The sequence below is a fragment of the Pholcus phalangioides genome, unplaced genomic scaffold (genome assembly GCF_987345545.1).
Source record: "Pholcus phalangioides strain wild (caught in Gottingen) unplaced genomic scaffold, Ppha-v1.0 ptg000015l_1, whole genome shotgun sequence".
NCBI classification, from domain to species: Eukaryota; Metazoa; Arthropoda; class Arachnida; order Araneae; family Pholcidae; genus Pholcus; species Pholcus phalangioides.
In genome coordinates, this window is record NW_028301608.1 from 65,291,335 (window position 1) to 65,809,651 (window position 518,317).

At 35.3% G+C, this 518,317-nt stretch overlaps 8 protein-coding genes across 17 annotated transcripts; 5 read left to right on the forward strand and 3 right to left on the reverse strand.

The window, feature by feature from the left end:
• The first annotated feature begins 505 nt into the window (after positions 1–505).
• LOC149076527 (protein still life, isoform SIF type 1-like) lies at positions 506–222,903 on the forward strand. 9 transcript variants are annotated; one of them, XM_089244101.1, is made up of 28 exons: positions 506–1,295; positions 75,778–75,989; positions 90,478–90,662; positions 98,982–99,100; positions 101,421–101,486; positions 103,721–105,080; positions 106,151–106,258; positions 106,628–106,782; positions 188,896–189,035; positions 191,400–191,667; positions 192,591–192,734; positions 193,877–194,059; positions 195,650–195,834; positions 196,054–196,147; positions 196,422–196,580; positions 198,835–199,015; positions 199,421–199,684; positions 201,337–201,455; positions 205,334–205,549; positions 208,763–208,807; positions 211,117–211,167; positions 212,334–212,528; positions 214,019–214,139; positions 214,238–214,450; positions 215,092–215,210; positions 216,042–216,218; positions 216,362–216,549; positions 216,676–222,903. In XM_089244101.1, the coding sequence occupies exons 2-28, from the start codon at positions 75,883–75,885 to the stop codon at positions 217,427–217,429; spliced, it is 5,916 nt and encodes a 1,971-aa protein (XP_089100227.1). In that variant the 5' UTR covers positions 506–1,295; positions 75,778–75,882; the 3' UTR covers positions 217,430–222,903. The 9 variants fall into 9 exon arrangements, with proteins under 9 accessions (XP_089100227.1, XP_089100231.1, XP_089100232.1 ...); XM_089244105.1 differs by having other exon boundaries at positions 198,838–199,015; XM_089244106.1 differs by having other exon boundaries at positions 103,724–105,080.
• Positions 222,904–224,112: 1,209 nt separating this feature from the next.
• LOC149076528 (tRNA (uracil-5-)-methyltransferase homolog B-like) lies at positions 224,113–241,242 on the reverse strand. The gene is made up of 13 exons (XM_089244111.1): positions 240,951–241,242; positions 239,354–239,584; positions 237,918–237,972; positions 237,629–237,751; positions 234,223–234,322; positions 233,986–234,059; positions 231,821–231,967; positions 230,984–231,078; positions 230,030–230,244; positions 229,496–229,597; positions 228,385–228,501; positions 226,674–226,770; positions 224,113–224,304 (listed from the first exon to the last, which is right to left on the reverse strand). The coding sequence occupies exons 1-13, from the start codon at positions 241,067–241,069 to the stop codon at positions 224,178–224,180; spliced, it is 1,602 nt and encodes a 533-aa protein (XP_089100237.1). The 5' UTR covers positions 241,070–241,242; the 3' UTR covers positions 224,113–224,177.
• An 8,572-nt stretch (positions 241,243–249,814) lies between these two features.
• Positions 249,815–283,578, forward strand: LOC149076529 (monocarboxylate transporter 10-like). Its single transcript, XM_089244112.1, has 8 exons — positions 249,815–250,849; positions 273,815–274,176; positions 274,290–274,412; positions 274,580–274,702; positions 275,778–275,918; positions 279,056–279,388; positions 280,389–280,479; positions 282,080–283,578. Exons 1-8 carry the CDS (start codon positions 250,543–250,545, stop codon positions 282,160–282,162), a joined length of 1,563 nt encoding a protein of 520 aa, XP_089100238.1. The 5' UTR covers positions 249,815–250,542; the 3' UTR covers positions 282,163–283,578.
• A 5,570-nt stretch (positions 283,579–289,148) lies between these two features.
• Positions 289,149–331,286, reverse strand: Syp (synaptotagmin binding cytoplasmic RNA interacting protein). The gene is made up of 11 exons (XM_089244113.1): positions 330,849–331,286; positions 325,387–325,556; positions 320,093–320,316; positions 319,043–319,153; positions 315,607–315,783; positions 314,110–314,245; positions 308,517–308,722; positions 295,169–295,467; positions 294,178–294,263; positions 293,798–293,973; positions 289,149–290,382 (listed from the first exon to the last, which is right to left on the reverse strand). Exons 2-11 carry the CDS (start codon positions 325,553–325,555, stop codon positions 290,014–290,016), a joined length of 1,953 nt encoding a protein of 650 aa, XP_089100239.1. The 5' UTR covers position 325,556; positions 330,849–331,286; the 3' UTR covers positions 289,149–290,013.
• Positions 331,287–337,342: 6,056 nt separating this feature from the next.
• Positions 337,343–409,501, forward strand: LOC149076531 (popeye domain-containing protein 3-like). Its single transcript, XM_089244114.1, has 8 exons — positions 337,343–337,534; positions 347,338–347,753; positions 362,466–362,647; positions 363,295–363,425; positions 367,404–367,512; positions 396,025–396,177; positions 407,591–407,837; positions 409,264–409,501. The coding sequence occupies exons 2-8, from the start codon at positions 347,501–347,503 to the stop codon at positions 409,329–409,331; spliced, it is 1,143 nt and encodes a 380-aa protein (XP_089100240.1). The 5' UTR covers positions 337,343–337,534; positions 347,338–347,500; the 3' UTR covers positions 409,332–409,501.
• A 12,340-nt stretch (positions 409,502–421,841) lies between these two features.
• Positions 421,842–452,750, forward strand: LOC149076532 (popeye domain-containing protein 1-like). Of its 2 annotated transcripts, none has more exons than XM_089244116.1 (5): positions 421,842–422,505; positions 444,202–444,859; positions 445,009–445,117; positions 445,964–446,300; positions 451,061–452,750. In XM_089244116.1, exons 2-5 carry the CDS (start codon positions 444,357–444,359, stop codon positions 451,144–451,146), a joined length of 1,035 nt encoding a protein of 344 aa, XP_089100242.1. In that variant the 5' UTR covers positions 421,842–422,505; positions 444,202–444,356; the 3' UTR covers positions 451,147–452,750. The 2 variants fall into 2 exon arrangements, with proteins under 2 accessions (XP_089100242.1, XP_089100241.1); XM_089244115.1 differs by lacking the exon at positions 421,842–422,505 and adding an exon at positions 449,512–449,618 and having other exon boundaries at positions 444,218–444,859; positions 451,061–451,341.
• On the reverse strand, positions 451,519–457,430 carry LOC149076533 (rab-like protein 3). Its single transcript, XM_089244118.1, has 7 exons — positions 457,341–457,430; positions 456,159–456,250; positions 454,956–455,073; positions 454,581–454,689; positions 454,164–454,317; positions 452,209–452,280; positions 451,519–451,814 (listed from the first exon to the last, which is right to left on the reverse strand). Exons 1-7 carry the CDS (start codon positions 457,384–457,386, stop codon positions 451,710–451,712), a joined length of 696 nt encoding a protein of 231 aa, XP_089100244.1. The 5' UTR covers positions 457,387–457,430; the 3' UTR covers positions 451,519–451,709.
• A 234-nt stretch (positions 457,431–457,664) lies between these two features.
• LOC149076534 (tudor domain-containing protein 5-like) lies at positions 457,665–514,426 on the forward strand. The gene is made up of 23 exons (XM_089244119.1): positions 457,665–458,114; positions 461,326–462,048; positions 467,286–467,632; positions 468,928–468,984; positions 475,745–475,904; positions 479,089–479,219; positions 479,358–479,466; positions 480,494–480,582; positions 482,072–482,247; positions 484,169–484,319; positions 491,584–491,645; positions 492,913–492,982; positions 494,627–494,710; positions 494,808–494,981; positions 495,708–496,180; positions 496,309–496,383; positions 496,745–496,868; positions 497,701–497,780; positions 498,114–498,179; positions 501,811–501,919; positions 502,989–503,107; positions 503,424–503,563; positions 513,868–514,426. Exons 2-22 carry the CDS (start codon positions 461,331–461,333, stop codon positions 503,560–503,562), a joined length of 3,513 nt encoding a protein of 1,170 aa, XP_089100245.1. The 5' UTR covers positions 457,665–458,114; positions 461,326–461,330; the 3' UTR covers position 503,563; positions 513,868–514,426.
• The last annotated feature ends 3,891 nt before the right edge of the window (positions 514,427–518,317 follow it).

Below are 518,317 nucleotides of genomic sequence, written 5' to 3' on the forward strand. Positions count from 1 at the left end.
TTTAGAATCAACCTGTATTTGTATAGTCTACGTGTCAGTAAGAATAATGCGTTACTCGGAAACAAAAAAGGTCGCTCGAGTATCCAAAGTATCTAAGTTATAATTAGGACTAATTCATAATGCGAGCGTAATATTTGAATCGAACGAGCCACGGACAATCGGCTGACGTAACAATCGCGCGAGACAACTTATATTATCATCGATCTAAAATTACAATGCGCAACCTAAAAATATTCATGATCATCGTCACGCGGTAGGCAGGCAGATGAGACAAGATTCATCAGAAGGACAGACGCGCAGTTTTTGTGGGCTTCGTCTAATTTCCCGCTCAAAAACGCGGTTCACAGAGAATTATCGAAATAGAATCCAGGACACCAACACCCTTGTGGGTTCTGGATTTTTACCCTCTCTACCTCTCACATTTTCCCATTCCGACCCCTCTCTCTACTCGTCCCGTAGTTTTTTTTTTCCGGGAAAAACCCGATCGTGGCGTGAGCATGCGCATATCACGAACGTTTCCCATGATTCCATTCTCATCTCGTTGTCCATCAGCTCCCCTTTTTCCTTTCTTCCAACCTACCCTTCTCTCCAGGACAAGCCATCTCGCTGTGTGTATGAGTCCGCCGACCCACACTTTATCCACCATTCTTGGCTGCTTTCCCAATAGCGCAGCCTTCGGCTAGAGCGGCCATGGCTTCTGCTTACTACTGCGGTGCTGTGCGCGGAAACTAACGGATTTCGTGAACGACTACAAAATAAGAATAAGAATCAGAAAAAAAAGGCGAATTTCTTACATTTTTATCGGTGTGGTGTGTGTGTGTGTGTGTAACCGGTAGATATCTCTACAGTTTTACTCTACATGAGACATGACCTGTCTCATTTTTCTCCCTTGATTACCGATATATGTATATATGAGACATTCTATATTCGCACGATAGTCTCGAGTCCTCCATTCATAAATTCACACTCGATCATCTATCTCTGTGAATATATATTGCAACAGAACACACTTGCTCTCTCTCATACACACACACACTAACCCTACAAACACACACACACGCACTGTTTCTCGTTGACTATGTCTGACACATTCTTTCAAGAAGCACAAGCTGCATTCATTCCATAGGAATCATTTCAAGAATAGAAAGGACTACTTGCCACCGCTGCTGCTGGAAATCGTTGTTCGGTTTTGAAGTCGCTACTTGAGGAGCTACAGGAGAAAGGTCACTGATAAGAATCGGACAGCCGGGAAGGAGCTCGAACTTCCCTACTGTCCTGGGAAATCAAGCACAAAGGCAAGTAGAAAAATAATAATTTTTTTAAATAAACTATCTTTTATTCAATCAGAATTTATGTTTTTAAGGTGATCGAAGAATCATTTTCGCTAAAATTCTGTTACCAATGATGACACGAACTGAATTTATCTTCGCGTGATCTAGAGGAGTGAAATAATGTGAGGGGGGGGGGGGTGACCAATTATTTCTTCTTTTTCTGACCCAGAATTAGTAGATTATTCTGTGAACCGTTAATGTGCTTCTCCTGAAATTTTTTGGTCTGTAACGATGCATTTCAGTGGCATGAAAAGATTTTATGCTGTTTAGGCTTAGCTCCGAACACGAAGAGAATAAATTACTGAGATCTCTGTCCACCCTCGTCTCATCGGAATACAACCCTTTCACTACTGACTTTACTCTTTAAAGTGTCACCAATTTTTTTAACTCCCGTAACATCCCTTACATACGTTGTTAGGTGTTGGTATTTCGAAGTGCAAAGGCTGCAGAACTGCTTTACGATGACAGCATAAGTGTGAGACAACAAGTTTTTCAAATATGTTAATTAAGAAAAATTCAGTTAGATGTTTCGGCCCTGTGAAAGTGTTTTACTGCATTACACAAGAGTGTGATGCAGTACAACACTTATTTAACAGAATGTTCCTTAACAAATGTATAAAACTAATTATGGCTTTCTCACTGGTAAATCAAATAAATATTCACTTTTATGCATTATTCAACGTATTTGAATTGGTATATATATATGGATTTAATTGTAAGCGTATAGTGATGAAAGACGAAGCTGTTAATTAATTCGTTGTGTATTAAGTAAGCTTTTCCTTTTTTTAAATTATTGTAATTTTTTTATCTTTAGGCTTCAATTAGAACTAAAATGACCTGCCAAAAAGTTTTCACGATAATTGTTTTATTTTTTCACAATGCGGTGCAGTGTGTGGGAAGGTTTAAATTCACTCTCCAACTGCAGAAAGTTGCAGAACGCGGAATGTTTCGGCACATTTTTAAAACGGAGGAAAGAAATTGTGTTCGAATCAGAACTTTTTCTTCCTCTTCCTTCCTTTCGTCTAATTGAAGTTGGTGCAAAAATATACGTGCGGTATTTAATAGATAGCGTATTTCTCTTGGGGGTTTATACATATACGTACTTATCATACATAAATATATACAGTGAAGTACAGCGCGTACGGTATTGTACGTTCATATATATAGTGTGTATATCGATGGCTTAATGCACACATGTGGCAAGTGGCATTTTGCTGATTTTTCGGGAGAGCATATTCAAAGTTTAGTGTTGCATAAAAATGCATTCACTTAGTACATCAGTGAATGCTGAGACTCAGCTTTTTCCTCTACTTATTACCACATTTGTGATTAAAATATCTGGTACTATGGCTTCCAACTCATACACTTACTCTGTTTTTGCAAAAAAATGTCACAACATTTGTGCACTAAACCATCGATACATACAGTTTTCACATGCCAGGATACTTATCTGCTTATAGGGGGAGGGGGGGGGCAAGAGTGAGTGAAATGATGGCATGTGTATGGCATAAGGTATATATAATTAGAAGAAATCTAGAAGGAACAATAAAATAATTCTAAACTGAATATCAGCCGCATAAGAAGTGTTGAAGCGGGTACTTGTGCTAGTATGTTTTTTTCTTGAAAACTTTTATATGCATAATTACCTCCGATTTTGGTATGTTTGATAAAGTTCGCTCATATACCGCGACTTTATTATATTTACCGATGGTAATGTATAATCCCCGGGTCATGATAAATCGTCAATAATATTAAAGATTGATCGAAATTGTGCCGGAACTTCAGCCTAAGACCCAATCGGTGACGTTGGTTTTGTTTGACATGTTGATGAATGTGGAATAATCCAACATTGCAAGACCGCGAGAGAGAATAATTTTTGTGCTTCCATATTTTCAACATTTATTTTAATTTAATTTTTATATCGAACTACGTGTTGTGGACGTATCCGATGAGCAGGAAAAACTGAGTGTGGTTGAATTAAAGTGATATTTCCGTATGATTTTTCCATATTTCTCAAACTTATCAACTTCATTAGGGAATTATTGCATTATCGTGAGTGAAAGTGACGAATGCAGTAAAATTTATCAAAGTTGTGCCGAGGCTATTAGTGATTGTGTCTAATTACCGATATATCACATTTATCGTAACACGTATACTTTGAATTGAGAATAAAATGATATGATGTTGACTTGCCAGATCATTGGAGTAGATTTTATATCTCCTGCTGCGAGAATTCATATTGATAGAATACATATGGAAAAGGTTTGGTAATCTAAAGGCATTACACCAGAAATAATTTCTGAATCCTTAACTCCAGTCATCAGATATCCACCGGGTTACTGAAAAACGTTTTTTTTCTCCATTCTGTAATACTGGGCCACATTAACCCCTTCGTTTACAAGGTATTGGCGACACATTCGGATGATCTATATTTGACGAATGGGCTATAAATAATATGATAACCTTGTCCTAACTTAACCACACGTTAGAAAAAAAGGGGGGAAAAAAGGTAGAAGAAAAGGGGAAGAAAAAAAAAACAAATCAAAGGAAAACAATATAGTAGATAAGTACAGATAAGAGAGAGATAGAGAGAGGAGATAGAAGTAAGAGAGGGAATAGGTATGCGAAGTAGATTTCTCTTTTTTCACCCTCACCCAATCTGTTCTCTCTTTTGCTCTTATTTATATATATAGTAGAAGAATACATCATATGTGGGGGAAAAGTCACTAATAATTGTACAGAAAGAAAAGGAAGATTAAGAGAACAACTTCGTAGGGTTACAACAAAGCCTCATGGTGATGAGGAGAGAGAAAAGAAACAGAGAGAGCTTGTTTGAGTTTATGCCACAGGCGTTTGGGCGCATTATCACGTCCTTGATCGTAAAGTGGTTAATTGATTATGATATTTCGTCATTGATCGAAATTCGAAAATCGTGTTATTTTTATTATATTATCCAGAAATTCAAAAGCTCGTCAAGTCAACTCAAGTGTTTTCCTCCTCTTTTTGCTGAATTATAGTGCGTATAACTATTTATAATCTTAAAATACAAGGATATAGTACTGTGTATATACAGTGGAAATAACCAGAATCGCCTATATAACGATATTACCCTCTGATCCCGATGAACTTTCCATAGTTAATACATTTCATCCATAACGATAAATCCTTTATAACGATACATTTCTCCGGCCCATTGAGTACCCTTATGTAAGCGTTTCACTATACGTGAATGCGCTTTATTATGTGGATAAAACATTCATTTTTACGTATATAGAATGTGAATCCTACTTTGTTTATTTTATTCATTTAAAATAACCCCAGAGAAGGCATGAAATGCACTGGAAAAGTAATAATAAATGTAATTAAAATAATAATGATAATTATAAAAAAAATAAAAATGCACACATGGGAAAAGCACTTCGCATACGGAGCCAGGTCGAAACTTTCAATAGCGGAAGCAAATCTTGCTTAGGAGGCACATTCAAGTTCTGATGGCGGACTGTTCCATATTCTCGCCACAGGGCATCTATATCCGTGGAAAAAGCAATCTCTTCTGGCCGTTGGCATTCTTATTTGGAAGTGATACCTCCGTAGGTCAGCTCGTCTGTGCCATGATCTCGAAGAAAGGTTCTCTCGATGGTAGATAAAACATTTGGTGGACTTGTTTGTAACACATCTTCAGATCTGCAGCGATTCTACGCCATTCCAGAGAGTGCTAACTTAGAAATTCAAGCCTCTCGCAATAAGATAGCCACTTATGCCAACTATTCGTTTGATAAAGTAACTCTTTGGCTTTATGTCCTTAATTTTGTAAGGGATCCATACATATATTTAATATGTGATAATATCCCTTACTATCGTATTCATTTTTTACAGCTTTTTTGTTGCAATTCCGCAGCTACTTTTTTCACAGTACATATTTTGAACCATCTGCTAACGCCTGTAAAATTTTCGTCGAATTCTATGAGTTTAGCTTAGGAGAGTTTCCTTGTTAGAAGAATCAATGCCGAAACGAGCTAAAAATATGAAATTCGCTTACTTTAAAAATATAAGAAAATTACGTTATTTAAGAGTAACGTTGTCAAAAAAGGGTTCAAGAAATTTGTTAAATCGAAAAAGAGTATTGATGCTTCATGCTATAAACAATGAATTTCCGTGCGGTTTTGCTGACTGACGCCGAGAAATATAATACATTCAAGTTCCTATCTATATATTAGAAGTATCGCGAAACATTCCCGAAGGACATTCCGCAGGCTTTCCTGTTTTTACTGGATGGCGACGTATAATAAAAGAGGCCAAAAAAATTGCTACATTATTCAGAGAATATAATACATATTAAGGATGTGGGTTGAATATATTCCCAGGAAATAAAAATATAAAGTTTTACCAGTTCTTAAGAACAAGCTGATATACTCTTGAAATAAATATATTGAAAACAAACACTCGAATCGTGAAAGTACACTTTGATGAAACTAGTCGAGAGCACAACAGGATTCTCACGCGTGGAGAGAGAATGTGTAAGTGACAAACAAGATATATACAGTAGTACAGAGTTTATATACATCATGCAACATCGTACATGATGCAAAGTCATTGATAGTGGAAAGTTCAAAATATACCTAGGAACATACGATATTCAAGATATATACAAATATATAAAACAGAATCCGAGTTTGCTTTCTTATCGCAGGGTTTTTGATATTATTGAAGCAACAGTCATTCATCTGTATGTAGAATCATTTCTCCCAGGCTTCCATTATGCGTGAAATTTCGCAATGACACGAATACTCGAGGACGTTGACCTTTAGAATCTTTAAATCATAGAGGACGATGTTGAGAGACAAAAATTACCTTTGAGATTCGATTGAAGTTGTGGACTCCGTGTTTAATAATGACATTTAAGGCAACACGAAATTTTGAAGTTGTAACGTGTTAAACCTGAGCTAATAATCACAAAGCTTAGGTTTGACAAATCCCAGGTAGCAAATCTGTCACCATAGAGACTAAAGAATTGGTATCGGGCCCCTAAAATATTCCATGTGTAATCGCTATAGAAAACTTTTGTAACTGTGGACTTTTTTCTCTAAAAGTTCAAATTTTATCACTTTTATTTGAAATAGATATTCTAATTTTTCTGGAAGATGCTATCGGATGGAGTGAGAATTGCCAAAATTTCATGTGTTTTGTGGTGGTACACATACCCTTCAACTTAGAGCAACGTAATTTTGTAACATTATTGTTCTAGTTTCCTAATGCACAATTATTTCTTAGAATTTCAAATTTGAGGGAATATTTGAGTATGTAAGAGTAGAAATGGTAAATGGCAATATTCACCATGGATTTGGGGGAGGAAAGTGTCATTGTCTCTCATTTTTGAGATGGAGGTGGAAATCATCAGAGAGAGAATATTTCAGACTTCAAGAGTCATGGACGATAGCCTCATCTCTTATTTGTGAACAAAATTTTCAGTTTTGGAGATTCTTTGCAGGTATTTCCATCATGTAAATTTGTTGCAATAAAAAAAAAACTGTTATACGCACAAATGAAATGTATAATAATTAGAAATACTAAATGAAAATAATTGAAACTGAAGAACAAATGACATCGTCACCATTTTGAAGTATCAAAGCCATTCATAGCACCTCGAATAGTTTTCCTGTCAGCGATCAATAAAATCCAAGGCGTCAGCTGTAACTTCGAATCTCAAAATTTCAGCATTCCGAACGGAAACATGGTTCACCATTAAAATAACATGTCGGGCGCTAATCGACGTACAACAAATATGCCAACCAAAACCCTGGTGAGAGCAGAATTCAATAGCAATTGGTCGATTCGTAACCCATTCCATCAAGAAATTAGTGAGAAATTCGGAGTAAAAACGACTTCGAGAAACGAGAGAAATGGACGTAGAGAGAGAGAGAGAGTTTTCCTTCTGACAAGTTTTGTTCAGTAATAATTGAACTTTGTCGATGCGAGATCAGAAATAGTAATGAGTTAAGTCGTCGTGTTGGAAACAACATCGTTAATCGAAAAACAAAATCGAATGGCTTGAATCGATCTAGTAGAAATATCGAAATCAACTTACAACAGTTTATCACGCAAATTATGTGATTTCAAACTTCGCAAACATTCCTCTGAGCAACTTATAACGAATTAGTGCATGTCAGAATGTGTCTTGTACGTGTTGTGTACCTAACGTATAGTTTGTTTCTGTGGATTGCCTGTTACGTGGATAAGAAGTGCTGCTACCTGTCTTCCGAATTCAAAAGCTAACAACTCAGCTGATTTTTTTTTTTTTTTTTTGGCCTGTTGCATTTTGCTTGAATTACAGGCTTGATTGTGCTCTCTGCGGAGAGACTTTTTTGATTGGCGATCCCTCGCATCCGTCACTTGAAGTATGAAAAAAAGACTGAAACGGTAAAACATATCGTTATGAGATATTGACAAATTGGTTGGGATAGTAGAGACATGTGATTCCTCCCATTGGGTTGCAATCATGTTTCAAACTAGATGAAAAAATCAAGAGTATTGAATTTGTTAATGAGGAATTCTAAGGAGTGATTTTTGATTTATCTTTAGTCCAATGAGATCGATTGCCATTGATTTCATTCAGCTATTCATTGCTTGAAACATCGATGCAAATATGACTGAAGATAAGTGTTGAGATGTATTTATATAATATAATATAATATATATATATATATATATTATATAAATATATCTCAACACTTATTATATCTCATTGGACTAAAGATAAATCAAAAATCACTCCTTAGATTCCTCACTAACAAATTCAATACTCTTGATTTTTTCATCTAGTTTTATATATATATATACATATAAATTGATTTTCTGCGTGTGTGTGGTTTTCTCTATGCAAATCTACAATTTTAGACTGATTGTTGCCAAATTTTGCATAAAAATTTGGGTATACCAAACAGGGCCCTGATTAAACGATAGGCTTTTCTTTTAAAGTTTATCAGACCTGGGCAAATGCCCGAAATGAGTAAAAAACTGTTTGGCAACAATGGTTCCCGGGTCTCAACAATGACTTTTGGAATGTTTATTTTGGTTACCGTGGTTCCCTAATAATGCGTTTCAGACATGTATATGTCTTTATAATGGTTGGCTACTTCTCTACTGCTGCCAGTATTATGTATAATAGTTTATTCCTTTATATAAATGGTTTATCATTTTTTCAATCCTCCTAGTAATTGAAGTAAACCCCCGGGCAGCGCAGGGTAATATAGCTGTTTCATAGAATCAAACACAACTTGGTTGCGTGAAGTGATTCGAACAAAATATGATTTGAGTGTGCGATGTTATTTGGTTAGGCTGTGTACATGGTCCTTGTATTTACATTTCCGTGTGGCTGCGCTATTCATCCCTGGATCTTTTTCAGTCTGGCACTGAAAAGAACGTCTTGGTTCGTGTCAGAAAAGTGTAACTGCATTATACGGTGGTGATAATTGTATAAAAGCTAAACACTGCATTTCATGATATTGACAATCATCAGAAACATGACTAGCCTAAACAAAGGCTCTTTGAAATAGGCTTCTATCAACGTTCAAACTTGATCCTCGGTGCAGTAATTTATTGTATATTTCAGATTCACACTTGAATGAGAGGCATGCAGACATAAACGCTCAGATATGAAATACAAGGTATATTCGCGCAATGAGAACCTATCAAAGCTGTATTAAAGATCTATATTAAAAATCTCTAGCCGCTTTGGAACCTATAGTGAAATCATAACAAATCAAAAATATATAGTTCAGCAAAAAAAATTATTTTTCATATTATCTTCCCTCAGATGATATGTAATGGTAACATCGTTCAATCCTCTTTTCAAAGCAACTACAGAAGATTTTTTCCTGAAAGCTGCCTCAGTGAATCCCGCATAACTGAAATTTCTGCCAGTCCACAACGCTTTTTCGATATGTGTTGCCACAAACTCTTCAAAACTGAAACTAATATGTTAAACCACGGGGGGTCTTCAACCTACACGGCGAGCCAAATCAAAACTTTTCATGTATCACGCGGGCCACCAATTCGTACCTTGGTATTTCCCATTTATTAAACAGGTTCTCTCCAAATTATTGGACAATTTTACTCACTCTGAAATTATTTCTTTCATTGAATTTGAAATTTATACTTTTTTAGACATAATTTCTTTCTCCGATTCCGATTCTTTTTATTTTATTAGTTCTGAAATTTGTCTGCAATTTTTTTTGTAATTAAATTTTCACTAATTCTGAAATTTGTGCCAAAATTTCTGGAAATATTTTTTAGTAATTTTGAATTTCCATGAATTATGAAAAAGAAATTATTTCTTCCACAAATTCCTTCCTATTTTTTCAAGAACTGGTATTAATTTTAACATTCTGAAACTATTCCTAATAGTTTCGATAGGATGCAGTTATTTCTATCAGTAGTTCTGCAATTATTGCTTTCAATAGTTCTGTAGCTATTTTTTCATAAATTTTCATGAATTATAAAATTACTTTTTTTAATAATTCCAAAATTATTGAAATTGTTATAAAAATTATCACATTCCTTTCATTAATGGTGTTTTTCAGCATTTCTTTGAATTCTGTAATTATTTGTAAACCTATTGCATGTCGAATTTTACCTCTCGAAATATACATATGAAATCATAGATCTCAAAAAATTGTTTTGGCTCTAGGTTTCCCGAATACGTTACGATGGCTCTTTTAATGTTTCAAATGCTTACATTTGAATCTGGAAAGTATGCCACCGTTTTAAATTCAGCGGTAGAGATTTCAGCGGCCTCTTTAACGATTTTTTTTAGAATTTAATCGTTTCTATCTTAAATAGTTGTTTTCTAAAAATGGTCAGCAGGGGCCATGGCAAAAACTCCGAAGTCCACATTTAGCGCGCAGACCGCGGGTTAAAGACCCCTGTCTTAAACCAATATGTAAATGTAATATAAAATCAAGTCATATAACCCCCTCTTACACACCGGATCTTGCATTATGCGATTTCTGGCTGTTTCCGATGTTGAAGGGAAAGCTCGGTTGGAGAGTTACTAGCTATTTCAGCTGTGTAGGGTTGGCTCTCTCTGAGGCAGCTTCCAGAAAAAGCCTTCTCTACTTGCTCTGAAAAGTGGATTGAACGATCGGTCCATTGCATATCATCCGAGAGAAGACGTTTCAAAAAATAATAAATTATTTTTCCTGTGCAGAATTTCTTGGCTGTTTGTGATTTTATACGCCATGTTTTTAGGAGAACGCACCCAGTTATTATACATATACAGGGTTATTCTAAATTCATGGGGTGAACTTTAAGAGGTGATATAACACACCTAAACGAGCATTTTTTGGTGGTAGAATGTGTGGTCGAATCGCAATAGCAAAAGTTTCTAGAGAGTGCACAACAGCACTTTACCAAAAGTAAATATGCTGCAATAAGTGCAATCAACCATTCGAGAGTGCAGGGTGTTAATATGGTAGGCTTTCTCATGGTGCAACCTGGTAAACGCTAATTCTACTTCAAGTCATTATACCACTTGATCTTTGTTTGGCGCAGCATAACCTTGATGGTCCTTCCACCAAATAAAAACGAACTCCAATCCAATCCGAAGGTGCATATGCACCCTCGAATGGTTGGTAGCACATTTCGCAGTAAATCCGCCGGGAAAATATGATATTTGTTCTTGGTAATGTTCTGTTGATCATTCCCTAAAAACACCCTCAACCGCCTTTGCTATTGCAATTCGATCGCGCATTCTATGATGAAACATTCTTGTTTAAGTGTCTTATATATATCATTCCTTAAAGTTTGTCCAATGAATTTAGAATCCACTCTGTATTAATATATTTCATTGTGTGTGGAATATATTTACAAATATATAAATAAATACGCAATAAGTATAGAATTTTTATGAAATAAAAACTGATGGAAAATGCTCTATATATATAAAAATGCATTTATTCCTTAAAAACAAACAAATAAATGCCATACAAAAGCAAAACAAGAACTACAATTTTTCTTTTCGATTCCCGGCACCATTAGTTTCAGCAAAATAATGTGAGGATGAGGAAAAATATATATATTTAAGCAACTAATAATATTTTAAAAATTTAGCTGTCGCTTTAACTGAGAAATTCCTCATGTTAACAACTCCCACATGCGCATCACAGCATCAGTAACGCTAGCGGGATTCAACGGGGGGTAGTTAGTTACGATACTTCAGTTCCCTTTCGGCTATGGCTTTGTCGGAAAACAGCGAAGTATGTGGAATATTGGAACCTTGTTATTTATGTGATTTGCCCAGAATCAATTGGATGATGAACCAAACTGCATCCACACTATTATTGAGGGAGGTGGAAGGATAGAGTAGGAGGGGATCTTCAGGGATCACGGAGGCAACCTTAGGCGTAAGACCAGCTTGCAAACAAGTCTACTCCTAAACATTTTACCTCCAGCTTGACGAAAGGGGTTTAAAAGAATCGGTAATGTCAATAACATGAATGTACAGATGTGTCCTGAACATCAAGATCCTCCCCTCTTCTTACCTAAATCTCGCATAAGGCTTCCAGTAAGAAATTGAGATGGCTGGGAAAAAAAAACACTATTTTCATTGAAAATGCGGAAATATGCAAAAAAAAAAGCTAAAAAAAATGTGAAAAAATGCCTTAAAATCATTGAGAATAATTAAAAATGCTCTAATAGTGAAACATTTTGTAATTCGCAAAATCATAAAAAAAAAATATGCGAAGTCATACAAATTCTAACCCTAGCAATAAAGTTTGTAGAGGAAATTTTCTATAGCAACATAATCTTTATATATCTCAAAAAAACTTCCATCTTTACATAAAACGAAATTTTTCATTTTACTTTATTATCTCACGTGTTAAACTGATTAACGCGTTTGTCAATCATTTTGGTGCTTCAAAATTTCTGCATCGGGAAATAAATCAGTGACTTGATGATTCCTATTTTCTCTTATGCATACGTATTTTTATTATTATTACTATATTATTATCCCTCTCGCGCTCTTTATCTCGTTTCTTTAATGTTTTGAATCTGGAAAAGCAGGAAACACACAATCAGGGAGAGTTGAGTCCGGATGTCCGTTTTCGTAATTATCTGTAAATTCATTTTCCGCTTTCCTATTATATCTGAAACAAATTTGCGTAGCCTCGCTGTTTTTGGGGTAAAATTTCGCTTATAATTTGCATTTCTACGCGATTATCTAACGCGCTAATGAAAGAAAAAAAGAACTACATGCCTCTTAATTTGCACCTAAATATTACCTGTAATATTTAGAAATCTTCTTGACATTTCAATAACTTTTGGGGCTTTTAAGGTGTTCAGTTTGGTAATCGTGATTCTTTTTAACGCACATTTTTCATCGTGCTAAATTATTCCATATCCAGTGTGTACAAGATGGTAAGGAAAGTCCTTTGGCCAACTTTTAAAGACGAACCGTTGATCCTCAAGGCATACTTCGAATTAGAAAAGAATCCAAATAACGTGTGGAGACATTCATATTGCAAAGAGTGGTATAGTTATCGAAATCCAAAAGTTTACATGGGCACCTTGTTCTCAAAAGTTCATTTACAAAGTTGTTGTCCTGTCTCTTCTAAGGCTAACAGAAAAAAAAAACACCACCCACGTTTCTACGTGCAATATTGACTGAGATATTTGAATTTAAAAATTTGGAAAGGACATCAGAATAAAGAAAAACTAACGGACAACGCTTTTTTTATTTAATGCTACACTTTCACAATTTTTTGCTAATTTTTCAATTCAAATATTTCCGCGAATTTTGCACAAACGGGGAATTTCTTTGTTGGCCTCTGGAGACAGGGCAACAACTTTCTAATTGGGTTTTTTTAAAAAGTTAATTTTTTTTATTTTAATAACTGTACACCCGTATTATGAATGACTTACCTGAGGGTTACACGTTATTTGGATACTTTTTCAAATTGGAAGTGGGCCTCTACAATCACCGATTCGCCATTAAAATATGGCCTAAAGACTTTTCTTACTATCCTGTGTACAGGGTGATTCTACATTCATGGGCCAAACTTTAAAAGGTGATAAACGTGATATAAATAAGCAAGTTTTGTCATGCAATGTTCGGTCAAATCGCAATAGCAAAAGTGGTAGAGTATGTTTTTAGAGAGTGCTCCACCAAAAACAAAATATTTTCCGACGAATTGCTGCGATATATCCTATCAACCATTTGAGGGTGCGCCTTCGGAATGGTTTGAAGTTTTGTTAATGGCGCAAGGACCATCAAAGTCATCTACGCCAAACAATGATCAAGCGGTATAATGACTTGTGGTAGAATTTGCGTAACCCAAGGTTGCATCATGAGAAAGCTTACTACATTATCATACCCTGCACCATAAAATGGATGATTGCACTCATTGCAGCGAACCTGTCAGAAAAATATTATATTTGCTTTTGTGGTAAAGTGCTGTGGTGCCTTGCTATTACGATTCGAACGCACATTATATGACTAAAGAATGCTTATTTAGGAGCCTTATTATCACCCCTCACTCACCTCGTTGGACATTTTGCCTGTTGTGGCCTTGTACTTGTATTTCTTAAACTTCGGAGGAAAGAGTAGACAGAGTAGTCGAGAATAGGTATGATCCACGCTTACCTAGAAGCTGATTACAGGTATCAATCAGATATTCCAACAGACTGTATCCACCAGACATTCGTCAGAATGCGTGTTGTGGATATAGTGATACATTTTTAGTTGATTCATGAAATTATTTCGTTTATATATTTACACTTTATTTACAATGGCTAATATTTACATAATACAAACGGAAATGCTGGTAGAGAAAAATGTGGCCCATGCACGACGAGACACAGACACGCGTGTCGGTGAGTAGGACAACATCAACAACAAACAAACAGAGTCAAACGCCTTTGACTCACCATTTTCTGTTGCGTTGCCACGAGCAGAAAATATAATAATTATTATACAAGCTGCGAAGATACGCCAGCTCCATCGTGCGGGCAGCACCACAGTACCCCCCCTCGCAGTCCGAAGGACGAGGAAAGAAGAGAAAAAAAAATTAAATTTTAAAAGTCACGTGCTTCGATGAACGTAGACGGTTTTCCCAAATATTTTTACTGGTCGTTGTCTTTTTCAGGATGCTTTTCGGAACGATGGAGGAAGTTTTTGGCACGGATGCATCTGTCTTTTTGTTGGTTGGCTGAGGCACACTGCCGGTGAGCAGAAAGGCAGGTTTTAACATGTCGACCGATACCGTGGAAGGTTTTCCTTTTATGAGAAGGCAAAATGTCTTCTCACCACGTTTCAGCACTTCGTACGGTCCGTTGTAAGTGGGGACGAGTGCTCGTTTCACTGCGTCTGACCGCAGGAAGACGTGGGTGGTGTTCTTCAGTTCCGAATGTATGTACAGTCTCTTTTCACCATGCGCCGTTGCAGGAGTTGGTTGTAGCTGCTGCATCTGGTCCCTTAGAATGGAGACAAATTCTGTGGGACACGGTATGTTGTTACTACTGTTGGTGATCAGATCGCCAGGCAATCTGAGCTCTGTGCCGTATACGAGTTGTGCTGGTGTGGCTTTGAGGTCTTCTTTGTAGCAGGATCGTAGCCCTAACAGGACTGTTGGAAGCATAGACTTAAGATATAAATAGACCGCGCACGCTATTCATAAAACTTGTCGAACGTGAAGAAAAGATGAGCAGTATTGTCGGGAAAAAAACAGGTTCTGCGCTATTACATTTGGCGCGTTTTCGCAGAAGCTAGGATGTTGCTGTAACGAAATTTGACTCAATTCGATCAAGTTGATGAAAACTTTCCTTCATTTTTTCAATGAATTTCACTCATTTTTATGTGAAATATTTAGGGAGTATCAGATTTGAAAAAATAAATTCTATAAAATAAACAAATATTGGAAAACGGAATTTTTTTATTTTCCATTAAGGGATAATTCTTAATAATTTCTTAACACATGCGTTTTTAAATTTTAATTGAATATATAATATTTGAAGGAAGTGAATATAAACAGTATAAATTTCATGAAATAAATTTTTTTGGCACATTTTTTAATAACTTTCTAAATATCTATACACACACAGGAAACAAAATATTGTATACAACAAATATATAATGTTTATGTTACTGTAAATTTGATACATTATACATAACATGTTGGAGTAAAAATACATGCTAGAAAATCGTATATGTTGTAAAGCCTAATTCATTTATATTTTTAAATATTCTCTTCATTCATTTTGTCGCTTTTAATTTCGAAAATTTATTTATACTAGGGGTTATTAAAACAAAAATATATCTTTCCAGAACATTACAATTACTCTATATACTCATAATTAATGTATAATTAATTATAATGCATCATATTATGTTATGTAACACATTCACACTACCATATTCAGTCATGAAATAATATTCAAACAATAAGAAAAAGTTTCATTTCTAACATTCCCGAAAAACCTTTTATAACCTCATCACGCAAAACTGTAAACACTTACATAATATTTCAGGATTAAAATAGATTTTACTCAAGAAAATTACAGAATCTCATCATCAATTTCTCTAAATTATAAGAATTAAAATTCCATGTAGAGTATATATGTAATAATTTAAAGTGTGTGTGTATATATATATATATATATAATATTTTAGGAAATAATATTTCATATATATAATACAATATTTACACGTCACATATATATATATATGACATATGTAATCTCTTCGCTCCAAAAGTATGCATATGTTAATCTTAATTTAAGGTATTAAATCGTTTTTAGAATGATTCTTTTTCAAGATAACATCTGAGGTACACAATATATGACTTCAGGTCTTAGTACAGATATTGACTCAAAAAATCAATTGAATAATTAATTTTCTTGTTTGAAGCGGCAATTTCATATACAACAAACATAAATTAATGAATAAAAAAATTTCTTTTCTGTAATAGTTTTATCTCAGGTGTGAAGAGGGGTAAAAATACTATTATTTTTAGAGGTTGTTATGCATTTTTATGCCAAACTGCAATTGTCTAGGGGGGGGGGGGGAGTTTTCCTCACATTCTATTTAAATAGAATATTTTTCATAAATTTCTCCTTCTGAAAAGCATATTTTTACAAGAAGGGGAATAAGCAAAAAAGTATTCCCTTGTGAAAGGACACTGGTCCCCCTTTCCTAAACCGTTCAGAACATCCGAAAGCTGCACACGTGGTGACCATTCTAATGAAAAATAAGACAGCACGTGTAGATCGTCATACGAGTAGCCATAAGGAAAGCATTGCCAGCGAGATTCCCTGACCAGCCTTTCGACCGGAGTCACGTGACTCCGGATCTTTGCTTCACATTGTAACCCCTCGCGCGCACTCTATAGTATTATTACTCTGTGGTTGGAAGTGTGTTCACCCAGTTCATGTTTGACCTAGCTATCAGAGCTGCTTTCAGTTGTCGATGGACTCTTTCTATCATCCCGTTAGCTTGAGGATGGTAAGGTGTCGTCCTGATGTGCTGAATGCCAAGGAGTATGGCGAGTTCGTGAAAGATGTAGCTTTCGAACTGTCGACCTTGGTCTGTTGTTATTTTCTCTGGGGTTCCGAAACGACTGATCCAACCAGAATAGAATGTTAAAGCAACAGTGGCTGCTGTCATGTCCTTCATCGGTAAAACTTCGATCCAACGGCTGAATCGATCGATGCAGGTGAAGCAATATGTGTAATCTTGGGATGACGGAAGTGAACCAATGATATCGATGTGAACGTGCTTGAAACGAGCGTCTGGCATTTCTATTTTTCCTGGAGCGGAAACAGTATGTTTGTGCACCTTTGACTTTTGGCAAGGCACACAACATCGAGTCCAGGTGGTGCAGTCTTTCCGAATTGAAGGCCATACAAAGCGATCGCAGACAAGACGTGTTGTTGCTTTCATGCCTGGGTGGCATAGATTGTGAAGAACATCGAAAACGTGTCTTCGAAGAGTATTCGGTATATATGGGCGTACTCGACTGCAGGATGTGTCACACCAGAGTGGTTTATCTATACCAACTAAATTGCAGATGTTGAGTTTTAATGAGGAGGAATGCTTGAGAGAGTCAAGTTCGCTGTCGGTCGCTTGAGCTTCTGTAATCTTGGAATAGTCTATTGATGGAGGACATGCAATGGCTTGTATTCTAGAAAGAGCATCAGAGACCTGATTCTGTACGCCTGATACGTGTCGTATGTCGGTGGTATGCTGTCCGATGAAATCTAGATGTCGTGTTTGTCTGGGAGATGTCTTGTGAGGCTTTTGACGAAACGCAAACGTCAGCGGTTATGGTCGGTGTAGAGGATGAAATGTTTTCCTTCGATCATGTGTTGAAACTGCTTCACTGCCGCATACGCTGCTAATAGCTCTCTGTCGTAAGCGCTATAATTCATCTCAGCTTTGATAAGCTTCCTGGAGTAGAAAGCGAGAGGTTGCCAATGCGATTTGACAAGCTGTTGCAGGCAGGCACCGATTGCTGTGTTGGATGCGTCTACCATGATAGAGAGTTCGGCTGATGGATGTGGAAAAGCAAGAAGGGTTGCAGAAACGAGTTTTTGCTTGCAATCTACGAAAGCTTGATTTGATGTTTCCGTCCACTCGATCTTCGCGTTGCTTTTGACTTTTGTTTGAAGATATGAACATAGTGGAGCTTGTGTTTCTGCTAACCCAGGAAGGAATCTTCGATAAAAATTCAACATTCCCAGAAAACGTCGAAGTTCTTGGATGGTTGCCGGTCTTGGGAAATCTTTTATCGCCTTCACTTTATCATGAAGAGGAGAAATTCCTTTTGATGATATCCTGTGTCCATGAAATGTGACTTCATCTTGGAAGAATTTGCACTTCAGAGAGTTGATCGTTAGACCGTGCTCGGCTAGTCGTTTGAAAACTATGTCCAGATGCTGTTTATGCTGTTCAGAGTTCGTTGATGTGATGAGGATGTCATCTATGTATCCCGCTGAAGAATCGAGACCAGCCAACCCTTGGTCGATGTACCTCTGGAATGTCTGGGCGGAATTGCAAAGTCCGTAGGGCATGAAAGGAAATTCATAAAGCCCGAAAGGCGTGATGACGGCAGTCTTGGACACGTCAGCTTCTGCCACTGGAATTTGTTGATACGCCGAGACGAGGTCGAGTAGATTGCAGTCCCATGAAGCATGTGGGTTAGGTCATGGATATGAGGAATGGGGTATCTGTCTGGTGTGGTGATCTTATTTAGCTGGAGGTAGTCACCGCAGATACGCCACGCACCGTTAGGTTTCTTGACCATATGAATTGGACTGGCCCATGCACTATTTGATGGTCGACATAATCCTTGTTTTTGCATGTCCAGAAATTGCTTTTTGGCGCAAGATAACTTTTCTGGAGAGAGACGGCGAGCTTTAGCAAAAATTGGCCTACCTGTTGTCTCGATGATATGCTCACAGCATGGTTTAGAGTTCAGCGAAGATTTGCTGAGCAGGCTTTGATAAGTTGTGTCACTGTCGAAAAGTTTGATTGAGTGCACTTCTGACTTCTTTAGTTGACAGTTTGCAGTGAGTGTCGTCCTCATGTCGAGGAGACATCGTCGTCGTAAGTCCGGAAGTAAATTGAAGTTGTACAAGAAATCGGCTCCAAGAATCGGTTTCGGTACCGCGGCCAAGAGGAAAGTCCACCGGAAGACTCTGCTGAGTTGAAAATCTAAAGTGACTGTTCGCTCACCATAGACGTTTATTGGAGATGAATTTGTAGCGGAAAGTTGGAGAAATGGTTGACGTTTGTCAGTGCTGCATGTTGGGAGTATTGAAACGTCAGATCTAATGTCCACAAGGAATGAAATGTTGGTGCTTCGATCGACTACGAATAAGCGACGAGATGTCGTTGGCAGGGAGCATGTCGCTACTACTCTCCGCCTCCGTTTTTTGTAAACCTGCATGGTGAAGTGCACCTTCTGGCTTGATTGCCAAATGTCTTATGGTACCAACAAAATTGCCTATCCGGCAACGTAGGTGGTGTTGTTGATCTCTTCGAACGGGAGAAACGCGAGCGCGAAACACTACGGGAACGCACACGCAAAACTGTTTTCAGTTCGCGGCGTAGTTGGGCAATCTCTTCTTGGAGTTGTGCGATCATGTCCGATTGTTGACTTTTTTCCACGGCGTCTGCATGAGGTGGGCTTGCTTCTTGGATCTTGTCGGCCAGCTCTGCCGTTTTGTCAAGGGTTAGTGGGCTGACGGCAGCGAGTATAGATCGAGTGGATTTGGGCAGTTGTTGCAGAAAGAGTTCAGTCAATAGTTTGTCCGAAACGTTGTGAGATTCCGCTCTTCGTTTTAATTTACGGAGAATGTTAGACGGTTTCCGATCTCCTAATAGCTCACAAGCGAGAATTTTCTTAAGCTGTGTAGACGAGGATTCACTGCAACGTGGACTAGTTCGCGCTTTAGTTTCTCGTATGGCTCCGAAGTTGGCGGGTTCATGAGAATGTCTCGTACTAGAGATGCGTTATCTGGAGGTAGATTTGCAACGATATAGTTGTATTTTGTTTTTGACTCTGTTATTGGTTTTGGAGCGGATAACTCGAAAGTGCTTTCACACATCACGAACCATAATGAAACATCACGCACGTTGAATGGCGGTATAACTACGGCACTCACCTCTGCCATGGTGGTTTCTTTTGTTTCACGTCCGATGTCGCCAATCTTTAGTTGATCTATGAAATGATTTCGTTCATATATTTACACTTTATTTACAATGACTAATATTTACATAATACAAACGGAAATGCTGGTAGAGAAAAATGTGGCCCGGGCATGACGAGACACAGACACGCGCGTCGGTGAGTAGGACAACATCAACAACAAACAAGTAGAGTCAGACGCCTTTGACTCACCATTTTCTGTTGCGTTGCCACGAGCAGAAAATAGAATAATTATTATACAAGCTGCGAAGATACGCCAGCGCCATCATGCGGGCAGCACCACACATTCATCAGAATGTCCAACAGACATTCAAACCACATCAAACCTTCAGTGCAGCGATTAGATCAACCCAGATGCAAATTGTATTAGTTACAATCAATCAAATGTGCCAATGGAAATCCCTGAAGGGAAGCAGATCAAATTTTATCAAGAACTATTCTCGATTATGTGATTTATAATTTTGATTTATTTACCTCAATCACACTATTTTTCGATCATAAATTTCATACTTGTTTACTGGCGATGTGTATAATGGCACCTGCCCATGTATATATATATATATATATCTTTTTCAAGCTCAGTAAATGATTAAGTTCCCCGGAGTCACCCGAGTCCTCAGGGACAATGTGCTCATATCACCGAGGGTGACAGAGCCTGGGTGTCTCTCGGTTCCTATCTATATCGCTTCTTAAAGTTTGCTCAATGAAGAATTTAGAATCAACCTGTGTTTGTGTGTCAAATATAGAGTATAAGTATACAGTGAAACAAAAGAAAAACGACTATAAAATAAGTTCTCGATGCCAAACATTTGCTAAATCCCCTGGCAACGAAAAGTCTCACAAAAGAAATATCCAATCTTCCTCCTTTAAGACCTCTACTTAATTATCTGCTCAACTTCAGTGACGTCACTTTTGACCTTTCATTTTGATTGAAGCGAAGATGCTTCTTTCTTTTGTAATTTTCTTTAAAGGTTTTTTCCCCCTCAAATTATTGCGAGATTTTTCAGTTGAAAATTGATACTGAAATACACACCAAATGACTAAATGAAGAAATGATTTGATATCCATCAGAATCGACGATTTTTATCAATGTATATTCTTTCTTGTGAGACTTCTTTTCTGTAATATGATACAACTATACTCCTGAAGGTTATACGTTCCTTCCGAAACGTGTTATTGCTAAAGTGAATTCGAGAATAGGCAAAAGAATTATCCCCCCTTATCGTAATATAGTCGTCGTTTGTTATAACGACTTCCTCTCGTCCTTCCACGGAAAACGGACATTATTTCGGGAGGTCGTTATATCGAACATTAAAGAGAAAGAAAAAAACTTAGTTTTACAAGGAATTCTTATTTTGATGGGAAAAAAAATTGCATTATTCATTTTGGTACAATGTAAGCGGGTGCAGTAAAAACTAGGGCTGTGACCCGATTAATAGATTAATCTCGGGTCGGTTAATCGATCAATCACAGATAAAACTTTTAGTTGAGTTAATCGACTCGATGAATCCGATTAAAATTCGATTAAATGTTGTAAGAAAAAGTTTGTAATTTAGCTTGATTTGTATGCATTTATGAGACGTTACCTCCTATATACAAATTCCAATTTCAGTTAATCAGTCAGTCAGACATATCATTTTAGTTGAGTGACCATATTTAAAAATATTTGAATCAATGTATTAATCAAATTTTTCGGCATTAAGGAATACATGTCTATTTAAGGAAAATTGGTGATGCAGAAATTTCAGTTTCAAATTGATTTTAATGGGCTTTTCAGACGACAAGACCAAAATTTATTGTCTCCACAGTGAAAACAACAGTTTTCGTGTATTCCTTATATATTTTTGACATCCATATTTTTGCAGACATTTTTTTTCATCCACTTCCTTGGGCAGTTTGTCTGTTGTGGACTTTGTATTTGGGAAGCATCAGCTCCTCTCCCAACAAGTACGTACTATCCGGCAAGAGTTTCTGAGAAAACCAACAACACTATGAAGATTGGAAGCAGTTTCGAAATCAGTGATTAAACTAAAATAACTGACTTAAATGGCAAGATCCAAGTGAAGAAACTCCAAGATTTGAAAAACAAATAACGTTCAATACAAATTATTTATTTACGTTATTTGTTTGTCAAACAAATAACGTTCAGCATCTTAAACTGCTTCAAGCGGGCATAGCCTTGATTTCTTAATTTACCCTTATATTTGTTTAAAACTAGCGAATAGGTGTATGAAGTGAATAAAAAATATTTTTATAGCATCAGTTAATTATATAGTTACGAAAAAATATTCGATTAAAATTCGATTAATCTATCAAAAATTTTTGATTAATCAGTTAGAAAATTTTACCGATTCCCAGCTCTAGTAAAAACGCATGAGACTGGAGAATTATAATAACAAATTATTAGAAGCGCACTTTTATACCGAATTATTCATTTGATAATTTTTATCGCACTATGGCCATTTTCTGCACATGAGAGCTAGTCAGACGGGACCTAAAACTTATTGCCGATTCCAAACGACAGCGTTCGATATTTTTTCCTTTTTTATACACACTGAGAGGTTGATGCGCTGACCCCTCGGTGTGGGACTCCCTGTGGTAGGAATCATTTCCTGCGATCATGTTGTCGCCGTATCCGTTGTACCTCCTCGTCAGGAAAGTTTCTGATGAGGACGAATCGGGTATTCAACTCGCGACGTCACTAAACATCCTTCGGTACTTTAGGCGATTATCTTATCAACCTGGGCTACCGCGCCGACCAATGTCAAGGCCAAATATAATTTTGGAAAATAAAAACATGAAGTTTGTGTATTTCTATGCAAAAAAAAGGTGGGGCAAAGCTGAGTTCGGACTCAGTATTGGATATTGGGATTAGTGATGCACAAAAACGCGATGTCTCTATATATATTATGGAGACAGTGATAATTATCGTGGGGGGGGGGGGAGGTTGGCTCGGTTATACAAGTTTATGCCTATGGTATTGTATTATATTATCTTTGTAGATCATTATATTGGATGAATATGAAGAAAAAATTGAGATTTATATCTCTTACCGGTCTACATAATAATAACGATCGCAATAACGCATATTCGTTTTCACGAATACTAACTATACGAGAACAATAACCTTTACAGGTTGATTCAAAAGTATTGGGCCAAACATAAAGGGTTGACAGAACACGCCCAAACAAGCGTGTTTTGTGATTGATTGAATCTGAAACTGAAGGCAAAACAAAGTTAGTCTGCCCTTTCCTTCTCCGCACGGTACTCCTATCTATAATGCTGCTTCTTGTGGAGATTTCTCTCGGGCGTATAATTTACGAGAGACTCCTAAACAAACCCATGAACTATTTATTACCGTTGTCGTTTATACGTCAATGCGGTGTCTAGCCAATCCGTCCAACATCTCCAGAAGACTCGACCATTCCCTTAAAATAAAATCAATTTTTGCTTCTACTGACTGTTTTAAATACAGCTTCTTTCCTCATAACATCGGTGAATGGAACAAACTCCCCAGTTCTATTGTCAACTCCCCCACTGTCACTAGTTTTCTGCACAATATCAAGCAATATCTATATATGTCCCACTCAACTGCATTCACTTGTATAAGACTTGGGCCAACATATTGTATAAATAAATAAATAAATTTGCTCCTGAAAACTTCACAATTCTCTGGAAAGAAATGTTTGCTAAAATATTTCCTATAACCACCTCATAATTTCGCCTAATAGTTTTCAAGCTACTCCGTATTGAAGGGGTTTTCAACATTTCAGACAAAACAAAACAAATTCCATGAAGTCCAAGGGAAAACAAATGGTACTGCGGTATCCAGATTCACAGAATGGAGTCTCAACGGGTGAGGTGGTGTCCTGGTGTCCTATGTTATCGTATAGGTGGATTCTATATTATCTCGGAGGATATCTTATTAATTTTTAGATACTTTTTCATTAAATATGAATCTCCGTAAATTCTCAAATAGTTTTTCATTGAAAAAATATGAACTTTTATAAATTCGGAAATTATTTTTTAATTAATTCCAAAATTATATTTTCATTGATTCCACATTTTGTTTAATTAATTGTGGAAATTATTTATCCCATTAATTTTTAAATTATATTTTCGTTGAAGCTAAAATTAATTTCAGAAATAATTTTTCCATTAAATATGAATTTTCATTAATTCCGAAAATATTTTTTTTAATAATTGTGAAAGAATTTCTTTCACCTCCTCTTATGAACTTTCATAATTCTACAAGTATTTCTTCCAACAATTCTCAAATTATTTCTTTCAATAATTATGAAAGTATTTGTTTCGATATAAGCATGAAATTATATCTCATCAATTCTGAAATTATTTTTCTTATTAGTTCTTAGGAAAGTTTCCTAAAAGTAATTTTGAAATTCTTTCATTCACCAATTCCAGAATACATTTCTTCATTGTGATTTTTTTCCCAACATTTCCATGAACTATATATTTTTAGGCTTTAACTAGAACTAAAATAATTTTCATGAACCAATAATTCACACGATGATTATTTCATTTTTTCATAATGTGGTAGATAAAGGATTAAAGAATCTGGTCCACGGAACACCGCTCCAGTATATTTGAAACCTACATACTCAGAGTCCAAACATGAAATGTGCATTGTTTGCACATCGATTTGTTCCAAAGAAAGTTCCATGATGTGCATACATATTACTGCAATAAATTTAACAATATACAAAGCTATCAAAAAACGGCAAAGGACCTATTGTGCCAAGTACCTTTCGGTCTGACAGATCATGAGAAAATATCAGTTGATGGATCACCACAATATAAGAATCTGGAAGAGACACGTCTAGAATGTTTCATCAATCAACTTGTATTTTATTAGTAGTAGCATAATGATTCGGGAATTTAGGAAAAAACACTGAGACTTGGGAAAATGTTCAGCGGAAATTTTTATGAAATTGGGAGAGAGAAAGAAAGAGAGAGAGAGAGAGAGAGAGAGAGAGAGAGATAATAAAATATCATTCTACAAATTTGGAGGCTGTAACATCATCGGTTTCTAGACGTTATGGTCAATCTGTAGAACGCCATTAAAATAAAAGATCAGATATGATGATATATCGAGTTGTGCAGAGAGAGAAGATAATGGAAAATCGATGGCACTTGAGGTGAAACTTTTAAGCTGCGATAATTACACGTCCCGGAACTGGCGAAAATCCGGAAAAGATCACGAATCACGATAACGTTTTCTCCTTACCACCAAAAACAATGAAACTTTCTTAAAGAGAAACTTTTGAGGAAAACATCTCTCCCGGAGGAGAGTTTCAAACTAAAAACCACGAAACATCGATCTCGCTTGGATTCGACGAAACGTAGAATAAATTGTGAATAATTTAACGCCAAGTAAGAAAACGAATCGGGAAAAATGAGAGTTTCCACATGCATTTTTTATTATTCGTATAATATTTTCCCAAGATTTCGAAAACATACTTCAACACACATACGAGACCAACATTCTCGTGTTTGTCTTTAAAAAAACGAGTAAGTTTAAATGTGAAGAATCCAATTATTTTAATGAATTGCAATTTCATCTCTAAGACCATCAATAGTTACATAAGTTTAGGGAAAACTACATTTTCAAGGGGAAAAAATTCCTGAAAGGTTCATAATGTTTGGGGAATTTCTAACGAATCGGTTTATACCGGAATGTGTGTTCTTAGTGTATGCGTGATCCTAATGCAGTGTTTTCAAAGTGTGTGTCGCGGCTTTTAGGGACGTCATCAACCGTTATCAGGGACGTCGAGGTGGCTCCTAGGGGCGTAGCCAACCTTTGTTAAGTGCGTCGCGGCGAACTGTAAATTTTTGTTTACGTGCTTATTTATGCTTTGAAGCTTATAATAACTACTAAAAATAAGTTTTTTAAATAACTACTAAATTATTCTTGGGAGCCGCTTACGACCCATGAATCGGGCACAGGAGTCGCGGGTTAAAAACCTTTGAGAACCTAAGGTATTTATATTTTCTGAGTTGTGTTTTCTATGCTCTAGAGATGTTGTCACCTGTCTTTTATATTTTAAAGTAAAACCAGCAGCATTGAATTTTCGAGTTGTAGGTTATCTGCTCGGAAGGTAGTGCATTAATAAAAAAACACTTCTCTCTTTTGAGTTTGATAGGATTGAAGCTAAACCAGCGTTTCTTAACTATTTTTTCGCTCATGCCCCCCTCTCTTGAGGTTGAGAACACACACACACACACGCACACATTGCGTATATATACAGTGCATACAATTTTTTTTTTTTTTGCATAGTAAAATCTACAAAAGATTGTTTTGTTATCGAAATTATTTTGAATCATAAATCAAGGGAAAAATATTTTGTTTACGGGACAATACTATATGTAGTCCGAAGCTGGATCCAGTCCAATCTCAGCAGATTTTACGTGCTATCACGAAGCACACAGACACACACTCTCCCTTCGCCAGAAAATTTATCATTAACATTTCACAACTTTCTGTAATTACTCACGTTTAAGCAGGTCGGAAGTTGTTCCTAAGATATAATTAGACTATTTCTGGCACGTGGCTAGTTGGTGATTCAAATTATCATGTAGATATATGTATATATATATATACGTACTCAGCAGTCTGATGACAACTTGTATGCCTGTTACGTCTCACGTGACTCAGAAATCGGATATCTCGGATCAGAAAAAACACGTTAAAAACTTTACGAGAACGTGAGCGAGAAGACATTAAAAAGCTCTAAACACTTAACACATAAATAACACTCATCTCTTTGTATGAAAAGAAAATTATTTTTTTTCGTTGGAACATTTTCCCATGAAAGCAAGTAATATGACAAAGTATGCTCATGCCCAAAAGTTCTCTAATTTTCTAACCAAACGAGAATCTTTTCAGTTTTCATGAATATCAAAAACTTGCAAACCACCAATAATTTTTTGATAAATACGCGGGATAACTGGGAAGGTTATTCTTTTACTCAATATTACCTCTATATATACGAGTACCTTCCTACCAGTATTTTTCAAAACTTCTTCTTTCGCAACCATCCACCGCTAGAACGCGTTGACGTTTGGAAATCGTGTGTGGCCCAATGTTGTAATCTTGCAATAAAGTACCATTTTATGGTACTGAGAATTGCATATTCGAGTTCAGGGAAAGATCACGAGAATCACATATCAATTCAAAAGCGCCACGAAATGGCGAAATTTAATTTTAAGAGACCATGAGAATCACATATAAGGGAAAGTGCTCCTATACCCCTCCCCCTCTCCTGTAAGCAAAATCGTTAATTCTAAAAATGTTTTTAGAGTCAAAAATAATTAAAAAACTGATTAAAAAGTTAAGAGAGGTAAAACTCCCCTACACTACCAAATAGTTAGTGCTGCAAGTGTGATTGTACTAAATAATGTTTTCTAACCAAAAAGAAGATATATAATAATAATAATCAAAACAACGCAAATTCCGAGGATTTGTGCCAAATCCACACTTCCCCCCTCTCCAGTTATTATCTACATATTTATTTTTATTGGAAACTTGATTAAACAGTGCTTTATAAGATCTCTTATAGTAATTTTATGGAGATGAAAACATATGTTTATACATTTATATATATAAGTTAAATAAGCTTATTATATGTTTATGAGTAAATAAATTACATTTAAATTATTTAGTCATCCCTGCAGAAATCGCAAACAAAGTTTTTGAGTTTTGTTGACGATGAGCTAACACATCTCGTGGCATCACTGGAAGCATTTCGAACACTTTACCTGTTTTAATTTATTTATAGTCCATATTTCTTTGTTTTATTTTTGGGAGGTTTTGTTGATGATGTTTTCAGGCTGATATTTATCTTCACAATGATGAGATTTTTCTTGGCCTTAGATTAGAATTATTCCTCCTTGAGCTCTTCCACAATTTTTTTTTTGTTTTCCATAGAGGATTTTAGAGAAGTTTTATGGGGACTTCTTGTCACCAAATGTGATGTCCCCGCTCTGGAAGATGTTAAGGTTAGATGACTGGAACTTTCTTGATGTCTCTTGGATCATACACCAATCGGATGGATAGACTATGACTATGATTGCAACGAACTTTTCAAGTAGCGATCTATAATTATTAATCGTTAAAACTTACCGTAAGACGTAAATATAACTGTTCAAAGTTGATTTCGCACTGTAACAAGTTATAACAAAAACTATTTTTGAAAAAAGTTAAAGCGTAAATAGAAAGAGCGAAGCAACTTCGTCACTGCAAGTAGTCAACTGAATGATTGTGAAGAGTTTCCTGGCACTCTCGCAAGTTGGCAACTCTGTGCATGAAAATTAGAGGCGGGGACAAATTTTGGGCAGGGGATTTCGGCACTTTTCAAGTTGTTCATGGTCTTCTTAGATTTGAATATGTAATTTTCTTGTTGTGTTTTAGAACGAAGGTATGTGATCCCCGTGGTATTCTCGTGGTCTTTCATAATAAATATACGTGTGATTTCATTGGTATCTCTCTCTCACTCTCTGTATAATTATTAAGTTTGTTGTTTCACAATCAATATGTATTTCTCGTAGTCTTCCAGAATTGGGATATGGACGTTCGTGACAAGGACAATGGTTCTCGTGGTTTTCCGAGAAAAGGACAGTGATATACTCGTGGTCTTTTTAGACAAAAACCAATTCTCACGTAGGCCCGTAACTAGGATGGGGCAAACGGGGCACTTCTCCAGGACCCCAAGCCTAATTGGAGAGCCCACACAATATTGTATACCTATTTTGCATTATAATAACCCTTTCAAGGGGGCCCCACCAAGAAAAAGTTTGCTCCGGGACTCAGAGAAGGGACGCTACGGTTTTTTTCTCACGGTCTTTCCAGTCTAGATTATATGATTCGGGTGGTGTTTCAGAAGCAAGATATGTAGGATTTCAATGACCTCTCTTCCCATTTTTCTGCCTGCACTCTACGGGATAGCAACGACGAATTCTCTATAAGAGGTTGGGCACCTCTTAACATAGGACGTGTGCGGAAAATTAATCGACAACAATTCACCGCCACGCAATTCACTGAAAAGAAAATTTACCGCTGGGAAAATTCACAGTCACTCAATTCACTAACAAACAATTCATCGACATAGTAATATAATGGGTGAGTGGATGAGCAGTTGAGTGAGCCAGTTAGCAAGTGGGTCATGGAGCAAGTGAGTGAGTGAGCAGGTGACCAAATCAGATAGTGAGAAAATGAGCGAGTGAGTGAGCAGTGGAACAAATGAGTGAATAAACAGGTGAGCAAATGAACGCGTGTATGAGCAGGTAAGCAACTCAGCGAGTGAGTGAGTCATTCATACGGTTATTCACTAGCTAACTAACCCACTCACTCGGTCACTCATATGGATACTCACTCGTACGGTCACTCGATTGACCACTTATATGGTTACTCACTCTATCACTCATACGGTCACTCATTCAATCATTCATACGGTTACTCTCACACGATCATTCATACGTTCACTCACACATTCACTCAGTTGCTCATGCGTTTACTCACACCACCACTCACTCGGTCACTCGTAAAGTTACTCACTCGCTCACACATTCACTCACTTGCTCAATCATTCCGTCACTCACTCACTAAATTGTTTGACGGTGAATGTTCCTATCGGTAAATTGTGTGGTGGTGGATTTTCCGTAAATCACCTCAATAGTCAATTCAATATTCATTTTAGCATGTTAATTATTGACAGTCAAACGGGGTACGTGTAACGATTCCGAAATAGATAGCTAATATATAGAAAGAATAACATATTTTATTTTGCGTTTTTCGCAATGAAAGATGGTTTTTACACATGAAAATGCACAGCTTCACATCAGTATTGTTTAGTTTTTTTCCTGTAGCATCAGCTGCAGATTTCGCGAATGCCTTTGACGTATACGCACATTAGAGAAGGTATTTAATCAGAAAAGGTCGTCTTAAGACATTATCTGACCAACTCGATTAAAGTTAAAGTGTTGTCGAAGAAACGAGACCGGGGGTTGGGGATGATTCTGAGCTCTCTCAGTTTTAAATCAAATCCAATATAATTTCATTTCCACTTCCCTCCTTCGGCGTGGAAATTATAGGGCGGTTCCAAATCAACGTCCTAATTCTGACAAGCTCAGGTTCCTGGAAATGACAGCTGCTAGAATCGATTACTTTTAGAGAACAGGATGGGGGGGGGAGGGGTATTTTGGAAGGCATAGGGAGACAGAGGAATCGATGTGCCGAGGAAAAGCTCTCAAGGGTCGAGATGATCTTACCATCAAGTTCTCAAAAAGAGATTTATTACAGAAGGGGGGGGGGATGTGAAGTTCCTTTCCCTTTAACTTCATTGATGATGAGATAAGGAGCACGACGATCCAATAATCGGAATTTCCCGACGGTAACCAAATTAAAGTCTGTCATACCTTTGAATTTGGCATGGTCCCGATTTCTCTCTTCCCCCTCGCCATCTCTCTCTCTCTCGGCTGGTTTTCCCCTAATGAAAGGGAGACGTATTCACTGGGTGGCCTGAAAAGAAAACAAAAATGTTGCATGCATTGTACTACTACTACTAAATCACACATGCACCTCGTGCTGATTCCTCTGCGGAACTTCTAACGAATTGGTATGTTGGAATGTGAGTGTAGTGTAGTAAATTCCGTGAAGTTCGTTTCTGTGTAATGCTGCCATCTGCCATTAATTTTTCTAACTATGCGTGGCCCAGAAACCAATAGGTTGGACACTGAAACTGATCATAATCTATTAGCTCTCTCTGATAGGTATAAACACCATCATACAGTATCAGTCACAAAAATTGACGTGCTTCAAAGTGTGGATTGGTGTGACCTGACAGACAAAAGCACATGGGCCATTTTGCTGAAGTACTTTTGGTTCATCGTGATCATAAGCCCCGTTTACATGTGCAATATTGCCGTATCATTGGGAGTCGTAACACCCGCTTGTTGACGACTTTTTTTCTCCGTAAGGAAAGACATGGGGAGCAGTCATTGGTGAAATTTCTTGAAGCGGTTTTAAACCAGCTTTTTCTATTTCCCATGTAAACGGGGCTATAGATGCATTGCCGTAGGATCGCTAAACCATACCGCGAGATATATAGGGCGTCTCCATAAATTCTTAAATATTTAAAAGCATTCATAAAAATTGTAAGAACTAGGTATATTTTCGAATGCGGTTTGCGAAAAGTTGTTCTCACGAAAGGTGATTTTTTTTGGTACAGAAAAGAATTTAGTTTACATTTTTAATTCATTATATAATTTTTTTAAATCGTTAATAATACTTTCGGCAGAAATGGTTGGACCTTAGGCTTTCCTCAATCTTTTCTGTGTACGAAACGTCTGCAAAACTTCAGTCGGCGATTTGTGGATGAGATAAAACAACTTCGTTAACGTTGCTTTATTTACCCACCAATATCAACATCACAATGGAAATGCTATGTAAGCGCCGATCAATTAAAAATTCGAAATTGAGCTGTTAATCGTATACCCTGCATTTTATAGGACACTGATTTGTGCATATTTCCAGTTATTTGTTTTCGTGTAGCGCTCTCTATTGACAAACATTTGAACTCACATTTTTTGTACTAAAAAAATTGATCCTTTGTGAGAATAATGTTTTTCCAGATTACATTCATATATACCAATTTTTTCAATTTTTATAAGTTTTAAAACTATTTACGAATTTATAAAATACGTTGTATTATGCATAATGTAAAAAATATGTTAAAATCTTTAACATTTAATATATGTATTAAACAAGTATTACTCTTTAATCATAGCTGCCAAGTCTCCCGAATTTTAGCTTCATCGCTCGACCTCCGGAAAAGTTCTTAAATCTCCCGAATTTTTACGAAAATCACAAAAATCCCTAATTGTCCCTAAAAATTCCCTACTTCATTAAAAAAAATCCCCGCTTATGAAAACAATCCCTAAGGAATTTCTTGTGGGACATGAAGCCTCTTTTTTTCCCCTTTCGAAATGACGTCACACGTCGTAAATGGGGAAATTCCCTTTTTAAGGAAGTTTTACAAACCCTCTAATGGTAACAAGAAAGTTGTTTGTCTTATTGTGCAGGGAAATTGCTTAGCAGCCAATAGTCCTGGATAATAATTGAAGATTACAGTGACGCGCATGTGATCAAAATTTCTTTTGTTGAAGTTACGTACGTGCGATATAACAAAGCATGAATACTGATAAGCAAAAGCATATTTAATCAATTTTAAAGATACCTATTCCGATGAATTTCCTTTCATCAAACGTTCCAGAAGAGGGCCGACTTTTCATTTTTGTACAAGTTGTGTTACGGACATAAACATCGGTCATGGAAAGACTGCCATCATCAGTCGTGAAGTGAAAAAAAAACATCAAGCAAGTGTCACAAAAAGTCAGTGTTCTTCAAAAATTGACGGTGTTTTCCTTCATCTTCCGATAATTTTGGGGTCATTCGCGCAGAATGTTTGTTCACAGCGTTTCTGATTGAACACAATATTTATTTTTACATCATTGAAGTTTTGGCCTCCAATTTCACTTGTTTTTTGCGTAGGAATTTTATTCCCAAGGGTTTAACTTCCATGTGTGTAAAATCCCTGTTTTAATTTGACTTCAGTTTTTGAGTAGGGATTTTATTCCCTACGCGTTAACTTTTATGTTTGGAAAATCCCTATTTTATTTGGAAAAATCCCTATTATATTTATTAAGGAGTGGTTTCAGCATAAAATACGGGTTTGCGCGAAAATCTCCCGAATTTTCATTCTCAAAAGTTGGCAGCTATGCTTTAATTGACGCTCAATGACCCACTATATAAGAGTCATCTTGGGTTTATACGCTGAAGATGTTGAAGGAGTAAGTGACCTTCAGGAGCTGATCACAATGTCGAAATATGGAATGCATAAAACAATGCCAAGTTGAATGTAAACAAATGTGTGATGATATGGATGACAAACCGAGATATCCCATCAAACACGAAGATCGTCTTAGAGCTGCAAGATATCGTGCCATCGACTCAAACTAAGCACCCTGGAAGAAAGACTCAACTTCAGGAGCCATACGAAGAACAAAATCAAAAAGGATCAGATCCTCTTGGAGAATCTATTGAGATTCTGCTATCCGAAGTCCAAACTTAGTTTTAGGAACAAAATTTCGATGTGCGAACAAATCATTCGCCCAGTGTTAACACATGATGCTCCAGCTTGGGCTTTCGCATCTAAGAGCAACATGTACAAATTGCAACGATTCCAGAATCATCCAGATTCCAGGCGCTTCACTCAGGAGCACCAAAATTTTTCCGCCTCAACGATCTTCAAAAAGATTTGAAGGTGTCGTAAATGTATTCCCACATCAAGAAACTAGCTCGGAACTACTTCGAAAAACAAGAAAGATCGTTTTGAACAACATTTGAGAGAGAGAGAGAGATCTCCAATTATGATGCTCGCGAGTATCTGAGAGAAACATCTAAGGCCTAGATACGTACTTCATACAAAATATGTGTCCGAATAAATATTATTAGAATAACATACATTCTAAAAGAAATACTGAATTAAAAACCAAATATGTTAGAAAACTCAAAATTAAACATTCCAAACGCCAGAGTATAGCACCCAAAGCAGCTGTATACACATAACTAGAAATTGTAAAATTAGAAGAAAATGAAAAAATACAATAAAATAAATAGAACAATGAGGTGGTCGTTCTCAAAGGGGAACCCCATCCACATTGTCCCAAGAAGCAAAAATGTTTCTGATGATGGTAAGCCAAAGAAAGGCATAGAATTACCATCAGTTCCCCCGACATTTGCGAATACAAGCTGTGGGAGTAAAAATAAAAGCAAATATGAGAAAATACAAAAATTGAAAAAAATCTAGAAAGACACGAAAAATACATCACAGTAGCACAATATTAAATGGACGCCTCCTCAAAAGTGTGATCAAAAAGTTGATAAGAATAGAAAATTAAAAATGTGAAATTCTACCTGAAATTTAACTCTTTAATCGTAATGTCACAAATCGTGAGCCACAATGTCGTCAACTAGCAAGCCGAAAAACGCGGGTGAAATTTGAAACCCATAAAAGAAGACAGATAATCGCGTTGCCACTCAAGACATTTAAAACGTCAGAAAATGCTTTAAGAAAAATCATTGACATTATTGCATGTTTTTTAATTCTTGATAGTTGTCCACAACAAAATGCCATTTTATTTTCGTTGCCCCCCCCCCTTCAAATATTATCATTTTATGCCATAGTTTATATATGAATGTAATAATATTGTGTTACTCTAATATGAAGGAGAATAGGGCTCTTTTGAGATCGGTGCTCTGTATAACGTTCAACGGTCACGGTCAAAATGTAATTTTATATGGTTTGCAAGAAAGCAACTCCCGCCGAACACCGCTATCATAGTGGGGCACACCATACTACAACCCAAGTCTCAGACAAAATATCTTGGTGTTATATTTATATATATTGGATAAAAAGCTCAATTTCAAAGCTCACATTCATGCGGTGAAAGTACGAGCAGCTAAAGCTGCAGCCTGCAGGCCTTCTAAACAGAGTCTGTTACACACGCTCTGCACTCAGCCTCAAAAACAAAACCATTATGTACATGTCAGTCATTAGACCAATTATGTGCTATGCAACACCTTGTTTTTTTCACAGCCACAGCGAAATCCTCTGTCATCAAACATTTACAAGTGCAACAAAATAAAATCATTCGGCGATATTCCGGGGCACAATGGAATATCAGAAATCTTGACATAATGAAGGACTTGAAAATTGAAATCATGCATGAATATTTAGTTAAACTTTGTCGAGGCTATTTTTTGGCAGGGCTGAATCAACGCATAAGAGACATCTCGCGTTTTATCCTGCGGGAGAGATGTTGAGGTTTCTTCGATCTAGCAACATACTTGCCTAATATGTGTCAGTGATTAGGTTTCGTTTTGTAAAAAGTGTAAATATGGAGTTCTAATTCTCTCTTCATTGATTGAAGGCATAGCGTTACATATATAGTGTGAAAGCTACTACCAGTATTTATTGCATTTAATCTTGTATCCACATGTAATCGAATGTATTTTATTTAATCACGCAATTTATTGGAATGTATGAATATGTATATATATATATATATATATATACTCTCTGTTGTAACCATTAGGTGGAATGTTCCACACATATTTGCCAATTATTACCTCAGAAAATTTATAGTTAGATTCTGTAACGACATGAAAATCGTCGGTCTATCTAATAAAATGCAGTGACTCAGTTGTGGTGCATGACCACTTAGAAAGTCTGTTCATCTATTACAGAGGCCAAGAACTTGCAACACCTGACAAGATAAAGATCCTAATCTGATCAGGTATTTGCTACTTAAACTTCTAAATATGGAAGGCAGATTGTAGCAGCAGGAGAACGCTAAACACACTTAACTCTGACAACATAAATACGATTACTCGGAATACACACATTCTGGCTCATACCGATTTGATAGAAATTCCCTAGGTTTACGAGCGGCATGTACGGTTAAGTAGTAGTAGATCTCGATTGTCTTTGAATTCATTTCATCGCTTTTGAATATGTTTCACGTTGATCATTATCAAATCCTTCTTTCCCCCACACGAAAAACAGTTCCTTCTGCAACATTTCCATTCCGTAATGTAAATCATTGCCGACCGTAACATTTACAAAAGAATGAACTCCCTCGGTGTATTCGGCGTAAAAATCTAGACTGAAATGGTGCACGTTATCTCGACCCACCTTCCGCTCAAACGAATGCAAAATGACCGACGGGCATGACAAATAGTGCCAGGGATTTCTCCTATCTCTCCCGATATCTCCTTCTCTCTTTCCCGATTTGTTTTTCTCCGTTTTTCGAAAATATATTCTGTTCCTGCATTTGATATTTGCCCTCTTGATACTGAAAGGAAACAAAATAACAAAATTGGTGGATACAATCTTGTTAGATATCCAGTTATTGAGCATAATATTCAGGCTCCTCAACTCTTCATAATAACCTCATTACATTTGTTTCCCTTTTGATCAGTCGAAAACATTTATAAAACAAATAATTATCCAATATAATTGGTAGCTACAAATAGCTCGATACGACTTGCATCTCGGTGCAAGACGTAACGCAGCAACTGTAACCTTTTGAAGAAAATACGTAAAGGGTGTCTACAAATAATTGAAGTGGTTTAAAAAATATATATTATAGGCAAATCATTTGTTATATACACGAAGTCCTTATGAGCCCGGTCATCATAGAAACATGATTCAAGAATGTATTCAAATAATATACGTGTGCCTCAAAAAGAACTTGATTTTAAAATGAAATAACTCTGAAACGGTGATACATACAACAATAAGACAAACGGTATGTTTATTTTTAAAGCCATAAAAATATGATACAGAAGTTTCAAAATTAGTTACAAGTGGTGCCCACGTGGGGGGGGGGGGGACACTTCACACCAAAGTCGCAGTGCGGAGCCAGAGAAAGAGGTGTCCTTTGGAAGAAGTCGCTGCAAGCACATCACAATCGATTCAAAACGTGCACCTTTCGCAGCACAGAGATGGTGCAAACGATCACAACTGAACGATACGTTGCAGTTTTGCAACAATTTATCACCTGGGTTGGAGGGTCGACGAGGAACTTCGTGATTCATGCAAGATGGGGGCCCAACCACACTGTACCGCTCAACGGTTTTTAGGAACACTTTGTTATATCGGGAATAGAGCCACTGTGTGCATTGAAGTATTCCACATTTATTGTAACGGGCATGGATTGACCTTCATACTCACTCGCTCTTACCCACTGCGACTTCTTTGTGTGGGACAAATTGAAGAACACTTCTTTTTGGACCAATCCTCCAACACTGGACGAGCTTCAGATCTGTGAGGCATGTGTATCCATTTCTGTCGAGACACTACAGAGGGTGACTGAAAATTCCATTCTCTTCGTTTGCGCTCTCTCTGTGCTGCGAAAGGTGCACATTTTTGAATCTATTGTGATATGATTGCAACGATCCCTTGCAAAGAACAGTTAATATCCTATTTTTCGTACACCATACTGCGACATTTGTGTGCAGCTCCAACTACTGGCAACATTTGCAACTAATTTTGATATTTCTATACCATATTTTTACGGCTTTCAAAATAAACATACCACTTGTTTTATTCTTCTATCGATCACCGTTTCAGAGTTGTTTCATTTTAAGGAGTTCTTTGTGGAAGACATCCTGTAAATATGTTATTTATCAACAAGGAAGTGTTGATACTGAAATGCAATTTTTGAGGTGGAACTTCTTTAGCTACGATGGAGTGAATCAGGGAAATCAACGTCACAAAAACTGAAATGCTTCTTAAAAAATTGAAAGCCCGCTGACGTCATAGTGATGGTCGGTTGAAGTAGTTCTTCCGTGGTTTTCTCCAATTCCAAGGCACGAACTGCGAGCTGATCTCTCATTCAAAAAAAAACAAAAAACTTCAAAGAGCAGTTTGGCCTATGCTTTTTAAAATTCACTGTCCAGTTGTTCCAAATTCGGAAGACGGGTGGCAGCATTCCAATACATAGCAGGTATTCTTGAAATTTCATGGTTTCAATGATTATGAAATGCATGTATGGTTCAGTAGTAATAGTGTCACTTATAACGTGGAAGACAGATGACAGCACCACTGGAACACCAAAAAATTCATAACTTTGACATCATAAATACGTTAGGGGCTCGTACATATGTACACACGGCACGTTTCGGCGTGGAAAAGTTCATTAAAAATTCCCGAGAAGAATGTTTACGAGGTACATGTAAGGTCAAGCTGTAGTGGAAGTAGTAGTTACGCATACTCCACATATAGTACTCCTCGATTAAACAGTCACGTCGATAGCTAACTGCGAATTCAACAGGAAGAAAGAAGAGAGGGATTTGCTGTTCTTTCCGTGATGGACGCCAGCAATTTAGATTGATAGATATGCGGAGGGGAATAAAAAAAAAAGCCTGACCTCTTATCCCTTTTTACTAGATGAAGCGTAAGAATAAAGAATAAGGAAAGCAAAATCTTACCACTAGGATAGTACAAGAATCTCTAGATGCGGGATCTGTTTGCAAGGATCGGTTAATATCTTTCTTCCCAAATAGTTCCTTGCAGTAAATCAGGTGGAAAAAGAAAGAGGAGAAAAAAAAAGGATCCTCAAGAAGATGCTCTGAGTGATTCGGTTGTTTATATGGAATGATCCTTATTTTTTCCACCTTCGCATGCTCAGTTAGGAGGGGAAGTAAAATCCTTGCAATGCGTCTGTGCAACATGAAATAAAGTGTTGAAGAAGATTTAAGGTCGGAAAAAAAGGAACCGATTCTGAAGCGTTGTTATCTCTCCTGGGAATTTGGGATTTTCTCCTAGATTTGCAGTGGACTTTTTTTTTTTCTCAGTGGAATTTCGCAGGATCTTTATATCTCGTAGCCCCATGGGCGAAGTTAATTTCATGATTAAGATTAATGCTCCTTGTTATAGAAAGAAAAAAATTGAAATGAGGAATTATATGTTAGACATAGCTCAAAGTATGTACGTACCTACAAAGGCGTTAAGGCGTTGGTTCATTGTGCACGCTGTATACCGTCTCATGTTTGAGAATGGATTGAATTAGTCGGGTTACGTGACCTGAAAATCAACGGGATACTTCTTTATTTTTTAGTATTATTTTTTTTTATATTTCCGTTTTTCTCTTCCATCGGTCACAGTTTGCTGTACCGTTCTTGCGTGTCAATCGCCATTATGGGTACGTGCTGGCAGGTCGCTAATGCACTATGTGTGTGTGTGTGTGTGTGTGTGTGTGTGTGTGGTGTGCATGTGACTGTACCTCTCAGTTGGAGAAGATTTTTCATCTAGTTCGGTACATTTACACACAGAGAGAATAGTGACATGCGTGTAGAAGAGATCTCACGCATAGATGTATTGTATATCGGAGAGAGAGAGAGAGCGAGAGAGAGAGAGAGCTATTCATGGCCAGGAAAATAAAAAAAAATGAAGGGAAAGCTGTGTTCGTGATTACGTGTCGTAAAAAATGGAATCGGCTCTGGCATATAGTTTCCGTGGAATGGTAAATTCAATTTGAACAATTCTTGATGATTTCACTTCGAAAATGATGGATAAGTATATCGAATTTTCAATTTCCTGAATGAATGCAGATTCAGGGAATGGAGCTATGTAGGTATAATCAGTGTCGTAGAAACTAAAGTAGTTCTTCTGTTCAAATCACTCGTGAAGTGGTGATTACAGAAATGTACTTTCAATCAGAAAGAGGTACTCAGATAACGAGCTAATTTTAAGGTGTCATTTATTTTACTACTAAACCGTGCATGCAAGTCGAAGGGGATTTCTTTATGGATTTTCTGCCCAGTTGGTACATGCCGGAACGTGTTGTGTATGTGTGCGTATGGGTGACCCTAAAGTATTTATGTTTACAGAGTTACGGTGCTTGTTCAAAAAAGTACCTGCTCATAACTTTTCGCGCGTAAATCTATGAAGTTAGGAAGGCGTGGTTTGATACACATATGTAAGCAATTATAGTGGGCGTGCTTGAATTTTCTCCTTCCTGTCGTAGCTGCCAGTCGCAGGTAGACCACCGATGAATGCAAAAGTGTAAGTGAGTGCCGTTGCATTTTTTTGGAAACCTGCCGTTTTTTTTTTCCTGCCACAAAATGGCAGGAAAAACGATATTGAATTAAACTTTGTGTGAAGTTTAGTGATACCCGAGTGGAAACAATCCGCAAGATTCAACAGACCTTCAGAGATGAAGAAATGGGCACCGCACCAATAAAGGAGCGGTACAACCACTTCGAAGATCAAAATGAAGAGTGAAACACGTTCTGGTAGGCCATCAACATCCAAAAATCCTATTTTTATTGACCTGGTCAGGAATCTGGTGATGCAAGATCCTCGAACCACGATAAGAAAACTTGCAGATGGGACGAGCATTAGCATTGGATCCGATCATTCTATTTTGACTGACGATTTGATCTTCAGAAGATGCAAGGTCATGCAGACTGGCTTCTATGACTCCACTGGCGAGGTTCATCACGGGAACGTAGTCACTGCACAATCACATTCCCCCAATGTGCACTACCAAGTGGTTCTGCATCGCAATTGGCAGCTCCATCATGGTTAATGTAGTAGTGTTGTGCAAGTTTTCCCTGCTAGTTTGTCAAAAACAAAAATGTGACGACACTCACTTACACAGGAAAAAAATTCAAACATGCACACTAAGATTGCCTACATACCGTACTTGCACCAAAAAAACGATGATTCTCTTTCTTCATTGCTTCACGCACGAAAAATGTTGGTCGGATTCATTTTGAACAAACCACGTACGCTTGTGTCGTATTGCAATGATCATCTCATCTGTTTCCAGATTCCGAAATGAAAATGGCGAATGTCTGAATTTTTTCCTGTTATGTAAGTACCATTTTGAAGGTCTGCTTGCTCTCTACGAAGAGACTTTTTCAAAAGAGGGACCTTTGCTTTGAAGCTAAAAAACCGCAGAAAACCAACTCCAACCTACAACCAATGTGCCACCGACGGGGTTTGCATGTGGATTATCACGGTGATAATCCAGTACGATGCCCACACGATCACCCAGCATTGACAATGGTGACTGCAGCATCAATTAATAGTCAAGAATATATCCTTCGATGCACAGCTGCTTGTACTTTTACAAGGTTTCTATCCAGTCTTTAGATATAGATTGTTCTAGATAGTTACGAGGGGTTCGAACTATCTAGTTCGGATGAGAGGAACACTGTGCTGGTGAGTGCAAACAATTGTAATACCGTAGGTTGAACGTTTGACATACGATGACTCTCCGGTGGCGGTTTCTCAAGAATCAGCGTAGAATTTCTCGAAATGATTCAATCGTTGTGGCATGGGTAGCAGTCACAATATTCGACTCTACTTGGCTTCTACTCCGAGATGAGCACGGTGGCAGATTCAACAGATCACATTTATAATACTTCTGGATGCCGCAATTGTATGCACGCGCGCGTGTGTGCAGTATGTGTGGTAGCCAATGAATGTACGTACCAGGAAGAGAGAGAGATTGCAGCCAAAGTCAGAATCCGCAACGCATCAATAACTCCTGTTTATTTATCCTTAGGTGGGTGGCGGCCCTGAAAATCCTGCTCGAACCCGGAGCTAACAAGAGAGAGAGGGAAGAGACGAGAGAAGCTTCGTGGTATATTTAACGGGTAAGGATAGCGCGGCCGATCCCACCAGAGCTTCGCTATTAGCATTAGGATAATTTAGACCATCCTGGACCTCTTCCTCTCGGCCACTTGGAGACATCCATTAGACGATTGCTAGATGCCTCATCTGCAAAGCAACTAATGCATTATGAAATGGCTAAAGGGGCGTTGTACACCCAATAAACGCGAGAGAGAATAGAATTAAACCCCCGAACAGCTCCCTTCCCGCTACATACACTTAGAATCGCGCGCCAAAACGAGTTTCACGCATTACTTTAACATGTCGAGCGAAACGAGAATTATGTATATATACACATATATTCGTGTACATGTCCGAGCTCCTGTCATCAACGTGCCGCTTAAGTAATATATTTTGAAAGGGGTGATTACATATGGAGATATCGTATATTTGTGCGTTTGTCTCTCTCCTACACATTCAATGCTAACTGTTGCACCAAAGATTGATATTTTACTATACGCGAGAAGAGGATGTATTTTGCACGGAAATATTCCACAATAGGTGATTATAATTATAGAAAAGGAAAATCGACTGGAGAATATCATACGTGAAATGCGTGAAAGTCCCAGTCCTTTTTTTTTTTTTTTTTTTTGTATGCGATATTATATATAGAGGTATCCCTCGCTCTGAGCAGTTTCACTATAACGCGATTTTTACTTGTTGATTTTGGGAATTCCAACCTGCAAAATTGAATGCTTTTTCCTCGCCCGACTAGCATTGGAGGATCAACTTGATTCGAGTTGAAGCACCTATTATATTCAGCATCAAACCTATGGAGCACATATATTTGGCAATTCTGACTAATGCTCAAACACAAGGCCAGCGATTAATGGAAATTCTTCAATTGAATGGAAGATTTCATCGAAGTGTAAATCAAAAGGTCGCCAGTGCAAAATCATAGACTAGTATAAAGTAGTCTTGGGTGCTTCAGTGTGCGCCGTGGTGCTCGCGAGCAACGGGTTAAAGATGCTTGGCATAGAGCCTATGAACGGAAACTAATTTTCGGCGGTGAATAAAAACCTTACGAGAATTTTCTCAGCTTGGATTCTAACCCTGGCTTGCACAAGTGCTAAGTGATGTGCTAACTATACAGATTCGAATTGAAATCGATTGAACTAATAAATGATGCTGCTACACGTCGTCGATTAAAATCCATCAAGGGCGACGTTCCAGCCTCCTTTATTAATGATTAATAAAATGATATAATTATTTTTGCAATCATAACTACCGTTATCATAATGACTATCACTACCTCTGAATTATCATTGTACTTAATTTTCTTGATCACCTGCTATCTATGATTCGAACTTCAAGGCAGTAAAACTCCCTTAATGGAGCGTCCAATATCCGGAACAATCAAAATGATACTTCACACGGGCTGTACTCAAAGATACGCGAAGTCAAGGACTGAAGAAATAGCGCACATAATTCGTGAACTATTTTTTTTATATTATAAGATTACGAAAATAAAACGGGTATATTAATGCAATGTTTAGTCTTTCATTAACTTTGAAGCCCCCTTTTATGAGTATATATATTGATATATATATATGATGATTTTATATTAATGTATTCATGTGATGCTCTTGACAGTCTTACGAATCACCACGATTTGATATCAATTCCAAAATGATTCTATGTGCTAACGATTTAATATTAAACTTACTAAAAACAAAGTACGTTAATTTGTTATCTTATGCAAACTGATTTACATCTAAATCTTAAATTTCACGTCTTTTCTTGTGATTTGCAATCTCATTGTAATTGTGATTTAGTTCAAGAAGTAAATAATATTAAATACTTGGGCTTCACCCTTTATATACAACATCGTAAAAAGGGGAATAAGAAGAAAATTATAATAAATTAAAATAAAAGTGTAAGTGTAATGATAATAATAAATAGTTATCGTGTAAATTATTTGGTAGGTCATTTTAATTCTAATTAAAGACAAAAAAAACAATGTTTTTGAAACAATTGGTTACTTCAAAACAAATTATCTAACCTGGTACATTAAAGTACCATTAGGATACCAAAGGTTAAACGTAGACAAACTTCATCTTGTTCTCTATGATTTTTATTATATAATTAAGACAGTTTCCGCTAATTTTTTAAAAGACCCGTACTATATGCATGGTTATATTCATTTATAAATTACGGTACAATTATATGAGGCAGTGATTGTAATTCATTGCCTTTATTTTTGATCCAAAAAAGTGTTTTCAAAATTTTTAGTCGGCGTCAGTTTTATTCTTCCATATACTTTAAAAAAGAAGTGTTCTCATATTTGGTTAAGTGGGATGGATAGCTTGGTAGGCTATAGGAGGGTGTTGCTACTTTTGCAACAAATACCCTATGCGTTAGAGGTTCCGTAAGGAATATTAACGTGGGTATCTCTGTCTGGTATTTCGAGTTTAAGTTTTATTCATCTTTAATTTTTAGAAATCTCAATCTACTTCCTTTGCGTCATATATAATGGTCTTTTGCATATTATTCTTTCCTAAACCGTAATAAAGGCTCACGCAATTTAAAAATTATAATGTATCACAGAGAAGACCTCAGATGATTTACCGTAGTCTTCCTAATTTTAGAAATTTTTCGTAAACGTTTTTATTATTTAGCTCTAGAAATTATTAATTAGAAATTATATAATTCTTTACTACTAGAAGTACAGAATATGCCCACACACGCGTCATTTAATAAAAAACATATTTTTGTCTTGTTTATGTTGTGAAAACGTCTTTTTTAATGTTTCAGTTCATGTAATATTTTTTATTTTATTTTATTCTTTAAGTATCATGTAAGTTTTCAATCATCTGTTATAGATACCATAGCCTCTGGATGGTAAATATTCGTGATTTACATGAATTAATTTTAAATCTTTCTGTAGGTATGGAAATAAATAAATTTGACAACCCGATTACGCCACCGTTGGATTTTAGGGTGAATATTTTTTCCCGCAAGGTAACAAAAATCGCATGCGCGGATTATTCGTCAGAAATATTACGGTAGTTTTTATTCATTACCGATTACGTGGAGAAAAATTACAACAAAATTAGATATCGTGGTATGGGGGGAGCGCCATCTATGTTTGGAAAACTGTACAAGAATAGAAGGAGCTTCATAGATTGGTTTTAATTACTTGGATTAGTCAGATGTAGAAAATTTGCTAGGACATGAAATTTCCGACCTCCGCAAACTGAAAGTATGAGCTTCTTTAGTTCTTCAGTGGTCCCCAATGCTTGTTGACGCCACATGGCCACTTCAAATGATTTCAATAATTTTCGCTATATAATTCTTTACATAATTTAAAATATTGATACACGTTTTCATAGGTGAATCGGAGTAACATTGTTTTATATTGCAGTAATTTTTTTTCCAATTTTTTAGTGTAGAGACCTGTAAAACTGGGAAGGGGGCTTTGTCGCCTCACCCGTCGCGTATACATGGCTCTGCTCAGGTATAATAAAATATTGAAAACAAGTTTCTCCATACATTCTTTGAAATACTCTCGCAAAACGATTTTAAATTACTCTTCAAATTATTAGTATTATTCAAATTATTTTCTTATTTTCATTAGGACTGTGTATTGAGGGCGTTGGTTTGCACATTTTATAAACTTTACAAAAAGTGCCATCTGAACAGTTTGCATCAGAAATAGAGTTCATATAAGAGATCGTTCTTTCATTTCTAGCTTGGTTCTTTTTTTTCCTTTTTTTGATTAGAAAAGAATAAGAAAATAATTTGAAATAATTTAAAGATCCATCAATTTTCTGATGCAAACTGTACAGATGGCTCTTTCTATAACGTTTAATTATTTTTTGATTATTTTTGTCGCACCACTGTCATTTCCTGCACACGAGGGCTAGTTAGACCGGGACTTACAATTAATTGCCGATTCCGAACGGCAGTCCTCTTTTGTACATTGACCGGGAGGTTGGTGCGCTAAGCCCTCGATGTGGGACTGGGTAGCAATCTTTCTCTGTGGTCATGTCACCGTTTCTGTTGCAACCCTTTGTCAGGAAAGTTTTTCTGACAAGGACGAACCGGGTATCTAACTCGCGACTCCTCTAAACATATTTTAGTACTTTAGGCGAGTATCTTATCGACCTGGGCTACCGCCCCCTTATAAAATGCGCTAACATAAAGGCGAACCAATGCCCTCAATCAAACCATACAAAGTTGAATACAAAATACAAACATAAAGACCACAACGGACAAAATGCAACATTAAAAAGATGCCCATGAAAAATACGGATGACGAATATATTTCCAAGTCCTAAGGAATTATTTACACAGATTCAGGTGAAGTAGAGGGGTTCGCTGACTCACTTGAATTTCATACCCCTTCCCCCAAACTTGATTTTACAGCACACCAACTCCGGTCATATATCGCCATACGGAAATTCCCAACCAATAGAGTTGGGTGGGGAACGAAGGTACTATCGATCGGTGGTCACCCCATGCTCGGTAGGTGAAGAACTTGTTTCTGATGTCTTTGCCCGGATTCGAACCCGTGAACCTTGACAGTAACTTTCGTAGTGGAAGACGAGCATCTTATCACTGCGTCACTTGGGCAGCGAGCACCAGATTTATTCGCCAGTAACTTGATTTTACTGATCCATTGTATTTTTTAGCCCAAAAATGTGGCACCAGAAAATATTTTAAGTATTTACTATTACTCTCAATGTTTTCGAATCGGCATAGATATGATAAAGATGCTATCAGCTGAGCCTATACTCAGTGACGACCCTCGTTCCATCATTCAGGATTTCAAGATTTTCTAATCATAATCAGAAGTAATATAAATAATAATTATACAGTGATATCTTATAATTATAAGTAATAATAATTTTCTAAGAATAATGATAATAATTATCTGAAGGATGGATATATTGGACCAGAACATAGAGGATAATGACAATTACCCCACTTTAAATGTCAGTGAAGTTATTAATGGAATTTTTTTAAATCAGTACAAAAAGAGGTTAAAAAATAAATAACCCATAATAGTAAATCATTAAAGGAAGAATATGAGTTTCTGAGGAAGATTGATTGTAAAATCAAAATAAAACATGGAAAGTTATCGATACACTTGAGGAATTCAAGGTGTGATTACGTGGCACCTGCGTGAAATGATCATCAGAGGGAATTCACAAAAATTAAGAACTTCACACGGTACCAATAAAAAAAAATTTGAAATAGTAAAATATTCACGTTTCCATAGAAATTCAAAGATAGTTCACCTTTAGACAAAAATTTGCCGAAATATTATAAATTAATATTCATTATTTCCAAGTCTCGGATTTGTTCGGATTGCGCATGTAAAAGAAGCAGAAATAAAGAATTCCAATCACTGATTCCTTCGCGAACTTTATCTAGATTATACGATATAAATTTGTTTAAGCCCAATGAATAGACAACAACCAGTTTTTACTGATAGTCATTTCGGATCGTATAAACGTTTTTAATTTTTATATTTTTCCAAGTTGACGTTCTACGGATGTGCGGAATATACTCTGCACTTTTATATTGATCATTTAATATTCCCATACTTAATTTTAAAATCAACCGTAGAGTTTTTTTTATTCTTTACAGATACCTACTGTTCATGAAACACAACGTATATATTTCTAGAAAATAACTCCGACTTAATATTTGGCCAATTTCGAGAGAGGAAAATGTCACGCAAACTCAAAAAGAAAAGGTAAAAAATGACGGGAGCTTAAGAGAAAGAGGCATAACATGAGTGCGGAGGTGGAGCAAAACGCTTTTGGTCTAGATTTTCTCGTCACGTCAAATTTCGTGACTTTCAGGAGAGGAGTAAAATAAAAGACCGAAAATTTTCTTTTCTCTGTCTTGTCTTTTCTTCCTTACCCCCTCTTCGGCATTTTCTCCCAAAAAAAAAGACATTTTTTTTCCATCTTTCTTATACAAGACTTTTCCATCTTTTGTGTGTTTATTTTTTTTTTTTTTGTGTCTTATTCTTTATGAATAGGAAGCCTCCTCTTTTCTTTAGGAAAAATCTTTCGATTGGTAAATCCATGACCTACATATTGCGGTTACGATAATGTTCTTTTTTCCTCTTCTCTTGTCCGGGATTTTTTACGCTTACGTTGCGAATTTTTACGGGTCATTTTGCATATTCAGCAACAAGCTTTGCGAGACGGCTTCTTTCTTTCTTTCTTTTTCATCATTGATTTATTGCTCGGATGTGTAGTTTTGTTTGATAGTGAAATGAGATATTATGGTATGCGTCTGTATCTAAATAATCGATTTCTTGTTTCCGTTTAGTTTCATTCTGGTGAGAACATTGAAGAGTAATTCTGATTGTCGGGTGATAAAAAAAATTGATTAGAAGATTGATTTGTTTATCAATACAAAAATTAAATTATTGGTCGTTCCAGCTTATAACTTTCGTGTTTGATATAGTCCGATCTTAGTTGAGATGTGATTTCACGGCTTTACAACATATCCGTGTTGCGTGGCCCAGTTGCAAAATACAGCTGTTGTGGTCATCACATCCAGTGTTATCTGAAAATATAATCTTTTAGGGTAATTTCACGTCTGTGTCCAAAATTTTAAGGGATATATATTTTTCTAATGAGTGAGAAATAACTCTTCTACAAAAAAAAACATATTTTGAAGGAGTATTTTCACTCTTCAATGAAAAATTTGAGTTGAATTTTGATGCGTGAAACACGATGCGTGTTGGCGAACACATCGATCCTTTTTTTTCCTCCGATAGGACTCATCTTTTATTTCACCTGTACAAATCTGTTGTTTCTCTGCACACAGAATTTCCACATGTGTGTGGAATGACAAATAACCTTATTCAATATAGGGAATTCTATTTTTGTGCAGCAAAAAATTCTGTGTACACGGAGCATTCTGTCATTCTCAATCTCAGATTCTAAGGCTATGCAGTAAGAGGTACGGGAGTGTATAATAAAGACTAGCGACGAAAACAATTCTATTGTTTTGTTCTACATCGCAAATACTCAAGAAGTGAAGCGAAGGAGAGCAAGAGGCCGATCTGAATAATAGCCCTTTTCTCTCGTCGTTTAGAATCAGTTAATTTGTAAATGACATTGCATTTTATGTTTATTAAGCGTTATTGTATTATTTATTATATAGAGGGGGCCCCTTGAAAAATCTGACCTGGGGGCTCGGCAACCAGATGTGGGGGGCATGATTCAGCTACTAAAAGAACAAAACTGTGAGCCTTAATTCGTTTATTCGGGTGAGATGGGATACTGTGAAAATCATCGCTCTGCCAATCAAGTGCAGTAGTACGTACATGAAATTGATGGTTAGCGAAATATCATAGAGATAATGACAATTTTAATCATTTCAAGCCATCAAATGGGAGCGAAAATTAAGAAATTATAATTTTGATTGGAAGTAACATTTCAACCCTGGGGTTACCAGACCAACCTCCTCTGGGAACTTAAATTAACAATTTGGAATAACGAAAATGCAAGTATCGATGCTATATGACTGAAATACTGATGACACACGAAAATAGTTGTAATGATGCAATATGATGAAAATGAGCTACAATGTGTTGCAATTAGAGCAATGATGTGCTAATGAAAAAGGTTTGTTGAAAATATTACGTGTCTAAAAAGGTTTGAGTTTGTCCAAAGGATAAATTATGTTGCCTTTTGGACACTGATGAAAGAATTCTAATTCTATTCGCGTTCAAGTTTCCGATATTTCCGATAAAGGAGCTTTGCACTGGGGGTTGTACTTGCCACCATCTATCAAATAAAACAAAAAGTATCTGCTGTGGATTCTCCAAGTGAAACCGACTGTTTGTTCTATACTGATGTGCAGTATAAAAATTAACAATATAGGATATGATACGACGTGAATACGTCTTTTAAATCACTTAGATACGCATTCATAGAAAGATGCGTGACGAAATTCTTTGAACTCTCATATCACAGAAAGTACCTAACGCAAGTCAAAAGCAATTATATCGTCAAATGTACGCTGCAGTTTCAATATCTCTATCTGAAACCGACTATAGCTCAGGCCTACCACAATGAAGTGATTTTCTGCCTTTTACCCAGTTGGGTGAGCTATAGCGGAAAAATGAGCTTCAACATCAGAGTCTTTCCGAGAGCCAGATGTACCTCCCAATCTCCCACAACTCTCCCGCCTCTCTGGGCACCAGGCTCGCTGCCCTGACTCGTAAAAAAACCCGTTAAATCTCGAACAGTTCACAACGATGATAGACAACATTGGTATCGTTTGTTAGCTATTACAAACAAAGCTCATGATAATTTCATTATCTCAGTACCGAACACCCGATTCAAGGCACAAAAAACGTATTCACGTCAGAACTTGTAACGGTGTCTATACCACAGCCTACCAATTCTTTTCTCTTTATTTTTTGCTACACACCGGTAGAAATTCTATGCGCCATAACATTGGTCATCATATTTTTGAGTTTGCCGCAAAATTAATACCTGCAGCAAGCATAAAAACATTTTAATCGATATTATGTACATATTAATCGATTTACACTTCACTCACTTCACTTCTGAAATAAAGATATCAGCACTGGGAAATCAGCCACAGCACTATATATGCACTCAGACTGTTAGGTACAAACACTCACATTTCCGGTAAAACTCACTCGGTAGTGAATTGCCCATGACAATAGACCGGAGTTGTGCACTCGGTTTGAAAGAAAAAAAAAGAATCGACATTTTTTGTGGCGCATAAGATTTATACTGGTGTGCAGAATATAAAAAATAATGTATGGTATCATATATCGGATGTATTTCATTTTCAGGCAGCGCACTGGTTTAAAACAAACAATTAATTTTACTTGAAGAAATCATCAGAAATACTGTGTTTTTATTTGATAGGTGGCAGCAGAGGTTCCATATCAAAGCTGTTTTTCGCATGTACTGTATGATAATAAATTGTATTAGTTCAAATATGCGATATAACAATTCTGATGGTTAGGAAACTTTCTTTTTTGGCCGGTTTGCAAATTATTTATTTTATTTATGCCGGTCCGCGAAGTTGTTCATTTAATTTCACCCGTCCGCAAGTAGAAAAAGGTTGAACCGTCATTGTCAACGTGTGTACTGTCGCTTTAGACCAGTGATTCTCAACGTGGGCGTTAATGCTCCCTTGGGGACGATAGAAAGTTCCAGAGGGCGGAAGAAGCTACGGGTATAACATAGGATCCTATGGGTTAGATTGCGTTGGGGGGGGGGCGATGATAGAAAAAAATTTCTGAAGAAGGGGGCGATGGGAAAATGGGGTGTTGATAGATATAAGGGGTTAGATATAATTGGGTTTGACTATAAAACTCCCTACATATCGCAGTGTAACAAGTTAAAACTACTGCTATTCAACCGTACATGCACCTCGTACGCATCCCCCTTCGGAATTTTAGAGTATTGATACATGTCGGAGCGTGTTGTGTGACATTCGCGCTCTTCAATATGTATGACCCTAACGTATTTATATTGTTAGAGTTGTGCTTGTGTCGTTTTCTTGCTGGTGCTGCAATCTATATTTTGAAGTAAAGGTTCTATACGTTATAGATGTACTGTGTTGAAGGTCTGTCTGCTTTCTGCTGAGAGACAGACTTTTTCAAACCGGACACTAACCAGCCATCGTGCCACGAAAAGTTGGAAAGCCTAAGAAAAGTTGAAAATGTGTTGACAAACAACGTCGAAAATAATTTTTTTAATTATAATTTCAATAGATAGCTGGGTACCGAATTATCTAATCAGTTTTCACATTGGCTGCCAAATGAATAAAATTTTTAGGGATATTAGCCAACCCATGGCCCCCCTCCACATCCTAGAGCAGGGCCCGTAGGCTAAGATCTTTTGTGCCCCCCCCCGACCACACTTTCACCTGCCCCTTTACGATGAATTTATAGCGTGAAAAAGCAAAAAATGGTGAAAATCGTCCCGGGCCCCAGGGCTGGAGCCTTGTCAGCCCACCCATTGTGGGGGCCATGAGCCCACCCTAGGTTGTAATTTGCATTCAATGTTTTTTCAACTCTAATGATTGGCATCATATCATAGGCGGCAGATAGACTTAAATGGCTAGAGGCACGATGATGATTATGTAAAGACTGGAAATGGGGGAGGGAGGGAGGGGGGGGGGAGCAAGATGATGATAATGTGAATCTCTATATATGCATATACAGTGATCAATGTCATTGACGCTGAGCTTCCGTATCTCCATCCATCATTTTTATTGGCTTCATAAAGTGGGAGATCTTTGAGACTTTTGAGATCTTAGTCAATATTCACGCATTGCTTCGGCAGGAAGATGTGACCCCTCCGTCGCTACAATGGTGGTCGCTGAAGTTTGTTTTCTATGGTTCCCAACTTCGAGCCAATCTCCCCGTTGAAAAGTCACACCACACAGAGCAACAGGCCTGCGACGGTAACAATTATTCAATCATTACACATCGCTCATAGTTAGAAAAATTCATGGTAGTTGGCGGCACTACACATAACGAGCGTTATACAAAACCAAACATATCACGTTAGGTTCACAACACGTACACACACATTCCGTCATGTACCAGTTCGTTAAAAAGTACGTAAAAGGATTGTGTGCGAGGTGCATGTTCGGTTAAGTTGTAGTAGTAGTGTGTGTGTATGTGTGTGAATTGATTTTGCGCCCCCTAAGAAATTAATTTTTCTGAAAATTATCGATATCAAACTATGCATTATTAGAGAAAAAATGAAATAAATAATCTTAATTTTTTTTTATAAATGATTTTAAGGTGCTCTGAGCTAACTAGGGCTCCAAATGTATTCTGAAGCAGAAACAGCCTGCACTAATAACTCCAATGTAAGATGAATCGAAAGCTACTTAGCATTTTATTTTTTAAACTTAATCATCTACATCAAAAGTCAGTCAAGCAGAAAAATGTATACAGTATAGGTAATCAAAGTGCAAAACCTTCGATTTCCTATTTACGGCGGAAAAAAAATTATGAAAAAGAAGAATTAAGGAAAAAAAAAAGAAACATACGAAATGAAATATTTCGTCAAAAAAAGTAAATAAATAAAATGGTTGCTTTTGGGCAAACAAATAGACAGAAAAGAACAAAAACGGCAGGGGAAAAATTTTTCTTCCTCTTTTTTTATTTTACTGTGCGTTATATTTGTTCAACTATTTACTGGAAGGCACCTCATTAGTGGGAAAAATAGTCGCAAGACTTGAATGGGAAATGCAAATATTTCAATTCTATCTGAAGTAGAGGATTAAAATGGAAGCAAATTATCCGAGCAATTGGCTTTTAAAATTATTTCATTTTAACAAAATAAAAAATAAGCAATCATGAATACATGTATATACATCTTTTGTGTTTTGCTTAATGGGAAAAATACTTGTTTTATTATTTTATTATTATTGTTATTATTATTATCATTATTCTCTCCAACTATTTTAAGTAGAGAGAGAGCTTCGCAAAAATGGCCTTGAGGAATGAAAAACCCAATTTTACTGTTATTGTTCGCGTTGTTATCACTGTCAGATGCATTTGTAAACGTTATTGGAAAAATGAAATTCTTTTCTTCTATTCTAAACAAATTCCGATGATGTTCATGCAGTGTTAAAATTTCCACAGGATCGGGCATCGATGGAATCGATGAGAAATTTAAATTACATATGTTGAATGCTGTAAAAGAATCTGCTTGAATTCATCTGCCTTTCAAGAATTTATCATTTTGGGGAAAGTATATTAAGCCAGCTCTGAACAAAACTAGCTATGAATTTTGAGTTTATCAAGTCTTTTATGACAAATATTTTAAGATTGTAAATAAAATCTCCATTATCACAATATTTGACATGCATCAATTTTGAAAACAACTTCGTAGAAAAAGCTTTCCTGAAATTAAAAATAATGTATAAATTTAATTTTATTAAATAAAAAAATGAAATTTGAATTAATATGGCTTATATGAGGGTAGTAAATTGGTATACAGACATTCACACACGAGAGTATGCAATACAGGAAAAGCTGTTGATTCTAGAAGTTGGTTTAAATGCAGCTTTAAATCTTGTGAATAATATTGTAAGAATATTAAAATATAGTGAATATAGACACAATATTAAATTTTTTTTCCAAGTGGGGAAAAAAAACCATGAATTTTTTATTTTATTTTTAGTATTAAATTGGTAGATAATTGAAGAGTAAAACAAAAAAAGAGTTAAAATCTCGTTTAAAAAATGTGCCTCGAAAACCCAAAAGACTCTCAATCACGAATAGCTTAATTAAAAAACTCAATCTAATTTTTCTGTCGTCTCTTTTAATCATTTTTAAGCTGCTTAATCTCCCTCCTCTCTCTATCAGATCTTTTTTTGTTACCTCTAGACAATTAATTAGTTGGTTTCATCTATACTAAGTTCATAAAACCTAAGTGATAGCGTATCTTTCTATGTCTTAGGCATATATATATATATATATAATGTTTATATATATATATATACGCCTAAGACATTTTACCTCCTAATTCTTCTTCAAAAAATGGGTATTGTCTCTACTGCTATGAAAAACCGATAGATCGGTCCTTGAAACAATTTATTTCTCTATCGATCAAATTAGGGAATATGATTGTGTTTGACCGTCGTAATGTAATATTCAAATATTATTTCTATTTTTCCCCCTCATTGTATTCGTGTAATAAAAAGAATTGTTCAGCCATGTCAGTAATGAAAACCAAACAGAGGAATCGAATGGAAGGTGTTGTAGCACTAACTAACTCAGAAACAGCATATAATGTAACAAAGAAATAGCAGATGCCCAACTAATATAGAAATGAAACGTATAAATATTGCTTTAAACAAAGATGCTTACTGCCACCTATCAAATAAATTCAAAACTATTTATAATAAAATTTTCAAGTAAATATATACTGTTACAATGTACAGCATGAAAATGGGCAATATTTGGTACGATAACCATGTATTATTTATTTCATGCTGTATACATATGTGAATTTCATGTAATAAAGTTTCTCATCGTTGCCGCAAAATTATTTTGTGGTAACCGTAAAAATATAGTAACCAGTATTACGGCGCATGAAATTTACATCAATATTTAACATGAAAAAAAATATATCATACCGTATACTTATTGTCATGCTTCGCACCGGTTTAAAACTTGCAACCAATTTTATTCGAAGAATTATAACAAAAACATTTGTTTTTATTCGATAGGTGGCAGTAAGGATCCCAGTTTAATGATATTTCCCCCATGATAAAATATAAGTTAGAAAAAATTTCCTCCTATTAATTTTTTTTCGTCAGTTCGCAAACTATTTCTCCCATTTATGCCGGGATATTAATGAAATTGCATTTTTTCATAAATAATTAAATCAAATCATAAATCAATTTCAAACATAGAATTTATGAAATTGCTCACTTATAGTTAAGAAATAGACCTTACTGACCTTACCTCATCGAGGAAAAATATCGGAAATTGTGATCCCCTAAATACGAGATTTGTCTCCAAAAATGTAATTATCGTCATAATTTTCAATTATGGCTAAAATTACTGAAGATCGAGGAAATATACAGACAATTGAAAATCACAGCAAACGAAAATTTATTTTACGAAAAAAAAAATGTTGTTCATGAATATTTCATTGATCTCGTATATTTCACTGCAAAAACAAATACGGGAAACATGGAACTTAAATATAGCAAAAAAATTACCAATTGTCACCAGAAAAATTATGGCCATAAGTCGGAAAACTTAACTTATCGGCTATTCATTGCAGAAAAATTACCAATGGGCGTTAAAAAAAAGGATATTGAGGATCTCGTTCTTTTGAAATGCAGTTGAAAAATAACAATAACAATATAATGCAATAAAAATATGATAAATATGTAAGATGAATATTTCTAGCCATAATTATCGCAATATAATTTATAAACTATGAAAATTATCTTCATTTACAATTTTTATAAAGATTTCAAAAATTCAAATAAGATTCATAGAATTAGACAGTGAGTCAAAAATATAGGGACGTCCAGTAAAATACTGGTCATATGGTAACAACCCCGTCATAGTCTAAGTTAGTGGTCCGTGAATTTTTCCAGATATTTTACTGCTCTTCGGGTTGAGAAATAATTGCTGGTATAATAAAATTCTATTTGCCGATTTTTTGGATTTTTTCTCAAACACTTTTAATTATATACTACTAAAATTTAGCGAAGACGTATTGCCCGACATTATGCGATGTGACATAAATCCCATTGGATTTCTGGAATGATTTTTCATGTGTGTGTGTGTGTGGGTGGTGTAATTAGTGTATATATATTTTTGTACATATCTTACAAGGAACGTCTTTTGAATTAATATAATGAAGTATTTTTTCGGATAATAATCGGATATTACAGTCGAATCCCGTTAAAACGAACTCCAAGAGACCAGAGAAATCACTTTGTTAAAATGAAATTTCGTTACAAAGGAATTCCAGATCTTTGCATTGTTTCTACGTAAACTTATCTGGGGATCAGAAAAGTGTTCGTTAAAACGAGATTTTCACTATAATGGTATTCGTTAAAACGGGATTCGACTGTAGTAATCTCAACAAAAAAGAACCAGAGCATTGACTAAAATGATCAAAAACTAATTCAATTTCATACGATTAAATCAGTATATGTTACTGTAAAAGTGATAAATCCGGTGACTGCGCATAATTTCAGACCACTCCGGTAAGTTTGACAAATATTGTGAATTTATCACATATAACGGTGAATATGTATAATCCACAGCTAGAATTGGTAAATGTGTAAAATCGAAATTTATAAAAATACCCGACATTTTATATAAATTTCGGTCTAATGTAGTGGATTATATCGGTAATGTTGGTCCTGTTTGCACATGGTAATTAATGTGAAGAAAGCCAACACAAAAAAGAGTGATAAAAATTTATTTTTCTATCTTTCTTCTTCACACTTATCTAAATTCAATTCCATTTACATATCAAAATACGTGTAGTGCACGCATCACGTAGATTAAAACTGATGAACAGGGTGTCCTGCAAGCGCTAATGTGACCTTTATCTCATCAACCGCAGAGGTATTTTCAGTTTAAAAAATGCTCAAAGTGTGCTAAAAAATTGTCCTATTCCAGATTCGAAAGTGACACTACACACAGTGTGCCACAAAATAAAAAAAATTACATGTTTATACGGTCCCCCTGTCCTCTAACTTTCAATTAGAAAGTTGTTGCCCGGTCTCTCTTGAGGCCAACAAAACAGGTCCTACGTTTTCTGATTAGGAAATTATTTTTTGCAAAATTTGGATTTTGTTTGCGAAATTTACGTATATCTCTAATCATGAAGCAGATCGAGGGGAATTTTCTCAATGGACAGGGAAAAAACAAGTCGCATTTTTCCCTCTTTTCCCTTCCAATGTCAGGCAGATGCAATCGCCAACGCATGTCAAAAAGATCCGCTTCTTTTTTCTTCCGTTTGAGGTTTTTTGTTTTTCATCTTTAAGATTTTATATTTGCTTTAATGTAATCGCTATCATTATTATGCGAGATGTGTTACGAGAAATTGTGCTCGATGATGACGCTGACCGTTCTTAAGTGTGTTTTGCATCACGGGAATTTAGGATTATTCGATCAGCATTTGGTCCCATCTGCTAATACTTTCGGATAGCTGCAGGTGTGTGAGGTAATAACACACTTTTGTTTTTAATATAAAAATCAAACTTCTATCAAAATAATTGTACGTTAATATTATTGAGATCTTACTTTCAATTCCAGTTGTATGAGAGACGTTTAAATGCTATTTTAATTTACGGGATAAACACCAATTACTGGAACATTGTGGAACACATAACGTGTATTTTTAATTACGTATAACTGATTAAATACTTAAATACTCTATGCTTAATTCGGATGGCCAATGCATTAAGAGATACTGAAAAAAGTACTTGCTTCGAGCACCTTTATCATTTATTTAGCATTATAAAAGTTCTTGAATACGAGAGGGGTAATGATCTATTTAAATGAGATAGAAACATACACTTGTAACACATTGAACCGTATATGCTTTTAATCTAAGTTAATTCACGAATACAACAATTCAATTTTAAGTTTATGGTGGGATTCCAGCATTGTGTGTGTGTGTGTGTGTATTCGAGATATCTATCTACTAATTAAAGTATTAATGAGAGTATCTGCTCATTTCGTATTGCCGTGAATGCGTTGATAATGCCAAAATGTGCAATGGAATTTGCAACTGAAGTGGAATAAAACTGATTGAAGTAATGAGTTATACGTGGGAATGGCAATAGTATTTTCAATGGTAAAGGAATTAGATACAAGACTTTCTTTTTTATATTTTCCCCATAAATACATGTAGTTATCTTTCCCTTTTTTGTCAATTTAGTTAAGTAACAGCCAATGTTGAAACGACCTGAGCATTACGATATACCCATAAAAAAAACGGATGAAGAATTACATGAAGATAGTTTCTATATCCAGCTATGTGCACGTAGTGTTTTTATAATCTATAAGTTAGAATTGCATTAAATCCAAGCAATCGTCGGTGAGCTACAATGCATTTTGATATTAGCATTCAAAATAATAATAATCGACTTCAAACATTGTATATATATTAGGAATATTTTTATATATTTTCTTCTCGCAGGCCGTTGGAAGTGTTTGGAACTTCTTTTTTTGTTTGTGGGTGCTCGTCTTGATCATTATATAGGAAATTTAGATTTCTGAATCAATTCAGTTGGTTGCCCAGAACCCCCATACTATAAATTACCATGGATTCTCGACACCTAATTGAAATGGAAACAGAAAGATAATTAAGGTTCTAGAAAGTTCAAAAGGTAATTGAAATCGTCTGTATCGAGTTGGCTTTGAATGAACCTAATGAAAGTTTACTTACGTGCGTGCTTCAACTGAAATAGATCCGAAAAAATATTCTCGGTGGAAGCTACCTCATAGGCAAATGCGAAATTTCTCATTTTAAATGTTTAAATGATTGAACGATGAAAGCCAATAAATATACGAATACGTACTAATGAAAATAATCAAAAAGATAATTTTGTAAAAAATTCAATAAAATACGGCGATTGTGCAAACTCGGTTCTGCCGGGGAATGACGTCACTCGTGAAGTCAGCTGGTACCGATTTCAACGCATCATGAGACAGTCTTGGTTATATGGCCCTACTTTGCATTGACCAGCACTGTCCTTCCTTCCCTCTCGCAAATGTGCACGAAACGTCTGAAATCTTAAATTCCATTGAACTACGGCTCCTCAAAACGGGAACTATCTCCCCATCATGAAACCGGCCGTGAAATCCTTCCTTCAACTACTGTAGAATCTCATTTATCCGAAAATCAATTTTCTGAACAACTCGGTCAATCGAACATCTTTTCAGCCTAACTCATTTTCAGTTTACTATAGTCAGTGATGCTCAACTGTTGGTATTTTCTTGGAACTTGAATTCTCTTATCTCCGAAGTCGATAGCTTCGTTCAATATTGTACAATACTTCAGTTCCAAACAATTGTACATACCGTACCTGTGAGCTATAGATGTAAGTAGTGGCATATATCCGAGTACAGTGTATGCAGTTATAAACGATTGACAAGCAAACAAACGTGTGAGCAGGAGCAGATTTAGATGTCTTTTTTTTTTCTTCTGACTAGTTATTCTTAAATTTAATTTATTCCTTTGCGTTATCGAAATCGATTTTCCGAATTTTTCACTTTTCTGAACACCCGTCGATCCCGATGTGTTCGGATGATCGAGGTTCTACTGTACTACAGAGTTGAACAGAAATGAAATAAGTTTGACTCAGCTTTTGTTCATTTCACGCTTTGCTATTATATATTAAAAAAAGACATCAATGCTCTGTATAGAAAAAAGACTGGTGTGACGAGGATTCTGAGAACTGGCAAAACTTGGTCTTTGCATTGTAAAAAGTTTTACAAAAACCCTTATAAAGAATATTTTGAAAGTTTTAGAAAGAGATAATAATATGATATAAGAAAAGTTCTGAACCATGTAAATAATTAAAAGCACAACTTGAAACCATGTAGTTCCAGATCAGGGTTTAGATGCCCATAGAAATAAGGATCTGTCAAATATAACCAAAATACAACCCAATATAAAAGCATTATCACGAAAGAAAAAAACCTAGTATAAGTAATATCACAATATGCCCATGAAAAATATTTTGGTTGTCTTAAAATTTAGGTATGGATATAAACAAATCGTATTTCTTTTTAAACGTGCCAAATGTGTTAGAATTCACAATCCACGGAAGTAAGCTATTTCATTCACATTAACAACACTACGATATGGAAAAACTCCCTGCGACACCACAACGTGGAGTTTTCGCTCAGTAAACGATAGGGGCGCGGTAGCCCGGTCGATAAGATACTCGCCTAAAGTACCAAAGGATGTTTAGAGGTGTCGCGAGTTCGATACCCGGTTCGTCCTTGTCAGAAAACTTTCCTGACACAGGGGTACAACAAAAAAACCGGCGACTTGACCGCAGCAAAAAATTGCTACCGCAGGGAGTCCCCCATCGAGGGATTAGCGCACCAACCTCTCGACGAGTATAAAAAAACAAGCCTGCCGTTCGGAATCGGCAATAAATTGTAGGTCCCGGTCTAATTAGCCCTCGTGTGCAGAAAATGACTGTGGTGCGACAAAAATGATCAAATGAGTAAACTATACTGGTGTCCCCTTGTCGAAGCAGCTTATTGACGGTGTATAATACATGAACACATCCCTGATGGAACATATCGGGGAGGGGCGATAACAGCTACGGACATTACATAATATTGGATGGGATCACTCCAGAAGGGAAGTAGTGATGAGAAAAAAAAATTGAACGGTGATGGGGAAGAGTGATGAAAGCGATGAAAAAAAGTTCGGGAAACTACATACGTTCAAGACCAAAATCCATACAAAACTCATTTTTGATATTAACTCGAAGACCATTGTTAATTAATCGGTTAAAAATCTGTATCACTCTTCATCGTTTGTCAAAATTAATTTGAAATGCATTTGAGTCGCCTAATTATTTTTGGATAAGCGAAATAATCATAATAGATGTCAATTGTATTCAAGGCAGCATTTCCGATTCTAAAACGGATGGATAATTCATAACGTTTTGTGTACGAAAAGTAATAAGAATTCTATTTCGAAGTGAAACGCCAAGAAGAGACGAAATATGGATTCTCAAAGCGCCAACATATCTTACGCTCCATTGTTTTTGCAACGGAATAGTCCCTATCTACATTGCGGTGATTTTTTTTTACATCCCTCCGCATTGCTGTCTGAAATTTACGGGGTTTTTTCTTAATGTTCAAGGCTATCTTAAATTTCTTTATTATTTTCCTCCACACGTATATTTTGTGTGTATATTACTTCAACCACCACCAACAAGAATCGATGCTTTTGTGTGCGGTACGGTAAATGGGCTGTGAATGGACGATTTGTTGGGCGATGGCTCGTGTACAGACAGACAGAGCTTCTCCTACAATCGAAAAACTTTTCTTTTTCGTATTTTAGAAGGCAATTCTTCACGATGTCATTGAACTGAACGAAAATATTACCTCAATTTTCGCCGAGTAAGTCTATCAATTTTAAGCCGAAATTTTCTCCTCCCATCATTGGGCTCCACCTTTTCTTTTGATTTGCTTCATGATGTTTTTATGACGGTTCCTGAGCAATCCCGAAAGCGGTTCTTTTCCATTTTTTCTGCCGTAGAACACACCTGTATAAAATATAGTTTACAGCCCTTTAGTAGATTGGTTCCGGAGCGATGCGGCACTTACGGTTATGAAATCGATTCGAACCAAATTCATCGTTCGAAGCCCTTGAATCAATGAAATTCGTCCACCCCGTTCTTCTTCTTATTATTTTTTGATAATTTTCTATCTCTCTCATCCTTTCTACTACCCCTTTGCCGCTATTGAGTTATTTTCAGAATTCCAGCTCTAAATTATGTATTTCAGGAGATAGGAATATATATATATACATACATATATTTTATTTTTTATGCACGAGGTGCGGTTACAATGTTATCATTGCTGTTCCATTATGTAGGATGAAGTATCCATTCGTTATTATTTCCAATCTGAGGTAGAGTGAGAGCGTAAATTGGCTTAAAAAATCAGTATCGAACTAAAATAAGGAGGAAAAATCATTGTAGAAATAAAATTGATCAAAGCTCTCGCTTCTTATTGCATATCGTGACATGCACTAGAATAAAGATAATGGATGGGGAGATTGACTGTTGCGATAGGAACTATGGAAAAAATTTTGTGAATATTTTGTGATACTGGAAAATTAAACGATTTTTCTTTCGAAGTCTTCATTCCTTTAAAACCCATTTTTGACCGCTCTTTTAATTCGTGACCAAATTTGGGAAATTTGTATATACAGTCGGTCCAGCTTAATCGAATATCAACGATTCCAGCACACAATATCAAATTATGCGGGAAACTAGTCAATTGTCATTTTACAACCTTAGTAGTTTGTATATTGAAAATTGATGGAGGATCAATTTTCATAAATCATAATTAATAAGGCTTCTCGAATAAATCAGAAATCAAAAATGAAATGAAAATTATATTTAATTACAACGCGATCACAATACCTATGATTTTTACTTTTCATTAGGAGTGTTAGCGCTCTCTATTAGCTCAACAGAGAACAAACATAAAATGATTAAATGTGGGTATTAAAGACAACACTTGAATACTTGGAGGCGAGTACCTACTTTCAAATGTCTTTATCTTAACCTAGTAGCATATTTTCATCGATTCCAAATGTCTCATTCAATAAAAAGATTATGTGTAGCCTAGTAACAGTTGTCGTGTGAAGCCTAATATTCGATTAAGTTAAGAAAATTCATCAAAATTATCATATCAAGCGGGGAATTTTAACTTCGAGGATCGTATCCTTTTAAGCGGAGTATTCGCGTATCCGTTATCAGATTAAGTAAAGCCGACTGAATATAAATGATTACTGGTTTATATATATATTTAAATTTATTTCACAAATATATAAACATGTAATACACAAATGCAGACATGTGTTACACAAATGCAGACATGTGTTACACAAATGCAGACATGTGTTACACGAATACAAGCATGCAGTACACAAATCTAGACATATATACAGAAAAAACAAAATGGATGCACACATATTACAAACAAACATTTTGTAGCCTCAAGAGACTGAAAAGTCCTTCCAGCAGGTCTTTAAAGGAACAAAAGCTATAGAATATTTTTTTTATTTCTCTTGCAACGGCATTATTATATTTATTAGATATGTGTTCAAATGTATTTTCGCTTATCTATATATCTGAATAATGTTCCCAATTAAGTTGCCTTTCGTGAAGCTCAATATAATACAACCATCCTACACCACTATAAATAACACATTTGAGAAATTAAAAAAAAAATTGGTCGTTAATTTATCATGTTTTTTTCATGGGAATTAATTTATTGACAGTTTTATTAATTCTATTTTCTAATTTTCCGATTAATTAACTTTCTGATGATTGTAAATTAATTAACTTGATTAAATTAAAATTGTAAGAAATCATTCTTTTAGAAACATCACACCCATGTGACAAGAAGAATTTGATTTTTTTCTATGTTCAAAAAACTTTATTTTTGTTTATGGTCGTCAAAACAAAAAAAATTCCAGATCGGACAGCAGTAAAACTTTCAAAATTTCAATCTTAAAAAATCATAAAAAATCAAATTCCTTTGAAACAAATTTAAAAAAAAACACTCTGTGACACTCATTAGACCATTTTAATTCCCAAAAATATTCGTATCATTCACAAGTTTGAATGAAAATTACTGGAAAAAGATTGAAACAAAGCGTTGGACAAACGCAACGTCAGTCAAAAATGGGAATTTTTCGTATGGAAAGGTTTATCTTGAAAATGGCTCTTCTCGAAAAATGCACAGTAAGAATTAATTTTTAAATATTTTTAATTTGTTTTGCCGCCTGGCAGTCCAGTGGTTAGGGAGCTAGCTTCTCACTGCGCAGGTCTGCGTTCGAATCCCAGGACAGATCGTAACGATTTCTTAGGAATACGTGATGATCACGTTGTTGTTATTATTATTCAAAACAAAAATGTGTTGTTAATGCTAACAATGAATTTTCAAACAATGCTCTCATTAAAGTTGACTTTCAAAAAGAGCCTTGATAACAATGAAATTCAAACAATGCTCTTACTGACAATGAATTTCAAATAAGGCTCTTGTTAACGATGACTTTCCAAACAATGAACTTCTCTAAACAATGTATGAATTATCTTCTCACCAATAATTTTCCAAACAATGATCTTCTTAACAATGACTTTCTGAACAATAATCATGTTAACAATGTCTATGAAAAAGTACTAGTGCTAACGACATCTAAATAATATTCTTAATAAACAAATAATTTTTAAACAATAAATAAATAATTTTTAAACAATAAATAAATAATTTTTAAACAATAAATAAATAATTTTTAAACAATAAATAAATAATTTTTAAACAATAAATAAATAATTTTTAAACAACAAATAAAATAAATAATTTTTAAACAACAAATAAAATAAATAATTTTTAAACAACAAATAAAATAAATAATTTTTAATAATTTAAAAACAAATAATTTTTCAAACAATGCCTTTCTTAACAATGACTTTTAAAACAATGCATTTTGGATATGAAAAAATACATTAAAAACATAATTGTCAGCAAATCTTCAAATTTAACATTTTTTTTTGAAGAAATATTAATTCCCTCCGTTTAAATTTTTCAGCCAAGACGATGCAGAGTATATTCATATTCATATACAACTTCTTCCAGAACGTTATTGCCATATTTTATGTAATAAATCACTTTTTTCCTCGAGGCGTTTTCTCCTGGAAGCCATCGTAAAAATCCCTTCAAAGATCAACATTTAAGTGCTATCCTCTGATGAAAGCCCTCGAAGTTCATATTCACCATATTCTAACACAAAACTTACACTATCCTTTAAGTCAGGGCTTAAATCCCTCAGGTAGGAAAAATTAAAACTCTACAGTGAGAAAAAAAAACAACCATCACATTTCTGCAAGCAGGGTCTGAAATATAAATAAAACGTTTTTTTAAAGCTTAAATCTTACTCTACCGAATAGTGTAAATATGAGCGCACATTGTAACGCAAGTCATTTCACTTCCGCATGTCTTTCTCTCTGTAGGTCCACCAATGACATGTTTTTGATATTCAAAACTTATTATGGTATAAGGTCTCTTCTCTCCATGCGTTCGGTCGGAATGTCGAAACAAAAGAAACAATAAAAATAAGTGAAAGCGTGCTTTGACGTTTAACATTGGTTCGCATCATTGTTTCGTGTGTTTGAAGTTGTCTCTCTTGGTCATTCATTCTTCAGCATTCAACGCTGAAGAATATATTAGGTTCCAGAAATTGCTATTAATACCATCATCATCGGGGTATTCTGAATGGGACACAGACAACAAAAAGATGCTTATTATTCACCAGTGATTTACGCATGATTCTTTCCTGGTTGTTGTTGAGTTGTTCATGAAATGCTTTGAAGCACGCTATTGTGAGCGGTTCATTTTCTACGTTTCATCACTGCTTCCATCAAGTTCTTTGAAGTTTTGGAATTCAGTTTGGACAGATTTAGTTATTTTCCCCTTAGTTTTATATATACTGTCTAATAGTTCCCGGAAACTTTTTTTTTTTGGAATAACAGTCGGCCCCGCGTAATTGAATATCAACGATTCCAGCACACAATATCCGATTACTCGGGGAATAATTCGATTTTGCAACGTTAGTATACAGTTTGTACATTGAGAACTGATGAAGAATCAATATTAATAAATCTTCTCGAATAAATGTGACATCAAAAATGAAATGAAAATTATATTTAATTACCATGATCACAATACCTAAGATTTTTGCTTTTCATTAGGAAAAATTAGCGCTATCTATTGGCTCAACAGAGAACAAAAATGATTAAATGCACTTATTGAATACAACTTGAATATTCGGAGGCCAGTACTTGATGCATTTTTTATTTATTTTTTTACATCTTAGTAACATATTTTCCATTAATTCCAAATGTTTCATTCAATAAAAGCCTCACCTCTTCAGAATTAAATTCAATTTCTCTCTCCCTCTCTATGAGTGTACTGTGCTTATTTTACTCTATGCTGATAACAAATATTTGTCACAAAATGCTTACGAAATGCCTCAGAACCAATTCGAATAGTTCGGAAATGAAAATTAATTAGTTGATATTTGAATGTTATACGATAATGTTCATAGTAAATATATTGTAGATTGTATTTTTTGAAATAAAAATTAACGTACGCACCACTACTACTACTTAACCGTACATGCACGTCGTACACACTCCTCTGCGAATTTCTAACGTAATAGTGCATCTCGGAATAGACTATGTGTGTATGTAGAAATAGGTATGTGTGGTCCTCACGCGTATATATGTTGTCAGAGTTATGTTTTTTTCGTGTGCTATTTGTGCTGCCATCTGCTTCCATATTTAGAAATGACAGATTCCTGATCTTCTTTCGTGTTGTGTGTGTGTATCGCGTTAAAGATCTTCCAAATCTCGGTGGAGAGTCAAATGGAAGACTGGTTCGTATACGTGCCTTAAAGTTGAAAAATCGCATAAATTACTTTCAGCCAGTCACTCCTGTGTCGTTAACGGGGTTCGAACCTCCATCCTCCCGATGCATGGCCAGCAGGGTACCCACACGACTGCACAGCGGCTCTGTTCATGTGCTGGTGACCTTCAAAATTTATATTCTTAAAAATATAGGAACCATGGTAGAAAAGCGGAGAGATATAGCGCATACATTTTTACTGTAATTCTTGAAGATAATTCAAAGTAATTATCCGAAAGAAACGTGCCAATTACCTTCTGCCTGCTCTTTTCTTGAACATTAATTTCTGAAAATTAATTTCTCATTTCATTTATTTTTTAGAGTAAGTACTCTACCTTGATTCATCAGTGTTAATTAATCAGTTGGTATCCAATTGATAAGTGTTAATTAATCTGGGTGATGGGGTACTTAATTTCTACCCGCTATTATTATAATTATATAATAATAATAATAATAACGAATTATTTCTTATAAAATGATTCTCGCTAATGATTTTTACGTATTATAAACGCGAAGGGAAAAAAAATTGTTTTATGACCTCCATTTTGGTTTTTCCCTTGAATGCTAAAATTATGACCATATCCCGGTTGACAGAAGTTGAATTATAATTCGATTTATTACCTCCGCAGTTCAGAAACGTAAATGCGATGCTAGTCGTAGGGTTTCTGCAATTTATCGGGTGATTTATTTGTTTTTAAGTGATTCGTCATCATTCATTACGGCTTGAGAAATCAGTGTTGACGTGATGAGAGTTTGCGGGATAGAGATTGAGCCAAAAGCTAATTTATCATCATAATCCTTCTGATAAATTCCTACTCTCTGACTTCCCTTCAAAATTTATATTAAAAAAATTAATAACTCTTGGCTTTTCTGGAGGTGCCTATTTCCATCCGAGTCTCGTGACTGGTTCTGGATATTTGTGGTAACGCATTTTCTTTTTTGCTCATAAAGTAAGTAAAAGGACGTATTTTTCAACTTTCTTTTCACTTCTCCACTTTCTTTGTTGACCTGTAGGTTATAGGATTTTTTTTAACAAAGATATCTTCTAAAGCGGCCGATTTGTTCGGCAAATGTCGACCTCCATATCAGTACATGACCTTATTCAAAAGAAGCAACGCGTTTACACGTGGTAGGCGGATGGACGGTAGGTAAGTGGGAAGAAATAAATATACAAACACGTGACTCAGACAATTTTTTTTATTAAAAATAAAAGTGGATATATGTATGTATGAACGTATTTGTTCGGAGCTATAGTCGGACTGAAAATGAAAGTGTGTCTCGTTTTTCAATGTTGTCACACGCACGCCAACAAAAACAAGTATATTTGATTTAAGTATGTTTTCTGTGCCGGATATGGTGAAATTTTCTGAAACATTTATTTTAACAAATCCGAAAAAAAGATTGTACCAAAAATGCGGAAACGATTTGCGCAAACATTGCAAAGAGTAAAAATATTTAATGCGTGTGAAATGAGAATTTTAAAAATGCAGTGATTAAAAAAGATGTAAAGATAGTCTCACAAAAATTACTTTTAAGAAAATTCTAACACAGTTGACCCATTTAAAAAGAAATATAATAAAAATGTTGGGGTAAATCGAGAGGCTATCCATACTAAGAATAAGACAACCATAAATATTTTTTACGGGCATTGTATAATATTTTATCATATATATACAGCTTTTATAATTGAATTTTTAATTGGGTTGCTGTATTTTAGGAATATATGACATCCATATTTGTCATGGGCAATTTTTTTTTCAGCAACCTCGTTGGGCATTTGGCCTACTGTAGCCTTGCATTTGTGTTCATATATTCAGGGAGTAAAACAGAATATCCATGGTTGTCACTGAATCAGGACTGGGCTGAATCACATTCGGTCAGCATCGACATTACATGAATGTTTTCCCAGAGTGGGCGATGTCACCCTATAGAAGAAGAGGTAAAAAACTTAAAAGGGTCAGTAAATTACTCTCTTCTAAAAAGCCACACTCTTCTAAAAATTCAAAGCAACTTACGATACAGATAAAAGACGGTATGATAGGTATCTTGTATTGGTTACCTGTAGTAATCTACTAATCTACTAACGAGGTGGTTGGAAAAAAATGCCCATAACAAATATGGACGTCATATATTTCTAAAATACAGCAACCCAATTAAAAATGCAATTATAAAAACTATATATACATGATAAAATATTATACAATGCCCATAAAATGTATTTATGATTGTCTTATTCTTAGTATGGATAGCCTTTCGATTTACCCCAACATTTTTATTATATTTCTTTTGAAATGGGTCAATTGTGTTAGAATTTACTATCCCCCGAGGGTAAGCTATTCCATTTATTAACAACCCTATTGGAGAAAAAATTTCCTGCGACACCACAACCTAGAACTATCCTTTACCAATCGATACTGGTGTCCCCTCGGGGAAGCAGTCGATTGACGGTGTATTAATGGTTCACAATTATGAATAATAATCTATAGATATAAAATAACATGTCCTGACTAATTGACTGACTGATTCACTGGCATCGCTGGAACTATACTGACGAAATTTGGTCAGTAGTTTTATTTCATGATATCAAGACTCACTAAAGAGGGGTTTTTTCAAAATTCGACCCCTAAGAGGGTCATAAGGGGGATGGTTCAAAGGTTATACGGGAGAATCATCGCTGAAGCTATAAATATGAAATTTGGATAATAGTTTTATTTTGTATTGTAAAAACTCACTAACGAGGGATTTTTCAAAATCCATACTGTAAGGGTGGGGGGTCGAAAAGTTATATGGGGATCACTGATCCAAAACCGCTGGAAGCTATAAATATGAAATTCGGTCAGTATTATATTTTATAATATGCAGACTCTCCAAGACGGGGTTTCCGGAAATACAACCCCCAAGCGAGTCTTGAGGGGGATTCAAATGTTCTTGGAAGGAATCATCGGGAAGCAATTTTCAGATTACCGAATCCACGCGAGCGAAGCCGCGGGTTACAGCTAGTTTTCTAATAAAGAATATCGAGAATTTTAAAAATTGGTGAAAAAACTATCATAATTCATTTGAATCACATTATATAGTTTATTATTATGTATTATGCAGATGGATTGTTTATACTGTATTTCCTTATGAAGTTTACTCCGGAATTGGAAGGTTAAAGCCCGTATGATTTCTGAAAATTGGACTTTGACAAAAAGTCTTGGCAAATTCGCGAATTAGCCGCACCTTCCGCTTTAGCAGTAAACATATACACAGCATTTTTTCGGCTTGCACCAATTTATTTGAAATTGTCTAGAGTAATGTTTATGAGGTGCATGTAATTTTACAACTACAATACTTTCAACATATCCACCATTCGTGGCAGGTGCACTTTGCGAAGGGGGGGGGGTGGACACTCTCGGGATGGGGGCCTGTGGCCGCAGGGGTTCCCTAGCTCAAACATCATTAGCTTCTTCCACCATGGCCAAAATCTGAGGACACATCACTTTATATCTCCTTTAAGACAGAGCGGGGACTATGATCGGTCTTAATGATGCCATTTGTGGTAACCATATGTAGCAGTTACACCATAAATGTAAATACAAATATAGATCGCATCACTAACATCACAAGTAACGCTAGATACGAACGTAGATTGTTATGTACATACGCACACTTCAGGCACAACTCTCTTTCCTCTGAAATACGAATTGTCTACAATGACAATAGAGACCGGTTTAGAAGAAATTCGCGCCGCAAAAATCATTGGACACCCGTGGTATTGTATTGTCTCAAACTGAATGGTCGCACAAGCATTGCAGATATACTTACTATTCATCGCCACAATCTTTGAGATATTTTGGTGGTAGAACCGCGGTCTTTCAAAAGACCCTACAGGAACTAATCATATGGACCATTATAGTTAGCACACTATCACAACAAGTGGTGCAGGAAATCGCCATATAGCACCATCGACGCTACATGTAACTAATTTTGAAATTCCGTATCATTCGAAATTTGCTTCGTGGGTTCGAATAAAAATGCAGTTGACCTTTCCATTGCATAGGCTTTACGCTTTGTATATTCCCCTTCAAAATTTTCTAGGAACGTATTATAAATAATGCTTTAAGGAGAGGCGAACCATGTCTTTTATCAAATAACAATGTTTATTCTCGTTATTTTAAGGCGAGTTCTATAGTATTTGTTATAGAACGTATAGAAAATCCCATAGTAAAGCTGTAAAGCCGGTATTAGAGCCTTAAAAGGATGAGGGGAAAAGGGCACACGTACAACTTTTGGCATGTATTGTGGCAAAAAACCTGGAGATCGACGCACGTAGGGATACAAAGAAAGAAAGAAAAAAAAACTGGGATTGGAATCTCGAGATTGTTCCACTTGAAAGCGTATCTCTTGGAGAACCAACTCGAGTTTGGAGTCTCGTCTCTGTGTACTTATTGCTTGATTTCCGAGTAAGTAACGAGGATTACGCTGAGAACTGGTTGCTCACTTTCACGCAAAAATATTCCGAAATACTGTTTATATAGAGGATACACAGCAGGTATAACAATTCGTTTGTGTGAGTAGAAAGATATATACTTACTCAGTTTCGTACGTTTGTTCTTTTGTTATATATACGTCTTCCTTGTAGAAAGAGGGAGGGAGGGAGGCACTTACCCGGATTACTTTAGCTCTTGTCCGCATATCGTACTGTGATGTTTGATATACGCTTTCATAATAGATGAAGCTAAGACTCGTCCATGTGTAGTTCATTTACGTGATCTATAGAATATATGGTTGAGAGCGTGAAAGATCATGATGAATACCTTTTACCCCCTTTAGCAAATGCGGTATCGCTCTCCCGTTTTTCTTCTCCCGGTTTCTCCTTGACGCTTTTACTCCAGCTTCTCTGCGCCTCGCTTGTTGGGAAATGGCATTACTGATTCCGTATATTAAGTGTCGTTTGATTAAATAATCGTAATTTATTGCTTTTTAAAAACGATATTTCTGTCTTGCCCGCCTTAGCGCTGTTTGTAAATTTGCGTCAATGTTTTCATTTAACGTTTAAGGCTTGGCTCGACTGTAGGTTGACGCACAGTGGCAGTCGGCTGAAGTTGGTTTCTGCGGTTTTATAACTTCTAGGCACGAATGCGCACCAGTCGCTCATTAAAAAAAAACTCTCCGCATATAGCAGGCAAACTTAGAACACGATACATAACATGATATAACATGAAAATTCGATTCATTTACCATATTCCCTTAAAAATATTGAAGAAAGATGGAAGCACCAGTATAAAAAAAAATATAAGAATAAGAAACCGCAGAGGAATTGTTTACAAGGTGCATATATCGGTAAATAGTAGTAGTGCACATGCCAAATACAAGAAAACGTCTTTGCTGAGGAACCCAGGGTTGGTTCAGCACCTCCTAGAGATAGAAGGCCTCCGCACGCCGCTTGAGACGTCAGTAAGTAGCCCATTTTCTCTCAGAATATTCAGGGCAAAAAATTCCCTGCTCGTGCCAGTGTCATCATTGTGAGGAAAAGAGATGGTCGGGCGCAGAAATTGCGATTTCTATGCCCCAAATGCAATCACTATGCGGTATTTGTGAGCCAATCAGGAAGATTCTACGCCAAAATAAGAAGAAACGAAAGAGGATACTGTGTTTCAAAATGTGGCAAACTTGCTAGGTAGTCTGAATTACGTTTACGGCAACCCGTGCGGAGGCCTTCTATCTCTAGGAGGTGCTGGTTGGTTCCTTTAATCCCTCTTAATCGGGGAATATGTGCATAACCCCACTTCAGGAAGTCACCAAATTATATCGACTTTTGCCGTCGTCGTTCATGACAAACGACAGCGAAATTTCTTACTTAAGTCACAGACAATTACGGAAGGGGGAAAAATAGTCCTTTTTTTTCTCCGCTCAAGTGTTGTCTCTCTCTATTATGTGTGTTGTGTGGGGGAAATATTTTTTTCCTTTTTACTTTGAATTTTACTATAAGAACTTTCTGCTTTCTTCCTTTTTAACTCAGCACTAGTGGCTTAAATTCCATGTTAACATGCGATAAAAAAGTCATTTACGACACTAGGTTTTATTGAATTTATTTTTTGCCGTGAATTGATGAACTGTACCATCCCTCTCTAATTTTAGCAGTAGAGTTCTGTGACACCATGTATAGCTTAGGTATTTTCGCATGCCCTATTGGAGTGGTTCGAGTAAAGTATGAGCATACCTTAGATCAGGGCTGAACAAATCGAAAAAAAAATCTAGGACTAGAAAAAACTTTTGGGCAATTTTTACAAAGAAATTTTCTGGCGCCAATACCCGGGCAGGACAAATAGATCGACATGCCCGGGGCATGTCAAAATTTCGGCCGCGCGTGTATTTCTCCGACCACATGCCCAACATGGGCATGTAAAGAAACCAATTAAAAGCTTTCGTTTTTTTCAATTTCTTAAATTGAGGATAATACAAGTGTTGTTCCTACACACAAATGCTTCCTTTGGCAGCCATTGTGGAAATGCGAAATGCGTAATGAACGCATTCTGATCTATTTTCACGGTCTTAATATTTAGCAGTCCGGTGTGGTCATGCGCTGTCATATGCTACAACTGGGCTCAAAATTGAATCATATGCTGCATCTGGGCAGTTCTGGAAAACGGGAAACCTCACTTGCAGTAAAATGGTATATCCTGATGATGCTCACGAAGGAAGAGAAAAACTTCTTAGTTTGCATATAACAGCGTAAAAATATGTATTCTGCGATTGATTCTGAAAATGGTGGAAAATATTTATGGGCATTTCTCTTTTACACAAAAATATCGTACAAAAAATATCCATCACAAAAATATAGGACATCTACATCTGCTACCACGTATCAAATCAAAACTAAACTGTGTGGTATAATTTCTTAAGTGAAATTAGTAATTGATTTTAAGCCGGCATGCAGCATGAAAATTGTCAAAATATTCCGCTATACCGTATATTATTTATTTTGTTATATACGGGAGTAATATTATGCACCAAAAATGCTGGTTAATATATATTTATGTTTGCTGCTTAATCACAATTTATAATTACCAAAAAAAAACATAGTAACTGCTATTTCAGCATATAAAAAATTCACCGTTAGCTAAAATTTTTTTTCGAGAGTTTTCCTGGTTTTTATTAGGGGTTATTCCTTGTCCCGGTTTCTCAGTCGCATGATCTGTCCATCATATTCTAGACCGGCGGCTGCCTACATCTGGTCCCGTACTGTAAATCGTCCATGATTCTATAAGCGAGGTGAATTTTAACTTGACTTCTTTTCCGACGCGGACAGCGTGGAAAGTTATATAACCACAGGTTTTAATTATTTTGGATTCCTAATTAATGATCACGTATCTTTTCACTTTTCGTATTTCTAATTTTATCTTTCTAATTTTATACTTTTCTATTTAAAATTTTGGTTTTGAAAAAAATTATACCACTTTCGATATTTTTATGTAAAGAAATCAATTTGTTTAAAAAAAAAATCAAGTAAATCCAGTGATATAAGATTTTTCGGGCATGTATAATATTGACGCGGGCATGAAAGGCCGTAGCTAGCCATTCGTGTGCCCTCTGCAATAATTTTAATTTAGGCCCCCCTTTTGGCCCATTTTTGGATCCATTTAGGCCCATCCTGGGCCCTGTGCGGGTGCACCTGTTGCACCTGCCTAGTTACGGCCCTGCGGGTATGTATTATTTTAAGTTACGTGCCCGACCGAGCGTGCAAATTTTTGGAGCCGTTTGTCCAGCCCTTTCTTAGATACTCGTTGGACTTTATACACGTATGCCCTGTACAACTTAGGTACTTCCAAAATGATTTCTTGAATGTCCTATAAGGATGAATCGAGTAAAGCTTGAGTATTACAGATGCAATTCAGTACTTATAATAATTAAGAAAGAAAAAAGAAAAGACAAACAACTTAGAAAATTTTTCATCTTAATAAATTCTTATCTGTCTTGATAAATTCGCACAAACGAGTTCCATTTGGTCGACCATTACACTGCATTTATTTAAAAGATTCAGTTTCTGGAACATTGAAGGAGAGATATTTTGAGAAGAAAAATAGTAATTGAATGATTTTCGATGACTTTTCTTGGGTGTTTTTTTTTTTCGCGCATATGTTCAAGGACTTTTTCCACATTATGCCCACTCATATATGTTAAGTATCTCATTCATAATCGCGTCGAGGTTTCTGGTTTTAAAACAGGAAGAAACTTTAGCCTAGTTTCTGAAACAGCTGCACCTTAGAATAAATCTTTAGTTCTTGTGTATCGCATCATGTTCGCGAAACTCAAAACTTTCCTTTCCCTTCGAAGAAATAATATAATATACGATACTCGTTTTTTCCCCCTCGCCTTCCGCTTTTTTTCCTTCTAAAGATAGGATCGTGTAACATTATATGTACTCACCGAGTTCGATAATGATTGATTGAGGTTGCATAATGGCAGGTGATGCGGGGGCGTAAAATAAAAGTAAAAGATGTTTGATGAAACTTCTTTTCCCGTCTTTTTTTTTCTCTTCTTTTTGCCGAATGTGGGAGCAAATGCTTTGGGTGGCGGCAGCTAAAAGTAAGAAACTCATCCTATGTAGTAGGAAGAAGAATAAAGAAGAGGAAAAGTAGAAATAATATCGGTAATGACCTCGAAGAAGAAGAAGACCACCCGGCACTTTTTAAAGGTTACTGCATACCACTCCCTCGGTAGGCAGATGTGCAGCATTGGGTAATTCCTGTTCTACCTAATTGAATCTACTGATTCTTCTTTTGAGTCTCGTTTACTCAAATTTGAACCTCCAATGCAGGTGCAACTTTATTGCTGCACTTCCAATTATTCAACGTACGAAGGAAATGGCATTGACATCAAAGAGGGACGTGGGGTATGACATTAAAAGGTATGAAAAGAGGTAACACGTAAATCGATCACGTTTGTTTAAATCAATGATTATCAACATTAGTTTTTGATCATGCCTCACCTAAGCATCTGTAAAATCCTGATGCCGTGTCTTTAAGAGGCACATGAGGGGCCATGCATCCTCCCTCCTCCAAAGGCTGTCAGAAATTAAAATATTTTTTAAAGGAACATACTAATACTACTTAGCCGCACATGCATATTGTACACATTCCTCTACGGATTTTCTAATGACTTGGTACATGGTTGAACGGTGGTTTTGAGTTTGGCTCTGACGGTTGTCAGAGTTGCGCTTGTTTTGTGTAATTGCTGGTGCTGCCATCTGCCTTTCATATTTTTGAGTAAAGATGGTAAATGCTTGAATTTTGATGTAAGTGCCTTGTTGAAGGTGTGCCTACTCTCAGCGGAGAGACTTATTTAAATCTGAGATGAGCTCGCATTCACGCCTATAAAATGGAAAACCGCAGAAAAATAACTTCAACTGACTACCACTGTGCTGCCGACGGAGTTCTAACCTGGAAGTAAAGTAACCTTCTAATAGTTAACAAGTAAAGAATTGACTTCTGATTATGCAATGTAGTTTTCTGCTTTGCGTAGCGACAAACTGGCTCAACTGTAACCGCACCGTATAGCGAGAGTTTTATAGGTTAATGTGAAGACAAAGGGCTGTCCAGAAGACATTCACTATTTTTCGAGGCTGTTGAAATATATTTCTAAACAGTTGTAACCGCTGTACAATGGTTATGTGCAGTAATGCAATTTTTTTTTTCAAATATTTTCTTTTATTAGTGATGATGATTCATCACCCTTCATGCTGAAAGATTTTATAATGAATGTTTTTTTTTTTGTTTTCTTTCTACCCGTGATAGGTCCGACTGTGTGCCTAACTTAGGATATGCGGTTACCACTTCTGAGGCTGTTGGCTCGCCCATCGTCCACCACGTGATTCGAGTCTCCGTTCCTCCTGGTGGACGATGGGCAACAAGCTGAGCTGCTCCTGTGCCCCGCTAATCAGGAAGGCCTACAGGTATGAGGATTCCCCTTGGCAGAATTCTCGCAAGAGAGATGGACACCTGCTCAGGTAAAAACAGAACAAAAATTAGCGTAAGTCTTACTATTTTTATTGTAAAAGCGTATCTGCGTTAAAACCCCTTTAGGAAGGCCACCTTTCATTCCCCAAAAAACTGGGCTACCGGAGAGGTCGTCTCTTAATAGAGTGGAATTAAACCCTTAACTGTGAAATAAGTTTCGAAAAACTGCATCACAAAAATTAAAGTATTTTTCCCTGTTTAATGGCGTGTATTATATCAATAAAAAAGACGAACAAACTCAATTTAGTCTTTAGAATGAAAAGAAAAAACAATTTTTCTCGTCACAAAAAAAAAAGCTAATCACAAACATTGTACTTTTCAGTTACCTGCTGAACTGGGTTCGGCACAGGTAAGCGGTTAAATAATATGAAAAGAATACCGGACAACAAATAATTTTTTCCATTGGGAGATGTTTCCTTTAGAGAGGTTTAACGATATTTCATATGTATAATTGGATAATGCACCCAACCGACGGGGCTGCTTTTAGGTACATTGAGGCTCACGTTCGAAAACAGACACCGCTAATTCGGACGGTAAGTGGCGAACTTTTAGTCGATAGCCAGCAGAGGCGTTTCAAGGGAGGTTCATATCACGGTCCCCACATGGGTGGGACTGTCAGGCTTCCAACCCGGGGGCCCAAGACAACTCTTACAATTTTATTGATTTTCACACTATAAATGATCCATGAAGTATCCGATCAAAGCGCCCGCAAAAGATCCTAGTTTAGGGGCCTTACTGCAGGACGTGGTCCAGATTCTAGCCACAGGAGCAAACCTGAGGTCAACAGCATGATTAATTTTCTAACCAATTGGTAAATTTTGAAATGTGATGTGTATGTATTGTGTACCTCGCGTAAAGTTTGTGTTTAATGAATGCATGTTTGTGCGTGCAAAACATTGCTACTACTGAACCAGACATACACCTTGTCCATATTCCTCTGCGGAACTTCTAACGAACTGGTACATGTTGGAATGTGTGTGCGTGTGTGTGCGCGCGCGCACGCGTGTAGTGAACCTTCCATGAAGTTTGTTTCTGTGTAGTGCTGCCATCTGCCATTAATTTTTCTAACTATGCATGAAGTGTAATGATTTGATAGTGTACTGTTATGAGCCTGTTGCTCTCTGCGGCAAGACTTTTTAACGGACAGATCGGCTCACATTTGTGCCTTCAAGGTGGAAACCACAGAAAACCAACTTCAGCCGAACACCACCGTGGTGACGGTGGAGTGACGGTGGACGAACCCGGGTTCGCCACAATGGGAGTCCGTCACTATGACCACTCGTCCACCACAGCGGCTGAAAAATATTGTTGCTATCCCACTTCCAAATTCAGAAGCAACAACGTGGCAGGTTATTTTGCCTGTTTCGTATTGTGCCTAAACTTTTAACTGTTGTTGGCACGATTGTTGTCCGTGGATATCTTAGACTGATTTGCGACGGGGAAATGTGACACGCCATCTGGCCGCGACTTTTCTATCATTTCATGTACACAAAAAGCAAACACAAAATAATCGACAAATCATTCCAACTAGTCTTATACCTAAATAAAGCAAAAGTAGTACTTGGCCTTTATATGATAATTAATATCTTCAAGTTAAAAAAAAAGATTAATTTTCTCTATTATAATATATAGGAACATCTAAAATTCCTTTTATAAGTTTCGAAAACTGATATATCCGCTCTCATCACCCATAAAGCCATTAGATCCCAGTGCATATAACATCCGGAATCGAATCCACTTCTCGTTTAAATAACGTAAATCGTTGAATTAAAAATTTAATAATGTATCGCCTTTGGGCTCAATAAACAAACAAATAGAATTTCTTATACAACATTAACGATTCGTGATAATGCATTTTTTCACTGTCGTTATCATTAATACAGGGGGGGGGGAAGGCACAGATATTTCCATTCTCTTACTCATCGGTAGCTTTGATCTGGAAAAAGACACAAGGGGAATCTTCTTCAAATTGTATTATAAGGGTGGGAGGGGGGGGGCAATACAAGGAAGAAAGAAAGGCGACGAACGGAAAATCGTTTGTTATTTCTTGAGAAGTGGTATACGTGGTGGTGGCAGTGGAGTATACGTCTTCTTCGCCACCACCACCATTGTCGATACGGACAGGAGTTCGATTCCCGATGACGTCACGAGTCCATCGTTACCATGACGACGGCACAATCCTGCCAGTCACTATTCCCCTTCCCCCAACAATCCTTCTTTCTACCCCTTGCTCACGCTCACATACATTGCGCACACACTGTGCTTTCTTTTCCTTTCTCTATTGAGTTCCTTCTCAATACAGCGAGAGCTTTTCCAAGCTTCTTTTATTCTTTCTGTTGGTGAAGCATATAAGCCTACAAAAACTCTCCTCTTCGGAATCTATCGAAGAAATATAAAAGACCTTATCTTCCTTTAGAAGTAGCCTCTGCTTCTCCCTGACGCATGGACATTGTATTATTGTTGAGCCCTCTTTTATTCCGAAACTTTTATTTATTTTGTTTCTTCCGAATTATTATCATTAGTCATAAATATGATGTATTTTCATGTTTTTGAAGAAATAGTACGGGGATATTTATTTTTTTCGTAAAATTAAGTATTTTATATACAGAAGAAAAAAATTATGCAGGGTTTGATTTCGTGCTTGACCCGAAAAATGGAAGGAATAAAGGGAATAAAGAATCCAGCTCTTCCAAGAGAAATACAAAATCAAATGTTACAACAGGAAACTGCACAACGAGAGAGCTAGAGATGTATTTCTTTCAAACCGAGCACAACTCCAGTCTATCGCCTTGGGTAATATGCTACCAAATGAGCTGAGCCTGTATTCCTAATAGTCTCAATGGCTATCTAGTACGAAGTTTTCCACAGCTGGTTGCCGAGTTAGGTCTGGCTGTCCATTCCAAAAGCTATGCAGATGTACAGCATTAAAATCCATTCATAATTGGCGAAATTATTCCAAGATTACCACTTCACTTATTTTTTCCAACGGCTACAGAACGAGTTATTAATCGTTTGCGTCCTGTAAATGAATGTAAAAATTTTAATGGCAAATATTTTTCCTACTCTATGCGATGGGAAACAAACAATATTATGAATTAATATGAATGGACACATTTTTATCATGGGAAGAAACTCAGGAGATAAAAAAATAGGGGGAATTTAATGGCTCATGCTTCCGAATTTCATGAATTTACAATGGCATATTCATGACCCACGCTCTGGTCTAGTCATTAAACTCGGTATAATTTATTAAGTGTCATTAATTATAATTGTCATTGTATGCGAATTTTCAATGACGGATACAAATTTTCCAATTCTAGTGATAAATAGGCCAGCACATGACCTAATTTTTTAATAATTCGAGAATTTCGATATTTTCATAATATATATAAGATTCAGTAATTCATTCATATACGTTATTATATATGTTAGTGTTTTTTTAGAGGAATCTCTCTCGGTGTCAGACAAATATTATATTTCATTACTGAAGAGATAAGAAATTTAGACGTAACTCCAAAAGAAAATGTCCTATTATAGAAAATAATAATAATAAAATAAAAACGGATAAATTTTCCAGGATTGGTTACTGCCATCTAGTGGTGATAAATATCTCTAAATGTTGTGAAGCCTATAACTTAGTTTTAATTTATCTCGATAGATGGCGACATCCATCTCAGGATGACAATGAAGTAAAAGTAGCGCCCTCTCTTGTTACGGAAATCGATTGTCTTTTTTCTTCTCACGTCGTGATTCTTTTCAACGGATAAACGAGGACATTTCAATGTGAAAAATACAGATCTTTCAAGACCGTTTAAATCTTTTCAATTGAGGAGGATTATTTGATACAAAAATCGTCATTCCAAAAAAAAAAAAAAATAAATAAAACTGAACTGGGAGAAAAGTACATTTCAAAATTAACCGAACCCAGAATATTACAAATTTTTAGGATGTTAAAAAAATTTGACTTGTACTTAATAGTGAAGCCTTCAAACTTGAAGAGAAAAAACATTGAAATATATCAGAGAAATATTTATTTAACTTGTATTATTAATTGCTGATCTAGTTCCCCACCTTCTTTCAAACCTCTATATCTCATTATAATGTTTCCTCGTGCCACTTCCCCCTCCGTCTTATCCAGAGTCCCCTCACCCTCATCCAGGAGTCCCTTGAGACCCTAGAATTGCTGAATTTATTTTTTCAGTAAATTTATAGTGAAAGAAGAATTTTATAAATAAGGTCATCTCCAGACTCCTTGGCAAGTGTTCGGTGAGCTTGCTTTTTGACCCCGTTCTATGCAGGGTCCTTTCAAAATCATGAGCCTATGGGTTAAGTGAATTCTGAAAGGCCCCACCGTACTTTGCTGCAGAAGCAACTGCTTACATACTTGCTCTCGAAAAGCATATCATTAGATCCCATCACTTAGCCTCGACCCCAATGTACATGAAGCCCTATAGCCATGACCGGATGGGCCTACTTCTATGAACAGTTTTGCTTGATTTCAAAAGTAGTCACACTCCTTCCCACCATATTTTACTTGGAAACTTTATTCATTCACATCTGAATTGTTTTCACAGCTCCCTGCGTCACCACTTGTCACAACTCCCCTTCAACATGATTTTGACCCGTAGTTCTCTTGGAATATCCCAAGACCACAAAGGGGGCATATAGCCTCAAGCTGAGAACCACTAAACATGAAGTCCTTGAAATATAACATTTTTATCTAATCTTCAACACTAGGAAAAAAGTTACCCGTATAAACAAAAGAATCATTGAATTTTGATAGTTCTCACTGGTCACTCAAAATATTGAAACTTCTCAAATTGAATTTCTACTTATTTCTGCAGGGAATCTTAACTCTTTCTGCGTTCCACGTACCATTTGAACAAATAAGTCCACGAACCTCCCTTCCCCGGTACCAGTGAAATAAAGCCATGAACTTCCTTTTACAAAATAATGTTCAGTGCATAGCAATTATAAAATAATGAATTAATTGTTTTCTTATGCAAGGTCACTGAGCCCCTGAAATCTACCAAGGTCCTTGGAATCCTCCGGTAGGAGAGAGGAATGAGGCAAAACACATATTCCGATTACCAATTGCTAGTAATTTTTCCAGTTCCGAACTGTACTACTACTATTCTGCACATGCGCCTCGTAAATTTTCCCGTGGGAAATTTTGTGAAGCGAATTGGTGCTCACCAGAAATTATGAACCACTCATCCTTATATATATGTGTGGTCACAACTTATTGATGATGTTAGAAATATGCGTGTTTCTTGTTCGAGCAGTACTGCCACCTGTCTCACATATTTTGAAGTGAGAGAAGCCTGAATTCTTGTGTTTTTGTAAGTATAGAGAGAGAGAGAGAGTGTGTGTTTTTAAGGCTGCTTTGTGTGGACAGCAAACTGTTTCACTACTGCAAGATTCTCAGGAAACAAAATTATCGATACGACATCAATGTTTGGGATAATTCTTTGATCAAAGATTCCTTTCGGAGACTTACAACATTGAGGGTAACAATATCTCAAATGAAAAGCGACGTTGTATTTTCATATCAACTCACCTTTTTAGTCAGCGGGTTGAATATTTATTTATTTATTTGAAAACACAAAGCAACGGGTTTAAACTCAATTACAGCTTATAGTGAAAATTGGCACAGAATACGAGAGTTAATAATAAAATACACAAAATACAAAAACTCTACACAAAAGATACGAGGTGATTTACAAAATTCAAAGTACAAACTTTTAGGGGAGGTAGAAAACACACACACGCAAACAAAACAGAATTGCATAGGAATGTATGACCGGAAACCCCAACCTGATCAGCTGGAAGATAAACGAAGATGCAGAAATGACAAGCCAATAATAGGTGGGAAAACTCTTTATTTAGCTATATTACTTTACCCGTTGACTCTGACACCGACCTCGTCACAAGAATCTCCGTCGCAGCTGGAAGCGTCCATGAAATGCCAGGTATTTTTGAAAAGGTTGGCCAATCAATGCGTCGCCGTTGTGAAGTTTGTATAACTGTGGATGGTAAGAAGTTTAAGCATTTGTTGTGAAACTTAACGTGTAAAGCATCGCTGAATAAAGAGCTTTTCCACCCGTTATTGGCTTGTCATTTCTGCATCTTCGTTTATCCTCCAGCTGATCAGATTGGGGAGCCTGGTCATACATTCCTATGTAATTCGGTTTTGTTTTTGCGTTTTCTACCTCCCCTAAAAGTTTTTACGTTGAGTTTTGAATCACTCTGTATATACGGCGCAATCACAACAAAAATCTTCTAAAGTCGGTAGCAAACAGAATGAAAAATATCAAGATGTCGAACAAGCTCATTACAAAATTCAGAAAATCTGTTCACAGCACAGTATGATATTTACCAATATTAGTATGCATTGAATGGCTTGACGGCAAGTAAGCAATTTGATCTTGTATAGCGGCACTTAATATTAAAACTTATTTTGTTAAGAATAGATATGCAATCAATATGGTTATGCAATAGTTTCTTAGAAAAAAATAATTAATTAAGTAATCTGTGTGTGCGTTTTTGTTGCCATTGAAACCGTTGTGTAGATGAGTGGCAGATAAAATATTTTTATAAGGACCATTTTTGAAAAATATAAATACCTTAGAAAATTGTTTTGAATTATGTGTCAGATTACTACCGCTAGCGGAGCACCAACTGCTTTTCATGAGATTTAAACTAGAACCGTTCAGTTCTACTCTTTCGCTGTCTGTTAAACTCATAACACATAAACAATAATAAGAGATACTAACCCCCGGCCCAGCAAACATAGTTCGCCATACGGGGTTCTCCGAAGGGAGCATTTATTTTCTCCACAAAAAAAAACACACACACACACGCACACAAACAAACAAACAAACAACACACATCAACTTTACATCTTACCCCTTACATAACAATACATCTTACCTTACATAAACAATAATAAATACTCTTCGATTTACGAACAGTTTTTGTCTGAGCAACGTACTTAAAAAAAATTGAAAATGCTCTATATATAATTTGCCGAGAATTCAGCAATATTTTCAGACTCACAGCCTTCAGAAGAGGCTCTCGAAATTGTTTACGAATTGTGTAAATACTTCCTTTAAAAATACCTTTTTTTCATGCAATGCAGGCGTATCAAACATCTCGGTCTAAAGACCCCCGCTCACTTTGTCACTTCCAGAAGCTGTTACGAATGGCTTGCTCAAACTCAAACGTAGCGTGGTAAAGGGCCAGTCAGCCTTTCCATTCGTTGCCAAACCGTCTTAAGATATGGGCACACCTGGGTACGGTCCAGGGCCTTCGGGGTGGGGGGGGGGAGGGAAGGGCAAGTATGATAATGAGATCTGGTACTACACGGTTTTCTGGAATCAGTATGGGAATTGGAATGCGCTAGTACTTCCAGACAGACAGAATATCTCAGAACAAAGCTCTTATTTTTTTTTTCTTGTCGTGACCACTGCTAGTATCCATCATCCAAAGAAGAGCACCCCTTACAGCAAGTTTGGCATACATATGTCTGAAATGAGGGAGGATCTTAATCCATAAAATGCAGTTTGTGCAAGATGTTCAATTTGGACGTTGATCAAGTGCTCACGAGCAGGAACTCCGACAAGAGCATCGAAAACTCTGGTGCTTCGGTGGGTACCGTAGTGCTTGGGAGCTACAGGTTGAAGATACCTGCCCCATAAAATCAGTTTCCTCCACGATAATTTCAATGCAGTCCTGACTCGTCCTCCGTTCTGAACATGTTTCATTTCTTTTGTCCCCACGTCAAAATATAGCGAGCATTTTTTTTATAAATTAAATGACCTTCTTACCGTTGCTTTGACATTTGATTTTCACCCCCCCCTTCCGCTTTCGAATATCTCAGGCTTGACCACTACAATGGAGGGGCTGACAGTCACCGCTACGATTTTCATCATTTTTCGTTGTTTTTTGAAATTAAACTTCTTTAGGCAGGGTAGTGAATTTTCAGATCCACGTGAGAAAAAGTGAAACGAAGGAACGGAAATAACGTAAGCTTTCCTTTCCCTTAAAAACGGTTGCGTGGACCATTTTGCGGTTTGTGTCGGACAGAGACAGTTCTTTACCTTTCCCCCTACCCCCCGCGACATCGTTGGAATCGCAGAACGTCCCCTTTAGAGAGGGCGGATGAGTGATGCACACACAGTTTGGAAGGAAATTGGTTTAGGTGGAATAGGAAGAGTGTGTGTGCCCCTCCCCATGATTCGATATCTTGCTACCAGTAAAAAATAAATATGAGGCGAGGTGAATATAGTCATGTCAGACTCAAACAACCTAGAAGTTTCACTTCTATCGTGCGAGGTTCTCACGCAGTTTTTTTTTTTTTTTTTTCCACGCTATACATTCACTATAGAGAAGACCGTGAAAAAATTGCCCTATGTCACGGCAAAGATTCCAGCCAAAGGGTCCTGCTCCAGGATGTGGAGGTCATGATCCCAATACCACAAGAGGGCGTCTGTGGCCCCAGATCCATTACGATAAATATCATTCAAGTAAATATTCTTTTGTGTAAAAGAAAAAACATAATTCCGGAACAAAGTTGTGGGAAATAGGAATAGGGCCGCAAAAAAGTACAGTAAGTTTTACACGCAAATCCTTCGCGGGTTGGATCACCCCTGTTCTAAGCGGGCTTACATTTTTACTAATTTCTTTTATGACATGTTCGTGTACAGAATTTTCAAACCGAAATATGACCATACACAACCATGTTGTTTTCTTATTTCGATTATTATAGCGTAGAAGTAAATGTTTTCAAAATTCAGGGATTTTTTGCGATTTTCGACACGCAATTACTCATTTCCGCTACCAAAATCAGCATTACAATGCAACATACTTATAGTATATATTTATAACTTATTTTCCTTTTCCTTCTGCGTTGCGCAATGTTTGAAAAAAAAAAAGCATGTATAATGACATTGCAAAGGCAGCGAAAAAATTTATGTGAAAGATTTGTGAAGTCTTCCGGACTACTCATTAAAATGGACCTATCAGAACAGAACGAACATCATTAGTACTATTTACATATTCAAAGGATGTTTACGGAGAAAACATACATGGAGTATATGCTGCGAAATAGATGTTAGATGATTCCCCGACGAAACAACTCAGAACATGACTCATGTTTAGGAAAACCCCTTGTTTTCTCCTATAGTCGGGTTAAGACTATAGCATCCAATTCAAACTAAAGACTAAATGGAAAAATACAGGGTTGGCCGGAACTCGATTACACATTTCAAATATTGATATCAAATCAAACGATTGCTGTATCACAATGCGGTTTTGCGATAAAATGCTTACCATGATTTAAGATTTAATTCTAGAAAATATAGAGATATAGTTAAAAGTTATACGCATAGATGGTTTTGCACCATAAAGCCTGTTAACAACGACAGCAAAGGCTCAACAAATAGAGTAAGAGTCATAAAGGTATCTTTCTAGCCCACGACGCATCAAAGATAGACTTTCTGAATTTTCGGGCCGAAGTTTTCTTTGGTGCGTGCGTCCGCCGCGATCCCTGGTTTTTATAATAAGGAAAGAAGTAGTTGGGACTCAGTAATGTATTGGTAAGTTCACTTGCACGAATGCAAGAGGACCAGAGTTCGATTCCTGGCGGAGGCACTATTACTACTTGGTCGTTCATGTACGTCGTACACATGCCTCTGAAGAATTTCTAACGAATCTGTACATACAGAAACGTGTCGAGTGTGTGTGTGCGCGCACACACGTGTGTTCGTAGCTCTAACGCATTTATGTCGTCGAAGTTGTGCTCTTGCTGGTGCTGCCATCTGTTTTCATGGTGAATGCTTGAATTGTTATATTATGTAAGTATTATGTTGAAGGTTTGCCAGCTCTCTGCGGAGAATCTCCTTCGAATTGGAGACCGGTTCGCATTCGTACCACGAAGTTAAAAACCGCTTTTCACAGTGAAACCTCGATATAGTGGTACTCTCTTCGGACTAAGGTAAAAATACGAGTATAGGGATTATAGTTACATTGAGAGGCAGCGTTGTTATCACGTGTCACCAAATGTATGCTGTTAAAGATTTCAAAATCAGCGTTGTTATTACTATCAGAAAATGCGCTTTAAATTATTAATTCGCTGCGAAAAATGGGAAGTTGATTAATAAAGCTGATTTAAGCAGGAACAAATACATTATTAAAAACAAAAACAAAAAAAAGGGATAATCAAATAAGTTTCCCGTATTGCACACTCATGTATCTCGTATCTCACACAAAAACTAATAATACAGACTTCATCAACACTTTCGGTGATCACGTGGGGTGCAAAACATCGATATTTTAAAACCAAATCCCCACAATCTCAGGAATAACGAAAACTATTTGCGGAATCAAAACTAAATTCAAGACGATATTGAGCAAAATATAAAAAATACCGTTGTAGGGAGATTTGTCGTTACATTGAGTATCATTGTAACATGGTTTCATTGTGTTATTAGTGCTATATATGGTAAGACTGCAATTTATTTGCAATTCCCCGAATAAGTTCGGTAGTATAATTTACATACAAAAAAAAAACCCATCGTTGGACAAGTTTATTTGTGTCCAATCTTCAAAGTTCACCAGGTTTGAAAAACAAATTGCTGTAATAAGGGAAAAACCCTATAACCAAGGCCCGCATGTTGTTGCCATAAAAAATCGTGAAAAAATGACTTTAAAAAATGTCCTAAAAGCATGAAAATTGGAAAAAAAGTCATCAAAATAATAAAACAAAGATAATAAGAAACCGGTCATGTGTTTGTATGTAGAAAGAAAAAGCTTTGTCAGCAATCGGTTAGGAGCACTGGCGTTATGGCCCTCACAAGTGTAGGGCTGACAGGCCTCAGGGGCCTGAGACGATTCTTATTTTTGTTTTGTTTTTTTCACAAGAATTCACTATTTACAGACCCGTGAAGAATCTGATCGGAGGGCCTTGTTGCTAGATGCGGGGGGGGGCATGACTGGCATACTGGGAGAAGGGTTGTTTGCAGTAAAAAGAGAAAAATTAAAACCCTCCTGCCCCAAGAAAATACTGTGTATGACTATGGTTAGGAAGCCCAAAAGCATCTTTTATTTTATTTTCCAAGAAATTCTAGCATATATTTTCATGAGCTCAATGTAATTGGATATTCATATAGTTTTTCAATCTTTTCCTTTTTTCATTGTCAAAAAATTAAAAAAAAATTTAAAAAATATGAAAGTGTTAAAAAATGCCCCAAAACTAAAGAAAAAAAGTCCTAACAGTGAAAAAAAAAATCTGGAAAATGCAAATTCCATCAACATCCGGAACCTGCTCATAGCGTATCGAAATAAAGTTTTATCGGTACTTGGTGAATGATTTGGACTCAGTATTTTTGTAGACTTCATTTTCAGAAATTTGCAACTCCGTACGTACTTGAGAATTCTTAAGAAAACTTCTGGAACGAGAATTAGTACTCGAGGAAGATGAAGCAAGAAGATGAGAAATTTTTCTCTCCGAGACAGATAAAACCTTAACTAAACTCTGAAGAAGAAAAACAGCAACAACGGCATCATCCCGTAGATAAATAAAGACAAAAGGAGTTATTACCATAACATTCCGCTGTCATAGCTAACGAAAGTTTTGCGCTGAAATTCTTGAAGAACCCAACTACGTACTGCACTACTGTACTACACAAACGAGTTCGTCCATCACCCAATTGCGTTCTCTTTCATCCTCCCACACACACTCCACCAAAACAGCTTGGAATCTTGTTCGATGTTTGTGCAATTAGTATTGATTTTTCTTCGGAAACTTCCCGGTGGAAAATTGCTGTTCTTGTTTTGAAAACACACGCTGCCAATAAAATTGGTAATTTTCTTATACTGGAGCAAAGTAGGAGAAAAAATAGCAAATTTTAATATTTCTTTTTCTTTTGTTACGTCAATTTATTTTTATTTTTTGGAAATAATTTTTTTTTCTGACTAGAATATTGAAAGAAAAAAAATGACCGTCATTATAGTAGAAAATAAGGGAAAAAAATAATGGGATTTTTTTTTATTTTGCTCTTTCAGTGTAATTATGGCGCGTATAAAAACACCTGGAACGGAAATTGTGCGCATCCATTGTGAGTACTTGACAATGGCCGTAAAATTCACTTCTTTATTTGACAGCACCAAACAATTTTATATGATTATAACAGATTTACTTTGACACGCAGTCACTGTGAATATCCAAAGTTACAATTTTTGTACGGTGTCTATCTCATTATCGGCCATCACATTTGCTCCCATTGGATCCTGAAAAAAAAATAGCCTTGCTCTAGTCACTTAATTCATACATAGCACTAGGGTGCATTAGTTTATAACCAATGGGATTTTCTCATTTGTTTACCTTGGATACAAATTATGTTGTGAATGAACGTCACAATTTCCTGATTTGAATCAGGAGTTCACGCATATAGAACTAAAAATGAGATTTTAGTTCAAATACAGGGCACATGATGTAAATGTATGCTAGGCATTTTACTCGTGGAGTCTATGGAGCATGATTTTACTACGAATCTTCTACATTACATTTCTGAAAGGAAACTATTTATAATATAGAAAAAACAAGAAAAAGGAATATCCTATTTTTCTACGTATGATCCGCGGCGAGAGTATATAGTTCCTCATTATGTGCATACTAATGAATTGTGTTTTTCAATTGTACACCATCCTTGCATGGGTCTGGCTCCATATGCAATTAAAGTGTAACCATCATCATTATTATTATTATTATTATATAGTTTCTTACTGCCACTGCGTGTTATATGCATTTTTTCCCTGCAAAGTTGAAGTAGAAAAATAAAAATTTTTAACAATTAATTTGTGGAACGTATTTTTCTTAAAGATGGCGTAAATATGCAAGTAGAGAAATTGGCATTTTTTGACAAAAAAAAAAAACGTAAACATTAACCTCTTCTGTTCCCTAGCATTCATTACTGGTGCGTAAAATTTGTAAAGAGTGAAACCTCGCTGCAACGATACTGGATATAATGACAGATCCATCGGCGTACGCAAAGGGGGGAGGGGGCCTGGGGTTCTAAACTCCCCCCCCCCCTTCCCCTCTGAGCCAAAATTGTAGTGTTATTTTGCAGGAAAAAACGTAAACCCCCTCAGAAAAAAAAAATCTGAATCTGAAACCCCTCCAGAAAATTCTGCTTACGCCTCGCTTATGAATAGATCCCTCTACAACGATATTTTTTCAAATCTTTCTTGGAATTGCCTAATCTCGATACTGCGATATCCTTCACTAAGATAAATCCCTCTATAATGATATAATGATAATTTTGAAGAGATTTTGAAATCGTTGCAACGATATTGCGTTATATTTCGCTTAAAATAGATTTTTGTATATTTATGAATTCCTAATAAGAGTTTTAGTTCTTCCGAGGCCTTCTAACAACATTAGTGTTTTGCCCAACGTGACGCTGAAACTGTTGATGAAGTTGCAGTGAAGCTACTTTTTTGAGTAATACACAAAAGTGTAATGCAATAAACTTACTTACAGGGGCTAAACAACTAACACAATTTTGTTAATTAACTAATTAATGACAAATTTTTGTTGCGAATAAATACTTTTTGTACATTTTCTGTGGTACTAACAATGCAGACTTACGAAAGATACCAAGAACAGCATAAATTTGGTAGCGCATGTTGGTAATGTTTTCCCCCGATATAACGATAATACCTCTATAACGATATTTGTTTTTGGTTTTTTCAAAGTATCGTTATATCGAGATTTCACAGTATTTAAATTGTACGCGCGAAAAGGTAATAGTCATCCCGGATTCTCGAGTTGAAGCTCTGTTACCCTTCTCGGGGCAATATCTATATCAAAGATGAAACTTTATATAAAAATCTGTATTTATTTTTCGTAGGATCTAAATGAATATTAACAAAATAATACTCTAATAAAACACTAAAATAATACAATCACAAATTGCACATATTTTTTCCATCCACGAGGTGGATAGGGAGCGAATTACAATACATAATAATTATGCTTTACGTGAACGTTCCTTCAAACCACCAATAAATGATTATTCCTGTGAAGTATATAGTTTTATAGCAATTGCAGTTGAACTACGCAAAAATGAATCACCAGAGATAGAGAACGAAGTATTTTGTACTATCCCCCTAGAGAGAGAGAAAGTACAGTGTTTCTCAAAGTGCGTGTCGCGGCACCAACCTTTGAGGAATCGGGGCGAGCTGAAATTGATTTGTGTGCCTGTTTATGCTTTGAAGTGGTTCATTTATAAAGTAAAATATCTACTATACTATTCTGGGTTGTCGCAGATGTACAATGAATTGAGCAAGGGAGCCGCGAGTGACAGAAGTTAGAGAACCACTACCGTAGGGTGTTATATTAATGATTATGAGTATGTTGTATTTCACACACACACATGAATGAATATCGAATGTTTTTTTTTTCTTATGGCGTAGATTATGGGCCGAGGTGTTCCACGTGAGCTCTGCCGAGGGAGCCGCAGCTCGATGGCGGAAAGTATCCGAGGATTTAGTTCCAGTTAATATCACTTGTATACAAGACAGTCCAGAATGCATCTTCCACATCACCGCGTACAACTCTCAAGTCGAGAAGATATTGGACGTGAGACTTATACAACCAGGTAAGCCAAAAAAAGATAACTATAACGGGGTTATGATCAACATCGGCAAATTTCACTACCACGAATTCACTAACTAAAAGTTTAAAGTGGACCGCAACTTGGGGGTAAGGTAGGCTGGTTTGAAAATGTGCCGCGGGTCACTTGAGTTATCTAGAACTGTGTCGCGGGTGTGACTCGATTGATCTATAAATATACCGCGGATCACTCAAATTATCCGAGAATGTGCGACGGTCCACTTGATATGAAACTTCACCGCGGGTCACTTACGTGATCTGCGAACTCACTGTGGATCACTCATGTGGTTGTGGCTTTTAAATGTGCCACGGAGAGCCTTAGTGATCGGGAACTCTGTCGCATCATATCACTTAAATGATTAGGAAATGTACGCAGGCCACTTTAGTGATCTGAAACCATGCCATGAGTAATTTAAATGATCTATAAATATGCCGCGAGTACATTAAGTGGTCTGGAAATATATTGTGGGTACCTTAAGTGATCTGGGAATGCGCCACTTAGATCATTTTTACAAAATTATGTTTGAGGTCAAGGGCCACATCAGATAACTCCGATGACATTTTGTCCTCCTCCTAACCAGATCTGTAAAAATCTGGGGAATAAAAATCTCAAATACAGAGTATCGTTCAACCCGCAAAGTATATTGAACGGTCACCGAGCAGATGTGATCAGCCCATTTTCTTTACGGCCAGATATTAAGCACGTTTTTTTTAAACGTTTCGATAAAAGAAAACCTTTTCAGGTGACCCCTCTATTACGGACGAATTCTTTTGTCCTATCGGCGTTGGCAGAAATGTGTTTCTGTACATGGTTCCAAAGTTTTTTTTCAACATCGCTCAATTGATGGCAGCACTTCCGTAGAACGCATTGACTGAAATTGACATTGAGCCATTCTTTTTTTTTTGTTATAAATTTCTAAATGCACGCTGAACGGAAGTAGCAGTAAAAGCGCTTGCATATTTAAATACACAAACGTGTTATTTTTTCTCTCTCTCCTTGTCTATTGAGCGATGTTGAAAAAAACTTTGAATGTTTCTCTTTAGTTTTATGTATCGCAGATTATACAGGGTGGTTAAAAATAACCTGACACCACTCTGACGTATGTAGCGCCCATTCTGGTGGATATATTTTTATGAAACTTGGTATATATAGAGTATATGGGCCCCGAGGGGGAAAAAAAAGATTCAATAAATAAAAGTTCCATTTTTTTGCCACCAGGTGAAAATGTGTCGATTTTTTCATTACAGTTACCTTTTTCCTCTTGGTCCAAATACCGTATATACCAAGTTTCAATGAAATGCGTCCACCACGACGGGCGCTACATGGGTCTGCGTAATGTCAGTATAATTAAGCTCAGTGTAGTGTCAGTTTACTTATAACACTGACATTACTCAGACCAATGTAGCGTCCGTTGTGGTGGACGTATTTCATTGAAATTTGGTATATATATGTTATTTAAATCATGGGGGGAGGGAAAGGTAACTGTAATAAAATAGCACCACTTCTTCATCTGGTGGTCAAACAAAAAAAATCGAATCATTTTTCTATTGGATCTTTTTCTTCACCATGGTCCATATAACTTATATACCAAGTTTCATAAAAATATGTCCATCAGAATGGGCACTACATACGTTTGAGTAGTGTAACTTTATTTTCAATCACTATGTATTATGCATAATAGTCATTTGTGCAAACCACGTATTTTTCGATAACCGTTGGACGTCCCATTTGACGCTCCCCCCACTCAAAAAAAAAATCCAAAAAATGAAATAAAATGAAGATTGTCTTCCGAAAAATTGTGGTAGACATTGAAAAAGAGTTCTGTGTGTGTCCAACGTATAAACTCGTACACACTGAACCCAGTGTTCGTTATATCCCTTGTTCGTCTTCAGATCGATGTTTTTCTCAGGCTGAAGGAACAAAGAATTCCGATAGAGAACATTGATTAAAGATTATCGATAGAAAACACCCCACGTTTACGTCCGATACATGTGTATCTCTGCACATATTCCTTCTTCCTATCGTACTAACTGTACAGGGCCAGTTGCTTGTTCGGTGAATACGTCGACACCTTTTTTTGAACAGTAATTACTTCTCGTTGAGCGAGATGACGGGCGGATTCTTATTTTTCCAATGATGATGATGTCACGCTACTATTTTAGTACACTGTAAACAACAAAATAATCGGGAAAAAAATTCTTATTTTTACTGGGTTTTAGACAAGTTTTTAGACTTTATTATGATGGATATTGATCAATTTTTCATTATATGACTCTATTTAGACTAGTATTGTATTCTGAAGATTTCTCGAGCGTCTTATTATTCTTTTAAAAAAGGTTTGTTTCAAGATTTTTATAATAAATGTTAATAGTATCGTATAAGGAGCCTATAAAAGAGAGTGGAATGATCGCATGTTTGAGCAAACAAGATTACTGCTCCAAGCGATGTCTCACAAATCCTTAAAAAACAGGTTAGGAAAACAGTGTGTAGGGCTATAGCGATAATACTACTTCACCAAACCCCAACTCTGGCCATACCGCTATATATTGCAATTTACTGCCATAAATGAGATGTGTTGGAAATGAAGGCCCTGTCGCCTCAAGTTCGTTAGGGAAAATATCTTATCCTCCCTCGAGTTCGAACCCAGAACCGTGACAGCAACCTTCATAGTGGTAGATGAGCATCTTACCACCACGCCTCTCGGGCGCTATAGTGATAATACTGACGCTTCTGCATAAAGATGGGACGTTATATGAGGAGGTCGTTATGTAGAAAGTTTCTCCGGAAAAGTTTGTATTGTAGTGACGTTCAAAAAAAATGTTTTGCATTTTATTATGATGTCACGATAAAAATGTATCTGGTTCGAAAAAAATTAAATACATAATACAGTATGAACATTGGTACTTGCGTAAGCATTGGATATATGGATATGGCCAAAAACCAACATTTATTGTTCACTACATGCAAACGATTGCAGTAATAAGTTCACTTACGGTTTTTAACAGCTGGCTGATCCAAGGATATATTTTGGAAAAAATAGAAAAATTCAACATCCCTTGCGGGGAATCGAACCCACGTCTTCTCACTTGCCGAGTGAGCGCACTAGACTACGAAGGCAATGAATACCTCGATCTTTCTTTGGATAAGTCGCCATCTGGTGGCAGTATCAGCAATTATGAGCTTTGGCCTGAATCAGGTCTGATCATCCACGTACTAAGCTAGTTAACCAACGGGGTTTTCGTAGAAGTGATAACGCTTTACCGTCAAATCATCTGTTTCATACCCTTTTTCCCTCAAGTATCAAAGGTTAAGGTCAAACATACTCAACGATGGATTTTGTCCATTATTTTTTTGCAAAACAAAAAAACGGGGTAAGAGCTGAGTGTGGTCGTTGTAATGGACTTGAATGATATTTACTGGTCGTTATATTGGATAAAAAATAACATAGAGGAAATATGAAAATATTTGTAACGTGTCGTGCTGGTTGTTATAATGAAACGGTAGTTATAACGGGCTGTCGTTGAAACGAGCGTTGACTATTTCCAAAATTACGGTTCACAGATATTTTGTGATGTTTAGAAAGAAAAATGTATGGACGATACCCTGTTTTTTGGACATGATTTTGAAACGCAACGAAGAGACCACGTATTTTTATTTTGTTTATTTTTTTGCCATCACCCATGGGATAGAAAATCCCTCGAGATAGATTGGGATGTTTTTATCACATCTAAAATATTGCCAGACTTCACACCCTATCACTCTTATTTGCGTCTCTCTCTCTCTCTCTCTTCGAAATTCAATACATGGTAAAAATCAATTCGAAGTGATACTGAAAAGTCACACGGAGGACTTTACTGCCCACATCCATCTAAATTGTACAAATACGGAACGCTGAAAAAAGTTCGAAAAATTTCTCAAGGTAATAGATAAAAAATGAAGGATAGTCGGAAGAAAAAAAAGGTAGCAATATATTAATTTATTTTCGATAAAAAACTTACGAGAAAACGCTCAGAATTCCGTGACCACCATATACAAGGTGTTCCATGAATTCGTAAATAGCTTAAAAATTCATAAAGACTGAATAAAATTGTATATTTGAATGCGGTTTGCGAAAAAAATTATTCTCGGGAAGGGGGAATTTTTTCAGAACCCTATAAATTAGTTCAAATTTTTGTCCTTAGGAGCTGCACGAAAGTAAATCAATAGAAATATGTAAGTCAAGAGTCCTATAAAACGCAAAACGCAAGGGTAGAAGATTTCATTTCGAACGATGAAATAGATGAATGAGATGTCGATTTCGACAACTCATTTCTGAATTTTCCTATTACTGGCGCTTACATAAGGTTTTGATTGTGATGTTGACACTGTGGGGAAAACCACCAGTAGTGAATCTGTTTTACCTCAGCCACGAATCGCCGGCTGAAATTCACGAACATTTTAGACACAGAAGAGATTGAAGAAAGGTTCAAAACCAATCATTTCGTGCTTTCTAAATATTACCAAAAGTGTAGTACACGAATATTTTGTGATTTTTAGACGAGGGAAAAAACTGATATCATGTTATTGACAGCTTTAGAAACGTAACGAAGTAACGCTGTATATTTGAAACCCCGTATTTGATTTTTGTTTTCATCACACATGGAATAGCAAATCTCTCTCTTCAGAAGTATTTAGTAAAACAAATGAGAGAAAGAGAGAGAGAAACAATGTTTAAAAAATATTTTTTCCTTTATAATTTTTTTTTTTTTCATTTCTTGAAAAATTTTTGACCATGTTTACATTTCTAATCATTTGTCTGTTTTGTTTTGACGATCTCAAGACGTGACGCTTTGGATCAATGTAATTACGAAATTAAAGAAATAAATAAATAAGTGAAAGTATACGACGATGTGCTGTTTTGTTTTAACCCTTTCTTTTCTCCTCCTCCCATTTCGTATAATTTGCATATTAGTTCACGCAAATTTGCATCATTCATGAATTCGATTTTCCGCCGCTGGGTTTTATCTTTCTTCGAAATGTAGGCGCTCCATTTTTATTTTTTTTATTTTTTATTTTTACTTTTTTAAACTTTTCGGAAGCTGATTTGAATTATTCAACAGGGTCTCTGTTTGCCACGCCATTGTGTATGTATGTATACTGGAATGTGTGCGTATTTGTGGGAGGTTGGAAAGATCAGGGGGGGGGGGGAAAGACCAAAAGAAAGGTTAGGGAAATGTGTACTGTACAGTACTGCACGAATTTATTCAGGTCAAAATAATAATAGAAATATATATATCTTTATATGAAAAGAGGTTGTGGTGCTGCAGTCTTTCTATATAAATAAATATATATACCTTCCTTGGATGATAAAATAGGAAAAGCTGAACGTTGGGGATTTTACGTTTTATGGTTTGCGTAGAGCAAAGGTCCCTTATGAGGATTGCCTCCTTTTCAACTGAAAAATATATTTTTTTTTTCGTATCCCTCTGGTGATTTAGCTATAGTGATTTAGCTATATGGACTAGAAAGTCAGGCTTTGACGCATCATTTAAATGGTTGCATCATTCCGACGAATATTTGTACTCGCATAGACATAAATGCCCCTTTTTTACAAGAAAATGTGCATGAAAATTCGGGAATTTTTCTGTCTTTAAAGTCGTTGCGTCAGTCGTTTGGAGTGTGACATAAGTGTTTATATACAGGGTGATTATAAAAAACTATCCCGACATATGGGCCCCTAACTATCATACCATTCACAGAAACTGAATGAAATTTTGGCATAAGGTATTTTGATGTATGCGCTCAAGAATGATATGGAAAACAACAGTGTCACTCTAACAGTTACGGTTACAGTGAGAAAATTTCGAAAATATCAAATGGCAACACCAAGTTTTTTGTATTGGAATATGATCTCCATTGTAAAAAACCCTAAATAGCGTTCGAACGGCAACTGTAGCATGAAAATCACCGGCGGTAGATAGGCTAAAAGTGAGGACAACCAATAAGGACAGAGAAGCAGCATAAAATAAAGCATTTGATTGTGTTTGGCAAATTTTCCACATGACCTCCTTCACACACGATGAGACTTTGCATGCGGAAGATGGTGGATAGCATTGCAGCACGTACCATGGCAATAGGAATCTCTTGAATCGCAGTTCTGATGGCATCTTTCAAATCAGATGCAGTTTGCGGACGAAACTGATACGCATTGGATTTCAGATATCCCCACAGCCAGAAATCCATTGGTGACCTTGGAGGCCACGGAAACGGGACATGACGGGATATAACTCTGTCACCAAACTGTTGACTTAAGACACGTTTGACTGAAGACCATACATGTGGAGGAGCGCCATCTTGCATCCACACAACTTCAGATAGAGCATTTTGCCGTTGCCAGATCACTGGCAGTAACCTCTTCAAAAAAGTAAGGGCCGAGGATGAACGTACTCGTTATACCACACCACACAGTCACTTTTTCCTCGTGTAATGGACGTCCAAGCACATCATGTGGATTATTGTCTGCCCAGTGCACACAATTTTTCGAATTCACGTTACCAGTTAACGAGAAATGCGCCTCATCTGTCCACAGAATGCGTAAAGGCCAGCTGCTATCTTCATCGTACCGGATAAGGAATTGATTCGCAAAATCCAGCCGTAATTGATAGTCTCCCGCTTCCAACATTTGGACACGCTGGAATCGATACTGAAACATGTTTAGAACAGAGCGCAGAATCTTGCAGACAGTTGAATTCGGCAGATTCAGAACACGTGAAACACCGCGTGCACTTGCGGGACGAACTGTGCTTATCGTCTGATGAACTTCTGCAACAGCTTCCACGGGAACGGAAGGTCATCCAGACCGAGGTCGATCGCATGTGCAACCAGTTTCTTCAAATTTATGAATCAAGTCCTGTACAGCTTTGACAGTGCACGGGCTTCGCCGTAATCCATGGTTTCTGCGGTAAACACGCAATGTCTCTGCGGCATTTTGTCCATTCAGGTAATAAATCTTTACGATTTCCCCACGTTCTCTCCCTGAAAGCGGCATCTTGTTCGGAATGGCAGAAAGCAACATACGTGGCTCGCATTTCGCAGTGCCTTTTCTTTCACCTAGCGGGATGACGTCAGTCATGACTGTGTCTTACGTAGAACCCGAAATTTACATTTCTTGATTTCTTCTTCTCGTTTTGTGGAGGACTAATCAGGCTGGGATCTCAACCGAAGAAACGGTGTGACGAATGAGACGAACATTAATGCTCTGGTGCACGGCAAAGTCCTTTTTACTTTTTCCTTACCTAGCTCCGCGGATTTTCGTGCTACAGGTGCCATTCCAACGCTATTTAGTGTTTTTCAGTATTTAGTGTTTAAGTATTTAGTCTATTTAGTGTTTTCACACCAAGTTTTTTGTATTGGAATGCGATCTCCACGGAGATCGCATTCCAATACAAAAAACTTGGTGTTGCCATTTGATATTTTCGAAATTTTCTCACTGTAACCGTAACTGTTAGAGTGACACTGTTGTTTTCCATATCATTCTTGAACGCATACCTAAAAATACCTTATGCCAAAATTTCATTCAGTTTCTATGAATGGTATGATAGTTAGGGGCCCATATGTCGGGATAGTTTTTTTATAATCACCCCGTATACAGGTGGTTTCATAGGTCATGGCGCATGACATTTTACTGGTGAACCGTTGATCCTAGAGACATACTTCCAATTGGAAAAAGTATCCAAATAACGTATAGTACTCAGATATTTCATTCATGTTCGAAGAGGTTGTATAGTTATTAAAAAATAACTTTTTTATGCGGAAACTCTATGCCCAAAAACTGTGCGCTTCGAAAGTAGTGAAAATCAAGTATATTTAAATCAAATAGCTAATTTTGCTCAGCTAATTTTCATCCAAATGTCGCGTTCAATTTTTTTTTTCAGTGCAAAAAAAAAGTAAGGGTGGTGCAAAATAAATTGATTGCCATTTTTTTTTATTCACTCCTTTGGTCTTTCAGTAGAATATTTACCGTTTCACAATTTTTGGAAAGTGCACCATATAAAACTTTTAATTTTTTTATTTCCTCTAATAATCATTTTTCGATGTTCAAGTATCACAGAACAGTTCTGCTCTCTTTACTGATCATTTATCTGTTTCACTTGAATTTTAAAATAGACCGCAGAATTTTAATTATTTGCAGACACTTTTTTGGCAAAACACTTTGTGTATAACGTATATGAACATGTAATTTTTCAATTCTTCTCTGAAAACAAATGGCTGTGCAAATGAAAAATTGTAACGAAACTTATCCATACGTGTATAAATTTCTATTAGGAACTCGACTAGGGCAAGCTTCCGAATGTTTCGTATATTGGAAGGATCCTTCTACTGGAGACACGTGGGGTTTGAACTTCACTTCACCGGTGGATGCGAAGCAATTCCGGGAATGCTGTGTAAGTTCCCTTTTGAAAGATTATTTCAGGAATGTTCACTTATTTTTAAAATATATAGCACTGATTTATTTTTTCCACTAGAACGTAGCTCTACATAATGGATCATTGAAGATACAGTACAGCTTCTGAATTAGATTTAATAGACATATTTCCAAACAGCAGAATACCCCGTAATCGAAATCTTTAAGCATTTTTACTAATTTTTTTAAATATTTTTATATTCATAAATAAAATACCTTCAAAATAAAATCAAATGTACAGGGTGGGGGGGGGGTGAAAAGTCCTAGACACATTTTAAAACTTAATACAAAATTTTCAACAAATTCAAGTATTCGACATAAAAAGGTGCGGTTTTTACTAAAATAATGCCCTAGAAGGTTTTTTCTTCTTCAATTAATTAAAAAACTCTAATTTTACCCCCAGATGGCGTTATATAACGGAAAACTCGAAGCAACCAATAAAATGCAACACAAAAGGTGTATTGTTCCGGATAATGTCTCACACAAGTCCTTGAAATGAGCAGAAGATGAAATAAAATGCAGGAAGTCACAGATTTATTCACAGAAAAGCTATTTGCACGTATTTAAAAGCAGAGATCTTGACGGAATGCGATCTACAGATAGAATATGACCGACAAATAATATCTCTTCTTCTCGATACAATTTCAACGATTGCATAGTTCATTAAAAGCGGCGCAACAACCCATTTAGAATGATCTCGATGATTCGCGTGACATCTTGACATGTTTTGTTTAACACGATGTTGGAGATTTGCAGAGATATGTGATATCGATTATTTACAGGTGAAAGAGGACATAATAAATAATCACTATTTGCATAATATTATATATTCTTAACGGTATATTTGATGTTTATGACAATTTGCGTGACATAAAAACTACCATGCTTCAACGTGAGCACCCTTTCACCCGTTCAGATGAATCCCGAGCTAAGAAGGGTGCTGATATTGAAATGTGATCATTTTATTTCTGCCGCAAATTGTCAAAAACATTAATTATACACTGTTTTTGTTGCATTTTATGTGTTATGCAGAGTTTTTCGTTTTGCAGTATCACCTTTCAGTGAAATTCGAACTTCCTTTTTTAATTATCAACAAAAAATAACCCCTAGAGCAGGGGTCTTTAACGCATGGTCCGCGGGCCACACTCTTGGAGCTGTTTGTCGTGGCTCACCGACCATTTTTAGAAAATTGTTGAAAACATTAAAAGAGTCGATAAATTCTGGAATTAATAAAAGACACGATTTCGGAATTGGTGAAAAAAAATAACTTGTAAATCACTGAGGAAAATAATTTCGAAATTATTGTGATAGAAATTATTTCACCATTAGTTGAAAAGAAATGTTTTAAAGATATATTGAGAAGGAAATAATATCAGTATTACTGAAACAAATAATTAAAGAATCATTTAAAGTGATTTCAGATTAAATTTAATCATGTAATCAATTATTTAATCAGTAATTAATAAGAAACTTCTCCAGAATGGGTGAAGAAAGTGATTTCAGAACTATACAGTTAAAGTTGATAATAAATAAAAAATAATTTTAGAATAAATAAAAGTCTTTGATTACTTTGCTCCAATAGAACTGGGGCGCTCATGGCCACTTCTATTAAGGTGTACTGATATTAGATGCACTGTAAATTGCATGAGTAAGACCTTGTAAATCAGCGTCATTTTATTCAGTTGGCCTATAGCGGACCATAGAAAAAACAGAAATTTATTACAGTATACGATTACCTCGTAACATTATTATCAATCAAATCGCATTTCATTTGGTGGTGTATATATTTTTTTTTGTTGGATGACATGCATATATTCCTCTATATATTTTACGGTAGGATCGATTTCCAGCGAGAGCCTTCTTGGTAATTTCCCCCCTCCCCATTGTGTATTTATGCTTTTATTACTCTATTTCCTAATAAAATATATGCTGGCAGATTGATCAAAATTAGATCGGACACATTTAACATTTGGGTATAATTAACCATTATGAGTCCCTTGAAATCTGTTATAGAGATGTTCGACCGTGTAAATGAAATTAAAATAGTAATAATTCATCCATTTCTAAAATATAAAAAATTAATAAAAGTTCTCTGGGAGACGTCTTCTTTGTTTTCGTCTGTAAATCATTTAAAGAATTAATTCTTGAAAGAACGTTCATTTTCTTTCTTCTCAGTTTCTTTTAATTTCTTCAAATACCGTAGTTATATCTCCTCTCTTTTTCTTTCCTTTTTTTCTTCTTATTTTTGTCACCTTTGCTCTTTTTTTTTCCTATGACCACCACCGGCTTCTTTCTTTTAGTCGCCGGATTTCAAGTTTTCAAGGAAGGCCTCTTCTTCCTATTCCTTGAAGTTGGAACCTCCAAAGGTAAGGAAGGAAATGCCTACCTTATCTTTTCTTCTTCTTCTCTTTCTTTCTCCTTTAGTTTCTATCTTTTCCTTCACCTTATTTCTTTGCTAATTTTCTTTTTATTTACACATAATTAGAATATTTTGATTTCTTTTCGCTTTATTTGAATAGATAACAAAGAAACAGCATTAGAAAAAAAAAAAACCCGTTATTTTTTGATATGCTAAAATGTTCCGATTTGCTATTAAAAAAAATAATGTAAATAAATGAGATAAAAATATTAGATTTAAATTTTTCATTAATGTGAAATATCTCGATTTAAGTAGTTTTAATAATTTAGTAGGAAAAAATAGCCATTTGATTTTTTTTTTATTTCCAGATGCGTGCTATTCAGTTCCCTGTATGTTGTGTGTGTAGTGCTTTAATTTTATTTTTCTACCAAGTTATTTTTCTGCATTTGACTGCATATATCTGAAATATTTTCAATGTTTTTTTAAATATTTTTTTTTATTATTTTCGCATTAAATTGTGTAACTCATTTGTTTCTTTATGTCATTTTTAACCTTTTTTTTTATACTAAAACTTTTCACTATTTAGAACAGGGGTGCACAACTTTTACAGTCTACGGGACAGGCATGAAATACAGCTGCCACTTACGGGTCCCAAACTGGTGCACATATCATACTGTGTGGATTGATACTTTTTCTTGCGAATAGCTTTCGTGGTCTGGAAGCTGTGCATCCCTTATTTAGAAAATCCGTTATTTTCTGTTATTTGAATTAAAGTTTGCTTTGTATTTTTCCATTTGCAAGGGGTCTGAAATGGTGGCTTTTAAAAAGTAATAGTAGGAAAGCGCTTGACGTTATAAAAGTAGTTCTAGCAATTACAGATTAGATTCAGACTGACAACAGATTTGTGTGACAGGACACAAAATTTATTAAGTTAATTCAAAATGAATTTCCGACAGATGAAGCTGTGACGCAACTATCACTGGACTAGGAATGAGACTTGTATCTCAATATTTTCAAAATATCCACCATCAGCAGCTGAATTTGGTGCTGCTCTCTTGGCACATTCAACAGCTGCTCTCAGGAACTGCTCTTTTTAACATTCAGCATTTTCTTGGTTTTGTTTTGGACGTCAGTATATTTCAGGATAGTATAATTACAATGGGGCATTTTCACGGTGTGTGGTCCTTTACAAAGTCATCATCATAATACACCTGCGGTTCTCAATCCAAGTCCATATGGCACACTTGTGGTCCCTGGATATTTTAAGTGAACCACAGGTAAAAATCAAGTAGATAGACAGTCATGATAGGTAGGTGATTATGGCGGGATCACAGCGAGCTGTGAAAAAAAATCAGATGACAGGAAATAGAGCTTTTCAGTTGAAAAATAATGGGAAAAAGTGTACCTACTGTCAGAATTCAGCAGCATAGCTCATAGAACCAGGCTCATTCTAATTCATGGGTTCATCCAGATATAGTCTGAGCTATGAAATATATGAGATCTCGATACGATGAACTAGTATCCAGTGTAGATGAACTACTATACGATAAACCAGGATCTAAAACTATATGGTTTTCCAGAGTAAGCTTATAAATACGTAAGCTGTTACCCTGTCAGCTCAGGCTAAGTACATGACCCGTGAGCAAAACTTTGCCCTGGGCCCATGATTTTGATATTACCCTGCTTAGAACTAAGATAAGAAGGAGAGGTAAGTTCACGAAATCCAAGCCAAGGCTCCAGAGGTCTACCTTATTTAGGCCTATAAAATCTTTGTTCCCTATAAATTCACTGGGAAAAAAACCATTTCAATTTGTAGATAGGGAAGCCATAAGAAAAAATGTGATACAAAGAGGACTTTTAGTAATTAGGAATACTTTTAGTCGTGGACCCACCAGAAATCTTGATGTCTGCCATGGACTCTCACTTTTACCATCAGCAAAATAAGCAACACTGAAAACAAGTGAAATACTGAAACACGCCATAATGTCATACCCAGCAGGGAGAAAAGCAAAATCACAGGGAACGTTGGTTGTCAGTTATGAATTAATGAAAATATCTAATTGAATCTAATCAATATCTAATTTGAAAATTCACAATATACAAATCATCATCATTGGTGCTGTTGCAGGAATAACATTTCTCTCGATTTTTCACTATCAAATCTTATTGATAATCATAAAAATTAAATTGCTGATAGTCGATATCGATGATAATCATATTTGTTGTTTTAATTTTCATCAGCAGCAACTGAAGTTGAAGCCGAGCAAGAAAGTGCCGCAGTCAACTCCGAGTTCCCCGTCCAAGGGAAGGGAACCAAGGTGTACCTGTGCAATGACCATCGAGCAGATGCAGCGGGCCAGAGATGGCCGGGCCAGGTACGCAGCAGCAGTCGCAGCAGGAATGGACCCGTCGGGATCGGCGAACACGCTACCGAAGTCCTTGAGCCGCTCAGCCGATAACCAGGACCAGTCCGTTTACGGACGTCTCTCCGCTCACCCTTCTAGTCAATCCGTTTACGATAATGTTTCCGCGTCGCTGAGGCGTTCGACCCCGATACCCGGGGCCGTGAAACAAACGAGAAGTGACGTTAACCTCACTACGGTCGGACAGTCCGACACCCACGTCCTCTCTAGGACGGAACTGGCACGAGCCAAATTTGCTGCTCAATCCGAAAGGCGTTCCGAAGATGCCAAGAGCATGGACTACGGCATGGGTATGGGGATGGCGATACCGAATAGGCAGGGATCCAGCAGTGATCACGATATACAAGCTCAAGCTCGCACCAGGAGCAAAAGTACGGACAACGTGTCTGACAGAGCCCATCCAGGAGGCGGGGGAGTTCCCGAAGGGGCAGCTATCAAGCGTCCTCTGAGCACTGTTCCCTCGACCAGTTCCATGGAAGAGAAGACGGTGATGAACCAAATGCATAAACCCGAAATCAGGGAGAAACCTGTTACCACTGGTGCTAGTTCAAAACTAATGACGAGGCCCAAGCCACCGAAGCCTGGAACCTCCTCCTCCTCGACAAGGGCCACCAAGAACGGAGCGAAGCAGAGCGGCAGCGGATCTACCAGCCGTCGGTCCAGTGAGCGGAAGAGTAATCGGTCATCGGGGCAATCCAAGAGTGGAAGCAAACAGCAGGAGCCTCCTCCTCCCTCGTCTACGAATAAAAAGAAGAGCTCGTTGTCCTCGAAGTCAGCCCTTGACGTGGTGGCCGACAGAGAACTCTCACCACCTTCGGACAACCTCCTGTACGACAACTTATGCTATGCCACCACGCCCAGTTCCAGCAACGAGAACAGTGACGTGGCTTTTCCAAGTTCCGATGAAGAAACTGCAGACGAAGAGATTCACGTCGTCCGCGGCTCCAGAGTTGGTGGGGGCAGCACAAAGCGAAAAGGCATGGGCGAGGCACGTGCCATGGGCAATACGTTGAAGAGGCCCTCGACTACCAACGCTCCTTCGGCCAACTCACCAACCAGCAAACTGCTCATGGAGTACGAGATGCATTTGAGAAATGCCCTGGCACGCGGCCTCGACGCAGAAAGTTACAGTCTCCATACCTTTGAAGCGCTGCTTACTCAGAGCATGGAGAATGTTGGTAAGATGGACACATTTCGCATCTTATTCATTTTTTTTTTTTGAAATAAAAGTACATTAAAAAACAACAACGACAACACTGTCACACACACAGAATATCACATTGACAACCAAAATTCTAGAAAGGCCAACCGAATATTGCGACGCAATTTCAAGAGGATTCACTGAATAATCTGGTCAATGGAATTAGAGAGAGCTATTTCAGCAGAGCAGGCAGTTAATGAATTCACATAATAATGTTGGAAGCGGCTACTATTTGCGTCCAATGTATTCAAGCTGTCGAACAGCTGCTTTATGTTGCACCAATCAGGCTCAGACCGACACACTTTTTTGACCTTTTTCGAACGACGAACCTATTCAACATGATCAAGTCATGTTGAAACATCTTGAACTAGTGTTTAATTACTCGAAAAACGTCAGGTTTGGTTCCAAACATTGCCTAACTATATGCCGAAATAGTTATTTGTGCCGTAACAAAAAAAATTAGATGGAAGAAACTACAGCCATATCTATCAGTGAGAACTAGAATTTTCTCGAACAATGGAGGAGATTATATCCAGGACTAGTAAATGTGATGCGTTAACACTGTCATCTAGTAGACAGCGACATAATCAAAACAAGTTTCATACTCCTATTGAAAGATGGCGTCACAAGTAGTTTTATCAAATCAAAATAACAATTTAACTACTGCAGTCGACCAACGCTGCAGCGGTGCTTTTGCACGTTAATCTAATTAAAAAAAATTTTTAAGTAATTTATTTATATATATTTTTTCAACTTGGCCTTAATTTTTTGTTTATAATTCTATATAATTGAGCCTTGAACCCACCAGTAAAAAGGCCGTGAACCCCTGGGAGTCCAAGCATTTCGATTGAGAATCGATGCTTTTAGCCATCCGCAAAACAGTATGTAAATAAGCCGTAATACAATATGTAGATTCTATAATAATTAATTTGACAACTAAAAATAATAATTAAAATTCAGTTTTGTCCACCCCTCATACACATATATTGATATGGTCATTCACTTGAGCTTGAAAAATATTGTTATCACCGTCATTTCTTTTTTTAGTTTCTTTGATGCGCGAAGTGCATGTGGAGCTGGAAGAAGTAAAAAAGCAAGAGCAGGCATTGAAGTACCACGATGAGCCAGAAGGGAGTAGAATATTCGCTAACGCAAGTAAGTTGTTTTTCCATCATTACCCTGAGAATTCAATAGCATCAATCCTATAATTGTGATTCAAATCCAGATAAAATTATAAACTTTTTTTCCCTAAATGAGGTAAACTCACAAAGTTATTTCTAGGAAAAAATAAGGACAGCTGATGCAAAATTAAATTTTCTCTTGGGAATGATGTCTTTAGTTTGTTGTACCTCGAAAAAATATTTATTTTTCCAGAAGGAAAATGACAGTTTATAAAAAATTTCTCTACCGTATAATGTTCACACTTTTTCCTGTGATTTCTCTTTTAGAATAACGGATAATGATTTTTCAACAGTGATTACAAATCCGTTTTCCACGAAGTGCATGAACAATTTTTTCCTATAGGATCAACCACTCTGGCTCCGAAAACAAACACCTTACCATTACCGGCCTCGACAAGGCAACCGCCTCACATGGCGGCTAGAGGTGACCACCCATCGCTGATGCAGCGGCAGTCGTTGGAAAGTACAGACTCCAAAATTTATCTGACATCCTCTGAGGTAAGTTATCTATTTGATTCGCGGGTAATGTCAGCTATAGGCATCTGCCCATGTAATGAGAAGTTTTGTGATGATGTTCATAAATGTCCTGATTAAAATATTGAAATGAGAGGAAAATATATTCACTTTTTGATAGACACAAATCGTACTCGGTTACATCACAGAAGCGAGAGCCGATCGTAATTCTGTTCGAAATAAACTATTCGAAACTAACTTTAACTGGTTTTATTACAAAAAAAAAGAAAATCCATTGGCATCCTGTGAAGTGTTTCGAAACATCAAACAAATCCGTTAAACTTTTAATACTTTATACTACCGTTCTTATCTTTTGGAATATATTTGGATACCTGTAGGCCAAAACTTTCAAAGTGTGTGTGTCGCTGCTTCCAAAAGTGTCAACATACTTTATCCAGGGTGTAGCCCAGGATGTATCTTCTGGAGGCACGACTGTCAAAACTATGAGGAAACACTATTAAACATAATATTTGTTACGACGTAAATAGCGAAGGATCTTTTGAATGGACTAATTAAATGAAGGTCGCGAACCCATTGTACCAATGAAATAAAGTCCACGGGCCCCCTTGTTTCATCAATAGAATCAAGGCTTCGGACCCTTTTGCAAAATAACATTTAGTATGTACTGGGTGCATAGCTAGCAGCACACACTACAGTTTACTGACGAACCGTTGCTCTTAGAGGCATACTTCCAATTAGAAAAAGTATTCAAATAACGTGTGAACCTCAAATACGTCATTCTTATTCCAAGGGGTTGTATAGTTATTGAAATATAAAAAATTAATTTTAAACGGGCACTCAAAAAACGGGGAAGAGTTGGAGAGAGAACAGCATATATGATGGTAAAAAGTGTTTTCCGTTGGTTTTCGTGGTTTTTCTCCCAACTTCTCTCCATTTTTCGAATTCAAATATCTCAGTGAATTTTGGCACCAATTTTTGGTACCAGGAGAGACAGGGACACAACTTTCTCATTGAGTTTTTGAGCACAGAGTGACCGTATGGAAAGTTAGTTTTTGTATTTTAATAACCAAACAACCCCCTTGTAACATGAATAACGTGTCTGAGTTCTACACGTTATTCAGATACTTTTTCCAAATTTAAGTATGACTCTAGGATCAGCGGCTCACCAGTGAAATGTCATACCCACCGTTTGCTATGCACCCTGTATACTACAAAAATAATTAGTTACTTGCTTATCTAAATTAATTCATACTATCCCACGGACTCCCTGAAGGCTTCATCCCCAAGTGATCTGTGGACCACTGGTTTAGACGAAATCACCGATAATTTTCACTGTAACACGTCTCATAAAATTGATTTTCTTTGGCAACAGTTTTTGATTCATTAAAAGTATTCGATATCTTTAAATGAAACTTGGGTGCGGCAGCTCAGGTCAATTCCCACCTAAAGTACCAAAGGATGTTTAGAGTTGTCGCGAGTTCGATACCCAGTTTGCCCTTGTCAGAAACTTTCCTTACACAGAGATACTACAACATAAACGGTGACATGACCACAGAGAAAAATTGCTACCGCAGCGAGTCCCACATCGAAGGGTTATCTCACCAACCTGTCGGTGAATATAAAAAAAAAGGCTGCCGTTCGGAATCAGCAATAAATTGTTGGTCCCGGTCTAATTAGCCCTCATGTGCAGAAAACGACCGTGGTGCCACAAAACTGATCAAACCGATCAATTTCTTTCTTTTCTGATGTTTCTAAAATAGACAATCACAAAAGGAGAAGACACTTGACTACGTATTATAGTTATTTCTCTTAACTAAATGGAGATTGTGCTCAACAACTCCATCCCCCCCCCTCCTCTATAGTATAGTATCTAACCATGCTGTACTACTACTACTACTACATCACCGAAAACTTCTTCCCCCTCAGAATTTTACGTCTTCACCAGTCGCGCCTTTTCGGTCATTTTCGGAGGATTATGACATCCGCGTTTTCAGAGATGAGTTATGTTGTCGCGAAGGGGTTTTGTTTGCGGTTTCTCCTCGGCAAGTATTTGAATTGTAAACCGGTGGTGGTTGTTGTCGTAATGCAATGTTGAATTAAAGGATGAAGCAATTAATACTTGGTTTGCAGAATTGCCAAGAGCACTTCGGTAAACAATGGCCCTTTGCATTGGTGGGGAGGAGTGAGAAGAATAGGAAAACGCTTGATGAAAGCTGGCTGGTTGGATGCTGCTTGGGTTTGGTTTATAGTAGTTGGATGTAAGAGGGAAGAGAGGACATACAACACACACACACAATGAATTATGAAGCAGAAGTGTTTTCGTCGTTGTGGCACCCGCTTTTCTGGTGATGCTCCCTCCGCATTTTCTTCATATCGATCGCCGCCCTCTCTCTCTCTCTCGCACGCATCTAGTTCTAGAGGAAAAGGTCAACGGGTCAGGGAAGGTCGCTGTTGCCAATGTCGTCGTCGTCGTCGCGCTAATTACTAATGTCCCCCTTATCTCAGTCGAATATGCGTGCATAAAATTACAGCAATGTTAACGGAACGACGGATTAATTTCAATGTTTACAAACGCTTGGCTCTCGCTCCACTCTTGTATGTGTGTGTGTGCGTGTATCAACACGCGTCAACATATGGTACACGCATTCATGTACGTTGGCGTGTAATTATAATGAACATGAAGTGCCCCGATTCACTACGAGCGTCAGTGACGTAAATGTCAAGTGCGTAAATATAATAGAAAATTATACAGTGTTACGTTGATAAATTCTTTTACTTAACAACATCAAACAAAAATGAAATAATAACATATTATTGCTCTTTTCCTTATTTTTTCAAATAGTAAGTAATAATTATGCGTTCCGTCCCCGTCTTCCTACTGACCAGAGGGGTATCATTTTGTTCGAACTAGATGATGACGGCGGCGCTTCCATTGGAGACCGACTCAGAGCCACTAAAAATGTGAACACACGACTCCATTTGTGATTGCTCGGACATTCATCAATCACGGATTACATCCAACCAGTGGGGTTGGAGCCTGTACTGACTGCTATGGGTGCTCGAGTTGCTATTTCTTTAGCATGGATCCGAGCAACCCCATACCCAAAATTTCCTATATGAAGCTCATATTGAACACCACAACCACGGATCTGAAACACTTCTAATTAGTGTTATCCGAAAATAAAATTTTGAAGAGTAATTTCACTCCTCTTCAAAATTTTTAAGAGGCATTTTTCTAAAAATAGTAGTTATTTTTATTAGTTAAAAAAAACTTTATTAAAAAATTACCTAAAATTTGAAGGACTATTTTCACTCCTCGCCGAAATTTGGGGGAGTAAAACGTAATTTCGATGCGTGAATCATGCATCTAGATGCGTATTGGCGAACACTACTTCTGATGCCCCCGTATTTAACTACTAGGCCCATCTTCAACCCGTTGCTCGCTAACACCATGGTGCTCCGCGAAGCACCAAAAATGATCAATGCTTGCGTCCGATTGCGTGCTCGCGAGCACGATCCGACCAACGTTCTAAATAAACACCCCGCAAAAATTTCATTCAAGGATAACAATTATACCGATTTCAGGCATTTCGTATATCAGAGTTGCCGTAAGGTTGCTCTTCGTTTGAAGATGAGTATAGGCAGTGCTCGCGAGTCGAAAAGACTCTCGAAATATAGTGAATATGAACTTCGGTGATGTCATCTGAGGGCAGCACTTCAAGTTGAGCTTTCAGGGGATTTTTAAGATGGCCTCCATGAGAAAGTGCTTCTGGGAAAAATGTGACTTATACGTAAAATTTAGCAATGAAATCCTGGGAAAAAAATTGTATGTGAAGATGGGTATACCTTGCATCATGTTGGCTAAAAAAAAATTTATACGAAGTGAATTATTTCTTCACGGAAAAAGAAAAAAAGAAAATTTGAAAAAATAAATATTGGCTGACATTTATGGGGTTCTTTTTGTGCATTTTTTTAGCATCTGTATGCTGACCATAAAATGCAAAAACATTCAAAAAATTCCAAGAAATGAATCTCGGGTCTAAAAGGATTAAAGTCAAACAAGGGGGGTCAAACAAATGAGAAACACAGAGATTTTGTACATGTGTTTCAAGAAAGAGTCGTGAAGATGAGAGTTCGGACGTTTTATCGGATTGAATGGTCTCCGTGGGTTGTTATACTGGATTAAAAATTATATGGGATGACTAGAAAAAAAATTAGGCTTCCGTTCGTAACAAAATGGAACTGTCGTTAGTGACGAGTGTAAGCTCACCTCGGACGTCACTCGATCAGTTCTGGAATTCGGCCGTAAAGCGCGAGCAAACACTAGCGCCGCTAAACTTAGCGTGACCCTTCGGAATCCATTTGCGCTCTTTCCCACTCGCTTCTACCCTCGAGCGAGAAGCTTCATAAAATGACAGGCGGACGTTTTCCAGGCCATTGCTTGCATGGATCGGATTTGTCGATATTTCGTGTTACCGTTATACAGCGCAAAAGTATATTTCCGGAATCTTTTCAATTAAGGATCATCGCTCGCAAATTGCTCTAACTGGGGGGTGTGGGGTCTATCTCTCGGAAATATTGCTAGATAAATAAAAACATTTTTAAAAATGAAATAAAATGGAACTAAATAAATGAACGAGGGCTGGGAATCGATTTCTAATCTTTTCGTATCCATTGCATTCCCCGCCTTTTAAAGCGATAATTTCGAGGATGGAAATGAAAATACAAATAAAAAGAGGAATCACGTATCGCGTAGAGGAGAGGGGAGATATAAATCATTCCGGGGACGATAAATTCCCGGATGACAGCAAAAGGTGTGCGTGCGTGCCGTACATGCGTCGTCGAACATGGGAAATCCATCAATCGTTATATTAGTTAATTATACAAAAGCCTGATGTTTCTGATATCTGCTAATAATATTGCCATGATAAAAAAATAATAATAATATGATGTATACAAAATTATAATACGAGATTCTTATTCGGTCTGAAATGGGGATCTATTAAGCGTTCCTGATCTTTTCTGGTATAAAATTCCGTTGACAATAAAGGGTGTCCTGTGAATTCGTGAATAGTTTAAAAATTCTAAAAAAATTGAAGGGATTGATTGGTATGCAGGTTAATTCAGAATTCATGGGAAAAACTTAAAGGGGTGATAAAACAAATCTAAATAAGCATTTTTTATCATGGAATGTATGGTCGAATACGAAAGGTTAAGGTGCAAACTCCGTAATAAAGCACATTGATAACACATTAATGACGCTAATTTGGTCCTATTTGGTCCTAATTTTGACGCCGATGAGGTCCCCAAAGGTGCGAATAAGAATCACGTGCACGATTCTTAGGGGATGGACTCACAATATAGAAGTTGAGAGAGAGGAGATATGGTGGGAGACGGGTGGCACATGTAATGAGTTCTGCGTATAAAATTCGTTGAAGCAGAAATGTAGTGTTTGAGCAATTTAGAATTTTTCCCAGAAAGAAAAAAATGGGTTTACTTTATTATGTTAGAACCATATGCAACCCTAATCCAACCCTAATACCTATGATGGTTGGTAGAACATATCGCAGCAAATCCATCTGAAAATATCTTTGTTTTCGGTGAAATGCTGTTGAAAGTTCTCTGAAGACGCCCTCTACCGTCTTTGCTATTGCGATTCAACCGCACATTAAAAAAACCAATAATGCTTTTTTAACATAACATAACATAATTTATTTGTCCCCAGTTAATTAGGACAATACTATGCAAATTAGAGTTTGCAATTAAATTACATATTTTACAATATTCGAAAGAAAATGCAAAGAGAAAGAAAAATATTTAAATGGATATGGTAGAACAGTTAATTCATAATATGATGAAGAATGCTGGGTCAGGGAAGAGAGCAGTAGCTAAAAGCTAGTAAAATGCACTCGACCCCATGACACTTTTGTACTGTTGTGATAAGCATAAATCTTGTTATTTCTTTTGACCTGAAAGAAAGATAAAAAGAACGAAGTATATCGACCAAATTGGTGTGAATATATTTATTAATTAAATTAAAAAGTGAATTTTATGGCAACGAAAAGGTGATATAAGAGAATTTCATGCTACGGTTTGTTTTTTTTTTTCACTTTAAATCAATGACAAATTTTTATTAATATAGAAGGGAGACAAAAGCTAGACAAAAATTAAAATTAATAGAATCTACACTTTATGTCAACTATCTACATAACCAAATCGAGTTATTGTTTCCATTTAAATTTACCTGTCCAATTATTTATTATTTGATATAGAAAATTTGATATCAGGTTAAATTAATTTTTCATTTCACAACATTCGTTCAAATTTCATTTATTGTCTTCCCATTCATTAATTTGTTAATGTGATATTGCTATTGCAGTACTTTACTAACCACAGTTAATGAAACAGAAGGGAAGTTGCTTTCACAGTCAAAGGGGTTGGTTCAGAACAACGAGTCAGCGAAAAGAATCATTTTTAAGAAGGACTAAGTGAGGCTTGGCAAGAGTAAAGGGGAGTGAAGGAAAAGAAAACCTCTTATCAGGGATAACAACAAGTACTTTTGTACATATGTACAGACGAGCACGCGCGCACTGTTCATTCCAAGGGATTTTCATCCACAAGATGGTTAAATACAGTCATTTTGAATTTAAATTAAAGATTTATTTCGAACACTCAATGGCAGAGAACTCCCAATGTGAGTACCCCGGAAGAAAACCGTATTTTTCTTGAAATTTGTTCTCGCTGTAGGAGTCGGGATACAGTTTAGGGGTCTTATTATCACCTCTTAAAGTTTGTCCCATCAATTTGGAATCACCCTGTATTTGAACGTGGTTTGCAAGAATGTTATTCTCTTGAAGGGAGTTTTTTTTTCCGTACATAAAAATTTAGTTAAAAATTTGTCAATAGAGAAAATTTCAAGAAAGCAAATGGAAATATGCAAATCAGAGTCCTATAAAATGTAGGGTGCACGATTAACAACTCATTTCTGAATTTTCCTGTTACTGGCGCTTACATAAGGTTTTCATTGTGATGTTGACCTTTGGTGGATAAACATAATTTGCGAAGTTGCTCTACCTCAGCCACGAATCGAAAGCCGAAGATTTACGAACGTTTCGGGCACAGAAGAGATTGTAGAAAGGATCGGGTTTTTTTTTTTTGTGATTTGTTTCGTGCAGCGGTCTGTGTCGACGAATATTTCAACTGATTTTTTTTTCCATACCAAAAGAAAAAATCCCCTTTAATGAGAATAACTTTTCATTACACCACATTATCTTTAAATTTTATGAATTTTTGAATTGCTTACAAGTTGGTCTCCAACAGGGCATGCTATAGCCTGACTTTTTCGTAGGTTACTTCGCAGGAAACAATTTCCCCCGCAAACAAACTAGTGTGCCTAAACATACGTAAGGGTTTTTAAACGTTTATTTACTCTTTCTATTAAATTTCTTGTCTATCAAGACTGCGACTGTGTAAGATTGTATTGTAGCCCCATTGAGTTTTCTTTGAGCATCTAACTTAATCTATCTAGAAAATTTGTTATTTTCTTGCTTATGTAAAACGTAGTAGCAAGACATTCTGACTCTTATAATATATATATATATATATATCACACACACATAGAGTACATGTCAGAAATATAATACAGCCAATTGACATTTGTTTATGCCGTATAAGTTGTTTTCGAGTTGACGTCGGTCCTATTATGATTTCGTTTTCCGTCTCGTCTCATGTAAGCATCGAGCTGAGAACGTGCCATTTTAGTGACAGACAACAGTTCGTTCATCTTTGTATACTGTTCGAGTAAAAGACATGCTTAGTATAAGAAAATAACGGAGACCGAGTTATTTTTCATAAACATTCTCGGATCCCATTTCTCCCCTCCCTTTACATCTAAAAATAAATAAATAAGAATTTCCTCTCCTCGTTCTCATCGAAAGATGAAGCTCTTCCATTAATGCAGTCACTCAAAATATCGGTCGCTCTTTATCCTCGTATATATATATATATATATAGTTGCCCATTCACTCGAGCCACATCTCTTCGCTTCTTCTGCTTCTTAGAGATCAGTTCTCTCTCTCTCTCTCTCTCTCTCTCTAGAATCAACTAGCTCCACCATCTGGATTTAATGTCACGTCATGTTTTACTCGATGTACTAAATCGGAAAGGAAAAAAAATACTGTGTTTTTTTTCACATAACTGACTGTTTCCTACATTTTTCTTTTTTATTCCTCTTATTCAGCCATTTGGCGAAGAAAAATTGAAGATGCGAGGAAAATTGGAAAAAAAATGCATTTATATATATAAAAAAAGTAGAAAAATATAATGAATTCGGGACAGAAGTAGGGATTTTCCTTTTTCTGTTTTATCCGAGCTTCTTATACGCTATCTGTGCTATATTCTATCTTCTCAAAGTATAGTACCGAAGACAATGTATTATTCCCTGGCGAATGGTAAACACCGTGAAAAATTATTTGTTTTTCCTCTGAGACACCAGATGGAATTTTTCTCACCCTCTCGTATTGGGAGTTTCACTTTATTTAAAAGCTATTTATGTGTAAGGTCTCCTGTCTTGCTTTGCTTATGCGTTTCGTTTCACCAGATACATCAATGCAGTCAAACTCGGTTGTAACGATACCTCAGCTATAAAGTCAATATTCCGTGGTCCAGGCTGATTCCCGTAGAGAATAACTTCAACGAGCTTTGGTTATAACGTTGATGAAAAGAAAACGAACTCGGCTATACACTACGACACTTTTTGGCACTTTTGCTTCCGTTTTGGTTTTCATGACGTTCTATAAAACTAGAGCTCGCCTCATTGAGAAAATGTGTGCTTGTTGCTTCACCTTGTTAATTTGCTTACACAGAAGATCCTGCTACAGAGAGAATTTTCTTATTTTCCCGTAATTTTACCCAACTATTTTCATAAAAACGCCCCGTTTTTGAATGAATCTCACTTGAATTCACAATAGAATGAGGGAGATAATTTTCATAATTTATAAATTATATTTTTATTACAATGAAAATATGATAACGATAAAGAAAAATTCACCTCACGTATTTGTCACGTTCAACATTTTTTTCGTGAAATTCATTTTAACTCGCTGCAGAATCGCTGTAGCATTTTATTTTCCACCAAGGATTGTTTATTCGCAGAAATTTGCGATTTCACCGATAGTTGATGTTATTTTTGGCGAGAATTGGCAACGTTCCGTATTTTCCGAGGTGAGTTATATCCTGTTCAATAACTGGCGATTTGACGAAATCGAGTTTTTTGGCGGTTGGTAATGTCTCGTATTTGATTGTATCTGATTATATTTTTCATGCTTTAGCCACTTCACGTACAAGGTTTTGACAACAAATTTAGATTATCTCAGACAAATCAGTGACAAATATGGTAACTTAGTCCTAACCTAATCGCACGTTCGAAAAAGGAGGGGAAAAGGAAAAAGATAGAAAAATAGGTAAAGTAGATAAGAGAGTTTTTTAAGAGTCTCTTTTCACCCTCACCCTATGTGTTCTCTTTAACTCTTAGATGCATATAAAAATATAATACATTATATGTGTGGAAAAGAAATCGTTAACAAGAGTATGGAAAGAAAAAGTAACTGCAGTTGAGATAGGGTGACTATAAAACTTCGCGAGCGATGGTGAAAGGGAAAGAAAGAAAACACAGAGAACTTGTTTGAATTTATTCCACTGTCGTTTGGACGTGATATTTCTTCCGTGATCGTAAAAGGGTTGAAAGTCATCGAAATTTGAACCTCGTGTGTAACGACACCTCAGTTATAACGGCAAAATATCGTGGAACCTCCGATGTTATTACAACCGAGTTGGACTGCATTTGTTTCAAAAGGAAAAGATCCTTATAACTGCAAATGAGTAATATTCAGGATTGTAATTATGAAATGTGGAAGATTATTTCGTGCACGGCAAACAAATGGTTTGAAAATTCGATTGCATTTGCAATACCCGCTACCCAGAAAATCATCTGTAAATGGACTCGGAACTAGAAGAAAGTAAGAAAAAGGGCCGAAATATACGGAAACGTGGGGACACATAAATTGAAAAAGTAATGAAATAATACGAAATGGAGAAAAATTACTCGGGATATAAAGCTCTATGATATTGAGAATACGAATCGCAGTCGCAAGATGCGATGAAATTTTTATGAGAATCCGATTTTTTTTCCTTTTTAAAGAACGGGGAAAAAAATCAATAAATATATTTTCTGATATCGTAACTACCCGAGAATTGGAAAATAAATTTCTTGAGATGAGGTGAAAAATACGATTTGTCTTTTTTTTTTTCCTCTTTGAAGATATTTAATTTCTCTTTAAAAAAAAGAATTGAACAACGATATTTTTATTTGATGGTCGTTTCGGGATTTTTCTGGCTATTCTAAATCCGAAATGACATAAATTCTTATGAGAATTATTTTTCTCCATGACAGAATAATCACCTCGTAAAAATTCTGCTGAATCAGGATCTAATGTGCCTATAGTACATGTATTGATATGATTTCATTCAATCTGTAATAGGACAAGAGAAGTTAAACTGACTTTTTACTTGGAAAGAAAATCTCAATCGACAGTCACTAAATGAATGATGCAGAAAAAGTGTTTCAGAAAAAAACTTTCTATACGTCATTCGAATCTTTAATGCAAAGGTGCACAAGCTTAAGTCCGGGGGCTGAATACGGCCCACCAAGCTCGCAAAAGGTACCTCGGCAGTAATAATATGATACGCGTTTTATCTGAAAAAAATACTGAGGGCAATATATTCAATGTGAATTCAATAAATATTTTGAAATGTTGAGTTTTGCATGTCTTACTCGAGGTCAATTTAATTGGTTTAGTATCCGACAATCTCTCAGGAATGGATTCATACAATTATAATCATGCATGAAATGAATTGATTCTTACAGAAGAAGAAAATTGAGCAATTTTTTTGAAAAAAACTTGATGTGACTGAAAGTTATTACTAGAATTTCGAATTTTTTTGCAGCTATAATCTTGTACATGTATGTTAAATGTCTCATATATTAGAAATTTAATTTGCTCATATTATGTGGGGGTTTTTTCAGCCGTAACCCAAAACCAACACCATAATCAAGTTCCCGAATCATCGTTTTTTTTTTTTTTGAAAATTTTGAAAATATTTATGATTATTAAAATTGGAAATGTTTATGATGTTTTGGAAATTAGTGAAACTAGTTCATGACGTCTTAACAGATGAGCCGACCGGGCATGACCCTAAAGTCCCTAGTAAAGGAAAGAGCCCCAAATTATCGAAAGATTTCACTGGGAATTATTTCTTTTCCAAAATCTGGAATTATCTCTTTAATAAATTCTGAAATTATTTTGCTCACGCACACTAAACCGTCATTAGATCTGAAATTATTTCTTTCACGAATTTTCAATTATTATTATTTTTTATTTCACAAATGCAAACATATCAACAAATTTAAACATATGTTACCCAAATACATACACGCATAAAACATACACTTTATTGCCTAAAAAAGGGACTAAAAGTCCTTCGCTTAATAATTTTCAATTATTTTTCTTAATTTTGACTAATTTCTTTCATTAATTGTATATTATTCTGGTACTAATTTTCAATCATTTCTTTCAAAATTTTCGGGATTTTCACTAGCTTCGAATTGTTTCTCTAATTGATTTCAATTACTTCTCTTGATAATTTTCAATTATTTCTCTTGATAATTTTCAATTATTTCTCTTGATAAATTTCAATTGTTTCTATGACTAATTTGCAAATACTTCTCTGATTAATCCCTCATAATTTCCAAATACTTTTTTCATTGATCTCTCATAATTTTCAGTATTCTGTAGTAATATCATGTCATTTTGCACGATGACTCAGTCCCAAAACTACGGTATAGAATACCATAGCTAAAGCAGAGGGGACGAAAATGTCTGGAACCGAGCTAGATCTCCTGAAACCTGGATGCAATTAAAGTATTTTAATTGAATTCGTACGACCCATCTTGAAAGTGGTCTAAGTTTGGGTCGCCACCCGTAGATTAAGAACTATTGAGTTTAACTAAACACCACAAAAACTGCACATACGTGAACTGCTCTATTGTTAACATGTCTGGCTGGTATTAATATCGATACCACAAGGATAAACACATAAAAATTAATCATCTCCATTCATCAAAAACGAGAAGATTTACTGGCTATTGCAGAATCATGTAGTCATTAGGTCTCTAGTTAAAATTGATAATGTTCAACTTTGTGACTCTAATCCTGATTAGTGGCTTCACATCCTCATGTATTGCATTGCCAAGAAACCCAAATATTCTTTTGAGAACTGGTAATGGCCGACTGAGTCAATAGATATCATATATATGCACTCATTGCCATAAAAATTTGCGCACCCAGAACAAGTCGTCAAAATGAAACGAAATTTTACACATGTACGTACTACGTTGATATAAGTAAGTGATTAGAAAATCCAAGAAAAAGGATTATTTATTGCAGAAAAAAGTACAGATGAACAGAAGTTTTAGTACTCTGTTGGACGTCCTCTCGCGCGAATGCACGATGCGATATGAGCGGGCATTGAGGCATACAAGTTCCGTATGATGTCCTGAGACATCTCGTTCCACAGTTGCTGTAAATGCGCCTCTAGTTCGACCAACCTCGTAGGGTGTCCAACTTGCCGTCCCAAATGATCCCAGATATGCTCGATTGGTGACAAATCTGGGGATAGAGCAGGCCAGGGAAGGGTGGTAATGTGGCGGAGGCAGTCTTGTGACATCCTTGTTGTGTGTGGCCTAGCATTGTCTTGTTGAAAAATGGCTCCTGGGAGCCCTGCCATGAGTGGCAACACATGTGGCTGAAGGATGTTATGGACGTACCGCTGGGCTGTCATTGTGCCATGGATCAATATTAGGGGTGACCGTGTATCGTAAGCAATGGCACCCCATACCATGACACCAGCTGTGGGAGCGGTGTGTCGCTGTAAAGCGAAGGCAGGATTGAAGCGTTCACCGCGGGGCCTCCACACACGAACACGATTGTCATCACTGCTCAAGTTGAATCTCGATTCGTCGCTGAAGACGACCAGGTTCCCAGTCCGATCCCGTCGTGCTCGACACCACTCCAAACGGAGGCGTTGGTGGGTGGGGTGTCATTGGCAGCACACGTAATGGGCGCCGCGATACCAGATGTCCTTCAGCCAGGCGCCTTGCGATGGTTCGGGAAGACACAGGGGCCCGTAGTGGAGCTGCTGCCTGTGTCTGAATAGCGGCCAATGAGGCAGTTGGCTCTACGCGTGCGTTTCGGATGATGTGACGGTCTTCTCGACGACTGGTCTGTCGAGGGCGTCCTGAACCTGGTCGCCGTGTAAATGACGTCTCTTCTGTCCACTGGTCCCAACACTTCCTCACAGTAAAATCAGAACGGACTAGTTGACGAGCTACTCGCCGAGCTGACCACCCAGCTTCCATCATCCCGATGATTCTTCCCCTATCGAACTCTGACAACTGCTCATATGGTCTTCGACGGCGGCGTAACGGTATGTCTACCTCAGCATTTCCTTTGCAAACGATTAAATACACTCCAGCAAGCTCTGCTTACCTGTTTTATACTCCAAGGAGAACGAAGTTCAACGCCCTCTAGTGGCATTACGCAATGCGCAATCACGCTGCATTTCTAATCATTTGCATATCTGCCCGACATGTACCTTCAGGCCAACTTTCGTTTCGATCCCACAATTATTGCTTGGTGCGCAAATTTTTATGGCAATGAGTGTGTATATATATGGCCATTATCTCTGCCATCAGAGTTGTATCATCAGCATATATAAGGTCGTTGATCACTCTACCAATTTTAACACCTGCTTCCAATTCCTCTAGATCTGATGCTCTCAGAAATTAGAAGCAGGTGTTAAAATTTTATATGCTATACCAGTGTTAATTAACCTTTTTACAACTGCACACCGTGAAAGCAGTTGGAAAATTTCTCGCACCGGCGGAAATGAGAGAAATAATTTGAAAACCGGCAAAAAATAAACATGGAGAGCAATCATTTTTGTGGATTAACAAAAAATAAATACCGTAAACACAAAGTAAATAATTTTCGGGCTGGCAAAAACATATGTACCATAAACAAGAGAAATAATTTTTGAACTGGCAAAATAAAATAAATGAGAGAGCTAATTTGAGGAACTGCATAAAATATAGGAAAAATAGTTTGTGAACCACAAAAATATAAATAAATGCAGGAATAATTGAGGACCAGCAAAATATGAATATAAATGGAAGAAAAAATTTGCGGACTGGCAAAATATAAATGAACGGGGGAAAAATAATTATTTGCCCGACAAGTAAATTCGAGAAATAATTCAAAATAAAATTTTAGAATGTAAGTTTAGAAATATATGACATCCATATTTGTTATGAGTAGAGCCCGGATTATATGCACTAAAAAAAGGGCGAAATATGCACTTAAAAATGCCAAAATATGTGTGTTTGGCAAAAATTGTTATGAAAATATTATGAATAATATTTATTTTATAAATTATAAAAGAAATAGAGTGTGCTCAAATAAACCTTCAAAAATATGCACTTATTCTGAAAATTCTTTGATTTTATTCATTTATATGCATTAATGCTAAAAAATTCCAAAATATGCATTCGCATATAATCCGGGTTCTAGTTATGAGCATGTTTTTCTCAGCCACCTCGTTCGGCACTTTGCCTGTTGCGGCCTTGTATTTGTATAAATAAATGGGAGAAATAATTATATCGGACAGAGTCAAAATATATATAAGTAAATGAGAGGAACAATTCAAAATATATAAATACATGGGAGAAATGATTTTCGGACCGGCAAAATAAAAATAAATAGGAGAGATAATGTGTGTGGGCGAAATGCAAAATTATGCAGTGGCTATATGAATTGGGTGAAATGCTCCGTGTACCGGCAGGAAATTCCTACGGACCAGCGGTTGAAGAACACTGTATTATACAAGACCGTTCCTTTCCCCTCGGTACAGTATCGAGCAATTCGCAATTTCGTAAATTCTCAGAAGGAGGGGGAAGAAGAAAAAAACCTGTCATAAAATGCAGGTAAAAATAGAAATATGTTCGTGGGATATGAAAATATGAAAAATGGGAGCGTAAGGTATGTAAGCGCCTCCATTTCGCAGTTCTTCAATTTTATGTCGTCCTCCTTCAAATAAATCCTTTCATTTGGATAGGAAAAAGAAAAGAAAAACACTGTACTTGTTCCGCTACATCGAACACAATAGATAAAAATGGGAGCACAAGCAGCTTATTCTGGGGGTCTCCTGTCCAAAAGGAATGTTAAAGGAGCTCATTTCTTGAAAGAACTTCAAAGCCTTACATGCATCATATACTATATAAGTTTTCTTTTTCTCTATCAAAGCACCGGAAAGGTGATCTCCGTATTTTATTTTCTCCACGTACATAAATATAACGTGAGCATGCTTGCATATGTCAGTACCTACGTGTATACAACCTTTTTTTTGCAACTGTATAGCCGTTAAAGTACTACAGAAACATTGCTCTTATAAGAAAATAAATAATTATATACTTCTCGATTTTCTGTTATTGATGCATGTACAGGGTGCGCTGTACATTTATAAATAGTTTAAAACTTTAAAAAAAAAAAGAAGGAATTTGGGTATATTTGAATGCAGTTTGCGTAAAAGTTATTGTGTCGCGAAGGGGAATTTTTCTTTTTTTAGTATAGAAAAAATGTCGTTCAAGTTCAGATTTTTACTGATAGACGGCGCTGTAAATCATCGTGACAGGAGTGTTTAGACCTGATCTTTTCTGTTCGTGGTATACTCTGTGGAACACTAGGAGTTGTTTCTGCAGGACCCAAATGAAAAGAAATATTTTCTTTGTCCGAAACGTTCATAAAGCTTCAGCCGGCGATTCGTGTATGAGGTAAGACAAGTTCATCAACGGTGAACTTGATCCACCAATATCGACATCACAATAAAAACCTTCTGGTCCCACGATTCTTGGTCGGCGACGCAGGGTAAGATAGTAATTAAAGTAAAAGATAATGAAAAGTCTTCCACCAAAAACCACAGTTGGCGTGAAGTAAATCCGTACTTGTTCGGAACAAACACACGCCGGCTGTGGTTTTTGTGGTTTTATGTCCAACAAAGACTTTTATCATCTTTTACTTTAATTATCTCACCCTGCGTTGCCGACCAAGAATCGTGGGACACGCGTTTAAATCTATTACAGTTAATTAACTATTCCGAAAGGGGAAGGGGGTCCATTGTCATTCCCATGGGGACAGTCCACCATTTCAATGGCACAAGGGGACCGTAGACCACAAAGTTTAAAAACCCTTGCTTTACGGTGCCCTTCACTCCATCGTCCTGGGCTAATTCTATCTTTCGAAATGATTTCTGTGAAGAGGACAATTGAAAGTCACGGGTGACGATTACGGCCCATAAGATAATGGTTTGTGGTAATTCCCACCAAAATTTAGCGAGAGATTTATAATTCGATTGTTTTCTTATGTAACCAGTTCCCCCACATATGAGGGGATATTATGAATGCTTCGATCAAAATCCAAAGCGTTTGTTCCTTTAGCAGGCCGCATGCGTTGCGATGTTCCATAGTATATGTCGGTGCTCAAATTATTCAATCAACAGCAGTCTTTGATTATCACCGTTGTGCGGTCGTGTGGGTATTGTGCTGGACTCTAAACGTGTGAGAATCCAGGTTCGATACTATTTGGTGGCACGGTGGCAGTCGTCTGAGGTTGGTTTTCTGCAGTTTTTTTACTTCGAATTGCAAATGCAAATCGTTATACAATTCAATACTTATATGACATTAAAATTCAAGCATTTGCCATTTTCACTTTAAAATATGAAAGACAGATGGCAGCATCACTATAACATGAAACAAGCCCAACTCTGGCAACATAAATACGACCGACTCTCGTCGTTTTTTGTTTGAGCTCACCTAACATAAATTTTGAAACAACCAATGAAGAGGTTTTGCGATGCATTTCAAGTGTAAGATTCTTTAAAAAAGCAAATCCTTTCACATCTAAACTTGCTTCAGTAACCCACGACTAAGACCGCTAGAACGGCCATTAAAAATTGTGCCGCGGGACCGGCAAATTAGGTTCTATTCAGCTCAGCTCAGATCTAAACTTGCTAGTATATATTTTCTTTTCAGAAATAGAAAAGTAATTCAGTAAAAATCCTATATACGATTCACTCTATAACGATACTACTCTCTGGTCCCGACTCACCTCTCATAGTGTCAATACTTTCCCTCGAATATTGTTATACGGGTGTTTCAATGTGGTATGCGACCCTACGCAGATAAACCAAAACTTCAGTATACCTTTCCTACCATGTTTTAAATGCATTACTCACCTTAGAGGAAAATAACAATTAGCAATTCAAACCATCGACAGAACTTTCCTATGTTTATTACACATAAAAGGATGTTAATGATGTTGTTTTACAAAAAAAAAATCAATCTAAAATCTGAGGATACCTTTTCTTAAGAAAAAATCCAGAAAAAGGGAATAATCCGTGTTGCCGCCCTCAGAGTCATCACTCGAGTCGAACTCCTCATTAAAGCCGCAAAAGCATCAATCCGCCCTCTCTTCAGAGTCCTAATAGGAAATTGACGTTTTACTTCCATCAATTTCGTAGACGGAACAAAGAAAATGATAATAATAAAAGAAAATCCGGAATCGGTCCATAGTTTCACAAACGACATGAAAAAAAAAGAAAAGCACAGTAATAAAGGATACGAAAGGAAGAAAAGAAAAAGAATTTTCTAGAAGAGCGATAGCGAATTGTGGAAATCTTCTTTTACTAGATTTGAGAAGCAGCAAAAAATAGAGGAAAAAAAGTGTGTAGTTGCTCTCTATTATATGTGAAGCAGCCTTCATTTTCCTGCTAAAACCTCCACCCAACCTCTTTTGCTCTTTCATTATCTCTTCTCTTTTACGCCCACCCACAACCTTATTAGGATGAGAGAACCAAAGAATTGATTGGCTGCTCCAAGAAACTGACTGCTGTGATTGGAAGAGAGACAAAAAAAAAAGAAAAAATGGAGAGGTTGAAGGGTTGTGTGAGGTTGTGGAAAATCATATATATATATATTTTTTCTTTTTCTATCTTTCACTATTTTTGCGCTAAGGCGTGCTCTGCTGATCTTTGATTATGCCAATTATTGCATGAAAGATGCCAATTTCGTTGGCGAGGAACTTACGGTCTTGGCCAAATAAATGAAGAAAAAGAAATAATAATTTGATACATTTTTTTTTCTCTTTTTTGGAAGTATGTCCTTGCGGTTACTATGGACCACGCTTGGATAAACAAAATTGAATATTTTGCAATCCTTGCACGCTCAGATTAACTAATTCTATTTTCTTTCATTTTCTGTTCCTAATATTTATGTGTTCCACGTTTCAGTTTAATACAGCTCTTTAATATTTTTCCTTTTCTACAAGATAAGCTCTTAAGCATAAAATAATAATAATAATAATAATAGCAGTCAAAATAATGAATAAGGTAAATGACTGCCGTTCGATAACTGAAGCGTGTGCATTGACTTTCATTCAGATATATTTTCGCTGAACAGACTACAGCGTTTCAAAGACTCACCGCAGGAACTTATATGTAAAAAAAAATTAAAAGAACAAAATATCTAAGATCACGTTAATTATTCGCACAAATTTCTTCTTACACTTGAATACTGAACCTATAAATTCCCTCCACTAAATTACGTGCATTACTTACAAATAAAGTATCAATTACTCATTAGATTTGATAAAAATTGGAAAAACAAATGATTTTGTTTCGTTAAAAAAAATTCAGAGCGGAATGAATTATTTTACTATGTAATCTACTCAGCAATTCCAAAATTGGGTGATCATTTTATTATATTTAATTGGGCGTGATAGCTCGGGAAGACTTCTTGATATCGACATGGCCTCGACGTGATTTTACAGCACCAAAGAATATTCAGATGTGTAGTAAGTTCGATAACCACTCCTTCCTTGTCAAATTCTTTTTTACATACTGATTTAGACAGGAATGGTTGCAAGGTGACAGCAGAATATATCCGTAGGAAACATTTGAGAAAAATACAGAAATATTTTAACACAGTTCTCTGCATCCTATTAATTAATTTTAAACCGAACTGAACTGAACCGAATTCGAATCATCAGTTAATCGTGAATATAGAAAAATAATGACATAATTTTTTGCAAACAATAACTTTTGAGCTTGAAGCTGTCTGCGGACTATTAATAAACAGTTATTCTACCGATTTTGTGATCATGCATTTATGATCTCTTTCTTTACGCATAACGTAATGTTATCCCGTGAATGTGATAAATCCGGTTGTGTACTATCCGGTTGTTAAACATATACAACCGCATTTATCATATTTATCATAAAACATCGTCCGTCCGTTCCCTCATGCCAGAAGCATGCATGTGCAAATATTCACTTTTTGGGTTAATAAGCTGATGCCTTGTTTTGCTACCTAAGTTTTGCCAGAAACTCGAATGTTTAACCCTATTGAAACGCATGTTATGAACCATTTTAAAGAAATTGCACTCATAGAATAACACGGGTAGAGTAAACATGCAAACGGCGTTTTCCACCTTTTGGAAATTTGCTCACATTCATGCTTCTGGCATGAGGGGAGAAGATATATACTGTATAAAGCTGTACTAATATTAATTATGTGTTTACATCTTTCTTTGAGTTTCTTTAATATTTTACACATTTTGAAATAAGAATTTATATCAAGTACAAAAAGTATTTCTATAATTAAAGTCTAAAATTTTTTTGTTAATATGACGTAATATATTATGTGTGATAACTGTTCAGCGAACATCGTAAATTTGGATTTCTTTATTTGTTATAAGCGGAAAATAATTTTTAATAAACTCAGAAATTGTGGAGCATTGAACAAAAAAAGGAAAAAGGTATCTATTTTTTCTTACCATTATAAAATCATCAGTCTGTAACATTTTTTCATCGCTCTTCAAATAGTTAATGAAGGACAAAAAAACAATTTCGGGAGGAAGAGAAATTTATGTTTAGGAGCAAATAAGAAAACTATAAGATAACATCAAAACTTTAAAAAAATTAGAACATTGTAGCTTGCTCTATAAAATTTTAATACACATTTATATTACAGCATTATGAATAATTTCTATTGTAATGAGTGCAAAAGAAAAACTTAAAAAAAAAATCAAGCAACAATTTTTTACTATTTTCTCGTTCATAAACATACATCTCAGTTTATTTATAAATCTTCCATTTCCCTAGATATTTATTTCATTCCTACAAAACAGATTATTTTTTTCCTCTCTTCGTATTACATCATTACGGACCAGGATTTTCACTTATTCCATGTTTTTATCATTGAAATTATGTACTTAGAGAAGAAAGAAAAAAATGTTTTTCTCTCTACAATACATGGAGGTAGGACGAGAAGATCTATACCAAAGAATAAATTCTCATTTTGATCCTCTCTATTTCAATTTTTTATATGTTTTTTTTTTTTTCGCTGAGATGCCCCCTCGAATTAATCCTCCCATTCTGCAACTTCATTGGATCGTCTCAATTTTTCTTCATGTGAAGAAAAGAGATCTCGTTAGCGATAATGGTAATTACTTTCAATATCCTCTTTCTCTTGAACTTCTTTCCTACGTTTTTTTTTTTTTTTTCTTTGATTAATTTTTTTTTCTTTCCTCGTATCAACTTTACATCGCGTTTTTTTAGATATTATTTTTTTTTCTTTCCTCTTCATCAGCATCAGTTACATAGCGATGACATGGGATGCGAGAGAATGAAATGAAAACTGCCATCTAAGGCAAAGCTTTCTTTTTAGTTAATTTACGATTTTTCTTTTCCTCTCCTCTAGAAACGATTAATGTACACAATATGCTCTCGAATTTTTTATTATTATTATTGTTATCATTATTTCGTATTTTTGTGGATGAGGTTTTTCTTCGTTTTCTCTCTCTCTTTTTTCTTTTCAAACATTTTTTTTCTCAAATTGTTTGTACAAGAGAAGAAAAACATAAAAATAGGTTTATCATTTTTTTTGAATTAAAGAAAATACAGCTTAGAAAGAAGATAAACATACATCAGTCCTGATTTGAATTTTTTTCTTATGTTTAATGACATAGTAAAGGTCAAACATGTAGAGCGACACAGTGAGAGAAGAGTGTTTTTTCTGTAAACAAATGCTTCTTACATAAAAAAATTTTATTTAATTTAGTTTTTTTTAAGGGGGAGAAAATGTGATCTCTGCACAAAAAAAACTTTTTAGACAGAGTATACAAAAATACAGATTTCAATTCCGCTTGAAAATACATGACTGGTACAAAACAATTTACACACAATTTCATCAATCATAAATTTTCTGGATACAAATACAAAAACAAAAGCCATAACAGGTGAAACGCTGACAAGGAATCAAGAAATTCGAACAAATGTCCTAACAAATATGTATATACTTTATGCCTAGATACAGCAGCCAAAAATTTAAAATATTGTATATGTGAAATAAACTAAACAAACGGTGCTTATATCACTTGATGGGTAAAGGCATTGAAGAAAAGATTCTAAAAAATAAAAAGGTGACTAATATATATTAGTTTTAGCTTTTACAATAAAGGCGATTTCTGAATTATATTTCACCCGTGATCCCTAGATGAAACAATATGTCTTAAATAGCGTACATACAAAGATATCAATTACTACATGCAAATGTAACAACATACAAAAATGTGTACTTATGCGAAATTTGATCCCAAGACGGACATTATTAAAATAAATGTAAGCAAATTATTTTTAAGGCTTGAAGATTACGTTTTTATCGACAGGACGTCTCACCGAAAATTTCTGAAAAGAACAAAAGCTGTATGTTTCATCTCAAAATAGAATAAAATGTATCGCAACGAATTTCATTGTTACGGAATGAAACTTGGAATAAAAGGAAATTAAAGAAAACATATTTTACTAATGAGCATTTTTTTTGATTCCGTATAAAAATTGCATTTTTTTTGTACTTCCCGCATTAATTAGGAGCTCAAATACCACATTAAAATTTTACTCTCCTTCCTGATCATTTTTCATATTATACTTGAGAGTCGCAAACTTTTTTTACTAATTTTATTTAAATGATGTCGTCACGTATGCTGAATGTTTCCTCCTGCTGAATAAAAATTTCAATTTTAATTAGATTAAAATGATAGAAAACATTCTCGTATACAATATTTATGTGGATTTTCTTCCTTATAAAACAGAAGGGAATACAGTTTCCTAACGTTTTAAATTTGCTTGAAAATGAGCTTAAAGGTATTTGAAGAGTCCTCTCCTCCCCTCGATAAAATTAAATTTTCAATTTTTTTCTCTTCAATTCTTTTTTCAACTCCTTTTCTTTTTCTTGGTTTTTTCTCCACCTTTTAACATATTAGAAATCTAAAAAATAAATGTTCGCGCAACTTGGAAGGATTAACGTTCACATCGCTATAAAAATTACAAGAATAAACTGCAGTTTTATCGAATTATTTCTCATTCTTTTGAAATTCAATTTATTTAACGCAGGTGTTTTGAAACTAACATTTCAGAACTTTACATTCAAAGTCATACCTATATTTTATAGAATCACAAAATAGATAATTAAGAAATATTTAAATGAATTTCTTCTCCGAAAAGAGCGAAAGAAAATGATTATTTAGAGGTTTTTTTACCATAATGATGGCGTAAATATCATGGCATATTTGTTCAAAATTTTCTCTAAGAAACTTTAAATTTCTGAATTCTTGTTCTTTATCCGTACAAAGAGAAAAGAATTCAGTGTAACAGTGTGAATTCGAATGTGCGAGAAAACATGACTTATAGCTGCGAACATTTTGTCTATGATATATAATGACAGCTTACTCACTTGTTCTGGCAACATCTCTTTCTCACGCCAAAGAGATGCTGAACAAAACTAATAACAATAACAAAAAAAAATGAAACGTTCGGCTGTGACGTCACTGGTGACGCAATTTCTGCCGCCTTATGCGGAGCATGCGTCGTCGAAGGGTAAAAGCATTGATTTTCGAACGCGGAGGCTGTCTGACGTATATGCTAGTAAAAAAGTAGGGAGAAGAGAAGAGGGATTGTGTGTTGGGAATCGTATCACACAGGGAGAGGAAAGAATAATATTTCCAAAAAATAAAAAAATGAAGAAAAAGAATCAAAGTAAATAGAAGATGAAGTGAATTAACAGAGAGACGTAACAAGACGAAAAACGAAAGGAAATTGTGGCATCAAAGTAAACGGAAGTGCCGTTGGAGCAAATCAAGGAAATGAACAGGTTCTTCTCTCTCCCTGCAGCATTTCACAAATTGGTAATAACATGTTTTTACTGAGAACGATGAATTTGCTCGTAAACATAGATCGTCATCTATCCAAAAAAAAGATTCGTTGCAATTTCTTTCCACATAATAATGCTTAACGAGCAGTAAACAAGAACAGAAACATTTTCAAATGTAAATAAAATAAATATTTTCTTGTAAATATTTATTCCAAAATGATAACATGATGTTACGAGAAAAAAAAATCTTTTATTGGAAAAAAAATTGCAAATGAAAATGAATGATAAATGAAAATTACGGGAATAAAGAGAGTGTCAGTACTTTTATTCTCTTAATCTCTATTTTTATCACTAAATTTCATGAATATTAATTACTGCCTTATTTAGACCTCAATTAACCGTAATTATTCCAAAGAAACTCCAAAGTTTTTTTTAATATAATAAAAAATTTTAGGTGGTTTTATTTAACATTTATTATTAGAAATATCGGTAAACGATTTAGTACGAGAAATCTAAATAAGGCGAGGAGTGATGACTTGAGTAAGGAGAATTTATTGACAAAACCTCTGATGTCGACTTTTGAAAAGATATGCATAAATATTATTATAGGCATTTACAATAAAGAAGCTATAGAATGTCATCACATGTAATAAGTGGGATAAAATTTATAGTGATTTTGAAAAGTGGGACATGGATCTCATTGCCGTATATAAAATAATTTATAATAATTAATAACATATTAATTAATTTATAATTATGTTATACGTTTAATACGTGCATCACTGTGTGTGTTCGGCAGTTGCAATACTTTTAATACTCGGGTGATTTTTTTACTGGATTATACGGAGCCCCTCTATGGCATATTTTCTCATATCACTACAATAAGCACGAACATTTAAATGTACTTGTGAGCTTTATGTAAGAGCTGATATATCGGTGTGAGTGTACCGCAATTTTGCAAGAGAAATAATTAATTCTCATTTAAATACTATCAACTTGCATTCCAAAAACAAATATTTTCAAACACATTGTTTTATACAAATACAACGCCACAACAGGAAAAATGTCCAACGCAGTAACTGAGAAAAAGATGCCCATATATATTAGTAACCCATTAGTAAGCCCATAGTTATTAGTAACATTAACAACATTAAAATTTGAATTGATTGAATTTTGAAGCTAAAGTTTAGTCAATTACTTGGGGATAATGTTTTTATTCCCAAGCAAGAGCAGCAAGATATTAAAATTACGATTCTATAACGTAAGCTCCACAGTGAAGAGGCCTAAATGCGGTAATTACTTTTTCAAGCCGATGCAGTTATTTCTTTTATTCTAGTGATTATAATTGCATAATTACTGTGAATTATTTCTTTCATCAATATCTCGTGCCAGTGATAATTAGCAATGTTATCGAAAATTCTCCTTGAAGTTCACTTTTTGTTGATGACAGAGCAAACATTGGCGTTCACCAGATGACGTGTAAAAATTGAAGCTGCGGTAGAAAAATTCAGCTTAGAGGCGCGAATGCGAGCCTCTCCCGGTCTCCATTTAAAAAAGTCTCTCCGTAAAGAGCAGGCACATCTACAACACGATAATGGCATAACATGGAAATTCAAGCATTTCCATCTTTACTTCAGAAAATAGGAGACAGATGGCAGCATGAACACAAAACAAGTGCAACTCGACAACATATATATATACGTTAGGGCCACACATACACTCAGAACATACATTCCTGCATGTGCCGATTCGTTAGAAATTCCATAGATGTGCACGAGGTGCATGTACGGTTAAGTAGTAGTACTAAAACTTACCGCTGTGCCGTCATGTGGGCATTGTACTGAATCGCGAGAATCCAGATTCGAACCATATTGATCGGCTGAGGCTGGGTTTCTGCGGTTTTGCAACTTCAAAGCGCGAATGTGAGCAGATTCCCCTCAATTCAAAAAGACTCTCCGCAGAGAGCGCGCACCTTTAAACGCGATATTTACATAACATGAAAATTCAAGCATTTGTCATTTTCACATCAAAATATGGAAGGCAGATTGTAGCACCAGCAGAACATTTACTGTCATTAATGAGATGGGTTGGAAATGAAGGTGCTGCCTATTGGTGGTCGCCTCAAGTTCGTTAGGGAACATACCTTATCTATATCCTCCCTCAGGTTCTAACCCTGGACCGTGACAACAACCTTCACGGTGGTAGACGAGCATCTTACCACCACGCCACTCTGGCGCCGCAGCCCCTGTGGTACTGGGATATATCAAATGGGCCACAGGTGGAAATCAGATAAGGGGGGGGACACGAAAAGCGGTAAAGTGGCTCACAGAAAACTGTAAAGAAATAAATCTTTCAAATTAAAATTTGGTAGATAATATGACTATTTTGAGAATCAAGCATAACTATCCATAGAACCAGTGCTATCTTAACCGTGGGCGCCCATGTGTGCTTGACCCGGGCCTCCTATTGATAGGGGAGCCTACATGTTGAGATCTGGTACTATGATTTGCCGATGTAAGTACGTGAACAAATAAATAAGTTGTACTTCTAGGCTAAGTGGGGGGGGGGGCGGAGGGACAAAAGAACATCACGTTGCCCAGGGATTCATAATGTTGAGACGGCTATGCATAAAACCCTCACAAGAAGAAAGCTCACTGAATGCTAGTCCAGGGTAGCCACGGACCCAGGGTGATGTGTCGATAGGTTCGATTTATTGTGTGGTGGACCGGCCCGTATTTTACACAGAGAGGGAGAACTTGGATAACACCGGGGGGACCACGAGAAGGAAATATGTTCCGAAGGGGGGGGGGAGGCGTGGGTTGATAAAGGTGAAGAAGCACTGTCTTATAGCACATAAAAAAATATTTAATGTATGCGATACAGAATTTACTTTAGTTTATATATGCTGATACATGCATTTTATGTATCAACTTCTCAGAGGAGATTTCGCCTTTTGAATATTCGACATGATGAAACGACAAGAGGGTTATATGAATATACGTATGCCCGAAACCGGAATAATCCATCACCATCTTTGATCCCGAGATTCGTCTATCTCTCTCTCTAACCTCGATCCTCTGGTGATTAATTATTATCAATAACCACACGGGGTCTCGAAAGTAGATATCTTCTTCTCGCCGAGAATAATGACTTGGTAATTAGATGCCAATCTTACGGGAACGTAAATATTTAATGATGGAAACTCATTATACTATGTAATTATCGCTCGTCTATCGTCATTATACCGCACTAATGACAGAGAGTTCCCATGTGCTGACCTTAAGTAAAACCCGCTGTTTAGGCGTATGCACGCACGCACACGTATCTCACACGATTTTCTTCTCGGCCAAACAAAGTGATTGGGTCGCATTAATTATCTATTCATAATTATTGAGACAATGAAATTCCCCGCGTAATCACTGAATTCCTGTTTCGCGTCTTAATACGCGTTTCCTTAAAATCGACACTAATCTAACGGAATTCTCTGAAATTGACCAAGAAACTGGAAAAATATATTGCGGAAGTTGCTTAATATCTACGCAATAAAATTTATTTCGTACGAAAATATGTTCCCCTAATTTACCTTTTTTCCTATCTATAATAATAATAAGAAGAATAAGAATATATAGTCCACGCATATTTCTTTTACGGAATGATGATGATGGTACTCCGGAGTAATTATTGAATTCTGATATTGGAAATCGAAACCCACGTCTTTTCTTCGAATTTTTTTTCATTTTTCCTTTCAAAGATTTATAACCGAGTGCCTTTACAATGTCGCTAAGTTTCTTTCAGATATTGGAGAAAAAGTATTTGTCACCTTTTATATATATATATATATATGAAAAAGTTTCGTTCTTATCAGCTTCTAGAAATAGTTTCTGACGTTCAGCAATTATATTTATTCCTAAGCTGATATATCTGACCAGGAAGGTGAAATTTAGTTTTGCCACTATATTTATTGATCTGGGACTTTGGTAAAATTTATGACCTATACGAGTTATATTGGTGACCATTATTTGTGAATATTCATATTGTATACGGGTCATTGAAATAAAAAGCTAATATTTTAAATCTGTTAAGAAGCACAAGTTCCCCAAGCCCACAGGAGAAGCCTGGGGAGGGGAAAAGGGTGTCCCTTAAGTTATAGTTTCAAACCGAGCAAAAATCCGTTCTATCACCACGGGCAATTTGCTACTGAATGAGTTGTGCATATGTACCTAACACTCTGAGGGCGTATCTAGTGTTTTGCGTGAACTGTTAGTGCTCCCATCTGTTTTCAAGTTTTTGCTATCTGTGGGAACGTTTTTAACAAGAAATAATCCCTGAAGTCTAGCGAATAGTGTGTATATATTGTTTACAATGTGTATATATTGTTTATAATTTGTGTAAATTGCATTTTTAATTGGGTTGCTGATTTGTTTTTTGTTTTTTTTTTTAAATATATGACATCCATATTTTTATGGGCATCTTTTTATCAGTCACCTCGTTGGGCATTTTGCCTGTTGTGGCGTTGTATTTGTATTTGTATTTGAATCCACCTTATTAGAAAAAACATACGTTATGAAATCAATGTGCAGGGGGATGGCTCTGAATATCTTGGCCTGAAAGCCCACTGAAAATCCCAGCTTTGAGACCCGGCTCCAGGATATGATGGCTCTACAAGTAGAAATTATATTTCATCGTAGGGATACCGAATAGAGGGAAAAAACAAACGAACGCTTCAAACAGCGATGGTTAATTCAAAATGAATATTAATAAAAGTTGCATTGATGGAGATTTTTGTACATTCAAAAAATTATTATATTATAATGAAAAAAGTATCTGTAACCAAGTATCTTTTACGAAAGATTTCATAAAAATGTCGAATCCGGGAAAAAAAGAAGGAATTGAGATGGAATCGAATATAATATATTTCGAAATATTTTATGTGACACTTACAAGAATACACAGTATTTGTGTATTCGCATGTTTGCGTAAGTATACGGCAATTCTTTTATTTTTTCAATGCAAGTCCGAAATGCTAAGTTACAATGCTTTCTTTAGAGTTGAGAAAATAAAACCAAGTAAAATATGAGAAAGGAAATATCGAGAACACAAAGATGAAAAAGCAATTTATTTTTCCGTGTTTACTGAAGGACCGGGGTCGGGGAAGGGAAATATCAAAAAATAAAAGGAAAATATCCGATACAAAATGCTACATTCTCTTCCTGATATTTCAATTTTTTCCCCATTATTTCCAGTCCTCCTTACGTTTGTATACCGTAGGCGAAATAGAATGAAACGAATTTTCCTGCGGCCATCTAAAATATCTCTACAAGATGGTGCCTGTCCATCATCAACTATCTTCCTTTTTTACTTTTACTGTGCGCATGCCGTTTGTATGTGAAGTACCTCGTGCATCGTTCTATCTTTATTCGACCGTGCATCTTCATCCACGCCTATATGAAGTACCGGTTACCGGCATTTCCTTCTTTTAATTTAAAGCGGTGAATAATCCACACACATACACATTTCACTACTTTGAGAATATGTATTGGAATTAAACCCGCGTGTTCGAATTTGTTGCTGCTCTTTATTACTTATAACCAAATCTTGAAAATATATTAGTTTTCTCACTTTTTTAGAAAATTCACGCATCCTTTTATCCATATCTATTGTTATCTTTAGAAAAATCACTTTCTGTGGACTATTTATAAAAAACAAAAAGATATTAATTTCTATTCCAACCTCTCAGAAGAAAGAAAGCTGCAGATAGTTAAATAGTCTATAATCTCGCATTGAGAAAATCAGATACTTTTAACGTGTAGTTCACAAATTATAGACATAAAATTGCTGTAAATGAGGCTGCCTACGACCTTATGCGTATCCCGTTTCTCATTCGTTCTGTTGGTCAAGTAACTCTACGTCTATTGAAAATAATCAGCATTTATCGTAAAATTTTATTAAACGATAAGCTACAGATTTTTTAATAAACAAAAAAAAAAGTCTTCTTTTTGAACTTCACGTGTAGAAAATAAAATTGCATTACGGAAACTAATTTTCTTCAATGCATAAATCCGGGTAGTTTTAAACCTCCTGTCTGGTGCTATACGGCAAACACGTCACACACTTGTACTATCATGTTGTGTCAAACAGAGCATTAAAGCATCGTTTGAAAGACTATTTTTCAAAGAATGTGTTCGATTTATTAAAAATTTCTCTGTGTAATAGGATCATGGATTTTTCTCTTGTTATTTTATTCGAATGCGTTAAAATTTTTCTAAAAATTTCCACTTGTATTCACAAGTAATGCATCTCTATCATAGCTTATACCAGAAGTATTTCAATTTTTTTTGAGCACGTACAAAAAACACCAGCCTATGCCTATCATCATAAGAGTCACATTGGCAGATGCTCAAACGCAAGTTAGCATTATTATAATTCTTGAATGCAAGTTAAATGTAAAGCTTTATTGATGGCTCGAAATCAAAACCCCTCCTCACTCCGAAATTGGCCATGCGTATAGAGTATTCTTGAGTGCTCAAGTGAGCACCACGATACTCGCAGACAATGAATGAAGATACCTGACTCAAAAGAATGTTTTATACTAAAGTATTTCATTATATTAAAAGTCAATGTACCATTTTTTAAAACTGTTTTTATGTATTTAGTTGCAAGCATTTCATTCATATTATGCATTAAAAAAAAGTATCATTTTAACGTCTCATGTGTCGTTTTGAAAAATTATAACGAGATTAGAACAGTTTACAGCTGATTACAGCAGAGAGAATTTTCGCAGTAGCCATCATATATAGTAATTTTATTTAGTCGTTTAGTGCCCTCTTCTTCCAGAAATAGAATCGTTTGCTCTAGTTGGGGAAACATTTTTGCAAGAATTCAGCCGGTTTCAACCCCACGAAAGTTCAAATCAGTGATTCTTGACACCTGGGGAAGGAGGGGAATTATTTCATCCAAAAAGTAAGAATAAAAATATACATTCCGATGATACAAAAATTTCATATTACCCTAATGGGAGATTAAAAACGGTTTTTTTTAATTACGCATAATGTATTTATCAATTATTTGAAATTCAAAGAAAAAGCCTGGTTCGGGGGTAAGATAATATCTATTGGGAGGAGGGTAATGCGGAAAATCGGGTATTGCGTACGAAAAGGTTAAGAAACACTGCTTTAAGTCATTCTTTGGTGCAGTGTGTGAGTCTTTTATCAGTCTAGCCAAATAGACTGAAATAAACAGGTTGCAACATGGTAGGATCGAATTAGAATTTTTTTAATGTAAACTCCATTGATCATTCCCCCAGCTAAAAAAATTAATTATAATTCTTTTCCAACTGGGTTTTGGTGATTGTCAAACTTTTCTCTCCGCATGACGAATACATCAAAACATATTTCAGTTATTTCTGTAGAGAAAACATATAAAATGATAAATATTCGGTTTTTTTTTAACTAAAATTTATTTTTACGTTTCTTTTGAATATCAATACTGATGTGTCTTTTGCGTTTATATTGCATATAACATTCCACTCATATAAATAACTCCAGACACGTTTGTCAGATTGCCCAGTAGAGAGATACCGTTTCACCAAAAAGAAAATAATCATTCGCTTTTTTTTTTCATCTCAGCTGAATACCATAAAAATTTCCGACTCTTCTTCATGGCTCTCTAGTGACTTATGAAAGATCCTTAGGACGTAAAGAAAAAAAAATCCGAATCGTTGCCAGATACTCGCAGCAATATTTTTGTTACTCCCAAAATACCGAGACAGAAAATACACGCGCATACAGCAATAAAAATACTACTTGCTAAAGAACTATCTCTCTCTCTGCCTGTTTTTAATTTTATGGCGTGGAAAACGTATAAACTTATGAGACAAAACTTCAAAAATTTTCGAAGCTCTCTCGGGGAAGAAATCGAGCAGAATGAGTCCAAGAAATAAATAAATAACACTGTGTATATATGGGAAGTTTGAAAAATTACGAGAGTCAGAGATTTAAATTTTTTTTTCTTACATACTGCAAATATTCTTTGAAAAGCAAGCAGTATTGCGCATGTATCATGAAAGAAATTTTTCCGAATATCTTCTCGATTTTTCTCTGAACATATTTCTCAGATTCTTTTCAGAAATGAAACTTTAAAAAAAATAATAATAATAAAAACCCGTAAAAATCACGTGAAAAACTGTAATCGAGAAGAATAGAGATAAACTGAGATGAAAGATGAACAGAGTTTTTCTTTTTTTAGAAAGAAAAATATGTATGCATGCATATATATATACACACACACAGTACTAGAAGTTCTGAATTATTCCTGTGGCCTTTCCTTAAGGACAATATAAAAAAAAATACGGATCGATATTCTGCATTTTTATCTTGCGAAGGCTTTTCGTCATTTGTTAAGGCTCAAGCTAAGAAACGCACTCAATAATGAGAACGCCATCCCGTGAAAATTCCTGAGAAAAATTAATCTCCAGAGAAAAATTGCTTCGTTTCGTTTTAGAATATATCATTTTTCCCCCTCTTATACATCTTCATTAATTATTTCTCTCTGATTTTTTTTTCTATCTGGTGAAAATTGTGAATATGCCAATGAGTATTTTATATCCCCGATTGTTTCTGAAAAAATTGAAATTTAAGTACCATAAACAATGAAATTTTATAGAGCTCCATAATCATGGGTGCTAGGGCAAAATATGCTTATTTAGAATGGAATGAATTTTACGAGTTATACAAGATTCTGTAGGGAAAGAGAAATATGGAAATATGAATTGGAAAGATATTTAGTTAAAAATATTTTATGAATTCGAAAGATATTTAATGAACTGGGAAGAAGTTATATGAATTCGAAAAATATTCAATCAACGATATTTTGTGATCTGGAAAGATATTTATACAAATACAAATACAAACACAAAGGCCACAACAACCAAATTGCCCAAGAAGGGGGGCTGATAAACGACGCCCATTAAAAATATGTATGTCACATATAACTAAAATGCAGTACCCAAAATAAGAGGATGTATCACGAAAAAAAAAGAACTAATAATTAGTATTACATAATACACTGCCCATGAAAAAGATTATGGTTGTCTTATCTAAGTATGGATAGCAACTCGAGTTGTTCCATTGGGTCTATCGTGCTTCTTTTTAAGCTTGTCAATTGTGTTAGAATTCACGACCCCCGGAGGTAAGCTATTCCATTCATTAACAACCCTATTAGAGATAAACTTCCTGCGACACATTTGATCAAAGATAATTTGTGAATCGGAAAGATATTTAAAATCAAAGCTATTTTGTGAATTTGAAAAATATCTAATCAGAAATATATATTTTATGAATATGAAAGATATCTTATGAACGTATGAAAGATATTTTGTTAATTCGATAGATATTCAATCAGAGAAATTTTATGAATTCAAAATGTATTTAAAAAAACATTTGATGAATTATTTTGAATATTCATAATTTTATCCCCGATTTCTTATACTAAAACAATTAATTGAAATCAGATGATTTTCGAGTCTTCGCTTGAGTGATCTGGTACTATGTAATTCGGTTTGTCAAAATATTATGCGAACTCGCCGCTTATAAGCTAATAATATCAAGAAAATCCAAAAATTTTAAGGAAAGAAGAACGTAGTTAGTTTTTTTCATTATATCCACAGCTAATGAATATCTTAGAAATTCAGGTAATTTTTGTGATGTTAATTATTGCGTAAGTTTTGCTTCTAATGACCAACTTATAGTTTTGTTTCCTGATTATATTACTTACTAGCTATAATACCCGGCGCTGCCCGGGGTTTCTTCAATGAGGCTTTTTTGGATCACGTGATATCTCCCTCTCTTTTTCTTGAGGGACATACAAACCGTGTCCAAGTTAACCAATATGGCGACCTGCGTGATTCATGAAATAAACGAATCTAGATTTACACAGAAACGTAGAAATTAATATATATTTTTCTTTTTTTAAGGGGCGCTAGGTATTTCGATTCCCCCCTCCCCCCCCCCCTGAACTTCAAGTTATCCATCTGTCTGTTCCAGCTTCCAAAAATCCTTAGTTAAAGCTGTGGAATTTTTTCGATGCACTTCTCACGGGCTCATAACTAATTTTAAAATATCCTAACCCACATGAATTTATGCAAATAAATATCAAAAGAGACAATATGGAGACATTAATTTTCATACTTGAGAAGATATAAATGAAATCAATGATATTGCTCGAATATCCAACTCAAAAGTATAGGTTTGGCTAATTACTTCATATTTAATCTCCTGGGCTTCGTATATCTCTAAGCGAACTGAATATTTCAAAAATCGAGAATTCAATACAATTTTTAAAATTATTGATGGGGCGGAAAATCCCACTAATTTCCGCATTTCTACAGTAAAATCGACAATTTTAGCACTGATTTCTATGAGGATCACCCTTTTCCTGACCCTCAAAGCGATGCTGATGATGATTATGACGTCTATTCAAAAAGCCTCATTACTGAGAGTATATTGAAAATGTGGCAAACCATTATAAAGGCATAAACTATTATACATAACTGGCAGCATTAAAGAAGTGACAAACCATTGTAAAGACATAAACGCGTCTGAAACTCATCGCTAGGGAACCACGGTAACCAAAGTAAACGTTCGGAAAGTGATTGTTGAGGCCCAAAAACCATTGTTGCCGGACAGTTTTTTGCCCATTTGGGGCATTTGCCCTGGTCTGACGAAATTTTAAAGTAGCCTATCGTTCAAGTCGGGTCCCATTTGGTATATATGCAAAATTTGGCGACGATCGATCTAAAATTGTAGATTTGTATAGAGAACATACACACACACAGACACACAGACACACAGAAAATCAATTTTATATATATATAGAAGATAGATAGATAGATAGAAGATAGATTTCCTACGAAAATAGAAGAATTTCCTGCGAAAATAGGAGAATGTAATCCTATACATAATTTTCACAACTATTAACTAATTACTTTTGAAACTAATTAGTTAATTAACTAATTATTGATTAATTAATTACTTCTTTTGGTCTATGTAAATTTTATGATGTAAATTACAATGAGAAAAGTTCAAATCCTAAACTACTGTATAATTTCCATCGTTGATGACTAAGTTCAAGACAAAGTTCAAAATATTGATGACTAAGTTAAAAAATTTCGTGCTAATAAGAAATTTTTCTCTTAATGTGAGTTAGTTATATTATGTAAATTTTAGCGAGATACATACAAAAAAATGAATAATTAATAATGCATAACGTTAAGAAACCAACCAAGAATTAGTATTACTTAACCCTCTCACCTGCATTGACGAGATATCTCGCCTTCTCAGAAGCCTTTTATTTTAGCAATATTAAACACAGATATTTTCCAAAGCTGATTTCTCAGTTCAACATTGGAAGACAAATAACACTTTTTACCCCTCCCTTCACCTGGAAATTGAAGAAAGCTCTACTTCTTAAAAAATGCTATATTATTGGAGGTTTAGTGATTTCTCCTATGCTGGTTAAGTGGTTAATCTGGGTAAATTCTAGGTTCTTATAATAATTTAGAAAACATCAAAAATGAAGAAATCATCCGAATAAATACTGAAAAATCTCTACTAAAAACCTTACTAAAAAATTAATTCACATTTTTTTTTTATATTGCTGTCCATGCTATTTTAATGTCATAGCTGCATGACCTTTATTCATTTCAGAAATGGGAGATAGTTCCATGATCGATTTTAAATTCGAAACTGGAAGGAGAGAAGGTGGAAATCATCAATCTCAGAATGAATTTTTTTATATAATTCAATGGCCACCTTCCTTCGCGCTTCAAAAATTAATAAGTTCTTTTTCTCTCTTTTTCTACCTTTTCTTTTACTCTTTCGGATGACATACCGAAGTGATTGAATATACACGGCGACAATTTTGGCTATGGCCAACCATTCACTTAAAACTGTTGGAAACATCACGATTTTCGCCAAAGCCGCAGGAAAATGACGCCAAGATGTGGAAAAGGGGGAGGTGGAGTCAATGCCATTACATACAGGCCGCCCCCCAATGGCATAGTCGTTTCAGTGCGTTCTCGCGCTGCTTTTAACGTTTTCCTCAGGAATTTATGATGAGAAATTGAGGAAAAGCAAAAAAAAAAAAAAAAAATTACATCGAATTTTGCCTCTCGCATGAACGGACGCGAGAATATAATGACAGTTATTTTTAGATCCCACCAGGGCAATACTTGTGTCTAGGTTTTTGAGCAGGTAGCGCTTGTGGAAAATATCTCGCCATGGTCCGCAATCTTCGCACACGATTCTGTCGGCGAGATTTTGTTGATGGGAAAGGGTCTTCACACTCTCTCCAGACGTTTTTCTCGTGGGTCTTCGTGTTCATGATGGAACGAGATCGGGATTAGATGACGACGAACATGATGATGATGATAATGACGATGCCACCAGGAAGAACTCGTTCATCATTTCTCTCCATCTTCACATTAACACTAGAATGACAGCGGTCATCGTTCGGTTTCCCCTAAAAACCACCCTGTGTACCTAAATACCTCGGAAAATTCGTACTCTTAGAATACACGCACATATTTCGAGAAGGACATAATCAATCCCGAAGTCATTCATTACATATGAATTGTGATTTTTCTGACGAGTGATCTGAATATAATATAAAATGGATATTATACTGTGTGGATGGAACATTCCGAACAGTGCCTTCATTCAACTTAGTGTTTAGTGACAAAAACATATTTATAATTTGAATTCGGCTGAATTGGAAGACCGTTGTTTTATAATTGGATACTCGTGCATATGGATTCGTTCGGTGATGTTTAGTGAGATTGTGCATCATTCACTATCGATCGACTTCTCTGAAAATATTTCTAAATCAGTTGTTGAAGTAAATTCTATCGATTAGTTTATAAATTAGCAAACTGTTATTATTCATAATTTGTAATATAAAGACGAGCTTAAGCACATGTTGACTATATTAGATGAATATTTTTTCTTGTTCGTCAGAGGTATAAAAGAAGTAATTGTTCAATTAATTATATTGAGAGGAGTTTTATTGGTTATCAAAAACGCTTAATCAGAAGCGATAACAACTGCCATTCGGATAAGAACGTTTTTTTAAAAAAAGCATCTCGTTCATTGCTGCTTTTTTTCGAGTGAATGTGCTTAGTTCTGGTTTTTATAATCGTGTTATCATCGTTCGGAAGAGATTACTCGTTGACATTTTCACAATGGTTATGGCACTAGATGGTTTGACACGGTTGTGTCCTTTAGTCCTCTTCGATTGGAGACTATACGCTGAAAGAGGATGTCCGAGATTTTTCCATTCTCATAGTGATCGGGGAAGGATTGACGATTGTGAACTTGGATTTCTCAAACAGGTGAGTTCTCTGGAACTAATTTTTATTACTACTAGTCATTTCGCAATTCAATGTCAATTTTTTTTATAAAAATTGAATATTTATTTAATCTAATTTTCCAAACAATAATAACTCTCTTTGATGTTTTTCTGCCAATGAAAGATTTAAATAATTCTATTTAATATCTACGTGTATGGCGAACGATATCGTTTTTCAATTTATTTTATTGTAACAACCAGTACGGCACTTTAGTGTCTTCTTGATGGTTTTTCTTTCAATCAAAGATAATGTATAGTTTTTGCTGATAAATTTCTATCTTTATTTAAAAAATATATATGTACTGATTATTACAGTAATAACACAATTATCATAAATGAGTTGTAAAATGATAACGAAGAACTTGACTAGTGACTAGAAATTTATAAGAAATATTTTTTTAAAAATATGTTCAATACACATAAATTATTAAATTTCAAGAATTAAAGATATTCATCCAAAATTATAAATATTTATTATAGTTTATCCCTATTTGTAACCATGACCTGATCTGTTTCCTTGTTAATTCATAAATTAATTTGTATGTCCTGAATGATAATAGGTCATATCTCTTAAATATGGAAGACTGAATACGCGAAATATCTATAAATGTCATAAAAATATTTTTATTTGTGGAATTACATTAGTTTGAGAATATTAGGAACACACATTACAAGAAAATGATTCATCTTAATCTTACACGAATCTACTTTCATCTGTTCGTCCATGTCAATGCACACACAACAGAAATAGTATAAACAATAATTTACATGAATGTTCTCTCTCTCTCCCTCTCTCTCTCATGCTTGAGAACTTTTCTCGTCGCGTATCCAAAGTAATAGATAAAATTTTAATTTCAAATTTACTTTATAGCATCAACATTTAATCCAGATACTTATTTATGTAAAATCAATTGATAATAAATAACTGACAATGATTACTTATTGTCATATATTATAATATATATTTAATCACCAAGTTTATATAATAATGGGGAAATTTAATCATACAGTGGCATTTAATCATAGGCATTTATTAAAATTCTCAGAGATATTAACTGTATGCAAATCTGGCATTTTCTTCCCCAATACTTTTAATTACTAACTAGCAGTGTTATTTTTCCCTCTTGGATATAGTCTGTAGACGAAAATTGTTATTGCAATTCTTGCTTTGGTAATTTTCTTTGCATTTAGGCAAAATAGGTACATGAAACCGAATTGTTCCTTGCAGACCTTGTCATACTCATCAATTAATCTCTAAGTGTTGAATTAACCTGTTTCCGCCCAGCGTCTTTATTTGAGGACAGCAACTCATTTAGGATTTCGCTTTGTATAATATTTTAGTTTTGCAGCTAGATGTTGTATATTTTAGCATGTGCAGACAACATCCCTTCTCTGAGATTTCTATCGAAAAAATTCTCGAGAAGCCTTTTCAGGTGTAGTAACGAAGTCTTGAAGTTGGTTTATTTTATTATTTCTTGGGTACTTTTGTTTGCCACCATATATTATTGGCATTATATTGCCATTTTCTTTTGTAGTTATTATTTAGATTACAGTTTAATGTGAATAAAACGTCATTCAATTCAGTTTCACTTCAAATTTTTTTTCAAATATGTCGTCACATTTTGCTGTCCCCAATTGACGACACTTGTCATACTTCCTATTGATGTATTTAAAAAAATCTCTTGGAATATTCTTAATTGATGCAATTTCAACAAAGCAGCTCAATACCGAAATGTAATTCAAAGCGCATCGAGGTGCGGGCGTTAATGGATTAATTGAAGTGTAGTTGTTTCCTTGGTTCAATTTTCCGCAACAGTCGTGTATGCAGTGCATGCGCACATTTCGAATAACGATAATGAAAAATGAGTTAGATGGCATCCTGCCTAATCCCTCTTGCATATTATCTTAGTTCCTCGTTGTACTGAATCCATCGTGAGACCTGATTCATTTTCAGAGCTAGGTCAAAGCACGTTTGACTCGCACCAAATGAGGATATCCGCTAATCACACGCAAGCAACATTACTAAAATCATAGTCGCACCACGCCCCTAAACTAAAAAGAAAGATTCGTTACATTTCACAATAATATTATCTTTTTTACTACGCACATGTGAAAAATCGACATGCACGTTACACTTACTCCAGTAATTTTTCAAGAATCGCGTTTAAATTCTTTATTTATTTACTATTTTTCGTTTGGATCCTTATAAATTATATTAAATTATATTCTAATATTCTGTGCGTATGGAGTCTGTATCCATCATTCGAAAATTACCGTTGGAAAAATAATTACTCCTTCAAAGGAAACTTCACAAATACGTTCCCATTTTTTTTTCTCACCTTGAATTTCTCTTAGAGGGGGATGCTGTGTCAAGATAAGATTTTTTGTAACAAAACAAAATAAATCAATAACAGATATAATTTAGTGGTAAAATGCTTATTGAAGTGACCCTTCCTCTCTTTCTAACCTAAACTCAAAAAAGAATTACAAATATAGCATTTCTATAACGATTTTTTCTGTGTAACAAGCGTTTTGCATATACGCTTATATACTCTTAAATATTTATTTTGCATTGGCAATCCACTCCATGCATTTAATTTTGTAAAGAATGAGTTTTTTGGTAGAACTAAGCGAGTTCATTTCATAAAGGCCCGATTTTTTAATGAACCATAATTTTTTTAATAGGATATATAACATCTCTTTTAAAACCGTTCTTATACTTCAAATTTAATGTAATTCAAACATTCAATTATTGCAGTGTATATTTTGCTCTTGATAAGATATCGGTTTTATATTTGAAGTTGAATTAGCCAGAAAAACTATTATTAGAGGGGAAAAACTTCTTTATAAAACTGGCAATTTAAGAATCTGCGTGTTCATTAAAAAATTTAATCGAACTTTGTTTTTTTACTTCAAGCGTGAATATTTCGAATTTCTTTCTTTTTCATGAACTTTATTCGAAACGCACGTCATTAATCTCGAAGCTTGTTTGACATGTTTTCATTAAGCCGAATTCTCTCATAAATATTTTCATCGGACGTGTTAAAATATGCAGAGCAAGACAGCGTAGGAAAAAAAAACACGTTATTAATTTTAATTGCGTGTTAACAAGCCTTAAAAGTGACAAGCTTGACCAGAATTAAATTTTTATTTTGAATATAAATATGAAAGAAAAATTTCATTTAATTTATAATTATTTTTGTACAGAAACTCTAATGGCTCTTGCCCATAGTTACAGGAAATTTTCAAAATATAAAATTTATTATTATCGCGAGATTATTTCTTCAGAATATGTTGCGTATATTTCTGAAATTCTAATGAATTAATTTATTTCCTTAATAAATTTACATCGCCTATCTCTCCAATGTGTTCATTATCACCAAATATCTAATAACCATTATTAACTAAAAATTATTTTAAAACTAAATATAAAGTGATACAAATATTCAAATCCATTGATACAAATATCAGACAATCATTCCAAGAACTTCGATGAGCTAGATTTTTGTTATTCTGCATGTTGAATGCTTTGAATGATTTAGAAATACATTCAAACATTTTGTAAAAAGTAGGAAATTCAACTTGGAATCGCCATCGTGTCGGTGATGGAACTGCCGGAACAAAGAAAAATTGATGGTAGTGATCTGAGAGAAATTTCGAACCAAAGCAGTGTTGAAAACGTCGTCTTTCACAATGATTTTTGACGATGATGGTAATAATAATAATAATAATAGTAATTATTTATCTATTCTTTTCTCTACTTTGATAACAAGCCTGCTGGCTTATGCCAACTTCTTCTGACAGTTCAATGGGCGCTTTTGTTTTCCCCATCGAGCATAAAATAGGGTCAGACATTTCAGAAAGCTTGGTATGGTCGTGTGTTCTGTCATGTTTTTACAATCACGTTTGAATGGTTAAAAAAAGATATTCATAAAAGTAAAAGAATATAAAGTAAAGTGTATATATATATATATATATATATATATATATATATATATTCTTAAAACAAAATTGCTTTTTGGATTGAAATCGATGTGCAGAATGAAAACAACTTGTAGTATGAAACTATATACTTTTTTATTATTTTGCATACTGGTGTAAATTTTAAGCGCCAAGATACCACTTGCTATTCTTTTATGTTCTTTGCTAAATAAATTTTGTGATTACCAAAAACACGTAGTAACCGGTATTTTAGAGCATGAAATTTATACCAATACGCCGCATAAAAATTAAAAATTTATCATTTTATACCATTTGCTGTCTGTTTTCATCCTACTCCTTGGATTGAAACCAACAACCATCTTATTTTAAAAATTATGACAGATAGTTTTAGCTTTTATTTGAAAGATGGTAGCAGAAATTCTAAAGCAAAACTTTTATTTTAAAGGTCTACTTGTTCTTCTATACAAAAAATAACGGTACGAGAAAGCTAATAGTATACGAAGAACCCTACAATTATTTTCCTATGTCTGATAAAAGGGAACCTGATTTATTACCGCGCTGGCGCCTCTACAGCAATGATGTATAAGATACATATTCTATCCGAAGTTACGGCCGTGTTAATGACACAACCCTCTGGATTCAAAACTACAGCGGAGAAGAAACTAGGACAAAAACAGTTGTTCCGAAAGAAGCTTTCTGGATAGTGCATCTATTAGTCAAATACAAGAACTCTCCCTGGAAGCCGGGACGTCTGACCATATTAGCCTAGGATGGATCCCATTTTTATTTTTACTGAAATAGTTAAATTCGCTAAAGAGTTGAAATGAACCGAGAAATTTTAGAGAAAGGTCCGCGTAAAAATTATAACCTAGGGTCCCATCAAAGATTTCAGCCTATGGACCCAGTTGCAGTATATGAGGGAGGCCCATAACCGCACCCGGCTGCTAAATAATAGGACCTAAAAATAGATCGAAATACGTTGACTATATATTTTTATCATGGCTTTCAATGAAAGTTTCTGTAGAATTTCAGAATGGGGATCCCGCTTGCATCATCGTGAGTTCCGTCAAAACATTTTATGCCCCACGCATGTCCAGTCCTGTCTGAAATGGCTTTAGTCCCTGTATTTTGGATGGGGGGGGGGGGGGCTCTATTATATAATAAATATATTCTCATAAGCAGAAGACGGTCAAACCTATGGACAAATTCACTTTCACATAAGATTTTTTTTCCTTTTCCAGTACACTCTTTTTTGTATTGGCAATATTTTATTTTAAAAAAACGAAGCACCCCTGAAAAATAATCTGACCATCTCGAAATTTCGCATGCAAATTTCTTCATACGAAGTATGCAATTTTCCTGGCCAATGAATCTTGACTTCGGTCATAGCGTTTCTAATGCGAAACTTGCATTTCATAAAACAGGTAATAATCGCGGATGGTTCATCCTTTTTCGTTTTCGGCGTTGCAGTTCCCTGGAGACGCAACCAATAATGCCGTTACGACGTTGTCGAAGAATTTATACTCAATTGACGACTTCGAACGTGGTTGCATAGTTGGGATGCGTTAATCCTGGCTGGGCATACCGAGCAATAGGCCGCCACTTGCACGGACACGGCTGTGTAAAGGTGCTGACAGCAATGGTTGCGGCAAGGAACTCAGCCTTGCCGCAATCGGCATCCAGAGCCTTCGGAATGACGGCTCTGGACGGAAAGGGTTTCATCATTTCGTAATTAATATTTTTAATAAAGTCAATAACTAAATGATTTATGTTTTTCTTATTGATAAATTTGTTTCAGTGTAGATGAGTTTAGTATCTTAGGGGGGGGGGGGAGAGCAATTGTTTTTATATACAGTGTTTTATAAGGTTTTAGTACTTAGTGTACTCGAATAAACTTCCTACATAATTCTTGAACATTGGTAACGATAAATTGTAGGGGGAAAATTAGTCTGGTTCAACGTTTAGACTCAAAATGCAAAAAAAAAATAAAAAAAACTTATGACGAAAAAAATTGATAACACAAATCAAAATCCTCAAATTTCTAACGAATTTGTTCCCACGTTCTTATATTCGCGCACGCGTCCGTTACGTACTTCGCAAAAGTGATAACAATATCCAAACAATAACATTATCCGTGATTCTTATAAGCGGCTTCTACTGTATTAGGAAACGAAAACCCATTTATTTCATGCGTTGGTGAGTCCAATCATTTTTCCCGAAGAAAAAAAAAATCATGCAGTAAGAATACACAGACACCGTGTGTATATTTAAATATTTCGGCATTTTCTTGCGTAGGTATGTATAAGCATCGGTAGCTGGATAGACCCACTCATCATCACCTGAATTACGTGCGAGGAAGAGAAATGTTGTTAAAGACTCCATTTATTCTTCTTTTTTTTTTCTTTCGTATGAAAAAAAAAATGGTGAAAGAGTATGTTCTCTCATATCTAGTTTAAGAGGAAAATAACATTACCCCCAACGAAATGAGAATCTCTCTCTTCCCGCGTTCTATTTTCTTTCTTTTTATTTTCCAGAATATTTCTTTCCCGTTTCCCGAAGAGAAGCAGGTTTCTTTCCCGTTCGTGATTAAAATTGCTCCAAATGTAATTTTCGTTCCTTACTATTACTTTCGCAACATAGCGTTGGTGTATGATGGGCTTTCGTTTCCTGGTACTAAATGTGATGTTGAACACGGCTCTGATATAAATGTTTATATATATATATATATATAGCGCATACTATATATGTGGCGAGATTTTTCACACGTGGTACTGATAACAACTAAGATTTTGATATCACTAAAACGTGTATTTTCTTATTAATTTTATACGAACGTCAATTTCATTTTTTATACCCTTTATATATACAGTGTCCACTCTTATCGTTGTTTAATGGCTATTTCCTGAACTGTTTGTTTCAGAAACAACTTTCGATTGGAATTTTTCTTTTTTAAATGATGTCGCTCATCATCTTAGATGTTCTCAAGTGAAAAAAATTATTGATACAAATTTAAATTTTTAGACGGCCCCCTGTCCCCCAACTTCCAATTAAAAAGTTTGTTACCCTATCTCCCCTGAGTCCAACAAAAAATTCCCATGTTTCTAAGTGGCAGGGTTATAGCTAGCCATTCCTGTGCCCTGTGCAAGAATTTGAATTTATGCCCTTTCTGGGGCCCATTTTTGGTCCCGTTTAGGCCCATTCTGGGCCCCATTCCAGTGAACCCTGTGCAGGTGTACATGTTGCACTTTCATAGTTACGGCCCTGCTAAGAGAAATATTCACTAAGATATTTGAATGCAAAATCGAAAAAAAGGAGGAAGAACAGCATAAATGAAGGGAATGACCGTCGTCCGTTAGTTTATGCTGTTCTTTCAATTTTTCCTCTATTTGTTTTTAAATAATTCATTTATCTCAACGAAAATTACACTTAGAAACTTAGAAACATGGGAATTTTTTGTTCGCCTCAAGAGACAGGACAACTTCATAATTGGAAGTTGAAGGGGACAGTATAAAAATTTAAATTTTTTTTGTAAATTTTTTATTAAACATTTTAAACATTTTTTGTTCTAAGTGAAAGTTGTTGTTAAAACCAATGGTTCAGGAAATAGTCATTGAACAACTATAAGAGAAGAGTGGAATATACACTTATTATATATCGTTTTTTATAGTGTGCACACAAAGTTCTAAGTTTTACAGACCACCAGCATTGCGTACAACTTGTTTCCAGCGATGCAGAAACCTTTGGATAGAAAACGTTCGATAAAAAAAATAGAAACCTTGTGAAAAATGTTCCATGAGTAGTATTCGGTCTCACAGAAAGGTCTATGAGACTATACCCTACCATACCATAATTACATATTACATAAAATATTTATACTTTTTAATACATTGATACATTTATTATCACACCATTTTAGGCACAATATGGACATAAAATGAGTGTAATTATTGCTTTGCAATTTTATTGCAAATTTCAAATTAACTGTTCTGGATTGCTCATAGATTATACTAAAGTAAGGATAAAAGGTATAAAATGTTTTTTTTTTCAATGTAATGTGAAATAAACCTTAGACATGGCATGAAAATATAAACATTCATGTCTTATTTTCACACTCTCAATTTACAGTGTTAAAAAATGTTGCTTGACTGCGGGGGTTGTGTCTCACACACCCGGATACAGATGTTTTTCAACAGTTCCAGGAAAAAAAATAGCCGCTGCGCCTAAAGGTGGAACACGAAATAAACGAATTTAACCCCTAAGCTACGGGAACAGTAGAACTGCTTCTCTCAAAACGGCAGAGTAAAAAATTTCCCTTCTTTCCAGTTGTCTTTTGTGACCGATAGATGGCATTCAAACTCATACGTTGCAAGACGGACACGGTGTGAGACGGAAACCTATCTTGGACGGAATCAAAAATAGTCCCTTCATTGGTTAAAGCTTTTATGCGCACCTTCTATTAAACGGAAACTTGTCTTAAATGAAATATTATTTCAGTCTCTTAACGTTCCGTTTCGTGCAGGTTCCACTGTATGTCGAGCCTATAATCATCGACAAAGTTCTGCTTGGCGGCATTCTACCACTACACAGCAATGCACGCCCATCCTATATACTACAAGCAAATCTTTTAGAAAATAGAGAAATAATTTTTAGAAAAACTACAATATATAATATGTAATATATAAACTACTATATATAATATGGGCACGATATCTATACGCCATGTTAAGAGCCTCATGCTAAAAATGGAAATATTCAAGATCATCACAGGATGATTGAGCAGTCGACTACGCTGATCATCTGTGGACGATGGGAGCATTCTGAGGATTAAATAAGAAATTAGCGAGAATGTCAAGAAAGTTTTTCTTGACCCCTGTCGATAAATGAGAAAAATACATGCGCATGGGTCTCACAGGCCCAACTCGTTCATTCGAGGGTTAAGCTTCAAAGCTGTGATGTATTGATGGGAAAAAAGAAAATATGCAAACATTTTTTTTTTGTTTGTAATCTAAAAAATCTTCGAGCAGTCTGCCAAAAAGTTAGTTGATTTTATTATAAATCCATTTCGAAGAGCATATATTTCCCAATACAATAGGGAACGAAACTCAAAATCTGCCTGAATAGCTAAAACCTTATTCTCAACATCGATCATGTTACTAAAGTTACCTGGAAATTTTAGAACATGCCTTCAGGGTTGCTGTTAGGGATTTTCAATGCATTTATGGGTGAATTTCTATTGCTCATTCCTCACGAGCTTGTTCAGCACATATGCATATACGAGTACATTCGGAGTGTCTACTAACGAGGTCAAAGAAAACGCTTTTGTAAGCATACCGCGCTTTGAACGTAATTGTATCCTCGGGACCTCGAACGCTAAAGGGTACTTTGCACTAATTCGACTAATAAACCGAGAATCGGGCATTCCGTATTGATCGCCCGAATAAAGAGAAAGATGGGGAGTTCTGTGCTATATATATATAAATAGATACACGCAGTCACGTTTCTATAAATCTACTCAGCATTCCAAGATGTCTGTTCAGTTATAAAATTGAACAACAAAAGAAAAAACTTTTCTTTTTAATGTGCATAAAAAAGTATCGGCATCCATATTTTTTCAAGGGCAATTTTGTTAATTTTTTTTAATGTATATTCTCCACTTTTTTCGAATTACCTTGTTGGGAAATTTCGCGTGATCACTTTGAAATTTCTATTTGTACTTCACATTCAATTAAAATTTAAAAGGGAACTCAAAAATACTGGTCATATTTACGCCTTCCGGGAGAATGTGTGACAGTTTCCCAAACTTTGTATTCCATCGCCCCCCCCCCTTCTTCAGAAATATTTATTCTCCCATCACCCCCAACTCAAGTGAAGCCATAGTGTCCTATGTTAAATGAGTAGATTCTATCGCCCCCCTGGACTATTCTATCTCCCACCAGGGGCAATATTGCCCACTTTGGGAAGCACTGATGTATTAGAACTTATGTATTTGTAAACTTTCTTTAAAAAAACCAGTGGAAAAAATAAATATTCGTAATATACGTATAATTATTAACCAATGTACAGTAGTTATAATTTTTTCTTTATTAACATCGTAAAACATTTTTAAAAGGGCAACACTTCGTTTCTTCGGAAACGGGCCCAACATAGATGCAGCCTTTTAATAGAGGAGGAAAAAAATCGTGTTTAAAGGATATGAATGCAACAAAAATAAATTATTTTCATCTCTAGATGACGTATGGAAAAGGAAGTGGCTGAACCAACCAACCTATAGGCGGCTGAATAAAAAATGAAACCTTTACAAAAACCACCACATAAAAAATATCAATGTCAAATATAATCAAAATACAGCAACCCAATATAAAAGAATATTTATCACGAATGATAAAAAAAACTAATAATTATTAGTTTTTTTTATCATATTCTTTTTTATGGGCATTGTATTAATTATAATTAATACAATGCCCATAAAAAAGAATATGATATCTTAACTAAGTACGGATATAGCTTCTCTAATCCTTAATCTTAGTGAAGAAGAATGAAAAATAATACAGTAGAGCCTGTCGATAACGGACACCTATGGGACTAAAACTTTCGTCCGCTAACGGGGAATCACCGCTATCGGGAAGGTAAAAATATGCAGTAGAACCTCATTTATACGACTTTTACATTTATGCAACGTTTGCCTTCGGTCACAATTGGTTCCTATATGTTACTGTGTGTAAAAGTGATACACCGGTGGCTATAGATAATCATCAATCGTCTCGATAAAAGAAAGTTTGATTAAATTTCAGTATATTTATCACTTTCAACGGCGATTATGCATAATTCCCAAATAAAGCTGGAAAGTCTGATAAATATAGAAAAATGGCCTTTTTTTGAAAGATTTAGACCTTCAGAAATGCTTTACTTCAAGGGTGCTTTAGTAGAATGAGCGCGACCTCATTGGTCGCAGGCCTCTTGAATGATCTGTAAATGTTCCGCTGGCCACTGAGTGCTCTGGAACTATTTCACCAAACACCAACTCTGGCCATATCACTATATTGCAATTTACTGCCATTAGTGAGATGGGTTGGAAGTGAAGGCGCTGTCTATCGGTGGTCGCCTCGAGTTCGTTAGGGAAAATATCTTATCGATATCCTCCCTTGGGTTCGAACCCGGGACCCTAACAACAACCTTCACGATGGTAGACGAGCATCTTACCACCATGCCACTCGGGCACTGTGCTCTGGAACTGTCACGGATCACTCAATGATCTGCAAATATTCCGCGATTCCCTCAGTTGATCCGTAAAGGTGCCGCTTAGTTTATTTTTTTTTTACAGAATTGCGTTTGAGGTCTTAGGCAACATCAGTTCACTACGAGAGCCAAATTTGGCAGCGGGCTATAGATTGAGCATATGTATATACACATATTTTTCACTGTATATCGTATTGCTTCAATAAATGTTAAGGTTACAAAAACTTGAAGACATCAAAATACTGTATATTTTTTCGTACGTGTTTCAGAAACAAAATAACGATTAATTGATAAAAATTAGTATTTAATCGTTTTCTTCAATGTTGTAATCGTCAGAATTGTTGACTCAGAAATTCATATACTTACTTAAGTTTATAATTGTAATTATCAAGAAATGATATTATATATAATTTAGAGGTGACGGTTATTTAATATTCGAGTTATTAATAAACTGGGCGAGAATTTCCGTATCAAAGCCGAAATTGATTAAACGCGATGTCCCCGAACTAACAAACTACGGAGAGCAATTAATTTCGTCCGGAATGATTAATGCCCCGACCGCTGTTGATTAATAGTCAGAAACTCGTGGTAATTAGAGATTTATCGTTTAATTATGGAGTTTCGTATCATTTTTTCGCTCTTCTTCTGTGACATGCTTTAAATGTCAAGCAAGTAAACAAGCTGATTTTTCGGGTAATGTTTTGAAAAATCATGAATCCGAGATTTCAGAAGCAGATTCACTGATAATGATGATGACCTTCCTCTAGGTTCCTTTTAAATACAACGTTATCGAATTAACACATCCGTATCTAAGCATCGCTCACAAAAAAAAACATTGATTTTTGTATGATTTACTGCGAAGGATATAAAACTGACTTTCAAGAGCTGATAAGTTGTTAAATCTCGTTGAAATCAGTGTACTTATTTTTCAGAAAAAACTTGATTTGGCATGATAAATTTTTCCTTTCTTCAGATAAAAAGCTCACCTCATTATACAAAGCAATTCAACATAAGCATTTTTTTTTTCGATTTTGTTAGTGTTTCAACGTTGAAAGTTTCATTAGTTTTCTCGACTGTAATGAAAACTTTCATTTGTTTTAATAAAGAGTGCTTTCCAATATTTGATACCTATCACAAAACTAACTTTCAATTCCTCATGATTAATTTTCGTTGGCAATAGATGTTATTCACAATTTAGTTTTGTTAACGAATATTTTTCTGATATTTGGATATTGTTTCGGGTAGATTTTTAGTGTCTTTTGCCATCATTAGAAGAAACCAGAGACTTGCTCATATTTTCGAACTTTGAATGCTACATTCAATGCACTTTAGTGAATGAATTTAGCGCATGAATTTCTTCAGTACGCTTTAGTTTTCATATAAGCATGACACAACAGTTTTTCTTCTCCCAATGCTGCCCAGAACATCCAAAAGATTAAGCCACTCCTGAATTACATTGACTATTGAAGGACCAGTCACGTCCCGCTTCACATCTCAGATAGATTTCAAAGCGTTCCCGAAGGATTTGTGTATCCGAAAAATTTATTGAACAACAGAAGCAACATGGCAGCAAAAAGATAAAATTATCAACGTAAAAAACAAATCGGCAATCGTCAGTTTGGATGCTTAAGATATGTTTTATAATAGAGATTGAGTACAATTTTGAGAAATGAGTACAACCAAGACTTTTTGTTAAATTAAGTCTTGGATCTGTATCGTCGAAATAGTATCTTAGTATGATCCCCAGATTCAATCGTTAATTTGCCATTATGCTAATTAATAAAAATCATTCATCTACGATTAGAAATTAGTCGTTGAGCGCTGGACCGGACCTTCCAACAGATAGAGGACATAGGTGATAGGTTCCTCGCAGGGTTCGAGGCATTCGCGATGGCACATAGTCAAAGTCTTCATTTCGACATGTCCGGCCATTTGCACCGTCTCTCTTCTTATAAAGATTGTGGAGGTTCAGTTCCCACATATCTAATCAGTCTTCTCATTCGCTTATAGTTTATTGGACTGACAAGTGTTCTCTTCTTGCAAAATATCCGACGATCTTCTGATAGGATACAAAATTATATTATATTGTTCTGGGACGCTAGACGACGTAGTGCCACAAGGACTCAACAGACTCGCAGACACACATATCATGCCCCTGACTTACGACAGGGGTTAAAAATCTATCTATATTAAAAATATATTGCGTCCAAACTCCAGTGGAATAAATTGAAGCAAGTTCTCCGTGTTTTCTTTCCTCTCTCGTCGCCATCGGGAAGCCTTATAGCAACCCCATTATCTGAGGAAGAATTTTTCCCTCACATATAATGTATTTTACTACTATATGCATATAAGAGCGAAAGAAAATACGTAGGGTGAGGGTGAAAGAGTATTCTAAAATACCTGTCTCATCTAATTTTTAGCCATTATACTTTCTCCTTTTATAGTTGTTCTTTCCCCCACCCCTTCGTTTTTCTAACGTACGGTTGGGTTAGGACAAGGTTACCATATTTATCGTCGATTCGTTAAATAGGAATAATCCAAATTTCTTGCCAAACGCTTATACCTGAAACGGTTAAACCTCCCTATAAGAGAAAAGAAGACAGGAGTACGCACTTGAAAGATTTTTGACAATAAAAACAAAACTTGAAAAATTAGTCACAAAAATTTGTGAAACATACAGTAATCTTGAAAAAATTTAAAGCAATAGCTCTCTTTATAAACAAATCAGTTATAAATGTAAAAAAAAAATGAAGAATGCGTACTCCTTCCCGCCCTGTCGGTTGCGTAGTGTGCGCAACTGATAGTACGTGCCCGTACGTGCCCACAGATTTCACAGTTGTCGCAAACGAATTTTTCGTCACATGGTCGCCATCACATTTGGTCGCCTAGTGGTTCTTCATGTCACTAATCATTACCATGTTTCATACTGAACGGAATCTTCATCACGGGCTGATCAGATGGGAATATCGTTGCATGGTCAAATTTTTTGAGAGAATCGATTTTTTTCGATGGTGTATTTTTTTACTGTGATTTTTTTAGACCCATTTTAATGTAATCACCCCTTTTCTTCTTTCTATGAGCTCGAACCCTTTTTGCTTTCTTCAATTTCAGATTTTACTCCATTTCAACAAAGAAAACTCGCATCACCATTATGTGCGTACTCTTAGCTCCCCGTGTATTGCTCTCTTTGTTAGATCTTTCATAGATAACAACACACACACACCCCAAGATATAAGATAGCGTTGAATTCTAACGTCACCATGCTGTTCGACAGAGAATGTAATTCATAATAAATGAAATTTGAAAGTTACACAAAACTATCCACAAAACAATCAAAATATCCTTCACAGGAAAATTGCATACAGGGAACCCTCGATATAATGATATTCTTCAGACCAAGAAAAAATATCGTTGTAGAAAGGGTTATCGTCATATCAAGAGGTAGTATATTATCATTAGTCACCACCAAATTTAAGCTGTTTATTGGCATCACTTCTGAATTGGCGTTGTTGTTATACCATAAAATGGCATTTAATTTGCATCAAAAAATTCTAAGTGATTAGTTGTTAGAGGTATTTATCGTAACAAAGGACATCGTTGTGTTTTGATGAGAGTTTAACATTTGCTTATAGGAAATTTCAGAGGAGATTTCAAAAATATCATTTTAGAGGAATTTATCATTATAGTATATAGTATTTATCATTATAGTATCATATTGAGTATCGTTGTAGAAGGATTTATCGCTATTATCATTGTATTGAGGTTTCATTGTACTAGTCAATATGGTACATCAAAGATGTTACCAATAGTGGCGGTTTCTTAAGACACTTCAAAACATACGTTATTTTGGAAATTAATCACTTTTACTTGCCCAGCTGCCAACAAAACAATTGTCCGTGTACGTACGCGTAATCCAATTATACTTACTCTTTTATCCTTATACCTTTCCCCCCATAGACTTATAAAATTTTTTAAGGGAAAGTTCCCAATCGAGAGAAATTCCACTGTACTACTTCCGAAATTTCCAATAAGCTAGAGCATTAGAAAAAATCACAAAATGTGGCATCATATATATCAAAAACAATGCAAAACAATTTTCTAAAAATCAATAAGCACTTCCGTAAACAATGAAACTAATTTTTCACGATTCAACTGATTATCCGCAGTACAAAATATTTTTCACATTAATATACGGATATAATGATTTTTTTTCTTTTTTTTTTGCTATTATCTAATTTATAATCTCAAATAGCAAAGTTTTTCACTTCGAAAGCCCTCACGAATGAGTAAAATTAATGCAAATTCGAAACTTACGTCTGGGAATACGTATCAGCTATTACATCTCGCATGAATCGATTCATCATCCGCAAAACTGCTTTTAATCTTCTTAATCTCTTAACAAAAAAAAATAGGATCACTTTATTCATCATTGCTTTGGAGCAACTAAAATTATATTATTATTATTATTATTACTTTTTTCCAGAAAAATGAGATAAAGCGTTCTAATCTTGAGGCCAATTTCTTTTTATTTTTGTTTAATCTTATCTTTCTGGTTCTTGTTTGAAAAAGAAAAAAACGAAAATCTCGTGCCTAGAAGAACTAATACTTATTTTATTTTTGAAGCAGAAAATATACATCTGTTTTCTTCGGAAACTTCTTTCGCTTCAATTATTGGATTTTTCCTCGTTTTTTCTTTAAGAAACGTGTGCGTTGAAATGTGTTATTCGTTCCTCTGGAACTTTTTTAGAATGAATAGCGGTTAAAGAAACAAAAAATATTTTTCAATGGAAAAAATAAAATAATAAAAAATTATACAATAATATATTTCATAGTTTCTCTCTCTTCCATTTATTTTATTAAAATTTTCAACTTGCGTGTGATTTTTTTTTTGTTTGTTTTGGTTTTGAGTTTATCCTCAGAATTTAGAAATTGAATGAAAGATGATAAATTAATTTTTCTTTTGGTTAAATTAATTTTTCCTTTTTACAGTTGATTTATTATTGAAGAGAATAAATGGCGTATTTTCTGTAATTTTTCTGATTTATTTTTTGTATGGGTAAAGGCATGATTAATGTCGATATTAATCTGACATTAAGTTAGAGAATTTTTTTTGTAATATCGGTTGAGGATTTTATAGGGTGTCCTATAAGTGCTAATGTGGCCTTCATCTCATCAACCGTTCGTCGTAGAGGTGTGGTGGTTCTAGTTTGAAAACTGCTCAAAATATGTTCAAAAATCACTCTGTAGTAGTTTTTAGAGTAAAAATTCAATGTGTCATAAAATAAAAAGATGTGAATTTTTATACGGTAATCCTGTCCTCTAACTTCTGATTAGAACATTGTTGCCCTGTATCTCCCGAGTCCAACAGAAAAATATCAATGTTTCTAAGTGCAATATTCGCTAAGATATTTGAATTCAAAAATCGGAGAAAAGTTATGAACGAACGGCAAAAACTAACGAACACACAACGCTTTTGTGTTTGCGTATTAGCTCGAGTGTTACCGATATGCTCTTGGGTTGCATTTGTCAAGGATAGCGTAATACCATAGCCTTAGACTAGGTGACCATCACTGATCGAAACTCGGATCAAAAGTTGTCCATAATCGGTTTGTGCGGGAGATTTCTTGAAATTTTGCGATTTCATCCAAGAAAGGGATAGTTTAAATTTCTTTAATGTAGTGCAATGCTCTTGTTTTTTTATATACAGGGTAGGCAAAAAGTGCGTAGAAACTTTAAAAATGTATAAAAACCGGAAAAATAACCGAAATAAAAAACGGTTTGCAGGGGTTAGCATCGTTAGGTCACTGTAATTTTTCTAAGACAGGGAAAAAAACAAAAAACAGCTGATAGGTTGAGCACACAAGTGAAGGAACGAACAGAATGCCTCTAAATCGTTTATTACAGCAGGATGTGTTCCACATGACTATCACCACAGGGGATAACACATTGCAATCGAGTCGAAAATCCAGCAACGGCAGAGTGCCGCAGGTCCGGATGTATACATGACACCTCTCGGCGAATTTATGCGGATGCATTCCCCAAAAGTGACAGAGTGGTGTGGATTTACAGGTTCGTTCATCATAGGACCCTTCTTCTTTGAAACGCAGTGCCCAGTAAATGGATGGAAAACTGCTACCATGAATGTGCAGCGTTATTTAACACTTCTGCGCGAGAAAGTGATGCCATGTTTGCGTGAAAGAGATGCGCTTTCTACCGTCACGTTTATGCAAGATGGAGCAACTAGTCACACTGCTATTCCGGTCAAGGCATTCCTGATACAGACGTTCTGGGAAGACAAAATCATTACCAGGCGTTGCAGGTTCCCAGGACATCCTCGGTCTCCAGATTTGACACCGGCAGACTTCTGGTTATGGGGATATTTGAAATCCCGGGTGTATCGATCCGGTGCATCCAATCTGTCGGAACTGAAAGATGCGATCCGCCGAGAGGAGTCACGTATACATCCGGAGCTGCTGCAATCTGCCGTTGCAGGATTTGTGACTCGCCTGCAATGTGTTATTCCCTGTGGTGTTTTGGTGGTCCTGTGGAACACATGCTGCTGTAATAAACGATTTGGAGGCCTTCTGTTCGTTATTTGTGTATCTTTTCTTTAACTTGTGTGCTCCACCTACTGACTGTGTTTATAGTTTTTTTAGTGTCTTAGAAAAATTCCCGTGACCTAGCAATACTAACCTTGCAAACCGGTTTTTTTTTTAGTTATTTTTTCGGTTTTTATGAATTTTTAAATTTTCTATAGACTTTTTGCCCACTCTGTGTATTATCAGCATATTTACATCAATAAATAGCAGCACATTCATTTCGAATTCGTGGAAAAAATCTGCTCAAAATTGGAAAACTAAGCAATGTTTTTCGGACATGTTTTTTTTTTGTTAGATATAACCAGCTCTGTATTAGATACTTTTTTCTAATGAAGAAAAAATCATCTCGCATTTACAATTAGAATATTGAAATTGAACCCGAGCACAATTTCTATTTAAAGCCATAGCAAGACTCACATGTCCGTACAGTTGCCTGGTGTATCGATTGAAGCAGTAAAAAAACGTTATCCTATACACATGAATAAACTACGAACTTCCATGACACTATACTCCATAGATATGCGACTCATATTGAGAACGAAACGATGCATATGAAACATACAATATCATATCAAAGCCAGTCATTCGCGAGCGGTCTTTTCAGGCATCTCGCATTACTATCGGAATCACTACCATAGAAATTGTTTTCGCAAATTTTCTAGCTCGGTCGGATATTAGATCTCGTCCCAATATCAGAGGAATTCCTGAAAGAAAACCCGAAATTTTCGGTATTTGGTCGAACAACTACCTCGCTCTTTTCTCGTTTCCCCGAGCGAACACAGAAATAAATACCTTGATATCCGACCATCACTTTATATTGACACACCACTCATACTTCACGATTTTGTGGCTCCCTAATTTTTCCTTCTGGTGAGTAATGCATACGTACCTGGCACTCGAATCTCGAATCTTGGAATTCTTCGTAATATTCAGAAGTATTTTTCCGCAGGAAATGATTTGGAGAAAGTCCAAAAAGACAGTGAGAAGAGAGAAAATTTCCTTTTTCTCCTTTCAAGTGAAATTGAATGAATGACTTTTTAATGAACGGCAAAACTGCTCGTTTGTTGATGCCTTTTAATAAATTTTGATGACAGTTTTCTGCCATTGCCTTGAATACAGTGAATCGCTTCACTATCTTGTTCTCACTCCCTTGACATTCCATTTGCCATACGAATTATTCAGACAATATTAAACATCCCCAAATGAGCTGAAATGAAAGTAAAAAAACAACATAAGTACACATTCGCCATTATACCAGGGCTATTTTCAAGTAGATACCGTATCATAATGGTTTCTTTTTTTCTTTTCAAAACGGATGTTTTAACAATTTCGCTATAAACATTGTTTTCTAGCATCCTTAGCTCACATAAAGGGTGCAAAGTTAAGTCCTTATAAACCCTTTATGTTTTGAAATGTTGGTGTGATAACAACATACTTTTAATTAGAGAAAGTATCCAAGTAACATGTCTGTTCTAGTTTTGATATTATTTTCAAATGAGCGAGGGTGTGGTGGTATATGTATGTACTTAGATACAAAATATATTTTTCGTACGATCCTCCTGTCTTGCAACTTCCAATCAGATGTTATTGCCCTGTTCCTTCTGGACGCGCCAAAAACAATTCCATGTTTCTAAGTGCAATATTGACCGAGATATTTTTTTGAGCTCAAAAATAGCTGATAATGAGAAACAGAACAGCATATATATATATATATGACGCAACAAACTCCAGAAAAAAACTTGAAACATTGCCTTGTATGTTTGCTAGAAGCGTGGATTTTTTTTCGGGGGGGGGGGGGGGGGGGCTCGACACAAAGGCACTGGAACAATTATATAACTGGAAGTTAGAGGACGGGGGACTTTACGAGAATTGAATTTTGGATCTCAGAATATATAATAAGGCCCAAGTGAAATAAATAATGACGTGTCTAAAATGGGCACGTTATTTGAGCGCTTTTTTATAATTGAGAGTATGTTTCCATCACCAACGGTTCAAAAGATAAAGGATGCATAAAGATATGACTTTACACCCTGTATAGACACCATTGTGACTCACACGGGTAGCGTGTACGTTTCCTGTAGTGTGATGGAAATGTATGAGAAGATGTAGCTCTGCCTGTGGAATAAGGTCTGATATACGTTTCTTGACTGCAAGGAGAGAGACTATGATAGGTCTGTGGAGGTGCAAGTCAATACAAAATGAGTAGGTTTACCCTGTGGAAAAAAAATTTCACCCTATCGTTATGATATTCGTTTATCGACAGTTTTCTCTTTAGAAGACAGATGGTAGCGCCCGTACACATACGTGCACAGACCCCACACAAGTCACCGTTAGGCTGTCAATAATTAATTCCACAGATTTCAGAAATAAAATGGTTGTTATTTTCCTGAGTAGGGGGCCTGACGTCACAATGCCTAGAGAGGCCATCCTGTGTCTGGTTCATCATGCGTGTTCTCGTATCACTCTTTAAACCGTCGCTTACATTTACTTTCTTCTGACATCCACCATGGTTTTTGGGGACCATACACTTCACAAATCAGGAAATAAATTTCTACTAGTGTTACACATTCCTTGCCTGTAAAATAACTGAACATATTTCAAGAGAAGTGCCCAATTTCAACATCTTATGAACCAAGAGTCACAGGTCCGCTTATGAAAACTATATTTCACAAATTCTAAAATATCCTAGATAGCAAAAAAAGTATGAGTTTTTCATATTCGATATTTGTTTCTGCTTATCCCTAGCAACCGATTAGTGGATTTTAACGCCCGGGGAAGAATTTGAACAAGTGTACGGTATTAGCTTCAAATATTCTAGTAAGCTGAATTATAATGAGTCTATCAAAGTGCACAGAATGACTTTACTTATGCCAAAGTATGAAAGTAACAATTGATAAGAATTTCTGCTTGTTAATGAGAACATTTGCCACATGCTATATTCGTCTATCGATCATTAAAAAAATCGTACATAATGAATTCGTTCGATCATGTTCAGTTAAACGTTAATTATACGTTCACGGAATTTTTGACTTTAAAAGTGAACAATTAATCTTGAGGAACGGCAGAATATCTACATGGAAACTGTCACAGAAATCGGAAAATCACGTTTCCGTCGACTCGTTTCGGCCGTCCTCAAAACCTGATGTATAAGAAGTTTCTCATTTTTTGCGTTGGTCATGTCAGTTTCTGATATCGGATATCAATATGTGGGACATCAAATGTACGGTATGCGGTCGCGTCATAATTATCGCATTTATATTCTATTTAATTCATGCAAAGGTGTCATTCATGTTCTACTGAGCTTCAGATATAATTGAATTGAGATCATTTTGCTCCTGCTCTATTTTTCTTATTAGAAACATTTGTGAAATCACATTCTTTTGTCACAAATTTTTCAATGGTATTCTACCAAGATATAAAAAAGCGTTCCAAAATTAAGAATATTTGGCTATGAAAATAAATTTGTTTCTAAGAAATTTGTTTAATTCTCGTCACTGATTCTCGTCTGATCAATCATTAATTAACTTTAACAGTTGCTTTATGAATGCAAATGGATTATTTCACCGTCATAGTATTGTTAAATTTTTCGCGACGATGAATTAGAATGAGTATTTTGCATATATGAATGTATATGAATGAATATTTCGCGAATTCAAAAGTTTGCTTAATCAGATTTCTCAACGGGAAAGCACAAACCAAACCAAGCACTGAACTGAAGGAAAATATATTATGCAGAGGATTTGGAAACTTCATTTGTAGTGTTAAAAATATGTGGCAAAAATGGTGGGTGTGTTAGAAAAAATGTGAGGGTAAATATGTGCTTGGAACCAGCAATATATCTTTTTCCTACACATCCGTTCTTTTTTCGATAGACCATTGAGATAGCCAATCGGTAGCTTTTTTAATAGCCAATTTACTTTCGCAACGGTCTACGTGATTCTAATAAAATAATGTGATCATCACATATTCCCAAGAGATCTTTACGATCTGTCCAGCGAATTCGTTTGTGGTAGTAGCCATCCATACCCGAACCCAGACCTGCACAGTCAGAAGCTAGTTCCCTAACCGCTCCACTGACAGGTGGTAAATTCTTATCATTTTAATTCTTTGAACATAATTATCATCAGTAATAATTATTATATATCAGAAAAATACACTCATTAAATACCATGAATTCCTAGAAATCTTCAAAGACAAAAGCTATTATTTTTCACACTCACAAGTCCATACCTCTATCATGGAAATTAATTAATTTAACTTTTTCTTAATCAATCCAGCATCGAATTATAAAAAAATTTAACCACGAGTTGCTTCTTTTCCTTTCCCCCGCCCCCTTCCCATTATAGCGGCAGCAGTACTAGAAAAGCCATATTTTTATTTCAAATCGAACTGAGTTAATAATTAAGAAATTATTCGCGGAAATTTTTCATGGAACTGAAATAAATAGTAAAAAAATTTCCCCCTGAGAGAAATAGCATAAATTGACTACCCGAGGAAAAATGTTCGCTATCTCTCTGCAAGCCACTCTATTTCTAATTAATTTTACCCTCGAATAATAATTAAATCTAGTATTAATTAGTTATATCCTTCCCGCTTTATATCGGTGCCAGACAAAATAAAATAAAAATCTCCACTTATTTGAATAAAACGTGCTGCTGCTAAATCTTCTATACGGCCTCCAGGGCAGAAATACTCGTCGAAAATGATTCCTTAATCAGCAGATGGTATCGCTCTCCTGCCCGTGTGTTTGCGAGCGCACTGAGAGAGTGTGTGTGAAAAATACCCTCTCGAATTATATTCATCTCTAGCTTAAATAATCCAGCAGGTGTCACATAAAGAAGATTACCGCAAAATCCTTGAAATTAATTCCTGAAGTTTTGTACTTTTTCTTTTCGCTGTCCGATGTTTTCTTGGCAACTGTTTACTTCGAGCGGAGAAACAAGCCTCACGGCGCTTACTGGCGTATTCACAATGTATTTCTTTTTCTAATTTTCTATCAAATGCGAAAGCGTTTTGCCCCCAAAAAATAATTTTTTAGAGTAAATGGAGCAGCATAAATCGTGTAAATAATTTCTATATATATATATATATATATATTTTATATTCCGTATGATAATCATTTCATGCACGCTAAGGATAACTATAACGGACTGTTTATAGCTCATTCTGAATAGGCATTTTTATTGCATACCTTTCTCCAAGAGATGATGATGAGCTAGCCAGTGGTGTAACTTGCACATTGTTTCTAGGTGCTATCTTTTTTTCCTCACGAGTAGAAGTAGTGCATTGCCTTTATCGTTTTGCTTCTTTACATTGGCAAAAAATCATCATTTCTCCAAATACTGTAGCATAGTATTAGAACAGATTTTGGCAAGGACTGAGTAGGTTTCAACTCCAAAAACCAATTCTGGAAACGTTTTTCCGGATATATTACACGGATCGACCTTACTTACTCAAAAGGTGTATCCACCTTCGTCAACCTCAGTCAATCACCAATTGTCAATTCACCATAGGTTCAAACTCCTACCCTTTATCGAAATCATGATTTTTTTAATTATACGTGTAAGTAAGGGTAGTTTATGTTATATGTCCATGTGCTGCCATCTTTTCTCAAGAATAGAAACTGGAAATTAATTAATATTTTTATGGATAAATTTAAAAGTTGTAGTCCTGATTGTAACCTGTAAAAAGGCCTTTTTTTGAGGACGATATCGGCTCATGCGTGCTATCTTCCTGTGTGGGCTGGGTTACCACATCAAAAGCATTTCATATCGTGTGCATTGAATGATCATTATGAAACTGGAAAGATCAAGTGATATGATTGCATACATGATTTATGCTTCCGTTTTTTATAAACATGTATGCTGAACAGCGGGCATTTCTTTATTTGACAGGAATATACACCAATTAGCTCCGCGAGATTTGTTTCTTCGCTCGATGTGTATACAGGCGAGTGTTCATTCAATGAACTTCCGTTTAACAAAATTGTCTACAGAACCTTGATTTTGCACGACATTTACATGTTGTTTATCCCCCCCCCCCCCACATGTTATGAAAACTAATTTCTATATTTATAAGTTTTTCTCATTTTTATTTATTTTTTTATTTATTTTCATTTTTTTTCTTGTAACGTTTCATGACTTCTCGTTTGTAGAACTTCCAAAAACATCAACCATAGAGTGTAGAGAAGGGTGAATAATCACCAAATTTATTCATGTTTGATTTCATTGAAAGCCGAAAGAGAACAACTTTAAATCCTTAAAGATTTTAATCCTTAATAACACTTTTTTGTGTTATATGGAGAAATAAAAATCTTAAAAATGCTGTAAAGTTTTCTGTTTAGAGAAAATTCGTTAACTAGAAATTTGTATATTAGGTTATAAAAACAAGACAAAATGAAAGACCGCAACTTACCTATCCACTTTACTAACTTTAACTACGCATCCTAAACTGTAAAAGTCTGTAAATTTACTTTGTTTATTGCTTATTGCCTTGAGTTAATGCCCAAAATACTGTACTTCTAAGTGGAACGATGAGACTTCGTTAAATAGGGACTCGACTATAGTTGATAAGAAACCATTGGAAGATGTTTTCTTGAAGAAAAGGAGTAAAAAATACTTTGGGCATTAACTCAAGGATTTTGCGATAACTCCTCTTATGAAACTAATTATTTAAGCTAAAAATGAATACAATTAAAGAGAGTATTTTCACGCCTATTATAGCTTGATAAACGTTAATATTCTGGAAACGGTGAAATAGGACAGCCTAACCTCACATGGCATGATATGAATTGGAATATTTTGAATATTTATCCATTTTAGATAAGTTATCATGGAGACAGACATCACATAGAAAATGCTGCAATCTTTAAATATATAATAATCTTCCCGATGATTTCAACATCAATATGCTTTGATTCTATAGTTACTCTCACGTTATACTGAATGTGTGTGGTAAAAGCTGTATAATGTAATATAAACGGATAAGTGGTGTTAATTTGGACGGAAAACAGAATAAACACATTATATATATCGACCATGTTTCATTTCTTTATCAGTAAATAGAGAGAGATCCGATTACCGATATTTTTTTTCTAATCCTTCTTGATTGAAGAAACGTGTTCTGTTTTGTGCTCCGTTAACAAACATACCAAAACTCGGATACTCATTAGTGGGGAAAACTTGAAAGAGATCTACTAATTGAATGGGTTTTTTCCCCTGTTTTATTTACCGATTTCTTTTAATGTTTAAGCCTATAAACATTTCCCAAGATGGTGTTCACTAATTCGAACATAAGATCGGTTTTCTACGTTTACCTTAATCATTTGAGGGAGAATAGAGAAGACAAAAAAAATAGAAGTAAGGAAGAGCAGAACTCACTCACTCACGTACACACATAAGAAAATGGTGAGAAGATTTCCTTTCGACGACATATGATGCTGTTCATCAATGGCCAAGAAAATTACACTCTGCAAGCGAGAAAAAGTCAGCGCTCAATTTGCGAGGTTCGTTCAGCCGTTGAAATTGAGAACAGAAACAAGAACCTAAAAAATATATATATCTAAAATAAGTTGCAAGTTGCATCTCGAAAACGTGTTACCAACGAAGAAAAACAATATATATGTATAAGAAGCTAACAAGAAACATATACCGAGAGAAAATTCTGTGGAACAATTTTTTTTTCTCTTGAAAATAACTTTCTTATTTTTTTTTACTCTTAAGTTTCTTGAAGTTTCTTATTTTTGTTTTCGTGATGTTTTGGACAACTAATTTATTACAAATATTGTGTGAGTAGAATATATGTATATTTTTTATGTTGTCTATAGTTTTGTTCCCTGCTAATACTCTGTGTATGATTTCTTTTCTTATTTAGTTAATAAAGTTCGCTTCCTTATCTTTAGCATTCAAAACCTTTAAAAGAAATGTAAAATTATCCAAATAAAAAACACATATCACAGTAAAAATGTTCAATTGAATTTTTGACCATTAGTTGAAAGAATTTGTCTACAAAAAAGACAGATAGTTTTTCAACGCAAGCACCACACTTTTCCAGAATAAAATTTAATTTTCATGCAATTATTGTTTTCTTATATCCTACATACAAATACTCACTCACGAAGGTGTTCAACAGCTTGCTGAGCAAAGATGAACTTAGGAAAGAAAATTCGACTGCCCTTGCTACTTTGTAGTCTAGTAGTCTAGGATGCTCACCGGCAAGTGACAGGGCGTGGGTTCGATTACCCGCAAGAGCAGTTGAATTTTCTCTCTTTGCTAAATTCATCTTCGCATCAGCACAGAACCTCCTAGAAATATAAGGCCTCCACACTGTGCTCGTGATATCAGCAAGTAATCCATTTTCCCTCATAATATTTAGGGAAAAAATTTCCTTGCTCCTGCCCGTATCATCGTTGTGCGGAAAAGAGATGCTTGGGCTCAGAATTGGCTATTTCTATGCCCCATTCAATCACCATGTGGTATTTATGAGCCAGCCAGGAAGATTCTACACCAAAATAAGAAGAAACGGAATAGGATGTTGTGGTTCACAATGTGGCAAACTTGCTAGGAAGTCTTAATGGTGGTCCAGATGAACTTGGCAATCCGTGCGGAAGCCTTCTATCTTTAGGAGGTGCTGATCAGACAGCTGATTGAAACCTTCGTATGGATAGCAAAGAGTTACATCATCCCAAATATTTACTTATTTTCCTCATACGTATAATCCGTAGATAAAGACTTTTTTTAATCCCTTCATGTACAAGCTTTCCGCAGCAAATTTAGGCGATCTATACTTAAAGTATCATTGAAAATCTCAAAAACTGGTTTCTTTTTCGCATGTTAGAAACAGAAGAGAAAAACATAAGCGTAATCGGTTTCTTTTTCTTCATCAACCACATCCATCACTCTCCAGTATTTGTGTTCTATTTCTCTGTCATTGTCATATGTATATATACAGTGTTCATAGCTAACAGCACACACCGCAAATTACTGGGGAACCGTTGATCCTAGATGCATACTTCCAGTTTGAAAAAGTATACAAATAACGTGTAGGCCTAAGATATGTCATTCATATTCCAAAGCGTTCTATGGTCATTAAAATAAAAAATTACCATTTTATATGGACACCCTGTGCTTAAAAACCCCAATTAAAAAGTTGTTGCCGAGTCTCTTCTGAGGCCAAAAAAATCCACGTTTCCAAATGCAATAATCGCTCCGATATTTGAATTCAGAAAACGGAGGCAAATTAGGAGTATAAAACATAAATGGAAATTTTTTCCCCCATTTTTATCCCAACTTTTCCTCAATTTTTGAAACAATATAGTTCAACGAACACTACACTTGGAAATGCGGCATTTTTTTTTTTTTTTTTGGCCTCAGGAGAGACAGATCAAAAACTTTCTAATTGAGTTTTGGAGCACAGGGCATAAAAAATTATTTTTTTATTTTAATAACTATACAACCCCTTGCAATAATAATGACTTATCTCAGGTCCACACGTTATTTGGGTACTTTTTCTAATTGGAAGTATGAGTCTAGGACCAACGGTTCCCCAGTAATTTGCGGTGCGTGCACCCTATATATATACACACACACACACACACATATTGAAAGATACATTATAAGTTATGTGTTATGTGGGGGCAAAAATTACCAAACAAGAGTATAGAAAGATAGAAAAATGTTCACAGTTTTTTTCGTAGGGTGACAATAAAGCTTCACGACGATGAGAACAGAGTTAAAGAGAATAGGGAGAGTTGGGATGTATTCCAATCTCCCATTTCAGTATGGCCGAAATATCTCTTTGCCGATCGTTAAGGGGTTAATTTGCTGATAATATATCTCATCATATTATCCGCATATGTAAATTTCATCCATGAATAATGATGTACTGAGGAATGCCAGGGGTGTATATTATTGTTTTGTAGAAAAAAAATTTCCATTTTTCTACTTCCATCTGTTCATTTTTAAAAAAAACTATTTTCAGAAATTAATCATTTTTCTTATTTATTTGCATTCCCACCTTTCAGTCGCAAATAGTACTCAACGGTACTGAGGAATTCAGATATTTATTAACGTAGAATTCAGATATTTATTAATCCATGACTTATATGCAGGAAATAATAACATCACATAGGAAATATTTGCTAAACGTCCAGAACCGATTCTGGATAGTTGAACACGTGATTCATTCAGTTTATATTCAAATTTTACACGACAATGTTCATAGTTGATTCTTAGAAACTATGTATTTTGTAACAAATATTAAGAGAAGAGCACTTCAAACCTTCAAATAATGTTTTTAAAAACATAGACAACCCTGTAAAAAGACCAAAAATTTCGGTGACATTAAGAACCTAAATTATGAAGCACTTCCTAGATTAAAATACTGAATTTAAACTATAACTGTAAATGCAAACTATGTGTATTCGATGCATGACATAATATAATAAACTTGTTTGATTCAGTTGGACCGGCTGAAAACGAGTTAAAATAGATTTTATCCAGCAAGTGCATTGATGCTAAAATAACATGCACATCGAATCGGAAAACGGAGGAAAAAGTAATTTTCTAAGTAATTTCAAGTGGAGCTTCTGTAACTGCACCATTTTTTTATATGAACGCGGGGGAAATATATGTACATTATCTTGAGTATTTGCTTGAATGTATGTATCAATATAGAAAGGATCCACTGTATATACGTACCAAATATCATTCACGTGGTATATCCCAATAGCAAAAAATGCCGAGAGAAAATTTTAAAGAGAGATTTTCCAATCTCATCCGCAAATATAGAATCTCAAAAACGAGGGTTGCGTAAAAGATTCGATGTGTACTCGAAAACCCTGATGATGATTCCACAGAGATACGGAAATATCAGTGGCAAAAAAAAAAAAAAAAACTCTAATAAGAACTTATGGTCCATTTCCCAACGCGATGTATTCCTAGATAACATGTTAGTTATGAGCAAAGTTGGATTTTTCTTATTTTTTCTGCGCAAGATAACTAATCTTTCAGGGAGAAGGGAGGAAACTGATCGCACAGAAGCACCTCTGCCATTTCAATATTTACCAGGAACCAATCTCGATAGTGTACGGGGTGTGTAGAAATGAATCTCGTGGGCATTTACGTTTTTAACGCGTTTCTGTGACAGCTTTTAAAATTGAGCTTGAAATTCTAGATATCTATGAATTTCTCTCTCTCTCTTATACGCGTACCGTACTCATGAGAGAGAAAGAGAGATAGGCTAGATCTCATCCGATGGAACTGATGCATATATTTCGATTTCGTGAAGTATGGATCTATAAAATTCGGTGACACTTACATTCCGAGTGATGAATATCTCGAGGGAAAAATCATTTTCTGATACCATTTGGGCTATAGATTACGTAAAATCGAAATGGGGGGGGGGGGAATCTGAATTCGGGAAAAAAAGACATCTAAGAAGTGCCGAAAGATACCGTTCACGGGAAATATTTTAATAAAAGAAAATATATATTTTTATCATGAAAAAAAGAGAAATTAAATTAAATTTGCTTTTGTGACGGAATTTGATTTCGATTGTTTGAATTTCATTTCGAATATTTTCCAAAAATAGCACAAAGATGTTTGAAATTCATGATATTTATCAGCTTTTCTGAGAACTGAGAAGTAAAGTTATCTTTACTGTCATTTTTGCTGTTATCGTGATAGAACGAAATTTCGAGCTTTATCTCGTAAGAGACGTTTCTTTTCAAGAATGAAGAGCTAATGGGGCTCCAGATAAAAATTTTGAAGTCGCTTTTATTAGATAATTCAGTTTCTTTTTCTTCTACCTCTGTACAGAGATGTTATGTCATTCCTTCTATTTTCAAAATACACACTCCGATGCAAAACAAAATTCCAGTTTATATTAAATTTTCTTGTCTTGTATAAAAATATTTCGCATAGATGGAAGTCTTTCGATTTCTCGTCTCTAACTTCTATATAATTTATAGTTTTCATCCAAAAGAAACGAATCATATCTCAGCTTCTACCCGCATAGAGAATTTCCATTCATTACTAAAAATATCGTACATTGTATAGGTTGTAGGTTTATATGTATCTATATATATATATTACATCAGGGAGTGTACAACCTCCAGTCCTGCAAGGGGATTCATTCGGCCCTCGGAAGGAGTTTTGGTAGAATAGTTTCAAGTATCAATACACACAACACGATAAATGTCCAGGATAGACATATTTCTTGAAAATACGGGGAGAAATCGGTATTCATATAGGAGATCTCACCACTTACCGCAAGGTGATTGTCGAATATAAGTAAAGTTGCCTATTACAGCCAAAAAATTTCTCAAACGCAAGTTGTCAATTACAGTAAAAAATATATCAAAAAGGAAGTTGCCAATTGCAGCAAAAGAATTGTTGAAGATAAATAAAGTTGCCACTTACAGCTAGAAAAATTATCAAAGTCACGTAAACTTGCCAATTACAGCAAAAAAAAAATTATTAATTATAATATATATATATATATACAGTAAAACCCCTCTTCTGTGCACACTCGGGGAACAAAAGATCGTCCGTAAAAGAGGAGTGGCCGCATTAGAGGGGGGTTCGTGTTGAAACAGTAGAATGCAGTATTAACGATAACTGAAATGGTTCTTTCTTTGCAAATAAACGAAATTCTGACAATATAAAATGCATTCAAAGTGATGAAAGTGCATAATTATTGCACACAGATACACAATTAAAATTAAAAAAGAAATATTATAAAAAGTTTGTGCATATACTGAATTTACATCTTTTGGAAAAACTGATTGGTCAGTGTTTGGTGGGTTTTGCAAAGAAGTTGGAAGTTAGCCGCCCCTGGTATATATCATTTGCTGAATATCCCTCGATAATTTTCAGCCGTTTTTTACTCCATTCTTCGAACATTTTATCATTCACATCAGCAGATTTCACCGCAGCATTTCTGGAAAACAATTTCGCGACGCACACGAAAGTGATCTAATCAACCATTTGAAGCTTTGAAGTTGATGAGTGCAAGTTCATCTGCAGCTTCTCCAGTTTTTTCTGGTATAATCTAACAGGTAAATTCTCGCTTCGTGCAGAAACAAACCAAACGCGCATAAAACTTATACAAATACAAATACGACGCCACAACAGGCAAATTGCCCAACGAGGTGGCTGACTTAAGAACATCATGGATCCCCGAGCCATTTTTTGGAGGCCCTACCTACTACTGCTACACCCCAAATGCAGCCCCCCCCCCGCGGAATCCCCCAACGAACCCCCAACGAATCGGTACATCCGGGAATGTGCATGTACGTGTAGTGCAACCTGACGTAAAGTTTTGTTTCTGTGTAATGCTTGTTATGTGTAGTGCTGTCATCTGCCCCCAGTTTTTCTAACTATGAGTGAAGTGTTATGGTTGAATGATTTACCGTTGTAGGACTGTTGCTCTCTGTGGCGAGACTTTTTAACGGGAGATCGGCTCGCATTTGCACCTTGAAGTTGGGAACCACAGAAAAGCCACTTCAGCCGACCACCACTGTGGGGTTCGAACCCGGATCCTCGCATCACGAGTCCGCATTATAACCACTCGACCACCACAGCGGCAAGTTCTTCGCTATCTGTGGAAATTTATTTTTTCCTATCTTGATTTCCGTTTTTTACCTGTTCTTCATGCCGATGTTTCTTTTGCTTCAAAATAGAACATATCTCTGTGTCCTTCTGACATTGAATTCAGTTGCAAGAGCACAAACTCCCATTTTACGTTTTTCACTGTATTCGATAACATAAATCTTTGGAATCTTAGTGATAGAGTGGCGATTACTAGAGCTGGCCATTTTAATCAGTGTGAAATCTTGTAAAATATACGAGCACAACACCAGGAAAACTAACATCACTGTTGCCAAACATTAACAAACTTCAGGCCAAAATGTCATTGAAAAAGAGCGAAAATTATATCAAATATTACAACTTGTAACCGCAATCTAGTGAACATAATTTGAACCAAAATTGCAACTATTTGTGTCCGTACAGAGCTTCTAGTCCAATGGAATGAACGATGAAATGGTGTCTGTGACCGTATCTGATGGTGACCGTTAAGCAGGAGTTCGAAATACATTATTTACACATGCTTTTTGCCGAGATATGTTTATTTGGCCGTAAAACAGGGGTGGCCATTCGGGGGGTTTTGAGAATTTTGGTTTTGAGAAAGCGTCTGATTTTTAAAAAAAAAAAGGAACACATAATTCCGAATTGAATTTTCTCGAGGGATACTTCATCACAACTTGTCAGGATTTCCTCGTTAATGATGGAGACAGAATTTTCAACACTTCGCAACAGATAGCGCCCCAATTCGCATTTGAAGACTACTCGGTCTCGGCAAATACAAAGGTGAACTCTCCGGACGATAAAACGTAAACATCCCCCCCCTTCAACGACTCATTTGTGTGTTTTCTGACCACGAGGTCCTGATGACGGCTGTCCATTGTAAAGCGAAATGTGCCGACCATAATAACAATTGAAATTTTGTCTGAAAAAGCGTGTCAATTTTTTGTATAAATTAAAAAAAAAATAACTCTTTGTTTATTGCAGAGCATGTGTGGCTGTAATTTCCTTAATTTGTTCGGTTTATATTTCTTTTCTTTTTTTTTCTACCCTGAAGTTTGAGACACGAATTTTTTTCTTACTATAGTTTAAATCGCAAAGAAGGTAGAGGTAGTTATAGGAAGTAATATTACTTCAATACATTTGTTTTAAATGCGATTTTAATTCTTCTGTACGTCCTCTTTAAAAGGATACTATATAAGCAGTAGAGTTCGAATTAGTTTTTTTAATGATTTTTCACAGGCTTTCCATACGTGCTATTAACAAAATGTACGAAAAAAATTATTAGCTCGAAAAAAATTGACCATTTAAGGGTTAAAAAACAAGTGATCTCTTATGGCTACAACTTCTGTATAAATGTAGAAAAAATTCAAACGTATAACATAAATATTGGACTACCAATATTCAGAAACTATTCAAGAAACCAATATACAAACCATTAAAATTTATTCTCGATTCCCAAAATTTGCTACGAAGACCTGAGACATTTTATTCGTCTGATTTTATTTGTTACCGTATAATAAAACTATTATTCAGAGAATTTCTACAGAGATTTTCTGCAATAAAAATCGGAATTCAGGAGGAGAAAAAAAATTCTTGGAAACATGCACTGATTGGATTCAACTCGAAGTTCTTCGCAATAAAAGATCATACAATTAAGAATACATATACATCCATACATACAATGAGTGGCCAAAATTCCGAGTAGGTTTTAGAAGTGGCATGCGTGCATTAGAATAGCCATTGAACTAAAAGACAAGGAGAAGAAAAAATTCTTGAAAAAAAGACAGGGGGATGCTTATTCTTTAGCAAATATATCAAGAACGTCCTTTGGAACATTTAATTAAATCCAATTTCCGTATTCACGACAGCCTTTCGAAGGGGGGGGGGGGTGAAGATAAAGAAAGAACATTTCACAGAGTTTTTTTTCTTTCTCTCTCTGGAGCAAATAAAAGACGAGCGCCGGTGAAAGAAAGAATTAATTGAAAAGTAAAAGAAGAAAGAATTACTGGTAAAGATTCAAAGAGAGAACCACTCGAACCAGAAGCCAAAAGAAATTCCACTCGCGTTACTCCTGTCTATTCCGAACCTTCTATATAATTTCTTTTCGCTTATACTCTCAAGTTTCCCTTGTCCGCAGTCCAAAGTAAACACGGGATACCTCCTGAATTCTGAAACGCAATGTATGTTTTCTCATATGCTTGGATGCGGCGTAATTTATATGTACTATGTATCGTCTTATCGAGAGAAATGTTTTTTTTTAGAAATTCAATTTTGTGTGTGTGTGTAATGTACTCATGAGCTCATGATTAGTAGTAGTCGTACTTAAAATAGTAATAATCATGGCTTTGTAATATTAATCATACAAAGCAAATAATATTATATCACAAATAATATTATATCACAAATAATATTATTTTGTGATTCGTATAGAACCAACACAACAAAATGAGGTACATCACGAAAGATATCATACATATTATTATGTGCTTGATATATAACTACTAACCCACACGCATGCACCTCGTCCATATTCATCTGTGGAATTTCTAAGGAACTGGTATATATTGCAATGAGCGTGGGCGTGTTGTGAACCTAACGTGAAGTTCGTTTCTTAAAGCTTGTTGTAGTGCTGCCATCTTCCGTCTAGTTTTCAAACTATGAGTGGCATGAAATGATTGACGGTTTGTACCGTTGTAGGTCTGTTGCACTCTGTGGCAACATTTTGTTAATTATGACTTTGTGTACTGTGCCGCTGTGGTGGGGTAAAGTGGTCATAGTAACGGGCGCGCATCGCAGGGAACGGGATTCAAACCCCCGTTGGCAACACAGTAGTGGTCGCTGAAATTGGTTTTCTGTGATTCCCAACTTCGAAACGTGAATGAGAGCCGCTCCCTCCGTTAACAAGTCTCGTCACAGAGAGCAACAGGCCAACATAGGTAAAATTATTCAATCATTACATTTCACTGGAAGTTGGAAAAATTAATGGAAGATGGCAGCACTATAAAAAAGATTACACAGAAACAAACTTCACATTAGGTTCACAAACATTCATGGAGGAAAACATGTTGCGGCGCAAAACTCTTTGTACAGAGTTGACTGTGCTCGGTGTTGTCGAAATGAGAGGTTTTTAAGAAGTCGAGTGTAATTTCGGAACTGCTGAAATGAAAGGCATCGAGTTAGACGAGATATCTCGCCATTTCCGCTGTAAAGGTTAATGCACGTCTGGAGTTCTCAAAAAATTAGAAACGAACGAAATCTTGCTCATGCAAATTGCGCACCATACCATAACTGTTCAACTTGTCTGAGGCTTCTCGTATAAAATTCCAAAATTTTCTCACAATCTTCATCTAGGCTACACCAGGTAACGGACCACGGTATCCCAATAGTCCAACTCCAAACACTCATTTGATATAGGCGCACTGCTCATTCATTATGCATACTTACCAATCGTCTTAGTAAGTTTGATAATATCACTTTTACCGGCAAATATGCATAATACCCTAGTGTAAATATGAATTTGATAAATATGGAAAAAAAAATCCAAATGAGTTTAGTGTGTGTGAATAATATAGTCAGACTCTGATATAATGATCATTTTTACGATTGTACCCCGATGTAATGATACAATACATGTATGAATTAACATTGCATAATATGTGTGCCATATGATTACGATTTATCATGTTTACCAAAGACGCGACGCTTGGGTACGATGACTAATCGCCGGTAAAAGTAACGCATTTAGGGAAATTTATCAAACCTACGAAAATGTTCGGTGATTATGCAAATTAACTGGTTATTATGCATAATTACAGCAATAAATACAATTCACGCAACTACGTATAAACACTTTAGTATCGAGTCAAAACAATTAATATACATTTGGCAAAAAAACACACTGTTTTTCGAATTTGTTTCTGTCTCAAAAAAAAATTCTGTTGGAAAACAATGAATGGTTGAAAACTATTGCTAACATTTCAAATCTTTAATAATTTTGGAAATATATACTGGAGTTTGGATGAATACATAAAAAAATGAATAATGATCAAATTTCCATGCACATGATAAATTTTTGTGCTCTTTTTCATTTTCCATTATAAGAATTCAACGGAATGAATAGGATGGACCTTGAATTATTAGACTCCGACAATCGACTACCTCGACAAGGGAACACCAGTATCGATTGGTAGGGGAATAGTTCTAGGTTGTGGTTTTGCAAGGAATTTTTCCTCTTACAGGGTTGTTAATAAATCTTACCCCCGTGGGTAGTGAATTCTAACACAATTGACACGTTTAAAAAGAAATGCGATAAAAATGTTGGGGTAAATCGAGAAGTTATCCATACTAAGAATAATACAACCAAAAATATTTTTTATAGGCATTGTATAATATTTTATCATCATAGATTTTAGTTTTTATGATTGCATTTTGAATTGGGTTTCTGTATTTCAGAAACATGGCATTCATATTTGTTATGGGCATTTTTTTCGTTAGCCATCTCGTTCGGTATTCTGCCTGTCGTGGCTTCGTATCTGTATATTTGTATTTGTTTGAATATTTCAGTAATGGAATCTTTATGTACAAAATATGCAAGAGTCATTGAAAACACTTTCAAGACTTTTTTCAAAATTATACCTGCTAATATGCTTGCAAAAACAAAACATCAAGAAGAGCGTAGCAAGTCGCTTTCGACAACGTGTAACAACTCAAAATATACCGAAAATTCAAAAGTAAATGATACGTAAGGACTCGAAATATTATATGAATAATGTGGAAGCACATTCGTATATATACTGCATGTATGTGTGTGTGTACTTGTAAAATATGTAAAACTCATGCACGAACGAATTCCTTGATCTTTTTTACTTTTGTCAGGTTCCCAAACTTCGTTATTCTTTTTTTTTCTTTTTTGACCTGTCCAAAAAAAAAGCAGGAAAAATACAATGTCTTAAGAAAGAAAAAGGAAAGGAGATGCATACTGTCGCATGCAGTACTTGCTCTTGAATAAAAATTTGTCTTCTCTTCCGTAAACTGGATTTCTCTTGAATTCCATTCCTCCCGTTCCCATTTTCCACAAGAAAAAAGAATAAAATAAGTTAGTAGAGAAAAGAAAAAAAAAACGCCGGATATAAAGGGTGAAATACTGCGTGTATATAAGTATGTGTATGCGTGCTGCAGACACAGGTCGAGGTCAAATTGGCGCAGCTCCAGATCTTCGCCAATCAGTGGCTCTCTTGGAATGCGTCCAAAAATCTCTCATATGTATGTCCCGCTCCATCTTTTCCTGTATACTTTTGCTGCGAAGGCTTCCTTTCTCTACTACCTTGTTAACAAAATTTTACGGAACGAGGCGAAAACCGTGTATTTTTGGCGCTGTTTCTCCGGCTCAGTTGCGAGAAACATCTCACTTGGCTTTTTCGTATTTTCCACGTGGACTCTATTGAGCAATAGCCGCGGATACTTTCCTTTCAGGCAGAAAATGTGGCAGTTTTGTGGAGCTTAATTTCTTTTTAAATAAAATTTACCGTGCTTCTCCGAAAAAAAAGACCCGGTATTATTAGTTTTTTCTCCAAAATATGTGTTAGTACTTACAGTAACACCTCGGCTAACGAAGATAAATCGTTCTGGAATCACGCTCGTTAGCCGAAACGTGATTTGCTGTAGGTTTCTATGTAAAGTCATTTATTCGTTCCTGGAACAGTCCAAAATTTAAAGATAAGTTCTTTAAACCACCGAGGAGTGCTATAAAAAGGACAAAACTAATCGGAGGCTAAAATTAACAAGGTCCATGGACCCCGGGTGTTCGTAAGCACTTTTTTTAAGGGTCCGCGGGATCATTTCCCATTTTCTACCATTGCATAAATAGCACATTTCGCGCTGTGGAATTATAATTTATTCATCTCTTTGTTAAGAAATACAAATCATAAACTAAAAATACATTGACGATTTTGTGGGAGTCGAAATTCCCGTTCTGACGCTACAGGGGAGGTCCATGGTGCATTGATCTTCACTACACATCAAAAAGGTTGCGAAACACCGATTTACAGGAAGATGACGCACTGAGCATCTTTTAAAGTTACACTATGTATACATTGTACATTAAAGGACCGGACACACCCCGCTTCTCCCCTCAGAGAGAGATATCAAAGCGTTTCCGAAGGATGGGTGTCCGGATACTTTATTAAATAACAAATCAACATGGCCACCTCTGATAAAGCAACTACATGTACGACCAACACTAGTCCAGTCGAGTTCATGGGTGCCCCTTAACACTCAATAGTTTCCATACCACATACACAACTTTATATATGTTTCAGACTGTTAGGTGTACACGCACCCACACTTCCGGCACAACTCACTGCCCATGGCGATAGACGGGAGTTGTGCTCGATTTGAAAGAAAATTAAGAAAGAAAGGTGTCCCCCACATCCATATTTGTGTTTTGGTCAGCTCATTTCTGTGTTTCTACATGCAGATGAACAATTATAAGCATTTGAATATCCAGACTGTACAGTTTTATGCCTCAAGAGACTTACACTGAAAGAACGCATGCTCTGAAAAAACATAGGCTCTCTCTTCTTTTCAATACATTTTCTATTTGCTGAAACTTCCATTTTACATGAAATGATTCAAAACTTTCAGAAAGAGAAATTAAGTTGCCTCTTGGAAAAGATGCTGAGGTGGACGGAGTTAATAGGGCTCGAGCCACAGTAACTCTGATAACGATTTTCTCTAAAATTCAGCTCACGACGGGATTGTTTTACGTTAGCGTATGCATCCACATTAACGAAAATGATCGTTAGCCGAATCCGTATTCTTTAGCCGACGCAGAAAAATTACAAAAAAAATCTTCGTAAACCGAAATGTTCGTTAGCCGAGGTGTATCCCTGTATTCGCAGATGATGAATGCAAAGAAAAAAAATTACACATCTACATTTATTCAAATGTTCATTCATTTGCAGGATAGATTTGATAAACCACCTCCACGATGATTTCTCTCCATTTAGTTTCCAATGCAGTCATTTATTTTCATGCTTAAATCGTCTAAAAATCATGGTCGTATCAACAGCAACATGGGCTCTCAGGCAAAATGATGACATTGTATGCACTTGAGGCCCAGGAACCGTGGCTGGGTAGGTCCCCATGCGTTATGACGGCCCTGTCTTCAATAGCTTGTTCATCAACCCAAATAATATCAAGAGTCTGAAGTTAGGCACCGGAATCTCTACAGCGTTTAACTCTTGGCTAAAGGTACCCACTTGTGGGTGTTTATAAATAATTAAAAATCTATATATTAATTAATATTACTTTATAATTCAAATGCATCAGTCGTACGTAGTAATAAACGTAGGAAATGCGTTCGCCTAGCTAATGATTTTATATAGGGTGTCTTTTTTGGGTAGGGCTTATATTACGAGCATCTTGAGAAATCCAAATAGAGCTTCTTTTTTTTTTTAACTTTTATAAATTGAAATATATAACCCCATAATATTTTTTTTTTTTTTGGAATTTCGTTTGAGATCACAATTTCTCAAACTGTAATGCTCATTATATATCCCACCTTCGCTCAATATTTTTCCCCTCCTCATACCCTTTCCTGAACGATGTCAAAGGATCCTATGATCCAATCTCACAATACATGTATCCTCTCAAGATCCTCTAATGTATCCATAAACTATTATCGTCTCCCCGGCATGGGGCCATATAATAAGGGCTGTTTCATGGCGCGCTGGAGTCAGTACCAGATGACGTCATCGCCCTGGCGGAACCGATTAATTACCATTGGCTACCCTGGTATTTCAAGGTCAAGCTTTAGTCAAAAAGTATTGGAGCAATGACGTCACTCACCTGATCCGATACCACGCCCACTGAGCCAATGTGCCAAGAGAAAATTCAAAGGAATGAGACAGCCTTTACTATATAGCCCTGCCCGCCAGTATGTTCCATCACCCCCTGAAGTTCCCCAATTTGCCAGAGCTTTGAATAATCCATCCTTGTGTAAATGTGTTTTTTATTCTGTTGTTCCCACAATGCTGTTTCTCTTATTTTGTTTTTGTTCGGTAAAATGTAACTGCATAATCCCGCTTTCAAAATTGGAACTACAAAATTAAACAAAATCTGATTCTGTAATTCTGTGATTTTGGTTTTAATATATCATACATAAAAAATATATATATCAGCATATCAGAATCCTTTCGAGAAAAGAACATGATTTATAAGTGAAATCAGGGGCAAAGGAACACCTGAAAGTAAGTACTAAATTATTAATGTTAAAAAAAACGAAAAAAAAAAATTAGGGATCCGTCGGACAGAATCAATTAATTCGGTTGTTCCGTGTAACTTGCATTAAGTTGAAGACTTGATATTTCTTCGAGGCTTTATTCGCCTGGACTCGATCCAAGACTAAAGTGGGAAAAGAGGTAAAGCAGTTTCTGTTCTCTTTTATATGTCTTTCGGGGTCCATGCTCCCTTGTGTATGGATATATATATATATGTGTGTGTGTGTGTGTGAGTCTCTAATCTCCTTCACGAGATAAATTATCTAAAGCGAAGATGTGCAATTTTCTTTGTCCATTAGCGGACGATTCCACTCTAGCGACGACGGGGAGAAAAACATTGAAAATTTTCTCTCGCGACTCAGTAAAGAATAATTTCTTCTTCTTCTGGAAAAAGCATCTTAAAACCCAAAAGTTTTAAAATGTACGAAATTAAATTATCCAGTCAATATTAAATTCCAATATCTCTTCTTTTTTTTTATGAAAGGATTTTTAATGTCAGTTTATCCGTAAATGAATAAACCGAAAAGTTAGACGAGAATTTCCAATGGTAACTGCTTTTAAAGTCTTCACTTAAGAAAAAAGTTATAATAACTCTGTAACGATGAATAAAACATAAGATTGATAATTCATGAAACAGTAAAAACTAATGAGAAAATGCAGTCAGTCTACTGAGAAATGAATAATCAGCATAATGGTCTGGTCTTATTAGAAGTACACTGGTGGCCATAATGTAAGTTGCATTGGTATACTGAGTTATACTGCAATATACCCAACGTGAAAATTTCGAGAGTGTCATGATTTCGAATTGTTTCAATTGAGCTGGAATAGGCCCACACCATTCTATAGCAGGTCTTCGTGTGAAGCTCGTGCCGCCACTAAAACAGACAATTTCACTTGTAGTCATTGGATATAGCAGGCCAACGCATGCGATATCTTTACCTTTTTTGCATTACATCCAATGGCTACAGGTGACTTCACTGACATCACGAGCTTCGCACGGAGGCCTTCTGCTATAGATGGTGTTGAATAGGCTCAGTAACCTTGGGCAGTATCAGAGTGACGTCAGCTCAGTATTTCAGCATATTGAGCACATACTTAATGGTTATTTTTATCCACCACAATAAATATTCTCTTCAGTGAAGACGACAGCATGGTATTCATATGGACATACTGTTGGAAATTAGTAGAACGATTCCGCACCATCACACACTAATCCCAACCTGAATTTTATCAAGAGTATTATTAAAAATAATGACGAGAAATCGTAAGACTTGCTATTACCGTAAAATTTTATATTAGTCTGGTAAAAAATAAGCGACTCATTTACAGGGCGTCCCAAAATTGACAGATCTGTTTAAAAAATGAATAAAAAATCACAAAAAGCGAAACAAAAATACACCGTTTCCTTCAATGTGCTTGGAAAAAACAATAAATTTTTAGCCAAGCAGAATTTTAACATCAGTCGCAAGCTTTAGCAACAGATGGTGCTGCAATCTTTGAAAAAAATGAAATAAAATGCGATATTTTCAACATATACACCATTTGCAGCAACAACATGTTGTAGTCTGACAACGAAATTCGCAGAGACCCGTGCAAACGTCTTAGCCAGGATGGAGTGAATTAAATTCAGACAGAATTTCAAAATTAGTTCTGTCAAAGTTCATTAAACGATGACAGCAGTCTGCCGAATCAAAATACTAAACAGTAATTTTAAAACCTTGGCTGAAACGTTCGCACGGTTTTCTATGAATTTTTTCTGAGAAAGCACTAAGTTGTTGCTGCAAACTGGGAATATTTTGAGAATGTCGTATCACCTCCTGTTACTTTCTTTATTAATTATTATAATTATTATTCTCTTTTCAAATGGGATCATCAATTTCGGTACATCCTGTACATTGACCTCATAATAAAATTAATATCATAACAAATTTGTGTTGAAATCCAAGCACGAAACGCTTGCTACCAACAAACTATCAGAATGTGTGACTTTTTTATTTCTTCATTTTATCGGTCCAGGAGGTGTATGTATATCCCTAATGATGATAGTAAGTAAAAAATAAAAATTACATATATTTTTATAAGGAGATGTAACCCTTTAATAACCTACTCACAAAGTTTTGAAAGGGGTATATTCCAAAAATGCAATTTCAATTATCTCTATCGGTTTTCAGCAGAACGTGAGAATCTGGATGAATGGTGCATCTAAAACTAATCGGTACAAAGTAATTGTTTGGATGAAAGAATTGAAATGAACGCCGAGCACCAACACCGTCCTTTAAAATTGCAGCAGTGAAGTCGTAAAAAAAATTTAAATGGCTGAAACAGGGACCAATTACAATAACGAAATCTTCCATGAGAAATTTTAAAAATTGTACCGATTTCCAAGGTTTACATTGGGGAAGTCTTATTTTTGGTCTATTTTCATTGACAATCACCGACTAGGGCAAGATTTCCATAGCTATTACATCTTATAAAAGAATTAGGAAGATTAAGAAAATTTTTCGGATTATAAAACGACAAGTGATATACAGTATAACCCATTATTTTAATTAAAATCAGAATGTAAAATTTCTCTCAATTTAATATCTTTGAAACTTCATTGATATACGTTAAGAAAATTTTCTTAAATTCAAATGAGTATTCAAGAAATGCATATTTTCAATGATGAATGGTATTTTACCATAGCAAAATAACAGAAAAAAAAGTGGGAAAAGAAACTGAAATCATAACTGGTATGCTCCAGCGAAATGTTTTCAGCTTTCTTTTTCATTACTGATGATCGATCACCAACAAAATCTGAATGCACAGAATATTTTTAAATAAATTTGGAGAACTAAAAAAACACTGTATTTTATTTTAACTTACACATTTTCAAAGTATGTACGCACACGTACACAGTATTTTGAATAATGTATAATTATTTTTTTTGTAATTAATTATTTTACAAATTTGAGTGATATGTTCCCCTGTATACATTCCTCCTTGCTGAGAAGTCTTCGCATATAACAAAAGTTCAGAATTCGAAAAAAAGAAATTCATATTCAACAATGAATTGCTTTTCATCGCAGAAAATATCAGAAATAATTTTCTTTGAACAACGAGATACTTTTGTAATTCCTTTCTCCCGCTTTCATCCAATTTTATATCAAATTTTTATTCTGGTTCAACATTTAAAGCAAATTGTTTTGGAGCATAAAGTAACATTATATGTATTTTCCGCATTTCAATGGTGGATTAGAAGGTTTTGGTATTATTCCCGTGTGTAATTAAAATTCAGAGGTTCTATTTTAAGACGTTTTCGCCTCCTCAATCGAAGTAACCCGAATCCTTCCATTCGATTTAAAGTGACGATTTTTCCCAACTAAGTATTGGAGTTTTACGTGGGTGGAAAACTCCGAAGTAATCGGTTAAAAACTGTAAATTTAAATTGAGTTGACGTGAAAACGGCTGGAAAAGAAAACCCGTCGAGAGGAGATTTTTAAGGAACACTACATAGTATATATACACACACAATTCCGAAAGTGTACTTCGTTAGATCCGTTTCCCGATTAATTAATTGCTCTAATTAATGCTCTTGCCGTTCACTTTTCCCTCTTCCCTCTTACTCCACTGCTTGAGAGAAAACGTGTAGAGTTACAAAGCTTAATGAAGCGCTGAAAACAGCGGAATTTTAATATGATTTACAGTAACTTTCCTGGGATTGTGGAAAAATCTTTTCGAGGGACTTTTATGTGATTATCATTTGCTCCGCTTCGAATAATACAACAGCTTTATCGAATTAGGATTTTAACGTTGAATTTATTCTCGGAAACTTTTGGAATTTAAGTTGAATGTGTATCTAAGCACATTTTGAATAAATTTGGTTTTTTTTTTCCACTTGATGAGAGTTTAACTCACCGAGTGTATGGCTATAATCAGAACAGATCAGAATTTTCATACTGGTCAATATCATATGATCCAACTATGCTCTATTTTTGTATATACGTTTGAAGGGGTTCGTTGATTTGCGTACTTTATGTTATGAGCTATACTAAATAATTTACATGGCTTCATAACTACAATTATCTAACTATATAGATAATTACGCAGGTATGCGATGAAAGAACTTTATTAAAAATAATTAGTGAATTTTTTATAGTTTTTTGGATGCTAATCACTGGAAAAATAATTAAAAAATTCCATCACGTCTAGTTTTTGAGATAAAGAGAAAACGAAATTTCTCAAATCTAATGCATAGGCAGCGTACAAACCGCATTGAAATTGTGCGCTATAAACAAATACAGTAAATCATTTCCACAAATAATTCAGTGATTTTAGGATGATATTGAGGCTCTGATTTGATATCGGGACTACGTTTTGAGAAAAAAGTGAAAATCAAATTTCAATAGTAACACGTAACACCATAAGCAGCATACGAATCACATTGAAACTGTGCATTATGAATAAATATACGAAAATATAGTAAATCATTGCCAAACATATTTCATTGATTTTAAAGCCTGTTATTATAATGGCAGAGCTGGGATATAAATGTGAAGTATTTATTTCATAATAAATTTGGAATATTTGGATTTCAGTTATTTCTCGCAAAGTATGAAATCGTTTTGTGAAAACAGAACCTTACGTGATGGATAAAAAATGAATTGCATTTTTTTAGAAACAACACTTAAAATAATATAAAAAACCAGTTATATCAAAACTAAAAAAACTTGGAAAAAGTGTTTTTTGTAGGCCTGTATTTATAAGATTTGTCGATTCAAATAATTTAATAAGTTTCCTTTGTTTGAAACATTATAATTTTGTCACTGGAAAAACAATTGTATCATTTAAAAGGCAATGGCACCTCAAGTTAGGAGCGTCCCGAATAATTAAAGTCACAAGCAAAATGAATTCACAAATAATTCTTCAACTTGCCGGAAAATACTGGATTTAGGAAGATTTAAGGTTATTTAAGAAGATTTTATACGTTTTAAAAGATTTTTACACATATAAAAGAAGGGTTTAATTATTTTTTTTTGAATTAAAGAAATTACTGTCATTTAAAAGAGGAAAATTTTCTTTGAGATATAAAAGTTTAACGAGCAACTTTTAAGATATATTAGACACTTAGGGCACTACTCTTTTTTTATGATGAAAAAAATGGATAGTTGAAATTATCCATCGTTTGTGATGAATATAATAAGGAAATTATCTTTTCATTGAAACATTTCCGAACTGAAAACTAAAACTATTTGGTTTTTTCGTGTATACGATAGTTTTAAGCGTCGGATAAAATACGATCTCATGCCGCCCCCCGCATCCCGAAATAAAACAATTCTAAAATTGTTGGCGTGATCATCCGCCCCCGCTTGGCGTTGTTTCATGCTATCTCTCAGTAACCCTAGATGATATTACTCTTATGGAGAAATGTTGAAATTGATGCTGCTATGTTGCTCTTTGTTTCTCAGTTTGTTTCTCTCTCATGAGTTTCACATGTGCCTCAATCATATATGAACATGTGATAATTCTTAAAAGAAAGAAAAAAACATCATAAAAATATTCAATCAAAATACTGAACGAGTATAAAGCGTGCCAATCGAAAGTGTAATTCTGAATATTATGAATATGTATGCTAGCTGAAAACTCGGCCGAATGAATTGATGAGTGTTTATGAGTGTTTGTACGTGACAATTTTTCTGAATGTCACGTCTTATTTTTGTCTTTTTGTTTACTCCTCAAAGATGTCGGACGACGACCGTCTGTCGTTGACGACAGCCGTCAGTGATGAAGAAGAACCCGACACGAGGACCAGTTCCTACCGGACGAGGTCCGGTGCTGCGGCCGCTTCCTTCAATTGCACGGGAGCTGTCCGTAAAGCCGGGTAAGAAAATATAATCGTTCATTCATTTCTTTGATAAATTAACATGTTGGGGTAAATCGAGAAGCTATCCATACCTAGAATAAGACAACCATAATATTCTTTATGGGCATTGTATAATATTATATCATGTGTATATATTGTTTATAATTTTTGTGATTGTGTTTTTAATTGGGTTGCTGTAATTTTGAAATATATAACATCCATATTTTTGTTATGGGCATCTTTTTCTTAGCCACCTCGTAGGGCATTTTGCCTGTTGTGGCGTTGTATTTGTATAATAATCGCATCCACGTATTAACATTCCGTGATAGATTACGTCGACACTGCGCGTCACACTGAGATTGAATGAACATCCTCATCATACGTTTGCGCACGGGAAACGTAAATAAACAAACGGCTCTGTTTTTTTTTATATTTTGAGAGCTTGATACTTGTGAGTTCTTTAATTAGAAAGAAATTTTGATTAGTTTATATAGATTTTCGTCAATATTTTTCCAGTTTTTCATCCTATAAAATACTTGAAGAATAATTCAATAAATACAAATATCGAGCTAGTATCTCAGATAGCTGAGTACATTTTTAGTTTGATACAGCCCACACCGCTTAATTTCATCGGGATTCGGGGTTGCTGATAACAAAAACCGAATGATAACTATATCCAAAAATGCCCTGTTTTCAATTACGGTGACCATACATCCCCTTTGGTTGAACGGGTCTTATTGGTTGCAAAATGTTCAACCGTTAAATTTTTTTTCTTTAATCAAAAACCCTGCATTTTTCTGTTGTTCAGCCATCAGGAGTTGTTAGAATGAAACTGTCTAATGTAATAGTAGTAGTATTTTATTTCTGCTTTAGGCCGAACGAAAGCAGCTCCACGCAGATGAATCACAGTGAATACTACGGACTGATTACAACATTAAGAACGGAAATGTTTGTCAACAAGGAGGGGGAGAAAACATCTTCTAGCCTCTCCTACATAATCTTGCAGCCTGACAACGATAATTACGGGATACAATGATAATTAATTTAAACCTTAGCTTTTCAAACTGCGCAAAAAAAATTTCAACGGAAAAAAAAAATGGTAACGTTATCCCGATAACTATAAACGAATATTTTTCCTTGTTATGATATCGATCCGCTCCGTTCTTTGCAAATGTGGTATCAATACCCTAATGATAACATTATTCGTGATTCTAATAAGCATCGTCAACTGTATTCAAGCATAATCTTACAGATGTTAGTCAATACAGGGATGTGATTCTCAAAATACAGGTCAATACTACTTCAGACATATTTCAACGATACCTCAAAACAGATTGTACAATTCGTACCTTAGTTTATCGTGATATCGCACTATTTTAAGTGCAATATTCGCTGAGATATTTTAATTCGAGGACGGAGAAAAGGTGGGAAGGAACAACATAAGTGAAGAAAAGGAACGTTGTCAGTTAGCTCTTATGCTGCTCATTCCCAACGTTTCTACAATTTTTTTCAATTTCAAATATCTTAGCAACTATTGTTATTGTTTATTGTTTGTTTATTGTTTATTGTTTTAATTTTTTACATAAATACAAGATGAAACAAAAAATCAACCAAGGGGTCTAGAGACCCATACTGGATGATACATTGGAAATTTATAATGAATAATTGCACTAATATTGCACTTAGAAACATGGAACCTTTTGTTGGGAAAAGCCCTGTCAGGAAATACAGGGTAAAACTTTCTAATTAGAAGTTAGAAGACAAGGGGGAACCGTATGAAAACTTCGATTTTTTTTATTTCATGACACACACACACTGTATTTTCACTCTCTGGTAGGTTGCTCTTTAGCAACTGTGTTATTACTGCTGTGTAGCCAGTTTTACAGGCAAACAATCAGCTGAACATTTTTGTCACAATATTCACGAAGAAAGAAATTATTTAGAAAAGAATTTCTCGTGTGTTTCATGTACTAAATTGAATATACAATCGACACTCGATATAACGACTTGGCGTTATAGTGCCCGTCTGATAAATCCAAAATTTTGTGTTATTCATACCATGTTATTTTCAATCCAATATAACGGGCTGTCGAAAATACGACAGTCTAAATATGGGATCTTCTTGAGCTAAATTTCATAATTTTTAAAACTTTCGATGTAACGACCATCCATTATAACGTTCGTTTTTCGTGGAACGATGGGGTTGTTTTAGCAAGCGTTGACTATAATTTACAATCCTGAGGAACTTCTGTTCTCATCGGGGAATTCTTAAAACTCAACTTTTACTTCTTCTTTTTTTTCAACATTACATTTTGTATTCGAGGAAGTTGAAGCATTATATATATATGAAGAATAATACCTTCTTTTCTTTTCATTTCCAAGATTCCTGAGTGTCAAAAAGTGGTTGCTGAGGAAGAGGCAAAATGTCGAACTTGCTCGAAAGAGAGGCTGGAAGGGTTATTGGGTTTGCTTAAAAGGGACAACGCTTTTGTTCTACCCTTGCGATAATAGAGACGGACGAGCGATTGACACGACTCCCAAGCATCTCATCATCGTAGACGGAGCGATCATGCAACCAATCCCCGAACACCCAAAAAGAGACTTCATATTCTGCCTCAGCACTGCCTTTGGTGATGCCTATCTTTTTCAAGTAAGCTTATTCAAAACTGTCTTAAATAAAATGATCTTGGTAATCTTATAATATCATTTTTTTCCCCTCGCAAGTCTGTCAACATGGTTGGAACAAAAAATATTACCAATGGTCAGCTATCAATAGCTGTGGTCGGGATGAACATAAAAGGTCTGATCATAGCCACTTTTTTCCACTGGAAAATACTGGGTGATTCATATAGAACCAGCCCCACAAAATCAGGTGCATCACAAAAGGTAACATACGTGTGTATAACTGACTTTATATTGTGTGATGTACATTCGTGTGTCATTCATTGTAATTAGAGCAGGTGTTGAAAGTGAGTGCCAATTTTTTTCAAGGCACGCAATCACTCGATATTTCATATTCTCAGTGTTGTCTTATAGTTTTCCTTGGGTGATTTTCTTGATCGCAGCAGTAATGTTATTCAACAAATTTTGTAACGTGTGAATGTGAGGTTTGCTTGTGTACACTCTGGTATACACCCATGATTTGGTAACGCTTCGATACCTCTCTTAGATGTGAAACAGTGTATCTTCGGTCCCTCGATGCTCAAAGTGTACCCTCTTTTTGTTCAGAAAACTCCCCATGAAAATAAATCAAGGCTTCCGAGGTCAGGGGAGTCGTGCGGGATTATGTGTCCTTGAATCTGGCACCGTATGTGGTGCCATCTGTTAGCGCCATTCGCAAATTATTCGATTATTCCACTGAAAAGCCAAGAAATTAATCTGTCCTATCTAATATTTATCGGTTACATTCATCAACTACGGAATAATTAGGGAATTCGTTGCACCATTTCTATAAAAAAAATATCTCCATGTAATATTACTTTTTTTTCTTTAAATAGAAAATTTTGAGAATTAATTGGAATTTCTGTGATAGTGTTTGTTTAATTAATAAATTAATTAATTAATTTTTTGCAGGCTCCTTGCCAGGTGGAACTGGAGAACTGGATCAACAGTATTCATTCTGCCTGCGCTGCTGCCTTTGCCCGGCATCGTGGAAAAGCTGGAACCTTACATCTCCTGCAAGAGGATATTTTCAGGCTGGAGAAGGACATCGAATCTGTAAGTGCGCATACAGCGTATTTCTTTGCTGAATCGAAAAATAGGTTTATGATTAGGCAGAAAAACGAGCAATTTTAAGAGTTTAAATAATTTTTATTGGAGTTTTTCACACGTGAGTTAAGAGACGTTTATGTCACATTTTCTGCATTCGGGGTAGATTAGATCAGACTGGTACTTACAGTTTATTGCCGAATCCGAACGGCAGCACGTGAGTAAAGAGACAGGATACCCGCGATGAATACTTGAATATATTCCTAATTTTTGACTGTTTTTGACTTCAAATACTGTAATTAAATGTTTCTATGAATGGCGTAACCTAAATATAACAGTATTCTGCGAACCAAGAAAAAATATCGTTGTAGAGCGATTATCGTCATATTGAGAGGCAACATTACTATCACACGCTATCAAAGCTATTAAGCTGCTGTTGGTATCTTTTCTAAATCGAGTTGTAAGTACCACCAAATAAAATGCGTGCTTTCAAGTATTCATTCACCGCAAAAAGTTTTAGTTGATAAAAAAAAATCATATTACCCTTGTAAAAAGGTTTATTGTGATACACTTTGATGCATCACAAAAAGTAATGATACCGAAAACTTCATCAACACTTTCGGTGATCAGATAGTGCGATATATTGATATTAGACGTCATCGGAAAAGCTATAGTATGTGACGAGTTCAAAAATGTATTAAAAGATATTTCGAGCGAAATATAAAAAATATCGTTCTAGAGGTTTCAAACTCGCTTCAAAAAATATTCTTCTGAGGGGGTTTATCGTAACAAAAGGTATCGAGAGGAGTTTAACACTAGACTATAGGCGATTCCAAATAAGATTTGAAAAGATATCGTTATAGAGAGATTTACCGTTACACCAAGTATCGTTGTAGCTAGCGTCTTCACTGTAATAACAAATTTTTTTGGTCAACAAAGAATAAAAAAAATAAAGATTATATTCCATCAAAATATACACTCATATCGTATACCAAATATACATGTGAGCAAAACTACAGATTGATCTGAATCGGGTTTGAATTCTGTACATTTCGGATGGAAGAAACGAGCTTCGGCACGCATTTAAAACATTTCATTTACCAACCAAAATAGAGCGGAGTCTTCATTATTTTATTATCATTTGTTTATAGGATTCCAGAATGAAGCATATGGCAGAGCTGCAGCTGACGGTGGTGGCGGATTCGGACAGTCGCAATTCGCTTACTTCACAAATAACGCAGTGGGAGGAAAGTCTGGAGAGGCTATATTGCGAGCAATTCAGACTTCGGTGCTACATGGCTTCCCTGCAAAACTCAGAGCTGCCTAATCCAAAAGTGAGATTTAATTTTTTTTTTCTCTCTATATTTCTATTCTCATCCTTGTGTAAAACAAACAGCATTGGCTGGATACAATTTCACTCTAGGAAATTTATGAGAATTTGGGTTTCAAACAAATTCAGATGATATCGATTGTAGACTTTTAGATTAAAATTTTAAATCCAACTATTCATTGATGGGTGACAATTTTCTTTCTAATCTGCGTGGTGTTTCAGGAAGTGTTCGAAAGGAATAAAAGAGCCGTAATTGATTCTACAGTAAAAATAAAATATGGAGAAATATCAGTAAAATTTAAAAAAATTAAACCGTGTGATTAGTGTGAATTGCTTTCGTGTAAATCCCGTGAGATTATAATCAAGGAAAATACTGAAATTAAATTTTTTAATACGGCTCCTATCAGTGAAATTTTTCTTCCTCAATATTATATTGGAATACATTTAACCTATAACCATTTGAATAAGAATGTGTCGAGTGAGAGATTCAAGTTTTTTTTTTCCTATACTTTTTACGTAATACAAATATGATCAAGTCTAAAAATAAATACTGAGAAATTATTCAGCTGTTACTGTAGCACCTCAATGAAATAATAATTATTGGGGAAAACATAAAAATGAATATATTTATAAGCATCACACGTTTCCAAATCAATAAATGTCAATCGGTTGAGTTTGCGCTTCACATTGTTGAGCGAATTTTCGATTTTTGCAACTTTTTACTGGATGAAGTAATTACGTTTCGAAAAGTTTCAGGACGTCAAAAACATGAAAAGGAGCAGAGATAACTCAGTGATTAAGGACTATAAAAATTTTAATTTTAATATTTTTTCAAATTATTATTTGATGAAGATGCATGCCACTGATATTTCTGTCTAACTTTATTTCAATAGCATTAAATATAAAGGGTGTTGCCTTGAAGTAGCGACAAACTCGGAAAATGATATTAGGCATCAAGGCGAACAAAAATTGCAATATAACATGGTATCGCAAACCACGTTTAGTCGTTGAAAATCACAAAAAATACTTATGCCGTCGAGTGGGACGAAAAGGCCAAAGCAGAAAAATTAATTAATTAATTAATTAAAGCATTTATTTGACAGCATGACTCCAACACAGCCTGTGGTGTACAAAATAAAGTACAATAATAAGTAGAAAAAAAGTTAAGTAAATAAGTGCAAAAACATTTGACAGCAATAAAGTCTGCGCAACACAGTTCAATGTAATAAAGTTGAGAAAAGAAGTGATCACTGGATGTTTTATACACCACCGGCACAGTGTTGTAATCATGCTGTTTTTCCTACTTATTATTGGCCTTTTTGTCCCACTCAACGCCACACCCTTCGTAAGTATTTTTGCGATTTTCACCGACTAAATGTGGTTTGCGATACCATGCTCTATGATAATTTTTGTTCCTCTTGATGCCTAATATCACCCCTCTGAGTTTTTCGCCACGTCAAGGAAACATGAATACAAAACCCTGTATATAAAATAAAATTATAGTATAAAAAATTACATTGTGAAATTTTTGTTCATTTCGAATGCTGTTCGTAGAACCGTTGTTCGCAAAGACTAATATAATAAAACTTTTCAGAGCCTTCTAACGCACGTGTCAAAAGGAACGAAGAGCATTTTGAACAAGCTTGGAGTATTCACGGTGTCTTCCTTCCACGCATACATTTGCGCCAGGAGCCCGTCCCTACTAACCAATCTCCTGTCCGGCAGAGGAGCCACCAAGAGAAGGGCCAGGGCTCCACTTTCCAGATCCAACAGCAGCAAGTGAGTTTTATGCATCTTTTTTTTAGCACCTAAGTGTCCTTTCATTTTTTTTCTCCAATATTACATCTAGAACTTGAAATGATCCATTTTTGTTCACCAAGTGACCACCAAGCAAAATACTATATTTCATTTTGGAAGAACAAACCTCCTATACATCATTTTTTCTGCGAATAAATACATCATTATTAGAACCTGATTCAATGTATTTCTTGTTCCTAGAAGATCCCTAAGCCTACTTGTTACTTCTAGTCATGGGGGAGATATCAATGCTGCTGGTGGGCGAGCTGTCAATATTTTACTGCCAGAAGCTCAAGTATGTAGCATCTATATCATATTATTCTTATACCAGTATGTTAAAGAACTTTCATATGATCGTATTATTGCTGAAAATCAAATATATCTGTCACACACTCAAGTGAAAATAACGGAATTACAACTCGATCTGTTAACATTCAAAACACTTTCTGATACTATTCTGCGTGTTTAATTCTAAGACGTACAAAATTTCCTATTAAAATCGTAGACGAATGAATTTCTGAAAAAATGGCCAAATAAATTGATTAATTTTTTCTTATCTTAATTCTCAGAGCCTTACAATATGCGTGAAGGAGAATATGACAGTCGAAGACGTTCTGTGGGCAGTTTGCTGCCGAAAGCAATTGGCTCCGACAGATCACTTCCTGCACGTGAAACAAGACAGCGACGAATACTACGTCCCACCTAGAAATGAAATCTTCGATAATATCGTGAGTAACTCTTCATGTTACGGTTATAATGTTACCGTTATCTTATCAATGCAGCGAATAAACAATTATTCATTTCCTTCCCTTTTAAAGTGTACTAACTAAAATAATTAAGGATTTATAATTTAAATAAATAATTAATGTGTATATATATACAGGATGCATACCAAACAGCTAGCAACACAATTTACTGGCAAACCGAATCCTAGAGAGGTAGACATCCAATTAGAAAAAGGATTAAAATCACGTGTAGACAGTTCTCACATACGCCATTCGTATTGCAAGGGGTAGTATAGTTATTGAAGTATAAAAATTGACTTTTTATACAAACACCCAGTGCCCAAAAACCAAACTAAGAAGGTATTGCCCTGTCTCTTCTGAGGCCAACAAAAAAATTCCACGTTTCCAAGTGCAATATTCGCCAAAATATTTGAATTAAAAATTAGAGAAAAATTAGGAAAAAAACAGCATAAATGAGGGAAAAAAATTTCCGTTAGTGTTTATGCTGTTTTTCCAACTTTTCTTAATTTTTTGAATTCGAACATTTTACTGAATATTGCACTTGGAATTATGGGGGGTTTTTTTTGCATCAGGAGAGACAAGACAACAACTTTCTAATTGTAATTGGGTTTTTGGGCACGAAGTGTCAATAAGTTTTTTTTTTGTTTTAATAACTATATAATCCTTTGCAATACGAAATACGACCACATGAAGAATGATGTATCTGAGGTCCACACCTTAATTGGATGTTTTCTTCTAATTGGAAGTATGCCTCTCTAGCATAAACGGTTAACCATGAATTTGCGATTTATGCTGTTAGCTTTGCACCCTGTATAAATATTAAATTATATAAATCTATATTATACACCGCATTTCTTGGATCCACGGCACCCTTTCCTTTCGTGAAATAAAAACAACCTTACATGCAATTACTGTTTTCTCGTATTCTACAAATACCTGTTAAAAATTGCTTAGTAATGTGTTCAGGAATAATTTCGCTCACTTGAAATGCTGTTCAATTAGTTGATGTTTGAATGTTACACAATACTTTTTTCACGGGCTTAAAGATTTTTCAAAAAAAATTAACGTAGGTGCCGCATCAGTGCAAGCGTTGTATGTTTCCAAATTTGCATTTTCGAAATGTAAGAAGCGTGGTGGATAGGTCGAGAAATACGCTGTATAATAAAATACTTTAGGATGAGAAAATGATTAGAATTTTGAATACTTTTAAAATACATGCATAAGTATTCCTAAATTATTATTTTTGTCTACAAAAACCTGATAATTCAAAAATATATTTCTATGAATACTCACCTAAGAACCATTAAAAATCCTCTAAATGAACTACACACCGTTTTTTTTCCGTATACCGTTACGAATAACCAATAGATGCGTAATAAATGTCTGACATGGCCATTAGAAAGGCAGAGCATAAAACAATAGTGAATTTTAAAATTAAAAAATAAGAATAAATAAATACAAGAAATGCTGTGTATGAAATATATATGGGCGTTTAGTGTACACCTTCAAGTTTGTTTGTTTTTTTTCATTGAAAATATTTTATGTGCAAACACGTAGTCACGTAGATATCAATGCGATAATCAGTCTTTTTGACAAGCGTATCCTCATCACAGTGGCTAAAGACAGTGCTAATACGCTCGAATGTGTCTGGCAAAATAACTACATTACATGTACTTGGTGAATACGGATTTTATAATTGTCCCCAAAATAGAAAATGGAGGATGCTCACTCAACACCCCTGTAAAAAATTTTTATACGTTATACAGTGAAAATCCTAAATAATGATTCTCGAGCAATCGGAGAAAAGTATCGTTATTTTGCGTGCGCCCTGTATAATAAAACCTGTGCACGCGCAAACTTTAAGAACTAATGATCCGGGTTTAACTATTCTCGAATACTTCCTTAAATGAAAGTTATTGAATAACGATGCATTTTTGAGTACGCCTTACGCAGCAAAATATTCAAAATATTTGAAACCAAAGAGTGAATGTGTGTTTTGTGAATTAATAGGAATTTGAAGTAAAAAAAGTCTTCGTGAAACGAATGATAGCAAATATAAATCAGCCGAAAATATTAAATTATTATTTTTAATTCAACGTTTCTTTCATTTTCCAATTCGGCATTTGAGCATAAAAATCCTGTAGAGAGGTGGTTGTGGGTGTGTTATATAATCTAAATACGTATTTGTTAATATGCACGCTGGTATTGTTTGTGACGATTGGCTATTCGCTTCCAGAAGTGCGAGGACGTAGAAGTGTGCGCCAAAGTTTTGTATCAAGTAGAGCTTCATCGGAACAGTTTGGATAGTCTATTCGGGTTTAGCGTCGAGGCGGAGCTCGTGGAGAATGCCGATCATCAGGACGAACTCTGCGTCTACGTTAGCCGAGTAGAGGAAGGTAGTCAGGCCGATGAACAAGGTAAGTCATGGCAAACAAGTATTTTATTTTTGCAATTACTAAACAACATATATACATATTGACATTGAATACCGACCAAGGACCAAAATAACAAGTTCTCATGTGGAAACTATATCAACTGAACAATTCAGTTCCTTAATGGCCCATGGCGGAGCTTTATTATAACAGTTAGCCACAGAAAATACCTCAATAAAGTCCCGAATGATGTATTATTCCTAACCACCAAGATCCAAAACAATGGAAAATAGTAGTCCGACGGCATTGTGAACTTTCACGTCTTTTACCATAAAAAGTGGATAGTTTTTTGTTGTTTTTTATTTGATGCTAGTTTTGCATTCTTGAGTAACCTGAATGGTAAAAAATTTCCACGATTATTTAGATGATTTTGTTTTTATTTACTTGCAGGTATCATAAAGGGTGATGAAATAATGGTGATAAACGGAGCCATAGTAAGTGACCTTGACATGATGTACATCGAGAGTGTGCTGCAGGAAGAGCTCACCCTTTGCATGATGATGAGGTCCGCCAGACGTGAGCCACCGGACATGGTGACCGTCATGAGGACCAGCGACGATTACATCGAGTCACTGGTCTGTCCACCACCCCCTAGCGACAGCGTCATCAGCGAAGAAATGATCGATAAGCTGATTGTCCCATCACCACTATTGGGTTAGTTACCCCTAACTAATAATATATCCGCAATGAATATTAAACTAATGTTATATAACTTAACACCAATCTAAACTGTACGTGCAGAGACATACGCAGGATCGACTTTTTTAGGAAAGGGAGCACATGAGATTTGGGGGGAGGGGAGCATAAGAATATCTCTTATGCCGGTATTACACTATAAAAGTTTGATGAAAATTCTTTTATGAAACGTGAAAAATGTTACCAATAAGCACATCTGTTACATTCGAGCGAACTTAACTGATCCGCCTATTGGTTCCATTTTTCAAGTTTTATAAACGAACTTATATCAAAATTTTATAGTGGAATGCCGGCCTAAAACTGGTATTAAACTGTAAAAGTTTTATAAAACTTATTTTATTAAACTTGAAAAATACAACTAATAAGCGCATTGGTTATATCCGAACGAATGTAACCAACAGGCATATTTGTTGTTTTTCTTCAAGTTTTGCAAAAGATATTTTACCAAACTGTTATAGTGTAATTCTGGCCAAAGCCGGGATTACATACACTATAAAACTTTTATTGAAGTTCTTTTAAAAAATTTGATAAATGCATACAATAAACTGATAGTTTGCATTTGCTTGAATATAACGAATAATCTTATTGGTTGTTTTTTCAAGTTTTATGAAAGATATTTTACTAAACTTTTATAGTGTAACTCTATCACAATAAAGTTTGATAAAATTCCTTTAATAAAACTTCAAAAACCCAGCCAATATATAGCTCACAGGTTACATTCGAGCAAATGCAACCCATAATCTTACTGGTTGAATTTTTCAAATTTTATAAAAGAACTTTCAGAGGAAACTTTTATAGTGTAATCCCGGCCCTTACAGAGAAATTTTGAGTTACTAACGTTCAAAAAGAATTTAAAATTTGTGGAAATTTATTAAAATAGCATGCAAAGATTTTTTCTTGATATTTAATTTTTTGTTTGCAAAATTATTCAATTTTCTTTTTCGTTTCTGATCATCTTGGGGGAGGGGCTGAGCAATATCACCCTTTATGTGAGGATAATAGTCACGGATACAATATACTTGTAGGATATCGCTCAGGAAAAGAGGTAATGAGAGAGAAAATTTCTGAGGCCGGGGATGCAATGAACAAAAAAGCTTGAGAATGTATGATATACACGAACCGTTACGTTTTGACATCAGTATACGTTATTTGATTTGAAGCGGAAGGAAATCGTTTCTCGTGGGTCAAATAAGATCGTTGTATTTCCATCCAAGATCCTCTAACCTCACTCATAATGTCTCTGGTGTATATGGTAATCACAAATTTGCAGCGGGATGATCTAAAAACAATTTTACAAATAATATTTTTTTGATAATGTCACGAATTTCTCTCTTCCAGAGCGAATGCTCGTGACGCGCTCGCGCGAGAGTGAAAATAATTCCCTACACTCACTCATAATTTTTCTCGTGAATCATCATTTCAGTCTCATTCACAAAATTCTTGTCACACGTGTTCATAAATTCGCAGTGGGATGCTCTAAAAAATTTTTTTATAAATAATAATTATTGCTGTAAAATGTAATAAATAAAATATCATTTTCTGAAATAAATTCAGTGATTTATCAGTATGAAATCAATAAATTTAGTATAACAATAAATTATGATTTCCAGGAGCTGACGATAAGGACCGGTCTCCAGAAACGTCGGGCAGGCCGACACCATCGCCAACACCTTTACCACATCAGGGTTCGACTCAACTCTCGGCGGAACAAATCGAAACTTTACTCAAGGTAAACAATTAATAATGTCAAGTTTCAACATTATCTTTCTGTGGCTTTTGGTTTTCTGTGGTTCCCAACTTCGAGACGTGAATGTGAGCCGATCTTCCCGGTAAAAAGTCGCGCCACAAAAAGCAATGGTACAAATATTCGATCATTACACTTCATTCATTTCACTTCTGAAATATGGATGGCAGCACTGAAAAATCAGACGCAACACTAGATACCCACTCAGACTTTTGGGTAGACATACTCACACTTCCGGAACAATTCACTAGGTAGCAAATTGCCCATGGCGATAGACCTGAGTTGTGCTCGGTTTCAAAAGAAGAAAGTTTCAAAATTACATAACTGTTGGACATGTTAAACCACGTCAAAAAAAACATATTTACATGCTGTTCATCAGAGTCAAGGATCTAATTTCAGAATTATTACTAAGAAAACTAGATCAACTACTGCCGTAACTATTTGAATATGGGACTGGCATTGATTTTTGAAATCAAATTCAGAGTAACCGATAAGTTCTATAAAGTGTGATCAATATTTGACCCATCTGATAATCAATGAAAACTTTGAGAGCAATTTATGCGTTTGAAGGGATGTCATTTGCTATCGTCAATTCCATTCTTAGTTGCTTCAAATTCACTCTAAAAACATCCAGAAACACAATCGAATAATACTTAAAGATTTTATTAAGTCATCAGAATAACACATAAGTTACAACGAAAATTATTCAACGCACTATTTTTAATTATACCTTATCAGGAGAGAGATTAAAAACTACTACCACTTAACCGTGAATGCAGCTCGTAAACTGGGGAATTTAACTGAACACACAAAAGTGCGGCTAGACATCGTTTCATCCTTTCCCGATCCATCCTCAAGTCACAATAGTCCCGTTTCATTCGATCTCTCCTTGCCCTCCCTTTTCCTTATATAAATAGAGTGTAACTGTCAATCAAGATAAAACACACCGTGGTTGAACACAGAAAGAAATACGAAAGATTGTGTGACATAACAAGAACTTAATCATAGATAAAGCTCCTAGAAGTGCACGTTATGCTAGGTACCCCCAATCATTGAAGTGTTTTGTGAGACTGTGATGATTCCTTAATTTCTAATCGAACTTCTTTCGTAATTGAAAAAAAAAAACACTAACGTCACTATTAAAATAAAACCTTTTAAAAAATCGGTAATTTAAAAATTAAGAGCATCTTAGTTGAAAACCGATTCAAACTAAACTTGTAGAGGATAGAAAATATATGCTATGGTTGAGTTCGTTCGTATGCAAATACAGTAGCAGGGTTTTTTTTAAAATAAAACTAGCTTTTATATTTATTTATTTATTCACTTACAGTATTTTATTTTTATTTTTTCGGTGAAAAATGACTAAAAACCAATTGCAAACGCTTTTCGATGTGCACAATTAAATACTAAGCACAAAAATTGATTAACACAAGACTAGTCATTGAAAAAAAATTCTAATGCATTGGAAAAAAAAGGTTACTCTGCAGCTTTAATTTTATAGCTCAAAAAAAAATCTATCATTTAAGACTACTACCCCATGTTTCACGTATACAGTATATAGGCTATATAATGATTCCAATACAAATTTATCGCATTTTCCGGTGTTATGCATATAATCGCATGTTCGTAGTTCTAGTAAATTCGATGTCGAAATCGAATGAATCAGATTTACTGGGCATTATGCATAATCATGAATTCGGAATAATTCGGAATTATTTCATTTCAGAATTTTATCAGGATTGTAATAAGAATTATCAATTATTTTTGATAAACACTGCGTTACTCATGTTTTCGAAACGAAAAACAAAAAAAAAAACCATAATTTTTCCGAGTCATGCAAGATTTGCGGTTCTCGCTTTTGAAGTCACATTTTTACTTTAATTAGGTAGCCAATTAGCATCAAGTACAATAGGTACAATGAACGAGGCTAAGTATAATGAGTATGTGATCCAAAGTGGAGACACCCATCACACCCCCCCCCCCTTTCCCGTTAAGGTGTTATCACCTGAAGATTGAAGATGAAACGGCACTATTTTGCTGAAAGAATGAAACGTGAAAAGACGAATCTGGACATCACCGAAAAGTGCGTACTGGGGGAATAAAAATAGCAGAATGACCTTGAAATCACCCAATTCTCTACTGCTTACTCCATCAGGTACACAAGGAACTTTACAACTGCAGAAATAAATTTGAAACTTATTCTGTGCTGAAAAACGATTTTTCCCAAAACAATTTTCGGTTCACAAGCAACGTTGGCCAGAATTAAAAAAAAAAGACGCACGCGCTTTTCTATGTTTTTATTAAAAAATTCATAAATCGCAATGTATTCAAGGTACAAATGCGGATTGCAAGTCTTTTTGTCACATCCTGCAGTACCTGCGTCTCGGTTTTCTGTGGTTCCCAATTTCGAGGCGCTAATGCGAGCAGATCTCCGTGTTAAAAAAGTCTCGCCGCAGAGAGCAGCAGACCTACAACGGTACAATTATTCAATAATCACACAAGGATTATACAGAAACAAACTTTACTTTACGGAAGGTTCACATTCCAACATATACCAATTCGTTAGAAGCTCCGCAGAGGAATATGGAGGAGGTGCGTGTGTGATTTAGTAGTAGTAGTAGTACATTTGTCGCTGGTCACTGCGCTTCTTCAGAACCTGGGAATCGTTGCTACTTAAGCACATTTTTATCCGAGGGAAAGGGAAAAGTCACATGAGACGAGATCAGGGGAATTAAGGTGGTTGTGAAAGTATCGAAATGCGATGTTTTGACAAGTAATCTGATAGCAGGAATGACCTGTGCGCAAGCACATTATCGTGATAAAGCACCCACGACTTGGCCTTCCAAAAATCTGGTCGCTTGCGTCTCACCGAATCATGCGGATGTTTAAGAACTCACGGTTAAAACATTGCATTCCGATACTTGCACAACCAGCTTATTCCCTTGATCTCGCCCCATGTGACTTTTTCCTCTGATAAATAATTTTAATTTGCTTAAGCGGCAACGATTTCCGGGTTCCGAAGAAGTTTAGCGAGCAGCAACGAAGGCACTGGAGGATGTGGGAAAAAAATGTGGAAAAATCGCATAGTTGATTTTCTTACGGAATACTTTTCTCTGTACCCCTTAGTTTGTACCCGATGAAAATCGAAAGAAAGCCTACTTCATTAAAAAATGATACGCATTTCAAAGGCGGATTCGTAATTTCTGCTGTGCTGCTTAAAGGGTTAAAAATAAATTAACGAGCGGTGGCAGACGCATCAGTCAAAAATGGGTTTTAAGAAAAAGAAAGTTAATTACCGAACAAAACAAAGTTCATTTTAGAAAACTGTTTTCCTTCAATCAGTGAAAAGCAACAAGAGAAAAGAATAGATGAGTACATATTGCGTCATTGCGAAGTCTGAATGACCTCTGCTACTTAAACGGCGGTAAATCTCTTGAAAAGAAAAAAAAAGATAGTGTCATTATTCTAAAAATAACAAGAGTGCGCACTAACAGCCGATAAGCTATGCAGCACGGACAGCAAGGAAAGTATCGAGAAAAAACACTAGGTGGGGGGGGGGGGGGATCCACTGGGTATTTCAGCTGCTTTCATTTTCAAGAAGAACGTTGGACGTTTTCTTCTCACTAGTTCAGCATCGAGTAGCCCACTCGAATAAACTCACGGGGAGGATAATAATAGCTCTGCTCATCCGTAAAAAAAGTGTTCCGATACACAACATCATTCAAATTCCTAGGCATAGCTGAGTTAGAACGTGTGATTGCTTGTGTGTGTGTCAAAGAGTCGCTTTATTTTGTTCCTCGATGATTTAACTTTTGATGTCTTGCCTACTGGATTATATCAGAAGGTATACTTTCTTCTCGCAGACAGCAGAACAAGTGACCGAGTATTGTCGAACTCCGTTGGAGCAAAGGCGGCATTCGAGTTTAGCCGGTAGTACTGCGAGCAGCGGATCTGGATCGACCGGTCCTTTCATCGTCACTACCGTCACTTCGGCAACACCCTCGCGACATCTCACGGAGGCCGAAAAGCTCAGGAAGGTTATCATGGAATTGGTAGAAACGGAGAAGACTTACGTCAAGGTTAGTAAACAGAAAAACAAATCAAGAAAAGAAAGTTTGTTTATTCATCCCTTTTCCCCTCTGTTATGGCTGTAATCAATTCCGAGTGCGATGCGAAAATTCATTAGTTGATCACTGCAAGTCTAATCCATCACTAGATGGATTTTTAACATTAATGAATGATTTTATGAATCTTATTTAATCATTAGTTATATGAGATATAATTCTACTACAGCTATGATTCACGAGGAAATATTGAAAATGCATTTTTAGAGGAAAAAACTATCTTATGTTTATTGAAGGAAACTTATTTTTATTTCACATATCTGTATATTCCATCATTAAACATCACCATACACCCATTGTTTTCTTCATAATGTTATATATATAAAACCGAGTGCCCACTTTTATCGTTGCCCGATGGCTAATTCTTTAATCGTTAGTCATAGAAAAAACTTTCAATTACGAAAATTTCATTCAAAATTAGCATCGATCATTCTAGAAGCCACCTTATAGAAAAAAAAATTATTCCTTAAAAAGTTGGCGGAATTTATTTTTTTTTGTAGTGCTGGGTCCTAAAAGAAATGAATGGTAAAATGATCTTCATACACTGACTCGTTAAACAAAACAAAAAAATCCATTCTCTTATGACAACAGTTTGTAGCTAGTAGTTAAACTTTAAGCTTGTTTTTTGCTGAGAAATGGGAGGGGCGGGTCATGCACAAAACTATTTCACTGGCAAATAACTTTGAGAAATTCAAATTAATCACCAGAAACTGCCTAAAATTTCCTGGAGTCATTTCATTATAAGAAATCTCAAATGAACCATATTGATTATTAGATATCAAGTTATGGCTGGAATCGTGTTTTCTGTTTTATGATGAATGAAAATTTTAAAATTCATAAAATTCAACGTTGCATAGCTTGGTTAATTTTGGTAATATAAGAGATTTTTTTTTATCAGATAACAGGTAAATCATAAATGGGGTGTGCACCGGGAGACCGTATAAAAATTCATTTTTTGACAATATTTTAATTATTTTAATTTTACTTAGCTTCTAGGATAATGTCAGACAACAACTGAAACATTACCTATCGGACAACTATGAGAGTAGACACCCTGTATAAAGAAACAACGAAATGCCCCTTTACCGCTTTTTTTTTCAAGTTTATGCAGAAATGATGTGAAAGAATGTATTAATATGTTGTATATTAATACAGCTTTTTGGCAAATTTGACTTTTTTTTATTCGCGTTGAAGAAACGAATGGGACCGAATGATAGTCATATAAGAGTAACACGTTTTACAGCTTTATCGTAGCAGCTTTCACGCCACCACTGCACAAGCTCACTGCGAGAATTCAATATAATTATACAGGGTGTTTCTCGAAGATTTTCCGAAAGGAATAAAAATGTCATTATTCGTTTTGAGTAAAAGGGAATTCGTGATTAAATATTAAAAAATGGTCCACAAAAAAAAGGATATATACACACTATGGTAGTTGCACCCTCGGAAAATAATTATTCTCAAAACCTCTCATAAAACTTGATTGAAAATGTTCTGTTCGATTTTTACAATGAAGAAAATCACAAAATTCACTAATTCACATTTTTTTTTGTTATTTATTTTAAATAACTAATGCATTTTTACAGTAAAAGCCAGCCCGAAGACTGGTAAAAGATTAAAACCTAGGTTTTACCAAGGCGAGTTGATAAAAGTCCGAAATATGCTTGTAAACACGTTTTCATTTCGAACTTTTACCAAGTCAAAAAACGTTTTTATGGATAAATTACCCATTTTGAACTTATTAGTTACTGACTCTCATTAATTATTTAATAATTATAATTGTTTAATTATTTAATTGATCAACTGCCTAGAACTCTGCTTCCTGACGCTAGCGAAATATTGACCAATTATCATTAATTATTAATTAATTAATTTAAAATTCATACTGTTCGGAGAAAATTAATTAATTTGAGCAGTTAACACCCGTTTTAAATCAACCAATTGACCACTGGTGGTTCCTAATGATTATCGCTGGTTAATTAGGTAATTAATAATAAATAATAATTGCCTAATCAGCGTCAGGAGTAAATAATTTTAACAATTGTTTAATTAGTGTCAGAAACGAATAAGTTCATTGTTAAAAAAAATTAACTTATAAGTTCATTAAGAACTCACAAGTTACGATACAGGATACAACGATTTAAGATTTTAATATATAAGATTTGAAATAATTTTAATTCATAAATTCATTTATTTGCTTATTATTAAATAGTTATATTTATGAAATAATTATATTTATTAATTAATAAGGAACTAATGAGTTTATGATGATCGATTAATTCATTAAAAACGGACTTCGAATTTGTATATGTCTAAAATAAAAACGTTTACAAGCGTATTTCGAGCTTTTACCAACTCGTCTTAGTTTTACGTCTTCGGGCTTATACCGTAACGTATATTAATTCTTTTTAGACACTCTCCGTGAAACACCCAGAAAATGGAAAATACCTTATATATTTTCTTTTATTTTCCATTATCACAAGTATTTCTATATAGTATGCTATGAAATAACAATTGTACAGTTTAGACGAATAATAGTATATACAAATCATAATAGAAAAAAATATCGGCTAACAATGCTGTTCATAATAAGTATTTAATTTTTGGTTGAATCGTTCAATGATGATATTGAACCTTTCGTGAAAAAATAGTATGAAATCAATCGGAACTAAAACTGTCCAATGTCTTCATAATAATACAGGTTATGCAATTAGGCACCTCTACTAATATGACTCATCAAGACTGAAGCTATTCTTATAAAAAAGTTGTAATTTCTTTTTTTCGTTCTCCAAAGCGATTGCTTCTTTATACATAATAATTGTTATACCTCATCGATGTATTTGAAAAAATAACATCACACCTTACTGATCATTTATTAGACTAATTAGCTGAAAATAGCTTAGATTTGATTGAAAATGTATATTTTTAAATGTATAATGGAATGTGTGAATTTTTGAGCTGTTTCAGCAGCAACCGTTTGAGCACAAAAAAATAATAACCGAGGTGGTGTCCACAAATCGAATCAGTATGGTTATGATTTATATACTTTTGAATTACTTTAACATGTGTCCTAAATGAATGTTAGCTGTTTTAAGTCTTTGTGATGCCACATTTGAAATGTGCAGTTTATCATGCTTTGACACGCACTTCCTTATGCCATTAATGCAGCACATGAGTGACGTGGTTGAGTGGTATGAGGATTCTATGCAAAAGGTAATATATATATGTGTGTGAACGAAGAACGAAAATTTTTGAACTTTTTTTTACGTTTTAAACATATAATTTTCCTTCTGATAACAAACGTAGCACTTTTTTTTTCATGTATAGTTCATATCAATATCTGCCACAATTTATATCTCTATTTCTATCTCTCAAGTCTTACGAAATGGCTAGACCTTTAACTTTTTTTCACTTTCTGATTTTGTTTTTCATCTATGCATGAAATATGTGTTTTGAATTTTTTTTCAATATAATTAGAGAAATTTATTATTATTTTTTTACATTAAAAACGCTAGAGTGATACAGATACGTGTTCAACTTTAGCACTTTTTTTAACATGTCTCATGCATTACAAATATAGCGATTCACATTCATATTTTGCGTACTTATTTATGTTTGTTTCTTTTGCTGCTAAAGATGGTTTTGTTTTAAAAAATGTTATTTTAAATAGTGGCACAATGATAACGGCACAGCGCAGTTAAATTTTTCTATTTAAGCAACTTAAACGTTCTAAATAAGAATCTATGACGTGTTGATGAATGAAAACGATATTTTTTACCTTTCTGATACGGTATTGATGAACTTCAGAAAAAATGTTTGAAAAGTCGTATGACTTAAATCTACTTGAATCATTAAAATCAAATCCTCGATTTAAACTAATATGCATCTTTTGCAAAATAATAATAATCTCAAAAAATTATCGTTCTTACAAAAAATACCAACATCGAAAACCACATCGACCTTCAGTCTTTCTCATGAAATTTTCAAATATTAATTTTTTTTTCTCATTAATTTTTCTGTTACTGATAGAATTGCTTACAAAACGCATGAAAGATTTCCTTACTACTAAAGAGGGACAGTTGCAAGACTATATTGTTCTCTCTTCATAGATTAACCAGATTAATCAGTAATTAATCTCCATACCATATTGATTTATTGGATTGATTCCATACGGCAACATAATAGAAGACATCAAATAGTATCTTCCTATAAAATATTCTCTAAATTTATCTCAAGCCACCCATATGTTATAGGTATAATTGAAATCATAAAGTATAAGAGATGTCTTTACGAAGAGACTGCTAAAGGAATAAAAATTTCATGGTTGATTCTAAAATTGAAGTAAAGTGTAAGAAAAATGTCATCGAAATTCTTGATTTATACCACTATAAGCAGTCTTGTAATTATTGCGATATTTAGTCATTTTTAGCGGGAGAAATCAAAAACTTCAATCAGCGATGTCTCGTCGAAAGTTCATTAAATTGTTAGGGAAGTAATTTCTTTCGGTATAATAGAGACAAAATTAAACACATTTTTCTGATTGGAGGCATTTTAATTATTTCATTTTTGTGCTTCTCATAATAATTATTCTATGGAATTTTTCCTCTTTTTGCTGATATTATTTTACATTTTACTTCAATTTTTGAATCCACTGTAGCATTCACGCAATTCCGATGACGCATATAACAGTAGCAGTGTAATTTATGAATCTGAATTGTATTCATTTTTCTGCTCTATAGTTACGATTTTTTGGTAACATGGATGAAACATGGCGGCTTCATTTCCTTCACATATCGATTTGCTCGTACTTTACGAATGCGTATTAACGAAATGAAATACGTAACTAATTTGGAGTTTTCGATATCGATTGATCGTTTTAACTTTGATATTATTGACAACTTTCTGAAATTCTGAACCAAAAGAAGGAAGGTTTATGAAATAATATAGTTTCAACGATATTCGTCCTCCTATCGCTATGAAATAGCCAGAAAAGTTTCACTTAGTTTTCTGTTCAAAATTTGTGGCCATTGCCCTTTGTGGAATATTCAAAAAAACTTGAGCATTTATCAAATCGTTTCTCGCATATCTCAAATCCGTTTTATTGCAATTGAAAACAGGGAAACTTGTTGCTGAAATAAAGACAATCAACTTTGCATGCATATCAGTAAACGAAGTTTAGTCAGTTTGTATTGTGTAGGTGAATGGGCAAAGTGATTGGTTTGTTCTGTAAGGATTCACTTTTCTTCAAACACCTCTTATTCTGCATCAAGCGAATAAACAAAGCATGTGCACTATAAAAGCATGGCCTGCTGATCGTCTATTTTTCTCTGTGTCCCTAGCATTTATCTATCATTGCAAGACCACTGACTGACACAGCATGACCTTTTTGCTTATGCGTTTGTATATGCGTACTATATTTCGATTGCTATTAGACCAAAAAAAAAAATAGTAATAATATGAGCAATATAGATGAGCCTCTTCTCTCTTTTTTGACGACCCAAAATGGTTTTTACTGTTTTCAGAAAAATAGTTTTTGTTGTGATGCTCAAGTCCCTAGTTGTCCACGTAAGGAGGTCAGTACCAGCCATGTATATAATATGATATTTGATTTCTAAATACCAAACTAATTTCGTTTGGACATTGTATTCACGTGGTGATATCAATAAGATATTTACTTGAAAACATATAAACCAATGCCCACTTTTATTAAATAACAACACATACTTTTTATGCAATACTTTTAAACAATTCCTGCCGAAAATCTCTCCTTGTTTGGGTGATGAAATGATAAAAATATATATACAGTACAACAAAATAAAAGTTTACACAAACTGTTCTGATATCAAATCAAACACACATGAAGAATACATAAAAATTGAAGAAAAAAATATTGTTACATATTCGTGATAGCCACAAGTTATTATTTGCGATACATTTGAACTTGCAGTCGAATAGTTGATAAAATTACGTGTAAAGCGGAATGTAGTGCCGGTGAAACTAGTCACGGATGATTGTAGAATAGAAAACCCATTTCGCATACTCAAAAACTTATTTATTCGAGAATTCTCTTATGATCGAATACTATTTCAATATTTTCAGATTTTCGTTTATAACTTTCTGAGAAATTTGGTTATCAAAGTCATATGGTATTCGCACCATGAAATGTTTTAAATAGATAGAGATTTCACTAACGAATTAAAAAAATGTTCATCGTGAAAGTATTTATATTCTCGTGAATATATTTTGACTTTTCCGTAATTATTTAACAGTTAACTGAACAAGCGGTTTTTGTTTTTCAATAAGTTCAGTATTTCAGCTATACAGGTAAATTAAAGTTTCAGAAAAGCTAATCAAAGTTACATATCTAACGAAAAAGAAGTCCACGCCTTTCGAAAGCTCGAAATATTCAGTTTTTGTTTGAAGAAATGACGGTAGCAAAATATAAGGGCTACTAAGAATTTATGATCATCATGCAATATACGTGTACGCATACATATATAATATTTTTTTTACATAAAGGAAATATAGTTGTTTTGCGTGATTTATTCTGGACAGTGAATGTGCCTCTGCATTCAGTTGTTACTACCAGTGCCATAATATGTGCAACAACATTATGATACATTTCAGGACTGATAGCTTTCACGACGTGAACTGTACTTTTTTCTTTTTCGTCAAGCTATAATATAGAATAATTACATTTGTGAACGATGTTTCATTGTTTTTATTTCCCCCAAAACAGCATTTGAACAGTTTATTGGAGCATTACTTGGAACCGATGAAAAAAGAAACGTTTCTTTCCAATTCCGAAGTGAATGCCTTGTTTGGTAACATACAGGAAATTGTGCAATTCCAGAGGGTGTTCCTTCAGAGTTTGGAAGGAGCCATCGCGTCCGAGCCTGACTTCTTGCGGTTTGACCACCCTTGCCAGTTCCAGGTATCTTTTCCCCTATATTTGTCAACGCACTGAAAATCCTATCTTCTGTGAGTTTCCGAAACGCGTTATGTTTTGGAAATTGCCGAAATGCGGTACCAAGTCCGGAAATCCGACATCCAAATAGATCCGGACCTTTTAGTTTACCAGAACGGAGGAAAAAAGAAAACTATCAAAAAAAAAAAAATTTCCGATCTTCATTATTTTTAAAAATCTAAAATCAATAATAAAAGAAGAAAGTGACAGTATAGTATGCAGCTCATCGAAGACGAGAAAGGCTGCACTCTGTCTCCAAAACAGATTTGAATCGAGAAAATATATATATATATATATATATTAACCCCCTTCACGTACAGACATTTTATAACAAATTTGGATGATCTGTATTAGAAGTATCGGGATAAATCTGGTAGCCTTGTTCGCACGTTAAAGAAATAAGGAGAAAGAAAGAAAAAATAGAAAGGGGGAAGTAAAATTAAGATAAGAGAGAAGGCCTACACATACACACACACAGATTTCTCTCTAGCCCTCCCCGTTCCATTTCTCCTTTACGTGTACGTAATAGAAAGATTACATTATATGCGCGGGGGGGAGGGGTCACTAAACACATGATCATAGAAAGAACGGGGAGGGAAAAGAACAACTTCTGTTCACAGGGTTACAATGAAGCTTCGCGATGATGAGGAGAGAGGTAAAAAAACATAGATAACTGTATTAAATTCCTTCGTTTGGCATTATAATTAGCTTGTGGTCGTAAATGAGTTGGTGACACGTAATACATCGCGAACTCCCTTCTATAAAAATTTAATTATTTGGTACAAATGATTCGAGAAAAACAAAAAAAATCCAAATAAAAAAGTGGAAAGAATTGATATGGGTACAATATGCTGAAACCTAGGGCTCTTGGTACCCCCAATTATTTATAAATATGTAGTGTACCACCCCTCCCCCCCTTCTTGTACACGCATTTGAGTCCTGTACATATTTATTAGATTTCAGACAACTTTAGTGAAACAACAACGAAGTGAATAAATTTTCCATTTTTTCATAAAAATGCATAAGGAAAGCTATTTTCTTGGTATTAGTGCTGAGGTGGACTTCGAAAAGAAAAATTGTTTATCTCCACTGGAAATCTCACCCGGTGCAGGTGCGTACCCGGCAAGTGCTTCAACTAATGTCTCAGAGAAACAGCTAATATTCCACAGTAAACACGGTACAAAGAGGGTCCAGGTTGGAATCCCGGTGGAGACAACTTTTCTTACAAGGTTCATCTTAGCACTAATATCCAGAAAAATCTCTTTTCTTGATATGTTGTAGCCCAGAAAAGTAGCATCTCTAAAATACATCAAGTTCGATATAAGTATCTTCCCTATAACCGCATATGTATTTTATGATATCGATTAAGAAACTCATTGCAAAAACGAATCCTTCTCTCTCCCAATGAACTTTGTTAACGAAATTCACTTTTCATTGATGACTTTTCTCTTCCTTAGAATGTTCTATTTGCTCTTGGAAATTCTTTCCTATACTATGCTGATCAATTCAAATTGTACAGTTCCTTTTGTGCTAGTCATTCTAAAGCTCAGAAAGTTCTTCATCCAAGCAAATGCAAAGGTAAGGTGAATGTATCAAATTATGAACGCACAGAAAATAGATTTATGGATTCATTTTAATAATTTGTTGGGTTTTTTTTCATTAATTATTTCCAAAAGGCGTTCGGAATAAGGATCACGTGTGTGTGCCAATAGAAGGGAACTCAGCTCTGATGGAGTTTCTTCAGTCCCGCAACCCGAAAGGCCAGCATTCTTTCTCCTTAGAGTCTTATCTTATCAAGCCCATCCAGAGGATACTCAAATACCCTCTCCTCCTGCAACAGCTCAAACAACTAACGGATCCGAACTCTCAGGAGCACTTGCATCTGTCGGGTAAGTCGCATGCTTAATCGAAAAGATCGGCATTCTAATATGAGATTGTCTGAGGTCTATTGTCTATCTAATGTTTTACAACTTATATCGAATGTTTTGTAATTTATATCTAATATTTATAATTCATACCTAATATCTGTTAATGTAATTTATATCTAATGTTCAGTTATGATATAAAATGCAGATAAAAATAATATTCAGAACAAGTTTTTGAAAATCTAGTAAAATCATATCACCAAAGAAACGAATCTGGTATCTCTCTCTTTACGTTCTTCTTTTGACAGTTTGTATAGAATTTAAAAATTACTAGTTTTTGAAAACATTTGAAAATTTTGAAATTTAATTAACACAAAGACAAATATACAAAACACAGATACACAAATACACATTACATTCCGATATTAATCCAAGGGATCATACGATCCATCCAGGGTTCATTAATGCACAAAACTTGGCAACAGACCAATCAGGTAGTACAGCATTCATATCTTGACTTAGGGGGGGGGGGGGTACATAAATTTAAATATTCACTATGTTTGCTCATTGAGAAATTTATATACTCATTAATTTTAAATAAATTTTCATGAAATTGTCTCGAAATTTCTAGCATAATAAATTAAACTTTATTCTTCGATCTCCAGAGGCTCTGAAAGGCATGGAAAGAGTAGCGGAACATATTAATGAGATGCAGAGGATACACGAGGAGTACGGGGCAATATTCGACCATCTATCCCGTCAGCATTTCAAGAGCTCCAGACAGGTCAGTCTTTAAAAAGATTCTTATTCCACAATGCATCTCATTATTCTAAATATTTGCTAGGTTGATGTGAGAGGACAATGGTGCGATTCCCCATAGGGACAATTGAATTTTCTTGCCCGAATTCATCTTCGCATCAGCCAGTTGTTAAAACCTTCGTATGAATAGTGAAGAGTTATATCATCTTCAGATAGGTTGATAAGTCCAATGCATGTTTCACCTATTCACGCAAATTGAGACTTAAAACTTATCTGCCCATTCGCATATTGTTATGTGCACATGACATCATCTAACAAACAAAATTCATTACTACTTTCTTATTCAAAAATAATAAGATGGGAATTCTGAATTATAGAAAATCCTGTTTTCAAATTCAGCCCATAGGCAGCATACTTAAAGCAGCACAATAAAAACTGTTGATAGAAATTATATCAATTCAAATTATTTATTTACTTGTCATAGGCAGGGCCTCAAAAAAATTTCTTTTCTTTTCAAAAGCTCGATTCTAAAGTTTAATTTTTTAAGTCATTTATAACCTTTAAATTTTTTATAACTTGGTATTTAACTTTCTTATATTTGATTTCCATTGATGAACAAAGAAAACAGAAGCTTTATCCTGAGTTGCTAATTTTCAAAATGAAAATGTTTTAACAATTTCTTCGAAATTAATTCCACAAGTTTACACAAAACAAATACGAAGTGTACATAACGACAAATCCAAATTTATATGCGTCGTTTTATTTTCCCTCGCTTGTTTAGATGCTCATTTGAGAATATATATATATAGTCGTCTATTTCTTTCTAAATCGTATATTTCAACTTTTTTAATCGCAGCAAGTGGATCTGAGCCCCGGAGAGCTTCTATATTACGGTGGCGTAGAGTGGCTTAACATTTCCGAATTTCTAGGGAAGATAAAGAAAGGACTCGAACTACACGCCATGTGCTTCGTGTTCAAGACTGCCGTCGTCTTTCTTTGCAAAGAGAGGATAAGACAGAAGAAGAAGCTCATGGTAAGACGCTCTTTCGACGTTTAAGCTCATAATTATCAATTATTTTAATGGATGTTGATCATTTAAAAATGTTGTTAGCTTATTTTCTGTGACCTCTTTAATTCTACGTATGTTAATTTTGATACATATGCGTACATTAATAGGGTGGTTCCAGCAAAGGTGGAGCGACAGAGGTTGAAATCATTCGTTATCAAGTGCTCATTCCCGTAACCGAAGTCCAAGTTCGAGCGGGTTGCGTGAAAGACGGAGACTCGCACTTTCTCTGGGAGCTCATCCATTTACGTTCGCAACTCCAGAGGCGATCAGAGAAAGTATACCAGCTTTCAAACAGGTCAGTTCTGGTTTGTTCAGTGTTTCCTAATTTCAATAACATTATTTTTTACTATTTTGTGTATTGTGTAGATAACACATTATGACGGTGTTTTCTAACATCGCTCTTTTATATTTTTCCTTCTAGCACAAGTGAATTCCGTAATGCCTTCCTCAGAACGATACGCCAAATCATACGCGAGAGCGTCAGAAATATGACAGTGCCTCCAAACAAACCAGTTGCCAAAGACAAGCAAGGAACGCCGCAGCAGGGAACGCAATCGTCGTCGTCGAGACGAGACGGTGCAGGAATAGCGAGGACACTAAGCGGTAAGCGTCGTTCCAAGACCAGCCAAAGGCACTCGGCCGGCAACATGGAACAGGAAGTCATCGTAGAGACCTACGACAACATAGATCAAAACTTCCACACGCGTAGCAAGACCGTCACCGACGGCATGGACGAGATGCACCATCAACACCACCATCGCTACCAGATGCACCACTCGGATCACGGTGGTCACCATCATCACCATCACCACGCGGCCGACGGGCCCAGGAGTCAATCGCCGGACTCGGAAAGGACGCAGCGACAACAACAGAACCTCATCCCGACTCAGTCGTCCTTGGGCGTCAGCTCAGCGTCGACTCTGCCGAACCCGGCGGGATCCAAGATGGTGTACATGCCCGCCGGACACACCGGCGGTAAGGCGGGTTCACCGATTTGGAAATTACGGGAAAACTCTCTGGACAAGTCCGCCACTCTACCCAACCCAGGAAAAACCAAAGAGACTAATGCCGGCAAAGAGCAATACTTAGTCTGTGACGATTACCACGGCTACGGCGCGAAGACCGATCACAGTGCGCCACAGTCTGGACTCGTCAAGACGCCGCCAGACTGTTAACGATAACTTATTATAATCACATTTAAAAAAAGAAGAATAACAACAAAATGGCTACAAACTGCCTTTTCGTTCGTGAAAAATATTACTGTTATTATTAACTGTCACCAATAAGCGGATATGAATCCCAATCCCTTCCTTCTCATCCCCGTAACTTAGTTAATGGACGTTAACTTATTATATCCGGCACCGAATTTGTTGGTGCTCAAATTGGAATGAGAATCGCTCGTTATCATTATTATATTACATTGACATTTCGGGTTTGTTAGGAGGGGAGGGATTAGCCAAAAAAAAATTCAAATTGTTCTTAAACATTATATAGATCCATCAGCACAACTCTCTAGTGCCGATATATAAATTTTAAGAGGGAAAAAAAAGAATTATAAAAAAAATTGTACGAAAAGACGCTGGGAATTTCAAATTTTTTACATTACAAAATATATGAATGAAAGCTCAAGAATTTGAAAAAAAAATTATTCAAGTGCCCGTTTCGAGCGTCTCAGGCTGAAGCATTCTGTTCACAGAGTTGGTACCAGTGGCTAAAGTTATTTACTATACGAAATATAGACGAAGAAAACTATAAAACTATATATATATTATATATATATATTATACACATACAATATATATATGAATATATAATACATCATAGAATTCAATGTTAACCTAGCTTGCATGTGAAATATTATGTTCTTTTCTTTTTATCGAACCGCAAATATTCTTATAAATAGACCTATTGATAATACTAACTAACTATCACCACCGACACTGAAGATGTCCATAACCCTTCAAGAAACCTCACACATACACATGATGCTCAGGTAGAATAAGATGTAACTGTATACATAAAAAAATGCACTCATTACATCTATAGAACTTTGATATATTGAGGAAATAATTTCTTTGATCAACGTATTATTAATCCAGTAGCCAAGCCTATGAAAAAAAAAATTGAATTAGAGCGTTGCAGCACAGCACTCCTTTTTTTCAACGGAAGGAACTTTTCTTTAAAAATATAACATTTTAATATGAAATAGGTGTCACTATATAATATCACTTGAAGTGACATAATATCAGCAATATGGCTGCTAAAAAATTACTTCAGTTGTAGAAAATTGAGTCCCAAATTTTTCTCCCAAGGCATCAAATCAAAATAAATAGTAATTTTTTACAAACTACCCTCGATCAAACCTTCTACAAAATGTGGCATTCACCATTCAAAAAAATGGCAAAATAAGAGAGATGACTACTATGCACTGACTTTTATTTCAGACAAGTTTGCCCTGGTCTTTAAAGCAATTTTTTTGCTAGCATTATGGAAAAAAACTTATTACAGACAGAACATTTTTTTGTCATTAACATGATGTCTATAATGGGAGGAAAAATCTGAATTTGTATCAGTTTATGCTAAACATTACTCTATGAAAATAGCGTCTTCATGATGTTCCGTTTTGGTCATCAACTTATAAATCAATGAATCGAAAATCTATAGAAAAATCTGTGTACCCATATCTCTAATAACATATTTTGGCTTGGTTTTTGTTTCTTTTAATTTAGGATGTTTTTATATAAAAAAGATTGAGAATACAATAATACCACTAAAAAAATTATGTACACTGTTCTAATTGGTTTCTTATTGGAAGAAAAATTGCTAGGTATGATCACTCACAATACCACAGAAATCAAAATTCAAGCATAGCTCTTAAAATTAAAGCAAAATTTGAAATATGTATATATATTCCTCTGATTCTAGAATGTGTCCATTTATTTTTCAGACCAATATCAGCATTTTATTTCATGAGTTTTAAATATTTCAATCTTGGAGACACTCTGACAAGAATTTTTCGAGCTTATCAAAAAAAAAAACATTCACACTGGAATAGCATCGCTCGTACAGATAAGAATTAGGTGTGAAACTAATTTATTCGTATGAAATGGAAATGATTCTCTCACAAAAATTTTCATAGTGAAAATGGTGATACGCCCTTGAAGCCTTTCAAAAATTTTCATTAGAATGTTTGAGGGGGAAAATGGGAAAAGGAAGACACCTACAATAATCTTTCTGTGATAAATTTTAATAGAGGCTACGTGATTAGTGATTATATTTTTTGCCATCATATTCTTTATTCCCATTAGGTGGCACTTTGCAGAACTGCTAGCATTTGTCATGAAAACTTATAATTGAATGGCTCATTTTAAGGTTAGTGAGACACAAAATTAAAAACAGTATGATGGCTCATATAAGTTTCATGCAGTCGATTCCTGTTTCAACAATTACCATTATAGCAAAAATCTCATTTTAACGAAAACTTTTCCAATCCCCCAGATAAGTTTACATGGGAACAATGTAAGAATCTGGAATTATTTTATAACGAAATTTCATTATGAAGCGATTTCTCCAGTCTGTTGGAGTTTATTATAATGAGATTCAACTGTATTAGAAGTTGAGTAAAATTAATTTTTCACAGTGTTTTCTCTCTCCTGACCCTTCTGAATTAATTTATCTCCTTCATAATGAAATATAATGATAAATAAGTAGAACACCTTACTCTAAGGTGAGCGCAGATGGTTTGGGCTGAATAAGTGTCTGTTTTCAAGCAGACACCTTGCCATTGCCTGATCAAATTCTCCAAATACGGGAAAAATCATGATGGATAATACGAGAGCTTTGTTGCTCAGTACTTCACATCAAACTAGAAACAAAATGATAAAGAAATTTGGCTAAACAAGTGAGGTGTTAGTGACCAATCATTATTTGTTTAATGATTCATTTCTTTATTATTAATATTGCTTGTCTGTTATTTTTTCTGAAATCCTCCATATATTTACAGTATTTGTTCATTTTTTATGACCAAAATGTACTAATCAAGTTACTAAAAGTAATGAAGGTGACGTCAATCACCAAAATTTCCACTCTTGGAAATCCACAATAACATGTATCTCAATCAAGGGAAAAATAATAGAATATACCAAGCCACGAAGGTTCACTCAGACTCAATCACAATAAATCTGTTAATCACTCCAAAAAAATGTCATATCAGAAAGGGACTCTGGGTAGGATTCAGAGAAGAAAGGAAAACTCTCTATCACATTTTGTTTTCAACAAATTTCAATTTCTCCCTATCCCCTTTCACAGTGCTGAACATAATTTCAACAAATGGTTTTACACTTTAATTAATGATGAGTTAAAGATAATAATGACTTCTTACACTGAAATTGATCAGCAGTTTAGGAAAAAACTCATTTTTGTCCCACTAAAGAATGGGACAGAGATCGCAGCCAATTATACTGATATTATGGGTAAAATAAATGAATATACTTAGATCATATAACTACACATAATGATGAAACAGAAATGTGTCCTTTACCCACAATATCATAATTGGGAAACTTTCTACAATGAAATGAAATTTAAAAAAGAATCGTCCATTTTATCAATATTATCTTTATACTTATTCAACTACTGTCAAATAATTCTTTCATGCAGTTGAACGTCCTTAATTAATGCTCAGTTCTTAATTTACGCCGTATCTAGAATGTGAACCCAAGAAAGCCCAAAGTATTAGCGATTTCAGCCCCCCAGGAATTTCATTCGAAAACAAAAGCTCAATTTTAACATCTTTCTGGAAGTTTTTGTAAATAGCTTTATCTGCCATTTAATAAAGATAATCGTCATGACTTAAATGCTGAGTTAATTTCATTTTTAATGGATCCTTCCGGGAGGGGAAATTGTCATTATTCAGAAGGAGCAGCTATAATAGAATTGATAGTTAATTTACGAATTGTTATCTCTAGGTCCATATTTAATCAAATAACTGCTCTAAGACTGAAATTAACATTATTTAGTAGAATATAATGCAGTGAAAATTTTTGAAACTCAACAAAAGATCTCTATCACTACTAAATATGATAATTTATTATTTAAGTGACATAAAAAAGCTGCAATACACAAATTGTGGTACTGTTTTCTTTAGTGATAATTTAGGAGGAACAAGATTCAAATTCCCTGTTAAGTACAAAATCTAATTTTTCTATAACTGTTCCACAAATTATGAATTCTCGAAACATAACTGCTCAAATGGCATCAGAGCTAATGGTAAACATTTAGTAAATTAATTACTAATCAGATCTGCTCTAAAACAACTATGGGTGGTCATCCCCCACCCCTCAATGAAAATATTAATCGTGGTTAAAAAAATAAACTTTATCAAATTTTTATCATCATGCTATGATGAAGATCAAATTTAAACAAAATTAGCATAAGCAGCTTATCATTTGAAAACGAGTATAATTATTCTTACCCCCTCATAATAGCCTGTGTTTAAAAAATATATTGTTCCTCTTATTCCTTTGATTACAATTATTCCCAATTTTGTTAAAGTCATTCAAGACAATTGCAGATAATAAGTCTCACAATATATAAGCATTACTTGTTTGATTAAATCCGAAATTTCATTGCTACCACAACAAAAAATAGATGCATCAAACTGACCTTCTTGTCTGAACACTAGGAATCATGAGAATATTTGATGATAAAGCATGGTTATAATTACTCACATGCAATGCCAATGAGCCAAGGCTAGGAAGTATAAATCAAACAGTCTCAAAACAATTTCCACTTTAAAAAAATAATTTGAACCTCTAAATCATTGCCTGTTATATTAAAAAGCTGATAACTGCTGAGATACTTTAGGCACAGCATAATTTCAATTATCTTTATACTGTTATGTCTGTTCATTTTTGTTGAAAAAATAAGCACTCCAAAAAATATACTTACAAAATCATGATTCAGTGCAGTTGAACGAAAATGTAATGTATGTCTTGAAAAAGAAAAATGTTATACAATCCAACAACCTAAATTGAATCACTGCTATTTTCAGTTGTTTTATATGTAACTTATTTACAGAAATTTCACATCCCTGAACCAATTATTGCACATCATATCTGCAGGCAGGGAAAATATCAAAATAGTATTGTATAGTTTATACATTAAACTCCTATAGTTACTGAATTTCAAAAGTGTAAAATATTATGAAATCTAGTCAAACAAAATGTGCTGTTATGTTATCACACAAATACAGAGCTAATTACAAGTGCACTAAACACACATTTATTTGAATTTTCGATGCAATGTTCCTTCAACGTTTTGAAGTTGGCATATTTTGTTGCATATGTTGTCGCTGCTGAATATGTATTTGAAATGTTTTGTTTGAAAAGAAAGAAAAATCATAGGTTCTATCGAATCTCTTGTTTCTAAAGTTTTATAAATCATACAGTATAAAAAAAAAAGAAATTAGTTGTTCAAAGTTTAAAATAAACATTTAAATACAAAAAAAAACTGTGAAAAGTTTTTAATAGAGAAGCTATAGGCAAGAGTTGTTTACAATCGACTATTGAATGTATAGTGTACAGTGGAGAGGTTGAATTGTAAATTTTACTGTTTTCAACATTAAAGTACAGAAATACAGAAAAGTTTATATTCTATCTGTGTCTGCCTGTTTATTTTATGGAAACTTTACATTTAAAAAGTGACTGCAAAATTTTGAAAGATGATGGAAAAATTAAAATCTTTTGTTTTCTATAACTTTTACATTTAAAAAAAACAATAACAGATATTTTTCAACTCACTGAGCTCTTGTCTGATTCATTCAAAAGTTTTTCAAAGTACAAAATGCAACTTCTATATAGTAATATACAATTCATATACAGGATCAGTTTATAAAACCATTCACACACACACACAATCTTAGTAAAAATACAATATATATAGCATTATATTTTATCACGTATATATAGTTTTTAGCTTATATAATTGGGCTTTCATTGGGTTGCTGTATTTTAGAAATATATGTATGCAAATTTGTTGCGTGGGCATCTTTTTTCAATCACTTTTTTGGGCATTTTGCCTGTTGTGTCCTTGTATTTGTATTTATATGCATATATAGAAGCATAATTGATTATTTATTCTATGGTGGTATGAAGTAGAACATCAATTGTCTGACCCTTTTTTATTTGGAACGGTTTTTAACAGACGTCAATTTCCTCCATGATAATTATTTTCTTTACTTATGAGGAAATAAGAGCTGACTGAGCTATACTGAAATTTTCTTTTCAATGAAAATGAAGATGTGGAGACTTCACAAGCGCAAAAAAGAAACAAAAAATTCTTGTGAGGAATTGCTTGGTGATAGCAGCATGAGCATTGCTGCACAACTGTTTTGATAGATACTTCATGATACAGTTGCAATGCACAGAATGACAAAATTGTCTATATTATGTCTGTTTCTGTCGTTTCTGTATACTGATGTTCAAATAATGAATAGTTTTCGACTTTTAAATTGATGAACATTCGCTTATCTGGAAATTTCTATTTACATATGTAAGTTATGTATTTTTTATTTACAATGTAAGTTTATCCTAATTATACCAGATAATCAAGATTCTACAGTGTAGACTATGGTTTTAAGTAAATATGGTAATCAATGTATTCAAATATTAATTAACAAACTGTTTCTACTTTTAATTACCAAATTCTTGGTCAAAGGAAAACAGTTAATTAAATAGGTAGTTATGAGTTTTTTGAGAAAAAAAAAACAGTGAACGATTAGCTTAAGAAAAATTGCATTCGTGGAAAAAAATGGAGTGATTGCATCATTTTTATGATGCCATTGAGAATCCATTTGTGCAAAGGTGTACATATGTCCACTCCCTAACAATAATAATCAATGCATAATTTTTTTTTAAATTTTATTCACAATCTTTGTAATAACAAGACCAACTCACAATGGCGTGTGTGAGGGAAAAGATCAACTGGAACAGCTCTCAGTGGTACAAATGGCTGCCCCAATCTTTCTTTCAGACGAGACGGACGACATATACTGTAAAAAAAATTGAAGTAACTATGTGAGGAATACTCAACCTGAACCTTTTTATTGCAGAGCAATTAATTCATATGATACATGAAAAGTACACAAAATTTCATGGAATTATACTCAAGAAAAAAGACAAGACAATGAATTTTAACACATAAAAGCACACAAATTGTGATACTAATTTCAAATTTTTTGATCAAAGTTATTTTTGAATACCATACTGCACACACAGAAGCAGATTATTTAAACTTGATTACTCATAGCATTATATTTAATACTACAATACTTATTAATAGCATCCTTTCTGTGGACATGCAAATATTTACGGCTTTTAGATATGAATTTTCATAATTAATTGGAAAGGTTTTCAGAGCTGTTTTCAATTGGAAGAGAAGTTTTCTGGGCAAAAAGCAGTTGTCACAAGTTCATATTTTTCAACACCCCTCCTTCACCACCACTGGTTTGCACCATATAGAGCCTGGGCAGTGCACAGTATGAACTGAAATAGTTTGCATCAGGAGAAATATAAGTTACCATCAGGAGAAATATAAGTTACCATCAGGAGAAATATAAGTTACCATCAGGAGAAATATAAGTTACCATCAGGAGAAATATAAGTTACCATCAGGAGAAATATAAGTTACCATCAGGAGAAATATAAGTTACCATCAGGAGAAATATAAGTTACCATCAGGAGAAATATAAGTTACCATCAGGAGAAATATAAGTTACCATCAGGAGAAATATAAGTTACCATCAAAGAAATTGGCAAGATAGCCAATCGAATTGCTTGCCACTTCTTGTTCAATGACTTCTTTTAAGACAAAAAAGATGCTTCTTATGGGACATCAATTTCATATTCATTACGACCAATGCAAGCAGAGCCTGGTAGGCTTAAAAAGCACAAGGGATAGTCCCAAAAAAAAGCAGTACATGCTGTGATCATTAGTCCATCAACTCTTCAAAGGTGGACTTCTGACTAGAAACAAATTTGGTATGCAGTTTTGCAATTTAAACACCTTATGATGATACCAACTGCTGATATTAGGGAAGCACTGAGAAACATTAACTCATGATGACAGCCTTTTGTACCTGAAAACTTCTCTTACAATAATTTGAATAGTTTCAATGTATGTATGAATAGTTCTTCTATATAATTTACTATTACAGTAAAACCTATCTTCAATGGAATCACAAGAGACAGAGATTTTTTTTATTGAACATAGGTTTCCATTTAATAGAGGTTTAATTGACATAATGTGTAAAATTATGTAACAATCTTATTTGTAATGGAAGTACAGTATAATAAAAATAAATCACTTGAAAATAAACTAATAAATTTAAATGTACATAAAATAAAAAGTAATGCAAATTATTTACTCTATAATTACTAAATATTTAGGTTTTCACAGCATGTGTATGAAACTTTACCCCACATTGTTCTTCATCTGAAAAATGACTACATTTACATTTTTTTTTTTACTTTCTATGAGGGTATGAATATCTGTCGTGTCAGGTTCAGTTTGTACATTGCCATCTATATTTATGTAATCCTCAGCACCAGGGCCGTAACTAGTACGTTCCCACATAAAATTTGCCACCTTCTAAATTTGTCCCTCTCCCTCACCTCCCTCCAATTCTGGCCCTGCTCAGCACTTGCAATCATAGAAAGTAGCTTGCATACAATGTAGTAAGTTATTGTGTATCATTTGAAAATCTAACCATCACACGATTTCTCCCATAGAAAAGCCTGCTTTACTGAAAAATTTTGTTACAATTTCCAAAAGCAACTGCTTCACTACATGTAGCTTTTCAAAAACCACAGCATCAAATATGGTAACGGTTTTTACAAGTCTAAGTGTGGGTGAAATAGAATTCGCATTGGTAAGCAGTCATTGCATTAAAAATTTTGATAGAAGAACTAATATTTTGTATGATCCCTTTGGTCAATGCGTTGCTAAACAGTTGAAGTGTTTGTTTGAAATTTTCTGTTAAAGGGTAAAATTTTCCTTTCTGTTTCCGCATTAAACAGGTTCTGTTTAACCCAGGTTTTTTAATGTGTATTTTGGCATTTAAATCATGGAACCACAATTTTTTTCCATTAAAGACAGGTTTCTTCTTAATACAGGTTCCGTTGAAGACAGGTTTTACTGTATTCAAATTTACACACCATTTAAAATTTAACTCTAACAAAATTTATGAGGAAAATTTATTAATAAGAAGATGAAATTACTACGCCTTTTAAATTAAAAAGAAATTATTATGTTACGAATGAATAGAATTATGAATTCTATCATAATACAAAACACTTTGAAAACAATTGAAAAATGGGTTATAAAGTTTTTGCACATATTTTCCAACTGTAAATCACTCACTCGACAAAATTTGAAACCATCGCTTCTGGCTTACATGTGACAAATATAATTTTCTTCAGATGCTTTAATTCTCGCAAAGTGGCTATTGCTAGTTTGCCTGGAAATTGAATTGGCATAATAAGAGTAAGCATATATACATTCTTATACAAAGATTGTAAAACAAAATAAAAGTATCTGTTTCATTACATAACATTTCTTAAGGAGATCTTTAAGCAATAACACATAAATTTTTCATTGGAAAAACGAATACGAGTTTTGTATAAATAAAGTGACCATTTTAACAGGTAAGAATGATGGGGGAAAAAATACATTATTTTATACCCGCTACCAAAGTTTACTTCAAGTTGCATGCAGTCAAGCACTGTGAAACTGCTGTTGCTGTGCACACAAAATCATTACATATGCCACTGGTGCATATGACAAATTTAAATATAATGTAATAATTATACATAAATGTAATAATTATACATAAATGTAATAATTATACATAAATGTAATAATTATACATAAATGTATGTAAATGTAAACATAAATGTATGTAAATGTAAACATAAATGTATGTAAATGTAAACATAAATGTATGTAAATGTAAACATAAATGTATGTAAATGTAAACATAAATGTATGTAAATGTAAACATAAATGTATGTAAATGTATACATAAATGTAATTACACATAAATTTATATATTCTTATATACAAAATTGTAAATAAATACAATAAATTATAGGAAATGCTAGCCAAAATTAATTGTAACATACAGCTCAATATAATAACTGATAACTAAACAATCAATGGCAAGTGTCAGTTTAAATTCAAAGGTGTCACACCAGTTCATATCTCTTACATGTGTGTGAAATATCATCATCTTGATATGAAGTATAACAATCAAAGGACTGTTTGAACCATTGAGTAAATCTAGTCAACCCCAAGATCTTCCTGTAGTACTCTTTCAATAAGTGCTCTTATTTGTGTGATAAAAAAATCAGTAGGTTTAGAGAATTTAATATTTTGGCAAAAAAAAAAACATAACTACACCTACAAGCTTCAACCTGACTGCAACACCAATGAATATGTGTTATGTGTGCTGCACTCATACCAGCGAATAGAACCTACTGGAAAGTTTTACAACTTGAAACATAACTGTGCCACATTAGAAACCTGACACCTATTGTAAAATAATGAAAGATATGATGCCTTATAAAACTAGAAATGACTGAAAATGTATACAGTGGAATATCTCAATACAATAATGGACACATTTGGGGACAGAAGATTTTGTCTACTAACAGGGAGTGTTGTCCATTGATGGGTAGTAAAATATATTGAAACCCATTGACGTAATTTTAAAAAGTGTCTGTTATGGGAGGTTTCACTATATATATATATGATTAGAGGAGTCAGTGTTTTTGATATAAAATAGCAGAAACTGCAAAAAGAAGAGGAAAGTTGAAACTTTATAAAAGTTAATATACAAAAAATTGTTTCTCATACTTTCTGTTGCTTGAGGTTTCTATAAATCTATATGATTCAATATTATTGATGCATATCTTGATAAAAAAAAGTTCATCTCTTCTTGCATTATATTAAAACTAATAATTATATCTCAAAATTAGACAAATGAAACATGAGTTATGTAATGTAAATTACTAATAATTACTGTAATTGTCTTAAATAAAAACTATATCAAGTTTTAAAGAATAAAGCATACTCAAGGGACTTCGAGATGGATTCAAGATGGCTATAAATTCTTCTGCATACACATTACTCAATACATCACGGAGTACATATTCACATCTACCGGCATGAAATTCGATATTTTCAATATCTGAAAGCATTGTAACAAGAATCAGATATATGCAAGTAAAAATGCCGGAATATGATGAAAAAAAATCACTTTCTATAAATAGAATGTACATTCTAAAATATTTTAAATGAAGTCAACGATTCTGCAGATTTATCACAGTTCGGTGTGTAACACCATATGTAATAACTTTTCCCTCAAAATCAAAATTTAAAGAATCTTTTGTATTTCAGTTTATGTTATCTAGTGCTATTTGATTGCAAATCATGCAATTCATTTTTTGGATTTTAGCATATATATATATATAATTGATTTCTCTGTCTGTGTGTGTATGCTCTCTATACAAATCTACAATTTTAGATTGATTGTCATCAAATTTTGCGAACAGGATCCAGATTGAACAATAAGCTACTAAGCTACTTTAAAAGTTTGTCAGAGCAGGAAAAATGCCCAAAATTAGCAAAAAACTGTCGGGCAAAAATGGTTTCTGGGCCTCAACAATCACTTTTTAAATGTTTGCTTTGGTCACCATGGTTCCCTAGTAGGGCTGTAACTAGGATTTTTGCCGCCTGGAGTAAACATTATTTTGATGCCCCCATGACTTAAAATTCAATAATTTTGTAATGGTGTTCTTTGTTCCCACCTAAAACTGCCACCCTCTAAATTCTGCCGCCCAGGACAGTTGCCCCCTGCCCCTCTAATTATGGCCCTGTTCCCTAGCAATGTGTTTTAGACACGTATATGCCTTTACAATGGTTGTCACTTCTTTAATGATGCCAGTATTGTGTATAATAATTTATATGCCTTTAAAAAAACCTGGGCAGCACTGAGTATTACAGCTAGTTTGTAATAAGATTATGCTTCATATTCTTATAAATTAATATTATACTTTCCTTAACTTTCAAGATGACTCAAATACACGAGATCTGATCATGTACATCACAAATAGCTTATATTTTTAATAAATGTAATGCAAATATAGTGATAGATATTATATATTACTATTTATATATATTACTATTTAGTTTAGCATTGGCCTTAGCATCTTCAATAGCTTGTTCTGACATGTCAATGCCTATGCACCTCTTGACATGCTTGGAGAAAGTTAAACTGACAGGGCCTGGAGGGGAGAAAAATTCAGAACTAATCAAAAAGTTTTCATTCATATGTAGTCATAAAATAGAAAATGTAAATTTGCTTTATTACCTTTTTTTCAAGGTAAAGAGTCGAGTGCAAGTTCAGTTTCTTCTATGTTCCCCACCCTCCAGTTGTTAGCATCATCAAGAGGACCAGCCACTCCCATTGAGGGAAACATTGAGAAGAAAATGAACTTGTACTGAGACAATAGACCTCTTTCTTGAGAAACTCCATCTTTTGATAGAATCAAAAACCTAATCTCTCAGACTCAACATTTTCGAATTTATTACGAATATGATAAAACATTCTATGTCCTGTCATAACAAAAAACATTTCAGATTACTAATCAACTATCTGTAATAATGAGATAAAATAAAACTTAATAAAGAGAAAAAATCAGAAATTCAAATATTACCTGTTCCACAACAAATGTCCAAAATCATTGTAGATTTGTTAGGTTTGCTAGCATTGAATATGATTTTGTATAAATTCTCTGCAGCTTTGGTGTTGACTTGAAAGAATGATTCAGGTGATATTTGATACTTATAACCATTCATCTCTTCAAGTAAGTATGGTTCACCAAAGAGTAATTGGAATGGTGCCTGGGCATGGGTGCACCTTGTATGAATACTATATAAAATAATAACCATCTATAAAAAATTTATAAAATGAACTATGTGTTATCTTAGATGTATTAGCATTAATATAGTCTGTGAGACATCAAAACAACTTTTGTTGAAATGCCTAAAACTGTTTATACAATTTTTTTTTTTTTTGGGGGAGGGGGAGGAATGAAAACTTTCAACTTTACTGAGAATGGTTGATTTGACATAAAATAAATTTGATTCTGGAATTAAAAAATAAGTATCAAATTTACTAAGATTATGTCTAGACTTTGCCTGGACTAAGCTCTTAAACCCCTATAACAAATGAAAAATTTAAATAAAAGTTTTTAATCCTATTTCATTTATTTTGGTCTTGTGTTGGATTTATCTATTCTGCCCACTGAGCAACGTGTGGAGAAGTGTCAGGCAAGTCCTGACAGGGACTCATTTGAGATCATTTGGTTAGATATTTCTTCCTCTAATGACAGCACACACTGTGTGTTGAAACAGATTAAGATTAAAAAGTTTTATTTGCAATTTCTATTGGTTGTAGAGGGTCTAATAATTTCATACAAAAAAAATGCTTGTAACATTCATTATTAGCATCAACAACATTTTCGGGAATATAGTCATAAATCATTCTACATTATAGAACTAATCAATACTATTTAATTATTAATACTTAAATATACTTAGGAATACTTGTATTAAAAAATTTTGCTACTAGCTAAATTTAAAGTTAAAAGAAAATTTTTTTTTCATACCATGCTTGGAAATACAGAGATTTCAGATTGATTTCAGCAAATCTTTCATCTGAGAAATAATCTTTCAGTTTATCCATCTCAGTTTTCAGTTGTTCCTGAAGAATTTTTATAAGACATTTATTCAAAATAGATTGATTATATTAGCCTTTAATTATTAAAATTCAGTTATTTCTGACTTTTCCTTCATGATTATTTACACCCCATACCCACTATTTTGAGAAGCTCTCATGTATTTATAGAAGCATTCAGATTAGAAAAAATGACATAAAATCAGTTTACATGATTGACAATTTTTGATTAAGTAAATAACTGTCATAACCTGATAGCAATATAGAAGTTAGTGTATTAACTAGTTCAGGATTCTGACAGGTCACATGTTTAGTTGTTTAGTTATTCAGAATCGCTTCAAGAATCCAAATCAGCAAAACCAATAGAGAAATGCAGAACCATAGAGGTACAATAGTATGAAATGAATTAAGAAAGGGTTGGGTTCCTCTTGGATAATTTTCTACATTCAAATCTTGTAATCAGATGTCTTTATAAATATTCACTTGTAACAAAAATTTAGTTGCCACAAGCCTTGGAAAGACATCTTTTTTGATGGTGATGATTTATATAAACAGATTTTCAGTTTTTTGTAACTTAACTTGATTTTTTCTTCCATATGCACAATTTTTTCTTCCATATGATCAAGACAAATGAAATTTTAAATGTAAGCTGTTAGATAGCTCATTTCTCGAACTTCATTCAGACCAATATACCAATTCTATCCCTAGAATTGTTAAATTTTTAAAAGGACCAACATATTCACATCCTAAAATGTGTAATATTTCTTACGCCAGTCATGTTCCTAGGATGCATTATGATGATTGCCATGAGCTCATTTTTAGAGTTTGACCGCACGATGATGTTTCTCCAGTAGCCTCCATCATCAAATTTTATGCAAGCTGGCAGATCAGAATTACATATATAATTCTGAAATTCCTATGTGAAAAAGGTACACATTCATAAAAAAAAATTTTCATTCATAAAAAAATAACTTGTTCAAGGGAATTTCAGAAATCAACATGAAAATTGCAAAAATTAAAAACCAGTTGGTGCTGGAAAATAAATAGAATCAAAATTTGTTTCTAAATACTTCAGAGATTTATATCATAATTACATTTTTTTAAATCTTGAATACTTAAAGTATGTGTAATAAAATCATTTATTAAGATTTTGACATCAGCAAGATTATAATGAAGGCCCAGATGTTGTTGTCCAAAAAAAATCTTAAAACGATGACTAAAAAAATGATCTAAAATATGAAAAAATGCCCTAAAAATTGAGAAAAAAAAGTGATATCAAAGTAACAAAATGATGATCTTAAAAAATCAATTGCAATTATACTTTGGCTAATGAACGCCTCAGCTCAGAATTTTTTTTTTGACTAACAAAGATTTTTTTAGATTCTTCTGCCTCGGCTAACAGATACCGATTCATCCGATGAACATTTTAGTTGATAGAGATTCATGCGCTAACATAAAACAGCCGAATCATGAGCTAAATTTATGTGACAATCAAAATGACTACAATGAGTAACTGCAACTTGATTTATTCCCACCTCTGAATCGCTTTTCAGACGCTCTTTTACTTTTTCAGAAAGATTTTGAACTATTCCATATAAACATGTAAAATGAATAATTAGGATAAGAGAAAATCCATTTACCAAACTACAAAAATGAAAAAAAAAAAGCCTTAGACTTGAATAGTTTCAGTGCATACAGTAAGATTTCTAATACCTAACTAAACAGTCTGGATATCCTAGGGACTTATCCCTTCTATCTATATGTATGTGTGAGAGAGAATCGAGCTGACCATATCACATAGCACACGCTTTTTTTACTGCATAGCAGGCTCATAACTAGGCTGGGGCAAATAGGACACTGCCTCAGGGTCCTGAGCTGAATAGTGGGAGGGGGCGGGAAAAAGGTACACTTATTTTACATATTAATAATAACTCTTGTCCAAGAGGGAACTCCTCCCACCCCCCAAGGAAAAGTCTGCCCCGAGAAGACACATTATAGCCCTGCAGCATAGAATACATACATATTGTTTAAAATAAAAAGATGTTCAGTACCTCATCTTTCTTAAAATTTTCCTTCTTCCAATTATAAAGTTTTTTATCTCAGCTTAAGGTCACTATTTGGAAACACTAATGACAGTGTTTCTTTGGTGTTTTTTAAACTATCTTACAATTTTGGGGCTTACCTGGAACAAATTAAACGATTTCCCATGAAACCTATGGATAATCATGTTTTGACCAACGAATGTGATTCAGTAATTATCTTGAAAACAATTTAGCAGAGGTATCACTGCATGTTTGAAAGTCGAAAGAAAAAGTTTTGATAGCATCAAAAATCAAAAGTACATTTTATTCTCAACATTTATATTTCATCAAAAATTAACAATTGAATTTTTCTAATAAACAAATTACAATTTGTGAATCCGTTGAGAACACTGGTGTACTGGGCAGATAGTGTTTTTTTATCAGTAACCCCTACGCCTGATAAAATCCTGTGTATGCCTATATTTAGGAAAGCAAAAACCATCTTTTTTTTTCCATTTCCTAAGAAATTCACACATATTTTTTCAGTAAGTGCTTCAGTAAGTCAGTATAATCAATACTCATATTATTTTTTTCAGTCCTTTTCATTGTCAAAAAAATTATAAAAAAAATCATGAAAATGCTAAAAAAATTCCTTGAGAGTAGGAAAAAGTAGAAAGATGCAAAAAATACAGATGTTATCAACATCCGGGCCCTGATTGTAATCATTCATAACTTGAGAGATTACAGAGGCTAAAATCAACAGGTAAACTGAATCTTATAGCAAGGTTATTGTGATAAATTCTATTTAAATAGATACAACAGAAAATCATTGTCTTATTAATTTATTCAAAAGAAGACAAAATGACAATTATCGGAAACAGAAAAAAAAATGATTCAAGTTCTTGAAACTCACTTTAACAATTCGTTTATGAGCATCCTTGATGATCACCAAAGAATCTGGTTTTACACATAATGTGTTTGGATTTTCTAATGGGAAAACCATATATATATATATATACACACACACAGCATATATGTATCACACACACAAAATAACAATCCATCAAGAAAAAAACAGTTACATTAATAAATAAATTAACCAATTGATTAACAAATTACTCTCACAAAGAACATATCAAAAATGAAGTACCGGCAATACTATTCAAGAAAAATCCAACAGTTTTGGGATTTCCATCAACTCCATGACGTATACTGAATTCATCTTTGTTGCGATATGCTTCTAATTGTGGCTAGAAAAAAATGAATTTATTAGAAATTTAAATTGTTCAGAATAAATTCACAACTGCAGTATCTCAAAAAGATCAAACTATCTCAACTAACAAAATCTCTTGATTAATTATCCTGCAGGATTATTATCATCTAATATTATCTGAGGCTTTATGAATAACATTAGATGCTTTACTTGAAACTTTTGGGTTTTAGGACTATGGAAAATTACTTCCGACTGCTTCATTTACAGCTATGCGGAGTGTATCTTCAGAAAAGTTGCTTGAGGCTTTCTCCAACAAGCAAGCTGGACTAGCATCTCAAAAAGCGCATGTTTGCTACTTTCATAATTATTAGTTCTTATTATTTAAAATTTGGTGCTTATGAATTCAAAAAGAATGGAATAATTGGATGATGAGAATTTTTTCTCTAGCTCTCGTCTGAGTCACGTCTCAGTTCTCTGCTTTATCTGACTTGATAAATCCAAGTAAAATTCATTTAGTCCCTTAGCTACACCACTTAGCCACAGAAAGAGATTTTTAATTTCAATACCCAAATGAAAATGAGAACATCAATCTATTAAAGAACTACTAAATTAACACCAAGTGAGAAAGTATTCACTCATCTCTTAGTTTCATTATATGCACATAGATATTATTCAACTGTAAATAAAAATTATATAAGCTACACTTTTTTTCTTTTTTTCCTTTAGAAAAAAATAGAAATACAGTCAATGCTCATTTTTACAAACTGGTACAGACGTGATAATTAGTTTGTAAAGTCTAAAGTTTGGAAATAGGACAGACGATGAAGAAAATGTGGGAAGTAAAAAATGAATAGGTCACTCTCATGGTTTTATTTGACGACTTCCAAGAAAAACCTTATTTTTGTACGCTTCATTGTAACATATTGTGCATGCTGTTTCAAAAATTTTCCGCTGATTATAATTTTAACCTCTAATTTTTCTCAGTCAAGAAACAACTGCCTTTTCAAGTTCTGGAAATCTTAATTTTCTGAATTATTTTGGGATAGCATAATGCTGCTGGATTCACATGCTGCTGAAGCTATCTTTTGCTGATCTTTGATTAGAGTACTCAATGTACTTTTTGGAATCCTGCATGTTTTGACAATTTCTGTCTTAATAAGAGTTTTCACACACATTAATTTCTTTTAAAATCTTTTCTTTATTTACTGTCAAGCACAATCTTTTCCGTTTTGTTGAAATTGTGAAGAGGAAGGTAGACGAACAGCAGTTAGTTGAAGTAGAGTTTGATGGACTCCTGACTCAGAAATTGCCTTATCAATAAGCTAATGTATACTACCTATAAAAACTACCAATTTTTCCAATCGTAATGCACAAAGGATAAATTACATTGTCAATGCATCTTCACTTCATACTCAACGTTACCAACAATTAAATGTGCATTTTCATGTTGGTGATGATAAATTGATAGACTGACTATCTACCTACCCACTCTTTCTCTGTTTTCTCTTAAGACACATAGAACATCCAAATTGGAGTTTACTTTTGGTTACAATGAACTCAGAGGCAGCTGGAAGAGTAAAATAACAGAAACAATACCCGAAGAAAAATGACTATGTAAAAGAAGCAGTAAATAGAAATGAGGGTTCGTGAAATAGAGTGGATTTTAACATTAGCTCTATGGCATGCTGTTCAGGACAGAGAACCAATTTGTATATAAGAGTGTGTTCTCATAAAATCAAGTGTTGACTGTAGTACACTGCTCAAAACAATTAGGGGAGCACATGGTTTTAACAAAATTACGCAAAGATGTATACCGATAAGTAACATAAAATGAATCATCCATAATTTAAAGCCTAGCAGGAAATGGAAGAAGAAAACTTCATATGCAAATCAAAGTTCATGACGTCAAAAACCAGAAAAAGGAGATAAGGGCAGAGATCGGGATGTTGCAGAAACGTCTGTTTTACTGCCGTAACTGTGAAATTCGATTGCGCAGTATTTTTTTTTTTGAGACAAGGTGACTTGAGGATGTCTCAACAACGTGATTTACCGGAATCCATGGCATGGCATGTTATAGGCAGACTGGAATCCGGGCAAATACAACGTAGTGTCGCGGACGCTGTTGGAGACGCCAGAAGTGTTGTTGCAAGGCTGTGGAATCGATTCCAAGAAACAGGAAATGTTAGACGTCGACCAGGGCAAGGTCGGCCACGTGCCACTACAGCAACTGATGACCGGTATATACGGTTAACAGCCCGTCGAAACAGAACAGAGAATGCTACGCAGCTGCAAAGACGGTTGCTCTTGGCAACAGGACGAAGGGTGTCCAGCCAAACAGTACGTAATCGGCTTCATGAGGGAGGGCTCTATGCACGAAGGCAAATGGTCTGCATTCCGTTGACCCCCACGCCACCGTGCGGCCCGAAGAAGATGGGCTGCTGAACATCGAGATTGGGAGCAACATGATTGGAGCCAAGTGCTGTTTACAGACGAGTCCCGAATCAGTCTGGAGTGTGACACCCGACGTGTTCTGGTATGGAGGGACAGGGGCACTCGAAATAACCCCGCATTCGTTCGTGAAAGGTCACAATACAGACGAGCTGGTTGGATGGTATGGGGTGGAATCAGCATAGGCGGACGTACGGACCTGCATATCATTCGGAATGGCACTTTGACGGCCCGAAGGTATGCAGACGAGATACTGCGACCTCATGTCATCCCTTACGCTGGAGCCAGTGGAGATTCCTTTGTTTTCCAGGATGATAATGCCCGACCGCATAGAGCTCGTCTGGTGGAGAACATGCTTGAAGCTGAAACAATACAGCATATGGAATGGCCAGCGTGCTCTCCTGACCTGAATCCAATCGAGCATGTTTGGGACATGCTCAGACGACGCATTGCTGCGCGACCAAGGCCACCTGTTACTGTCCGAGACTTGCAGATTGCACTTCTTGAGGAGTGGAACAGTATTCCCCAAAGTCTGATTGATAACCTCATCGCATCCATGGCAAACAGGTGTGCAGCAGTCTTAGCTGTTCGAGGAGACCACACGCCCTATTAAAACTCATGCATCATGCCTAAACAGTACTTTTTTTTATCGTTTGCATGTAACCAAATTGTTGCCCTAAATCATCTTTTCATGTTTTTTCCATATTTTCAAAGAATTAAAGCTTAATTCCAAATTTTTTTACGTCTTTTTTCTGTATTGCGCATTGATACGCATGTACTATCCATTGTATGCAAATACGTGGCTGTCTCGCACGGTTTTCTTCACTTTTTTGCTTGCTCCCCTAATTGTTTTGAGCAGTGTAGATAATTAAAAAATAATAACAATAAACCTTACTGATGGTATAGTTCTATCTAATGCACAAGGTGTATTGTCAGGATCGATGAAAGTTTTGGTATTTGTTTGTTTCAGAGCTGCACCAAAAGCTTTTAGAACTTTCAAATTACTTGAGTACTTAATCTAAAAAAGATAGATAATCATGCGAGAAAATACATTAGAATGTGGAACACACTCTTGCGTCTCAATCTATTTTTTCAATGAACTACTACTATATATACTCTAAAGCTTTTCACTTATATTTTTCCTCAGATTGTTTTTCATCAAATTTTAACATTACATAACTCACCTTTAATTGCTTCTCATAAGGTATGTTCCAAAGCGGAGTAACTTTAGATGCTAATCTGAGAAGAAGAAGAAATTGCAAAAATTGATATTGCAAAACTGTGTAATGTGAAATTAATTTAATATGTAACTGAAGTCTTAGCACATGAAGAGTGTTTGCTCACATGAAAATGATTTTAAAAAAATTACTCCAAATTCATTACGCATCTGCTGTATTTTTAAGTCAGAAACATTAACCCTTAACTGGCATGAAAATTCTGTGTGTAACTGGCATTGTGGGGTCATTTTGACCCCAGCAAGTATTAATACATTTTAAAAATCAACAAAAAGAGTCTTCATAAAAGCAATGGATTTTTTACATGCCTTCATTCATCCGTCAATTAGTTCACTAAATAATGTTTCAAATTTCTGTAATTATTTTCCTAAAATTTTTCTTTTATTAAGACACACATTCGAAAAAAAAATATAGGAATACATGACTTTTGAAACTTTTTTTAAATTATGTATTGAATTTTTGCATGTAATTTTCATGATTAAAAACTGAACAGATATGATTAAAATATACTCGGAAAATAAAATTTACAAATTAAAACAATATTCACTACATTTTCACAAACACCAAAATTGGTCTTATTCCAAGTCAGAAACGCAATACTTGCAAACAGCACCATGAAATAATGATCACATAGAACTTACGTACAGTCCACTAACAACACTATCCTCATGCTCACCTAGAATATCCGATGTTTCACCATTAATTTGAATCCATTATCGAGAAAACTGGCACTCTTCTGAAAAGGGATTTCTATCTCAACAGCATCGGACAAAAAATGTCTTGCACAAATGGTGAGGTGGGGTCATTATGACCCCACAGAAACTTTGACGAATGCAATAACAGAAAGAAAAATAGAACAACCTCATAAATTTGTCAAACACATGTAAACAACTAGCTTGAAAGGTACTGATAACCGGATGCATGGATGCATTTCTTTCTCAAGGGAGTGGCATGTTGAGCAATGTGTGTGTGGGGTTAAAACAACCCCACCATGCCAGTTGAGAGATAAAAATTCTCCTCAAATATTCCTAACAAATTGCTGTGCATGCTGGAAAGTTTTGTGGGTGTGTATGCATAGTGTGTGTGTCAGGGTTTAAGCTACAGTAGCATTTTTCACAAAATGCAAAAGAAAATAGTAGAATGCAAAAAAGTAGTAGCAACTTTCACAAAAATGCATACAGGAGGTAAGAAACGAGTAGACATCCAACCATCAATCAGTACATTAGTATTGTAGCATTTCGCTAAAGCTTTCCCCCCCCCCTTTTTGCTTTTTTGCAAAAGGAATTTTTTTACCCAGCTTAAACCCTGGTGTGTTTTTGTAAATATCTTACTATTGATCTGCTCTCTGAGGAAAGACTTTGTGGAGAAAACAGTAATATACTTACAAATCATGCTGGTTTTCCAAGGTCACCTGTTCCATTCCACCCAATGAAGAATCCTTTTCTTCAGGGCTTTTGTTATCACTTTGGACATCCTTTATTACTGAGGGACTTGAATCAGTTGCTTCAAACTTTTGTATAGGTGCTTTGGGAGTTGATGCTTCTTCAACTGACATTCCATAGAGATTCACTCGTTTCATCATTTCGGAAAACTTGATTTCATCATCAGTAAACTTCCTGAAAATTTAAAAAAAATTGTACAGCAAACCATTGTTATAAAGAATCAGTCTTTCTAATCAAAATGGAAAAAAAATGCTTGAAAACCTACAAAGCAAATGTTAATATAATTTTAAGTGGTGGGCATGGAACTAAGCCTCCTTCATGAAGTTGCCAAACATAGACCAAATAAGGAAGGCAGGGTCATGTATCCAGTGGTGTAGATGGTAGTATGCTTGCCCGGTATGCAAGAGGGCCTGGGCTCGGGTCCCAAAGAAGACAAGGTGACTTTTCTTTTCCGAGTTCACCTCAGTATAATATCCTGAAAATATCTGTTTTCGCAGACCATATTTGATCATTTATTTTCTCTGTACATGAGAAAGAAAACACACAAGAGTGAAGAGAATGTCAGCAAAAAGTGAGTCGCACGATGCATTTGACTCCAGAAGCAATCGGCCAATCATGCCCAACGTAAAACACTGTCGTGAGCCGCTGCTGAACCAGACATGCACCTTGTCCATATTCCTTTGCGGAACTTCTAACGAATTGGTACATGTTGGAATGCGTGTGTATGTGTGTAGTGACGCTGCGTGAAGTTTGTTTCTGTATAATGGTTGCTGTGTGTGTGGTGCTTCCATCTGCCATCAAGATTTCTAACTATAAATGAAGTGTAATGATTGAATAATAGTATTGTTGTCGGCCTGCTGCTCTGTGTGGCGAGACTTTTTAACGGGGAGATCAGCTCGCATTCGCTCCTTGAACTAAAACCACAGGAAACCAACTTAAGCCAATCACCACTATGGCGATGGTGGGTTTCGAACCCGGGTCCTCGTGATGTGAATCCGTGACTACGACCACTCGACCAACCACTATAGCGCTGCCATTAGCCGTATTGCACTCTGTAGGAGAACAGTGATACTGCTTTTCTTATCGGTGAGTGGATGGTGTGTCGCACTGGACGATTCACGTTACACGTGGCACAGAAAACCTGCTCCTAGGAAAACCCGGCTTAAAGATCAAAATAATCCCCCCCCCCCCCCGAGATAGAGCAAAAATACCCCTCCAAGTGGCAGGCCAGGCGCTTGCGCATAGGTCTATTTAAATAGAACCGTCTTTATTTCACTAAATTACTTAATCACTTACATCACTCAAGTACTTACCAACTGAACCCGTGTAAACGGCCCACCCTTATCATCTGCATACATTTTAAAGTACTTGCAACTTAAGATTTAGTTAACTACTTAATCACTTAACGTTATTACACAATTAGCCCCTCCCGACCGATCGCCCTGGATCCGCGCCTGGTCCATATTCCTCTATGGATTTTCAAACGAATCAAATGATTATCAAAGAGCTTAGATGAGGAATTTCGAACACTAGCACCTACCTTTTTCTCACTACTCTTAGATTACGCTTCAGAGTCAAGTGCTGAATCGTTTTAGAGGCGAAATCGATGATTCCCCGAGGGAAAATCAAACCCGATGCAACTGCGATGATGGTGCGCATTTTTGTTTACAGCGATAAAAAAACAAACAACAAAAAAATAAACAAACCGCTTCTTCTTGTCAACACAAGAAGCGTTACGAGTTCTATTTCAAACCCCGGGGATTATTAAGTGCACGTGTAACATCGTCTGCAATTTTTTTTGGCAGGTTTTGTTTACAAATAAGTCATCATTCGAACGGCTTTGACTTACCCAAGAAAAGTAGTAGTAGTAGTAGTTGAACAATTCGTTTCAGGATACGGATAATTTCTTAATTTAATTTGCATAAAGTGTTTAAAGCGCCCTTCGTTGGCTGTTTCAATTGTCTTCGAGTAATCTAAGTGTTTTGTTTTGAAAATCATCATTTTATGGTGAAATGTAAAAGAAAAAGCACTGGGACACCTTGCTGCCACCTATCGAATGAAAGCTAAACCATTTGTTTCAAATTCTCAAGTAAAATTGACCGTAGATATTAGCATTTCTTTCTTTCAAACCGAGCACAATCCAGGCCTACCGCCATGGGCAATTTACAACCTAGTGAGTTGTGACGGAAGTGTAAGTGTGTGTGCCTAACAGTTTGAGTGCGTATATAGTGTTGTGTCTGATTTTTCAGTGCTGCTTTCTATATTTCAGAAATGAAGTGATTGAAGTGTAATGATTGAATATTTGTACTGTTTGGAAGGCCTGTTGTACTCAGTGGCGAGACTTTTTTTAAGCGGTAAATCGGCTCGCATTCGCACCTCGAAGTCTGGAACCACGTTGGTTTTAGTCTTGGTTTTATGAAAACGAAAAATATGTGGTGTGATACTTTTTTTGTGCTGCGCACCGATGTGAATCTTATACGTCGTCAGGGGCAATATGGCTCATCTGCCACTAGGGTGCAAAACCTTACATCCTGCCACAAGAGACAATCCTGGTTCCAGGGCCGCAACTAGATGCTTGGTCAGCCAGGCATTTTGGTGCCCCTTCTAATGTTACAGAATGGTAAAAAAAGAGGAATTTGCTCACCCCTCTGCTCACGGAGCACCACACCCGTCTGCTCCCCCTTCTCTTGGCCATGAATCTCGTGATAGATAGGGTATGGTTCTCGTGGTACTTCTCCTATAATCACCTCATGATTGATAGAGTATGGTTTCGTGTCCCCTCGACTATGGACACCTCGTGATAGGATATCGTTTCATAGTCCCCTGCCACGAACACCTTGTGATCTATAGAGCAAGGGTTTCCAACGTAAAATTTCTCGAGGAATCTTCTGATAGTTCTGATAGTTCCGCAGAACCCTTGATCCCTGGTGGGACTAATGTGTGTAGATGGCTCTGGGTGTTTCGAAAAGTATACGTATATACTGCACAATTCAAGAATCCTAACTTCTAGTGGATAAAGAATTAAAAAGAAAAACATTTTTCACAGCATATAATTTCCTGATGAAACGGAAAATGACATTCACAAACTGACAAGCTTTTGATTCAAAAATTCAAATTTTTAAAAACGAGTGTTTTTTTCGGGGTCTACTACTCTAAAGGGTCTTTCCTTGATCTTTGGAAACGGTGTAGAGTGATAGCTAGGACTCTCGGTGCTTTTCTAAACGCATGGGACCAACACCTTCTAAAGGAGACCCACCAGAACCTCCTAAAGATAGAAGGTCTCCGCACGAGTCTCCATAAACGTCATTCAGACTACCTAGCAAGTTTGCCCCATTTTGAAACACAGCATCCTGTTTCGGTTCTTATTTTGGCGTAGAATCCTCCTGATTGACTCACAAATACCGCATAATGATTGGATGTGGGACATAGAAATCGCCAATTCTAAGCCCGGTCATTTTTCCCCCCTCAGAACGATGATACTGGCACGAGCAGAAAATTTTTTCCCTGAATATTCTGAGCGAAAATGGAGTACTTACTGACGTCACAAGCAGACTGCGGAGGTCTTCTATCTCTAAGAGGTGCTGACCTCACCCGCAGTGCCGTCTTAACGCATGAGCCCACCCGGGCACATCCCGGGGACCTCAAGAGAAGAGGGGCCTCACAAAATGAGATTTGGTTGAAATTTTCCAGAATTTACCTGGTAGGGCATCAGAAAAAACATTTGGCCCGGGGGCCCATGATGCTCTTAAGACGGCCCTACCCACCCGGGTGTCTTGGGTCTCAAGATTATTTGAGAATCAGCAGTATCATTTTTCTGAAGAAAGTATGCAAAAATTAAAATATCGAAAAGAAATACCCTTTATATGCTACATCAACCAATTTCTGTTAATTCAAATGCTTTTTGAAGGGCAGTAACTCGAAATTTCTCGAGTTGAAAATTTTTGCCCCCCCCCCCTCCCCCCTCCTTGAAAGGTCGATCCTGCGTACGCCCCTGATAATACCCAGAAGTGTGAAAAGCTCCGGTAGAAGAGAGAGAGAGAGAGAACTCCGACTTTTTACTAAAACTGAAATAATCATGATGCTAATCATTGAATCATAGGGTGTTTATCTGAGTTGTCGGTGAATATCTCCTGAGTACGTATGTATGGCACTCAACCGCGTAAGCAGAAGAAAATTGCATTGCATTGTTTTTTTTTCCAGAAATTATAGGAGTAATTATTAAATTTATTGGGGGGGGGGGGTTAAATGGCCCCAGCCTCTAGTTTCCGGCACCTATGACAGAACCCTGGCAAAAATCCTATTATTATTTTTTTGTATACCATAAATTCACTATCGGGAACGTCCACCAAAGATCTCAATATAGGGATGCCATGGCTCCAAAATGGAGGGGGGGGGGAGGTTACTTCCCCATGAGCAATGGGGAAGTAAAAATTTTATTTCAACAGAAAATGTGCTCTCTAACTTTTTTTTTTTTCGAGAGACTTTCGAGAAGTCTTTTATTTCACCTGCTCAGACCTGTAGTTTTTCTCGATAAAACCAAGACCGTATAAACCCTTAGGCCTCATATCTATAGGGAGCCGGGGCACGATGAGATCTGGTACAGTGATTTTCAAATTTAAGTATATAAACACGTAAGATGTGTGTTACTCTTTCACTTAAGTATGGAGCCTCAGAACATCATTTTGCTCAGGGATTCGTGATATTGAGGAGGCCATCCCCCCACTCAAGAAGAAAGCTGACTGAATTCAAGCCCAGGTTAGGCGCAGACCGAGAATGATGTGATGGGAGGTTCGATGTATTGTATAGGTTTGTTGTGTACATGTAAATCATCCAGTATTTTACACAGACCTATTTCTCCTGTATAGTCGGCTCTTAAGATGGATGACCACCAACTTTCCGAATCCGTGACTGGATCAGGGTTCCAAAGATCGACCTTATTTATATAGTGTTTGTTCATTATAAATTTAGTTTTTATTAAACTCAAATCGATAAGTAGAAAGGATTGCGCTCTTTTATAAGGGTATGGGACCTGGATAAGGACGGGGAGCATGATAAAAATATTTTCCAAAGGGGGGGCTGGACATTGGCGGAATAGACTTGGAAGTCTGGGGGGAGGCACGGTCATTATTGCTGAGGGGGCACGATGATGATGATGTCAATTCATATATACATTTATATATTAGATCCGTCAACTCCACCTTTGACGCTGGGGGGGGGGGGAGGAGCAATGCCCCCCATGCCCCCCCCCCCCCCGTATCTTCGCCCATGGGGCTGGGGGCTGAAAAAGATTGGGAAACACTGCAGTATTACAAATTCATAAGAAACACATCATTGAAATGAAACCTCTGCTGCCACCTGTCAATTAAAAAACACAACTGTTACAATTTTTCGATCAATGTTGGTTACTGGTTTTCAATTAAATATACCACGTAAAAAAAATTCAAAATGATATTAACATTTTATGAGTAATAATATCATATGAATTACACCTAGGAATTTTGACAATAGCTGTTTGTTTGTAATGAAACAAAAGGGGTAATTCCACAACACAATACCTCCTTCACTTTTTAGAATTGTGATAAAAGAAAATTCGGACTTGAATTAAATTGCATTTCAGGAAAATGAGGATACTAAAATTAATTTACTATACATAAACAACTGTTAAAATTCCGCAACAAATTTGATAATTTAACTGATATTATTGCGCATAAAATATTTATTGATACATCATACCGTGTTGCTTTTTTATGCAGCCAACTTTAAGTAGAAATTTGTATTTTGCATTATTTTCTGTATTTCATAGATGGCAAGAAAATTTCCACTACAACTATATTATTTATCATTTAACCACTTTACGATCAAGGACGTAATATTGCATCCCAACGCCAGTGAAATAAATTCAAACAAGTTTTCTCTGTTTTCTTTCCTCTCTCCATCATCGCGAGGCTTTGTTGTAACAATATGAAAAAAAAAAAGTTATTTTTACCTCCGTTTATTCATATACTCCTATAGGTGAGTTTTTTCCCACATGTATCCTTCTGCTATACAAGGGGATGCAAAACTCAACATGCAAACTTTTATGGGGGGTAGAAAACACAGAAACAAAACAGAATCACATAGGAATGTATGACCGGAAACTCCAACCTGAGCAGCTGGAGGACAAACGAAGATACAGAAATGACAAGCCAATGGGTGGAAAAATTCTTTATTTAGCGATACTTTACACACGAGAACAGTACGTGAGCACGTTAAGTTTCACAAGTGCTCAAAGTTCTTACCATCCATAGTTATGCACAAATAAAACCAACAAATTGTGATACATTCCTATTATATGCATTAATTATCAGGCATTGGGTTCTGTTTCACCTATTCTGTTTGTTTCTAAATTGAAGAAGGAAGAGAGATTGCCTGATTCTTTAATAAATTAATCCCAGGACCGTCTTAACGTACGGGCCCCTATCAATACCTTCTAGAGCTTCTGCTCTAGAAGGTATTGCCCCTATACGCACAATTCCGGGGAGGGGCTCCTCTGATGCATAGGGGCACTCCACGGGATAATGGAATCAAGTGGTATCATAAATAGCAGGTGTCACTTGGGCAAATGCTTCATTTTTGTAAGCGGAAATTCGAGTAATTCGTAAGGGTCACTTAATTTTAGGGTTATCGTACATAATTTTAGGATTAGGGCTTTGCCCCCCCCCCCCAGGTAGATTTATTGGTTTTGTTGTCTGTGGGCTATGCAAATTTTGCCGCCTTTCACCCATTCCTCTAAATCAGACTTCCTGGACTATAGCCCGCTTATTCTTCCGGCCCTTCCCATACTTTAAGTATGCTTCTGTTTCTAAGTCATTGTTTTGGTCATTCACATGCTTTCACACCTACTTGGACACTGTTTTTGTTCCCTCGCTCATCAAGTCATTCTTTTGGTCACGCATATGCTGGCATACTCTATATAAAATTCGAGATTTCCTATGAAAAACTTCTCATGTGTGGTGTAGTAGTTGGAAACCCATGCGATAGAGTATGGTCATACTCAACAGCATGACCCGACCGAACAGGGTAAAGAGCTTATATCTCCTAAGTGACAGAGTCCGGGTCTTGTCTCGTCTTCAGAGTATGGTTTTAATGGTCCCTCTGCTATAAACACGTGGCAAATATAGTATGGTGTACCTGATTCCTTTCGATGCACATCTCGTCATTGACGCAAATAGATGATTGGTTAGCCGGTGCAAATGAAATATAGAGCATGTAGAACAAGTCTTCAAAAATGTCCATTGATGGAGGTGTCCACCAACGTGGAGTGTCTATGGGAAAGATTCGAAACTTCTCTTTGAATAGAGGAAAAAGAGGCTGTAGGAAGCTATATATCTTTTGGGTTCAATGCTCACAAAAGGAACATAAAAAATGAAATAGCGCTGAATTTTGAGGAATTGTAGTTTTTTTTTTTGTTCCTCCTCCAATCCCAAAACACTCATTTTTATTTTCACCATTGGTTCAGTTCACTAAGGGGCCGTTCAAGTATTACGTCATCATCGATAGGAGGGGAGGGGGTTCCCCATTTGCTGACTTTTGATGACAAGGGGGGAGGGGTGGGTTTGGATAATGCTTACGTCAGCAGCCACACTTTATGAAAATATGAGTTAGGATTCAGAGGGGCAGAGCTGATGACAAAATTTTGTTGACAAGGGAGGGGGGGGGGTCAACGCTTTGCTAACTTTTGCTGACGGGGGGGGAGAGGGGGGTCACAAATGTCTAAAAATTTGCTTACGTAATACTTAAACGACCCCTAAGCTATAAGAAAAGTGGAGTTAAGACTCTATATTAGTGGTTCTCAACCTTTTCTGGATCGCGGAGCTCTTTCCAGTGTATAATTTCGATGGCGGAGCCCTGTGACTCGAAGAGGTCTTTTTAGTTCTTAATTTATACGTCGGAATCCTTCAGGCCTCGTTTTTTTTTATTTACAGGGAAGTGTGCAAGCCGATGCGGAGGAATGCAAAAATAGGCGTGAAGGAGCGAAATAGGAAAAACATTGCATTCTGCATGCTTACTTCGGCATTTAAAGTGCCGGGAACTTCAGTATATCTTTCATTTTTGCAATTGTATTCGTATCATTTTATTCGTATTGGTGTGCATTTGTCCGTATACAAATGGTGATATATAGTGTTCTGCATTTAATTGCACCAACCGATGGGGGAAAATTGAAGGAGGATGGAAATAAACTTCACTGAGGTTTAGGCAGTGCCATAGCGTGTCTTCTCGGTTTCCTATGACAAACATTTTCTTGCCCCCCCACCTCTCTTGAAAGAGTTAATACAGTGAATACCGCTTATAACGTTTTTAAAAACACCGTCATAAAAAATGTTGCAAGCGGGAAAACGTTTTAAACGGGAAATCTTAACGAGGATTAGTGGAGTTGGGACCGCGGAAATAAGTCGCATTAGGTGGTAAAACGTTCCGAGTGGGAACGTTATAAGCGAGATCTACTGTATTATGCAAAATAATTCTACATTTTTGTAGGGCCACCATTTGGCTTGGGGCAGTGCTCCCGTTTCCCCAGCCTAATCACGGGTCTGGCTTCAGGGCACTGAGCTATGGAAAAATACTCGAATTTCTATTTGAATAATTGTATAAGACATGAAAAAACTAATAATAATCACAAATTTGATTTTATAATGAAATGTTCAAAAGTTTATATTGTTAAGAACTATTTGAGATTGAAAAACAGGTGGTGAATAGGAAATCGTAATTAATATTAAAGGCAATTCAAAATTTTCATCTGATAAAGCTCCACCAAAGTGTTAATAAGTTTTTATCTGAAAAATACAAAAGCCACAACAGGAAAATGCCCAACGAGGTGGCTGAAAAAAAAAGATGCCCATAAAAAATATGAATATCAAATATGCCTAAACTATATCCAAAGTACAGAAACGCAAAAATTAGCAGTGAAAACCAATAATTTTGGTGAAATATAATACACTGCCGATAAAAAAAAATTATGGCTGTCTTAATAGTAATAATTTACCTGTCATAAAGTAAATAAAAAAATTAAGGTTGGTTTGGATAGCTTTTCGATTTATTCCAAATGTTTATCGTATTTCTTTTTCATGTATCCTACTTCTAACTTCTTTTAAATGTACGTATAATATTTATTTAAGAAAAAATGTCGTGTATGTATCAAAATATTAGAAATATTAATAGAATTTTTTTTCTTCAATTTTTGAGATAAAATAGTTCCTCTAAAACTTTCTAAAAAAAATGGTGTGCATTATTATACGCAAAAAAAGTGGAAAAACCTAATGTACAAGTCCCATAGTTTGAATTTCCTCCATTGCATTTACACGGTCAGTGAATGTTTTGCCTATTTCGCTTCAAAAGGGTGTGATTCGGTCGCGTAGGGACGGCCGCGGTGTCCTCACTCCAGTTTCCCTACAGCAGGCAACTTCAACCTGTTGCTTTGTATACCTTGAACACCTTGCACTAATCGAATTTAAGGACTGAAATCATCCTGATTTCATGCATTCGCATGTCAAACTTGCCGTAAGGGTGCTCTTCTTTTGATGATGGATAGAGGCAGTGCTCGGGACCGGAAAACGGTTGAAGATCTCTGCAATGGTGGGGTTTAGACGTCAGACATTATCTTCAGGGTGCTATAATGCATAATTATTAATGCCTCTATAAGAACTGAATGGAATATGAACGAAGCTATATTGGAAAACGTATAGTATTTATTTAAACAATTAGCTAAAGCTTGTGATTGAAATCATTTTTTATTCATTTCTACTCTTATCATTGTTTTTTCTCTCATTTCCAAAAAAATTAATTGGTGTTGACATGGGAAAGTCAAGGCAAAACAATTAAAAGCAATGCCATATGAACTCAAGGGGATCAAGACATTTTTTATTTTTTGCAACGATATCAGCGAAAGAAGAGAGAAAATAAATAAATCCTGTAACATGAGAAAGATTGACTAAATACATTTGTTTGATTACTGGATAAGTTATCTTCAGTTTATTTGCGTTCTTTTGGTTTGATACTGACGCACATCCACGAGAGTTTATGTAAAGGCCATCGCGTAAAATATTCTATGAGAGTGAGAAATGTTTGTATATAATATTTTTCAACGACATTATTTTTCCCCCGATTTTTTTCCCCCCTTCAGTTCGGACAAATTCCTCAAACGGCAACTAGAATAACATCGATAAAAAAAGTGACCTAAAAATGGGAAAAACACGGAATCTAAAATATGTGTACAGCAAGTAAAAAAAAAAAGAATTCAAAGTCATTGATATCGTGGCGCCACCTGAACGTAGCGACGGGACGAAACATTGCATCATTCTCAGCGTCTAAAGTGCCATCTATTTCTGTTTGAAATACGGGAAGGGAAAATTATAAAAAAAATATCCTAAAGGAAAAAGAAGAGAGAAGAGAAAAAAAAAACCCTTCAAATACTGCAGTCAGTGAGAGTTTTCATTACATGATCTTCAGTGTTCATCATTAGGAAGATAGAGACCGTTTTCAAGGATATCTTTGCTTCATTTGTTTTTCATTTTTTTATTTCTCTCTTGAGGAAACCGGCTGATTCGGAAGCCGCACTCGGGAGGAAAGATATCGAAACTTTCACCAGAGCGTCTATGAGAACGAGGTCTCGGCAAGGGATAACGGGTGTTGATCTTCAATCAGATTAAATCCTTATCTGTAGTGGAATCGTTGATTGACGTGAAAGAGACGCAAGTCTCTTCTCCTGTTGCCACCACAGCAAACTCTACCATAATCTCCCGATTCCGTCTGTCCCAGCAGCTGATTCCTCTTAATCGTCGCAACCTCGCTTCGATTCGAACACATCTGCAAGATCATCCGAAAAAAAAACAGGAAAAACCTTCTCGTTATCTCGCCAGAGAACGTAAAAACATTAGCCACACACACGTGTCGAGTCAACAATGTCATATAGAAATACGAACAAGGAACTAGTTTACAAGTACACCAAATACACTTGCAGTATATATTGATTTATCGACAGCTGAGTAGTCATACAACCGATCCAACCAAAGACATCGAATTACATTGCACGACAAAGCAAGAGGAGAGCTAGTTTTTCCGTAAGAAAATTTCTATTGCCATCGCATAATATCATCATGGGGAAGGCCGGAACCACGTCTCCAGTATCTTCTTTCCAACCTGAAACTAAGGATAAGCTGCTGGACATGAACAGCATTATCATCAAGCCAAAGAGTTCGTCACCTGTCAAGAAAAACCATCCCAACAGTGGTAATGCGAGCAACGCTTTCCAACCTCCGGATGGCGGTTGGGGTTGGGTCGTATGCCTGGCTTCGTTCATCACCAACGGCACCATCTTCGGTATCATGAACTGCTTCGGAGTTTTGTTCGTCAAATTAAAGGACAGGTTCGCCGACAGTCACGCCGAAACTGCTTTCGTCACATGTAAGTCGACATATAATTTCGATTAATTAAATTTGCATTATATTTAATTTTCTTTCATAAAAAAAATGTCATTAATATTTAAAAAATATATTTTCAGATTATTCTGGAATCAGTCGGTATCTTTGAGAGCATGTTTTTAGAGCGAATCTAGTAAAACATACAGTCGAATCCCGTTATAACGAACTTCAGGAAACCAAAGAAATTACTTCGTTATAACAAAATTTCGTAATAAAGGAATTGCAGGTTTTTGCATTGTTCCTATGTAAACTTATCTGGGGGAATAGAAAAATTATCTCTATGCAATATTAAGTTGATTGAAATTTGAACCAATGAAATTAAGGTGCAAATAACGCCTTCAGTTCGGAACCAAAAATAACTATAGAGTCTATATCTTTACTAGGACCGTTGGAGTTTGATCCACGTACGTATATGGATTTGCTATCGCAATTGCGTTTATTTGTAAAATTTATTATTTAAAACCGTTGAACCTGACTCCGGAACGAAGATGAGTACCTTAAAACAAAACAAAACATTGGCAAAACAAAAACTATATTAGTTGCAACTTATGTGTCAATTCCTCAAGCTTGGTGTGCCTGGCATTAAAAAAAGTTAATCTAAATAATATTAAAGCGTTAATGTATAATATATGCATCTGTTGGCCATAGGTAGGAATTTATGTAAATGAACGGATATGCAAAAACACGTGTTTTTCCACATTCTGCATGGCATTTTTCCGTAGGTTATCATCACAATACACAGTAGTACTTTGTTAATTCGAATTTTGGATAATTTGAACTTACGAACTCCCCTTGAGTTTTCTATCTAATTTAATGATAAAATTTCTTGGTTAATTCGAACTTTCTTCGAATTTTTTTGGATAATTTGAAGTTTGAGGGTGAAAAACCATGATTTTTGTATGAGCACACACACATACACAAATTTAGTTTAAAAAAAATTCTACAAGAAGCCAGACTTTGCTTTCTCGATCAAGTTGTTAAACAAGAAATTTTTAAAGACTAACAAAAATTTTTAAATTCTTTTTTTCGCTACTTTTATTTTGGTAATTTAATGCTCATTTTAGCATTATGGCATCCCACACAAACGTTTATTAAGAAGAAAGCAACAGTGACTCCGAAACATTGTTATGATGGAGTGCATTGAGACTATGTACCACTTAATACCGATTTATATTTTCAAACCTACTGATCGAGGTGCAACATTCAAAATCCGAATCTTTTTGTCGTCATTTAAGAGTACGGAAAGTTTAGATTGTAAACGTTAATGAAATAGTGCACATGTATATTCCTTTGATAGCGTGTGAATGATAAGCAAAATTTGGGAAACCAGTTTCATAACGAATGATAAGGAAGGTTTACGTAAATCAGGCTTTGAGAATGGTCAAGAAATTCTGCAGTGATGGTGATTCCAGAACATTCGAATAATGTAGCAGCTAAGATCAATTTTATTCTAATTATAAATTATTAAAATGTGAGAAACAGTTGCGTAACCACTAATAAAATTTTAATAATTGAAAATTATCATCCTATATGAATGTATGATGATCATTTTATAGTTCCAGGATGGATTAATCCGGATAATTCGAATTTTTTTTCCAGTAACTTTGGACTTCGAATTAACCAAGATCTACTGTAATAAATGGAATGCTTATGATATTATTTATCGATGTGTCACTAAGTGTAGGGGATATAAAATTGGCATGCTAGAAATGGAAAATGGGTTGCCAGTCACTAGTGTAGAAGTTCGTTATGAAGAAATGTTTCAGACTCTACTGCATACAATGCACTATTGTATTATAAATATTCTCTGTGCATGTGTCTGAGTTTTCATGAAGAAAAATATATATTATGAAATAGTTATAATTGAAGTTTAGAAACAACTCGGTAAAAAAATCGAACATTTGATAAAAACGAAGGAAAAAGAAGAGAAAAAATACATTTAGAAAGATTATGACTTTGAGAAAATCGAACATTATAAGTACAATATTGAAAACGGGTTTTTTTTTTCTATTCATAATTCAGTTTTTCCTCACATTGTATTTATTGTTATTTATTTCTCTGCTCTTTTTTCCCTTTTTATTCATAAAAGAATTAACAATACAATGCGCCGTAATTAAAAATATACATATTCCCTTCTTCAGTAAAAATACCACGCTTTTTACTTTAGTGATATGTTTTGCACGAAAACGCTATCGCAACTGTATAAATTCACTGAAAAGAAGAGAATAGTCAGACAACTCAACAAACATATTTATTATGAAATAGCAAAAAAATGCCGAAACAGTCTAATTTTTGTGCTTATTTTCATAATCACAAGTAATGCGCTCACTGTTTGACTCATGAAAAGTTTACAAAATATGATTCATCTTTAAATATATATCATTGGATTATCCCCGAATAAATAAATATTTACAAGATATACAGAAAACTGGATTGTATGTGAAGATGCTTATTTTTTGAGATGTTGATTTCTAACTTCTGTATATCTTGCATAAACAAGTGGAGAGCGACATCATGTAAAGAAATATTTGTCTACAAAAGCGAATACATCATCAGCAAATTCTCCATCTTAGACACTGTGTTTTATGGAGTAAAACAAATTTATCTATTTTCTCTCATAATCACGGCCGGACAAATCTCAGGTCACCATGGCAACTAAAAACTTGGTATTGGCGCTTAAAATTTTCTTTGTGTAGTTACTAAATTTTTTGCAGGCTGAGAGCAGGCCCGTCATTTGGGGGGGGGGGGGGGGGCGTTGCCCATATATACATACATTGAGTACATGTGCTTTGCCCCTCCCGTATAAAATGTTTGCCGCCCCCCCCCCCCCCCCTGGAAAAAGTTGAAATGACGGCCCTGGGTGAGAGCAGCACAAAATGTTTGGAATTTATAGCAGCATATCTGCTAACATGATAGGGTCACAATGCCCTGACAAAGTAAAAAAAAAGGCATTATTTTGTACCGTTTTCTTCGGGTAAAAATTTTTTTCGCAAATGGATTTTTTTGTGATTTGTCTAGCACTCATCTATACTAAACACAGGCGAACACAAAAGCAGGTTTTATTTGTTTAACCCCTTCCCCCCTTTAACCGAGATTGTGGTTTAGTTTTGCAGCAAAGAATCCCACTCCCACGCTAGGAAAAAAAGTTAAAAGCCCCTTTCCCCTAAGAGAAAATCCTGCTCACGCTAAAGATTATATTATCAATATTATATTATTACGCTATTATATTATCAATAATTATTTTATTATCAATAATTATGCAATCTTCAAGGCTTCCCTTCCCCCATCTTTTCTTTCTTTCTTTCATCAAATTTTCAATTTCCGTATCAAAAGAACTATTTAAATTGCATTGAGATAAATCAGTGTCATTTATTTTTATTGATAATGACACAAAACATTCATATTCCTGTAATCAAAAATCGATGAAACGGAATTCAATTTTCTCCGGGATAAATCAATATTTTTTAGGTTTTCACTATAAAATAATACTAATTTCTTAATATAAAATAATACTAATTTCTTAATATAAAATAATACTAATTTCTTAATATAAAATAATACTAATTTTTTAATACAAAATAATACTATTTTTTATTGTAAAATAATACTAATTTTTTAATACAAAATAATACTATTTTTTTATTGTAAAATAATACTAATTTTTTTTTTACTATAAATTTGCGGTAGAGTGACCAAGGAAAAATCAAATATATATCCGAATCAAGAAATTCAAAGAACTTTACCATGAGATCCTGTGCGGCCATGAATACAGATAAAATTCACTTTGCTTATATTGATTTGACGTGAGTGAGCTGCACACACAAATGCAAAAATGTCAGAAAATTGCTTGAATTTAGAAATTGAATTTTAGGGGAGGGGGAAAGACATGCCTAGATTGAAATTCCTGATTGCAGAATTTTTTCGAGAGAGTATAAAGATTCACAGTAGTGTTTGTGCCAACTTGAAAAAGTCTTAAATTGATACGAAAATTCTTCTTCTTATCAATTTTTCTCCCTTCAAATGCCTAAAACATGAAGTTTTTTAGAGGAATATTTTAAAGCTTTACACGTGGTAGTATAAGACGAATTAGGTTATTGAACTGATAATTTTTTTGTTTTTGTTTACATGTTCACAGAATTTAATTATGTTTGATGTCTGAAATCAGCAATTATTCAGATCCGTTTCATTTCTTATCACTGCATCAAAAATGCAATCATTAATTTCGCACTCTAAAACAGCTGTAGCCTTTTCTATTTGAATACAACACTGTTAAGAGTGCATAGCCAAAGACCATAAAAAATCATTCGGAATTATATAGATGGAATACACTCTGTTTACGCGATGCTCTTAATTGCTTTTATGCCTGGCATTTATATCGTTATTTTATGTTGATCATTAGGCACACAGTAATCGAGGCTGTGTGTTTCGTCAGATGAAAATGCGTTCATATTTCCTGTTGCTGCCCATTTCAAATCCATCATCAAATACCGAGGCTTGAGCAATACATCCCGAACGAATTACAAACGAACGTTCAATGATTGATGATACGAGCTTCAATAAAATAACAAGATTCCTTTTCGATATATATTATGTCATGTATCTTACGCTTCGAAGTTCAATGCGGATTCATAATGACATAAGAAAACGATATTATTGGTACGGCTCTATAGTTATATAGGGTGTTTCAGAAAGAACACCCTAACTTTGAAATGACTAAACTTGAAAAGGTGACAGAAAGATTCGTTTAAATAGGCAGGTCAGAAATTTCAATTACGCAAGTTTGTGAAATCGGTTGGAACTTTGACGAATAGATGAATGGCACCACTGGCTTGGATCAATGTCTTTTAAACAGTGGATGAAATTGTCTTGTTCGAAAAATCACTAAACAATTGTTTCGAAATGGTTGCCTTGCTTAGTGATCAATTGGCAAGAGTGAAGAAGTGGAGTTTGAAGCCACTTTCCTGCAATGTCTCTACGACAACTATTCAACCGAATATGCACCTCGTAAACATTACTCTGCGGAATTTCTAACGAATTACTACATGCAGAAACGGGTTGCGTGGGTGAAAATGCTTGGCCCTGATGTATACATGTTGTTAGAGTTATGCTTGTTTCGTGTTATACTGGTGCTGTCATCTGACCTCCATATTTGCAATATCTCTACTGAAATGGATGCGTATGGTTCACAAATGAATTGCTCAAACTGATACAGCGTTCGAGAACTCTAACTGCAAACAATTACTTTTTAATTTCTCCACAGAAAGATGTAGCGAAATGAAACGACTGTGGCATCATCTACAAGTTTCAATTGCAATCAAATTTGCAAACCAGTGTATTCAAAATTATCTATACGCACATAAACTATATATTTGAAATTCTTTTCTTTAACGATATTCTTCTTTTTTAGTGAAATGCTGTGGGTGCTCCTGTGAACATTTGATGAATACGATAATTTTTATCCGAATTGGCAACCAAACTTAGCCAAATTATTATTTAAAATTAAAATTTGGTTTCCATTATATAAACCGGGTGTTTTTGATTTCTCGCTCTGTCAGATATTTCATCTAAAAAATAACGAATGTAATTTAAAAACGAATTTCAAAGCTGTTCGATTCATCAAGCTTATCATCAGCAGCTGAGTTATATCAGGATTTATTTCAAGCAGAGAATCGTTTTCGTAATCTTTGACCACGAGTTTTCCGTTATACGACTTAGTTAACCTGCTGTAGATGTTTGGCAAAAAGTAATCCCCTTGACCGATCAGGGTAAATAAACATATTCACAGAAAGATTAGGATGGTATAGAGGTCGCATCTTGCTTCGACTCACTGGCATCTCGAAGTGGATCAGATTATGAGAAACTGGAAAGATTAATCTGCTTATAGTATCGGTTGAAGAAACCTTGAACAAAATGTTCATTGTCAGGTCGAAAGCTGAATTTACTTGCTTTTAATGCGGGATTTAGTCTTAGTCTCTACTAGTCTTTAGCAGAGAGAGAAGTAATAATTCCTTACAAATCTTTTTCGGCTCGAATTTCGTAAAATTACTCGTACAAATGAGACTCGTACAAAATCAATGTGAGCGTTTCGCGACATCGTTGCTATACTCTCATTTGTATTTTCTTTCCTCTGAAAATTGTTATTGTTTGTGCGGAGCAGCGTGTGTATACATTTACATGAAAACTCGTCAAGTTCCCTTAGAGACGCCATGTTTATGTTTCGTTCCCCTATAGTCTGTCTCAATTCATTCTATATCTATCCCTCTCTCTATACTTGTTTTCTTCATTTGCGCCATCGATTTCATCTGTTTCCCGATTAATCTGTCCTCCACTTTTGCACTCTATCTTTTTTCTCTTTCTATTTCCCTCTCACTCTATATCCTTCTCTCTCTCACTAACACAACCCCTAACTTCCCCCTCCCCAAATCTATTTCCCTCCCTATCCCTCCCTATCTATCTCTCTTATTAATTCTCTATCTCTTCATAAAGTCTCCCTCTCTGTATCTATATCCCGCTCTGTCACTGCACTCCATCTCTCAATTTCTCTTCATCTCTTCCTCTCTATCTCTCACTCTAACTAAATCCCTCTCTCTCATTAACTTTCACTCTATCTATCTATCCATCTATCTATCCATCTATCTATCTATTTCTTTCTTTTTCTTTCCCCCATCATTTTCCCTCTTTCTCTCTATTCTTTGTTCTTTCTCTTTCTTATGCTCTTACACTCTCTGTCTCCTTTTTTTCTTTTTGTCGTCCCTCCATTTGTTCTTTCACTTTCTCTTTGTCTTTCCTCTCTCACATTCTATATCTCTTTCTTTTCCCTCTCTTTCGTTTGTCTTTGTTGTCTCTTTGTACTTGTCATTTGTTTTTCCGCTCATTTCTTTTTCTTTTTTCCCTTCACTCTTAGTCTTGTTCTTACTTTACCCATTCTTTATTTTCCCCTCTCTTTCTGCCTGGATCTTTCGTTCCGGATTTCAGTCACTCTGTAAAAAATAAATAAGTTAATTTATAGCGCTATGATAATGGGTTAATATTAAACGTGAAAATTAATGAAGAAAAAGTAAAGAAAAGCTTTACTTTTTTCTCATAAGAATTATTAGGCTGGTCACTATTTATTTCCTTCATCTTTTTTTCTTTTTTATTCAGAAAATTACCCTTAACTCAGTTACATGCTTCTCTTTATTTATCAGAAAAAATAGAAATGTGCCTTCCTTTGTGTGAAAAAGTCGATAATTCAGAAGATGAAAATAATTATCACAGCATTTGTAGCACTTTGGTGGAGTGATACTTATTATTTCTAAATTGCTCGTAATGACGATGATGAAATGAGACGTAATATACGTTTCAACGGGTTTTTTTTAATCTTACACCCTTTAGAATTGCCAATCTGTCAACAAAAGAACATTGATAATTAAGTGCTTGAGACAAAAGTGAAGACAAAACGGCCTTCGCATTTGACTAATCGAAAGATCATATGCCATCCTTTATCACTTTCGTTTATGGGAATGAAACACAGGAAACATACTTAAGCTTTCTTACGCGAATTAAAAAAAACGAATAAGATAGACGAAAAATTCATGTAATTCTATAATCAAAATAAAGCATCTGGTACGGTATAAAATAAACTATCGCGGTGATGGTGATAAAGTTCAAGGGCACAAACACTCTTTTTTTCACCTTAATTGTTAATTGCAATTGTTTTTCGTGAAATATGATTGCCATACATCCTATTGAGAATGGGGGACTCCCAAAGTCATAAAACATTGGTATTAATAGTTCATATAAATATTTTTATTGTTCCTATTCGTTTATTGATTGTCATTGGATTATAACTCCAAAAATCAGCACAATGTAACTAAATTATGCACATAAAAATTATGAGCAATTTTCGAGAAAAAAGTACACTGGAATTTATGAATGAGAATCATAAGATGTTAAGTTAAGATTAAGTTTGATAATTTATTGTAACACTTCATATATATAATAATATCATTTTCTTTTTATTCTACTTTTATAATGTGGAAGATGAAGTATTACAATAAATTATCAAACGCTTATGATTCTCATTCATAAATTCCAGTGTACTTTTTTCTCGAAAATTGCATCTTTTTTGAGATATATATATATAACGATAATAATAAATAATTATTAAGTAAGAGTTTTATTTGGTAGATCAATTTTGCTCCGATTTAAAAAAATATGTTTTCTCAAACAATTGAGAAGTACATAACAAGTTATCCAATCTGGTACTTCAAAGTACCGTCAGTAAATAAGGGGGTTAAACAAAATACTTGGTTCAATCTTTTTTTAACAAATTCCGTGGCTCATTTTACCTAATTCTTTGCGATAAGAAGGATTCTCGCTATAACTTGAATTCACTGGCTTAATGATTGGTTCATCTGGTGAATTAGCTTTTATCCGTTTCAGACCACGGCGCCACAAATGTGTAAGTTGCTTTTTCTCATTTTAGATTTTTTTTTTTCTTTCGACTTCAGAGAGTTAAACCCTCAACTTAAAGGATTGTAAAAGTTTTGAGTTTAAAATATGATGAATATGAACTTTGGGGCTTTCATCAGAGGGCAGCACTCAAAGTTGAACTTTCTAGCATGAAAAACAAAAACAAAATAATAACTCTTCCGGTCCTCAGAGTTAGAGTTCTGTCATCCCCACCTTGTGTGAGCCTTGTGTATGTGTAGCCCTTGTGGGAGACATAGCCTACAATTCCGTGCCAATATTACAAACACTGAGGGGAAAGAAAATTTTTTTCAAAAATTTAAAGGAAAAAGCAAAACTAACTTCTCTTAGATATTTCAACGTTTCATTTTTTTTCGAGAATTAAAATTGTTGATTTTTATTTTAGATATCAGCCAAAATTTTCAACGCTCATGAGTTTTTTTCGGGCTCAAAATTAAACATGATCGTGCTCGATATTTTATTTAACACACTGAGGAGAGAAAGAACACGACAAAAACACAGAAACATCCGTTCAATTATCTTTGCCTAGCGGCGAGCACCGATTCAAGAGAGAGAGAGAGTGCGCATTTCCTCTAGTATAGGCAACGCAATCGTAACAGTAGGGGAAGGTGCAACGATTTTTCGTTAGAGCATACTGCAGAAAACTGCCGACTTCCCGTGTGTGTTCGAGCGATATCCGTCTCAAACTGTTCTGGGCACGAGTTCAATTTTCGATCAGTCGGAGGCGCACAATCCTCGAGTACACATACATGAGGGTGTGTATCCACCATCCCGACAAATGTCACGTGATCGTTGCACGAGGCCGAGAGATTCAAAAATAGCATAATGACGTTTCGACCGAGTTTCGGAAATGGGACAAGTTCATCTGGGATGGCGGTAGGTTTAAAAATTAGCATCGACTCCAGACAATGAAACATTGAGGCCGAAATAAAATTAACCCCTCCTCTCTTCCGCGTCATTGAAATAGCATCTCATGTTCGGAAATATGTAAACACTTATCAGGTTTGAACTATATTCTAAAAAGATAGGCGATGACACGATTCCGATATTATTAGGTTAATCGATCGTGTTGGACTTTCTTCGATGGATTAGACTCCATTACAGGCCCGTCCTTACTAGACGCGGGGCCAGGAGCATCTCAACAATTTCGGGGTACCAAAAATGTTAAAAACCCTTTTTGCCCTGATTTTATATATTTTGAGGGGAGGGGAATATCGACATCTATTATTTCAGGATATATAAGAATGCTGAGAAATAACCATACAGAAAATTTTGAACATGCAATTAACACAAAATAGTGCAAAAATTGATGAAAATTCAACATTGAAGGTAATTTTAAACTATAATGAGAGTAAGAATTCCCGAAACTTTTCCACTTTTGTAATTGCTAAATTGAAAATAATTGAAGGAAATAATTCCGAAATTAATGAAAATTCAGAATTAATGAACAAAATAAATTCAGGATTAACGAAGAAAATAAATTCAGAATTAATGGAGAAAATAAATTCAGAATTAATGGAGAAAATAAATTCAGAATTAATGGAGAAAATAAATTCAGAATTAATGAAGAAAATAATTCCAGAGTTAATGAAAATTGAAAATTAAAGAATTTGATAATTCCGCAATCGAAAATTGAGATAATTCAGAATTAATGGAAGAAATAATTTCAGAATCGGTGAAAGACCCCAGTAATTTACCGTGAGTGCGGGTCCCAGTGCGACCGAACCTGTCGCACACCCGTAAAGCGGCAACATCTATAGCAGAAGGCCTCCGCGAGAAGCTCGTAATGCCACTGAAGAAGGTCATCTCACATATAGCCATTGGATATACTACAAAAAAGGGTAAAGATGGCGCATGCGTCGGCCTGCTATATCCAATGGCTATAGGTGAGATGACCTTGTTCAGTGACGTCAAGAGCATTTTGTAGAGGCCATCTGCTATAGATGGTGTTTTCTAATAGCTGTTCTGTTCCATTAGCATGAACCACCGTTACGCTGAGCAAGCTGTAAATTTCAATGTAGGAAAAAAATAAAACATTTGTATAACTTCTAAGTATAAAAAAAGGCCCAAATGCACAATCTTTCCTCCAAAGATGAGCGTTCTAGCTAGTAATGGTACAAATGCTCGTTTGAAACCGTAATTGTATTGTGAGTTGAATGAAATAACTGTCAATTTTTTCGAGCTTATGATTGACGGGTGAACATAAGGAAAATTTAAATCTCTTTCCTTGTATAACAATCAAGGGGGGAAAAAAGGAATACATACCAAAAATAACTTATTCTCACGGATTACATTAAATTTCATTTCTCTGTAAAATTGCACCCTGAATACATTTCTTTTTTCTTTTTTTTTCGTGTTCTCTGATTACTTTCATGTGAAGTTGCACACTGATTATACCGCGTGGGAACCCGAAACTGAACTGAAAATTATTGCAATGTTGCTCTAAGAGAATCTGTGTTATATTCTCATCATAAACGCATTGAACAGGAAGTTTCGGCGTTTAAAATGTACGTGTGCATGAAATTGGGTTCAGAATGAAGCCATTAATGATCCATAATTAAGTGATAATTGAAGAATGTGTTTCCGTGAATTGATTGCTGTCTCCTATGTGAAGGTCATTCTTCATTCATTAATAATCATTTCCGTTGAAATTCTTCTAGTCTAATGTTATTGGCAGCAATTAGGTAAGATGCCTAAATCTGTGAATTCGGTCAGTTTTGCGTTACATTGGATATTGAGTGATAATTTCCTAGAAAGATGCTTATATACTTAAATTTTTTCTTTCCAATCAGGCATTTAGGTCGTGGTACTGTTTATTACTTTCTTTTTTTTTTTTGGAGGGGGGGGGGGGGAAACTAAATGAACGCTCCTCCCTGACATGCTCTTTGTTTCCTGGTTTACGCCCCGGCACTCAAACCATTTGAAGATTCTCTATTATGCAAACTTCTTCCCTGCAAAAAATATATTTCATTATGGCTGAATATTTAAATACCGTGATTTTGTTAAAATGGATTCATCTATCCATTTTGAGTAAAATATGGCGCATGAGTTCTCACGTTACACAGCAGATATATCAATCTTGAGAACTCACTCACTCACCTGCCGGAATCCCCTGCAATTTGAGTTGTGTATATTTGTAAATAATTATGGTTTTTTTTTTCTATTTCCTTTTGTAAACTCTGTATGTGTTGCAAGTGTTTTTTTTTTTTACTTTTTGCTTTTTTTTATGTATGTAATTTTTTTTATGCACATCAAAAATAAAGTTCTCCTACACCGTCCAATCCCTTAACTGAAACAATGGCTAAAATTGACGAATGTCTAGAGAGCCTGGGTGATGTACGGTTTAAAAGTAAAAAGCAGCCTATATGAACTAATTGCATCAATATATAAGGTGATTATAACTAATTTACGTTCCAATTTTAAAATGGTCTGAAAATAAGAACTAGCGTTTCTTATTTGGCATTTTCTCGTTAGTTTTTGTGAGAAAAATCCAATTTTGTTGAATACATAAATGCAAATAGCAAAAGAATTTGCCCCCGGGGGTGGGACCGTTGGTGTTTGATTACGGCGAGAAGCTATAAAAAATTAATAAACATTTAATAAGTTTTTAGTGTGTGATATTATTAAATGTTTTATATGATCTTTGTATTTTGATTTTAACTGAAATCTCAGAATAGTATTACAAAACAACAGATCGGGTGTTTGTTTCTGTACTGTTACTACGCAAATTTACAAAATTTAGGCCACTGGTACTCAAAGTATGCGTCGCGAATCCTAGAGGCGTCACTAAACTTTGTTAGATGAGCTGGCGATATTGATGTGTCGCTGTTAAATGCTTTGAAATGGTTCTTTTCTTGACTATTCTTGGGAGCCACGGGTAGAGTCTCCCCCCCCCCCCCAAGGTGCGGCTGACAGGGTTCCAGCCCGGGAGCCTAGGACGATTCTTACCATTTTTTGCTTTTTCACACTATAACTTCACCGTAGAGAGGCCTGTGAAAAGTCTTGTCTGGAGTTCCATGAAAGATCATAGCCTAGGGGCCCTGCTGCAGGAGGATGGGGGAGAGGCCATGGCCTAGTAAAAGTTTCAGAGCCGTTAATTTAAGCAATTGAACGTACACATGCAATGTGTGTTGACTCTTCTCTCCTTCCCACAGCGGCAGATTTTGCAACTTATTTATTTCTCCTTCACCAAATAAAATTCCATTGCCTCACAAGTTTCGACCAAAAACTTCAAAACATTCTGACCTGTAGTTCTTCTTCAGACCATTTTGAAAACGGAAATTTAATTACATAATCAACCTGCCCAGCCAGATGCAATAAATTTTGGCAATTCCGACTAACTAAAACTTAGCGCTCGTCATACTTTAGTCTGCGAAGACATGCGATTGTCAAGGCTAGCTCGTCGACACCGCGAAGGATTCGAGTACGTGCTTCGACTCTTGAACATCAAAGAATCAACAAACTTTCGATCCACCTTTTCCTTTCTCTCTCTCTTCTTCGTAATTCAAGTTATCAACTAATACACATAACACTCCCAAAAGAAGAGAGAGCAAGGAAAATAAACACGTTCACCTTGTGTAATTATCAAATAAAAAGCAAAGGCGGCAGAACACTGAAAATATACAAAAAAACATTGGCTGTTTTCATGGTTGTTTACTCACATTCTGAAATACTACGTTGTTGATTTCCTTGGTACACACACACACACACACACATATTTTTGCTCAACTCTTATTTGACTTTATTTTTCGACTCGTTTACGAATACTCTACCTTGGCTGTTCCACTCGCGCCAGGATCCGAGTAATTGCGCATTCGTCAATTTCGTAACTCAAATATGCAATTAGAAATATATTACGTATTATTTAGTGTCTGTTATTGCATTTAAGGGATTGTTTGTTCCTTTTGCCAGAACAAAAGGGTCACATTGGAGCTGTAGAATTAAAGAGACGCATTAAAAATTTTATCGACTTTTATTTTTTATAAGACCTCTAAACATAATTTGTTATTTACTCGAAGTTGTAGACGTCCCGATCGTATTTCAAACAAATATCCAGGTTGCCCCAAAAATGTTTTTGGGGAGTTGTTTATACCGTGTTTCAAGTTTTAGAGCAACAACGAATGAAATGAAAGTTTCAATTATTGATATAACAGTTTACGAGTTCATTTTTTAGCACTTCGACAAGTTTAAATGACAGCTAAGAAGAAATCTTTCATACTCTAATTCAGGGTTTTCTAAAATGAGCGATATCAACTCTTGGGGAAGGAGGGAGAGTGATGCAACGGTGTAAGGGGGCAATAAAATGTATATATATAAATATAAATGTATATATAATTCAGGATCCTATGGGCTGGCTTAGGGCGTGATGAGAAAAAAAAATGGATGGGGGGGGGGAGGCTGGTAGAGCAAAGAAGTTTGAGAATCTGCTCTTGAGTTATTAATCGAGAAATAAAAAATTTTATGAAACGTAAATAACAGCAGGAACACAAGGATTACGTTGTTGATTGACAGTTGATATTGAACAGACATTGAAAGTCAACAACCAAATTACTTGATAATGGAGAGTCAACAACTATACAATATATGAATCTCTCTCACTACCAACTAAATGTGCTCACAGTCATTGAATGGATTTGTTATCATTGATCACACTTTTTTTCAAACCGAGTCGTTCACAGGCAATTCGCTACCGATTGAGTTGTGCTGGAAGTGTGCATGTGTAGCAGTCTGATTGCGTGGCTAGTATTGTGCGTGAACTTTAGTGCTGCCACCTATTTTTCAAACTATTAGTGAAACATAATATTTTGTATTTTCACCGTTTTAGATTCTGTTGCTCTCTGTGATTAGACTTTTTCAGGCTTGATCGACTCACATTCTCCTCGAAGTTGGGAACGAATGGGAACCACAGGAAACCAACTACAGCTGACCACCGCCGTGCCGTCGATGGAGTTCGAACCCTGGTCCTCGCGATGCAAATCTGTCACAATGACCACACAGCAACTTATCGTTGTTTACTGTCAGAGGAACAAAGAAACTAGTCAGTTGTGAAAACGATCTTATACTCTCACATTCGATCGATCGAATCAGAAAAGTATTGAAAATCCAGTCATTATTGAGTCTTTGCAGACAGAGGAAAGCAAGTTTCGACAAGAGTTCTGTCAAGTTTGCGTTATTGTACATGCCAGTAGGTGCTGCCATCCAACTTTAAATTTGACTCCTAGAGCAAAAAAAACGTGCCTCGTGTTTCAGTTTAAGAAATCTGGCAGTTCCTGTCTTCTATCTCCCTCTCTCTGATATTCCACTCCTTAATTATTCAGAGAAGGTGGAGGTTGATAAAACTGATTGGATCGTGGCTTTTATTTTTTGGTTTCACAGCCTTTTCTACACTTTCTTGAATTCACCAGTTTCTGTGCAATCTCCAGATGAATTTATAACGTATTTGAGCTTGTGATATGAAACGAGCTTGATCTCAATCGATATGACAAGTGTATTTTCGTTGATCTCCTGAGAAATCGATCAATCGATTAGACAATCGTACTGCATACTAGTAAATACCTTCTCGAGAGAGAGTATAAAAATAACCTTCTTTTATCTACATAAAGGAATTATTAAACCATAATAATGACAGTGAACTCTCATCCCTCCCCTCTCCTTCGACCATTAAAATAATGAATGGATGTTAAGACGATGAGTTTCTGATGAAGGCGTTCTGGTCCCGGCAAGTTATTATCTTCGAGGTAATTAGATAAAATCTAGTGAGTCATTTCTACGGAATTCATCTTGGGAAAACGGGCAGTTGGTTGTTCAAGGGAAAGGGGTGTGTGTGTGCGAATCATATCCGAGGTTTCTGTCCCTCGAATAGCTAACTGATCGAGTGGTTTCTGGTGGACAACGCCCCTTTCACTTAATTGATGCACGTATGCATGCACACATTCATGCCGCATACTCGGAAGTCTTCTCGATCTAATGGTGATCACGTGTTCCTAAATATAGTTCCAATGTCCCCGAGCTATGTTACAAAGATGAAACTATTATAATGAGGACGTTGTCTATGGAAAACGAGGAAAATGTTAGCTTGCAACGTAAGAAATACGTCAACTGTCGAGCAACAATGTTCCACGAATTCTTGTCACAGAGGAAAAGTCGCTTGAGATAACCGATGGACTCGAAACAATGGATGCAATCGTTATCCGATGTAATACTCGCTACAGAAACTATTTACATACGTGGTAATACCGCTTTTTCCCGCGTATAATCCTCTTTCTTAGGACGTATTATAGACCGCCATGTATTATTCGGATTTATTTTCTAAAAGACAAATAAAATGACCATAAATAATTCCCACAAAATAATTTTCTTGAAGTGTAACAGACGATGCACAGATGTGAGAAGAATCGAAAAATTTTCTGTGTGAAAACGTAACCAATCCCTTTTAATTCCTTGACATTTTATTGCTACAGAGTTGGCGAAGTCTCCTATATGAAAAAAAGTCTCTAAACCGAGCGCTGGTAGACATTCAACGCCTTACATAAACTAAAAAATTCAGGCATCCGCCATTTTCATTTCAGATTATGAAAAACAGATGGCAACACCATCAGAACACGATACATTACATGTATAACTCTGGCAACATAAATACGTTAGGGCCACAAATACCGGCATGTATCGATTTCCCAGAAAATCCGCAGAGGAATGTGTACGAGGTACGTGTCCAATAATGTATTTATAGATGGTAGAAACTAGAAACTTGCATGCGCTGATTATAGTAAAAAAATTACGGTAATTTCATAATCAACGATACGTTTTCTTTTTTTTAATTTGAAGATGTCACTGTTTTCCTATTTATACGAAGGTTTTAACTGCTGGCTGGTGCGAAGATGAATTCAGAAAAGGAATTTCAACTACCTCGACCATCCTCCCCCTCATGTCGAGCGGGTGCGCTAGGCCACTACGCTACAGAGGCAGTTGAATTTCCAGTCCTGAATCCATCTTCGCATCAGTCAGCTATTAAAATTTTCGTATGAATAGTGACAAAAATTATCAGTAATTTACTGAGTTAGGTCTGACTTTCTTTCTTTCAAACCGAGCACAACTCAGGTCCACTGCCATGGGCAATTTACCACCGAATGAGTTGCGCCGGAGGTGTGAGCGTGTGTACCTAACAGTCTGAGTGCATTTATAGTATTGTGACTGATTTTTTCAGTGCTACCATCTATATTTCAAATGTAAAGGGAGTAAAGTGTGGTGATTTAATATTTATACTATTGTAGGCCTGTTGCTCTCTATGGCGAGACTTTTTAACGGGGAGTTAGACATAACTGTGCATGTCCAATCCCGCATAGCACATAAGCTTTAAGGATAGAGGTTCGTTGTTTCTGTCGCGTAGTGGTCTCGCGCGCTCGTCCAGCAAGCGAGAGGCTTATAGACATGCGACTGGAAAAATCCTCTTTTTTAAATCATATATGACATTCCTTCTATATATATATATATATATACACATATATATGTTCCTGAATATTTCATAAATAATTATGAAAGTTGTGAATACGCGAATTATACGATGGCATTTTATCCTCAAAGTAGCAAATGCAGTATTCACATGACCGGATTATACGCAGGAAATTATGGTAATTCGGGAAAAAAAAATGTATAGGTAGATGTTGTCTACTTTCATCAGCAGACTTGAGCTGGAGATGCGCGTTGTTGTTCCTTCAATTGCTTCTTTGCTCTAAATTTAATTGAAACTATACAAAAGTTCATTTGAAATTATATTAACTAACCTGATTTAAAAGGTTAGTGAATCATTTAAAATTTTTTTAAGTTTTAATAATTTCAGTCTGTTATTCTTGAATGTGTTATAAAGTTTATTCTTTAAATCAATCAGGGAGAGATTCTATGAAATTTTAAGCGTCAAGCTTTAAACTGAGCCATCATGGCAACAACTCATCTCAACGATATATAAAAAAATTAATGCACGGAATGTACTGTAGAAAAGGAGAAGAAAAAAGACGGGTACCAAGTGCACTTTTTCACCTTTATCTGTTTTCCTTGGATATTTTGAAACGAAAAGTTGTTTACCTTCCTTGCATATCATATTCACGGCGTCAAGGTTAACGCTATATATATACATATATATATATATATATATATATATATACATACATACATACATATTTTGTTTTATTCTTTTTTTTTCCGTGGATAGAAGATATTTATATATTTTCTGTTGATTATATGCATAAGTATATCATTATGTAATTCGTTTCCAACCTGCTTCCGTAGACGGAAATAAATTAGTTAGGCCAAATGTTTGGTCAATGCCACTCTATATACTACGTGAATTTTTTTTCTCTCTCCTATTAGACAACATCAATCTTATTTTTGAAATTTGATATAAAAATAGTACAACTAGTGACATTGACCAAAACTTTGGGCCAAAGAGGCTAGATTTCGTTGATTGAGAATTCAATTAACAGTGAGTAGTAAGAAATGCATGCTTTACTTTCATATTTACCAAACATATTTACTTTTTGATATTAATTTCATATCAACTTGAATACGTTGCTTGGAAGAAAGCAAATCATTTTTCAAATCCATATTGCTGATGTTACGATAAAAGCCCGAATGGCGGCCAATCCTAGGTACATACCTCTAAAACTTGAAATTCGCCGAAGCATTATTACTAGTTGGCCGTTTATGCAACTCGTTAACATTCCTCGGGAGAATCTCCAACAAATTGTATATGCCGGAATGTGTGTTCTGGTCTTATTTGGGGGCCCTAACGTATTGATGTTGTCAGAGTTATGATTTTTTCGTGTTCTAGTGGTGCTGCCATCTAGGGAAACAGAGGTAAAAATCTCTCTCGAAAAATACTCGTGAACGTTCTAATTTTGGGCCTGTACACAACCGATTAGCGAAACCGGCGGAGCCCCTTTTCTTTTATTCAGTGATCGTATGTGTTTCTTATGGATTTTTTATTAATTAATTCTCAGCCATTTCTACTCAATACTAAACACGTCGATAAATTAATATTATTCATTGATTTTGTGTTAATTATAATTACTTATTGATTATAATTCTATGCATGACTGAACCTACGTGTTATGAAAAAATAATAATTATTATTAATTAATAATAAACATATTACTACTTAACTGTACATGCACCTCGAACACATTACTCTGCGAAATTTCCAACGAACTGTTAAATGCCAGAATGTGCGTTATGAGTGTACGTGTAGCCTTAACAATGCTGTCGCACTTGTGCTTGTTTCGTGTTTTTGTCGACTGCCTCTACATGTCTTCTGTCTTCCATATTTTGAACTGAAGATTGCTATGTAAGTATCGTGTTGATAAACTGCCTGCTCTCTACTGAATGACTTTTTTTAAAGATATTTAAAAACGTTTCCATTTTGGGCTTTTACCAGATCTCTTCGGTAAATTCTAGATTTTCCCGGTAAAACCTAGGATTTGCCAGCCTTCGGGCTTATGCAGTGACCCGATATTACGCTCACGAATTTCCCCGAAAAAAAATTATGGGAACACGGAACATTGCATAACATACATTTATGAACTGCATTTTGATATGCATTACAAAAAAAAGTTATAATTTTTTTCTTTTATAGAATAATTAAAATAGGGTAGAAACTTGAAAATTTAAGGGTGAATTTCCAGATGATTCCACACATTTCACTGATTACTATTTCAGTTTCCGCTATTCTCACGTGTCCAATTAAGGGATGCACTTTTAGCACTAATTCAAAATATCTGTTTGATCATCTTTGGGTTTTGAGAGAAAGGTCGATCAGATCGTTATTTTCCTTTGATTATAAAAGAAAAAGTGGGTGCAATAGAAAATTTATTAGTTTACGGAAATAAAAAATCTATTTTTTTCCCAATTATAAACAAGACTTTTGAACTTTTCCGGAAGAAACGCCACCGTCTGAGATTCTTTTGTAATTACTGACCCATATATTGATTTCGGATATCTATCTCAGTGGTGCAAAATATTTTTATGAGAAAAGAAAAAAGGGATGTGAGACAGGCTTTGCCAACTGATTATTTGTTGCCTGATAACGTTCGATATGAAATATAATTAAGAGTTCAACGACTTTCTGTCAGACTGGTGCTTAGTAAAGGGATTTCTCTATAATCATTTAAAATATGACAAAAAAAATATGACTAATTAAAAGATCTGATATTTATTCATTGAAATAAATTCTTTTTCTAATGATAACATTCACTCTGGAAGTAGTAAAAGTAGAATTAATTATAAAACGCATGATTATCATCTGTAAACCATTATTTTTGTTCGGAATTTATGATAATTGATAATACTTATTTATTATTGCCATATTACAGAAACTAAATTTTTTCTGTCATAGTATAAATATATTCTTCGATACTTCCCCCATTAATATCATAACAGTTTTATGTATCCGTGTCATTCTAAGTAATCATAAATTGCTTTTATTTCCACTGTTGTTAGTATGTATACGAGCTGTTTCATCGACAGGAAGTGAAAAAAAAATGAAAATTTTATGTTTTATTCTAAAATAAAGTATTAAAAAAATGTCAATAGATTTGAAACTGAGTTGTTATACATTTTCATTCCTATGAAGTGATTTTTTCGCAGAAATATTTAAAAAAAACCAATGTTCACGTGACCCGAATCAGAAAAATATCAAAAAAAGAAATTTACGCCTCTCTCTCTATTGCAGCAAAAGAAATTTGCCACTTAACATTTGAATGCAAATCCACCGTAGATTGATATTCTTGTCTTTTACTTCATTTTTTATGATCACTGTATTAATACATATAGAGAATTTGTCATTTTAATACGTTAAAAACTGGAAAATCTATAGAACCTTAATCCTTGAATATGATTCAATCATTGATATTTAGAACTTCAAGCCTTGAATTCTCATTCGAATGTTACGGCGTGAATTTCTTTTGGTTTAAAAGAGAAAACGGAATTTTTGATAAATCGAATTTTGTCACGCGAGGATCCACACAAATATTTTATTTTTATAGTTTCCCATATAATCACCTGTGTGTGACGAGAGAAATTTTTATACAACGATTTCTCTCTTTCTACTACATTTGAAGAAATATAAAATTATTAATAGAAATAGAAGTAAATAGTGTGTGTGGAAGTGGGTGTGACTTTTTTTGAAATTGTGCAGTTTTTTTGCTTAAAAACACTGAAATACCTTTTTTATCAGTCTTTAATATTCACTGAAACATCTTGATAAAAAAGAGTACGTGACAGAGTACTGTATGTGACAGACAATACTGTAGTTGAAATTTAGTCAACGACTTCATGCTCGTAAGCATAGATTTGCCAGCAGTGGCTTATACTATTGCAGTGAAGAATTTGCTTTCTATTCAAACATTTTCTGCAAATTCTGAGAAAAACGTCTGGTTTCACCATGGGAAAAAAGATGACTGGAATTCGCAAAATTGCGAAATTTGTTCCAAGTGTTCAGATTCACAAGGGATATACTACTATATACTACGAGAAAGCTTCATCTGAATGGATAATAAGCGATAGTGATCAATGTGTCTGTCGTCATCTCCTACTTCAAGAATTTTCAGATGGTTGAAGAAGATGGAAAAATAAAATCGATGTTGCAGATATTTCCACTTTTCTTTCTTTCTTTTCCACTGATCGAAATCTCAGTTTCTTCATTCCTTCAAGTGTCATCAGGTGTCTGAAGTGCGAGAAGAAAAAGAAGAAACTGTGGTCAATGACGGATAAAGTCCACTAATAGATAAATAACATTTTCCAAATAGAAGACTTGTTTATTTTATTCGCATGGAAGGTTATAAATAAATATTGCCAAAAAATAAATAAAAAATAAAATGCGAAGGATTTTTTTTTTCACGCGGAACTCAGTAGATTTTGGACGAAAAAAAGAAAAAAAAACTGTTATACTCTATATTTGTTTAGGATTCCTCTAATATTTTGGGAAATGAAGATCTACTTTGTTTAATACTTTGTTACTACTGAGTTTACGGGCACATAACGCACGTTAACAGAACAGAGAATAATCAATTAGATGGTAACTTCGTAAACCTTCCCTTCATGCCAGAAGCACAAATGCAAAGATTTTCCCTTTTTTCTTATCCGCTGGTTGGAAACTTTATTTTGCTAAGTTTTGCCTAAAACGTGAATGTTTATCGCTATTGAAACACATGTTACAAAACATTTTAGGAAAATAACTTCCATAAAAAAAGATGGGTAGATGGGTAACATTCAAACATTATTTTTCACTGACGTTATTTTTTTTCCCAAGGACATTACACATTCGTGCTTCTGGCATGAGGGGGAACGATATGTACCAAGGGGTTTAGTTGATGAAAAAGATTGAGCATGGAATCGAACTAAAAGATACTATACAAAGGGTTTTAACAGCTGGCTATCTTCGCATCAGTCAGCTGTTAAAACATTCTTTATGGATAGCGGAGAGTGACATCATCCTCGGATAAAAGATAATAATTTAAAAAAAAATTGTAGTAAATCTATAGAAATTCACATTGTACCGGTGAAAAATACCATCCGCGGTCTGTTCCGGTGTCCATCAGGGACTGATATCACCAACTGCGGAAACATTGATCGAATTTTTTTTCAGAAGGTTTCCAGAATTAATCTAGAAAGTTTTTCAATCACAACTTACAAGAGCATCCCTCCATTAAGCACTAGGGAACCGAAGACCCTCTTCGCTACACCGAAATTGACTATTAAATTCTATTATAAATTTCTCATTTATTGTGAAACACATCTCGTGGACCACTAGCAACCTCTTACTGAACACATTATGGAAATCACTAGTCTAGACAGACGCCTTTAACCGTTGACACAGCGTGGACAACATTTGACATTTTATCGAGGAGGCTCCTGGACCAATAAGCTATACTACACACGTTATCGAGCTCAACGGAACACAGGTTGACCGGTGTTGAACACACGGGCAATGCGTTCAAGACCGCTGCTCTAGACTAACCCTCGATCAAAATAGCTTTTGCATTGGAACACTAAAACTTGAAGGGAAAAAAATTAACGTCATTATTGAAAAGTATCATTATACCAGATTTTTCGAAAAACAAACAAAACAAAGACTTCACATTCCGTTGCCATGACCCTCATAATTGCTTTGTCACAGGCACCCTTCCCCGTCAAAGTCGAGCTCTGGGTAAGGAATTATGATTTCCATAGATGAATTGGGTGTGGTTGGTCTATTGAAAAAAGTTGGTCGAGGGAATCTTTGCTTCAACCAGTTGTCGAAACCTTCGTAGTGATAGCGAAGAGTGGCATCATCTTCAAATGGGTTATTGTCTCTTATATAGATACAAAGCAGAAAACAGAATATAAAATATTTAATACAAATTATGGAAAATGTAAATGAAATACTATGTATGAAATGCGTATTTATACATTGGCATAATCTTACAACACATACTATTTTCGTTTACAGCATGGGTAGGCTCCGTCTCAATCGGTATGACGTTCCTGTTGTCCCCAGTTGCCAGCATACTCACTGACAAGTTTGGCATTAGGCGGACCGCATTCCTGGGAGGATTTCTGGCCACCATGGGTATGCTCATCAGTTCCTTCGTGACCAGTCTGGAGCTCATGTACATTACGTACGGCGTCCTCTTGGGTTCCGGGGCGTCGCTGGCCTACACGCCGTCCCTAGTGATATTGGGCCACTACTTCCGCCGCAGAGTCGGACTCGTGAACGGCATCGTCACTGCTGGCAGCTCGGTCTTCACTATGGTCATGCCTCTGCTACTTAGTCACCTTCTGGAAGAGATTGATCTGGACACAACGTTGCAGGCGAGTAACAAAACGTACCCCTTCAATAACGTCGATTTAACATGCTATTTGATTTAGCAATGGAAGCCTTTTGTGTAATCATCTCTTTCATTTTTCAATTTCATACTTTTTAGATTTTGGCAGCGATGATGTCGTCTTTGATGCTTTGTGCTTTAACGTTCCGCCCACTTCTCGTACAACACCAAAGAATAACTGATTCCGATGAGAGTTTCTCTGAAGATAATCCAGAACAAGGGGTAAATGATCAATTACACCATTAACTTGTGGCGCTGCTTGTCTTGTGCAAATACAAGAAGACACTAGAAACTAATCGATATGTTGCCTAATGTTTGAATTGGACAAAAATATTGCATCTTATTTTGAGAATTTTTTTATGAAATTCGTCCCATTTTTTATTTTTCAGAAATGTTCAAGGTTTTGCTCCTCGATGCTAGATACGTCGATATGGAGGAATAAGAAATATCTCTTGTGGGTTTTTGCCATACCAACTGCTCTGTTCGGGTACTTCGTTCCATATGTCCACTTGGTACGTATGGTTCAGGCAGCATAAGACGCAGTATTTCATATACGATTTCGTATGAATGTTCGTTTTAGCGAATTAATTAATACGAGGAAACTAAGGGAAAAGAAAATTCTTTCTCACTATCCACCTAACTCGTGTCTGTACATTGTACATTCGTGGCCCCATTGGGAATAGAATTAGAACTCCAAATACCTCTAGGCACTTTTTGTGGCATCTTAAAGTGCCACGAAATCGTTGCTGGAAATCAATGTCATTATTATTGTTTAAAATGTAAAATTAAGCCTCTCAAAGAGGACTAGTACGCGTCAAACTGGTTATTCAAAGAGGCTGAGGTGAAAAAGATAGAAAAATTCTGAAACAGGGCAATTGAAAGATGCAGAGGTGAACGCAGGGTGGGGGGGGGGGGGGGGCATGAACCTCCCATCAAAAATTTAAAATATTTTTAAATATGGTAGCAAAAACAAAAAAAAAACTAAAATATCGAAAGAAAACAGCTTTATATGCTATTTTAATCAATATCTGTTCATTTAAATGCCTTTTGGAAAAGTCGGTAACCAAGGAGAGGTTATGCAGGATCAAAATCCTGCATACGTCCCTGTAAAAGTGATCCTTCATTTTTTTAACGCTAAAAATCAATCCTGGTCAAGACTTTGACAAAAGGAAGGCAGACAGGACTCCACAGCTCAGAAGAACGAGCTATGAGAACCACGTGCTTTTTTTTATACTATAAATTCATTAGAAGACCAATAATCATAAAAAATAGGACAAATCCCACCCTAAGTCCTGATCTGGGGGTTCCTCAAAATGAAAAACCCTAGCCTACGAGACACTTGTAGAACCTTGTCAGGGCATATTATTTGGAAACAGTGATCCTTGTGTCAGGACCGTAGCCAGAAATGTCTTGTTTTCTGGTTTGTGATCAAAATGACCGAACAATAGACTTAACCATATCATTCCATAAAAACCAGTCATTTTCAAACATTTCGGGGGGGGAGGGGGGAGGCTCGCTACGGATTTGCTTTGTGTTATGCGTGTATGTTCTTGTTTCATTTAGTTAATTCCTGAATATTTCTTCAAGGTACAACATGTCAAAGACATTCTACCGGAAGCGAACGGTGAAGTGCTAGTCACTTGCATTGGACTTTCTTCCGGTATTGGAAGAATCATCTTTGGTAAACTAGCCGATTTCCCGTCTGTGAACAGGATATTCTTGCAGCAGGTAAACACAAATTTAATTTGTTATCATCATCAGTCAGCCCTCGGTGTTAGCGGATTTCATATTCGTGGTTTTCTTATATTCACGGTCTTTTTCTTCAGTTTTCTGGAAAGCATTTCTCCGCGCTAACTCTAGCATAGGAACAGTCGCAGATTGGACTGCCATTGTTCGAAATATCGAACGGCAGATGGTAGCACTACATAACAAGAATTATACAGAAACAAACTTTATCTCATAGTTTCATAGCACATGCACACACATTCTGGCATATACCTATTCGTTAGAAATTCCGCAGAGGAATGTGTACGAGGTGCATGCACAGTTAAATAGTGACAGTATCGGAACCAGATATAAATTGTTCTTGTAAAATAAATGTTTAAAAAAAATCCATCCTAAAGGTTTTTCCCGGTGCTTCTGGAAATGTTTCTAGAAAACTATTGTTTAACTGTTCCTGAAAGGTGCTCTGAAAGGTGAAACTCCAAAGAAAAATTCGAAATACTGACAATGTTTTAGCTTCATTGCTGCGGTTCCCTGTTATTACGTCATCGATAAATCAGATATATCGAGGAAAATGAACTTTGAATTTGATCAGCCGTTGCTGTAGCTACACCTGCTACTATACAGCCCTGGATCCCCACGTCTCTGATCAGCAGTCAGAAGCTAGACCCATCAATGACACATTCTTCATATGGAGAAAAATTGGTAGAGGAAGCCTTTTCACTATATATACTCTAACAAATTTACTGGAATGAAGAAATAGTTACCAGGCATTAATGTTCATAATGATCTTTTAGAAAACATAGCCGCGCGCGAGAGAGGGAGAATCACTGGACGCGCTCCTTTCCACTTCGGTTGCACAAAGCAGATATAAATGGGATAACACCCAAAAAACATAAGTTTATAGTTTGCGTTGAACCCCGGAACGTAACTCCCGCGAATACCAAGGGACGACTGTATTTTGATAAGGGGTCATTCAAGAATTACGTCAGCATCGGGGGGGGGGGGGAAATGGGTTTTCGGATTTGCTAACTTTTGATGACGGGGGGGAGGGGGGGGTTTGAAGGTTGCTTACGTCATCAACCACCCCTTTTTGAAGATATGAAATATTCTAAGCTGCTGACGAAATTTTGTTGACAGGGGGGTCAGTGTTTTGCTGACTTTTGCGGACGTGGGGGGGGGGGGGGTCAAAAATGGCTGAAAATCTGCTTACGTAACACTTGAATGGCTCCTAATTGACTCCTGATGATAGCACTTATTTTATCGATTTTACCTAAAATCGAAACAACATTAAAGAAATTCATGCATCCCTTTAAAAGTAGATAACCGTGTAATGCACAGAAATCACCATTCAGTGAGATACATAAATCAGATTAACATAAGGGGATCTTATAACACTAAACTGATAATTAATTCCCTGACCATCACGTTAGTCCTAGAGGTAAGTTTTAATTGCTGTGGAAAAAAATTGTATTTTAAATATGTGTTGTCATACAATTGCATCCTAAGAACCCGTTTAGGTTTAAAAAAAATTGTTTTTGGAAAAAAAAAGGTTCGATTCCTTCACGGCGAAGTTATGAGAAATTGAAGTTATCATTTTGAATCTAAACAATACATAAAGTTGTTTAGAAAAATCCATAAGGAATTGAGAACCGCTGATGTACAGGGTGTCCCGTGAATTCGTTAATAGCTTAAAAATTCATAAAAATTGAAGGAAATGGACAAATGGTATATTTGAATACGGTTTGCGAAAAGGTTATTCTCACGAGAGGGAAATATTTTTTTGGACAGAAAAATAATTAGTTCAAATTTCCGTTGATAGAGGAATCTGCACGAACCCAAATCACAGAAGGATTTTCCTAAACCTTTCTTCAATCTCCTTTGTGCCAAAAACGTTCGCAAAGCTTCAGCCGGCGATTTGTGGCTGAGGGGAAAACAACTTCACCAAGTGATTTATTCACCCATGTCAACGTCACAATGAAAACAAGCCTCACGTAAGCGCCAGTAACAGGGAAATTCAGAAGCAAGCTATTAAAGTTTGCATTTTTTATGACTGATTTGCATATTCCCAATGATTTGCTTCCGTGCAACGTCCTCTATCGACAAAAATTTGAACCAAAATTTTCTGTACCAAAAAAAATCCTTTTTCATGAGATTAATTTTTTTTTGCAAACTGCATTAAAAAAATTTCTCCAATTTTTAAGAATTTTTAAACTTTACGAATTTATGGCATACCCTGTATAACATGCTGTAGAAAACCGTATACATAAATCGCATTATATGCATATAATCTTCTTTAGAAGCAAAACACTAAAGAGAGATTGTCATTGCTAACACTGTAATTTCGAAAAAAAAAATTCTTTGTATATTATGGCTCTCTGTAGCGTTGCTCATCCTGGCAAATGCTAAAAGTGCTATCGAGGCTAATATCCTTTAAACCAGTGGTTCTCAACCTGGGGCCATATGGCCCCCTGGCGGTCCTGGGATATTCTAGGGGGGCCACGGGAGAAAATCAGAAGAAAGGTAATCCACGACAGGTGGTGAAGGGAGTCATAGAGAGCTGTGAAGAGAAAAAAGCTTTAAAAGTGAAACATGGTTGAAAAAAATATTACTACTTTCAGAATTCATCAGATCCGTTCAAAGAACAAGGCTCATCTTAACCCTTGAATGTATGTGGGCATGACCCAGGTCTTCATGTCTATAATGGAGGGAGGATGACTGCACTATATGGGATCTGATACTATGATTTTCATCTGTTACTTCCAGCTAAGTATGGAGGGCCGCCAGAGCAACGGTTGATGTGTTTGGAGGGTCGATATGTCGTGCATGTTCGTTGGATCGTACCGTATTTTACACAGACTGTTTTTTAACATATAATGTGACTCCTGGGAGAGATGATAATCCGCCATTTTTGAGTCCGTACCTAGCCAGGATTCCAGAGATTGATCTGATTTATTAAAATTTCATTCATAATAAAAAAATAGAAAGTATTTCAATCTTTGATGAGGGTAGAGGGGGCCCATGGGTAGGACAGGGGGCCCACGAGAAAAAAATGTGATCCATAGGGGGCCATGAACTGAAAAAGGTTAAGAAACACTGCTTTAAACCACTGCTCAAGAACTGACATTTAAAATATTTTTAAGGTTGCATTCCTGGCCATCGGCACCCTGACTATGATCCTGGTGGTATCGAAGCACTTTGCGGCCCTGATAGTCATCTGCCTCTGCCTGGGACTGTTCGACGGATGTTTCATCTCTCTACTCGGACCTATAGCATTCGACGTCGTCGGCCATAAAGGCGCCTCTCAAGCTATCGGGTTCCTGTTGGGATTTTGCTCGATTCCCTTGACAGTTGGTCCACCAGTTGCCGGGCTCTTGTACGATCACATGAAGAACTACGACGTGGCTTTCCTGTTGGCCGGGGTACCGCCGATAGTCGGAGCAACTCTCTTGTGCTTCATCCATAGAATCAGATTGGTGAGTATCGATTTCCAATTCGTTTTACCAAGGCTGCCCTTACCAGACGCGGGGCAGTTGTGTCTCAACAATTTCATAACACCAAAAATTGTTAGGAACCCTCTTTGCCCTGATTTTATATATTTTATGGGAGAGAGAAATCGGCATCCATTATTTCCGTATGTACAAGAATGACGAGAAATATCCATATTAAAATTTTAAAAACGCAATTAAATGTAGATTTACACAAACCAATTGATGAAAATTCAGCACTGTGAAGGTAATTTTAAACTAATAAGCGAAACAATTCTCGAAACTAATTGATATTTCAGAATTGATGAATTAAAAATAAATAACTGAATGAACTGATTCCAGTGCAAGTTCAGAATTAATGAAAGAAATTATTCCAGAGTTGATTAAAATTCGAAGCTAACGGAAAAAAAACAATTCCATTACTCTCTCTAATGGAAATTCACGAGTAACTGAAGAAAAAAATTCCAGAATTGATGAAAATTCAGAATTTAGGGGCAAAAAGAATTCCAGAATTAATTAAAATATAGAATAAGCAAGATATAATTGAAGAACTCGGGAAAGCCTCCAATAATTTATCGTGAGTGCGGGGCCTCAAAAACCGCGGGCTCTGGTGTGGCCGCACCCCTAAGAGCGGCTCTGGTTTTACCATCAAATTATATCTTACACAACTACACATGTTTTTCACCATTTATACAGTATTCGTTTTTTTTCGCGCAATTAAATATTGAGATAGGAAAACAAATAATCATTGGGATAAACACAAAAACGGGCCATATACTCTTATTGGAAAACAATTGCAACGACTCATCGTGTCATTCGTTTCTCAAGCCGAGCTCCCAAGGTCAGAGCGTTACATGTATACCCATATGAACGCGAGCGAGTCATCGTGTTTCGTAGAGTTATTATTAGTTTTTTTTCTCATGTGTCTATCGCATTTGAGTTATTTCGTTGAAAAAAAGCCTAACCTGAACACATTATTCCCCAACAGCCTGAAGACTATGCACCAACATTGGATACAATAGAGAAAAGGACGCCGATCGAAATCGATGATCAAGTTCCAAAAAAATACGAATCTCTCGGTAATTTATATTATTTTTTACATTAAAATATGCCGTCAAAGAATTCCAGAAATAAAAACATCGATTATGCACAACAGACTGACGGTTTTCAAAATGGGATAGCAAGAAAAAAAGGTGACACATATTAAAGTCATTCTTGCGGAATATAAATGTGTGAAGTCAGGAATTTCAGCTGCGCCATTCATGTTGCAAAGGGGTTGTATAGTTATTAAAATAAAAAATTAACTTTTTATACGGACACTCCAAAAACCGAATCAAACAATTTTTCCCTTGTCTGTCCTTATGCCAACAAAAAATTTTCCACCTTAAAAAAGCAAGTACCAATCCACCTAAAAGATTTTCAATTTTTCAGATTTTTCAATTCAAATATCTGCGAATATTTCACTTAAGAGTGAAATCTTCACAGATATTTGAATTGAAAATCTAAAAAATAACTGTTCGTATAAAAAGTTAATTTTTTAAGTTCTTGAAAAATCTGAGAAACATTGGGAAAGAATTGTTGTCCGTAAGTTTTCGCTGCTCACTTTTTTCCTCAACTTTCCTCAGATTTTTGAATTCATTATATATCTGCGAATATTGCACTTAAACAGGTGGAAAATTTTTGTTTTCATCAGGACAGACAAGAAAACAACTTTTTGATTCGGTTTTTGACATCCAATACATCCCCTTGCAACATGAATTACGTATCTGAAATTCCTGACTCTTCGCACATTTTCCACAAGAATGACTAATATCTGTCACCATTTTCTTGCTATCCCATTTTGAAAACCCCGTCTGACGATTGTTGGGCACTATGTATATAAACGTAATAATAAAGGTAGCTGATACGGTTTTCGCTGCCAACGTCGATTAAAAAAAATGTTCTTGGTGACAAAGGATCGTCGTCAATCAAAAGAGGGTTTCTTCGAGGGTTTCTTAAAGGGTTATCATCGATTGACAGGGTTTCTCCAAGGAAAAGGGGTCGTCAGCAGTATGAGGTTCCTTTGAGTTGAATTGTCATCGTCAATTAAAAACGGTTTTCTCGAAAGCAAAGGATCGTTCCCGTTTAAAAGAGGGTTTATAAGAGTTTAACGATCTTTACAGATTGAAAGTGTGTTACTTGGGGCCAAGGATCGTCGTCAATTAAAAGAGGGAAAAGAGGGTTTGCTCGGAGAAAAGGAAAGAAAATTTCCATCGTAGATTGAGAGGGTTTTTTGGGAGGCAAAGGGTCGTCGGTCGATTAAAAGGTTTCTCGTGGGAGAAGGGTCATTTTGTCGATTAAGAGGGTGTCTCGGAGGCAAATGGTCGTTTTCGGTACGAGATAATTCCCTTCCCAACGTTTCCTAGCGACACAACAAGGAAGTGAATTCGGACCGACGACGACCCTTCACTCCAAGAAACTCTCTTTCAACTAGGGATGTAACTACGATTTTCGTTTGGAGGGAAAACTTAATTTTGCCTGTCATCCCTTTGGGAAAAAGGTTTTTTTATTGTTTTAAAATATTTTAAAAAAATCTTTTTTTTTTCACTTATCATTCCAAAATTCTGCAGAATTCTTTGCCCTATTTCTTGTACCTGCCCGGCTTTCAACCGATAATATTGTCTTCTTTTCTTGTTTCAGCTGTCAGAGACGAGAAACCGAAACCAACGGAAAAGACGCCAATGATCTCCGAAAAGCCAATTAATGTTGAAATTCCATCCTGATAGGATAATGTGATGAAATTTTCCAAGCAAATCAAAAGACGATCTGAGATATTATTCGCCTTATTTTTATATGCTTCATGATAAAGAAAAACGAATTATATTTTTCTCATTCCATACGAAAAGTTACATTCGAACTACACAGTGCGTAACATGAGAAGAAAAGGAAAACGGACTTGTTTCTTGAATTCAACGAAGCTGAATACGAATAAATGGCGAAATCAGACCATCATGTGATAAAAAATCTCGCATCCCGGCCGAAACACTCTATACATATACTCAATTTTAATCAGTAAATACAATCTAAAATGCTCATTTTAAACTATCAACCCTTTCCCAAAAATATTTATTTTGTAGAAGATATTTATTTCTATCAGAAATCATATTATAATTTTGAAAAATATTCTGCCAAGAAATGTAAATTAATAACAAATGAAACTCTTCAAATAATTACAATGCCTTTGAGTAAAAATTTGAAGATAAATTAAATACAATTTATGCAACCCGATGCATTTTATGTGCTGAGAATATTTGAAATCATTAGATGCATCATAAATTCGTTTTACGGTTATTTGAGATGCTCGGAAACCTCTCTGATTCTTCATTCCTGTGACAATCAGCCCTTCAAAGAGGTGAACGTTATGTGGGAAAATTCTGAACAAGGGGGGGGGGGGAATGACACTATTGGGCCTTCCTAAAAAATAGGCATTTTAGAGAAGTGCACACCATTGGAAGCACGTAAAGGACCTCAAGATTAATACGAATTCAATACTACAATTTACGTATATTTATTTATCAAGTAGGCAAAACAATTCTGTCGCGTACGGTACGGAAGAAGTTCATGAAATCATATCTCAGAAATGACTTCATCGGCATAAGCAGCCATAATTATACTTCGAAATATTTTTCTTTTTCAAACGAACTGAACTACTAGCTGATTCTGTTTCAGGCATTCCGAATAACTAATGAATGCCTACCAGATCGTTTTCATCAACCCACTATACGAATATTTCAGGAATATTCATAACAAAAGCGTTCTAATTGCACCATAAAAACTTACAATCTTTGAAAGAAAAAAAAACAAGCTTAACGTTTTAATTCCCCGAAAAATTAACTTATAACAGTGGAACTCTTTTCGTGATACTGCATAGCTGAGCTGGAGGAAATCCTTTCGAAGAGTTTCCATGTAATGATTATTATTATTGCCTTTTTTCTCTTTTGACTGAGGTAGCTAGAGTAACACGCAGATAAATCGATCTTTCACCTGGACGTGCTACCTCTATAACATGGCTGCTATCACTACTACATCTGTATGACAGCGTTGCATATGATATGTGGACTCAAAATACCTATGCTTTTTTTTTTGCTTTGCCATGCTCATATCATGTAATTATGTCGAATAAAAATGGTAATATTTTACTGTATGCAGCATTCATTTATCTTCTCATGATAAATTTTTATATGTATATCAACTTCATAATCAATTGTATTGATCCTTTTAACTACACAAATTACATCTGTGCTAAAACAGTCAAAATTCGGTACAACGCCACACCCGGGGGGACTGAATGAAAATGACTTCATAAGCGATCTAACTTAACAACAAGTAATTTAAATTAGCTAATTGTGTTTGCAGGGACCTTTAAAAACTGATGCTGTAGACGTTATACCGAGATCTTACTGTAGTAATATATTTGCATCCGGAACCGGAATAATCCGCGAAATTGTGGGTACCTCTTATCACTGAGAGCAGAATGATCCACTTGCACAGTAAATAAAAAAGTTTCTTTGTCGATGCGTAGCAATGAGACAGCGAATTTAAAGAAAGGGTGCAAATGAGTTAATATTCCAAGAATATTCCTCAACTCCAATAGGAAGCATGAAATACAAAAAATAAATAAATAAATCAAATTACACTCAGCAAAAACAGACGCGAACTAATTTTAGTTACTTATTCTTCATCCGTACACACTAAATTTCGAATCGAAAATGCCACCACTTCCCAGGAATGAGGTAATTCTAAATAATTCTTCACATGAGAAATTAATTAGAAATTCGCGCCTTTAAAAATTTAGAGAGAGAAAATCACTGATAAAACAGGAATCATGGAAATTTATACGCGGAGATAGCAATACATTTTTATTCAAACTTGAAACAAATGTAAATTCTGAATGAAAAAAGCATTCCATCACTATTTTCTTCCTTCTCATAAAAATGAACATTTCACCTCTTGAAGCATCAAATACGCACAAACTTGTGATGGGAAAAAAAGGACAAAAAATATACATAAAAACAACTGTATAAGTGTGTATATATATGCTAAAATATATATATATTAATTAAAAATACATTATAAATGCTATCAGAAGAAATGTCTGTCAAAGAAGATAAAATTCAAACGATTCCCATCTTTGCCAGGAACTTGCTGGTACCAGTCACAACTGAGCGCTTCGAATGGCCCTGAAAGTGAAATAAGCACTTCACGTTAATGTATTGTAACACTCGCGTTGATCCGATATTCGTCGTCTCTGAATAGTTATCTTTAATAGAGTATGTAAAAAAAAGTTCATTAAAAAAAATACATAGCTCTATACGGGGTTTATCACAGAAAGTGTTCGAAAGGAATGGAAAAATTCTTCGTTTGTTTTTGAAACTTGGAAAAATAATCAGCAAAAAAGGTAAACATTTCGATGATGACTCGCCTGTGAAGTTATTATCGGGGAAATATAGAAATGAAAATTTATAAATGTTCCCCCAATCGCAAAAGTTATCAGTGAATGAAATTTGCTCGTTTTCAACGAAGAAATTTAACCCATAACAAATGTATGAGCATTCATTGAGATATTGGCGACTGAATAATATTCGGAGAAAATCAAAAACATTTCATATGAAAAATGAAGCCAAGTCTCGAGATTCTTTACCGTAAAAAAGTTGTTATCCGATGTAGAGCCAAACCAAATGCTGTTATTAACTGTAATACTTACAGGGCGGTATTCACCGACTTGGTGTAAGCTATAGTCACAATTTTTTGATGAGATCGAGACGGACATTGGTTAAAATCAGGTTTTTAACCAATCTATGTTGATCTCTTATCCAAAAATTGTGACAATTTAAACCATGTCGATGAATACGGCCCACAGTGGCTCACAAATCATTACAAGGCTCTACACCTTTAGTTGAACATTTAAAAATTATGGCAAATTACACCTCTTATCATGTTTTAAGTCAACCTGTAAATACATATATCCCTACATAAACAGTATTTAATGAAATTTTATTAATGACGTGAATAATAAAACTTAACACGGCCGACACATTTTCGTGCATATACCTAATTCTTTTTGGTGTTTTAGAAAGTACATCTTTTATTGCTATTTATTACAGTACAAAATACGGCTGTGCATTAGTACACTACTTTTTTTTAAATCTAAGAAAGAGTTGATTTCTTGTAGGTGCCATTTTTTGAGAGCTGCTGAAATTTCATGAGTTCAGAGATTTGTAAAATCTCACCAGAGTGAGGGATTTGGAAGTAAAATTCAAGAGAAATAACTATTCAACTTTGCTAAGGGAGATTTTGTTTATAGATTACATTAAAATCAAGGAAAAAACCGTATATTTCACTCTTAATTAACCATCTTAGCTAATTAAAAATCATCCATAATTAGTTAAATTACTGAATTGGTGTATTGTTTTAGTTAAAAATATATTAAAATAGCACTAAAATTTATATCAGTTTCTACAATTTTTTCCTCCAATACGTTTTATGGGGTTGAACCATAGACGGTTAACTTTCGTATTTCTTCGAAGTCTTTAAATTTTTTATTGACTCGGTTGGAATATTTTAGCGCATGAAAGTGGTAAAAATCAAGAATTTTAATCACCGATATCCCAGTAAATTTCTTTCTGCATGAAAGGAAGAGAAAGACGCAACTTTCACACACATTGTTGACTGTGGGGTATCTACAAATTTGAATATTTTCCCAATTATTTCAAATTTTCTCGTTGCTGATCATTTTTCATATCTTACTTGAATATCAAAATGAACTGTAGAATTTACATTTCTTTCGGACACTTGGTAAAACAGCCCCGTATATCAATATGGTTCGGCATGAATGGAATTTTTCGCCATCTAGGTATCCACCCACCCCCATCGATCAAAACAATTTCCACTTTTCTATGACATTCCGTATGATTTCTATCGGTACTAATAGATGAGAATAATTTTTTTCATGAGGGGGGGGGGGGGGGGAGAGCGCGAAATGAGTTTCGTCGAATGTCTTTAATCGATGTTGACTGGCGCACACAACACACAGGCAGACCAGACCAATGACCTAACTGATCTTGATGCAAATTATGTATTTCCCGAAGTTCAAAGTTCGATGCAGCTAATATTTATACATGGCGCAGATAAGAGTTTTCTCCTCCACTTTCCGTCGAAATAGAGGCGATGAGCGAATCCGATAATGTTACGAATGCGACGCGTTCCTTCACCATAATGTTTCTTTGACATTAGTCACGGAGTCATTTTCGAAAGTAGAACGGTATTTCTATGAAACTCCATGTAAATTCGACAGCGTTCAGCCAGTTTTAGGTACGACTCAAGCCCGTCATCAGTTTCCTCAAAAAGCATATATATCAAGGTATATGCAAAGCAATTTTTGGCTGTGATTGAGAAAAATGAGCGCATCAATTCCACAATTTTAGTCTTAAATAAAAATAAATGCAGCTCATCATTTGAATTATAATTGCATCTCACGTACTATGTGCTTTAAGACAATGCTTTATCATGCTTCCTTGCAAGCGAATACCTTAGGTTAGTTCTTCCGTGACATACTCATGCAATCTCAACTGTCATTTAAATTAATGTTGACAGCATCCTGAATTTTCCAAATCAATTGATGCATCAACAAACATCTTCTGATGTAGATTTTTATCATACACACAAATACTTTTTTTTTTTACAAAATAGATAACTACAGGAATCCCTCGCTTTACGCGGTCTCACTTCATGCGATTTTTGACAGTGACCTGCGAAATTTGGCATGGAGTTTGACTTTGTTTGAATATAGGCTAGCAAATAGATAATTCTATTATCTATTTGCAAGCTAGTTCAAAATAGATAAGCTAGTTATCTAACTTTAGCATGCCGCCTGGCAGTGTAGTGGTTAGGGAACTAGCTTCTCACTGTGCAGGTCTGGGTTTGAATCCCGGTTCAGACATGGATGTCAACTAATACTAACAAATTCCCCGGACGGATCATGCTGATCCCTTGGGAATACGTGCAGATCACGTTATTCAAATTGAAGATATGACGTAGTTAAAATGACAAAATCCGTTGGACGATGATTTAGACGGGACAAATGTTCAAAAATCCAATCCACTAGATCTCACTAAACATCTTTTGATGACAATACTATCAGAATTTGAATCAAAGAAAATGTTCCGAATGAAATTGTCGTATTTGCGAGGGATATTCCAAATTCTCTTGCTTCTGAAGTTTTCAGAGAGATGAAAAATGCAGCTTAACACCTGAATCTCAACCGTTTCATTAAAAAATGAGCCTATTTTTTTATAATACAAGCCTCGCAGGAAAGAAAACATCCACCCTCACTAGAATTAGAAGTACCTACTGAAGTAAAAAGTATCAATTAAATTCATTCATATAGCTTAAATTTAAGATTTATTTAAAAGTTCGAATTCATTTAAAAAACAATTATTTTGCTGCTGGAAGTGGGGTTTATTTTTTATCTTTCTGGAGAAAACCCATGTTAAATTCAACCCACTTTACGCTATTTCGTGATTTTGCGGAACCAATTTATCGCGTAAAACGAGGCATGTCTGCATAAATCTAATAAAAAAAAATATCTACTACTTAACCGTACATGTGTGTGAACCTTGTAAACATTCCGCTGAAGAATTTCTAACGAATTGTAACGTGTTGTCTATAAACGCATGACTAATATTTAAATAGCTTCGTTATAGAAGCTTATCTACAGCTGCCATCTGTTGTCTTCCATATTTTGAGGTGAAAATGGCAAATACCTGAATTTTTGTGAAGTCCTGTTGTGGGATGTTGCCATGTTGAAAGTCTGTTTGCTCACAACAGACACTTTTAACATAGGAGATCCGCTCGCATGCATTCCTTGAAGTTGGAAATTAAGATATCCAATTGTATCTTATATGCATGAAACTTTAATAAATAAATAGAAGTATTTCTGTATACGAAGTGTCTCAAAATTACACCCAATAATTTTAGAGAGGTGGTAGAGAACACGTAAATGAACCACATATGAGAATGGCTAAAAATGGTACCATAAAGTGGTACCCAAATTTTGGGTGGTTGTGGCTGCAAATGAACATTCAAATGAATGAACATGCAAATGAACATTCTAATAGCTCTGGTACACATTTGCTTTTGTACATTTTTCAATGTAGCCATACAGCACTAGGTCCATGTCCATTGTTCATAGCTCCCAAAACAATGTTTTGCATTGTTCTGCAACAAACCCTCGGCTGACTAGAAGTGTTCTGAAGTAGAAAATCCCACAATAGTGTTTTCCACAGTTTAAAATTCTTCCAGATTGTTCTGTGGTAGCACTAACTGTTCATTGGCGCACGTCGCAGATTCCTGCATAATCTGCTTTGGGGTTTTGTAGCTAAGTTGTATATATGGGGTGCATATGCCTATCATCTTAATGTTTGTAAACCAATGCATGTTCTTTCTGGGGTGTGACTGAAGCTTGAACAAATAAACCACCAATTCTTTCATCTTTTATTAAATCACAAATAGCTATTTGAAGTGATGGTAACAAACTAAAACCTATAACTTTCTGACAGCACAATCCCAACTAGGCTTCTCTACGTAAATACATGGTTCATTCACATTTCTTTAAAACTGTTCAAATTGTGCAGCTTGTCAGTTTAATAATTTAAAAAAATTATACACGCACATAAAAATGTATGGATTCTTGAAAATAAAACGCCCAATATTTTACACAATGTATTTTAATAGAAAAAAATGAGTTACACTATGAAATGACAATGATGGGATAATTGGAATACCTAAAACAAACACAGTAATACATAATATACAAGGGATCAAATGCCAACGATTGGAACATAATTCTCACAGCTACAGCTACACTCACTAGATTCGGTGAAATTAACTTAAGAATCAGATAACAAAAGAAAAAAAAACAATTTTAAAAAAATCACAAAAATCAATGAAAACGATGAAACGGCGATTTCTCACGTCCACAACATACACATATATACGAGTGTGATAAATAAGTCAACAAAATAAAAATTCATTTTCCCCCAAATAAAGCTCAACAAAAAATCGTGGTGCTAAAAAATAATTGGAAAATTCGTTCTCAAAGTAATGAAAATCAGACAGAGATAATAACTTCTAGTATGGTACGAAAAGATTAGATTGATAAACAATTATTCATCGATACTGTATCATCAAGCAGGTATATAAATTGTTAATAGCAATTTCATTGGAAACATGGGTAGTAATAGCTGACAACAATGACAGCAGATTTTTGCAGAGTGGGGAGAGGAGCTCTGCGTGGGAACTTCAATAATCAGGATATTTTGTACTTCATGCTCAGACAACTATACACATTAAAAATTATTTTTATTTTAATTTTGGAGAAATGTATGTAAGTTTTCCTTTCAGAAATGTGCATGCAATGTCCCCACAAAAAGTTCTTACCCACTCTGCCACCACACGTTTACCACATCCAGAGAAAATGGATCCTCAAGAGCACACTAGTCTTGGCGAAACAGTTTGCAGTGTTCTAGACTGAGAGAAAGACAACTGTTTTTTTTTTCTTCTTTAAATATAAACATCTAGCCCCACTGCTGGCCAAAAGAGTCCTGGTACCACTCGACGTCGCCTCCAGAGGCTCCCCGTGGCTGTTGTGGGATGGGCTGGTTACCCCATGAGTTGCCCACGTTTCCCCCTCGGCTGTTCTGAAAGCGGCGCTTGGAGGCCCCCTGGTTCTGGTGACCGCTGTCAAATTTTCTCTTGCCAGCCATCTGACCCCTTTGCTGCTTACCACCGGGGGACTTGGAAGACATCCCAGCATTTGTTCCTCCTCTTCCAGAGCCACGGGAACTACGTCCTCCTGCGGAGATTCCTCTAGAGTTTGAACCCCTGGAACGCCCTGCGGAACCCCGGGAATTGGAGTTTCTCGAAGCTCTAGAAACTCGTGGGACCTACATGAACACAAAACTTACATTAACGAACAATCAACAAGGCACAACATAGAACACATAACAATGATGAATTAATGAAGACATGCAGACACACACACAAACACACATTTGTTTTTTATACGTAGCATGGAATGTGATTCAAACACAAAATTTGTTCTTCCAACAAAGGAAGATTTTATGAAAACCTGATTTTTCATAATATTTTCTGTACCAATCATCACTAACAAAATCACTATAGTTTCAAAGTTTTCACTCCAATTTAATTAATGGTTAAAAACACTAAATTTTTACAACACCGAACAAAATCACTACAGACATGTTCTAAAACAAAAATCTGCATTGCACAACGTCAGGCAGAGAATTAACAATTGAAAATCTCAATGAAAAGTCATGATATGTCAAGGTTCCCAGCATAATCTATTTGATCCAGAGACCAAAACTCAAAGTTTCCCAGAATTTCCTCAAACTCAAGAAATATAATGCAAAATCCTAACCTTATTTAAATGAATTTCAAATTTTTCTTTTTCAAGTTTGTTTTTTTCCCATTCAAATAACTTTTCCCTGACTTTTGCCAAGTATTTTACATTTTCCTTTACTTTTGCCAAGTATTTTACATTTTCCCTTACTTTCCAGGTTGCTAAGAACGCAGTCTATATGATAGGGCAACAGACACTGCAATAGCACATTACCGGCAGAATACTCAATTGCTCAAAAAAGCTATTACGCACGAGATACAATAAATGAATCATGAATCTGTCAATCCGGATTCAATCCCAGCAGGGGTGGCTGAAGTTGGTTTTTTAACTTTGAAACAGGAATGCAAGCCTGTCTCCCATTTAAAAAATGTCTTTCCACAGACAGCAGGCAGACCTTCAACAAGATACATCACAATGGAAATTCAACATTGAATCTACTTCACTTCCACTGTGGAAGACATTGCACTTTCCCAATACCAAAAGTTCATAACTGTGACATTAGAAATGCATACAAGATACATAGGAGAGTCCCTTGGAATATCTAATTATCCGCTGTTCTAAAAGCATACTTCCAATTGAAAAAAGTTTCCACACAAACAACGTGTAGACCTCAGATATGTCATTCATATTGAAAAGGGTTGTATAGTTATCAAAATAAAAAAAAATTAACTTTTTATTTGGTCAGTCTTAAAAAGTCAAATTACTAGTAGAAAGCTGTTGCCTGACTCTTGAGCCCCCTCCCCCAAAAATTACATGTTTTTAAATGTATTACTCACTTAGATATTTGAAATTGAAAAATGAGGGAAAGAACAGCATATGAAGCCCAGAGTAAATTTGACCATTAATTTATTTGGTTCTTTCCTTCATTTTCAGTGATTTTGAATTCAAATACCTCAGTTAAAAACATGGGAGGATTTTTTCTGTTGATCTCAGGAGAGACGGCACCAACTTTCTAATAGGGTTTTTCAGGACAAGGCAACCGAATAAAAAGTGATTTTTTTAAATTTCAATAGCTATACAACCCCTTGCAATATGAATGACGTATCTGAGTGTCTGCATGTAATTTGGATATTTTTCCCCAATTGGAAGTATGCTTCTGGGATGAACGGTTCGAGAGTTCAGAATAAAGGGACTTTCCTATACACCCTGTACACACGCACGCACTTTCTTGCACACACCAATTTATAAGGTTCATATAAATAAAGTTTATTTTCTGTCTTCAATATAAATGTACAATTTCAGACTGTTCGTAGCCAAATTTTACATATATGCCAAACAGGGCCTGAATTGAATGATATAGGCTACTTTAAAAGTTCATCAGAACTGAGCAAATGCTCGAAATGGGAGAGAAAGTGTTGGGCAACAGTGGTTTCTGAGCCCCAACAATCACTTTCGGAATGTTTACTTTGGTTAATGTGGTTCCCTAGCAATGCGTTTCAGACATGCATATGCCTTTACAACGGTTTGTCACTTCTTTAATACTGCCAGTATATGTATAATAGTTTGTCTTTGTTAAGGTTTGTCACTTTTCAATCATCAGAGTAATTGAAAAAAACCAAGACAGTACCAGGTATATTATAACTAGCTGCTTATAATATGGATGTACACTTTAGCACAGTAGTCGTAGTACTTCTATGTCACTATTTTCTTTGTTACAATATGGGTTTTTTTGATTAGGCTTTTTTTTATCCCTTTGATTTTTTTGTTCAAATACTTAATGCTTAAAAAATATTTTGAACTGAACGATTGTGCAAATAGTCAAAACAAGTTCCACAATTAAATCACTTGTTAAATCCATAGCTTTTCTCTTTCATCATTTCCTAAATAGATCTTGCAAACACTCAGGTGAACATGATTGTGAATAACAGGTACCGTTCCAAAAAAAAAAAAAAAAAAACTGCAATAACATGACAGAACATTTCAGATTACCCCAATTTAGATTTTCTCTTCATCTTCATCTACAACTTCTTTTGCAATAAAGTAAGTGGGAGAAAATGTGTTTTGAAAAGGGGGAGAAAATTTTTTTTTTTCTAATTCTATCGATACTTTTTAGAAACAAAAAGATGAGGTATGATTTTTTTTTTATTTTTCTTCCCAGACAGCAAAAGTGAACTATACAAGAGGTAGAATAAAAGCATGTGTGTGGTTGCAGATCTGGTGAGTTTTGCTCAACAGAAATTAAGTGCAAATACAGGGTGGGCAAGAAGTCCATAGAAACTTTAAAAGTCCATAAAAACCGGAAAAATAAACGAAATAAAAAACAATTTGCAGAGTCAGCATCACTGGGTGATGGAAATTTTTTTAAGACAGGTAAAACAAAAATAACTTAAAATACAGCCGATAGGTGATGCTGACATATACAAGTTAAAGAAAAGATACACAAATAACAAACAGAATGCCTCCAAATCGTTTATTACAGTAGTATGAATCCTGTATCTATTACCACATGACCACCACCACAGGGGATAACATTGCAGGCCAGTCACAAATCCAGCGGTGTGGCGGCAGTGGTCAAGTGGAACATACTGCTGTAATAAACGATTTGGACGCACTCTGTTCGTTATTTGCAAATATTTTCTTTGACTTGTGCATGCCAGCGTTAAGTATCAGCTGTTTCAGTTTTTTTCGCCTGTCAAAAAAATTCCAGTGACCTGGCGATGCTAACCTTGCACACAAATCGTTTTTTATTTCCGTTATTTTTCCGGTTTTTATGAATTTTCAAAGTTTCTACAGACTTTTTGCCCATCCCTTAGTTGCACAATAACTTTTTTGTGAATAAAATTAGACACAAAAAGCAAAATGTGTGAATAAATGAAACTTCCACGGAAGCCAATGAAATATAGCTGAACATTATTAATATCATTATTAAGGCCATGCAAATATAGTCAAAAACACAGGCTTAGTAATAAGGAATTGGAAAGAAGAAAAACTTATTGTACCCTTTCTGCAGGTGCTGGGGGAATGCGGCTACCAGGATATGCCCTTGACATATTTCCATAACCATAATCATAGCTGTAATCTTCATAAGGAGGGCCAAAATAATCATCATAATATGGATCAGGACCATAACCACCACGGTAGTCGTTGTAACCGTAAAAGTCATAGTCATAATCACCTAGAACACATATATAAAAAATGAATTCTGAAACAGGATCCAAAGGTCAATTTCTGGGAAGAGTAATGATTAAACCCAAGCAATTATTTTTAATAAAAACAACAAAACTATTCAGCAATCAATGGATGTTCCCTATTTCACTAAAGCTCATTTTTTCTTATCTTTACTGCGTTTTCCCAATAATGCATAATTCGTGATAATTACCAAAACCTCTAGCACCTGCAGATGATTGCTGTGGCATTCTGCCACCACTTCTTCCTCTAGCTGGTGTTGGAAGCATACCCATCATCCTGGAAGGTAAAAAAAATTGTCATGGAACTTGGCCAATTCAAAAATGAAGACAATCATCCAATATAATTCTTTCAAAGAATAAAATAACTGAAGAGAATGTGTGTAGGATTTTTTTTTTTAAATTTGCTAAATATGCAGTTGAAGTCTGTTACGAGAACTCATAATGAGAAAGAGGTGATAAGGTAAAAACAAAAAAATCTAAACTATTAATTTACATGAAATAATCCTGGTGGCAGAAGATGATTGGTCTATCAGTTAATGGAAAAAGTTGAAACAATGCAGTCCTTTTCTTCTTTTTTTCAAATTATTGGAATCCCATGAATGAAAATGGGTGGGGGAGGAATCTCTTAAGCAACTATTCTTAATGTAACTCCAAGTCCATGTATAATTTCAAGAATTTCTGTTGATGTTACATTTTTCTGATTTTATAACTTGCTATGAGGGCATAGTTCCTGTATTTTCAACATTAGCTCATTAAGAAACATTGCTAATCACTTGTAACAGTGAGATTTTTGATACACAAGCAGTAATCATTATAGAGCAGTCTTTCATTGTATTTGAGCAATTTAGATGTATTAATATTCAAATGAAATTTTTAATCTAAAAATATAAACACAATTATGTGTAATTCAATAATTATAATAATTTAATTATGCATTAATGTTGTGCACATAATTACATGAACAAATGGAAATATTTTTCCATCACAAAAAAAAAAATCAAAGCACATGAATTTTTCTTTCACACACAACACCTAGACAGAAAATTTTTCTAAGTTGCGACTAATTTTCTGATAAATCTTAATTTTTCTCTTTAATACAAAATTACAACAAGGAATTTCATATGTATTCGACAGAGAATCAGCTTTAAAAAAAATAGTTGGATCCAATATGAATATGCTTACATGCCACCACGTTGAGACATGGTCATCATCATTCTACGCTCTCTATTCCTTAAAACTTCTTCTTTCTTCTTTTTGTCCGACGGTGGTTTGGCAAGTGACACTTCAACCATGGAGCCTCCAATCTGTGTTCCATTAGTGTCATCCATCGCTTTCACAGCCGAATCCCTATCTGCAAAGTGTATGAAGGCATAATCTTTTATCTTTTTTACTCTGTCAACTTTGCCATAGGTTTCAAATTTTTCTTTCAGATCATCTTCTGTTATTTCAGCTGTCAAGTTTCTAGCATACAGAACTTTGACCTATGGCAGAAAATTCATTCTATTATTAAGAGTCAAAGAACGCGAATTCAGCCAGATATTTGTTACTTCTTTAAAATTTATGCATAAAATTCAGTATATACAGATTTGAAAATCTAACAGAATTATCATTTATAGGAAAACATCAGTTTGATTTCATATTTTACTTGTGTAATCAAAATTCACCAGCATATTTGAAGTTGATACTCTTGATTTGATGTAAGCAATTTGAGCATCCATTCTGCAGATTGTTTTCTCATGTGGAAGTAAATGTTCATGTAAAAGATTTTATGTACAATATCACTGGATGTGCATGGAGTAAGCATTTTCAAATACGGTCACACCTTGTCAACCTTTATATAAATTTTTTTACACAAGCAGTGACCATTACAGGGTATTCAAAAAGCTCAATATTCTAATTCAACGTGCACACACGGCGAGCATTTTACAGACAAAATTTTTTCACATTTATTCCCCTAAACAACAGAACTTGATCCATTTTAGTAAATGAGAAACACAAAGTAATAAACCTTTCCAACAGAAATTTGCTGCAATAAACTCGAACAGTTACCAGAAATACTAAATAAACTCAATACATACTAGTGTTATCTCTTGAAAATTTCCTGTGATATTATCAAACTGTCATTGAAAAATCTTTTATTTTACTAATCTCATAACTCTTAGCAAATGCCGTAGATGAATCATATGAATACTTTGGGAATTTGTGGGGATCACATTAAACCTGAAGAACAGTGAAATTCCTGTATGATACCCTATAATGATAATCACCTAATACAGATAATAACCATATTTATTTTCCAATCCAGACACACTTCTCCATTAAGTTAATATCTGTATGCCAGAGGTAAAGGGCACCATGCCCATTTTCATCAATATTGGGATAACGCTTATTAATTTGGACACTTCTGTTATACTACACATAGGTACAGGACACTGTCTTGTTTCCATAAATAACAGACATTCATTTAATAAAAAAGCAAACTCCATGGAAATACATACTAAAAAAATCTTCAAATGCCCCCCCCCCCTCTAGAATTTCCCTTTACCTCCAACAAAGATATATTACATCCATTATGACAAATCTTTAAAACACTGCGCTTTTCTTTTTTCCCATGAGAAGGATTGACCTTTGCAGGGACACACTGGGTTTGGGAGAGAATTATCAGTTACCAACTTTCAAAAAGAATTTTGAATCAACAGAAACTGATTAAGATATTGTCACCTTATAATCAAAACCTTTGTGCATTAATTTTTATGGAAACTGACTTTTTACAGTTTTAGATTTCCATCATATCCAGGGTTGATTTGATTTACCCAACTTGAAAAAACCCATGGGGTAGGGTGTTAAAAAAAACCCACTAAAAATTACAGCTTAAAACTGCTCTTACTCGCAAATAGTATACTTTCTAATGGCGTTATTGAATTGCCACGATCTAAGAAAAAATGCATTAATAAATCTACGCATTTAATGCAAATTAGATACCAGGCCCTGACCTCATTCAAACCATTTTCCATCATTTTCAATTATTTTCCATCATTTTCAATTATTTTCTGTCCATTTTCAATCATTTTCCGTTGGTCATGTATTTGACTGGGCCTTCGACTCACAATAATGAATGAAACCGGGCTGTGGGCTCAAAAAAGTTGAGAACCACTGCTCTAAGCCATACATGTTAAACCCATGGACCGCAAACCAAATGTGGCCCTAGGGGTTATCTGATGTGGACTGCCCCCCCCCACCTCAAATTTTATAAAAATGAACTAAGTGGCACATTCACAGATCACTTGAGTGACCCATAGCACAATTTTAGAGCATTTAAGCAGCCCGCAGTACATTCACAGATTGCTTAAGTGACCTGCGATACTGCTCCAGAACACTTAAACATCCATGGCACATTTAGAGATCCTTTGAGTGACATGTGGCACAATTTTAGAGCACTCAAGCAGTTCCTAGTGCAATTCTACATCACTCAAGTTACTTGCGACACATTCCAAGATTACTTAAGTGATATGGGCATAATTACGGATCACTTGATTGACGCGGGACACAGTTCCAGACCACCAAAGCGGTGACACATTTCTAAAGCACTTGAAGGATCTGTTGTCTTGATCCTTTCTTCTTTAATTTATATTTCCTTTGATTCAAAATTGGAATCCATTCACCCAGGTTCGAATAAATATTGCAGGATCAAGACAAGGGGTTTAGCAATTCATTAGATGAAGGAAAACAACACAACACTTTCATGAGCAAGTAAATCAGAGTCAAATTTTAAGGAAAAGAAGATATTTAATTTTTAACAATAGAAAATAATGGTGTAGGTAGCTACCTTTTAACCATTAAAAAGGTTATACAGATAAATGCAAACATCTACCAAATGAAGGTTAGATTTTCCGAGACAAAAGAAAAAAACAACATCGCTTTACAATGATTTAAATAAAAAAAAACTTACATATTATCGTTCTGTCTATTTATGCAAACTACGGTTGACGCTCGAAAAGGTGAACATGGAGGTTTGTCCATAATGAAGACGGAATTTATTTTCCCGCATGTTCTGCAGGTCACTGGCGGCTAGGAATCCTTCCTGTTGTTAGGAACACCTTTCAGGAGCAGGTTCGTAGGAGCACCCCTGTTGTTAAGAGCACCTCTCAGGAACAGGTTGGTAGGGGCACTCACCGACTGGCTACTATCGCTAGCTGGCTTCTATCGGCCTTTTGGAAGGCGAAGCCGTCCTCATAGGAATTGCTGGAATGACCATTGATCCAGACCCTCCATCCATATGATTTCTGCTCTTTCGTGCAATCGTTATTTATCAAATAGTGGTAGATGCACGCGATTTACTCGAGAACACAGGAGCGTGAAGGCTACATTTCGAGTAGCGTAATTATTTTCAACGAGGCACATAGTAAATTCAAATCACCAGCGAGCGAACATATATATAACTCGCGCAAGCTTCAATTACAAGCGAGAGCAAAAAACTCTCGTCAGACAGTAGCGTTGAAAAATTTTCTCCCCGGGACTGCCAGCGAATTTTCCCAGAGGGTAAGTTAAAAAGGCCCCTTGGCGATCCAAAACTATATGAAATTGTACTGAGTACAGGTCCTGAAGGGAACTATTCGGCGTTTTAATTTACAGTTGGCGGAGAAGGGAGAGAGAGAAGGGGAATGAGGTACAACAGAAAAAAGGGAAAAACTTAAGGGGACCGTTAAGATCTTCGGAGAAATTCTTCTCGCCAAGGACCCTTAATCACACCCCCTGAAAAACAAACATTACCTTATATGGCTCGATGACCATCTCCTTCACTCTCTTACAACCCTTTGTAATTCGACCCGTGTTTCTCATCTGGGGCCCCAAGGCAGCAGTACCGTGTACAACTGTATCTTAAGGCCTAAACTTTCTATAGAATAGATTTTGCTTTCTACTATTATTATTATTATATGTGCCATAATATATACAATTAAATATCGGTATAATCAAATGATTAATTATGTAAGATTCCACTGTACAAATACAACATAAGGCAAAATCTATTCAATATAATAATCTTTTCTTTTCTCTACAATTAAAACTATTTTAAGATTAAGTTAATGTAATGTTATGATGAATTTTGACAATTCAACATAACATACTCCCTTCGGGTTCCCCAGAATTTTCAGAATGAAAATTCCACGCGAAGAACGGCAAAAGCTAGCCTTAAATTATGAGATCCCTAACATGTTAAATGTTACAATCGAGGGCGAAAAGATTACGTTAAAGCCAATGTGAGAAACACGAATCTAATTAATATGCATATTACACAATGATCTGTATGGCTCATCAGGCAAATGTGAAAGATGATAGGGAGTGAAATATATATACTAAAATACAAAAAAAAAAAAAAATATACAACACCAAAAAATACGTGAACACAAACCAAAACTACGTGCATATACATATTCATAATATAAATGTGAGAATATACGTGAAATTCTTCAGTAGGGACACAATCGCTACACACTATTAAACATAAAAACGATGTGCGAGAGTTTCAAAACACATGTGTACAGTTCAATGCTTACAATTTTCCAATCTGATTTTGATACGTTAGTATCATTCTCGTCGATAAGGATGCAGCTACGGAAAAGGAAGAAGTGAAGCCTGGATACTGTGCTGGTTGGATATGGAGGACAACACAATGCAACACAGAATTTATTGAATTTGGTCTATTGTAGATCCAATCAACGCAACATCACTGATTGACTGCTCCTGATCGCAAGAAGCATTCTCATCAAGGAAGTGTTCAATGGCCAATTGAAACACTACTTAGGAATAATGCCAAAAATAATATCAGATATGAACGGTGTATATGTAAGCACAACTCATATTATGTAATCTCTGCGGTACATCGATTTATCTGTTACTAGCTCAACAATCTAGTTAACACTGAACTTGACATATAATTGCATAAGGAAAAAAAATTTGACTATAAACACATTATCTTAATTCTTCCTAATAACAATCAATCATAGCTTGATAAGGGTTTTCTCTATAACCCTTATCCTACACATATTCCACATCTTCGTTTTCATGAAATATTTATCATTGTTTCATGACATAACTAACATGGTATGTAAATCATCACACACATTCATAAAAATGTAAACAGTTTTCATTGGATCCTACTAAAACAAAATATCATTTGTCGTGTGACACATGGATCCACGTTCAGAAATTTACAAAATAACGAAACTTTCTCAATCAACTGAATATATACAAATTTAGGGACATAACTTTCGAATACTAATAATAATACATAAAAGAATTCTGTGTCAATGAGTATAAACATCATTTTAAGGTACAAGAATATACAACTCAAGCTGTCTGTACAAAACCAGCAGCATCACGTGGTCTCAGATTATATGGTACATCCCTTTGACTTGAACTTGTGTTCCTAATCCCTTCACTGTCAGGAGGTTGAACATTTAACTGAGAAGTGTCCATAGATGTGTTAGGAATTCGTATTATTCGGTCAACATGAACTCTAAGCTTCTTTGTGGAATCACCTACAAGTGCAATTTCGTAGTTGACCGGACCAAATTTACGAAGAATGACGTAGGGACCCTTATTTGGCTTATTGAATTTCCGAGAGGCATTAGGGCCAATATGAGGAGTATTCAACAAAACCAGGTCACCAATATTGAGATTTTTGACTTTTGCTACCTTTAATCTGGTATTTTCCTGAAGTTCTGCAGATTTTACTAAATTTTCTTTTACCAGTTTAAATGATGTTGATAGCCTATGATGTAAGTCCTGCACAAATTCCTGTGTGTCTGAGTATGAACGAGAAGGAGGCTGAGTTAACAATTGATGGGGAATATTCAGGTCTCTTCCGTACGTTAAGAAAGCAGGTGTTTCACCTGTAGATGAATGTATTGAAACACGGTGGGCCAACAGGGCAAAATGTAAATGACGATCCCAGTCGGAATGAGTTTGGTTGACCAAATGACTTAACGAATTTATGAGTTTGGCATTCATACGTTCACAAACAGCATTACTTTGAGGTCGATAAGCGGTGGTGGTTAATTTATGAATTCCCAATTTCTCGTATACCTTTTGCATTGCCTCACAAATGAAATTTGCGCCACGGTCAGTGACAATAGACTCGGGTACACCGTGAGTGCAAATATATTTTTCTAAAATCTCAACCACAGTGGCCGAATCAATAGACTTCACCGCATACGCCTCTGGATATTTGGTGAAAGCATCACAGAAGCATAAAATGTACTTGTTACCATTTGGTGTCACTGGGAGTGGACCGATTGCATCGAACCCAACCCTTTGATTAGGCCGCTCACAAACTTCTAGGCGTTGAAGTGGTGCCATGGGGTTGGTCACATGTCCTCGTCGACTCAAACAGGACTGGCATTTAGAAACAAAAGATTTAATTTGAAAATACATTCCCGGCCAAAAGTATAATGATTTTATCCTAGATAATGTTTTGGTTAAACCCAAATGAGTTGCATCTGGCGAAGAATGATTCATATCCAAAATGTGTTTGGTCAGTTCTGAAGGAACGACAATTTTTGTTAATCGGTCCAACCTATTTTTAGGTTTCCTAGCAGTACAATATAAACAATTGTCTTGGATGAAAAACAACATCTTGTTTGGTTTCGGTGTTTTACCAGACTTCAAATCGTCCATAATTCTGGAACATTTGGCATCGGAAGATTGTAAGTTAATAATTCTTTGTCGCAAAATAGGTTCGACTTCAATCTGAGTGATATTTATATTATTAACTTCTCTTGACAAGTAATCAGCCGCAGCATTCAGCTTACCGGGACGGTGAACTATTTCGCAGTCAAATTGCGCCAAAGCCATGATCCAACGAGCAATTCTACTTGTGGGATCTCGCAAATGTAAGGTTTTACTAAGGGATGCTTGATCCGAAATAACAGTGAATTTTCGTGCCATCAAATAGTATTTGAAGTGGGAACAAGCCCAAACCACAGCGAGCATCTCTTTCTCAAAGGTGGAATAATTGAGTTCGGCGCCCTTTAACTTCCTACTAGCATACGCTATAGGGTGTAAATGACCCAATGCATCTGGTTGTGACAGAATCGCGCCTAAGGTGTGTTGAGAGGCATCGGTTGTTAGTGTGAAATTTTTTGTGAAATCTGGTAACATAAGTACTGGTTCTTTCAAGAGTGCTTCTTTCAAGGTTTCGAATGCGTTTTGAGCTTCTTCGTTCCAATTGAAGAAAGTCGTTTGTTTTGTTAAGTTGGTCAAGGGCAAGGCTTTCTCGGCATAGTTTACTATAAATTTTCGATAAAAATTGGTGAGACCGAGGAATTGTCTTACTTGTTTCTTAGTTTCGGGGCATTTAAAAGCTTGTACAACTCTCAGGTTGGCCTTATCTGGGGACACCTCACCCTTAGAAATATGGAACCCCAAAAATGTTATATTTTGTTTCGCAAGGATGCACTTGGAAGGTTTCAATTTTAGCTTGTGTAGTGTAAGTCTGTCGAATAAGATCTTGAGCTTTTCGAGATGGGATGAAAAATCAGATGATGAGACGACGATATCATCTAAATAGCAAGCAATTTTGAATGGGGACAAATTTGCTAAAACAATTTGCATCAAACGAGAAAATGTGGCTGGAGCAGACTTCAGTCCAAAAGGCATTTTTAACCACATATAATGACCATCAGGTGTGCTAAAACCACACTTGTACACATCATCAGGATGTATCGCACATTGAAAATACCCTGATGTCAAGTCTAATGTGGAAAAATAGTGTGCCCCATGTAGAGAATCCACAAGCTCCGTAATATTTGGAAGTGGAAACGAATCGTCTAACGTTTTCTCGTTTAATTTCCTGAAATCAGTGACCAGCCGGAAAGAGTTATCTTTTTTCCTTACCAAACAGACTGGCGCACTATATGGGCTTGTAGATTCGGTAATGATACCTGCTTCTAGGAGGTCTTTTATTTGTTGGTCTAGTTCTTGTTTTAAATGAAACGGTACTCTATATGGCTTCTGTCGAACAGGGATAGAGTCCTTCAACGGAATGGTATGATACAATGTGTCGCAGCCTTCAAGATCTTTTACAGATTTCGCAAACAATTTTGGATACTGATTCAACAACTTCGTGAGTTCTTCCTTTTGAAAATCATCTAAATGGGAAAGGTCTAGCTGCTCGCTTCCCCACACATCGAAGGAGTCTGAGATAATTCCTTCAGTATCGTGAACAGTATCTACGGACGCAACGGTTTCGCTTGATTCAAAATGAGTTTCATCTAGAAGAGAAACTAGCTTCATCGACTTATTTAGGGTCACAGGTTGGTCAGTGAAATTCGCCACTTTTACAAAAATTTCACGATTTGGCAAAACCATGTTCACTGAACGGGACACAAATATACTTGAAAGGTGACGAATATTGCTTTCCAGCAGAACACAGGAGTTGACAGGGAAATCAGTATCCGATATTTTAACTTTAACCATATTTTCTGAAAAAGGTGGAAGAGTGACCTTTTTAGGAAGGACACCAAATACCGAAGGAATGGAATCAGTTTTCGGAAGGTCCGGAAGTGGTTTCGATTTAGAAAAATTTATGCAATGCGAAGATGAAATAAGTGCATTCTTACGAACAGAGACGTCGAAATTATTTTCTGTCAGAAAAGGAAAACCCAGAATGCCGATATAGTGGGAAGAAAGAGCATTATGGGAAACATAAAAAGGTGTAATCACCTGTTTTTTTCCAAAAGGCAAGTTTACCCATACTTGTTCTTGTAGAACAACTTGCTCAGTAGCAATTCCTTTGATAGTGACACGACACTGTTTTTTGTCTAACACATCGAAATTTTCCAGTACGTCTCCCTGTAAAATATTGATGGATGCTCCCGTATCAACCAGAAATGGAAACATCTTATTTTCGATGGCAATGTTTACGATGGGAAGATTCATTTTTTCCTCTGGATTTGTCATCGAATACAATGGCACCACCTCAGGGCCAGAAGAAGTGAGCTCTGGGTGCTCAAGAGCCCCTTCGGCCTGATCTAGTTTTTTGGAACCGTATTCGAGAAATTACTCATCTCCCCTATTGTATTAGAGTGGGATCCCAAATTGGGTCTATGCGATTGGCCCCGACCCCTAGAACTATACGAGAAGCATCGTCTCTGGGTATGACCTGGTTTCTTGCAAAACCAACAGACCACGGGACCTCTCGAATTCGTATTCATTGTTATCTGTGACAATTTATTTTGAATTTCTAACATACCCTCCGTTAACTGAGTAATGGCCTGTTGTTGTGAATGTACTAGCGCCATGAGGGGACTCGCAGTTGGCTCTAGTTGAGAAGCCGTTACTGCCTGAACTTCTTCAACTTCTCCAGGGTTAGAAAATGTCTGGGAGAGCCTCTCTTCCATTTTTGCTTGTTCCATTGCCCCTTCAAACGTTCTGTGGTTCATAGGCAGAACCAAGCGTTTCAGGTGCGGTCTTAGCCCTTCCACAAAAACGTTTCTTAATAATTCCCTGCGGGCCTGATCGGCAGCATCAGTGCCCTGCACCTGTTCGGGGATAGACTTATAAGAGAGTGCCTCCACTCTGGCTGCATACTCCCTGATGCTTTCATTGGGTTTTTGCCATGTCAAAAATAATTGGCGAGCATGTTCATGGGGGGACACCTTTTTGGAAAAATGGTCCAATATGGCCTTTTTGTATTGGTTGTATGTAGTGAAGCCACGTTTTTGCAAATTTTCTCGAAGGAAAGTTGCAGCTTCCCCCCTCATTTTGACCTCTATTATGAACACAAGGTCTTGATCTGTCAACTGACCATGACGAGATACTGCTTCCAGTTCAAAAAAAAACTGATTTGGGTCTTCACCCGAGAAGAAAGGGATTACGCTTAGATAAGACGTGAGATGGGGAGTGCCTTCTGCACGTCTTCTTCCCCTGCCCCTTGCCGGATGAGCCATAGTAACACCAAAAAACAATGAGAAAAATTTTAACTGATCATCAATTGAAACACATATATATACTTTATAGGTCACCCCTACGACAGAAAAATAAATTTCAGTTAAAGTTTTTTGAGAATACTCAACTTTACAAAAATACTTTGACTCCGATTAAATCATTATGGCAAATCAGAAAATAGCACAAAAGATGCTGTGTTGTTTCAGTGGTCAGGGCACCATTCTGTCTTGATCCTTTCTTCTTTAATTTATATTTCCTTTGATTCAAAATTGGAATCCATTCACCCAGGTTCGAATAAATATTGCAGGATCAAGACAAGGGGTTTAGCAATTCATTAGATGAAGGAAAACAACACACTTTCATGAGCAAGTAAATCAGAGTCAAATTTTAAGGAAAAGAAGATATTTAATTTTTAACAATAGAAAATAATGGTGTAGGTAGCTACCTTTTAACCATTAAAAAGGTTATACAGATAAATGCAAACATCTACCAAATGAAGGTTAGATTTTCCGAGACAAAAGAAAAAAACAACATCGCTTTACAATGATTTAAATAAAAAAAAACTTACATATTATCGTTCTGTCTATTTATGCAAACTACGGTTGACGCTCGAAAAGGTGAACATGGAGGTTTGTCCATAATGAAGACGGAATTTATTTTCCCGCATGTTCTGCAGGTCACTGGCGGCTAGGAATCCTTCCTGTTGTTAGGAACACCTTTCAGGAGCAGGTTCGTAGGAGCACCCCTGTTGTTAAGAGCACCTCTCAGGAACAGGTTGGTAGGGGCACTCACCGACTGGCTACTATCGCTAGCTGGCTTCTATCGGCCTTTTGGAAGGCGAAGCCGTCCTCATAGGAATTGCTGGAATGACCATTGATCCAGACCCTCCATCCATATGATTTCTGCTCTTTCGTGCAATCGTTATTTATCAAATAGTGGTAGATGCACGCGATTTACTCGAGAACACAGGAGCGTGAAGGCTACATTTCGAGTAGCGTAATTATTTTCAACGAGGCACATAGTAAATTCAAATCACCAGCGAGCGAACATATATATAACTCGCGCAAGCTTCAATTACAAGCGAGAGCAAAAAACTCTCGTCAGACAGTAGCGTTGAAAAATTTTCTCCCCGGGACTGCCAGCGAATTTTCCCAGAGGGTAAGTTAAAAAGGCCCCTTGGCGATCCAAAACTATATGAAATTGTACTGAGTACAGGTCCTGAAGGGAACTATTCGGCGTTTTAATTTACAGTTGGCGGAGAAGGGAGAGAGAGAAGGGGAATGAGGTACAACAGAAAAAAGGGAAAAACTTAAGGGGACCGTTAAGATCTTCGGAGAAATTCTTCTCGCCAAGGACCCTTAATCACACCCCCTGAAAAACAAACATTACCTTATATGGCTCGATGACCATCTCCTTCACTCTCTTACAACCCTTTGTAATTCGACCCGTGTTTCTCATCTGGGGCCCCAAGGCAGCAGTACCGTGTACAACTGTATCTTAAGGCCTAAACTTTCTATAGAATAGATTTTGCTTTCTACTATTATTATTATTATATGTGCCATAATATATACAATTAAATATCGGTATAATCAAATGATTAATTATGTAAGATTCCACTGTACAAATACAACATAAGGCAAAATCTATTCAATATAATAATCTTTTCTTTTCTCTACAATTAAAACTATTTTAAGATTAAGTTAATGTAATGTTATGATGAATTTTGACAATTCAACATAACACTGTGGAACATTTAGAGACATCATTCACACCCCCCGTTCTCCTTGTCATAAAAAAGTCAGCAAATCTGAAACCCCCCATCGATGACAACGTAATACTTGAATGACCCCTATAATAATTACACGATATATTAACAAGAGACCTAATATATTAACTAGGTTTATTACATTTACAGGGGTGGGAAGTGACTAAGTCCATTTCGGAGCAGCTTTGGAGCACCAAAATTCAGGATTCTGAGCAGTTTTGGAGCAGCAAATTGAGGATTCTGAGCAGTTTTGAAGCAACAAAATATAGGATTCGGAGCAGATATTTATAAATTGGAGCAGCGAAATTAAAAACAATATTTTCGTTAACCCTCACACCTTTTCAAAAATAAAACAACTGTACTGTCTTTTGTTATCAAACATCTTTTCATCAGCTTGTTTTTGGTGTTGCAGGCTTTTGACACCTTGTTTGAAAGAGTGGCTGTCATAAAATTTTTCTCACCAGTCTATTTAAGATAATTTTTGCTTACTGAGGGCACTATTTGCTGTCTGGAACAGCTGCCCTTTAAATGGGCTAAACATTTTCTATAGTCTTTATATAGATATTATAAATTTCCAATATCAAGTTTTCAATTTTTTTATATTCAGAAAGAAATTGTTGCGAAATGGGAGAGAATTTTGGAAGAATCAACACGATGGTTGGCAATTCAGCACTCATTATTTGGCGAGATTGGCAATCTTACTTGTTATTTAGCGATTTAAAACTCATTATTCTGCAACATTGGCGATTTAACGCTCGTTATTCTGCAAAGTTTCTAAATTAGCAATCATAATTCGGCGGACAAGCTCTTTTCACTCCCGGAATATTTTTTTCACGAAACATTGCGATTTGATGCAATGACGATCGACTACAGTAATTTCTGCTGCTTCCAGTGGCGAATTTTTTTTTTAAACGGAAACTGACTCGCATTTGTGCTTTAAAGCTGAAAGAGCATTGCAAACCATCCTCAGTTGCACGATCATGGATATTATTGGGGTTTCGCGATGGAAAGCCAGGTGTGATGGGCCTATAGTTTAAATACGGCGATAGTTGAAGTACAGGGTTGTTTGTTTTTTTTTAAAACACAATCTTTTCAGAAGTGTTAAACGAGCGTTAAATCGTTTTGCGGCAAGCCGGAACAAAAATTTTTTGGCGGGCATACTGAGGCAAAATTTGCTATTTGGCGCAGAAAAATACAAAATACCCTATTGGAGCAGGATGTCGCAAGATGTTAATTTTGGCGCAGTGCTGCACAATTGGCACAGAGTTCCCATCCCTGCATTTATGTAAGCTACAGTATATACATTTTCCTCATGCTCTAGCATCACAAACCCAAAAGACCCCCAAAAACCCTGAAAAAACCCAGTGAGTTAAATTTGTTCTAAAAAAAAACCGGGCTTTTGCCACTCCTGATTTCATATCTCATGTCTTACAGTTTTTGAAGAGAAAGGCAATAATCTGCTCGCTACAGAGAAAAAAAAATGTTTTGTGTTACTTAATGGGACATCCCATTCTTTTTTTGCTCTTCCTGTAAATCTTGTAAAGTTATTAATTTTTTATGCATGAGGTTATTATAAGGCTATGATATGCTTTATTTTTCCAGCATACAAATGCATTCTCTTCCAATATTTTAATCATTTTACAAAGATATTTTAAATATTTTTCATCTTTGGGGGTCCCACAACAGCCTTGCATTCTTTCCTGTGTATATCTCTTTCTAGAATGTTTATAATAAAATTAATAAATTTCATGATTTGCTGGGTAGCATGGAGTAAACTTGAATATCAAACCCATATTACACAAACAAGAAATATTATACCTTAGCCATGGTCTCTTCATCAGGCTCTTCTTGGGGATCAGCCCAGTCAACTATGATATCACAGCCCCATACCTTTAATCGGCCAGTGCCTAGTTTACGCTTTGCTAAGGATGCAGATTTATGTGATTCATACTCCAAGAAACAGAAGCCACGATTTTTCCTTTTGTCATCAGGTGAACTGTAGATAATAGCATCAATCAAGCCAGCTACAAATGAGAATCAATGAACAATATTTAAACCTCATACCTTTCCTTGAAATCAACAATCACATTCAAGTTCCACATGAATCACTTCAACCCTCCAAAATTCCAACTGATTTATGTACTAAAGGGTTGAGTATATAAAAACAAAGAAAAATGATGAATGATTTTTTTCTATGATGAATAATTTCAAAATAGTTACTTTATCTGAATTTGCTTTAAATTCTGAGAGCATAACCCCCCCCCCCCCCCAATGATGATATAGATCAGAAACCAAACTTTTTGCTTTGGCTCTCTCTCTCTCTGTTTCATTTATCTTTAAAAATTCTCTAATTGCATTTGCAACCCGTGGATTATACATTGAAAACATTTGAATTCCTCAATGGATTTTAGACAGAATATTATCTGTTTAATTATTAAATATTTCAAGAAAAAAATTAAACTTCAGAGGCTTACATAGGAATTTGCCTTACATGTTTAATTTCAATACTAATGTAGAAAATTTATTCACATCTGAATATACACACTTGGTTTTTTTAACCTTAAGAAAATTTACCAGTCAAAAAAGAAAGATGTCATTTTAGGCAAAGCCAGACCACCAGTGAAACTTCCCGTATTGTTCACTGGCTATGAGTTAACATGTTTATATACTCATACATAGCTGGTGTGTTGAGTGAGATTTTCTTTTATTTAAAAAAAATCTGGTCTACAACGTATTAAAAACATCAGATAATATACCACAAAGCATTATTATGCTTATAAAAATTATGAATTTATATCCAAAAATAGTCTGGCACACACACATAATACCAATACCTAATAATGGTGCAGTTAAAAAATTGAATGTTTGGCAAGTTATACATATAATTTTTTTATAGACCATTTAATTTTTCCAACAGTAGGTACATATTTAAAATTTATTTTTATCAATCAATAAGTAAATACAACATGCAAACTTTATAAAATCAATTCAGGTGGATGAAACATACTTACATGGTTCCTTTCTGGAGCCTAGTAAATGATTTCATATTTTAGAATGGCTGTCCCACCTCCCACCTATACATATAATTTACCATTGCTAGAACAGTAATTATTTTGTCTGAGGATAAGCACAAAGTTTTATAATATTTTAGTGCTATAATTGCAACTGATGCTTTAGAACAGTGATTCCCAAGTTGGTGTTAACGCCCGCCAGGGAGCGATGGAATGTTCCGGAGGGGGGGGGGGGCGCTGGGAGAAAAAAAATTTTCTGAAGGGGGTAATGGTACAAAAAAGGCTAGGAAACTATGCTTTAGAACTACTTTACCAACCATAAACAATTACTGCATGTGCATCAGGGGTGGTGAATGACTAGGTAAAATTACTGTGTCTTAAATTGATTTTCATATCGTTATTTAGATAATCATTTTCCACAGCAGACCTGATTAACAGATTTCTTGTGATGATGGTAATTAACTGTGTTCTCATCACACTGGCTTTTTATACACACGTACTGCTCTTAAAGCTTGTTAAGGGAATTTTTACCCCATTTCTTTCCACCACCTCATTTGGCAGGTTGCCTTTTTGTGGCTGAATGTATATTTGGTGTTCTGCTCAGTGACAAAATTTTTTCGAAGTGGATGCCAGCACACAGTGACACCACAAGATTAAAACTGACTAGGCTATGCAGACCCTAATAATTTGAAAGAGCAAAAATATGTCATATGGGATGGTAAGGTTCATATTGTGCCATTGACCAGGAGACTTCCACACCGACAGTGATTGTGTCACAAACTGAAGTGTTTGCTTCTAAATTTCGACATAGCAGTTGTGTGGAATGCAGTAAAGTGGAATGGTGGCATTCCACGTTGAAGCAGACAAGCACTTTCTCAAGCCAAAATACAGATGTTCAGTTCCAAGAAGGTAATACATGCAATAACAATACATGTATTGCAAATCTGGTTCAGTGTAATCTCATGCACATGCAGGAGCACCAGGAAATGGTGCATGAGTACATCCTTTCATATCTACAGGTAGTCTGCCTTTGGTCCATGCAAAACAATTCCATTTTATCTTGATACCATTATGGGTTTACCTATGATAGTAAATACTATCCACATGACTAGCTTTTGGTACACTCGATCTATGGGTGTATGAATCAATTCCTTGAGTGCTTATTCGACTCGTGTGTGCAGCCCCACCAGTTACCAAATCAGGAGTAAGAAATTAAAATAATTGCAGAAAAACATAGAAAAATATTAAATAATGAATACATTTAAAATTTTTTAATTAATACATAAATAAATTGTCAGTAAAATTCAAACTATTGGCTGAAGTTGAATGGACTAATTTGCAAAAAAAAAAAATTCATGCATTGCAAATACTAGCTTGGAAACAAGAAAAAAAATGGATATGTATTAGTTCGTGGAGTCCAGGGTAAAATTTTAATGACAAAATTGCTCGTTTATCACCAAATTACTTATAGCGGATAAAAATCTGCTTCTGAGGGTCCTTTTACTGATGCAGCTTATACACAGGAGTGCGACCCGCGATGCGGCAGCTGACCATTATGTTGGCCCTCGAACAGTGAGAAGTTGGCCACCCCTAATGTATATCATGGTACAGGAGAAATTATCAAGTTTGCCCAGAAAAAGATAGCTGTGTTTTTAGTTATTGAATAACCTAATTGAATAATTTTCTACAAAACTACTTACACCTGTGCAGGGCATGTTTAAAAAAGTCTCAGTATAAAAAATTTAATAAAATTTTAGAAACATCTTCAGATGAAGGAATAAGTAATAATCAGACTAAAGCAGTTGATGGAAATTATATATTTTGGTTGATACATAACAATACCTTTTGCAAGTCACTGGATTGACACAAAAGTTGACCATATGATGAAGCTGGAAACAGCTGGAAGAATTAAGTTTATAAGAAAAGTTTTAATACTACTTGAATATTAATTATTCCTTCATATGGAAAAATTCCTGAATGGACAGTGCTTGGACAATGGCAAAGAAGTCAAAGAAGGGGCTGGGCATATAATCGATTACATCACATTATTCAAGAACTAAAAATAACCCAATATGACAAATGCATTAACAACAGTGGTAATCACACAGAAAAGAAATCAAGCAAACTGATGACGTATAGGAAACTGAATTTATTATACCAACATTGTACCCACTTTCCTAACATTCTCCTCATATATATATATTGCATTTGAATAAGTATCACATAAAATTTGTTAATATACATCCGAAATGAAGTCACTTTATTCTAGCTTGCCTGGATCTCCTGAACACAGGGTTGGAACGATCTGGGTTTCATGAGAAGCATTAATTCAATTTCAATATGTCCTCTCCCAAAATTTGGGTGTTTACACACTATAGTGTGTCAGTGACTTTCCTGAATCCATTTTTTTTAAAACAAGCCATATATACACTCAGTAGCCAAATAATTAGGAACAGCCTTCACTCAAACTTTGACTCGTCCATGCAGCATGTGTGCTAAGTAATGAACAGGATTTGCTGATAAAAAGTTTTCTCCTGGTCAAAATATAAATCAATGAGCACCACTCTGATGCTGAAAATGGATATAGGAAAATGTTCTGCTACTTGTAGAAACAAAGTAATGTTTCATTGTTAAACTTTACTTTTGCAAAATCAATTTTTGTGAAACTATATTTTCCATAGTTTTATTTATGGTTTTACAAATCAAAGAAACCATAAATTCAAAATTTCATTCCTTTTGTACAAAATTAACAAGATTCTTAACTTCCAACAAAAAATCACTTATTTTTCATAAAATTACGGCTTATTTTCAAAAAACAAGACCCTATAAAAAAAGTCTGGACAGACTCTTGAGATTAGTAATTTCCTCAGTAGCATTTCAATACAGTATCAGGTGAAAAAACTTTGCGCCAATTAAGTTATGGCTTAGGAGTTACTCTTTTCTCATTCAAAGCTACATATACAGTTGAACCCTATTTATAGTGAACCATCTGCACACCCAATAAAAAGTTCACTATATCCAAATTTGTTGAAACATTGATATTTCTTAGCATTTGGTGGTGGTTTTGTTGGAAACATTCACTGCGATAACACACAATTTACTAATAAATTATTAATCACTTAAATAGACAATCAAATATTAGAAAGGAAAAGTTTTGAAGTAGTATTACTCACTTTTATTTTTTACATCCTATGGAAAAATTTATTATTTTTTAATACATTTCGATTTTAAGTTAAGCTCATCAATTTTCTTATTGACAATTAGGAAAGAGTCCAAAGTGTTTTTGTTCACATTTTCTGTAGAAAAAAAGTATTTGGAATGTTTGCAACTGCTTTCACTTTGGACTGACATAGCTTCTTTGCTCCATCCAGATTTTGATAGTGAGCAGTAATAATCATGCTGTGGTTTTGGAAACTAGATTTCAATAAGGAAAATTCCTTGCATATTGCTGATTTCTGGTTCCAAAGCTGTAACTAGGCTGGGGCAACCAGGGCACTGAGTTAAATGGGGGGGGGGGGTGCTCACAAAAAATTCACACTTATTTTCATTATATGTTTTTCTTTCTTAAAGGGCCCCCAAGAAAATGTCTGCCCTGAAACCCCAAGAAGGCATGCTACTGCCCTGATTGGCTTCATCTTCAATGTGTTTGATTATCTTTATTTTATCATCAATTGAAAATGCTTTCCTCTTAAAAAAAAAATTGGAAAGATGGCGAATTTCATAAAGATACTGCTGAGATAGCAAAATACCTGTTTTGTCTGAAGTGGATATGAAGACAGCGGCAGGAGATAGAGGAGGGGACGGGCATCAGATGCTTCTGGGTCTGTTCAACTATTGTTTCAATTTTTCAAGTTGTGGGTCTTGTAGTGGACCAGGGATTACTAGAAATAATGAGGGTGAAAGAGTGGGATTTGTCAAGGAATGCTCTTTTGGAATCTTAAATGTGTAAGCTTATGTTTGAAACACTAGAAAAAATCTGCAAAAGGGACATTTCAGTTCACTATAAGTGTTTAAAATAACATTAGTTAAATAGGTGTTCAGTTGGGACCACTGAAAAAGTTCACTATAACAAGGTTCTACTGTATATTAAGGATCTGATTAAACTTTTTCATGGGCACACACAAACTACTGGGCATCTTGGTATTATATCTTTCATTCAATACAATTAAACTTCAGAATTAACAAATCAGACATAATATCACTGTTTATAAGCATTTTTTGTACATGCACTTTAATAGTAAACAAAAACATTTTGATTGGACTAACCCAAAACATTCTAAAAGCCAAAGAGTTTGTACATAATTTTGGAAAAAAAAATTAAAATTTTAAAATTTCACTGGTAACGAAAGAAAAACCGAAATTTCATTTTTTTTCTGCAAATTTTATTTATTTTTTCATACCTGTTAATTTACCAAATTCTTCTAAGATCTCCTCTTTGCTTTTGCTCTTTGGGATGTTACCGACAAAAAGCCTCAGATTTGGTACAGATACATTGACTTTGAGATGCTTCCCATTTTTGATTTCATAATTATCCAGCTGAAAATGAAAAGACCAAAATTTTGCCAAATGATCTCTAGAGAAATGTCTATCATAATTTTACAAATTTCAAGCCGAAACGTTTTGACATAGGTAAAAAAAGTCTTGGATCATAGTTTATGACCACCTTTGCCTTAATCTAATTCCATTTTCAGTAAATTTAATGCTAATGAAACACCCAGTTACAGCATTTAACAGATTCTTTCTGAAAATGCTGCAGTGGATGTCCCAAAGAAACATTTTTCCCTTATACTGATGATGGAATTTTACGCTCTTTTTTTTTTTTTCATTCACCAAAAGTGAGCAAAAGAGGAGACATTAATTGCAATGGAGGAAAAAACATTGTGCCAAGTACAAAATATAGATGCTTCGTGGAAGCAGTAAATTGTGAAGCATTCAACAATGATATATATCTTTGTTAAAAAGATAAATGAAATAACCCCCTTTGCAACACTTCTTAAACCATAAATTAACATTTGCTATTAATAGCAAACAATCATGCATAAATTCAGACTGAAAATATATTTAGGGGAAAGAGGGAACAAGAGAAGACTAAAAATAGCTCATAATTTACTGTAAATATTTCAAAAATCGGCACCAAAGTTGATTATGAAATTAATTAAAAGAATGGATCCCCTTTAAGGTTCAATAAGCTTCATATGTGTGTGGGAGAACTTAAAATTGTATTTTATGTAAATGGGTACATGCAGGGTGGGACATCTACAGACCTCATACTCAGGTGAATGGTTAAGGTTCAATATGCTTAATAAGGTAGAAAAAATAAGGTAGAAAAAATTCATAATGTTAATGGAGTTAATGTTAGTATGGACATATACAGACATAACATCATATTTTGATTACTATACAGCCCTAAAGCAGAATATTTTGCATTTTTCTGCATGAGCCCTCAGCTGACTGAAAATTTTCTACAGGGAAAATTCTGTGATGCTTTATACACAGAATTATTTTTTAAAGTTTTTATTGAGACTTTTTTGCAGCAGCACTGATTGTTGTGACATATACTGCACTGTGGTTTTCAGCATATTCTATTTTGTGGCTATACAGTGAAAGCAAAATGAAATTTTAATGAAAATAGAGAAGTGACGATAAATTTTTCTTTGAAAAAAATTGAAGCATTGATTCACACAGTTCAGAAAGTTTAATGCATTCAGTTCAATAATTTTCACAATCTATATCTCCACTCAATTTGAATCATGCTTCCCCACCTCAGGTAGACAACACACATGACCAGTGCAAAACAGTCAAAGTTGTTCAAGTAAATGAATACACCAAGTGAACATGGTATCTTGCAAAAAGCTGATGAACAACAGTAACAAAGAAAGAGATTTCCTATTACATACCTGTTTCACAGCAGACTGTGCTGCTTCACGATCACAAAATGTTATGAAAGCATATCCCCGATTCTGGCCAGTAATAGGATCCATCATTAAGCGCAAATCCCAAATCTGTCCACATTTTTCAAATACTGGTATCAATTCATCTTCATAGATACTTTTGGGGATTTTGCCAACAAAAACCTGTCAAAAATACCAGATCATGACAAAAGTTTAACAATATATAAGCTATGCAGGAATACCATTTAACCCAGTTATATATATAAGTAAAAGTCCATTAATAAAAGCTCAAAATGAATACTACAAGGTACTAGACAGCCATTTTGGGACCTGTGGAAGTCCAGAACCACTCCTTGCTTCAACATTGATGTGAACAAGTGGTCTAAATGTTATGACTATTCTAGAAAACCAAATTTGATTTCTGATTTCTTTTCAGTAAGTCCGGAAACAGCCATCTGGTACATTAATATTATTCCTTTTCAGTAACCAATAGTGAACTTCATAATCACATGTATAAGCTTGTTGAAGCATGAATCAATAAGTAACATGGCATATTTAATATTAACAAAAAACACATCAAACCCTCATGCTAAACTCTTTTCACATAAGAAATTTGTAAACCCCCCCCCCCCTCAATTCTCACTTATTCAAGTTAATCATTTTTGTAGCACCATGGTCATTTTCATATGAGCACTAACTAGAATGGGACTCAGGGTTTGGTTGTAAATTGTAAACATTGTTTATGCCTCTGCATGTCTTAAAATACAGAACACAATCTAATGCTATTGGGAGCATCAGAGTCAAAAAACTTAAAGTGGTTCTTAATCGGGGATACGAAATAGCATTTTGAACGCATGAGATTTAAAAAAAAATAAACATTGACTGATTATTCAGGAAAATTAAAATCAGGGTGCCTTCCCAATCCAGATCAATTTCAGGAAATTTCTTTTGCAGAAGCTGCAACCTCCAACTTATCAGGTTCCAATCTTGCAATAAGTTTTCACATGAGATCTTGAAAAGAGCTTCAAACAAAAATAGAGCAAAAATGTTTGGAGCTTTGAAATCTTTTTAGAAATGACTTGCACTTTGGGGTTGGGGCAGTCTTAAAAAACTCATCTCACACTTAATGGGGAATCTTTTTACTGCTAGGCCAACAAAGGTAGCAGACTTACCTGAAAGAGACTTGTTGTCCTATATATTCACATTGACAAAAACATAGCTGCCAACTTGTGAAAATGAAAATTCTGGAGATTTTCGCGCGGCTGCACAATATACAGAGGCAGCAAAAAAAGCAAGAGGATAAACCATTTTCTCAGAAGAGATAGAAAAGAAATTAGAGCTGGTATTAGCTTTGTTTTCAACAATGGAAAAGAAGGACCCCTTCATCCATTTACTGAAAAAGCAGGTTCAGTGACCGTGACTAACATTGGTTTCCAGTATGCAAAATCCCACCATTCAACTGATTAGGCATTCTGCGCATACCAAACTGCCTGGCAGTAGGGGATCCAGAGGAAAACGCAGATAAAGATTGCAGGGGTACGAAGTGACAAAGTCCATTTCGGAGCAGCTTTGGAGCAGATATTTATAAATTGGAGCAGCGAAATTAACAACAATATTTTCGTTAACCCTCGCCCCTTTTCAAAATAAAACAACTGCATTGTCTTTTGTTAGCAAACATCTTTTCATCAGCTTGTTTTTGGTGCATTTGCGCTTTAAAACTGAAAGACCATTGCAAACCATCTTCAGTTGCACGATCACGGATATTATCAGGGTTTTGCGATGGAAAGCCCGATGTGTGATGGGCCGATAGTTTAAACAAGGCAATAGTTGAAGTACAGTGGGATGAAACACGCTCTTTTCGGAAAGAACCATTTTGCCGCAAGCAGGAAAAAAAATTTGTGATGTCCTTTCCGAAATTACGGGCATACTGAAGCAAAATTAGCTATTTCGCGCAGAAAAATACGAAAATACCCTATTGGAGCAGGATGCCGCAAGATGTTAATTTTGGCGCAGTGCGGTGCAGAGTTCCCACCCCTGAGATTGTTTCTTCTATGGGGGAAAAAGTGAAGACCAACCACTCGAATGGAAATTCATCCCATTAATGATAGGATGAATTTCCTACTACTATAAAAAAAATATCTGGCTGTCTGAACGATTCTTTTCAGATTTTCCCAGACTTTTCCCAAATATTAAGAATTTTCCTTGACTTTTGACAGATATTTAACATTTTTCCTGATTTTTCCTGACTTTCCCTGACCATTTTCTGATTCCGACTTTCCAGGTTGCTGGGAACCCTGTCATGCCACTGCTGTTTCTGTAACACGGTGGTATCAGGAAAGATTCTGATATTGACCAATCGGGTAGTGAAAGTATACCACCACATACATCCCTTGGTACAGTAAGTATCAATCTGGTCTACCGTGTCTTACTTATTCAAGTGAAAATGAAGTTTAATTAAAATTTTAAATTAACATATCGTCACCTTATAATGAAAACCTTGTACATCCAAAATTCTCAACTTTAAGGCATGTATACATTAGTGCGTGGATCATGCAATGAAAGCATTTGCAATTGGTTGTTCAGTAATTTGTACAGTGTTGTGAACGATTCTTGAGCTGTTTTCAATGGATCCACCTGGAATCGTTTTTTCAACAAACACAAAGGAAAGAAAGGAACACCAAGGAAGTTTGTGTACCCATAAGCAGATTAGAAACACTGTAGGGGGTTGTGCATTGCAAGATCGGTGTGCTAATGTATACGCGCCTTTACAGAAATGGCAAAAAACTGATGAAACATACCATTCAATAACACACAAAAGGATAGAGAGCAGATCATTGCTGATCCCCCCCCCCAAAAAAAAGCTATAATAGGTGAGATATGTTCTCAATCTAAAACTGTCAATAAGTCATTTTTGAAGAAAAAAATGATGCACAAGGTTTTCATTATAAGGTGACAGTATACAGATTTGCCTTTCATTTAACTGATTCTTACATTCAACTTGGTACATGAAGGTAAGAAATTTTTAAATAAGTTATAAAATTCACATTTTTATTTATTGAATCCTTCCCAAAGAGATCTGCGCCTAATCATTTTATCCAATTCCATTGATTTAATTTAGTTTAATTTATTTCATTCATGATGGTTTATTTACAACCACTGAATGCATATTGTACATTGCAACTGCATTCAAGATCATGCAACAAACAAATTTGTGATTGGTGATAGTAGAAAGTATAACTGTTTGTGCAAGTTGCATAGCAAAAAGCCAAATTTCTTAACCAGTAAAAGAATGGAATGAGAATTATTCCCTATTCACAAGGATGAATTTGAAATGTGTGTGTGCATGCAAGGCAATACTTTTGACACATATTACTATTATTTTTTGCAAAACAAAGAAAACCAAATTGAAGAAAATTTCTAAGATAAACATAATGAGATATACCTCACAACCACTACCCGGAGTAGATTTGTTGTCCCAATCTGGTGGGGGACCTCCATATTTTCTCTGACCAGTGGTAACATCGAGTGTATAACCAGTTCTTTCCAATATTGCCTGAAAGAAAAACAGTTTGATCATAGATATAGAATTGAGAATTCAATAACGAATCAAAACCCTTTTCCTATGAATTGAAAAGTGAAGAATATAGAGATGATCAGCCTTAAATTGACTCTTTCCTTCATGGCACAATCTAACACATTTCATTTGATAATTTTTGTCACACAATCATTTTCTGTATGCAAGGGCTAATTAGACAAAAACCACGGTCTAATTTAGCCTTTGCAGATTTTGAATGACAGCCTTAGATTTGTTTTATTAAACACATTTCTCATTAAGAGGTTAGTGTGCTAACTCCTTGGGGGTGGAGGTGTTCTGCTGTAATCTAATTGTTTCTGTTGTACTACCACATCAGGCAAGAAAGATTCTGACAAAGAGGAAATCAGGTAAGGATCCCTTCTTTGTGTCTAAACACTCTTTGGTAAAGTATCTTATTCACCTGCACATTACTAACAATATTTCCAGAGTACAAAATCAGGTAAACATTGATTACTCTTGGGCGATTCAATAATTGTTTGACAAAGCAAACTGTTGCTCAATTCCAAAAATTAGAGGCACGACATAAATCTTATTTCATATAGTAAAATATAACTAAGAAATCATTAAAAAAAAGTTGTCAGTAGATATATTCAATCTTATTGAGAGAAATTCAGCAAAACCAAACTCTTTGCGTTGAGCTAAAGGGAGCAAGCAAGACTCGTGAATTGAAGAGTAAGCAGGAAGGAAGCTTCGGTACTGGGGATTTCATGAAACATGGCAATGAAGAAAAAAACAGCACAATTAACAAGCTAATTTCAAAAATGCTTATAACATGAAGTCTGATAAATAACAATATTCTCCCATTGGAAGCTATTGCTACAACTTACAACAAACTTTTACTGTAGATGATATTAACAATTAAATTAGCAAAAATCACAATGAATGAAAGTTGCATACTTTGATTTTCTCTTCATCCGGTCCTTTCGCAGCAGGTGGTTGTGTTCCCATTTTTGTCTTGTGTCTGTATGTTTTCATGATGCCACAAAGGTATGCACTCTTGTTTGATACATGTTCCAAACTACTGTCCATAAATTCTTTAAGTACAACTAAGGCACCATCCACTGGAAATTCCTTCAGTGCCTCCAAAGCTCTCTCATCCAACTCTTCATATGCCAATTTTTCTGCAAAGAAATTAAAATTTAGAGGAAATAAAGAAAACTTGTTATAAAGAAATGCAACTTGCATGTTTTCAATGAAATGAAACAAATCATGACAATAACAAATTAAATACCAACTAAAAATGATTTAAAATGACAACTAACAATCATTCATTTACTTGAACCAAAAGGAGGGGGGGGGGGGATAAGAACACACGCCCAAAATTTCCTACCGATAACCAGTGTTTTTTTCTTTCTAACTCAAGAAATACCAAAGATTTCCTAGAAAAGGGTGGAATAATACCAGTTTACTATTATAACGTCACTGGCACACAAGGGCCAATTAGTACTGAATCTACAGTTTGAAATTACTCTCAACCACCATGCCCTTTCGGAAAAGATTTTAACCCATACATGGGCGCCCAGGACACTGGCAAAATCTGCATCTTTCTTGAGTGAAAGTGGGTCCCTAAAAAAAAATTACTACAATATTTTCACACCTGAATATGGGAGCTATGTCAGCTTTGTGTTCAGGGAACTTGACAGTGCTTGTGTGCGTGTCCAGCATTTCGTATGTTTTGAGTTCAGTAGGTGGTGCATCTATCCTCCATCAACGTGGATTTGAAATTTAATGTATACATATTTGTGTCATAGGTCTGTGGCTAGGGTTTGTGGCTAGAGTTTTTTTTCAAAAGGATAGACAACTCAGTCTGAAAACCTTGGAAAATCATATTTAGCCGATCACCACTACGTAATTTGGAGTTTCAAACCCAGATTTTCACCGAAGGTGAAATGAATGCGCCCCCCCCCCCAATAAGATCAAAAATTTAAAATATTTTTGCATAAAATAATACTGAGAAAAAGCATTCTTATACTATCTGTTAATTTTAAATTCTTTTTTGAAGTCAGTGACCCAAAATTTGTGTAAGAAATCCTTGTGCAATAGGTGTTCCAATCTTTTAAGATGAAAAAAAAGTGCATCTGTAATCTTGTACGATGTACTTAATCCGTAACGTGATCCGTAATCTTGTACAAAGCAAATTTACATGTTATGGTGTATAGACACTGTCTTCCAATGCCAGTAGACAGTTGTGAAAGTATACTGCAATTTCCGGTATATAACCCAAAAAGGAGAAAACTCTCCAAAATTGGAGAATTCAGTATACGGCTACTCATTCAAGGATGTGATTAGATATCTGATCTTATTCTTCAACAACTTCGGATTATATCAATATACTCAATTTACTGTAATACAGTACAGTAAGATGTTTTATTTGCACTATATTACATTGTAATATAGTACAGCAAAATTCTTTATTTGAACTTCAAAGTAGTAATACTTTTCAAGGTCGTGCGATCATAATAGTTCATAGAAAGAGGAGGAAAAAGTGTGGGAGGTTTTTTCACTATTTTCCCCCCTCTCGGAACTAGGAAAGAATGCATGTGAACCAAATTTTTATGTGGCCTTTTCCGAAATAACGGATATTTGACATAGCACGGCAGCTCTGTGTAAAAGTAGAAAGTTGGTGCACCATAAACCAGGCAGGGCTTGAAAAATCCCGGGCAGCTAAAATTTGCATTGGCATCTTAAAGTTCCGGTGTAGAATAACTAAATTAAGAGTTTCATAAAAAAAAAATTTGGAATGTTTAAACCGGGAAAATGTTCATAACACAGGGAAGAAAAATTCCAGAATTCTGCTCAGGGAGTTTCATTTTTGTACTGTTACATTAAAGTGTTTCACTGATTTCTCCCTTGTTTCTCTAAACAATTGTAAAAGCTTCATTAAAAAAAGAAAATTAAAAAATCGTATAAAAATATTACTTCATAGCTGCCAACTTTGGAGTGTGATAATTAGGGACATTTTCGTGCAGATTCAAATTTCACACAAAAATGAAAAGGGATTTTTGCCCCTATTAATAAATGTGATGTCTCCAACCAGTAAGTTAAATTACCTGCCACTACTCTCAAATCAAATCTAGTCAACAAAAAGTCATTATTGAGCCCAAAACGGGATATATGGTCAAAGCGGATACAAGTCATCTCATTAATTTTGGATGCCCCTAGACAGAATTGCAGCTAACTGTTTGGCAAATTTTATCCCCCCCCCCCAAAAATTAAATATTTTTTAATGACTACAACTTACATTACACTTGTGACATCATTCCGAGGAATGAAACAAAAGCAAGTGTTTTTACAAATTCTTTGGGAGTAATTTTCTTTCCCAGAAAATAGATTTTTTCCAATCGTGATTGAAATTCGGGAGATAAGATTTTTTTGGGAGTCCAGGAGTAGAAATTCAGGAGCCTCTTGGAAAATTTGGGAGACTTGTGAGCTATGCTATGTGAATAAAAAACAGTAATCAATATTTTCAAATACAGTGAAACCCCCAGGCAGCCACCCCTATTCCCTGGCCACTCCCCTTTGATGCCAGTTTTCCTCCGAACGGACAATAGGCTCCATAGACATAACAAAAATCACCCCGCTCCATGGCCACCTCTGTATGCGGTCAACGGCTAACCTGTTTGCGACCACTTTCTTGTAGATAAGAGTTACAAAAAACTAATTTTTGTGTTTATTTCCTTCCTAGTGCATTCAGAGCTGGTCGTTTTTTTAAATATTCATACTTTTTATCTTTATACATCAGCATAAATACCGTTTCGGATCAATTGGATTTTCTGTTCATGTATTACACTATCCTATATTGGAAACATTTGTGAATAGGATGACAAAGGCTAATGCTACACGGTTGCTGCTAGCTGGTGAGACAGTTTAACAATTTGCTCCCGGGGTGACAGGGTAAACCAGACAGTTTATGATCTTTACTGAATAGGTAAAGGATGTGGAAGTTTTGGCTTTGAGGATACTTTCTTCAGAGATTCAATAGAACAACAATGAGGGAAGTGAAATAAATGTGATGAAAGAACATGTAAATACTTGCTATAAAGAAAACAGATCCCGGATAATACAGATTAAGGAATTGATCTGATCTGGTATTTCAAGTTCTGCATACAGTGAAACCTCAATACACATAATGATACCAAACAAAATATTTCTAAAATAATGAGGTGTGGCCCCATAATTGTGTGTTGCATACCACACAAGTAATTATCAAGAATGATTTGAACTCAGCTCAAGGTACTGCAAAATAATGAATATTGGGATTAAACCGATGAACTTCAATCAGATTTTCATTTTTTGGCTTTCTTGATATAGCCAGCATGCTGGGAAACAGCAGGGGGGGGGGGGGGAAGACCAGAATTCCAAGAATACCCATATTTTCTGGCATGTAATTTGAGTCAGAGTTCTGAAAGATCCTCAAACATCTGGACTCTTAAGAATTGACTTAACCCTTTAAAGGGTAGACATTTTCCCAAAACCCACATAAAAAGCATGCAAACCAGTGGTACACCATCTATACCACTGCCCTTCAAAGAGTTAATTGGTTGATTTGAATCTTATCTGTTCGTGGATTTTAATATCATTTGTGTTTTAAGAACTACGTTGGAGATAGTTTGAATTTCTGTTTGACTTTTTATTACCATATAAATCTTGGTTTACTACAAATATCTGATAAACACATATTCAATCTCATAGATTAGATGAGCAAAATTAAAAAAATTACAGATAAGTATTTTTGTATTAATTGATCATGTATTCAAAATTTAGATTAGCAAAAAAAATACAATACAAAAGTGACAACATATTTCTTCAATCTCGACATATACAAAAAAAAGTGCAAACACAATATTTCATGCAATAGACAAATATTCATTTACACACAATGTATTTGGCTGGCGATAATTAGGTTATAGCAATAAGTAAATGCTAAATTTCCATTATCTTCATCGAATTCAAGGATAAAACACATTGGCTACAGTGAAAACTATTATATTACTCTGTACTTGAGTGGCACAATAGTAAGATGTTCATCTTCCACTACAAAGGTTACCGTCAAGGTCCATGGGTTTGAATTCAGAACTCTGGGTTTGAATCAAGGCAAGAACATCAGAAATAAATTCTTGACCTACCAAGGTTGGGGGCAACTACCGATGGATGGCGCCTTTGTTCTCCACCCAGCTCCACTGGTTGGAAATTGCCATATGGTGATATATAACCAAAGTTTGTATGTGGTAAAGTAGTATTATATTACTCCAATTCCTTTATTTATTTGGTATTTCAATATAGATTGATATTGGTCTTCACAATATATCACGATTCTCATTGAACCTCACTTTTCCTGGCATCCCGGGAATGGATGGACACCAACATTTAAAAAGCCAGTGAACCCCAATTTTCATGCAGACGTGCCAACTTTAGTTGGCAAAAGTTAACATTCCACAAAAAAAGTTACATTCCTTCCTCCCAAGGTAGGTTCTGCGCATTGCCCGTTAGCAGAATATAATTCCATGTCAGTCTCTCCATGCAGAATAGAGAAATCACATCTATAAACTGTTCATAAAACATAAGTGTTTCCTTTCGTGGATGCTATCAGTGATTGATAATCTTGGGTATATGAACTCTTAAAAGCTATATATTTTCTTTCTGAAGACATTTAATCGGAGGAAACAATTTAAAAAACTTCAAAATACAAAGCTGCTGACGAAAAGACTTGTGTTTACCGCACAGCTGTTAATGGAATACAATAACAATTATGCAGGAATTTCAGCAACCAAGGTCATGCCCCTGATAAATTATTGAGCGATAAACGCTATGTAAACGAAGTCACGTCTTTGCCAGTTGCTTAAATGTGGTCACCAAGACTTTTTCACGGCTGCTCGATGGAAATGACCATGGATGTCCTCTATGGGTGTTTTCCCTAACGATAACGGCAGTCATTGACGTCACGACAATGTGAAAGCTCGCGTAAAATCTAATTTTCTGTCTTAATCCATAGAAATTTTAACAAATCGGGATAGCAAGAGGAAGGATGAAAAATCCAGAGTGTCCCACGTGAATCCAGAGAGTTGGCAGGTCTATTCATGCCATGCTCTGTAATGTCGAGCAATATGTCATTCATGATAATTAGTGATATTTTATGAATTTACATATTAGAAATTGAATTCTTCATATGGGGGGGGGGGGAATATGCTTACCCGCAGAAAACAGTTCTTGAAGTTTGTTGATGACATTCTCATTGAGACCATACTCTGTAAGAGCTTGAATCTTTGAGTCAATGTCCATTGGTTCAATCTTCATTGAAACATTATTCACAGCTGAAGATCCATCATCATTATTTGGCTTTTCGCCGTTGCTTTCAGCCATCCTAAAAATAAGAAGCCATGATGAATAAAAAGTTTAACTTCACATGCCCCTGTGAAAATCTTTTTCTTTAAAATAACTAGGAAAAAATCACAAACTTTAAAGTCAGAAACACAAATTTCATGGTTTGTTGATTTATTTATTTATTCATTCCTTTCATGGTTTATACTGGCAACGAAAGCACCCTGATCATGTCAGGATTCGAATAAGTTTTTGGTGTATTTGCTTTAAGCATGGTGTTTTATTAATATTTCTTATTGTTTTAAATAATTTCACTCTAATGAGAAGAAAGACTCCTCAGAACCCACCATCAATTAAGATAAAATAGTCAATTGTAACAAGCTTGACGGAATCAATAAAGCTAGCTATTTTTTTTTTTTTTATATCTAATACAATAACATCTATAGCAACCCTTAGAAGGGTAGAGCATGCAGCAGGTGTAGGTATAAAAGTTCCTCACTTGCACTAACAAAAAACGGGAAGTTAAAAATCAAGGCACAGGATTCATACACAGTCAGATGTTTATTTGGAGTAGGGTGGAAGACCTTCAGTGATGTCATGCACCTTGCCAGATCTTTTAGGCACCTGACGTGTATTCAATGTATGGTAGATTTGTTTCAGTAATGCCACTTTCTTGCCGTACCTTTTGAAAATAATAAAAAACAAATTATCTTATCTGCATTATTAGTTAGATGCGATTTCGCTTTCATTTTGTCATGATAGCTTGCTGATCTGCCACTCCCTGCAGTAAGTAGGCCTATATCACCCCCTTCACTCCCTAATATAATTAATAATGAATCAATTGTCATGAAGGCTCGGCCATGGCAACCCTCCGATGATAACCCTCCAAGAATGATTGGCAACTTGATATCATTGACAACACTTTCTGTTTCGCCATACACTGAATAAACATCTGGCTCGTGTACATAACTCTAGCTATAAATCCATGTATTCAGTAATTCCAAACAATTCCTTCAGAAAGTGTTTCTGAACACAGAAACACTTTCTGAGCGCACCCAAAACATGTTTCAGTGCCAGGGATGATGTTGACAAAATAGGCTATCACTATTTTGACATGGTCTGAAAATTGGAGGCAAAAAGATACACTGATATTGGGAATTAATAGCTGTTTTAAGAAAACATTGGTCATATCAGTCGTCTCTTGCTTGTAAATGGCTTATTAAATATGTTTAAACTTTTGGCTTACATAACAGCGGTTGGCTAGAAATATCATAGGGTATGTTTGGGTTGTCAAGAACGGTGTTGGTTAAATATATCGCCAAATCAGGGTCAGCAAGAATGATGTTGGTTGAGAAAAATCTACTTTTCTGCTATAACCATCCATGCATTTTCGACACCAAATTGGTGCATTTTGGCTGTATGCTTTCAGTATGATACTAGGCTTGTTGCCACAATATTCGTTCAGCACAGTAGAAACGTACTATGAATAAACTTTCGCCTATTTCACCAATTTTACTGTTTGGATGAGACAATAGCGAATCAGCACATAAACCTTCCACACACAATTATCCTAATCAACTGTTACGATACATTTCCAGCTGTCGTTCACAAAGCTCGATGGATGTCATTTGCTCACCCCATAAGTAAATAAATTGTATGATGTAACGAATACGTGATGAAAAGAATACGTGACCCAGCAAACTATGTTCGTGTATGCACTTTTCTTTTCCTGACAAGAACAAATGCTACATTGCTTGTGCTACAGTAACTGACTCCGAGAAAACTCATCAAGACAAAAAAAAAATGTGCCAATTGGTTTGAAAAGTGGCTGCCAATACAAAAAAATGTGCCAAGTGGATGATTACAACAAGGAAAAAAGCACTGAGAAATCACCTAATTATCAATAATCATGAATGGTAACCTATTCTTCACGGGGTCTGAATCAAAACACCATGTCTGATAATTGTCAAATTAGTCACACAATCATTTATCGCAACTTATGAACACATGTAACCACTGCCATCTTAATACATAAGCCGAGGCCGCAGAGGAGGACTTCGCAAAAATGAGATGTTTGGGCTTTTGAGATTAAACAAGTAGATTTCTAAGCAGAGGCATTTCTGGATAGGTGGAGAGCCTAAAAATCTCCATGCCTTGGGAGCCCATGATGCACTTAAGATGTCTAGAGAGTAATGTCAAAAACTGCTTCCAGTACATTCATAAAGGTGATTGTGACAATACACAAGAAAAGCATTTTACAAGATATTTACAGTTTAAAAAAACTGATCTATTCCGTCCTCATAGCTTAGTAAGATCTTGGTATAATGTCAATCACGTTTAACATCTAACTTTTTTAAAAGGTTCTTGCTAGTAGCAGGGTGGAATTGCTCATTATCACGTCACTCCTCACCTCTTATGAAATCATCGCCATTCAATCCCTAGGGGGTGATGTTATACCAGTAATGTACAGAACCTCCTTGTCCAAACATATTTTGGCTACATTAACCATGTTTGTGTGCAGAGATGCCAATGACACGCTATAGCGTATCAAATACCCGGAACTTTAGAAAAGGACTCGTAAAGACTTGATTCAGGCATTCCAAGGACACGTTCTTGCCTAGTACCAAGGAGAAAAAACAGAAACCCACCGAACTTTTCACCTTTTTTCTACAATCATGATCACACGACCTTGAAAAAGTTGTTTCGCAACTTTGAAGTACAAATGAAGCATTTTACTGTACTGTAGTGTATTGATAGACATGCAGGTTGTTAAAGAATAAGATGACATATGTGGTTGTGTCCCTGAATGTGGGGCTGTATTCAGAATTTCGAAATTTCTGAGTTTCTATTCCCCTGTGGAAAATTCTTCTCTCTGGTTACATAAAAAAAAGACAGCATCTATACGCCATAAACCTGCCTTCTTCCTATGAGACAGCCTAGCGAATGAGTATTTTAAAAACAAAGGATTGGAATGCCCGTTCAAATTGTAAACAATTTTTCGAGATCGTTGAGAAAAAAAAACAATCTGTAAACACTATCTTGAATATCAAGTTTTGTCATCTAGCTGCTATCACGTAGCCTAGTCACTGTTTTGCATCAAAAATCACAAGTGTATATACAGAATCTGCTTTTAGAGGACCACAAGGATCTAATTCTTCACAGAAAGTTTGGGTCACTAATACTCAAAAATAATTTTAAATTAACAGATACTATAAGAATGTTTTTGGGAGGAAAGCAGGCGGGTCTGGTGCCCCGGGTTCTGGACTACAGGAGCCGAATTCACACTTTGTAACTACTTGTACATTACACAGGGGTGCCAAAATGCATGCTTGCCAAATTGTTAGGAATAGAATGACCATACGTACCACATTTTCTAGGACAGTCCCGGTTTTCCCCATTTATTTAGTCGCCGTTTTCTTGAATTTGTTATTTAATCAAAAACATTGATACAATTATATTTATTGAATGCAATATTATCACATAGAACAGCAGTTCTCAACCTTTTCTGACTTACAGAGCTCTTTTCAATGTATAATTTGTATGGTAGAGCCATTTTTAATATATAACTTATATGATGGAATCTTTCAGGTCTATTTTTTTTAAAATTTATTAATCAAATTTATTGATTTATTTTACTTTTCTCGAGCTGCTGTTCCAGAGCATAGGGGAAGTACACACAGAGCCCCAAGGGCTCCACGGAACACCAGTTGAGAAATGCTGATACAGAGGATTCAAAAATTCAATGAATTATTGCATTTTGCTCCCCCCCCCCCCCAATAGATCAGATCATCACTTGGTTTCACCAATACAAATCTGACATAACTACCATATTCAGGTGTGAAAATATGTGGCAGTTAAGGTGACAGATCAGAGTGGTGGACCATCAGGGAGGGAAATGAAAATCGTTCCACTAGGAAATAGCTTTGCAAAGGATTTATATGAATAGGGGAATCAGATGATAAGTGTCAGAATCTCATTTGCTTTAAATTTAATCACAAGATATTGTTGAAATAGCTAAGGTTTTTTTATAACGAAATGTAAAATCAATCAAATGGGAATTTAAAGATTTATTAATATATAAATGTGCATGCTTAGCTTTTAATTACAGTGGATCCTGCTTATAACGTTTTTTTAAAAACCATCATAACAAATTATGTGGGAAAAATGCTTTAAAGAGAAATCTTAATGAATTACTTTGAGTTGGGACCAAGAAAATAAATCATTAAAACGGTCTAAATGGGAACAGGCTACCCAGAACATGGTCCACCACTGTCTCAACGAAGAGATATAAGCAGGTGATCAAAGACGTGGGGCTATGCTAAAGGTATACCAGTGAATGATAGGGGGGAAGACAGACGGATGTTTTCCAGAGGGGCCTACTTTCACTCAAAGAGGACCCAGATATCGGCAATAACTTGGGTCCCGGGACCCAGGTAAATTAGAGTACAGTGGCATCACACACACACACATACATTTCAAACCTTGTATAGTATAAGTGACATGAAACACGGATGTTTAAACAATATGTTCCAGCGTACCACATGACAGCTTTACATTCACAGTGTAACACAGTTATATACAATAGCTGTTTTGTTGTACAAGATTCAGTAAAACCTTGCTACAACGATAAATCCCCACACACCGAGATTTCTTCCAAGTCTTGTTCGGAAATGCCTATATCGTAGAGCAGGCACCAACAACCTGTTGCTAGCGAGCACCATGGTGCTCCCTGAAGCACCATAGTGCTCGCGTCCTAGTGTCCGCGTCTAATTTCGCGCTCGCGAGCACTTAAATTAACCAATGCCCCGATTAAACACCTTGTACAAATTGGATTCAAGGATCAAAACCACCCCGATTTTTTCGTGCATTAGTACGTCAAACTTGCCGTAAGGGGCGGGGGGGGTGATTTTTTTGAGAATGGGTACAGGCAGTGCTCGCGACTAGGAAAATGTTGAAGACCCCTGCTCAAGTGTTAAAACACCGGTAATGTTACACAATGATAAAACACTGCCGCCTCTCGATAAGAAGATAATCCCTCTAGAACGATATATATATATATTTTTCTTCTTCTTGCTCCGTAGACTATTGTTATATCGAGGCTTCACTGCATTCACCATCACAACACATGAGCAGTGAATACATGACAAGCATGGGGGGGGAAGGAATGTCACAATGTTATCATTGATATTAAATACGTGACGGACGTTCACCGAATTAAGTGACATTCGTATAGTTTTGTTAGGGTTATTATAGATTCCATAAACGAAATTACATCATATAAATTCTTTTTATTCTTATATATTTAGAACGTACGGGAGGGGGAAAAAAAACTTACTTTGTTTTGCAACGAGATTAAAAAACTCGACGTTGATTCTTCGAATTTAAAAAGATGATAACAATAAACGGAAATGTTTCGAAGTTTTTTTCTTCTTCTTTCTCCAAACAATTAAAAAAACACAAAAATTAAAAACAAAAAAAAACCCAAAGAAGAGGCACTTTTTTTCCAAAACAAAATTTTTACGCCGGCTACCGGCAGATCGAAGACAACGTGCTGACTCAAACGGGGTTCACACCACTGACCACAGGGCTTGGCGGGAAAAACGAATTTCTACAAATTAACAGGAAATTCATTATCGATGACCGCAACGTGACGATCAATCGAACTTTAATCGAAAATATTATGATTCCTTTACGATGGAATCGTTTTCGAATCTGCGTTTCATCGGTGCACTATTTTATGTCAGTTCGCCGAAGGTCTTACATATTTCCATTCAAGATTTCGCAATGTATCATTCCGCTACGTTTCACGGTGGTTTCTACCGACTTTGTGTCAGAAGTCAAGCAAAATGATCTGGATTGGTCAGATTTCTTACTCTACCGAGTTTGTCTACCATGTTCAAAATAACCATACGTCCCGTATTTTCCGGGACAGTCGCTGTTTTTTCTGTTTTTTTTGGCCGTCCCGACTTTCTAACAAAAGTGTTTCGGTTTTTTTCGTTTTTTACACGAAGTTTACCTGAATTTTTATTCAATATAAAAGTCAAAGAATGAAATTATTTTCCCACTCATCAATTAGATTATGATGATTACAATTAAAAATAAGAATATTAATCTCTCACATTTGTCTTGGTGAACGTTTTATTTCGTGGAATTCATTTAAATCCACTGCAATTCGCAGTAATGCGTTATTTACCGCCATTTTGATTTTTTACGTTATTTCTCCAATATTTGGCAACTTTGTTCAATTTTGGCGTCATTTTTGGCGATAATTGACAATGTCCTATATTTTCCTGTATTTGGAATCCCAATTTCCCGTATTTCTTTTGAAGTGATATGGTCAGCCTAACCATATTGATGAAAAATTGAAAGTTGATGAAATGATGAAAATTATTGTTCAACTCTGCTCAAAAAAAAAAATAAAAACTGATAAAGATTAGTAAAGCTTTCACTGAGATTTCTTATGATTACATCTGCTGTTGCTGCTTCAGGTAACAGTAGTTATCATCCGGGGGACCATACATCCCATATTTTCCAAGCACATTCCCATATTTTCTCAGGATTTTGGCAATTTTGACTTTTCTGCAGAAATTTCACGTGTGTTCAAAGAAGCCAACTTACTTATTCTTTATTATGACATGAATGTCGCTCTCCACTTGTTAATACAAGATATACAGAAGACTGGATGTTGTGAAGATATTTATTATTTGAGATGTTAATTTTTTAAGGAAGGAAAAAACTCATCTCTGCCTCTACCGGGAGTCGAACCCGGGTCCCTCGATTGCCGGACGAGTGCTCTGACCACTAAGCTAACATCCAGTCTTCTGCATATCTTGTATTAACAAGTGGAGAGCGACATTCATGTCATATATATAGCCATCTGGTGGCTCGTCGTCCATGAGCTATTAGCTGATCGGTTGCACCGTCCATTGCACGGTTCCGTTCGGCATATATACGCTCTAGTGAAGGAAAATCTCTATCTCCTCTGTAGCTTAGTGGTCAGAGCACTCGTCCTGCAGTCGGGGGACCCGGGTTCGACTCCCGGTAGAGGCAGAGATGAGTTTTTTCCTTCCTTAAAAAAAAAAAAATTGTCATGTCAAATAATAAATATCTTCACAACATCCAGTCTTCTGTATATCTTGTATTATTCCTTATTGAAATCAAGGATTAAAATTATTTCCCCAACTTCTAAATTAAATTATGAAAAAGCATTTGTTTTTGTGCAATTTGTTCATCTCTAAAATTTATCTTTTTTTCGTTTTTTTAAGTAGAATTTATTTAAATTCTCCCATAATTTGCAATAGTTCCCATAATTGGGAAATTTTCGGTGATTCTATCAGTAACTGGCGACTTTATTAACTTCGGCTTCATTTTTAGCGGTACATTCGAATCCCGTTATAGCGAACTCCAAGAGACCGGAGAATTTGTTTCGTTATCATGAAATTTCGTTATAAAGGAATATAACGAAATGTTAACTTATCTGGGGGGAATTACAAAACGTTTCGTTAAAACGAGATTTTCGGTATTCGTTAAAACAGGAATCAACTGTAATTGGCTGTCTCCTGTATTTTTTGAGGAAATATTGTCTGCTTACCGGAAAATGTTTTTTTTTGTCAAATGATTCTGAGCCAGTGGTTCCCAAAGTCTTGTTTTCATGGAAGCTCCTATTTAACTGAAGTCCCCGCGTGGCCTCCTCAAGGAGAGGGGGAGTGGGTCTGGCAGGGCTCTTGTCCGAGGGCGCCAGACATGATTCCCATAATTTTTTCACTGTAAATAATTAAAAGAGGGGCCCGTAAAGAACCTGACCTGGGATCCCAGAACACTACTGCAAGATGTGGAGTGATGATGCAAACCATGAGTCTCATCGAACTCATGGTTGGAGCCCTATCATCCTGTTGGGAGACATACTCACGAACGAAAGCTCTGATTATACTTATACATAAACATTACCAGAAGATAAAAATACCTGTATAAGAACCCTGACATTCAATTATTAGTATCATGATTATTTCGAAATAATCATGACGCTAATAGTTGAATCATGAGGTGTTCATCTGAGTTGTCGGTGAATATATGAGAGCGAAATCAAACATCTATCCTCAAAAATATACCTTCCAGAAAATATTGAAAATAACTATAGAGTAAAACAGTGGTTCTTGACTTGGGGGTGGGGAGGTCATATTGCCTCCTCGAGGTCCTAGCATATTCCAAGGGTGTCGTGGGCAAAAATCAGATGAAGGAGATGGGGCATTGCATGTGGTGAAGGTGGAGGAGGGGGCACACAGTGATCTGTCAAAAAATAACTTTCTCAAGTGAAATATGTTGAATAAAATGTGACCACTTTCAGAATCCAGCAGAGCTGTGCTTAAAACTTTTGCCATCTTAACCAGGGCCACTCTTATCAGACGCGGGGTCCGGTGCGAAAATAATTTCGTGGCTCCTTAGTCCCGATTTTATACAGTTGTTGACGGAGGGGAACCGGGCATCCAAAGATTCGCGTATTTTTGCCTCAGAATATACAGGGATGCTGAAAAAATCAACTCAAAAAACATATATAGACACATTTAAATGTAAATTTACACAAAAATTAAGGAAAATTCAGAACTGAAGAAAATTTTAGATTGACGAAAGAAATGGTTTCAGAACTAATGAGAATTAGTGCCCAATGATCTGAGAATTGATGAAAATGTAGAATTGATGAATTAAAAATGAGAAGAAGGTAATATTTTGAGAGATGTAATACCAGTGCCGATTCATCGAACAAACAATTCCAGAATTAAAGGGGAAAAATACAGAATAAATGAGTAAAAATTACTACAAAATAATGTATTTGGCATATATGTATATTTTTCACTTATATTACAGTAAGTGTGGCCCCCAAACAGTGGAGCCCGGTGGGACCGCACCTGTCACTCACCCCCTAAAGGCGACAGGGCGGCTCTGATCTTTTTTAACCCATGTCCCATGAGTGAAGCCATGGACCAGGTCTTCATGTCTCCATGGACATGAGGAAATTTGGTGATTTTTGAAAGCAAGTATGTAAACATGTTACTTCCAGGTAAGTATGAAACCCAGAACATCAGTTTGCTCAGGGATCCATGACAGTGAGATGGTTATGTCTATCAAGAATGCCCACAAGAAGGAAGCTCACTGAACTCTAGTTCAAGGTGGGCGCGGGCCTATAGGGATGTGTGAGTAGGGGCAATTTATTTAGTCGTCTTGTATTTTTCCCATATAATTCGGCACTTGGAAAGAATGATCCCTATCCTCTTTTTGGATCCGTGCCTGGCTCAGAGCTCCAAAGACCGATCTTATTTATAAAACTTTCGACCAAATTCAATTGAATAAGTAGAAAGTGTCTCACTTTGTAGTTAAATGTTTAATTTTCGTTAGCGCTCTCTAGGGGCAAAGATTACGATGGCCGTGCGTGGCAACGGGCAAGTTAATTTTGAGAAGAAGCGAATGCCAGTGATTATTTGCAAGGGCAAGTCAGGCGAATGGTTAAGAAGGCTGATGTTCAAAATTTTTATATTTCAAAGATGACAACAACAGGGGTTCCAATGTAACGATCTTATTCAATATTTACATACTAATTTTTCGATTGAAAGCGTTAATTAGGGTCTACCATCAATTTCTAAACTTGGACACGAGGACGCATGCACACGCATCTCTGGCTATGTTCCTTACACATGTTGTAAACATGTGTAAACTTCAAATCTGGAGTAAGTAATTTGCGTTCAATGGTTATTTTTTTCCAAATGTCCCTAAATGTACTAGATCTGTTGGCCGTTGTGACATAGTTTGCTTTTTATGAGATTTTCAAGGGAAAAGTATTGAGAACGGAGTGATTAACACACACAGAGTACATAGTTTGGAGGGTAGGTAAAGACCGGGCAAAGTTCTCATTTTTGCTCGATTGAAACCATTGACAAATGATTTGAGAAGGTCACATCGATATCATGGTTTGCTTTTCTTATGATTAGTCTCAAGGACATAAACGCAGACCATGACTTCATAAGCGAACGAAGATCTCAGCCGGTTAAAATTTCCAGTTTGATAGGCAAAAAAAAACAAAAAACTGACGTGTTTTGGTTTCTGATTAAGGTTACCAGATTCGAAAACTGAGAAAGGAGGACACCTGCCCTTGGGGACGTCACTTACTTTTCCCAATTTTCACAGCGGATGAGGTCAGTATACTTACAAGAAAACCAAAACAAAACCCGCAAGGATGATGACAGTCAAATAGCTATGTAATATGTCTTGGAACTGAACATAGTTCGACGTTTTGACCATGTCCGGAAAATTCACCACCATGCAATTCCCCTCTAGGAAAAATTCGTCGAAAACTGGCCAATTCGTCGACAGAAAATTCACCTACATACGGTTTACCGATAAGAGTTCGACGTGAGTCAGTGAATAAGGAATGACCGAGTGAATAAGTCAGTCAATGATAGTAGTTGATGAGTGCGTGAGTGACAGAATGATTAGTGTTGGTAAATGAGCGAGTAGCAGAGTGAGCGACCTAATCAAAGAGTAAGTGATCTAGTGAGTGAGTGTCATAGAGAGTGACTCAGTGGTAGACTGAATGATGTGACTCAGTGGTAGACTGAATGATGTGACTCAGTGGTAGACTGAATGATGTGACTCAGTGGTAGACTGAATGATGTGACTCAGTGGTAGACTGAATGATGTGACTCAGTGGTAGACTGAATGATGTGACTCAGTGGTAGACTGAATGATATGACGAGAGTGGCAGAATGAGTCATCTCACTATTAACTCATCTCATCTTCAGATAGATTAATTCTATCATCAACTCACTAGGTTGCTTTCTCTGTTACACACTCAATCACCAACTAGGTTGCTCACTCTCATTCGCTTACTCCCAAATTAGGTTGCTCACTCTCATTCGCTTACTCCCAAATTAGGTTGCTCACTCTCATTCGCTTACTCCCAAATTAGGTTGCTCACTCTCATTCGCTTACTCCCAAATTAGGTTGCTCACTCTCATTCGCTTACTCCCAAATTAGGTTGCTCACTCTCATTCGCTTACTCCCAAATTAGGTTGCTCACTCTCATTCGCTTACTCCCAAATTAGGTTGCTCACTCTCATTCGCTTACTCCCAAATTAGGTTGCTCACTCTCATTCGCTTACTCAGTAACTAGGTCCTTCACTCGGTTACTCCCTGACAAGGTTGCTCAATCTATTGCTAATTCACTAGGTTGCTCAATCTATTGCTAATTCACTAGGTTGCTCAATCCATCGCTAATTCACTAGGTCGCTCACTCACTAACTGGGTCACTCACTCTTGTCACTGGCTCACTGAATAACTAGGTTGCTCACTCTGTCACACACACTCAATCACAAAGCCGTTCACCAACTGCAGGGTTCTTAACCTATGGGTCGCGACCCAAACTTGGGTAATAGGGGCTTCCGAGATGGGTCGTACAAATCCACTTACAGTCGTGTTATGAATGTAGGCCTACTTATTGCTCCAATGGTTTCACTAATTTCGAAAAAAAAACATACCAATGGTCGCCAAGTTGATCATGTTGTTGATCTAGGGACAAAAAGGGCGAATTTTCTAAAACGTCGGAGGACGCTTGAAATGACATAAAAAAAGGAGGACATGTCCTCCTAAAGAAGGACGTCTAGCAACTATTTCTGATGAGTCGCATCATTGAAGTTTAGTGAAAGAAGTCTAACTCAAATGAAAACTACCTAAAGCACCTGCCTACTAGCTCCATCTAGTGCGAAGAAGAAGGTAAAAAGGATTCGCGAGAGGAGAGGGTGTCGGTGAAAAAGATATTGATCCCACTTGCTCTCTACTTTCAGTGCGCGATCTTCGCCGCGGGGAGGAGGACAGCAGCAGCAGGTCCGTTGTGATGGGAACTAGTGCGCGAAGGTACGGAAAAAAGTAAAAATTCTTCCACACACGCACATATATAAATAAAAATAAATAAGTTAAAAATCTCAACATTGAAATAACCACGAGAGCCGTGACGCACACAACGTAACCCCAATGGTAAGTTGATTAGATTTCGAGATCTCTCCTTTCTTAATTATTATTTTCGGTATAAGATTCATATCATTGAAAATTCGTTCCTGAATTGATCAATCAAACGATTGGGTAATCGTAATTGCTATAATGGGATAAAAATCGGTTTTTAATATAAACAGATCTATCTTATATAAATTACCTAAGGCTATTTTTTCTCTCGTATTTGATGGTAAACAAGCCAAGGATGCGACGAGTCTCTCGGAGTGAAGATGCGTTCGGTGATGATGGTTGTTTTGCAGGTTTACTTCCATGGGATGTGGACGAAAATTTTGTGTAGATATTGGCCGCTTTAAATGTATGGAATTCCCCAAAGAAAAAATAAGTGAAATTTTCTGGCTTGTGTTTATTCGCGGGGAGTTCTCACATAACAGTATTCATTCATTAAAAAAAAAGTAAATGTCAAGTGTTATTCGAACGGAATTTATTTTCTTTCGAAGTTATTCGAAAAAATTCTTTAGAAGTTATTCGAAAGAATTCTTTAGAAGTTATTCGAAAGAATTCTTTAGAAGTTATTTAAAAAAAAGATAATTTCAAAATAATTAATTAGAAATTTAATATTCGCTACAGAGAATTAATACTTGCAGTAGTATTTTTTCGTTTGTTTCAGACGTGACCAGTTCAACATTTTGCTCGGATAAAGAAATGATATCAACATTTCATGTACGAATGATTAAAAAGTTTTCTAGGGCAATGAAAATATTCAAAATTTTTTAAGAGAGAATTTTTTTCTATCAAAGTTGCAATACAGAACATTATTTTATTTTTGTGCAAAAAAAAGAAAAGAAAAAAAAAAGAATATACAGTCGAATTTGGCTATGTCGAAAGTCATTGGGAAAAAAGAAAGAATTATCCAATTAATCTACCCTGGATCCGTGAGACGACTGCAAATTGCAACTTAATCATCCACATTCCCGTAGTATAACAATTATCCAGTCACGAAACTGTTTCCCAAATTTTGACATATGATTTATAATTATATAATTAATTTTAGCTGCTACATTTTTGCACAGTTCTGGAATCACAGCATCACTGCAGAAATCCTGACCATGTTCAAAGCTTGATTAACGGAAACAGTTCGTAAGCATCCGTTATGAAACGTTCCCAAATTTTGCTTATCATTCTTATCCTATCAAGAAAATATACTTTCATTACGTATTACAATCTGTATTTTCCATACTCTTAATGGCGACAAAAAAATTTGAGATTTTGAATGTTATACCTTGAAAAGCATAATCGGTATTAAGTGGTGCACAGTCCCGATGTACCGCAGCTGAACAATGTAGTTCAACCAAGTTCAACCAATGGGCATCAAATTATCAAAGAAAAAAAAAGAGTAGAGAAAAAAAGAATTTTCAGACTTTTATTAAGTCTTTAAACCTTTATTAGTCTTTAAAAATTTGTAGTTTAATAGCTTGATCGAGAAAAGCAAAAAGTCTGGCTTCTTGTAGAATTTTTTCAAACTAAATTTGCCCACGCATAAAAATCATGATTTTTTTCCTCTTCAACTTCGAATTATCCAAGAAATTCGAAAAAAAATTTGAATTAAACAGGAAATTTTAATATTTAATTAGATACAAAACTCAAGAAAAGTTCGTAAAAGTTCGAATTATCCAAAATTCGAATAAACCAAGTCCTACTGTATAATTTTTTAACTATTTGATGCAGAGTCTTTTGTTGTACGCTAAGCTGAGTTGATATATTATAGTTCATATCTATAAAATTAACACAGAGGGGCGTGATAGCCCAGGTCGATATAAGATACTCGTCTAAAGTACCAAAGGGTGGCTTAGAGGTGTCGCGAGTTCGATACCCGGAGTTCGTGTTTGTCAGAAACGTTCCTGACGCAGGAGTACAACAGATACGGCGACATGACCACAGAGAAATATTGGTACCGCAGGGAGCCACACATCGATGTCTAATCCCACTAATGTCTCTGAGTATAAAAAAAAGGCTGCGCTTTAGAATCGGCAATAAATTGTAGGTCCCGGTCTAATTAGCCCTCGCGTGCAGAAAATGACCGTGGCGCGACAAAAATGGTCAAATAAAATTAACAAAGACTAAAAATTTTACTGAAGGGGGTTTAAGGAAGCCAACTGATCTCTGTAGTTATTCGTTCTTATTTCTTACCTGCATAAAAATTGGGGTAACAGTTGATAGAAATATAGATATGTGGAAATTTAAATGAGAATATATTCATACTCATCTAGTGAAAAGAAGCAAAAATAGGTTTTAACTCCGTAGAAAAGTAATTAATGCGAATGAAATAGTTTTTTTTTAAATTTAAAAACTTGCAGAAGTTTTATCTCTAAAAATTTGTTTTGCCCTAATATTGATTATTATTATTTTTATTTTTAAATCAATAAATAGATTCGTTTACCTCCGTTCGAAGAGATGCGATTTTGTAGTCATGAAATTTTTTTGTTTACTGAAATTTAAAATGACTTGTTCACTGTAAGACCACTGAAACATGTGGTACAATAAACTGGAGAATGAGTGTAATTAATAAGGTTCTCCGATTTATTCATGGAGGCTACATCCTATGAATTCATTCCAAAAGAATATAGTTTTTCGGGCTTGAATGATGACTATAAATTTCATTCATCCTCTTTCATGAATTGATTTTTTTTTCTTCAAATTCTCAGGCATTTAAATATGCAAATTGTCACTGGTATGGATTACGTTAGTGAATCATTTATATTGAGAGCTTTTCTAATGAAAAAATAACCATGAATCAGTTTTTTTTATACCGGCTAATCACATATATTGATTCACACATTTACGTACAGGGTGATCAGCGAATAAGCCCTTATTTCAAAATTAAATATCTCTACAACAAAGATCAATAGAATTATGCGGTAAACGGTACGTTTATTAGCAAAACTAAATACAAATACAACGCCACAACAGGCAAATTGCCCAACGAGGTGGCTGACTTAAGAACATCATGGATCCCCGAGCCATTTTTTGGAGGCCCTACCTACTATTGCTACCCCGCCCACACCCCCCCCCCCCCCGCGGTATCGAATCCGATTATCGAACCCGGATCCTCGCATCGCGAGTCCGTCACTATAACCTCTCGACCACCACAGCGGCAAAACTGCAAGAATGTTGTACAAAAATTTAGAAAATTTCGTTTTTTTTTAAATTTTTTAAAATTTAAGAAAAAAACAAGCAAAACTGGAGATTTTGGGATTCCGAAAATCCTCATTTGTTTGAAGAGAAACCACTGCATTCGCCTAAAGTTATTGCATGGGCTGCGGTATGCGCCAGAGGCATTATCGGCCCCTTCTTCGTGCGAGAAACGATTACTACTGAAAGTTACGTTACAATTTTGGAACAATTAGTCAGCACACATGGCGCATACCGCAGCCCATGCAGTAACTTTAATCGAATGCAGTGGTTTCTCCACACAAATGAGGATTTTCGGAACCCCAAAATCTCCAGTTGTGTTTTTTTTTAAATTTCAAAAAATTTAAAAAAAAACTAAATTTTCGAAATTTCTGTACAACATTCTTACAGTTTTGCTAATAAACGTACCGTTTACCGCATAATTCTATTGATCTTTGTTGCAGAGATATTTAATTTTGAAATAAGGGCTTATTCACTGATCACCCTGTATATGTTCAATGTCACCCTGCATCAAAATTTTATGTGATTTGATGCCGCCTCGAAAAGTTCAATCAAATACTTGAGTTTTATCATAAGGATAAAGAATAAGAAGTCAAGTGATGGTACACTGAAAATTTTTTGATTAATAAATCCTTTTGAATAAATAAATCCTTTTGAATAAATAAATCCTTTCACATACTTTCCATGGCCAGATGGAAAAAATAGACTGAACCTAAAGCTCTATATGTTTCAATCATCATCATAGCTAGTTTTATCACTGTGCATTGGAATACAATTAATTTTCGTTACATTATTCAATACGTAAGCAGGGAAGACGATTTAAAGGCATATGTCTTTACAAGACTGAAATTCTTTTTTGATTCACACTGATTTTTGTTAGTATTATTAAATGTAGGAAATTTATGGGCTTTGGTGGTATTGCTAGATCTGACGTTACTTAGAATGAAGACGATATATATTTTTTTTCTCATAATGATTGTTCAAAATTTAGCCCATACGTCACTGAAACGGTGTTCCTACCGACGTTGATTAAAACTGAGTCTGAAGCATTTTATATAACGAAGGAATTATTTAGATTAATAATTTTTTATAGATGAAGCTTTGCCATGTTTACGCTCACAAAAACGTTTTCATTAAATGACCATTGACATCCGCATGATTCATCACACTGAATAAAAAAAATGAGGAAATTTTAGTTCTAAAGCCAAGATTACACTATAAAAGTTTTAGGAAAGTTCTTTTATAAAACTTGAAAACTGCAACCAGTAAGCGTATGTAACCACTAGACTTATTGGGTTTTTTTTTCTCCAAGTTTTGTAAAAGACCTTTTGGCTAACTTTTATAGTGTAATCCCGGCTTAAAGTCCCGTAGGTGAGTGAAATATATGGGAAAGAGAAGATTACTCACAAATTTTACAATAGAAATATCATGCTGTCTTAAAACAAAAATATGATTTCTCTTAAAAAAAAAAAAATAATAATCATTTTAATGAGCACTTTAATTGTGAACCATCAAAAGATTTATGGAAATATCACCAATATCTATACTATTTTTTGTTACAGACATTAAATATAGACATTGCGTGAATTATTTTCATTGGTCAAAGATTTGCTTAAACTTCCAGAAACAAAATTTATAAAGGGTGCATTAAAAGACAGAAAAAAAGAAAAAGATGAATATACGCGGTTTTATATCCAAGGTCCAGGTTTCAAGCACTTTCACCTCTGAAAATTTTGTACACAGTCATGAGCACATCGATTTTCTCAGCCGAATTTCAGTGGCTGTCTGAACCTTCCATATGGAAGATTTATGAAAGAAAATTTCAGACCTGACCTTTCAGAACTCAATAAATAATTCCGCATCAGTCTGCAATGAAATTTCAGACAGGTCTTGAAATCACAGCCGTTCTCTCAGCTCGGACCTCTTTTTCCTCCCTGAAAATAGAGTCACGCGAGACTTTTCCTATTGTACGTTCTGTCTGATTTCTTATCAATCTGTCTGAGGTAGGAAATGCAAATACTGTGAATATTTTCTACGTTGTACCACATTTTTAAAAGTAGGCGCAGGGGTGTTTCGATTTGCAGAAACTCGATTTTAAAGCTGACTGTGCAAGCGCTGAGTTTTAATTTGAAAACATTGATTTCAAAAGAAATCTCAAAAACCGTGATTTGAACCTATGAAGGTTAGCTGGAAACGGACCATAGCCAGTTACGAACATTATCATCTCACGTGCCCACTTATGGTTTCGAGACATTACATGTCGAAGGATGCTTTTTTCTTTTTTCTAGCCGAGCACAACTCAGGTCTATCGCCATGGGCAATTTACTACCTAGTGAGTTGTGCCGGAAGTGTAAGTATGTGTACCTAACAGTCTGAGTGCGTATCTAGTGTTGTGTATGATTTTTAGTGCTGCCGTCTATATCTCAGAAGTTTAGTGAGTGATGTGTCGTGACTGAATATTTGTACTGTTTGTAGAACTGTTGCTCTCTGTGGCGAGACTTTTTAACAGAGAGATCGGATCGCATTTGCGCCTCGAAGTTGGGAACCACAGAAAACCAACTTCAGCCGACCACCACTGTGGCGACGGTGGGGCTCGAACCCGGGTCCCCGCGATGCGAGTCTGTCACTATGACCACTCGACCACCACAGCGGCCGTCGCAGGAGGCTATGGGTTGATCGACAGGGTTCTGTGTTGTCATCTCACTTCTGCTGCCATTACTTATTCAATTGATCCTTCCAAAGGATTACTTTGGCGTGTGATGCGGTAAGCATGTACGGTGCAATTATAGCAGGCTACTTCACATGATACTTACATAACATGAAAATTCAGGCACTTTTCATTTTCAATTAAAAATATAGAATGGCAGCACTAATAGAACAAGAACTCGAACTTCCCTCTGAACAGTAACATGGGCATAAGTTTTTCTTCTCGCTAATAAAGGCGAACTTGGTTAATTCGATTTTTTTTTTGAAGATTCGACTACATTGCACGCCGCTTAGTGTGATCACATCTGTGCTCGGGGTTTCTGACAACAATAACCAAAAAATAACTATATCCGATAGGAAGGCAATTGGAAAAGCAGATCCACACGTACATGGATCACGGCAAATACTATGGACTAATTACGACTTTAAGTATGGAAATGCTTGTGGAAAAAGAAGGGGGAGAAGACCTTCTAGCTTCCTACATAGTCTTGCAGCCTGATAACGATAACTTACGGAGAAAAAAATAAGTTTGGTTCAATAATTAACCTCAGAATGAGCAAAAAAACTTTCGAAGAAAAAAAAAAGATAGTATTGTCCGAAGTCCCGATAACAAAAAAAAAAAAAAAATTTTCTCATGGTTTGATTTTATCCGTCCCGTTCTTTGCAAAATTAATAACAATACCAATATGATAGTAATATCTGTGACTCTAATAAGCGGTGTCGATTGTACTGGATGGAGGCTGTGGTGGTCGAGTGGTTATAGTGACGGACTCGCGATGCGAGGATCCCCACAGTGGTGGTTGGCTGAAGTTGGTTTTCTGTGGTTCCCAACTTCAAGGCGCAAATGCGAGCCGATCTCCCCGTTAAAAAGTCTCGCCACAGAGAGCAACAGTCCTACAACGATAAATCATTCAATCATGACACTTCACTCATAGTTAGAAAAACTGGTGGCAGATGGCAGTACTACACATAACAAGCATTAAAGAGAAACAAAAAACTTCACGTCAGGTTTCACTACACGTACACGCACATTCCCGCATGTACCGATTCGTTGGGGGTTCCGCATGTGTGGTGTAGCAGTAGTAGGTAGGGGCATGTTTAAAAAAAGGCTGTCGGAGCTCGAAAATAGCATCTTTAATTCTATAAATCAACTTGAGATTTTGTGCAATTGAGAGCATTCAGAAGAAAATTTAAAAATGAAATGAAATTCACGATCATTTACGTTTCATACAAACACTAGTTGTTAAAAAAGGAAAATTTGCACAGTAAGTGATGGAATTGAATACATTTTTCATTATTACGGTGTTGTTTTTTATGAAAATATAGTCATCCCATGAATATGACATCGTCGATATGACATCCTATGAATGAATTTGATCATTAGAACTTTTTTTGCTGTCCCCTTGAGATTCGAATTAACCAAGTTCGGCTGTACCTGAAAAGTTAAACTTATCATATTATATCCTGAAATAATTGATAGAAATGACATCAGATAAAATAGATGGAGAAATTTCTTACCTGAAATTTTTTTTTTCCTCGATAAGTTTTTTTCATTACGAAACGGAACGAAGAGAGAAATTTAAATGCATCCAGAGAAAGCTTATTAATTATCTCTCTCTGATAATATTCACTTAAGTTGGATTCCGATTTTATTTCTCTTTTCTTCTTTTGTTTTTCTTCATAAAAATGTTTCGGTTTTCTTTCCTCGGTAAAAGCAGTGGCTAAAAAAATCATTATTCCATTTGCGCCGTGTGAGAAAAAAACAAGAAATTGCGAAAGAGATTAGAAAAAAAGCTCCATTTGCGTACTTTATAATATTCTTTGAAGTCATTATAATCTTGAAATGTAAATTAAAATAAAAGAGAAAAAGTAAATGCATTATGCGGAAGGATTAGGAAATACTTGTCAACGGTTAACTTTCCTGTTGCGATATTTCAGCGGAATAAATGACAATGAAATCATTTTAATGCAAGGAATGGGAATACGAAAATTTCTTTACATTTCTTCTCTTTTTCCTTCATCCTAAGATTTTTCAAGAGAATTTATTAAATGGCCTTTTCTGCATCTATGTTCATCGTATATACTTATCTTATTATATTTATGCTTGCATTCAGTTATTTTATTTCTAAAAGAATGAGTGTTTGTCTCCGGAATGATTTTAGACTAGAACAATGAAAATTGTCCTCGTGATGAATTTAGTGATATTATATTCGTACATGTGTTTTTCCCTTATTAAAACTTTAAAAAATTATTTAGTTTTTATTTTCGTAGCAGGGGGGTTCAAGTTTGCGCCTGAGGATGCACTCATAAAGTTTGTGTCCCGCTACTGAGCGAAGTGACGCAGGCAATAGATTGTGTGCGTCACGTAAATAGTCAGTCAAAATGTCAGCATCTGCAGTGGAAAAGGCATTTTGCGTTCCTGAGTCTTTTTCACGAGAAAACTATCATTGATGGCTTTGTTCTGGATATGATAAGTTTATGGTTGATGTATGTTTATTGATGACTTATAGGAAGACGATGAAAACGTTATTCTCCTATTGGATTCACAATGCCATCGCACAAAAGCTACAGATGCCGTTTTGTAATATATTCAAGAATGTAGAGTATTTTCTCCATTCCGGACGCCGCCATTTCGACTTCTGATATTTTACCGTACACACAACTCGTAAACATTCCTCTGGGGAATTTCCAACAAATTGGTACATGCTGAAACGTGTTGCGTATGCGTGTATATGCGTCGTTCTAGCGTATTTATATTGTCAGAGTTATGTGCGTTTCGTGCTCTAGTGGTGCTGCCACCCACGTCCCATAATGAAAGTGAAAATGGCAAATACAAAGGATTTTTTTTTTAACAGCTGGCTGATGCGAAGTTATATTTTGGAAAGCGAGAAAATTCAACTGCCCCTGCAGGGAATCAAATCACGTTCTTTCGCTTTCCTGGTGAATGCACTAGACTACAGAGGCAACGAACATCGCAATCTTTTCTTGGAGCTCGTGTGCACTGAACAGGACCGTACATTTACGGTCGGACATAATTCAGGCCAAAGCTCACAATTGCTGACGATGCCACCAGATGACGACTTATCCGAGGATGAAGGACTTATCCGGTCTAGGGGAAAGGTGAAAGGATGTGGGTTCGATTCCCCGCAAGAGCAGTTGCATTTTCTCTCTTTCAAAAATATACCTTCGCATCAGCCAGTTGTTAAAACCTTTGTATGCATAGCGGAGAAAATCAGAACATCATCCTCGGATGGCAAATGTCAGAATTTTTATGTCGAGTCGGTACCGTGTTCAAGGTCTGCCTGCTCCCGACGGAGAAACTTCCTCGAGTGGGAAGCCGGTTCGCATTCGGGTCTCGAAATTAGAAAAACACAGAAAAATGATGAATTGGACTAATAGTCACGTGACTATCGCCTATGTCCTTTTTATTTTAGTAGCGAGACACAAAATCTATGAGTACATCTATGTAACGGATCACATCTGTGTTATAAGACTTCAAGTGTTACTGTTTTATAGCATTTAAGAGCTGTACAGTGTACACTTATTTATGAATCATTCTGCATTTTGTTCAACTTCGCACCGTTTGGCTCTAAAAAAACATAAGTAAATCGTCTTATGGTGATAGATCGGGTTGTATCAGTTGCTTACAGATACGTTGGTCTCAATCGGTCAATGACTCGTAATAAAAGAAGTAGAGAAAAACGTATCAGAGAGTAATTGCTGAGGCCGTTCTTGGAAAATTTATTACTTCAAGGATTGGTGATTGCCCTTTACTTAGGTCTGAATTGTTTTTGTATTTCCGCGTTTTCCCCTGAATATGAGTATGATGAAGACCGCTGCCAAAAATTTTTGATTGATCGAATATTTTGCAGATGAAATAGTTCTATGGAGTTGTAATTGATATTTTTCTTCTTTTCTTTTTCCTTCTCGAGATCGCTCACTGTCGAGTTCTGCTGCCGCTGCTCGGGCGCCAAATGCCCGGCGACGGGGGTTGATCGGATTCCGGACGGAAGGGACAGCAGGAGAAGCAAAGGAGGAAAGCCACACACACAAACCCTCTCGAAGGGTTCAAAGGGAACCGTCGAGTTCCCCACGATGAACAGTAGTAGCACGACCACGTTGCAGCAGGTCTTGTATCCGTCGTCGTCATTGCCGCTCATCGTCAGCCCCGAACCAATCATCTTCAACGCTACGACTTCTACTTCTGACATCGTCGTTCATTGTCGCAACTGGTCGACGCACCCACAGCACGTGCTATTCCAACTAGCCAACGTCTGCTTTTTTGTATCCTACGTTGTGCCAAGCAGTAAATTTGGCATCCTGTTCATGCACATCCTTCTCATATTTGGTATGGAATTTTACAAATTATTAATTTCTTTTAACATTTCAAAATCTGTTTTTCAGCTTGTGAAAAATCGAAATCAATAATTGTTGTTATACAAGATGTCCAAGCTAAAGGTATCCGAGAGTAACAGCTTTTTATGAGGAGAATCACACATTAGATTCAATGTGAGCTTTTCTAGGGACTCTGTAGACGTCCAAACGGTATAGTAGCATTTGAAGCAGGGCCACAACTATAAATGAAAATTTTCTCTGTCGCTCTGGGACAGTACTCATTTTAGCGCCCCCTCCTTCGTAATTTTGATTGGAAAAGAGTAAACTCATTGCCCGGGATACCAGACCCCCCCCCCCGCCCTCTCCTGGTTGGGGCCTGGATTTGAGGTGTCATTAAATCAGGATTTGTAGAGATTCACCGTTTCACATCCTGTGGGAGTCTTCACGTTTAAGTAAGTTCGTACACGACGTTTAACACGCGTCAGTAATTTAATTTCAGCTAGCAAAAGCATTAACTGAACCTTACGTTATGACATCCACGTACGTTAGCACTGCTACTAAATCACATACGACTTTTGTAAACATTCCTCTGACAAACTTCAAATGAATTGGTGCATGTCGGAATGGGCCGCGTATGTGTTGTGCATCATCATCAAGTTTGTTTTTTGTGGTACGGATATCATGTGTTCCAGAAGTGCTGCCATCCGTCTTCTGAATCAGCGAGCAAAGAACTCGGGCATTTATGTTGCCCGTGTCACGTACTATGCGTGAATTCTGAATGTTGCCGGCCTGATTGCTCCCTGTAAAGGGACTCTTTCAAATGAAAGATCAGCTCTCATTTCCACCATGAAGTTGGAAAATCACAGCAAATGAACTTCAGTCGAATACGGCTTCATTATGATGGCAGTCAGCACCACTGATGGAAAAGTGTCTCGAAGCAACTGTCGACAATGCGCATGAGCGATTTTTGTAGCAAACTTTGCTTACAATACAACTATCGATGAAACTTGACTTTCATGAGGAAGCATGCGTGGTTCTCTCAGTATAAGCCATTACTTTCGGATACCTTTAGTCGGGACATCCTGTATGTATTGGTTATAATAATAAGTGTTATACATTGATCTAGTATTTCTGTTCCGATAAAAAGCTGCTATTAATTCTTTTTTGTAATCTGTAGAAAATTTACTAAATACACTAGTATTTGCTGGAAAGAAAAATACAGTGAGAAAGTCCGTTACAACGACTGTTCACAATCAGAGCGTAAATTGTCGTTGAAACGGACTTCTCGTTACAAACGAATTTTAGTTTTTTTTTTCACTGTAGAAACTTATAAATGGGGGAAATCCACACACACAAACTGGATAAATTTACCTTTCTTTTCCCTTTTATGTTGAACTACTTTTGCTGAAATATGCATCTATAGTTAGTTATGCATACACACAATGTTGACTGTATAATAAAATTTTGCAATTTATGGAATGCAGCGGTTTCTGCAACTTGAGTACTCGTTACACTATAAAAGTTCCCAGTATTATTTAATTCAAATAGAAAATGATTAAGACCTGTTTGTCTTCAGCCCAATTTTGGAGGACTCCAAGAAAAATAAAAGGGGGAGGGAGGAGGTAGTAAAGGATTTTTCAAGAGAAAAAATATAACGATGTCAAAACCAGAAGTTGTGGTCCACCCCCCCCCCCCCCCAACCAACACACCTACAGATGAAACTACGTGTTTTTCCACTTCCTACATAGGCTACCAGATACCAGAACATGAGATACAGTACGTGGTCATATCTATAGGGAGGTTCCGACATGTCCCGTTTATAAACACTCATGAATAGGGAGAAGATACTTAAAAAATGCCGCTCTTTTTCTTTCCAGTCTCCATTTTATGTATAATTCTTAGAGAAAAGGAAAGAAAAACATGATTTTTTCGAGAATTTCCGTTGTCGTTATAGCGAATGTGTTCTGATTTTCAATCATAAGTAACTTGCTAACAAATATTTTTTTGCAACTTTAACGTTAGCTCTTTGACAGTTACTTGCGAATTACTCGTAATAGCAAGATTCTCGTTATAAGCTGTACTCGTTATAACGGAGTTCTACTGTATTTCTATTTTCTATATAATTAGGCTCTAAGCTGGTAATCACTAATTTACTTTGCCTACGAATCAATTAAAAACTCCAAATTAATCATCTGATGATGTAGATACCTAGAATTTTACAAACAAGTTGACAGGGTGTCGACAGTCGTATAAGCAGGCTTTCTAGCGTGGTTTCGTGTTACTCGTAACTGTATTTAGAATGCATTCTCGAAATCAAAATGACAAGAAGTAATGTAAAAAAGCTCCTAAAGTTCGAAATATGAAAAAAAATCAGCCACGGGAGTTTTCTGCATCATGAAAACCTCGTATCATGAATAGGATTTATGAATTAAATCAAGGCTATGTGTAGATAAAACACATAAAACACTTTCCTGTCTCTGAACGAACCAATTCGAAATGGTGAGGATAGAACTTATTTGGTTCTCATTCATAATCATTTAAAGGCGATTTACTACTACAGCCTCCGTCTCAGTATTTTCAGATTAACTTTCGAGGTCATGTTTAAGGTTTTTCCTAAACTGCAAATGCCATAGTTCATAGAAAAGTTTTTTGTTTGTGTGGTTATTTTTCAGCGGTGTTAATGTTAGCAATTATGAAAAAGAATTGAATTTTTTATGAATCCAAAAGATTATTAGGTGATCCTTAACTTATGGATCCAATTTTTGATAAAAAATCCTGTTTGAGAAGCTAAATGTTTTCACCACGCACGCATTTTTTGCAACCTCATGCCCGATGAGAGCACACACAAAATAATGATTCAGGCATGTATTCTTTTTAAGTCGGGTATGTAAAGTTTCGGATATTCATTCAGACACGAAGGCCACAATAAATATAGTATAATTATAAGATCAAAAATCATTGTTAGAGATAATTATTAGTTATTTGGAAATGCAATCATTCCACACACACGCACGCACAACAAAACTCTGTCTCAGCTGAAAGAACCGGGAGTGACGTATTGCATCTAAATAAAACTAAATCGTGTCTTATAAATCTCGAATTCAATATTTTTTATCTTCGCTCCCGTTGTTTGATTGAGTGCAGTAAAACCCCTCTTAACAGACACCCTTCATTTACGGTCACCTCTCTTTTACAAACGAATTTTTTGTCCCACCGGTGTCCGCAAAACAGAGATTTTACTGTAGTTTGAAAATAAACAGAAGGAGAACACTCTTATTGCTTTGAATAATATTCACAGCAGTGCTTCTATATTTTTTCTGCATCATTGGATGTCAGAGGTTAGCAAAAAAGTTCTATCTATGAAGTGGGAGCTTCTTTTTGGTTCAGAAAAAAAAAATTAGTGCGAATTTTTCTGCACGGAAAATAGCACTGCACGGAAGTCCGGCAGGAGTGATTGGACCCGAACCTTACTTCAATATCTTTTGCGTCCGAAACGATCGTGAAGCTTCATGTGATGATTCTTGGCCGAAGTAAAACAACTACACCAATATAGCGCTTCATCCACCAATGTCAACATCACGATGAAAACTTCATGTAAGCACCAGATAAGAGGAAAATTCGGATATGAGCTGTTAATCTAAACACCCTGCATTTTATAGCACTCGGATGTGCATATTTCCAGTGATTTCCTACTGCGCAGCGCTCTCTATCGACAAAGATTTGAGCTGATTATCTTTTTTCTGCACGCACACACACACACACACACACACACACACACACACACGAAATCCCCCTTCGTGAGAATAACTTTTTCGCAAACCCCGTTTGAATATATCGAATCCTTCAATTTTTATGGATTTTTAAACGAGTGGATGGATGATTGTGGACTTATTTACGAATTTATGCGAATGTACTTTTTATCTCTATGGAAAGAAAGCTCATTTTGAATTGTGCTTATTATATCTAAATTTCGAATAATGGACTCGGGGGTGTTATTTCTCCGAAAATGTGTGTGTGTGCGTCTCTTGAATTTTGAAATCTCCCTCTGAAAGTTATTCGATACTTCATTCCACTATCCATAATTTCCGGTGCTATTGTCCGTAACGACTGCCTTCAAGACGATAAAACTTACTAATTAGAGAAATTTTACTGCGATTCTTTGAAGAGAAGCCGTATCCGAGAGGATATAAAGGAAAGCTAATTGTATCAAAATTAAATTAATTCAATTCCGTTCTGGGGAAAAATGAAGGGAGATTTCTTTATGAAAGATCTTCAAAAACCGGATCTTCAAAGCATTTACTGAAATTTCGGTTTAATTATCTCCCAGACAACAAGAAATTTGCTGTTTAGAGGAAATAAAGGAAAGTGGGAGTTGAAAAGCAATTTTCTTCTATCATGTCCACGTGACGAAAGCAGTTAATCATAATTAGGGCTCGGATTTTTACGACCTAAAGATGAAACGTAGTTGCTGATCGGTTAAAAACCAGAATTTCAGGTTTTTTAACCGATCATAATTTTTTATCGTGATTGTCTAACCTAACCATAGTTTTTATCGCGAATTTTTTAACCTAATCATAATTTTTTTGTTGAAAATAACTATGTCCGAAAAAATCTCTGTTGTAAGTACGATGGCCATATGTCCCGTTTGGTCGAACGGATTTTTGGGATGATTGGAAACGAGGCAACTTCATTTTTCTTTTGCCACATGGCAGGCTTCAAAATGTTAAATCGTGTAATTTGTTTTTTTTCAATTTTTCTAAGGCCGATATTGCACTATAAAAGTTTTATGAATATTCTTTTTTAAAACAGATGCAACCAATAAGCTTATCGGTTGCGTTTGATCGAATGTAACCGATAAGGTTAAATTATGCTTGTGATTGAATTTTTAAAGTTTTACGAGAGAAATTCATAAAGCTTTTACAGTATAATCCCGAACTAAAATAGGTTTTTTTGCCCTATCTAAGCTAAAGTCATTTTCTTTGTTTTCTTTTTCAATTCAAAAATAGTAAAGAGTTAGGCCGGTATAAAAGTTTTATAAAACTTGACAAATACAATCTATGCGCTACATTCGAGCAAATGCAACCGATAAGCTTATTTGTTGCATTTATCAAGTTTTATCAAACCACTTTTATAGTGTAATACCGGCCTTATAATGATACCGTCTAATATGAAAAAAGAATTACGACACTTTTCATAATCTACAATAAGTTCCATAGGTTCCCTGGCTGAAGGATTTTGGCTGAGGAATTGTGAAAGTGGTCAGTGTTGAAAGAAATTCACCAAGAACTGAAGAAAGGGATTTTTTTTACCTTACACATGCTTTCACTAGGGTAAAGCTATTGCAAAAGAAACGCCGCACGTACACGGGTGATAGCGACAATTACGGCCTGATTAGGACATTATGAACTGAATCACGACCTCCTATATAACCAGTTATATAGGAGGCCGTGACGGAATACGGAAATCTCAGTCAATAAGGGAGCCTTTATGACCTTCTACACAGTGTTATCGGAAAATATAATCTTAAAGAGTAATTTCACTCCTCTCTAAAATGTTAACGGGTATTTTTGTAAAAAGAGGGTTTTTTTTTATCGGCGAGAAGTAACTATTGATAACATAAACCAAATACCTTTTAAGAATTTTTTCCCATGTTATGACATTTATCCGTTTCCGTACTTTGCGAAAGTGATAACAATACCGGAATGATAATATTATCAGTGATTCAAACGGAAGCGGCGTCTATTGTAGTATTCGGATTAATTTCATTCACATTTCCGTTCAGAGAAGGGTGGTAATTATATTTTATAATATCTGAGAACGTGTGTGTGTGTGAGTAACGAAGATGAAAGATATATTTTTTCCCCTTGATATTTATTTCGCATTTGGTAAACGACGGCTCTCGGGTATGATGAGAAATTTGATTGATGAGTTGATATCTTCATCTAACGGCGGCGTATGGATACAAAGTTCTCCGGCCCGAGAGTCTTTCGCAATATTTAATTCACGTGCCACGCTGTCTATGCCGCTCCCCCCCCCCCCACCGCACTGTATTTTTTTTTTACTCAGATAAGTCGTCATTTTTAAACATCCATCCCATCCTTCAATGTCTTCTTGAGTCTTTTCTTTCCGAGTTGAAATATTCATGTCCTCGAGATGAGGTGACAGATATTAGTGCTCCAAATACTTTTATTTTGTTTCATAGCACTAGGGTTTTTTTTAAAATATTTTTATCTTTCCATGCTTCTTCTTAAAAGCTTCCTCATTCATTTGTTTATTTATTATTATTATTATTTTCTCCCAAACGTTTTTTCTACGATCCGATTGTTTGAGAAAACTCCGCGATATTTACCATGTTGTCAGAAATGAAATGATCGATAATCATGAGTGTGTAGTCGTAGGTGATTGATTAATGTCTTTGATAAAAAGGAAAAAATTCGAGTTGTTTGAATCGCTTTTGTACAACATCTCAGAATATAACTTGATGCTACTTTAATACAACGGAACTTGACTAATTTTGATCAAGTTACGCTGGATTAGTTCCAAACGTCTTCCCTCACCCGTGATATATGTTATACCTTATTTTTTCATCGTTGACGAAAACTAAATCAGACTTATAGAAATTTACGAATAAAATTTAAAAATATATATATGCTATCGGTAAAATAGTTTATGACCAATATTTTTTGCCAGAAACTCAGAAACATTCCCATTCCGTAATTTCATGCTGGTTCCCATCTAAAAATCTTGACATTTATAGTACTATATAGTATCATCTGTATAACTAAATATAACACTGCACAATTACTTTTGAGGAGGATATAGTTTCCAATAAAATCTTTAAAATATTTTTAGTAAATCTTAAAAAATCCGTTTGACTAAAGATTACAGAAAAGTTGTGGTACTAATAAACAACACGGTGGAATTTCTCTCGAAGAGGGGCACAATTTGAACCGAAAGTTTTGTCCCTTAACGGGAAATTAGTGTCCGCTAAATAGATAGTAAATACATTGGAGCCCGTTGACTTGATTCAAAAATGTGCCCGTTGACTTGATTCAAAAATGTGCCCGTTGACCACAGTAACGGATAATTTTTTATTAACAATATCAAGGATAACATTGTCCACTATGTGAGGCTTCTCTGTATGAAGCAACCGAAGAAACTGATAAACCATTCTTGATGTAAACACCCGAGTAACATTATCGTTATACCGCACTGAAATCTTTCTAGTGGAATCATTTTTTCTATAAAAACGTTCCCTATGTCAACAGTTTCAAATATTAACGTTCCAATTTCAAGTTAAGAAAACCGTTGCTCTAGCATAATGGAAAAATATACTCGCATTCTGTATATTTAATAAACAAATATAACTACATGAATGGAGAGGGGGGCTAAAGCCAGAGTTGTGTTAGGAGACTAAGCCTCATTTTGAAAAAAAAGGTTTCACTAGAAATATTTTTCATAGAATCCCGTGTTGGGACTACATGAAAATTTCACAATCTAGCGGTGAACTATTGAAGCTGAGACTTGACTCATTTTTTCCCAAAAGTTTTGCGCTTTTAAATTGCATTTCAGAATTTGAGTCAGAATTTTGAAATGTGACTTACACCACTTTGACTTTAACCATTTCAAATATCGTGATTTTGTACAGCAATAATAATGTGTACTACAGAACATAATTTTGTATGACATAGGTAATTCAAACTATTTGTCCTTAGGACCATCTCTGCAACCGTTTACTTTAGAAAGAAGTATACTTTTCCAGTTACAAAAACTTTTCAAATGACATGCGGTTTCTTAAAACGTCGTACTCTATTTAAGGGGTCGTATACATAAAATCTCGTTTGAAAACTTTGAGCAATTAATGAAATGTATACTTCTAAAGTCAACGTTTGCAGAGATAGTACTAAGGAAAACACAATTTGAATCACCCTGTATATAAAAATGCAGCATAATTGTGTGGTAGAAAATAAGGTTTAACATGCCATCGAAAAAGTTTGCTTTTTATGTCGATAGTATTCCTATAAATCAATAGCTCTTAACCAGGAAATCATGGACAACCCCAGAGTGAATGCAGAGGTTTTAGAGAGCCCGCGAGCTTAAATTAGAAAAAAAAAACCCAATTAACTTACAATTTTTATTATTATGGGATGAATATTATTCTCTGAAGAAGGTTCGCGAAATTTTTCTCATCGGCCAAAGGGCACGTGAGACGCAAAGCCCCTGCTATAGATAAATAATTCCATTAATTTTATTATTAGACGGTAATCTTAAATTCCGGTTACGTTTCAATCATAATTTTTATTTAAGAAAATAGAAACGTCTTGTTCAAAGCTTATAAAATATATAAACTTTTACGCCTTCCATGGACGTGATATTTCAAGAAATTCGTTGAAGGAATTCAAGAGACTGAAATAGCTGCTTTTATCATACCAAAAAAATTTAAGTGATTTCTTTTTTGTTTTTGCATGTTTATATTTTTATTTTGAACGTGAAAAAAGCATAATGGATTGATTACTCCAAATTTTTATTCCTTCAGCAGAACTTTTTCTCCCGGAAACTAACAAAAATTATTCAGCCGGAAGGGTAAACTTAAAATTGCGATCAGTAGTTGTACATTACTGTAGAACAAGAGATAAATTTGAAAGGAATAAGAAAAAAACTGACGGCAATAAAAACGGGAAAAAATTCGAAGGACGGACGAAAATGGGCACTAAAACATAAATGAGAATGTTCTTATCACGATCTTCAGTGCCATGAATATCTTATTAGCCAGAATTTACTTCTTTTTTTTTAATCAAGATCTTTCTTTTCTTTTACAACGCACACACACACACACATACTTCTCTTCATTTCTTTTCTCTCCTTCAAGACGGTCGTAAAAAAAATTGACTTTATCGTTCTCCTTTTCCTTAAGGGGAAGAAAGAAAATGCACGAATATGTTTTTTAGTGAAGTGAACAGATAACATTGGTTTACGAGCAAAATCATGCAAATTGGTCAGATATATTTGGATTTGGGATGCGTATTTTCTTGAAATGAAAATTTCGGAAGCAGCAGATAGCCAAAACAAAAGAAAAATATATCAAGGACATTGGCTTGTATCAAGGAGCCTCTCTCTCTCTCTCTCTCTCACACACACACACACACACACACACACACACACACACACACACACACACACACACACAGGGTTATTAATTGATTACCTCATGCATTTTACTGGCGAACCGTTGTTTCTAGAGGCATACTTCCAAATAACGTGTAGAACTCAGATGCGTCTTTCATGTTGCAAAGAGTTGTATAGTTATTAAAATATAAAAATTTACTTCCTATACGGGGATGGGGGGGGGGGCTCTTATGTTCAAAACCCAATCAGAAAGTTGTTGCCCTGTCTCCCCTGAGACGAACAAAAAACATTTCACGTTTCTAAATGCAATATTCGCAAAGATATTTGAATTTAGAAATCGGACTAAAGTTGGGGTGGGGGGGAAGCATAAGCTAAGGACATTCTAAGGACTTCTTTCCCTAATTTATGCTGTTCTTTCCCTAATTTATGCTGTTCTTTCCCTAATTTATGCTGTTCTTTCCCTAATTTATGCTGTTCTTTCCCAAATTTTCTCCGACATTTCAGTTCAAATGTCTCAAGGAATATTGCACTTATGATGATGTGTCACATGTAAAGTAGGGGGTACACAACAACCTGTCATGCGGACCGTCAAGTGGTTTCATCTGGCCCGCGAAACATGTTCCAGTAGAAAAACATCAATACCCAGGGTGATTCAGAAATAATCATCGGATTTCAATTTCAAAGTAATGTATTACAGATAAAGCGAGATGGTTAATATACCTCGTAAGCAGTAGAGACATTTCACGATTCCTCCCCCCCACTCTACTTATAAGTGTTCTATGTATCCCCCTTTCGTTACGCAGTACACACATATATATATACGGTAGTCCAGTTCGTCCACGATACAGCATGTAATTAGTCTATTGATGTCGATATTCCAAAACACAAAAACTTTTTGGTACATTGAATGTGCAGGAACACAAATTTAACCTTCGCTTCTTCATATCCCGTTTATATTAAACAGTACAAATTATCAATTTATGTTTCATGTTATATTTTTTTAAAACCCGATGATTATTTTTGAATAATCACCCTTTTTACTATTACCAATTATTACCAAAAACGTCATCGCATGCAAGTGAAGTTGTCAATTACAGCCAAGAAAAATAATATTGATAATAATAATACTGCTCCCGGCTCTGCCACGGAGCTAGGTTGGAAGAGATCCCGGCAACTGGATAAGTCCGGTGGCAGAGGTGGTGGTGCTAGCTTTCATTCATTCATTCAGCCAAGATGAATAGTCAAATGCGAGTAAAGTTTCGAATTATAGCCATAGAATAGTCAAATTCGAGTAAAGTTGCCAATCACAACTTAAAAAATTGTCAAAGGCAAGTAAAGTTTTCAGTTGCAGCCAAAAAAATTGTCGAATTCAAGTAAAATTGTCACATTCGATTGTCAAAAATCACTAAAATTTTCTGAAAAATAGTCATCGGCAGAAAATCAAGTCACAATGGGCAAAAATGTAATTCAACAAAAAAAAAACCGTACTGAAAAAAAGCCGTATATGTTTCAAGAATATGAATGAGAATATGAGATGAATTTATTTATATGATTATGATTAATTATGATAAGCATAATTATCATAGTATAACTTAAATGTCATGAAAATAGTCTTAATCCTAGACTTCAGAAATTCAAATTACGCTCGTTTAAAATAAGAGAGTGAACATGTTATGAAAATGGTGGGACATCCAAAATTACGGAAATGTCCCGTAAAGTACAGAGAATGTGGTCATTCTATATATTTATAAAAGTTGCCCGCGAGCGACAGAAATACCACAGAAATCTTATTCGCTGACTGAAAACATTGTGTACCCCTGGTGTATAGATTACTTTGTTCGAACACAGATATTTTTGTCTATTTTTCTTCTATGTTTGAAGGCCTACGTCTCATCAATTTACTACCTCTAAATTAGAAAAATAGCCTCCTTCTTATATACTTATCATTTTGAGTTAGAGTGAAAGAAGAAAACTATCATTGGCAGCTTATATTTGTCATTTCCAGTACGAACGAAGAAAAAATATATTTCCTTTCTTCAATGATTTTCGAGCATTGAAACTGCAATGTTTCAAAATGATATGTTACACTGTAGTAGTGGAGAAAAAAAGAAGCACTTTGAAAAAAAACACAAAAGTTAAATAAATGACGATTTTTTTCAGTGATTTATCAACAAAAAAGTAATAAAAATAAGTGCAATCGTTTTTTCCACTGCTTTTTTACTTCAAAAAAAAAAAAGAAATTCATAATTTGTCTTGTAAATATATTTTCATTGTGCAAGTGATTTTAATCATTTAAGCGGTTCTTAAAATTTCCCTGATTCGCATTAGAACTGCCACATTGGAAATCACTAAATTTTCTAGAAATTGCCACCTATTTTCAAGAATGACTTTTTCTCCCGATTTCGAGCTGATGAATGCTTTTCCCCCCGGAATACAAAATAACGATAACAAAAAAAGGAAGAGAGGGGAAAAAAACTATCGTTTTTTCTGTTATTTGCGCTGTAAGTAACGATACTATACTATATGGCATGATGTCGTTCTCCACTTGTTTATGCAAGATATACAGAAAACTCAATGTTGTGCGAAGATGCTTATTTTTAGGAAGGAAAAAATCTCATCTGTGCCTCTTCTACCCGGAATCGAACCATTTTTCCTCTCGTTTGCCGAACGAGTGCTCTCACCAAGTCGCTCACCAACGAGTGCTCTTCTAACTCTTCCAAGGAAGGAAAATTTCTCTCTTCTGTAGCTTAAACCGGGTTTTCCTAGGAGTAGAATTTCTGCTCCGTGTGCAGCGTGAAAATGCTGATTGGTTAAAAACCTGAAATTCTGGTTTTTTTTGACCAATCATAGTTTTCACGCTGCAAATGTTGTAGAAACCGGCTTTTAGGAAAACCCGGCTTTGGTGGTGAGAACGGCGATTCGTCTAGCAAACGACGTGCCCGGGTTCGATTTCCCGCAGAGATGAGTTTTTCCCCTTCCTAAAAATCAACATCTCAAATAATAAGCAACTTCACACAATATCTAGTTTTCTGTATATCTTGCAATATACACACCTTTAAAGGAAAATAAAAAAATCGTCTCTCTCCCCTTCTATTATCAGACTTTCAACAAAAAGCTGACTCCGTCAACTGGCAGTGCAATTCATTGCAATTCATTCATTGCAATTGACTGGACGTGTGGGGGGGGGGGAATAAAGAAAGCATGTTATCAGGAGAAGAAAACTTACAACAATATCTGGGCTCAGGGTTGCAAAAATGAGAGCGATCTAAGAACCCGAGACATTTCAGATTATCAAATAAAAGTGGATCAAGGTGAACGAGATGTCTCGGGATTGCCATTGTAAAGGTTAATGACTATCTTTACTCTAAATATCAAATGCCTATACATTTTGAATCACTTGTTACACTCACCCGTTATCACTTTGCACTTATTTATGGCCGGGATTATACTATAAAAGTTTGATAAAAGATGTTTTACAAAACTTGAAAAGAAACCTAATAAGCCTCTTGGTTACAATGTAACCGGTACGCTTATTAGTTGAATTTTTCAAGTTTTGTAAAAGAGAACTTTTTTAAAACTTTTATAGTGTAATCCCCCGGATTAATAATAAATATTGCGGGGGTTTGTCTGTTTTCAGAGATCTTTTTCGGCTTTCTTTCACGCTTCAATCAAAGATATTTTTCATAATAAGAGTTTCCCGTAGACCTGCTTTAAAATATTTTTTGCGCTTCTCTTTTCTTTGAATTCAGGAGGACTATTTAGACCGGGGGGGATCGTCTTGTCATCAGTGTAATTATTTGTCTTTGTGTCTTCAACCTTTCAGACATTTCGGGCCAAACAAAAAACTTCCACGTTGCCCTAGGACCACCGAGTCATATTGCGGTATCTAGATTCACGCAATGGACAATGGCGTCTTAACAGGTGGCCCCAATGAGGCCCAAGGCTCCGTGTAAAACAGGGAGCCGTATATAATTGGAGAATTTTACTTATTCTGAGATTATTTTTTTATTAAATATAAATTTTCATGTTTATGAAGCATTTTTTCATAATTTCATAATTTACATAAATTTCGAAATTATTTTTTCATTAAATATGAAATTCTGAAAATATTTTTTTTAACCATGAGTTTTCACAAATTCCAAAATACTTTTTTTTCCAACTGATTCTAAAATTATTTTCTTCAATTATTGCTAATAATTATTTCACATTAATTTTCAAATTATTTCTTCCATTGGTTTTGATTCTTTCACAGTTCTGGAATACATTTCTTCATTGTGGTTCCCCCCCCCCCCAACCAGTAGTTATATTCATTCTGCAACTATGTACGTCTTCTCGTCGGCTGCCAACCGTGTGGCCACATGTGGCTCACGTACCATGATTTAAAAACCCCTTGCCTTAGACATTTAAATATCGATGGAGTTATTGATCAGTATTTTTAAAAAATGTTAATCTATAATAATAATTTGCTATCGCACGCTTGGCTGTGCGTCGTACACGGCATCGAACGCGTGCCTAACATGCGCTGTTGAACGGAGCGGTAAAATTTGAAAGGTGGCAAAGTTTTGGGAAGAGTTTTTTCTCTGATTGTCCTTAGGATTGTAATAGGATCCGGCTGGAAAGGAGGTAAAATATGTGATTGCACGCACGCACGCACCACGACCGCTTATAGCGACATGTATCTCTCAATTTGATTCAAAAACAAACTTGTGTATCTTTTCACATTCTACGGCAGTGTTTCTCAACCAATGGTGCGTGGACCAGAGGTGGTCCCCGACGATGGCAAGGTGGTCCGCAGACAGACTTGACAAAATCATTCACCCGTTGAAATTGATATCATTAATGCCCATACGCGTTCAAATACAATTATATCTTCATACTTGGGTTCACCATACATCATCGAAGAGGATGCAAGAAATTTCGATTTTGAATACGGTATATCACTAAATTTTACAAAAAAATTTCAATTTATTACTTTCAATGCAATTTATTAATTGCTACTAAAATTGCTGTAAGGTGTAGAAATAAAGGGCTGCTACAAATCGCAATTAACAAAAATGTACAGTATTCCACAAAAAAATATTAAAAATGATGTGTTGAACATATTTCATTGAGAAAAATACGGTAAACACCGGGATCTTAAATAATAATATGTAAAATACGGGACATGCCAATTGTCATAAAAAACGTTTAACATGACAAATATGTGGAATAAAGATTTATAATTCTTGCTATAATTATTGTATTATAACTTATATTATGAAAACGCTTTATGTGTGCGTTACGAATATAATAATAATAAAAAATTCAAATAAGTATCGTTGAATAAACGGGACAAATGTATAAAAAAAATCAGAACAACGGAAATAACAGGTATGTCCCATAAATACGGGACTAGTGGTTCGTCAAAATTTTCCAGACACTTTACTGGTCCTTGTTTTAAGAAAGGTTGAGAAACAGTTTTCCATGTTATTTATTAAAAATATCGTTCGATGTTTCGACTCTAAAGAAATATTGCGTATTGTTCATTCATTCTGTCATATTAAAATTTTAAAATTTTATTACAGTAACGTAGAGTTGCTTATTTGTTTTTGATTTTCAGCTTTTTTGCTCATTTGCACCTGGGCTTGGAATGTGATCTGCGCCCCGAACGTCCTGTCCTGGAACTTTTTCTTCATGGCCGTGAACGTTGGTCAAACTTTAAGCACGCTCTACTCCATGAGGGAGGTGACGTTCCCGACTGAGCTGGAAGACATTTACCAGTCTATGTTCCATCCACTGAAGGCATGTAATTGGTGTTTTTGATCGTAATTTCTTATTCCTTTTGTTTGGGGAAAAAAATTCTTGTGGATGTAAAACTACTCAATTTAACATTTCCGTTCATTGTTGTGATAAACTATTTTTTTTTAAATTATAAAAACATACAAATCAGCGGATTTCTGTTCCATCTAAAAATAATCTTTTGCACTAGACAAACGTCAGAAAGTAAAGTTTAGGAGGAGAAAAAAAAGGGAAAACTATTGATGTTGCACAACTCACATAATTGTGTTGGAGTTGAAATGCCCGAAAAAGAGCCTCAAAATCAAATCCACTTGATTTGTAGGGTATTGTATTAGTTTTTAAAGATGTAAAATCGTGAAGAAAAGAATACTATTCGTAAAAGAATCATTTAATTCAGGACTTGACAACAAATAGAATGTTCATATAAGATGCTTGTTATATTGAAAGGCCAATTTAAGTATGATATGACAAATTTTATTGATGGTCACTAATAGAAGAAAAAATGAACATACTGTCTTTGAAAACAGCCTTAATCTACGAATATCATTCATTCAGTGATTCATATTCATATTGTGTGAATACAATATGGTTATATGATACGAGTTTTTTTTTAATTATTATTTCTCTGACATTTCTGTGTCTATTTGTAGGTGTCTCGTCTGTTGTTCAAGAAATTGGTCAGCCAGGAATACTCACAAATCATGTCTCTGCACGCCGGTGAAGCTTACGCAATGCAGAACCTGACCAAAACTGATCGCCTCGGATTACTCATCACCGGGAAGTAAGTTCTCATTCGTTCAGCTCAAAAAACATAGACTGCATTAATTGAAAAAAAATATATATATAAATATATATATATATATATATATATATATATATATCCATTCATTTATATGTTTGATTCATTTTTTTGAGAATACGCATATGTTAATGTCTGTGTCTTTTATTTCAAAATTGATTTAGATTTCGTTCTTCTATTCTCCAAGTAACCCTAGCATTTATCGATGAATTTGTGGATTCACGGTTTTAACTTAGATCGAGAAAGACTAATTCACTTTGAAAGTCAATTTGTAGAGCGTAAAAGAAGGGGAAAAACTTTTTGAAACATCCACCTTCAGTATTATATTTACATAATAAGAAAATTCAAGCATTTACTATCCATACTTCAAAATATGGAAGACAGATGGCAACACCAGCAATAACACGAAACAAGCATAACTCTGAAACGTAAATACGTTCGGACCATGCATATATATACTTATACAAAAGTTTCCGAAATGCACCTATTCATTAGAAATTCCGCAAAGAAATGTGTACGCGTTGCATGTACAGTTAAGTCGTAGTGCGACTCCCCCGATTGTGATTCTGGCATAGGAACAAATGATCGCAGTGGTTTTTTTTTTTTTCAAATTTTATCCAATTTCTTAAGAAACTGGAAAAAAAATTAGAAAGGTTTTTTTTTTTAGCTTTTTCAGGAACCCTGTCATTTCTATTTTTCTTTTCTTTTCTTCTCTTTTCACGTGCGCATGTCTACAACTGATTCGACGCTACATCGAAATTTGAAAATTTTTACTTATAAAATAACATATACGCTAATTATAAAATTTACAGGAGAATTGGAAGTTTTTTTTATTGGAATGCTGCGTATATACTGCACAGACCATCTTGCTGTGCCCGGATTGCATGTAACTCGTAACAAAGGTGTTGTGGTAGTGTATATAGAGATTGAAAGAGAATGATGTCCATGATTGAATATTCATCAATACAATAGGTAGCGATTTCCGTCCGAGGAACAAATATTTGATACCTCATTCTCGTTGTAAAACGAGAGCCTTATTGGATTTTTTTTCTTTTGAACGACAAGATTGTAAAACTTCCTGCATTAGAGACTGTTTATATTTTGGTATGCGTGCGCACACACAAATTTATTCAGAAATTATAATTTTTACCTGAGGCTCAAACCGAGCACCGCGGGTCTAAAACACACACACTCCCGACACACCTGAATTTAGTTCTCTTTACCACCATGCATAAAAAAAAAAATACAAAATGAGAAATTGATCCTCTTCGTGTAATATCTTGTTAAAAAAGGTCTTTTACTGCCTAATAACCTGCTAGGGAGCTATATAATACCTTATAAGCTGCATAGAGCTATATATTGCCAAGTTATCATTGGCGTATGCTTATATTCTGTTCGTGAGCCCAATATTTGCCTTTCTATCTCGATACTATCTATAAAGATATTGGGTTTATCCCACAATATATTTTTGAGCCCTCTCAATATTCTCAATAACTTCACATCTTTGCATATTGTACTTGCTATCATTTCGGATTTGATAATGCACTAGTCACAGTTTTAAATTCTCTCTTTTCGAAATTATTCTAATGGACGATCGCTCAAGCGAAGACGGGCGTGGAAAAAAGGAAAAGAATATTTCGAGTGAAAAACTTGTTTTTATCTACTCACACAAAAACTTCTCAAGGTTATATTCTTATCTCAAATCTACGTACACACCTTGGCAGACGAAAGAATGGTGTTTGTATTTCTTACATATATAGAACTTCCGACGTAATATTACGTCAGAAACATTGAACCGGTTAAGGCTGGTCTTCTACTGGCAGAGACATGAAGCGTTAAACAAGACACACGCAGTTGTCTGATTCGCAAGACTGATTCCATTGCATAGAAAGTAGGAAAAATGCCTTCCACTAGAAACGATTTTGAGCGGTGACAGCAGCAAATGACTGGCAGATCCGTAAAATTCGGGATCTTACGCGTCTTACCGGGTATGCGCAGGCGCAGTGTAGTTATTTACTTTTTTTTTCTGCCTCTCTAACTCCGTTTTTTGTGCTCTCTCTCTCTCCTTCTTTCCTGAGTGAACATGAAAGCTGAAAAATTTGATAATTGCTGTTCTCGGATTGTGATAGTAAGTAAATAAATTTAATTAATTTTTTTATTTATTTATCCGCAACGCGAACGCCTTCTCTGAGTGTGTGTCAGATGTCTCATCAAGTATGGACTTGATAAATATAGGTCTTTGGACCCATTTCCCAAAAAATTTAGTTATTTAATATTTCCTCAAAATTATTATTTAATATTTCCTCTGACGAACACACTCGCCTACACTCCGTGTAGGTGCGAATTCAGTAGCGTATAAAGGTAGCTTTCAGGGGACGACGTAAACGTCTTCAGCCGTCTGACTCAATGTCGGTCAGAGCGGGTGTGCGACAGGTGTGCGCGCACAGGGACCCCGCGTTTTGAAGGCTTCCCGCATTTACGGTAGCAAATAATTCTCATCTCAAAAATTCTAAATTATCATCAATTCTGAAAAATCTACATTTTCATCTAGAACGCAATAATTCTAGAATTATTTCTTTCATAAATTTTGAATTTCCACCATACCTAGAAATATATTTTTTAATAAATTCTGATTTTTAACCAATTCTGGAGTTCGGAACTTTCATTAGTTCTGAAACTATTTCTTTCATTTATTCTAAATTTTCACCAATTCCAAAAGCATTTCTTCCATTTATTCTGAATTTTCACCAATTCTGAAATTATTTCTTACATCTATTCCGAATTTTCATGATTTTCATTTTGTGATTTTTCGATTCTGCCTCTCTCACAGAAGAAAAAAAATCTGGGGCTTGCTATTATTTTCGCACCGGGTCCCACGTCTGGTAAGGGCGGTCCTGATGTCGGTTGTTGTCGCTTCCAGTGGATGACCGGTATAATGTGATTCAACTGTGTATAATAACAGTATACTTTTATTTTACATATACAGTATCTTCGAAAGACCAGTGTAATTTTTCCAAAAACAGGAAAAAAAATAAACAAAAATACATAACAGTACGTACATAAATTATTTGAACATTCAGAGAAAGTTTTCAAAACAGGAGATTGGATACATATATTTTTTCCCCCAAAGACAGGAATATGAGGGTGAATAATACATGGCGTGGGAAGATAAAAGGAGAAAGATAAAGCCGAATAAGCATTTATACATATATATATATATTCGGATTCAAAAAATAACTTGATGTGACAACAAAAGGAAAGACTTCGCCCTGTTGGAAAGGGGGGGGGGAAAGAATAGAATTGAGCTCATTAATCAAAACAGTGTCTCTTCCAAAGACTTTTTTCTCTCTCTTCTTTTCGAGCATTCTTTTTCCCAGTCCATTTTCTTTTCTTTACCTTTCGTTCTCCAGAAGAATGATATCTCTCTATAGTCACATACACTCCGAGGAAAGAATTTACCGTGAGAATTAAGATATGGGGAAATTCCTCTCGCATTGAAAAAGTAAAATTCCTAAAAATAGAAACTATTAGAAATATTTCTGTTTCTTCTTTTTTTTTTCATGGGAGAAATTTGCAAAATATGTCTGTCATATATTGTAAGTATATCATTCATTTTCAGATTATGGAACTAACCTTTGACGTGAATACGTCTTTTAAATCACCTGACGATACTGGGAGGGAGCACTAGCAAAAAGTTACGTGACGAAATCATTTAAACGCTCATATCTGAGGAAGTACGTAACAAGTCGTATCGTTTGTTAGCTATTCCAAAGACAAAGCCGATGATAATGACAAAATTTCATTATGTCAGCACCTACCAACGCGATTCAAGGCACAAAAGACGTATTCACGTCAAAACTTGCGGCCATGTCTATGACAAAGCAAATCCCTATTTTTTTTTCTGTCGTTTTTTTTCTCAGTCGCTTATTGAATTGACGTAAATTTTTTTTCCTATTACAGGGTTAATGTGATTTCTCATCAAAATTTCCTACACTTCATACACCCGAAAGAGTTCTTAGACTCCCCGGAGTTTGAATCTTATAGGGCAGGAGCCGAAGACAAGTTCAAGGTGAGGAAAATGTTGTTCACTATATTTCACGATGGGAGCTCAATTTGGATTTATAGTAAAAATATTTGAGTGGAAATAATGAGCAACTCATTTAATGAGCTACGAGTTTTACGAGCTCTTATTCACAAACAGATTTATGATAGACATGAATATCAGAGGAAAATGTTGATTATATTACTGAACACTAATCACTACAAAAGATGGACAATAGTTTAATATACAGGGTGCATAGTCAAGTTCCCTCGTCGCAAATTACTGGCGAGCCGAGCCGGGCACATAAATTACGGAAAAAAGCGTTGTTCGTTAGTTTATGCGGTTATTTCCCATTTTCTCCTCCAATTTTTGAATTCAAATATCTCAGCGAATGTTGAACTTGAAAAGGTGAAATTTTATTTTAGTCTCGTTAGGTCAGGGCAAAAACTTCTAAATAGTGTTTTTAGGACAGGGTGACCAAATGAAAACTTTTTTTAAATTTTAATAACTATACAATTCCTTGCAATATGAATGAAGTATGTGAGGTCTACACGTTATTTGAATAGTATTTTTTCGAATTGGAAGTATGCCTCTCTAGGATTACCAATTTGCGGCAAGAGGACTCAGCTATACACCTCTGTATAGGACAGTAGCTTTAGATGGTCACGTATTTATAAGCACTTTTTTGCGTACTTTGATATGTCGAAATAAAGACTGAAGGTACGCCATTGCATCAACATCACTTGACGTAATTTGAATAAAACTGAACCCCCCTCCCTTATAAAATGAAAATTTCATGAAAAAATTAAATGAGAATTTCTTGAAAATTTTTTTGATTCCTTCTTTTCAACGCTTGGTCGAACATGAATCAGAAATTATAATTTATCTTTAACCCTAAACATTGTGACGCAGGTAAAAAAAGATATAATTTATATATATAACATATTAAATATAATAATATTTCTTCACATAATAAGATTATGTGAAGACATATCTCACATAATCATTTTTAAGCGGTAATTCACTTTATTGTCTGTTCACTCTATCGAGCAAAAACATTCAACCATTTACGTCAATAAACAAACGCAAACGCCCTAGAGCTAACGTACGGGACATACAAAGGTGAAGAGGCTTTTAACCAAACTCGAGTTAATGCTCACACGGTCATTGCTTTATTTCGCAAGAAACACTGCAACAAATTTAATACAAACACAAAGGTCACAACAGGCAAATTGCCCAACGAGGTGGCTGAAAAAAGATTCCCATAAAAAATATGAATGTAGGAAACGATAGATTCATATCCCTTCAAACAATGGGCTGATCATTATGGCACAATACGCGCGCGCGTGGGTAGTACATAGTACACGTCCGAAGGCAACGCTGGTAAGCTGTTCATATTATACAGCAGTTTGTACGTTCAAAAATAGTGAAAACAGGTGACACGAAGAAAATTAAGAATATAGTTTTCTCAAATGTTCATGTTACGGTAAATACGATAAATCGGTTATTACACGCGATAACCGGTTATTATGCATGCTTACCAATCGTTCTTAGTAAGTTTGATAAATTTATCACTTTTACCGGTGCTTATGATTAATATCCAAATGTCGTTAGTAAATTTGAAAAATACTTGAAATTTACCGCCTTTATCTGTGATTATGCATAATAACCTAGTGTAATTGGTGATTTTGATAAATATAAAAAATATTCCAAATGAGTATAGTATGTGCAATGAAAATAGTCGGACCCCGATATAATGATAACGAATTTTAAGATCATGCCCCAATAAAATGATAAATGTTTGAATTATCATGTATAGTATATCATACAGTACGATTTATTATGTTTATCTACGACGCGACTTGGGTATTACGCATAATCACCGGTAAAAGTGATTAACTTAGGGAAATTTATCAAACTTACTAATATGTTCGGAGATTATGCGTAATTACCGGATTTAACACATTTACCGTAACATCCGTATTCATAAATCATGTGATTATGATAGGAATTCCCCGTGATAACAATATAAAATTAATAATCATTTTATTCGTCAAACGCTGCTGAAGATGCGATGATTTAAGCACAAATAATTCGCCTTGTATGAATATTATTTTGGTGAGTTATAGTTAAAATAAAATCATTTCTTTTGGAGTTCTTTTGAATTCTAGAATACGTGAAAATTTCCGATATTCGTATGGTTTTCTGGAAACAAAGTTTCATTGTTTCGTTATCTAAGAAAATAATCTGTAATCACAGTGAAAAAAAATCTGTGAATCATGTCATATAAGTTTTCATGGTCGCCTGACGGTCTACTGAAATACCAACCTCGGTTTTGAGAAATGTAGGTTGTAATTTCAACTAGAGCTGTGTTATTCAACCGCTGGTCCGTGGAACCGGCTCCGGTCCATGAGAATTTCCTCCAGGGCCACAAAGCATAATCCATAAATACTCTACATAATTTTAGATTTATTAAATATTGTACCGTGTACCGTCTCTCTATATTGGATTTTATTTCCGTTTTAGCTGTCAGCAGGTTTGCGAATTAAATTTGTTTACTTTTTTTTTTACCGGTCTGCAAATAACTTCTCCTGTCAATTACTTTTTACTAACAAACAAAATATTTCTTATATTTTCGCCGGTCTTCCAAATTGCTCAAATACTTTTATCGGTCTGCAGTTGTTGGCAATTATTTCCCCAATTTATTTATTTTTTATCGATCCTGAAAGTATTTCTACCACATATTTATTTTCTGTTAGTTCACAGATTATCTGTCCTATTAATTTACTTTCTGCCTGTCCGCAAGTTATTTCTCCTATTTGTTTATTATTTCTCTTGCTTACTGATTTTTGGTCGGTCCGCAAATTAATTTTTTCCATTTATTTATTTTTTACCGATCCTCGAATAATTTCTCTTATTCATTTACTCTTTTTGGCTGGTCCGCAAATTATTTCTCACATTTCCGCCGATCCACGAAATTGTTCGACAACTTTTACCGCTCCGCCGCTGTAAAAAAGGTTGAAGAACACACTGAGCTAGAGCATAAAAATCGGTTCTGAGAGTCTGTTCAGACTTTAATTAGATGCGTAAAACAACCGTGTGTGTCGCACATAAAACGAGCCGATTCAGGATCCATATCGAAATGGAACAGCATAGACATTTTACGAAGATAGAAAAATCAAAGATTTAGACGTACACACAGGAAATTTTCCGATCGCTGATTCTACACGTGCAACCATACACACTCGTACACTCAGGCAGACGTGCTCTACACTTATGTATGATACTTCTGGGTATTAGTATATACACACGTGATGTGTATACACATGAATAATTGAACGGAAGGAAAGTACTTAACGTATTTTTTTATTACAGTATCGAGATTGAGACAAATGATGGACACGTGTACTATGTAAGGAATGTCTTCAGATTTTCTCCCGAATCAGTTCTCGAATATTTCTTCGGGAAACAAAAAAAAAATTGTTTTTCTTTTTTATTTATGATTCACGTTTTTTTTCACGATTTCATTTTATTACTTCTTCCACTTCGTTGGCATCAGTTCATCTTCGATCCGCTTGGCAAAGCACCAGCAGCAGCAGCTCTAAGAAATCCAAAATCTGCCTACGTGCTGCTGTACAGTCTAGGAGAAATAAAATAAATAAATAAATAAACATTTTATGCTGCAGAATAGAAAGATTTGGGATAAGAAAATAAGATGCTTCTGAAGACTTAGAGGGAAATGTTCCAGCATTTCTACAGATTGTATTCTTTTTTTTTTTGTATATAAAGTAGAAAACAGACAGAGATTCAAACTTTGTGGTTCACAAAGCGCGAAAACTTACGGAAACTCGCTCTGCCAGAGAGAAAGAAAGAAAGAAAAAAAAAATAGAGAGAATTGTTTTCCGATTTTTAAGGACTATTATCTCCTCATTCTTATCTTCCTTTTTGTTTTTAGTAATTTTTTTTGTTGTTGTTATTCTTGTTTTTTGCTTTCATCTGGCACATTTCCACCTTTTAAAACGATGCTCCAGAGAATAAAATTACAATCACGTTTTTTCCTGCTTATTTATTCATGTGTTTTTTATGTTTTTGAAACTTTGCAGAGAATTTTAAAAACCGATTTAAATATTATATCGGACGAGGAAGAAATAATGTTGAGAATATGCTCTTTTTAAAAATAAAATCTAGAGGGGGCTGGCGAGAAACAACAATAGAAATGTCCTGTGGGTTCCTGAGAGTGATTAATTTGATGGCTACTCGGATGTACTCGGAACGAGGTTAATGGGTAGGTTATTACTACATTTTTTTATGGTCCCCTTTCAAATATTTATTCCGATATCTAGGTCAAGGGGATATCTTGCCAAATTTAGTAAAAGAGATTAATGTTTGGTATTTTATCTTTTATTTACATATTTATGGGATACAAATTTAAGATTTTTTATTGATTTTTATTTTTTTAATGTATTTAATGAGTTTAATGAACTCGTTGTAAAAATGGGTGACGGGAGGGGGGATGCAGGTTGATTTTGGCTTAATTTATTCACTGGTGAGTTAATGGTAGGTAATGACTTTATGGGCGGCAGACAAATATTAAGGTGTGTCAAAATTATTGCAATATTTGGGATCGTTTACTTGATTTTTTTTGTTTCTATTGAGTCGCATCAATAGATGCCTAAGTATTCCAATAGAAACTATCATGCTGCATAGTCTGAAGCCATCTTTTATGCAGTTTCTTCGATTGTAAGCGCATACTACTACTACTTAACCACACATACACTTTGTTAAAATTCCAAATATTGGGTCTAACGAAGTGGTACATGCTGGAATGTGTGCATGTGTGGCCTTAATGTATTTATATTGTCAGAGTATGCATGTTTTAGTTGTGCCGTGATCTGCCTTTCATATTTTGAAGTGAAAATGACGAATGCCTGAATTTTCATGTTATAAGTATCATGTTGAAGGCCTGCTTGCTCACCGCGGAGAGACGTTTTCCAATGGAAGACCGGTATCGCATACGCTCCCCCCTTAAAGTAAGAAAACCGCAGAAAACCAATTTCAGCTGACCAGCGCTGTGCCACCGACGGAGTTCAAGCCTCGAACAAGCCTTCTCGTGATGAGAGTCCCATAAAACCATAGACTTAAGATATAAATAGACCGCGCACGCTATTCATAAAACTTGTCGAACGTGAAGAAAAGATGAGCAGTATTGTCGGGGAAAGAACAGGTTCTGCGCTATTACATTTGGCGTGTTTTCGCAGAAGCTAGGATGTTGCTGTAACGAAATTTGACTCAATTCGATCAATTTGATGAAAACTTTCCTTCATTTTTTCAATGAATTTCACTCATTTTTATGTGAAATATTTAGGGAGTATCAGATTTGAAAAAATAAATTCTATAAAATAAACAAATATTGGAAAACGGAACAACGTATATGTTGTAAAGCCTAATTCATTTATATTTTTAAATATTCTCTTCATTCACTTTGTCGCTTTTAATTTCGAAAATTTATTTATACTAGGGGTTATTAAAACAAAAATATCTTTCCAGAACATTACAATTACTCTATATACTCATAATTAATGTATAATTAATTATAATGTATCATATTATGTTATGTAATGTAACACATTCACACTCATACCATATTCAGTCATGAAATAATGTTCAAACAATAAGAAAAAGTTTCATTTCTAACATTCCTGAAAAACCTTTTATAACCTCATCACACAAAACTGTAAACACTTACATAATATTTCAGGATTAAAATAGATTTTACTCAAGAAAATTACAGAATCTCATCATCAATTTCTCTAAATTATAAGAATTAAAATTCCATGTATAGTATATATGTAATAATTTAAAGTGTGTATATATATATATATATATATAATATTTTAGGATATAATATTTCATATATATAATATAATATTTACACATGTGACATATATATATACATATATATATATATGTGACATATGTAATCTCTTCGCTCCAAAAGTATGCATATGTTAATCTTAATTTAAGGTATTAAATCGTTTTTAGAATGATTCTTTTTCAAGATAACATCTGAGGTACACAATATATGACTTCAGGTCTTAGTACAGATATTGACTCAAAAAATCAATTGAATAATTAATTTTCTTGTTTGAAGCGGCAATTTCACATACAACAAACATAAATTAATGAATAAAAAAATTTCTTTTCTGTAATAGTTTTATCTCAGGTGTGAAGAGGGGTAAAAATACTAATATTTTTAGAGGTTGTTATGCACTTTTATGCAAAACTGCAATTGTCTAGAGAGGGGGGGGGGAAGAGTTTTCCTCACATTCTATTTAAATAGAATATTTTTCATAAATTTCTCCTCCTGAAAAGCATATTTTCTTCCAAGTTGAGCAAAAGTCGAATGAACTCTCTAGCTCGCCAAATCTTGCGGAGACGTATATTTCAGTTAAAACTTCATAAAACTCACAATTTCAATCATTTATTGCCAAAAATTCTATTAAAACATTTAATAATGATTCATGACATTTGAATTTTACCAAAACTTGGAACTTTAATTGAATTAAATCCAAAATGGAGTCGTTAAAAACTGAGATTACGTCAGAAATCCATTGCATCGTCAATTTAATATTCCAATTTTTAATTTATAAGAAGAGGAATAAGCAAAAAAGTATTCCCTTGTGAAAGGATACTGGTCCCCCTTTCCTAAACCGTTCAGAACATCCGAAAGCTGCGCAAGTGTTGGCCATTCTAATCAAAAATAAGACAGCGCGTGTAGATCGTCATACGAGTAGCCATAAGGAAAGCATTGCCAGCGAGATTCCCTGACCAGCCTTTCGACCGGAGTCACGTGACTCCGGATCTTTGCTTCACATTGTAACCCCTCGCGCGCACTCTATAGTATTATTACTCTGTGCATAAAACGATGAGAATCTATCCATTAATAAAAGTTTGTAATCAGCATTATTATAAGGGTCCGCTGATTTCCTCCGCATAAAAACAAAAACAAAAAAATCTCTTTAAAGAAAAATTACAAATGCAGGGTGCATAGCAATGTCCTTATATCCGGGAATAACTCGTGAACCCTTGATCTTAGAAGCATACTTCCAATTGAAGAAAGGTGTTCAAATAACTTGTACAGCTTAGATACATACATACGTCATTCTCATTGAAAAAAGTTGTATAGTTATTAAAATAAAATGAAAACTTTTTATTTGACCACAATGCCCTAAAAAACCAAATTAGAAAATTGTTGTCCTGTCTCTCTTAAGCTCAACAAAAAAAAATTGGCATGCTTTCAAGTGCATTAATTTGCTGAGATATTCGAATTCGAAAACCGCTGCGATTGGGGAAAAGAACAGCATACGAAGCAAATAAACTTGTCCGTTAGTTTTTTTATGCGGTTCTTCCCTTCATTTTCAGTGATTTCGGAATTTGAATATCTCAGCAAATATTGCAAATGGAATTTTGGGGAATCTCAAGTAACGTTGGGCTCAGGAGAGAGAGGACAAAACGTTCTCTCTAATAGGATAATAGGGTTTTTTTTAGGACAGGTTGACTGAATAAAAGGTTAATTTTTTTTTTCATTTGAATGATTATACAACCCTTTCTAATAAGAATGACATATATATATCTGAGGTCTATATGTTATTTGAATAACTTTCCATTTGGAAGTATGCTTCTAGGATCAAGGGTTCACTAGTTATTCCAGGTTAGAGGGACTTCCCTATTTCCCTATATTTCAAGACAAACTAATCATTTATTTAGTTTCAGTTTTTATGCCTCGATAAATATGCATTGCATGAATGCATAAATTGAATCTAGGTTTAAAGTCGGAAAAGTTTCCAAAAATATTTTCAACCGTATATAGTTCAGACCCATTTCTCGGGATCATAAATCCAGTAAAACTGTCATTTAAAGATAATGCTTATTCTATACGTCAAGAGGAAATGGAAATCGCTATCCAATCATTGGGAACCCCATTTTCCTATTTTTGTTATTCCTCAAACCATTAAAAATTGTCGGACGACGTGTTAACACTGAGCGACGCCAGAAGACGGTCAGTGGTTATGACAACCGTCCGTAAAATCGTCCAAAACATTTCACAGACTACTGACCGCAAGCGACGTCCCGTTAGATGTCCACTATATGAAGCGTGAAGGCTCGAAAATTTCGTTTCACTGTCTGGTCCATTTATTACGATAAGGTAAAACCTCCCAAGGTTATAGTTATAGAGCAAACTGTTAAATCTACCATTTTTATTTCTCTTCTTCTTAACAGCTTGCTGACCGAAAAAGAGTGCATAACAGCTATCAATCATCATCTAAACTGACCATCGTACGTAGTGTTTTTCTTCAGTGAGTCTTTTATTTAGAGGGGGAGGGGGTCATTTTCTACGTGATTAATGCATCATTGAACACTTTTTTTTTTCTTTCTGCTTTTTGTTTTTATTACTTTGGATAGTTGAGATTTTTCTTTAAAGTGATGTATCACTTTCCGGTTAGACGCTACTCTGTACTTATGCTGCGATGGCGTCTATCTTTATTAGTTGTGATAGCCTTAATAACATTGGCTTCGATGGCCAGAAATGTGACATCAAACAGAAAAAAAAATAAAAGACAGTCAGATTTATGTTATAGGACTTTTAGTTTCGTGCCCATTACCATCAGGAATTCCCAGATGGGTTTTAAGAGCCTCTTTCTTTTGTTTGTAGTCGTTGGTGTGATGAAGAAATATAGCATGAATTTTAGGTCTGGATCTCTTTATATTTAAAGAATTCTTTCTCCTTCTCTGCGCATATACAATCCAAAACAACACACATTAGTACTATTTTTAAATTATCAACGCAAAATAAGCAAAATTAATGACAAAAAATAAGTAGCGTATAAATGAATAGTATTTCAGAAACTTATTTATGATAAAAAAAACTATTCTGGACATTGTTTGAAACAAAGAAGTCTTTGGAGTCTTCAGTATGAATTAAAAATAAATGCGCTAGAAAATGTATAGTTGCAGTAAATGAAAATGAACATGGGGGAAATAAAAATCCTTCATCCGATAATGATGTAAAAAAATGTTATGATTTTGTGCTAAAAACTTAAATGTCGATTACAATGATAAACCAAAAATCCCTTTTTTAATTCTTTCACCGACATTCACGAGACATCTCGCCTTTTCAAACGCTTTTTATTTGGGCAATGTCAAGTTTACGGAATTTGTAAAGTTGATTTGTCAGTGGAACATGTTTTCGTATCCTTTTTACTTTGCACCTGCCAGACCAGAAGTAAGTCTACTTCATAAAAAAGATATGATATTTTAAAGGGGCTTTAGTGATTTTCACGATGCCGGTTTGAGATTTAAACTGAATAACAAACTTTAAAAAAAAAAATGAATTGTAAATGAATATAATGGCAATAAAGCTTAGAAAAGGTACTGGAGAGTTAGGCATTGTAGAATTCTAGTCCAAGCACAGTGCACGACATCGACTTTGAGGTTTGTTGTTGTAGGTATGAATTAGTCATCAGGGAGACACTACAAAAAGTTTAGTTAGTCAACAAATACAGTCGAACTTGGTTAATTCGAAGCTCAGGGAAACAGAAAAAAGTTCAAATTATCAAAAATTCGATCATTTTTGTCGCACTACGATCATTTTCTGCACACGAGGGCTAATTAGAGCGGGACCTACAATTTATTGTCGATTCCGAATGGCAGGCTTGTTTTTTACACTCATTGAGAGGCTGGTGCGCTAACCCCTCGATGGAGGAGACTCCCTGCGGTAACAATTTTTTCTGTGGTCATGTCGCCGTTTCTGTTGTACCCCTGTGTCAGGAAAGTTTTCTGACAAGGACAAACCGGGTATCGAACTCGCGACACCTCTAAACATCCTTTGGCACTTGAGGCGAGTATCTTATCGACCTTGGCTACCGCGCCCCCAAAAAATTCGAATTATTCAATTAATCTATACAGGATCCGTAAAATTACTAAAAATTGAAATTGAATCAATTAGATAGAAAATTCCTGAAGAGTTTGTAAAAGCTTGAATTATCCAAATTCAAATTAACCACGTTCTACCCCTTCGACCGGCACAGCAGAAACCACTAAAATCGTTTATAATGCCATATATTTTTAATGAAGTAGGCTTTCTTCCGATTTTTAGCAGGTGCAAAGTAAAGATGACAAACTTTAAAAAGATGATTCTTCATGATTCTTTGCGATTATTATTTATTTATTTAAATACAAATTACAGGCAAAAGCCCAGTTACAGTTTGCTTATATGAATACAAGAAAAACATATATATATACAAAATGGAGGAACATAAAAAAGATTACGACATCTAAGATTGATTCGTGGGCAATAAAAAGTAATATGAAAAGTATATTATGATTTCTTACGACTATTATGATTTCTTATGATTCTTCTTCATGATTCTTTAGAAAGAAGTGTGATGAACATAGTAGTATATATAACTCGAGAAGCTATCCATACTTAGATAAGATAACCATAATCTTTTTCATGAGCAGTGTATTATATAGTACAAATTGTTAGTTTTCTCCATAGGGAAATCAGGCTCCATTGGGAAATCAGGCATACAAAATGTTTGGACTTGTCAGGAATAAAATAAAGAATTTTTGACCGAGTATATACGACCCCACCGGTCAAAGGGTTAACCAAGTTCCACTATGAAGTTCGGTTAAATTTGAATTAAGTTATGAGAGTCTAGGGTAAATGTTCCATTTTTCCATGCTGAAATTAAGTGCAAGTCCCGTTTCTTTTACCGCAAAAGATGTGGTCATTATTCTTTTATCCAATATTTAATAGTTTTTTCAAATACAAAATAATATTTTTTATATGCAGGGAATTTACTTTTTTTAGGTCTTGTAGTATTATATATTTATTGCCGTTTTATATATATTCTCATCATTAAATTACATACTGCACTCTTTAAATTGAACAGAGAGAGAGAGAGTTCAAATCATCATTTCTTTTCTCTCTACTGATTAAAGAATCTACGTTATTGGCAATCCCTTTCTCTACGCGGAGAAAGGTTAGTGATCATGTTTTCCAACTGGAATCAAACCATCATTTTTTCTTAATCCAACTGAGTGCATTGGATCATTAACAAAATGAGACAAAACCTGCTTCTAATTCCGACGTTTAATCAACCTTGGATATCTGTTTCCATCAATAAAACTTGGTTGTGACAAGCAATGTAGTTCGCATTACCAAAAAACGTTGAACGTCGGTTTAGTCACTGTATCTGTTGGATCAGTAGCCCTTTGATTTGGGAACTACAACGGCCAGACATATCTAGACGAACAAATATTTACTGTTAAAATAGATCGGGGAAATTTCCCGAGTTTGTCGAGTTAGTTGTCGCACCGGTCACCAGAATTAATAGCGGTGATAAGTGGTTTTGGATCATTTCCAATGCTTGAAAAATCTTCTCACGAATTCCCCTAAAACTTAATTTCAAGTTGGCGCCGCTCATTAGAATCACGGATAATGTTATCGTCTGGGTACTGTTATCACTTTCACAAAGTACGAAACAGACCATTATCATAAGTTCATAAAATGGGGAAAAAAATTGTTTAGATATCAGAACTTCGCGGTTCGTGTTATCAATTTTTTTTCATCGAAAGTTTTTTTTTCTTTTACATATTTTGAAGCTAAAAGGGTGAACCGGATTTTTTTCCCTTTGAAATCATTTCAGAATAATGAAAGAGATAATTCCAGAATTGTCGGAAATTCGTAGTAACTGAGAGAAATAATTTCTGAAACAAATAATTTCAGAATTAGCGAAAAAAATCCAATAGGAGAAATAATTTCGTAATTTCTGATAGAAATTATTTTTTACAACGAATGAAAGAGAAATTGCATAATTATTAAAAGAAATGATTTCAAGGTATATTGAGAAGGAAAATAATTTTTTTTTCGAAATTACCGAAATAAATAATTACAAGAATCTTTTGAAGTGATTTCATTTTTATCTCTGTTTAACTCGAGGCTCCCATTAGTCCCTTCTATTGAGATGCCACTAAATTACATGAGTTGGTGGCCGTCAGGCTTCGTGGGAAGTTTCAATTTGGGCCCGCCGCATAGTGGTCCAAATAGCAAAATTAGCAGGGGGGTAAAATTCAAAAATGAAGTTTTTGTATCAGGAAAAAAGAGCCATATCAGTGATATGGTATGTATGGCTAATGTATTGGACAAGGCACACAAATGTATGGTGTGTCTTGAGATGTTGCTTATTTCGTGATATTTGTTTACATCGGGAAGCATCAGAGGGTCAAAGTAGGCTCATTACGTAAATGAAATTTTCGTTGAAATGTGGGAAAAAACTTAAATTTCTTTGCTTGTTACTCGGTTGTATTTGAATGAAACTGCAAAGTTTTTAGGTTTCTTTTCGATTCCCCCCCCCCCCCCCCCCAGCTCTGTATAGAATAAATTGTTTTAGAAAATGGTACGTTTTCACGTTTTTCTCCTTTTTGAGTAGTTTTGAGCATAAAAAAAGTGACTTACTTTGGTCCATCTTTGTCCCGGAACTTCTTTTCAGATGTATTACATGCTGTGTGCAAAAACGTTGTGGGATCCATTGCCACCGCTTTTCTTGTAATAATTTTTTTAAATACCTTACGCATGATTGGCATAGTGCTAGTGGTGGATTGGGCTTGATTTTTAGAAAGCCAACAGATCTGTTAGTCAAATACATTGATGAAAAGTTCACACACACACAAAATTTAAACATTCCATTGAGCTTGAAAGCTTTAAACTTCGTCAAAATATAGAAATATTTCATCAGTCACCGTTTAGAGAAATGAAATTCATGCAACAGGACCCTATCGTGTTTCCTCGATAGGAATTCATCGTGATTACAAGAAAAAAGATAAATCATGGAAAATACTCCAACAAAGATCAGGCAGAACTCCGAGAATCTTCCAATGCATTGGCTTGAAGAGCATGGACTGTAAAGTAGAAAGTTCTTTTCGAGAAGCTCAGCACGAGCAAGCGTTGCAATGCAGTGCAAGCTAATGTCAGATCATCGGGTCAACGCACGATGATGGAGTTTCACCATCGTTTAGTTAGATAAATTTTAAAAGCAAAGATTCGTTGTGATGGCAAGCTTTTTTTTTTCTTTGTAAATTTTAATTTGAAGAAAAATTGAATAAGCGTAAACTAATTTGAATAATCAAGCAATAAATTTCTCAAGTGTTTGCAGCACCCTGAGTACATATTTGTTAATTTAATTTTAAATAATCGGTGGTTTCTCTTATTTTTTGTTTAAAATTATATTCACGCGAAATGACAGATGGGTAATCCAAATCGAAAATACAAGCTATGTTTTGCGATTTTACATGGTTTATTTTTTAAGTGTTGTGTTATAGGGGGAAATTTTTTTTTGTGAATGAAAAGCTTGATTTATGCATGGAAACATTGAATTATGCGCTCAGGAGAGAAATGTTTTCACCGTAGAATTTCGTTTCAAATATTTTGGTGTCATTTCCTATTTCAATATTTTTGTTGTTTTTAATATAAGGGACATATTATTATTTTGAGTACATTCAGTCAATATAATAACAAATATCAATAACAACTAAAAAAAGTTACTTGGAAAATGTAGTTTTGTTTTTAAAATGCAGAGTTGCAGAGAAATAGAAAATGTGTGGTATATACAACCTCTGACAATAAAGTTCGGTGAATGAAGTCAGAACGGCCGATCTGGCAACACTGGCGAAGCAAAACGCTGCACATGCGTAGCGGCAGGTGTTGCCCATCTGCCGCCACCGTTTTGCAGTTGAGCGTCGTTTGTGTTCCGTGAAAGACTTGTTTTACAAAGTGCTTGTATAGTGCGTTGGTTCTTAACTGAGAACAGTAAAATCCACAAGGAATTTCTACCTGAGGGAACGACGATGAATGCTGCAAGGTACATTGAAATTTTGACCCGTTTCATGAAACGTCTACGCAGGGTACGACCTCAGTACGCACAACAAGATTCATGGTTTCTTGTTCACGACAATGCTCGCCCTCACACAGCCAATATCGTCAAACAGTTCCCGGCAAAAAAGGAGGTGGTGAAAATTGAACATCCACCACACTCGGCAGATCTCAATCCTCCAGACTTCTTCCTATTTCCAGGACTCAAACTCGCTTTGAAAGGAAAGAGATTTGACGATATTCCTGACATCCAACGAAACGTGACGAGGCTTTTGAACTCCATCCCAAAAGAAGACTTCTTGCAAAGTTTCCAGGACATGTATAGGAGATCTCAGCGGTGCGTAGTAATGGGAGGTGACTATTTCGAAGGACAGTAAGGTAACTTTCGTTAACATTTCATCTACGTTAATGTTACAGGACTATTCACCGAACTTTATTGTCAGAGGTTGTATATAATCGTGTTAAAATGATTTTAAATTTACTGAATGCTATTATTATTCATTCATACTTCTCAGCATGTGTGAATGAATCTATCTTAATGTGGATCAAAAAGAATTTTCAAAAACATACAGTAGTTTCTGAAAAAAGATTTTTCTCCATCTAAATTTGCAATATGGACCACTGTGCACCGTGCCTGAAAGGTACACAGAAGACACCTGATGTAGGAGGTCAGAAGGCTCTCCCGTTGACAAAAATTTCCGTTTAACCGTTTCATAGTCGCTATGAGAGATGTATGGGTAGCGCTGATTTTCTTGCAATGGTTTTCCTATAGTGATGTCTAAGGTAGAGAAAGATGCCTCCAGTACTTGGTTAGTTTCTTCCAACTGATCGCATTCAAAGTTTTTCTGCTGGAAGATTTTCACAAATCGAATCTATAGAAGGTACCGTACATTAACAAAAGTATCGTAATTAACGATACACATTACACAGTTCCATTCCAACTCCTCTGAAAAAAGGATTTTAACTTAAGGAAAAATATCCTGTTTGAGATCAATAAAAAAAAAGAAAAGAAAAACGCTTTAACATTTTGAAATAAGTTATGTGGGAAAGAAAAACAGTTATCGCGTTTGCTTACGTCCCATTCGACTAAACGGAGCATAGGAGCATATAACCATCATACTCACAATCGAGATTTTTTGAATATAGTTATCAATTGATTATTATTATTATTATCAGAAACCTCAAGTCCCGATGGGATCACATTAAGCGGCGTGCACTGTACTTCGAAATAATTAACTAACACAAGCTAAACAAGATTTAAAGACAAATTCCGTGAGAAAGAAAAATCATTTAACTACTAGAACAACATCTAAAACGGTTAAGAAGTGTCTAAAAAAATAAATGGAGTAAGCATTAAAAAACTCAATAAATGCAAATTAGTTTCCGGAAGGGAGAAAATTAAAAGAAAACAACAAAAACCGAGTTTTTTTTTATCGTTAAACGAAGAGGAAAACGAATTTGGGTTTTAAATTAGAACTCATTTAAAAAACAGTTTCTGTCTTCGAGTGAATGAGTCTTTGCCTCTCAAACGCTCTTAAAACACAAAGCGCTCTCTTTCTTTCTCTCACTTCTTACAGTAAATAGTGTTAAGGGAATACAGGATGGAAAAAAAATAAAATAAGAAACAACATCACAAAAAAAAGGAAGAAACGTGTCTTTAATGGCACTTTTGAGAAAATTGTGTTGCCACGGAATTATTATTATTTTCTTTCTTCATTTTTAATTCGTTTTAAGGCTCTTGAAAACAAATACGACCACGTGAATATATAAAGTTGAAGGTATTTTCTTTTTCCTTTCTTTGGAAGAAAAGACCACGAGAACTTCTTCAAAAGACTCCACTGCGCAAATTCCAATTATTTGTAGGAAATAGAAATAAATTCCTGGCATGCATCCCAGACAGAAAAAGAAAAAGATGATATTTTTATTTTGTGTAATCCTTTTGTCTTCAAGAAATGAGAACGACATCTTTCTTTATCTTTTTGATGGACTCCAGTAACTACTGGTTTGGCTTACGGTAGCAGAAGAAAAAATAATTAAGCTTTTTGGCATTTTATATCAACCGAAATCATTATTTTTTCCCATATTTCCATTATAAATAGCAATATTTTTTATTATTTTCTTTACCGTTGGATGTCTGGCCCGACATGATTCCAACATCGTCACTGGCAACCAAAACCGACAGTGTAAGACGCTATTGTTATTTTATGAAGGGGTTTCTATACAGAATTGTCTGGAATTTATTTGATTTATGTTTCTAGACTGGTCGTCATAAGTTTTATTTGCATTTTTGAATAGACGTGTGGAATTATATATGGATTTGAATTTTTTCTGGACCAGTTGTTATCGACATTAAAAAAATTTGACTCTTGTAAATTGAGTTTCTTTCTTTCAAACTGAGAACAACTCTGGTCTATGTTTTATGGGGAGTTAATAAATACTACCGCGTGAATTGTGCCGTAAGTTTGCATGTGTACCTAACAGCCTCAATGAGTATCTACTTTACCGCACACCAACTGCGGTCACATATCGCAATACATCAAATTCCAACCAGAGGAGTTGGGTGGGAAATGACAGCTTCATCTATCGTTGGTCACCCCAGGCTCGGTAGGTAAAGAACTTGTTTCTAATGTTCGTGCCCGGATTCGAACCTGTGTACCTTGACAGTAACCTTCATAGTAGAAAACGAGCATCTTACTGATATTATTCAGATTTTGTCGATTGTAACTTGTAGCTTCATGTTATGTTCGGGTAAAAATCAATAAATCGCTAAATTAAAGAAAAGTTGACCAAAAGTTAACCAGGATTTGAAAGAAAAAGATAAAATTTTTTTGCACGAGACATATCTGAATCAAACTTCGAATTATTAAAATCATTAATGAAAAAATCAAATTGAACAGGAATTTTGACATTAAATTGAATAGTAAACTCAAGATCAATTAATAAGATTTGAATTGTCCAACAAATGGAATTAACCAAGTTCGCCTGCATACTTCGAATTATGAGTGAAGTGTGAGAGCGATAATTGAATATTTTTACCGGTTATAGGTCTGCTGGTAATAGAGACATCGGCCCTCATTCCCGCCTCGAAGTTGAAACCACAGAAAACCGAACTTTAGCCGCTGCCACTGCGCTGTCTCTGCGGTAATAACTTGGATCCTCGGAGTCCATGGCGATACCCACAGGACCGCATAGTGACCTTGTAAACTGACTTATTTCAAGAAGATGAGATAATTTCACACTAGTTATATGAATGAATTTTTATTGATACACACAGATATGTCAATGCTAGCTACTCTGATTACACAAATTTTCCGAACATCCCCGAAATGACTCTTATTATTAACTCCTATTTGACGTATTCTGAAATCTGAGCTCGAAATAATGAACTCTCATTTAAGAAATTTTTCGAGTGTACCCTGATATAACGAACTTTAATTCAACTTTTTTTTTTTGATTTAACGAATTTTTACACGTTTTTGTGCGTATACAATCAGACCCCAATATAACAAACTCCTATTTAACTAATTCTATTATCAAACCTCCGATATATTAAACCCCTATTTGGTGAATTCTACAATCGGACCTCAATATAATGAACTCCCATTTCACAAACTTCATGACCGTTCCCGGATATTACGTATAATTTTATCAAATTATCATTACGTACAATTTATGTTAACATCAAATTTACCAACGCTTCTTGGATATGATACATAGTCCCCGGTAGAAATGATATATTTATCAAACTCACTGAGACGATTGGCGATATGTCAATCAATGTTAACAATGCTAATAACCGATTATTATGCATAATAGAAGTTTTTACCGTAACATATACCCTGATTCTTCGGTTTTTTTTGTAAGGTCACGTTCGGATTCTTTCTTATCACTATCGAAGATTGAACCACAAGTTCACTTACTACTTCCGACAGTTCATAGTTATGTCCTATCCACTTGTTAAAACAAAGATTCATTTAAAGACTGGTTATTTGTGGAGATGATGATTACAAGGAAGAAAATTTATCACTGCCCCCACGGGAACTCGAACCTCGGTCTCTCGCTATACAAATAACCAGTCTTTCAATGAATCTTGTATTAACAAATGAAGAGGACATTTCTATATGCGTGTGGCCAGCTGGTGGCCGATGTCATTCATGAGCTTGGTTGATTGCTGCCGCCGTCCATGTGTCTGTGTACTGAGCCTTGCAACATACTGTATATAGTTTTCAACCTTGGAACATACGCTCCAAGGTTGACATATTCCATCTGCTTCCATGCTTAGATCAGTGATTCCCAACGGGAATCACTGATCTAAGCTATGTATCCCTGGGGGGACGATGGAATGTTACGGGGGGGGGGGGGGTAGAAACTACGGGTATATAGCATAGGATCCTATGGGTTAGATTGTGTTGGGGGGCGCTGGGAGAAAAAAATTTCTGAAGAAGGGGGCGTTGATACAGAAAAGGTTGGGAAACTGTGGCTTAGATCAGCGATTCTCAACCTTTTCTGACTCGAGGAGAACCTTTTCAGTGTATAATTTCTATGGCGGAGCCCTGTTCAACTCGAGGAGCCCTTTTTAGTATATTATTTATATGGCGGTACCCTTTAGGACACTTTTTTTTGTTTGTTTATAAAATTTATTGATTTATTTTATTATCGTCAAGTTGCCGCGGAGCCCCTGGGAAGTGCACAAGGAGCCCCAAGGGCTCCGCGGAGCACCGGTCGAGAACCGCTGACTTAGATGGTAGAGCACTCGTCCGACAAGCGAGAGACCAGGGTTCAAGTCCCCGTGGGGCAGTGAGGAATTTTCTTCATCTCCACAAATAACCAGTCTTTCACTGAATCTTGTAGTTCGTAGTCATTTCTGCTTGGTGTGGTTCCTACCGCAGGATCACTTGGCTGGTACTTATCGTTACACTATCGAAGATACTTATATTTGTCACTTGATCCGATGAGACGCCTCTTATCTGGTTACCAAAAATACTTCAGTCTTGGACTCTTTTTCTGCAGAACTCTCTTTGGAAATAAGTCGAGGAGAGAAGCCGGATGAGTGTGTGTGAATACAAAAAAACCACTAGACTTTTTCTTTCCGTTCCGGGCTTTCACCCACTGCATCACGTAAAGACGTGACACTCCCTAAGTGCATTTGAAGGTCTCTTGGAAGCATTCTATAGGTTTACCGTTGCCTCGGTTATTCAAGATGTTCGTTTCAGTTATTTTCTCGCCGAAATCACAATCTGGACAACAGGCTCCGGTACGTTGGCCTCTACAGCAGACACAGATGCTCGTCCAAAGGGAGAAGCACATGTTCAATGAACAAAAGAAGCGCAAACGATAAAGTTTGATTTGATCACGAATAGAACGCTATATCAATCGCACATCAAATGATACAAACATGATAATGCACATCATATGTATAATCCAATGACATGGTTTAGAAATTCACGCATTACATTGTTAATTTACTCTTTTAATTAATTAAAGTTAATTTTCATTATTGTATTTTGGCATTCTTGTGAATCAAACTTGCTTCATTGGAAAAGTTTCCACGCAATTAAAGTGTTAAAACAAATACTTGTTTTCCATATTTTGCATGACAAAATTTCTTTCATAATGATACAAGAAGAATATGAAAGTGACGAAGATTTTAATAATACATAAGCCGTAGTTTATAATTATGTATTACAATATGTGTTACGGTGTGTACACATATTTCCATCATGTCTGCGATGGATACATATAAATGAACGAATGAACACCAGAACTTTGGCACTGGACTTATCCCATTGCTGAGATCGCTTCTAGCCTAGCTTCGTGGCGGAGACCGGAACACTTTATTTTGAGTCAAAAAGAAAAAAAGCAGAAAAAATTAACAAACATACAACATATAACAATATATTTTTTCCCGGGCCAATTGGATATGGTCGCGATTAACAGATTTTGTGGTGATTACGAATCCCATGTGGTGAATTTTCTCTCCACAATCCAGCTGGAAATTTCCCGGTGCGAGGGCAAAAAAAAAAAAAAAAAAAAAAAAAACGCCACACGTCCACTGACACACAAGAAGGTCATATTATCTGTCTGGCGGGATCACCGCGGAATAATCTTTTCTATGACTTTCTTCCGAAAAGATACTGTATTTCTTGCTTTCTTTTCCTGTATCCTTTTTTTTACAAACAATAAATTTCTTTCAAAAACTTTGTTTCCTACCTAGCACATGGAATACAACGACAAAACAAAACGAAATCTTATAGCATAATATAAAATATCCATCGGAGCGAGTCATCTCGCTTAACACCTTGTTAGTGTATGGTTACATAACAACATTTTCGAAGACAAATGCCGTTTAGCGTAGTGGAAACTATTTTCAATTCTTTTCATTAATTTAAAATCAATTAAAAAATTTAAAAAATTGATTTAATTTCTGTTTTTTAATAATATATATTTTTTTTCATTTTGAGAAAATACTTGCTTGATTCAGATATGAATAAAATATTTCCATTATTTATCAAAGATCATTAAGTATTAGTAAAGTTGGCTTCTTAGCGCACCATATGATAATGTACAAAAACTTTCTCCCAGGCGCTAAAATACGAAAGCTCAAGAACTAAATCTGAAATAATACTATTTAAACATAACAAAGCTTTTCACCGATTTCTAATCACCTAAAAATATTTTCTCCTCATTAATATTTCTTTCTCACTCAGACGTTAAATTTTTGCCTTTTTTAAGGAGAATTTTCCTCTTTCCAATATCACTTAATCAACTCTTTGCCGAGTTAAATATTAAAAATCAATCTTTTTTTTTTTCGCAAAACAATGCGTAATAAGCATTCCAAACTCTTTTTAAAATACTAATTCATTTTATCTAGAAACCGTCGCGTGCAACGACCAGCAGTTCTGTAGTTATCGGATTAAAAACCTTCCGTCGAATTTTCTTGCCGTGCTTTATAATTCCCGAGATAAGAAATAATAAAAGAAAAATGGAGAAAAGAGGAGAATTATATATATATATATATATATATATGCAAAGAATAATAGCGTGATATCTAAAAAAGAGAGAGGGAGAAGAGAAAGATGAAAAATGCCGGGGGTAGTAATGACCATGTTTTTAGCTGGGAGTTGGCCCTTCCCAAAATCACGAGGCTGTAATCACTTATTCACGAAGTGACCTCAATGAGATTCCTTCGATTCTTTTCCCCTGCACATTTGGGGGGAAACCTATAAAAAGAATCTCACATTTTCATTTACAAATTGACGCTACGACGGAACTTTGACAAATGGAAATTCGGAAGTTGAAAAATATGTCGTGATGAACCGGAATTTCCCGGTGTGTATGGTGCTTACTTTCTGTCCTCTTTTTCTTTATCGCATGAATATAGCTGCTTTGCCCATTCGAAAAAAAAAAATCGAAATAACCAAATTGACTGCAGAGATATCTAGTTTCAAATGTCGATTTAGCAATATGCATAAAAGCATAAAATATATAAAATTATGGACTACCCCCCCCCAATAAATTACATTACTACTATCAATAAACCACAGGGTGACCCATAAATTAAATGACCCATTCCTACCACCAAATTTCTCTGCCTTTCGTAAAGATAGAAATACCCGTGGAGGGGGCGTTGCCCTTGCTTTCGACAGTTCTATCCTCCTAACTGAAATTCCTCTTGAATCAAATATTGAAATTGTCGGTGCCGAATGGCATCACCCCCAACTGCACTATCATTGCAATTTTTTCCCTTTACATACTCCCTGCCTCGGACCCTCACTACTTCATTGAACTTGAAACAAATTCTAGACCAATTTCATAATTCACATCTTCTAATTTTAGCCGGTGATTTGAATCTACCCGGTGTAGATTGGCATAAAATGCAGTTCCTCTGGGGAAACCATGGTATTAACAATAGAGTTCTCGAAATTTTCCTCAAACTTAACCTCGTCCAAACCATCTTGGAGCCTACAAGAATATCCAATCACTCAAGCTCCACATTAGACCTAATTGCGGTTTCCAACAAAACTTCGGTTTTTCATTTTTCTATTTTTGATGGCTATTCCGACCACAAAATTACCTTTTTAGATTTCTCATGGATTCATGGATTTAGATCATCGTTATCTGTATCTACCCAGTTAACACTTTCATACATGACTTATCAGACACCATTGGCAGAAACCTTCAATCTGATATCATTTTCCTAGATTTTTCTAAACCATTTGACAGGGTGCTCCCCCACAATAAACTTCTCCTAAAACTCCCAAATCTTGGTCTAAATGTTCAACTGCTTAAATGGGTGGAAGCCTTCCTCATTAACCGTATCCAGTTTGTCTCTTTCAAGGGCCAGAACTATCCATTTCTTCATGTCAAGTCTGGTACACCCCAGGGTTCAGTCCTCTCGCCGTTACTATTTCTAATTTATATAAATGACCTAATCGACATCAGACTCTTCGCTGGTGATTGCGTCATCTTTCCGACCATCTCTCCAACACAACCTTAACATTATTTTCGAATGGTGCTCAACCTGGAATTTGCCCCTAAACTCCTCAAAAACAGTTTTCATGAAAGTTACCCGTAAAAGAATTCCCCTCGATTTCCCCTACTCGATAAGCAATTCTTTGATCTCTTAGGTTTCCCATTGTATAAATGCCTGGGCATAATAATCTCTTCCGATTTCCGCTGGAATCATCACGTTGATTATATTCTTAATGAATGTCTCCAAAAACTCTTTTACCTTCTTCGTAATCTGAAAAACTTCACCCGTCATGTTCGTCACCTATGCTACCAGACATATATTGTCCCTCTTCTCTCTTAGGCCTGTGAAGCTTGGGACCAACATACCCAAACCAACATAGACAAATTAGAATCTACCCAAAATAAGTCGACTCGCTTCATTTTTAACTGTTGGTCTTCGTCTGTCTCTATATCGGAGCTCAAGTGCCAACTCAATATCCAACCGCTCTCTCTCTCAGACTTATTTCTCGTTTAACTTTTCTTTTCAAAATCCTCCAGGGGTTTTTTAATATTGACACTTCCAACATTCTAACTAAACCCTCTCATTTCTCTTTATACTATCGTTTATGAAGCTTCATCCGGCGATTCGCGGCTAATGTAAAATAACTTCACCAATAGTGGTTTATCCACCAATGTCCACATCGCAATGAAAAACTTATGTAAACGCCAGCAACAGAAAATTGAGAAATGAGCTGTTAGTCGCACGACTTACTTATATTTCTTATAAGTAAGTTGTGACTATATTTCCAGTGATTTTGTGCAGCGTTCTCTATCGATAAAGATTTGAACTTTTTTTTTTCTATATATATATATAAAAAAACCTTATTTAATGGTTTCTATTATGCCGCGGAAAGAGTTGATTGATTGATATGTATTGATTGTTGCAGATGTAGAATATAATATACACGTATTACCATCTATGTAAAACGGCTCAGTTAAGAGTTAAGGCATTATATTCGCCAGATATATTTTTATTTTACATTGCAAAAGATAGAAATAAATTTCTTGTCAAGACTTTTTAGTATAAAAAATTGTCTCGTGACCCCTGTACTAGTTCATTCGCACACCCCATCATCCCCTCCGCCAAAGGAAACGCGATCCAAAGTTTTGGAAACCACTGTTTTAAGGTAAGCACCGCACTGGAAAAACCATCGGTCAAAAAAAAGAAAATGATATGCGTAAGCATTGAAACTTTCCAGCATAAAATTTTAATTTCCATGTACTAATTACTGTTTTCACGAGAAAATATTTTCAAGCAATTCTTGCTAATTGTTCGATTCAGGAAATTTTAAATTTTAATTTATTGATACTTACGACGTAATGTTCATGGTCGAAAAATTGGAGAATATGTATTTTTGAACAAAAATTAAAATAGGCGTGAATCTGTGTAAAAAGAAGCACCTTTATTTACTTTACTTTACTACCAGACGTGCCCCGGTCCCCATCCGACACAGACATCAAAGTATTGTGTAAGCACCTCATGTCCCCAAAATTGTTTTTTTTTTAACGTAAGCACCGCTATGGAAAAGAGATGACTTGGATAACTCTTGTAGATCGACTCAACACTGTATTTCTACAATAGGTCTTGTTTTCGGTGTTATGTCGAAAACCGATGATGTTCTTCGTTTTGATTGATTATAACGTTAACCTTGTAGTCCGTGAAATTTCTTGTATCCATCTCGAGCAGATGAGATTTTTTTCTATAATCAATCAAAAATAATCGTTTTTTCCAAAATTAATAATATATTTCCTCAAATAAGCTCTTGTTTGGCTGAAAATTAATGTGTCATGTATAATATGACTATTTTCTTAGAAATTCATAATTACGGCTTAAACCTCAAATGCATGATTTTTTTTTCAACTAATAATTTTTTTCATAATTACTCACACGTATATAAAGCCTGAAAGATCATTTAAAAGAATCTATCTCAAACTGTACTGCTTATACAGGTCCTTAAAGAGTCCGTATAAAGCTTCAAAAATCACCCATAAAATAAATGTATTAAAAAAATATGGTACTTTCCAAATACGGGGTGCATAACTACCAGCACGCACCGCATTTCACTGGCGAACCGTTGATCCTAACAAGTCATACTTCTTCCAATTAGAAAAAGTATCTGAATAACGTGTAGAGCGTTTCAACCGCATTTATCTTGCCCCCCCCCCCGACTTTTCTCTATTTTTGAATTGAAATATCTCAGCGAATAGACACGTAGCTTAATTGACGGCTTTTCCTCACTTTTATTTTCTCATCCCAATATATCAAGGAAACGGATATTTTCTGGATATTATGCCGAGATGAAATTGGAAAGAAAAATCATCTGGTCTTTCGCCGGGACTCGCACCTGGGCCCTCTTGCGAACTGAACAGGCATACTATCATCTACACCACTGAAGACACGATACTGCCTTCCTTATTGTAGAGGACAGCATGCTTTCCCGGTTTGCGAGAGGGTCTGAATTCCAATCTCGGCAGAGACCAGATGAATTTTTTTTCCGAGTTCACTTCGGCATAATGTCCAGAAAATATCTGTTTCATTGACTAAGTCTAATTCTTGCACTTAGAAATTAGAAAGGTGGATTATAATAATTTATTCATTTTTTTGGTATCGGAGGAGACAGGGAAACAACTTTATTATTGAGTTTTTGAGCACAAGGTGTCCGTATAAAAAGTTATTTTTTTTATTTTAATAACTATATAACTCGCAATATGAATGCAATATGGATGATGCATCTAAGTTCTTCACGTTATTTGGATACTTTTGTTAATTGAAAGTGTGCCTCTAGGATCACTGGTTCACCAGTAAAATGCGATGCATGCTGGCAGTTATGCACCCTGTATAAAGGGCGATTCAGAAGAACATTGACAAACTGAAAAGGCAGTCAAGACATACGATAAAAATCCAAAATCTTATAGGAACATAGGTGCGCAAATGCCATCCGGGGCCGCTACAGGGATCTGTTGCGTCACAAACTTTTGAAGCGATCCCGAACTCAGCGAGCATGGATTCGCACAATGCTGATAACATAAATATGTCGGGGGGAGGGAGGAGCACACATACACTCAGAACGCACATTCCGGCATGTATCGATTTGTTAGAAGTTCCTCAGAGTAATGTGTACGAGCTGCATATACATTTCATTTCATTCCGTGCACCGCCCAGGCTCTATCGACCATTGTCAATTTTAGCCATTGCCCGGATGAGGGGCTGGGCGATGTCGGGTGCTTTATTATGCATATAAAATATAAAATACATGAACATTGAATATAAAAACACATTATTAAAAAAAAAAAAAAAAAAAGTAGTATATACAGATTTAAATATTTCTATTATACAATTTATTCCGATGAGCTGTTCTGATGTCCTTTCCAGCTTTATTGAGCCCGAGCCCCCTGTTCCTCTCTGTGGCCAAGCGCCAGGTCCTGGACCCATGTCTTCCCTTGTTGGCTAGTGTGAGCCCTTCGTGTCACATTGGTCCAACCAGGTGCCAGGTCCTTCAGCATGAGGGGAGGGGGTTGTTCGATTATTCAAAAGCTCCTCAGCTTTTGGTTGGGTGCTTCACAGTTTAAACACTGATCATTGGGACTTTGTTTCTTGATTACTCTTTCACTGGATCATTCTATTTGAAGTCAGAGTCAGAGTCTTCCCATATTTCGACCGCTTCTTCTCTCTCCGATTGCTCTCCCTCTGTGTCGTATTCTTCGTCTTCTAATTCTTCTATTTCCTGGGAGAGTACCCTATCGACGCTGTCTTCGGCTTCTGCCCTTGCTGAAGCTGTGTTCAGAGCTGCATATACAGTTAAGTAGTAGCAAGCATGCATTTCATGTGGAATTTCTAATGAAACGGTACATGGCCGGAATGTGTGTTCTGAGCGTATGTGTGGCTCTAACGTATTTATGTATTTATGTCGTCTGAACTGTGACTTCATGCTTACTGAGTTCGGGATTGCTTTAAAAATGTGTGAAGCCAACACCTCCCTGTAGCGGCTCCGGATGGCGTTTGCGCACCTATGTTTCTACGCGATTTTGGATTGTTATCGTATGCCTGAATTGCCCTTTCAGTTTGGCGATATTTCTCCGAATCAACCTGTATAAATACCTTCTTTGTGATTCAAACATTAGTAATAAAAAAAAAATTCGTGTCAGAAACTTCAGGGTAAAAGGAAATGCAAACAAAACATTTTAACAAATTAGTGAAATCAGCCAAACATGCTCTGAAAAACAGAGTTATTGTCATTAATTTTGTAATATACATATATATAAAAACAAATTCTCTCTCTCCCCTCTCTCTCTCTCTCATAATATCAAATGGAAAGAATATCACGTCACTTTATGTGTAAAGGCGATTTTGAATTCTAATATCTTCAAACTGGCTGCAATAATCAATGTGTCAATGTTACACATAAGGGTCATTCAAGTATTACGTCAGCATCGATTGGGGGGGAGGGGGATTTCCGATTTACTGACTTTTGATGACGGGGAGGGGGTTTGGATGATGCTTACGTCATCAACCACCCTTGATGAAAATATGAAATATTCTTAATGGCATTTTATTCGGTGCTCCAAAAACGGAAAAAACTTTTCGATAGTTATTGGTCATCTGAACTAACGTTCTCCCTATTGAAAACAGCCCCTACAGAGCCGCTTTAATGATCTCTAAATGTTTCGCGGATCCTTCAAGTGCTCTGGAAATGTATCCGGGCCGCTTAAGTGCTCTGGAAATGTATCCGGGCCGCTTAAGTGCTCTGGAACTGTGCTACGTATCACTCAAGTGATCCGTAATTATGGCACGGATCACTTAGGTAATCTGGAAGTGTTCCGCGGGTAACTTGAGCGATGTGGAACCGCACTGGAGGCCACTTAAGTGTTCTAAAATTGTGCCACATGTCACTCAAGGGATCTCTAAATGTTCCACGAATCATTTAAGTGTTCTGGAACCGTGTCGCGGGTTACTTAAGTGATCTTTGAGGCCTACTTCAGTGATCTGAAAATGTGCCACGGACCACTTAAATACTCTGGAATTGTGCCACAGGTCATTTAAGCGATTTGTAATGACCCATGCCGCTTAGTTCATTTTTACAAAATTAGGTTTGAGGGTGCAAGCTATATCAGATAACCTTCAAGGCCAAATTCGGTCTGGGCTTACCCTATATGGCTTAGAGGGTGGGTCGCAATGAATTTCTTAAAGAGAAATTTTGAGTTCTTACCCTTCAAATAGCATTGAAATTAACAGAAATTGATTATATAAAGGTATTTTCTTTCGAAATTTTACTTTTTAAAAAATTTTTTTTGCATTAAAAATTTTTTTTCGTTTCGGGGGAAGGAGTACGAGCCCCCCATGACCCTGCCGCGTACGTTTCTGATCCCAACAATATGCGTTAGGATTTAGGGGGCAGTGCTGACGAAATTTTGCTGACAAGGGGAGGTCAGAGTTTTGCTGACTTTTGCTGACGAGGGGAAAGGGTCAAAAATGGCTAAAAATTTGCTGACGTAATACTTGAAAATATGCAAAACTACGCACTTAAGGGTTAAGATTCAAAGAAAAAGATCAGTCACCACTTGATGAAGGTGAACTAACACGAGAGAGTGCAACGTTTTAATGGCTATTTATGAAATCATTTTATTGCTCGAGATATTAGGGAAAGAAATTGAAAATTTCACTGCTAAATGTTACGTCAATACGGAGATGGGGAAAAAAAAATAGCCAATAAATAAAATGAATTTTATTCCCCGATATTTTCGACTGGAGAGAAATAAAAGTCTATTCAAGAATAGGGTAAAAGGAATCTTGTTTTATTTTTGTCGAAGCTTTTATATTATTCTCTATGGTCATTTATGATGAAATCCAGAGGTCCTTTTGAAATATCAGTCACTTTATAAACATGTCTTGGCACTGGTTCAACTGAAAACCACAAAGAGGAGGTTAAACAGTTTCCACGAGGAAACTTTTTTTTTATGTGTACCTCTTTATTTATTTATTTATTTCAGTAATGTAAACGATTATTCGTCACTGTGAAAAAGTTTTTTATTTTACCCCCAGATATATATATTTTTTTATCATGGATTTCCGTATGTGTCTATTTATATCATTCTAGGTGTCCATCATAGCCGCGTCTCCTTGCCGCTACATTTTCTGGACACGGCAGAGCTTGGAATATCTTCTGATCAAAGAAACCTACTTATCCAATGTCCTTTCCCTATTACTCTCAAGGGACATTACCACAAAACTTTATGCCATGAACGAAAAAGTAAGTGCCAAAAACGATTTTTTTTGGATCGCATTCTTCTTCCAATTTTTCTCGTTTCTCTAAGAGCTGTGACATATAATCAAAACTAACTCGACGTTATATGCATATAAAAACACCAATAAATTCATCCGCCATAATAAATTTCTTCTGTGAGAAAAAAATGGTTGGCATAATAAAATAGGTCGCATACAGTGAATTGTTCTCAGCTAGAGATAAATGATGTTACAGAATAAAAAATATACAGTGCACGCCGCTTAATGTGATCACACTGGGACTTGGAGGGTTTCTGATAACAATAGCCGAGAAAATCCCAGTTATAAGTACGATGACAATATGTTGCGTTTGGTAGGACGGGATAACTTCGTTTTCTTTCCAACATAACAGGTTTTAAAATATTAAAAACCTGTTATATTATCCTGTGTGTATATATTAAAGCTGTTATAAATTTAAATATGAAATTGTGCATTTTTTCAGTAGTTTTGAATCAAGACCCCTCCTATGCTAATAACCTATCTTTTATTCAGAAATAGTGAGGGGTTGGGATGAAACTGTCTAATACCTTTACGAATCACGATACTTCTTGTAATGTGTACGGTACGTGTTCAATACATTCCCTTATGAAAAGTCTTCCGGCCGAGGAGCTGCGAGCGTGGTCAGTTGGAAGAAACTGACCATGAACTGAAGAAAGGAACTTTTCTTTACCTTATTTACGTAGATTCCTTAACCGTAGCAGTGGTACGGACTCCAGTAACCAGGAGCCATATGACCACCTTGTGATCCTGACACATTTTGAAGGGGACATGGGTGAAAATTAGATGAAAGGGTAGCCACGACATGAAGTGAAGAAGGCCCACGGAGAACCGTGAAGAAATGAAGCATCCAAAGTGAAAAATGGTGAGAAAAAATATGACTATTTTTACAATCCAGAAGAGCTGTCCATAGAACCAGAGCCATCTTTACCCGCGGGCCCATGTGGCAATGGCCTATAGAGTCCTCATGTCCATGGAGCCTACATGATGAGATCTGGTATTGTCATTTTCGAGGGTAAATGTAAGCTATTACGGTTACTTTCAGCTAAGTATAGGGTACCACAACATCACTTAACCCGGGGATCTATAGTGAAACGACCCATGCATAGAAACCTCAGAAGAGGAAGCTCATTTTTAAACTAAAAACTTTGAGAACCACTGCACTATAGAAAAGGCATTGCTACACGTACGTGGAATGATAGCGGCTATCACGGTCCCATCGTGAACTGAGTACGAAAATTTTGCCAATAAGGAAGTCATAAAATTATCTATACATATTAAGATACATATTATCTCTACCACAGACTAAAGATATGCATTATTATTACTCTCTAAGAAGGAAGCCTTCTGACATTCTACATAGTCCAGCACAATTTCCGAAACTTTTTGTTCCATCGCCTCATCCCCTTCTTCAAAAAATATTTCGTTCTCATCACCTGCAATTCATAGGATCCTATAATAGACCTGAAGCTTCTACCGCCTCCTGGACACTTCTATCGCCCTCCAGGGAGCGATATTGCCCATTCCGGGAACCACTGAGTCTAGAAAATTGATAACAATAATTTTTTAGTAAAAAAATAATTGGTTCAAAAGGAAAAAAAAAGAAAAAAAAAACAAATACGAAAACAAAAAATTGATAACATAAACCAAAGTCCTGATAACTACAAACGTGTTTTTTTTCGTGTTATGATTCAGCATGTTCCGTACTTAGCGAAAGGGGATAACAATACCCGAATGATAACATTATCCGTGATTTCAACAAACAACGTCTAATGTATACATCTGGCCTTATTGAATCTTTAGACAGAAACCAAATGTCATATTTTTGTGCCAAGAAACAGACGAAAACGAAAAAACAAGACCTCTTCAGACGTCTCTCAGGGAGAAAAGAAAAGATGACATTCATATATAGAGAGAGAGAGAGAGAATTATTCGATTTTAAAACAAATGAATAAACTTAATGAATGTAGGATGCAGAAATCTCTTCTGTTTCTGAAATATTTATAGGAATTCCTCTTTTGTTTCAATATCATCCGTCAGTCCCGTTTGATAGCCGTCTTTGTTTTTATAGTGCTGCAGGCCATTCATCTCTCTTTCTCTCTGCTCCTCATAACTTAAATGGGGCATATGTCTCGCTAAAGAGGAGGGGGGGGGGGGGAGAGAGAGACGACACATTTAATTTTCTCTGTGCTTCGGACGTTATTTGTTCATCTCTTTAGTCCAAAGTTCTTTTCTTTTTTTATCTCCAGGACGTTGAAATGTATCCAGTACCGGAAAAAAGCTATAATTTTCCTCTCTGGATGGATGGTCGCTTCCGTCCATTTCCCCGCTATCCGTGAGCATAGCGTAAGGTCGTTTCCAATATCTTGGAATACGATAGAAATCTTTGCGATGAAATACTGGGATCTGTCAACAGTGTCTAAAATACAGAAGGGAGAGGGGAGGGACTGTTATAGTTATTTATGAAGGCAGCGATACATAAAAGGGTAAAGAGAAAAGAGGCATACTTGCTTCCTGAGAAAGCATATCTCGAGAAAAAGAATAGATATAAGAAGTACATAGTTAATATATAATAAATGTCCGTGCGAAACATTACGATACGAAAATATCGTGTCATGTCTGATATATAAGCTATAGAGAAAAAGGAAATATATCGAACACTCAGTACCGCCACAGAATTTTAGGCTATGTACAATAAGAGCAAATTCTGAAATAATCTGCACATGCGAATTTTAGTAATTTGAGGAAAAAATGGCATCCTATGACCTACAGTGGCGTATAATCCACACATGCAAACTTCTGGTTATCCGTGTCCGGAAAATTCACCGACATCAGTTCGACATGAGTGAATAAATGAACGAGTGAAACCGGCCTGTGACTAGAGCTAGCTCACTCACTCGCAAGGTCACTCAGTCAATCATTAGGAAGCTCATTCTATCATTCACTCACTGAGTCTCTCCCTCTGCCATTCACTCACTAAACCATTCATTATATCACTCACTCATTATATCACTCACTCATTAAACCACTCACTCATTATATCACTCACTCATTAAACCCCTCACTCATTAAACCACTCACTCATTATATCACTCACTCATTAAACCACTCACTCATTATATCACTCACTCACTAGATCACTCACTTGCTCCCTAGGTGCTCACATACTTACTAGGTAACGCAATTTGTCATTCACTTACTCTCTCTCCTAGTTCACTCATTTTATCATTAATTCACTAGGTTGCTCACTCTGTAATACACCCAATCTCCTGGTCGCTCACTCTGCCACGCACTCAATCACCAGGTCACCCACTTACTCACTGGGTCACTCATTCTGCCATTCGCCCACTTACTAGATCCCTCAGTCTATCAAATCTACTGCTGTTTCCCATCATGACACTCACTCACTAGGTCACTTACTCTATCTCTAGGCTGCTCACTAGGCCACTTACTCTATCTCTAGGCTGCTCACTAGGCCACTTACTCTATCTCTAGGCTGCTCACTCTGTCACTCGCTCATTCACAAGTTTGCTCACTCCCCAACACTAACCAAACCACTATATCACTCACTCACGAACTACTGTATCATTTACTGATTCACTCACTCCGTCATTCCTCGCTCACTGATCCGTGTCGAACTGTTGTCGGCGAATTATTAGTCCGTGAATTTTCAATCAGTGAATAGTTGGTCGGTGAATTTTCATAGCGGTAAATTTTCCTAGCGATGAATCGCATGACAGTGAATCGTTGGTGTCGAATTTTCCTTGAACCCTGGTTATCACCTTCGTTACCGATGATGTCTTGAGGAGTTAAAAAGGGTGTTGATTTTTTTTAGTTTTTTTAGGAAAACACACTTTCATTTTTCCAATCACGCCATCTGTATCTATTGAAAGTTTATTTTTGTGAACTATTTTTTAAAAATATTTATTTCATCCCAACCACTCAGAAAAAAAAAGAAAAAAAATGCAGAAATAATAGGTAATCATGATTTCGTGATTATGCGGATTATGCGAAATGCGTGTGTATCATTTACGCCTCACGAAGTATATAACACAAAAAGAACTTCAAAATTTACAATATCTTTATATTGGATTACCCAAACAAAACATACACAAATGATTCTTCTTATTTTTCGCTCTTCTATTCGCGTGCGATATTTGAAATTTCTCAGTTATCTCTCTCGAATAACTATTTAAACTATCGTGTTTTCGTACGTGTAATCCGTGGGGATTACACATTAAAAAATTCATCTGAATTTCTTAGTGTGGATTATACAGGGTATCCTGAACGTCCTCATTTGGCTCTTTATCTCATCTACCGTCAATAGGAGAGGTATGGTTCTGATTTAAAAAATGCTCAAAATATGCTCAAGAATCACTTGTTTTTATACAGCCACCCCCCCTATTCTCTAACAATCGATAAGAAAGTTGTTGCACTGTCTCTTCTGAGGACAACAAAAAAATTTCACATTTCTAAGTGCAATGTTGTTCATTGAGATATTTGAATTCAGAAATCGTAGAAAAGGTGGGAAAGACCAGCATAAACTAATGGACAATTTTTCTCATTTATTTTTCCTTACAATTTTCTGATCAGTAGTTTCGGCTGTAAAAAACGCGTCAATTTTAATTACAGACCTCTGTGATTCTTCGATAATTGAAGGAGAAAAAACAGAGCTATATACAGTCATCTCTTAGTTACATTATTATTGCCTGTTTTTTCGTAGTTATGCTCGACGTTAATAGGAATCGATCTCAATTTTACAGAAAAAATACTGCTACTTAACCATTAGCCAATCGGTGCATGCAGGAACGGTTTGTGTGCGTATATACAGTATATGCATGGCCTAAACGCATTTCTTTACTCTTGCAATGCCTGAATCACAATCGATAAAGTGACACTACTATTTAACCGTACATGCATCTCGTACATATTCCTCTGCAGAATTTCGAGTTCTTGCTCGCGCTGCCACATCCCTTCCATATTTTAAAGTGAAAATAAAAAGTGCCTGAATTTTCATGTTATGTAAGTATCGTGTTCAACATCTGCGTGCTCTTTCAAAATAGGAGTCCGTCTCACACACATTCATGTATCTAAGTTGGATCGCGAATTCATTGATTCATTGAAAAATTACTTTAAAATAGTTATTTTATTGGCAGCCAATGAAGTAACTTACGTTACCATTTCTCAGTGTGTTGAATGTTTATTCCTTCCCTTCAGCTAAATGTTTTCGAAATTAGACTAGAATAAAATAATAAGCTGATGTTCACCATGAAATAAATTTTAAAGAGCGCAAAGCTGTAAAAACAGAATTCTTAACCTTTAATGTAATGTATTTCGCTCATAACGTTTTTCAAAACACTGTCGTGAAAAAACGTTGTAAGCGGGAAAATATTTTAATAAATCTTAATAGAATAGAATCTTAATGGAGAATAGTTAGATTTGAGACCGTAAAAATAAGTCGTACCAAGAGGGATCGACAGTATAGTAGTAGAAAACTTGGTAATGAAAGTAGGTAGTGGAGGTAGAATGTTTCGTTTCGTGCAACTTAACGGAAGTTGAAAAATGTTTAAAGTCTTATTAGATGTTCTTGAAACTGGTTTTCCTCACCTTTTACATACTGCGTATAACACATCATAGCGTAAAACGGAAATGACTTGGAAAACTAACAAAGTACGAGAGAGGAGAGAGAGCGAGCGAAGGCAAAATTATATACGCCAACTAGTGTTACGCATTCGGCGAAAAGGGGCACGAGATGGACCTTCGGGCAATCAACGAGCGGATAATTGCTGACCTTTTGCCTGGTTTTTGCACTGACCGTATCCATGTAATTACATCTGCTCGGCCTTGCTTAATTGGAATGGCGTTGACGGATTGCACATCATCCGACTAATAAGCTAATGGCGTTTCAAAATGGAACCTTGCCAAAATGCTGCCGGACGGACGGAAACTCCGCGAGAGAAGCCGAAATCTCCCTCTTCTTCCTCCCGAAAAAACCCTCTCTTCTCCGAGTAAAGTGACGACAATAACTCGATTCTTTTTTTCCAAATTCAAGAGGAAAAAATAACGAATATCGCGAGACTTATCTTAAAGCGTGTATGACATCGGCGGGTAATAACAAATCGACGAGAATAATAGGAATGCAGTGGACAATCAAAAGAGGAATAATAGTCCCCCTTCGCGGATATTGTCGTTGGCTATAGTTAACGCTATTGTTGTATTCGGTTCATATTCGTGCCAAATTCGGTTCTGGGATGGGAGCTGGGGTGGACGTTTCGTCTCGGAGGTGGGAGGAAGGAGAAGGATTAAGACGACATTTGGCGAAACTTTGGAAAACCGAAGCCTGTTTCTCTCGCACGGACCCGTGAAGAAGCTTTTATTCCACACCATTAGAAGCAATCCGAACAGACACGGAAAGCCAAGAGTCTTGTTATAGCTTTAACACTAACGAAAGCCGAAGTCAGCGGCCGCCGGACCATTTGCTCAGTGGCCCAGAAAAAATGTTCGAGTAGTGCGATATAATTCATTTCCACATTGCTTTTTCGTTCTAAATATGTCCAGTGGAAATGACATTTATGCATTTTAGACTGATTAACATCTCAATAGTGTGAATTCACTGTCGAATGTAGGGATCGAATTAACCTCCTCACGTACAAGCTTTCGGCCACAAATTTGGATGATGACGTATAAGTGATATAGTTCGTAACTTTGTTCGCGTGTTTTAAAGAAGAAGGAGGAATAAAAAAATAAAGAAAAGGAAGAAAAGTAAATAAAACAGGAAAAACCGAGTACATATAAATAAGAGAGAGAGAGAGAAAAAGAGATAATAGTAGATTTCTCTTTCACCCTCACCCTACGTGTCCTCTTTCACTTTTACATGTACATAGCAGAAAGATACATTATATGTGCGGAAAAAACTCATTAACAAGAATTCAAAAAGAACGAACGAGAAAAAAAACTTTTTGGTGCATAGGGTTGCATTATAGCCTCGCGATGATGAGAGAGAAAGGAAAGAAAACCGAGAGGACTTGATTGAATTTCTATCTATCTTCAACAGGCGTTTGGACGAAATATTTCGTCTGTGATGGTAAAGGAGTCGAGCTCCTCTTTTCTCTCATTCCAGGTGACTTAAAACACGATAAACTTATTACAGCCGGTTTTGAAAAGATGAAGTAGCACTTTAAGACGGATCAATCGAGATATTTTATCAATGCATTAAATGATCAGAAGCCAGAATAAAAGGTGATTCAAAAATCGGGAAACATTTTAAAAAGCTTATGTTAGTAAATAATAAACATATTAATCTGTGTTGTTAGCTATAAGATGAGAAAATTAAAAAATAAACATATTGCGATGAAATAAGTAAAACACGCATATATCATCAAGTTATTTTGTTTTTTTCTTCTTTTGAAAACAACTCAAAAAATTGGTTACTATTATGCTCACCAGGCAGCAGTAAACTTGTAACAGCTGGTTTGCGGTCGTGTGGGCATCGTACTGGACTTTCATCGCGAGCATCTGCGTTCGAACCCCGTTGACGGCATAGTGGAGATTGGCTGAAGTTGGTTTTTCTGAGATTTTGCAACTCTGAGGAGCGAATCTAAGCCCATCTCCTATTTGGGGACGGGCTAAAAATTCTAAAAGTCTCTTCGCAGAGAGCAGGTAGACCTTCAACACACGATACTTACATAACATGGCAATTCAAGCATTTACCGTCTTCAATTCAAATTATGGAAGACAGATAGCAATGCTACTGTAACACGAAAAAATACATGACTCTGACAACATAAATACGCCAGGGCAATATGTACAAATTCCAGCATGTACCAAATTCCTACAAACTCCTTTGGAGGACTGTTTACGAGGTCAAGTATCGGCGTCTGGTCTTGTACGTCTATATAAGTGTTTTCCAAAGTGGGAAATATCCAAAATTTCCAAGTGGGAAGCTACGAGTATAGAATATGATCCTATGGGTTCCGGGGGGGGGGGGGGGCGGCAATGAGAGAAAAATATTTCTGAAGAAATGGGCGATGGAACAAAAAAGTTGGGAAACTTTACGTATAATTCCAAATAAAACCTGTCATTACCACCACGTGTTTCTGCCCTTATTTGATCCCAAAAATTTATTATTCACCAAAGTATAGTTTTTAAAAGATTTCTTGTGTTTTGAACCATAGATTCCCGTGTGCAATTTTTTCGACCAAAGAACTGTGAATGTGGTCAGTTGAAAAAAACTCACCATAAACTGAAGAAAGTGACTTTTTTTACCTCACATATGCCTACATTGTAAGGAAAGAAATTGCAAAAGAAGAGCGCTATATTGTACATGGATCATAGCGGATATTACGACCAGATTAGGACATTGTGAACCACCGAATACGGAAATTTTTGTCAACAAGAGCCTTCTGACCTCCTACCTAGTTTTGCATGTTGATAGCGATACGTTATGGGGAAAAAATACTCGTTCGAACCTCACATTCAAAATATGCAAAAAGAAAAAAAAACTGTCGATGGAAATAAATATAATATAAACCGAAGTCTAGATAACTACAAACGATTTTTTTTTCTCATTTTAAAATACTGATCAGTTTCGTAGCTTGCAAAACTGATAACAATACCCGAATGGTAACATTATAATTGATTTTAATAAGAGGCGTCTATTGTAGTACTTATTGTAATGAATCAGCAAGCAAATATAACTGAGATTTTTTTCTCACCCGCCAAAAAAAAAGATCCGGATTTTTTTTCGGTGGAGCCATGTCTTTCCCATGGAAGTTCATAAAACACGAGTGAGCAATCGGCAGCGGACAGTGAGTCGTCAGCCGATGACCCTTGGCATATGTTTCGCCAGGAATTAAGGTCAAAACCATCAGAAATAAAGAAAAAGAAATAACTCTGATAAGAGCAATAATTATAGACATCTCTCTCTCCCTCTTTCATGAAGAACGTGAGATCTCTCCCAGAATCCTTCCTTCCTTCCTTCCTTCCCCAAAAGAATCGTCACTGGAAATACTAGAACAGGGGACTGTCGGGAGATTATTTAATTACATTTTTATTTCAATTATTTCTTCTATTATACAAATTCAAAAGATCATAGAAACCTGAAATCCCTGCATATTTAAAATATTTGAATTCTTGTTTTTGACAAATGTATGGTGTTTGGAAAAAAAATATATATATATATTTATATAATGCCCGAGAAATAAAGTATTTAGGGGGGGAGGGAGATATACTGTCTAATCCCGTTATAACGAACCCCAAGAGACCGGAGAAATCACTTCATTATAACGAAATTTCGTTATAAAGGAACTCCAGGTTTTTGCATTCTTCCTATGTAAACTTATCTGGGGGATTAAAAAAAGTGTTCGTTAAAACGAGATTTTCGCTATAACGGTATTCGACTGTATATGAAATAGTTGGGTGATATGGAATAGGACTGACTCTCAATGAAGAAAGCTAACGAAAATTTATCAAAAACAAGATCTAATGAGCCCATGACAATGAAAAATAAAAGTTTCATTCTTGATTCTTATTGATGATGGAGGTGGTGATTGGCGTGGTCAGTTTATGAAAGCCACGTTGCGTTCTTTCTGCTCTACCCCAGAACAGTGAAGATACACATTAAATTCCCAGACTCTTCTCTCCTATCTTCCAAAACTCTTCGTCTTGGAGTGATATATTTTAGCCCTACTGATTCTCCCTCGATACTATCTAAGCTAGCCAGAGTTATTGGCCCTACTCAGATTATATTTTTAGGGTATTCCTTATAAAAAATGCCGACATTTCCTGGAAAAAAAAGTAGCAGCGTCTTATCGCGAAGGAAAATATCTCTGGGAGGTTTCAACAGCTGGCTGATGAGAAGATAATACAAATACAAATACAAATACAACACCACAACAGGCAAAATGCCCAACGAGGTGGCTGATAAAAAGATGCCCATAAAAATATGGTTGTCATATGTTTCAAAATTACAGCAACCCAATTAAAAATGCAATTAACACAAATTACAAACAATATATACACATGATAAAATATTATACAATGCCCATAAAGAATACTTATGGTTGTCTTATTCTAAGAATGGATAGCTTTTCGATTTACCCCAACATGTTTATCGTACTTCTTTTTAAACGTGTCAATTGTGTTACAATTTACTACCTCCGGGGGTAAGCTATTCCATTTATTAACAACCCTATTAGAGAAAAATTCCCTGCGACACCATAGCCTTTCATTGTCCCTCACCAACCGATACTGGTGTCCCCTTGTAAAAGCAGTCGATTGGCGGTGTACCAAAAGTTCATGGTCCATCCTATCCATCCCATTGAAAATTTTGAACACTTCGATCATATCTCCTCGACACCTGCGTTCATCCAATGTAAACATATTCAAAAAATGAAGTCTTTCTTCATAACTCAAGCCCTGTGTGCCAATAAGGACACGCGTAGCTCTTCTCTGCACCCCTTCAACCAAGTCTATGTCCCTCTGTAGGTATGGTCTCCAAAACCTTACAGCATAATTCAGGAATGAAATAAATGAAGGAATTCGTGGAATCGAACCCACCTCCTCTGAGTTGTCGGTTGAGCGTGCTGGAACACTATGTTACGAGAGTAACGAACCTCAATCTTTCCTTAGAACTCGTATGAATGGCGAAGAGTGACATCATCCCTGGATAAGTCGTCATCTGGTGGCAGTGTCAACAGTTGTGAGCTTTGGCCTGAGTAAGATCTGGCCGTCCATGTACGGTCCCCTTCAGTGCACACGAGCTTTAAGGAAAGATTGGTGGTTCGTTGCCTCTGTAACGTAGTGGTCTAGCACGCTCAGTTAGCACAGTAAGTGAGAAGACGTAATTTCGGGCAGTTGAAATTTCTTTCTTTCCTGAATTCATCTTCTGATCAGATAGATGTTATAAACCTTCGTATGGATAGCGGAGAGTGACATCATCCTCAAAGATAGCTACGAAAATCCGCACAGCATATTAAACAATTGCAGATGCAACTCTTGTGATCTGCATTGCGCTGGGTTTTACATTTTTTGGCTCTCTTCCAATTACTGATGATCACTTCAAAATTTGCCTGAGTAAATTTCTGTAAGTGGAAAAACAAATCCTCTCCTACAGCAGCCGTGAGTATGGTGACAATCGAAGGATGCTAAATGTACATTTTAAAGAAGTTCATCACTGTTCCAGTTGGTGGCCATACCTGAAGGTGGAGAAAACCCAGTATTCCATATCACCCGACTATTCCATAACTCCCGCTCTTCCTATACGTGTTTTGCGCTCACCCAGAATGATTTTAAATATTGATATAGATTGGCTGTCCTCGTGAATTACTATGCATTTGTAAAATAATTTGAAAAATAATTCGTGTTCTTTGTTTCTTTTGTATTAGATCGTAACGGAGAAAGGCTCGCACTTGGACATACGCTTGCCGAGCCTGACCGGTTCGATAGTGTCCCAAGCGACCACGACGGTCAACCACGACTTAGAAGTAGATAGTAATAATGAGAACGACGATGAAGGTGGAGACGATAGTACTACTTTTTATACGCCCTTGCGCACACCGAACAACATCAGACGTGACGTCCACATCAGCCTCTCCAACGACATCTACAAAGACTGTGATACCGATGTCTCAAGTATGTACATCGAGACAATGTGACTCAAATTTCATTTTGGGGAGGGCGGAATTAGAAAAATTACATCATCATGTATGAGGAGGAAGTGAAAACCTTCTGTTTTTTAAGATATAATTATTATTAACCCGTCCAATGTTCCTGACGTAATATTACGCCAAAAGTTCTATGGGAAAAATGCAAACTTTTACTTGCCAAGATGTAGACGCCGATTTGAGATAAGAATGTAACTTTGAGAAGTTTTTGTGTGAGTAGATATAAAAATACGTTTCTCACTTGAAATCTTCGCTTTAGGGGGGCGATTCGAATCGACTTCGATTCGAATGAGGTATCAAATTCGAAATAATATACTCGTACAATATGCAAAGGCGTCAAGTTATTGAGAATATTGAGAGAGCTCAAAAATATTATGGATCGGAAAAAAAATACATTTCAATGAAAAAAGACACACAGGTTAAAACTGAATGATAGTCATGCACAAGTTTATGTGGACGTATAACTTGTATTCATCCTTTTTTGATGCTCATTAAATCAGAAATACTCGTAAATTTATTTAATTGCATAAAAAAAATTATTTTATTTATTTATTTTTTCAATTGGATTGAAATTGAATTGTTCTAAAAGAAATACATTTTTTAAATTTTATGAATCCAGAAAACTTCAGATGCATTATGTATCACGAAACTATTTCTAATTCAAGATGAAAAAATTAAAATATTAATAAATTCAGTGATTTATTATAACCACGAGACCCTAGAAATTTATTAGCATTTAAATACTTTTAAGGAGAGCCTCAGACTGGTTTCAGTAAGAGGTGAAGGCAGTGGCTATATAGACTACCTCCAGCAGAGCCTTAAATTTGGTTAAAGGAATTGTGGAATATTATGCATATTTCTCTGGGAAATTCGAAAGAACAGTTGCAAATGAAACGGCCCAGATCTACGCATACAAAATCCCTAAGTAACCAACCCCATTGCCCCATCTCACAGATGCACCATTGCAATGGTCCAATTTCAGTAATCAGACTATGCATAAATCGCTCATCCACTAAATCTATGGATTTCAGATAACGAAAAGTTTTCCGGCTTTAAATATTGAAAAAGTTCCGCTTCGTGGAAAAATGTTTTCATCAGATGAAGAGAGTATTGCCGCTGTAAATGAAGAGTTGAAGAAAATGTAATTTTCTGCCGGGATAAAATAATTTTAACATCATTGAGAAAACATGTGTGCGGAGCTTAAAGAAGACTATGTTAAAAAATAAAATAGAATATTTCCAGAAAAAAGAAAAGTGAACACCGTAAATTTATCTTACTTATCAAACAACTCTCGTACAGAGACTTTATACATCGTTTTAATGGGTGGAAAATCATGATGTATCAAAGTATAACTCAATTTGAATTTTATTAATCTTTTTTTGTTTCTTTCGCAGTATTCGAAAGCCAAGAAAAAGTGGCTCACGCTCCTTCTTCGTCCACATTCTTGCCCATTCATCCTTGAAGAGAAATTCTCTTCCTCCTTCTCTCATTCCTCGAAGAAAAACAATAAGACTTCTTATTAGAGACAAACGCTGTCGGTTTTCTCTTGTTTTTTTTACAAGACTTTTCTCTTTCGTCTCAATCACGGCAAACGCAACAATCACTGTAAAATGACAATTTACTACAACTTGCAAAAAAGCAAAAAAAAAAAAAAAAAAATCGCGTCTCCACCAACATGCTTAATGATCGTGGGAACGTGGAGGAGAAGAAGAAAAAGAGACAACGTGGTGGATAACCAAAGACAAAACTTTAGCATCACGTCATCATGATGAAAATTCAACCAACGACATTTCGAAGCTTTTCAACAAATTGCTCAAGACAGTGCGAATGTTTTTTTTTTCCTTTTTTGATTTATTGCTACATGCTTATATCAGCTGTGTGTCATTTGATGCCAGTATAATGATACAAAATATATGATCCGATCGAGGTGATTGTGAGGAATAAAGAATTTTTTTTTTTAATTTCTACACATAAATGAGAAGAGAAAATTGCGAACGAATGCTCAATGAAAAGACAGAAAAATTAAGTTCTGTATCTTTTCAGGTAAGTAGAAGAATGTGATTTGGACAGAAAACGAGCCAGCTGAATATAATGGAGTACAGTCAAACCCCCGTCAGTGGGTCACCCGGATAACGTACCGCTTACCAGGTCACTTTTTTACAACACTAATTCTCTTTTATGTCGTTCTTTTGTTAAACTTATGTTGAACACCTGATAATGCGTCTCCCCACTCCGTTTAAGGGTTAATTTTGTGAAAGTATCATTTAAATGGAAATCGAAAACTTTTCACAGAATTTACACGATAAGAGTTCGCGCAATGTTCAGTTATTGGTGGTGTTCCCACCATTCGACACAGCAACATGTAACTCGTACACATTCCTCATAAGGAAGACGATGGGCTTTCAGCCCGTTGGCTCTAGAGGGAATCATTTTGTGTGCGTGCGTTGTGAGTGTTGTTTTACAACATAAATTTACTATAGAGAGTCCAAAAATTTTTACTGCTTAGTGGTCCGGTTCTAGAACAGGAGAAAGTAGAGTGCCGTCTAAACATTAAAATGGGGCCACCGAACAAAGTGATATTCTAGGGCCCCCTAGACCTAACCGAAAATATTAACTTACACACTCTAGAAAATCGAAAATCTTAATACCAATCTCATTATCAAGATGACCACCTATCCGTTTGAGCACCCCGGGGTCACGTCTGAGTGTGCCCATGCGTTAAGATGACTCTGAGAGAAGCCCTGTGATTAAGGCTCCCAATTTTTATGTTGAATGATATTTTCGCTTCATCTTTATCGTTTAGCAGCAATGTTTTGCTAGATAATTCAGCCAATAAAAGCGGTTTCCGAGAGAAGTGGAAGCCTATAATTGTTTTATCATTACGGAATTCATTCCAAAAGCGTATTAATTCAAAACCTTTGAGAAAAGTTATTGTAATTGTAATTTCAATTAATTATTACTGGTATAATTAGTTTAATTTTTATTTCTTCCAAAAAAACTTTCATGTAACCCTCATATACTCTATTATTTTATTATCGTTTAACTGGAGTAGTTTTAAAATAAAAACTATAAAAAGAAATCTGTTGCAGTCGAAATGGGACCCTTTCTTGGACTATTGCGAAATTCCCATGATGTCGGGATGGAAGAGAAAATTGAGATAAATATTATTGATTATTATGCTTAACACTTCAATCAACAAATTTTCAAGATTGAACTCGTTTGACTAGCGAACAGTTTGTTTTATGTGTATGAATTCATCAATTGGGGGGGGGGGAATGGCGGGAATGGCATACTTTGTTTATCGGACCACTCTGGTTACGGGGGTAATGTTGTTGTTTTTTCATTCTCAAGAGTGACCACTTGACGCGGTTTGACTGTATTTATGATATGAAATACTTTTTTCCTTTTATTTATTTCTAATTTTTGTCTTGTTCTAGTCAAGATGGTGCTATGAATATTTCATGCGCACATCGTATATTTCCATTCGTTTTACACTTGACAGAATCTGCTGTTATTATGTCCTGCAAAAAAAATCGGCGTTAACGGTATATCGTTAACGGTAACATGATCATGAAATAAATTATTTTTGATCTTGTATATTTTATTTTTCCCATGGTGCAGTGTAAAAGAAGAAGTAGAGGAGGTTCAGACAGAGTGTTCGAGTCACTATTATGGTCTGGTGCTACTAGTAGTTTGTTTTTTAAAGTAAAAATATTTCTTGACCGTCCTCTCGTTTCCTGTTAAAATTGTTGTGATTGGAGGAGAGATTTCTTATTGAGATGGGTAGTTCGTTTAAGAAATGTTGTGTGGAATTGTTAGGCTTCATAGGAATTATATAGTCGCAAAAAAAAAAAAAATTAAAAATAAACATTTTATCATATTTTTTAACGGCCCATCTTACCTTTCCCATCTGGAACGCGAATTGCCCTTTGCCCGCATTCAGGAAAACAACACAACGAATAAAGTTAGGCATTGTAAAGCCGAAATCCCCCAAATTTTCGTAATTTTTTGCAAATACCGACACCATCTTAGAAGTTGTCAAAATGTGAAGCGTGTGCCCCAGGAGAGGCACTACAGTATTCTTGAGGAAGGCAAGGTATCCTAAGAAATCCCGTGTTTTTGAAATTTGATAGGCTTTGATTTTTTTAGATGTAATAATCGATTAATCTTGATGAAACATTCGAATACGATTTTTCTACCGATTTCCTTTAATGAAATGCATGGGAAATGCGCATGGGAAGACATGTTCGGATTTTGTTCCTTACTCCTCAAAAACAAGAAGTTCGAAAACCATCTGTAGTGCAGTACACTGTTCTGTCGTATTTCAAAAACCAGGGCCGTCTAAACAGCATCATGGGCCACAGGGAGTAAGGTGATGTCCTACCCTCCGCGGCTGCAAATGGCAGCCTACAAATTTACATACCAGATGTACCAGATCTCATTATCGTTGAGACCCCATGCACTTGAGGTTCTCGGGCCGCGCCAGGGTATCCCATTTGCCACGATGGCTCTGCCAAAAAGTGTTTTGCCTTACTCTTACCCATGAGAGTATCAAGTTCCGTTCACTTAATTTTTTTTATCATCATTAGGAAAAGCAATTTTTGACAATACTTAATATGAGTGAAATGTAGAACTAATTCCACTCAAAAAACCTATTTTTCAACAAGTAGCAATACTTCTACGGTTTCGAGACCTCGATAGCTGGTGAGTGGTTTTTTTAAATTTTTTTTTGCGTAATATAATTTCGAGATTTCGGGTGATTTTTGTGTATAATGTGATATGACTGAGAAAAAGATACATCGAATGATTGTAAATGAAAATTATGAATAGTAAGTAACTTGCAGTTTGTGCCGATAAACAACACGAAAAAAAACTACTTCCCTTTAGGGCAGTGTTCAACAACCGTCGCTGTGGTGGTCAAGTGGTCATAGTGACGGACTCTCATCGGGGCCCAGTTTCAAACCCCACCGTCGCCACAGTGGTAGTCGGCTTAACTTGGTTTCCTGTAGTTCCCAACTTCGAGGTGCGAATGCACGCCGATATCCCCATTAAAAAGTCACAGAGTTGACTGTCACTTGTCACAGAGAGCAACAGGCCTATAACGGTAAAATCTTCAATCATCACACTTCACACACAGTTCGAAAAAATAAAAAGCAGATGGCAGCACTATATATATATATATATATAAAACAAACATTACACAGAAACAAGCTTAGCGTTAGGTTCACAACACGCACATTCCAACATGTACCAATTCGTTAGAAGTTCCGCAGAGGAATATGGATGAGGTGCATGTGTGGTTTGCATTGTATTGGTTTAGTAGTAGTATTCAACAACCGTTCTGCAACTGCGGATGGGTAGAATGAGTTGAAAAATTTCGAAGACCGTCGGGAATCGGAGAAATAAATAAATCGCAGACCAGTAAAAAAATAAATAAATGTAAATAAATGGAGGAAATCATTCTCTCGAGGACTAGTGAAAATAAATGGGCGAAATAATTTTCGGAACAGCAAAAATAAATAAATGGAGGGGGGGAATCATTTGGCAAATCATCGGGAAAAAATAAATAAATAGGGAAATGTGCTTTGCGGACCGGCAAAACAGATATATAAAAATATAAATGGGAGAAATAATTTTTGAGCAGGAAGTAAATAAATAAAAGGGGGGAAAGACATTGAAGACCGGCAAAACATTGATAAATAAAGGAAGTAATCTAAACACCGGCAAGAATTAGTAAATGTAAAAAATAATTTCATGACAGTAAAAAAGAGATAATTGGGTGAAATAATTTGTGGAGAGGCAAGAAATACCATAAGCAGGAAGAATAATTTGAGAGGTGGCAAAAAATGAATAGAAGAAATAAGTTGAGAACCTGAGAAAAAAAGAATTGATAAATGGAGAAAATGATCTACATAACTACTGACGGGCTAAAACAGAAATTAAAAACCAATATAAAAACTATATTACATTTAATGAAATCATAAAGAGTTATATGAATTAGAGATGAAATATTTTACGGAATGGTAGAAAATTTCCACGGAAAAGCGGTTGAAGAACACTGCGTTAAGGCATCCTACGAGTGAAACATTCCTTCAATAAAAGACATTTAACCCTTTAAGCGGCAACTAGAAATCCCCAAGTCCTCCCTTCAAAATGCCATATCTTTTTTTTTTTTTAATGAAGTTGGCTTTCTTCCGATTTTCCGCAGGTGCAAGTTTTCCATTGAGAAATAATTTTTACAAATTATTTGAGCTTGTCACTGCTGAAATAAGAGGCTTTTATGAAGGCAAGGCATCTCGTCATTGCCGCTTAAGAGGATAATAAATCGGCCGAGCAGTAAATAAAGTAGGTAATGCCACCAACAGAACTACCGGTTACTATTATATCTATAGATCAGTGTTTCTCAAAGTGTGCGTCGCAGCGAGCTGGAGATATTGATTTGTGTGCCAATTTCGGCTTTGAAGTGGTTATTTTATTTGAAAAAATATCTGCCACACAATCCTCACTGGAGAGCCGCACATGACCCATGAACTGAGTAAAAGAGCCGTTGGTGACAAAGGTATGAGAACCACTGCTATTAGACTATAGTTGCGAAGCTATTTTAGTTCGCTTAATGCAGCGATCGGTGATTGGTCACTACCGTAACTTGAAGCCTGTAAACTTAGACGGTAGCGTGCACAACACCCCTAAACATATGTTATGGAACTAGTAGCTGTATCAGTGAGAACAAAAAGGACTGACGTGATCCATGGTTTCATTTTCCTACGAGTCTCAAGAAAATAATACTTCCTCTAGGTCTTTACAATGACCCATATTGAATATAAAAATCTGTCTTAGAAAATATGGTATGGTGTCTCTAAAGAAAAAAATTAATTTTTCAAAAATTTATTAAATTTTTATTTCTACTTTATGTGATTTTATTTTCAAACATATGATATATGTACTTGAAAAAAAAAAGTCTGGAGCGAAATTTCAAAAGAGGCAACTGGCGTTTTTATTCATTGAAAAATGACATGAAAGTTGCATGTAAATAATAATAATAATATGATATTACGGACATCTGCTCACTTATCCGCATGTACATTATCTCAACGCTTTCGAGCCAAAATACAAGAAGAATCGTGCCTCAAATGTACTGCAAATGGAGGAGGAGAAGAAATAATAATAATGTATAAAATAAAAGCCTTTCCAAAGCTTTGTGTGCTAATTGATAAGTGAAATAATATGTGTAATGTGTGCGTATTTATATGAAATAAAAACACGAACTTGTCAAACCAAAGAAAAAAAATTGTTAAAAAAGCTGAATCTATACAATCATCAACTAGTCCTTTTTTTATCTAAATTGTTATTATTGTTGTCATTACTGTCATTACTGAGCTGTTATTATTTCATATTTTTTCTTCTTTTTTTTATTGTTTTCCTGGAAAAAAAATGAATAATTTTTATATATAATTCGGCGTTTCTTTTTTCTATAATCAAAATGAAGCGAAACTTGTCGGATTTTAGCTGCTGTCTTTTTTTACGGAATGATCGGTTTGTGTCAATTTGCTAATTGTCTTTGTCCCGAATATTATTATAATTATTATTATGTATTTGTTGTGTGTGAAAAAAAATTTGAATGCACTGTGGTATATATAAATAAATTATGATGTTATAAAAAAGAAAAAAATGTCTGTCGATTTTATCCCGTCTTTCTTAATTATGTTTAAGAAACACAATAGTTCTGAAATTTTTCTTGAAAAATATTTAACAAAATTTCGCAGCAAGCTCACTGCAGGTGTGCCTTTATTAGCTGTGGAAAAAAAACGAATAAACTGATTTTTAATTCAATAATTATGGTAATGATACTTCATCGTAGCGGATATGACAAATTTATCAGTTTCTACCTTTCAAAATTCCATTCAATTCAATATTTACAATAGGAATTTCTGCTCATGAATACATTTCCATTTTTGTTTCGAAGGAAAAAGAATGCAATTTAATAAATTTCAATTTATTTTCGGAAGTCTAGTACAGTACGTGTAATTTTTTAATTAAGGCATTTGTTTTTCTTGATGTTGTTATTAAAAAAAACAGGAAAACATTGCATCTTATTTTTCAATGCAGAAAAAAAAAATATATATATATATATATATATATATATATATATATTGAACAAAGCTGAATAATAATAAAAAGTTATTATTTAGAGTTAGAGAAAATATAACATTGTATCAAATTTAAAAATATATTCAGTAATGAAGTTTCTGTTATAACCAAAAACGTAGTAAGTAGTTTGGGAACTACTGAAATAGGTAATTGTATTTTTTTTTCAAACTGTATTTTAAAGTGTTTAAAATTAAATAAATAATACACAGAAATAAGTTTATTACAATAGGTGACCCATATTAATCTGATTCCATATTCGGGAAAAATTGCAGGGAACAAATAATATCTCAAACTATTGAATGCTCTCTCTCTCTCTCTCTTTGTGATTTTTAGAAAACACTTTCTCATGAGTAGGCCTACTACAAACGCGGGCTACTTTGGCCCCGGGATCCTTCTTTAGTCCAAAACGATAAAACAATAAAACGTACTTTATTAACAGTGGACAACTATTTTCGGAAATAGTTTTTGATCAGCAGCGGTACTGAACGGGGCAACTGAATGTATCGGCTAGTTCACGAATGGCCTTCCAGGCAGCAGCAGTCTTGTATTTTGTGATTGCACGTGGTTTTTTTGCTTCCACAACTGTGAAGGTCGTAATCCAGCTTTGTCTTGTTAAAGGTGGGTGCCTAATTACTAACACAATTTAATGCTTCTAAGTGTAGTGTGATCGAAATTTTGTTGGATCTTTCCTTTTTTCGGAAAACATTAATTCAAAATTTAAATTCCGGTAACCTCAAAAATACGACCTACTTTGTCCCATCAAAATGACTCTTGATAATTTGTCCGTAAGGTACACATAAACGTTATGCAACGTGTAATTATATTTATTTTGTGTTTTTTCCTTTTTCACGTCCTTTTTTTCGTTTCCTTTTGAAAATGTCTTTCCTTTTCTCAAGTTTTTTGTAACCACACTGGGAAGATGCCGTATAAATACAAACTTAAGCCTGGAAATTCAAGTTCTACAGACAACAGCAAAGACCACGTTTGAAACTGTTTAAATGCAATTAGATTTTGGGATTTCGACATTGACTTTTAACGATATTCAATGACCCAAAGGCACACAAGATGCAGATCGCTTTAAAACACTTCGAAGCACCATTAACAGCAAACTTAAAAGTTTATTTTATAGCAAACCAGGTCATCCCAAGGTTTTTAGTGTCAAGGAAGAACCAGCATTTTCTAGTCATGTTGACAAGAGATATGTGGGTTAAAAATTATTAAACGTCCAAAACCTGTCAATTTTTTTGGTCAATTTGTTGACCTTAAGTAAAAATTTGAAAAAAAGAAGTAAATATTGTGTTTTTTTTTATAATCGATCTAAGTTGAAATACAAGTTTTCTTTCAAAAATTGAAGCGTTATATCGTGGCCTAGGTTCAAATATTTAGCGTTTTATTTAATACTTCAAGTTAGGAAAAAGCAAGATGGATTAAAGTTACCCAAAATTTTAATTTTCTTTTAACTAGCTGAAATAAAAAAACCTGTTTATTATTTATATATACATAATAAAAGACAACTATCGATATAAAAAAAATTACCAGAACTTGAAAGGTGTAATAATATTTGGTTCAGTACAAAGTGAATTTCAAGTTTTTTAAAAATGGGATAAAGTATAGCCTGTGTTTACAGTTAATGCTGCTTCTGTTCAATGTTACGATAAATATGAGAACAAAAAACACGATAACGTTTCAATACTTGGCTGTTTCATTATAGTATAGAATCGTGCACGTGTTTGATACCAGTACAAGAGTAATTGATTACATGTTCACGAGAGCACTTTGAAAGAAAAGACGAACGAACCTTCACCCACAGTTCAAATTGAACTACCAATAAGGTCAGTATGAAAGAAATAACAAAAAAATGGTTTTAATGGTCAGTAAGCAGCAGCTGCCGTGACTTTTGATGAAAAAGAGTCACGTGAAACTCCGTTCTCGTACCTTCGTGTATAGGGAGCACCGCGTTCAATTTCAATCCATTAAAAGGACCTCGCGGCGTAATAAAGTAGGTTCAGGCAGTGTTTATGTGCCACGGGCGGAAGTCTAACCACCGGGTCTTATATACTATACAATAGCCATTTCTTTAATATATTTATTCCTAGAGTAAGCTTTTATACCTACGAAGATTGTTAAAAAAAAGTAGTGGATCAGGGAAAAATATAATACCAGGCTCGCGTATAGACTTTCCATCAAAAAACGCGAGCACTTTCGTGTGTTGTTTCCGTGCGATCATGTAGTAAAATAACACTCCAATGGCGGAGGGGCTCCCTAGTGGATTTAGATGGATGTTCGGCATTAGCAAGAGAGGTTATGGGGGACCAAACTACGGCAGTAATTTAAAAAAGGTGAAGTAGGTGTCGCCGAATCGATTGGGTTCTTCCCCTCCCTACTTTTGTTAAAGATTTATGTTACCAGTGGGAGGCTATGTACGCAACGTTTTTATTTGTCGCATAAAAATTTCGTGAATTGATATTTACAATAGCATAAACTATAATAATTATTTACTTGCAAATTTCTGCGTTGTTCACGCCTATATTTATGAGCTACATTCAGATGGCATTTGGAAAAGGTGAGAAAAATAATGAGTGGGTCGCTTGCTTTGATTCAGAGTTTGGTTCTTTTCGAGAGATCATTTGCAATGCCACTTTTTTTTCTATTTTGTTTAATAGATTTACTCGCTTTTTTCCGGGTAATGGATTTTATTCGCTTTGATAGTCGGGAGGACTCGTCGTCTTCCATCTTGGAGCGGCAAAACCAGTTTTTTGTTCGAAGTGACGTCTAATCGTTAAAAAAAGCGGCACGGGGAACAACAACTGGCTTTAGCGTCTGTATTACGAAAAGTATATTAAATTCTTCGATATTCAAGTCATAATTTAAATTTTTAATGGATAAAAATTGAGCTGGAAACATCTCGTATTATTTGAAAAATTATCGGGAAATCAATTTCACACACACCACACATTTTAAAATTTTCTTCGTTTTAAAGCGGCTAAAGTGGGATTTGGTTGCACCATTGATTCGAGAATTAAGTAACAACTTTAAGCCTTGTAGGTAGAGACCAGTTGAAAAAAGACCGTTTCAGAAAAAGCTTCTATTGTATTTGTCAAATTTTTAAGGAAGTTGAAAAAATATCGCGCTGTCATGATTTTTAGTGATTTTTTGCCATTTAAATAGCTCGAAAAACTATATAGTTATTGAAATGTTACATTCACCCTGGAAAAGTACTGATCATTTGGTTATACACACACATCAGACGTGATCGTGATAATTATTAAGAGAGAAGAAAGGTCTCTCCTTTCAACGGCCATTTAGTTCATAGGTTATTAGGCTAGAATTCATTCTTTGTTCCATGGTAAATTTCATGTTAGCTTGATATAATGATACTAGATATTTAGAATTATTTAGGGCATAGAACTGGTCGAGGGAGTGCAGGAAAGAGCAGCGCTTGCTCTTGATGGCACACGCGGTTTGAGCTGTGAAGAGAGACTTGATTTTTTGAATATGTTTACATTGAGAGGTAGCAGATGTGAAGGGATTATAAATCGAAGTGTTTAAAATTTTCAATGGGAGGGATAGGATGGAGCATGAGTTATTTTTATACATTGTCAATTAACTGTTTCGACACCAGTATCGATTGGTAAGGGACAACTCCAGGTAGTGGCGTCGCAGTGAATTTTTTTTCTAATAGGTTGTGAATGAATGGAATAGTTTACCCTCGGGAGTCGTGAATTCTACCACAATTGATATATTTAAAAAAAAGTACGGTAAACATATTGCGATAAATCGTGAAGTTACCCATACTTAGATAAAACAACCACAAGTTTTTATGGGCAGTGTATTTCATTTTATCGCAATCATTTGTTCTTTGTGTTAGTTTTTTGTCATTGTGTATTTGTTTTCTCGTGATAATACACAAAATAATAGCAAAATGATTGCTATCATTTTGTGTTGCTGTATTTTAGTTATATTTGACATCCATATTTCTTATGGGCATCTCTTTATAGCCCCCTCGTTGGGTGTTTTGTCTGTTGTGGCCTTATTTATAATAACCATGTCTCACATTCTTAGTTTTAATTTTTTCTAAACGTCTCTAATGAAATTCATTACGAAAAATATATCGGAATATATGTGAAGCATCATTTGATTTTTTTAATGAATAAAAAGTTCGGGAACATCTAGTATTAGTTGAGGAATTTTATTGAGGAATCAATGGCACCATATGAAAAACTGTGGTTTCTCCTGTTGCGTCGGAATGAAAAAAATAAAACTTGTGATAATATACACAATGTAAGACTTGGTTTATTTCAAATTTTGGATAATTCGATTCGAGTTTTTCCTATCTATTTTAATGTTAAAGTTCTTTGTTTAATTCGAACTTTTTTCGATTTTTTTTTTTTTTGTGGATAATTCGAAGTTGGAGGGAAAAAAAACATGATTTTTGTATGAACAAATTCATTTTGGAAAAATTCTACAAGAAGTCAGACTTTGCTTTTCTCAATAAAGTTGTGAATCACTTGCCTGACTTGCCCGTGCTTTTGCACTTGGAGGGTGCTAACGAAAATTAAACATTTAACTAAATCTGCGCAAACTATATGGCTTCATGCAATAGCAACATACTGTTATCTAGACACATAACCTTGCAATTTTATTACATAGGTACAGAGTCTAGTTCAGTCACATTATCTGTCTAAAAACTAGATTATTTATATTCCGTGCAAAACAGTTCGAATATGAGCTTTTCGGAAAAAAAAACATTTTAATCTCATGAAGAGCTAATGAATAAATCAAAAATTTTAAGATTTTTAAATTAAAAAATTAAGTACGTTTCTCTGTATTTGTCTGTTATTCCTAGTCATAGACGTGAATAGAATGAAAAAAATAAAGAAACCTTACATTTTCTGTGGAGAAAAAAAATTAGAAACTCATCATCCAAGTGGTTAAATAACGAATTTTTAAAGACTGGTAACAAATTCGAAATTCTTTTTTTTCCTCTACTCTTAGGTAAGTATCAGAAAGTTCTGATTGCAATACATTAATGAAAGTATATTTCCTTGATAGCATAGGAATGATATTCAAAAATTTGGGAAACAGCTTCATAACGGATGATCATGAACTGTTTCAGTAAATCAGGCTTTGAGCGTGGTCTAGAAATTCTGCAGTGATGCTGATTCCAGAACAGTAGAATAATGTAGCAGCTAAAATAAATTACATTATAATTATGAATTATTAAAATATGGGAAACAGTTTCGTAGCTGATGATAAAATTCTAACAACTGACAATCATTATATTGACAATTAAACTGTAATTTGGAGTCATTTTACAGATCCAAGGTAGATTAATCTAGATAATTGGATAATTTTAACGTTTTTTCAGTGACGTGGTTTTTTAAAGTTCGACTATATTTAGGTTTCGTGATAACAAGCGCTATAATTTCTTTCGAGAAATCTGTTGTGTCATAGGTGTGAGCAGCATTGGAAATGAGCACGGAAAATTTATTTATGAGCATGAGTAAAAAAATGGTTGTAAATGTTTCTCTTTTAAGCTTCCGAATCATTCCGGAATAACAATCACAAAGGAGGAAGGGAGAAGGTTACATAAAGTCGAAAGTTAAGAAGGACGTCGAAGATGAACGAAGAAGAACGGAACAACATCTCCTTCCGGTAAATTACATTGTACCAAAGCCAAGTGAAAAGAGAAAAGATCTTGATCTTCAGACTCGTCGGCAAAGAATCCTCCAAGGACAAACACGAGGTGCAAGGATCACCATCATCATCACCACCACCACCATCGCCGCACTTCCTTGTTCTTCGTGTATCTTTTCCAAAATGTACTTACGTCTAGTCTTTCTCGAGCACAATACGAGGCTCTTGCAACTCTTTTTCATTAGGGGAGACAGACAGAGAAAGCGGTCGTTTCCTCTCGATGGGTTACCCAAATACCGAGATGCAAACATACCGAATGTACGGAAAGGAAATGTAACAATATTCATCCCTAAGATAACCGTACTACCCTTCCAATTCCTTCCTTTTTTGAGACTTTTCTCTATCCATCGATGGATGGTGCTGGCAGTTGGTTCCTCTGCTTTCCGAGGATTGGTAACGAAAACGGACGGTGGTGGTCGAAGAGGGCGAGATTTCCAGACCTCTATCGATCGTAAAGCCGTTCCGTTCGTTACTCCTACCGACAAGCATCCTCGCCGTCGTTTTGCAGCATTTCCAACGACGGTATACGGAGAGAGCCGGTATCCGATTCACTCGGATTTTTCGGCTTTTCAGACACACACACACAACAGAAGGGGGATGCACATGAGCATGTTATTAATATTCGAGAGAGAGGAGCATGGGAAAAAAGCCTGTCATTAAAATGAAAGGATTTTATAAAGATATGAAGAGCTGGATCGATCACGTTTCGTGGAAAGAAATTTCGGCAGAAATCTCCGTGATTCTCATCGTAAAGGTTAATTCCTTCACATGCTGTGACAGGGAATAACAAGGTAAGAAGAAATGATATTATTGGCTCTACATTCTTTTGTAAGTTTCGGAAGGTCGGTCGATTCTCTGATTTGTTTTTGAAGATTCCCGTAGTTAAGATGTACAGAAATGTGTGTGTAAAAATTGTAGTAATTAGTGATTAACAGTTGTGGCAGGAACTGGGATCATGAGTATGAAAAATTATTTATTATTATGAAATTCATACTGAAGAAAAACAAAACAGACAGAAAAAAATTTATATTTTTATTTACATTTAAGTTGACTTAACATTTCGTTCCAAAATGTGTCTTTATTCATTTTATTCCTCGTAAAAAAAACTGGCAATCGGTGTGACTTTTAATTATCTATGATTCAACTGAGAATCTCAAAACAAGTACCTAGGCTGATGTATTTATACACACAAGCTGTGCTGATACCATGTCAGATATAAGTGAATATCTTCGTATACCTGTAAAAAGATTAAAATAAGGGACTTTCGAACTAACGAAGGGTTGAAAACTGTAAAAAAAAATTCCTTTTTCATTTAGGCAATTTTACATCAGCTATTAAGTTTTAAATTTTATGAAAGTTATTAAGAAATTTGTTAAGATTTTTTTTTCCGAATTAATATCTGACGTTACAACATTTAGCAAGTTGTGAGAAGATATTTCAGAAAAGGAATGTATAAGGGCCTTTGAACTCCGACATGAATTAATTTTATGGTTACAAACGTTTTTAAGTCTCGAACAAAAAATAATCTTTACTTAAGTTCGTTTATCTGTGACATCTAAACCCATAAAGTAGAAATTTTTCCACTGAAAAAAAAAATTATTTTTAAATTAAAATGTCTGAGAAACAAGAAATAGGGAAATTTCTCTATTTAACACAATAAATGAAGGACAGGAAGTTTTAAATATAAGTTTTGGATTAGAGGGATCGTATAAAAAATTAAAGATCGTATTTGAGTTCCCGTACTATCCTTTGTAAATTAGATCATGTCTCAGATCGACATGATATGGGAAAATCTTTCTTACTGGATGTATGTCTCTAGTCCCACTGTCCAAAAACTAAAAGGTTTATAAAGAATTCACTTTGTATATGCCTTATATTTAATAAAGAAAAAAACACCGTTTCTTTTTTTTTGCTTCCGTGATTATCGGTTGATTCAAAAATTTGAACGTGAAGTTACCGAAATTTATGAAATAGCCACAATGCACGTGAATCATGCAATCTGAGTAATTTTGAAGTTTTGATAAATTAATCCAGTGTTAGTGTTATACGCAAGCTAAAACAATAATATGACGATAAATAAACGATATATTTTAGATAGATTATAGATAGACGAAGATAGTATAAACGATATATTTTAATATGACTATTTAAATAATATCATGCTGATGAAAATGCGTAATCATAACTTTTTACTAATTTTAACAAAAATATGTTTCTTGAAGTTGTCGGGCATAGTAACAAATATTTACTTGATCGATAGAAAAATTACTGCTAGTAATGTAACGCAATCATTATCCTATTATCAAAATCCTATTATGAAAAGCATCAACAAGATTACAAATGCTCTTTTCATTGTAGTTTGAATCTTTTATAAGATAGACTAATCAAACTAAATGGCCGATTCCATACGATAAAATAGTATTTCATTTAATTAATTCATCACAACTATTTAATAGTTTGTTTTTTGTTGAATTAATAATATTTCAACTCATATTTATACATAGAGAACAAAAAACCATTACTTTATACTTCATCTCATTATTGAGCGTTGTTTTCCGCTGGTAGTTTCATCGTTTCATTTTCTTCCTCATTTAATAGATACATATCAGAAAAACAATTAAATATGTTACAAAGCGTTTTGTAAATGAATCAGAATCTAATATTAATATATTGTAAATTCACGTCGAAATGGTGAGGATTAATTAAACTTATGTATGTAGAAAAAAAAACAGAATAGTTCTCTAATAGATCATTGCTTTAAATAATTGCTTATTTTCGGACTTTTTTTTCTTCCAATAACTATTCATTTATACATTTATTATGGGTAAAAAACTTGATAGTGAGCCAACAATATCTCGTAATGTAGTTTAATTAAATTAGTTTACATTTTTGTTTCTCTTGTACATTAGAAGAAATAAAATCCTGATTTTTTCCTCCATTTTCGTAACATAGTAGTTTTATTATTTCCAAAAGATATTTTGATAATTTAACGATGGGCATCAGCTATTTGTTAAATAAAATGTGAGAATAATTGAAAAAAAATGATGAAATATATTATTGTTGGTTTGAAAAATTTGCTCTAATCAGTCTAATGCATCATGTCGGGTTACATTCATCAATCACTACGATTATTTTGCAAACATTTTTTTCCCGTTTTCAAGGGACTGATGATATATTTTTTAAAGTCAACTTAAAAAATATATTATGAAATATTTAGTTTGATGTTTTCAAAATTGAGATATGTCAACTTCGACTATGTAGTTTTTATATAAATAATTTTTCTGTTAAGTTTTAGAAGTTAAACACACTGAGTATCATGAGTAAACATATGTCTATGCCTACTCTGTTTTCTCAACTGATGTTGGTGGAAGTTTGTAAGGAGGTCTTGAAAACTTACAGAAGCTTTGAAATTAATTTCAAATACGAATCACTTATGATCGGGGGGATTGTAGTTTAAACCCAAAATATTGTCTTAAAGTTTTTCTGGTAAGTGACAGATGATCGATAGAGGGGCTAACACTCATTTATCTTGCAGAAATACGCAAAAGACGTTAATTTTGATGTAATTAATTGCTGCCCATTGGACAAGTGGGTTCCTTGTACGATGTCATCGTATGAATATCAGCAAAACCTCTTGGCTTTGCCAAAGTGAGATTGGTTCTGTGATTTTGTTCCTCACGTTGCATTCGTGGATGACCATTGCTGTGGTTGGCGAGTGGTCACAGCGACGGATTCGTATCGCGAGGACCTGGGTTCGAACATCACCGATGCCACAGAGGACATCTGCTAAAGTTGGTTCTCTGAGGTTCCGAACTTCAAGACGTGAATACGAGAAAGATCTCCCCATTAAAAGTCTCAGCACAGACAACAGGCTTGCCATGGTACAAATATTTAGTCATTGCACTCCACTCACAATTTAAAATTTAAATGGCATCACTAAAAACTCACCCACAACACTAGATACGCACTCAGACTGTTAGGTACACACACACTCACATTTCCTTCACAACTCACTTGGCAGTAAATTGCCCTTGGCGATAGATCAGAGTTACGCTCGGTTGAAAAGAAAGGAAGTTGTAAATGTGTGACCGTTGACGACATAGTGGCGGTCTGCTGAAGTTTGTTTCTTACGTTTTTTCAACTTCAATGTGCAAATGCAAGTCCATTTGAATAAAGTCTCTCCGCAGACCTTCAACACGATACTTACATAGCATGAGAAATTAGGTATCTAACATTTAACTTCAAAATATGGAAGGCAGATGGCAGCGCATTCAGGACACGAAACATGCATAACTCTGACAGCATGAAATGAAAACGTTAGAACCACACATACACTCAGAGAGAGAGAGAGGGAAGACACATTCCAACATCCACCAGTTCGTTAGAAATTCTGCAGAAGAATATGTGCGAGGTGCATGCGTGATTGAATAAATAGTATAGTTGTCAGTGCCGTAACTAGCCATTGCTACGCCCTGTGCAAGAATTTACATTTACGTTCCATCTGGCCTATTCTTGGGCATCCCTCTCCCTTCCAAGTGGTGAGGGTGCACCTGCCTAGTTACGGCACTGATAATCGTAAATAAATCAAGAAAATCACCTGGCCTAATCAGTTTAACCAAAATAAATCTTATTTGCCTACTGATGCAATATGAATGCGGCCTCTATCGTTCATTTCCGAAATTTCCGAAGTAGCTTTTTAGGACCACATATTCTTCACACTCTTTCGTATGAAGGAGATTTAGCAATGTCTCATTTAAATCCCACAAGAATAGAACATAAATTGAAACAAAAAAAATAGTGTAAAACCGCAAATGTTTTCAGTAAATTGAACTTCGTTCAAAAATCAACGTGTCCTCTTTTTACCGCATATCCTATGAATATTGTTCTTCTAAACATGGAGGAAAAAAAAATTAGTAGTTTAATTTAACTACAACTTTTTAAGGTCCATGCGAAAAACATGTACAAGAATATGCAGCAATGGTTTTATTTTTATCATCTCTCATTATACCAGTATGATGCCCACTGAAATCACTATGGATAGAGTGGCCCAAAACTCCACCCTGTTTTCGATTGTAGCTACAGCACTGCGCTCATTTTATGTATCTCACAACCATTAAAACTCATGGAAACCTTGGATATAAAAAATATATTGAGCTGGCATAAAACGTGTCGGTTTTCTTTTGTTTGAATTTGCAAAGGAGTTCCTTATTTTGTATTCTGTCAGCGCTCGTCCACTGTCAGGTGAATAAAAGACACAATTACTATCTATTTAAAAAGAAAGCTGAATATAAAACACAAGAAGTATGTATATAAGTATTCAGACGAGGCGGAGGTGTGGACGGCTATTTCTGGCCAAATTATATGCGTGACCACCTGAATGGAGGAGAGAAAGAAAGAACAGCCGTGGCTCGCAGGAAAAATAAAAATGGCTAATATCCGGGAACCCCCTTTCCTTTTTTTTCCCCAATGACTTGTCTGTTCTTCGCTGAATTCTGTGCGCATTACGTATTTAGAAGGTTCATTAAAACTATGGGAACGCTAAGAAGTAAGAACGTGTGTGTGTGTGTGTGTGTACATGTATGTGCGCACGCGTGCTTTTAATGTAGAGAACTATTATATACAAAAATAAAATTGGTTGATACTGTATATCACCCCCTCCTCCCTTCCTCCTGTTGGCGAGTTTCTTAGTAAGGTAAAATGTCACAAGTTTCAGGTAGCCAACACCCCTTTGACTTTAAAAATTACTTTTCGAGAGGTTGACGGTCTTGACATTTAATCTGCTTCAATGAAACTCAGAAATTCATTGGCATCACGTTCCTATTAATCACTTTTATGTACTTTATTTGCTGGAAGTCGTATTTCGAAGGAAAAAGTTTAAATTATGTCTGAAATCAAATTTTAAAAAAATGACAATTATTAATCGCTTTATGAAACAAGCTAACTAGTTAAATACACTAATTTCCAAAAGTCTGTCCTTTTTGAAGTTCAGACATTTTCTCGAATTTTCGGAAAAACACTAGGCGAATCGTTCTGAAATTTCAGTCATACATACTTTATATTGATACTCACCATTTCCAGTGAAAATTTAGTCATGGATGCATTTAAGGGACCAACAAAAAATTAAGCAATGAAACAAAAATGTTTTTGATCAACCCTGTATCAGAAAAAGAGGCAAATGCAAATAACTTGCAACTTCGAAAAAAAAATATTGTACTATGTGCAAAACTTCTGTGCATTTTCGTGAGAACAGCAAGTACATTGAAGTGCCAAAAGTCATGGGGTACCTCTTAATATTGTGTGGGACCTCTTTTTACCCGGCAAAGTGCTGCAATATTAAGAGATACCCCATGACTTTTGGCACTTCAGTGTATATTCATGAAAATATAATTGGTTTGTATTTTATGTGCTCACTCTTTCATGTGCGAACGTATGCAGACAAAAAACAAGGAGAGAAAACTTCTATTTCAAACTTCTATAGGAACCATATACGCAATATTATCAAGGGTATTAAGCTCTCTCGTTAGTTAAGTTATATCGAACTTGTTCTGGATTTCTCCGTGTAAAAAAATATCAAAATCAATCTCGAGAGTGTTTTCACTTCACAGTTTTGAAAATTTTAGCTCTCAACAATATACTATGAACTTCAAACGTGTATAAACATGAATACAGCATATGAGATGTATTTAATGTGTAATAAGGCATGCACAGTTCAAAAAAAATTATTATTCAACATTTTAATACAAATCGACCTTTTAAAGCTCGGGTGTCAGATTCAGTTGGATATTGGACCATCTGCTTCAAAATTATCTCTTAAATGGCTACCAAAAATAATGATTCAAATATTTCAATTAATAAATCAATTTTGTAAATTAAAAATATTGCCAAATTTTTGTTATCAATTTAAAATTTTCAATCGATAAATAAAAATATGTCAATTCAATTAAAAATTAATTACAAACAATAAACTGTACAATTAGAATCGAAGGAAAGTGAAAGAAAAGTTATAAATGAACCATAAAATTAATTCCATCTACCTATAAAAAATAATTGAGAATATTCTATTCTAAATGGCTTTTGAGCAAAAAGTCAATTTACACATAAACTTGACAGTGCACGGAAAAACACGCGTTAATATCTGGTCTTTCACTAGAAGTTGGATATTTTAGTCATTCAAATATCCTTTAATATCAATTAAAAATGTCAAATCTCACAGCTGATTAAGAAATGAAATGAAATGAAACTTGATCTTTTTTATTTGGAGCAGTTTTATCTCCCTGTAAAAGTAAAAGCAAACTGCGGGAATAAGAACTATTTGTAGTTTCTGGACCGGATGAATTTCAAAGTGATCTCATCGCAGGTTAGAAAATGTAACTCATTTCTAACTCTTCCCATCGAAAGACCTGCTGATAAATGACACAATGGGAAGATTGCTGTTTAAGAATATCTGAATACATTTCCTTCAATTTCGCTGCAAGTCTTAAATCAAAATTTACATTTTTTGCCGGCCATTACCATTCTTCGCATGCGTACCACACTTTCTCACTTCTACGTTTGTTCATAGGAGGTTGATATTTTTTCCCAGTGCCACGATGTCGGAAATATCTCCCTTTGTTGCGGTTTCGTGAAAGAAAACATTTCTAAAAAAATTTCAGTGATGTACATATCTATAACGTAGAACAAACTACGCAGTAGCAAACCATATTAGGTTCACAACACAGACACGCACACTCCAACATGTACCAATTCGTTAGAAGTTCCGCAAAGGAATATGGATGAGGTGCATGTTTGGTTTGGTAGTAGTAGTAGTAGTGAGATGTTCATATAAGCCCACGAAGAAACAGTTATTTGAGCCACATCCATAAACACCCGAAATTTCATCGAGCACTATTGAAAAGCCATGTGTATATAAGTATATTACTTCTAATTGGTCACGAAAATCATCAGCTCTTTGATGTTATTATTTCGACCCCAAAATGGCTCCATTGAAAAATATCATGAAATGCTTGCACATATTTTAATGCATTTTCTGCATTTTTGCAGCGTTTATCATCAACTCCTTAACCAAGGAACTATCGCCGCTGAAATACTTGGGATGTTTCACGAATACGTAGCTGATTTCATTATATGTAAATGCTCTCATTGCTTTTGTTGTAGATAAATTCTCCACTTCCCTTTTGATAACTAAATTATTTATTATTTTTAATTAAAAAAACAATATTTTGATTTAAAAAAATATAAAAAAACAATATTTTGTGGATCTTGTTGGGACTTCACGGGCCGTCAGTGTAACGCCCCCGTTTTAAAGTCTTGGGTCATAAATAGTCTCTTGGTGCAGTAAACCAACAGCCTTACAAGGGGGCGGTATATCTTGTCTTAAAGTATAGATGGAAGATATACAATAGAGTATTCTATATCTCTCTCTCTCTTTTCCCTCCTATCATCGAGACATTTTTCACTGATTATAATCAGAAGTTGATTTTTTTTTTTCGTTTATCCTCAGTATATTTTTTTCCCTTCCCTCCCTAGCATTACCGATGTGCAAATTACAGTCAAATCTCGATAACACGAACGTGCAGCGGCCGACGAAACTTTCTACTTATCGTTAGTTTGACTTATCGGAAATTTCGATTTCAGAGTAGGGAAAAAGAAAAATTGATCAAGATAACGGAGCTATTTACGAATATCGTATTAGTAAAACATGTCAAACAACTGGACGCGAAGAAATTCAAAAAAAGATTAGTGTAATTTAATCATGTTTAATAATTGAATGAGGATATTGAGAAATTCACTAAACGCACATACTGTATTATGGAAGTAGACGCATACAGGATACTCATATAAATGAAACGAATTGTAAATAAAGTGTATATACAAGATTATTTTCTGTCACAAAATGCGTTGTTTTTTGACTCTTTCTCTGTTTCCCTCTTTTTCGTCCTTCTTTCGAGAGAAGGTCATATACTTTTTACAAGCAGATAAACTAATCTGCTAAATTGTATTGCTAAATGCTGAATTCTATTGTTAGATGCTAAATTTCATTGTTAAATGCTAAATTTCATTGTTAAATGCTAAATTTCATTGTTAAATGCTAAATTTCATTGTTAAATGCTAAATTCCATTGTTAAATGCTAAATTTCATTGTTAAATTTCATTGTAAATTCCATTGATAAATGCTAAATTCTATTGTTAAATTTCATTGCTAAATTCCATTGTTAAGTTTCATTGCTAAATTCCATTGTTAAGTTTCATTGCTAAATTCCATTGTTGAGTTTCATTGTTCAATTTCATTGCTAAATTTCATTGTTCAATTTCATTGTTCAATTTCATTGCTGAATTTCATTTTTAAATTTCATTGCTAAATTTCATTTTTAAATTTTATTGCTAAATTTCATTGCTAAATTTCATTGTTAAATTTCATTGTTAAATTTCATTGTTAAATTTCATTGTTAAATTTCATTGTTAAATTTCATTGCTAAATTCCATTGATAAATGCTGAATTCTATTGTTAGATTTTAAGTTACATTGCTAAATACTATCTTTTAAATTTCTGTCATTCCCGAAAAATTCGACTTAAAGGGAAAAAAAACTTTGATAGATTTGAGGGAAAATTTTAACACTAAAATACGGAAAAAGTTTTGGGGCTTGGTGAAAACATCCACTTGAACAGACATTCGAGCTATCGGAGTTCGGCTTATCGCGAATTGACTGTAGTTTTCTGAAGAGAGAAGATTACAAGCGATTTCATACGGTTTGACGAGTAAGAAAACATCTAGATATACGGGAAAGGTGCTGGATGTGGTTGATAACGAAGGGAAATCCTACTCTATTCATCTCTTTTTTCTCTCCTTTATTTCCTGAATATTCACGAAAGCCCCGTTTACATGAGAAATAAAAATCCCGGTGATCTTTCACTCTGCGATAAAAGCAAAGGATTGTGGGAAAGTGGGGGGAGAGGTGTGAAACTCATAATCCCACCAAAGAAGATGGGTAAATTTCTTCTCCCTACCCCGTTCTACCCCCGTTACCCAAAGCGGGGAAAGAAAGTTGCCAAGCAGGTTAATTCATCCCCATTATTCCGCAATCTGGCTTATGTAAACAGGGATAGAGACACTGTTTTCAGAGATCTATCACTGGCACTGCAACCATACCTCGACCAAATTTATTGCTAAATCCCGTAAAAAGAATAATCTCATGATTTTTTGAAGCAGTAAACTTGTCTCGTAATCTCCGAAGGACGATTTCGTTAAAAAGAAGAGTAGTATAGGGAACAGCGAGGATTACTGACGTCACACCTTTCGCTGAAAGATGGTAGACGAGTCAGCCTAAGATTTCAAGGAGCTATGCTACAAACTTTAAAAGAAAGAATTTCAGATAAAAAAAAGGTTTAATGCGACATTTTGGCAGTTATTTTTCAATTTTCTGTAAATCATAAAAAAAAACACAAACCACAAACCATAAAAAATGGCTCATGATTGAAGCGGAAATTATTAATAAAAAACCACTTACCGGATACATTAATATCATCAGCAATCAATTTCTAGTAGCATTTTTTTTAGAATTAAATGGGAAAAGCGCTATTGTATATTTATGTACACATATGTAAGACAGACAGTCGCGTGCTAAATCATCCAAACTACGAAAAATGATTAGCCGGAGTAATGGGTGATATCACTAAACATCATTAGAATGTTGTTTTTTTTTCCCCCGCTCCACTGGAAAAGAAAAAAAAAAGTGTCAAGCAAATGGTTGTCGCAGCGTTTTTCGACAGTTTATTGGCGAAACGCCATCTCGTCCCAGGGTTCGGAACACGTCCTGGGGAAGCCTTTAATATGATAAAATAACAAAAAAGTTGTGTTTTTTCTTTGTCCATAAGTGTCAGTCCTGACAGTACGTGACGTGTTCTGCGCTTGTGTTAGTTTGTCTCTCTCCACACACACACACGCGCGAGCGCTGAGGAACACACGTCGGCATCTCAATTTTCAATATTTATCTGGCTCATTAATGATTGTCAGTGTTTTCAAAGTAAACAGCTCATTACACGTGCGTGCCTCTCTCTCTCGTCAAGTCAGACTATTGATAGCAAACAAATACACGCAAAGCATATGAGGAAATATTTATTATCACACCCTGAATCTATATACGTCGGAATAATTTCGTGTTTTCTCAATTTTCAGGAATTAAATACGTACTTCTGATCGTATGCGTACGTAGTAGGTAGCAGTAGTAGGTAGGGCTCGGGGATCCATGATGTTCTTAAGTCAGCCATCTCGTTGGGCAATCTGCCTGTTGTGGCGTTGTATTTGTATATAGAGATATAGACGGATTTTTTCTCAACCCAAGATATCAAGGAAACAGATATTTTCTGGATGCATATATTATGTCTAGATGAACTCGGGAAGAAGTCAGGGTCGCGTCACTAGTGGTATAGATATTAGCATGCTTGTCCGGTTTGCAAGAGGGTTCGAGTCCCGGCGGAGACCAGATGACTTTCATTTCCGGGTTCACTTCGGCGTTATATCTAGAAAATATCTGTTTCCTTGTTATTCATATAAGTTTTTTCTATTCACATTCACAAGACGAGAAAAACTATTTTCTCACGAAGTTAAATCCACAGAGAATGATTGTGGTCACCCTCGTGTAAAAAATTATGTCTTATTTTTTTCCTCACGATCCGCCATCTGTATCACATCTTGTTCAGACGTTTTTTTCTCTGTGTAAATGACGAGAACCAATCGGATGAACATTTCCTTTTCTTCATTGTTCGAGTTGCCATCACCAGGAAAGGAAAAAAATAAAGTTTGTTCAGAAAAAAGAGCGACTAGTTTTCTTTCCGATAATGGGGAAATAAAAAAAAACGTTGACATGTCTTTTCCATAAAAGAACCAATCTAACGCTACTGCAAGAACGTCACTTAAAAATCCGTATTTATACTTATAAGTATAATAGTATAGTATACAAGGGTCCTGTAAGTCCTGATTCGGACTCATCATCCGTTACCTTATCTCATCAACCACTTATATCATCAACTGTTTGGCGTAGAGATTTGGTTTTTAATTTCAAAAATGCTCAAAATGTGTTTTGAAATCACTCTGCACCAATTGTGAGAGTGAAAATATAGTTGCCATAAAATAAAAAAATCTAAATTTTTATACGTTGCCCGGGCTTCTAACTTCCAACTAAAAAGTTGTTGCCCTATCTCTTCTGAGCCTAACAAAAAAAAATTCAAAAATCAGTGCAATGGTGAGAAAGATGAGCATAATTGAGGGAAAGGAGCGTTGTCCGTTAATTTATGCTGTTCTTTCTTTCCAAACTTTTCTCCGTTTTTTTTAATTCAAATATCTTATTATTGTACTTAAAAACGTGAATTTTTTTTTTTTTGTCCTCAGGGGCAAACACTTTTTAATTGGGTTTTCTAGGACTGGCTAATACATTGAAATTTAGATTTTTTTATTTTATGGCACACTGTATCTCTTGCAACTGGTGCAGGGTGATTTTTGAACGCATTTTGAGCTGTTTTTCAACTGGAACCATATCTCTACTACGAACGGTTGATGAGATGAAGGACGAATTAGGACGTACAGGATACCAAATGCTAAATGATATCTCTTATGCATCGTTTGCTGAGATAATTCAGGTAGTGAATTATCTTATTGATTGACTTTTGGCAGATCTGCATGAAAAAAAAAAAACTGCTCAAATTTAATACATGCTGATCAACTACTTTCTAAGAAAATACTGGGTGTGCATGGTTAAAATTAACCTAGTCAGAGCTGTCAGAACTGTGAATAGTGACTGTTCTTCAAACTTTATGAAACTTTGGAAACGCCTTGATGGAGGGACCGGAAAAAATTGGGAGCGAAAAAAAACAATTCTGACATTCATAAACTAGAACTGAACTGCTCCAAGCTTCATAGAAAGGTAATTAAACATCTCCAGCGCAGAGCCATTTCCATTCTCATTTCTTCACTAAATATAGTCCACGCTGTTTAATGTGATCACATTACACGAAAAAAAAAATTGAGTTTGGTTGAATTTTGGTTTCAGAATGCGCAAAAAAGAACTTTCGCCGGAAAAAAAAAAGATAACATTATCCGAAGTCTCAATAACATTCACCGAGCTTTTTCCCGGTGTTATGATATTGGTCCGTTCCGTTCTTCGCAAAAGTGATGAAAATACCCTAATGATAACAGCCGCAATTTTAATAGGTTTTAATAGGCAGCGTCGACTGTAGTATTATGTAGAGTTTATAAGAACGTGCTATGCAATTAAAACCCTTTTAGGAACAAGGTGATTTTGTGCCGAAAGCTATGCAGACATTTCGGTCTTCAAAGTGGGATTGAAAATTCTCCTCAACCCTTCAGTAAGACGTTCCTAAAATTTCATGATTTTCTTATGGGTCGTTAAAATTGGATAGCTCTAAATAAGTGAAATTTATTTATGCACACCCTGTACATTACAGTGATGAGTTCATGGTTAAATCCCTGCACAAAATGAATAACGTCGGAATTACGAGCTCTTGCAGAACGTACAAACTGCAAAACTGAGCCGAGGCAGACTCGGATATCTTCAGATATGAAAAAAAAAAAACGCTATTCAACGAAATTCTGGGAACTGATATTTCTCAGAAATAATATTCTTATTATATTTTAACAGTACATATTTACGGTACTTATTGCTACAGTAATTTACTGGACATATATGTTATTCTCATATCGCGTACGCAGGAATTTCTCAAAAGGGGAGGGGTCATTTTTTAAAGCAAAAAACAACATTAAAATCTCGGCTCACCCCTTGCGTACGTTAGTGATTGCTTACCTTTTTGTAAAATATCTCGCTATTTTCTGCTTGTTGAAGCTCGGAAAACTTTTTTTATTCACAGTTGAAATATAGTATTTGTTCAAAAAAACTGCATTTTTCGCGAAATAACTTTTCTAGAGCTTACGATATAGCGTTTCCAAGTAAATGAATCGCTGAAAGAATCCGTGAACGTAACTTCAATCTTGTAGTTTACTAAAGGTGATAGAAATGTGTATATATATATATATTTTTTTTTTTTTGTTTGCTTGTTTTTCTCCCTTTATAACGCGGACGGCCAGCGTTCCATCGTCCAGTTTTTTCTTCAGAATCTAACGACAAAATAAGAAATATGTAACTGTTTGATGGAACAATCAATTGAAAGATATGGGTGACAAATTACCAGATCTAAAAGAGGAAAAAGCAACAAGGTTTGAGTTTCAGATCCATGCTTTTCTTTTTCTCCTCGAACTTCCGGAAAGTTATTTGTCAAGATTCCTGTGTGTATGGAAGGAGATTTTTCAAGAGTGATGAGGAAATACGGATCGTTTTTTCAGACTTGGGATGTAAGATATATTTGTTTTCAGGAATTTTTATTCGACCCTGCTTGTATACGCTGTAGATTGCCATCATAATGTTTTACATTTTTTAAACTACTTATGAATTATTGATATTCAACAATGAGGCACGCACACATTTTCTCGAATCGAATCCTTAAAACGATAGTAGGATCAATTCGATCACGCATTTTCCCGTGAACATGCACACGGGAAAATTTTTTGTGAGTTTGCAAAAGTTTTTCAACTCTAGGTTGAATTGTTTCAGTTCATAGTGAAAAACACCTGTTCAGTAACAACCTCTGCGGAATGACGAAATAACATGCTGCCTAATACAAAATGGAGATACTTTTTTTCTGCGCATCAAAAAACTCTTATATACACAGAAGCATTCTCAGGCTCAAACGTCCATTTTTTGTAAACTTCTTCTTTAAGCCTTTCTCAGTTACTTTTACCCGTAACCAATAAATAGACAAAAGTAAAATTTTATCAGCAAAAATATGTCTTTTAGACATATCGAACTACTCAGATCAACACCGGTGATTCAATGATTAACATCGTGATTATTTCCGTTAAAGCATATATTAGAGTTCTTCTACGGGAGGAGAGGTGGATTTAACAACTCGCTCAGCGGGCGTGCTTGGAGGCCCCCGACTTCTAAAGGGTCCCGAAAAACCCGAACTCTACACTTTTTCCAATTTTAGAAGACCAATATTTCCTTTTTCACCAGGGGCCTCGACTGACTTCGGAGCTCTTTTTTCTAGTGATTGTTGCAATCAAAGCTTTTGATTCATGGGTATGCCATCCAATAGGAAGACAGGACTCCAACAACGCTCCGAATCATAGACTTTAGGGCCGTCTTAAGAGCATCATGGGCATCTCGGGCACACACACACACAAGTGATATTCGGATAACTTTTAACTGGTTCAAATTCACAGCCTACTACTACTACTACTTAACTGTACACGCACCTCATACACATTCCTCTACGGAATTTCTAACGAATCGGCACATGCCAGAATGCGTGTTCTGTACATGTGTGGCTCTAACGTATTTATATTGTCTAATTGCACTTGTTCCGTGTTCTTGCTGCCACCTTTCTTCCATTTTCTGAAATAAAGATGGAAATGCTTGAATTTTCATGTTATGTCTGTATTGTGTTGTGGGTCTGCCTGCTCTCTGCGGAGAGATTTTCCAAATGGGAGATCGGCTGGCATTTGCACCTCGAAGTTAGAAAACCGCAGAAATTCACAACCTACCAATTTATCTTAGAAATCCATACTGCTGGATCCCAAATAATCATGGGGGCCCTCCTATGCATCTGAGACCCACGGGTGAGGCCCATGAGTTAAAAAAAACACTCTTAGGGCACTGCACAGACCTCATTTGCATACAGGCTCCTCCATTATGAATTTGTAGTGTGAAAGCAAACTGATGAGAATCATCTCGGGCCCCGAGTCCTGTCGGGAATCTCCCCCAATCCCCCGAAAGACCTCAGTTGCATAGAGGATTATAAAATTTTCTCAGCTACCTCATGGGGCATTTCGCCTGTTGTGACCTTGCATTTGTATAACACCCGGCACAATGATTTATGTATATTAAGAAATGTACCTAACAATAAATATAAGATTAAGAGCTGGTGCCTAAGCCTTTTTTATTTTGCCTCTGGGTTATGATGCGGTTGACACGGTAGTAGGGTCACTTTTTTTTGGATAAATATTCTTACATAATTTTGTTTGATTTTCATGAAACAGCCTCATTATCATTAAGGGTTCCGTGGAACAGCTTTATAACTATCTCCCCCAATTGCGGCCCTGCCTCCCACAACTGTGTCTGTATGTTTATTCTTTCGCATCTTGACATCTTGAGAAAAAGATGCCCATAAAAAATATGGATGTCAAATATAACAAAAATACAGCGACCAAATCGAAAATGCAATTATAAATACTAAAGACTACATATACATCATAAAATATAAAACAATGCCCACACAGACTACATCCATGGAATACGTACTACAAGACATTGTTAGTTGGAAGAGTAATAAGCCAACACCTAGTAGTTGAACCCAGAACAAGGAGGTTCTTGTTATAATTAGAAACATTTACTCGCAAACAGAACGGATGAAAAGAAAATCGCATATTTATAAAACGAGGGAACAATTAAGTAGAGCGCATTCGAAGCATACAAGTAATTCGGAACCATGACTAATGTTTTTTTTTTCTTTTCACTTCTTTTTAGTCCTATCTTACTTCTAGTAATAGTTTCCTGGCAAAAGAAATCTTTTTTTCGAGAGCGGATTTGTTGGCATTTATGATAACCAGGGCCAAAACAAAATGTTGATGGCATTTGCATTTTTTCGCATCTTTTGCATTTATCTGCTTTTTTTTCACTGTTAGGGCATTTTTTGGGTTTTAAGGAATTTTTTTCATATTTTTTCACTTTTCAACTTTTTTTTTTACAATGGAAAATACAAACACAAATACAAGGCCACAACAGGCAAAATGCCCAACGAGGTAGCTGAGAAAAAGATGCCCATAAAAAATATGGATGTCAAATATAACAAAAATACAGCAACAAAATCGAAAATGCGTATCGTGCATGCAATATGTTTTTTTTCGCTTAAACGCATCATTTTTCAAGTTGGTACGGATATAGCGAAGTTCGTTCTGCGTATAACGAAGAGTTTCGCTGTTTTTCCGACTTTGTTATAAGCGGGTCCCATTGAATTTTATATTTGAAGTAGTTTTTAAAACTCTACTCACGTTCTGAAAAAAATAATAATAAGAGTGTTCGCAGTAATATAAAGATTATCATGACTCTCCATCAGACTTGTCAGAAGATGAATAATTGAAATCGTAGATGAAAGCAAAATTACAGTCTTTAAGTGCATGTAGGGACAATGAAAAATAGAAAAAAATTGCGCGCGCGGCTCTTTTTTTTTCTTGTTTCGAAACATATTTGTACATGCACTAAATTCCGATGATAGAGAAGCTCGCATTGCAAAAAAAATAATAGTACTTATACGACATTTAAAAAGTCGCATGATGCCCTGCATATTAACGTAAAATTCGGTTAGGCCTGATGAAATTGGAGTGTTTAATTCACATCAGACGTGATGAGAAAATCTGATGAATTCTTGTTTGATTATTCGTTGTTTCCTGGATCCCAACGCAACCGTGTTGGAAAAAAAAATTCAGTCTGGTAAAGACGAATGCATCAGATGTCTCGCAGTAGCAGCGCTTCTACCACTCTCTCTAAACCAGACATAACCTCGTCTATAGTTCATATTCCTCTGCGGAACCCCTAACGAATTGGTGCAAGTTGGAATGTCTTGAATCTAACGTGAAGTTTGTTTCTGTGTAATGCTTGTTATAGTACTGCCATCTATTTTTCGAACTGAGTGAAGAGCAATTATTGAAGATTTGTACTGTTGTAAGCCTGTTGCTATCCATGGTAAGACTTTTAACGGGGAAATCAGCATTCGCACCTCAAAGTTGGGAAGCACAGAAAACCAACTTCAGTCTACCACCACTGTGGCGACGGTGGGATTAGCAGCGCGATGTTGTAAGACATCAAGGAGTTCCTGGGATTTTTTTTCCTATTTCAAACGAAAATATCATTTATGCGATTGATATGTAAATACCAACATCTCTCTTTTTTTTTCTGGTGAGTGGAATGCCAGTATTAATAAAAAACTACTTTTTAAGGATGCAAATCGGGCGAGCTCATTGCTGGAATAAAGAGCATATTTAAAGGATACGACACGGAAATTTGTTACACAATAGAAAATTTCATTTAAAAAATATAGTATTGAATGCAAAATATGTGTTAACTAAAATTGGTACTTAGAATGAGATAACCTGCAGATGTATCTCGAAAAAAAAAATTAAAAAGCACGATACACATTATATGCATGGGAGCCGGAAGTGTCTATAGATCTATAGATGCTTAGCTTGAGCTTTATACAGGAAATTCTCATTGCTAAATTAATTCTGGGGGTGCTAAACTTATTCTACAAAACACTGTGGTTGCTCGAGCACCCACATCACCCCCGGCTCCGACGCCACTGACATTATGTCGTTTTAGAAAATATGCGATTATGTAATAGATACCGCATAAACAGTTGGAACAAGAAATCCTCTTTATTCTTGTTCCAATAGAGTTAATGGGTTCAATGGTTAATGGGTAACAGAGGCAGGGCCGTAACTAGGGGGCAGGGGGAGGCGGAAATTTTAGGGGGGAACAAAGAAAACCGTTATAAAATGATCGAATTTTGAAATTGTGGGAGCGGTAAAATAATCCCCGGGCGGCCGAACTATGTTTGTCCCGAAAGGCAAAAATCCTAGTTACAGCCCTGCAGAGAGGTATTTCTTTGGAATCATACATCTGTGACCTGCAATTTTCGAGTGAAGCATTAAATGGTTGAACGGTAAACTCTCCAGTTTAGTGGCAACTGGCAAGCATGGTCATATCAGATGCAGCTCCTTGTTATTTGTCACTTTATGGAATTGGTGAGAGGCAAAATTCTCACCCGTGCGGGACATGCCTTCGATGGCTCTCTTGCGTATAAGCCGCACCAGTAAAACAAACCCGAAAACTCGCAGTTGTGTTCCCAGAGAGATGTGATGCATCAAAAATTATTCTATCCAATTACATTCATAGAAGAATTTTACAGACAAAACATTTTGTATAATTTTTTCTCTTTACCCATGATTTGCGCTTCTCCTGTAGTGGCGCCCCCTGCTACGGTACAGCTCCCACAGTCCTACAGCCATCCGTTTTTCATCTGGCGTATCGAGCAAGGATTCCTGTTCTGTAGAGCTTGTGTGGTCTTTAAGAAATACCCTACATGTGTTTATCGGACATTATTCCCACTCGTACACCATTCTTCAATCTGTATGGTGTGTCAAACGTGTAATTGAAAAGGAACAGCTGATGATGAAAATATTGCTGTTTGTGTGGATTGAATTAAAGGGATATTAACTTTTTCAATTAGAAAAAATAATTGCGATAGACGATGACCTATCGGTGACTTCTTCGAGATGACACGAACATATTTATACAAATCAGGCTTTCCCATGAAGCAGTGGTTCCCAAATGTTTTGAATCGCATCCCCTTCCCTTTGAAAAAAAATTAAAGACGATCACCTACACTAGGTGACCATATATCCCGATTTTTCTTCGGAACGCCTTTTTCTGCCGGTTCTAATTTGCGCAATCACTGATGGATGAAATAAATTTTTTTTCAGCCATTGTTCATAATACTTGACATCACCTCCCCCCCACGTCCTTGTATTAACATACAGTAAAACCTCTCTTAACGGTGCCCCCCCCCCCTCTTTTGCGTCGGAATAATAATTTCCCATTATATGAGAAAAGTATGCATTTCAAATCCCTGATTAACGGTCACCCCTCTTTTCTGGACGAATTTTTTTGTCCCGTTGGTGTCCGTAACAGAGAGGATGAATTAGAAAGATTCTTTTTAAGTCATCCTGTATAAGGATGATATAAATATATTATTATTAAGATTTAAAGATATTATTATTAAGATTTAAAGATATTATTATTAAGATTTAAAGATATTATTATTAAGATTTAAAGATATTATTATTAAGATTTAAAGATATTATTATTAAGATTTAAAGATATTATTATTAAGATTTAAAGATATTATTATTAAGATTTAAAGATATTATTATTAAGATTTAAAGATATTATTATTAAGATTTAAAGATATTATTATTAAGATTTAAAGATATTATTATTAAGATTTAAAGATATTATTAAGATTATAAGGTCATATTGATTACAAGTACAATTTGATATAATTATATGATACATGGTAAGTGGCTCAGTTAAGTAAAGACATTCTTTTGTTTTGATGTATTTTTATTTATACGTTGCAAAAAATAAAAATATTTTTTTTTTATTTGGACGTTTTTATTTTGGAGAATCTCTCGTGACCCCCAAATCTCGCGCTTTGGGAACCACTGCTATAAAAGACGATGAACAGAATAATGCATGCCATAGATTTATTTAAGTAACGATATCCTGCTGCCGGCATGGAATGAAGAATTCACGTACAAACCTTCACTTTTTCGGCGTCTCATTTGCATAAATCATCTTCAAATAGTGCGTGCCAGTGTCATCTATCGATGACTTTTGAAACTATTTTTCTCATTTAAAATAACAATGATTTCCGCTCTGGTATCGCTTTCCACGAATGCTTTCAGTTCTATTCTAGTATGAGAATTGAGCCGTTTAACATTGAAGCTGCTTTTGCAACACCGTGACTATTTGATTCAATGGGTTGTTCTCAATTTTGATTGTCGGTGAAAGATCATTTGACGTGCATGTCGAAAAAATTTCTTTTAATTTTTTTGTTTTCAGCCAACAAGGTTATCAATCAATTTACGATTAGAAAGTCATCACACATGATTTTGGATATCGGCTTGAGTGACTTCCGACGTTAATGCGATTCAATCCCATTACCAAGTTCCGAAACGCAGTCATGTCTATTTAGAATAAAAAAAAATATATATGCTGTTCAGACTCGATATCTGGTAACTAAGACGATTCTAAAACAATAATAAAAATATACGTAAAAATATATTATTTTATGCTTTTCCTCTTCAAGCTTAGAATGAGAAGAAGGTACGAGATGGATTGAGTCGAATAAATGGATAAGTGCCACTTAGCGAATGTTCCGTCGTTAATGGAGTGTACGCAGGAAGTTCATTTAGTGCATTGAATGCGTTCGGTTCTAGTGGAGGTAGAAGAATAAAAAAGAGGAGAAAAGATATAAATAAAGCTATTTATTTATGGAGGCAAATGTACATGATGGAGAATTAAGTTAAGCTCTGGGATTCATTTAGTGCTAATCGATGCGTGTACATGCATTTGCGTGATTATTATTAAATGTACTGTTTCCTATTGGCGGGATACTAATATTTTTTTTAAATAAATTATTTTACTAATAATTTAATAATTATTACTATATATATAATAACTTTTTAAATAAATTATTAATCACTGAAATTCAACTCACGGTAAGTTTATTCACATAATTGTATGAACTTTGAAAGGATTTTATTCTGCAAAAATTAAACTGTTGAAGGTGAATAAGCATTGTGGTGAACAGTGAATCATTGTCATTCAATATTTGATAAGTTCCTGTACAGGGTCTCCCAGAAATCTACCGCCAAAATGGAAAGGATGATAGTACACGTCAAGACAAGCAATTTTTATAACGGAACTTATTTTTTTTTTCCTGCTAACTTCACTATATGGACCACTTTGCGTGGGCCAAATTGAAACTTCCCACGAAGCCGCGAGCCACCAACTCACGTAATTTAGTGAAATCTTAATAGAAGGGGGCCAATGAAGCCCTCGAGTTAAACAGGGACAAAAATAATTGAAGGGTTTTATTAATTCTGAAATCTATTTTTATTAATTACCAATTTTGATTTATTTGTTCTGAAATAATGTTTTTCACCAATTCTGAAATTTTTTGATTACTGATTTAATTAATTAATTCTCAGATTAATTTTGATCCGAAATCACTTTAAATGGTTCTTCAATTATTATTTATTTCGATTATTCGGTAAAATTATTTTCCTTCTCAATATATATCTTGAAATCTTTTCTTTCAATAATTATGTAAATACTTTTTCAGTGATTGTGAAATTATTTCTCACATTGAATTTTTTTCACTAATTCCGAACTTATTTGTTTCAATAAATACTTCAAAAATTATTTCTTTCGGTAATTCTGAATTTCCATCAATTCTGGGGAGGGGGGGATTATCTCTTTCACTAATTTTCGAATTAATCGTTTTTCAATTTTTCATCCATTTTCTTAAAATGATCGCCGAGCCACGACAAAAAGCTCCGATGGCCAAATGTGGTCATTAGGCCAAACTTTGAAGACCCCCTGGTTTAGAACCTTTTTCCCATTTCTGACGCCAATGGATTAAACTGTATTTTAGCATGTGCTGAAGATGAAAACCATTTGCGACCTTAGGTACCATTGAAAAATGTCTTTGTCTTGACGTGTACCTCCTCAGTTTTGCGGTAGAGTTCTGGAACACCCTGCATTATTATTTGGAAATTAAATGTTCTCTATCTTTTCAGTTGTAAAACCAATTAGTGAAGCAATTGGTAGTGTTGAAAATTACACTGACAAAATGTGTCCAGAATGAAATACCTCCGCAACTTTTCACAAAATGTGTATGAGCAATCTATGTAAAAATACCTCATAGAACTACAGATTTGATAAGCAGTGGAGTATGGAAGAGAATAGACCAACATTCATACCAGGTTTGACGAACTACACGAGTCCCAGCGGTAAAGTGTGCGAACGTCTCGACGAGACTCGGCACTTGCTGTTACAAGTGTCCAACCTGTTCACCATTGCTGCGTTTCTCGTGCCGCACAAGTTCCAACACAACATGTTAGCCGTCAGAACGTTACTCTGTGTAGGGTTCATGCTCGGGAGTGTGTGGGGTGGACTGCTCGTGTGTTCCCCGGACATCATGGCTTGGAACCTCATCCTATTCTTTTTGAACCTTGGACACGTAGGTTACATGATATATAAGAATTGTCCTCCCAGGATCGATCCAGAACTTATCGACCTTTACGTTAAAGTGTTCACTCCTCTAAAAGTGAAGAAAAAGCATTTCAAAGAGCTCACTCGGGACGCCGATGTCCTTACCTTAGATGGAACAGAGCATTATGCTATGGAGGGCATTACACCGGCTGATCAACGATTATCCATCCTCCTCAGTGGCAGGTATGACGTCATTTTTGTATTTTCTGGCGCCTTTAGCCCGAGTATTTCCTGTATGATTTGAATGAATTTATTGTTCAAGTGTTATTTTAACACAAAATTACTTAGAAAATTCTTTAAATATAGAAATCATCTTTTCTGTTCGTTCTAAGGATGAAGGCAACGTGCGAAGATGTCTTGCTTCATTACATAATGCCATTGGAATTTGTAGATTCGCCGGAATGGGAAGCCTGTAGAAAAGACAGTGACAAAGTCTTCCAAGTAATCTGATTCCCCACCCCCCTCTTGACACACTCCACATCTTATCCTACAGTTAATAGAAAAATGATTAATAGTGAAATAATTCCCAGTTCGCTTTGTTGTTCTGCATGCTCAGTATTCCCACAACAATGATGCATAATTTGAAAGCAGATTTGCTACAAATACACTTGCTACGTTTCATTGCGTGACAAAAAATTGCGTTGTAACAATTTCCCTTAGTGATTTAACAATTTCAGTTATATGCAATAAATTTTTTATAAATATTTTAAATTCCATTAAAATCTTCTTGATTTGTTTTATATACCGCTGTGAGTCAATTTAACCCCACAGCAAGATATTTTTCTCTTTATTTCTTACATTTAAAATTTTTTAGAAAAATAAGACGGTTAATCTCCTCGATCTTTGATTTTTTTCAAAATTTTTATGTCTTCCACATTTTTTTTCAATTCTCGAAAATGGGAAATTCAAAATTTATATGAAAATAATTTTGTGGCATAATTTCATCGTTTATCTGCAATACCCCGGTAGACATTGCTGTCTTTGATGCTTTCGTCATTTAGAAATTAATTTAAAAACCAGATATTAACTCAAGAATACTTGAAAAATGAAATCAAATCACTTTTTATACAAATTTTTGTGTTTTTAATTATTTTTAAATTGTAATTTTGATTGGTAAGCACAATTATTCCAGAAATTTTATTATCAATTATTTTTGTGTAAAAATTTTATTTGTGTAAAAACAGATATGGATTATAATTTTCTAGCATTTTTATGCCAGTATTAGTAAAGTAAGCAATAAAGCTCTTTATTTTCATGCAACGATTATTTTATCACGAATTCCGATAGGTAACGCTCACTGCAACGGAGAGATGTCGTTTAATCACGTGGAACAGGGAATCCTTAGAATCCCTCCTAAAGACTAATCGCTTCCTGGACGTCATAATATACAACCTCGTCGGAAAAGACATAACTCACAAGTTGTACTCATTGAACGAACACCATAGGTCGACGGACGAGACGAAGTTGTCGGTAGCAGCGCTTCCAGAGCTATGGAGGCATCAACTGTCCAAAAGCTTGAGCGTCGACGCCGTGCACACGGGATCCAAAGGAAAAATGAGGTCCATAACATGGAGGGAACAAGATGAAAATAGGAGGTCGAGCGTCGCTCGTTCAGAGAGCCCGAGTAAGTCTTTCGTTAGCTATCTATGATAAATGGAAGGAAACAAAAATCGATAACACAAAATTGACAAAAAAAAGTTGAAGAATCATTTTATGACTTATTAATTTTTCTTTTGAACTCTCATTTTTCAGAGGAATAAGTTGTATGCAATTAAACTTTTAACTATCTCGTTTTAGTGTTAATTCGTAGTATTTTAATTGTTTAATATAAGTTAGAGATAATTTGAAAATGATACGATGTTTGTTCCATTTCCAGCCTCTAAAAAAAGGAATTTTGCACATATGGGGCAGAAGAACTAGGAATCGAACTTCGTTAAAGAAAAATTATATCAATTATACATTATCATAGTTTTTTTTTCGATATTCGTAAAATATATATATGTTACGGTAAATCTGATAAATCCTGTTATTATGCATAAACACCGAAAATTTTGGTAAGTTTGGTAATATTTGGTAAATTTCACTAAATTAATCACTTTTACCGCCGATTATGCATATTGCCTAAGCGTCGCGTCGTTGGTAACCACGGTAAATCGTACATATAGTACGATTTATATTCATTACACGATGATTCGTACGTGTAATGTATTATTATATCGGGGTACGATCGTAAAATTTATGATTGCATCGGGTCCCGTTATATTCATCATACTCAGACTCATCAAGAAATTACAAAATTTACAAAATTCCCCAAGGTATTATGCACAATCACTGATAAAGGCGATAAATTTCAAGTATTTATCAAATGTACCAACGACACTTGGACATTATGCATAATCTTGTTTAAAAAAAGTGGTAATTTTTTTTACTATTTATCAAATTTACGAACTACGTTTGGGTATTATGCATATTCGCCATTAAAAGTGATAAATTTATCAAACTTACCAAGATTATTGATAAGTATGCATAATAACCGATTCATCACACACACTTACCATAACATATACAGGGTGTCTCAGCATCAAGTTTACAAACTTCTAGGAAGGGTAGGGTACACCTAGATGACTCGGAATCGCATAGCATTGCTACGTCGGAAATGCTTTAATGACGCATTATAGGTGTTATACGGGAACGGTGGTTCCGGGTGTTTTGTGCATTGACCTGCTGGATCACCGGATCTATCATGCCTTGATTACTTCTTCCGGACTGGAGGCATGTCAAAACATTGGTGTATGACACCTCTGTTGACTGCAGTGAGGAACTTGTTGCATTGCAGGGAAGTCCTACACATGCCCGGAATCTTCCAGAATGTTCGAAATTCAATGGGCCTGAGATGTGAGACCTGGATTACAGCTCATGGATGATACTTTGAACACCTTTGACCTGTTACTTTTTCGATAGGCATTTATTATTGAAACGCCTGTTCACGTATTTCGTGTCCTTTCACTTCTGATGTTTCTGCGTACCCTACCGCATCAGGAAAGCATTTCCAACCATGCATTGTTATGCGATTCCGAGTCATCTAGGTGTACCCTACCTCTCCTAGAAGTTTTTAAACCTGATGCTGAGACATCCTGTACAGACTATACAGGGTGCATAGGTAACAGGGCGTGTTTTACTTTACTGGCGGACCGTTGATCCTAGAGGCATACTTCCAATTAAAAAAGTATCCAAATAACGTGTGTACTCAGGTATGTCATTCACATTGAAAGGCGTTGTAAAATTATTAAAATAAAGCTAATAATTATATAACTGATTTAGTTAATTTAATTAAAGCATTAAATGCAGGTGAAACGGTTTATACCCGTATTTAAAGCTGTTTTTTCCCCAACTTTCCTCTGTTTTTGAATTCGAATATCTTGGTGAATTAGAGACTTTTTTTGGCATCAGGAGACACAGGGCAACTTTCTAATTGGGTTTTTGAGCACAGGGTGTCCCTATAAAAAGGTTTCGTTTTTATTTCAATAACTACACAACCCCCTTGCAACATAAATGTCATATCTGAGTACTGACACACCCCCCATAGATAAGATATCTATGGGGGTGTTGGTAGTACACGTTAACTGGATACGTTTTCTAATTGAAAGTATGCCTGTAGGATCAACGGTTAGCCGGTAAAGTGCCGTGAGTACTGTTACCTACGCACCCTGTATATTCTCACGGAACCTTTTCACTACTGTGTGACGATACTTTGAAGCACCACTAATTTTTCACCCCTGTAACATCCCTTACATACGTTGTTGGGCGTTAGATGTGTTATATCGGAGCAGTATTTGAAGTATAAAGGCTGTATAACTACTTTACGATTACCAGATTACTTTACGACAGCACAGGTTTGGGATAACTAGTGTTTTTAAATATGATAAATTAATAAAATTTAGATGTTTACCTTCCCCCCTGTAAACGTGTTTATTGAATCAACTTCTCTTGTAATGCAGTAAAACACTGCTTTTACAAAATGTTCCCTAACAAATTTATAAAATAAATTATGGCTTTCCTTGTGGTAAAATAAATTAAACATTCATTATTACATATCATTCAACATATTTGAATTGGTATTTTATATTTTTATTGCAAGCGTATAGTGCTGAGAGATGATGAAAGTACCAGGTTAATTAAATCGTTGTGTGCTGAATATTTTTTTAATTAGAACTAAAATGGCCTTCCATAAAATTATGATAATTATTTAATTTTTTCATAATGTGGTAGTGAAAAGGTTAAAGAAATTGTTAAATTTGTCAATTTAAAAAGTTTCTTTAAAGTCTGCGTGAATTTGTGATCATTTATGAATTGTGATTTGACGAATAAAAAAAAGTATTTGCCCCCATCTGATTAATCGGGGTTCGACTGAATTTTAAAGTCATTCATTTCAGAAATCGAACGTATTTTTCGATAGTATAGGTTAGGTAAAACCACATGTGTGGAGAAGAAAACTGTAATGATCACCCAGAATTTAGGATAAACTCATTCAAATCACCTGTATGTGTAAAACAAGGGCATAGATAGTCTGTATGTTAGATGACCAAACTGACACAAGTATGTGATACACCCTGTGCGACAGGAAACTTTCAGGTTTTCCTTCTGATATCCGAGATCTTTCTGAAATCAAAGACACATCAATAAAATATTTTCTATTCTTTACCTATTTTCTATCTTCTCCCATAACCTTCCTATACTCATCTCTTGTACTTTCTTTTTACTCAACTTACTTTTTTCCTCCTTCACCCTGTCTCATGCCTTGCCTCTTCTCTTGTACCTTTCTCTTTTACATGCAGGTTCAGCTGATTACGTACATCGTCAACCATCTATTCACTATTCCGATCCAGGTCCAGTACGCAGTCCAAATAAACACTCACAGAGAGCTGACGTCCGGTTCGAAGAGGTCAGTGGAAAATGACGTAGTTAGAGAAAACGTAGTTAGCCGCAGTGACATAGAATCAAACAATGTAGTATTATACAGCAGCACTAAATTTTCATCAAGCATGAATTTAATTACTTTCAGCCGAAAACTAAATGTGCTCTTTTTTTGTTTCACCAAAAACTTTATTGAATTTAATCCACCTTTTACTCAATACATGCCCATTAAGCAAAACGTGACCGAATTTTCGAATTATTTTAACGTAAATCCATAATTTCCACCCCTTCTCCCAACCTGTCGGATCAGTTGCCAGTGGGTGGAGTCAGCCTTTGTTCACATTTTGATAATAGGAGGAGAGTGATGGTATTTTAAACATAACTTTTTTTTACAATGAAATGGATAGCAGAAGTTCGAGAAACAAAAGTATAAATAATAGGAAAAAGAGTATTTCTCTTCCTTGGTTCCTATTGTTTTCAGCTTTGGAGAGGGGGAGAAGCACTATCACCTGCATAAAATCGAAAAAAAGTGTTCCTGGAAAAAGATGTGGCATTTTATAAAGGGTTTGGTGTTGTTTCCACTGTTCACATTATGATGTGGATCAGTGAAATTTATAAAAAAACAACGGAAAGAGTAAAGCATACCACCTTCATTTTAAGAGGACACAATGTTTTCATTTAACAATACCCGTATGGATATTCATCAGATTTATGTATTAAATATTTTGTTTTATATTACCCTAACATTCATTTTTTTTTACAGCAGGCGGCCAGAAATGTTAATGGTACACTAAAATACCTTCTTGTTTGGTAGCGTATCATATGATACGAGAGCTTCATTTCTCATTTTTGTCGTGGAGCTGTGTTACTCTGCTTTTACCGGTTTCAATAAAAGTTTGAAGTCAAACCTATGTATAAATGTACATGTATATTTGAGTTTTTAAATTTTAAATAAAAATCTTTAATCATTATACAAAATCTTTCATCTAATTAGGCTATATGTTCTATTGTGATACAAATATGGTAGCATAATTTCCAGTAAAAAAGCTTCCTGTATAGAGATTGATTGAATTGTTACTTTAGTTGACTTCAGTGAAATTTATGACCATTGATAAGCTCAACTCATTTTTAATGTATTACATATATTTAATGTTTCCATAAGTTTTTTAAGAAGCCAAAAAGAACAATTTTTCAGATGCATATTACAGCAACAAAGAATTCCAATAATTAAGTGTACTGAGTTTTTTGACTAATTGGTAATATTAATTTACAGAGTTGTTACCAGAAGAAATTTATAGAATCTACAATAAAATTCTGAAGTACCAATTCATATTTCGCACCGATTTTTTTAAAATTTTCTTCCTTTGCTTAAGCAGAGAATTATAAAAAAAATAACTAAGAAGAATGGTGTATTTTTACATTTTGGAATTATAAATTATCATAAATTTTTAAATAATGGTATAATTTCAGGAGTTCGGTCATCAATCAAATGCAAAAACAGACAAGGCACAAGAGGAAAAGGTTCAGAAAGAGGTTGCAGTGAAAGGACACAATAAGAGGAAAATGAATTCACCATATGCTAAGGAGCAACAAGATTCAAAGACATAAGCAATACATAGCCAACATTTTTTTACAAAAGAAAGATTGTCTTCTTGGATCAATCCACTAATGATTTTAAGCATTACCCATATTGATCACGGAATACTTGAGATGTGGATATCAATAAAAAATGAAATGACAGCAAGAAAAAATCCTGAAATTCATGTATTGAATATTTCCTCACATAATATCTGCACTTACTGCAAATTTCTGATTAGTTTTCTATTATTTGAATAAAAAAACTGGAACAACCTGGCAAAAAGAATTCATGTGTAACCTGTTTGAAAATGAAGAAATAAATGATAAAAAGCAACAGACGTAGAACAAACTGAAAGTAAAGTTATTTAATAATTTAACAATGATACATTTCATGCAAATAGTGTAATTAAATTCCAACTCATAAGAAAATAAAAGAAGTTACAAATTTTCTGTTATGAACAGGAAAAAAAAACTGTTCAAAATCCAGATATAAACATTAATTTTAGATGATACAATTTGGTTTAAAAATTACATGAAAATATCAGTCAGCATGCATAATTTTGATTGCATGTGGTGCTGTTCTTCTTCTGTCCAACACTGCAGGTACATGTGCATTTCGTAAGCCTTGATAACTTTTCTCTATAACCTATGGTAAGAGTAGAAATTATTTCTCAGAAAAACTAACAAAATAAATAATAATTTTCATAAAGAAAACCCACAATGAAATTGTTTCCTTAATCTCACTGAAAACAAAAATTTCATGATACTTAGCCTATTAACAGTTTTTTCACATGCATCATTGTAATTGTGTGTAATGGAGAAAATTAATGATTCATTTCAATTTAACATTATAGAAATACAAATTTGATGCAAAATAAATAAAAATAACAAATATAAAAATTCTGAGATCCAACTTAAAGCACAAAAAGAAATTTGGGAATGATTCAGATATCAAGTACATATGATAAGTAGTCACTTCAATAAAAAAAAATTCATATAAATTTGTTAATTAAAATAAAAATTAGCTGATTAAGGTTCACCTTATCGAAAAACCGACTCAATTTAACGGCATTGCTTGATCCAGGAGCTAGAGATCTAGTTTGATGACAATCCTAAAGCATAATATAGATCATCGATATTAATAACATGGGTAGGTACCACATAAACAAAATAAATTCTCTAATGGTATTTTTTCATCTAAAAAGATTTTCTAAATAATGAAAGACATGAAACATATTGAATGATGCTGCTGCATAAAATTTTACATGTCTGTTGAAATTCAATGATTTCATTCAAGTGGGTATGTGCAGAAGAGTTCATATATTCTGTATAGCTTATGCAGCCTTAAGTGGCTTTAGGTTCATAAAACAAGAGAGTGAATCACTATGAGTGTGCATACTGAATGATGTTTGCTTTTTAGGAAAAGCAAACAGATGGGATAATACACTGTTATATGATCTTGTATGTACATGCATAAAGTAAAACCCTGATGACAATTTTTTTGTCTGCCTATGTATTCATGACTATTGTAACTCAATGCGATTGTCTTGATTTAATGAATAAAATTGTTGATCTCATCTAATTCATTATACCAGGATTCAACATTGCATCATGTGATACTGAAAAAGCATCAAAAGTGGACTTATTAGGGAGAGACAATAAATTTAGAAGCATTTAATTAAAAGAATTAGAACTTTAACTGTTAAATTCACTTTTTTCCACCGTGTTTTCTAAATACAAGACAAGATAAAAAAAATAACCATATATTGACAGGACTACAGTTGGGCCCACTTACAATGAAATTGGGAAAAAAACAATGAAACTGTTCATTATATGCAAACTTCATGAAATTCATACCTGCTTGAACAATGATGTGTTTAAGAAAAACAAAACATTTTACATGCACGATAAGCATTTTGCATTTTTCAGTAATCTGAGCATTCTTAAAATAAATAGATTAAAATAATATATTTTATATAAGAAAGGTTAAAAATTAACAAATACATTAAAAAAAATATGTTACAATAATTACTACTTTTTTTAAACATTTTTAAGGACTTTGAACGTTTTGCATTTGAATCATTTTTTCCAAATATAAGCTTGCAAAATGTAATGCCTTTCCTTTTAGTGTGAGCACAGACAATGAAAATTTTTTTCATCCCATTTTTTCAAAAACCATTTAAAGAAATAATAATAAACTTTGAGTAATCCTGATTTTATTTTTGATACCTCACTTTATTTTTCATTTTTGGCTTTCAACCAACTGTATAGCTACAATTTTTGAAGCAATGAGTAGCATTTTGCACTAGGGTGTTGTCAAAATTAATTTGCACATGATGAAGCCACCACCACAACCACAGTCTGAATCTAGTGTGAGAATGACAAATGTGCACTTAAGATGGTTTGGAGGTTAGAGATTCATGGGAATAAATCACCCCTCAATCATTTCTTCCTAATTAGGTTTTCTGCACGAAAAATAAGAGAAAAGTAAAAAAAAAGAAGAAAAATAATATTTCACAATATCAAAAGCAGCCCTACTAGAATGTCTTCCAAGGAAAGAAAGGAAACATTATCAACTGCTAAAAAGGTAAATTTACAGATAAAATTACAAAGAAATTTCATGCGATTCCATGTTTGAAAAATTTATCAAAATTTGTATGCATACTTTTCTGAAATTTGTATTTGTTATAAGCAATCAAAATAGCATGAATAAGCAATACAAAATTTTCACAGGATACACGAAAAACTTTGTTATATGTATAAATTCATAATATAGTGAAACCTGTCTAAGCCGGGCACTATATGAGATGGAAACCTGTCTTAAACGGAATCAAAATATAGTCTGTTCAATGATTAGTGCTTTTATTTGCACCTTTATAAAATGAAAATCTGTCTAAAACAGAATATTATTTCAGTCTATTGAGATGTTCCGTTTCGTACAGGTTTCACTGTATCTATGTTCATTATAAGCGAGTCCAACTGTAAAAAGCCTTACTACATAGATTTCATCAGCACCACATTCTTCTGAGAGGGATGATGTTCGACTTGTTCGTCCTGGAGTGTAAACTTTATGAATCAGATCTTGTTTAGTGCCAATTATGAGAATTGGAATCTGGTTATCCACAAATTGCTCGGAATCATAGTCATACCTATGTGAATCATGAAAATAAATACCTTAGTCAGAATGAGCAAATATAGGCTATGTGTGTATGATTTTATACATAATGATTAAAAATTAATGAAATAGTCTACAATAGTTTGAGAAGAGGAAAAAATTATTTAAATTGATAGCTATTAATCTACAATCAAATTGATTTACTGAACATTTTAATTCTTCAAAACTTTAGTATTGTATAGTATAACTTAGTATATCTGTATTTACAATTTACAACAATTGTCAAAATTTAATCACCAATTGTTATTTTTTTTGGGAAACATGTCTCTGGAAAGAACTTCAGCAAGCCATTTTCGAAGATTCTGCTGTGATTTCCTATTTGTCAGATCATGAACAAGTATTACGCCTGAAATCAAAATTAAAAGTTGCGACTTGAAAAATAACACAAATCCTTCATAAGTCACCTTAGCTCAAAACAGAAAAATAACTTACAAGCAATATGCACCTACACTTGGATATTTAGGTTAGAAAAGAATGGTGTCAGAAAAATCACAAAAAATATCACAAAAATTGCAAAATCACTTATCAATTTATGAGGATGAAAACTAAAAAAAACCTGAAAGATTTATTGGTTAATGATATAAGCTCACAGCACTTGATTTGGTATCTTACCATGGAAAGAGCTGTAGAATACAGAACGACTATTACGATGATTGCTGGAGCCTCCAACATCCCATAACTCTACAAAATAGGTTCTCTGAGATGGTGTACCTTCCTTAAATTCATGCAGCTAAAAATTAAAGAAATACAAATACAAATCAATCACGGGAAAAGTAATTTTTTATTTTGATCACATCATAAAATATTTGCCACAACTAAACTATTTCAATAAACTCAACCTGATTAACTATGTAATACATTGTGAAAAATTCCTGCTCCATCTGCATCATAATGGTCCTTTAAATAACTTTGTTCTAATATTAGCAAATTAACCAGATTTTGGTTATGAAATTTATTTTTGGGCTCAGATTTCTCTAAAAAGGGGGTTCTCAAACTCTTTCCAACCGGGATGTCCCTTACCCTAATCAATGCTTATCAGTGCCCCCCCCCCAAAGCAGTTTAACAAAGAATTTCTACAGAAAACCTTTGTCAGGCTGCCGCTTCATGAGCACAGTTTGAGCTGCTCTAAAATGGGGTTTTTTTTTTGTCACAGAATTTAATTTTCTCAATACCATTTAGGCACAGATCAAACAATTCGAATTGAATTGCGTGACTTTATGGACTCAATAACATTTTTCACTAATATAAATGATTTTCTTAGCATGATTTGTTCAGCCATTGTGAAAATTGACTTTAAACAGTAAGTTATAGTAAAATAAGCACTGAAGTGAAAGATGATCATAGTATGTCAGTCACTGGACATGAAATTAGGTGAATAAAGTTGGTACATGCACATAACAACTTGTCATTCCAACCATGTTAGTCACTGGACATGAAATTAGGAGAATAAAGTTGGTACATGCACATAACAACTTGAACATACATATGGGGCATCCCATATGTATATCCCATATTGAAAAATGTAAAAAGTATGATGCGCTCATGCAACTGTAGTTATAATGTTCAGAATATGGGTATCTTTTATTGATTATGCTACAAGGAATTTTTGGGAATTTAAAATAAAATTTTATTGTATAATTTTATTCAAAAAAATCTTATAATTCATATTTCATTGCTCACCTACACTCATATGTACATTTAATCATAATAAAATTTATGAAAATTTGGAGTACATAGTGAAAATGAAGCTCCAATCATTCTGACCGGTATTGGTCCTTCTAGTGTTAAAAATAGAATAAAAATATGAGCAATTACTTTTACATCTACAGAGCAGCCTATTGTCCAAGATGGATTGTTGATAGGTTCCAAGTGACAGATCAAATGTACAAGCGATGACTTACCAACTCCTGTGAGATGGGAAAAATTAATATAAGAATAACAAAAATTCTTTAGGTCTAAATGATATTTTTCATGAAAACTTGGCTTCTAATGGAGAATTTCAAAGAATGTTATGTTTCAAAGTTTATTGTTATGATTTTGATTCTTACAGCAATCTTTTTTTACAATCTTAATACCACCTTGCTTATGATGTTATTTTAAGATGTTTAGTAGTATCTAACAACAAATAACACATTCTATTATCAACATTTATGAAGGTTGATAAAAGAATCATTGATTCTTATCAGCTTAGGTACAGATCCAGGGCGATGTATCAGGAGGACGACTGATTAATTAGGATTATCCCATTAAAAAAAATTAGGTAAAAATTAGGTGTGCTGCATTGTGCGTGTGTGTGTCCACCTTGCAGTCTGCCTGCACATCTAGTGTTGCATGTTAAGTTGCTGCTATACCTATTTCAAATTGTGAATAAAATGAAGCGATTGAATATTTGTACTGTTTTATCGTGTCTTTCGCTCACTGAGGGCAAGACTTTACAACAAGTAGATAAATGCCCATTCATGCTTCGAAGTTAGAAAACCACAGAACCCTCCAACTAGAACCGATCATCGCTGTACCACCAGTGAGGTTGAACTTTAGTCCTCGCGATGCGAGACTATCACGATACCCAACGTCATATATCAAAAAACTTTTTTCCCTTCTCGTCTCTGACAGATTCTCTCGGATAATACACAGAAGGAAATTGAAAATCACTGAAAATAACACTTTCTTTAAGTATTCATTTTATTTAATTTATCCCATTGATGCAAACTAACGATGCACAATACCATGCATAAGCAGATGCAGTCTCCTCGGACGGGAGTGGAGGCAAATACCCACCTCTGCCCTCCAATGTAATAAATTCGAGGAGGGCAATCACCATCCTCTGCATCCGCTCATGGGAAGGATACAAGTTTACTTGCATGGTTATCTGGAAAAAACTGCCAGTCGATACAAGATTAAATTATACCTTTGAATGCTCATATTTAAATGAAATTGCGACGAGTAACGGAAACTGACGTATTTCAACAACTAATAACAATATAAATGATAGCTTACCCGAATCACCAACTACTAGAATCTTGACTTTTTCGAGAGCGGCCATAGCGATTACGCGTACTACGGACGGTTTTGACTTTGATTTAAAGCATATCCGAAAACGACAGACACGCCACCCTGTACTTTTTTTTTCTTAAAAACAATAAATTACTTTTCCAGTTAAAATCCGTATAAAAATAGATATAAACATGAAATACATTAACAATATGCATTTATAATGAATTTTAGAGAAATAGGTTTGTGATGCTAAAATTTCAAAAAAAGAAGTCATTAAAACTATATCATTTTGAAGTTCTGTATCCATCGCATCCATGTACTCTCTGCTCATTTGTTTGTTTGTCAGTGTTTATGGACGTTGGCACGTGTTTTGAAGGTTATTTTGGATTTAGTTTTTTGCTCCGGAAACATTTCAGTTTTATTAATTTAGTGCTATTTTCTGGTTACTGTGTGTTTCTGTAGAGGTCACTGAGAATTATTCAATAGCTAGCTACTTCTTTCCCTCAAAAAAAACCAAAAACAACACGTCTCAAAATCCTACTCAGAAGTTTGTATTTTGAATAAAATAATTGAAATGCCAAAATATTTTTAGGTTTGAGTAAAATCAAATTTGTTTTTCTTTTGTTATATGTTTGAGGATGGCACATCGGGGATGAGGCATTTTGTTTACGTGTGAGGGATATTATTGGTTTTGGTTCGCATGTTCAAAGGTTGTTTTACTACTAACAACTTAGTAGCGCTGCGAAATCAACTTCCGGCCTCAGAAATTGAACAAAGGTGAGAAAACTTCAATATAATTTTTTTTTTTTTTTTTTTTTTTTTATGGACTCTTTAGTGTAATCTAATATTTAATTTTTTTTTTTTCAGTTCTTCCGAACTTGTTTCACCACCCACTCTCCAAAAAGAACGCCATCCCTTTCCTCTTCCTTAGCAGGAAGAGAATTGACTCATAAGGCACAGGATTGGTCGTTATTTTAAGCTTCTGCCGCCCCCCCCCCCTTCACAGAGGGAGGGGCCCTTATCATTGTCCACCTACCTTGGAAACACTGGTTTGAAACTTTATGAGTGAAAATACGTGTATGCAAAGGAGGGGGAAATCCTTCCCTCCCCCGATCCGGCATTATGGTGCATTTTTGTAGTCAAAAACCAAACCTTTCCCTGGAGAAAAAAAAGATTCCCTCTCCCCAGCAAATCTCGGTTACAGCACTGATATCGTCATCATATACCTTCGAGAAAATACTGGGAATTTGGTTCGTAAATAAAGTAAATCTTCAGTTCTTGCTAAAAGTTGCAATTATTGCTAGCATTGCTGAAAAATTTCTTTTAAGGGGGGGGGGGGGGTAAATTCCTAATCGCCATGGCAACTGCAGAATTATTGGCGCCTAGAAATGTTTTTGTGTCGTTATTAAATTGAAGGCTGAGAGCAGCACAGAGTGTTTGGAATTTATAGCAGCAAATCTGCCAACATAAAATAAGGTCACTGTCCTGAGAATGTCAAAAGAAGTAATATTTTAGACCTTTTTTTTTCGGGTAAAAAAACTTTTTCTGGCACCTCGTTTTTTTTTTGCAATTTGTTCGGCCCTGCTGTGTACCGTTTGGCGACTACCACCTTTTTCCCTCTCTCCTGCTAAAACAGTCTTATATAAGCTTCCGCCACCCTCCCCCATTCCTCAGAAAGGGCTTTATTACTTATCACCCACTTTAGGAAACATTTGTATGTGTATGTAGTGCATAACCACTTATAAGGGAGGGATGGTTTCCCCCTGGCAAATATTATTGTGCAGTGCCTCCACCTAGAAAAACCAGAATCCATACCCCTGAGAAAATCTTAGGTAGGCCACACTACTGATAGTGTAATCATATTTCTTCAAGAAAGTATAAAATATTTGGTTTCTAAATAAAGGAAATTTCCGATTCTTGCTAAAAAGAAAAGCTGTCGATTGTATTGTTAGCATTGCTGAAAAATTAAATAGGCTAAAACACACTATTGCTCAACATGCACTGATTTCGAAGAGTAGCCTGTCTAGAAAAAAAGGCTGAATCGCTTTTGAATTTTTTTACCTCTTGAAATCAGCATTTCCTTTGTCGATTTTCTTTTTCTGCTTCGGTCGCTCTTGTTTTACAATCACTATACTTTTCAATCCTGCAAGGAGGACGGTGTACTCCACTGTTTATTGGATCTTGTATCTGACTTGATAAGTTTTTGGTTTTATTCATCAATATCTCTGAAGTCTATAGAAGGCTTATTTGGAAATAAGTCATCAGGGTTGTTTTTGGGTCATTTTGTTACACAAGTAAGCCTTTAAAAATTAGTATGACAATACCACAACATCTCAAGGGAATTCCTATAACATTCCAAGTTGATGAAGACTATGTTAACCCTTAACTGGTGTGGTGTGGTGATTTTGACCCCTATGCATTCATCTTGACACCCCTTGAGAAAGAAATGCATCTGAACCATCTTATTTACAGTACCTTTCAATCTAGTTTTTACATGTGTTTGACAAATTTATGATATTCTACTTTTTCCTCTATATCAGCAGTTCTAAACTGGTGCTCAGCAGAGCCTCAAGGGCTCCATGTGCACCTCCTGGGGGCTCTGCAGTGACTTGAGGAAAATAAAATGGATCAGCAAATTTGATAGATAAGTAAATAAAAGAGGCCTACAAGGTTTTGCCATAAACATGTATAAAAAAAAGGGCTCCTCAAGTCAAACAGGGCTCTGTCGTAAAAATTATATACTGAAAAAGACTTGGCGAGTCAAAAAGGTTGAGAACCGCTTCTCTATATGACTGATCGAAGTTTCTGTGGGGTCAAAATGCACAAAATCGCCAAAAGGCCTTTTATTCACTGTGATTCAGATTTGCATACGGTTTCTTTCTTCCCCAGATTACATTTGCATGCATGGTGTTTTTTTCTCCTGAAAAATTCCAACAAAATCGCCACCGTTCTCAATAACGGTTTCAAATTAATGGGAAAACATTGGATATTCAAGATGAGGATAGTGGTGTTAGTGAATTGTATGCAAGATCTGTGCGATCAACATGCCATGCTGTTGTTTTCAAGTACATTTCTGATTTAGAATGTGATTAATTTTGGTGCTTGTGAAAATATAGTAAATATTACTTTAATGTGTGAATTTTATTTTCTTAGTATATTTTAATCATATCTGTTCTTTTTTTTAATCATGAAAATTGTGTTAAAAATTTAATAGGCCTGTATAATTTAAAAAATTTCAGAAGTCATGTATCCCTCCAGTGCTTTCGAATGTCTTAATAAAAGACTATTTTTGGGAAAATAAAGAAATTTGAGAAGTTATTCAGTGAATTAACTGATAGATGAATGAAGCCCAGTGTAAAAAACCCATTTCTTTTATGAAAATTTCTTTTGTTGATTTTTAAAATGCATTAATACTTGCTGGGGGGTTAAAATGATGCCAGTTATGCACAGAATTTTCATAATGCCAGTTAAGGGTTAAGATTGGGAGGAGAGCTTTTAATATTTTTGTTGATTTCTCAATATTCAGTGACACAGTCTACTCAATCTGGCCATGTGCTAATCTGTCATTTTTAGACAAGTTATCTTCATGTATAGAAGAGAAAAACATGTCACTGCATGTCTGTTCGCAGAAGTTTATATTATTTAGAGGGACTTTTTCTTGTAATCTGATTTTGGTAATCTAGCACACCCTGGTCTGATATATGCCAGATTAGCAAGAGTTTACTGTATTTAGTTAGATGTCTCCAACAGGTCTTTTTGACACCTATCTAAAACTACTATCAAATCCCAATCAGATTAAGCTTTGTGTAATATAGTTGGAATTAAAAATCTTAAAATAAATAAGAATTACAAATTTAATACCTGTATTTGTTTCTGCATTTTCTTGTCTAGGCCTCTGCCAACTATACTGTATTAATAAATAAAATCATTTCTAGAAGAACTGGAAAGTTTACTCAATAAAACCTAATTTTTTTTTTCTTTTGGATAGACATAATGACTGAAAACAAGAAGCTGTTGGATGATGTTAAGTGTGAGATTAGGAGTGTCCTCTTGACAGGTCCAAATGGCTTTGACCTTCATAAACTCAATAAAGAATATGCAGCGATGGTTGGTCGACCGATACCCTTTCAACAGTTAGGCTATAGTAACCTGGAAGAATTTCTCACTGGCATACCCGATGTAGTACAAGCAAAATACAGTTACCAGTTGGGGAATTATGTTTTCAAAGCAGTTGCTGATGAAACCACAAAACACATAGAAAAAATGGTGTCAAAGCAAAAGGTGAGCAAGCAGAGCAAAGCAACAGCTCCAAGACACAGGGGGGCAAGTTTATATTCAGTGCCTGCCAGAAGATCTGTTCCCCCTAGAATGAAAGCTGCATCTTCTACAGGATATGTGTCATCATCTGCAAGACCTGCAAAATCAGCTCCACCCATTGTTCCAGCCAACGTAAAAAATGACATAATGCTACTTTTGTATGATTATCAAGATGGTATCAGATTCGGGGGCTTCTTGCAAGCTTTCCGAAAAAAGTATGGTAAAGAACTTTGCTACGAAAAAATGGGATTTATGACTCTTCATACTTGCTTAGAACAGGTGTCAGGATTGCGAATTGTTACAAATAATAATGAGTTAAAAGTTTGTCTGGAAAATGGTGTTCGACCAAAGGAAGTGCCCAAAAAATCTAAACCTGTCAAATACATCCCACCTAGTAAGTATAAACATCTTATATGATTATAAAAAATAATTCCTTCACGTATTCCCAAGAGATCTTTGTGATCTCTTGTGCTGATGGCATATATTTAAATTCCTTAAATGAAAAAAGAAAGTAATTTTATCACTGATATTATTGACTCAAAGTGTGTGAGACAGATTATGATTTTCTTCCCTTTTTTTTTCTTTCTTCTGACATAGTTATACAGGGTAATTCAGAAAAGATGGGTTAAACTTTAAGAGGTGGTAGTACACAAAAAAAAAAAAAATTTCATCAAAGGGAAAAAAATTAAAAAGGCCTTTTATTCACTGTGATTCAGATTTGCATACGGTTTCTTTCTTCCCCAGATTACATTTGCATGCATGGTGTTTTTTTCTCCTGAAAAATTCCAACAGGAAAGCTGTTTTAACGTTTGCGAAGCGACCATTTAGAAACGTTCTAGCCTGTTTGCGATTCATGTTACACCATGCATTATTTTATGGAAATTGTTTGTATTGGTTTGCATTATCACCTCTTAAAGTTTTTCCCCCATCTTTTCTGAATCACCCTGTATTTATTTTACATATATGCTGAGTGAGTGCATCTTCATTTTGATTGGTTCTAAATGTTATTGTTTTCAGTGCGAGTAGGCAAATCACTGCACTCAATCTCTATTATATGTGTTCTAGTAAATGTAATGAATCAGTGATTATATGCATAATCAGCAGTTGTCATACATAATTGCAAATCATCTCAGTAAAGTGAATATAAATTTTACTACCTTTAGCCTATATCTTTTACCGCATACAGATAACAATGTATAATTGTAATCATCTGTAAGTTTTGATTTCTTTCATTACATTTATATCTCACGGCTATTATGAATAATTTTCCATTGAGGTTGGTTTAAAGTTTGATAAATGTGGACAAGTCATGCAGAAATATCACTTAAATTCAACCATCTATCAGTTTGTCCCATATGTGATGGGTGCACTACTCTTAATTTACCATAAAAATTAAAATAAGGATAAAGAAGTTAGAAACATTTAAAGAAATATATCTGTCTTACAATGCTGACTTCACATGTATCAACATGTGCGAACACATCAGACATTACCAATAAAATTTACCATACTACACTGAAGCTTGAACATAAAGTGCGGTGAATTTAAGTTATTAATTGATGATTTATCAAATTTATCAATACAAGCTAGAGATTACAGATAATTGCTGGTAAATACAATAAATTTTATCATGAACTTCACCTAAATGGTAGTGATTACACATCTAATCGCCAGATTAATAACATATATGTATAGCGATCTATTGAACGGTTCCTTTTTATGCTTGGCTTTTGTAAATAAAACTGGCTCTAAAATGCTGATAGTATTTTTAAAAATTAGTCCACAACTTGATATTTATTGATTTAAATGACAGTAAGAATATATCATTGGATTTGTCTCTGCAATATCTATCAGATAATACTATTGGCAACTATTTGTTTGCGAGATATCTCATAAAACATTTCTGTTTTGAATAAGTGATGTTAGTCTGATGCCCAGAACAGAAGAAATTTTAATACACATGCAGTGTCATTAGATTTGCCTTTAGGAGATCTACCCCACTCAGATTTCACTTGACAGGCACCAGGTGACCAATATTGGTACTGGTGCCAAGATTTTGTATCTCGCTGGTAAATTTGAGTCTGAGGGGCAACCTAAAATTTTCCACATTTATCATATATTGGTGTATCTACCAGCATCAAAACTGTCTCTAACAGGGTTCGCACATCCTTACAAACTCCTTAAATACTCCTAACTTTTCATTTCCTTCTGGAAGGGCCCTTACTTTTTGCAGCCACACCTGAAAAAGTCTTTTTCTTTTTTTTTTTCTCTGAAGGGATGATCTTTCTTAGAATAGGCATTCCCCATGGTGATGAATAGCAAGCATTGCCTAGAAAAATAAGAGGAAGCTTCCCCCGAATATAAAGAGGAAGAAAAGAGAAAAAAAACGCTCTCTCCCTTTGTAATAGGAAATGTGAAAGCAGGGGATGGGATTGGAACATCCAATGGTTGTGCATACCTGCCAACCGTTACGATTTTGTCGTATTTAGTAAATTAATACGATTATACGCTTTTGCTTCTAAAAATACGATTTTTTACCGAATCGCTAGTTTTGACGTGTTTTCCTGAATATGTCGCAAATTGGTCAGCATTGGAAATCGATGGTCCGTAGAACGACATCACTCCGCTGAACCAGTAGCCGAAAATTCCCCCATGCCCAGTGGTGAGAAAGTTTTTACTAAATGCGGTGAAACGATGTCTCGAACCTCCTGTATTACGCAGTATACTGAGTGCAGACCTCGCAGCTTTCCTATTTTTCCTACTATTCTCCTACTTTCGCCGCAATCGTCTTTTTTTTCACTGCAATTCTGTCCTACTATTCCTATTTTATCCCTCCTTCCCATTTGCTTACAGCCAATATCTCACTACGAAAATTCCGAGAAACCGCGAAATGTCATTGCTTTCCGCAGTTTTTTTTTACGTGTTTTATTCACATTACAACTCGCTGCTGAAAAGAAATGAGTTACATAATGACGTTACGCATTTGCGTTTTCCAAGCGTGGCGCATCAGCTCAGGACGGCTATATAGTATATGACCCTGACGTCATATACTCTATCGGCTGCATGCTCCGGTTTAAAGGGAAGATACACAACATGAAAATGAAGGGAAGATCGCTGAAACGCGCGGCACACGATGCTTAACTCCTCCAGAAGCAGTCTGCCAATCACGCCCGACGTAAAGCGCTGTCGTGAGCCGTATTACGCTCTGTAGGAAAACAGTCGTACTGCTTTTCATATTGATGAATAGACGCGTGTCGCGCTGGGTGATTCACGTTGCGCGCAGCATAGAAAACCAGCTTTTAAAAGTGACAGCCCGAGCCACGTCTGGTTTTACAGTGGGGGGGGGGGGGAGGACGAGCCGATCAGCCGCTATAGCTGAACCCACTTTTTTTAGCTTCAGAAAATAACTTTCGGGTATCTTTATGTTAGGGGTCATTCAAGTATTACGTCAGCATGGATGGGGGATTTTCGATTTGCTGACTTGATGACGTGGAGGGGGGGGGGGGTGGATGATTCTTACGTCATCAACCACCCTTTATAAAAAATATGAAATATTCTTAGTGGCGTCTTACTCGGTGCGCGAAAAACGAGTAAAACTTTTTGCTAGTTTGTGGGCACCTGAACTAACATTCTCCCTATTGAGTCCCCTACAGAGCCACTCTAGTGATCTTCAAATACTTAGCGGATCCAAATGCTCTGGAACTGTGCCACGCGTCATATAAGTGATCCGTGATTATGCCGCAGATAACTTAAGTAATCTGGGAATGTGCCGCGGATAACTTGAGTGATGTAGAACCGCACTGGTGGCAGGACCAATGCTCTAAAACTTTGTCACATGTCACTCAAGGGATCACTTAATGTGCCACAGATTGCTTAAATGGTCTGGAATTGTGCCACGAGTCACTTAAGCGATCTGTAAATGTGTCACTTGGTTTATTGTTACAAAAATAGATTTAGGGACAGGCCACATTTGGTCCACACAGGCCGAATGTTTACCACGGGTCAAGGGCTTAGAGAGGTAGGGTCGCAATGAATTTTTTGAGCAATTTTGGGTTCTTAGCCTTCAAATACAAAAATATTTTGTGGATTAAAAAAATAAATTTTTGATCATCTGGTGGGGGGAAGCCCCCAATTCAGATTCCACCAATAAGCGTTAGGAGGAAGGGGGCAGAGCGCTGACAGGGGGAGGGTGAGAGTTTTGCTGACTTTTTCTGACAAGAGGGGAGAGTCAAAAATTGCTGAAAATTTGCTGTCGTAATACTTGAACAGCCCCTTATTTTAAAGCATACATGTGCTCAACACATGGCCTAAATGTGGCCTGCCTCAAGTGGCTCGTGGCAAATTCTTACTTCAATTGAGCGGCCCGCGGCACATTCCCAGATTGTTTGAGAGTGATTTCCGGGGGGGGGGGGCTTTCTTTCTTTCAAACCCAGCACAACTCAGGTCTATTACCATCTATGGGCAATTTACTATCTAGGAAGTTGTGCTGGAAGTGTGTGTGTGTGTGCCTAGAGTTGCTGCAAATATAAATAATTTTGTAAGTAAAATCTTTGTCGGCTGTGGTTTTTATTTTGAATAATTGGAGGGGGAATGAATATCACTTTTAGAATTTTTATAATTTATGTGATGCTGTTATGAGTTATATTTTTGACTAATACTTGAAGGTTTTAGAACACTTTGGTGACGACAGAAAGCATGTATGTGGATTGATTATTTTATGAATTCTTATGATGCTGGGTAACAAATCAAAACTTGTAATTTTTGAACCACTTCTACATCTATATTTTTGAGAAGAGGGAAAGTTTGTTTGCAAATTAAAAATAAATTTGCATATGTGCCCCGCCCCTTTTTTGCCGTAAAACTTGTAAGTTATGAAGTTTGCCATGACTCCTTAAAAACCGCTTGAAACTCCTTAAAAAGTCCTTAAAAACTCCTTACTTTTCATTTTGAAAATTTTGTATGAACCCTGTCTAAGTTCAGTAAGATTCTGAAAAAATATATTGTTTTCTATTGTTGGCTCCTCAGAAATTTGTTTGGCGTATAAAATTTTTTCAATCTGGCAAGTCCTGTCTACCCAAAATTGTCAAAAGCAATGATAAATTCTGTATATTTCCCAAGGTGTGAGCATTTAAAATATTTAATGTTCTAACGTTAATTTCTTTAATGTTTTCATAAGTTATTTTCTTGGGAATGCATCCATTATTGCCAAATGATTTAAAAAATGAATCCGTAATCTAGGTACCAGAAAATTTTTTAGGAGCCAAACATCTTTTTTTTCCTGAGACAATACAGATCCGAAATTAATGTTTCTTTCAACTTTCCAGGACATAGCAACCCCTCCCTCGTTTTCATGTTGAAAGATGTGTGATACATATTCAAAGAATTTCGGTGTTTTGACTCCATTTGTAACTAGGTATAGGAAATTTTTAATGACAATTCCAATTTTTTAATCATCAAAGCAACCTGACACCTAGAATTTGTCAATCCCAGACTTAATACACAAGGTCTTTAGAATAATGTTAATGTATTTATAATTAATCTATGTATCAGAATTTTGTATTTTGCAGTTATATAATTTCAATGTGGTTATTTCAGTGTTCAACTCTCATTTGTTTGTTCATATTCGCTTAGGATTTTCTGCATCGGTACATAGCATGAATTCTCAAAGTCAAAATTCATTAAAGAATTATTGTGAATCTTCTGTATCAAATAATTATTCTGAGCCACAACAACAAAATGATTATGCTGAAGAGAATACATTGACTCAAAGTCATTCTACCTCAAAATCCAAAATTGATGATTTGGATGATTTCACTGAAAACTGTGCTGTAGATCATGGCCTTTCAAGTGCAAGCCAGTCACGCACTGCTGCATCTAACATTTCCCATCAGTCTCCATCATTTATGGAAAGATCTGAAAATAACTTGGCAGATACAGGATCATTTATAAGTGATAAAATGAAGAATAACTTCATAGCTGTAAGTACTGATAATTTTACTTGATGTAATGAATTCGATAAAATTATTTGTTTATACCCATGGGCAATTTTGACTGTTTTAACACTGAAGGACTGATACCAGTGAAAGTGATTGAGGGTAGATTTTCACTATGAATTCTCGATTTTCATAAGTTTGTACCCCCTTGACAGAGTACACTCCCAAAACACAGTACACATGATTTTCCAGGCTGAAATTGTTTGCTTGAACTTCACTTTCTTGGGTGATGTTGAATGCCACCATTCCATGGATTGCTGTATACGGAAGCCACTTGTAGCCATTTTCTCCAAAGTAGATTCGATTCCGGTATAACGTAAGCCACCCATGTTTCATCACGTGACAATTTGGTTTAAAAAATCATCACCTTTTCTGCACAACTCAAGGAAAGTCAATGCACTGGTTAAACGTTTGGTTTTGTGCAACTCAGTCAATATTTTTGGTACCCAGCGTGAGCACAACTTTCGATAATTTAAGCGTTCAGTCACAATTTCACAGAGAACACTTCTGGAAATTTAAGGAAGTTCATTAAATAATGATGAAATCATAAAGCTCTCTTCTCCCTCAATTTTTCATCAACTTTCTGCACCAAATCTTCAGTAATGACAGATCCACTTTGTTTCTCATCATGAACATTAGTGCGGACATCTTTAAAAGCTCCAACCCATTTCCGTACTATTCCATCACTCGTAATGTTTCCTCCATACACTTCTCTGATTTCACGATGAATTTCAGCAGCTTTCACACCTTTAGCACTAAGAAAGCAAATCACAGTGTATTTCACATTCTATTGCATTCTTAAGCCATGCAGTCTTTTTTTTTTTTTTTTTTTTTTTTTTTATATAATAACGTGATCCTCACGTATTCCCAAGGGATCAGCATGATCCGTCCAGGGAATTTGTTAGTGTTAGTAAACATCCATGCCCAAACCGGGATTCAAACCCAGACCTGCACAGTGAGAAGCTAGTTCCCTAACCACTCGACTGCCAGGCGGCACTCGACTGCCAAGTGGCAGTCAATTTTTAAATACAAACGTAAAATGGTCATGGTCGATGTTTCCATAATGGCATCTGTTTGCCAACAGATGTAAGTACATGGTGCACGTGTGTGCAGAATGCTGACTTCAGTGCTGCAGCGGCAGAATTTCAAAACAGTACTTACTTAAAAAACATGCCTCATGGATATAATTTTTTCTAATGTACAATTGCTGTGTATCAAAATATTCTTTCTTCACCATTTTCTTTTGTTAATATTTTTGTTGAAATATGATTTTCTTTCAGATTTTAAAGCGCCATCCTCAAGGAATATGGAGTTCAGAATTTCCTACAAAATATCAGGTAAAAAGCAATTGTATGAGGCGTGGTTCAAAATTAAGGGGCAATCTATATATATAAAATTGATTTTCTGTGTGTGTGTGTTCTCTATACAAATCTACAATTTTAGATCGATCGTCGCCAAATTTTGCATATATACCAAATGTGACCCGACTTGAACGATAGGCTACTTTAAAATTTCGTCAGACCAGGGCAAATGCCCCAAATGGGCAAAAAACTGTCCGGCAACAATGGTTTTTGGGCCTCAACAATCACTTTCCGAACGTTTACTTTGGTTACCGTGGTTTCCCTAGCGATGAGTTTCAGACGTGCTTATGTCTTTACAATGGTTTGTCACTTCTTTAATGCTGTCAGTTATGTATAATAGTTTATGCCTTTATAATGGTTTGCCACATTTTCAATACTCTCAGTAATGAGGCTTTTTGAATAGACGTCATAATCATCGCCATCATCGCTTTGAGGGTCAGGAAAAGGGTGATCCTCATAGAAATCAGTATTAAAATTGCCGATTTAACTGCATAAATACGGAAATTTAGTGGGGGGGGGGGTTTCCTGCCACATCAATAATTTTAAAAATTAAATTGAATTCTCGATTTTTGAAATATTGAATTCATTTGGAGATACGAAGCCCAGAAAATTAAAAATATGAATAATTTGCCGGATCTACTTTTGAGTTGGATATCCATGTAATAACATTGATTTCAACTTTTTGTTTATATCTTCTCAATCATGAAAATTAATGTCTCCGTATTGTCTTTTGATATTTATTTGCATAAATTCATATAGTTTAGGATGTTTTTAAAATTAGTTATGGGCCCCGTAAAGTGCATCGAAAAAATTCCACAGCTTTAATTAAGCATTTTTGGAAGCTCAAACAGGCAGAAATAGATAACTTGAAGTTCAGGGGGAGGGAATCGAAATACCTAACACCCATAAAAAAAGGGGGGGGGCTATTCATTTCTACGTTTCTTTAAATTTAGATTTATTTCTTTCATGAGTCGCGCAGGACGTCGCCATATTGGTTAACTTAGACACGGTTTGCATGTCCCTCAAAGAAAGAGGGAGATATCACGTGTTTCTAACAGCCTCATTGAAGAAAACCCGGGCAGCGCCGGGTATTGTAGCTAGTCAGTTATAAAATGAAAACAATTGAACAAATGACAAATTTATTAATGGTTTAAAAAATGTACATGATTACTCTATTTTTCTACTTAATTACCATGTCTTTCCAAACACTTTTGATATCGTGAAACAATCTTCTTCAAACCTTCTGCATAAAATTCTGCCACCTGGGATTTCAGCCAGTTTTGCACAGTGATTTTAAATTCCTCACTTTTCTCAAAACGTGTAAATGCAAGCTAGTTTTTGAGATGTCGTAAGAGATGGTAGTCACTGGGTGCGAGATCTACACTATAAGGAGGATAATCAAAAAATCTCCTATCTGAATTTTTGAATTGTATCCGTAATGTGTGCAGCCGTGCATTGTCGTGAAGGAGAACAATTCCTGAGTAGCATTCCCATTGTCTGTTTTGAATGGCACAGCACAGTTTGGAAAGTGTGTCCCATTCTGCGGACTTATGATGTAATGGTTGTTCCAGGTTCTATAAAATCAATCAAAAGCACACCCTTTTGGTCCCAGAATACAGTTGCCATGATTTTCCTTTGAGACTGGATTTGTTTGAATTTTTTCGGTTTAGATGAACCGGAAGGACGTCGTGCATGGATTGTTGTTTCATCTCAGCATTGATGTATGAAATCCACGTTTCATCATCAGTAGCAATATGGGAACATAATGCTGCTCAAATTCACACAATTGACAGTGAATTTGAGCAGCATTATGTCCTCTTGCGTTTAGAAATCTAATCACGGATCAAATTTTCTAACTGGCGAGTTTTGTTATTACCACACTCATTTCACACACTGTCTTGCGAAAGCAGACTACAATCAAATGACGGCAATATGGCGGTTAAATTTTCCCAACAAATTAAGTAATGCTGCTATACATGCATGAATCAATCGGTATTGCCATTCTTGTTTTATGTGATTGTTCCTTAATGTTGAACCGCAGCTTGTGTTCATGTTACTTCTGCACAGTCATTCTATTTTCGGATTCATTTGAATGGCCAAAAAGTTTCATTTAATTATTTTTATTCCACCTAAAATGGATTGATTTTTCTTTTAATGCATGAATATGTTGCATTAGTTTTATTATTATTATTTTTTATTGTGTAAATTGAGCTTTGAGATAAAAAGTCTTACACTTTGAAACACGTTTCCTATCATATATCACTGAGCTATAAGGAAAGTGGAGTGAGAATTTAGTGAGCCGTCCCTATATGACTGCATCACACCCTTTTGGAGTGAAGTAGACAAAATATTCCCTGAACGTGTTAATGTAATGGGGCATTACAAAATATGAGACCTATACATTTCGTTATTTTTTTTTCACATTTCGGCCATTAATTCTGTTGTGTTTGGTCAGAATATATGTGGTCATTCAAGTATTACGTCAGCATCGATGGTGGGGGCGGGTGGGGTTCCGATTTGATGACAAGGGAGGAGGGGGGTTTTGATGATGCTTACGTCATCAACCACCCTTTATGAAAATATGAAATATTTTTAATGGCATCTTACTCTGTGCGTCAAAAACGAGAAAAATCTTTCACTAGTTTGTGGGCACCTGAACTAACATTCTCCCTAATGATAAATCCCTTAGAGTCATTTCAGCGATCTCTAAATGTTTCACGATCCTTCAAGTGCTCTGAAAATGTGTCCTGGCTGCTTCAGTGCTATGGAAATTTTTCCAGGCCCGCTTAAGTGCTCCGGAAATGTGTCCCAGGGTCACTTAAGTGCTGGTGCAACGTATCACTCAAATAATCCATAATTATGCCATTGATCCAGGGCTCCCACTCGTCCTACTTTTCCTACTTTTTGGTAAAATGTCCTACTTTCTAGTTTTTGTCCTACTTTTCCTACTTTTTGGTAAAATGTCCTACTTTCTAGTTTTTGTCCTACTTTTCCACCACAAATCCTATCGACAAAATTTGTGTAATTGATTTTAATTGAGCAGGAAATTATTGATATATTGCCAGATATTACAAATGTTGGAGAATGCAATTAATGATTCTGCCAAAGCAGAAATTGTATCATTTTAAAGGTAATTTAGAGGTGGGGGGGGGGGGGTTATGTGGATCATTTCATTGATTAATTTTTCATTTGCTTAGTTTGAGGGTTCAACAAGTATTGTAGTCATTAAAAACTTCGGTCTGGATAGAAAAATAATTTTGTATTTATTACTTCGTGGTCTTGGACAGTAACTTTCATCATTCAAAATTATGGTGCAAATAGGTGAAACAACAGTTTGCATTTCAAAGCAGTTGGATACATGGGCCTATTCTAGGTTTGGTGATTCTGATGCTACCCAATAGCATTCAGTTGTCTTCTGTATTTTTAAGGCATGAACAAGCATAAACAGTATTTACAATGCTCAGCAAAGAGCTAGAAATGGAAGTGCTTCATTTGTCAAAAATGATTACACTGGCATTGAACAATAAAATGTGAACAAAACAGAAAAATTTAAAAAATGATGAGCAATGCAGTAAAACTATCTGGTTCACCTTGCCTTATATACGTCGGATCTTGTAATTTACACATTTTTTGCATTGTGCTTTCGAAAGTGGTCTCGAAGGCGCATCATTCTTAAAAAATGTATGTCTTGAAATTTGCCGTGCCTTGTCGAAGAGAGTTGACAAGCTCGTCACTTTGGAAGACCCCAAAAAAGAATGTAATATGTATGAGGAGAGACAGCAAATTATCTGTGGTTGCTAGTGCACTGTTTTGGCCAAAAATTGGTTATGTAACCAAGTCATTTGTCATTTTGCTTTGGCTTGACTGAAATAGTGCTAGGGGGAAAAAAAAGTTAATTCAAAATTAAAAAAAAAAAAATTTAATTATTTAAAAAAATTTTTTAGGGATTTTTTTCCCATTATGCTATGATTATGTTGTCTAAGGGGGGGGTTACCCTCCCACATCCTACTTTTTAGTCCTGCGCTTTCCTACTTTTTCTCATTTTTTGAGTGGGAGCCCTGCATTGATCACTTAAGTAATACCAAGCTCTGTTGATTTTCATCCTCTTTTCCCATTTTAAAAATCATGAGATTGAAACCAGAGCTCTTCGGAACTACTTCAACCAATGGGTAAAACAGACTGCTCAACAGACCAATCCCGACGAGGCAGTGCAACTCAAGCAGGGAAAAGGTCTAAGTAGTAGCCTTTTGCCCTTCGTTACATAATTCTTGAAAAAGTTTGCCACTCTTGCGAACGAAATGTCGAAAGACAAAAACTGTGCTTCATGTCAGCCAAAAAACCTGAAAACTTTTAAATTTAATTTTAATTTACACGATGACCACAAAAGCCTTTTTTGTTTCACTCAACTTTGTTCATAATAGTAGCCTAACTATGCTAACTGTTTGGTAATTATATTAATTATATCACTTCAATGATTGATACATTGTTTGCTGTTATTTATGATTTTGCATATTTCACGTTTCATATTTAAGCAAAAGCTGATGTAAATAGTATTAATTACATTTTATTACTCCTCATTCAGCCCCAGCCTTTCCCCTCCCCCCGGGCTTTAGAAAATACACTAGAAATGGTGTATATATATACCACTGAGTATTTTATTTATTCAATATTTACTTTACTGAGGCCTATACAAGGGAATACAGTGGTGAAGTTTGATAGACACAATTGATGTTACAAAGGAAATCAGAAACTGTTCAGGAGGTTGTTCCAGTCAATCATTGTTCCAGGATAGAAACTAAATTTGAAACAATCTGTGGATGCAAAGATGGATGATTTCAATTTTTTTGAATGGTTAAATCTTTTTAAAAAGCATGAAGCTGGAGTTGGAAAATTGGAAGTGTTGATATGAAAATGGCCATGAAGGATTTTTGAAAAGGAAAGTTAATCGAGAGATGTCTGCAGGTGGAAAGTGGTTGCATATTGAGTTGGTGCTTGAGTTCAGTGACGGAGGAAGCGGATGACCAACAGTTAAGAATGAAGCTGGCTGATTAATTTTGAATAGATTCTAATTTGTCTATGTTTGAGAGAGTATGGGGCTCCCAGATTTCATAGGCATATGAAAGTACAGGAAGGATGTAGGTTTGGAAGCAGAGATGTCTGAGGTGACTGGTGGAGTTTTTGAGGTTCCAACAAAGGAAAAAAAAGTTTTTGGAGACACATATATATATATATATATATAGAGAGAGAGAGAGAGAGGATGAGATCTTTAAGGTCACATGTGGAGGCTGGGGTCTTATTTCTGAGAAAAAGGAAGTTATTGAATTTAAAGTGTGGAGACATTTCTTTGTCACCCCCCCCCCCTCCCCCCATGACTGGGTCCTGTTTTCATTCTCACATTATTTTCCCAAAATTAAATCTATCAGAAATAGATGAGTTATGAGTATCAAGTCATTTCTTTGATTTATATGGCATAGTTATAGTTCTTTGAGACATTTTCATTTTCAGTTTTTTTAGGACATAAACCCTTATAACCCTTATTTTTTGACAAAAAAAGTTCCAAATTCAATTAGCCATAAATTTGTAAGCTATATATTTCAGTGCATTATTATTTTTTCATTAGATTAGACTTAAGGCCCATGACAACATTCTAAAAAAACTACAAAATTTAATTTTTTATAAATATTAGAATTTTTATTTATTTGACTTCTATGATGACAGATAATTGATACTTTGAAACCTTTTCTGTAATTTGAAGTTTCCTCTAAGACTGGCAGTCTAAAAATTGGCTGCTTGACATTGCTAAGAGTCAGGGTTTAAGCTAGCTATTCTAGCTATTGTTTTTCTTAGATAAAAAATCTTTTAGTAAAAAAGGGAAAATGGGGAAAAAAGCTTTAGCAAAATGCAGATGTACCGACATTGGCTTAAAGCTTGTCAGTAGTGATGAATGTTCTGCTTTGCCATGGGGGGGGGGGGTACCACTTTAGGACAACGTAATCATAGTGCAATTAAAAGGTATGAAACGAGTAAACATCCAACCGTCAATCATTGCATTAGCATTGTAGCATTTTGCTAAAGCTTTTCCCCCCATTTTCACTTTTTTGCGAAAGGAATTTTTTATCCAACTTAAACCCTGCTTGCAACCCTAAACCCCATCCCTGTTTTCTTCCTATCAGAGCTCTTATGGCACCTACAATAATACATTCTTTCCAACACAAGTTCTTCGAGCTTGATCATGCACTATGCAAATGAAACTGAGCCCGGACCCGCCGAGAAAACCCTGTTTTATTAGCCTACAGTGTGAGTAGGTTTTGACGGAAAACAGATAGTTGGGCATAGATAGTTGCGGGTTTAGGCACGGCTTTACAGATTGCCTTCCACACACAGACAAAACAGATTGGCTCAGAGTTGTGTCTTCTTTCGAACTCTCTCATACCGATTTCCATAGTATTGAGAGCATCTTCCTTAGCTTCATTATTTATTGCAGCTGTCCATAGAAACTATTGACAATTAGTTGCAGTTGGCAGCTCTGATAAATGCTAATGACTGATGGATGGGATATCTACCCGTTTCGTACCTGTTGTACGTAATTTTTTGCAAAAATGGCTACTACTTATTTTGCATTCTAAGATTTTCTTTTGCATTTTGCGAAAAATGCGACCATAGCTTAAACCCTGCTAAGAGCAAACACCTGCATATTTATACGTGTGTATTTATTTGGTTATGCTTTTTGATTTAGGAGCTTACTGGAAACAGTTTTGATTTATCATCACTTGGGTATTATAGTCTTATAGAAATGGTGGATCAATATCCAGAAATTTTTGTGAGGTACAGACCTGCTGATTGCAAGAGTGACTGGAAATTATTTCCTGTTGATAGGGATCCTACAAAACAGCCAGGTATGTTTTGTGAAAATTTACAAGTATGACTTTGTTTGATACATGTTTCTTGATTTTAATTGTTTTATTTAGAAATAAAAATTATGCAAACTACAAGAGACATAAAGCCCAAAAAACTGATTCTAAAAATGCATGAAATTTCGATACTAAGAAAATATAATCTTATACAATGCTACTATAGTAAAAACTGTCTATTAATTTAATTCTCTCTTTACATGCATTGGTATCAGGGTTTAAGCTACTGTCACATTTTTGCAAAATGCGAAAGAAAATCGTAGAATGCGGAAAAAGTAGTAGCCACTTTCGCAAAAATGCATACAGGAGGTACGCAACGAGTAGACATCCAACCATCAATCATTGCATTAGGGGTCATTCAAGTATTAATTACGTCAGCATCGGGGGGGATTTGCTGAGACTTTTGATGACGGGGGGGGGGGTTGAAGGTTGCTTACGTCATCAACCACCCTTTTTGAAGATATGAAATATTCTAAGCTGCTGACTAAATTTTGCTGACAAGGGGTGGAGGGGGTCAGTGTTTTGCTGACTTTTGCTGACAAGGGGGGAGGGGTGAAAAATGGCTAAAAATCTGCTGACGTAATACTTGAATGGCCCCTTAGCATCGTAGCATTTTGCTAAAGCTTTCCCCCCCCCCCCCTCATTTTTGCTTTTTTGTGAAAGGAATTTTTTATCCAGCTTAAACCCTGATTGGTATATGTATGAACTTACACATTTGATTTGTTACCAAAAGTTTGTATAATGAAGGTCATTGTAACCTCACATCCTCCACAATGTTTATAGCTGCATAAAAATCAATTGGCACTAATTTATCATACAGTCAGATATGTCATTCGTATGACTGATTTTTATGACCTAAAAACCTTGAAAATATGCAAGCATTTATGACCCAAAAAACTTTCATCTCTTCTTTTTCAGCTATTGCTTTATTTTATTAAGTTACAAAATAAACAAAAAACTCATCAATTTACCTTTCTAATTAAAATTCACTAAATTCAAATGAAAACCCTGCGTAACTTATGCACAATAACTGTTCTTTAATACATTCTAGAATTGCACTGAATTGCAGAAGATTCAGTTCCAAGTGTTTAAAATAAAAACTTATCATTTAGTTTCTTCTAAGAAATATTTAAGGAAACAATTTTACAAAGGTTTTTTTTAAATTTGATAAAAATTACCAGATGGAGCTTTGAAGAAGTCTAGTTATAAAGCAGACTCTAATACAAATATTCTAGTTTCTGTAATCTCATTGATTGTTTCTCACGCTGAATTGCAATGTTGCTGCACATTTGATCAATTTGATGTGCTGGAACTTTTAACATATTTAGCAAAATAAAATAGTGATATCTATTCTTCTTCTAAAGCACCATTGTTGAGCAATTTACTACCATTTTATGCATTTTCAGATGTGGTTAATATGTGTATATGTTCTATACCTAACCCACCGTCTGCATGCGTATCCAATGTTGTGCGTGAAGTTAGTGTTGGCATCTATATTTCGAACTGAGGGATATGGGTGCTTTGCCTCGGGACCGTATCAATTTTTGTTTTTAGATGTGGCCATGGTAGTAGGATCTGTTACAAGATTTTTCAACTTTCAAGAGGGAAATCGACTTGCATATGCAACTGAAGCTGGAGAACAACAGAAATTCAACTTTAGTGTAATGCTTGAATATTTGTGCAGCTGTATGCAGGGCTGTGTATATAATATGACAAGTATAAGATAACAGATGAGATGGCATGCCCCCCCCCCCCAACTGCTTTTAAAACATACCTCCACCTTAATATAATTCATCCGTCTTAACGGAACTCAGAAACTTTTCTTCAACTCCCAACTCCATCTCATCTGTAATCACAAAATTTGTTAATCGAGACAGTACCCAATTGTCTGGGGAAAATATGTTGTAAAAGTTTTGTATGTTGTGTTTTTTTTTTTTTTTTTTCTGACACAAAATAAAGTGTTCCAGACTCTGCCACGAAGCTGGGCTGGAAGAGATCTCGGCAATGGGATAAGTCTAGTGGCAAAGTTCTGGCATTCGTTCATTCAGCTGTATGCAGGGCCACAACTGGATGTGGGGAGGTTTAGTGCCCCATGCCCTGGACAATAAAGGGTGCCAAGTTTGTTTTTTGTTTGTTCAAAGTTACGAGGAAGGGGTGGCATACAAAATGGGTGCTTTGCCCCAGGGGACAGTGTCAATTTTCGTTTTTAGATGTGACTATGGTTGTAGGATCTGTTGTAAGATTTTTCTACTTTCAAGAGGGAGATCGACTCGTATGTAATTGAAGCTGCGAAACTTCCAATTTCCAAACCAATCGTGACAAACACTGAAGTGGCTGCCAAATGAAGTGTGTTAGTGCTATCTGTTGGCAATTGCGTGAAACTTGAGATTTCCACCTTTCTATCTATATATTATTCGATCAAAACAGATTAAAAGCTGAATAGTTGATTTTTTTTAAATCTGATGGTTTTTTTTAAAACACCCTGTATATTCATTTCTACGTTTCTTTAAATCAAGATTTTTTTTTTTCATGAGTTGTGCAGGAAGGCGCCTTCCTGCGTAACCTAGGTATTGGTTAAATTAGACATGGTTTGTATGTCCCTCAAAGAAAAAGATATCAAGTAATCTAAAAATCTACATTGAAGAAGACCTGGACAGCACCGGGTATTATAGCTGGTTGGTGATAAAGGTAATGATAAGTTCTAACACAAAAAAATAAATGTTTCTGCATCTATACTTTGAGTATGGATGCAGTTTTCTCAGATTCCAAACAGCAGGATATGGAAGTAGAGGAGGGGAAGTAGTGTTTTATCCTAAAGTGTGAGGATGGGGTGGAACTTCTATAAAATTAGACAACAAAAAAGCAATGAGACAAATAGTTGTTGACATATATGTGAGCAATACTGTAAATTATTTTGAACTGACCAATGCACAGGCAATTTTTAAAAATTAGTGGTTAGAGAGTATTTATAATTTGTTATTAGTTAGAGATGATCAGATTTTTTCAAAATTGCAATAAAAGATTACTTATACCATGCTCAGTAAAGGCATACAAAATTGCTGAATGCATTACTAGGCTAAATGCACTTTGCAATAATCAAATTATCTGTTATGCATGAAATGTAATTTTTTTTTTAATTACTTGATGTATGATATGTATATTTATGCAGGTTTTATTTCATCCAGTCCTGTTGCAGCCACAAATATTTTAGTTCTTGATGAAGTAGTGGCAAATATAAGGAAGTTGTTGCAGTCTTATCCAGAAGGAGTTTATCTAGATGACTTGATGCACCTATACAATGTGAGTTATTAATGCCAATCTCAAATTCTCTATTAGAAAAACTGTTGATATTAAGTTTTTCTAGAAAGAAAGCAAATCTTGCATGTTTCATTCCTTTGTGGACATCAAATAATATTCATACTTGTGGTTTTTATGTAGCTTAATTTTGAAGTTCCACTGGTTGTATCTGGTTTTGGGTTTGAAGATCTAGAGATTTTTTTGCTGAATATTTCGAAAAGTGTTCCTCTGAAAATTAAATATTCAAACGGTATGTTAAGCATCAGTTCATTTTGCTAAATTATCGTGATTACATTTACAAAATCAGTGTGTTGGTATTTTCCTCTCAAATTTATAAAAAAGACAGATTATTAGACAGTTTATTCTCTTCATTATAATAAAACATAGTATATTAATTGATATATGAAATATTTTCTCACACCCACATAGTAAAATTTCAATTCAGTTTGACTGTAATGAAACAATTGGTTTGGATAAAACGTCATTCAAATCTACAGCAAGGTATTCACAATAAATGAAGCATCTCACAATAAATGAAGCAGAAAAAAACATGTAAAAATACAGTGTAAGGCACTTAATGTAATACATCACACCTCAGGGTTTCTGATAACTGTGTATCTGAAATATACCCAGAGGCAAATACTATGACCTTATATCCTGTTTCATGTTAAAAATTGCCATGGCTTTTTTTTTACATAAAACATTGGATTCCCTTATTACTGCTTTTTTTTCTGTTATGAAACATTTTTTTTATTCTGCCATTGTAACTTTTTAATGTGGATTATGATATATGTACAGTATCTTTTAATATACTGTAGCAGTGTTGTCCGAAAATATAATTTTAAAGCGTAATTTCACTCCTCCCAAAATATTGTTTTTGTAAAAATAGAGGTATTCTTTTTTGTCATTGAGAAATAGCTATTTAAACAAAAAATGCCTATAAAATTTGCAGATTATTTCACTCCACTGCACATGTTTCACTTCACTCTCGAAAATTATTGATACATGTACAATTTTTTTAAATAACAGGATCATACAGGATTAAATAAGCATTTTTAACCAAAGATGAGATCATTGATAATTATAAAAAATATTCCTATATGTGATTTTGGATTACTATCGCATGTTAGAATTGCCGTTTCATTTTGGCCATTTTTATTTTTAAACCTGTATATCTGTAACAAGCAATTCTGTTGATGCTTCATGTTTAAATGAATTTTGAAATTTCTCTGAGAAATCATAATTGAGCTACATGTGTCTTGAATTTTTCTTTAAAGTTCGTAAGAAAGTTTACTTTGGATATGAACCTACAATGTATCACCCGAGGTTATCTTCATCCCCTTCAACAAGAGCATTATACCTTGAGGTAAGGGTTTTTATTTCAAAGGACTTCATATGATGTGACCAAGCTTTCCCCCTCTATAATCCCTTCGCATAACTAGTGCAATAACTGACTTTTTAAAATCTGGTTTTGTGTTGGTAAGATTTACATATATTCATTTCATGCTCATAGCCCCTAGGGGCTGTTCAAGTATTACATCATCATCGATGGGGAGGGGTTTTCCAATTTGCTGACTTTTGATGAAAAGGAGGGGAGGGGGGTTTTTGCTAATGCCATCAACCACCCTTTATGAAAATATGAAATATTCTTAATGGCATCTTACTCTGTGTGCCAAAAACCAAAAAAAAAAAAAACAACTTTCGATTGTTTGTGAGCACTTGAAGTAACATTCCCCCATTGAAAAGTGCCCTACTAAGGATAGGTTATATTTAGGTTATTATTAGTGATCTCTAAATGTTTCGTGGATCCAAGTGATCCGTGGATCACTTAAATAATCTGAGAATGTGCCCCAGGTAACTTGAGTGATGTAGAACTGCACTGGGGGACATTTAAGTGCTCTAAAACTACGTCACATGTCACTCTAGTGATCTATAAATGTGCCACAGGCCGCTTAAATGTTCTGGAATTGTACCACGGGACACTTAACCAATCTGTAAATGTGCTGCTTGGTTAATTTTTACAAAATTGGGTTTGAGGAGGGCAGGCCGCATCAGATAATCCCCATGGCCATATTTGGTCTGTGGGCCAAGGGCTTTTATGCAAAAAGTCTCCCAAACTTTTCGTTCCATCACCCCCTTCATTAGAAGGGGGCGATGAAGTGATTACTCAAGTAAACCCATAGGATCCTATGTTAAATCAGTAGGTTCTATCACCCCTCTTTGACCATTCCATCGCCCACTTTGGGAAACACTGGCTTAGAGGGTGGGTTACAATGATTTTATTAAAGATAAATTTTGAGTTCATAGCCTTCAAATAACATTGAAATTAACAGAAATTAATTATTATATATAAAGATATTGTCTTCCGAAATTTCAAATTTAAAAAAATATTTTTTTGCATTAAAAAAATATGTTTTTGATCGTGCGAAGGGGCATGAGAGAGCCCCTTTGCCCCACCCCCATGTACGTCTGATCCTATCAATATACGTTAGGTTTCAGAGGGGCACAGCTGATGACAAAATTTTGCTGACAAGGGGGGGGGGGGTCAAAAATGGCTAAAAATTTGCTTACATAATACTTGAATGGCCCCCTACAGCACTTCATGCTAATCTTTTGAACTAGTTATGTTGTGATCAGTTATATTCCTCCTTTAACAGTAATAGAAAAAAATATTCATAAAAATATTGAACCTTAAATTACTTGTATAACTCTTTCATCACAGTCATGAATCTGAACACTATTGAGCTGCATATTTTGTTGTCTGTTGATGACTATCTGTTTTGCCACTGATAAATCTCTATGCTATTGATAAGAATTATGAATAGTAATGACCATTCTTTTAATCACCTATTCAGATACCCAATGATGCAATATTACCTGGTGTTTTCTATGAAAGACAGAAATTGCCTCAAAACATTCCAGAATACATTTCAGTTTATATAGGTACAATATCTAATCCAAGTGTACTTTGGATTCAATTAAAAGGTAGAGAAACCTCAGCATCCTTAGGCAAACTGATGGAAGATATTGAGTAAGAATTTAAAACTTTTCATAGTTCTAAATAACATGACAAATTTACTGGGCTCCCACTTTTCCTACTTTTTTTGGTAAAATGTCGTACTTTCTCGATTTTGTTACTTTTCCTACTTTTATACGGCAAACTACTACTTTTATATCAGCAAAATTTGTATAATTGATTTTAATTGAATTTGAATCATTGATATATTGCCAAATAATACAATGTAGTAGATTAAAATTAATGATTCTGCCAAAACCATTCTGCAAGTTGTATAATTTTTAAGGTTATTTGGGGAGGTGTATGTAGACCATTTGGTTTATTAATTTTTCATTTGCTTAGTTTGAGGGTTCAACAAGTAAAGTAGTCATTAAAAACTTCTGTCTGGATGGAAAAAATAATTTTGTATTTACTTCTTCATGGTCTTGGACCGTAACTGACATTCCTCATTTAAAATTATGGTGCACATTTTGTGTATAAATGAAACAACAATTGCATAACAAAGCAGTTGGATACATATGCCTATTCTAGGTTTGGTGATTCTGATGCTACCCAATAGCATACAATTGTCTTCTGTATTTTTAGGGCATGCAGAGGCATAAACAATGTTTACGAAGCTCTGCAAAGAGCTATAAATGGAAGTGCTTCATTTGTCAAAAATGATTACACTGGCATTGAACAATAAAATGTAAACAAATCCCTTTACAAAAGTGATGGACAACACACTAAAACCATCCGGTTCGCCTAGATTTATTTGCATTGGGCTTTCTGTCTTTTGCTTTGGCTCAAGTCAGTCTTATAGGATACTGAAATAGTGCTATGAATTTTTTTTTTTTTTTTTAATTAGAATGAAAGGTAAAAATTCTGAGGGATTTATTTTTTTTATGCTAAGATTATGTTGTCTAAAGGGAGGGGGTACCCTCCTGCCATCCTACTTTTTCTAATTTTTTGAGTGTGGAGCCCTGAATTCATGTATCTGATTTCCCTCCTTGCATTTAATTTCTAGATTACAATAATTTCTGAAACAACCCACTGTTTTTCTCGCTTGGACAACTAGGCTGTAGTGACCTTCAAATTATAATCACTTCAAAGTGGCCTTTCTCTCTCAGACTGAGTAAAATCTTGCCTCTTGCTTTGCATAAAGTTAGGGTAAACATATATAGTAAGGATTTAACAACTGGCTGTTGCGAAGATATATTTTGGAAAGAGAGAAAATTCAACTGCCCCTGCGGGGAATCGAACCCACATCCTTTCACTTTCCGGGTGAACGCACTAGACTACAGAGGCACCGAATCTCTCAATCTTTCCTTGGAGCTTGTGTACACTGAAAGGGACCGTATATGGACGGCCGTACCAGACTCAGGCCAAGCTCACAACTGCTGACGCTGCCACCAGATATATCTTCGCAACAGCCAGTTGTTAAATCCTTCTTATGGTAGCGGAGAGTGATTTCATCCTTGCATAAGTCGCCATCTGGTGGCAGCGAATGTATTTTTCACTTTATTCTAATTTTTTGAATTGGAGTGTTATAAAAATACAAATCCACATCCGGCGAAACGCCAACGAGGTGGCTGAGAAAAAGGTGCCCATAACAAATATGGATGTCATATATTTCAAAAATACAGCAACCCAATTAAAAATGCAAATCATAAAAACAAAATTATATAAATACATGATAAAATATTATACAATGCCCATAAAAAATATTTATGGTTGTCTTATTCTAAGTATGAACAACCTCTCGATTTACTCCATGTTTATTGTATTTCTTTTTAAACATGTCAATTGGGCTAAAATTTACTACCAGGGGGTATTTATTACTTTTGGGGGTAGCCAGGATGGCTTTATTATATGCCGCTGTTATTTTAATTGATGCCATTTTTAAATTTATAATACATGTATTCATAGCAGATCTAATAATTTCTTATATTTTTAGTTGCTTTTATAACGAATCTGTTGGAAATGCCTATTGCATGGGTGAGCATCATATTACTATAGGGGCTGTTTGTGCTGGAATCTGGTCCAGTGATCACTCGTGGCACAGAATATCTATTATAGCTGCTGCTACTGATCAGAATTTTGTTGAAGTAAGTTGAAATTTTCAATAAGTAAAAAATCATTAAAATATCTTGTCAACCATCATGCACATTTTATGGTGTAAAGTATTGGTACAGTAACAAATTTTGATATCAACTTTGCAACATCACACTGATATTCATGTTGGTGAAATCAAAATTATCTGTATCATAATGACAGTTTACTTGGCTGTTATTGTGGCGGTTTCTCAGTTTAACCACTTGGACCACTAAAGTGTGTGTAACAGTTCAATAGACCACTTACAGCAATGGTTCTTAAACTTTTTACACCTGTTTCTTTCTTTCCTCTGTCAACGTTTATCTGCTGCTCCCCAAAATAGTTTAATAAAGAACCTCTTTACAGCACTGAAAGGGCACACATTAATAACAACTTGCTTCATACAAAGATTATCAATGCCTCTAGAAGCCACGACTCATATTTTGAGAACCCCTGACTTACAACATATGGATCTAATATTTTATTCAACTCTATGTGAATATTATTAATACAGCTGGACCCGCTTATAAGGAAGTCTAAAAAAACAGCAAATTTGGTCGTTATGTGCAAACTTAGTTATGTTCGTACTGGTTTGAAAAATGATGCATTTAAGCAAAAGGAAGAAGGAAACATAATTTGCACGAACATACATATTTTTCAATAATATAAGCATTTTTTTTTATTTGCAAAAACAAACACAAAATACATATAAAAGACAGAACAAAACCATGTATAAAGAACAACACATGAACACAATAAATAGTCATATTGGACCCCAAGGGACATAACGTCCTTCCAGGCAGCCCTATGGATTAAATTATTATATTTTGCCGCCATTTTTTCTAAGTACAGTACGTTATGTTAATAAATGTTATGCAATAATATATGAATTTTTCAAACATTTATGCACTCTAAAAATTTCAATTATGAGATCTGAAATTGTTGAATTACGATATTTCTTGTATAAATAATTAGTCTATGAAATGAATTTTCCTTTTCGTTTCACAATACCTTCATATATACACATACATACTCACATGACTACGTACATGCTCATAGAGATACACATATACATATATATATAGACATATACACTTTTTATTTATTTATTTTTAATTTTTTTTTTTTAATTTTTTTTTTTTTTTTGTACCATGACATCGTAAAAAATGTTTATTTCAGCTGTGATTAAATTATTCCAATATTTCCCATTGATGTCATTATTTATATTGTATTTTATGGAAACAATCTGAAAATATATTTTCGTAATTTTGTACGAGTTTTGCGTACATGAAAGCATCATATTTATTGTTACGATTATGAGCTGTCGACTGAAATTAATTCATTATTTTTGTAGCAGGAAACAAGAAACATTTTTGAAAAAGGTGTTTATTTGTTTTTGGGACTTCAAATTCATGTTTGATTTTTGCCGAAGTTCTGTTTGTTTTCCACTTTAACCAGTTATAGTTTTTGAACACAAAATTTATAAGTCTGTAAATGTATAGCTGTCTAATGTCCAATGTATGGCAATTGATATTGTTATCGTACGTGTTACATGTTTGTATTATTAGTGTTCTTGCTTTGTTGTAAGTGTTATTTAATTTCGTAATATTGGTTAGGTAAGCTCAACCCCCGGCACATAATCCATAGGTTATAATTGAATAAATCCATGCATAAAAAATGTCCTTTAAGAAATCTCCATCTATTAAATATTTTAATTTATAAAGTAAAACTATATAAAATCGGAATTTATTAGTTAATTTATCACATTTCAAGTTCCATTTTTATATCGTCCTGTATAATAACTCTTAGGTATTCATATTGGTGCACTCTTTCTATTTCATGACAATTGCAGTTTCATTGTGTTTGTTGTTGGCATTTTAATGGAGATCTCAAAATTGGAATTTGTTTCTTGTTTCAATGCATTGATACTGGGTTTTGTGTACGTTATGATTCGAGTTTGTTTTCGGTCATCCATTGATTAATGTATCTGAGGTCTCTTTCTGTTTTTTCTATAAGGTTCTCAAAGTTGTCATCTTCCACGTAAAGAGCTGTATCATCAGCGAATGATACAAGTTTTCCATTTAGATTCAGCAAACAGAAGTCATTAATATAAGTCAAGAATAATGTAGGGCACAAAACTGATCCCTGAGGGACACCCTTTTGAACCTGTAGGCATTCGCTTATTTTCGTATTGATGACTACTGCCTTTTGTCTTCTACAATAATAAGTTTTGAACCATTCCAGAATACTTCCTCGAACACCAGCTTTATGCAACTTTTGTGTTAATATATTTAGATCAACATTATCAAACGCTTGTTTTAAATCCAGGTAGATTATCATAGAATATTTATTATTATTGTATCCTGTATTCATGTATTGACAAAGTTTGATTATTGCCATTTCTGTAGTTTTCTTCTGTTGAAATCCATACTGATTTGGGGCAAAAAAATTATGATTTAGAAAATTTACAACTTATTTGTTCATATGTTTCTCTATTACTTTAGAAAAAATCGGGAGAACTGAAATTGGTCTGTAATTATTCATATTATTAGGATCTCCTTTTTTGTAAATTGGGTAAACAAGGGAATATTTCATTTCGTCATAGAAGTAACTTTCTTTGATTGACAAGTCAATTAGATGTTTTAATACTTCAATGTGATAGAATGAAATTATTTTTAGCATTTTCGATGTTAAGCCATCATAACCAATTGCTTTAAAATCATCTAAATCATTTATTAATTTTTTTAAAGTAGGTATATCAATATCTATAATTGCTATTGAGTTTACAATATTATATCTACTTTCATGTTGACATGTGTATCCTATTGGTAGTATATGTGTAGTATATTGTGTATATCCTATAGTATTGGTATTCAAGTTTCTATCAATGAATTCCTTATTAAAGTCATTTGCTAAATTTTTAGGATCATAATGGATTGGGAGTATTTGTTTTCAGTTATTTTTATTGAGTATAAAAGTATTTATGCAATTCCATTGTTTTCGTTTGTCTCTATTGCATTCAATAAATTTGTTTTTTAGATATTCTTGTTTAGCTTTTTTTATTTGAAATTTTAACATTTTATCATAATTCTTATATTCATTTTTATGTGCAAGTATGTTGGGATATTTCCTATATTTTTTATGTAACTTTTCTTTAGTATTTATCTTCAGTATGAGATCTTTAGTAATCCACTCATTTTTTTCTATTACATTTACATTGTTGTGTTTTGGTCCAGAGGTTAAAATTAAGTGAGATAATATATCCGAAAACTGTTTATATTTTTGTTTGGTTTCTTTTTCTGAGAAAACATTTCCGAAGGATACATTTGAGATGAATCTTTCAAATTTAGTATAATCAATTTTTGTTTTGGAGTATTCTTTATTATTTTTAATGCTCTTTTGATCTTGAAAATCAATGTAACCAAATATTGGATAGTGATCAGTAACGTGCGTTTTAAGTACAGAGAATTGTTGTGAAGTATTTTTATTTGATCTATAAAAAACATGATCAATGCAAGTACCTCCTTCATGTAGTTCTCTGGTTACTGACTCCTGTAAAGCAATGAAGCCATTTACAGCCATTATGTCAAGATAATTTGATACCTCATTGTTATTCTCTAATATATTAATGTTTAAATCCCCCAGTGATTAACATGCTTTTTTTTGTTTTTGAGATAAAGGCTTTCAACTCCTCATTGAACTGTGAAATAGTATATGAGAGATCTATATAGTAATAAGATATCAATATCACAATCTGGCAGGTTAATACATAAGCTTTCAGCAGTTATGAAATTGCAAGGTTTTTGAGGCTTTTAATTGATTTATTAATATACATAATGAACCCCCCTGATTTGTTATATGTTCTACAGTTAAAATATGTTTGATAATCATTCAAACGATCGTAATTAACAATGTCATAATTGAATAATTCCTCTTCCTTTAACCATATTTCTGTTAGGCATATAATATCTATATGTTGAGGTAACAACCTCAAAAATACCAGAAAATTATCAAAATTGGATTTTAAACTTTGTATATTCAAGATGAGCATATTAATGTTCTTGCTGCTTTTTAAGAAATAATTAAAAAAATTATTTACTTCACATATTTCCTCCAGAGTAGGTTGTTGGTACGAGTCTATTATATCATTTTCATTAGCACTGAACTTTTTGAGGTCTTCCTCATCCCTTATTCTTATGGTTCTAGAGTCATCAAGTCTCCGGAGGAAAATTTTTCCATCTTTTGTCCAAGCATACTTGAAAATGTTGCTCTTTTTAAACTCGGTGGCCAGGAAAAACAAACGTCCTGTAAAAGATGTTCATTTATATATATTCTTTTGGATGCGAAGTTGGGGTTTATTGGATCAGCTGTCAATTCTGGAGACTTTGCCTTTTGTATCCATAATTTTTTTGAGTATTCACTTGCAAATCTTATTATTATAGGTTTGCTTTTATTTTCATTTCTTATGAGTACTCTATGCAGGTTCTCTATTTCTGTGTTTTCTTGTATCCCTATTTCTTGCTTTATTGCATTCACAATTTCTAAGATATTCTCTGAAGGCATCTCTGGAACTCCATTTATTTCAATGTTGTTTTTTCTACTCTTGTTTTCTGTGTCATTTATTCTGATTTTGAGCTCCTTTTCTTTTTTTAGGTTTCAATTTTCTGTTTTAATTTCCTTATTTTCCTTATCAATACATTCAATGTATAATTTCATTTCACATATCTTTTTCCCGAGATCCTCAACACACTGTGAATTAAAAGTTATTGCCTTTGTTATGTCAACTGTTTCGTTGTTCAGCTCTTCTTGTTTTGTTGCCAGTTTTCCGATTGCAGCAGTAAAATAATTTTTCATCTCCTGTCGAAGTTTCTCAATGATTTTTTCCAGTTTGTCAAGCTTGTCGTCAAAGCCAGCTTTGATTTTTTCGATTCACTCCGCATCAACACTTTCACACTTGGGGCATAAATAAGCATCTTTTTTTTATTTTAGCCATTCTTCTAAGAGCACTCTCGCTTTTTCCTACACAAACTGGGTGTAGCATCAGAGCACATTTTTTACATTGAAATACTTCAGTGCAATGGCACCTTTACAGTTCTCACATTCCATACCTCCCGATTTTTTTTTTATGTTTTACTTTTTGACTCACAGATGTCACTAACATCGTTGTTTTGTTGTCAATTTGTTACATGTGCTTTTTATGTTTACATTATATATTTTGATAAATTTACGTAAATTTTATAATTTTCATGTACTCGGTACTTACATTTTTCAGAATATAATCCCTATCATGCAGTATCTTGTTAAAATTAGTCTAATATTCACAAAAAATAGAGAGCTCTCGAACATACGTGTTTGTACACAAAAGCAGCGTTGTTAAAAATAAATTATATTAAATTAAATTAATGCTACTATTTTAAACAAAAAGTTGAAAATTTGATTGAAATCTGTTTCAGCACGAGTTCCTTTTCTTAGTTTACATATGAGCAGATCACCATCAGATTCTTGTTTTCTCTGAATTTAAATATTTCTTCGGTTCCTCTTTGTTCCTCAAAATTGGGGATAAAGAGCTTCAAATAATTAGGAATTCTTTTGATATCTCACTTTTTGTCTGTTTTTGGCTTTATACCAACTGTATAGCTTCAATTTTGAAAGAAAAAGAAGACTCTTTGCGCTTAAGCATTCTCAAATTTACTTGCACGTGACACCACCACCACTGCTAGCTTCTGAATCTAGCTAAAGAACAGAGGAAAATGTATCAAAGTTTTGGAGGTTAAGATCCTTGACATCAATAACCTTTCATTTTTTTAAATAAGATTTTCTTCTAGTAAAATTGTACTCAATGGATATCAGTTAACAATAAATACCCTAATAGAATGTTTTCAACAAAAAAAGGGACATTATCAGCTATAATTAAGCATTGTAGAAAAGTAAATTTTATGATAAAAAGAATTAGATAAGACTACAAAGAAATTCTTGGCAATTCCTGTATGAAAACTGGGTGAAAATTTGTTATAAACGTACTTTGCTGAAATTGGTGTTTTTTATTAGTAGAACCCGGGTTATATGCAAATGCATTTGCATATTTTGGCCTTTTTTAGCGTTAATGCATATAAATGCATAAAATCATAGAATTTTCAATATAAATGCATATTTTTGAAGGTTTATTTAAGCTCACTCAATTTTTCTTGTAATTTTTCAAATAAATATTATGCATAATATTTTCATAACATCGTTTTTTTCCCCCCCGCAGGTGAAATTTAGTGAATTAATACATATTTATAAAGTATTTTACGAATATTAACCGTTTTATTGTAAGGCTATTTCTATAGATATATTAAAGTGTTAAATTTTTTTAGAAATAGTGTCAAAATTTTTTAGAAATAGTGTCAAAATTTTTTTGGTACTGGTATTTTCGTTATCGAGCAGGTATAACAAACTGAAAATTAAAAAATGCCTGAATAAAAAATATATAAAAGTTTTTTTTTGTAAATGAATAATATTTTGTAATGAATTGAACATGCATGAAGGAATGGGAAAGATGCATTTTAAAAACACATCTGCATTTTTTTTGCATGGTAAGTTTTTAATGCATATTTTCTCATTTTTTGTACATATTTTGAAATTTTTAACTTTTTCAAGATTTTTTAGTGCATATTCTGGGGCGTTTAAAGCATATTTTTGGAATTTTCAGTGCATATTTTGGCCTTTTTAATGCTTAAGTGTATATTTTGGTATTAAGTGCAAATTTTTGCATTTTTAAGTGCATATTTTTAGAGCATATTTTGTCACTTTTATAATAATCCGGGCTCTAGTTATAAGCAATCAAAATAACACACACACAAGCAATACAAAATTCATAGAACATAGAAAATCTTCATTATATGTGAAAATTTGTATTATCCGTGTTTTTTATAAGCGGGTTTGCCTGTATTTGCAAAATAGATTAACTATCTTCATTTTAATTGTAATTAAAGTTTTAAGTCTATCAAAAGGCCACCTGCCCGATAAATTGACTATAGGGCAGGTGGTATTAATCTATATATTGTATCTAGGTATCAATCTATATATAATTGACTATAGGGGAAGAAACACTGCATTAAGAGAATTCCCCTTATTAGACTTCAGTATTTATCGTGTATCTGTATCAATCTCAAAAAATTTCAAACGTTTTTCAAGTTTCTTTGTGTTTTTTTTGTTTTGTTTTTTTTTGTCTGGGCTTTATTATTTTATACCTGTTTGTATAATATAAAATTTTCCATGTTTGTTGGTTATTTTTAGGCAGAGTTTGTAGATTATGGTACCGTGGAAAAAGTGTTGAAAAAGGATTTGAGATTTCTCAAGTGAGTTTGCTGTTTTATTTTAGCTATAAAAATCAAATTATGTCATCAAGTTACTTTTACAGCAATATCCCGGCCTATGATCGGTTCTATAACTTTATTAGTTATCTGTAACACAATTTGCCATAGGTCTCTATGGAAAATTGTTTACTCTATTTTTCTGCATTCTTTTATATATATATATAAATTCCTTGGTGCAAATTATAGAGAGAGGGAACAGAAACAAGTTAAATGTTATCAGAATAGATCTAAGTTGATTTCGAAAATAATTTATTGAAACTGTATAGATGGCGTGTAAAGGCAAGAGCAAAAATCTACATTAAATCAATATCAGGTAAGATTTCATTATTTATGAATGAAATTTGCATGTGTGGATTATACGGCTCTGCAGACGATGTGATGACATCATTTTCCTTGACACCATCTGTGAGATCTGTACTTCCCATCCACTTCCTATTAAATTCACCTTGGAGAAGTGCATTGAAATTGTTTTTCCTTGCCCATTATATGACAAACCACTGGTTGCCACCTTAAGATTGTGCATTTTTCTATGTTCTCTATGTATATGTTCTATTTCTATGTTTCTGAGGAGGGAGGGGGATTCTGTAAAATCCTAATGTAATTGAAGTATATAATAAAATCTAGGATCTTCTCTCTCTCAATCATTTCGATTTGAAGGAAAGAATGGCTACAAATAGGAAGATCTGTAAAATAAGAACTATTTTTTTCTCTTGATTTATGTAGGGCGTGTGCCTAACACCATTGAAACTGGTACCAGATGGTGCTGGCGGAAGTTCTGCACACACAAAATTTATTCAAAATCAATATATCTACAAAAATTTTAATTATTTCCTGAAATTGCATTCTCTAAACTAATAAATCAAACAAAAAAAAAACAACTCCCCAAATTTGAAAGAAAAAAGAAATGGCCCACGAAAGGGTTAAAACAGCAAAATTGATGTGCTATGATTATACCCTACTGCAGATGATGAGCAGGTAAGTACAGTAATTTTTTCTAGATGATGCCCAAAATTTAAAGATAGGTTTATAAAGCTATATAAAAAATATTTTAAGAAACGCTGTAAAAAACAAGGCAAGGCTGAGATGAACATCTTCACAATTGGATGAAAATCTGCAGTTGATTGCTATCGTTCTTAAAAAAAAAGTTCAGGCCCCATTTCTGAAATTTTCATTAGCTTTGACTTTTATTTAAGTTAATAAATTGTGCATGACATCAAAGTTTTTACAACTAACATCTTTTTTTATGCAGGTCTGACTTTTTCAAACTTCCTGCCCAGGCTATTAAAGCAAGAATGGCTAACCTCAAGCCAGCTAATGGGGTGAGTTTTTTTACAGATTTGCATGTATTATTAGGTTAGATGGTTACATTCTTTGCAATACTCATATTTTTTAGAGAAGTAATTTAAATTTCGAACACAAAAGGTTTTATAGACAGTATGGTAAATACTGTACTTTCTGATTTGTTTTCAAGAGCTTAAAATTTGGCACTGACTTTTGAATTCCCACCTAATGTATCTCAATAATAGCTGTTAAATTTTTGATTGTACAGTAGATGTCCCTTATTGAAATCACAGATAATGCTATCATTCAGATATTGTTATCACTTTAACAAAGTGCAAAGAACAGACACATATTATAAAATTAGAATGACTTCATTTGCAGCTATTAGGATTTTGGTTTGTCATATGTAAGTTTTTTTGTTTTTTTTAAAAATTAATTTTTGCATATTTTGAAGCTAATGTTGAACCAGATGTATCTTTTTCCCATATGAGTTACCGTTATCGAGGAGAGTACTCTTATCCCTTGCTGACACATTTCCACACCCGGGTCATAACATCATAATCAGGCCATAGTAGCCGCTATGATCCCTGTATGTGTGAAGTTTATTATGCAATTGACTTCTTATAGGAGACTCAAATGTAAGCATATAATAATTAAAAAAATCCCTTTAAACCTTCATGGTCAGTTTCTTCCAGTTTACCAGATTGATTCCTCTGTTAAATGACTTTCTCAAAGGATCTGTTGGACAGGTTCGCCGGTACCACTCTATGTTGAAGAGGTACGCCGGACGCGGCCGGAGATGTAAACGAACTAGTTTCGTAGTACGACATATTATATATTACTAGGCATTTTATGAACAGGACATTGCGAAAATGATAATAATAACCTCTTCAATTAGCGAATTACAATTTAATTTTATTCATTCATTGAAAATACTTCGACACCGTGAATTACACTAAACTCGATACAATTTACATTCAACATGGACACTCTCACTCCACCAAATTAAACACACAATAATTATTTATATAATTTGAATCACTCACCGTCATCTCGGGCAAGGTTTTCCTGCGTCCCCTACATTGAGGGATCTCGACCCGGGGTTAGGAGGGAAGAGAGAGTAAATAACGACTCTTCAAGCGCGACATGTTGGTCGTCCAACCTCCAGCAATACCTCTCTCTCTCTCTCTAAAAGCCTCGTGTGTTCCCAAACCAAGTTGGTGAAGAACCTCTGCTATTGGTCAAAGGCAATCGCCTGATTTCTGTGAGGGGTTTCATTGGCCCAGAGGCACAATGTCTGTCTGCAGAGTTGTGATGATGTTATGTAATACGTACTTATTCGGTGCTCAAGTGCGTCTTAGAAATACCTGGTGAGGGAAAGGAGAGCACACGTGTTGCATCCCATGTATGTATGTATGATGTGTGGTTTGTGGTTTCTCTATGAGAAGACGAGAGGGTGAGAGAGTGTGTGTAAGATGCAATCGTAACAGATCTATGATATTTATGTATGCTGAAGAAGTATAGAATCTACATTAAACAAAACAATCCTATGTTATCAATCAGTTATCAGAATCCCAGAGTCCTGATGTGATCACATTGTTGTATTAAGCACTGTATCATCTATGAAAACTATGCAAAAAAAAATGTTCTTTATAGTGTTATTGCTTCAAACTTTTAAATAGAGATCATGGGATCCCAAAGCTCGAGAAAGAATATTACAACTTTGCAAAGATAAGGCTTTGATGGCTGAAATAAAATTTGAACCAGTAAGCGATTTCATTTACAATGATATTATCTATTTTATTCAAGAACTTAGTTGTTTTTTTTTAGTTTCTTTAATTACATAATTTTATCTTTTTGAAGAAATATCCAGGAGTTCCTTCAGTGTATTTATGTGACACTTCACAAGAATATGATGTTTTTATTCACCAAGTTTTGATTGATGAAGGTTATGCTGTATATGAAAGACCAGGTACTCAGGCAGACCAAGAAAACAGTTTCACTCCCCATTTCTATTCAGATCACAGTAGTGCTCGGGTGAGATAAATTTCCTTCTAGTTAAAAATATATTGTGTATAATTATGTGACAACCAATAACAACGAAAATAAAAAGAAATGGATGGTGTAAAACACATGTAAACATTATTTCATACAAGTTAGAATACCTTATTCAGTTAACATTATTCCTGAAGTACAGATTTAAAAATCCAATTTTAATTTGTGTCTGCAATTTTGTAATTTGTTCAAATTAAATTCATCTTGTTTGAGGTTTTTCTTGAGTTATTTTTTTGTGAAAACTGTGTCGGAAGTGAGATGAAGTGATATATAAGGATCAGGCTATAAGGCAAAGGAGCCGGGATATAGGAGGGACGAGATTGCATATCGAATGCTCTGGTTTAAGTCATTTTTTCAAAGTGTAGGTTCAAATCCTACCACTGTCTCCATGCTTCACTTGCCTCCCCCTAAGCATTTCCATGATTGACGTATATGCTGAAGCCAATGAGAATAATTTACAATCACTTTACATGCATGGATGTGTAAACCAGAGCATTCGATATGCTCTCTTGTCCCACCTATATCCCATGACAAGGAAAAATCTGAAGTATGAGTACTTGCTAAATAATCTGTACTAATTATAAATATATTGAAGAATAATTATGATCTGAAACTATTTTGACACACTGATTGAACAAATTTTTTTTTTCTAAGCACTGATTCCTATGCATTCGAAATTTTTATTTCTTGAATTTTTTTTGTTTTTAGGGTGGTACCATTCCTGCTGCTATTCCAGCACCTGTTCCTTCTGGCATCAACACTGAAATGTGGGAAAAAGCGCAACTTTTGTCGCAGTTAAAAGCTGCATCAACAGTCATGCAAAATGAAGTGTTCCTTGAAGATTTGAGACGTGTGTTTAACTCGAATAATAGTTCTGATAGTGTTAACAGATCATCAACATTGGCGGCTCTCATTCGTATGCTAATGTCTTGCACTGATCCAACAGCAAGGCAAGCTCTGCTCACAGCTGTCGATAAATTGGCTTCCGGTATGGGAATGCAAGGAAACTTTAATCCTAATAGCTATCAGCAACCTTTTCTCAACAACTATTTCTCCCAACCTCAGCAGACCCATCAAATTCCTTTGAATCAGGGTAGAATCAGGAATAAATTAGATGTGAATTTCAATATGTCCATCAATCCCCCTAGAGAACGCTCCAAAGATGACTCATCAGATTCGAGGTTTTTTTTTAAACTTCTATGCATGTTATTGTACTGTATTTCGTAACCTTGAATATATTTGATTGAATTAACTTCTTAAATTTCTGTAGTTTAATTAAACAACTAACGTTCGAGTTCATTTTATACAGTGATATTTTTGAAGATGATGATGAGCAGTTCAGAGAATTTTGTGCTGAGAAAAGAACAAAGTGTTTTGTGAAAAGGTGAGACAGAAAAAAAAGAAAAACCACATAATTATAACGCTTACTGTTATCCCCGATTTTGCTTTGTTATTTGAAGCTCTTTTTTTTCTAAAAGCTGACTCATTCAGTAAAATTCTCTGGGTCTTATAGTTCACAATACAAAAAGAGTTCTCAGTTTGAAATTTTTCATGATATGTTAGTTTTGTATCAAAATTTTAATTTTTCCAATTAAAATTATGGAAATCTTTTTCTATTTTTCCATTACATGCCCAAAATGTTTGACACTCTGCTTCCATATGAAATAAATGACATTTTAATGAAGCATGTTATCTTATAAGAGGCATTAAAAAAAATTATCTTTAATTTTTTGTTCTAATTGCAGGGTGAAGTTACATGATGGGTACAAAATTCATATTGTTGCTGTTGATAATACTTCTTATGTTTCATGTGGAGATATTTCTCATTTATTTTGGAAAAATCAAAGTTGGGATCATTTGTATAGAAGGGTAAGTGAGTATAAAGAGGGGGAAAAAATAAAATGCACACTTGAATCCTTGCATACAATTATAGTCAGACCTCAGTATATGAAGTCGCCTCCACTTAGAATGCCTGTTTTTACAGGTCCTGTCAGTACATTCAGCAAATTAAGCTTTCTGGTTCTTTAATTATTCTGTTTAAATGAAGCCATTTTTTATTTAGCATTAGGGATGACATTAAACTAATGTCTGACTGTAATAGTTTATCGTTCCAGTTCAAAACTATCATCTTTTTTCATAAATTTGATTATGGTTGAATATAACTTGGGCAATATATGGAATGCAGGCAGTTTTCAGGATGTTATACCATATCAGCCAAGAAATTAATTTCATGGCGTTTCAGCCACATCTGTGGCAAGCATCTCTGAAGGTTCTAGTAAGGCATAGGTCTCTGTGACAAGTAATAAAGGCATACTTTCTTATAAATTTGTTTTACCATAGCATAAAAGCCCAGAAAATGCATATATATCACCAAACACCAGCTATGAAACCCTGAGACAATATCTGATCGATAGGAATCAGAAATTAATTCGAGAAAAATCAAAATAATTTGTTTTCAACCATTTTTGTGAGAGTTTTATTATGGAAATCTGATATTTAAAAAATCTAAAACTTGAAAACATACAATTGAAAAATTAACTGGAACAGATAAATTAATAAGAAGGAAGTTAATCTTAAAATTAAGATTAATTAATCTTAATTTTAAGATTTATTTTTCCTATTGTATGTGTTAAGCTGATTTGTGAAATTAAATTTTTTTTATGTATTTTTTATTCATATTTTTTCTTTTTCTATGTTATAGTTAAGGTCAAAAAGTATTGTGATAACTTCTAAGACAATCTCTGATATTGAGTATCCTCAGATATTAAGTCAACTGAAGGAGTGAGTAATATTTATTTGTATCATTGTGTTCTCACTTTTGATACATAAAATGTATCTTAAATTGAATAAAAAATAAATTTTAAGAGAATATATTTATGCATGCCTATAAGATCAGAACCTATCACTGCCATGTGGGAATGTGTGCATTATATCTTCAGTCGTACAGTATTTGATAACAACGATGCAAAAAGAATGTTTATTCCATTGATCGTATTTTATGCTATACTTTTTATGCAAAACATGACATCTTCATACATCATGGTCTTATGTTTTGATGTTAAATATGTCCAGTTGACAGGTTAATAAATATTCTGATTTTGTATTCATAATCAGCTTTCATGTCATTGGTGTCAAAGAAGAAGATGGAAAAAGTGAAGTTATGCTTTATCCTCTGGAAAAGTAAGCCTTTAATTTCAATAGGTTTAACCTTTTCACTGTGCAATATACACTATCTACCAATAAGTATTTGGACACCTATGCAAATGACGATATCGTCACGTCATATTTATTAGACAAATTGAGTTGATAGTATTAGAAAAATTGAGGGAGTTTAAATAAACCTTCAAAAATATGCATTTATATTGAAAATTGTTTGATTTTATGCATTTATATGCATTAATGCTAAAAAAGGCCAAAATATGCATTTGCATATAACCCGGGTTCTACTAATAACAAACACTGATTTCAGCAAAGTACGTTTATAACAAATTTTCACCCAGTTTTCATACAGGAATTGCCAAGAATTTCTTTGTAGTCTTATCTAATTCTTTTTATCAGAAAATTTACTTTTCTACAATGCTTAACTATAGCTGATAATGTCCCTTTTTTTGTTGAGATACGTCACGCCCTCCGCCAGTATATATATTGTAGGAAACAACATTAGCATTAGTCGCATGCAAGATGCCACGCAGTTCGGAGCTTTCTGATTTTGAGAAAGGTATAATTATCGGGTATCACAAAAATGACCGATCCTTAAGGGACATATCTAGCGAGCTGAAGTGCCCAAAATTGACAGTGGCCTATGTGATTAAAAAGTGGAAGGTGAACTGTGATTGTCGGAATTTGCCCCGAGTCGGCAGACCAACAAAACTGGGAGATAGAGACCGATGGGTGCTGTTCAGAGAAATTCGGAAGAACCGCACCCAACCAATGCCCCTCATCCGCGAGGAGTTTCAACAGGCATCCGGGAGTATTGTTTCAATGAATACCATCTGTAAGGAAGCACATCTGATTGGTTTTCATGGTCGTGCTGCTGCCCATAAGCCTTTGATCACAAAGTCCAACCGCGTTGCTCGGTTAATGTGGTACAAACCACATCGAAATTGGACCGTAGATCAGTGGAAACGGGCTCTTTGGAGCGACGAATCAAGGTTCACCTTCTACTGTTCGGATGGCAGGGTCTGGGTCTGGCGTCTCCCTGGAGAACGTCACCTGCCGAAATGCATTGTGCCAACAGTCAAGTTCGGCGGAGGTGGAATTATGGTCTCAGGATGTTTCTCCTGGTATGGACTAGGGCCCTTGGTCCCCATTCATGGTAAGCTCAACGGCGATGCCTACTGCACTATTTTGGATGACAATGTGCTTCCTACGTTGTGGCAGTTTTACGGGGTGGACCCCTGTTACTTCCAGGACGACAATGCCAGCTGTCATACTGCGAGGTTAACCAAGGCTTCGTATGGTGCCAATGGGGTTCATCGAATGGACTGGCCTGCCCAGAGCCCAGACCTGAACCCTATCGAGAACCCCTGGGACGTGTTGGATCGCCGAATTAAGGGGTGCCTTACCCGTCCAAAATCGGTGAAGGAACTGGCATGTCTTCTTCAAGCCGAGTGGAAGAAAATACCACTAGCCGTCACACAAGGACTTGTGGAAAGTATGCCCCGGAGGGTTCACTCTGTAATTGCCTCTCGTGGAGGCTCTACCAACTATTGATTTTGAATAAAGTTAGTTTTTCTTTTCTATCACAGGTGTCCAAATACTTATTGGTAGATAGTGTACTATTAAACCTTTTTACAATGATAATTGGATAACTATAAATCCCTCTACAATGATATTTTTCTCAAATCTTGTTTGGAATTGTCTATTATCTAATGTTAAACTACTCTCAATGCACTATCTTTTACTACGATAAACCCTTCTGTAACAATATTTTTTTAGGAGATTTTAAAACTGCTATAATGACATATTTTTTTCAACTTGTCACATATTTTAGTTCTTCCAAGAATGTGTAATATTTGTATTTGATACCAGCTGATCACCAAAAATTTTGATGTTTTCAGTATCGCTACTTTTTGTGTAGTACACCAAAGTGTACTGTCTGTGATATACCTCTTTACAGGGGCAATACATAGATACATCCGAGCTAATTGCGTTCCCGGCATGGGTTGTAACAATCACTTTGTTATGTTTCCTTTTGAATGAAGAATGCTGAAGCAAATGAATAGGTGGATATGCTGCCTTTCGCTAGGAAAAACCAAATTTTTTGTCTGATTTTGACCAAAATATTCTAGTTTGAATAAATCCTGTTGCATAATTTGACAGCTCATCCCAAAGATTCAGAAACCGCTAAAAGTGTATATAGAAAAAAATGGAATGTTCTCTTTTGAAAATAAGCTCTTCAATTATGTATTTTACTTAGCTTTTTTGTTACAAAATCAATCATGCACTCGCACTTTGGAATTTAGTTGAAATTTTCACTGTCTTTATTAATTTTAATCTTCCATGTAATATATTTTTTATTTTTCTATAACTCAATATCGTCATCACTAGAAGAAAAGAAGAGGGAAAGAAATTCATATGATTACATTCCATGGTATATTGAATTTCTCAACTTTCAACAAATACTACACATTTACATGGATATATTAGCAGGGTTACAATTCAGATTAAAAGAGACAAAATGTGATTCTTCTTGTGTATATATAGCCTATATATAGTAGAAACTCGACACAGTGGAAAAAACTTTAACACTATTCAAGGGTCCGGGAAAATGTATCGTTATAGATGGCATATATTGACACTAAAAATAAAAAGTGCATCGGGACCAGAGAGTAATATTATATATGCAGTTATTATGATAGAGGATATTTTTATATAGGATTTTCACTAGAACAATAATCACTGGTAGTGGTACTTCAGCTAATGAAGATTAGATTCACATTTGTTAGCCAAAACATGGTTTCCCATAGGTTTCTATGGAAAATCATTTCATTCATTCGGGGTATTGCCCAAAATTTAAAGATACGATTTTAAAACACCAAGGAGCGTTATAAAAAGACAAGAATTGTTTGAAGACTAAAATGAAGTGTTTAAAAATTGGATAAATCAGAATTTATAGAGAGATGAAATACTGGAGATCTTTTTATTTCACACTGATGTACACAACCAACATGAGAGTCTTGCAGTCTTGCCTCTTGCACTGGAAGAGTGCTTGCTTTGAAAATATAGGCTTTTTTTAATGCATTTTCTATTGGCTGAATCTTTTATTTTATATTGTGTTGAAAACTTTCAGACGTGAAGGTACATCTGGAAAAGATTCCAAGGTGGACATGAGTTAGTTGATCAGGCTTTGAGTAACAGTAATTCTGATGAGAAATGATTGCCTTTAAAATTCAGCTCACTGCGCGGGTGTTTTGTGTTAGCATGTGTATCTATATGAATGAAAAATTTTCATTAGCCAAATCTGTATTTGTTAGCTAAGGCAGAAAAAAAATCACTTAAGAAATCTTCATTAGCCCATAACAATATCTAACGTTATTCTATGCTCCTGGTGCACTTTTTCATGGTGTTAATGTATTCTGTCTATAATGGTACATATCTATGGTTCCTTGAATATCATATATTTACAGTGAAACACCTGTATAATCTTCACTCTCCGAGACCGTCCATCCCTTTCGGAAAGAGTGCAAACCATCCCAAGATGGTCTCTCTGGGCAGTCATGTCTGTCTGTCTGTATAATCTTCAACATTAGGGAATTTTTATTTTACGGAAGTTTTAACTTAATTAGATTTTTCCCCCCCCCCCTTCTAGTGTGATTGATATATTGAATATTTTTGGGCATTCATCTACAACCATTAGAGACGAAATAAAACGAGAAATTCATAATTTCCGTGGAAATTGGGAAGATTCGTTGTTGGAAGTAAGTTGTTTTTTAGTTTTATTGTATCCATATTATTGTTATCTGTACATATTTATTTCACTTATCTATTTATTTACAACAACCCCATAAGGCATACAATGCACATTACACTGAGAAAGCAATAAAAAATAAAAATAGTCAGTATGGAAAGCACTTTGTATATGGAGCCAGGTCAAAATCTTCAGTAGCAAAAGCAAATCTTGTGCAGGTGGTGCAAGAAGTTCTGATGGCAGACTGCTCCATATTCTTGCTTCACTGCATCTGTACCTGTGGAAAAGGCAATCTCTTCTGGCCATTGGTATTCTTATTTGGAAATGATGCCTACGTAGGTTGATTTGTCTGTCCATGATCTTGAAAAAATGTTCTCCCGATGGAAGATAAACCATTGGGTGGACTAGTTGGTTTCACATCTTCAGATTTGCAGCAATTCTATGGCATTCCGTGACCACCGGTAGATGGCATCTTCATTTCCCACCCTGCTCCACTGGTTGGAAATTGCTTTATGTGTCGATATATGATCAGAGTTGGTGTGCTGTAAAGTAGTAGCTATTCGTTTGGTAAAGGACATCTGGGGCTTTTTGAGGATCTTTGTCCTTAATTTTATAAGGGCTCCATACTTGTGAACAGAACTCCAGAGTCTGGCGAATGTACATACAGAAAACATATTAGAATGTATGTGTGCATCACATTTGAAGGACCATGCATAACATGTCCTGACTGATTCATCATCCGCCAAGATGAAACTGCTGGAGCCATGAGTATGAAATTTGGTCAGTAGTTTTTTATAATGTAGAGAGAGACACTAAGAAGGGTTTTTTCAAAATTCAATTTAAGAAGGGGTCATTAGAGGGAATTTTCAGAATAGCTGTTTCCCACGGTTTCATTCACATGGATTTTGTAGTTTCTTATGTATGAATGGGTGAAATCTTGTGACTGATGAGAGGTGGGAGTAGAACAGATCAAGAAGGCACAGTAGTTTTAATTTTGTCATGTATAGATATCAACAATCAGCGTCTGTAATTCAGTTGTTTGCAAGATCAGCTAGAAACTTTTTGTTTGTTTTTAATAGAATTTGGCATGTGAAGACACTGATGATGAGGATCAATGTTATGATACAGACAGTTATAAGTTCCAACGGCTATGTGTGTATGACTTGGAATCTACTACTAAAGGCCTGAATTACAAAAGGTATAAACAATGTATTATATTATATTCAAGTAGAAATGCATATTGTGATTATTTTGCTTTTATGAGCACCCTCTAAGTGTTTCTCATTGAATACACACATATCAATATTATTTGGTGAGATGTTGAAATAGTTTCATTCTACTTTTCAGAATTTTCTGTATATTTCCCATTCACTTGATATTCATGTTTTATTCTTTGAATGATGCTTTAGCAGAGAAAGTTTTGCAATTTATAAAATTTTTCATTTATTTTATCATGTAATTTAATTTTATTGTTTAAATATTTTTGTTTAAATCAAATGATTATTTTTTGATAGGGATAAGCTAATGAAAGAGCTTGACAAAGGGAAAGATATTGAAGAAATCGTTGAAGAGATCAGAAAGATAGAAGGACAGGTGAAAATTTATGAAAATAGAATCAAGGAAATTAAGGCTTTTTCGTTGCCTGCCCGATAAGGTAGGTACAGTATGTATTCCATGTTTGCTAAATGCAGAACACGTATAACATACATGAGTAAGTCTTGGCAATGATTTATATATAATAATTTTTAAGAATATTTGAAATTTTTATCATTGTTTATAAGAATAATTGAGTGGAAGAAAAAGAAAAATCTTCGCACGCCTGAGCCTAGAAATATTTTGCACTCTTGTACAATGTCTCAATTAATGGGTCAAATAGTTTACACAGTGTATTAAATATGAGTCTCACGTTAACATGTGGCCATGCTCAACTCTGAAAAAAAGAAACAGGGCTCCCGCTTGTCTTACTTTTCCTACTTTTTGGTAAAATGTCCTACTTTCTCAGTTTCGTTCTTTCTAATTTTTGTCCTACTTTTCTTACTTTTTTACCAAATCCTATCTACAAAATTTGTGTAATTGGTTTTAATCAGGCAGGGAATCATCAATATATTGCCAAATAGTATAAATGTTGTAGATTACAATTAATGATTCTGCCAAATTACAAATTGTATCATTTTCAAGGTTATTTGGGGGTTGTATGTGGACCATTTGGTTTATTAATTTTTTTGCTTAATTTGAGATTTTAACAAGTAGAGTAGTCATTAAAAACTTCTGTCTGGGTGGAAAAAATAATTTTTTATTTACTTTTCTTGGTCTTGCACAGTAACTAGCAGTCATTATTCAAAATTGTGGTGCACATTTTTGGTGTAATCCAAACAACAGTTTGGATCACAAAGCAGTTGGATGCATAGGCCTATTCTAGGTTTGGTGATTCTGATACTACTCAATAGCATCCCATTGTCTTCTGTATTTTTAGGATATGCACAGAGACATAAACAATATTTACGAAGCTCTGCAAAGAGCTAGAAATGAAAGTGCTTCATTTTTCAAAAACAATTACATTGGTATTGACACCGTAAAAGTAAAACGTAAACAAATTTAACAGTAAACAAAGTAATTTAACAAATTTTTTTAACTGTAAAATGTAAACAAATCCCTTTAAAAAAAGGATGGCAATGCAGTAAAACCATCCGGTTCACCTTGATCTCTAATGTAAACAAACATCAGAGCTTGTAATTTACACATTTTGCACTGTGCTTTTGAAAGTGGTCTCAAAGGAGCGTCATTCTTACATGCCTTCATAATTTGCTGTGCATTGTTGAAGAGAGTTGACAGTCTTCCACAGATTGGACTTTAGAAGACTCCAAAAAAAATTTTATTTATAGAGCCCAGATTAATAAGCAAGTGGATATGCATTAGCATATTTTGGCCTTTTTTAGCATTAATGCATATAAATGCATGAAATCAAAGAATTTTCAGTGCATATTTTTGAAGTTTTATTCAAGCTCAGTCAATTTTTTTTTTATAGTTTTTCAAATAAATATTGTTCATAATATTTTCATAATATCGGTTTTTTTCCAGCAGGCAAAATTTAGCAAATTTATACGTAGAAAATATTTTACAAATATTAATAGTTTTGTTATAAGGCTATTTCTAGACATATGTCAGTGTTAATTTTGTTTTTTAGAAATAGTGTCAAAATTCTTTTTGTAACTGGTATTTTCATTATTGAGCTATTTTCATTATTGAGCAACAAATTGAAAATTAAAAAATGGCTGAATAAAAAATATGTAAGAAGTTATTTGCATATGCGGTGTGTGTATATATATATATATATATGAGGGGATATATTATGTGGTTTTTTTTGTCAATGCATATATACACTCATTGCCATAAAAATTTGCGCACCAAGAAATAATTGTGGGATCGAAACGAAAGTTGGCCTGAAGGTACATGTCGGGCAGATATGCAAATGATTAGAAATGCAGCGTGATTGCGTATTGCCACTAGAGGGCGTTGAACTTTGTTCTCCTTGGAGTATAAAACAGGTAAGCAGCGCTTGCTGGAGTGTATTTAATCGTTTGCAAAGGAAATGCTGAGGTAGACATGCCGTTACGCCGCCGTCGAAGACCATATGAGCAGTTGTCAGAGTTCGATAGGGGAAGAATCGTCGGGATGATGGAAGCTGGGTGGTCAGCTCGGCGAGTAGCTCATCAACTAGGCGTTCTGATTTTACTGTGAGGAGGTGTTGGGACCAGTGGACAGAAGAGACGTCATTTACACGGCGACCAGGTTCAGGACACCCTCGACAGACCAGTCGTCGAGAAGACCGTCACATCATCCGAAACGCACGCGTAGAGCCAACTGCCTCATTGGCCATTATCCAGACAAAGGCAGCAGCTTCACTACGGCCCCTGTGTCTTCCCGAACCATTGCAAGGCGCCTGGCTGAAGGACATCTGGTATCGCGGCGCCCATTACGTGTGCTGCCAATGACACCCACCCACCAACACCCCCGTTTCTAGTGGTGTCGAGCACGACGGGATTGGACTGCAACGGAATGGAACCAGGTCGTCTTCAGCGACGAATCGAGATTCAACTTGAGCAGTGATGACAATCGTGTTCGTGTGTGGAGGCCCCGTGGTGAACGCTTCAATCCTGCCTTCGCTTTACAGCGACACACCGCTCCCACAGCTGGTGTCATGGTATGGGGTGCCATTGCTTACGATACACGGTCACCCCTAATATTGATCCATGGCACAATGACAGCCCAGCGGTACGTCCATAACATCCTTCAGCCACATGTGTTGCCACTCATGGCAGGGCTCCCAGGAGCCATTTTTCAACAAGACAATGCTAGGTCACACACAGCAAGGATGTCACAAGACTGCCTCCGTCACATTACCACCCTTCCCTGGCCTGCTCTATCCCCAGATTTGTCACCAATTGAGCATATCTGGGATCATTTGGGACAGCAAGTTGGACCCTACGAGGTTGGTCGAACTAGAGGCGCATTTACAGCAACTATGGAATGAGATGTCTCAGGACATCATACAGAACTTGTATGCCTCAATGCCCGCTCGTATCGCATCTTGCATTCGGGCTAGAGGGGGTCCAACAGAGTATACTAAAACTTCTGTTCATCTGTACTTTTTTCTGCAATAAATGATCCTTTTTCTTGGATTTTCTAATCACTTACTTATATCAACGTAGTACTTACATGTGCAAAATTTTGTTTCATTTTGACGACTTCTTCTGGGTGCGCAAATTTTTATGACAATGAATGTACTAAGAAATTGAAAAGATGCATATTAAACACACGTCTGTTTTTTTTTTGCACATAACCAGGGCTTATACTACTTCACCATTCATGCCTCTCATAGACATTCCTGTACGAAGTTTCTAATGCTTCTGTGCCAGCTGGAACGTATTGAGCATGTATGAGTGGTTCTAATGTATTTATGTTGTTAGTCATGCATATTTCACTTTCTGGTGTTGCTGCCATCTGTTTTCCATACTTCAAAGCAAAAATAGCCTATGTCTGAATTTTCATATTGTATAGGTTTCATGTTGAAGTTCTGCCTCCTCTCTGCAGAGAGACTTTTTCAAATGAGGGATTGGCTTGCATTTGTGCCTCAAAGTTGGAAAACATAACCAGGGCTATATAAAATAGAATATAGCCCTGACATGTAACCCAGTGAGGTTCATAAATGTCCTCTTATGCAATTTGGTCAGCTCATTTCTGTCTCATGCATACAGATAGAAAAGATGTTTATCTCCTAAAATGTCTAGACCATTCAATTTGACACTATGTCTTACACTGAAATATTCATCTAGGCTCTTTGTTCATATATTTTTTCTTTTAAGGCCCGTTTACACGAGGCAAACGCTTTAGTGGGCAACTTAATTTTAACTTACCGATTCTTCTTGAAAGTGTCCACACGTATAAGTGGCAAGTAGATGCTCATTGGATAATTTTTACGGAGGCGAGAGCAGATAGCGCATGCGTGCTTCAGTCTACTCAAATCCACGGAGAGAGACAGACGCACAACGCGCGGGAGTATAATAGTAATAATTTTTTATTTATCTGGCATTCAGAGAGGTGCTTTTTTTAAAGCTCATAGCTTTCGTAACGATGGATGAAGTTGATCAGGTAGAACTTACGAATACTGTGATCACATCCACATTATATGATATTTTTTTTAAAGAATATAAATTTATTCACTTAAATAAATTTATTCAATAAAAAAGGGGAAACTTTTTTCTCACTTGCACGAGAGCAACACACTGAGCAAGAAGTAGGTCACGCAAGGGAAATATTTCGCTTGTCCCCTGTTTTCGCCTCTGCACCCACGTAAGGGGGGCGAGAGATGATGCCACAGGGGAAAAAAGAATACACAACATATTATAAACTTAAGTAAGTCATCGAGAAGAAATATAAGATTTCTCAATTTCTCGTCCAAGTTGTAAATATCGATTATATGATATTTTAATCGAAGTTGAAGAGGAGATAAATTATATGAATTATGAAAGCCGAAAATACTGGAGAAGATTCTTGGCATTCGTAGGAAATTCTAAGGGTTAAAAATTAAATAATAAAAATTCATTAAACAAAAATTATTTCCAAATTTTCGAAATCATTATTATTTTTTAATTTAATCTATAGAGATGACATCTTTATGTTAAATATTTGATCATGTATTTTTACAACAGATGGCAGCAAATTCGTTCTGGACGAGAGAAATATTCGAAACCCCCCTCCAGTTTTTAATATATAAATCCTCCCCACCCGATAAATATTTTTGAATCTTCAATTTTTTTCCACTCCTGACATCACGTCGACAGAATATTCTATAGCTTTTTCCAACATCAAATAATTTTTAGCTTGTTTGTTAAGGTAATTTTCATTTCTATAGTTCAACAAACATTCATGGCGAAGATATTTTTCAACAAACTTGAAGGTTGTGTCCTCTGGCCACCTCACCATCCAATATTTCCGCGGAATTCCAGCGAAACTTCAGGAGACGACGGAGTATGAACAGGTTCACGCTTGAGATCAAAATAAACCCCTCCGTGAGAGAGCAAAATGACCCCTCCAGCGCGGCAGGTCACGCCCACTGGCGCATGCGCATACGTCTACTTAACCGGAAAAAATAGAACCGTTCTTATCTGACTTACCAACTCAATCACTTCTGCACTTGCGCACTTGTCAACTAAAGCCGTGTAAACGGCCCTTATCGTCTGCATATATTGTATCGTACTTGGCAACTAAAAATTAAGTTGCCAACTAAAGCGCTTGCGTCGTGTAAACGGGCCTTTAGTTTAATTCAATTTATGTGAAATGACTCAAATATTTTTTGAAAGAGAAATAGAGGTACATCTAGAGCAGTGTTTCCCAAAGTGGGCAATATCACCCCCTGGTGGGCGATGGAATGGTCCAAGGGGGCAATAGAACCTACTGATTTAACATAGGATCCTATGGGTTTACTTGAGTTGGGGGGCGATGAGAGGGAAAAATTTCTGATGAAGGGGGCGATGGAACAAAAAGTTTGGGAGACTATGATCTAGAGCATTGTTGCCCCAACCTTTGTGCCAATCCCAATGCTCCATAGGACCCATTCTGTAGCATCAGAAGATAAATTTTGATGCCACCCTCCTGTAAAATCCAAAATGTTTTTTTTTTTATAAATTTGCATATCACCAAAAAATAGAATAAATTACAATTTCAAAGCACAAAATGTGTCCTTCGTGCAATGTTATTAAATGAAAATGATCGGCAAGTTGAGAAACACTAATCTAGAGAGTGATTCGGAGACATGTATAAATTCATCAGGCTCGGGTGACTATGATTCTGATGAAGAAAAAAAAATAGGCATGAAATTTTTCAGGTCACAACATGACTGTGTTAAGTTAGTGTAGGCATACATATCAACAAAAACATTGGTTGGCTGAAGCTTTCATAATAAAGTATAACTTCAGTATTAGTAGTAAATGATTTTAAATATGTAAGTAAAACTTGTAAAGTTGTGTGAAAAATCAATAGCAATCTGACTTAACACCAAATAACAAGTTTAAGACAATACAAATGTAACCTCTATATAATTTTAAATTTTTGCTTGAATTAAAATATGCATACAGAGTGTATAGCCAATTCTTCTCACTGTAAATTACTGGGGAACTGTTGATCCTAAAAGCATACTTCCAATTGGAAAAAGCATCCAAATAATGTGTACACCTCAGATATATGCCCGAGTAGCGTGGTGGTAAGATGCTGGTCTACCACCATGAAGGTTGTTGTCACGGTCCTGGGTTCGAATCCAAGGGAGGATATAGATGTATTTTCCTTAACAAACTTGAGGCAACCACCAATAGACAGCACCTTCATTTCCAACCCATCTCATTAATGGCAGTAAATTGCAATACAGCGATATGGCCAGAGTTGGTGTTTGATGAAGTAGTAGTAGTACCTCAGATATGTCATTCATATTGCAAAGGATTGTGTAGTTATTAAAATAAAAAATAAATAAACTTTTTATATGGACACCCTGTGCCCATAAACCCAATTAAAAAGTTGTTTCCCCGTATCTCCTGAGGCTATAAAAAAAGGACTCCATGTTTCTGAGTGTAGTATTTGCTGATATATTTGAATTAAAAAACAGAAAAGTTGGGGGGGGGGGGGAAAGCAAAAACTAATGGACATAATTCTTTCCCTCATTAATACTGTGCTTTCCCCACATTTTCCCCCAATTTTTTAATTAAAATACCTCAACAAATATTGTACTGAGAAATCTAGAACTTTTGTTCACTTCAGGAGAAACAGCGAAACAATTTCCTGTAATGGGGGTTTTGAGGACGGTGTCTGTATAAAAAGTTAATTTTTCGTCATTTTATAACCCTTTGCAACATGAATGATGCATCTGACTTTCATACGTTATTTGAATAAACTTTTTCTTATTAGAAGTATGCCTCTAGGATCAGTGTTCGCAAATAATTTGTGGTGAGTGGAGTTAGCTATTTACATCCCCTATATATATTGTATAGTAAATGTAATGAGAGAATCCAATTTATGACATACATATATTTGGTTAATGAGCAAAAAATTTTGTTCTTTGCTTACTTATTTTCGCACCATAATTGAGCTAATGGTTTTTGATTTTGTCCACACATACTGTTGAATTGTAGGTAATGTTCTCTCCGACATTCTCCCTGTAGCGTGCCTCAATTGAAAAATACACACATGTGCAAGCACAGCTGTTTACGATGCCAAACTAGATGTGCATTGTAACCATGCATACATGCAATTGAAGTTTTTTTAATTATGCTAAAGTGTGCACTTATTGCATTATTGAACATGACTTTTAGGGGCTAACTCATATATAGGAGCCACTATTTGTCGTAACGATTGTGTCCTTGGGGGAAGACCATGTGACTTGAGGTGCATAAGGATGACATTCAAGCACCAGTGTTAGAACAGGAGTGTTTATGGACAGTATCTCATTTTGGGAGGAGAAATAAGAAGTCAGTCCCTCACTTCAAATGAGGTTAGAGAGATGTATAAAATATGGGAATTTGTGCAAAATTTTGTCGAAAGGAACCAATCAAATAAAGCTGTAAGTAATGAATCTGTCCAATGGTGAACCATTGATATTCTAGAGTTATTCTTCTAATTAGAAAAAGTTTTCAAATAACTTGTAGTACTCAGATATGTCATTCATGTTGCAAGGGGCTGTACAGTTATTAAAATGAAATAACTTTTTATATGGTTTCTTTTATGTGCCCCAAAATCCAATTAGAAAGTTCTTGCCCTGTCTCTCTTGATGCTAACAAAAAAATCCATGTTTCTATGTTCAATTCACTGAGATATTCAAATTTGAAAAATGGAGGAAATTTGGGGAAGAACAGCATTGAAAAATTTGAAATTTATTAAACACAAACATATCATGTCTTTTTGATGACGCATTTGCCTTCCCCGCAATTTTATTTCTTGAATACACAATGGTATTAGCTTGAGGCCTCCTTCCCAGGATTCAGCACCTAGGCTTCTGACAACATATATAATGGGGTCAAACTAAGCGAATTGCCGCTTATCTGCAGAGCAACAAAAGAAAACTGTTCAGTCAATGGTTTCCAGCTACTTTTTTTTCCAAAAAAAAGTTTACTAATTTGATTTATGCATTCCTTATATTAATTATTTTTTTTAATCTTGTTGATTTTCGCTGACTGGCTGTACTTAACAAATAGTCTGTGCATCCTTTAACACAGTTGTTCCCACCCTTTTTCAGTCCGTGTACCCCCAGTTTGCTCGGTTCCTTTCTACGTACCCCCAATCATCCAGGCATTACAGATTCCGAAAATCCCTAAAAAGGTATATGTTGAATTAAATTAAATGGTCTAATTTTTTTTTCATTATATAGTTTAATTTGTTTGCTTGCTTCAAAAAAAAACACTAAGATTGGGAGAAAAAAAATTAATGTGATATTAGGGAATGCAGACCTGCCAACTGTCCGGATTTAGGCGGAAGACTCCGGATTTTTCATCCTTCCTCCTGCTCTCTGGATTTGTTAAGACTTCTCCGGATTTTGGCGGAAAATTAGATTTTACGCAAGCTTTCACATTGTCGTGACATCAATAACTGCTGTCATCATTAGGGAAAACACTCATAGAGGACAACCGTGGTCATTTCCATCGAGTAGCCGTAAAAAAAGGCTTGGTGACCGACCGCATTTAAGCAAAGACGTGACTTTGTTTATGTAGCGATTATCTGCAATCATTTATCGGGGGAAGCCCTTGGTTGCCGAAATTCCCGTATAATGGTTATTGTATTCCATTAACAGCCATGTAGTATATATAAACACAGGTTTTTTCGTCAGCAGCTTTGTACTTTGAAGCTTTTTAATTGCTTCCTCTGATTTAAATATGTCTTCAGAAAGAAAATATAAAACTTTAAGCTATTATAAAGCTAAATATAAAGCTTTTAAGAGTTCATATACCCAAGATTATCAATCACTGATAGCATCCAGCTGGGCTACGTGGTTTATTAATTTTTTTGTTTACTTTGAGGGTTCTAAAACTCATTTCTGTCAATCTTTTGGGTGGTCATTTAAAACTTTTATCTGGATGGAAAAAATAATATATTTACTACTTCATTTTTGGGTTTGGACTATTCATTCACAGGTATCCTGTAAGTGCTAATGTGGCCTGTATTTCATCAGCCTTCTATCATACAGCTGCGATTCCAGTATAAAAAATGTTCAAAATTCATACAAAAATGACCCTGTACCAGTTTTGAGAGTGAAAACACAGTGTCAAAAAATAAAATTTAAATTTTTATACAATCTCCTTTTTTATATATTTCTTTTTTTTATATTCCTTTATTGTCCTTATATAACGTCATATTTGAATTCAAAAATCTTAGGAAAGTTATGAAAGAACAGCAAAAATAATAGACAATGCTCTTTTCCCTCATTTATGCTATTCTTCCCCAACTTTTTTGTCCCATTTTTGATTTTGAATATCTCAGCAAATATTACACTTAGAAACTATTTTCACACTCAAAACTGGTGCAGGGTAATTTTTTAATGACTTTTGAGCATTTTTTTAAATTGTAATGGCTCTACGAAGGATGGTTGCTAGATCTAAAAAAAACAAATCCTTTTAAAAAAAATGTACATTGCAATAAAACCGTCTGGTTCATCTTTACTTATTTACATTAGACCTTGTAATTTACAAATTTTGCACTGTGCTTTTGAAAGTCATCCCAAAGCAGTATTCTTAAAAAATGTGTCTTCATAAGTTGCTGTTCATCAAGAAAAAAGAGTCAACAGACTGAACTTGGCAAGTCTCCTCAAAAAAGAATGTAATACACTGCATATTGTGAGGAGAAACAAAGAATGATTATCTGCGGTTGACAGTACACAGTTTTGGTCCGAAATTGTTTTTGTTACCAAAGCATTTCTGTCATTTTGCTTTAGCTGTAGTCAATCTTATAAGATCCTGAAATAGTGCTATGAAGAAAAAAATTAATTTAAATTTTTTTTTAAAAATTAAACATTTTTTTAGTTTTTTTTCCCATAAGGCTATGATTGTGTTGTCTTGGAGTGGGTACCCTCTCCCTTCTTCTAATTTTTTGAGTAGGAGCCCTGTATATTTTGGTTGCTTTATTATACCATTATTCTGTTGTATTATTAAAGCCATTTTTATCAGTCATTTTTGTGAAGGTGGAATAAATTATCCCACTTTTCGTTATTTTGTGTCGGGGGGGGGGGAGTTTTATGCGATATACGAGCGATTCAGATAAGAAGCGCATTGGCAGAATGAATTAAGTTCATTAACTGAAGTTCCACTGTATATACTTATAGATTGATTTTTGTTGTCTTTAGTGCATTACCTAATGTTGTCATTGGATTGTGCTGCCTCTGTATGGCTTTATTTAAAATGCCTAAATTTGTCTTTATTTTTACAGGGTCAGCAAGTGTTACCAAAGATTTCACGAACACTTATTTTTCTCCGCTTTATTTTATAGACAACGTGCATTATACAAAAAAAAATTTAACCAATGAATGTATCACAGGTCAAAAGCATTACTAAAGGAAGAAATTTGGGCTTTGTGCACACTAGGAAACAGAACTCTGAATTTATTTGTTTGAGATTTGCTTTTTGTTGTTGCGCCATTAGTAGCAATGTGTCAGATTTAGCCGATTTAAATGGTATGGAATTCTTATTGTATTTGTTCTTGTTTTCTCGAGAGTAAAAGCCATACGTTGAACAAGCCGAAAAATTTTTTTTTAGTTTTATTCCATGTCATCGGCATATATTATGTTAGTCAAGTCTTTTTTTCTTTTTTTTTTGTGTTGCATGACTTCATTGGTTTCTCAGTTGGAATCTGATGGCGGAAAAATCATTTTTAATGGGGAAACAAAATTTGAATGTTGTTGTGTGTGTGAAAGATATGTATACCTTGTTTAAGCTTGTTTTTAAATGTTAAAATCTGTAAATAAAGACTTATTTGGTTTTGATCTGGAGACACGTTATTCATTCCTTTTGAATATTTTTTTTACTTCAGTACAGCTAATATTTTGGAGCACGAAAGGATCAATAATTTTAGATTAACATAAATCTTTAACCTTCTCTGCAACATTTACAAGATGCTCCGCTGAACTTGATGCTTCGTATGTCTGCAATTGCAAGATACGGTGCACTGCAAAAGTTTAGACACCTACAAAATTTGCATATGGTGAGCGAACCCACGAACGCATTCAACGATCAACTGACATCCACCTTTCGTCTACTCTGGACTCGGAGCCTGCATGCGTTTTTCGTGAATTTTGCCCTCAACGTGGTTTGCGACATCATGTTCCATTGTAATTTTTGTTCCTCTTGATGCCTACTAACAACCCTCTGAGTTTGTCGTTCCATTAACAGAACACCCTGTACTATTGCGTAAATAAAAACACAAACTGTCAGGAAGAAACATGTCTATTTCGGCCGATAGGGAGCCGGGTTATTTGTCGTTGGTGCGGGTAGTTGAAGACCCAAGCCCTCCCCTACACTGACCCTATGTAAAAAAGACTGTGTTATCGTCGACGTTCATACAGACCTTTGCTTCTTCGGTCGTGCGAAAAGTCACGCCATCTTTCCTACTCTTCTTGGATTTGTTTGGATTTTGCAACTTCATACTTGGACGCGAGGCCCAGGTCGATAAGATACTCACGTAAAGTATCAAATGCTGTTTATCAAGGTGTCGATAGTTCAATGCCCGGTTCATCCTTGTCCGAAACTTTCCTGACATGGGTACAACAGAAACTGTGACATGAGCACAGAAAAAGATTGGTACCACAGGCAGTCCCACATCACGGAGTTAGCGCACCAACTTCTCAGTGAGTATAAAAATAGAGGCTGCCGTTCAGAATCGGCAATAAATTGTAGAAAACAAAGTTGTTTTTGGCATCGCGTTTCTGTGAGGGAAGATCAGACATGCCCCTGAAATAAATTACGAACGAAGCACACGAGTATAATACAATGAGTAAGAAAATTCAAGTAACGCAAATTAGCAAAAAAAATTGGGAAAATGCATTACCCCGGTATTTGATAGTCAAGGTGGCAGATCATCAAAGTGCATCTGGCCAATCAATTTGCAACACGTGCTCTGAAGTTAGATTTTCTTGTTCCCTATTGGCTGTTTGAAATTTAAAAAAATGATAGTTTACCAAGATTTGGTCATCAATAGTGACCATATTTCCTCGAGAAAAATATGAGCAATCTGGTTTGCAAATACTGGAAAATACGGGACATAGTCAACTGTTGTCAAATTATGATGAAATTGCAAATTGAGGCACAAAAAACTAACCAAAATTTTCTAAAATACCGCAAATAGCTGTTTTCAATCTCGAAGTTTGAAAAGGTTTTCAGGATGAGTTCTTTTGCAATGATTCGATAATTCAGAATATTTTTCTCATTAATCGATTCAAATTTATTTTTTCCATCCTCCACCCAACCTTTTCCCTCAAATTAAGGGAAAAAGATATTTTGCCATATATTTGTTTATAGTTCCAATTTTGTGCTCTGAATGTGTTTATTCTGCTAAATATTTTTTTAAATATAAAAATTTAAAAAAAAATTTCGGGTGAAATTCACAAGCCATGTCCACGTTTTATTTCAAAAATTAATGTTACTCTCAACGCACAAGGTATTGAATAAAATCAAATGAATTAACTTATTCACAGCTGCCTGTCAAATGTTAAAAGCAGCAGGCTTCTGACAAAAAATGTCAATAAGCATTCTACAGTAGAGAACCTATCGATAACGAACGTCAATGGGACCAAAAATTTTTTCCGCTAATGGGGAGGTGCGATATACAGCGGAACCTCGTTTATACGGTTTTCGCATTTATACGACGTTTGGCTTCAGTCGCAATTGGTTCCTATATATTTTAATGTTAAAATGTATGTGTTTCTGTGCATGCGTGTAAAAATGATACACCAGTGGTGATGCACATGCACCAATCATCTCTATAAAGATAAGTTTGATTAAATTTCCAAATAAATTTAGAAAGTGATAAATATATATATACAGTCAAACCTCGTTAGTGCGTCACCCGGTTTAACACGTCACTCCGCTTACCGGGTCACTTTTTGGAACTCCCAGTTGTAATTGGCACAGCTATGGCTTACTAAGTCATATTTTTGCTCTCCTAAGAGTGACTTATTAACGAGGTTTGACTGTATATGGAAACATTTTATAACCTTTCTTCTTTCATTAAAACCAATTGATTATATTTACTTCTACGTGATTCACTGCGCGTATTTTGATATAAAAGTTAAAATAAGTGTGAGAGAGAAATGATAAAAAACATTCATAACATTATCAGTCTTGTAATGCTGTTTTTTTTCACGCGTATCAACAAACAAAACCACCATTAGGAGCAGGGCCGTAGTGCGCCTTCTCTGGGCCCCTTGGGAGTTCCTCTTGAAAGGGTTATTATGTAAAACAAGTGTAAGTTTTTGTGCCCCCCCCCCATTCGGCTCGGGGCCCAGGGGCAGTGCCCCGGTTTCCCCAGCCTAGTTATGGCCTCAATTAGGGGAGACCACTGTACCTACGGACAAAATTCACATTTTAATTTTTCTCGGCCACTTGTTGGGAAACATATTTTCACCTAGTAAAACGCTCAGGTTATGCTCTAAACCAGCGGTTTTCAATTTTTTTTGTGACTCGCGGAACCCTTTTCAGTATATAATCTTTATGGCGGAGCCCTGTTTGACTCGAGGAGCCCTTTTTGTATATAATTTTTATTCCGGAACCATGTGGGCCTTGTTTTATTTTTTTTTATTTATCTATCAAATTTACTGATTTATTTTATTTTCCTCGAGTCGCGGCGGAGCCTCTGGGAAGTGCACATGGTATAACGAATGACGTCACTCTCCCTTGTTAATACGACAGACACGGAAAACTGGCTGTGTGGAGCATCGAGGAAAAATTTCTCCTCTAAGGTGTGAAGAGATATCTATGTTTCAGGAAAGGAAAATTCATCTCTGCCCTCACGGGGACTTGAACCCTGGACGAGTGCTAGTTGATAGAGCACTATATATACAGTAAAACCTCGATAAGTCGTCACCTCAAGTTACCGAAAAATTATGACGGCTTCAGCGGAGTGACGACTTAACCGGAGTTTCGTCAGTTTTAATGTGCGATGTTATGAAAATCGTATAAATTTAAAGTAATATGACATTTATTAAAGTATGAATCCAAATAACAATATTAATAAAATTTATAGATTGCAAAAGAAAAAATAATAGCACTTTTTACCTTTTTCTGATCTCATTACTTATTGAGGTGAAATGGAAACTGGTACACTTTGATTTATACTAGTAATTTTTAATTTAGACTAACAGAGCAACTGTTTGAATAAATAGCTCTTCTTCATAACAGAACTGTCTATTGCACATTAATTTTACATATACATCAAATTCAATTTTAGTGTTTGAATTCTTCACCAGTAGTTCATGATGCAACTACAAAGTAATCTCGAACACTTTTGACTTTGTGGAAGGGGCCCTGAGCAGGGAAAAGTAAACATTAGACCTCAACTTGGGAAAGAATGTCTAATTTGTTTCGACAAAGATATTTTGTTTAAATTTCAAGCCCTAAATTAGTAGATTTGCCATTTCCCCCATGCTTTCTATGATTATTTATTATCCGTGCTCGCTGCACTTTGACTTTAACTTTATTAATTTGATTCTTCGATTTATATAATTTTTGATTTCCTTGCACTATGTAATCTTTGACATATCAATAAATTTTGGTTTTGCCGGAGATGCCCTGGTCCCGCCCCTTGGGGGGGGGGGGAGGAAGCTAAGTGCTTGCGTTGCTTCTTGCGACAGAGCTTGGGTGTCTCACGGTTTATCCAGTTTCTCCAA

What these genes read in the sequence shown, in the direction of transcription:
- LOC149076527 (XM_089244101.1), top strand. Translation starts at nt 75,883, where the DNA reads ATGGGCAACAAGCTGAGCTGCTCCTGTGCCCCGCTAATCAGGAAGGCC. An exon ending in TTTTACTGCCAGAAGCTCAA is followed by an intron (nt 196,148 to 196,421) that starts GTATGTAGCATC and finishes CTTAATTCTCAG; the next exon opens with AGCCTTACAATATGCGTGAA. An exon ending in TAGTCAGGCCGATGAACAAG is followed by an intron (nt 199,016 to 199,420) that starts GTAAGTCATGGC and finishes ATTTACTTGCAG; the next exon opens with GTATCATAAAGGGTGATGAA.
- LOC149076528 (XM_089244111.1), bottom strand. Translation starts at nt 241,069, where the DNA reads ATGCGCACCATCATCGCAGTTGCATCGGGTTTGATTTTCCCTCGGGGA. An exon ending in CTAAGAGTAGTGAGAAAAAG is followed by an intron (nt 239,585 to 240,950) that starts GTAGGTGCTAGT and finishes TTAAATTTTCAG; the next exon opens with GAAGTTTACTGATGATGAAA. An exon ending in TAGATAGAACTATACCATCA is followed by an intron (nt 234,323 to 237,628) that starts GTAAGGTTTATT and finishes ATTTTTTTCTAG; the next exon opens with CCACAATTAGAAGCATATCG.
- LOC149076529 (XM_089244112.1), top strand. Translation starts at nt 250,543, where the DNA reads ATGGGGAAGGCCGGAACCACGTCTCCAGTATCTTCTTTCCAACCTGAA. An exon ending in TCATCCATAGAATCAGATTG is followed by an intron (nt 279,389 to 280,388) that starts GTGAGTATCGAT and finishes ATTCCCCAACAG; the next exon opens with CCTGAAGACTATGCACCAAC. An exon ending in AAAAAAATACGAATCTCTCG is followed by an intron (nt 280,480 to 282,079) that starts GTAATTTATATT and finishes TTCTTGTTTCAG; the next exon opens with CTGTCAGAGACGAGAAACCG.
- Syp (XM_089244113.1), bottom strand. Translation starts at nt 325,555, where the DNA reads ATGGCTGAAAGCAACGGCGAAAAGCCAAATAATGATGATGGATCTTCA. An exon ending in CACAGTCTGCTGTGAAACAG is followed by an intron (nt 314,246 to 315,606) that starts GTATGTAATAGG and finishes TTTCATTTTCAG; the next exon opens with CTGGATAATTATGAAATCAA. An exon ending in TGCAGGTGCTAGAGGTTTTG is followed by an intron (nt 293,974 to 294,177) that starts GTAATTATCACG and finishes TATGTGTTCTAG; the next exon opens with GTGATTATGACTATGACTTT.
- LOC149076531 (XM_089244114.1), top strand. Translation starts at nt 347,501, where the DNA reads ATGAACAGTAGTAGCACGACCACGTTGCAGCAGGTCTTGTATCCGTCG. An exon ending in GGATTACTCATCACCGGGAA is followed by an intron (nt 363,426 to 367,403) that starts GTAAGTTCTCAT and finishes TTCCTATTACAG; the next exon opens with GGTTAATGTGATTTCTCATC. An exon ending in TTTATGCCATGAACGAAAAA is followed by an intron (nt 396,178 to 407,590) that starts GTAAGTGCCAAA and finishes CTTTTGTATTAG; the next exon opens with ATCGTAACGGAGAAAGGCTC.
- LOC149076532 (XM_089244115.1), top strand. Translation starts at nt 444,357, where the DNA reads ATGGAAGAGAATAGACCAACATTCATACCAGGTTTGACGAACTACACG. An exon ending in ACAGTGACAAAGTCTTCCAA is followed by an intron (nt 445,118 to 445,963) that starts GTAATCTGATTC and finishes GAATTCCGATAG; the next exon opens with GTAACGCTCACTGCAACGGA. An exon ending in CTGACGTCCGGTTCGAAGAG is followed by an intron (nt 449,619 to 451,060) that starts GTCAGTGGAAAA and finishes GTATAATTTCAG; the next exon opens with GAGTTCGGTCATCAATCAAA.
- LOC149076533 (XM_089244118.1), bottom strand. Translation starts at nt 457,386, where the DNA reads ATGGCCGCTCTCGAAAAAGTCAAGATTCTAGTAGTTGGTGATTCGG. An exon ending in GCTGCTCTGTAGATGTAAAA is followed by an intron (nt 455,074 to 456,158) that starts GTAATTGCTCAT and finishes TTTAATTTTTAG; the next exon opens with CTGCATGAATTTAAGGAAGG. An exon ending in GTGCTGATGAAATCTATGTA is followed by an intron (nt 452,281 to 454,163) that starts GTAAGGCTTTTT and finishes ATTATGCTTTAG; the next exon opens with GATTGTCATCAAACTAGATC.
- LOC149076534 (XM_089244119.1), top strand. Translation starts at nt 461,331, where the DNA reads ATGACTGAAAACAAGAAGCTGTTGGATGATGTTAAGTGTGAGATTAGG. An exon ending in ACCTCAAGCCAGCTAATGGG is followed by an intron (nt 492,983 to 494,626) that starts GTGAGTTTTTTT and finishes ACTTTTAAATAG; the next exon opens with AGATCATGGGATCCCAAAGC. An exon ending in CAGATCACAGTAGTGCTCGG is followed by an intron (nt 494,982 to 495,707) that starts GTGAGATAAATT and finishes TTTTGTTTTTAG; the next exon opens with GGTGGTACCATTCCTGCTGC.